Source organism: Eucyclogobius newberryi, unplaced genomic scaffold, assembly GCF_026437365.1.
Source record: "Eucyclogobius newberryi isolate DKJ021-1_F unplaced genomic scaffold, fEucNew1.0.hap1 SCAF_4, whole genome shotgun sequence".
NCBI classification, from domain to species: Eukaryota; Metazoa; Chordata; class Actinopteri; order Gobiiformes; family Gobiidae; genus Eucyclogobius; species Eucyclogobius newberryi.
This window is the reverse complement of record NW_027316056.1, coordinates 18,918,120-19,370,619: the sequence shown is the minus strand read 5'-3', so window position 1 is coordinate 19,370,619 and position 452,500 is coordinate 18,918,120. Positions and strand designations below refer to the sequence as shown.

The 452,500-nt window shown below is 40.6% G+C and overlaps 40 protein-coding genes and 2 long non-coding RNA genes across 57 annotated transcripts in view; 13 read left to right on the top strand and 29 right to left on the bottom strand.

Moving 5' to 3' along the window:
* The window catches only part of LOC140377971 (uncharacterized), a 4,786-nt gene extending 4,673 nt beyond the window's left edge, over window positions 1-113 (bottom strand). Inside the window, exon 1 of the mRNA XM_072463599.1 lies at window positions 1-113. This exon is cut by the window's left edge and continues 498 nt beyond it. Coding sequence (XP_072319700.1) covers window positions 1-46 — 46 coding nt within the window. The 5' untranslated portion in view covers window positions 47-113.
* A 3,700-nt stretch (window positions 114-3,813) lies between these two features.
* pi4k2a (phosphatidylinositol 4-kinase type 2 alpha) lies at window positions 3,814-8,780 on the bottom strand. Its single transcript, XM_072462958.1, has 9 exons — window positions 8,361-8,780; window positions 7,438-7,638; window positions 7,184-7,315; window positions 6,883-7,040; window positions 6,703-6,760; window positions 6,533-6,632; window positions 6,306-6,439; window positions 4,779-4,838; window positions 3,814-4,694 (listed from the first exon to the last, which is right to left on the bottom strand). Exons 1-9 carry the CDS (start codon window positions 8,682-8,684, stop codon window positions 4,533-4,535), a joined length of 1,329 nt encoding a protein of 442 aa, XP_072319059.1. The 5' UTR covers window positions 8,685-8,780; the 3' UTR covers window positions 3,814-4,532.
* A 786-nt stretch (window positions 8,781-9,566) lies between these two features.
* Window positions 9,567-11,480, top strand: pgam1b (phosphoglycerate mutase 1b). The gene is made up of 4 exons (XM_072463762.1): window positions 9,567-9,891; window positions 10,417-10,691; window positions 10,768-10,948; window positions 11,023-11,480. The coding sequence occupies exons 1-4, from the start codon at window positions 9,591-9,593 to the stop codon at window positions 11,187-11,189; spliced, it is 924 nt and encodes a 307-aa protein (XP_072319863.1). The 5' UTR covers window positions 9,567-9,590; the 3' UTR covers window positions 11,190-11,480.
* Window positions 11,481-12,541: 1,061 nt separating this feature from the next.
* On the top strand, window positions 12,542-15,098 carry exosc1 (exosome component 1). Its single transcript, XM_072463419.1, has 8 exons — window positions 12,542-12,634; window positions 13,473-13,588; window positions 13,761-13,835; window positions 13,935-14,023; window positions 14,104-14,137; window positions 14,222-14,272; window positions 14,342-14,426; window positions 14,601-15,098. The coding sequence occupies exons 1-8, from the start codon at window positions 12,565-12,567 to the stop codon at window positions 14,705-14,707; spliced, it is 627 nt and encodes a 208-aa protein (XP_072319520.1). The 5' UTR covers window positions 12,542-12,564; the 3' UTR covers window positions 14,708-15,098.
* A 330-nt stretch (window positions 15,099-15,428) lies between these two features.
* Window positions 15,429-17,881, bottom strand: knop1 (lysine-rich nucleolar protein 1). 2 transcript variants are annotated; one of them, XM_072462840.1, is made up of 7 exons: window positions 17,791-17,881; window positions 17,502-17,573; window positions 17,309-17,377; window positions 16,186-17,226; window positions 16,039-16,110; window positions 15,905-15,973; window positions 15,430-15,768 (listed from the first exon to the last, which is right to left on the bottom strand). In XM_072462840.1, exons 4-7 carry the CDS (start codon window positions 17,167-17,169, stop codon window positions 15,463-15,465), a joined length of 1,431 nt encoding a protein of 476 aa, XP_072318941.1. In that variant the 5' UTR covers window positions 17,170-17,226; window positions 17,309-17,377; window positions 17,502-17,573; window positions 17,791-17,881; the 3' UTR covers window positions 15,430-15,462. The 2 variants fall into 2 exon arrangements, with proteins under 2 accessions (XP_072318942.1, XP_072318941.1); XM_072462841.1 differs by lacking the exon at window positions 17,791-17,881 and having other exon boundaries at window positions 15,429-15,768; window positions 17,502-17,567.
* A 5,675-nt stretch (window positions 17,882-23,556) lies between these two features.
* On the bottom strand, window positions 23,557-28,002 carry gprc5bb (G protein-coupled receptor, class C, group 5, member Bb). The gene is made up of 4 exons (XM_072462786.1): window positions 27,457-28,002; window positions 25,931-27,014; window positions 25,075-25,187; window positions 23,557-24,999 (listed from the first exon to the last, which is right to left on the bottom strand). The coding sequence occupies exons 2-4, from the start codon at window positions 27,012-27,014 to the stop codon at window positions 24,955-24,957; spliced, it is 1,242 nt and encodes a 413-aa protein (XP_072318887.1). The 5' UTR covers window positions 27,457-28,002; the 3' UTR covers window positions 23,557-24,954.
* A 9,826-nt stretch (window positions 28,003-37,828) lies between these two features.
* Window positions 37,829-39,732, bottom strand: LOC140377731 (LITAF domain-containing protein-like). 2 transcript variants are annotated; one of them, XM_072463278.1, is made up of 5 exons: window positions 39,637-39,732; window positions 39,104-39,191; window positions 38,920-38,970; window positions 38,701-38,842; window positions 37,829-38,344 (listed from the first exon to the last, which is right to left on the bottom strand). In XM_072463278.1, the coding sequence occupies exons 2-5, from the start codon at window positions 39,180-39,182 to the stop codon at window positions 38,239-38,241; spliced, it is 378 nt and encodes a 125-aa protein (XP_072319379.1). In that variant the 5' UTR covers window positions 39,183-39,191; window positions 39,637-39,732; the 3' UTR covers window positions 37,829-38,238. The 2 variants fall into 2 exon arrangements, with proteins under 2 accessions (XP_072319379.1, XP_072319378.1); XM_072463277.1 differs by lacking the exon at window positions 39,637-39,732 and having other exon boundaries at window positions 39,104-39,229.
* Window positions 39,733-46,577: 6,845 nt separating this feature from the next.
* Window positions 46,578-56,983, bottom strand: LOC140377441 (somatostatin-like receptor F_48D10.1). Its single transcript, XM_072462842.1, has 5 exons — window positions 56,480-56,983; window positions 52,490-52,630; window positions 48,413-48,685; window positions 47,713-47,853; window positions 46,578-46,987 (listed from the first exon to the last, which is right to left on the bottom strand). Exons 1-5 carry the CDS (start codon window positions 56,939-56,941, stop codon window positions 46,781-46,783), a joined length of 1,224 nt encoding a protein of 407 aa, XP_072318943.1. The 5' UTR covers window positions 56,942-56,983; the 3' UTR covers window positions 46,578-46,780.
* A 29,393-nt stretch (window positions 56,984-86,376) lies between these two features.
* Window positions 86,377-153,062, top strand: pkd1a (polycystic kidney disease 1a). Its single transcript, XM_072462278.1, has 56 exons — window positions 86,377-86,839; window positions 104,702-104,773; window positions 104,849-104,917; window positions 106,674-106,745; window positions 107,614-107,777; window positions 108,095-108,345; window positions 108,718-108,978; window positions 109,320-109,491; window positions 110,081-110,255; window positions 113,707-113,921; window positions 114,638-114,759; window positions 115,303-115,453; window positions 116,694-116,956; window positions 117,836-118,204; window positions 118,324-118,806; window positions 118,882-119,013; window positions 119,588-119,763; window positions 120,237-120,367; window positions 121,661-124,263; window positions 124,335-124,538; window positions 124,622-124,918; window positions 125,010-125,434; window positions 125,542-125,692; window positions 126,163-126,315; window positions 126,514-126,654; window positions 126,734-127,055; window positions 127,149-127,365; window positions 127,568-127,727; window positions 127,807-127,953; window positions 128,044-128,188; window positions 131,557-131,889; window positions 132,447-132,535; window positions 132,703-133,027; window positions 133,108-133,282; window positions 135,240-135,504; window positions 136,057-136,252; window positions 136,728-136,898; window positions 137,009-137,152; window positions 137,725-137,935; window positions 139,023-139,149; window positions 139,232-139,342; window positions 139,427-139,476; window positions 139,803-140,008; window positions 140,091-140,169; window positions 140,253-140,368; window positions 140,466-140,668; window positions 140,972-141,166; window positions 142,459-142,598; window positions 144,420-144,550; window positions 147,230-147,281; window positions 147,729-147,854; window positions 148,285-148,456; window positions 148,976-149,266; window positions 150,431-150,565; window positions 150,704-151,030; window positions 151,444-153,062. The coding sequence occupies exons 1-56, from the start codon at window positions 86,580-86,582 to the stop codon at window positions 152,347-152,349; spliced, it is 13,779 nt and encodes a 4,592-aa protein (XP_072318379.1). The 5' UTR covers window positions 86,377-86,579; the 3' UTR covers window positions 152,350-153,062.
* A 909-nt stretch (window positions 153,063-153,971) lies between these two features.
* On the bottom strand, window positions 153,972-177,108 carry tsc2 (TSC complex subunit 2). Of its 4 annotated transcripts, XM_072462280.1 has the most exons (41): window positions 176,886-177,102; window positions 175,722-175,866; window positions 175,567-175,653; window positions 175,237-175,347; window positions 174,590-174,737; window positions 174,373-174,490; window positions 174,245-174,293; window positions 174,033-174,158; window positions 173,886-173,959; window positions 173,687-173,813; window positions 173,423-173,566; window positions 173,220-173,357; window positions 173,039-173,142; window positions 172,789-172,870; window positions 172,563-172,718; window positions 172,116-172,235; window positions 171,901-172,023; window positions 171,704-171,810; window positions 171,453-171,624; window positions 171,247-171,369; window positions 171,044-171,178; window positions 170,346-170,535; window positions 169,195-169,288; window positions 169,021-169,123; window positions 168,622-168,716; window positions 166,952-167,092; window positions 163,874-164,035; window positions 162,439-162,597; window positions 162,068-162,174; window positions 161,054-161,290; window positions 160,688-160,924; window positions 157,185-157,330; window positions 156,555-157,120; window positions 156,193-156,271; window positions 156,035-156,121; window positions 155,776-155,962; window positions 155,273-155,412; window positions 155,115-155,193; window positions 154,948-155,039; window positions 154,779-154,877; window positions 153,972-154,233 (listed from the first exon to the last, which is right to left on the bottom strand). In XM_072462280.1, exons 2-41 carry the CDS (start codon window positions 175,854-175,856, stop codon window positions 154,087-154,089), a joined length of 5,526 nt encoding a protein of 1,841 aa, XP_072318381.1. In that variant the 5' UTR covers window positions 175,857-175,866; window positions 176,886-177,102; the 3' UTR covers window positions 153,972-154,086. The 4 variants fall into 4 exon arrangements, with proteins under 4 accessions (XP_072318381.1, XP_072318380.1, XP_072318384.1 ...); XM_072462279.1 differs by having other exon boundaries at window positions 154,948-155,193; window positions 176,886-177,108; XM_072462283.1 differs by lacking the exon at window positions 166,952-167,092 and having other exon boundaries at window positions 176,886-177,100.
* Window positions 177,109-177,677: 569 nt separating this feature from the next.
* nthl1 (nth-like DNA glycosylase 1) lies at window positions 177,678-181,738 on the top strand. 2 transcript variants are annotated; one of them, XM_072462285.1, is made up of 6 exons: window positions 177,678-177,977; window positions 178,665-178,927; window positions 179,003-179,173; window positions 179,491-179,650; window positions 180,469-180,574; window positions 181,408-181,738. In XM_072462285.1, exons 1-6 carry the CDS (start codon window positions 177,713-177,715, stop codon window positions 181,721-181,723), a joined length of 1,281 nt encoding a protein of 426 aa, XP_072318386.1. In that variant the 5' UTR covers window positions 177,678-177,712; the 3' UTR covers window positions 181,724-181,738. The 2 variants fall into 2 exon arrangements, with proteins under 2 accessions (XP_072318386.1, XP_072318385.1); XM_072462284.1 differs by having other exon boundaries at window positions 177,678-177,982; window positions 178,667-178,927.
* Window positions 181,739-182,856: 1,118 nt separating this feature from the next.
* On the top strand, window positions 182,857-191,835 carry nherf2 (NHERF family PDZ scaffold protein 2). Its single transcript, XM_072463367.1, has 6 exons — window positions 182,857-183,601; window positions 184,109-184,450; window positions 189,245-189,436; window positions 189,939-190,092; window positions 190,549-190,766; window positions 190,840-191,835. Exons 1-6 carry the CDS (start codon window positions 183,395-183,397, stop codon window positions 190,972-190,974), a joined length of 1,248 nt encoding a protein of 415 aa, XP_072319468.1. The 5' UTR covers window positions 182,857-183,394; the 3' UTR covers window positions 190,975-191,835.
* Window positions 191,836-192,958: 1,123 nt separating this feature from the next.
* On the bottom strand, window positions 192,959-203,496 carry tnpo2b (transportin 2b). The gene is made up of 24 exons (XM_072463953.1): window positions 203,309-203,496; window positions 202,547-202,646; window positions 202,313-202,388; window positions 202,020-202,169; window positions 201,445-201,551; window positions 201,227-201,360; window positions 200,964-201,045; window positions 200,753-200,875; window positions 200,549-200,667; window positions 199,476-199,536; window positions 199,215-199,386; window positions 198,699-198,851; window positions 198,399-198,624; window positions 198,149-198,320; window positions 197,867-198,061; window positions 197,621-197,779; window positions 197,380-197,467; window positions 197,201-197,299; window positions 197,013-197,108; window positions 196,804-196,879; window positions 196,628-196,727; window positions 196,485-196,559; window positions 195,962-196,092; window positions 192,959-195,882 (listed from the first exon to the last, which is right to left on the bottom strand). The coding sequence occupies exons 2-23, from the start codon at window positions 202,643-202,645 to the stop codon at window positions 195,985-195,987; spliced, it is 2,670 nt and encodes an 889-aa protein (XP_072320054.1). The 5' UTR covers window position 202,646; window positions 203,309-203,496; the 3' UTR covers window positions 192,959-195,882; window positions 195,962-195,984.
* A 538-nt stretch (window positions 203,497-204,034) lies between these two features.
* On the bottom strand, window positions 204,035-204,779 carry rln3b (relaxin 3b). Its single transcript, XM_072462924.1, has 2 exons — window positions 204,541-204,779; window positions 204,035-204,470 (listed from the first exon to the last, which is right to left on the bottom strand). Exons 1-2 carry the CDS (start codon window positions 204,713-204,715, stop codon window positions 204,190-204,192), a joined length of 456 nt encoding a protein of 151 aa, XP_072319025.1. The 5' UTR covers window positions 204,716-204,779; the 3' UTR covers window positions 204,035-204,189.
* A 1,153-nt stretch (window positions 204,780-205,932) lies between these two features.
* On the top strand, window positions 205,933-216,726 carry rfx1b (regulatory factor X, 1b (influences HLA class II expression)). 4 transcript variants are annotated; one of them, XM_072462743.1, is made up of 18 exons: window positions 205,933-206,075; window positions 207,245-207,591; window positions 209,604-209,707; window positions 209,807-209,890; window positions 210,671-210,744; window positions 210,818-211,058; window positions 211,734-211,915; window positions 211,997-212,116; window positions 212,308-212,429; window positions 212,548-212,666; window positions 212,745-212,848; window positions 214,003-214,154; window positions 214,231-214,328; window positions 214,410-214,559; window positions 214,634-214,845; window positions 214,915-215,068; window positions 215,142-215,187; window positions 215,802-216,726. In XM_072462743.1, exons 2-18 carry the CDS (start codon window positions 207,267-207,269, stop codon window positions 215,966-215,968), a joined length of 2,454 nt encoding a protein of 817 aa, XP_072318844.1. In that variant the 5' UTR covers window positions 205,933-206,075; window positions 207,245-207,266; the 3' UTR covers window positions 215,969-216,726. The 4 variants fall into 4 exon arrangements, with proteins under 4 accessions (XP_072318844.1, XP_072318841.1, XP_072318845.1 ...); XM_072462740.1 differs by having other exon boundaries at window positions 209,804-209,890; XM_072462742.1 differs by having other exon boundaries at window positions 205,964-206,075; window positions 207,242-207,591; window positions 209,804-209,890.
* Window positions 216,727-217,818: 1,092 nt separating this feature from the next.
* Window positions 217,819-223,190, bottom strand: dcaf15 (DDB1 and CUL4 associated factor 15). The gene is made up of 13 exons (XM_072463284.1): window positions 223,053-223,190; window positions 222,351-222,448; window positions 222,111-222,246; window positions 221,905-222,011; window positions 221,687-221,832; window positions 221,453-221,614; window positions 220,105-220,629; window positions 219,486-219,577; window positions 219,265-219,387; window positions 219,110-219,192; window positions 218,589-218,693; window positions 218,407-218,522; window positions 217,819-218,094 (listed from the first exon to the last, which is right to left on the bottom strand). Exons 1-13 carry the CDS (start codon window positions 223,146-223,148, stop codon window positions 218,039-218,041), a joined length of 1,845 nt encoding a protein of 614 aa, XP_072319385.1. The 5' UTR covers window positions 223,149-223,190; the 3' UTR covers window positions 217,819-218,038.
* Window positions 223,191-223,556: 366 nt separating this feature from the next.
* On the bottom strand, window positions 223,557-228,342 carry khsrp (KH-type splicing regulatory protein). The gene is made up of 18 exons (XM_072462796.1): window positions 228,065-228,342; window positions 227,345-227,441; window positions 227,213-227,263; window positions 227,100-227,136; window positions 226,966-227,024; window positions 226,823-226,894; window positions 226,692-226,749; window positions 226,445-226,583; window positions 226,236-226,334; window positions 226,050-226,163; window positions 225,865-225,967; window positions 225,656-225,780; window positions 225,278-225,556; window positions 225,090-225,205; window positions 224,929-225,014; window positions 224,658-224,858; window positions 224,367-224,539; window positions 223,557-224,259 (listed from the first exon to the last, which is right to left on the bottom strand). Exons 1-18 carry the CDS (start codon window positions 228,152-228,154, stop codon window positions 224,251-224,253), a joined length of 1,908 nt encoding a protein of 635 aa, XP_072318897.1. The 5' UTR covers window positions 228,155-228,342; the 3' UTR covers window positions 223,557-224,250.
* Window positions 228,343-229,340: 998 nt separating this feature from the next.
* Window positions 229,341-234,692, bottom strand: slc25a23a (solute carrier family 25 member 23a). Of its 5 annotated transcripts, XR_011930149.1 has the most exons (12): window positions 234,480-234,571; window positions 233,364-233,551; window positions 231,869-231,992; window positions 231,700-231,787; window positions 231,492-231,603; window positions 231,238-231,396; window positions 231,004-231,156; window positions 230,735-230,848; window positions 230,465-230,632; window positions 230,239-230,386; window positions 229,446-229,942; window positions 229,341-229,369 (listed from the first exon to the last, which is right to left on the bottom strand). XR_011930149.1 is itself a non-coding variant. In XM_072463833.1 (11 exons), exons 2-11 carry the CDS (start codon window positions 233,547-233,549, stop codon window positions 229,359-229,361), a joined length of 1,542 nt encoding a protein of 513 aa, XP_072319934.1. In that variant the 5' UTR covers window positions 233,550-233,551; window positions 234,577-234,692; the 3' UTR covers window positions 229,341-229,358. The 5 variants fall into 5 exon arrangements, 4 of the variants coding, with proteins under 4 accessions (XP_072319934.1, XP_072319933.1, XP_072319935.1 ...); XM_072463833.1 differs by lacking the exon at window positions 234,480-234,571 and adding an exon at window positions 234,577-234,692 and having other exon boundaries at window positions 229,760-229,942; window positions 231,492-231,787; XM_072463832.1 differs by having other exon boundaries at window positions 229,760-229,942; window positions 231,492-231,787.
* LOC140378145 (regulator of G-protein signaling 5) lies at window positions 234,646-237,250 on the top strand. 2 transcript variants are annotated; one of them, XM_072463838.1, is made up of 6 exons: window positions 234,646-234,734; window positions 235,792-235,869; window positions 235,955-236,002; window positions 236,085-236,137; window positions 236,319-236,479; window positions 236,844-237,250. In XM_072463838.1, the coding sequence occupies exons 2-6, from the start codon at window positions 235,826-235,828 to the stop codon at window positions 237,009-237,011; spliced, it is 474 nt and encodes a 157-aa protein (XP_072319939.1). In that variant the 5' UTR covers window positions 234,646-234,734; window positions 235,792-235,825; the 3' UTR covers window positions 237,012-237,250. The 2 variants fall into 2 exon arrangements, with proteins under 2 accessions (XP_072319939.1, XP_072319938.1); XM_072463837.1 differs by having other exon boundaries at window positions 234,658-234,734; window positions 235,479-235,869.
* A 252-nt stretch (window positions 237,251-237,502) lies between these two features.
* On the bottom strand, window positions 237,503-240,333 carry cunh19orf53 (chromosome unknown C19orf53 homolog). The gene is made up of 3 exons (XM_072463839.1): window positions 240,189-240,333; window positions 237,819-237,874; window positions 237,503-237,714 (listed from the first exon to the last, which is right to left on the bottom strand). Exons 1-3 carry the CDS (start codon window positions 240,277-240,279, stop codon window positions 237,568-237,570), a joined length of 294 nt encoding a protein of 97 aa, XP_072319940.1. The 5' UTR covers window positions 240,280-240,333; the 3' UTR covers window positions 237,503-237,567.
* Window positions 240,334-240,404: 71 nt separating this feature from the next.
* Window positions 240,405-248,848, bottom strand: mri1 (methylthioribose-1-phosphate isomerase 1). The gene is made up of 6 exons (XM_072463836.1): window positions 248,396-248,848; window positions 246,852-247,075; window positions 246,401-246,570; window positions 244,893-245,069; window positions 244,087-244,311; window positions 240,405-242,917 (listed from the first exon to the last, which is right to left on the bottom strand). The coding sequence occupies exons 1-6, from the start codon at window positions 248,525-248,527 to the stop codon at window positions 242,784-242,786; spliced, it is 1,062 nt and encodes a 353-aa protein (XP_072319937.1). The 5' UTR covers window positions 248,528-248,848; the 3' UTR covers window positions 240,405-242,783.
* Window positions 248,849-249,845: 997 nt separating this feature from the next.
* On the bottom strand, window positions 249,846-258,580 carry cc2d1a (coiled-coil and C2 domain containing 1A). The gene is made up of 28 exons (XM_072462672.1): window positions 258,538-258,580; window positions 257,992-258,070; window positions 257,770-257,908; window positions 257,586-257,689; window positions 257,167-257,409; window positions 256,798-257,098; window positions 256,628-256,737; window positions 256,471-256,543; window positions 256,230-256,352; window positions 256,009-256,136; window positions 255,744-255,816; window positions 255,546-255,676; window positions 255,255-255,327; window positions 254,769-254,845; window positions 254,568-254,663; window positions 254,147-254,272; window positions 253,997-254,055; window positions 253,794-253,910; window positions 253,491-253,564; window positions 253,346-253,404; window positions 252,842-252,993; window positions 252,655-252,745; window positions 252,432-252,587; window positions 252,001-252,144; window positions 251,802-251,928; window positions 251,629-251,705; window positions 251,399-251,446; window positions 249,846-251,320 (listed from the first exon to the last, which is right to left on the bottom strand). The coding sequence occupies exons 2-28, from the start codon at window positions 258,046-258,048 to the stop codon at window positions 251,288-251,290; spliced, it is 2,991 nt and encodes a 996-aa protein (XP_072318773.1). The 5' UTR covers window positions 258,049-258,070; window positions 258,538-258,580; the 3' UTR covers window positions 249,846-251,287.
* A 377-nt stretch (window positions 258,581-258,957) lies between these two features.
* Window positions 258,958-260,179, top strand: LOC140377982 (uncharacterized). Its single transcript, XM_072463612.1, has 4 exons — window positions 258,958-259,008; window positions 259,080-259,159; window positions 259,250-259,884; window positions 259,981-260,179. Exons 1-4 carry the CDS (start codon window positions 258,975-258,977, stop codon window positions 260,177-260,179), a joined length of 948 nt encoding a protein of 315 aa, XP_072319713.1. The 5' UTR covers window positions 258,958-258,974.
* A 28-nt stretch (window positions 260,180-260,207) lies between these two features.
* LOC140377865 (uncharacterized) lies at window positions 260,208-261,459 on the top strand. The gene is made up of 3 exons (XR_011930137.1): window positions 260,208-260,317; window positions 260,933-261,046; window positions 261,143-261,459. It is a non-coding gene; the product is annotated as an uncharacterized lncRNA (long non-coding RNA).
* A 52-nt stretch (window positions 261,460-261,511) lies between these two features.
* On the top strand, window positions 261,512-262,270 carry LOC140378266 (uncharacterized). The gene is made up of 3 exons (XR_011930159.1): window positions 261,512-261,652; window positions 261,991-262,089; window positions 262,193-262,270. It is a non-coding gene; the product is annotated as an uncharacterized lncRNA (long non-coding RNA).
* Window positions 262,271-262,686: 416 nt separating this feature from the next.
* Window positions 262,687-263,645, bottom strand: nanos3 (nanos homolog 3). The gene has a single exon (XM_072463128.1). The coding sequence runs from the start codon at window positions 263,610-263,612 to the stop codon at window positions 262,992-262,994; it is 621 nt and encodes a 206-aa protein (XP_072319229.1). The 5' UTR covers window positions 263,613-263,645; the 3' UTR covers window positions 262,687-262,991.
* A 549-nt stretch (window positions 263,646-264,194) lies between these two features.
* Window positions 264,195-266,099, bottom strand: LOC140377713 (afadin- and alpha-actinin-binding protein; the record flags this gene model as incomplete). Its single annotated transcript, XM_072463248.1, has 8 exons — window positions 264,195-264,289; window positions 264,390-264,552; window positions 264,628-264,742; window positions 264,817-264,978; window positions 265,040-265,143; window positions 265,603-265,756; window positions 265,815-265,938; window positions 266,005-266,099. Coding segments are annotated over 8 exons (987 nt in total), but the record flags the coding sequence as incomplete, so codon positions are not given.
* A 1,350-nt stretch (window positions 266,100-267,449) lies between these two features.
* Window positions 267,450-270,141, bottom strand: LOC140377311 (guanine nucleotide-binding protein G(I)/G(S)/G(O) subunit gamma-5). Its single transcript, XM_072462679.1, has 3 exons — window positions 270,012-270,141; window positions 269,261-269,387; window positions 267,450-268,095 (listed from the first exon to the last, which is right to left on the bottom strand). The coding sequence occupies exons 1-2, from the start codon at window positions 270,099-270,101 to the stop codon at window positions 269,262-269,264; spliced, it is 216 nt and encodes a 71-aa protein (XP_072318780.1). The 5' UTR covers window positions 270,102-270,141; the 3' UTR covers window positions 267,450-268,095; window position 269,261.
* Window positions 270,142-271,259: 1,118 nt separating this feature from the next.
* Window positions 271,260-282,908, bottom strand: LOC140378080 (uromodulin-like). Its single transcript, XM_072463717.1, has 9 exons — window positions 282,809-282,908; window positions 281,436-282,225; window positions 281,227-281,351; window positions 273,298-273,503; window positions 273,077-273,225; window positions 272,754-272,996; window positions 271,791-271,944; window positions 271,383-271,458; window positions 271,260-271,308 (listed from the first exon to the last, which is right to left on the bottom strand). The coding sequence occupies exons 1-9, from the start codon at window positions 282,870-282,872 to the stop codon at window positions 271,295-271,297; spliced, it is 1,821 nt and encodes a 606-aa protein (XP_072319818.1). The 5' UTR covers window positions 282,873-282,908; the 3' UTR covers window positions 271,260-271,294.
* Window positions 282,909-284,441: 1,533 nt separating this feature from the next.
* Window positions 284,442-293,947, bottom strand: slc26a11 (solute carrier family 26 member 11). The gene is made up of 14 exons (XM_072463459.1): window positions 293,925-293,947; window positions 293,646-293,859; window positions 292,747-292,939; window positions 292,340-292,425; window positions 291,704-291,923; window positions 291,327-291,505; window positions 291,129-291,201; window positions 290,341-290,452; window positions 290,207-290,262; window positions 288,825-288,965; window positions 288,331-288,458; window positions 285,860-285,959; window positions 285,454-285,587; window positions 284,442-284,702 (listed from the first exon to the last, which is right to left on the bottom strand). The coding sequence occupies exons 2-14, from the start codon at window positions 293,847-293,849 to the stop codon at window positions 284,598-284,600; spliced, it is 1,731 nt and encodes a 576-aa protein (XP_072319560.1). The 5' UTR covers window positions 293,850-293,859; window positions 293,925-293,947; the 3' UTR covers window positions 284,442-284,597.
* Window positions 293,948-294,629: 682 nt separating this feature from the next.
* On the top strand, window positions 294,630-299,841 carry sgsh (N-sulfoglucosamine sulfohydrolase (sulfamidase)). Its single transcript, XM_072463425.1, has 9 exons — window positions 294,630-294,871; window positions 295,430-295,590; window positions 296,243-296,348; window positions 296,414-296,766; window positions 297,356-297,437; window positions 298,071-298,274; window positions 298,848-299,014; window positions 299,080-299,297; window positions 299,522-299,841. The coding sequence occupies exons 1-9, from the start codon at window positions 294,790-294,792 to the stop codon at window positions 299,703-299,705; spliced, it is 1,557 nt and encodes a 518-aa protein (XP_072319526.1). The 5' UTR covers window positions 294,630-294,789; the 3' UTR covers window positions 299,706-299,841.
* Window positions 299,842-300,827: 986 nt separating this feature from the next.
* Window positions 300,828-301,900, top strand: npb (neuropeptide B). Its single transcript, XM_072462735.1, has 2 exons — window positions 300,828-301,175; window positions 301,505-301,900. The coding sequence occupies exons 1-2, from the start codon at window positions 300,915-300,917 to the stop codon at window positions 301,631-301,633; spliced, it is 390 nt and encodes a 129-aa protein (XP_072318836.1). The 5' UTR covers window positions 300,828-300,914; the 3' UTR covers window positions 301,634-301,900.
* gnav1 (guanine nucleotide binding protein (G protein) alpha v1) lies at window positions 301,851-345,494 on the bottom strand. The gene is made up of 9 exons (XM_072462734.1): window positions 345,221-345,494; window positions 344,329-344,420; window positions 337,250-337,342; window positions 318,425-318,585; window positions 316,822-316,950; window positions 307,777-307,906; window positions 307,627-307,698; window positions 304,518-304,605; window positions 301,851-303,243 (listed from the first exon to the last, which is right to left on the bottom strand). Exons 1-9 carry the CDS (start codon window positions 345,348-345,350, stop codon window positions 303,053-303,055), a joined length of 1,086 nt encoding a protein of 361 aa, XP_072318835.1. The 5' UTR covers window positions 345,351-345,494; the 3' UTR covers window positions 301,851-303,052.
* A 2,750-nt stretch (window positions 345,495-348,244) lies between these two features.
* Window positions 348,245-354,287, bottom strand: pcyt2 (phosphate cytidylyltransferase 2, ethanolamine). Its single transcript, XM_072462811.1, has 12 exons — window positions 354,007-354,287; window positions 352,620-352,708; window positions 351,589-351,750; window positions 351,354-351,505; window positions 351,228-351,269; window positions 351,015-351,153; window positions 350,827-350,909; window positions 350,495-350,572; window positions 349,924-349,989; window positions 349,367-349,432; window positions 349,067-349,155; window positions 348,245-348,904 (listed from the first exon to the last, which is right to left on the bottom strand). Exons 1-12 carry the CDS (start codon window positions 354,135-354,137, stop codon window positions 348,787-348,789), a joined length of 1,215 nt encoding a protein of 404 aa, XP_072318912.1. The 5' UTR covers window positions 354,138-354,287; the 3' UTR covers window positions 348,245-348,786.
* Window positions 354,288-355,326: 1,039 nt separating this feature from the next.
* On the bottom strand, window positions 355,327-357,501 carry sirt7 (sirtuin 7). The gene is made up of 9 exons (XM_072463552.1): window positions 357,300-357,501; window positions 357,052-357,189; window positions 356,813-356,917; window positions 356,667-356,737; window positions 356,511-356,583; window positions 356,090-356,425; window positions 355,937-356,017; window positions 355,721-355,827; window positions 355,327-355,633 (listed from the first exon to the last, which is right to left on the bottom strand). Exons 1-9 carry the CDS (start codon window positions 357,402-357,404, stop codon window positions 355,429-355,431), a joined length of 1,221 nt encoding a protein of 406 aa, XP_072319653.1. The 5' UTR covers window positions 357,405-357,501; the 3' UTR covers window positions 355,327-355,428.
* A 361-nt stretch (window positions 357,502-357,862) lies between these two features.
* On the bottom strand, window positions 357,863-365,511 carry cp110 (centriolar coiled-coil protein 110). Its single transcript, XM_072462738.1, has 10 exons — window positions 365,086-365,511; window positions 364,745-364,870; window positions 362,484-364,653; window positions 361,529-361,656; window positions 360,019-360,120; window positions 359,448-359,567; window positions 359,262-359,360; window positions 359,030-359,146; window positions 358,688-358,770; window positions 357,863-358,479 (listed from the first exon to the last, which is right to left on the bottom strand). The coding sequence occupies exons 1-10, from the start codon at window positions 365,215-365,217 to the stop codon at window positions 358,320-358,322; spliced, it is 3,237 nt and encodes a 1,078-aa protein (XP_072318839.1). The 5' UTR covers window positions 365,218-365,511; the 3' UTR covers window positions 357,863-358,319.
* A 551-nt stretch (window positions 365,512-366,062) lies between these two features.
* On the bottom strand, window positions 366,063-384,607 carry mafgb (v-maf avian musculoaponeurotic fibrosarcoma oncogene homolog Gb). Of its 2 annotated transcripts, none has more exons than XM_072462442.1 (3): window positions 384,337-384,607; window positions 370,504-370,569; window positions 366,063-370,438 (listed from the first exon to the last, which is right to left on the bottom strand). In XM_072462442.1, exons 2-3 carry the CDS (start codon window positions 370,537-370,539, stop codon window positions 369,959-369,961), a joined length of 516 nt encoding a protein of 171 aa, XP_072318543.1. In that variant the 5' UTR covers window positions 370,540-370,569; window positions 384,337-384,607; the 3' UTR covers window positions 366,063-369,958. The 2 variants fall into 2 exon arrangements, with proteins under 2 accessions (XP_072318543.1, XP_072318544.1); XM_072462443.1 differs by lacking the exon at window positions 384,337-384,607 and adding an exon at window positions 383,946-384,020.
* A 3,711-nt stretch (window positions 384,608-388,318) lies between these two features.
* pycr1b (pyrroline-5-carboxylate reductase 1b) lies at window positions 388,319-392,154 on the bottom strand. The gene is made up of 9 exons (XM_072463272.1): window positions 392,016-392,154; window positions 391,531-391,624; window positions 391,351-391,421; window positions 391,095-391,274; window positions 390,867-390,974; window positions 390,682-390,795; window positions 390,495-390,587; window positions 389,024-389,187; window positions 388,319-388,915 (listed from the first exon to the last, which is right to left on the bottom strand). Exons 2-9 carry the CDS (start codon window positions 391,595-391,597, stop codon window positions 388,744-388,746), a joined length of 969 nt encoding a protein of 322 aa, XP_072319373.1. The 5' UTR covers window positions 391,598-391,624; window positions 392,016-392,154; the 3' UTR covers window positions 388,319-388,743.
* Window positions 392,155-410,860: 18,706 nt separating this feature from the next.
* Window positions 410,861-413,727, bottom strand: LOC140377528 (myeloid-associated differentiation marker-like protein 2). Its single transcript, XM_072462968.1, has 2 exons — window positions 412,836-413,727; window positions 410,861-412,140 (listed from the first exon to the last, which is right to left on the bottom strand). Exons 1-2 carry the CDS (start codon window positions 413,114-413,116, stop codon window positions 411,489-411,491), a joined length of 933 nt encoding a protein of 310 aa, XP_072319069.1. The 5' UTR covers window positions 413,117-413,727; the 3' UTR covers window positions 410,861-411,488.
* A 3,586-nt stretch (window positions 413,728-417,313) lies between these two features.
* On the bottom strand, window positions 417,314-428,782 carry aspscr1 (ASPSCR1 tether for SLC2A4, UBX domain containing). The gene is made up of 17 exons (XM_072462771.1): window positions 428,670-428,782; window positions 428,417-428,472; window positions 428,133-428,247; window positions 427,113-427,213; window positions 426,477-426,534; window positions 426,311-426,384; window positions 425,312-425,822; window positions 424,725-424,775; window positions 424,511-424,647; window positions 423,902-423,983; window positions 423,480-423,546; window positions 423,113-423,175; window positions 422,794-422,846; window positions 421,022-421,073; window positions 420,698-420,767; window positions 419,511-419,677; window positions 417,314-417,710 (listed from the first exon to the last, which is right to left on the bottom strand). The coding sequence occupies exons 1-17, from the start codon at window positions 428,757-428,759 to the stop codon at window positions 417,703-417,705; spliced, it is 1,755 nt and encodes a 584-aa protein (XP_072318872.1). The 5' UTR covers window positions 428,760-428,782; the 3' UTR covers window positions 417,314-417,702.
* A 1,081-nt stretch (window positions 428,783-429,863) lies between these two features.
* notum1b (notum, palmitoleoyl-protein carboxylesterase b) lies at window positions 429,864-436,301 on the top strand. The gene is made up of 11 exons (XM_072462362.1): window positions 429,864-430,512; window positions 431,137-431,189; window positions 431,273-431,368; window positions 431,782-431,842; window positions 432,973-433,031; window positions 433,122-433,224; window positions 433,307-433,498; window positions 433,580-433,677; window positions 434,320-434,467; window positions 434,552-434,599; window positions 435,443-436,301. The coding sequence occupies exons 1-11, from the start codon at window positions 430,187-430,189 to the stop codon at window positions 435,777-435,779; spliced, it is 1,521 nt and encodes a 506-aa protein (XP_072318463.1). The 5' UTR covers window positions 429,864-430,186; the 3' UTR covers window positions 435,780-436,301.
* On the bottom strand, window positions 436,225-452,104 carry tmc6b (transmembrane channel-like 6b). The gene is made up of 20 exons (XM_072462361.1): window positions 451,905-452,104; window positions 449,570-449,697; window positions 449,195-449,350; window positions 446,658-446,822; window positions 445,599-445,707; window positions 445,438-445,522; window positions 443,752-444,009; window positions 442,875-443,077; window positions 442,080-442,224; window positions 440,660-440,815; window positions 439,505-439,683; window positions 439,331-439,421; window positions 439,121-439,218; window positions 438,947-439,042; window positions 438,794-438,869; window positions 438,198-438,331; window positions 437,358-437,534; window positions 437,191-437,269; window positions 436,810-436,896; window positions 436,225-436,541 (listed from the first exon to the last, which is right to left on the bottom strand). The coding sequence occupies exons 1-20, from the start codon at window positions 451,958-451,960 to the stop codon at window positions 436,527-436,529; spliced, it is 2,493 nt and encodes an 830-aa protein (XP_072318462.1). The 5' UTR covers window positions 451,961-452,104; the 3' UTR covers window positions 436,225-436,526.
* Window positions 452,105-452,500: the final 396 nt, after the last annotated feature.

Here is a 452,500-nt window from a genome sequence, read left to right as displayed (position 1 = left end):
AGGATTTCGAGAGGCTACTCGTGTTTTTAGCAGCGGCGGTCTTCATTGTTGTAGCACCATAAACAGGGCAGCGCAGAACGGCCCAGTGCGCACGCTTCACTTTGTTATATCGCCACCTACTGCGCTGGAGGATGTAACTGCAGCCAAGTGCGGGACTGACGGCAGAAAACCTTGCATTTATCAGCTTTATGAATGGTTAAAAAGGTGGTAGAGTGGCCAGAAATAATATTCAAGTGGAAACCATAATATAATACATCCATGGTGGAAACACAGTTACTAGAAGCCATTACGAGTGGCAATTTCCTGTACAGTTGCAATTTACTTAAGTACTAGGACCACAATTCTGCAACTTTGACGAGGACTTCCGCAAAAACTACAATATCAAGCAAAACCAACAGCAATGACACGATAAAAAAATATCTACAGAAAAAAACGTTTCTATAATTAAATTCAAGGACTAAATAGTGCGGTGATGTAATGCGGTCACTCAATTAGAATTACAATGTAGTAGTCGAAGAAATTACTCGGGTAAAGGCAATACCTTTGACTTGTCTGCACCAAACATCTGATTTATAATCGAAGATAGTGTCATTTTTTAATGTATTATTGATCAAAGGAGCAGTGTAATAAACAAACGTTTTGAAAAAGGAAATTAAACTTTTAGAAAGTAGTGAAATAAGTAGAAAGTAGTAAAAAAGTACGAGTCAAGTCAATTTTTGTAAAAGTTTTGTTTTATTATACTTCTGTGCCTCAGTTTCTGTACCAAATCTCTGTTGCAAGATTGAAATTAATAAAGGTCATCTTATCTTAAACATCCACCCACATTGAATAAGACAAATCAGTGAGAATACACAAAACAATAAGTCACGTATAGACACAGGTTGCATTAGTTGACCTCGGTATCGGTCTTGTCACGTGATTTATAATGCTCTAAATGTGCAAGTATCCAACCCGAGGGGCCCAGGATGGTCAGAGTCATCACGGCCAGAACGAACACGCTCTCCTGTAGATAAAAGTGATACAAAGTTAAATGTACGCGGGTTGACCTGCTTGAAGAGTAAGTAGGCCTATAATAAAAATAAAAAAACTCACAATAGCACTGACTTTGGATTCGGGGGCCTTGCCATGGATGTAAGACGCCCGTTGTTCAATCAAAACAGTTCTGGGAGCAAGAGCCCGTCGAACTCTTAACAGTCCACCAAGAAACCGCATTTTCCTTTTCACAGGGAAAGAAATCTGCAGCAGTTTGCACAAAAATACACAAAAATACACTGGTCTGAAGTGAATCCGTCAAAGTCGCGTGTCGCGTGCGGTTCTAGCCCAATAAACGCACACCTGCTCATTGGCGCGTCGGTGATCACGCTGCTTTTAAAGACATCTGGGAGCGAAGCCAAGTTTAAATACACTTAAAATATTCCTTTATCTATGGTTAAAGACCGTTTTATAAGCTATGTACTAGTTTGTGCCATTTTGTTCGTCGTATTGATTGTTTTTTGAGATCTGCGCGCACCTCCTTCACACAAAAGGTCACAACCAGATTACTTTTTATTCTTCTGATCCGATCCTCGACGCGCCAGTGCAGAAGTAGGACTGTAAATGGGTCGGCGTGGCATTAGTTGCAGACAAACAGACTGATGATTTAGTCAATAAACCTGAGGCCACCGATCGACTTTGCGCACTTTGAAAAGGTAAGGCACGAGGCTTCTTCACTTTGATCAAATTATGCGTCTTTAAATCTAATCAGTTTAAACATTAGTGACCTCACCTGGTCCGACTAATGGTAAAATTGCAACACAAAAAAAATAAAAAATAATAACAATACTAACTGTACTCAAATTAGTTTCACACAGAAAAATAACATTCATAATATACTAAACTACTAATATGTACTGAATATAAAATGAGAAAATTCACTTCCCCCCCAAAAAAAAACCTGTACAATGTTTAATTTCTTTATGAAGCTAAGACTTATTTCGAAATATTTTCACCAGGTTTACTTCAAGTGAATCGGGCAAAGTTTTACCCAAGTGTTGTTACTTCTAAAGACTTGTGATATGAAAGTATGCTGTATGATTAAACAATTCTCTGCAACTACATTATTAAAATATTTTGAGATTCTGAAGATTCTTTGCAATAATATATTTAAGGAGACCAAGTAGACTTCTTCTTCAAGTATAAGCCTAGTTCTCATTAGAATGTGGTGTTTTCTATTTGAACAGATATTATAACCATAACCATGTCAGACTCCACTGCAGATGAGTCTGGTTCTTTGTGCGGGAGGTCTGGGCACCGGAGCAGGAAATCTGGATACTCCAACATCATCTCTGGGATGAACATTCACCAGCTGCAGCGGCTCTTCCAAACAGCAGGAGACAGAGACGCCGAGCACAGGGCGCAGCTGGTCTGGGGAAGGGGCGAGGATGAGGATTTCCAACAGGTAAAGAACACTGAGGCGGCAGGACTGGCACAGGCTCTTGTGGGTCTCAGGATTTGTGCCCGGACTAAAGCAGGACTCAGAGCGGAGGTGCCCACACGGGAGCACAGGTGGCACAACGCATCCCTCCACGAGCAGCCGTCTATTACACAGTTCTTTAGTCAAAATCGGTGCTATGGAGGTGGAAGAGGTCTTGCATTCAGACCAGGGTTTGGTTTTGGTCTTTTATTTGTACTTTTGGTGGCTGGTTTAGACTCAGCTCTTCATGTTAGTCCAGTGACCCTATAGGAACTAAGTTTTCTAGGTTAAAATTCCATTCCGATACAGATTTTTTTTAAAGTTAGTATAATTTTCAACGCAAAATCAGTTTTTTTTTTCCTTTTTTTTAAGTATTCCTTTAGTTTTTTAGTCCATTAATCTGAGGCTTTTTTTTTTTTAGTCTCATCTAGATTAAATGTATTTATATGGGACAACAGCAAGGGGAAGCTATAGAGTGAATCATGCGTTTAATCTAATATACATTTAACACAAATACACCATTAACCAGTACTTTTCTGTATAAATAGTTGTGCAGCTGTTGTCTTGCGAGCGCAGTTTTGTTAGATACATGTAGATGCTTCATCATTTTAATAGCTTTTTCCCCTTTTAGCCGGTCGAATTGGCATGTCGACTACAGCCTTACTCCTGTTTATGTCATATTTTTAAGGGATCAATACTTGCTCAAACTAGTATCTAGTCAATACTAACCTTAGCATAAGTTATCTGGTATGGATTTTTTTACTGCTTATGTTTTTAACCCTAATTTGAAACTTTTCAAAAACAAATTTAAGTCAAAGTAATAAGGAAAACTTTGTATGGTAAGAGAACCACTGATCAACTGATTTTCACTTCAAATAGAAACAAAAAGCCCTGTACAAATAATGTTCCTCTAAAAGACAGTGTGAAAAGTGTCATGTGCCTAACAAACTGAGCCTGACCTCACAAGACTGTGACTACTCAGTCGTGTTTCACTTTGGACATTCCTCTTTCATGAAATTAGATGAGGACTAAAATCATGGCTGTTTTACATATACTGTATATGGATATAGTATCATGGCAGTAGCCACAAAAAAAAAAACTGCAAGTGGGAAACAAACACTTCTCACAAAAAACTACTATACTATATATTTTGTTTCTGTATAACAGATACTGTATTCCCACAATGTGTCTTTTTCAGGATTAACCCGAAACACCGAAACAAATGATTTACCATTACCAAATCATTATAATTCATCTTCCAGGAGGTTGAGAGTGGCAAGGCATGCGAGTACAAGAGACTCAGAGCAATACCTTAATCGAATCTTTCTCTAAAGACTAAACCACATTTGGTAAAAACAATGTTGTAATTTGTATTAATTGTATTTTAATTCATCTGTCATTAAATATTACATACAAATTATACAGTGCATTTTCACAATACAGTTTAAGTCAGTTGTGTTGCAGGAAGTTATGGTACATTGTTTACTTCATCCAAGAACGTTGATATGGAGACCCAGCCAAGAGAGCCTCAGTGAGGATCGTATGAGAATAAATGTGTCGCTGTTCTTTTCAACATTCTCAGTCCAACTCTTTGTCCTCATTGTCATGAGCATTTTGACACTATGAAACCAGTTTGTTTAGTTTAAGGTGACTGTCAAGCCTTCAGCTCACACTTCCTAAATCCTTAACACTTCTCTATTGCCACTGTATTGGCACTTTTGTGGTCACAAATTAGGGGCTTTTTACAACATTGCACCAGAAAGTGAGTGAATGTTTAAAGGCAGTTAAAACAAAAATGTGGAATGCAATAGCTACCATCAAAACAACAATGAAAGGCTTTTGACTGGCATGCATGTGCATTAACATATGTGCACCCAAACATCCAAAATAAAAGCCTTTTGTGAATCACTTAGAAAGTTCTGAGAAAAATCAATATTAACTAGTGCCAACTTGGCAGTGGCAGTCACATCACAGAGGTGATGTTCACCATCATCGGGCATCATTAATGGAGTTACAGGTGAAAAAAAACTTTTCTCAGTTCAAAGTAGATCCACTTCATGCTGTTGTCCAAAGTTCAGTCCTACCACCAAGTGAAGAAGGGTCTTCTGCTTTGGAAACTCTGTGTGTAGGATTCACTGTTGGCTCGCTGAGGTGCTCTGGCCGTTTCAACAATAACTGGTGGCATCTGAACAAGCTGAAGAGGAGTTTTACCATCCTTCATGGCTTGGCACAGATTTAAAATCTGAGGGCAAAGTACATAAATTGTCCTCACAGGTTAAAATATTGTTATTTGGATAACTGCATTAACTTCAAGAATAAAACTCACCTGCCCTCTCATCACAGAGACTTGTTTGTGAAATTGACCTCTGTCAAAACCAGGGTCTTTCTATAGAGCACAAGAAAGCCATTGACATACAGTGGTGTGAAAAACTGTTTGCCCCCTTCCTGATTTCATATGTGTTTTAATGTTTGGCACACTTAAATGTTTCAGATCAAAACACATTTTAAAAATACTAGTCAAAGACAACACACGGAAACACACCCTTATTAAGGGTAAACAAAATCTAAACCTACATGGCCTTGTGTGAAAAGACTTGTCTCCTAAACCTAGTAACTGGTTGAGCCATCCTTAGCAGCAACAACTGCAATCAAGTGTTTTTGACTTGCAATGAGTCCATAACAGCACTGGAGGAATTTTGGCCCACGCATCATCGCAGAATAGTTGTAATTCAGTCACATTGGAAGGTTTTCTCATTAGGATTCAGGTCATGACTTTGATTAGACCGCTCTAAAGTCTTCATTTTGTTTTTGTTCAGTCATTCAGAGGTGGACTTCCTGGTGTTTTGGATAATTGTCCCGCTGTACAACCCAAGTTCACTTCAGCTTGACGTCACAAACAGAGCGCCGGACATTCTCCTTCAGGATTTTTTGGTAGACTGCAGCGTTCATGGTTCCATTTAACACTGCAAGTCTTCCAGGTCCTGAAGCAGCAAAACAGCCCCAGACCATCACACTACCACCACCACCACCACATTGTACTGTTGCGGTATGTTGTTACTTTTACACCAGATGTAATGGGAGACACACCTTCCAAACAGTTCAAATTTTGTCCCGTCAGTAGTATCGCGAGTATTTCCCCAAAAGTCTTGGGGATCATCAAGATGTTTTCTGGCAAAATTTGTCATTCTTATGGTGGAGTCATGAACACTTTTTGCATGTTGTTGTGGGTTCTTTTGTGACCTCTTGGGTGAGTCGTTGCTGTGTTCTTGGGGTAATTTCGGTCGTCCAGTCACTCTTTGGAAGGTTCCCCACTGTTATTGGGGTATTTGTGGACAATAGCTCGAGCAGTGCTTCGCTGGAGTCCCAAAGCTTTAGAAATGGCTTTATAACCTTTTCCAGACTGAAAGCTCCCATTTGTTTCTGAATTTCATTGGATCTCAGCATGTTGTCTGGCCTTTGAGGATCTTTTGGTCTACTTCACTTCAGGCAGTGAGTGATGTCTTGATTGAGAACAGTTGTGACAGTAGTCAGGCCTGGGTGTGGCTAGAGAAATTGAACTTACGTGTGATAAACCACAGTTGTGTTTTAACAGGGGGGCACAACCTTTTCACACAGGGCCATGTAGGTTTGGGTTTTGTTTCATTTATAAACTTCATTTTGTGTTTCCTTGTGTCGTCTATGACTAATATTTATATTTGCTTGATCTGAAACATTTAAGTGTAACAAACATGCAAAACAAAGTAAGAAATTAGGAAGGGGGCAAACACTTTTTCACACAATTGTACATTTATCCTAGCTTTATAAAAACTTTACTGCATATTGATCATTTCCAAGTAAAAACAAAACTTCAAACCTTAAATAGTTCATAGAGATCCTCTTCCAGGTCTTTGATAAAATTTGGGTCCGACAGTTTGGGCAGAACCAACTCTCGGATTTCTTGTGAAAAAGGGACTTTGGCTTGGGAAAGCCACGCCCAATAAAAAGGGTCTGGATTTAGAAACAAAGGCAAAAGTTGTGCATCAGTTATGTGCTTAAAGCATCACAAGTTATCTTAAGTTGCTAAAGAATAAAGATACTTACATGCTCTCCAAGAATCTGGATGTTTAAGAGGAAATGCAAGACCATTATCTATTGCTGCCAACTTGATGATTGGTTCCTTAACAACCACCCAGTCAGTATCCTAATAAAATAAAACGACAATAATGTTGCAATTCAATTAAAAAATATTTTGTGTGTGCGTGTGTCATTACCCTGTTCCCTGAAGAGTCCATAGGGCAATCATATTTAAGCAGCCAGTTGTCATTTCCTCTGTCTACAACAGCAAAGCAACTTAAATTTAAAATCATGCAGGTCTCCTTCTGTCTTTTTAGTTTTTAATATAATTCCTTATTCCATATACATTACTACATTATTGATGCTGAGCCATAGACTTGCCTGTGTTTCTGATGATGTAATCAAGAACAACGAGCCGCTCGAACTGCAGCTGAAGCTGGCGGTTATTATTCTCTGGCAAAGGCTCTGCCTCAAACCTGCGCAGCCAGAAATCTGCATCCTTGTACCCGTCCACAAAGAGTTGGAAAGAACCGACCTGGAAATAGGAATCAAAACGAGGCTGATTATATTAATCAAAGCAAGAAAAAAAAAATCAACAGATTTACGCCATCAAAGCTGAAACTCGGTATTCTCCAAATTAAAACATATTTTTTGTTGTTATGTAGGTTTGTTTTTTACCTTTGGAGGCAGTCCAATTCTATGGAAGCGTTGGCCCACTTTAGGCACCTTTTCCAATGCCAGCCTCTTTCCTCTGGATTTAACCCTATCTATGGCATTGTAATTAAACGTTTCACTTGCCAAGTACACAACCTAAAGAAAAAGATAAAACATTAATTGAAAAAACAAAAGATAATACATTAACATTTGTAAGAGGCCAGTGAGAGTCATTTCAGTTTGTTTGTTTGTTTGTTTGTTTGTTTGTTTGTACGTACCTTTGTTCTGGGAACAATATTTAGTTCAAGTTTCTGGTCAACCAAGCTGGCCCCTGCCTCCGAAAGGTACCCCTGGTTAAGCACTAAACAGTCACGGCCAAAACAGCACGGGCAGCAGAGTTTCTGCAGCCATTTGGTCCATTTGGGGTTCAGGTGACCATAAGGCTCCTCATTCTTTGGCTTAAATACACCAATAATCTTCTGTAAATACACACAGGTGACAGATGAGAATTGATAGCACAAAGTAAAGAAAAGTAGTATGATATTATTACAGTTGCATTGTTTGCTCTTTTCTGATGTTTAATTATGTAATTTGGTGAGATTTTTTTGGAGTTGCTACAAATGATGAATGAACGTTGCATGTGGCAAAACTTCCATTATGACACATGCAAATGATCCTGATTAACAGTGATCACTCATTCATGAAACTTATATCCTCCTAGAAAGCTACCACGTGACTACTAAGCACACTGTGAGGGCAGGTTACGTCAGTGTTTGTTTGGTTAGGACCATATAGTCTATGGTTGGGACATGTTTATGAACATACATGCTGAAAACCACAAAAACAGCTCAAATTGTGAATACTTTTAAATATATTCTGTCCAACAAACATTAATCCATCAAGATTTTAAAACAACAGTACAGTAAAAAGCCAAATAAAACAAGCATCAAGTTGCACTACTTCATCATGAGTTGTAACCATGATTGAAGTAGGACAAGCTTCAGAAACAAAGATCAATGTTTACTGTTTGGCAAGCTTGCAGAGATCAGATAAAAATAACTTCTTGAACACTTAATGGTTGCGTCTTTGTTAAAGGCAAAACATTGTATAATGATAGAAACATACAGTTGGCACATAAATTCACCAGAATGACAGTTCAAATAGACGTCTGTACAATCCGTTTCCTGAGGCAGGCTCTTACCCCCTGTGAGTCTTTGACAAAATAGCTGCCGCTGGATCCCTGGTAGATTCTCTCCGGGTAGATCCCTTCTTCGATTGCTCTTTCGGCCTTTCGGATGATTTCTCTAAACTCGGGGTCTTCCGGGAACTCGTTGTGGTGCGGGTCCCGTGGAGAAGCTCCTCGTTCCAGCAATGGCTGTCTCTCCCGACTACGTCCCGGGCTCCCAGCCGGGACCCGCACCACGGAACCGGGAGTCCCTGTGCCCCGCGGGCTGGTGTGCTCCACGGGGCCGTAGTACTCACCGGAGTCGCGCAGTGGAGAGACAAGCGGGCTCGTCTCATCCATGTTTGAGGCAGGACTCCAGAGGAAAGAAAGGTACAGAAATAAAGAAGTAAAACTAAAAGCAGGAAATGCACTGAGCTGCAATGTTGTTTTGTTGGCCACGGCGCAAGCTAACGGGAAACAGCAGGAAAGTCATCTGACTCTCAGCTTCCGGGCAGAGGCGGGATACACCGTTTGTCTTTTAGCCAATCGGCGTTTAGAAACTCTGTAAATAATCTTATCTGAAAGATGATTGGTCACAATTCCATAAACGTAAGGTTAGGCACGTGAGAGACCCGCCGTTTAAGCCTGCTCGTCTCTTATAAAGTTGACAGTGTAGATAGAATGACTTAAGACATACGTTTAAAACACATAGTAATGCGTAACACAATAAACAACAAAGTCTGGACAAATGGATGATATTTTCTCCAGTAGTTAAGGTTCAGTACACTATCGGTTCTGTTCCTGGTGTCCTACATACGCTAGCTGCCAATAAATCTAAATATAACAGTAAAACCCCGGTGAACGTGACAAAATAAACGATAGTAACACGTATGTAAAATAACAATATTGAACATACATTGCAGAAAACTATTATTACCGTTGATTTCAGTCCTTTTTGTTCAGCAATTGTTTAAATGACTGCCAGGAGTAGACGCAAGCGTCCGCGTGAGGGCATAGCAAAGAATGAGAGTGCATTGTAGGATGTCTATGGCACGTTTTAAGTTGTTTGATGTTTTTTTTTTTTTGTCATCTGAATATATATACAAATGTTCTGATGTTGCATTTTTGTTATGACAAATGGTATGAATGCTGTGTGCATCCTTTCCTCTCCCACCTTCTTGTCTGCTCCTTTCTCACACAGAACTGCTCTGTGATTGGCTGAGTCACAGCAAACTGAGGAAAAGGAGTGTGAAGCGGTTCAGTTCTATGCTTCAAAGGATTTTGGAACCAAAGCTCCAAAGTTGCATCGTTGTTTCTGGGTGGTTTTTGCGACGCCAGTACAAATCTTTTGCGTATTTGTCTGCTTTGAAGGGCAGTTATTTTCACCAAATTCTTCGGAAATTCAGCACAGAAGGCATTGGTGAGAGGATGGATGCTTGTAAATTGGTCCTGATCCGCCATGGAGAGAGCTGCTGGAATCAGGAAAATCGCTTCTGCGGTTGGTTTGACGCAGATCTAAGTGAGACTGGCGAACAGGAAGCGATGAGAGGAGGACAAGCTCTGAAAGGTAAGCAGCCATGGAAAATCCCATGGCCTATGGGACACTGTCATTGGATTTAACTTAGCCTGTCACTGCTTATGCAAGAGACTGGAGTGGAGACAAACTACAGCCTGGATCCAGAAGTTAGAAAAAGTAATAACTCGCAATACTGACCTAACCTAATACTGATGTGCAATTCCGTCATATGTGCAATTACTGTTGTGATTCATGTGTAATTACTGTGAAATTCATGTGCAATCTATGTGCCGTCGTGACACATATTCATGTGCAATTACTGTCATGATCACATGCAATGGTATTTATGTATTTATGTATTCATTTATTTGTCTATGGGAGTTTTTATTTATTTATAGGAGATCTTCTACTGAGTGTTTTTCAGACTTCCTATAAGTGATCTGTTCTTTTCTTCTGTATCTACCTCTGTATCTACCTGCGTTGCACCAATGAAATTTCCCCATGTGCGACAATAAAGGAATATCTTATCTTATCTTACATTAATGGAATCTTTTTATTATTATTTTTGTTCTACAGACGCTGGTTATGATTTTGATATTTGCTACACCTCGGTCCTGAAGAGAGCCATTCACACTTTGTGGCTTGTCCTGGATGGCATTGATCAGATGTGGTTGCCTGTTTATCGGACCTGGCGTCTCAATGAGCGCCATTATGGTGGTCTGACTGGGCTGAAGAAGGCTGAGACGGCAGCAAAACACGGAGAGATCCAGGTCAAGATCTGGAGACGGTCTTTTGACATTCCCCCTCCACCCATGGATGAAACACATGACTATTTCCAGAACATCAGCAAGGTGGTGCCTTGGTGAAACCGTGAGATACTTTTAGGGTCATCTGTATGAGTTGTGACCTGTTCATTTGCTCAAATAGGATCGACGTTATGCTGAGCTAACCGAAGATCAGCTTCCAACATGTGAAAGTCTTAAGGACACCATCGCCAGAACGCTACCTTTTTGGAATGAAGAGATTGTCCCAAAAATTAAAGAAGGAAAAAGAGTGCTAATTGCTGCCCATGGCAATAGTCTTCGAGCCATTGTCAAACATCTAGAAGGTATGTACACATGCAGTAAAAAAATTTGGGTCAAAATGCCCATTTTATATTGTGTTTTTTCCTTCATATTTTAGGTATGTCAGAGGAAGACGTCATGGAGCTTAACCTACCCACTGGCATTCCCATTGTGTATGAGCTTGATCAAAACTTGAAGCCTTTAGGACCCATGCAGTTTCTGGGAGATGACAAGACCGTAAAGAAGGCTATGGAAGCAGTGGCTGCTCAGGGCAAAGCTAAATGACCAAACCGTCATTCTAAACACACTTGTAGTAAAAGCTGTGCTCTTAATGAATTGCTTTCCCTTGAAAACGCACAACACACTCTACACAATTTGCACTGTGCTTTTCTTAAGGCATTATCCAACTCCGATACGCACCGATATTTGCATCAAAACATTGTCCAAAAATAAAATTATAGAAACCAGCAAAGAAGACTGTATCAAAGCAAACCAGCAATCACGGGCTGGCCTCACCGTGCATCCTTAATCCGCTGAGCTAAAAAGTTGTATAAAATAATAAATGTGATATATTGATAGAAATAATGTCTCAGACTGTGTGTCAAACTAAATATTTTACATTTAAATTAAGACATCGCATGAAATTAAGCATACAAGCATAATCCATAAATTTAAGGCAACATAATATTATAAATTAATGCAAAAAATGCAGAAAAAGAGAAGATAATTACTGTATTAAACATAACTGTTCATGATATTAATTACTTTATTAGCTTTATTATTTGAGATATTGTTGAGCGATTGAGCATATGTTTTAGTTCTATGGTTAATATTTTGAAAAGAGGTTTGCTATTGGAGATTTGGATTTGTGTAAATAACATTTCCCAAGCAGAATAAATAACTACATTTAAATTTGTCATTCTTTATGATAGAAGTTTGTGATTATGTTTGAGCAATCCATATGAATTCTTACTGTTGTTTTCTGCAAGATTAACGTTTTATTTACATTCATAAAAATATATGAAAAAGGGCTTCTTCCTTTCTGTGACAGAATGTGCATTTTGAATTAAATGTATTTGAATTTAGAGATGAACAGGATAAAATCTGAATTATTGTCCAATATGTTTCTCTTAGTAAGCAGTATTTAAAGGGGGTTTAAAGTAGTGCTTCAGTTGACATTCATGAAAAGGTGTTTCAATGACTTTTCTGTCATGTTGATACCATTGATGGACAGTGGATCTGCAACTGTGGTTGTCATTAGTTCATTGGACCATTAGGAATGCTTTTGAATACATGAATTAATTTGGATTGGAAAAGTGTGATATCTTATGAAGCCATCATAAGGATACAATTTCCCATCAACATTAAATAAGTCTTGTAGGTGTGTTATTCCTCTTTAAACCAATTTGTTGAGAATATTGTTGTAGTGTTGCTAAACTTCCGTTAAAACTATGTGCTTTCCATCAGCAAGCCTTGTTGGCATGGAAATTACGCTTCAAGCACAATCTCTCCTCACAAGGAATGCATTTTACCCCGATCCATGATTTTAATTAGGTTAATTTAATACACCCAGGGATTTTACGCACATTTGTTTTGCCCTTACTAAATATGGCGTCACGTGTGCCCTTTCTTTGCCTGTCCAATCAGAGCTCACTCGTGCATGACGTCACAACCAATCGCCCGAAACTCTCTTCTCAAAAACATGTCGCCCATGAAGCTGAGTGTTCCAGGTGGGTCCCGTAAATGTCTACTTTAAATCCTTTTAAAACGTTCTTTCTTGTACGCAAATGTGTATATTAACATGCAAACTAATGTGAAATGTATTTGGATATTCTAAGATATTCAGAACTGCACATAACTGTTAGCATCTGCCAGCATGGGGTTCATCTTTTCAAAGCGATGTATATAACTTCCTTGCAACATGAAAGCGATGCATGAAATGGCACCAATCTTACGAGACTTTGGGGGGAAATAATAATATTTGTACATTTCCATGCATGTCAGCGTTTATGTTCTATCTTAAGACTCAAACGCCCTGCCCATCGCCTCGGGCAGGACGAGGCAGCATTCCTTCACTTTTTTTTAAACTCGGGCTCCTGTCAAAAGCGAAATTTCAAGCAGGTTTTTTGAGCCTTTTTAAAAGCCATCATTAGTTATCACATTTGATGTTCACGCAAATGTCAGACCTGCTCCGCAATAGACAAGATATAATGGTTTATCTGGATGAATAACTTAATGAGGAAAAGAGTCATTCTATTTTTTTTTACCCCTGAATTGATAGACAACACAGCTATTCTACTACAAATTAGCTTAACTTGCATAATCATAAAAAAGCCATGTAGCTTAATGATGGTGGTCAAAAGACTTTCTGTACTTGATTATTGTTTATTTAAAATTGTCTACTGATGTTTTTATATTTGTGATGAATGCATTTATTTTTACTTTTTATGAACATGAGCTTAACAAACCATATAAAACCCAAGTCACCACATTGTTGGCTTTAAGATTGGTAATGCTCAGAACAAATGGCCACATAATATGTTCCATCTGATTTGTGTTTTTCTGCAGGTGACAAGCTCTGCAGCATTGAAGATTGTATTCCTGGAACAGGAGTGTATCTGCGGCATGGATACATCTACTCTGCATTAGCAGGCTATGTACTCAGGAAAAACGAGGGCGAGGAGGTAAGCGTTGAAAGTCTTAAGATGTCAACCTTGCCAAGTAATGCAGTTGCGCAATGATTGCTCAGCCTGTCAGCTGAAATATACGACATATTTTTGTGTTGTGTTTTCAGACTATTTTGCAGGTTGTGTTTGAACTGGTCCTTTTTTAAAGTCAATACATTTTTCTTTTTAGTTGCCGGTGATCTCAGTAGTGAGGGAAACAGAAACACAGCTGTTGCCAGATGTAGGTGCAATAGTCACATGTAAGGTATGTTATGCAATACTTATTTTTGAGTAACTCTCTGCCTGATACTCTATGTATTTCTTGTGGATTGGACAATTTATTTAAATACTGGCATATTATCAGGTAACCAGTATCAACCCGAGGTTTGCGAAGGTCCACATTCTCTATGTAGGCTCCACACCGCTAAAGGATCGCTTTAGAGGAACAATCAGGTATCTTTAAAGCACACACCAAACCAATTATGCATTAATTTGTGGTCCATAACAAACTTCTATTTGATCTACCTTGACAGGAAAGAAGACGTGCGTGCAACTGAGAAAGACAAGGTGAATGTGAAGCTTCAGAATGAGATATTTGGAAATGTTCAATGAAATTAATTATTTAAAGTAATTTCTTTACTTTTAATTTAGGTTGAAACCTACAAAAGCTTCAGACCCGGTGACATTGTTTTAGCCAAAGTTGTATCCTCTACTTCAGCTGTTAACCTTTTTTATTTGCAAAATCTTGTGAATGAACCTTGACATGTTGAGATTTCTCTGGGTGACGTGCAATCAAACTACTTGTTGACCACTGCAGAGAATGAACTTGGAGTGGTAGTGGCCCACAGTGAAGCAGGTAACGGCTCTTCTTATCCCAAACTGTTCTCACCGAAAAATACAAGACATTAGAATATGTTATCTATGTAATCCCTCTATCATAAAAGCAAATTGAATTAGGGCATCTAATCTTACAAAAATATTATTACTCCTCTATGAAAATGAGCTAATCTGTTTTTTTTTTTCTTTTCAGGTGCCCAGATGATCCCTATCAGCTGGTGTGAGATGCAGTGCCCTCAAACACACGCCAAGGAGTTTCGTAAGGTTGCCCGTGTGCAGCCTGAGTATTTGGAAGCTTGAATGACTAAAAGCTTCACAAGGAACACACAGCTTCCCTCCACATTCCCTTTTCCCTTGGCATCATGATATGTTACCAACCATTCCTGATGACTTTCAGGAGAAGGGGTTTATCTTCTATATTAGATTGTTGGCTACTTGTGATGGCCAATCTCTTGAGTGTTTCCTAAAGTTTGTTGTGGTGGTGAGAACAAACTGAAACCTTGTCACGTAGAGTAAACAAACTATGTAGCTACTTAGGGAATTCCCTTAACAGCAAATGCTTAACTGTACTGCTGAATGGATACATGAGAGCACAATATTGCAGTATTTTTGTGAGCACTGCATCTACAGTGTCAGCAAAGAACCTTTGAAGTGCTGCTTAGAGTCAATATATTTGTCTAATTTCAATTATCTAAAATGAAAACCTTTATTTTTTTTCTCCACTGACTTTCAGGAGTACCATGTGAATTAAATAAAGTGACTATCAAGAACAATTGTGACATTGGTAATTGGTGTTTTAGTAGGTTTTACCTCATGACAGTACCATGTGATTACTGAGCCAATTTATTTGATTAGGACCATGTATGTTTACAGACCTAATACAGAGATATTACTTTAAACACACCTTTGTAAAGGAAGTAAACTTCCAACAGGCCACAAAGGGGCAAAACATCTAATTGGTGTACATTTATATTTATTCAAGGACGCACATGCTACAAACATCACTTGCAACATGTATGATCAAGGTTATTTTTAAGATTAATATAATTTTGATTTTAATCATCAAAGCGGATGGAGTGAGTTGCATTTGCATCAATAGAAAACTTCTTTGTGGGCTGAGCTATAAAACCAAGTCCAGTTCCTTTATTACTGAAGTCCATGCGTCTCGAGTGAGCACGCTCAAACTCTCCCAGAAGTCCTTGTTGAAGCTGCTGCTGTGCGTTCATTCCCAGAGCCATGTTTCCACCTTCAACACTTGCAGAAGCTGGCTGAAAGCCTTTTTTGAAGCCCCCCATTAAACGGAGAAACTTTTGCTGCTTTTCTGAGCTTCCAAACTCCGCCGTGCTCCACTGTCCCAAACCCTAAGAAATCGCAGAGCACATTGAAGACATTACTCTCAAGCTACATTTTAGCTTTTTAAAGTACTGACCAAGACAACAAGTAGTGTTATTGCGTCAATGTTATTTAATTTATTTTTTATTTGAAAGAGAAACGTGCCAGGGGTTTTGCTGGTTTCTTTGGCTGAGATGCTTGGTCAATTTCCATCTGCAAGGCCTTTCTTCTCTCCTTTAACAAAACAAAGTTAACAAGAATCATTTAAAGTGTAAATACTTTAAATTTGTTATATATACCTTGTTCACGTTTACTTCATCAGTATTGCCAGCCTTTTCTGAAAGGAAAACCACCTCCATGTGCGAGGACTCCTAGGAAATGGAGCATATCATTCATTTCACACAACCCATTTCAAACCCCCCATTTTAACTGTATTCTGTAAGTACCTTGTGGTCAACTTGCTCTTTTTTGATCTTCTTTTTCATACCAGCATCAATGTCAACTTTGCTTTCTACCTTTTTGGAGTGTTTTTTACTTTTTCTTGCAGCTTCAACTTCACATTCAGCCAATAAAGGTGTGTCGTCTCCTTTTGAATTCTTAGTTTTCTTCTTTGGTGTGGTTACACTGAAACTCTCTTGTTTTGTCTTTTTATCTTTATCAACAGCTGAATCCATTTCATTTTCTGGCTTTGATTTTTTGTGTTTTTTCTTCTTTCCTTGTTTTGACTCCATCTCCAATTCCTCATTTCCAACACTTGAACACACTTTGTAGTCATTTATTTCATGTTTAATTTCTTTATTTTCTTCCAAATTTGTTTTGGCTTTTCTTTTTTTCTTTTTCCCTTTTCCAAATTCCATTTCAGAGAGCTCAATGTTTATGCCATTTTCTGCCACTTTTGATTTCTTCTTTTTTGACTTATTTTCCTTTACAGTTTCAATAAGAGAAATGTCCTCTTCTGCAAACTGGTTTGTTTTCTTCTTTTTATCCTTCTTTCCAGTTTCCTTTTTGTCTGTAACAATTTCTTTAACTTTATTCACATTTTTTGATGGCTTTTCCACATTTGGCTCTGCTTTGCCATCTTCGATCTTAGATTTGGATTGCATAGTCTTGTTTTTGATTTTCTTCTGTTTCTTTTTGTCTTTCGGAGACTCAGCTTTAACCAAGTCCTCTGCAGAATCAGTGTGAACATTTTCGACTATCCGCTTCTTTTTACAGACTTCAATATCTGCATCGTCTGTTACATTTTCAGGACATGTAGTCATTTTTCTTTTCTTCTTTTTGATGTCATTGTTGTCAGACATTTTGACCAGCAGTTTCTCAGTCTTGATTATAGACTCGGTATTGCTCTCAGGGATGTCGTCTTTCTTTTGTTTTTTAGCCTTCTTAACCTTTTTTTTTGTAAGAGCCTCATCGTCAATAGTCAATTTCATCTTTTCGTCTAATTCTTTCCCTTCTCCCTTCTCTACAGGAACAAACCTCAGACTTTCCTGGTGAAAAACAACATACAAATGGAGTATGTCTTAATCTTTTGAGCAAACAAATTGATTTCAAAACAAAACTATGACTTACACAAGTTGAATGGGTCAGAGCTGGCAAAGATCCATCATCTATGTCTCGCTGTAGAATCTGTAACCTTCCCTGGATTAATACATACAAACAAAAATATACTCTTGTGTCTTAACAATAGGACGAATGTGCCCGTATCATAATTATGGTTTAATTAAAGATGTGGGAAACGCAGATTTTTAGATTCTTACTGTACCCAATCAACGAGGGGACGAACTTTGATACGAGACTTTTCGCGAACAAAGATCAAGTCTTCAACTGAATCCGTCTGAAACAAAAAGCCCATTTGCTACTGTTATTATTGCATTCAATCCTTTTGTTGAGGTGGTGGACTGGCATCTGGGGATCTATATGTTAGTTAACCATGGTCCTCCGTCTAAACGCTAAAAAGGAACATCTCGATAAAGGAATTAATATACACACATATATAATGTGCCAGCGGACTATGCGAAAGAGAAACACCCCGGTGAAAGAAGTATGCTTACTTTGAAGCTGTCGGTGATAATTCACGTGTTTGAGCATTCGGAGCATTTGAACCATTTGAACCCGCTTGTCGACCCTTGATCCGGAAGTAAATCGGCCTTTTCCGGGTACTGATGGAGTCTTTCTTCTTCTTGTGTTTTTTTGGCGTGTTGGCAACCAACGTGTAGGTGCGCCACTTTCTGTGCTGGAGAGTCAGAGTATCTCCGTTTCTACGTTCTCATCTTCTTCAAATCCACTTTAACAGTTCTGTTTTATAGGAATAATGGATGATTTTTCGCCGATTTGAGAACGCAAGCCGAAGTGCGCATGCGCACTCCCCCCGTTAGCATAATTAATTGTTGTTCGTTAGTTGGCCCCGAGTATAAGGGCCAATCAAAAATAAATACAAAATGCGTTGCACTACGAGAATAATGTCATTAATTAATGAGAAAAAAGACGTTAATTATTGAGAAAAAAGTCGAAGTCAGAAAAAAGTCGCAAATTAACGACAATAAACTCATTAAATAGAGAAAAAAGTCAATAAATAACGAGAAAAAAGTCATTAATTAATGAGAAAAAAAGTCATTAATTAATGAGAAAAAAGTCGTAGTTTAGGCGCCGATTCAAAGTGACGTGAGCAGTTCACTTTCAGCACCACGGTCAGGACGCAAAAGAACGGGCTTGGATGAGTTGACAGTTTAGAACTACATAAAAGCCTGAAATAGATGCTAAAGTTTTTCCTGGTCTTTAAAATGATGTCTTACGTGTGTGTTGATTACAAGACAAGGCACTGCCGTTTAGCAGCACTTTTCCTGTTACGCATCATTCACTGACAGTTGGATAAACCCTTTACTTTCTCCATGGTGCAGCTGTAGTGCATCATGGGCTCAAACACCAGCCGTGCTCCGTGCCACAGCCGCCCGGAGACAGGAGGAGCAGCCTCTGTGTTATATTCACACGTTCTCTGCTCCTCTAAGTTGTTTTTCTACGTGGGCACTTTGAGCACAGTCACTATTCTCACGTGCTTATTGTGTGCACTTAAGTTTTATGCCCAGATTCTAACCTTTTGTCATCCCTTGGACAAACTCAGTGAAACACACAGAACTCAAAACATCCGTCTGCGCTTCCACTCAGCTCCTCCTGACGCCCGGATCGTGTTTGGCACAGCCAAAAAGCGATATGTTTTACGCACACGCATCATCCATACATCATCCATACATCATCCAGATACATCATCCATACATCATGGCATGAGCTCCAACACACGCGAGCACCAACACCGGAGTACATCATTTTACAGGTCCAGGACCTGACATGGGGGCACTGCACCGGGGAAATGATTGTTTGTAATGTCTAAAAGACCCGATTCATAAAGATCGACATCTATTGTGGGCTTTTGTGTTCTCTTTTAACCAAGCGCCATTTGCGTTCTGGTGGTATTGTTTGTGTAATGAAGACTCCAGACAGATGCATCGGACTCACAATTCATACAAAACAGAGCGCTGTTACTGGACTGTACCATTATGCAACACTGGGGGGGTGGAGCCCGTAACATGGTGCTGAAAGTGAACCGCGTATCTGCCTTTATTCTCTTTAAATTATGAGATTTTTCTCGTTATTTAACGAGATTTTTCTCGTTAATTAACTAGAAAAAAGTCATTAATTAATTACATTATTCTCGTTAATTAACGAGATTTTTCTCGTTAATTAACTAGAAAAAAGTCATTAATTAATGACTTTATTCTCGTAGTGCCCCGCATTTTTTTTTGTGGGTTGGCCCTTATACTCCATCGTCATAGGCAAACGCTATGCTGGGGACGAGCCGACGTGGCTGCAACTGTGCAGTAGGTGCATCCTATGATTGACATGTGAATGAACTACTCGGCTGTCCACGCCACGAGGAAAGAGACTCAGATTTGGCGCCAAAAAAATCCTCCATTATTCCTTTAAGAATAACGTCTTTATATCTGTAGACACTCCTCATATATAAGTACAGAAGATTTTATTAATCATATATTATTTAATAAACACTTCCTCTCTGCTCCTTGCAAAATCACTCTTTACATTGTATCTAGTGCAGCACAAGATGACATGTTCCACCGTTTCTGTCTCTGTTCCACACTCGCATATAAAGTTTTATTCAACCCAGTGTGTCCCAAACTTAAAGGCGGTATGGACGATTTTTCGGTGATTTGAGAACGCAGGCGGAAGTGCGCATGCGCACTCCCCCGTGCGGACCGATACAACACACACGTGCGTTTGTTTATTAGCGCAACGGAGCGCATCGCATCGCTCGTCTCCCGTAGATTTCTGTCCACTTCTGCGTCAGCTCGAACTGTCTTTCTCCGTCTTCATTTTGCCCCGTACACTGAGGGAACTATATTATGATAGATCCATGCGCTTAGGTACGCAGAAACGTGGGAACGAGCCTGACGCGGCTGCAGGTGAGCGGTAGGTGCGTTTTATGATTGATACGTGGCAGGACAAATGATTTATCCACGCCACAAGGAAATATGATAAAAAATTTGCTGAAAAAAATCGTCCATACCACCTTTAAAGGTCCCATATCGTGCAAAATCGACTTTTCAGAGCTTTTAACCTTCTTACAGTGCTATTTGTTCCTCATATGTGTGCCCAAAGTGTTTTTTTGATTGATTCCCGCAGTTTTTAGCTACAGAACAGACTATATCCTTTCGTCGAATCTGCACATTGACGGGGGTAGCCAAAACCACGCACCCGCCGCGCTCCGCCCGCACCCGCCGCCTAATGTTGGCCTAATGCTTGTTGCTGATCGAGTTTTTTAGCATTTCAAAACAATTACTGCCACAACGATGTATTGAAGCTTCAAAGCAACAAAAAGACGAAATGTAGGTTCAAAATTATTATCAAATATACCCTTAGAATAGACTACGAAACGGGAAAAAAAGCATGATATGGCACTTTTAATCTTGTAACAGCCACTTGCTCTCTTCTACTCATCCCCAGGGTTTTCACCTTCCCTTCTTTCTTTTGTACCTGATACAGGTGTCTCTCCTTCTGCCCTTCATCACAGCACCGCTGCTGGGGTCTACCTCAAAAACTCTCTTCCTTTAGAGCCTGCTTAGCAAGACAATCAGCCATCTCATTTCCAACAACCTGCTCATGAGCAGGGGCCCACATTCAAGGCAAGGCAAGGCAAGTTTATTTGTAGAGCACATTTCATACACAAGGCAATTCAAAGTGCTTCACAGCAGGAAAAATGCATTCAAATCACAAAGAAATTACAGAAATACAATAAAATTAACTAAATTAAAAATTATCAATCCAACTGATTTTCTAAACTAATAAAATCACAAACAAAAGAGAAGAGTGCAAAGAAAAAATCCTTTTAGTCATATGCGCAGCTAAACAAAACAGTTTTTAGCTTAGATTTGAACATTGTCAGAGTAGAAGCCTGTCTCACATCTTCAGGAAGACTGTTCCAGATTTTAGCTGCATAAAACTGAAACGCAGATTCCCCATGTTTTGTCCTGACTCTGGGCACCAGCAAGAGGCCGGTCCCTGAGGTCCTCAGAGTCCGAGATGGTTCATATGGCACTAACATATCCAAGATGTACTTTGGTGCTAGGCCATGGAGAGACTTGTACACAAGCAGAGCTGCTTTAAAGTCTATTCTCTGAGCCACAGGGAGCCAGTGCAGAGACCTGAGAACAGGACTAATGTGATCATACTTCCTGGTTCTAGTCAGGACCCGAGCAGCAGCGTTCTGGATGTACTGCAGCTGTTTTACAGCTCGTTTGGAGAGACCAGTGAGCAGGCCGTTACAGTAGTCTAATCTACTGGAGACAAACGCGTGACATTTGACATGAATTTGCTGAGAAGCAAGTCTTAACAAATTTCATATACTTCATAGAGTAGGTCTGGTCGGCTCTGCGATGAAATGAGTCAGAACGAATAAAGGCCCATTTCAATTATATTCTGTTCTACCCACTGCAACACCTTCATAATTGCAATCATCTCTTCTGTAGAAAAAGATTCAGCTGTAGTCATATGGAAGGCATCTTACAAAGGGTTAGGTTAACTACAACTGAATCTTTTTCTACAATGAAATACTCCCGGACGAATGAGGGATTACACAGACAATCACCTCTACTGTATAAACTCCAAGGTGATCAGATGTTCTCTGCTTTTTTTGGAAATTTTACTATGGTATAACAAACGCAAAACCTATTTTCCCCGATTCCGGTTCTTTGGACCCATCTGTATTAATGACAATGCAACTTGAGTAAATATTCCGAATTCTCTCATACACAGACACCATTAAATTCCTCCCATCTCTACTTTTCATCTTGTGAACATACAAATCAACATCAACTGTAGCCAAAAGGTGTAACTGGGCCGGACACGGCAGGAATATATTTTCTCCCCTGGATTCCCATCTCAATTACAATTTTACTTGCTGTCCAAGCAAAGCATGATGTCTTTGCTTTTCCACTTTCCAACATGGCAAGAGAGTTTAAACTGCACAATGCCGCTCTTCCCCATGTCCCTGTAAGTTTATCCAGTACTGCATCATGGCTTTGTGTATGTCTCAGATCTAAAGGCAACTCTCCCATCTCAACCTGAACAGCTATAACAGGGGACATCTTTAAAGCTCCACAGCATAATATCAGGGCTTGATTTTGCAAGCCCTGATATTATTACACTTCTCTATACATCAGGCACCCATAATCCATCACTTATCTCATCAAAGCAATGTATATATTTTGAAAAGCAGCTCTATCTGCCCCCCATTCACATCCAGACAAACGCCTCATCCTTATGTGCTCATTCTATAAAAGCTTTGAATAAAAAAAAGTCCCAAAAATCTAAAACCTTTTTTTCCTGCAAAAAAAGCATTGACTTTGTTTTCTCCATGGTGAACTTAAATCCCCAGATGTGCGACCAGTTTTCAACCGTTCTTATCGTTCTTTGGATTTGACTTTGCACATTATTATTCTTATTATTCTTTCCTCTTTTCCACAAGGCTTCATCATCAGCAACTAATGACTGCATAATATCTGGCTCAACATTACTAAAAAACATAATTTTAAATGAAAAGTACTCTTTCACTGAGTTTAATCTTAGGAAGAGTTTTACACGAGAAACTCAAACTTTACTCAGCTCTGTTCTGTTTTCTAACGCGTATCAACTGTTTGAATGTATAATTTTTACAAAGTAAATTCAATTGAACAAATCTCAAAAATATGGCTAGTCTTTAGTATGGTTATCATAACAACGACAATGTATCTTGGCATGCGCAATTGAAAAAGAATGTGCCAAATTGTGTAAGGGTCCAAATCAGGCAATGACAAAGCCAATCGTGGCTAGCAGTTATAGCATTTATAGCAGTTATAGCAGGTAATATGGAGCCGAATTCATTTCTATTTGGAATGAGGGCTAGCGGGGGTTAGCGGGCTAGTGCTATCCATTGCATTTGAAGTGAGTCAAGCCTTGTTTAAGACTATTGCATAATATAAACAATCTCCCCATATCATCTGGGGACCCCCTAAAATTATTATGTGATCCCATGGGGGTCCCCAACCCTAGGTTGAGAGCCACTGATCTAAGGAAGAAGAAGTTATGTACTTGTTTTTGAAAGAAACAAAAATATTCCAGAGTTGTCTTCCGTATTTGAGAAGTGCTACAAATAAGCAGCTGTGATTGTCACGTCCCAAATTAGGCCGTTGTTCCCGACCCTCTTGCATTCGAACAGAAAGTAGGGGGAACTGATCGCCAGCCAGGCCAGTCAAACATAAGTCACACCTAGGTCAATTACATGATTCATTTATTTCTTAAACATTTGCAATGAAAGGGATATATTATTACAAGAGCAACAATGCAAGGATAAACAGCACAGTAGGGGTACGCATTTGCCTAATGAACATCAAAAAAATCATCTATTTGATGACTTGGACCTTTAAAGTTTACACAACACAGATACAGCTGTAAACTTGACTGGTTTGTGCTCTTAAAATATTGCCTGCAACTATTTGTTACATTAGACTTTGACATTTCAGAGTTTGATTGGTACCACCATCAGAAGGCAACTGCCTACAATGTATAAATTACACTGTGCATAACACGTACATCTCATGTAAAGCTGCCATATAACAGTAACCATTAAAATACTGTATTTGCGTATTATACTTTGATTAAAAAACATTCTCACTGATACAAAGATGTCTTAATTATGTCGTCATAGCACAAACATGTAAACATAATCTTTTGAGCACTGAAAGTAATTGCAAAGAATATTAAACACAACAGGATCTTATTTCATTGAATTTATGCAGTTCAATAATTCACTATTACAAACATTTGATTTAAAATACTTTTTTACATATTTCAAATGTTTTTCAAACCCAAAGAAGTTGGAAAAAATAGCTGAATGGTAAAAACCTAAGCTAAATGAATCTGAGCATTGCGTATAAGTTGCTATAGTAAAGTGTTGGCACAAGCCATGTCAATGACCAGGACTTGTAAACATTTAGAATAAGAACATGTATTTCTGTACAAAATACAATACTGAATACAAATTGACTACATCACCCATTTCATGCAATTTGGGTGATTAAAATGCACTCAGGAGGCTAGTAGTGCAACATTCTATATTACACTGTCATATTTGCAGTGCACTAATAGATGGCTTCTTGCTTCACCCCCAAATCTAAATCAGTAACAGAGATATTACATCTATAGTAGCATTGGTAGAGAGCTGGATAGTAATGTTTGGAGACAAAGGCTTTAGGCTTTAAATGCAATTGCAGACTAATTGATGATGGCATCCAAGTTTGAAAACTGTAGGAAGCTACTTTTACACAAAAGTGTACAGCAACCACATTGAACTTGGAGCTACCAGGCAAAATGGCTTCTTATTAATACATTCAATTGACTTTTCTCCCATCATCATCATCATCAGCAGCAGCAGCAGCAGCAGCAGCAGCAGCAGCAGCAGCATAATCTAAAGACCAACTTCCACACTAATAATGATTCTGATACATACCTTATATATTTTGACCCATTTTCCAGATGTCTCAGATTTTGCAATAAAATAAGTTTGCATGTACACAATGCTCAAAACATATCAAATCCATTGCAAAACTTTCATTGTTGTAAGGTTCTCAGTGCAGTTTCTTATTCTTGGCAAACAAAAATGTCTGATCCATTTACCATAACCTTCGCCCTGTGTAGTTAACTGGAGCCGTGGGCATCTGAAAGTAAAAATACAGTTGAGCTGCTAGCCTGATGACATTTGGAAAAAGCTCATAGGCATAGGCCTCACTTACTGTGCCACCATTCATCACTAGAGCCATCTCAGTGGGCTGGTAGACATGGCCTCTGAAGGCAATGCCAGGTCGGACACTTCCATGGCTGCTGTGGTACGTCCCACTGCGAAGAGCTTTATGGGGAAAAGGGAGTAAGAAAAAGCATGATTTATGTATCATATTTACAATTGTAGGGGAAATACTACCGTGACCTATTGTCGAATCAAGTACTGGAACTTTCTCATAATAAATGCAACTGGAGGGATGACATTTCCTAAATAGGTGCAATGAAAGACTGTAAAACACTGAGGATGACAAGTGAAGTCATGCGTTTCAACACCTTTTGTATAATATGCAGCTCAGTTTGAGAAAAGTATGTATAAATATAGAGAATTTACAATAGGATTATGAAAGCTACATTTAATTGACACCCTCTTAATACTTCTCCACAATACTGTAAATTGCGACATGCTTCTCGCTCACTGCAGTGGCCTGTCCCTCCACTTGTTAAGGGCCTTGATTACATAATGCACCTTTTGTTACCTGTTTTCTGTCACAGCATGTACCACAGTACATTTGCTGCATTTTAAAATGCAGCTTTAATAATTTCTCACCACAGCCTGTTCCTTTGTGTTTAACCTCGATGCTTGGCTTGTTCCCCCTTCTGTACCAAGAGCCATCCAAGTGAAATGACTCATACTGTACATACTGCAGAAGATTCAGATGCTAAAAATGGCTGGAGGAGTCTATATGGAAACTAAATGTGAGCTATAAATCAGCCAGAGGCTTCAATACCCTGGTAAGTTTAGAAATTGAACACAATTCACAATAACAAACAAACAAACAAAATTAAACATACACAAACATAGAAACCTACATTCACTCTGTTCCTCCATTGCAAAGGGTCGGTGAGAGTGCGAAGTTTCTTCAAAGTGGGAAGAAGGGTTGCTCTTACTGGTCTCATAGTAGTCCTGTGTGGTGGACTCGAGGGGTGTCCTGAGGTTCAGGTGCACTTCTGGGATAGCATGGAACAAGAGTAAAATCCAGCCCTGGATCACAAGAGCCACTGCTAGAGCAGGTTCGTCCAACACCCTCATGTCTTTACTCTCTCCTTTTCCAGATTTTTCTGCTTTAGCCTTGGTCTTGAGCGCCTGGCTGCCGTACAGATAGAAGCCTAGCCAGGCCACCCAGAGCAGCGCTGACGTGAGGCAGGACAGGAACAGCCAAACAGCATTACACTTCCACCTCCGTTTCTCACTTTCAGACTCTCTGTCATCGTCACTGCCTCCTCCATCTGCTCCCAGCTCCCCTCCACACAGGACCACCCCCAAAGATAGACCCATCGCTATGAGGAGCAATCCCAGTGTGTAGCTGCAAATCAGGGCAAAGTCCAAAGGTGGATATTCACAAGCTGGATGCCCCTCTCTGATCACTGTCAGCAGAACCCACTCAGCAGAAATAATGCCTTGAACCAGAGCCAGAGCCAGACCCAGAGCTGCCAGTGTGCTGCCTGAGGGACTAGACCTTCCAGCCACAAGCCTCCGCAGCCTCACACCCTGCACCACCAGGCTAGAGAAGCACAGGGCAAAGAGAGGTCCCCAGAAGGCCCTGCGCACCACACACAGCCACTGGTTCTTTCCTACCAGAAAGGCCAGAGATATGGTGAACAGACCCAGGAGAGTGATCAGGAGCAGGAGTAGAGGGCCCAGGCCGGAGCGACGAGCTGGGTCCGATATGGAGCGCAGTTTGACCAACATGAACACAGAGACGAACAGAGAGGTGAGCCCCCCACTGCAGGCCACTGCCTCCAGCACCACACCCCATGCGGCCTCCAGGTCACACAGCACTCTGTAGGGAGGTTCCACATCCACACTGCAACCCCGGGGAGGAGGAGGGGAGACCTGGGCCGAAGCTTGGCTCAGCAGAGATACCAGACAGATGATGACAGAGCCAACGGCCATCTTAGAAACAGAAAGAAAGTGAAAACCTATGGAATTGTTGAAGCACAGGCAGCACTGGTACATACTGCTTTGTTAACTGCTGCTCTTAAATAAGAGTCATTACTGTAATGCGCCGATTATTCTGAAAATGTTCAACTCAGACACATCAAAAACACTCACAATGGTGTCACAGATGAGAACTGCATTTAGCACTAGGCACTGGTTTCCATGGAAACGGGAAACAGCGTGGGATGACTACAGCTAATACTGGTCTTTGAGGAGTCGTTTTCAGTCTCCAAAAGCTTAATCAATGCTCAAAATGTATCCTTCACATTTCCCAGGAACACCGTTTGATCAAAACATCAACATCCTCAATCTTAAAAAAAGCATTAAGGGTTTTCACATTGTAAACACATTATGTAAATACAGTGAACAAAGACAAATCAAAATAAAATGTACTCACCTCTTATACCGCAGAACGTTTCAAATCCTGTTTAATTGAATACTTTGCACAGCGCAACAGAGTGCGTTTCCATTTTGTCTGAGGAAAACAATGCCTCTCCTCTCTGAAGTCAGCGTGCCCAGTGATTACAAGTACAAAAGGCTCTACACTTTGTCCAGCCACTGGCGCCCTGCTGCTTCTGTGACTTGTCCGACTGCTCGGAGACAAATCCACAATTATGATGCTTGTCTTGGCACTCCACACACCCACATAGTCAAATATATCTTCTGCCTTCTCCAGCTCCTTCTGTCCTCTTTGTGCTCTGTCTCCCTTTTTCCTGTGTCCGCGGCCCGCTCTCTTTTTCCTTTGCTCTACACCGTATGTGCGGAGGTGTCAGCAGAGATGCGTCTCACCCACTCCCCCACACGCGCAAGCAGATCATCCACCTGTGTCACTGGGAGGGTATAGGAAACGGCATACGCACCTCACTTCACAGCCAGTTTAGCATTACTCACTCGCTTGCACATGTCTGTCATAGCCTTCTGTCATTGCTTCCTCTAATGTTGTATGCATTTCTCTTCTACACAGAGCAACAGCAGATGAGAAGGGACCAAAGGAAGATGGGATTTACACTGTGAACACAGGTAAGTGCTCAACCCACATGGGCAGGTGTCACAAATTACATAATGTGCTCTATAAGTGTCCTTTTGCAGTAATCTTGGTAGCTAGGGCGTGACATCTATGAAACAAAGCACTTTCCGAGCTAATTGAGACAGCTCAGTGAACAGTGAGAGATTGACAGTGACAGAAAGGCGTGTGCTTAAGGGGTCAAACAGGGGGCTTACAAAGGGTTATTACAAAGTGGTGGTGACACGGGCAAGAATCAAGATCACGAGCAGCATTTGTGGGAACTACCTTTTCACTGTTGCGTGTTAAAAACAAGTTAAAAGTCCAAAACGTCGCTCAAAATCTTGGCATAACTCTTTCCTAAGCGTATCTTGATTTATTGTCGTGATAGACATGCAAATACTGTCATTTTATACTCATATGACTGATATGGAGTAATGCGTTTCATTACATTTGCTGAGCTGTTTTGGTCAGCTGTTGTTGGGGATGAGCTCGTCATTGAGAGGACGGCATGTGGGTGACAGAGGAGTGCTGACTAACCCCGGTCATCACTCCTAATCTCTTTAATCCATCGGTCACTTCAACTGGGCTTTTAACACATTTAGTCCCTATATCACTTCGGTCAGATGAACTTTTATGCATAATCTAGTACCTTAACTTTGGAATTTTGCTGGAGTGAATTTGTGGTATGAACATTGTATCGTAACTTGTTTTATTATATATAAATGACTAAACCAAACTGTAGACGGCAAATTTAATGTCTTTGTATTTCTGTGGGTATTATCCCAGTGACAATACTTGGGGATGAGACGAGACACAATTCCCATGAGACGAGACACGAGACAAGAATGGGTCAACGAGAACGATATTTTCATATAGGAAATGGTGGGGTTCAGTTCACAATTTTGAAAGTGCTTTTTGAAACTACAGCTTTTCATGAGGTGGAACACGATGAGCCATTTTTGCCCAAGGCAAATGTAAACACATGGGCTTTTATCGCACCAAATTGTGTACAATATATAGACAACATTTTTTCAGTCCATCACAGAGATCTCTTTACCATATAATACCATATAATAGTTTAAAGACTTAGTATTGGCTATATCCCACTATTGTAATTTTTCATATCACCAAAACAACAGTTGCTAAAGTGTTGCTTTCTTTGTTGTTTTTAAATATGTCTCTTACATCTTAAGGCTCAGCTAACTTGTTTTTAGCTTGTTTTGAATACTGAAAATAGTCCAGTTACATGGCTAAAGATGTATCCGATTACAGATACTGCCAAAATGTTACTTCAGTAAAGGTAAAAAGTATATAAGAAAAATACCACTCACAACATTTTAGTTCAGTATTAGTTAGATCGGTCATTTATACAAAACTAGTTGAATTGGACTGTTCAACATGCACTGAATTAAGTTTTAAACCACATGCAATAACAATTTATGTATTCTTAACACTGTTTAGCTCTGGCTAAACAGTGTTTGTACATACAGAGGCTAGAACTATAATCGACAAAAAAAAAGTACAATTACAAACAACAACAAAAAACCTCAATTACAGCAATGTGAGTATTTGCAATTAGTTTACTTTCCACCCCTGCTTTAACTAGTATTGCAAACATACTTTGACCTTTCAGTTGTAGACAATATCCATTATGCATTAATCATGTGAATGGCATTTAACGACATATCTGACGCCAGCGACATGTCCGGGAGAAGAAGTGAGAAAGACTGTGAACGCTGTCGGAAATATCAACAAGAAATTAATGAGCTGAAAACACGGATATTTGTTTTGGAATCTGAAAAAGTTCTTCACGATACCATCCCTGTGTCAACCGACGGTAAGAAGAGCACACTTTTTACAAGAAAAACTGCTACTTTCAACCTAAACCGCAGTGACTCTGTGTCGTTTCCAAAACTGTCTAAAAACCAGAAAGACCAGGCTGTTTCTTGGAACAAACTTGGAGCAAAGCCTAAACGATACAAAGATAACGTGAAGTCACCTAAAATACAGCTCACCAACAGATTTTTACCACTTTCAGAGATGGAATTAAATGAAAAAAGGAAAGATGACATGGCCAAAATACAGCGAGGAGGATCTGTGCCAGGAGCCAAGGTCACGCAGATTGTTTTGATAGGAGACAGGGCGATAAGTCACGTGACGCATGAAAAGATAAACACACATTCTTTTCCAAGCGCCACTGTTTCTGAGATAACGTCACTCCTTCCAATTATTATGGCTAAGCATGGAGGAGCTAAACAGCTGATTGTGCACGTGGGTGCAGTGGACATGCGGCGGGAACAGACTGAAGTTTTGAAAAAAGACTTCTTGAAGTTATTCGACGTGCTTGATAAAATGGAAATCAAAACTTTCATAAGTGGACCTCTTCCAAACATCGACAGGAGGATAAACAAGTTTAGCCGGCTTCTTCAGCTGAACACATGGCTGTCCAAAGAGTGTCCCCCGAGAGGACTACACTATATTGAGAACTTCTATCTATTCTGGAAACGAGAGGACCTGTTTAAGAGAAATGTCCCCCACCTATGCAGAGGTGGAGTGAGGGTGCTGACAGAGAACCTGCTCCACGCTCTGAGGCATTGGACTGGGCCTGGACAGGGTCCTGAGCAGATAGTTAGAGAAGAGAGGAATGAGAGAAGAATTCATCAAAAGCACCACAACCTCAGCCTCCACCAAAGGATTCATCAGCAGCTGCTCCACCACCACCAGCAAAGGATTCAGCTCCAGCTGCTCCACATTCACCTCCACCGCCTCCAGCAAAGGAACAATCTTCAAAGGCCTTGGACCCATCTGTGACAAGCCCAACAACATCCCTGTCATCGCCCCTGCCTTCACACCAGCCCTGGGTTCCCCCTGCAACATCTACTCCCACTAAAGATTCATCATTCTCCTTCTCATCTCCACTCTCACCCATGGGCCTTCCCAGCCATTTTGAAAGTCTGATCAAATCAGGCATTAAGATGGCTCCACTCACGCCCAATATAGCAAGGGCTATGCCGACTACACCAACAAAAGCCCCACCACCCATCCCCCCTCGCCTCTCACCTGGTCCCAAACTCTCCTTGGCTACAAAAGCCCCACCACCCATCCAACCTCGCCTTTTACCTGGTATCTCCCATAGCTAGGATGCACTGGGTCTCAGCGTTGCCGGGACTTATTGTCACATTAAAAATCAAACCAACCCGGGGCCCTATGTAAAAAGAGCCCCCCCTAGTGCTATTTCTGTAGTCACATCATCACACAGATGGAAAAAAAAAATGAGAGTCAGGCCCAATCTGAGAAATGTGATTCATATTCCCTGTGAAAAGATAAAGCCCAGTCCCACTGAAACTAGTCTGAAACTTGCTGTGCTAAATGTCAGATCCTTATGTAACAAATCTCTCTTAATTAATAATTTTATTTCTTCTTATAATCTTGATTTTATGTTTTTAACTGAAACATGGCTTGACAAAAACACAGGAAATGTAGTTCTGATAGAATCTGCTCCACCCAACTTTAAGTTTGAATCTGAAACACGAGAAAACAAAAAAGGGGGTGGAGTCTGTGCTGTCTTTAGAGATGAAATAATTACCCGCAGGTTGTCTTTTGGGGTGTTTTCATCATTTGAGTATGTATCCTTTAAAATGGAGCTAAAACGGTCTCCATCCATTCTCTTCATTGTTTTATACAAGCCTCCCCACCACTGCCAAAGTTTTATTGATGATTTTACTGAGATGCTTTCAGTCATATGCACAGACTTTGATGGTTTGGTCATTACAGGTGATTTCAACGTGTATGTTGATAATATTTGTGACAGAAACGCTAAAGAGCTTGATGCTGTCCTTGAAACCTTCAGTCTTACTCAGCATGTGAGAGGCCCCACCCACAGCAAAGGACACACTCTAGATCTCATAATTACAAAGGGGGTAAATATTTCAAATGTTAATGTGATCGATGTTGCTCTGTCTGATCATTTCTGTGTCTTCTTTGACCTGTCTGTTTCTCCCAAACCTCCGGTTGGTCCTGCAGTTGTTCAGAGGAGACACATAAGTGATGGCACAGGTGCACTGTTTATGGAAATGATAAACTTTGAAAATGTCTCATGTTATAATGTAAATGATTTGTTGAACTCTGTTACATCTAGTGTTTTGAATGTTCTGGACACAATCGCCCCTATAAAGGCTAAAATGGTTAAAAATAAGCAGAAGGCGCCGTGGAGAAATGATGATTCGGTCAGGGCACAGAAAAGGGAGTGCCGCAGGGCCGAACGGAAATGGCGCAAGTCAAAGCTCCAGGTTCAAAAAGAGATTTACAAAGAAAAGCTGAACATGTACAACCTAATTTTATGTAGAACTAGGGAAAGATATTTTTCTGAAATAATTGGAAGCTGCAGTAACAACTCGCGTGTCCTGTTTGCCACAGTAAACAGATTAACAAACCCTCCAGCTCAGCTGCCGTTAGAACTCATTTCCACATCCAAGTGTAATGAGTTTGCATTATTCTTTAATGACAAAGTTCAGGGCATTAAAAATGCTATAAATCCCACAATGCAAAAAATTACCCTAAAACCACCAAGACACTTAGAGCTAACTCACTTTGCACCAGTAACTGACAAAACTGTCCATGAGATCATCACCAGTCTGAGTTCATCTACATGCTGCCTTGATGTGTTACCCACCAGATTTCTAAAGTCTGTGCTGAACAGTTTGTTAGCACCATTCACTCACATAATTAACATGTCGCTTCAATCTGGAACATTCCCAATGTCTTTGAAAACTGCGGTCATGAAGCCTCTCCTAAAGAAGAGCAGTCTTGATGCCGCAGTACTGAGTCATTACCGGCCCATCTCTAATCTGCCATTTTTGGGCAAAGTCCTTGAAAAGGTTGTTTACCAACAGCTCACAGATTTCCTCTTAATAAACAACTCATTTGATGTTTTTCAGTCAGGTTTTAGACCTCATCACAGCACTGAGACTGCTCTTGTCAAGGTGACAAATGACATCCGCCTGAACACTGACACGGGCAAAGCCTCAGTCTTAATTCTGTTAGATCTAAGTGCTGCTTTTGACACTGTCGATCATGGGATCCTCTTACAGAGACTAGAGGACTGGGTGGGCATCACTGGCACTGCCCTAAACTGGTTAAGGTCCTATTTGGAAGACAGGAAGTACTTTGTTGAAATTGGTAGCTGTGTCTCAGACCACATGACCCTGACCTGTGGAGTGCCCCAAGGGTCAGTCCTGGGTCCCCTTCTGTTCAACCTTTACATGCTGCCGTTAGGTCAGTTGATACGCAGTGAAAATGTGTCCTATCACAATTATGCAGACGACACTCAGATCTATGTTTCACTATCGGCAGGTGACTATGGACCAGTAGATTCACTCTGTCACTGCATCCAACAGATCAGTATGTGGATGCAAAACAACTTTCTCCAGCTGAACTCAGACAAGACTGAAATAATCGTTTTTGGCCCACAGAAACAAAGAGAAAGTGTTAGCGGTCACCTCCAGAGTCTCGCTCTAAAACCTACAAACCAAATTAGAAATCTGGGGGTAATAATGGACTCAGACTTGAACTTTAATAGCCACGTCAAATCAATAACATCAGCAGCTTTTTACCATCTAAAAAACATTGCCAAAATCAAAAATATAGTGTCAAAACCAGATTTAGAGAGACTTATCCATGCGTTTGTCTCCAGTAGATTAGACTACTGTAACGGCCTGCTCACTGGCCTCTCCAAACGAGTTGTAAAACAGCTGCAGTACATCCAGAACGCTGCTGCTCGGGTCCTGACTAGAACCAGGAAGTATGATCACATTAGTCCTGTTCTCAGGTCTCTGCACTGGCTCCCTGTGGCTCAGAGAATAGACTATAAAGCAGCTCTGCTTGTGTACAAGTCTCTCCATGGCCTAGCACCAAAGTACATCTTGGATATGTTAGTGCCATATGAACCATCTCGGACTCTGAGGACCTCAGGGACCGGCCTCTTGCTGGTGCCAGAGTCAGGACTAAACATGGGGAATCTGTGTTTCAGTTTTATGCAGCTAAAATCTGGAACAGTCTTCCTGAAGATGTGAGACAGGCTTCTACTCTGACAATGTTCAAATCTAAGCTAAAAACTGTTCTGTTTAGCTGCGCATATGACTGAAAGGATTTTTTCTTTGCACTCTTCTCTTTTGTTTGTGATTTTATTAGTTTAGAAAATCAGTTGGATTGATAATTTTTAATTTAGTTAATTTTATTGTATTTCTGTTTCTGTAATTTCTTTGTGATTTGAATGCATTTTTCCTGCTGTGAAGCACTTTGAATTGCCTTGTGTATGAAATGTGCTCTACAAATAAACTTGCCTTGCCTTGCCTTGCCTTAACAGAAACAATGTGCTTTTAAATTAATTTCACTTGTAATCAAATCTTTTTGAATAATAATGACTGTTTGTGTCACTCTCCCCTGTACTGCCATCAGCTGAATCTTTTGGATGATTATCCTTGTCGTGTGCGTGTATTTGAGTAATCTATCACAACAAAAATGCTGCCAGTAATTATACTTTACCCACACAATTATACCACATAATTATATAAAAATGAATTATTTCATTTTTAAAATTATTGTGTCCAGGAACAATAAAGGCCATTATGGGCCATCTGCTGATGCGTGCCCTGTAGAGGAAAAGCAGGGCGTGTAAGTTGATCACATGGCCAGTAGATGGAGCTGAGTACTATTTTTAACCATACATTTACATTAATTAATTCATGCGTAGTTCATGAAAATGTTAATTTAGAGTGACATCTTAATTGTTGTTTACTGCTGATTTGTGTTGGTTACCATAAAGACAAAATGATAATATATGAAAATGAGAAAGCATTTTATCAAAAAATTTAATAATGTTTTTTTATGTATCCCTCAATCCTAGTTTTACATCTGTGTTTGAATAACATTAGTAATGTATAAAAAAATCATTCTTTAAATTTACTCTTACATGTATAACATATCAGATCTCTGTGTACAATCCATAAGGCAACAGGGACCATCACTTGCATGTTTATTTAGTGTCCACTGTCTCACATGCGCTGGTAGATGTGAAGTTCAGTTAGGCACTCCGGACACGAGTGATGCACATCTTTACAGGAGTTCACACAGAATGGAATAAAACAGCAGGGCCAGAGCCTGTAGGGTAAAGTTAGAATAAATCAACAATGAATAGATTAAATATGCACAGTATGTAATTGCCTGTTTTTGAATGAAAACAATGAGGCTACTTTTTTTGTCTGAGGTAAAGGTTTGGAGAAAGATAGGGCATTATTGCAGTGGCCACTAGGGGTGTGCTAAAATAGCCACAGTATATATCATGAAATACAGTATCGCAATATACAGTATCGCCTTAACATTTTGTTGGTATATTTGACAAATGTATAATGGGACAACACAAATATTTTACCGGTTTATGGTAAGGGAAGTTCTTCATGCAGTACATTTAAAATATTCACTGTTATGATCATCAAACTGTGTGGATCCATGTGATTCCCAGTGGCCACTCTAGTGAGTGGTGTATAATCCACATGAACCAACCACACTTTAATTCATAAAATAAATCTCTCTCTGGATCTTTTGACGGTGAAGGGCATGGAAATGAGAGAAATTAAACTAAAACATAAAGCTCTACTCACAAGAAGAGACACAGTACTCCAGTGATAGTCCAGGTAAGCAGCCCGATCTTGTGTGTTATTACAGTTACCACAAGTTTTTGACAGCGAGGACATTTCATCTGCCCAGCGCACTCTCTGGGCTGTGGTTGGATCATGACTGTGGTGGTTGGACAAAATTAATTTAACAATCCTCATTTACAATCCTCATTTTCCAGTCGTATTGCTTTCACTTGTGGACATTTTATTTTTGGAGTTACTTACCAGTTGGAACTTGAGGCTGGGCTTCGTACCGATAAATAACTTGCTGAACTGGAAAGTATAGTAAGAGAGTGCTATTGTTAGTTGTGATACCTTGAGGATCTTGTCCATCTGAAATATGGCGCATGACTTAACTCTCCCCTCGTCTTACCTGGTTCCACCTCAATTTGAGTGGTGTAGACCTCTATATTGTGCTCAGTGTACTGGGGATTGCCAGAAGGTGGAGACTGGTAGACTTCAGCAGGTGCAGACGGGTACGGCATGGGCATGGGCATGGGCATGGGCATGGGCATGGGCATGGTCATGGGCATGGGCATGGGCATGGGCTCCTGATCCTTTTCCATGATGGTCACCTATAACTGATAAGAAAAAGAAAGGTGTAAACTTGGCAGTAGTTTCCGATCCAGTTAAGGAGCCAAAGTAAAATCATCAGGAATAAGTAAATTACTGAAAATATAAGGTATTGCGGAAATTTTTTCTTCGGGTCTGAATTTACAAGGAGGATTCTTTAGGATTTAGGATTCCAGACAAAATTTCTGCATTTGAAGTGTGTTAAATTACTTCCAGTTTCCTATATGTTCTATAATTGCACTAAATAGGTAATCTCAGGAGGTAATTATAGTTTATATATCAAACTACAGAAATTAGGAAAGATTTATTGTAAATCGAGCCGTACTTCCTATTCCAGTTGTGCAGCATTTCAGAAGGACTACTTATTTCTAGAGACCAGGCAAGCAACGCATTTGTTAGTTATTCATTGTTGAGTGTGTCAAAGTAACATAAAGAATGTTTAAATCAAATAATGAATACAAAAATGACATGTGCCTATACCTGGCTTATACCGTCACACACAGATCATTGTTTCTCACCTGGTTAAATAAAGGTTAATACATAAAAATAATTACATTTTGTTGGTAGAAGAATCATTTCCCTACTACATGTTATTACGAAGTTTCCGGGAATAGTTTCTGCTATGCTGCCTTTCCAGTTAATCAGGGCTTCATTCCAACCAAATACTAATAAAAAGTATCTGACCCTTTAACTCTCTTTACAAATAAGTAGTAGGAATCAAAGACTTATTTTAAAACAATAGAGATTAGGATTCACCTCACCCGAGTGCAAACGTCTTCTGTTGTTCACTGGTATCAAAAGTATCTGGCAAACGACAACCCTACGACAACCCTAAATGAAGGCGGGACAGAGTGGCTGAAGACACATATTTTCTTTCTTCTGTTTTCTTTATATTTTTTGTAATAAAAACATCAAATAACAAATTAACTTATGAGATTTGTTTTTAACAATAGCCTTGATTTTAATTATTCCTGGTTTAATGCTAGATTTGTTGAGCTTTTGGGGAGAAGTATGCTTGTAACTCTTGTGTGGCGTGGATTTACAAATGATACAATGAAATAATTTAAAGTGCACTGACAAGCTTTTAGTGCTGTTATTACTTTCATATTATTTCAATGGATTATGGTTTCTGTTTGCCTTTCCAACATGAGCTGCCACACAATAATGAGCTCAGTATCCAGTGACGGTGAAAGTGCACCTGGGAAAAAGCATCCTTCAGAGTGTCCAGCTTCTCTCTTTCAACGTGAACTTAAGCTTGTTTTACGCTTGTAATCAGCAATAGACTGTTTGTGATCAGTTGAATACATGTTTTTCCTTTTTTATAAAGTCAAAATTATAAAACGTAAATGTGCGTTTTGTTTTGTAAAAGTGCTCAGTCCTGGCTAAAAGTTGTGTGTTACTTGTTAAATGTACATAATTGGATACTTCCATTCATTTATACAATTTTATTTGTCAACAAAACTTAAGCATATATCAAACACAATACATACATAAATTAAATAATAAATCATTTTTTCTTTTGTGTTACAACATAGACTTTACAGATATGTGTTTTGTACAATTCTGGTTGAAATTCTTATTTCATGAGTAAACCAAGTCTTTTATATTTACTCTGGGCTGAGGAGAGCGTCACAGACCATTACACATGCACTGTACAGAATTGCAGGGTTTCTTCAAAAACCTCATAAAACCACCTGCTGTCACATGTAAATATGACTATAGTAGATCAATATTTTGATTCAAACGTGATTATTGTCACAGCCCCAGTTCATAGGCTCATATAAATACTTTACAGTATCTGACAGGGAACTGTTCACAATTTAATTTGCAGGACGTTTTGACACAAGTGTGTCTCATTAAACCCCCCAAAAAATTTTATAAATACAGATACTAATAGAGTAAAGAACATGAAGATGCTGTTCATGTGCTAAATGCGTTTGTGGATATGAAGGACATTGTAACACTTTGGACAGGTGTGCTCCACGTCTTTACACGCATCAATGCAGAATGGGATCCAGCAGCACGGCCAGAGGCTGTGGACACACATCACAGGATCACACTGATGTTGTCAAAAGCATCAAAAAACAGATACTAATCGATACAAGTGCCATATTCATTTGATCAAGTATTGAAACTAAGAAATTACAACCTTTTTGCACAGTTTTCGAATGCTCTTGAGTGTTGTCGGAACTAGTTAAAGACCATAGAGTTTTAATAAGGAAAGTGCAATTAGGTTGTTATTAAAAATGACGGTCTAAAACCTTGTTCTATTATCATTGTGTGGTATCATAATTGACTTTGAGAATTGATTATATTCCTTAGTATTGAAATAGTTTTATCAGAACAACACTGGATTGATTGACTGAATAACGTGCATTCTGTCACTCACAAGAAAATGCCAATTACTCCGCAGATGATCCAGGTGAGGGCGCCGGGTTTGTGCTCGACCACAGTGACCACGTTGTTTTGACAGTGAGGACAAATCATCTGCCCGGAACAGTCTGTGGGATGTGGCTGCACCATCACTGTCACTGTCAGAAAAAGCACACCGGCTCTGTCACGCCAAGAGAAGATTTACCAATACTTGATCCTGTGACACTGGACTCACCGGGATGCACCACCTGTGGCTGGGCTGCATACTGATAAAACACTGGTGGAGCTGAAAATAATTGATGCATGGTAGAAATTAACTTCCAAAACCAAATAGCACTTTCCAAATGTTGTCATTCAAAAAAGTAAATATTGGCCAGCTAGTATACACTTACAACCATTAAGTGTAATATGTCTTTTACCTTGTTGCTCAAAGTTAAACCCCGGTCCAGGTGGTCCGGGGTACGGTGGAGGGTCCTCGGCCTCTTTGCTCTTGTCCATTTTATTTACCTGAAAAGAGAGACAGGTATGTCCTGTACGGGAGCTAGAACTTACGAAAAGTGCTGAGCTGGTCTGAGTCAGTAAGTATGCACGTACTTGAAAAACTGGCTGTTCCAGTTAATTAACATTTTCCCTGAAGATATTATTTCAGTTGTTAAAAAGCCTATGATTAATTTTGTGACTACATTTTATTTCCCAGCAAATGAAAATGTGTTTCACCCTCCAGCTTGTTGCTCACTGACCTTCTGTATAAAAATACCAAACAAACATAGAATTGTGACCTAACCTAAATATTTTCATTTTTACTATTTGGCCTCCTTTGTGCGTCATTACAGAGAAGCAGTAAAACCACATACGTTTTTCCTGGGCAAATGACAATAACTAGTTTTTTGCCATTGCAGAGATTCAATTTGATATAAAATTATTGATCATAGACAAGTGGATTTGAGTTTACCTTACTGATAAGAGTGAAAGCTTCTTGATTCTAGTCCCGATGATGGTTTCTGCTGATACTTAGGCAGTGAGACAGCAGTAGACTGGAAGGTGTGGCTAGAAATGCAAGTGGAAAGTCAACATTGTATTGAGTGAGGCACAACTCATGCACGTAAACACAATAGACATTTAGTGAGCATGTTAACACTACTTGAGGGTAATTAATAACATGTTTTGGCATCAGTGGAAAATTATGTCATAATAAATATGTGTAATATATATGTTAAATTAAAACATCGGGTAACGAACGAGTTCAATTTGAGACTATGTCCAGTGGTTATACTGGTTACTACCACTGAGTGGCAGCAGTGAGTCTGGAATCTGACAGAGCAACGTGTGACCAAAGGGTGATCCACTCCTGCAGTCTTAGCTCAGAGGGAAATATAGTGATGAAGTTAGATATACTGTGTGTGTGTATATATATATATATATATATATATATATATATATATATATATATATATATATATATATATATATTAATAGGATATCAGGCTCCTGTCAACAAAACTAAAACTACCATTTTACTGTGCTTTAATAAGAATTAAATGTAGTTGAGCAATGACTACTACATGTAATGCTCAATGCTTGTCTTTAATTCATACAGCACATGAATATCTATGGTGGCCTGTGGGGACATTCTGGTGACGTTAATGCACTTCTCCTCCATCAGTGCTTGGTGTGTTCTGTCTCAGCTACTGTAGCAGGAAGAAAATATCGTATTCATTAAATACACTGTAACTGTACTATGTGCCGCGGTCCAGACAGAAAATAAAGAAATTAGTGTAACAACAAAATAGGCTAGATTTAAGTGTAGTTAATGTTTCATTGTAACGTAATGCGTTTATTCAAATTTCACATAGTGTTTCAAAAATATAAACATGTTATTAGTCTGATGTGTGGTTGTTGAGAGCGTGTTACCCTGCTGTAATTGAATGCAAATGGGTGTGGTATTTCTTGAGCTTTATGTCACCAGGAGAATTAGCAACTCTTTTTCAGGAAAGTCTTGGCCCTTAGAGGGGAGGAGCCTATTGTACATGAAACCTATGCAGAACATGCAAACTCCGCACAGAGAGGCCCCACGCCGACCAGGAATTGTACTTCTTGCTGTGAAAAGCGCTGACTGCTGTGAACTTAAGATCAATCAGAGTAAGTGCCATTTATGACAAAACAGAGCTACGATCAGCCACTGTAAAAGCACAAAAAGTGAATGCGTCTGGCTTATTTATTCTTGGGTCAAAAACGTTCCTTTCCAAAAGCTGGTGTAAAGAAGAAAATAAGAAACACTGAAGACCTGCAGTGTACACGTTTTATGTATACATTGATAAAAACCCACTGGAGTCCAAGCAAATAAAAATGAATAAAGTAATCCATGATTGTAGATGTTGCACAGCACGAGCAAAACTTTTTATGTTTCAAAATAGACAGCCAATATTGTTTTATGTTAGTGGTTAAACTAGACACAAATTGTATTGTATTGTATTGTATCAGTAAAAGTGTCTGAGGTAGGACCCGTCTGTGATTTCTAGACGAGAGTTAAAACACTAAAAAGCCACTCTTGTGGGCATTTTCCAGCTTGTTGTGTTATTTTGGAAGGACAAACCACCGAATGCCACTGTAGACCAATCCATCAAACAAGTTGTGGTAAACTGATTCAAAAGCCCTTTTGACATTTGTGCTGGTTGATTTGAATCGAAAATATATTGCCTCCTCGCTTTTTTATTTAATCCAGTGCCTTGTTCCAGCCGCTGTCACTCAATATCCTCAGTTCTCCTGGAGTTCAGTTTCTTTTCGATAAAAGTGGACAAATGAGCAGAGAAGTGTATGCATTAGCAAATCCAGATATGTGTATGGAAATGAGGTCTCAAAGTAAAGGTCACCCTGATATTTTTACATTCAAGTCTAGAGCCCAGAGACTGAGTGGTCTGGTGGTCATTGTAGTGTAGATTCAGTGTTCATGTAGGGGGGGCGGCCGTAGATCACTTTATACTTTGTCCTCCACAGATTCAAAGGTTAGCCATGAAATTAGCCATTGAATCTCAATCCAACTGGTGCATAATGTTTTGGGCAAGACATCATTTACATTGTCCTATTCAAAACAAACACCTTTAATATACATTTTCTGAACATAAGCAATACAGACTTTTAATCATTAATAATTGTCAAATATCTTCCCCCAAAATCTGGACTCTGTCTCATATCATAAACTTTTACTGACAGAATATTGGCTGTGAACCTCAAACCTCAACTTGATGATTGGCCTTACTGACCATCAGCTGTCCTGTCCAATGGAGCCTATGGGCCAAAATATCCTTAAATATCCTTTGTCTCTGTGGAGACAAGCAGATGACACCAGTAAACCAACCATTTGCATTAAAATGCATGCAATTAGATTAATTAAAGATTGATACATTTAACACCATGAGACAAAGGGTGTTTCCCAAAGCCTGAAGTACCTTGTTCCTCCAAAGTCAGTTCCTTCCAATATTCTGGGGGGTCCACATATATTCTGGGATGTAACATATATTCTGGGGGGTCCACATATATTCTGGGATGTAACATATATTCTGGGGGGTCCACATATATTCTGGGGTGTAACATATATTCTGGGGGGTCCTCAAATATTCTGGGGTGTAACATATATTCTGGGGGGTCCTCATATATTCTGGGGGGGTCACATATATTCTGGGGTGTAACATATATTCTGGTGGGTCACATATATTCTGGGGTGTAACATATATTCTGGGGTGTAACATATATTCTGGGGGGTCCACATATATTCTGGGGGGTCCTCATATATTCTGGGGGGTAACATATATTCTGGGGTGTAACATATATTCTGGGGGGTCCACCTATATTCTGGGGGGGTCACATATATTCTGGGGTGTAACATATATTCTGGTGGGTCACATATATTTTGGGGTGTAACATATATTCTGGGGTGTAACATATATTCTGGGGGGTCCACATATATTCTGGGGGGTCCTCATATATTCTGGGGTGTAACATATATTCTGGGGGGTCCACCTATATTCTGGGGTGTAACATATATTCTGGGGGGTCACATATATTCTGGGGTGTAACATATATTCTGGGGGGTCCACATATATTCTGGGGGGTCCTCATATATTCTGGGGTGTAACATATATTCTGGGGGGTCCTCATATATTCTGGGGTGTAACATATATTCTGGGGGGTCCACCTATATTCTGGGGTCACATATATTTTGGGGTGTAACATATATTCTGGGGGGTAATATATATTCTGGGGGTAACATATATTCTGGGGGGTTCCACATACATTCTGGAGGGGTCGCATATATTCTCAGATTCAGAAAAGGGTAACTGGGGGTCACATATATTCTGAGGGGCACTTATTTTTACCTTCTGGGATAGGACTTATTATTTAATTTTAATTTATATTTTAATTTGTTTATTTGGGGGGGGACAGTGAGGACAAATCATCTGCCCGGAACAGTCTGTGGGATGTGGCTGCACCATCACTGTCACTGTCAGAAAAAGCACACCGGCTCTGTCACGCCAAGAGAAGATTTACCAATACTTGATCCTGTGACACTGGACTCACCGGGATGCACCACCTGTGGCTGGGCTGCATACTGATAAAACACTGGTGGAGCTGAAAATAATTGATGCACGGTAGAAATTAACTTCCAAAACCAAATAGCACTTTCCAAATGTTGTCATTCAAAAAAGTAAATATAGAAACATTTATTAAGAAAGAAGTATTTCTAACTTGGCCAGCCAGAGTCTATTTGAGTCGGGCTCGCACTGTTAGGCTTGAGCTTGGCCGCTGAGTGGCTGACCAATCACAGTACAATGCATCCAGAAAGTATTTACTTTTCCCACATATTGTTATCTTACAGCCTTTTTACAAAATTGATTAATTATTTTAATTGAAGTAATTATTTTCCTCAAAATTTTACAAACAAAAATACCCCATAACACAACTTGAAAGAAGGTTGTTTAGATTCTTTGCAATAAAAAAAAAAAAAACCTTTGCCCCAGTCTGAGGTCCAGAGTGCTCTGGGGCAGGTTTTCATCAAGGATGTCTCTGTACACTGCTGCATCCATCTTTCTGTTGATCCTGACTAGTCTCCCTGTCCCTGCAGCTGAAAAACATCCCCACAGCCTGATGCTGCCACCACCGTGCTTCACTGTAGGGATGGTACTGACCAGGTGATGAGCGGTGCCTGGGGTGCTCCCAACACTTGCTATTCAAGCCAAAGAGTTCAAGCTTTGTTACATCAGCCTTTTACTGAGGAGTGGCTTCTGTTTAGCCACTCTGCCACACAGGACTGATTAGTGGAACGCTGCGGAAATGGTTGTTCTTCTGGAAGGTCCTCCTCTCTCCACAGAGACATGCTGGAGCTCTGTCAGTGTGATCATCCGGTTTTTGGCCACTTCCCGGACTAAGGCCCTTCTCTTCCGATTGTTCATAGGAACCTTTAATGCAGCAGACCTTTTTCTGTACCCATCCCCAGAACTTGACACAATCCTGTCTAGAGGTCTACAGACAATACGGTTAAACCGGATAATCGCAATGTCAACTGACAGTGACACCCATCGGATTTGGAGTCTTTGCTCATCCTGAATTTGCCTATTGTGTGGAACCATTGACTGTATACAGAAGAACTCAGAGTGATACACATTCAATCTGAGGTGACGCCGGCCTGTCCACCAGAAATTGTACACAATGTCTTTTTAATTCCCCTTAATTTACATTGTAATCACAGTGTGTTATAATAGTCCAAACCTTTTATACATACATATGATGTTAAGTGTGTGGACTCAATTAGATTTATATTTATCCACATTTGGGACCAGCTCAAAATACTCTAGTTTTCACATTTGGGAACCTAATCTTTAAGAAGGCAGCCCTATATTATCCAGCAAACCACTTAATGGAGTTTACTCGACCAAATATTGTATGAATATTTTTTGTGTTGCCAGAGTCCATGTTTGCCAGTGCTGCTGTGAGAATATAAGTGCTGAAGGAGCATGGAGTTGACATCTCATTAGTAATCATTAAAAAGATGGGCCACCTCCCAAGACCTTTCCAACAACACAAACAGATCCATTGCTCTGAAAATTATTGAAATCTACGTTCCCTGTGAGTCATGGCACAGAGATGATTAAACAGGGACATACTGTATGAGGAGATCTAATGCATTGTATGTTTGATGTTACAATGAAGAAACACTTCACTGTTTTTGTTCAGTGTTCGGACAAAATCAAATAGGATGAAACTTGAAAGTAATGATGTAATGCTTTGGACTAGGTGGGAATTGTATGTGACTATCTCAATAGATAAATGATCATTAAAAAAAAATAAAAAAAACAGGAACATCAGCTTTAGAGTTTGGCAATTGAAGTCAGAATTCAGTATGTTTGTGCTCTCCTTATGCTCCTATAGTTGAATATATATATATATATATATATATATATATATATATATATATATATATTGCTGTTTTATTTTTTGAAATGTACATAAATCAACATGTGCTCTTCACATACCCATAGGACAATAACATACTCGAGTAACTCGAGTAAAAGCAATCAATATGCTGTTTCTCATTATTGACCGCTGACCTTAGGGACAACTGCAGCTAATAAAAGACAGACATACGTATATTAAATGTGAGTGATGGTGGTCAGAGAGACCAATAGTGCAGCCTTTCTTCAGGCAATCTCCCCAAGGGCAAATGTGCTTAAGTGGCTTACCATTATCAAGTGTGAAATGAATGAATGATGACTAATGTGGCGCCTTGTAAAGTGTAATACAAATATAGGGCTTTCATTTGTGTTCATGATCAAATTAAACAATACTTCAACATTATATATAAACACAGAAAACACAATCATGTCACATTGCAATGTTAAACCTCAATCCCAATGTAGACGGCATTATTAAAATATTCCTAAAGCATAAGCATAATCGAACATAATCTCCATAGACATGCAAACACATGTACAGGCAGGTTGTGCTCTGGGGGCACGTCACAATGAGCAGTTCTCACGTTGCCTTAGGGCTGTAACAAGCTTTAAAACACAAATACAAAACACATACAGTAGATGGCTCAGTACATAGAGCAGTTACATTCAAATACATATGCAAACTAATAAGTTATGTCTTTACATTGTATCATAGGCTGTATGCTTGTGCTGTTTATCAAATATAGCAACTAGAGGTCTGCCGTTAGGAGTTTCTGTAATATGTAGTCCTTAGATATAATCCTTAGATTTTCAAACGGTTCAGTTGGTAATAGTTAGTATATTTACTATTTATGCAATAATGCAATAATTAGTATATTTACTTGTTTATGGTTATATATACACAGTTATATACAGTTATTATATAACACCCTGGAAGAGCGGTCAGTTCCATTGACAGGTTGACTGTACAATTGCAGCTGCCTCTGGTGAATACTGCAGGCGCGCCCCCTGTCCCTGTGAACACTGGTGTGTGAATGTGTGTGTGTGAATGTGTGTGTAAATGTGTGTGTGAACGTGTGTGTAAATGTGTGTGTGTGAATGTGTGTGTAAATGTGTGTGTGAATGTGTGTGTAAATGTGTGTGTGTGAATGTGTGTGTAAATGTGTGTGTGTGAATGTGTGTGTGTGAATGTGTGTGTAAATGTGTGTGTGTGAATGTGTGTGTGTGAATGTGTGTGTAAATGTGTGTGTGTGAATGTGTGTGTAAATGTGTGTGTGTGAATGTGTGTGTGAATGGGTAACTGGTTCCTTGATGTAAAGGGCTTTGAATGTCTGGAAGGTAGAAAAGCGCTATATAAATGTTAATATTTTTTACATAACTTTTCCATTACATATGGTCTGTAGACACATTTATTACATACCGGTACTAATACTACATACATTTTCCTGAAACCACTTCTTGACATTTTGAAGCCATGTGGAGGAAAAGGCACTTTTCACAATGATGAAAAGAATAATGTTGGCATGATCCAGAGTGACCTACAGTATTTGAGCTAAAATCCATCACCTGAAGATCTACTTTGTAATGATGCTATGTATTTTAAATGACCCATTGTCTCAGGTGTGTAAATTGAGTTCAAATATTAAAGCTTTACTGTGGCGCTACAGAGGCAGATGAGGGAGTGGTGAGTGCAGTGACACTGGGTGGCTTGTCCTGGTTTACAATGGCAGTGTTAGTCTTTTTGGAGTTTGGTCCACGTTCTGAACCAGCAGAGAAGGCCTGGAGGACTGGAGAGAAGAGGTGCAGGTCATCAGCCGCAGAGTGGGAGGTGGGAGATCCAGAATGCTGTGGGGAAATCTGTGGTGAAATATTTAACAGGAGAGATGGGGGTTGGTACCATCTGTTGTTTTAGAATAAGACACATTTTAATACATTTTGCACACATTTGCTGTTTAACGATATGAAAAAGTATGCTTATGTTATTCTGTTTATTAGTAGTAAATAAGAAAGGGCTTTCTTCTGTAACTTCAACCCAAATTATTTGAGTTTCCTGATCAGGCTGAGTTGGCCTCAATAGCATGCACAACGTTATTAGCCTATTTAAAGGTAAAGGTTTAAACAGAAAAAAACATTACTATGAAAAAAATAATACTATGACATAAACTTTTGTAGAATATTATCTTATCTGAAACCTTTTTCCTAACAGTATTTCAGATGCCACTCTTGAATTGGACAGTGTGCAGCCTGGCCTACCCTCCTTCAACTTCAGCACATCTCAATCACTGCCAGAGTCTACATTTGGCACCCTTTCTCCGATTCGATTAGTTGCCCCTACACCTGTACACACTGGCACCTGTGCCTTGTTGATTTATTCATTTAAGTGTACGCTTCCAAGGCCGGCAGTTACGAACTCACGACGCATGCAAACAGAAGGAAATCTAGTTTGAGTTATGCCTTTAGATAATTATCTTGAATTATTGATCCGTTCATTTCACTGAGCATCAATGATTCACCATTACATTAGTTTAAATTCCTTTCTATTATTTGCAGTGATTTTATTCACAATGCACAGTTAACCTCACCTGGGGTTGGTGGTAGACCTGGTTACGCGGAGAAAGGAAGAGGCTCTCTTTAACTGTGGTGTTTTTTTCAGTTCGAGGGGCGCTGCGATCCCCATCATCCACACCATTGGCCTGACAGCACACACTCTTCACACACAGCACCTGTGAAATCAAACTCAGACTCAGAACAAAATATTACATCTTTTGAATGAACAAAAGTCCCCAAAATGGAAGCTACAATGGGGAATTAAAACCCATGACTAATGCTTGATCCAAGTCTTTTTCACAGTCAATTCTTCTGTTTCCTTTGAAACATATTTAAGAAGTTATAGATTCTGACAATATTGGATGCAATTACTAATGCAAATGAGGTTAATTATGGCTTTTTTTTCTCTCTGCTCTTTGTCTTTGAGCACTCTGGCGTCCTCCCATCATGCACTTATATTCACACGTCTATATTGCTAATAGTGTATGTAAATGTGATTAGTTGGTTTATGTTCTGCTTCTTGCAAGTAGCACTTGGAACAGACTATTGCCTCTGTGACCTCTCAGTGGAAGTATTAAAAGACTGTATGTTAAGAGTCTGTTAAATAGCATGAACATTTTATCTCCTGCATTTTTATTATTTTATTTAAACGCTTACACAAAGTAATATCTAAATTTTACTCTGGTATTTTGCCCCGCCTTTGTGTAACATTGTGCTGTTAAATGAATGACAGACTTTTCTGAAACTCTGCTTGAAGTTGTCGGAGAGGAAGCCATAGAGCACCGGATTGGCGCAGGAGTTGGCGTAGGACAGAATCACGGCGAAGAAGTATATGCCGGCCGTGGCGCTGGACTCGGGAATGATGACCACGAGGTTGACGATGTTGATGATAAAGAAGGGCAGCCAGCAGAGCACGAACACCACCACAATCACCACCACCATACGGGTCACCTTACGCTCCGACCTCCTCCGCTTTGTGACTCCTGCCCGAGCGCTTGAAGACTTCACCTGCACGAAAAGGTGATGGGCAATCAGGTAAGGTGAGCAAAGAACCACAAGGAGTCATCCCCAGAGGTGGAGGCTTCCCAAACAACATACTGATTGCAAGCCATGCATGTGTCCCTTTGCCAGTGGAATCAAAGAGCTCAAGTGTCTTATGAAAAGTACTTTTTCCACACTTGATTTGAAAGATCCAAATTGCTTTACCCCTCTGTTTTTTATGTTAAATATACTTGTGTTGTATGTATGTTTGAATTACTTGAGTAGGCTATGGGTTCTTTTAGAGTGTACTCACGTACTCAAAATTGTTATTAGAATCGAATAAATATTTGAGTGACAGTAGGGAGTGAATACAGAAGGGAGTGAAATAACGAATTAACACCAGACACCAAGTAAAGTATGAAAATAATCTTCCTTTTAATAAAGAAAACGAGACATGTAAATTAAAATAAAGTGTGAATTATTGAGTTTCCTCAGCAAACACAGCAATGCACAGTAAACTCAACTGCACAAAAAGCACAGCACTTGTTGGTGTGTATTACAGGTTAATTACTTCATTAATAAAGTCCTAAAGCCGGGATCTAAATATACCCTATGTTGCAGGACTGTATTGATGCTTGTGGGCGGTGTGACCAAAAACTAATATTACTTTCACTTCATAAGGAAGGTGCCAGAGGAGTGGAACCGTAACCATGGATGTCATGAACAGGGAAACAGTGAGAGAAAAAAGCGTCTTTAAACTCAGATGAGACAGTTGAAATAGATGGCAAAGCAAAGACAAATCTAACGTTGAATACAAATTGGCACAAAAAAGTAATCTTTCTTCAGCCTGAACAGGCATGAACCAGGCTAAAAATCTTTATTGATGGCTTTATATCAGACTTTGAGATGTCAAACACTTTTAATCAGTTCTACCTTAGATTTGATTAATTTGACTTTGGTGAAGACATAAAAAATCTCAAAGCTACTTTAAAGCACAGTGAGCATCTTGTATTAGAGCTGAGGGATGTCGAAAGGGCATTCCTCTCTGGTGCTTTTTTTTTGTTATATTTTTGATCTGTCCTTGACTTTGCAGAGGACATCAAACCTGTGAAAGCAAGCTTTGGTTGCACCTGTTCCTAAAGGATGCCAACCTATGATTTTAGGCCTTTAGCTCTCACTTCGGTACTTTTTGTCAGGCCCAGGTCTACAGGGGTGCAAAAGAGTGCATTGCAACCTCATTTAAAAGTGTTTGCACCCTCATTTCAGGTGTGTTAAATAATGACACTTAATGGAATTGTATTATCTTTGCAACCCTTTTAAACTCGGTTGCACCCTCAGTTAGTTTGGTCTAGACCCGTGCCTGCCTTTTACTGAAGCATTTAGAGTGCAGCAAACCCCTTTTTTTTGGCTTGCTTTTAATTCCATTCAACCTCATATCTAAAACCAAGGACATGTGTGTTGATTTTAGAAAATGAGCCCCTGCCACAGGATTCTACCATCATTAAAGATCCCCTATCATGCTATTTTTCCCGTTTTGTGGTCTATCCTAAGGGTATATTTGAGCGTGAGCGTGTGTCCCCCGCCCACCCTGTAACGTAGTCTCAGCGTGGAGGAGCGCATGACACAACGGTACATGGGAATACAAATTTTATACATCATGGCGGTGCATCAAGCTGAGCCCTATGTCCTGGAGTGTGTGGACATATGAAGCCTGCGTAAATTCAGCCTGGAAGACTTAACTCCACCCATCTACGTCAAGGCCACCATGGAAGGACCCCTCTCCACAGCGCCATCATCGCACTCAAGTGGGCGTCCGCCTGTCCGTCTGAGGGAGTCAGATCCCTCACTTCACCATGGACTCTCCCAGGTTTCTGCGCTTATCCCAAAGAGGTTATGCAGTTTTTCCCGGCCAAGAAGGAGGGTGAAAGGTCAGGGGGCGTCTGTACCATGGCTCTCGCACCTGCTCCTCATCCACAATCAACGCTCTCAAGTGACTCCTCCCCGCTCCCAATCAGCACCAGGCGGTCGCATTTAAACCCTCAGGCAGATGGCTCGGCCGCTCAAACCGTACTGCGACCCACCACCTCCCCTGCTCCTCCTCTGCATTCCCCTCATCCTCTACCTCCTCTTAACATCTACCACCACCAGTCTCCAGGCTCCGGGGGGAGACATCTAATACAAATAGATCATGGAGTGCCCATGATTGCAACGTCTTCCACCGGGGTCTGAGCGCCAAATAACTCACGAATAAAGCTTGCTAAACAGTCCATTTTCGTGGGCTCTTTGTCTCTCCAGGGTGAATTAAACATATACCTGGGAAAAATCATAGACTCTAACTTGAGCTTGAAAGACAACTGTGAGGCCATTTGTAAAAAGACCACCAATGATTGCTTTGCCTGAGGATCGATAGCATCATGCTGACTCTCTTCTACAGAACCTTTATTGAACCTTATTTGTCCTTTACGATTGTGGCTTGCTTTGGCAATCTGGAGAGACAAAAACTGTCTCCAGCAGGTGGTGAAATGAGCGAGTAAACTGGTGGGTTTCCCCTAGCTCAGTGTTTCAGAGCTGTACACCACTCAGCTCCTGCTTGAGGCCAGGTCTGTAACTATGGACCTAACACACCTGCTGCATGTGGAGTTCCTGTTCATTGCTCTGGTTGGTGTTACCTGGCCCCATGGGGGAAACTAAATGGTACAGAGAAAGTTTTGTACCTGCAGCTATCAGAACATTGGACAGGAGTGGTGTTTAGGTGGACAGCCCTGATCATAGCATACTGACCATTACAGGCTGTAGGAAGACGTCTTTGTAGAATGCTGTGTGTATCTGTGTCATTCATGTCATGTGTTTGTCTTGATTTTAATGTTATTGGACTGCAGTGGTCTTTTTGACCATTCTTTTGTTTGTTTAATTTATTGACAGACAAACTCCTAGGGCGTTGGCCTGTAAAAGTTGAAATTTGGTGAAAATGGGTTGGTTGAGGAGTGGGACATAAAAAAATATACAAATAATTCCCAAATTTAAAATTTGCTGCCGTGAATCAGTTGTTAAATACTTCGCTCTAAAGCAACTTGAAGTGAAACAAATCAATTTGGCGCGATAGCACCCCTACAGAGTGAAATTAGCAAAATATTTAGTTTTTCCAAATGTCATGAAATTTGGCACAAAATTCCATTTTGGCATCCCTATCAAAAAGTCAATGAGGCCCATGTCATGTTTGTTACGCCGTAGCCGTAGCAATGCCAGAAAACCTCCCATGTTATTCCAATGGGAAAACTGCCAAATCTCTGAAATTTGCTCACACTTTATACTTCTCCTAGGGCATTAGCCCAATTAACCTTACATTTTGTGAGAATCATCTTCAGGAGTTGACCATCAAAAGTTATCAACATTTTTCATTTAGTGTTGGTCTTTGTGCAGCGTAGCTGCAAATGTGTCCCAAAATATTTACATTTTCAGTACACAATAATGCCCCTATTTGTAGATCCAAGGGGAGAAGGCGCAATATCTCCACGGATTTGGCAGTAGGTGTAATAAAATGAGGAAAACCTCCTCTTGCGTTGCGGGGCGGCGTGGTGATCACTTGCGGCTATATTTTATCTTTGTAATTGAAGTAAACAGAAATAAAATTTACCTGCAGGTACTAATAAAGAAACCTTGAATCTTGAACTGTATTAGACAAGGTGAATGAAAGCCAATTAAGGATTCACTGTTGTTTGGTCAAGGTGTCTGTAATTGTAAAATGGTGATGTTTCTGCTGCTCACAATACCTGTAACAATAAAATTTGACATTGTGACATCCTTATTTGTTTGTAAGTAAGTCTATCTCACCTTGATCACGATGAGCAGGTAGCAGAGGCAGATGATCAGAAGAGGTCCGAAGAAGCCCACTGTGGCTGTGTACAGGATAAAGGCTGTTGACCACACGTCTTTCGGCTCAGGCCAAATCATGTTGCAGGAATTAAAAGTTTCCTGATGATGAAAAAAAAAAACACATTTAGGGACATATGAGAGATTTAAATAGATGAAAAAACAGTATTTTTCCTCTTGCTGAACAGTCAAACTAATGGCCTTCAACCTAATTGGTCTCGTAGCAACATTGCTTTGACGTTCATTTATATAATGTGATAAAATAGTTGAATATGTTTTTACTTTCTATTGTACATACTGAAATAGTACATGATAATTCAATCTGGCCCTCTCAAACACACCTTACATAAGCTGTCTCTTTAATGTACTCTCCCTCTTGCCACAGTCAAAGAGTCAATTCAAAATTCAAAAAGATCAGACTGATGCTTTATAAAACGATCTACATCAGATCAAGAAGATCTGATAGATCTTAGAACTATTACTTATTTTCTTGTTTGATGCGGAAGGGCCTTTTCCTTAATGTATTCCTCTTTGTCAACAATCTGATTAAAGGGAACTGTACAGCTTCTCTGCATGTTATAGATTTCTTCCTTTTTATTTTTTGTGTGAAAATGTCTTCAGCTTTGAAAGAGGAATTGTTAAAGGATTAAGCCTATTTATATATTTGTATGTTCAAAATCACATTTAATGAATATTTGTCCATCTTGATATTAATCTTTGAAAACAGAAATTTTGAAATTGAACTAAGGCTAACAAATTCTCAAGTACGGATGAGGCGAGACACAATTCCCACACGATTTTGAGATTTTGATTTGATTATGATTTGATTATGTTCTTGCCATGTTTCTTATTACTGACACGGGCAAAGCCTCAGTCTTAATTCTGTTAGATCTGAGTGCTGCTTTTGACACTGTCGATCATGGGATCCTCTTACAGAGACTAGAGGACTGGGTGGGCATCACTGGCACTGCCCTAAACTGGTTAAGGTCCTATCTGGAAGACAGGAAGTACTTTGTTGAAATTGGTAGCTGTGTCTCAGACCACATGACCCTGACCTGTGGAGTGCCCCAAGGGTCAGTCCTGGGTCCCCTTCTGTTCAACCTTTACATGCTGCCGTTGGGTCAGTTGATACGCAGTGAAAATGTGTCCTATCACAATTATGCAGACGACACTCAGATCTATGTTTCACTATCGGCAGGTGACTATGGACCAGTAGATTCACTCTGTCACTGCATCCAACAGATCAGTTTGTGGATGCAAAACAACTTTCTCCAGCTGAACTCAGACAAGACTGAAATAATCGTCTTTGGCCCACAGAAACAAAGAGAAAGTGTTAGCGGTCACCTCCAGAGTCTCGCTCTTAAACCTACAAACCAAGTTAGAAATCTGGGGGTAATAATGGACTCAGACTTGAACTTTAACAGCCACGTCAAATCAATAACATCAGCAGCTTTTTACCATCTAAAAAACATTGCCAAAATCAAAAATATAGTGTCAAAACCAGATTTAGAGAGACTTATCCATGCGTTTGTCTCCAGTAGATTAGACTACTGTAACGGACTGCTCACTGGCCTCTCCAAACGAGCTGTAAAACAGCTGCAGTACATCCAGAACGCTGCTGCTCGGGTCCTGACTAGAACCAGGAAGTATGATCACATTAGTCCTGTTCTCAGGTCTCTGCACTTTAAAGCAGCTCTGCTTGTGTACAAGTCTCTCCATGGCCTAGCACCAAAGTACATCTCAGACATGTTAGTGCCATATGAACCATCTCGGACTCTGAGGACCTCAGGGACCGGCCTCCTGCTGGTGCCCAGAGTCAGGACAAAACATGGGGAATCTGCGTTTCAGTTTTATGCAGCTAAAATCTGGAACAGTCTTCCTGAAGATGTGAGACAGGCTTCTACTCTGACAAGTTCAAATCTAAGCTAAAAACTGTTTTGTTTAGCTGCGCATATGACTGAAAGGATTTTTTCTTTGCACTCTTCTCTTTTGTTTGTGATTTTATTAGTTTAGACAATCAGTTGGATTGATAATTTTTAATTTAGTTAATTTTATTGTATTTCTGTTTCTGTAATTTCTTTGTGATTTGAATGCATTTTACCTGCTGTGTGAAGCACTTTGAATTGCCTTGTGTATGAAATGTGCTCTACAAATAAACTTGCCTTGCCTTATCATTGGCTTGAGCCATTCCATGGAATGGAATGCGACGAGTCTTTGTTCTCGCCATGTTTCTTAATATTCTTATTGGCTCGAGCCTTCCAGAATGGAATGGATCGAGACATTGTTCTTGCCAGGTTTCTTATTATTGTTTTGCATAGTAAAATGTTGCCACAACTCGGGCATTTTTGACTCCCTAACATTGATGAATGTCACACATTGGAACATAGACGCAATCGGCTCGGCCCGAACTCCAATAAAATGGAGGTTGCGAGAACCAAGAAACATGAAACTCTGAATGCAATAACATTCATTGAACGCAATTAATGCCTTCACTTCCTCTTCCTCTTTTATTTTGATGGAACATTTCCTCTCGTGCCGTGGTCTTAGCATTAGCGGTAGCAACAGCATTAGCGGTGGGTCTCTGTTGCTAGGTGACGGGGGTACAGGGAGGAGGGGGTTCAAAGACTAAAGTCTAAATAATAAAGTCTAAGATATGGATGGAATGCAGTATCGGGACAATGTAAAAAATAAAAAAATAATATATTTTTTAATATATATATATATTTTTTTTAATTTTGATTTAATTTTGATTTGATTTTTGCCTTGCCATTTTTGTATTCATCAACTTTTTCTGGTGTCATTCTAACTTTTGTAAATACGGTCAAAATGTGTAACATTTCCACCAAACATGTCCAAGCCAAATGTAAACACATGGAAAAAAAATGAGACAATCTCACTATATAATTCACACTCAATCTAGAGCAATTTTATTAATTTTATTGTAGCACTTCTTAGCACAAAATCTTATCACGTCCCCCAATAACCTCACATAAATTACTTTTGACTAAAACTGTTTGAATATTGGTCGCCCTTCCACAGATCTGACCTAGTCAGATCTATGTGTCTTCATGGAGGAAAAAGCAATAACATCCCTGTGGAGACAAGCAGGCAACAGACCCTCCACTACAAAGGTTTTATAGTCCACATTTAACAAAGAACTGCGGTGTGTCTAGTTCTCTTTATAACCTGAGCATTTTATCATTTGTAAAATGAAAAGCTAAACTGGCTTGGTAATTGACTATTCAATCTGAGAAAGTTAAATTGCACAGTAAAAAACTTAAAATGTTCATTCACATGTTTTTATTTTAGAAGAATTCCTACTTTTTTAACTCTATGAATGAGTCAGTGTTCTATTTTTTCAAATAAACACAACTAAGTACAAGGATGTGGGCAGGGATAAGGGATAGGTGAAAACAGGAATCTGAGCATTCAAGCTTCAAACGCAGGACAATAAAGGATGATTGAAATATGTGAGCTAATGATGTAGAAATACAGTTATAACATGGTCAAACATGATTGTATTAAAGATTTTACTAAAGATTTTGCCTATTTTTTCCCAGTTTGACCATTTTGGTGCCATTTATGATATTCCTGTGAAAATCCATTTGACAAATGTATATGGATGTAATGATGTTTGATGAATAATAATTCCCGATAACATCTTTATTATGGTCAGAAGCTTGTCGGAAAATTGTGTCAGTTGCGTGTAAATGGTCGTTTTTGATTCAATGTCGCATATTGATGACATCACAGAGAGATTCTGTTTTAGACATCAGCTCTACTTTCTGCAATTTTCAACTTAAATTTTTCAATTTTTCTTCACAAACTGCAACCACAGGAACTATCCCACCAAACAAATACATTGGAAAAACTTGAGTTGTATACACTCTAAGTAATTGGACTCTTTTTTTTTACTTTGCAATATCCCTAACGTTTATCAAAGAGTTGTACCTGCACATCAGAGAAGATGACCACGGGCAGCACCACAATGAAGGACAAAGCCCACACAGCCGCGCTCACCAGTTTGGCCACGCGCGGGTGACGCCACTTGGTGCTTCGTATGGGGTGCACCACGGCCAAGTATCGGTCTATGGACATGACCGTGAGGCAGAAAATAGACGTGAACTGGTTCATCGAATCCGCTGTCATGACCACGCGGCACATGAACGAGCCAAAGGGCCAATACGAGAGCACGTTTTGGGTTGTGAGGAAGGGCAGTCCCAGTATGTACAACTCATCCGCCACTGCCAGGTTCAAGATGTAAATATTAGTCACAGTTTTCATTTTGGCGTAGCGCAGGATGACGTATATGGCCAAGGTATTTCCAACCAAACCGGCCACGAAAACGGTGATGGAGATGAGCGCAGTCATGAGGGTGCTGCTGCCCTCAAACGGGACGCTCTGAGTGGACATGTTGACCGAAAAGTTGACGTGGCGTGGATATGAATACTTTAAAAGTGGAGAGGCCAAAGAGGAGTTATCAAAGTCGAACGAGACAGGCGGACAATGGCTCTGGTCCAGCTCCATCATGCAAGACGCGTTTAATGACATCGGTCCGTTTGTTTTATTTGTCCAAATACACCACAAATGCAAGTTAATTTAGTTTTCCAGTTGAACCATTCAGGGATGTGACACAGTGACACAGTTCATAAATCTACTCTAATACAAAGAAAAACGGAATGCCAAAAATACATCACACAGTGCGTTTCTTGTTTGTTTGACTAAAATAAGAAGTGAAAAACAAGCAAGTGTTTGGAGAAAGCGACACAAATCCAAATGTCTTCACTTGATAAAAGGCAACATAAAACTTGGAGACGTCCGATCGTGATAAAATCCAGTTTATGATACAATATTGACGATGCGCCACGTGCGTCTTGTCGCTGTCCGTGGTGCTGACTCCGAGGCGACCGTCGCGCTCCGTTTCTCCAACCCAACTTTCTCCCGCTCGTCCCCGCTTCTTTGATTTGCAGAGAGAGAGTGGGAGAGAGAGTGAAAGAAAGAAAGAGAGAGAGAGAGAGAGAGAGAGAGAGAGAGAGAGAGAGAGAGAGAGAGAGAGAGAGAGAGAGAGAGAGAGAGAGAGAGAGAGAGAGAGAGAGAAAGAAAATTATTTGAGTACCATTGACAGAACATAGAAGCAGCAGAAATAGGATCTTTGTCTGAGTTAGAATATTCCACACTTAACGGTGTATGTACACTTACAGTAACAGTGATTGTTTAAGCATTTTTGAAAGTATATAATGGTAAGAATGACCTCTAGAAAGACTAAGCATCACTTTTTCGTTTTAATTTTTTTTTTTTCGATTTCAAATTTGAAAATCCTGGAGCAGGTCAAATCTGCCAAGCTCCATTGGTTTATGCAATAGTTGATGAGTTTTATATTCACCTATTGTCCTATTTTGCTTGCTGGTATGTTTGTTTGTTTGTTTGTTTGTTAAATTATTTTACTTAATTGAAAAAAAAACTAAAAAACACACAGACCAATCAAAACGTATGTGTAAATACAGATACAGTAACAATAACAACAGCAGCAACGGCGGGGAGGGTGTATTTTATTTGAGATTACAGTTTTAAGAAAAACGCATCAAGATGAAAATAAAGTGCAAGGTTATGTCCAAAATTTGAGTCATATTTAGTCCAGCTTATGTCAAATTTGTCCATTTCCAAGTTCAGTCACGTTCAAGTTCAGTATGTGATTTTTTCAATTTTCCGTATGTCCATTATGATGTCAGTCCAGCCAGTCCTTTATTGTTGGTGCAGTTTGTGTCATCCATTTGTAGTGTCAGCCAGAAGTATCCTTCAGAGAGATATCCATTATCCATATTGTCTACGGCAGGAGTTCTGAGAAGTCTGATGGGATCGTAGTGTCAAAGATAGTCTGCAGTACATTTTTAATTTCTCTCCAATAAATCTCTGCAACCGGGCAGTCCCAAAATACATGATAATGATGTTCCTCCTGGCAACCACACTTTCTCCAACATTCAGCCCCTTCCAGTGAGTAATGAGCACTTTGACATGGTGTTATAAAGAAATGGGTCAAATTCATCCAACAGAACTCCCTCCAGACATGAGATCTTGTGGTTCTCCATTGTGAAATACACTTTCCCACTCCTCGTTCGTCAGATCGAAATTACTCTCTTTTTCCGATTTAATTTGGATGTATTTGGTAAATTAGTTGTCCAGGTTATTAATCCATTTATATACTTTAGATATTATTCCCCTTGAGAGTTCTGATTTGAATGCCTTGATAAAGAGTTCAGTCAGGGGGTTATAACTATCGTTGTGAAGTATCTTAAAACTGCATAGGAATGTGTAGAATAACAGGAGAGGCTTCCTGGTCGAAAAACAGGAAACGTTGAGTTACTGGGCATAAGTTAATATGTAAGTTAAGTTTCCAGCCTATTTTGGGTTTAAGGCGTTAGCCGCCAATTTCCATCAATTGTCTTCAGTGTCATCCCTGTGGGGCAGAGGGCTCACGAGGGGGTTTTTCTTTGTCTTCTGAATGCCTATAAAAAAGCTCTCATGTCAAAAAGAAGGGGTCTTTTCTCAATTCGGCTACGAGGGGACCCAGATTGTCGACATCTGTATTTGATAGCTGTTTATTCATGATTAAAACCATTTTCTAAATCACGAAGCAGTGTCAAGCGAGCTATCTTTTGTCTACCCAACGCACCTTCGAAACACCACCTCTGGAGAGGCACCACAGTTGCTTTGTTTTATTTCTTGAGTATAATCACTTCTTATTTGTAAATATCTATAGGAAGGGGAATGATGAGAGAGAAAGGAGGACATGCAGCAAATGTCGGAGTCGGGATTCAAACTCACGATACTGTGGCTAGCCGTTCATTTTACCTTTCGCCTGTAATGCCCACATTTCCCCAAGAGATGGCCACTGTTCCCTCTAAGCTGCGCTCCTGAGCAGCACATAGTGCACTGCTCGCACTTAGTGCACGCACAAGAAAATCTATGGCGCGCAGAAAATAAAATTCACCACAAACGGCCACCGGGGCCAATCAAGCAGGAAGCGCAAGTGTTTGACACTGAAGAAGACTCTTGTGGACAGTAGAAGACCGTAGATAATTAATCATTATTTAATGCATTTGGAAAACAATTTGTACATTGAGCCTTGCATTTGTTGCTTTGTTACAGGTCAAATCTTGCGTGTAATTTATAGTAATTCATTAGTTCACACAAACACACCATATTTTCCTGGCCCGGCCCCTCGGCCAAATTTTAGAACCCAATGAGGCCCTCGAGTCAAAAAGTTAGCTTGGCTTAAAACCTTGGTCACAAGCTAACCAGCCCAAGACTTTAACATCTTAGTTTAATTTATATGTTTTGAGTAGCTTTTTCCAGGTCATAAACACAGAGATTCTTTTACCCAGGGATTCTCAATTTCCTCCAAGTGATTGAGCCATTTGGCATCTGCCAGTAAGGCCTGCACAGGGACCCCAGGCACAACATCACGCTCAAATACTTTTCCATTGTGCCTCATACTCCGGGTTGCACCGGTACAGCAGTGCCCTGATTTGAGCTGAAATATAGTAGTTTTCCAGACAGGGTAGGCTCCAACCCACTTTTTATTTTGGCAATTGTAGAGTCTTAAATCGGATACGTTTTTTTTACCCTGCCATACAAATCTTGAGATTGTTTTATTCCATTCATCAAACAGGCAGTTGGGTACGGAAATTGGTAGAGTTTGGAATAAATAGGTAAATCTGGGCAAGAAAGTCATCTTCTGTGGGATAAGGTTCAATTTTTCAAGGTCATTCTTCATGGAGGAAAAGAGGTAGATGTAGTTTTTCTCCAAAATTAATGTCAAGTTTTTATGGAGAACCACTTCTAAATATTTGAGGGATTCCGTTTGCCATTTGAATGGGTAGGTCTCTCTAAATGTCGAAGGGGGTCTGCTGGTGCCATGTTTGAAGAGCGTTTGACAAATTCCCTGCCAATGATTTAATGATGAGTCATGCATTTCAATGAAAGTCAATTTGATTATCAAGAGCCAATAAAGTTATCCCTGCATATGTGCTTTGACCTAACCAATGGAACACATTGTAAAGAATTGAATGTTTGAGAATTGTAGATTAGCTTGGGCCATATGATGAGTCTAAGCTGTGGTGTTTGAATATAAAAATGCCATCATGGTGGGGAAAAGTACAGATGTTACTTTTTACCATAAGTTCACTAGCAAGGACCACAACCCCAGATACGATGCAAGGTGTTTATTGGCAGGGGAGAAACATGAACACGAATGTACGAAGTTGATGCCGTTTTGAGTCTTCTTGCGATGAGGGCTGAAGGCTCCCGGGCCTCGATACCCCCAAAAGAAGCTTAACGAGGCAGTGCGGATTGGCAGAATGGAGGACGAGGAGGTAATGGTGTGTGTAGACCTGGAAAGTCATGGAGAACCAGTGCTCCACGATTTAATGCGGCGGTCAACGACTCCTTAACTGGAGGCAGATGTGGCAGCGCCAATGTGGGAAAAGTTTGGTAGGAAATGTGGGGACCAGACTTTAAGTAAAGGATGAACCAGATCCTGAGTCCTGCTGGGAAGTGCCACTTGACAACCAGTGCACAAGGTCTGGACGGATTGCAAAGGGGCTCGGAATAGATCGTGTTACCACAGTAGTCCTGCTGTTTTAGGGGAAGACTTCAGCGTTGGTTGGAGGTCCTTGATGCCGGGGTGAGGAGATCTATTGTGGACAAGACAGCCTCTGAGCAGGGGAACGCGCCTGAAGAGACGTCGATGCCACTCGGGTAGGTTTGAGTACTTGCAATGTGACTGGTAGTCGAAGGTGAATGGGAAGTAATTAGTTAGATAAGAATAAGACTGTTAAACGTGGTGAGGGTAGAATGAAGCCATGATGGAAGGAACGTTAACTGAGCTGGATGGTCTAGGAGGACTGAAGCACCTGAAGCGGAGCTTATGTGTGAAACGTGGTAGCTGAGGTTGGAGGAACTGGGGTCGATGATGTTCCACCTCGGTAGTAAATGTTCTGAATGTATTTGTTGATGATACAGGGTCATCGGACTGGACGGCCATGAACATGAATGGCCCGACAGGAAGACAGCAATCCTTATAGCATTGGTCTTAAAGAACCCCCAAAACGGCTGATAGAACGGTGTATCAAAGTGCAGCAGCAACTTGGACTGGATGAGAATGACGACGCTTTGGAGTGATGAACCGAAGACGTTAGGGTCAGGAGGTGGGAGATACAGGGCTTGTCCCAAGGGAATGATCTGCATGGTAAAGTTGGTATAACCAGCTGCTGTTTGGAGGACTCCAAAACATGGCGGACCGGCATCCCGGTGCCCGAAGGGAGAAGAGGCGGCCTCCCGGTGCCCGAAGGGGGAAGAGGCGGCCTCCCGGTGCCCGAAGGGGGAAGAGGCGGCCTCCCGGTGCCCGAAGGGGGAAGCGGCGGCATCCCGGTGCCCGAAGGGGGAAGCGGCGGCATCCCAGTGCCCGAAGGGGGAAGCGGCGGCATGGGGGAAGAGGCGGCATGAGGGAAGAGGCGGCATGAGGGAAGAGCGAAGAGGCTGCATGAGGGAAGAGCGAAGAGGCTGCATGAGCCTCACGGAAGGAGGAGACATGGCATCCCGGCGCCGGGGGAAGGGGGGGGGGGGGGGGGGTTAGAGGTGGGGGGGAAATAAAGTAGACCTGGCATCCCGGTGCCTAGGGGGGAAGGAAATAAAGTAGACCTGGCATCCCGGTGCCAAGGGGAGAAGGGGGGGAAAGACAGTCGACCTGGCATCCTGGTGCCGAGGGGGGAAAGAAAGTAGACCTGGCATCCCGGTGCCGAGGGGGGAAAGAAAGTAGACCTGGCATCCCGGTGCCGAGGGGGGAAAGAAAGTAGACCTGGCATCCCGGTGCCGAGGAGAGAAGGGGGGAAAGAAAGTAGACCTGGCATCCCGGTGCCAAAGGGGGAAAGAAAGTAGACCTGGCATCCCGGTGCCGAGGGGGGGTTAGAAATGGGGGAAATAAGACCTGGCAACCCGGTGTCAGGAGTCAGGAGAGCATGAGAGACAGAGGAGGGGGGGGGGGGGGGGGGGGGGGGGGGGGGCATGAGGTACAGATGTTTAGTAAAAGGTAGTGTTCATTGTTAGGGGGAAGGGCGAAAAGGAGATCTGGCATCCCGGTGCCTGAGGGGGAGATATTTAGTAAAGGTAGAGTTCATGGTTAGGGGGAGGACGAGGAGGAGATCTGGCATCCCGGTGCCTGGGGGAGAGAGCATGAGGGGGTAGAGAGCGAGCATGAAAGAGGGGGCATGAAGAAGAGACACTTGTTCGGAATTGGTTTAATTTAGAAATAAATGAGAAAAAGTGAGGCCTAGTGATCCAGGAAGAGAAAATTGCAACCTTTCGCTGGATAAGAGCGGGGCCTGGCATGAACCCGGCGAGAGGGAGGGAGAAGGAGGAAGGGGGAGAAAGAGAGCGCGGGTGAGCGAGAGCGAGGGTAAAGGACGGGAGGAAAAGGAATGGAAGGAATGAGGCTGGAACCTGGCGACGTAAAGCCAGAGGATAAAACGCTAGAACCTGGCGATGTAAAGCCAGAGATGAAACGCTAGAACCTGGCGACGTAAAGCCAGAGATGAAACGCTAGAACCTGGCGACGTAAAGCCAGAGATGAAACGCTAGAACCTGGCGACGTAAAGCCAGAGATGAAACGCTAGAACCTGGCGACGTAAAGCCAGAGATGAAACGCTGGAACCTGGCGACGTAAAGCCAGAGGATAAAACGCCGGAACCTAGCGACGCAAAGCCAGAGGATAAAACGCCGGAACCTGGCGACGCGGTGCCCGAGGATGAAATGCCGGAACGTGGCAACGCGGTGCCCGAGGATGAAATGCCGGAATGTGGCAACGCGGTGCCCGAGGATGAAATGCCGGAACGTGGCAACGCGGTGCCCGAGAATGAAATGCCGGAACGTGGCAACGCGGTGCCCGAGGATAAAATGCCGGAACGTGACGCGGTGCCCGAGGATGAAATGCCGGAACGTGGCAACGCGGTGCCCGAGGATAAAATGCCGGAACGTGACGACGCGGTGCCAGAGGATAAAATGCCGGAACGTGGCAACGCGGTGCCTGAGGATAAAATGCCGGAACGTGGCAACGCGGTGCCCGAGGATAAAATGCCAGAACGCCCGAGGATAAAATGCCGGAACGCCCGAGGATAAAATGCGGGAACGCGGCAACGCGGTGCCCGAGGATAAAATGCGGGAACGTGGCAACGCGGTGCCCAAGGATGGAAACGTTAGAACCTGGTAAAGACTGTAACCGAAGCTATAAGCTGGCAACTTTGAGTCAGGACGAAACGCGGTAACGAGATGAAATGCTGGAACCTGGCACGCCAAGCCAGAGGATAAACCGCAGGAACCTGGCGACGTAGCCAGAGGATAAACCGCAGGAACCTGGCGACGCAGTGCCAGAGGATAAAACGCAGGAACCTGGCGACGCAGTGCCAGAGGATAAAACGCAGGAACCTGGCGACGCAGTGCCAGAGGATAAAACGCAGGAACCTGGCGACGCAGTGCCAGAGGATAAAACGCAGGAACCTGGCGACGCAGTGCCGGAGGATAAAACGCAGGAACCTGGCGACGCAGTGCCAGAGGATAAAACGCAGGAACCTGGCGACGCAGTGCCGGAGGATAAAACGCAGGAACCTGGCGACGCAGTGCCGGAGGATAAAACGCAGGAACCTGGCGACGCAGTGCCGGAGGATACAACGCAGGAACCTGGCGACGCAGTGCCGGAGGATACAACGCAGGAACCTGGCGACGCAGTGCCGGAGGATACAACGCAGGAACCTGGCGACGCAGTGCCGGAGGATACAACGCAGGAACCTGGCGACGCAGTGCCGGAGGATACAACGCAGGAACCTGGCGACGCAGTGCCGGAGGATAAAACGCAGGAACCTGGCGACGCAGTGCCGGAGGATAAAACGCAGGAACCTGGCGACGCAGTGCCAGAGGATAAAACGCAGGAACCTGGCGACGCGGTGCCGGAGGATAAAACGCGGGAACCTGGCGACGCGGTGCCAGAGGATACAACGCAGGAACCTGGCGACGCAGTGCCAGAGGATAAACCGCAGGAACCTGGCAACGCAGTGCTAGTGGATAAAACGCAGAACCTGGCAACGCAGTGCTAGAGGATAAACCGCAGGAACCTGGCAATGCAGTGCTAGAGGATAAATGCAGAACCTGGCAACGCAGTGCCAGAGGATAAACCGCAGGAACCTGGCAACGCAGTGCTAGAGGATAAAACGCAGAACTTGGCAACGCAGTGTCGGAGGATAAAACGCAGAACCTGCCGGAACGTGGCAACGCGGTAAAACTATGTAACTTGGCGACACGGTGCCAGAAGATTAACGATGAGCAAGGAGAGGAGGGGGGAGAGATGGCAGGGTACGTTTTTTTTTTTTTAATATACGTTTTCATTATTATTTTATAATATACATACATACGTTGTATGTATTTTATAGTTATTTTGAGCGATGCGGGAGGGGTGAGCGAGTAAGGTGAATTAATTTCTTGAAAGAGGTGAGAGAGTCTGGCTCCAAGGCTTGAGTGATGGGCAGCTCTGTGCGGGAGGAAGGAGACAACGGAGGAGGAAGGAAACGACGGAGGAGGAAGGAGACGAGGGTGAGGATACTTTACCTGGAGGAGCCGCTCCTGCCCGCGAAAGTGGGCGCGCTCCGCAGTGGAACGAGAGTTAACGGGAATTGTGAGCGCAAAAGAAGTTTAAAACATCATGATTTGATGACGGTGCCGTGGTCTGGAGACCTGCCGCCGTCCACGTGGACGGTCAATGTAGAGAGAAATGACGAGCGCGTGCGGTGGGCGCTTAACGAGCGAGGCCGCGGGATGAGCGCTGGGATGACGCGGGCGCTGGAAAGACCGGGGCGCTGGGAGGAGGGCGCAGGACGCACGGCGATCTCAATACCGGACTAGCAGAAGTGATGCGAGGTGGGACGCCGGTCTGCTGACGGGAGCCTGGCCGTGAGCGAGAGCTGAGCCTGTAAGAACAGCTGATGGGACCGGACCGGTCCTAGTGGGACACCAGTGGAGGATGGCCCGGTGTGGCTCGCCTGTGCTGGGCCGATGCATCGAAAGGAACGATGTCGAGTTGATCCATAGAAAGGTCGGGAACGAGTTTTCGAGCGAGGCTCCCGCCGCCATGGAGCGTGTGCACGAAAATCACGAACACAGGTGTGTGATCTGGATGATTAAGTAGTGTAGCCGCAGGAAGGGGCGTGGTCCTGCTCCCGAACTTAAGATAACAAACTTATCTTCATATAAACTTTGTCACTTCAACATAAATCAACAGAAGAAAGAAAAGGAGCTTTGTAGAAAATACAGTTCCCATACAAACATTCATTAAATGTCCTTGGCTCAGGTCGCAGTCTTCTTCAGTTCACAACAGCTCCACACCAACAATATTGTATAATCAATAATTATGTTGGATTGAAAACTTCTTAAATTAGAATTAGAATATCAAATTTAGCACCGTCATTGCAGTGATTGCTGCTGAGTTGATGTGGTTGAGCAAATTTCGCGTTCGTCATCCCAATGTAAATCGCTCGTTTAGTGCGCACTTTTGCATGGGCTTCGCCCGTTTACAACGGATTTCCCTACTACTAATTAGTATGCACGGGGCGTGCGTGAGTGGAGGAGTGCATTAGTGAGCGTTTGGAAGTGGGCGAGCGCTTTGCGCTCGATTTCGTGCACACTACTTGCGCACTTTCGCAGCCGTGCTTTGCACGGCCTTACGGAACTAATAGGCCTCTCGCCAGCTTGTGGCGCTCGGGCCTAATAATAACATTAACATAAACAACACAATATAACAAAACATGGATAAAATCACCATTTAGTCCAAAGTCTATCAGAGAGTCTGAATGCCATTTTTTCCATTTTTCTGATGTCCATTACCATGTCAATCTAGTCCTGGATTATTTGTGAGGTTTGTGTGTTGAGCAAATTTCAATATGTTATGGCTATATATATAGCTGCAGAAGGGATGTTTATAAAGTGTTGTCTCACACATGCAGTATACTGTATACTGCAGTGTATAATGGCTTTCGTTTTGTTTTTCAACTTTCAGTAATACTTGAGTTCTCATCACTAAAACTGAATAGCATGAATACTTTCACACGTCACTCAGGTTCAAAGAGGCAGAATATACTGTATCCGTAGCCTCCTTGTATTCAACACATTTGATACCACATAATAAGACACACTTTGACACAGAGATGTTCTGAGTAATGTGGCCCACAGTTCAAGTGCTTTGCTGCTTTTGTAAAAAAAAATACGGACTTGAGTGCCAAGTTGACTGCTCCTATGCTATTTAGGTGTTAATGTTGGTTGAAGGACACGGGCTGCACCGAACACATATTTAAAACCTTTATCATCAGCATCATCAGTGAAGGATCTTCCCTGATGAAAATCAGGATTTTATCAAGAAGTGTCTGTCTTTTGCATAGAGGGCACCAAAGATCAATGAGAGGGATTATTGTGCATAATAGAGAAGCAGAGCATGTCAAGCCTTGGATCAGATGGGGTTTATCAAGTAGGAATAATAATATACCAATGAATAGAATATGAATGTATTCATCTCAATATTTTTTAGAGAAGCATCAAGTTGCCTCAAATCACTTAAAGTCCATAAAAATATTGACTTAAGTCTGATTCGAGTTCAAATCACTACTTCCAGTGTACATGTCTGCTGAAATACACACAGAATTAATGCCTTTATACATCAAATTATATGTGCAAATCTGTTAAACAGAAAGAACTACAAAAACCACGATCCTGCAGCCAAAAACACAAGATAACACAGACAATACCGTTTACACGGCTTTATTATAGCCTCTACTTATATATGTCCAAATATAAAATCCTTTGAGATTAAAACCATGATAATCAATTCATTATGGGGGCTTTAACCCACGCCCTGCTCATTGCTTCTACTCCTGCCGTCAGTTTTACTGTTTAGTATTTTTCCCAGTAGGTTATCTTTATGAATCCAGTGTTCCCTTGATATGTGATTAATTAACACTATGCCATTGATGTGTGGAATATTTATTAATTCAATAAACCAAATACGTACATATGCTCCTCATTACATACAGTATTATTTACTATAATGGACTGTTCTAACAGCTCAAAGGTTTTCTTTTCCATTTCTATTGAAATGTGCAATTATTATGCATCAGTGAGACATGTGTGAGTAAATCTATATTTACACCTGCATATAGATGCTTTGGAGAAGTAGAAAAGAGAGAGAGACTCAGTAGTCTCTACTGAGTCAGAATAGGAAACCAAAACATCATAATCTTTGTGAGATTAAGTGGATCTATTCATGGTGTGAATTTAATTTATAACCATTCATAAGTGTGTTTTTAATGACAGATGATACGTCTTAAAGTTTAAGATGTTTCACTAAACAAATCAAATATAATTATATATGCAATCTATCTGGGTCAGGAGTAGAGCAAAAACATTGTGGAAGAATATCAAATTGCAATTTAATTTATAGTATTTAATTATGATTTCCTTTCTCTCTCCAGTTTATGATACAACAATATGATAAATGACATATCTATAAAATCCTGCCAAATCACCATAAAGGGTAAGTGGTCATGGATTGTGTTTAAGACGGGGGCACATAGTTTGAGAAGAGGACAAATTATTTTCTCCAACAGCCACTTACAGGGAAGGCTGAAAGCAAGACAGTTCAACTGTTTACTGTAGAGCCTGAATAATGGAACAGGCCATCATTATGCATCAGTGTGAAATACATGTGGCACATGTGACACACATTCCACTTTTCACAATATCAAACCTCTGAGACAATGAGACGTACGGACCCCCCCCATCTCCCCTACTTCTCACCGAGACGCCCGCTGAGATGACCTTAGCAGCCTGTCATATGGCATTACTGTCTTTAGCGTGTTCATGCGAAGCAAACAGGGCAACAGGTTGTAGGAAGTGAAAAGTCAATTAACCAGTGGTGGAAAATAACAAAATAAATAAAATTTGTGCCTATTCTTCCCCAGTTTGGCCATTTTGGTGAATTATAATTAGACTTCCTGGTTGGACATGAGCAGCGGATGTGACATGGAGGTAATTCCACAACTGTTACCTAGCAACCAGACTGCAAACAAGGGTCAAAATCCATGAATTTAAACTGAGCACTATGCAGTCACTATTTCTTCCTGTTTCTTCATTATTATTAGGCCCGAGCGCCACAAGCTGGCGAGAGGCCTATTAATCTCGTAAGGCCGTGCGAAGCACGGCTGCGAAAGTGCGCACGTAGTGCGCACGAAATCGAGCGCGAAGCGCTCGCCCACTTCCAAACACTCACTAACGCACTCCTCCACTCATGCACGCCCCGTGCATACTAATTAGTTGTAGGAAAATGGAACATTACCGTTGTAAACGGGCGAAGCCCGTGCAAAAGTTCGCACTAAACGAGCACTTTACATTGGGATGACGACCGCGAAGCGGTCGTCATCCCCATATAAAGCACTCATTTGCGCTAAGTAGCTCACGAATACGTTCCCCATCTCTTGCATGTTCCGTGCATATAAGCATGTAATGCAAAAATTGAACATTATTACTGTATAGAGGGCCAAAAACACAAAGTGGGCGGAGCCCACTCAAAATTATCGAAAGTACCCGTCAGTGACCAGGGACCCACACCATGAGGTAGGAAAGCGCGAGCGCTTTCCGAAAATGTATAGTTTATGATATTTGAAAAATGGGAAACATTGTTTTCGCATCGGAATATTATTCTTTCTTTCTTTCTTTCTTCTTCTTCTTCTCGGGACCAACCCCCCTATTTTTCACCCAGTGAACATTGACGAAAAGTCACAAAAATTTGCACACCTCTAAAAATCGTGCCTCTCTACATTCTGGCTATTTCCCTTTTCTAAAATAAAAAAAATTGGCGCGTCAGCGCCACCAAATGTACCAAAAATGCATTGAGAGATGGGAAATGACCCAAAAAAAATCTGATCGTAGAATCATGAAATTTGGCGCAGAGGTAGATGGTGACAAGAGAAGTAAAAAATATTATTACGGCAACGCCGTCCCCCGAACCAAATGTCGGCCATATTGCTTCAAAAATGGCTAAACATGACTTCGGAGTTTTTCCAAACGTCGTACTTTTACGAACTCCTCCCAGGGCGTTGGCCCTAAAAAGCTGAAATTTGGTGAAAATGCTACTGAGGAGTGGGACATCAAAAGTTATCCAAATTACATTGATACCTCTCACGGTCTCTGTGCGGCGAAGCCGCAAACTGTAACTAAAATTTCAGAAATCTCCCATATTTAAAATTTCTGCCGTTTGCGCAGATAAAGTCCGAATTGCATCAAATTAGAATCAGTTGTTAAACTCTTTGCCCTAAACCTACTTGAAGTGAAATAAATTAATTTGGCGCCACAGCGCCCCCTACAGATTTTATATGGAGGTTAAATGTTTAGTTTTGCGAAATTATATGAAATTTGACACACAACTCAATTTTAGCATCCCCATCAAAAAAGTCAATGAGACCCATGTCATAATTGTTATGGCGTTGCCCAACGATGACCGAAACCTTTCATGTTATTCCAATGGGGAAATCGCCAGAACATGTTTACACTTTAGACTTTCACAAACTCCTCCCAGGGCGTCAGCCCTATTAACCTGAAATTTGGTGGGACTCATCTTCAGGGGTGGACCATCAGAAGTTATCCACATTTTCATTCAAAGAGTCACGGTGTCTGTGCGGCAAAGCCGCACATTTTGCCAAGAATCCAAAATAAAATAGCTTTTTGATGGTAAAACAAAGGGGAGAAGATGTGACAGCGTCACAGATTCAGCAGTAGGCGTAATAAAAGGACAATTGGGGCGCGTTAGCGCCCCCTCCTCTTGCGGCGTGGCGGCGGTGTGGCGGCGGCGTGGCGAGGGCCGATCATTGCCGCTTGCGGCTATATTTATTGTTATTATTGTTATTATTAGGCCCGAGCGCCACAAGCTGGCGAGAGGCCTATTAATCTCGTAAGGCCGTGCAAAGCACGGCTGCGAAAGTGCGCACGTAGTGCGCACGAAATCCAGCGTGAAGCGCTCGCCCACTTCCAAACACTCACTAACGCACTCCTTCGCTCACGCACGCCCCGTGCATACTAATTAGTAGTAGGAAAATGGAACATTACCGTTGTAAACGGGCGAAGCCCGTGCAAAAGTGCGCACTAAACGAGATCCCAATGTAAAGCACTCATTTGCGCTAAGTAGCTCACGAATACGTTCCCCATATCTTGCATGTTCCGTGCATATGAGCATGTAATGCAAAAATTTTACATTTTTACTGTATAGAGGGCCAAAAACACAAAGTGCGGAAAGGAAAGGAAAGTGCGAGCGCTTTCCGAAAATGTATAGTTTATGATATTTGAAAAATGGGAAACATTGTTTTCGCATCGGAATATTATTCTTTCTTTCTTCTTCTTCTTCTTCTTCTTCTTCTTCTTCTTCCCAAATCCCCCCAAATGTACCAAAAATGCATTGAGAGATAGGAAATGACCCAAAAAAAATCTGATCGTAGAATCATGAAATTTGGCGCAGAGGTAGATGGTGACAAGAGAAGTAAAAAATATTACAACGCCGTCCGCCCAACCAAATGTCGGCCATATTGGTTCAAAAATGGCTAAGCATGACTCGGAGTTTTTCCAAATGTCGTACTTTTACAAACTCCTCCCAGGGCGATCGCTCTAAAAAGCTGAAATTTGGTGAAAATATTTCTGCCGTTTGCGCAGATAAAGTCCGAATTGCGTCAAATTAGAATCAGTTGTTAAACTCTTTGTCCTAAACCTACTTGAAGTGAAATAAATTAATTTGGCGCCACAGCGCCCCCTACAGATTTTGTATGGAGGTTAAATGTTTAGTTTTGCAAAATTATATGAAATTTGACACAGAACTCAATTTTGGCATCCCCATCAAAAAAGTCTATGAGACCATGTCATAATTGTTATGGCTTTGCCGTAGCGATGACCAAAACCTCCCATGTTATTCCAATGGGGAAATTGCCCGAACATGTATACACTTTATACCTTCACAAACTCCTCCCAGGGCATTAGCCCTATTAACCTGAAATTTGGTGAGACTCATCTTCAGGGGTGAACCATCAAAAGTTATCCACATTTTCATTTAAAGAGTCACGGTGTCTGTGCGGCAAAGCTGCACATTTTGCCAAGAATTCAAAATAAAATAGCTTTTTGATGGTAAAACAAAGGGGAGAAGATGTGACAGCGTCACAGATTCAGCAGTAGGCGTAATAAAAGGACAATTGTAAGGCCGTGCGAAGCACGGCTGCGAAAGTGCGCACATAGTGCGCACGAAATCGAGCGCGAAGCGCTCGCCCACTTCCAAACACTCACTAACGCACTCCTTCACTCATGCACGCCCCGTGCATACTAATTAGTAGTCTATGGGGAGTGGGTGGGGCACCCCGACGGGAAAGGGAGTGACGAGCGCGTGAGCGCTCGTAATGATGATTCCACCCCATGGCGGCATCGGGACGGCTTAGAGCTTTCAAACCATGTATAATTTGTTGTTATAGTCGAAACAGCTATATTGTTTTTGCTAAAAATATTATTGTTTTTATTTTTATTATTAGGCCCGAGCCCCAGCAGGGCGGAGGGCCTATTGCTCCCGCAACGCTGCCGAAGGCAGCGTTGCAACTGTCTGACCAAACATGCGGGCGCAGCCCGCATGTTTGGTACCCCGTCGCCCCTGGCAAGTACAGTGAACTAGCCCATGCCGAAGGCATGGATCATGCATACTTACTCCTGCTATGACAGAAATAGTCAACAATGAGTGAATGGGCGTAGCCCATTCACAAATTGTTGACAACAGCAGCGCAAAGCGCTGCATTCCTCCAAAAACCCTCCTGGCATTGTCCTGTACGCGAGAATCCATGCCGCAGGCATGGGCCATGCTTGTATCTGCTCAAATCAATGGAAGTCTATGGGGAGTGGGCGGGGCATCCCGACGGAATGGGGAGTGACGAGCGCGTAAGCGCTCGTAATGATGATTCCACCCCATGGCGGCATGGGGAAGGCTTAGAGCTTTCAAACGATGTATAATTTGTTGTTATAGTGGAAACGGCTATATTGTTTTTGCTAAAAATATTATTATTATTATTATTTTTCTTGTTCTTCTTCAGCGCTTTGAACTCTAATTTGACCCCCTGAACATGCTCAAAAACTCACCAAACTTTACCCAAAATTCAAAATCGGCGAAAAATTTTGTTTTTTCTGGGCCATTTTTTTTTTCGTTAAAAAATGGCGCGACAGCGCCACCGACAAAAGTCAAAATACATTGCGCCTATGGGAGACGCCCCGAGGTCAACTTTGTCGTAGAGCTACGAAATTCGGAACACGCATTCCTCTCGTGAGGACAAAAAACAAATATTATTGTGGCCACGCCCCCAGAATTACCCTATGCCCGCCATCTTCCTTTGAAAATGAAAACACGCTGTCTTAGCCATTTTGTTCACGTCAAACTTTGACGAACTCCTCCTAGGGCGTTTTGCCCACCGACTTCAAAATCGGCGGACGTCCTCTGGACAAGTGGGGCATCTAAAGTTATCCAAATTTTAAGGATAGCTTTTACGGTCTCTGTGCGACGGAGCCGCAAACGTTTCCCAGAATTCTGACTGTGCGGCGCAGCCGCAAAGTTGGACAACTTATTTTGGGATATTGCAGATCTAAAAATTGTTCCCATTTGATCAAAACAAGTCCGATTAGGTCCAAATTTGAATCAGTTGTTCAACTTTCTAGTTTGGACCAGTTTATGATGACAAAATTGAAATGGGCGCGATAGCGCCCCCTACAGAGTGACCTTTAAATTAACATTGAAGGTCAAAAATTAGTTTTACCAAAATTTTCTAAACTTTACCCAAAATTCTATTTTGGCGTCGCGATCAAAAAAGCCAATCAGACAAATGCCTTAATTTTTACGGCGTAGTCGTAGCGATGACATAAACCTCCCATGTTATCCCTATGGGAAAACCGCTAAATCTCTCGAATATCCACATTTTTATGTTTTACACTTTAACGAAGTCCTCCTAGTGCGTTTTGCCCACCGACCTCAAAATCGGTGTACGTCCTCTAGACAAGTGGGGCATCTAAAGTTATCCAAATTTTAAGGATAGCTTTTACGGTCTCTGTGCGACGGAGCCGCAAACGTTTCCCAGAATTCTGACTATTTGGCCTTCAGAGTGGCCTATAAACAATAGAGTTTTTTCCAAATGACATGATATTTTGAACAAAATTCTAATTTGCCATCCTGATCACAAAAGTATGAGAGCCAAAGTCATATTTTGTACGGCGTAACCGTAGCGATGACAGAAACATCCCATGTTATCCTTATGGGAAAATCGCAGAATCGCTCAAATCACCACATTTTTACGCTTCACACTTTAATGAACTCCTCCTAGGGCGATTGTCCGATCAAGTTCATATTTGGAGAATATCATCTACACAAGCGGGGCATCAAAACGTATCCATATCTTGATTCTAAGTGCTACGGTCTCTGTGTGGCGGACCCGCAAATATATGTCAGAAATGGGAAAACAGCGAAATCTCTAAAATGACCACATTTTTACGCTTCACACTTTAACGAACTCCTCCCAGGGCGATAGCTCGATCAAGTTCATATTTGGGGAAATCATCTACACAAACGGGGCATCAAAAGTTATTCATATTTTGATTTTAAGTGGTACGGTCTCTGTGCCGTGGAGCTGCAAATATACTGTCACAAATGGGAAAAACGCCAAATCCTTGAAATGTTCACATTTACGCTTCACACTTTAACAAACTCCTCCGTGGGCAATAGCTCGATCAAGCTTTACTTTGGGAAATATCATCTACACAAGCGCGGCATCAAAAGTTATCCATATTTTTACTCCAAGTGCTACGGTCTCTGTGCGGCGGCGCAGCAAATTTGACTGACACTTGTGTTGATTTGCACTGGATTGGCCATGTCCAATGTGTCGCCGTCTGTCAAGTTCTTTTTTACTTCAACACACAATAAGGGCGCCATCTTTATCAAGTCGAAAGCGCAGAGTCGGAAGGCCCGCGGCCCGCGAGGGCCGTTGGATGCCGCTTGCGGCTTTAATTTTTCTTATTTTTCTTGTTCTTCTGCTTTTTGATCTCTAATTTGACCCCCTGAACATGCTCAAAAACTCACCAAACTTTGCCCAAAATTCAGAATCGGCGAAAAATTTGATTTTTTCTGGGCCATTTTTTTTTTCGTTAAAAAATTGCGCGACAGCGCCACCGACAAAAGTCAAAATACATGGCGCCTATGGGAGACGCCCCGAGGTCAACTTTGGCGTAAAGCTACGAAATTCGGGACACGCATTCCTCTCGTGAGGACCAAAAAAAAACATTATTGTGGCCACGCCCCCAGACTTACCCTATGGCCGCCATCTTCCTTTGAAAATGAAAACAAGCTGAGTTAGCCATTTTGTTTACGTCAAACTTTGACGAACTCCTCCTAGGGCGTTTTGCCCACCGACTTCAAAATCGGCGGACGTCCTCTGGACAAGTGGGGCATCTAAAGTTATCCAATTTTTTGAGATACCTTTTACGGTCTGTGTGCGGCGCAGCCGCAAAGTTGGACAACTTATTTTGGAATATTGCAGATCTAAAAATTGCTCCCATTTGATCAAAACCAGTCCGATTAGGCCCAAATTTGAATCAGTTGTTAAATTTTCTAGTTTGGACCAGTTTAGGCTGACAAAATTGAAATGGGCGCGATAGCGCCCCCTACAGAGTGACCTTTAAATTAACATTGAAGGTCAAAAATTAGTTTTACCAAAATTGTCTAAACTTTACCCAAAATTCTATTTTGCCGTCATGATCACAAAAGCCAATCACAAAAATGCCTAAATGTTTACGGCGTAGTCGTAGCGATGACAGAAACCTCCCATGTTATCCTTATGGGAAAATCGCAAAATCGCTCAAATCACCACATTTTTACGCTTCACACTTTAACAAACTCCTCCTAGGGCGATTGTCCGATCAAACTCATATTTGGGGAAAATCATCTACACAAACGGGGCATCAAAAGTTATCCATATTTTGATTTTAAGTGCTACGGTCTCTGTGCCGTGGAGCTGCAAATATACTGTCACAAATGGGAAAAACGCCAAATCTTTGAAATGTTCACATTTGTGACTGACCGTGGCTAAACCAGTTACATGTCTACCCGGAGACATTTTGAGTTATTCTGAAAGTGTGAATTCAAAGCTTTCCAATGATGTCTCACTCATGTAGATCTGATAATATTTGAGTAAGTTGTGGTCATTTGAATGTATACAACTCTCAAACCCATTCACTGAGAAAACGGGGCTCAAAGTTTCTCACCGGAGTGAGCCCAGAGTCACAGGGGGGCTCATTTGCATCTCATTGAGATAAGCCCTCCCCCCTGTCACACTGACACCACCTTCCCCCTACAGCTGTCACTGAAGACTCAAGAGGAGTGTTGTTATTGATGGTAACTGGACTTGAATCAGAATTAGAAGTTACTATATTAAAATGGAAATACTTGGATTACAAAAGGCCCTGAATAGAATCAAAGAATCAGAATCAGAATAGGGTTCATTGCATTTGCCGATAAACATAATTCACAGGTGATTCAGTGCCAACAATGGTGCACTGAATGATTCAACACAAACAGCAAAAGATAAGATAAGATAGCCTTTAATGTTACAACGCAGTAGATACAGGGGGAAAGGACAGTAACTTATAGGAAGTTTAAAAAACACTCTTAATAGAAGAACTCTTATAAACAGATGCCAGGTATACGAACTGCAACGGGTCCATGGCTTTGAATATATGAGATATGAGATAATAGATATGATATGTACACCACCAGAGTCCAATTACATCAGAGATCACATCCTCATCCTCTTCTTCGTCTGTGCACTCTTCAGTGCTGTGACTCTCGGCTCTTGGCATCAAAGCTGTAAACAAATAACAGGACATTTAAGAAATGGCTAACTATTTCACATAAAACACTCATTAACTTTTTTTTTTTTAACACAATGTGAGAGTTTCAATATAAATACCTGAAGTGCTGATAACTCTTGATCTTTGGAAGCCGTCTGAAGAAGGGACTCAGATGCTTCTGCCAGTCCAAGTTCTTGACAAACACTTTGCCATCCGCCGTTCCAACAAGCTGTGGGATATTGAAGTGAGACGTTGGCGGTGAGGGTCCGAAAGACAGCACATTAGATTCTGTTGTAGAGATCTGTGCGTGGCCTGCAGCTTCTGATGTGTGGGAGAAGCTGTTTCCACAGTGATCTGAAGCTTGATGTACAAACTGCAGGCTCACCTGAAAAACAGATGTTGCTTATGGTTAATTATACTCTAATCATTAAAACATGAAAATCACCAAAATAATGTTTTACACCCACCACGCTCCTTAGCAGACTTCACGTAGAGACAGGTCATGTCAGTCAGGGTGTCTTTGCCAATTCTGAAAAGGGGGATAAAAGGATTAGGGTTAACAGTAATATGGGAATAACACGCTTCACAGATAACAGTTCACATTGTGACGTTAACGGTGTATTTAAGATGCAAAACGCGGAGATATTGGGACATCTGCCCTCGGCTAGCGGGGCTAGCTAGCTCACTTGAGATAACACTGCTCGTAAAAGCAAAACACTTGCAGAACAGCACACCAAAACATAAACATACACTCGAGTTTAAAACCGGCGCACATTAAAGTGATTAAAAGCGGGTGTTTTAGTCGCAAAGCTTACCTGGTTCAGCCGTCCTGTTGTCTCTCCCAACACAGTGCACAGAGAGACACACAGGAAGCTGATAATGGCCAGGCAAGCGCGTGATTGGTTCGAGTGACGCAGTACGTGCGTGACGTGCAACATACGTAAGCCACGTGACCAGAAGTGGTATCTGGAGTTGTAGTTTTTTTCTCTTCCCACGCCGAAAAATAACCCGATAACATAGCAAAGTTTAGCTTACAACTTAGCTCCGAATAGCTGCGTTTAGCTCCGGGCTGTGGGGCTAACAGCCGGTTTAGCACCATAAAACAGACACAAAGCACGACCCACACAACCCACGGGCCAACCCACGCCAAAAAATAACCCGATAACATGGTGATAACAGCAAGTAGTCACATTAAGCCCGTATTGCAGAGTGCACTGAAGCAACATGTTAGCTTAGCATTAGCTCCACCGGAGCAGACAAGTAAGATTCTAAAGTGATCACGAGACCGCCTTAAAACACAGCGTTAAAGCAATAATTTAGTTGTAAAGTAAAAGTGTACCTGAGTAAACAGTTCCGTTGTAATGTAGTCCAGGAAATGTAAGCTCTGAAGACTGTGCTCTGCAGACGGTCTGAAGTGATGAGAGGAAAACACGGAGCACGCAGAGCACGCAGCTGGCCATGCGGATCACAGCTGATTGGTGGAAAATGTAAAAAATACGTTGGCTAGAAAAAGGTGACGCCCCCCAGGAGAGCAGGAAAAAGACCCCAAAACTCCACATTTTTAACAGCTTAATGTATATGTTTAAGACAACCAATAGTGTTATCTGAAGCACACAGGGGCTTGTTCATAACTTCAACTAGCACATTCTGCAAAAAAATGAAAATCACAAATTTGGGGGAAAAAAAGTAAAGTGCTGGTTTTCTCAGTTTCATTGAGGCCGACATGGTCCGACAATTGCGGCGGCGGGGCACATTTACGCTTCACCTTTTAACAAACTCCTCCTAGTGCGTTTGGCCCACCGATCTCAAAATCGGTGTACCTCCTCTAGACAAGTGGGGCATCTAAAGTTATTTAAATTTTATGTATAACATTTACGGTCTCTGTGCAGCTGAGCCGCAAACTTTTCGCAGAATTCGGACTATTTGGTCTTCAGAGTGGCCTATAAACAAGAGTTTTTCCAAATGACATGACATTTTGCACACAATTCTCATTTGCCATCCCCAAATTAAAAGTATGGGAGCCAAAGTCATATTTGGTAAAGTGTAGCCGTAGCGATGACAGAAACATCCCATGTTATCCCTATGGGGAAACCGCAAAATCTCTAAAATGACCACATTTTTACACTTCACACTTTAACCAACTCCTCCTAGGGCGAAAGCCCGATCAAGTTCATATTTGGGGAGAATCATCTACACAAGCGGGGCATCAAAATTTATCCATATTTTGATTTTAAGTACTACGGTCTCTGTGCGGTAGAGCCGCAAATATATGTCACAAATGGGAAAAACGCCAAATCCTTGAAATGTTCACATTTATGCTTCACACTTTAATGAACTCCTCTGTGGGCAATAGCTCAATCAAGCTCATATTTTGGGAAAATAATCAAGCGGAGCATCAAAAGTTATCCATATTTTTATTCCAAGTGTCACGGTCTCTGTGCGCTGGAGCTGCACATTTGACCGACATTTGTGTTCATTTGCACTGGTTAAGCACAGCATTGTACATGTCCAATGTGTCACTGTCTTAGTTCTTAGACAATTGCGTTAGCGCCATCTCTGTAAAATGCAGAGAGCAGAGTCGGAAGGCCGGCGGCCCGCGAGGGCCGTTGGATGCCGCTTGCGGCTTTAATATTCTTTCTTCTTCTTCTTCTCGGGACCAACCCCCCTATTTTTCACCCAGTGAACATTGACGAAAAGTCACAAAAATGTTCACACCTCTAAAAATCGTGCCTCTCTACATTCTGGCTATTTTCCTTTTTCTAAAATAAAAAAAATTGGCGCGTCAGCGCCCCCAAATGTACCAAAAATGCATTGAGATAGGAAATGACCCAAAAAAAATCTGATCGTAGAATCATGAAATTTGGCGCAGAGGTAGATGGTGACAAGAGAAGTAAAAAATATTATTACGGCAACGCCGTCCGCCCAACCAAATGTCGGCCATATTGCTTCAAAAATGGCTAAACATGACTTCGGAGTTTTTCCAAACGTCGTACTTTTACGAACTCCTCCCAGGGCGTTGGCCCTAAAAAGCTGAAATTTGGTGAAAATGCTACTGAGGAGTGGGACATCAAAAGTTATCCAAATTACATTGATACCTCTCACGGTCTCTGTGCGGCGAAGCCGCAAACTGTAGCTAGAATTTCAGAAATCTCCCGTATTTAAAATTTCTGCCGTTTGCGCAGATAAAGTCCGAATTGCGTCAAATTAGAATCAGTTGTTAAACTCTTTGCCCTAAACCTACTTGAAGTGAAATAAATTCATTTGGCGTCACAGCGCCCCCTACAGATTTTATATGGAGGTTAAATGTTTAGTTTTGCGAAATTATATGAAATTTGACACACAACTCAATTTTAGCATCCCCATCAAAAAAGTCAATGAGACCCATGTCATAATTGTTATGGCGTTGCCGTAACGATGACCGAAACCTTTCATGTTATTCCAATGGGGAAATCGCCAGAACATGTTTACACTTTAGACTTTCACAAACTCCTCCCAGGGCGTCAGCCCTATTAACCTGAAATTTGGTGAGACTCATCTTCAGGACCATCAAAAGTTATCCACATTTTCATTCAAAGAGTCACGGTGTCTGTGCGGCAAAGCCGCACATTTTGCCAAGAATTCAAAATAAAATAGCTTTTTGATGGTAAAACAAAGGGGAGAAGATGTGACAGCGTCACAGATTCAGCAGTAGGCGTAATAAAAGGACAATTGGGGCGCGTTAGCGCCCCCTCCTCTTGCGGCGTGGCGGCGGTGTGGCGGCGTGGCGAGGGCCGATCATTGCCGCTTGCGGCTATATTTATTATTATTATTATAGTAACCCCATTTTTCAGCATGTATCATAGGTCGCCTCTTTTGTCCGATTGTCGTCATCAGTTCTTTTTGTAGATATTTTGGTCTGATTTTTGCTGTGAGCAATATCATTTTACAGTACAGCGTAAAACACATACTTTGAAGATGTACAACTACAGTAGGTGGCGAAAATCTAACACTTGAAACCACATGTAAATAATCAATTATGTTTCCCTTTAACAAGTTTTGGCCCTTAGGATTTATCGAGCAGGACCAATTTATTTATTTTTTGGGAGTGTCTACAGAGCTGCGGCGCGCGGCCGAAACTGCCATTGTTAATTTGTGCCGTGGCTCCTGAAACTGCTGCGCTATTTGACCAGGCCGTTTTAGACCACGCCGGGTTAAGGTTATCATTAAGGTTAGGGTTAAGGTTAGGGTCAGGGTTAGGGTCAGGGTTAGGGTTAGGGTTAGGGTTAGCCATGAAGCTATATGGCAGTGCCGCGGTTCCTGAAACTGCTGGGCCATTTGACCGCGCCGCGGCTCTGCAGCCACGGCCATATTTTTTACACAGTGAAACAAAACAAGACCAGAGAGAGAGAACTTACATCAACCCCAAAATCAATAGACATCCAACAACAACAAAAAAGATAAATCATGGCACACAGACCAAAATAAAGTCCCATTTGGTCCACTTTGTCAAATTTGTTAGTCCAGTCCTTGATTTTCGGTGGAGGAGGCTCCAGAGAGAGCTGCCGGTTGTGTCCTTGGCAGGAGTCCTGAGGCCCAAATACATAGTCCTGAAATCCAGTGGGATGGCGATGTCAAAAGTCATCTGTAAAGCTTTATTGATCTCAGTCCAATAATTGTTAGCATCAGGACAGTCCCAAAACACATGATAATAGTTTGCCTCCTGGCTGCCACATCCTCTCCAACAGTTAGAATTTCCCTGCGAATAATGGTCACTTTTACATGGTGTTATAAAGAAACATTACATATTTTTCCAACATAATTTTGTGACCCTCTCTTTCCCATTTATCTTTAATGTAATTTTCCTTGAAAGTTCTGCTTTATAAGCCTTAATGAATATTTCAGTCAAAATGTTGGTCATTGCTTGTTTAATTTCTTGGTTATAATAACTCCTTCTCCAGATTCTCCAAGTTAAAGGATTCTTTCAACATATCAAAGCTATTCAAATTATTTTTCTTTGGAATCTGGTAAAATGGAAAAAAAAACGTTATACCTTTTGTTCTCCAGACATAAATTGAAGCGATAAAATGTGTACGTGATACCTTGAGACTAAAACTACTATAGCAATAATTGACTGAAAAAAATGTATATGAAGATTCATATTCATAAACAGCCTATAAAGGGTTACATTTTGAACCCAGAAGGACTATGGCAACTTGGATTAACAGCTTTTTAAACATAAATATGTTTGCTATGTTTCGAGATAACATTTTTTTTAAAATACAAACGCTTGCCCCAGACATTTGGGTATAATCACACCTCTTGTTTGGAATTCTACCCTCTGCTCTGTCATTAATCTCAAGGTGTGACGAAATGAGCGCCTCCGCGCCCACGTTAACGCTACCTCCGGGGGTAAAATATGCCCCTAAGGTCCTATAGGGGTTGCCTTCTTGTGTGTTCCCTGTTTACTCATCCCTTGTTCGTCTCTGGGATTATGTGGATCAAACAGTGATTTTAAAGCAATTTTCTGCAGCTATACAACTGTCTAGCTCATCACCATAACAAGATGTCAGTTATTGGTCGGACAGAACACATTTTGAGCTCTTTAATAGTTCATTTAACATTTTCTACTGTGTTTTATTGATTGAAGCCACCTATGATGATGGAAATTATCCCTATTTTTAATTTTTTTTCATTTCAAACAATGAACGCTGTGTCAATACCACATAAATAAGCATAACAGCAGTGGAGAGCGGGGAGCTGAGGCCGCCAGTGGGCACAACATAAACAACATAAAGTGCTGTCTCCAATATTGCGGCACAAAGCAACATATCTTAATGGTACACTCAGCTTGATGCTTCCTGTCAGGCTTGTTATTTTGTTACTTATCTATTTTTTACCCTCTCTCCTTCATGTTTAAGTCCCTTTGTGTTTTGGTGGTCCTCGTCACCACTCAAGCCATCAGATCTAGTACTTTTTGTCCTAGGTACTGTCGTTGCACATTTGACGTTAGGAGTAGCTTGTTCGTGTGCTGATTACAGTCTTTAGTCTTGACAGATATTTTAAAAACAGCATTTCTACGAAGATACTTTTCACTCCAAAACCATTCACTCAACATTCAGTGGGTTTACATGCAAACAAAAAAAACTAATAGTTGCTTTAATCCGATACAATCAGACATCTTCGTGTGCATGCAAACACCTTACTCTGACAGAAATCGGCGTTCAAAATCTTCGATTGAGACACCCAGATTATGCGGTTGTGTAATCGCACTGAAACTGAAAAGTATACACTGAAATGTATACTTGGACAAGGTCAGAGCTTGTCCAAGACCTCAAAACCGAATGTTATAAAAAACTTTTTTTTCGTTTGCATGTAAACGCACTGATTGATTTGCCATAACGATTCAAGTACTCAATAAATGCAACATAATGACTAATGACATAATGACGTAATGAGTAAGTTCACCATAGCATTCAAGCATAATTCAGCATTCAATTATGTTATCCCGTACTTTGGGTTTCTATGCTTCTCCTTGAAAAGTTTTACGTTACTTTACCTAATTGTATCAAGACCTCTTTTATATCGTATATGTATATTTGATGTTAGTTATTCGCCTTCCACTGTACACTGTAAACCCAGCACGGTGAGCCTAAATGTTTTAGTGAAATTACTCAAAACAATGAACTCAAAGTTCACTCAACAAAAAACTTCAGGATTAATATAGTTTTATTTCTATTGAAGTAAATTACTTAGTTCAGTAAATTTACGATATGTCACTTGTCTTACATCTTATTTTGGGATTCAGGAGCCGCCGGGCCGCAGAAAACAATAATAAACAATTTCAAAACAACTAATGCTGCAATTTTCTTAAAGCGCTTGGGGATTTAAAAAAGTAATTCTCATTCAAATCATCCTGATAACCTCATACATGCTGCAAATTGACAAAATAAAGAAACAGAACTTGCAATTGTGTGCATATATATACATATATATATTTGCAATAGTGAATATTATTATTATGATTATGGTTTGTTTTTTTACACAAAATAAAACTCAGACTAAATAAAAGCAACAGAAACAAAACATTAACACAGCAAATTTAAAGGAGGTTGTTGAAGTCAACTGTTATAAGGAGTAACAAATATGGTCTAAGTCCAATACACTAGTTCAATTCTCCTAATCACACGCTGGTGTGATATGTTACGACAATAACACTTTGAAATTCTTATGTTATTAGTTTCCATTGAACTTAATTGGGTTTACACTGTATTGTTCTATTTCTGTTACAAACTGTAAGCCTTCATTTTGTTGACCCTCTTTCGCACTCTGCTCAGGCATTTTCTTCTCATATCTTTCTGTACCTCTGCTTTCCCTGTAGCCCTACAATAACACAGACTTAGGCCTCTCTAAATGCTTTTTTCCTGGCGGTGCAGTGAACCCTCCCCATAAGCAAACAGTGGCTCAATTTACCTTCGCCCAGCCCAAAGGAGACCCGCAGACCCAACATCACAATATACAGCACACGAGATATGAGGCATAGCACGGCTCAGAGCTCAATCACACTTCAGAGTGAAGAACTGGGCCGGATTCAGTTCACTCAAATTGATATGTATCTTTACAGTAGTCTTGAGAAATCATAAAATAGAACAGAAAAACACAAACAAACAGAACACAACCAGAGGGAGAACAAGAAAAAAAAGCTGCAAAAGATATCCAAAGAAATTAAGGCACATTTTGTCCAAAGTATGATGTTATTATGAGTATTTGTCCATTTTTATTCTGCATGAGATTTATTTCCATGTATTAATGTCAGTTATAATTTAAGTCCAGTCCTTCAATTTTACTTACTTACTTATTATTAATACTTCACATTCCAAAGCAAAGTGACAACCCATGAGCATGTGGCATAAGTTGAAAAGATGAGTCGATACATGATATTGATTTTTTTACAGTTCTAGAGCAATCAGAAAATCAACACTTCACTTGCTGGCTTGAATAATTTCCTTCTATTTACAGGTGCAAACAATCATTTTGCTAATTGAATAGTCTAGGGATTATTCTTTTGGATTAATTGTTTGTTTAAAGCACAAAAGTCACGTGATGAGAAGATTTTTAATCAATTTGTCTAAATGAAGCTGAAGTGAAGCCATGGAGCAAATGGACTTCATTGAATTGTGGCTCAATTTGCATCATTCATATTTTTTTCATCAGTATATGTATATATATATATATATATATATATATATATATATATATAAATAAGTTAATATTTATTCCATTACTAAATTAGTTGAAGATTACTTCAATAATTGATTAGTTGCGATTGATGATTTAGCTTGTGGTACTACTTCTAAATGTAGTATTATTCAATTATTGTTATTATTATTATTATTATTAGTCACTCACTTTATGGCGTAACTGAGTGACGCCATAAAGACATTTTATTTTAAATTCCTTCTCTGTACAATAAGCCAACTCTTCAATGTCTTAATGAAGAAAGGCCTTTACCCTTGAACTTGTTTGAGGCAACATGATCTGAGTAGCAGCTTTAGGGAAAATTAAAAGATGTAGGTCAACATACTGGTAGTTTGATTATTCCATTATTGGCCATTAAAAATACAACAGTACATCTAAAATGAGGAAGATGTCTTCACAGAATTTGCTGGGCTGATGATGAAGTGCCACAAGTTATTACTGAGCTGATCTGACACAGCAGCAGCAGCAGCAGCAGCAGCAGCAGCAGCAGCAGCAGCAGCAGCAGCAGCAGCAGCAGCAGCAGCAGCAGCAGCAGCAGCAGCAGCAGTAATAGCGTGCTGAGTGGAGTGGAGCGGTCAGTGCTCATGGGTCATTGCAGAGATCCGTGACGAGCTCACAGGTGGACCAGATGGATGCAATTATGGGAAAGATGTTCATCCACATCACATCAGAAGTGATGGCTTATCTACATTTCAGTATTCATAGGAAAATTGTATCCACCAAAGCTAAAATGTGAAGTAATTATTAAAGAAAACTGACATTTAAAAAATATCTTTTGTAAAGAAGAGCAAGGGCATCGGGTCTCAATTTGATATAAAAAAAAAAAAAAACTCCAGCTCCACTGCCCAAAAATGAATCAATATCATATTTCAACGTTTAGTGGAATCACGAAGAGAATAAATGTGAATCACTGGTGCCTTTTAGCATTCAGTACATTCCTCTCTCAGCTTTTTTTGTCAGGGCCATTTCACTGTGCTGCTAGTGAAGAGTGAGAGACCATGTGTGTCTTGAAAGAGATCTGTGACCAAAATACAATTTCCAACTCGCGCCACAGCTGCCCTGGGACTGTCTGATGGAAATGCGGCTGCAAATGTGGCCTCCCCAACCCCTTACTCCCTCATCACATCCACACAGAGGTGTATACCACCCGAGCCACTTTATCTGTTTGTCATTTTAATAAAAAATCATTTTAATCATGTGCAAATACACTGATACAGATTCTCCAATACCCACACTGCATGTTTGCCTAACACCAACCCAGTCTTCCTCAGACTCTATCTCTGGTCATGTCAGAGCAGTTAACAGGCTACCATATGGCTAGTTTTAAGTTATGGCTTATATGCCAACATAAGGGGTTTACCCTAAGTGACATATATGACATATATGTAGATAGGTAATTAGTCCCCAGCCTTTTTAAGCAACACACAGAAGCAAAAAAAATGAATATTTTTCTTTAATCAATGATAAACATTGACTTCTAGACAGGCTTGACTGATGATCCTTTGGTTTCCCTGATCAGACGGAGACCCCGGGTTATTTATCCTAGCGGTGACTAGCAGAACTGCCTGAGACAGGAGAGGGAGGAGGAGAGAGGAAGTTCTCCTAAACTTTTTTTCCTGAAACAGTCTTGGAGAGGTTCCGTTATTTTCGGAAGAGGAGCTCTGATTACAAGGAGTAATAACTAGGATAAAACCACCCAAAACAGCACGTTAAACACTGTCAAGCTTGTCTTTTCACATGAAAACCTTGACGGCTGGTCGTGCGCGTTTGTTTTCCTTCTCTTTGTGTGGACTTGCACCAGCAGAGGCGATGCGATGTGAGTAAAGCTATGCCTTGTGGAAATGGACTGACTTTATCCAAGCGAAAACATGGCGTCTGCGTCCCGGGGTTGGGTCTGTTCTCCAGTGTACTTGTGGCGCTGTGCTGCCTGGAGGTGTGGGGCTCGGAGCCGCGGGAATGCACTCCGTGTCCGCTTAACTGCAGCTGCGCGATGGCGGGGCCCCTGCGGCCCTGCGTGGTTAACTGCTCCAACACTGGACTGGAAAAGGCCCCGTCCGCTACAGACCTCCCGCTGGCCACCAACGTGCTGTGAGTCCAAAACACACCTCACAAATAAAGAACACACACACACACACACACACACACACATATATATATATATATATATATATATATATATATATATATATATATATATATATATATATATATATATGCTCCACACTGGAATCTAAAGCTTCTACTTGTACATTGTTTAAACTAGTTAATACTTTCACTGGGTTCACCTTAATTTGTGGTAGTGGGGGTAATGTTGTCATCATCTGCCATTACAGTGGGACAAACTGCTCATGAATCATGTTTAATGGCGTCATTGCTGCTTCTGAGGTGCATGAAACAGATGTGTGACTGCACGGCAGCCTTTCAAATCCCTCTGTAGAATATATATTATATATCCATGTAATAATTAGATAATAATATCCAGGTAATATAATTGTGACTGTACTGTGCATTTGGATAAGGTAGATAAATACTCATTTCCATATAGTTACAGTTGTGTCTCTGTTTGGATAAAAGGTCATTTTGATGTCAGTTTCTGGACTGAGAAGGCTGTTTAACACCTTTATTGCAGTATCTTTTACCAAAAAGGAATCCCAGGTTGTCGCCAGATGCGGCTTAGAGTGTGTATTTCTCGCACGTTTTATCTGCTGAGATGTTAGAACCTCCTGTTTGCATGCTCTTGTTGCCGGGGTTTCAAGACCTATACTTCTTTGTGTTGTTTGGAGGAACTGTCAGACTGTCAATGGCCTGGTGTTTTTACATGCTTCTTATGAGCCTGAGCCACTGTTGCAGCCGCTGCTGTGAGAACATTATGTTCTGCACCTTCAACACCATATGTTATCAATTACATAAAAGCCCCTTGTATTGGAATTAAAGCTTTAACTGAAAAGCCATTATTATAATCAGAAGATATATAGATTGTTATACAATTTACCAAAATAGACAGCAAAAATCAACGTGAAATTAAAAATGCTGGGGCTCTGTGGACATTTATGGCTGCAGCTGGACTCTAATGACCGCTATGGAAGACTCTTGAGGTGGTCTAATTGCATCAGTTTATAGGCCCATTATAGCTGAAGCCATAGAGGGAATCAACAGCAATCCTATTTCGCTTTGTGACTGTTGAGACTGCAGACACTGGATATTATTTAGTTTCAATGGGCAGCTAGGAAAAAGCTTTTATTTTAATATGCAATAGTGCTGCACTAAATACTTATGACGTTCATGTGATTTTGAGCTTGAAGTACTTTCATGGATGAAGGTTTTTGCCAGTTAAAAGTCACGGAAAAGCCCTGTAAGACGTTAGTAGGCAAAAATTGACACCTTTCACCCAACAATTTTGTTCAGTGAAACGCTTCCCGTAGAAACAAATTATGTCACCAAACAGCCTCAATTTTGTTCTGTTATTGATATGTGATCTGTTGTGGAAAAAATATAATCTGGCCCTTTACTTTTTAACTTTCAATTCTATTTCTAATCAGATTTAGTTCTAACAGCCTGACAACCCCTTTTGGCCTGGAAATTTACATGTCCGGACTCCCTGGAGTGGCTAGGAAGTCCCACGTTATGTTTCACACTAGGCAAGACATGTGAATTGAATTAATGCAAATGTTATGTACTGTCTCCTTCCTGAAACCACTGTTTCTTTGATGTCCCATTTGCTCCTTGGTTCCTTTGTACCTGAGAGACCAGTGACCGGGAACTTCTGTGTGTGTGTGTGGTCATGTGACCATCTGTGATTTAAGGAAGGGGACAGAGGTGGGACGGGAGGATTTGGGAGACAGACATTTTGGGAAGCAGGCAAGAGACAGACGCGTGGACTCGGCCTTCTATGAGAATGGCCGAGTCCACACAAGTTTCTTTCTGATTCAGCCACAAGATTAAACAGTTTACTTTTGAAACGAGACAACTTGCTTCTTTGTCTTATCTAGAGATTTTTGCCACCACAAATCATAATCCAAAAGTAAAATATCCTGAAACTGGATCAACCTTTTAAAATAAAATCAATATAAAACTGTAATAAATAATAAGAACACAGTGTTTAAGAAAAATAAATTACTATTATTTTTTGTTCAGAATGGCAGTCTACAGTGTAAAACCTTAAACATTTCTAATTATTAGTGTGGTATCAAAATCTGTCATTAAGAATCGAGTATGTTCCTTGTATGTTAGTATTGTGACAACACTACTGGAGGACCTGAGACTGCTTTTTTCTATTATTGAAATATTTTTTTGTAGTTTTTGAACAGATAAAAGTAAAAGAATGTGACAACCCACCCGGCTCGATTCAAGTACTCAATAAATGCAACATAATGACTAATGACATAATGACGTAATGAGTAAGTTCACCATAGCATTCAAGCATAATTCAGCATTCAATTATGTTATCCCGTACTTTGGGTTTCTATGCTTCTCCTTGAAAAGTTTTACGTTACTTTACCTAATTGTATCAAGACCTCTTTTATATCGTATATGTATATTTGATGTTAGTTATTCGCCTTCCACTGTACACTGTAAACCCAGCACGGTGAGCCTAAATGTTTTAGTGAAATTACTCAAAACAATGAACTCAAAGTTCACTCAACAAAAAACTTCAGGATTAATATAGTTTTATTTCTATTGAAGTAAATTACTTAGTTCAGTAAATTTACGATATGTCACTTGTCTTACATCTTATTTTGGGATTCAGGAGCCGCCGGGGCGCAGAAAACAATAATAAACAATATCAAAACAACTAATGCTGCAATTTTCTTAAAGCGCTTGGGGATTTAAAAAAGTAATTCTCATTCAAATCATCCTGATAACCTCATACATGCTGCAAATTGACAAAATAAAGAAACAGAACTTGCAATTGTGTGTATATATATATATACATATATATATATTTGCAATAGTGAATATTATTATTATGACTATGGTTTGTACAGAAATATAGATCCTTCTTCCAGCCTTGGTCAGATGTACTAAACAAGACATTTAAAACTAAATCCAGTCATATTGGGCTCTGCTTTTTTTTTACCATGTACATCTCTGTCATTTCCACTCAAAACCAGAGAATTTGTTGTGTTACCATGGCTATAGGCAACAGGCATGATGACATCATCGGCAAAGGCTGAGACATTCCACAAGGTCGAGGATAAAGACAGACCAATCATCTTTCTGCAAATGTTTAGCTTTACTCGCATTAAGAACTTGAAAATGTCCATGGCTCTCTCTGCTCACGACTACAGCCCATCATGAAAATATTACAAATGCCTGCAATATTTGTTACACCAAACCGACCTTGAAACCGGTCTCGATGGCAGCGCTGATTGTCGAGTTGAGCCAAGCTAGAGTTGCTAAACTATTTATTGCAGGAAGTTCAATTCTTTGCTTAACACAAGAGCTATAACTTTAAAGAAAAAACATTAACTATTAGTTGACTTTCCCCGATACAATGGTGGAATATATACATTCAAGGACAGTGCGATTAATACATTTTTAACAATTTGAAATCAAATTGTTTGCCGATATCATAGCTTTTTAATTGAAGCAGAGTTCAGATTTTTAGAGAAATAAATGTTTTTTTTGTGACATTACCAAAACAATTGTGTTGTCTATGTTCATGAACAAAATGTTTCACCCTTAATTTGTTTTAAGAAATAAATGGGATCAATCAATATGAGGGAAAACAATGGATACATTTTGTGCCGTATCTTCCACAGCCTTAGTTGATAGTCTCATTCCTACTTTATCATTTATCACATCAAACTCTAAACTATATGTATCACTATACAGTTATACATATAAAATGTTAATAACATATGAAAGTACACATACAGATGTCAGTACTTTGTTATTGTCTGCATCACAACATCAAAGAATAATTGCAAAAACCATGCAGTAGCTGAGATCTTTAATTGACATTAATTCCGTATAATGTGAATAACAAACTACTGTACATCTTGGAGAAAATTAACCTATCCTTCTCAGTTTCATGTTTTATTCTGTTAATCAAGCAACTTATCACTTGCCATTGTTGAAGTTTATTTTTTATACATAATCATATTGGCCAGTGTATAAAGCGAGTACTTAATAATACATTTCACCAACTTATTTTTTCTGTTGTATGTGACCAAAGATGGCAGTCATTTTCAACTTTTTTATCAAAACACTTTGTTTTTTGTGGAACGTTTTATGGCTGTATAATTTGGGTAGAAATCTGCTGCTGCTCTACTTGAACAAAATAACAGCAGCAATTTAGGACAAAGAGCAATTTTATGGCATGAGGAAAAATACCAACTTTGACATTTAGTCAATGCACATTGTTTGACAACATAAAACTATGCAGCTGTTCATGGTTCGCTGTTTGTTTAGCTAAAAATTTACTTGTCACTGGGAATGTGAGGGATGACACAGATTGAGGATAAGCAATTAAAATTGACTGTTGTGTTATTTCACAGATGAAAGGGTATCTATTAATCAATCAAACTTTTTTTGTATTGCGCTTTTCATACATTCAAAATGCAGCACAAAGGGCTTCACACGCAACAATTAGCAACAAACAGCACCTTGACTGCAGTTAAAAAAACGAATAAATAAAGAATTAAAGAATTAGACTGCTATTTAGGGTATAATAATAATAGTGTTAATAATAAAAATAATAATAATAATAATAATACATTAAATACATAAAAACCTAATTAAAGGTTGAATGGACGATTTTTTTGGCCCAAATCTGAGTCTCATTTCCTCGTGGCGTGGACTGCCGATTAGTCCTGCCACGTATCAATCATAAAACGCACCTACCGCTCACCTGCAGCCGTGTGCGGCTCGTCCCCAGGAGAGCAGCACGGTTCCGCGTGTTTAAGCGCATGGATCTATCATAATATAGTTCCCTCAGTGTACGGGACAAAATGAAGACGGAGAAAGACTGTTCGAGCTGACTCATGAAGAGACTGAAATTTATGGGAGACGAGAGATGTGATCCGTTGCGCTAATAAACAAACGCACGTATGTGTTGTATCAGTCCGCACGGGGGAGTGCGCATGTGCACTTCCGCCTGAGTTCTCAAATCGCCGAAAACTATTTTAAGTTTACCTTTAAAAATGTGAATACTGGCAGTAAATTTTAGGACCTCACCGTGAGTTTTATGTTATGCATCCGTCTCAACAATATTAATGTAAATATTGCAATATTGTATTGTCAAATGTCCCACAATAAAATTGTGGACTGTCAAAATATCAAATTACAAACTCCATGACCTAAATGCATTGTTTTGTTGCAGCAATTGCTAAAACAAATGGGACTATAGACTATGGTACTTGAGGAAAAAACTGTTTTTAAACCCTTTTGTACTTTAATTATTTGGGAAAATCACAGTAATAATTTACATCAATGTCAAGGCAACAGGTCACAACTACAACTCAATTTGTCTTCTCAAAATATCGTACCATGAGATGCATATCATGATGGTATTGTGTCAAGAGTTACATCCCTAAACAGATGAGTCGTACAGTAGGCACAACTTGGGGAAAATTGCGATTAGATTTATAATTTATTCATGCAGAATCAAGATTTAGAGCACAGTGTGCGCACTAAGCAATTCTGGGAACATGAACATTTGAGGAGACTGAAACACAAACAGATAATCTTATACAAGAAACCCATGCATTCCAGAACATGTTTATGGACATGTAAATTACAGGGTTGTTTACATATATTGTTTTCAGATGACGTTCTATTATTTTAATAATTGCAGTCTTTGCGATTTGACCCTTGCCTCAATCAGACTCTGATTTCAAATTGACTGTGTTGTGTAGCCTTGAAATACTGTGGAGATGAAGTACTCACTAACAACTCAGCAACTGTTGCACTCTTGTGCAACTGTAAGTGTATTTGTCTTTAGTAGACTCTATTGACTTATCATTCAATAAATGTAATGCAACAATATTTTTGGGGGTGTCTGTACTCTGTACCTTTTATGTGCAGTGACTCAACTGTGTTTCATTCTTATTTCCACGTTTGTTTGTTTTTTCTTTTCAGAAATGGAGGTTTAAGGTTCAATCTACCAATAGTTTACAATATTTTTTTTAAGCCATGGGGCGGCATCAGCCCCGCAATTTTGATGCTAATCAGGTACTCATCAGTGATGAGGGAGCTGCGGCCAGCTAACAATAGGATTTATAGTTTTGTGGTTAAGTTTGTACTAAATTTAAATTGCGTAATTTTGGGGAAAGGATCAAATCAACCCTACATATTGTCCCAAAAAATATCGGCAGAGCTTATCGGCCATTTAGTTCTCTGGCATTGGCCATGAAAAAAAATTGTATATATATATATATATATATATATATATATATATATATATATATATATATATATATATGTATATATATATATATATATATATATATATATATATATAACCCGCGAGTCGAAATCCGCGAAGTAGAAACCTTTATTTTTTTACAGTTATTATACAATGAAATACTCTATAAAACATTGAAAGCAAGGAACAAAACCTTTTTAAAGGCCCAAGCATTTGTTTAACAAATAAAAGTACTGTATAAACGTTTGTACTGTACTCTCACCGCTCTCTCCCGCAGCTCACACGCGCGCTCTCACCGGCCGCTCACACGCGCGCTCTCACCGGCGTGTCCCGGAGCTCACACGCGCGCTCTCACCGGCCGCTCACACGCGCGCCACGCGCGCCACGCTCACCGGCGTGTCCCGGATTTCACACGCGCGCTCTCACCGGCCTCGCAAACTTCAATTTGGCAAGCGGTTTTACGTACGTGTACATATTAATCCATAACGTTATTGACACACAGGTAGAGAAGACGCGGAGAGACTGTTTAGCCAATCAGAATGCAGAACACAATGCATGATGAAAATCCGCGAAGCAGCGAGTCCGCGAAAAGTGAACCGCGTTATAGTGAGGCCATTACGGATGATGGTTTGATAAAGACTATATTGACAGTTAATCTATAATAGTTTTATGAATTATTTTATGAAAGACCAGAATGAGCCTCTTTGAGAGAACTGAGAAAATATGGATATATTTTAGGAGAATTTGAAGGACAATTTAGAGATTATTGATTATCTAGATTGTCAATTATCTGGTTAGTTGGAAGTGATGGAAAAATATTTATTGTCATAATTTGAAATACCTGTATTTTTTACCAGACTATAAGTTGCACCGGAGTATAAGTCGCACCAGCCAAAAAATGTATAATAGAGAAGAAGAAAAAAATATATAAGTTGCACTGGAGTATGAAATAAGGTTGCAAGTGTGAAAATAACAAATAATATCACATATAAGTCGCTCCGGAGTATAAGTATAAGTATATAAGTATAAATATAAGTACAAGTCGCGACATACCCCAGCCAAAACTATGAAAAAAGACTTATAGTCCGGGAAATACGGTTGGCATCTTATTAAACTTTGGACTTTTTGCTCTGGCCACAACGTTTCAACTCTCATCCAAGAGTCATTGTCAATAAAAGAATTTAGATCGAGAACTCCGATATTAATACTGTTCTGTGGTAAGACCCACCCATTGGGCGGAGCCTTCCTGAAGTAGAAAGAGTTGTTAGTTTCAACAGAAACTCCCCCCTTGTATCTACCGAGGTAGCCTATTCAGAATCTTAATGGGCTATTAGAATCCTCTTTGTCTTTGTGAGACCCTGGCTCAACCACCCTGAGTACCTGATTAGCATCTAAATGTCCTGGTCCTCTACCTTTCCAGGGGTTCAGTAACCCATTATAAATAACAGGAAGATTAAACCTTAGCCCTCCATTTCTGTTTAAAGAAGGTCTTTCTTTTTTAACAAAAACACCCTTCCTTCTCTGTTCAGTTTCCCTTTTGTCCTGCAGGACAAAAGGGAAACTGAACAGAGAAGGAAGGGTGTTTCTATCCCTTATGTGTCTGGCCTGTCGGAAAAACTGCTGAGAATTTTTAGACAACACGAAGTCCCTGTTTATTTTAAACCAGGAAACACTTTAAGACAAAAACTGGTTCACCCTAAGGACAAGTTGCCGACTCAAAAACAAAGCAATGTAGTTTATTCGATCCAATGCAGTGAAGAAAGCTGTAAAGAACGGTACATAGGCGAGACAAAACAGCCTCTACACAAGAGGCTTTATCAGCACAGAAGAAATACAAGTTCAGGACCTCAGAGTGCCGTGCATCTCCATCTTGAAGCCTCTAATCACTCGTTTGAAGACGGTGAGGTGAAGGTTTTAAGCAGGGAGAAAAGATGGTTTGAAAGAGGAGTTAAGGAAGCTATTTTTGTTAAAAAAGAAAGACCTTCTTTAAACAGAAATGGAGGGCTAAGGTTTAATCTTCCTGTTATTTATAATGGGTTACTGAACCCCTGGAAAGGTAGAGGACCAGGACATTTAGATGCTAATCAGGTACTCAGGGTGGTTGAGCCAGGGTCTCACAAAGACAAAGAGGATTCTAATAGCCCATTAAGATTCTGAATAGGCTAGCTCGGTAGATACAAGGGGGGAGTTTCTGTTGAAACTAACAACTCTTTCTACTTCAGGAAGGCTCCGCCCAATGGGCGGGTCTTACCACAGAACAGTATTAATATCAGAGTTCTCGATCTAAATTCTTTTATTGACTATGACTCTTGGATGAGAGTCGAAACGTCTATTTTTCAAACTGAGTCCAGATGACTACAACTGAAGCTTTTTCTACTATGGAACACGCCTGGACGAATGAGGGATTACACCGACATCTAGCCACAACAGCATAGTAAATATTCATCTTCAGTAAGAGCAAAAAACAGTCAGTAATAATAAATAAATCATGAAGTTGTTAGGAGTTAAAGTTTGTATATTTTTCTAAAAGAGTGCACATATCACAAATTAGTTGTAAATGTCATCTATTATAAATATTATTTTCACTTTCATCATGAGTGAATTTATTGCTTTTTGAATGTATTTTTGTTTTGTCCTTGATCCAAAGATGTCCTTATATTCTGTCACAGCTTGTCTGGAGCTACAAAGCTGCAGATGCAGTGATGTTATTTCCGTCTGAATGGTTCATGCATCTGGCTCTTGGGCTTGTGAAAAAGCAAAGGAGAACGACGTGATTTGCATTTGAACTTTGTCCGGTCCGAAGCAGTGTTGATGCAGCGTAGAATGGACGAACCGGAGGGACAAAGCTCACAGGTCACAAACACACAAATAAAGCGCTCTCATTATAATTTCTTTCATGTAAAAAAACAAAACTTGTTTTAATTTATTGCAAGTTTGTGTCTTCAAAAGATTTTAACAATTATCATAATGTATATATCTATTGAAATACGATCATATGTTAAAGAAAATTTGATTCAATTTTGTAACAATACTGGCATTGTTGTGGTGTGTAAATTGAAATGTAGAAATGATAGATAATTAGGGCGCTTAACTGAGGGCTAAAAGGTTTTTGCTTCTCAATTTTTCCTCTCAGGACGGTTCACCACCTGCTCGGCTCCATGGCGATGTTATTACTTTGCACTAAAGTATGACACTAAACTATTCCATCTTGTATTTATTAAATTATGAGGGGTTGAAAACAGGGTCGCCACTCCACAGATCTTACCTGTAACCATGAGATTAATGCTATACTGTGGAATATTTTATCTTGGCAAAGAAATGACGTTTCAATTCAATTCAATTCATTTTTGTAACGCCCAAAATCACAACAGCAGTTGTCTCGGAGGGCGAAAGTGAAAAACAGATTAAACAATGTCCATAGGGACGAGGGGCGATGTCCCAGGGTCCCCTGTCCTTAGACCCTCCTTCTCGGCCGGGAAAAACTACAAAAAACCACCACGTTTCCATGGAGACAGTGGCGGACCTTCTGCCAGAAAAGAGACACGGTGCACCATATAATAATCTTATTTATATCAAAGAAAGACGAGTAACACTGTGCAGTTACAATGAAATGACCAGCCTCTGCTCACTTTGATTCTCTCTGAAGATGTGAAAACACAGGAACAGGGACAGGCTGCCCTCTTTCCTATATATGGCTGCTTTGTTTGCCTTTGTATATTTACTGTGCGCGCTTTTTTTTTCTTTTTTGATGTTGCCATTTTATGCTCATCTGCTTTGTGGCATAAAGGCTTGAGGCATGATATTGAAATTTTGTATCATGATTATAACAAACAAAAATAATTGCGATTAATGATAATAATTAAACAATAATGATTAAAATTCCTGACCGTCTAAAAATGTAAAGGATATTAATATCTATAATGGAAATATTATGAATAAGTTCCATGTTCAAACAGCCATGATCTATGATCAGATGTCTTGTCTCGCCAGCTGGACACCAGACAGTGACTGTAGCAGCTGGAAAAATGGACACAATGTTCTAGAGAGAAGCAAAATAAATACAGAATCAAAACCTCCTCCACAAGATCCTCGAGCCCCTAATTTCATCTTCAGAACGGGGAAAAAGAACCGGCCCCTTTCCCCAGATCTATGCCCCAGACGAGGGACGGTTGGCAGCTCTGATTTAGGCTACGTCAGTCTCAAAAGTAGAAGCTTAGTCACAGGCAGCTCACAGTGGAGCGATTGTTCACAACTTTTACCTGACGTCCCAACCGCAACAGCCAAAGCGCTTCTGTGAGTCAGTGGAAATGATCAAATTACCCAAAATCCTCACGTTATTTGATCTCTATCTCAAGCAATGCAAAATCTATGTTCAGTTGGAATACCACACAGTAGGCAAGTATAATAATTAAATAAAAATGTAAATACTAATTGTTTGTGCTCCTGTACGGCCAAGGGGTTTGGTTGAAGCACATACATGTTCCAATTCAATCCAACTTTATTTTTTAGTGCATTTTATAAACAAGATTGCTGCACATAATAGTGATATAAAATAAAACATTTAGCTCTAAATTTAGAAAAAAATTATAATTTCAAACAAATGGAACTACGCCTAATAAAATCTGCAAGAACAATGAAAAGCAATAAATTAAGTAAAAATCTGCATTTATAAACAACGACTAAAACAAAGCAAACTTAAACATACATATTGATGTTTGTGATAGTTGATAGTAGCTGTCAGCGATAATTACAAAAATAAATATCTCAATATCTTTTTGGAGTTTCCCCGATACTTTAAACTTGTTAGTTGGAGTTTCATTATCAGACAAATGTGAAATGTTTGTAAAATTAATCACAAAAGTGCAGAAATATCACCTTATGAGGAATTAAAATTGATGTTACCCTATATCCTTTACTCCCTCCGTGTGTGTCGAATTTTGTGTTCTTTTTGTTTTGTTTGTATACATTCTGTTTTAAAGAGTTGAGGATATAAAAGTCTAAGAAAAAAAGAAGAAAGAAAACTCACCGTAAGAGTTTAATTTTTAATAAACAATATACCCAATATTAAAATTTTACAAATCTTCAAAACAATCACATCATTTTCCAAATGTTGCTATATTGCCCACCTGTAGTTGATATTGCATTAACAATACTTTTGTGATATGTTGTGCAGCACAAAGTCTAGAGTAGAAGTAGTTCTCCTCGTCATCTTGGAGCAATTTTAGTGGCTTGTTTAGTCCCCATCGCGGCTCTTTCTTCACACGGCTGACTCCTGTAGACGGCACATAAACACTGAGAGAGAGAGAGATGGAGGAAATACAGGAAGTGAGTGGAAGCAATGATTGGGGGAGGAGGAGGTCGATGAAAGAGACCACAGAGCAGACTGTTCTTAGTGGGTTAGTGGAGTGCAGCCCATGATTTACTGTGACCAGACCGACGCGCACCGACAATGCAACATGTGTCCCTCCAATCAGTGCACTGCTAAACCTGTTTAGATCTTCTGCATTTGTTTATTTGTGCAAGAGACAAACACATGTCTATGCCATCTTGTTTTGAATCCAGTATAGTTTAGGACAGGGGTCTCCAATTATATTTTCCAGGGGGCTAGATCTTTTCAGAGGGTCTTATTGGACCACAATTTTATGTTTTATCTCTATAAGATCCACAAGCATCTCACAGTGGAATCATACAACAACAGAAATTTACTGGCTTTATTTTCAGAATTGTAAAAAATATCACATTACTAAAAACTAAAAAACCCAGTGTTTACCAGAAAACTGACTTGACTAGTGCAAAGCCGACCTAGGACAAGACCAGGTTTAAACCAAAATAAATTAGCCATTTCTGCTTGTGAGTATTGGTTAAGGTTGACCGAATAGAAGTTTTATGCAGCTTCAAATACCTGTTTGCTGCTTTGTAATGGCATTTTAGAATCTGATCTCTTTGTGCCTTTATCTGCACAAATCCGTGTGTGCTCTGAATCAGCTACAACGCTTATGTTTTCGTGAAATATCTTAAGGTTGTCCAAGTAATTTCACGCTTTTCAGCACTAGACATTTTTTTTCTTTCCCATATTGCTTGAAAATGATACCGTGGAACGTAATTTTTCGTTGAATTGAACTTACCTGCCAAACAAATTGAGATTGATTTAACTGACCCAAAGAGCCCAGAGACACAATACCATCCATGAGTTTCACTGGAAAACAAACAATAATGACCTTTATGACACTTGAACATGATTTGCATAATAATTTGAAACACGGTGTAAGCTGCCGCGGAGCTGCCGCTGCAGAGCTGCCGCAAAGCAGCGCAGAACGTTTAAATGTTTTATTATGGGAAACTGTCGTTTGATGAAGACAATTTTTTATTTATTTATTTATTTATTGAGACAAATGCAACTCTGGGCAATGCTGATTTCTGGATGATTTTCAAATAACCTCCAAAGGTCCCAGGGGTTTGTCTCAGTCGCAGACTTGTATGGCATCTGAATTTTAGAGAAATAGTGGTTTCTCTTTTTGCTGTATTGCCATTTAGTGGAGGAACATTGTTGATTTTAAATTAGTAGATGCTATAAATATGGGAGATTTTTATATTTTCCTACAATATAAATAAAAAAGAATTATAACAATTATAAACAATATAACCATTTCTAGCCAGAAGACCTGATGACTTGAAAAGCATAATCATATAAATGAGTCTTTACTACAGGGCTCTGGCAAAATGCAGGAAAGTTCCCAGGTCAGTGAATGAGACTTAAGAGTTCATTATGTTTCACCAATGCCAATCATTGACTAGCATAACTGTCTGCAACAGAGCCAAATTTGTGTTTTAAAATGTATGTAATAAATGTCAGAACCACAGCTCACAGTAAAGATTAGGACTGTTCTGATATTTGAACAATTTATGCAGATTTCGTTTGGAGTTTACAGTTTGTTTACATTAGGACTTGAGCCAAGAAGGCAGCAGATGGTGAACTGGTCATGTGTCTGTCTGAACCAATACTGACCAATTGTCCACGTGAGAGAGCAGGAAAAAAGAAGTTCCTTCTCTGGCTGCTGTTTTTCTCGTCCTTCTTCAAGTTGTAATTTGTGCTTTTCGGCCACAAAGCAGAGATGTGCAAAAAGCCTGTGTTTTCAGCTGCGCCGCATCTGGCACTGAAGTGCCACACAGCCTCAAGTTCCGGGTCGCAGCGGAAGCCGGAGTACACCAGCTCGAGGCTCGCACAGTGAAACGGGTTTTAGTCAAAATACATAGAAAATGTGCATTTACTGGTGCATTTGGACGAATAGAGTAACACAACAACAGAGCTTTTTAAATGTATTTTTTAGCGTGAGAAAAGGCCATCAGCGTGTGAGAGCATGAGGCAGGTCATAAATGCGTGAGTCTCACACCAAATGCGTGAGACTTGACAGGTCTGGTTTAAGAACGTGCTATGCATTCTTCCTTATCTCTCTGTGGTTCTCAAACTATGGTATGGCAGGTACATGTAGTGCACATGCTTATTATGTTGTTACTATGGTGTTTGAGTCAAGTCCTGCTTTGTAGCCTGTGAACATGTCTTCTGGGGTTTAGTCCTGCTTGGTCTTTCCCATGTTTGTATACGTAAAAAAATAATGTCCGTTTTACCAATACCTGGAATGTGAAATTATGTTTTGTTAAGTAAAACAATAAAACAAATTTTAAAACATAGTAATTAAATACTACAGATGTTTGCTAGCTATTTTCCAATGCAAGGCTAAAGGATAGTGATTGGAGGTGTTCTAGAGCTGTTGACCCCTGGGCCTTCTGCTCTTCCACGATGGCCGGTCTGTTTCTGGAAAGTAGGCTCTGACACTGACTTTCAGTTGTCCTGGTATTAATCAAAAGTATGTTTTCTGTTAGTTTGAGCAATTTTTTTGACGTGTATTTGACGGATCTTTGAGTTAAACAGGGCTATTGACTGACACTGGTGAGGGAGAAACGTGTCAGCAAAGAGAGAGTGCGAGAGAATGCTTAACCTGATAAAATCTGTACAGTACAACAAAACATACGGCATTTGAGCACATATACTGCAGTTTGAACTTCTCCCAGACTCAGAAATGTATCAAATGAATAAAAAGGAATAAGACTGATTGCTGGAAATATTGTGGCCTAGAATTGTCCCTGCCTGCAACTGAGGCTTAACGTGGCTCACGCTAGATTGATATGTGTATCACTGAATTGGGTTCTACACTATATGAATCTGGACAGGCTCTCGCCTCATTGACATGACGAATATTGAATCTGATTGGTCAAAGCATTACAACAGCAGCAGAACAAGCCGAGAAAATACAGACTTCTTCCCCGTCCTCAAATAAACAAAGCGTGTTGTTGCATGTTTTTTTTTTTAAAAAAAGTCTGTGAATCTGCTAAATAGGCCAAAGTACAGTACGTTTGCCGGCGTCGCCATGTTTGTTTAAGTTCATCCTTTTGACTTCCACCCAAACTACAAGCTCAAACCGTATAGTGCAAGCCAGTCCAGATGGATTCTCAAGAGTATGTGGAACAAAGAGGCTTGAGTGCTTAGAAAATTCCTGTTTTCACTTACCCCCAATGTTGTGATTATTTGAAAATTAAGACTCACAATGACACATGTAGGAGCTGTTCTAAAATGTCACAAAGCCACATTTCAATAATTGAAAAAATGTAAATGACAATCTGTTGCTTGTTAAAATAAATGTCACAATGAACATTTCTGAAATGATGAATAGGAAATCAATGGGCCTGTTTCTATTTCTAAGTTGTTTTAGAACAATATTTTGGAGGAAGCATTATATGAAACCTAACTAACAATGTCGGAACTTTCTTCCAAATTTACTCAACAGTTTATAATACTTCTTTCCCTCTAACTTGATCATGAATTGGTCACTCAACTGCTGGTTATTATTTGATTTCAGTATAAATCTCCAACCTGCTCCCTTTCATTAATTTCCTTTGCAAAGCTGCGCCAGTGAAGGCTGTAGTGTGTTCTCATCCTGAAGCTCAGAATAAGTGGCACCAGACGGGCCTTATAAGGAGTGGTTAGATCATTGGCCACACTGTAAGTAAAACAGAACCATATGTGCGTGTGTGTGTGTGTGCGTGTGTGCCTGCGTGCGTGCGTGCGTGCGTGCGCGCGCGTGCGTGCGTGTGCGTGTGTGCAAAGCCAGGCCATGTGTGTCCAGGCAGGAAGCACAGAGAACAGGAGCCTGCTGCTAATCAATGGAGAAGGTCACATTATATGGTCATAGTAAACACATGAATGTTCTCTAATCTCAGCTCCCTTATGTGGTCAGCAGCACCAAGTCGAGTGTTCACCAAGGGCTGTCGCTAACAATTGTTTTAGTTATCAACTAGTCAGTGATTATTTTGTCAATCGGTCGACTAGTCAAACGATTACGTGTGTTGTATGTATAGACTTTTTAAATACATCACCAACCAAATAAATGCTGAAATATGGTGACTGAAGGCTTCTGGATAGAGAATAGTTATGAAAAAAGTGTATTATTGATCAAAATCTGTAATTGTTTATTGATTTGATTTAATTTTTTATGTATTTTAGAGTCTGTATAGTCCAGATAACGATTAAGATTTATTTATTTTTGTCGACTTGTCATAATTAGTTAATTGTTGCAACCCTATCTTGAGCAGTGTTTATGTCACATTTATTGCATTGTATAATATCAACCCAGGTAACTGAGCTCAAACCAGGAAAAGTGTGAATGCACCCCAAAATGTGATTTTATCTAGAACTGTACATGATTCCTCTGTACAAACAGCTAAAATTATTATTAATATTTTTTTTTATTTTATTTGACAGGAACAATGCAATCATACATAGTTACAAAACAAAGCTTGTAGCCGATGTGATGCATACAAAGTTTATAGCCAGTGCTAATTTTCAACTCCCATCCCTGGTTGGGCATTTCTAAATCCCCCCCACAGATATAAAAGGCATTGAAACACATTTTCATTATTACAGATGAATAAATAAATAGAAAAAAACATTGAGATCGAGACATCTTTTTCAAGGTTGACCTGGGACAAAGGGAACCGCACGACAGCACACAAATCACAAAAACATTTACACAAATAAAAGCCATTTTAGAACAAAATTTAGTTTACATTTAAAAGCCCAGAGAAAATTAGCTAATCATCAGCAGCAGTTATACATTGGTTTGAGGTGTGACCTGACTTTTGGTGGCAGGGCATCCTTTTACTGAGTAATTTTGTTAATTTTATCAGAGTTCTCCCTTTCTCTCCCCCTCTCCCCCTCTTCATTTCTCCCTCTCTTCCATCCATCTTTACTCAGCGTGTCTGGAATGTACAGATGTTTCCTTCTGGGAATGGGCGTCTTTTCACACACACACAAGCACAAAAGAGGAGAAAATATTCCGCTATGTTCCCATGTACTTCTTAGTCTATTTTTTTGTCCTCCACTGTCTTTATTATAGTCCTAGAAATGGAACAGTACCTGTAATCTTGGCCTTATCTTCTTCCTGATTGCTCTGTGTATGACCTGTGTGTTTGAAGGATCACATTTGTCTGGTCTCCTGCTATTCTTATATATTATATATATTCTTCTTGCCTTATTTATTCTTACTCCATCTCATTAAAATAAATTAAAGCTATACTGCATAAGATTTCGTGTCTCCATGGAGATAAATCAGCATTTGGAAAATTCTCCATGTACATTCTCCGTTTTATGCCATTCTTCGGACTGTTAGTCAAGTGACACCCTTACTTGTCTTTCCACAGACCTGACTTGTAACTTTTCTGCTACTTGTCTCCATGGAGATGTTCCACAGAATAAAACTGATCCATCTCTATGAGAATGGTCCAAATTTTGGTTTTAACTTTCTATCTCCAAGTAGTGCCCTCCACCAGGAATCTTACGCAGTGCTGTTTTAATCATTAAAGTATGACGTACGCTCTGAATATATTACATAATGAGTTGAAGCCCATTGCGATCAAGAATCTAATACATGTATATATAATCAATAGAATATAATAAAGTGCTGCATTTGTTACAACTCTCCTAAGACAAATCTTAAAACCAGTATAATGAAGTAATGGTTTAATTGCAACTGAATCTGAATGTTTTCATGCAAATACTAATGCTAATTTTGATGCATAATGAATATTAGAATGTGTCCACAAATCAAAGTAATCAAGATATGAATACAGTAAGTTCTTATTTCCCGCAAATCGCTGTACACTGCATGATCTGTCGTTTAGCGTGACTCAAAACTCCCACAAAGATCGTATAATGGGGCAGAAATATGGCTGACAACAGCTTTTTACTGCTTCAGTCTGCTGTACCTAGAACACTCTCATCTCCTGCCCATATAAGGAATTATTATCAATATTGCAGAGCAGAGAGGACATTGTTTCTGTATGTGTTCTTTTTGAATATTTTCCATTTTACTCAATGCATTATATGTAATACTGTGACTTGACTCTTGAGCTTTAACAAGGTATACTTTTACTCACACAGTTTATAGGGCCACGGTAAAATGGTGTCTGACACACACAATGTATATGTGTCATCAAAATCACTTGAATAATCTTATGTTTTTCTGCAGAGACCTATCCAAAAACCACATCTCCTCCCTCGACACCAGCCTCCTCGATCGACTCACTGACCTCCGCGAGCTGTGAGTATTACGAACACGGTGAAATCCATGTCTGACTTTCATTTACATCTATATCTATGTGTGTCTCACTGTCAGGTATCTCCAGGGCAACAGGATCAATGTTCTGCCCAGAGGAATCTTCTGCTGTGGGCCACTGTCTGTGCTGTGAGTAATAATAACACTATAGTATCAGAAGCACAAAATAATAATAGTAGTGTCTGTAATATTACCAAGCACCCTTATATTCCTGCATTAGTATTTCAAAACAAGACATTCGTCAGCAAACGTATGTAGGGCAGATTTTGAACATTTTCCCCACATTATGTAATTTAAATTTACTACAAACTCATCCACAGCCTTGTTTTACCACAGACCTATAAAAGAGAAGTGTAGTCACATTAATGGTGTTTATAATAAAGTTTAATGCGTATTCATTAGGCAGCAGGTCGGCCAAAACAAAAATTGGCCTATGCCGGAGAATTAAAGCTGATAAAATGGCGAATATCGGCCCAATATATAGGTCTACATCTATTTTATAGTGTACCTCAAGTCATGGAAAATAATTAAATGATTTATTTTTTATTTTTCATTTAGCTCTTGGTCAGCCATTTGACAATGCTTTAGTATTGTTATGTTACAATTTTGATCTTGTCTTTATTAATGCTGAAAGTATACAAATTGGTTTACAGTTTATATAACATTTCCTGTTGGAGAGTGTATTTTCAAGTATGTGAATTGTGCAACAGGGTCATTATATTTAGCAGTTTTTTGCATCATGTTATTGACTATTGACAGCCCTACTGTCTGTCAATGTCTGGAGTACATTTAGAACAGTTTAGTTTAGACTGAATTCAAGAAGGCAGAACTTTAAACAGCAGAGAGGATTAGAGACCATTTACCAAAAAGCCTTCTCCCCTCCTCCAACTATTAGCTTATTTCTTCCACCCATTTAGCCGTGGTGAGCGAGAGCACCGGCGGTTTCCATTCGGCCCTTCCAAAACCACCACACAACGGCCCCATTATGACGCTGACACAGGCAAGATGGAGAGTGAAATGGGACAAACGTTAGTGCGGTTTGAAGAAGCAGACAAGCAGATAAACAACCCTTGTAAATATTGAGGAAGTCAACTGACTTAAATACAAGGAGGAGGATGAAGAATATCACTCAGGAGGCTTAAATCTATTTCTTTTGGTAGAGATGGGCGATATATGGTTACAAATATTGACATTGAATGATGTTTCATAAATAATATCAGTATTGTATAAATCAGTACTTTTTATTTTATTTTATTTTATCTTTATTTTTCCCCTCCATTCCTTATTAGTAAATGAGAGGTTTTGTCTATAGGAGTTTTTGTTTATAAGAGTTTTGTTTATAAGAGTTCTTCTATTAAGAGTTACTATTGCTATAAGTTATCTGTCCTTTTCCTCTGTATCTACCTGCGTTGCAACAATGAAATTTCCCCATGTGTGGACAATAAAGGAATATCTTATCTTATCTTATTGGTAAAATGTACTTATATACTTGGCTGATATTTGACAGATTTGTTTGGTTTTCTACTTAAAATGGAAGAGCAATGACGCTAAAGAAGTAGATATATTGTTAAACAATCTTCATAAACAGTCGAGCAATCAAGCAATATCTTAAGAAAACTTGTGAACTTATCAACATGGAACTGATATGGGCAAATATATATCAGTCACAAAAGATTGTCTGAAAAACTAAATGTATATCGGACCATCCCTAGCTTTTGGTATTGTCTCTTTGAATAACTGAAAAAATATATATATTTGCTGTTTAATAAAATGCTCAAAAAAACCCCATTGAGCTTAGTACTTTTTCACCCCAAACAACATATTTTCATTCACATTGTAGCCTTAGAATTGTACATTTATGTATCTTTCTCCATATTTCTTTCAGAGATCTGAGCAACAACCTAATCATCACAGTGAAGGAGCGAATATGTGACAATCTGTGCAATTTAACTCAGATGTAAGTAATCGTGTGGTGACTTGGAGTGTATACATTTGCTGAAATAGAAGCGTGCTCACCTTTATACCAGTTGGAGCATATGCGTCATCGTTTACATGTTCAATTAAGCACATTGGGATTAAATGGACGGTCCCGGTTTGTGCGCCTACACGCGGGATGAATGGAGTTCTATATCGGGGCAGAGTGGGAGTGTCAGAGTGATAATTACAGGTTGAGTCCAAATACTTTTTCTACAGTATTTATTGTGATCAACTAAACTTGTTAAAGGATTATACGTTTATTTCATCTTACAGTTGTGTTCACGAGGTCAGAATTGTGGACTTTGCTGTTTCACTGTCACTATTTAAGGTTCATATCTCTACAATTACTGGACCAATCGACATGAAACAAAAACTGGCACAAAGTTCAATGTATTTTCTGTCAGTATAAATAAACAAAAATAGTAGTACTCGTAGTATTGTAAGTTTGTTGAGATTATTAATATTATGACTCTAGAACTTTTCCCTGTCTACTATTTTAAGCTAAACAATATTTTTTTTCTCATACAAAATAAATAAACAAATCCCTGTCTGAAAAAAATAATTGTTAAGTTAACGTGTATGTGGACTCGTATCTCCACATACCTGGCTGACATGTATCTTTGCCCTGTGGTATCTCTTGCTTGTCTCCATGGAGATAGATACATTTAATACCAGACTCCATGCAAAACAATAGCATTTCCATGGAGACAAGCAGATGGGAGACCTTATGGGCGAGTTTGCAGTGCTCAGAAAATCATAACTAACACAGTATACGTCAACTTGTTGAGGCTTTGTTGCCGCTGAATTTGAAGTTCATAATATTTCTGTGTTTTACTTTTCCTCCACAGTGATCTGAGCAATAATCCCTTTGAGTGCGACTGTAAACTCTTCAGACTGGTGAGCTGGCTCCAAAAGAAGGGCGTCCGAGTGCGGAGACCTGAGTCAATGCTGTGTAAACACCGTTCGGAGCTCCACCCCCATCCACTACTCAACATCAGCCAACTCACATGCGGTACACTTAACACTTAACCACTTCAGATCTGGCTAATAAGGAACAAGGATGAACTCTACAGGGAAAGGCATTAGACCACAATTTAAACACTCTTAAAATGGGAAAGATGTAGACAGTAGAGTAGATCCCACAGTGTTTTAGGGTGTTTTGAAATGGTTTTGTGTAAAGCTGGGTGATATGACCACTATAGATCACGACTTTTGATTTGATTTGATTTTGTTGCATTGCAAAACAATAAAAATGTCTTTCACGGTCCCTTAAAATTGTATTAAATACCACCCCTCAAAATAGAAGACTAATATTTGTTTATTGTGTAGGTATGAACTATGTAGCCTGTTTGGAGGACAGCAGCAGTGTTGCAGGAGGTCGCAATGAGCTTGTGATCTTCTCCTCATCGACTCTGGGAAACTTCAGCCGGGAGCAGTGCACAGGGGTCTGCCTGTTGTCATCACATCGTTACGGCGGGCTCGGGGCGAGGAGAGAGTGTCTGTGCAGCACCAACTCTGAACCCAACTTCATCAGCGAGTCCGACTGCTCTGCTGCCTGCACCAAAAAACACGTCATGGAGGTAAATATTATTTTGAATATCTCATGAAGACTTTATTTTTCTAAAATACATCATTTGAATTATTCCTTCAACCAATCAGAAAAAAATCTGTAATCTAAATCTGAAGGATATACATTATAAACCCTAACCCTTTTCCTCTTCAAGTTAACTTGACAGCATTTAAAAGTAATAAATCAACTAAATATTGTGCTAAAACAAAGCCACTAAAAATATACATTAAGACACACATTATATGAAATAAGTTTAATTACAAGTTTGTTTTTGTCACAATATGATTATATTGACTGAACACCTTAAAAATAGAAAGTTAAGTATTGCTTTGTTTGGTTGTGTTTATTTTGTATATTAACAGAACAACTCTTTTGTTCTCAGGATTGTGGCTGGACTCGTGCCGATGATGTGTTTGCAGTGGATTTCACTGTCTCAGTTAAGCCACTTCGTCCTCAAAGTGTCCACGACCAAATCGGCTTCTCTGCTGCGTCCTCCGTCAGCCCCGTCACACTGTCCTGGAACTTTGGTGATCAGTCCCCTCGGGTCAACTCCTCCGAAACCGAGGCGACCAAAGCGGTGCACAAATATGGACTTCCTGGTCAATACAAAGTGGGCGTGACAGCATGGATTGGACATAAAGAGGTAGGGAATGTTATTCCATGTAGATATTAAATGTGTAACTTAGAGGGTATTAGTGAAAAGTTTAATACTTGATGGGAAGCCAGCAACTTTTCACTTAAAAGGCTAGAGAAACTCAGTGTCTCCAATATGTTTGGAATGTACAGTACTTTTCGGGCTATACAGCGCTTCTGAATAAAATCCGCCCACACTAAATTTACGATGAAAATAGAACTGTCAATAAACCACAGGTGCATACATTGTAACATGAGATATTTACACATAAATAAACACAGTAGTGAACCGGGGTTCTTGCACCCGCAGTCCGCTGTACTACTTGATTACTATTCCGTTTTACTTTTCAGCAGGTGTCCGCGCAGGGCGAGGTGACAGTGATGCTTCCTGCCAAACTACAACTGCTCTGTCCGGATCTCGTTGTGGCCAATAAAAGTCTGGAGATCTCTCTTCTGAGCTGGGGTGCTTTGGGTTTAAACATAGACTGGAAAATCACCAAGGAGAGTATAGAGGTGGCAAAAGGTAAGCGTTCTGGGTGAACGTTTACAATGAAACATGCAATCACACCCTATTACAATCAAAGCAATATCCCCTCTCACCTGCATGCTGTAATCAATAATCAGCGTCCTTCCTGTCCTCATTCACATACATCATTAGACGTACGCATTGATTTTCTGTCTATTTTTTTCCCTCTTCCTCCTGTAGACTAAACATAGGGCACTAAACTACAAAAATGGTTAGGTTTTATTTACTTCAACAATCATTTTTAGTTGTTTCACTCCAAGGAAAATCTTTGCCCTGTGGAATTTTAGACTTAGACAGCAGTGATTATAGATTCATGAACATTGAATCATTGAACTGAATGAGCGCTGAGATGGTTACCAAGTAGATGGTGTGGGTCCTATTAGCTGATCGTGACGTTGCTTTAGGATATAAACTATTTAAGGCTTGATGATAGAGAAAGCTTCAGAAGTAGCTTTTTTGACTTGGTCTTGTTTATATTTATTTTAGCCCATTATTGACAATCCTTGGACAGACAAATATTGTCGGAGTTTGTGTTTTTTTAAATAGCGGCTGGCACAATAAACAGAAACTGTTTGTCTCTTGGCAGCCTCTCCTCACTGTCCTGGCGGAGTGGTCCACAACGAGACGTCCCACTGTTTTCAGATCCTTCCCGAGGAGATGAACTGGACCGATGCACGACAGCAGTGTTTAGACCGCGGCGGGGATCTGGCTATAGTGAGGACTGACACACTGCGTGGACTGTTGGCCCTTAATGTCACACAGTGAGTTTTCTGCCTGCTTTAAATACATGTTATATTTTAGAAAGTATCTTACGCTTTTTTGTTAAATGCCTCTGGACTAACCCCGTTTAAAACCGTAGTCAGTTGGTTGAATAGGCTCTTGTAAAATGCAGAATATGGATGAATTATGATTTCATTAATTATTCTTTGAATATTTCTATTATCACTAGCTGTATTAACGATGCACATTGCATAATATGCATTATTCTTTTAAAATTAGTGTTTATCCTAGACTGTACCTTTGCTCCTAGTACTTCTAATACACATTAACGTATCCAGAAATGACCCCATATACCTGACAAAATTTTTGTCAGGTATATGGGGTCATTTATGGATATGTCTGGAGGATATTTCTGGCATTGCTTTACTTCCAAGGCTTTGTGTTTGCTGTTTAGTTCACAAGGGGTTACACCACTTACATCTGTACTTGCACAGCTGCTCTGTAAGCTGTGCGTGCTAGTGGGGCCCATGTACTCTCCACAACACAGTGAATTTTAATGGAAATTACTGCAGAATGTAGAGGCCCCAGAAAAAATATTGGGGTACCAAAAAATATGCAACAGATATATTTACAGTAATCCCCTTCTTGTGGCCCCGCCTCTCCACAGTTATATAACCATACCTGGTTTTGTCAGTTAATGTTTTAGTGCGCCGTCAGCTTGAAATCAGCCCACACTCCTCCATCTAGTATTTTGCCGCTGTTTTTTCAGATGTTACTACGAGATGTTTAATAGCAGAACATTTATAAAATGGGAAAAGAAAACACCACAGTTCTGCCACACAATGTTATAAGCAACTGCTCTTTGCTAGTCAAGCCAAGAAAAAAGTATTTTCTTTTCTTTTTTTACATTAACATGGCAGAAGTGTGGTCCATTTGTGGGCTTTCAGTGTGTTTAAAAAATACATCATAATCAGTGGATGCATTAGACACACAGGTGCTTTAACAACACCCCATAGTGTTTCAATCAAGACAAATCCAATACATCTGAAGATGCTCTGGGTTTCAATCAAGGTCCAATTCTGTGGCCTCTCTTTTCTGAAATAATTGATTTTCCAAGGTAAACTATCACATCGTTATTTAAGCCATTACCCAATAAACCGAACACTAAGGAAAATACTCTCCACTCTGCACTGATTTCAATACCATAGTGATAATAAAAATGCATTTATTTATGTTTGTATTTTTAGTAGTTGCAATATTACTGCAATATTAACAAGTGGTCTTACACTAGTTCTGATGTTGAGTAAGACCATTCATGAACTGTGTTAAAAAATCAGAGAAGCTCCAACTTATACTCTATCTAGAGCAGGGGTCCCCAACCTTTTTGCACCACGGACCGGAATAATGTAGGTTTTATTTTCACGGACCGGTGTGCCAGTTTATGTCGCGGTCACGTTAACTTGCTCGGAAGTGGGCGGGGCTTAGGCTTCCATTCGATTCAGCTCGGAAAAGACGTGTTTGTACATTATTAAGTGTACCATACCAAAAGATCCGAATTGGAGTAACATAACATACAGTTACACGTGTCCTCACTGTTCTTCTGACTGGTGGAAGCTCATCAGAGAAATATTGCAAAAATGAGTGCATAAAAATTACAACTCACCACACGCTGAATCAGTGGAGGTCCCATCTAGGAGTGATGGGAGACAATGACCCCCGCAGTGTGTTTAAGTCCAGTCTGCTGCGTAGTTTTGTCTTGTTACCGTCACGGCGCGGGAAATAGCGCTCAAACTCTTGTAAAAGTAAAAACAGGTGATCACATAGCAGTTGCAGAATGCTGGCCCAGGAAACTTGTCCTCCAAAATCCTCGCTGGCTCCTCGTCTGCTCCTCACTTGGCCTTTTCCCCTTTGCAAAAATGCTCTCCAAAGACTTTTGTTTTTTACTCATTTTCGCGAGCTTTTGGTTCTACATTTGGGCAGCATGTTTGATGCGACGCATCCGCGATGACCTATCATGTTTAATGCACGTATCAGTTATGTTATCATGCAGGACAAGAGCATAGAGAGAATATACTTGCCATTATATTTAATGGATTTCATTTGCAATTTCCTATAAGGCTTTTCATTATATATCTACAGATGAGCTTATTAGCGTGTCATGAGGAACAGGCCAAAGTTACGTCACAGAAGATGCTGTCACTGAGGGATTATTTCCATTTTTTTGTACGGCCCGGTAGCAAACGCGTTGTGGACCGGTGCCGGTCCTCGGCCCGGTGGTTGGGGACCCCTGATCTAGAGTATGTGAGCTTTTTCCAGTTTTGATACTTGCCCCAGACCACAAAATTTCAGTTGACGGTCCTGGAAATTAGTATCTAGTTTTGACAATAGTTAAAGTTTTCTAGGCATTCGTTTTTTGAATGACCCTAATGTGATTATCATGTAACATCGTTCTCTGTTCATAGTATTGCATTTCATGATATTCGCTAAAATCTATTGTATGCAGTCTGTCAGTGTATTAAAATATTTCACCAGTTTTATATCCAGTCTTAGAGGGGAACCCGTCAGAGCAGTCCTGTATGTACAGCTCTGCATGCTGGTGGTAGGTGTGCAGAAAGGTGTAAAATAAATGTAAAACATTAATCAGGTGAATCATTTATGGGTGAAAGGCAGGGCCTTTTGTATTCCAGATTTGTCTAAAATCTGGAATACAAAGGATATAGATAACATAAAATGACTCTGATTAAACAGTTGCTAAAGTGATGAACATAATTCAGTTACAAATACATAGAGACATATAAATGATAACCAAATAAACTTACAGGACGCGTGCATGTTTGGCGTTTACAGTCAATGTAATTGTCCAGGAGAAGCAGGTGTGTCGGTTTTGAAAGTGGTTGGAATTTGTAAAAATAGGTGTAAGTAGTTTGCTTTGACCAAATAACAAAAAAGCAAGAGTAAATATTTTTTCTTGTCAAATCAATCCTTCTGGGATGAATCAGGGTCAGTTTGTTCTTCAAACCCAGAAATCACTCTGAAATGAAAATAAATAAATAAAACTTTTATACGGATTCTGCCTGGACTTTTTAACTTTATTACAAGTCCCTTAAACATTTTTTTGTGAAATTGACTTCAGCTTTTAAGGAGGAATCAAAGCATACTGTATGCCAAATCTAGTGTCAATTAGACCATCCCTCCACACACCAACTGTACTCATTCATATATTTAACAAAGACATTTTTTTTAGGAATTTTAAATCTGATATTCCTCTGTACCATGCTTGTTTCTTCTTATAATCAAATTAAATCAGACATCAGAGGCCAAAACTACTGAGGGTGAGCATCACACAGAGTCCAGCCATTTATTTGTACTCCAAAGGGTTCAGGAATAGCTTCAGTCTAAAATGGGGCTTAGGCATTTTAGGAAAACTAGGCCCTCTTGATAAGCCCTGCCATTGTCCATAAAGCTCTATTAATACTACTGTTTTCTCCTCAGAGAGCGTGGCGTGTGGTTGGGCCTGAGCGACGTGCAGTCTCCAGGCAAACTGCTGTGGGTGAATGGCTCTGAGGCGCAGGAGGGAGAGGAGGGTCCTCCGCCCCGATCTGTGATTACCAGTGGAAATATGTGCATCTCCCTGGACCAGCGAGGACAGACCAGCTCACACCGCTGTAATATCAGGAGGGCCTATGTCTGCGAGCTCAAGCCGCAAGGTATTTTATTTGTTTGCAATTGTGAAGCGTCTTTCAGTTTCATCAAGCGTGCTACACAAGTAGACAAAACGTGTTCATGTTTTGTTGTTACAAGTAACACACTTTATTATTACATGGCTTTGGTATTTGAGTTTTGTGGGACTACAGTTATTTTACTTGTTCAAACATTTTTCTCTAGCAATGTCTAACCCCTTTTCCTTTGAAGCTAAAGGTTAAGTGTGCGTGGCTCGCAACAGGAACAAGCGTTAATGAGGCTGTGGTCTTTTAAAAAACGTCGTTGCATATTCCTCAGAGTCATGAACTTTGTCTCTGGCCTTCAACACAAGTCCGATTTTATTGTTAGCTTGTAAAGGTTTGGAGGGCTAGGGAGGGAGAATCTGCATCTTTGGGCTCAACTTTGCTTTGTACCGAGATGTTTGCTCAGAGTACATAAAGAAAGTAAATCATTTTGATTGAACACATCATTCAGGACATCAGATCTGATCTGATGATCTTTATCGTGTCCTTTTTTTTGAGGCCACAGACATAAAACACCAATGTAAACAACAATGTTAACAATAGATGGATACCTGTGGAGTGTACGTTAACTGCAGCATGAAAGCAATAACAGGAAATGGATGACAAGGACGGAACCAACTGTCAAGGACTTGACTGAAATAGAAAAAGTGACTGTTGAAAATGTTAGTATTTCAGCTATTTCATTTTTTTTTTTTTAGTTCGAGTCCCTGATGCCGGTGTGTACATGGTGGGCCTGGCGGTGTTTCCTGCCCACAATCCTTTGCTCCACATCCAAGCAGATCAACTCTTAACTCCAAAACAACTGAGTGGTGGTATTGAGGTAAGGAATGTGTATCACAGTTAGGCCGCTGTTATTTTATTACTTGGTTTACGAATCCGCCGCACTTAGATCATTGATTTATGCAATATAAATAAAATGAATTATTATCAAAAAAAAAATTATAAAGTAATCGTGACAACGCCAAAAAGCATTACACGAAATATAAAAAGCGGTATTAAGTCAAAAGATAAGAGCGCATGAAGCAAGACGGAGCAGCTCCATGCCTGCGCGGTCCCGGCAAGAGCGCGCCCCCGTTTCCCTTTCTGCTGCGCACCTTTATATCGCAGATATACATTTTAAACCTGTTTACCACATTTCCTCCAGCTTGCATTTTAATTAAAATCACAATTTGAATTAGAAATAATTAATTAGAAATACACCAAGACAACTAACCATCCTGTTTCATTATGTTTATAGCTGTCCTTTAAAATGAGTTAACAAAATGAGCACTGGTATTCATTCTTTGTCAGTATCATCTTCCCTCTTCCCCTATGTGGTTTGTAATTGTAATGTAATTGTTTTTTTTTTTTTATCTCCTCTCAGGTTCTGTTGTTTCCAGCTCTTAACTTTGTTCACGCCGGTCGGTTGTCCTCACTAGAAGTCGTCACACAGGAGCTTCACACACAAGTCCAAGTTCGTTTCCAGACCTACAGACCTCACTGCCACCACCCCGGCCTTCACCTGCTGCTTCCCGGTGAGTATCTCAAGAGTTACTTCTTACGCTCGCACTCTTAACACCTCCGCTCGGCAGGTGTCAAGAAACGTTTATGCCACCTGATCCTGTCCTCCAAGACTACGCTCCTCGCTCACCTTGACCGAACATGTCTGAATCTGTTAGATGCATCTCAGAAGAGGAAGGGTAGAAAAAACAAGAGAAACTAGGGCAAAAAATAAAGATAAAACTCAAATGATCAAGGTTATCTCCCACATGAGCACATCTGCTTCAAGACAGAAAGAGCCCTGCTGTTACTGTGTTTTTCTATAGATCTCAAAGAAAAAACATTCAGGTTCAAAAGCTTAAAGCACAAGGCCTGTTTTTGTATAGACTAAACATGACAGGGAAACAACAAGAATAGAACAGAACGAGACAAAGAACTGAGGGAAATTTGTCCTGGACTTTGCCACATAATAACATACATTCAATAACACCAAAGATACAGTATATTTTCATTCTTAAAGATAGTATGGACTATTTTTTTCAGCAAATTTTTTATCATATTTCCTCGTGGCATGGATAAATCATTTGTCCTGCCACGTATCAATCATAAAACGCACCTACCGCTCACCTGCAGTCGCGTCAGGCTCGTCCCCACGTTTCCGTGTGCCTAAGCGCATGGATCTATCATAATATACTTCCCTCAGTGTACGGGGCAAAATGAAGACGGAGAAAGACAGTTCGAGCTGACGCAGAAGTGGACAGAAATCTACGGGAGACGAGAGATGCGATGCGCTCCGTTACGCTAATAAACAAACGCACGTGTGTGTTGTATCGGTCCGCACGGGGGAGTGCGCATGCGCACTTCCGCCTGCGTTCTCAAATCGCCGAAAAATCGTCCATACCGCCTTTAAGTAAACAAATATATATTAAAGTACATTATGCTTGTTTAAGTAATTTAAAGTTCATTAGTTGAATTGATGTTAGGATAAAAGGTTAAATACAAAGTTAATTATACTATACTCTTATACTATATATAAATAACTGCACCCACATTGTTTTTAGTGTGTATTAAGTGTATGCTTTAAGAGTTAAACAAATGCCAACTCATGATAAAATCAAATATTTTTTTAATAGTTATTTTATAAAGCCTCATCCGTCTGCCTGGTCACTGAGTCCACATTGCACAGCTGACAAAAAGCATATGTCTTTTTAATACGTAATGATACGAATTTATTGATGCTTTCTAAAATGATGTATTCCTTACCTTTGGTGTCAGGTTGCGGAGGTGTCACCTGTGCACCTGTTGCCGTTTGCGTACCCATTGATTCTGGAGCCAGAGACCCCCCGTCCTGCCCACCGCTGCAGCAGTGGTGTCCTTTTCAGCAGCAGTGTCTGGCCCTGTCTGTCCCGTGTCCGCCATCGTCCTGCCCCAACTGCTCCCAGGCTCACCGTTTAACCCACGGGCTGCTCAGGCCTCGCTACTTGCTGCAAAATGAGGTGGTCTTCACTTTACAGGCGGGACCCTCTGCCCACATACAGGTAAGCATATATTCAAATGCGTTTGGAAAATAAACAATTTTAGTGCAGAACGCCGCCATTACATAATGCACAGATTGTAATTGTCATTTTAACTTTATAATAATAATTATTATTTTTTTTAATTAAAGCCCACACTCTTTATATTGGTATCTTTGTTTCGTTCCTTGGCCAAAAACAATAAAAGACAGACTTTGAGACAGCCTTCATCAACTTTTGAAGTACCTCCGCCAGCCTTGCTGACAATAATATATCAATAGACAGATGCAATGAGATTAACAAATGCACTGTATTTAAAAAGATACAATAAAATGGTTAAAAAAACAGCAGTTGTCATGAATGATGTTGAAATTAGGTTACTAAATAAGCGTGATTATTCAAGTCAAAATATAATCGTAAGGAAAAAAAAAATAATTGTCACAATTTTAGGAGCAAAATAAGGTATTTTTATTTCTAAAAACATAAACTTTATTTTGTTATTCAGAAAGTTTTATTTTGTAAAGCTGGTCCCAATCCTGAGGAATATATATTATGTGTATTAGAAAATAATCATGAATAATCATGTTTTCTCTCATAATAGTAGCTCAAATGTGATATTATAAGATAAGATAAGATATGCCTTTATTGTCCACACATGGGGGAATTTTGGTGTTACAATGCAAGTAGATACAAAGGGAAAGGACAGAGAACTTATTGGAAGTTTAAAAAACACTTTTAATAGAAGAACTCTTGGTGACATCCCTTGTTGGTATGTATGCAAAAATAATTATATCACTACATTTACGATAGTTAGGATGGAAAATATGAACGGATCAGTCAATACAATTTACCATAAATTCCTGTCATATTTTTATTAAACAATGCAAGTTTTTTTCCCCCCAGATACAAGACCAACTAGAGGACCTCCTCGTCTCCCCGGGTGATGTCTTTGCCCTACAGCACGACGCAGGCCCAGGGTCCCTCCTCTGCTGCCAGCACACTTCAAACTCCCCTTGGCACCAGTCGGTTTTAACCATAAATCAATCAGAGTGGTTTTGGTTGAACCACACTGGAACACATGAGGAACACGAGGCAGGCCGTATCCCAGACCCTGAGCTGGACGTTGAGGCACTGGTGGTGGATGGCGAGGGGCGATGGATGACAGAAGTGGTTTGTCCCGTCAGAGTTCTCTACACAGGACATAGTGAGACCCAGCTACAAGGAAAACATCTGATGACTGGTTTAAAAGAGCCTGGCCTTTATAGTCTGACGGTAAGACAACAACCACTCAAGACTTATTTGGTTTTTGTGTTGAATGAAATACTTTTTATTTGTCCAAATTATGTTGTCTATCATTAGGTTAACAATCTTGTAACCCTTTGCTGTTGTAGGTATATTCTGATGAACCGTCCTACCCAGCGTCGGACACATGTTTGCTGCGAGTTGTCCCTCCTCTGGGCTTAACCATCATCCACCCAACACTTCAGAATGGATCCGTTTACCTCCAGCCCAATGACACTCGGATACTTCTACGTGTCCAGTCTCGATATTCAACCAGTGCTACTTGGAGTTGGACAAATCACACTGTGACCTTCCTGCCCACCTGTCCCTCTGAATTTGTGTCCAGCCCTGGTCTCTGTCAGCCCAGTCCAAACACAGGGTCCCAGGCTGAACCCACTGGGCTCAGTCAGTACGCAGTGATTGATCTAGGGCCTGGACTGGAAGTGCAGGAGCCGCCCATGCAGCTGAAGCTGGAGGCCCATAACAACGTGACAGAGGCCAGTCTTTCTGTGGCGGTCCACCTGGAGGCTGCGCTGCAGGGACTGATGGTGCAGCCACACCCGGCCCACAGAGTGCTGATGGAGTCTGTTGTGGTATGCCTTATTTATTGAATGTTAAATTTAATATTTGAGCGTGTTTATATACAGTTTTATTGTATATATTTTCAGAGCTACACAGCGTCTGTGCAACAAGGATCTAATCCTACTTTCAAATGGACAGTTGATGACAAACCTTATTTCACCTATTACAACACTGTGCTCAATGTGATTTACCAGCATGCTGCAGTCTACAAGCTCACTGTGAGTGCCTCTGTTCTTTAACAATGTCACCGCAATGTTCTCAACTTAAAGGCGGTATGGACGATTTTTCGGCGATTTGAGAACGCAGGCGGAAGTGCACTCCCCCGTGCAGACCGATACAACACACACGTGCGTTTGTTTACTAGCGCAACGGAGCGCATCGCATCGCTCGTCTCCCGTAGATTTCTGTCCACTTCTGCGTCAGCTCGAACTGTCTTTCTCCATCTTCATTTTGCCCCGTACACTGAGGGAACTATATTATGACAGATCCATGCGCTTAGGCATGCGGAAACGTGGGGACGAGCCTGACGCGGCTGCAGGTGAGCGGTAGGTGCGTTTTATGATTGATACGTGGCAGGACAAATGATTTATCCACGCCACGAGGAAATATGATAAAAAATGTGCTGAAAAAAATCGTCCATACCACCTTTAAGTTGCGTCATTACATATAATATAATACACTCATGTGGCTGTGATCTTGTGTCTCATAATATAGACCTTGCATGTATAACATGTATAATGTCTCTCTTTCTTCCTCTCTGACCCACTCTCTTGTGTAATCCTGTTTTTGCAGGTGACAGCCATGAACCATGTCAGCACCATCACACACCACTTTAATGTGACTGTTGACCGGCTGGTTCCCATGGCAAACCTTTCAGTTCGGGGTGTCCCGGATGTAGTTCCCCAGGGCTCCACTCAGAGTTTTACCACCTCGGTGCTGCTGGACATGTCTGTGACTGCTACTTTTCGGTAAAAACAGTGGGGTGATGGACAGACACTCGGGTTGAGTGAAGTTTAATTGATGTCATGTGATGTGTCATGTTGTGAAAAAGCATTAGACACGCTTTCCTTGATTTCCTGCCTAATGACACAGTAGGGTATCTATAGTTTTCTCCCTGTTATTATCTCCTTGCTCGTTGCTACAGTAATCTTAGCTGCAGAGTCCTGGATTTACGGCTGCGTGGTTAGAGCAGATTGCTGACTAGAATTTTCCCTTCTTTTCTCACTGGCCTTTTCTTTTTAGTTATTTTCCTCATGAAGTCCCACCCTCCTCACTCGGGCCTCTGCAGGCTCACATCCCTGATCCACTGCAGCTTCCTGTGTTATGAGTTTCCACTTCTCTCTCCAAGTCTATAAGCCTTTTAGTAACTGGGAATGTGTTTTTATTGTTATTACTTTTACCTATTCTCAAAGTAATCATAATTATTATGTTTTTGCTTTAGTTGGTGCTTTGGCGACGGTGGATATAAAGAGTTTGAGTACAAGCCTCCATATTCACTCTCTTTGCCAAGCCTAGACTCTCCCAATCAAATCTTACTCATTAACAACGTCACTTATGTCTACTCTCAACCAGGTATTATTTTTTCAACTTTTTGAGTGTTGTGTGAAAAAAAGATGGAACATTTGACATAATTATTCGGATGAAGCAGTGAAAAGAAATTGGAAGTATTTTTTTTTCTATTATAATTATTGGTGGTGAACATTCAAACAGCACAATGTTAGGCTAATTGCCTCCATGGAGACAGGCAAGTGATATCACCAGGCCAACTTATAGCTCAAAAATGCATGTTTTTCCAAGGTATTTTAGCAATAAAACACTTGTGCCAGACTGTTGAATTTTCCTGGCAAAGCAATAGCATCCTAACCTTGCCAGCAAGATGAATTTTCATGATTTTTGTGAGTTCACAAACTCTTGAAGAATCCATCTTGTTAGGCTCCCGCTAATTCGTTTGCTGTCGGCACCAGTGGTTTAATCAGCCAATCACATTACAATTAATGCCCACAGGTGGGACTGGAACCAATCACAGAGCAGTATTGTGGTTTGGGCGGAAGTCAAAAGAAGCTGAACCTAAACAAACGTGGCTCTGAACACTAGATTTAACACATTTTAGATTATTCTCCTTTTTCCTTCCTGAAGATTTTTGGCGAGAGCCTTCCCAGATTATTCATGTGAAGAACTCAAGTCAGAGTCAGACACATCAATCTGGCGTGAGACAAGTTAATAACATCCTTCTTCCCACCAGAAGTTACATAGAAAAAAACAAGAGAAAGTAGGGCAAAAAATAAAGATAATAAAGGATCAAGGTCATCTCCCACACGAGCACATCCGCTTCAAGACAGAAAGAGTCCTGTTGTTACTGTGTTTTGTAAAGTATATACTGTAAAAACATTCAGGTTAACAAGCTGCTTAAAGTACAATGCATGCTTTTGTATAGACTAAACATGACAGGGAAACAAAAATACTGTAGTGGGTGATAATAGAACAGAACTGAGGGAAATGTGTCCTGGACTTTGCCACATAACAACATACATTCAATAACACCAAAGATACAGTATATTTTCATTCTTAAGAAAACAGATTTAAAAATGTATAGGAGAGTGCATTTGATATTAAAGTGCATTATGCTTGTTTAAATAATTTAGAGTTCAGTAGTTGAATTGATGTTGGGATAGTTTAAAAGTATTTTTTGGCCCATAGGCTTTATTCAATAGGACAGTGTAGTGTGAAATAGAAATGAGGCTAGGGAATGACATGCAACAAATTGTCGAGAGCCAGATTGAAACAACACTGCGACCACAAGCAGCATTACACAGTGCACCTTTAGTCACCAGATGAATAAATGTATTTTCTCATCTCCTTCTGCAGGGATTTACACAGCCCTAGTGTCTGTGTCAAACCGTTTTGAAAACCTCAGTCAGACCATCAACATGAGCGTCTACAGCATCCTCAATCATGTGGACATACAGACAGAGCCACAGCTGCTGCTTGCGGGCCAACCTGCTGAGTTCGAAGCCCACCCTCTGCCCTCTCCATACGGGATTCAGTACGACTGGCACCTCGGCGATGGCTCCGCTCCGCTGCAGAGTCGGCGGGTGAACCACACCTACACTCAAAGTGGGATCTTCAATATTTGTGTCATAGTCAACAACACCATAAGCTCTCTGACCACGTGTGCTGACATGTTTGTGTTTGAGAAAATTGAACACCTGATAGCGAATACATCCTCTCCTTCCGAGCTCCACTGTCCTACAATTGTGTGGGCTCATATTTCATCAGGCAATAATGTGACTTGGACTTTCTCAATGGGTGACGGCTCTATCCACACTGTTTCTGAACCTTATATTTCGCACCACTACAACTCGGATGGCAACTACACAGTGAATGTTACTGCTTCAAATGCCGTCAGTGCTGCCTGGATAATTCTACCTGTGCATGTGTTTGTCTTCCAAATTAACCACATTGAACCAGCGGCATGCATTCATGAAAATACTTCTATTAATTTCCTGGCCTTTGTCACAGGAAATTCCTCAGCTCACCTTTACGAGTGGAAATTTGGAGATGATAATACCCCAAGTGTCCGACTTGGAAATCCTCAAATCTCACATACCTACATGACAAGTGGGAACTACAACCTCACTCTATCAGTTTCAAGTGGTATCAGTAATGCGACCAAGGATGTGTTAGTATGTGTGGAACCAGCTCTGCAAAACATCAGTTTCACCCCTGAGAAATCACACTACGGCGTTGAGGATGAAATTTGGTTTCAAGTGCGAGCAGAACCCAACTTTAATTACAGCTATCAGTGGGATTTTGGTCAAGGCGATAATCCTGTACTGGTTGTAGGATCTGGAAATGTGCCCACAAAATATACAAACCCAGGCCATTACATTGTGACAGTCAACGTCTTCAATAACATCTCCTTTCTCAACACGAGCATCGAAATTGAGGTTCAAATGCCCATTGGACCAATTGTAATTTTACATAATGGCACCAAGCACAACAACCTGACTTTGAGAGAACCATATGATTTCCACACAACCTCTTTAGCCACCAACGTCTCCTACACGTGGCACTTTGGCGATGGATTTGTGCAAAGCGGTCCAAGTATCGTTCACGCCTATAACGTTTCAGGAAATTACAATATCACTGTAACAGCAGTGAACACAGTTAGCAGCAATCAGACTGTCTTGCCTGTGGTGGTGCTGGCTCTGATCAGAAACCTGACACTTAACTCAAGTTTGATCAATGTCCCTTTAAATGCATCTGTCAACTTTGAAACCCACATGGATGAAGGGGACGGCGTGCGCTATTCATGGATTTTGTGTGACCACTGCTCCTCAATTGCTGGGATAAACACCATGTTTTACACCTTTCGATCTGTTGGTACATTTACAATCATTGTGATAGCAGAGAATGACATTAACACTACACAAGCTAGCATCTTGTTATTTGTGCAGCGCGAGCTGGAAGGGCTGTACATTTCGCCAGAAGATGAAATCGGTGGTATCGGTCCAATGGAGGGATGCTGCTATGCCACAAATCGCACACTCCACCTTCAAGCTGGGTTGAAAGAAGGAACAAACATGACGTTCACGTGGAATTTGATTAGAGTGCTTGAGCCTCTCTTGTCCGTCTACAATGTAAGTGGTAAAACTGTGGAGCTGAATGTCTCCTCTCCTGGTCCTTGCAATATTGTCTTGCGGGCAGATAATCTTCTAGGCCACCTGGTTGTAAATCGGACTATCAACTTTCTTGAACGAGCGGGAATGGTGTCTGTGAAAATCAGCCAAAACCCTGTTGCAGTAAACACTCCCATCAACATGAGCGTCTTAACAAATAAGGGATCTGACTTACAATACCGCTGGTCCATAAACAAAGAAGTGCTACAGTGGAATATGCCCTCAAAGCAGCTCAGTTTTGACACTCCTGGACTGAAATCAGTTGAAATAGAGGTTTTGAATAATGTTAGCTCAGAAATTGTGTCAGAGACTATCCTGGTACAGGAAAACATCACTGGGCTAAAATTTACAATAAATTCGACAGAGTTAATTTACGCGTCAACCGGTTATATTGTGTGGCTACAAGGGGAAGTGACCACTGGCACCAATGTAACGTGGACATGGACAGTTGATGGACAGACGAAAACGGGAAACAAAACATCTCACATTTTTCTCGAACCAAAACAAACAGTTATTTCACTAAAAGCGTCCAATGACATCAATGAGCAAGTCGTGGCCAAAAATATTGTTGTGCAGAAAATGATTACTGGGCTGTTGTTAAAAGGTAAACGATTGGTAGCTTTGGGCGAAAAGGTGGAGTTCACTGTGACGCTAGCGGCTGGTACGGATCCTCAAATTGATCTCAGCATCAATGGAGAACACATCTTATTTATGCGACCAAACCAAACCTTTGTCCACATTTTCACAAAAGTGGGTGTGTACAAGGTTACAGCCACAATTCACAACCAGGTAAAAATTAAATCACAAGTCATGAATTAGGATAATTTTTGTGTAATTTCTAACTTGTGATTGTATCGTAGGTCACTCTAAAGAAGAAGCATAGCCTGCATGTCACTGTGATGGATCCTGTCCGAGGCCTGTCCATAAAGGATTGTTGCCCCACAGCCATCGCAGTCGGAGTTAAGAAGACGTTTACTGCTAACATCTGGACAGGCAGTAATGTTAGTTTCCTGTGGACGTTGGATTTGCATCATTTACACAAATTTACACATATGAGCAAAGAGGTAACTTTTTACCCGTTTGAAATTTAACATACAGCATCACAATGAGGAACTGCATTCAACAGTTTAATTTACTTTGACTGTAGGTGTCCTACGTGCCAGAAGAACCAGGGATTCTGACCATTTATTTGAAGGGCTTTAATAGCCTTGGTGAAGACATTATCACTAAGGACATTAAGGTGCAGAACCTCCTCCGTAGTATGGTCGTGTATGCAGCGCCCCGGCACACTTTTATCAACAAGACTGTTACTCTGATGGCCTCTGTCATGCCCAGACACACTCCTGTGGACTGTCTGTGGGAACTGGGAGATGGATCAGCTGCTGTTCAGGCTGACACAACTATTAGCTATATTTACAAGCAATCTGGCCATTATCTTGTTCAAGTATGTTTTATATTGTTTTATTAGGCATTAATATCATTATAGCTACCCATGTCATACATAACTGACATGTTGCACTTTCTCTCCCTGCCAGGTGAACTGCAGTAATCAGGTGAGCTCGGTGTTGGGTCAGGTGGAAGTGAATATTACTGTGTTGGAGTGTGAAGAGCCGGAGGTGCAGGTGGTGCAGGCCCCTCGCCTGTCCATCTGGCGAGCCCAGCCCACTCTGGTGGAGGCCTTTGTGGATTTAAAAGGTTGTCTTCGTTATGGGGAGCAGTACCTCTGGCAAATCCTTGCTGCTCCATCCTGTGGTAATAGCAATGTTGAGCAGGTAATTTCTGAGCCATCGCTGCCTGTCCCAGTAATCGACCTCCCAGATGTGGACACGCGGCGCCTTCAGCTGTCGCTGCCAAAGATGTCCCTCCCAGCAGGGAGCTACTCCTTAGTCTTCTCTCTGTCGTATGAAGGCGTGCCCCTGAGGAAAGCAGCCTGTCTGCAGCTCAGTGTCATGGCGGCCAGGTATGTTTACAAATTATTTTTACAAAATAATTTGTAAAACTGTTAGGAATGGTAAGATTTTATTTGGTTTAACAAATACATGGTTAATTATCCTAATTTTCCACCAGGCTGATGCCTATAATTGAGGGAGGCACCTACAGAGTGTGGTCTCGGAGCCAGGACCTGCAGCTCAGTGCAGTGCAGTCTTATGACCCCAACATGGACCCAGACAGTCAGTCCCTGCTGGAGTACACCTGGAAATGCATAGGAACCTCAGAGGTAACACATTAGAAGTCATAAGAATGTGTTTTTGGCATGTTCTTTGGCTTGCTTTTTTGAACAGTTGTATTTTCTTAAACATTTCCTGTTTAGAGATGTTTGTGTGGGATTATTTCACTGTTGCCCTTCAAGGCAATGTGATTTTGGGCGGTACAAAATAGATTGAATTGATTAACAGTACATGTGTTATTTATAGCTGTTTTATTTAACAAACAGGCTGCTTGTGCATTCTGCAGTGTTTGATTTGACTGGCGAGGCGTACAGAGATAATTTAAGCGTTAATGGGCATCCTCCACACCCTGACAATTACACTCTCAGAAAGCAAACAATCACACATTACATTTACCGAAGTAAACTCACTCTTCTAAGCACAGCCTGGGTCTGTTTTATCATCATCAGTTATCACTTTCTGTTGCCTCCAGACTCCAGACACTGAAGAGTCTTTGATGTGTCTAACTTCCTGTTTCCAGGGGCCAGAGTACTGCTCCACTCTGAATTTTGGATTGGGGTCCAACGACCCCGTGCTTGGCATATCAGGTGTTGAGCTTGAAGCAGGAGTTGAATATACCTTCAAATTGACAATCAGCAAAACTGGCATGGCTCCAGAGTCTACCACACAGACTGTAAGAAATTTTGCATTGACAAATAGAACTAGTACATCATCAAATATATTATATATTTTGTACTTTTGCAATTGTACTAACAATTGCAATGAAGCTTAATGTAAATACATAGTGTATTTAAAAAAAACACACAGTTCATAGACAAAGTATTTGAATATGTTTTTCAAACAACCAAAAGATGTGTTTTTGTGTTTGTAGGTGCTGGTTCAGAGTGGCCATATTCCCATGGTGTATCTGGAATGTGTCTCGTGTAAGGCTCAGTCCTTTTATGAGGTCAGCCAAAACTCATACGTCTACCTCAAAGGGACCTGCACCAACTGTAAGGGTTTTCACAGAGGGGTAAACACACTTTTTTCTAATTGATGATAAACCATGTGAAAATGATAAGCAGTCAGTAAAACTTGTGTTTATCTTTCAGCGCTGGACCGCCATGACTTCTCAAAATGAAACTCTGGTGCTGGACTCATCCTCCACCACAACAGGAAGTGATGGCATGCACCTGGTTCTGAGGCAGGGCGTCCTGCGTGAGGGAGACTCGTACAACTTCACTCTGCATGTTACAGACTCAGGATTGGATGGGGAGGGCGCTGCGTCCATCACTCTACAACGCAACCAGCCCCCTGCTGGTGGGGAGTGTCATCTGAAGGCAGGTGGTGAAGCAGGAGTAGACCACAGCATCGAAGATGGTGAAATCTGGAGAATACACACACTCGTGGACCGGGTTCACTTTAACTGTTCAGGTAGATACTGTTCAAGACCTACAAATCTAATTTGTACAACACATTTCGGTGTCCCACTTTATACTTCACTATTGCCTAATGTTTGCTTTACAGGTTTCAGTGACGTGGGGGTCTCAGAAACACCCTTGCTCTACAGTTTGTTGGTGACTAGGTGCAAGGAGGACTACTGTGAGGACTTTTGTGTCTACAGAGGCAGCAGTCCTGAACACGCAGCCTTCCTCCCCCCGGGGTTTAGCTTGTCCCGACATCGTGTGGCTGTGTCTATCACTGTGGAAGACCACCAAGGAGCTACCAACATTGCACTCAATAAGTAACTACAACTTCCACCTCTTCTACAGCTTACCTCAAGTCGTTCAATGTCATTTCAGTGACTGGTTTATCTAAAGTCTAATTTGGGTATTTGCAAGGGAGACCTTTTCCTCATGGGCAGCCTTAATTTAAATGTCTGTTTAATCCTTAAAACATGTTGCCTGTGGTATTACTCAAACATGTGCATTTTGCTTATTATTTAGATCTCTTGAGGTTGGGCTTCCAGTTCAACCCCTTCAGTACAAAAGCCTCCCACACTGGCTATCGGATGTGACTGATACAAAACTCAAAAAGTTACTGGAGCAGGGAGACTCTCAGAGGGTCAGAGAGCTATCACTAGCTCTCATCACTATTCTAAATGAGGTGAGAAAAGTTCACAATCTTTTTACTGCAACTATTAATATTATTAATATCAGCTAACGTCTCGATTCTTGCACTAAAGTACGAGCATACCAGACAGCGGGGGTCCCAGGTAGAACGTTTGTATCGAATCCGAGTTCGAAGCAACATCACCAGAGCCTTGACTTCTCTCGACCTGACCACAGTTAACGACATCCAGCAGACATCAGCAGCTTTGGCACAGTGCACGGTGAGAAGAAGGGAGGGAAAAGTGCCAAAAATAAAACCAGCTTGACCTCCATGTTTGTGACATCATGACATGTTTTCACGGTGTTTGCAGGCTGTGAATCGAGACTTCATCTGTGAGGAGTGTCAGAATAGTACGCTAAACAAACTGGAGTCCATGTTGAAGATCCTGCAGACAGACACCAAGCAGGGCACTGTCACCCCAACTGAGATTGCAGACAATATCCTCAACATCATGGGTGAAATAATGGTTATTTTCAGATTCAAGTATTTATATGAAAAAACATCACGTAAATGGTCGTTATCTATATCAGAACTTGTGGTAACTACACTATATGGTAATATTAAGGGGACTACCAGTAATATTATTTTGTGTTGAAAAAGAGAGATATCAAGACGGTGCACATCAGATTCTGTGGTGCGTAGGAAAAAGGCGTACGTGGCGCTAAATGTACTAGGGGGAAAAATCCCGCACACTGTCTTACTTGCAAGTAAAATTTATTGGTGAAAAGGTAACGTTTCGGCAACTGGGCCTTCGTCAGGCAAATGGCTGACTGAGGATGGGACAGAGGTTTAAATAGGAGTGGCCTCAAAAATAGGAGTGGCCAATCACAGACGTTTAAGAAACACATCAGAACAAACATTATCAATGCCCAAAAAAATAGACAAATAGTGACACCTCATAATGAATTCCACATACGTCAAAAATAGGCAAGGCAAGGCAAGGCAAGTTTATTTGTAGAGCACATTTCATACACAAGGCAATTCAAAGTGCTTCACACAGCAGGAAAAATGCATTCAAATCACAAATAAATTACAGAAATACAATAAAATTAACTAAATTAAAAATCATCAATCCAACTGATTTTCTAAACTAATAAAATCACAAACAAAAGAGAAGAGTGCAAAGAAAAAATCCTTTCAGTCATATGCGCAGCTAAACAAAACTGTTTTTAGCTTAGATTTGAACATTGACAGAGTAGAAGCCTGTCTCACATCTTCAGGAAGACTGTTCCAGATTTTAGCTGCATAAAACTGAAACGCAGATTCCCCATGTTTTGTCCTGACTCTGGCACCAGCAGGAGGCCGGTCCCTGAGGTCCTCAGAGTCCGAGATGGTTCATATCGCACTAACATATCCAAGATGTACTTTGGTGCTAGGCCATGGAGAGACTTGTACACAAGCAGAGCTGCTTTAAAGTCTATTCTCTGAGCCACAGGGAGCCAGTGCAGAGACCTGAGAACAGGACTAATGTGATCATACTTCCTGGTTCTAGTCAGGACCCGAGCAGCAGCGTTCTGGATGTACTGTAGCTGTTTTACAGCTCGTTTGGAGAGGCCAGTGAGCAGGCCGTTACAGTAGTCTAATCTACTGGAGACAAACGCATGGATAAGTCTCTCTAAATCTGGTTTTGACACTATATTTTTGATTTTGGCAATGTTTTTTAGATGGTAAAAAGCTGCTGATGTTATTGATTTGACGTGGCTATTAAAGTTCAAGTCTGAGTCCATTATTACCCCCAGATTTCTAATTTGGTTTGTAGGTTTTAGAGCGAGACTCTGGAGGTGACCGCTAACACTTTCTCTTTGTTTCTGTGGGCCAAAAACGATTATTTCAGTCTTGTCTGAGTTCAGCTGGAGAAAGTTGTTTTGCATCCACACACTGATCTGTTGGATGCAGTGACAGAGTGAATCTACTGGTCCATAGTCACCTGCCGATAGTGAAACATAGATCTGAGTGTCGTCTGCATAATTGTGATAGGACACATTTTCACTGCGTATCAACTGACCCAACGGCAGCATGTAGAGGTTGAACAGAAGGGGACCCAGGACTGATTAGTGATTAATACAGTTCAAAAGTGAGTTGTATTCAAAACTGGATGTGTACTGTCGATCATCTTCAGAGCCGTTACAGGAAAATGTTGAGATTGAACTCATCATTCAACCCCTTAGGAGCCAGTGTCTGCAGGGTATAGATCAATATGCTCCACGATGTTTTAATACTAAGTCATGGTCCATGGGGTTGAAAAAGAAACATATTTAATTGCATGAAATATTCGTAATTTCTATGTAATTAAAAGGGGGTGAGAAAATTAAATATTATACTTCTACTCACTCCTTTTCTACAATAGGGAGAATCACTTTTTTGCTGTTGTGATATGTTTTACACACAAAAAAGCTATTATTTTTATTACTTAAAATTGCATCGGCATCAAGGCTTTTCTTTAGTATCAATATCAAGTTACCTTTTTGTCAACCATTTGGTTAAAAGGGAACTATCAAAATCCTGGGCGTGAAAAACCTCAAAGTCCCTAAATCTCCTTTTTGGTGGTTTTGGCTTCAGCTTTATCAAGATCTCGGCCTTCTATTTGTCAGTCAATACCTCCCAACAGCAGCTTTTCTCCTCCACATATTTACCCCAGAAAATGATTTGAAATGTATTTTCCTCTGTGGATAACTTGTACCTAATGTCTATGTCTCTGTGTTGGCCCTGCGACAAGTTGGCCACTGTCCAGGGTGTACCCCGCCTAAGGCCCGAAGTCACTGGGATAGGCTCCAGTCACCCGCGACCCCAAAAGGGAACAAGCGATATAAAATGGATGGATGGATGGATGGATGGATAACTTGTACCACTTACAATCAGAGTAAATCAAACATCAGAGTCCAAAACTACAGTCTCAGCTTCACAAAGAGCAGAGCCATTTGTTTGTTCTCCAAAGAGTTCAGAAACAGCTTCAGTTTGAATTGGGGTTATTTTAGTCAACGGTTTTTAGGGTAAATCAGCCTTCGCTATGGCGACGGTCCTAATTTCTCATCATTCTGAAACAACTGGATTAAAGATTATTGAAGTGTTTACAGAACATTGAGCTGTCTTCTGAAGCCAGCAATGGTCCAAGCTTTCTCGCCTGATTAAGTGGGTGAAAGTGGGAATGTTATCAAATGCTGTTCATTCATTAAAGCTTAAGGATGTTTGTGCCATTGCATCAAAAACCTTGTACTATTGCTAATTATCAACCTTGATGTGTGGCTCAAATTGAAATGGTCCTTCTACTTTGAATAAATATTAAATTATAGAAAATGTTATAGGCTTTTGTAAAGCTGACACTATACTATAGTTCTGTGCAGGTTTAAAAGGCAAAGTTGTTTTTAATATTACCGTACATGTCACAAGACAGGATGGTGAAGATATCATTGGACGGGGCTTGATTAAGATATGTTACTAGCAGAGAACACTATAAAGTATAGAATGTAGATTTGTTTAAAAAAAACTTGATAAAATATAGCAATGTGAAATGTGAGGTTTCCAAGATAAATTGTGATAATATAATATTCCTCTATATTAAAGTCTCCACATACTATTTTTACTTTATCTGTGCCCATCTTATCCAACATTTCCATTTTTATCTTGTCTGTACACTCGTTATCAATAATGTATGATGTCTGTTTTACTATTGTACTTCTTAATGTTTGATCTATATACCAGACCACTCCGCCACCTTTCTTATTGTTCCTGTTTGTTGTATATAACTCGAGACTTCTCCAGCCACGTGTCTGAAACTGCGATTATTGAGCCTCTTCACTCTTCTTAATGTAACCTCCTCTTCCAGGTGATCTCATCCATCAGGTGAGCCAGTCGACCCCCCAGCTCTATGCATCTCCTGCCTACGTGGATGCCCCCTCACACCCCTCCCACCCCATCACCTCTCACATTGAGGACCAGGGCAACTCCATATTCGACCCACAGCCCCCCTCCCTGGAGCCACACCCCCTGAGGGTAGCTGCAAAAGCCTACAGTCTGTCGTCGGTGTTAATGCTGATCCTAATGCATGCCCGGGTCCTTAACGAAGAGCCACTCAGGTTAAGAGGGGCTGAGATTGCTGCCACGGGGAAACTTGCAGACCCACAGAGCCTGCTGTGCTACCAGGGCAACAACAGTCCAGGTGGGCTCTAAGTATTTTACATAAGTTTGGTCGAAATGTTCAAAAAAATAAGTTGAAAATATGTTGTGAGTGATACATGGCAAACCTTATCATTACTGGTATTTGTTTTTTGTTTGGAGTTAATTCCCTGACCCTAGCTGAAAACCATCTCTTCTTTGTGACTGAATAAAGCTAAATCTAGTGGGAAAAAATATTTCACCTTAACTTGTTGAAAGACATTGAACTTTGTGCCAGTTTTTGTTCTTGAATGTTATGATGTCAAGTGAATCCAAACATTCCATCCATAAATCAGAGATATATTTGTTCTGTATATTATATATATTATATTTTTAATTTTTTTTAATCATAATTTAAGGTGTTGTTATATATTTTATTTGTAATATAATAACTTTATGTTTATTATAGACAAGCTTTGGTCACATCAGGATGTCACCATAATTGTTAATGCCAAACTAAGGAAAACTGGGTAGAATTAGTAAAAGTCCTTATTTTAAGTAGGTTTTAGTGAAAGGATGAAGAAATCTGGTGTAACCGTGTTTTGATCTGATGTATTGCAGAGTGCCAGCGCTTCTCCATCCCCAGAGGCTTCAATAAAAGCCTTGGCAAAGCGGCAGCCGGAAAAAGCATCATGCAGTTGTTGTTTCAGGTAAATCAGGAAGAGTTCCCCTTCAAAGAGACAGTTAGTGTGTTACTTAAGAGTCTGATCAGAGTCCAAGTGCTTGAAAAGATAAAAGCCAGTTAGTGTTCCTCTTTTTTCTTGAAGAAACTTGATTAAAGGTTTTCAAAAGCTTTCATGTAAAATCTTCCCTTCAGGTGGAGTCCAATCCCTTCCCCTTCAACTATGTCCCAAATTACACAGTCTCAACTGAGGTGGCATCCATGGAGTTTCGGACAGAAAACGGCACACAGATCCCTATATCAGGACTGGATGACAGCTTGGCCATTACTGTAGCTGTTAATAATGGCAGCAGTGTGAGTGAGGGCGGCTCTTTTGGCTCGAGCGCCTCAGGACTGCCCAGCGCTGGCTCTGTTAACAGAGTTATCAACCACTGCGACTCTGTCATTGTCAAAGTCAATGCAAGGAACACCAACCGTAAAGCGGGACTTTTTGTGCAGCTTAATTTCACATCTTTGGAAGGTGTGTTGAAATATTTTGTTTGTTATTATTTGCCTGTAGGATTTAACGAGAAGGCTAAACTAGTAATGTTATTTTCCCAGATGCTGGACACAAGGATAGCGACATAGATGAAGATGGACCGTACATCACTGCGTACCTTCATTTTCATGACAGACCCAACGAGTTCAACAGCACTGATAAAAAACACATTTATCTCAATATGACCAGAGGACAAGACTTCGACCATAAGAAATTTACATTCTTCCTTTCCCCTGAGTAAGTTTTTTTTTTTACTTCTTTTTAATCAGAATACTTGATGCAGGGTCACATATATGTGTAAAACATAAAAGCAATCATAAAATAAAATAAAAAAACAATGTAGGTGCGTCGTTATATGCAGTATATTATATATATATTGTTTTCACTCATGACCTCCTCATTTTCTGTCAATTATTTTCTCTTGACCCATGAGACGTGATCATTTTCTTTATTTGAAGTAAAATCTTCAAAGGATAAAAATAACAATGTGATCAAAGGCTAGTTTGAAAGATAACAATATTGCAGCGGTTAGCTCCAGTGCGATTTTGATGTCAAAGACGTTCTCAGTTTCGCATTGCTAGTCTTTCCAAAAAGTTGCCAGTTTAGGACAGTCCCAGAATATTACACATGTAGATGTCACCAAGGGATTTTTTAGTTTTCCATTGAAACTCCCGTAACACATTATTTTTAATTTTATATCCCTGTCAAAGCGTTACTTCACATTCCCCATCCTTAATTATTGTATTAATTTCTAATTCCCATGTTCCCTTGATGTGTGTCCTCTGTGGTGGCCTCTTGCGGTATTTTATACATATGAGATATATATATTCACTCACGACTTCCCTTTTGATTACAGATATTTTAAAAAAAGAGCTTGATATTTGAAGGTGGAGCTTGTAAATCATCCAAAACCTCACTCATACTTAATGTGTTCAGTGGGAATGTTCAGGGTCTTTCTGACAGCTTGTCTGGAGGTGTTATTAGTTTGCACAATAATACTACAATACATCTTGCATTTATTCAATTGCAGGTGTTTAATGCATTCATACTGTGAGCAGACCCTCCTCTTTACAGATCATTGGTCATTTGGAACAAAATCCAACTTCTCTCACCTCAGATAAACAGTTTTACAGTATGCTTCGCTCATTGATTCTGCCGAAATTCACAATGTTTTTCAGTCCATATTTTTTTCCATCCTTTTTTCGTTGAAAGCAGCCATGTTTGTTTGTGTCCCTGATTGGCTAATCCACCTGATAAAGAGAGAAAATACAGAGACATATCTTTCTGGACTTTCCAGGCAAGTAGTTTAATGCCATACTGTGGAACATTCCAGGCAAAGCAGTCCCATATGAAACACAACAGCCCGCCCACTTAAAAAATAAATAATCTAATATTAATAATTAAAAGGCTAAGCAGCTATCTGGCAATTAATGTCCCTAACATGATTGTTTTCAGTCCACTAAAAAAAAAAACATTTCTACAAGATTTTCTAGAGATTTATACTGTTTTTGTAAAACATTTCAAATAAAAGTGTAAGCCTTGTGGTTATTAGGTACCATTAGCTGATTATCCCCAAACGTGCTTTCAAGCAAGGATTGTTTGGCCCGTAGGCTTCATTAGACAGGGCAGTTCAGTGTGAAATGGGGATGAGAGAGCAGGGAGGACATGCAGTAAATTGTCGGAGCTAGGATTTAAACTCGCAACACTGTGGCCAGCTGTGCATGGAGCCACCTTAACCACTCGACCACAGGGCAGCACAGCTTTCAGACTTATATAAACTACATATATATTTTATGTAGGTATGGGAAAAATGAAGGGTAAATTTACTTCAGTGTTTGATGGTCACTGTTTGGCCAACCTTGTAACCAGAAAATGTACATCTTTGATACATGCAAATAACTTAAAGCCCCACTTTAATTTTTTTTTCATTTGGATGTTTTTATTGCATTTCAAATGTATAGAAATAAGCATTCTTACTGTAAGTGTTTCTTGCATCTTCATAAAATTGACTCTTGCCCTGGAGGATCCTCCTCCTGCTTGTTTCCATGGAAATGTCGTTCCTTTAGTTACACTGTGCCACTTTAATGCATATCTTACACATGCATCTTCTTCACAGTGTGTGGCCATTTCAAACACACTGAAGCAGATGCACATGAATATGTCTAACTTAAAGGAACGCGTGTGCTCTCTCCAGATACTATGACACGACTCTGGAGTACTTCATCAATGTGAGTGCACCATGCAGTTCCAGCCTGCCGCCAGTGGGGGTGCGTCTGGAGGTGGGGGTGTTTGCGTCTTTGTGCCAGTACTTCAGTGAGAGTGCCGAAGAGTGGAGGACAGATGGCATGGTGCCACTGGCAGAAACCAATGCCACTCGCGCCGTGTGTCGCACCAGGCACCTCACGGCCTTCGCTGCAGGCCTCTTTGTCCCGCCTAATGCCGTCAGCTTCAAAGACCCAGTTAGTATTGCACCTACTCAAAACTCACTGTTGTATATTTTAACTCAACCTATCTGTCTTTTGTAATCAGAAATTTGGTAAAAGGTGAAATGTACTCAAATGGTATTGGTAGAGGTAGTCCAAAAATGCAACAATATAACTGCTTTACCCCATTATTTAGAAGATTACAGTAATAGTAATGCACTCAAGGTCACCTTACAACGTACAGTACAAGTTTCTGCCATCTTCTACCATCTTTCTGACAATTTTCTCATTATAGACAGTATACATCTTCACAATATTCAAAGAATGTTTTTAACTTTTCAATTTAAGATCAGTTTGGACTATCCCGATGACAATAGTCAGATGACATAGTTGAAGTTTAATTATAAAACAAATGTGAATTATCTCTCAAATCTATCACAAAAGAGCAGACATGTCAAATTAGAGTGTTGAAAGTTTCCAACATATTTTCCCCCCACTTTTTGGTCAGCTTTTCAAAACAACTGGAAAATGCAACCACTTTACTTTTCATCATCTTCAATATATTCCAACCTGTTCTTCTTTCATCAGGAGCGACATGGAGCCCGGAGCCTCGTAGTGCTGTTGGTTTGCGTGTTGGGGCTGCTCAGTTACATCGTTGCAGCGGCCATTTTGCATAAACTGGACCAGATCGATCTCCGCCGGGCTGGTGTCGTCCCTCTCTGTGGTCAAGAGGGCCTCTTCAAGTATGAGGTGCAGGTCAAAACCGGCTGGAGCCAAGGAGCAGGTGAGTTATGGAGGCATTTCAAACAAGAAATTGAAGATAGACTTATGCTTTGAATGTTGTTTTCAGTGGATCGATAAAGAACAACATTGGCTTTGTATTTGTCAGAATATTACTCTTCACAGACAGTGAACAATAGGTGGTAATCAATAGAACTTCTCTTCTACTAAATGGCTCTATGAGGACCAACATCTTAAAAACATGGTCTTTGAGTCGGCTTTTAAACTGCATGTCTATCCAATTTGCTTGGTTTCAATCAAAAGCTTAATATGCCATACACTGATAGTATGAGTTAATACATTTAGATACATTAAATGGTCTGTATTACCTCTTGGGAAACAATATTCATATTTAGTGCTACAAATATATTGAGAGAAAAACATCATGATTTAACAATTATTCATGATTATTGACACCACCACCAAACAACAAGTAGCCATCCCATATTAATCCTGACATGCCCTATGTGTGGTTTTAGGCACCACTGCTCACGTCGGCATCAGTTTGTACGGGCGAGAGTGCCGCAGTGGTCATCGTCACCTGGACAGTCGAGGCGCCTTCACTCGAAACGCTCTTGATATCTTCCACATCGCCACGGACACCAGCCTGGGCAATGTGTGGAAAATACGGATTTGGCACGACAACAAAGGTAATGCGGCTGTCACACACATACGCTGGCATCAGAATCAGTAGCCATCCAGCGTACAATATATAACACAATTTTAGATCAGTTTTCCTCATATTTGTCTTTTATCGCAGGGCTGTCCCCGGCGTGGCTGCTGCAGTACATCCTGGTCAAAGATCTCCAAACAGGAAGCAGTTACTACTTCCTGGTTGATGATTGGCTGTCTGTGGACAATGAAAAAACTGGAAGAAAGGTGGAAATTGAGGTGGAGGCCTCAGGTAAGTCACTGTACATCCCAATTTCGGTGAAAGCTTCAGTTTGTATGGATAGTATAAATAGTATAAAGATAGTATAATAGTATAACATTTGCCAAGAACAAAATATCCTGCCTCCATGGGGTCATACGCTTGGAAAACCTGACCTCCAAGGACAACCTGAACACAGCATTGATATGTATAAAACTCGCTAACCATGTATTATGTAGAAGTCTAAAAACATGTTCTTAAATTGATTATTCTAGTTCAGCTTTCTTTTGTGTTTCTCTAGTGACATTGCTCCTCAGCTTGTTTAATATGTGGTCAGTGAACTGAAAATATAAATACTGTGTTCGCCGATGGTGTATTGTAGTGACATCCTGGGTTTGCTGGCCTCAATCGTTTGCTGAATGTCTCTACCCTCTCTCTTCCTCACTCAAGCTTGAACTATCTTGTCAATTAAAGCCTTTGGCAAGAAAATCCTTAAAATATAGATACAAAATATGTATAAATCCCAAAATCCAGCCAAATTGTAGTGCTATTCTTTCCAAAATGGTTCCACTCTAACATTTGTTTACTTATGTGCTTTGCTTCAGAGGATGCAGGTCTCCGGCAGATGCCTCGGCTCCTGCGCAGTGAGCTGGAGCGAGCAGTGTGTGAGAGCCACCTGTGGCTGTCACTGTGGGAACGGCCCCCACGCAGTCCCTTCACCCGCCTACAGAGGGCAACCTGCTGTGCTCTGTTACTGCAGCTCATTCTTATGGCAAACACACTGTGGTACAGCGTAGTCATCGACAGAAGAATCAGGTACTATGCTATTTTCTTTAAAGGCATTTTCACTGTGCATATTTTTAGGTAACTGTTAATAAATGCAAACATACTGCCAGTGCATGTAATGGTAGTTAATTTAAGTTAATGTATCTTTTGTCAAATTTAAGACAAACCTGTTGAGCTAGAGTGTCTTAATAAAGAAAAGAATGGATTGAAATGACTCAACAATCATATCAATGGTTATATGGTCCTAAACAGAATATAAAATGATGAAAATAAAATAAATATAGACAGTAGAGCTGCAATTAATGATTAGTTCCGTAGTCGTCTCGTCAGTGATTCTTTTTACTGTACTTTGAGACTTTGCAAGTATATTTTAATCTAATAAAGGGTGAAATATGGTGACTGAAGGCATGATAATATTCACAATTTAAGTGTATTATTGATGAAAATCAGAAATAGGTTGCGTTCACGTGACATCCCAACATTCTACATTGCCTAAAAGATTTAAAACTGCAGATCAGACTTCTATGGTGCAATTTGCTGTCCGATTGTTGACCTGGTTTATTGTTCATATCTCTGTAATTACTGGGCCCATTCACATGAAACAAATGTTCAACCTCTTCTTTGTCAGCAAAAATAAGTGATTTTTTTATATTTATTTATTTATTCACAATAACTCCAGAAAGTGTAATTCAACTCCAAAAATGTGATTGTTGTCATCTGAAAGGACTGTAGGCCATAATATTCATATTGCAGGTTTGTGGAGCCAATCACGAACAAATAATGCTTCAACATATCTTTATTATCTTTATTTTATATCTTTCTTTCTAAAACAGTAAATCCCCCACAGAGTTTCACAGTCACTTGCTGTCCATCTGAGATTATGACTCAATCAAATTTGTGAATGCAACCTATTGATTATACATTTTTGACATTTTTATTTAATAATTCTGCTTTGTTTGTAAGTCTTTTCTAAAAAATTCTAAAAATCTCTTTTTGTATGAGTCTGTATAGTCCAGATAGATGGATATGATGTGCAGATGTTGCTGGTTTCTCATTTTGTATATATTTACATTAACCTAGGTAATGACTAATCCATACACTTGATCTTTCGCTTCAGCCCGAGGGCCGTGTCGACATTTTCATCTCTAAACGGGGAGACGGTGGCGGCAGGTGTTGTGGTCTGCCTGCTCGTCTACCCGCTCTATCTGCTCGTATTCACGCTGTTCAGAATGAGCCGCAGCAAGGTAAAACCTGCTCACAGCGACATTACAGCACTGCCTCATCATGGACCATCTTCACTGTGTTTTCTTTGTGTTTGTGACTCAGTGTGTGACTGTGGAGCAAGTGCCTCCGCAGGGCGACCAGGAGTCTGTGGAGATTGACGACTTTCTTGACAACTCCATGGCTGGAAGTTCATTTCTCTTTTTCAGTGGAGAGGTAGACAAACTCACTATTCACATCTTCAATAAAATGTCAACCCTGAGATTCATTTCCTTTGCTTATGTTATACAATATTTTTAGACCAATTCTGAAGAAACAAATGTTGATTTACCAACCCCATCAACAAAAAGGTGAGCCACCATGTATTTTCACAAGCTACTAATATTTACTGAACTGTGAATAATATTTTAGCAGAAATAACAACATTTAAATAACTTTTAAAAGATCTGTAATATATAGTAGGGCTGTGCAATAGGAGACTATGACATTTTACTAGTTGCTTCTTGTGCATTGAATGTTTTAGATCTCTATTTGTTATTATATTTTATGTATTAAACTCTTTGGCAACATGACAGCTGCCCCTCGTGCAACTTGATATTAATGGCTTAGTTAGAACATAGTTTTGGATTAGGTTTAGGATATAGACTGACTAAAATGGTCCTTGATTGTGTTTCAGCGATGAGAGCTGGGACTTGGGAGAGGACGACATGGAGGACCGCGATTGGCCGGAGCTCACGAGTGAGGCGTCTGTAGTGGGTGGGGCCGGACACGGGGCAGGACTCCCCAGACTGAAGAGAGGTCAGGGGAGCAGGCATTTAGGAGTAGACTTAGCCTTAAACCCTGATAATGAAGACGGGCAACACAACAAATACTTCACCTCAGGTAAAGGCTTTGGTATTATATGTTTTCGGGACAGTGTCCAATCCTATGAAATGCCTGATTCGTCACATTTAAACTTTCACAGACGAGGATTTGATAAAGCACATTTTGTCTGATGGACAGAACTTCTTCCCTGAGGCCGACGAAAGTGAAATGGCAGATCTGTAAGCACCAGCTCAATACTTATTTACACGTAAAACTATATTATTTAAATATTTCAACTGATTTATCATTTTACTGTGTGTAGATCAAGCATCTTTGGAGACAAAACTGAAGTTATTCTTCTTCAGAAATTAAATGAACCTCTTCCTCTTGAAACAGTCAGGAGGGACCCACCAAAAACTGCTTTTGAATCAAATACAGGTGTGTTACTTGAGATTCAGGACACACATAGTGTAGGTATTCTTTAAATAGCCGTAGTGTAATCAGTATGTTTTCATCTGCATTTCTCTGTGTGTAGTCGTGACTGACGTGTGTCGCCCGCGGCGGTTTCCCCCCTGGTGCGGCCAGGTCGCTCTTTGGGGCAGCTGGGCAGGAATTGCTCTGGCCAGCTTTGTCTCAATTTGGGCGGGATACGGCTTTGGTCAGAAGGTGGCCATGATGTGGCTTATTTCATGCTTCTCCAGTGTCCTGTGCTCCTGTTTGCTGCTGGAGCCAATGAAGGTACACCACGTATATTTAGAAAAACTTCAAATGTATAGGCATTAGTTCTTAAGAATGAATGCTAATTTCTGATCTTTTTATCATTTCTAAAGTGTTGCATCATTATAAAAACACAGGAATAAATAATAATGAATGAAATGCTTATGTATATCAAGCAAAACTTCAAACACAGTATTAAAACATATTTATTAGAGTCTAAAACTAATGGTGATTGTGATAAATTATTATAAACTGATTGCATTTCCTTGACACTGGAACATCATCTTGCGTCGTCAGTTTAAAGCAGGATAATCTCCTAAACAGGTGATCTGTGAGGCGGTGTACTATGCAGTGTGTGTGCGCCGGCTGCGCCCGGAGGACCAGGACATGCTGGTTGAGTTCCCGCGTGTGGAGAGAGTGGTGCAGAGGGTCCACAGAGTGCAGCCCCCTCAGGGATTCTCTCTGTCCCAGGCCCGACAGCAGGCACGCAAAGTCCACATGCTGCACACTATGCTGAAGGTGAGGGGCATCAAACTAAACTGTGCAGGTTTTCATGTATTATGTATTTAAGTAAAATTTAGAAGGATTCAGAAAACAAAAATTGGTTTAATACATTTATTATATTGTCTGTGGTATTTTTGCACCACGGACCGGAATAATGTAGGTTTTATTTTCACGGACCGGTGTGCCAGTTTATGTCGTGGTCACGTTAACTTGCTCGGAAGTGGGCGGGGCTTAGGCTTCCATTCGATTCAGCTCCGAAAAGACGCGTTTGTACATTATTAGAATGTAAAGTAAAGTAAAGTAAGGAAATATTAAGTGTACCATACCAAAAGATCCGAATTGGAGTAACATAACATACAGTTACACGTGTCCTCACTGTTCTTCTGACTGGTGGAAGCTCATCAGAGAAATATTGCAAAAATAAGTGCATCAAAATTACAACTCACCACACGCTGAATCAGTGGAGGTCCCATCTAGGAGTGATGGGAGACAATGACCCCCGCAGTGTGTTTAAGTCCAGTCTGCTCCGTAGTTTTGTCTTGTTACCGTCATGGCGCGGGAAATAGTGCTCAAACTCTTGTAAAAGTAAAAACAGGTGATCGCGTAGCAGTTGCAGAATTCTGGCCCAGGAGATATGTCCAAAATCCTCGCTGGCTCCTCGTCTGCTCCTCACTTGGCCTTTTCCCCTTTGCAAAAACGCTCTCCAAAGACTTTTGTTTTTTACTCATTTTCGCTGAGTTGTGGATCTACTTTTGAGCAGCGTGTTTGATGCGTCGCATCCACGATGACGTATCATGTATAATGCACGTATCAGTTATGTTATCATGCAGGACAAGAGCATAGAGAGAATATACTTGCCATTATATTTAATGGATTTCATTTGCAATTTCCTATAAGGCTTTTCATGATATATCCACAGACGAGCTTATTAGCGTGTCATGAGGAACTGGCCAAAGTTATGTCGGAGAAGATGCTGTCACTGATAGATTATTTCCAGTTTTTGTTCGGCCCGGTAGCAAACGCGTTGCGGACCGGTACCGGGCCCCGGTGGTGGGGACCCCTGGTCTACAACATCAGGAAATGTCAGAGATTTGCAAAGAGTCATTTTTGTCCAGGTGTCAACCATTTACAGGACTACTAAAATATCTAATGCAAAAAGAATATTACGAGAAGCGCTGCAGTTCTAGACAAACACTCTACTATCTTATGGTTATGGTTTGATATTTCCAGTTTCACTTCTGCATAGCCGAGGATAGAAAAACTATGTCGGATCACAGATATTGATCCCTGCTGTTATTTCTCTGCAGAACTTCCTGGTTTACATGTTTTTGCTTCTGGTGGTGATCCTCCTGAACTACTCAGACTCGGCCAAAGACACTCACAGTTTGAGACTTCACACTCAGCTCCAACGAGCCCTACACACGCCAGAATACCATAATATCACCAGGTAAGAAAGAAAAACCTGCAATGTTAATGTGCCCGAGTTAGCGGATAATATGAGTTCATTTGCATCGCTTTCCCAAAAAGGCATCCTAAAAGCTTAAACACTTAAAAATTACACATCAGACATTACAAAAATATACAATAAAACTGCAAAGACAAACTGCTCATAAATCTGTTTTTCTGCAAGCCACTTTATAGCATTATTTTTTAAAAGAAAGGAACGAGGGAGACTCTTGAATGGCTTCCGTTACAGTGTTTCACTTTTGGGAAGCTCTGGCGGAGAACACGGCCTGACCAAAGACAGTTCTTCAGTGAGGTTGATGCCGTCTTCCCTTATTGCTCCTCTGGTCACTCTGCCCTCCCTAGATCTAAAGTTCACCAAGTCGTTCATTGTTGGAAGAGCAGAACCTTTAATAAGAGAATTAAATTGTCCCAATTCATCAACATGTATTTCTGCAAAATATGACCATATCTGTAGTGTTTTTGTCCAGTGTTTTTAGAGCTTGTTTATAGAGTGACAGTTTTGCTACAACGTCTTTCCCGTGGCAGAAAATAACCTTGTCATCAGTGTACATTAAGGTGTTACAACTGTATTGTTAATGTAAATTCTGAACAAAACTGTGATCCACAAATCCAATGATTGAACCCTGTGAAACACCAGTTGATAATTGTAGAGGATGAGAACGATGTTGATTGACGTTTACGGTTTGAGTCCGAGTTGAGAGGTAAGACTTGATGAGGTTGATCAATTCTACTGAAAAGTTTGAATTCTTTCTTTCCGTAACAGGATTGAATGATTTGACTGTGCCAAATGCTTTCCGAGGGTCTTGGAAAACCTCCCCTACTGTGCCCTCTTTGTCCATTCAGGATTTGACCTTTTCTAAAAAAAAATAACATGTTGCAGTTTCAGAGTGATTGTTCCTAGATCCAAATTGCATTGGGTGCATGTTTCTGTAAATTTCCCTTGACTGTGTGCCATATTGATTATATGTGCTAGTGGTATGACTTTGTTTTATTACTGTGTCTAGTCTGTATTTACCCTTTGTCTCAGTGGCTTTATTAACATCTTCAGTGCAGAATAACGTTTGAAGTGGTTTTCATTTGACACTGTGCCATATCGGACGGATTCAACAAGAGCTCAACACTTGTTTGTGGAGGTGTCATGGAATTAGAAAATGTCCTTGGGAGGAGACATACACCAGATGCTATTCCTTAACACATAGAGAACACAATTCAACTTAGAATATGAAACGACACAGAAATATCAGACATTTGTATGGCAAGCGTGGGAGAAAACGCCGGGCTGTGTCAGCCAAGCCGTTGTAAGGAGCCTGGCTGACCCTCCTGCGTCTCACCCCGTTTTTTCCCATGCTGGTTGGTTTTATTAGATATTCTGGAATAGGCGGGTCACATTTCTCATTGGTCAGCCTCACATCAAGGCACTTGGTATTTTTCCGTAGAGATCAGCCTTGGGTAAACATTACCCAAACTCCTCTGGGCTGTCACCCCCCCTCGGGTAAACATCCTTTGGCCCATCTTTACGACCCCTTCACAAATGCAGTTTGTCACACACCCGTTCTTCTCTTAGACTAATGATGCAGATAAAATATCACTATTATGCAGATAAAATACATCACAGAAATAAAATCAAATATTCACATTTCATCACAGGAGGAATGGTACTGTGGTGGATTTTTTTACTTTTTGGAGCTTTTAGAGCTACCATGACAGTTCTTTATAATTGTTACATTGTGCATAACATCTCTGACACACTCAGAATAAACTCTGCCTTCTGTATAGTATTTAACGCTTAATTTATGTTTAGTCGAGGGGATGTGGTGACGTGGCTGAACGGGTCCCTGTTGCCACGACTACTGGATGACGCAAGACTCCTACAAGATACAGGAAGTGTGTTACTCGGTACCATAAGACTTCGGCAAATACGTGATGTGCAAGGTGAGTCTGAATGTTACCCACCAACAGTTTAGTACTCAATTCTATTGTATTCATTGTTGAGATATTGTTCATCCTTGTTATAACTAGAACACTGCTGAGAAACAATTCAATCCAGGGTTGGATGATATGGCCATGTTTTTTTTCTTGTGTTGATCAATAACTCTTCAATTCAGTTTTTAAACTACCGTAATACATTTATCTTGCAATATTAATTTTCTGAACATAAGCAAGACTCAGGGCCATTGACACAAAAATAGTCCAATTAATTCCTCCAAAGTGTGAACCCCTCTCGAAACAACATGGTTTGTTGCCACAGGATTGGCTTTCGATTTCTTTCTATTTGAAACAATTGGATTTCGATTAAATGCCCTGATTCTTTTCTTTAAAACCAAACAATATTTTTGTAATGTCTTCTTACCTCACATAACAAATCAAATCAAATCAATTTATTTTTGTAAGGCCCAAAATCACAACAACAGTTGCCTCTGAGGGCCACAGGGAGAAATGAATCAACAATGTCTGTGGTGGCGATGAAGTCAGACAATGTCTGTGGTGGCGAGGGACGATGTCCCAGGGTCCTCTGTCCTTAGACTCTCCTTCTCGGCCAGGAAAAACTACAAAAAAAACCTCTTTGGGAAAAAAGCGTAGAAACCTGGAGGAGTTCCAGTGAAGGAGAGATCCGACTCTCACAGACGGACACAAGGGAGACTGGAGCTGGACCCACTCTTCAGGCAGATGAGGGACCGACTGAGGCGAGCTGGACCCACTCTTCAGGAAGATGAGGGGCCGACTGAGGCGAGCTGGACCCACTCCTCAGGCAGATGAGGGACCGTCCACACAGGGCAGGGACCACTTCACCAGGAGAGGGACATCTGGGTCCACAGGTCCTCAGGAGTGAGAGAAAGAAAAAGAAGGCGGTGAACAGTTTGCAAGTGGAATTAAAAAATAAATATTGTTTGATAGCATAAGTAGTCAGAAGAAGAGGATAGTGCTCAAGCTGTCATACTTCCCCCAGCATAGTTACTCCTAGGGCAGCGTAGCTAAAGCTGTGGGTTTATGTTTCTGTTCCTAACTAGTCTGACCATAAGCGATTTCGAAGAGGAACGTTTTAAGCCTGGACTTAAATGAAGAGACTGTGTCAGCATATTTAACATGGGTCGGGAGCTGATTCCATAACACAGGAGCTTGGTAGCTAAACGCTCTACCTCCTACAGTACTTTTAGAGACTCTTGGGACCACCAGAAGGCCGGCATTCTGAGAGCAAAGAGCTCTGTTTGGATGATATGGTTCTATAGCATCTTTGAGGTAGGATGGGGCCATGTCATGTATGGCTTTGTAGGTCAAGAGTAGAATTTTAAATTTGATTCTAGACTCGACGGGGAGCCAGTGAAGAGACTTCAGCACTGGCCTAATGTGCTCTCTTCTTTTTGTTCCTGTTAGTAATCTTGCTACTGCATTTTGAACCAGTTGAAAGCTTTTTATGGAGCTTTTAGGACACGCTGCGAGCAGGAGTTACAGTAGTCTAATTTAGTCGTTACAAATGCATGGATAAGTTTTTCGGCATCACTTTTAGGCAGGATTCTTCTGATTTTGGCTATGATGCGCAAATGGAAATAGGCTGTTTTACAAGCTTGATTTATATGAGCTTTAAATGAGAGCTCCTGGTCAAATAAGACTCCAAGGTTGTTTACAGTAGAACTGGAGGCTACACTGACATTGTCCAGTGTTACTATCTGCTCAGATAGAGTGTCTCGTAGATGCTTAGGGCCAAGCACAATGACCTCGGTTTTTTCAGGGTTAAGAAGCAGGTAGTTAAGTGTCATCCAGGTTTTTATCTCCTTCACACAAGCACTAAGTCTGTCTACTTGATCGCTCTGATCAGGTTTCATTGATAAATACAGCTGAGTGTCGTCTGCATAGCAGTGGAAGTTAATGTCATGCTTTCTGATAATGTTGCCTAATGGCAGCATATAAAGAGTAAACAGAATTGGACCGAGTACCGAACCCTGTAGCACACCGTAAATTACTTTAGAGCTTGGTGAGGAGCTCTTGTTTACATTAACAAATTGGTACCTATCAGATAAATAGGATTTAAACCAGCTGAGGGCTGTTCCTCCAACACCTACATCACATTCTAACCTCTGCAGTAGAATGTTGTGATCGATGGTATCAAACGCTGCGCTGAGGTCCAACAGAACCAGGATTGAGACCAGTCCATCATCAGCGGCTAATAACAAATCATTTGTGACTTTAACTAGTGCAGTTTCAGTTCTGTGGTGGGCTCTGAACCCTGACTGGAAAACTTAAAATAAGTTATTGTCCTGCAGGTGGCGACAAAGCTGTTTTACTACAACTTTTTCAAGGATTTTAGAGACGAAGGGAAGGGATAACAATGTCTTATCCGCAGTTGTCTCAACATAAGATCAAAGATTTTCCCTGTGAACATTGCACACTTTGATATGGTGTTATAAATAATATAATCGTGATACATTTTTTTCAACAGAATTTTTTTCAAACATGAGATTTTGTGCTTGTCCATTGGGCTGTGCTTGTTCACATTTTTCACAAGTAATAACACAATTTCCTTCTGTTTCCCATTCACTTTTGATTAACTCAGTGGAATTGTTTTGAGAGGGATTTTGACTGATCATTTTCCATGTTTTTTTTTCCTCCCTTAAGAAATGAATGTCCTGGACGATCCTTCAGTTACATCACCCACTATGGCCAAAAGGTGAGATCACAGGAAAGAGACGTCAATGAGGCATAATATAATGATCACTCACAGGGGAACGGAGAACTTAGTTTTTTCACTTTTTTATCTGTAAGAGGTCAGTAGTTTGTTGCAAGTGAACAATAAAATAAATAAAAACAAAATCTTGATTTTCAGTGCATTTCCAAAATCTTTAGTGGCATGTTCATAATTTGCTGTATAATAATCTGTAATTTTCCGTATTAACGTTTATTTTATTTTTAAGTTGACAATTGTATATATTTAATGAAGAAATAAAAGGATGTCTCAAATGGCTGATGAAGTTAAGGCTGACACTGGCACAAAAGGTGTTCAAAAAATACATCACAGCGTTTTGCATTACTGTTATGACAAACAATAGACACGTGGTCATGATGCTATGATGCTAGGCTGATTGTACACCTCGTAACTTTTCTATTTAACCTTTAGACTGCGGCGTTTTGGTAAAAGGACAGCATTGGAGAGTGGAGATGTAATCCATCAGCTGAACCGAAGTCTGGGAGAGGCCATTTCCTCTTTGGAGCTTCTGCAACGGCAACAGTGGCTCAACTACAGGTAAAACAAACAACCAAATCTACTTTGAGGAGCACAGAAAATGAATGACTTCAACATAAATTCTTGGGTCAGAAAATCTCCTTGAACAATTCATTTGTCAAGAATAATGTTTGTAATTTGTGGCTATTACTTTTTGTTTTCGATCTCATTTATCATCTCTACTACTGCGTTTAATTTCACAGTATTGAATGTATAAATACTTGGACCTATTACCTCGTCGTCATCATTAAAACCAGCTCTCCACAATTCAGCCTTCAGTGAACACTAATTTAAAATAATCCACTAAGAAACCCGCCCCTCTTTGATATCTCCACTGTGAAGAATACATTTCAGAATAACAAAAAAACCTTGTGCTTTGTTAGAGAAAAAGAGTGTGACTTTCATTACTTTCGTGTTTATTTAAATCACTACATTTATGTTTTTCTTGCAGGACCAGGGCAGTGGTGGTGGAGTTTCCACTGTACAACATCAACACCAACCTCCTGGCTGTCTTCTCTTTCGTCTTTAACTTCCCTGTTTCTGAGCGTGCCCAGGGCAACCTCGATCTCCTGGTCACAAGTCTCTGGCCAATCACGGCTCTGGATCTGCCTCTGCTTTTAACGGTAAAATCTACAAAATTTAGATGAACACACAGGTTTAAAGATTGTATGCAGGTTTTTAAGATATGCTTTTCCCAAGATAGTTAGTATTAATCTGTAAGATAAGTTCACTGTTATGGTACATTTTGTTCATTGTAAACTTCAATATTGATCTAAGACAGCGTAATAACAATAGAAAAAGCTCCACTGATTTCCAGTTATAAATTGCAGTACTCAGAGTGTCATTTCACCGTGTCAAGCAGTAAAGTTTCTATTACATGTCTTTATTATTTAAAAATCTTTAGGTGACATTTTTGAGCTTGATATGAATGACCTGGAGTCTGAATATCTTGAATAATTGGAAGTAAGACAGTCGTAGGAGATAGGTGGAAGGTGAAAACAGAAAAGGCTCGAATAAAGAACATTAAGAAAATATGAGTCTAGCAGGCGTGAATCAAAATACAACTCAACCCAATGTTGTAATGCCATCTGAAACCAAGCTATATAAAAACAAGTCATCATTTATTTTGTGTTCCTTTTCAGATAGTCCTCTTTGCCCTGGTCGTGTACTTCCTGGTTCGGGGCGTCCTGGGATACCTCAATCAGGGCTACACATACTTGCTGTCGTCCTGGAGAGTGATGGGAGTTTGTAAGCTGGCGTTGGCTCTGTCCGTGTGTGGGCTGCACCTCAGTCGCTGCGTCATGGCCAAGCAGCAGTGGACTTTTTACCTGAGACACCCGCGGGACGCCTTCACCGACTTCTGCCCCGTGGCAAGGCAGAGCCAGCTGTTCACCGTCACGGCCGCTCTGCTGTTGTTTGTGCTGGTGCTGAAGGTACGCGAGTGTTCATTTCAGCAACACATATTTAGCCCTAATTATATACAATAATTTACCAACCGAAGAAGACGTACTTATTGCCATATTTGTTTATTTATTTTACCACATGTACAAAAACTTCTGCAAAAATGAATTATACGTTTTTCATTATGTTTTATTTTAAGGCATTTTGTGTGTAAAAACGGCCATAATTGCAACATAGAAACACAAAAATAGATCGATATATTACATTTAGAAAAACAATACAGAAAGTATGTTGGATACCTTCTATGTAGTATTTGAGTAACTAGATTTTACAAAAGAAAACGTTTATTTAAACATGAATAAATCAGGCTTAAAATTAGACATCAGCAAATCCTTCTGAACAATTTGTTAAAATCGTGTTGTATGGTCCCAATGAAAGAAAAATGCATTTTGAGAAAACGGCCTTTGTTACAAGTTATAAAGTCCCATGTAAATCTGTGAGTGGATTAAATTAAATAATACACTGGCTGTCCAAAAATAATTTGCCACTTGGATTCAACTACTGTAAGCAAATACAGTAGGTCCAAGCCTCCTACTGGATAATTGCTGAGGGTGATGATCTTTCAGCTGCAACACAGTATTTAAACCCAACTCATGCAGTGAGTGGCTTGTCATTTCTGAAACAACCATGTGGAAAGTCAAATTCCGTGGTCATGGAAACTATGTCAGTGAGTTTGAGAAGGGTCCAATAAGTGGCATCAAGCAGAGAAAACATCTGAGGTGAAGCAGAAACTAATCTACTACAGATCTGAACCCCAGTGAGTGTGTTTGGAGAAGGCTTTGTGCAGTGGTCACTCTCTCACATCATCAATACAAGATCAACTGGTGAAAGATTATGCAACACTAGAGGGAAATAAATCTTTTAATATTGCAGAAGCTTACTGAAACTGTGCCACAGCAAATGTGTGCTGTAATCAAAGCTGGTTTGTTGTTGGGCTATTTGATGAAAAATAAATAGATTTAATTTGTACTGTTTCATTAGGAGCTTAGATCTAATCCCTGTTTGTTCTTTCAGTTTTAGTTTCGCCAAAAATTGGCGTTGACAAAATCCTAGATATATTAGTCAACAGAATCAAGATTAATATGGTGAATTTGTGTTGTTACAAGCTTACTTCAAACTTACCTCTTTTCCCCCAGGCGTCGCACCAGCTGAGGTTCCTCCGCGAGTGGGCTGTGTTTGGGAGAACCCTGAGGCGCTCGGGATGGGAGCTGCTGAGCCTCGCTTTGGCTCTGCTGTTCCTACTCTTGGCCTACGCTCACACAGGACACCTGGTCAGCACTTTCTAACCTAGACCAACATGAAATGTGTATTTAAATGATAAATTACGATATTTGCATTTATTTATTTTGTCCAAGATTGTAAGATTATGGCTAAACACAGAAATTTTTCATGTTTTGTGTTGCCCACAGCTTTTCCACTCTGTCTTTGATGGCTACAGCAGTGTGAGCTCCGCCAGCCTGTCCCTGTTGGGCACAGGTGGCAGAGGGTTATTATTTTGGAGGCCTGTCTCTGCCATGAGTGTTCCTTCCAGCAGTGTCTCAACTCTCATGTTCCACACCAGCTTTGCAGTACTTCGCCTCCTGGTAGTGTGGTTTGTGATCGCAGTGTTGCTGAGGAACTATAGGCGGGCGAGGGCAGAGCTGTACCGTCCTGCGGTCGACCTGCAGGACTATGAGATGGTGGAACTGTTTCTACGAAGACTTAAGATGTGGATGGGACTCAGTAGGGCCAAAGAGGTGAGACCTTGTTATAAGATTCCCTAATGCATTGCTTTTCAACCAGTTTACCTTGAGGTGTGCCTTGAAAAAACAAAAGCAAAAAACTGATTAACATGCTGATTTATTGAATAATTTACTAGTTTGGAGTGTCTGGAGCAAATTTCTAATCTAAAAAATAAAGTAAACCAGTTACTAAATATTTAATATAAGGAGTGACCTGGTAATATTTGTATAAGTGACGTGCTGTGGAATATTTGGACAAGAAAAAGTGCGCTATAGCTCATAAAAAAGGTTGAAAAACACTACCCTAACCTAAAACAAACCTTTGTTTGTTTCATTCATGCATGTTTGAATACCAGTGAATCCTTCTCTTGGTTGTTGTCTACATTATGTGAGCTTGTGTGAAAGTTAAATTTATTTTCTTTACATAGTTTCGTCATAAAGTGCGCTTCGAGGGCATGGAGCTGCCTCCATCCCGCTCTTCCTCCACCAGCGACTGTCGGTCCCTGTGCTTGCCCCCCCTGGACCGCCCCGACTCCCCGTCCACCCCAGACAGTGTGGACGGGGGCTCTGAGGCGTCGTGGCGTCCTGCGTCCTCCAGCCCCTGCAGCCTGACTGAAGCTCCTGGAGCCACTCTGGGCCTCGGACTGGGACTGGGACTGTCCCCAGGAGTGTTGGTGGGAGGGGCGACCTGGAAGGAGAAGGCAGAGACCGAAGCCGCTCTGGGGAGGGTCCTGCCCACACTGGATGCCCTGCTGCAGCAGCTGGATCGCGTCACCATGGCAACAGAGGACCTGTACTATGTGGAGTGTAAGCTGGAAAAAGCCCAGAAGAAGAGGACGCTCAGGGGGGAAACGTGCCCAGGAACAATCAGACTTTTGAGAGGGGCAGGGGAAGACTCAGGCAGGGGGAGGGAAAAAAAGAGCAAAGACAAACAAAAGAAGAAAGAGAAGAAAGGAGATAAAAGTGAGACAAAAGACACCAAAAAGACCCCTCTTGCCACACCTGTTCCTTTTTTTAAATCTAAAGCGCCATCTTCACACTTAACACCGAACTCTTTAAGCAAATCAACTCTCAGTGCCCAGGATCACGTCCCACTCCTCTCCTCAGGCCCCAAACCGGGCCCAGTCCACACCCTTTCAAACAAATCCACACCTGCCGCTCAGAGTACCCCAAACACCCCTGGGCCTTCCACCTGTGCCTCCACACCAACGCAGTCAGGGCTCTCCAGCCTGTTCAACCATCCTGCACACACCACCACCATCCCCACAAGCAAGAGGAAACACAAGCCCCCGCCCTTAAAAAACAAAGTGCACCCAAATCTGGACAAGTCCTGAGAGGAGATGGACAGTGGAAGTGAAAGATGAAATGCACAGAAACTTGTGATTTGGGTTGAGGAAGAGAGGAGGACTTTGGGCAGCAGGCTTGTTCTCAGGCCTGTCCTCTCTAAACCAAGGAAAGGAAACTTCAAATAAAAAACTGGGAAAAGTACAATAGAAAAATTACCAGTAATCATAGTGCAGGTCGCTCGGTACAAGTTGGTTTAGTGAAGTAAATTACAAATCAGGAAAACTCGTCTTTTAGTGTGTTTTTATGTGGGTTTGTAAATGCTTTGTGACCCTGGAGGTCATGTGTGCTCAGTGACAAGAGCACAAGAACGTGCTCACATGTTTTGACTTTCTATCTGGGTAATTGAGGCGTGTAAGTAACAAACACATTAAGGTTTTAAGATGAACACTGTACGTACTTAAAATTTGACATAAAGTTACACAAGATATCATCCAGAGCACACACTATGGGCTGTTGTTGCTCCTGCAACTTAAGTGTCAATATGAAGAAGGAACCATCAATTAAGAAAAGGAGATGGAACATTTGTCACAAAGAAAAGTTATTTTTTATCTTCTGAGTTGTACAAGGTCATAGAGAGATCATTTATGACTCTCCAACTCTAAAGCTAACTTTTGTATTGTGTTTTGAAGCACTTTTAATTGCTCTGAATGAGGTATGCTACGTCATGATCATGTAATAAGCTTGGTATTTAAACCAAAAAGAGTTTTACTCATACATACTGTATTATTGCCAAAGATGTGCGTTGTTTATGCAGCTTGAGACTATTATAATGCCATGCAATTTTAATACAGCTTTTGTTTGTACTTAGCACTTTATTTTGTATGGAAGATGATTCTAATGGCCTTTTTTATTTTTCATTCAATGTCACAATATCAAAAGGGCTTGTTATTACAATGCAGGTATTAAGAGTTTAGTTACAGTTGTACAAGAATAATTTGTCATACGATGTCCATTGGGCAATCTCAGGGAACTCAATAAATCCCCAAAAGTAAACAGGAGTCAAATGTTTCCAAATGTAGGTACAGGTACATGCAAAATTATGCATCTATCTTAAATGTAGACCTTGTCCTGAGTTCTGCAGGTACTATGTAATCTGTATGTAGTCATATATGTACATATTGGGGCTTTTTAGTGTATACATTTTTGCTTCTTTAAGAGTACAAGGGGGTAATATAGTGCCGTTTTTTACTCATTTTTCATAATTTGTTCAAGAAATCGAGTCTAGATTTGTGTCCTTATTGGTGTATGTCTTTATTTGTAATGTCATTCTTGTATTACAGTTGTAGCACTTAATGCTTTGCACCCGACAACGTCAATTACTCTGGCTGCTGCATGCCGCCTAATAAAATGCCAATTGTAGTTTTTGTAAACCATTAGTCACATTGCATTCTGTTTATAGATGTTTATCCCACGCACATAGTGGAAAAAACACTCAAAGCGAACACAACCTCGGAACCTCTCAAGATTCACAGAAGACATTTTGATCAGACCTGAAAAGTGTTCTCTTTATGATTTTGTGTATTTTTCATTCATTGAGAATTGATTCTTGTTAAATGTTTGTCTACCAAAACATTTCTGATACAGTGGAAAAATAAAAAGCACATAAGCAGGTATTTCATGTTTTTATTCCAGCAGCTTCCATATTTGTAGTTCATGTTCATATCAAAACAAATGTGTTAATTTAGTGTTTGGATGATTTCCAGATGAAATGCACAGTGTTTTTGTCAAACAAAATCTGTAAAATCATCAACCGTTGAAACCAGTCTCTTTCGTTGACCCGCAGCTTCAGGGTTTTGTTGGACAGACTTCTGCGTGTGGCCTTGTGTCAGTGAGATGCCCGGTGTGGAGCGGGACTGGATGTCCTCCTGTGCCTAAGGACGCACAGGTGATAAACTGCAATGTTCACTGAGTCCAACAATCCAAACAAATGATTACCACATGGGAAAAATATACAGTCATGTCATAAGATCTCGAGTTGTCACTGCATTGCTAATTTCTTAATTTCAAAATAAATCTTGACCGTAGTATTATTAACAGGTCAAAAAAGCAGTTTTAATCCTACATAATGTAACTTGCTGCGCTGTAATAAAATATATAAATATGAAAATAAACCTCAAATCTCACAATGTTATAAATGTAAAGAGGTAACTTAAAATGTTGTATTTTGCATTTAAATTCTTATAAACTTTTCAAACAACCAAAAGCAAACTAAATTTAGACTGCAACGAGTTAATCAATGAATTGCAAATAATCAATTATAATTTAACTAATTTAATAATAAAATTATCATAATCTGGACTACGTACAGACTCGAATCCATTCTATTAACAAAATAATCGTTAGTTGCAGCCCCTAACTAGGTAAATTGATACAATCACACATTTTTGATCATAAGTGTGATTTGTTTGCATTTTACCCTCGTCCGAATCCGCTTGATGTGCCTCAGTCTGGCCAGCCACTTGGAGGCATAAGCATCAGAGGGGTTTGCTCTGTACTGATGAACCAAAGACGCCATCTGAGGAAACACAAACAAGAGAGAACTGTTAAAACTGTTAACCTACAACAAAATCACTAAATAGACTCACGTTTGCATGTAGAGCCATCTGTCTCACTAGGAGGGGGAGGTTGCGATCTGATACTATTTTTGCAACTGTTGTGTCCACTAAACCTTCCAAGTCTGAAATAACAAAGGAAAACATGTTGCTAAAGTACATGCAGTATACAATGTACAATTCAGTGACGATGACTTTACCTTTGCGGCACTGGAGTGTCACAAGATTACATTCATAATCGAGAGGTTTTATTATTACCTCCACAAAGTTAAACTGACCCTGAAAAAGCAGAGAGAGAAATGTTTCAAGATAGGAAAACATCTAGCGGTATGTACATTTACAAGGGTGTTTTGCAAACCTTTATTGTGCCCAGTTTGTATTCTTCTCCTGAGTCATTGTAAACGACCATCACAAAATCATTGCCAATGTGTCGCTTTTTGTTGCAGCAGCCTTTGTCACTCTCTCGGTTGGGCATCAGTGTGGCAATGTGGAAGATGGCTGCAACAGGAGTACAAAGAGAGTTTGTTAACTGAAGTGACTAAGCACAGTTTTAGCCAGATAAAGTACATCTTGAAATGTTAACTCTACATTTTAATGGAAATAGTGCAAATCTTTTAAATATGTCGGAATACCAACAGTACATAAAGTCACAGATTCATTTCATTCATTTTCACAATTAGGGTAAGATTAGGGTAAGGTTTAGGAACATATCATTTAGTTAAGGTTAGGGTTAGAGTATTAAAACACAAACCGATCAACTTTGTTTTAAAAAAAAAGTTTCATATCTCCGGGCAAAGATGGGTATTGTCTGTTGAATCCAAAATATCTAACTTTAAATATGGAAAATGCAATCAAATGTACCTTGCATAATGTCATCATGCCAACAGTAGGTGAACTCCCCATCATCTCCGTACTGGTCGAGTCCACCCAAAAAGATCTGGTCTGGGTCGCAGTCCTTCAGATGGATTAATTTGCCAAGGCCGGTGAGGAAGGCAGCATAACGGTTAGAGCCATATTCATTGGACAAAATGGCCACCTCATTGTTTACCTGAGAATATAAGCTGAAGTTTAAAAGGCAAACTCCCAGAAACTACAATGGCTCCTCAAGTATGTCCTTTACCTGACCAGCACCTACAAATACCACTCCAATCTTATGGGTGTCATAAGGAGGCATTTGGTCCAGTACCTTCACAGCACGATCAATCACCTGTAACAGACAATTAACATGATAATTAAAACAATCAAACAAAATCAGCTGTATGTGGAATGTTGCCCAACCTGAGTTTTGGGAAGCAGTAGGGGCTTGTTGGCTTCATTCCCAAAGAAAGGAGAGTGATAAAGCTGAAGAAAAACAAAACTGGAGCAAAGAAGAAGAAATTATTTCATTTACTCATCTACAAGCTGTCTGTTATTGCTCCTTTTGACTAAGTGAGCATTGCTATTAAAGTCTTTATGTATTCAATACCGTGGATTGGAATGAACTCAGGTTACGTACTGAATGAAGAAAGATACACTATGAAAAAATCTATTTTCATAGTCCCTTTCTTTGTGTTTCAAAAGGAAAGGAAGAATGTAATGAATTAATATCAAACGAAGAAGTCAGTTTAGTATGTTTTGTTTCCTCTAATGCATGGCGTTACCTTGGGCTGAGGCCGGACATCTTCTCAGAGTTGCTGGATCCAGATCGGCTCTGATACATGTCCCTGTCGATACGCCTCTCTCTGCGGGAGGAGGGGGCAGACACAGAGATGGTGTGGCCCCTTGGCCGATGGCCTCCTCCTGGAGAGATTGGCCCCGGAGACACTGCTGCTGTGGGGAACTCTAGCCTCATCTTGGACCCAACACTTTGGGACGATACTACAGTCGGACTGTCGGAGGTCTGTACAGGTTCGTTAACGGCCTCTGCTTTGTCCTTGTCCAAATGTAGCGGGGGTTTCCCATCAGAAGGCGCCCTTGGACGGGTTGCATCTCTGGCATCAGACTCAAGAGCAGCTTTAGAAAAAGCCTCAGGCAGTGTCTGGAGCTCTGGGGAGGAGCTGGACTTGTTCAGGCCGTGGCCCTGGGACTGACTGTGCGTCTGGAAGGGGAGCTCTGGCCCCTGTCCTGGAGTGGACGGTCCCACAGCCGGCTGGTCTATGGGGATTGCTCCCTCACTGACCTCCTCCAGAGTGGACCTCTCATCATCTTGACTGGAGGTAGAAGATGACTAGAACAGAAAGGAGTAGAGTTATATTTTCACATAAAAGTAAACTTGTTTATTTCTCACTTACCCTGCTGAGTGTCCCATGGTTCTTTGTTAACTTCTCTGCAGACATGAAGATGGGGTCAGAGGGCATGGGCTCAAACTCCTCACTCTCGAGCCAGTCAGGGGCAGGTGCAGTGACCCCTGAAGCCTCCTCCAGCACCACCACAGAATCTGTAACCACACAAACAATGTTATCCTCCTTTACAAATAGAACACGACACACACCATCAGAATTGATTGAAAATGCACTTTTATTCTCATCTCAGCACTCACTTACAATCTATAAAGCTGTACATAATCCAGTGGTAAAATCATGACAACAGAAAATAAAATTACATGCGTTATTGATTTAAACACTCAAAAATAGGCCTGATCAAGCTCCTACAGAGAGAAAGAAGCATTTAAGCACAGAATGGAGAGACAGGCAGATCAATACACTGTGTGGCTAATTGATTTCAATAATGTACAGACCAGTATTTCAAAACCTGAGTTTCAAAAACACCCCACATCTTCATCAAACACTTGCCTTCAAAAAACAGCTTTGACTAATACGTACAATTAGCAATTAGCTTAATAAAGTCTGGGCTTTTCTGTTGATAATATTAGTGTGAGGTTAGGCATCTAACACTAAAAGTATTTTACTAAGACAAAAGTTAAAGTTCACGAGACAAAAAAAAAAAAAAGAGATTAAAACAAATCCAACACAATCCAAACAATTTAAGGACTGGCCCAACAAACTGCAAGACAATGTTTAGCATCACTTTTCACAGCCCCTTCCCACATGAACAGAAACCCCTTACCGGCACATTGCTAATTTTTTATTATGTATTTTTATTTACATTCTGTTCATTCACTACTTTATTTCTACTTTATAAAAACTTGAGAACTACATGCATTGAATTGATCATTAAAACATGGTTCAGAGACATGTCTGTCACTTTGCCTGCACAAAGAAAAGTCCATTCAGGGACAACATAAAAAAATGTATCAATGTGGGGTAGCGTTACTTTTAGAAGTAAAAAACGAATTAAGTTACCTCGTTACTGCCCTGGAAAACTAACGTGTTACATTACTGCTCTACTTTGTTTTTTTTATAAAAGTAGCACGCTAGAATACTCTTGCGTTACCAATAATTAACAATATTGTATAACCTAGGTAAGTTTAATTGTAGAGAACATTTCATACACAAGGCAATTCAAAGTGCTTCACACATTGTTTGCCAAACCTATCTCGTTTGCCGATAATCCCTTTGCGATGCTGAACACTATAGGGGTCACCTATGTCCCAAAAAGACCCTGAAAGACGGTACATTTTCACAATTCAAGACACTCAAAGCAAAGCAAAATGTTTGATGGATTGGGAATGTTACCTATCCCCCATGGACCAGCAACACCGTCTTCACCAGACCCGGTTTCCTCTCTTAGGTCAGGATAATAGAGAACAGGATGGAAAGTTTCTCAGGACTAAGTCCTTAATGACTATATTTTACATCTAAACAGACTTAATGCTTACTACAACTAAATCATGTTTTAGATTTGTTTGCCATAAGAACTGTGTTTGAAATATGTTCATGACATATTTAATGTACTTCATTAAACTACTCATTACCTGCTAATGATGTGTGGTCATCACAAAAGTATTTTGTTATGGTCATTTTGCTGGTTTAAATTAAATTTGTCCAAATTAGGAATAAGTATGTCTAAGAGTTAAAGTCACTCCAAATCTAGGCCACACCTCCGAGGTCAGACGAGCCTGTGCTCGCTCTCTTCCCTTCGGCTTGATTTGAACCTCTGCCAGGACACACCGGGTCATGGACCCCGGGGGCCACTCCCCCACCAGCGAGAGGGTGCCATTTTCTCCAAAACTCTGCTTTCAGCACTGGCTGAAGCGAACATCTTCATTAAAGGTGCCATAACATGCTTTTTTTCACGTTTCGTAGTCTATCCTAAGTGTATAATTGATAATAATAAGGGTTGTGCAACACCCTTAACATAATAGTTAAGAAATATCACCCAGACCTTGGACCCCTCACCAACCCGGAAATGCAAACGGCTTGGTTTGATATTCGCCCCCACCCTTGCGAAGAGCGATCTGGCTCCCCCGCCCAACCCGTGACGTAGTCTCAGAGCGCGTGTGTGCCCCGCCCACCCGTGACGTAGTGTGTGCCCCACAGCTTTGGGCCTCTTTGAGCCGTGTTTCGTCGTAAATCGAAGCAGAAAAACTCCGGAATGGGCTTGTAGGGAGACAGCAGCGCGAAGCCGGGGGGAAGGGGGCGGGAGGTGGGAGGCGGGAGGGGGGTGGAGAGGGGGGATGGTGACGCGTGCTTGCCCTTATGACGCGGTCTTGCCCCATCCCCCGTCAGTTTGGAGATTCGAGGAAAGGAGATGTAATATAGCTAAAAACTGCGGGAATCAATCAAAAAAACACTCTGGGTACATATATGAAGCACAAATAGCAATGTAAGAAGGTTAAATGTTCTGAAAAGTCAATTTTGCATGTTATGGGACCTTTAAAGAGTGCACAAGTCAACGGACCTTCGACTCATCAAACTCTTCAAACGCTAAATCCTGCACAAGGATCAACACCACAGACAGCTCTAAGGACCCAAAGAGCTCTTAGGAGGCCTTGCTCCACATCTGAGCCTTTCCTTGGACACGAGACCTGAGAGTGGCTGATACTTGCAGAGTGGCATTAAAGTCGAGGTTCCCTTGGATTATTCTACTAGAACTAATCAAAACTTAATTCTTAATACCAGCATTTCTTTTAACCAAGTCGAGCCCAGGCATAGCCTGTGTAACCAAATGTGTAATTAATTGCCTTTATATTATTATTACACAAAATCATTCTGGTTTATAGAGCCTTATTTTTTAACTGATCTTTTTAGAATTATAATTGTCAGTCAATTAATCGTGTACTCCCTTTCAGAAAATGAGACTGAGTAGGTATTAATATTTTGCTGAACAAATTTCAGGTGGTGCCCTTTTTAAAAATAAATATGAACATTAGCTACCTAAAATCCTACACATGTTGTCCACAATGTGATGGCTAGTCCCAGTGAACATACATAACATTTTGGTGTAAATGTGTGAGGAGGAAACAAGTAAAAATACCCTACAACACCATAACATAATCATTAAAATATCAAATAAACAAATAAAGGCATTTCACTGAGCTTTATTTATCTTTTATGTTGCCAGATTACCACACAATGCCATATAATAGGCACGTGTAGGCCTGTGCTCAAACAATGAAAAACATTGCTAAAACAAAATTAGTGGATTTGCAAGAGCAGCGAAGAACAACAACAGAAAGCGATTATTTTAGCACTGTAGTTCTAACTCACCGCATCGCTGTTACCCTACATTTACTCCTCAACTACAAAAATAGTGGTCATGTTTGTTTTTACTGACAGAGGATCAACAGCGGACCTCCCGATTCAAAAACCCTCTCATATACTTGATGATTTCACATGACTCGATCTCGAACTGTCGATTAATTGCCCAGTCCTACATACAGGTCCCTGCTCACCCGTGTTGGAGCGCTGGATGAGGTTGGCCTTCCCCGAGGTGCTGCTGAGTGCTTGGGGCTCGGACACCGGAGGTGGGTCGGTGGTGCTGGCCGGGGCACTAGTTGTTTGCGCAGGAGGCTCCTTAATGCCCTCCATGGCCATAAGCACGGTGGACAGCTCCTGCAGAGGCATGTTCCCCAGCTCTGAGGAGAACGGACTGGGAGGGTTCTCCAAACACATCAGCCAGCTCGTGTTTCCTGCAAAAAAAAAAAAAAAGCGCTTACTTGTTAACCTTAAAATAGCCCCATTTGTATTTGAAGACAACTTTTATAAAACTAGCAAAACATACAGATTTGTGAATATTGTATTTGTGAATGCTTGCATACCAGATGGACGCCGGATGAAGATCTCAGCCCAGCCCTGTGTGAGCATGGGCACAAACTCTGCCAGACTGGGGTGGTTTTTGAGTGGAGGAGGAGCAGTCGATGAAGTGGAGGACTGAGGTCCCAGACCCTCCAGAGCTGGTCCCGTGAAGGGTGACAGAGATGCAGCTAACTCCCCCTCAGAGGGAGAGACCAGCGGGCTGAGACTTTGAGCCGGACCAGCCCGAAGAGCATGACCTCCTGTAACAAAGGAACAATGAGCAGCCAAAAAGTGCTTCACTGAGTTTACAACTTTACGCATTCTCTTTTTGTGTGATGTAAAATGTTATTCTCTTTTATTGTTTATCTGCTTTAGTAGGTAAATGAAAAGGAGTACATTTTGGGCTAAGAGGCTCATTTTAAATTAATATACATTATATCAGGATTGCTGTCGTTTTTGTAAACTTGTGCTACACCAAATTAGAGTCTGGTGCAGTTTGGGGCCCGCAATTCCCAAGTCAAAATTGACTGTTACAATGACCTCGCTGTCTCCGTTTTATCGCGTGAACCTGCACTGTATTGGTCAAATACACACCGCAGTACACTGTATTTGGTGTGACAGGCAGGCAGTTCAAACTACAAGCAAACCTGCCCCGCATTGAGTGAAAACAAGGCATTACAGGCTACATTGACTAACGCATCACTATCAACAAAGTGCCAAGGTAAAGCAAAGCGTAGTCTACCATAAAACAATTTATTCGATTAATAAGTGGTAAATATCTTTAAAAACCTCTTTAGAAACATATCTGAGTTAGTGAAAGAAAATGCAGGACAGAAGTCAGTCAGATGTAAGGAATTTTCCAACATGATAACCTAATTAAATATTGACACAAAAAAAAAAATTATGCAATCAAAAACAAGGTCAAGAATGTTTCCTGAAAACAACCAGCGTTTAAGTCCTGAAAAATAAAAGTTGAAATTTTCTGGGCCATTACCTTGAAGCTAAGACTTATCTGTGAGACTATTGAATCTCATTACCTGAAATGGAACGGCCCCGAATGCGCCTGTTCTGCTGCTGGCTCGACTGGGACTCAAGCTTGGCTGGAGCCTCTTTGGTCATTCTGGTGTGCAGCGAAGGGTCCGACCTGAGAAACAAAGGTGGTCAGAAAATAGATAAAATATAGGTACAATCACAGACCACATAATCAGATACAAATGTTCAAATGCCTCGTCAAAGATATTTTTTTACTGTTTGCAAGCCTCAAAAAGGTGTTAACTATTATATAAAAGGAGAAGTGAACTATTTTCGAAATTCTTTTCAAAAGCAAACATTTTTCAATACAAAATACATTATTTTCTTGAATTTGAAATAAATATGTACAATGCAATTTCCCCATTGTGGTCCTCACCTGGTCATCTCCCCTCCTCCGCCCAGGTGATCGCTAACATCCAACCCAAGAAGAGCTTGAGTCCGGACCCCGCCGCTGGTCGTTATGGTAACAAGTTTGTTGCCAACAAGCCAGGTCATGCTGCGACCACCAGCAAGAAGAAACTCTGCAATAGGAGACCTAAAAACACATTACACTAACTAGAAAATCTGAGCAATTTCTCCTGGTAGATGTAGAAAGTAAACCTAAATAACTAAAAGGGATATATTTTTAAACATCAAGAATTTGAATACAAAACTACAGCAGAGGTTATCTCTTCACTGTGCCAGTCAAACATTGCCAGCTTAGCTCTCGTTATCTTAGCCTACATCATCAGTTTCATTACTCCCTCCAACAGAAGCATGGTTAGACTGAACTGGACTAGAATGCACAATTGCAATGTTAGGGTTCATGTCTTTGGTGGTAAATAAACCTCTCCAGCATTACACCAACCTCATGTTTCTTTTTTCAACTCTTGGGCTACTTCAATTGATTGTATAACAAAAGGTTTTAGAAACCATTGATTGATGCATGAACCTCTTCATACACAACTCCATATCTAAGGTTTTTTTATAGTCTTGATTTGATTAAAAACCTTCCATGTATAACATAGATTGTCAATTAATATAGATTCAATATGTAGAGCAAATGTTTACCTTAAAATATCCAACAATATCCAATAATATGACTAACGACCATACCAAAAAACTGAAGCAACAAGATGAAAACTAGTAATAGTTTAGACCTGGTGGTACTTAGCATAAATCTGCAAGTGAATTAGAAATTTGACCAACGGATTATCCTCATCAATAAAAGGTCCCATCTCTACAAAATAAAAAACTGGGACAAAATATGAAGTGTTCTCTGTCAGACGTTTTGTAACTTAAAGGCGCAATGGACGATTTTTCGGCGATTTGAGAACGCAGGCGGAAGTGCGCATGCGCACTCCCCCGTGCGGACTGATACAACACACACGTGCGTTTGTTTATTAGCGCAACGGAGCGCATCGCATCTCTCGTCTCCCATAGATTTCTGTCTACTTCTGCGTCAGCTCGAACTGTCTTTCTCCGTCTTCATTTTGCCCCGTACACTGAGGGAACTATATTATGATAGATCCATGCGCTTAGGCACGCGGAAACGTGGGGACGAGCCTGACGCGGCTGCAGGTGAGCGGTAGGTGCGTTTTATGATTGATACGTGGCAGGACTAATGATTTATCCACGCAACGAGGAAATATGATAAAAAAATTGCTGAAAAAAATCGTCCATTCTACCTTTAACTGTTTGACATCCATGCCAAATGTTAAATGTTGTAAGATCATTCTACATGTGTGAACAATCTTGTGGCAAGTTGATCTAGCGAGTAGCTTAATATTGACATTGTAGTATTGTGACAACACTAGTGGTCATAAAGTTACCTCTTGGGTAAAGCAGAGAAGTTGGAGAAGACGTAGCGGGCCATCATGTCGAGGCACGTTTCCGTGAGCTCCAGGTGGACAGTCTTCAGTCCCTCATCTGCCTGAGTCACAGAGTTCTCATCAGCTGAACCCAGGCTGCAGGTGGTGGTGGACGTATGCATCCTATACAGATACAGAGATAGGTTCAACAACCTAACACCACAGAGGACACCATGCACTGACAATGTACACTGACAAAGTACTGCAAATTTACAGACCCACAACACATGCAAATTGTCAGCAAAAACTTTCAAGATTTCATTACTCAACAAGACGCATGCAACACCTTGTATGGGAGGAAATATGTACTGCACGTATGCATGTCAAATCAACATACTTGAACTAGTTCAAAGTGGCCTCAGGAGCGTGAATTATTAAACTTTTAATAATGTCAATGATATTTTGGCAACAACAACAATCTTGGGCCAATAGATGCTCTGAAGCCTCCTAAGTGCACTCAACCTCTCCGTATCTACAACCACCACTAATGTGCTTCACAGGCAAATCAAATGAAAGTCAACTTTACTATAGACGTTAACATCCATATCAAAAGGTAAGGGGTAAATACAGTGGTCTTTCTGTTAGAGATTAAAAAAATAAATAAATAGCAGCTCACAAAATGAATCATTTAAAAGACTCAACCGATTGAGATCAAGAGTTGTGTCATCTATGGGGAGGATATTAGAGAAAGGTGATATAGTACAGGCGGCAGTAGCTCAGTGGTAGAGTGCTCGTCTTCTGATCCAAAGGTCGGCGGTTCGACTCCCCGCTCGGTCAGAGCAGCAGGTTGCCTCATGTGAATACTGCCGTAGTGTCCTTGGGCAAGACACTTAACCCAACTTGCCACCCAGTGTCTGCGTATATCTGGGGCGTGAATGTGACTGGTTCCTTGATATAAAGCGCTTTGAGTACCTTGACGGTAGAAAAGCGCTATATAAATGTGACTATTTACAAACAATAAAATAATTAATATCAAATCAAAGCAAGCTGCATAAACAAAATTAACTGTTTAAACTTTCATCTCTGCCCTTAATCAAATCATTTCTATCTAGTACTAGATTCAGTTGAATGTTTTTGTAATTAAATCAAGCTTTCAAAATACAAATGCGAATTTGAACTTTTTGCACTCAGCCTCCATTGTACATTTGTTTTATTAGCTAATAATTGGTCATTTAAACTTGCTCTTATATTACCAATTATTTGCCGGACCAGCCAGTTTGAACATAATGACTGACTGGTCAAGCAAACCAATTATAGTAACGTGTCGGTGTAATCCCTCATTCGTCCAGGCGTGTTCCATTGTAGAAAAAGCTTCAGTTGTAGTCATCTGGACTCCAGATGACTACAACTGAAGCTGCCCAGTTGTAGTCATCTGGAGTCCAGACGACTACAACTGAAGCTTTTTCTACAATTATAGTAACAGGTTTTTAAAGCTAAGCAGGAAAGATAAATGGACCACTCAGAGCAGGTTCCAGTATGTGACTTGACATAAAAGGTAGGGTATGTACCGGTAACCTGAACTTTTATATTTAAAAAAAGAAAAACTACAATCACAAACGCAACTTGCATTGCCGGTGCCTTAAATTTGTATGTGTCCATTATATACAAGTTTTTGTCCTCCTCAGTTTATGGACAGGCCATGTCTCATGTTCAGCTCAGAATCTCCAGAATTCCAGGCTGAATGAGCTGCAAAAGTTTCAGTAGCAATGATTCATGATAGGTCCAGGTGCTGACCGTTCAGCTCAGATGCAGGGGTTAGACTGGATTTTGAATCTGGCCACACAAATGTGAGGCTCTTCTTTATTTCCGATTGGATAATTGCCTGGAGAACCGAAAGACCAAATAACATGTGATATAACATGAACAACTTGGACAAAATGTCCAATGTTTTGGTAATTAAGAATAAATCAATAAATTATAATTGATATCAATAAAAGCTATATTTGATTTGAACACCTTATCTGGGCACACAGATGGGTCATGTTTATGAATTCTGAAATAAAGTCTACATACCGTACCTTTAAATGTAACACATTACAGACATTTAAAACAATATGTATACTTACCATTACACATATTTACTTACTGATACTAAAAACTAAAAAGATGACTATGAACACAGTCAGGAAGGTTTGATGATGTTCAAATTATATTTTAACCAACTAAAAAGCATTAAATTTATAATAATTAAATAAATTTTGAGTTGGGCCAATTTATGTCCACACCTGACCATGGTCATGTTATCTACAGGAGACAGGTTTACATGTTATGTCCCTTTGCAAATAGCAAGTTAGCATTTCAGCTCAAACAACTCTGCAGCTGTTTGCAATTGGATTATTGTTCCAATTTTTTGGAGGTATTGTTAAAACGAATGTGGCCCCGATTGCCAGGGTAGGCAACTGCAGTGTTGCGGAATTCATTAGTCACTGAACTGCCAAGAAGCCAAGCAAAGAGACAAGCAATAGAATATGAAGAAAGATTTGTTTGTGCAGTTATCTAGGGATTCAACAATATGAAAAAGATATTCAAATTTCCCATTCACCCTGGAAATTTCCTAATCCCACACTATGAGATTGCCATGGTCATAGCAGGTGAAATGGAGCAACACAAAAAGCAAGATAGTTGTGGCATAATCGCACTGGTTTGAATCAAACACAAACATTTCCAAGATGTTGAACTTAATGGCTCCATAAATCCCAAAAATGTGTTAGTCAAAAAACTAAAACAAGACAAATTAAAACAAAATAAGTCAAAAACATTACAGTGATGTCCATTAAAGCCACATGCAAAGCCAAACTTTTTTTTTTGACGGCAGCCCAAAAAATAAATGAAATTGTTGAGACAAATCTTCCTCCAGCATGCACCAAAAGAGGCCCCTTGGCAACAACAAACCATCAAAAACCCCACAGCCCGGCAAGACATTGACCCTAACCCATCACCCGTCCCATGTAGGAAGTAAGGAGTGTTTGATTTGCATTTGTTTTGTTTGTTTAGTTCATGATTTTGTTTTTTGTTTTACCCATAAAACCTTGGTCTAACCTGCGGACCGCGTGATCGGAGACGCTGATGCTGCGGGACCGGAAAGCATCCATGGCGGACTTGTCCCTCAGTTCTTTAACAGGAGACTGGCTATTGGCAACAGCCACTGCTGCTGCCTTGGCCACTTTAGCTGCCCGCAGACTGGAGAGTGTGGTTATGGAGGGGCAGGTGGTAGTGGGCATCGTAAGGGGGGGTATTTTTAGGTTTTAGGATTTGGGCATTTAGGGACAATGTGGTGTATAAACCAGGAGTCAGAACCCGTTAGCATAAGCATGGGTAAGACAGGGGTCATATAGGGGTCAGGCAGGTTTCACAGAGGAGGCAAATGGGGAAGCAATGGAGGACAGGATTCCAGGATGACACAACGACCACCCCGTCCCCAAAACCACAAGGCAGCATCCCAAGTGCAGGAGGCAGGGCAGGGATCAAATAAGTAGTCGAAAGGAAAAAAAAAACACAAGGTGAAAATTAACAGCTGTGACCACAATGAGTCAAAATCACAGGAGTGGAGAAAGATTAAATCAAGAACAAGCTAGAGCAGAGGGTACAAATATCCCAAAAAGAAAATACACACGAGTAATTCAGGAGCACAACAAAATATCAATCTCTTTTGACAGAGCAGGTACATAGAGAAGCAGAGGAATTGTACAGGAGAAGTCAAAGAGTCGAGATGTAACTCAGCACTGGCCTGGATGATGTTAAGACACAAGGATGATGACAAACTGAAAAGAAAATGGTTAAACTTTTGGGTTGAAGAACCACATGCATTTATTAAAATACTGTTAAACAAGATCTACTTATTGTATTTGGAGTATAACTTTGAATTTGTCAGTATACAATGCAGAAAAACCTACTTGCACAGTTCTCCAACCCAAACTATAGCAACAACACACATAACAATGGGGTTCAACAAAAAAATTTGAGGAAGTTGGTAATGATGAACACCCGCGACCCCGAAAGGGAACAAGCGGTAGAAAATGGATGGATGGATGGATGGTAATGATGAAGCAAAGGCTGAAAGGGGTTTTGCTAACGGGCTAAAATAAATGTGTGTATGGGAGACACAAATGATTATGTTTATTTTTTAATCGAGGAGCGATTATATTGATAATATTGAGAACATTTTGGAGGATATTTGAGGACATGCAAAATGTGAATATCGCGTTATCGATTTTTTTATAGTAAAAATACTGAAACTTCTTAATGGTATTAAATATTTTTTCTACACTTTATTATACACGTTATTTCACATTTGTCTGATAATTAAGCCTCAACTTATACATTTAAAGACAAGCTTTAATACATTTCTGTTCAACTAGCATACTGTAATCGACATTTGTGCACATTTGCAAAGTACGTACATTAGACATTTGTGAAGGTTTTAATAAACTCATGCAAAATGCAGAGGATTTAAATGTGTTTTTTTTTACTTTCACCAGTTTTTCAAATGAATCTATAAATATAAAGTCAATACGTAAATACAAAATCCAACATAAGGTGATGGTTTCAAGTGCATGTGATTCATGTTACAATAACAAATGATAAAAACATGAATTAAAAAAACGATGTATTCACCATGGCAACCTAAGGAGTAGTTTCAGCAGCAGGAGACTAAGGCCCAACATTTAAACCATTGACCATAAGGTCACAAAGTAATGCGTTTACTTTACCTCTTTGGCCTTTCGTTGAGGCTTGTGCTCCGTGCTCGAAATGAGCTTTGCTCATGACTATCGTCAAATGGCAGAAGTGCATTGGATCGCAGCCCCTAAAGACATACAGATACAATTTTATACACATACAATCAACCAAATTAATTAAAATATATTTTGTCTCAAAGACTTAATCATAAATAGAACTGAACAGCAGGAAATGAAGGAAAGAAACCGTTAAGCACCAACTTTCAACTGTCTGATTACATAAAAATGTATTCAAATATAAATTATGCATTTTTTTTTCCCGACAGATAATTTGAGCCTTGACGTATTGTTCCAAATGCCACAAACTTGTGTAACAGACTATAAAAGACAACTGTTAGGTCAGAATAGTTCAGATTCATTGTTGAGTTGTACCTTTGTGATGTACTGCACAAAGTCCTTGCGGAAAGGAAGTCTGCAGCGAATGAACCACATGGCAATCACGTGGTGGGCAAGAGACACTATATACTGGTTAAACCTGAACACAAGAGTTAAAAGTATGTATTGGCACAGACAGTGGATTTGCATGGGTGGACAACGGGCACTCACTTGGATGGGTTTGTGTAAGGCAGCGAGATGGCAAACACACTAACGTACTGCTCAGCTACAAAGTTTGCATAAAGATGGGGAAGGCGAACCAAAGCTGAAAGATAGAAAGCATTCAAATGAATACAGTCAAGCCAAAAGGTCTTTAAACATAACTAATAATAATAATAATAACTTTTATTTATATAGCGCTTTTCAGTGACCCAAAGACGCTGAACATAATAAAAAAAGGGGGGGTATTTACAGACAGGGGGGTCAACACGTACAATACACATTAATATACAGATAAAATGAACAAGACAGAAGAAGTAGAGAGAAAAAGATGGGGATGTAACAGGGGGTAGAAGAGTAGGCAATGGGGTAGAGGAGGCTAGGGGTAGGGGAGGTCATAGGCTTGGGTGAAGAGGTATGTTTTTAGGCGGGATTTGAATGTTGTGAGTGAGGGAGAGTGGCGGACAGGTTGGGGGAGGGAGTTCCAGAGTCGGGGTGCTGTTCGGGAGAATGCTCTGTCGCCAAAAGTTTTGAGTCGGGATGTTGGTGCAGTCAGGGTGAGAGAGGAGGAGGATCGGAGAGCTCGGGAGGGGCGGTGGGGGAGGAGGAGGTCAGACAGGTAGGGGGGGCAAGGCAACTAAATTATAGTGAATGATGAAGAAAACGCCTTGTATTTCAAGTGGCAAAAACAAGGTGAATAGAGTAACTAAATACAGTAGTTACAGGTTTTACTTCTTGTAAGAGTATTAAAAGGGGCACTATGTAAGGTTTTAGGAGGTTTCAAAATCTTCATGTCTAAAATGTAATACATTAATGTATTCACGCAAAGACCCTAAACGCAAACTTACAAATGCACCTTTACAGATCTGTCGACAGAATTATTGTACATTTTAACCAGTAATAGGTGAATTATATATGTCAATCAACAAGTTACAACAAAAGGTTTTTGTGTATGTTTTAAGTTTTTACACTTTTATGTATCAATCTCCAATTTGTTAGATGATGTGGATATTAGAATATTGTCACAACCCTGGACTCGTGTCTAAGATGTATTTAAAGCTGTGAAGGGTATGAATACGTTTGGGTTGAACTATACAGGTGCATAAAAAGTGATAAATGGCCTTGTAAATTCATAATAGTGGTGAAGAAAAGGATGGACTAACTGGAGAGGAACTCGAGCATCGGTGATGCCATGGCGACAGTGGCAGAGATGTGGGTGAGCTTAACGATCAGAGCTGAGAGCAGTTTTATCATAATGTCAGGCATCTCCACAGTGCACATGGTCAGGGCCACCACACACTGTTTGGCACAGCGGTAAATGAGGCCAGTCTCCAGGCATTGAACCAGCTCCCTCTGACAAGCAAAGCACAAACAGTTTTAACCAATTACAGTATTAGATCTTCTAATTCACTAAAGACGCTAGAGTAAGTAACTGCACCAAATTTCCCACACTAAATAAACTGTAAGCCTCCCTGTTTGATTATGACCTTGTATTATGTTATCTGTATGTTGGTATGTCATTTAAATGTAAGTGATGTTTGATGAGTGTGTCTTTTTCTGTAAAATGTAATTCCCTTGTGAAACTGTACAACTGTGAAGACAGATTTCCCTGCAGGGACAAAGTAACTAAATCTCATTTTGGCATTCACTTTTTCACTTTTAACGGATGAGTAAAGTTAGTAAGACTGCAGCACTGTAGTTACTTTATTTACAGCCTTTCAAAATGTAAAATAAATATGGCTAATTATGGGAGATTATGTGTGTGTGCGCCTCATCTTCACATGTTCAGAAGAAACAGACAAAATCGTATAATTCTATAAATCTGAAGTCTCTTGTGATAATTCAATCTAATAAGTAGTACCTGTCTGGACTGTTCCAGATAGTTGTGATAGGACGTAATGGCAGTGAGGACAGGTACCACCGCCAGTTGCACATCCGTACGAGAAAATCCTTCTGGAGTTTTCTTCAACCGTTCAGAGATCAAGCGATCTGTCACCTACAAGACAAGTGTGAGTGCGGCAATAACAGTGTCAGTGATCGCATAGTTTAAAATCATTTTAATACCATGCTGCAAAGGTGAGAACAGAGTTGGTCTAAACTGCATGTGGAAGTGAGCAAGAGAACTTTGTACTGCAGAGTCCACGGCAACTTGTCAAGGACCAGTTTCAACACCTTCCAATCAGTCTCCTACAAGAAATACCAAAGAAAATGTCAAAAAGTCAAAAGGACATTGAAGCATTCAGTCACAGAGGATCTTCTAATAGGTGTACCATCTTGAGGCACTGTAGGAGCACACCAAAGGCGGGTGCATAGGGCAGATACGCTGTGCGGACTGAAGCTGCAGCTGGAGCAGGAGCAAGAGGAGCAAGAGGAGCAGGGCTGCCAGCAGGTGGCGATGTTGATCCTGTTGGCTTCTTTTCAGTGACACGTTTCTCTGACTCTCTGAAACAAACATCTGGTCACTTGCGCTAGTTGGTAATGGCAGCACTTTTAAATAGTTAATTAAGGACATGGTATATACACTGCATCACAGTAGCAATACGGGCTGAATCTTATCACTCCATCTTTATTTGGCACCCCGATGCGATGAAGAGAGTCAGCACGCATCATCAAGAAGAAGTCAAAAACCTGCGGGGCAGAAAATTAAAACGAAAAAGGTGAATAGTGGTTAAGCAAAGTGAGTCTCAAATTAAGCGTAGACTGTTGTTAAGGACGTACCTGAAGGCGAATACTGGACGCGATGGAGGAGCAGTACTTGTTCTTATAGTGAAGCTGCAGATGACTGATCAGCAGCTCATACACACGACTGGCATGACTCGCAGGCAAACTGTAAAGCTTACTCTGCACAAAGAAAAGCAACGCTCATCACCAACACATTGCAACCAGATCAAATGATGTTGAAATCATGTCCTCTATGTAAAGTATTGCTTTACCTGTAGGATTTCCAGGAGACCAAGGATAGCGGTTCTGACGTCCTCCATTGGCGATTCAGCAGAGGGATCTCTTTCAGAAAGCTCCAGGGGTCCTGAGCACACCAGGGAGCGACTGGCCACCTAAAAGAAACGTTGTACACTAATCAAGCCCATTATATAACCACCAGTCAACAGATCCAAAATGTCATCTAAATAACGCTGGTAATGTCCAGTTAAGCTGTATAAGATCAGAACCTTTGCCTACTGCAGACCTCAATCCTTACACTTGTGACTGGCCCAGTTTTGCTTATTTCATTGCATCAACCTTGGAGCCAAAATGATCTGCTGCTGTCTAATAACACCCCAATACTTACATGTTCTTTGCTTTAGTGTCTTTTAAGTCTTTTTGTACCAGAACGTCAGTAGTCACAACGTCATGGCCGATTGTGCTTGAACACTTCTCCTTACCCGCTCTATGATATCCAACAGACTGGTGAAGTGATGAGTGTTACAGCCCTCGGCCAGATCCACCAGCAGCTGAGTGGCCTGTTTCCTCACACCCAGGTCCCGGTCCTCCGCTATAGCACTGAGCTGGGGAATCACTACCATTTCAATTAACTCATCCTGGAACAGACAGAAAAAAATATCATTGCATGTAATTGTCTGTACCCCAATTGGATTACCAATATTTGACCTCATAGAGCTGTCGGTTGGTACTCAAAACAAAGGAGAGGATGTGCAGAACTTTAATCCTTATTACACTGCGTGTCTCGTTCCTGTGACATAAGAGCAGAGCAGACAAAACAATTTTTTTCAATAGACCAATACAACAGATTAAAAAGAAAAATAGAGCTTGTTATACAATTATTGTCAAGGGTGAGAATGTATTGACTCCTATTATATAGTAGATGATTATTTTAATTTTAACTGCTAAGAAATCTGACCTGAAAAACTTCTCCATGAGGCGGTGCAGGCTCTGAATCCACCCGTCCTTGGCTGGTTGAATGGACTGAGCTCTGTACGATATGAGCGTCAGAACTGATGCATCCTGCCAAAATAAAAGAAATAGTGGAAATGACAAAACTTTCAAACAGAATAATGAAAGTTTAGTGAGAAAGAACGAACCGATCGTTTGTCGGCGCATTTCTCCACCAGACTGAAGAACTTCTCTGTGGAGCCATGGTACCCGTTCTGCTCATACAGTTCCTCCACAGTGGTCAGCAGCTCATAGACAATAGCTTTCAACTCCACACTTCCAATAGTCTGTGTAAAAGAGACACGTTTTAAAATTTAATTCAGAGGTGAATGAACTTCCACTGCACACAAACCTGGATCTGCTGCAGCAGTTTCTCAATGACACCGAGTAAGATGTCCCATGTGACCACCTGCAGCTCCTTACCATACTTTTTTATAAGTCTAGTTATAGACAGGACGATTTCATATGAAACCACTTCATTGGCACATGACATTGCCTAAAGAGGTATTAAATAGCAAAAGTTAAAATTATGAACAATTGTATTTTATTCAATAAAAATTATTATAGCAACAAATACTTTACACCATAAAACAATAAAGACAGTTAATGTGCTTACCCTATAGAAAGATGGCAGGACGAGGGTGGGTGTGTTTTTGAGCGCTGGGAGTCTATGTGCACCCCACAGTGCCATTCCAACAAAAAATACAGCTCCCCTTAACAATGGAGCATCTTCCTGGTATGTCCTGGACATTTGTGACAATTACTTAAAATTGAATTAAATGTACTTATATAAATACAAATGCTCTAAAACTCACCTCTCTTCCATTATCCTACACATAGTGTAAATAGCACTATGGCCGAGATGAGTACCTAAGACCTTCCTCATTAACTAGAGAAACAAATATAAAAAGTGTGAAGTAGTAGTTTCCTACATGCAAGAGATTTTTTTAAAATGTATATACCTTCCAGCAGGATTCACAAAACTCTTTGACATTAACAGTGCGACAAAGTGTAATAATAAAAATGGTGAGTGAGTCCGAAGGGAGACAGTTGTAGCACACCACTGCATCTAAAACTTGCAGTGCCACCTGTAAAATAAGTAACAATAAAGAATTCACAAATATAGCATTACCCGGCATAGTGACAATAATTCTAGAAGGCAGAAAACACTGACTTCGATGTCGGTAGGGGAGGTGGTTCGATTGCACAAGAAACATATTTTCCTGGATAATGAAGGAAATGGAAGAATTACGAACTATGATCACTACATTTCTAATTGTAATCATTCTCATATACACTTACTGCACCATGACTGAAACATTCTGATCTAAATAGCAACTGTTAAACTTGACAATATTCACAAGAACATGGAGAAAATCCGATGTGAGGCCAATGTCCATCCACAAAAGCACAAATCGGGCTGAAAACATCATCATACAAATTAAAAACCTTTTTTTTTTAAAAAAAGATTTGTCAAAAATTCAAACTTGAATATTCAAACATTCAAATCCAACTTTACCTATGTCCTCTTCTAGATATGTAATGTCTTTGCCGTTTTCAGTCAGCGCCTTGAAAACTTCAAGTCTCTCTGACAAGTCCTCGTTGCATGGCTGGTAGTCTCTAATTACTTTGAAAAAAAAGGCTCTGAGAGGTCCAAGTCGCTCCCCCTGCAAAACAGCAAGGACCAGGAGTAATATATTACATTTTCACACAATACAGTAGCAACCTCATATTCCCATTTTGCCTACGATGGCCCTTGTGGTCCTCGTTTAAGACATTTAATCATAATTAACTTTTTACTTTATTTCAGACACAAAAATGGTCCATAATTAAAAGAATGACAGGATACAAAAAGGCACAAACATCAAATTAGTCCATACAACTATTAATTATTATAGAGTGTAGTTCTGCCCAGTGTTCTCAGAGCAGAGGTGCAGTGGCATTGGTCAGGGTCATTATATGCATGTTGTGAAAGTTTATTTACCCATTTCTACAAAGATTAAGCAGTTTAGTTATGTTAGTGAATGGTTATTTATAGTGGTAAGTTAGTGTAGAATATTTAAAACAACAGTAGAGCAAGACCAGACGCGGTACACCAATTTAATATCCAGCTTGTTTTTAGTCTTTGGGAAGAAGATTTAACATTGGTCATCGTTTGTCTCTTACCTGTCCTTGAATGATGGCCCTAAGCAGCTGCAGAACCGCGTGTCTGGCCTCAGGCGGTTGCTCTGGAGCCAACATATCCTCCACAGCTTTCCATACGGCTTCTACTGCATGCTACGCAACATACATGAATTACAACTTTTAAAATGCTTTAACTGTTAACTACATTGATCAAGTTAAATATAAATATATATATCACTGTTCTATGACTATAGTGTAGACTACAATATATTTGCTATAGTCATTATTACATCATCTCAAGCAAACGATCACAAATTTGAAAATAAATATGCTTTCCAACTAAATTGAAAAAGACCAAAAGACCAAAATTACCTCTTCAAACTTTTTTGACTTGGCCAAATCGCAAACTTGATTCATAATTTTAACTCTATTGCTTAGGCCACAGTCGGGCTGAAGCTCCTGGAAACAAAAAACATGTTTATTTAGTTACACTTTGTGGTAAAATGTAAACGGGCATCATTGCTGACCTTTATTATATCGGATGTAATTATAAACTCTGAGGGTTTTGAGTCGCTCTGTTTGCTCGGTTGACGAGTTTGTCCCAGGCCCAGGATTCCCTTCACCTTCTCCTTGAGGCTTTCTTTGCTTGGCTGTTTGTTCATGATGTAGCGGCTTTAAAAAGACAATACTTTTAAGATCTTAACAAATATCAAAACAATACAACAAAATCGCTTAAACACATTTGTTTGCATATATCTTGTTTATTTTTTCAAGTATTTTTATTTAAAAAAAGGTTTCAAGTATATCTTCCTGTCACATGATTGATAAAGAAATGCATTCTAAAGTATATAACATTTACAATAGGGCTGCATCAACAAATTATTTTAGTAGTCCACTAGTCAGCAATATTTTTTTTGGGAATATTCAATTATTGTTGTACAATGACACATTTGAAAATACATGATCAACTAAATAAAGGTTGATATATGATGACTAAAGATAATATTAGTATACTAATAATATTTGTGTAGTGTATTATCAATGAAAACCTAAAATGATTTGATATTTTTGACATTCTGATATAATAATGCCACTGTCGTTGTGATAAACGTCTTTTCTTAGGGTGCTTTAAAGTCTGCATAGTTCAGAAAACGATTACATTATGAAAATACGACAACAGTTTAGTCAAATAATTGTTGCAGCCCTAATTTCTAATACATTCTTTAAATGCAAAGGTCATATTGATCATATTTACAATAAATAATTTTGATAAATTGAATTGTAGGTTGTTTCTGAAAATCATAAATGATAGACTATGCTGTATGAAATGTTAATGTTGTATCTTAACAGTGGCTTAGTCTGGTTTAAGTGCCAGCCTGTAAATGACTAAACCTGGCGGGCATGGTCGAAAAATGTGCTGTCATGTGGACAAAGGCAGAGGGAGGGAGCTGAGCAGACACACGACTCCTGTTTCAGTATTTCTACAACAGCAACTACAACAACAACAATAACACAAAGCTGCATAATTTCAGCTGCCAAAAGAGCACATCTATAACAAAAAATACTATTGAACTGTCAAGATTCCAACCACACAAATACAGCAAGACACTTCTGCACCGTTAGCTACGTATTTCAGGGGCTAGCATTTGGCACTCAAGGTCTGGACGCATACAAACAACGGAGGCTCTTACCTTTCTGACGTCGGGTTTACTCGTTTACTTTTAAACGTCAATGCACCGGAGTGCAACCATCACATTCGCGTCAATGTGGACATGTATTCAGTGTATTTGCAGCTGGGAGGCTTTTCTCGTCCAAGCTCAGACCTCCACTTCTCAACCGGATGGGAGGACTGTTCTGACAGGGGCACTTCCCACAAAAACACGTTTATCGATAAGAACTGTGGGAAATGTAGTTCACTTGATGCGGTACGCCACGGATCTATTATATTACATCCATGGGGGTACAAGGTGTTGTATCTCTTTTGCGTTAATTCTATGAATGCATATTTCTTAACGCATATTTCTCAAGGCAAGTAACGTTACACTACTCATGTTATGAACGTGGAAAGTATAGTAACTAGCCGCTAAAGCTATGCTAACGTTAGTTTGTTAGTTTAGTTCTGCCACACACATTGATGATTTCTCCACACTGCACGAGAGAAGGGCTATCATCGAACTCGAGGGTATTATTCGCAAATTTTGTAATTAATTAACAGCAATATAGTGATAAATCGGCAATATATTGTTAAAAGTTAGTCATAAATTCTTCTTCTGTCGGACTACAAAAAAGGTAGTGGGGGTAAAAATGTGCATGTCGCCACCTAGTGTATCAGTTTGCATCGCGTTAATAAGTGCTAGGCTACGATCGAATAATTACACTAGTATCAACCAAAAATGAAAATAAAGCCCTCCATACCTGTTCCTAATTTTCTCCCCCTCTTAAAGGAACCTCAAAACTACGCCGTGGTATTTGAAGTGAAGTGTTGCGAAAGAGCTGTCCCTCGTGACTGCATTGTCCAATGACAGGCCATGTTTATCTGCCTCTGTCTGCAGCTGAATCCATGTGCACGATCTACACGGCAGTACGAAATTTTACAATGACGTCTCCGTATTTTCCGAAGAGGTCTGTTGTTACTCGCAATGGCGCACAAGATCCTGGTTTGTCCCATGCTTTGTCCTGCCTTCGCTCCAAACGGCACAGGATCAAAACTGAGCCTGTGGTCGTGAAGCTGGAGGAGCCAAAAGCGAAAATATCAGGGAAACCACCCTCTTCAGTATCTTCAGGTGATGTTTATATCAGCTCTAACCCCATCAAATCAGATTCTGATGGCAAAGCATTTGAGTGACTAATACTATTATGTTCTCTTTACTCCATCTTATACCGTCATATTCATGTGCAATTACTGTCATACTCATGTGCATATAACTGATGTAAATAAGAGTGTTTACTTTACCACTATTATTAGTATATTTTGTCTTTATTTTTTATTTTTTATATATATTATTAGTATTATTTGTCTCATGCTAGCTATTTTTATTTTATCTTTTTATTTTTTTCCCTCTATTCCTTATTAAGAATATGAGAGGTTCTGTCTATCGGAGTTTTGTTTATAAGAGTTTCTGTTTATAAGAGTTTTTCTATTAAGAGTTTTTTTTAAAGCTTCCTATAAGTTATCTGTTCTTTTCTTCTGTATCTACTTGCGTTGCAACAACGGAATTTCCCCATGTGTGGACAAATAAAGGCTTATCTTAGCTTGATTATATTGTATATTTATAGTTCTTAATAACTATTTAATATCGCTTTTGAACTACTGTGTTCAAGAAATTTCCCTTGTGAGTCAATACAATGTAAGTTCAAATCAACTTAATGTAATGGGCTGGATCCAAAACGGCCAATACCTTTGTTAAATATTGCAAAATAAGCAACAAAGTAATGTTTTTATTTTTATTATCTTTATTTTGTTGTTGCAGAGTGTTGCCCTGAACATCCAACACAAGATGTTCTTCATCCAAAAACAGACATTGAACCTTTGTCCTCAAGCAATCGCAGAAGGAGACAGCTGAAGGTAGAATACGTGAAGGATGAGGATGTTACACAGATGAGAACAGAGCACTGGGAGCCTGCAGAGTGGAAGAAACAACTTGAACACATAAGAGAAATGAGAAGTGGTCGAGACGCACCTGTTGATAACATGGGAGCAGAGAAATGCTATGACCATGATGCCCCTGCACAGGTATGAGCAGTTTTATCATTTACACAAAGTACAGTTATATTCAAATATGGTTTCAATTCTGTTCATCATCCACAGGTAAAACGCTTTCAGGTGTTGGTGTCTCTAATGCTGTCCAGTCAAACCAAAGACCAGGTGACAGCAGGTGCAATGGGGCGACTACGAGCACACGGATGCACTGTGGAAAACGTACTTGGAACTGACGATGAAACGCTTGGAAAACTGATTCATCCAGTCGGGTTTTGGAGGGTAATGTTCTTTGGATTTTTATTTGTGCTTTTATATTTATCAATGAGAACAAATCCTGCATACTTTACGCAAGGGGTCTCCAATTATATTTTCCAGGGGGCCAAATTATATTAAAAGCATAGCCTAAAACGGAGGGTTCCTTCGCATCCATAATCATGTTAAGCTGTAAAATGGTGCATGTTTTATTATAATCTGACGCTTATTCACAGAGAAATTAGCCTTTGAAAGAGTAAATTTAGACGTGCCTAAAGCAAATGTCCAGTTTTGGCCCGCAAGCCACCCCTGCTTTACGCTATTGTATATTTCCTGTCCTGCAGAGGAAAGTAAAGTATCTAAAGCTGACGTCTGCCATGCTGCGAAAGGAGTTTGGCGGGGACATTCCAAACAGCGTTGACGGTTTGGTCCGTTTGCCTGGAGTTGGACCAAAGATGGCCCACCTCGCTATGGACATTGCATGGGACCAGGTGTCTGGCATTGGTAGGAACACACTACATGCAAACAGAAATATATTATGTAGAACGGGCGCACTGGATTCGTAAACGCACTGTCAATGTATGGTCTATTTTCCACAATGAATCCATATTTACGGCGCACTGGATTATAAAACGCACTGGATTGAAGTCGTTTTTTGTGAATATTAAAGGCTTTTAAGTGCGCCTTATAGTGTGGAAAATGGCATTATGGGTATTATTATTTTTTTCCTATAGGGCCACACTGACAGAAGCTTCTCCAACCACCAAACACCATCACACGCACTTATTTGTTCATACAATGTGACACACTAGGCGTTTTCGTGCATAGCAGTGCCAAGATCTAAGTTCCTCACCTATAAGAACTAAGTGGCTGAAAGTGTCTGACTATAGAATTAGAACGTTTAAATATTCAGTCAAGTTGAGTTAATACACTCTTTTTTTTTCCATCACCCTACTTCTTTTGAGCATTGTAAACTTTGTACGTAGAACTGTGATGCACAAAAAGCCCAAACAAACTATGAAATAAACAATAAAACAAGATTATAACACAATTATTCAGTTTTTCAGAATTTGAATTACTACTTACAAATTGTAATTATATTTTTAGAGCTATTGTGACCTGAGTAATTGCTCTTGTGGATCAAAAAAGTTTGTATAAACCTGAGAAGGAATGAAACACATTTGCCAATGTTGTAAAGCTATTTGTGTCATCAACCTTGAGCAGAAGCTTAGAAAGCCTCCAATATGTTGCCCCAGTCCCTAGTCTGTATGGTGTTTTTGTAAACTTTTAATCTTTGTTTTCTGTGGTTGATCTTGTCTCAGGAGTGGACACACATGTGCATCGTATCTCAAATAGATTGGGTTGGCTCAAAAAAACAACCAAGAACCCGGAGGAGACGCGCAAGGCCCTGGAAGAGTGGTTGCCCAGGTAACAGGATGACCACGTCAAGATCAAATCAACCCAACACACTGCAACTGAAAACAGCCGTAATCACATTTGGCTCTGCTCTCTCCATTGGTTTTATTTGGGCAATAATCAATTGCACTTTGAAGGGGGAGAGTTGAATATGATTACCTCTAAATATTATGGTAGTACCAAAAAATACTCATGTAAATACTTTGTGTGGAACTAAACCTGGACAAGATCAGGACTTAACAAGGACTAGAACAACCAAGCCCACATCAGGACTAAAATGAGCACAATTTGAAATGAAATGACGACTAGTAGGTCGTTTTCACATTGCCACTAGTTAGGTTGGCGTAAAGGAGCTCCGAGAACAGTGCGACTGTCCCAGTCATGTCAGACGCATTCTGAAGAGCAGTAAACAAGCGCTCCGGTGGTCCCGGGGCGGCTTCTCCCGCAGTCTGGAGCGGAGCGAGTGTAGTGTGAAAGCAACTGACCTAGGGCTAACCTTGGTGGGTGGGAAGTGATAAGCACATCACTGCGCAGTCTGCGTTAAAGGTTAAAGTACTTTGATAAAAAAAAATGCAGTGTATTTGCCGTTTGCAACCTGCATCTGACGAGGCAAATTGGATCAACTTTGGATCAACCTCTGCGAATTACTCTCACGGTGCGTACAGCACTGGGGAAAGTGAAAGTTAGTGTGTGCGTGCACATTCACGCTGCTCTGTTTGCTTGAAGTGCGTTGTCATGGAGATGTGCGATGCTCAGCTGATCACGTCTCAGTGGTATTTGGAGAGAATGAGGTGCAGCATCATGTAACCAAAAGGCAACCTTAATGTTAAATGTGCTTGTTGTAGGGAGCTGTGGAGTGAGATAAACTGGCTGCTGGTTGGTTTTGGGCAGCAGGTCTGTTTACCGGTCAACCCGCTGTGCTCCGTGTGTCTGAACCAGCACAATTGTCCCTCTGCGCACAAAGCATCCCCAGTGAAGAGACCCAAATCCGGATCTCCACGCATGCTCAGCCCGGCCTCCCACAAAACAAAAACTCAACCCGGTAAAGTTGAGCCTTCACCTCCTGATGCCCCTTTTTTACCAAAGGAGCACAATAATAATAATGAAAAAGAAAGTAAATCTAAAAAATTAACTTTACCATTGAGTCATACCTCTAGTTGATTGATTAATTTAAGAATGGCAAATATTTTTATATTGTAAGCGTTTTATATTCTTTTACAAAATAAAAACTAAAATAACTAGGCATGTGTTTTCTTTATTTCCTTGTTCTATCACAAATCAGTAGATGTTGTGTAATTAGTGGCATATACGGTCTGCATTAGGTGTGCCAGTTCGTGTACAACTTCTGTCTGTTTGCTTAATGCCACCAGTCACACCAGGATATGGATAAACAGTTCTAGTCCAAGTATTACTAGTAAAACCTGTTATTATAAAGTACTTAACCTGGAGATATTCTGCTAAATCATATTATGCTAAATTCAAAGTAGTATTTTGTTTAATTCCTGCATGTTTGAGTTATCAATCCTGTATTGTCCTACAATTTAGTGCAAAGAAAAATCCTATTTTACCACATTCCTGTACTTGGTTGTGAATATTTAAAAAATGAAGACTGAATGACAAAATAATGAAGACTGAATGACAAAATAAAAACATGTAAATCTGCTGCTTGTTACAGTGAAACATCACTATGAAGAGGTGGGGTTTATCAGTTCTGCAGTTTTGAACAGGAAGTCAATGGACCGGCTTCTATTATTTGACATTTTTGTATCAATGTTCCAGTTTTTACAGTAAAATGATGATCTATGTATGTTATAGCTCTATACTATAGTACACAAAAAACATGGCATGTCTCCTTTAACATGTTTGTTTTGTTTTTTCCTCACCTCTAGACCTACAGATATACATCATAATTCATGACTTCATAAACCAGTCAAAACGTACAAGTACATAAAAAGTCAAAGGTGTCTATGCAGCACCCATATTTAGTTGCAGTCCTGTTCCCACCGAATGTTTTGTCCTCTATACCTGGTTTAAATATCAAAAGCACACACCCAGAGTAACTTGTCCTAAATTCCTCGAGCAGCTCCCATGGGCTGCAGCCTATGTCACCACACTTAAGAGCCTACCATGCATCTTTGACGCAACTGTCCACTTATTGGTCGGCTGTGAGAAGAGAGGTAATAGAGCGAGGATAAGGAGGACTTCCGCGCAGTCACAGTCACCTCATGGGACTCACTGTCACAGTCTCACTGACAAAGGATAGAACATTTGACGACTTTATGAAGACATGTTTTTTTAAGTCTCTTTGCTGTATTTTGGCTCACAGTGTGTTTTCCACCGCAGAGCGTTGTGGTAAAGTCTGCGCAAAATTGACGCGCTTCTGTTGTTGACGACTCTTCACTCATTTCTCGCACCGTGTCGGATTTGCGGACTCAAACATACGCCTGGCATTGCGAATGAGGTGTTACGCGCCAGGAAAGGCTTCTTAATCTCTGATCTCTGGGATTATTCCACCAATTGACGCGATTCAGCCTCTGTCTGTAACTTTTGGCCACAGTTTTACGCACACTTGAACCACTTTGGTGCGCGCTAAAGCTCGCACGTGCATAGACTTTTACAATGGATTAAACTCATTTTTAAAATTTTACACAACGTCTTGATCCATGTGTCGTGGAGACTTTTTCGATTATTTAATTGCTACCATGCACTCACATCATGCTAAATAATGATGATTGTGTTCCATTGGATTAACAGATTTTATACGGTTCTGCGACCAAGCACCTATTTATTCCTTTGAGACACTTCTGACCTGTTTCTATCTATTCCCGGGCGATGGAGGGCGAGTTGAGCCCGAGGCTCTGTTACCTCACTAAAGGAAAGCGCGGATATGGCTTTCACTTGCACGGGGAGAGGAAGAAAGGCGGACAGCTCATCCGGAATGTGGAGCCAGGTTCCTGCGCTGACTTGGCTGGACTTAAAGCAGGAGACAGAGTGGTGGAGGTCAATGGAGAAAATGTGGAAAACGCAACGCACAATGAAGTGAGTGAAATAAATATATACATATATATTTGGTTGTAGGTAGGAAACTACTAAAGTGCAATACATAAAACATAAACAATAAGTGTATACCAGTCCAACAACTTTTCCTTCGCCTGAGGAGAAGGAGGGGGGCCCAAATGGGTCAGTGTTAGTCTTGTGTAATCGGAATCACTGTAAGTCTCTGTCTCTGTCATGTGCAGGCCATACTGGGCGGACATGATGACATTGGGACATTTTTAAAAGTAGTCCATGTGATTTAGAAATGAACTATTGTCAATAGTTGAAAAGATCCATATTCAAAAAGCTTCAGATTAGCATTTGCATCTGTCAACATACAGTTAATCACGTCCTAGGTAAGCATATATTTAACAAGTATAACAACAGGTAAACAGCAATAAACAATATTTGTGGATTTGGGAATGCAGCAATTGTGTGGCACACCACTCAATTTAACTATTTTGATGTTATTTGAAAATGTCTAGTCCTTAACATGTTATTTTTTCAAAGGTGGTGGACAAAATCCGGGAGGTGGACTTCCGCACGCGACTGCTGGTGGTGGACAGAGAAACTGATGACTTCCTCCACAGACGCGGCTTGGCTTGCACTGAGGATCTGGCCATTGAAATGGGCACTCTGTCCCCCCGTCCCTCTCCTGCCCCCACCCCCAGCTCCTCACCCATCCCACCCATCCTTCTGAGGGAGATCAGAGTGAGGTCCCCAAAAACATACCGCTCATACACCTTGTCCTCAGACCACCCCCTCACCATCTCCCACTCTCCCACTCCTACGATCACTGGTGGGAAGTCTTCAAGAAACTCTTTGGCTTCAAGCATCACCACAGAAACAGAGGTGAGCTGCACAGTCGGAGTGGGGCAGGTTCCAGTGACTGGAGAGGTCAGGGCTTATCTGGATTTGGCTTATAAACCAGTTGACTGTCTGTTGCCAGTTTTAAGGTTGTATGACTTAAACCACCAGCAAAATATTTGCAATAAACAAGGTAGATAAAAGGTAGGAGACATTTTCTCAACACATATTCCAGTCTCCTCTGTCAAATAGCTGGCAAAAATCACAGTAATTAGTGTTTTAGAGACTTTCTCGCAGTCTTAAGTTTCCTTCAAATCTTTCACACAAGACTTAGACCCATTGTTTCACAGTTTATTAAAGGTGAGTGTGTGAGCATCCTGAATACAGTACGCATTGTTTCTAAGGGGCCTGTCTGTGTGATAATACCTGACAAACTCGGGTAAAGCTCTGCAGGTGCGGTACACTGATCGTGTTTCCTGCCTTGTCACAAAGTACTGTTTTGTCAAATTGTATGACTATTTCAGATCCCTACTGAGATAAGATCTTGTTTTTCAGTCTATGGAAAATAGGGGCAAGAGATGGAAATCCAAGAACAGCATTCTTTCTTTCCCATGTGGATATAATATATACCTCTGAAGCAGCAAGCATAACTTTATCCAATCACTTTTCATGTTTAGTATTTTTAAGAATATTCTTATGGCTCTTAGGACATTGTACTGGGAGTCATAGGTTGAGCAATAACGATACTTAATTGTTGTTTAATTGTGACTCTGCAATAGTGTAAATGTTACAAATGATAAAGATAATACAAGTTATAGATAATCGTTCTCACTAAACTTCTGAACTTCTCACTATGGGAATCTTCTGACCTCTGACATCCAAATGTTGCAGTTTCAAAGTCAGAACCAAAGAGAAGATGCAGCAAAACAAACTTCATGACCAGACCATGTATAACACTAAGCATCAGCAGCAACTGGAAAAAAACAAGAATTGTGTTATGATAATGAGCACATGTTTAGGTTAAAAACAAAGGGCTCCAGAATCTTTTGAAACAGCAGCTCACGTCAGCCTCTCGTCTGTTTGGTTCAGGTCACAGTAAATACAGGCTGTCTCCAGACTGGCCAGCACTGCGCTCACATTTCTTTGGCATAAATGTCAGTCAAAATTTCATAACATGAAATCTTTTGCACGAATTATTTTATTCAGTGATGTGTTGAAATCTTCCTCTTTCAATTCAGTTAGCAGCAGCAGCTCTACTCCGTGCTCCTAAGGGAGCGCCCAGCCACCCGGCGGAGGAAACTCATTTCGACCGCTTGTATCCGCTATCTTATCCTTTTGGTCATTACCCAAAGCTCATGACCATAGGTGAGGGTAGGAACGTAGATTGACTGGTAAATCGAGAGCTTTGCCTTTCGACTCAGCTCCTTCTTTACCACAACAGTCCGATGCAGCGACTGCATCACTGCAGCTGCTGCACCGATCCGCCTGTCAATCTCACGCTCCATCCTTCCCTCACTCGTGAACAAGACCCCGAGATACTTGAACTCCTCCACTTGGGGAAAGGACTCCCCACCCACCTGGAGAGGGCAAGCCACCTTTTTCTTGTCGAGAACCATGGCCTCGGATTTGGAGGTGCTGATTCTCATCCCAGCCGCTTCACACTCGGCTGCAAACCGTCCCAGTGCATGTTGCAGGTCCGGGTTTGATGAAGCCATCAGGACAACATCGTCTGCAAACAGCAGAGATGAGATGTGGTCCCCAAACCGGACACCCTCCGACCCCCGACTGCGCCTAGAAATTCTGTCCATAAAAACTATGAACAGAACCGGTGACAAAGGGCAGCCCTGGCTGATGCACTGGGAACAGATCTGACTTACTGCCGGCAATGCGAACACAGCTCCTGCTCCGGTCATACAGGGACCGGACAGCCCTGAGCAAAGGGCCCCGGGCCCCGTATTCTCGGAGCACCCCCCAAAGGACACCCCGAGGGACATGGTCGAAAGCCTTCTCCAGATCCACAAAGCACATGTGGACTGGTTGGGCAAACTCCCATGAACCTCTCCAGTACCCTGGAATAGACCTTACCGGGGAGTGTGATCCCTCTGTAGTTGGAACACTGAACAAAGGGACCACCACCCCGGTCTGCCAGTCCAGAGGCACGGTCCCCGACCGCCACGCCATGTTGCAGAGACGTGTCAGCCAAGACACTCCTACAACATCCAGAGACTTTAGGTACTCAGGGCGGATCTCATCCACCCCCGGAGCCTTGCCACTGAGGAGTTTGCCAACAACCTCAGTGACTTCAGCTTGGGTGATGGAGTCCCCGGTCTCTCCTTCCTCTTCGGAAGACGTGACGGTGGGATAAAGGAGATCCTCAAAGTATTCCTTCCACCGTTCTACGACATCCCCAGTCGAGGTCAGCAAGTCTCCACCGAAGGCGAAGGGACGCGACCCTCTCGTCCACCGGGGTGAACTCCAACACGTGGCGGCTGAGCTGAGGGGCTATAAGCAAGCCCACACCAGCCCGCCGCCTCTCCCCGCGGGCAACACCAGAGAAGTGGTGGAGCTTCCAGCCCCTCTCGAGGAGATGGGTTCCAGAGCCCAAACTGTGCGTGGAGGTGAGGCCGACTATATCTAGTCGATATCGCTCAACCTCCTGCACAAGCTCAGGCTCTTTCCCCCCCAGCGAGGTGACATTCCATATCCCCAGAGTTAGTCACTGTGTCCAGAGATTGAAAGACCCGGCCACCAGGCGCTCACCGTCGAGCACCCACCCCAGACCTGGCTCCAGGATGGGGCCCCAGTGACGCCAATCCGGGCGACGTAACTGGCCTTGTTGTTTTGTGCTTCATAATGGGCTTCTGAACCGCTCTTTGTCTGACCCGTCATGTAGGACCTGTTTACCTTGGGGGACCCTACCAGGGGCTTGAAGCCCCCGACAACATAGCTCCTGGGATCATTCGGGCGCTCAAACCCCTCCACCACGTTAAGGTGTTGGTTCAAGGAAGGAAATTTATGTCTTTGAAATAATTCCCCCAAATGGACAAAGGTTGTACTACAGGAACGCTTTCAACATGTTACTAGCAAATTTAGTCTTAACAAAAATAAACTGATTTGTGTTGTTATGGCACCATATTTACATACTGATTTAGTCTTGATTTTTACATTGGATAATCTACTTGATGCAGCTCTTCCTTTTCTGGGCATTGCCATTAAATATACTCACACATGTACTATATATATACACACACTGAAGAAGGAAGGGTAACAACCCTTTTTTATTTAGACTAAACGTGGGAGTGCATCAAAGCGTCCTAATAAAAAAATCAGGTGCTCATCAAGGACGAATGGAAACATTTAATGCGATTAAAAAAAGGTTACGGAGGGTGACGATACGTTTTGGTGTCCGGCTTTCTAATTAAGAGCTTTTAATTTGTAATCAGAGTGCATTTGACCCTCATTTGAAACATTGGACATATTTCACTCGAAGGTACACTCGAAGTGACATTTAAAATTAAACCTTTTTTATTGGTGGTGCTTGGACAAAATAAGATGAATTGGGTGTCAAGAGTGGGGAGGACAATCAGCAAATTGTTGGGATTCGAGCTCTCGATGCACAGAACATAGCATACGTCCTGCGACCAATCCCCAAGGCCAGTGGTTCCCAAACTTTTTGAAACTGTACTCTGAGACTTTGGATGATCCATCGCATTTGCCCTGCTCCAACATTAATGCATTCAACAATACATTTATATTTAAAAAGATCCAAGCAATAATTTTAAGACAACATGCAATTTTCTATTTCTCTAAAATCTCACACAACCCACACAGTTTAGGAACCACTGCCCAAGGCCGCAGTGCAGCACATATTTTCAGCACATGCTTCTGTGTCTTTGTACATACATTTAGTTTACATTACCACATTATTTGTATGCAGTTTCCTCTGGACATTTATTTGGGTCTGCTTACTTTGTTGTATAATATTTATTATTTATTATGACATATTTAATAAGGAACGAAAAAATAAAAATGAAAATAGTGAGGTATAACTTTAACAGAACTAACATAAAAACAGTTCTAGACATGTTCAAACTAAAAATGTCCAATTGTCACTGCTTCATCCATTCCATTTCTATTTTCTCACACAGCACTGTCTATTGTTTTTTACATGATTAAAAAGGTCTCGGATTAGTAGGGCAAAAATGAACAGATTTATCCTTATCCTTTAACACTAGCTTTTTGGCTACATGTTGCTGGATTCGCTACATTTATTATCTTCCAGTTTCCACTGCAAATAATCAGTTATTTACAGTTGGACATTGGACAACCTTCTTGACACTGGGCTGTGACTCCCTAATGACAGAAGGGCAACACGTATTTTCTCCAACAACTGGTCATTTGGGTATTTTTTTGTTATTTCACCTTTATAAGCATGCATTTGCTTATCGATGTATCAGAATCAGAATCAGAAAGAGTTTATTGCCATTGTCAATGAACAGAATTCACAAACATAGGAACTTGTCTTGGTGATTCGGTGCAACATAACATGAACAATGAATAAGAGAAACAGTTTAAATTTGCTATGGGATGAAAATAACAATAAGCTATAAGATAAAAAAAAAATAAGAAAAGAAAAAATAGGCTTAATATGTACACAAATTTACAGTTGAGCTTGTAGCTTATATTGTCAAAATATTTTTATAATTTTGATATGCTGATAGTAATTTAAGTCTCTCTTCTACATGTGCGACAGAAGGGGTACACCACCAATTCCTTTTCTTCTACCCGACTACTTCTGTATTTTTTGTGGACTAAACATGATGTATTTTGTTTGCTCAGTTGCAGGTGGCGCCTTCGCCCGAGCCGACCACCAATCTCCTGCCTCGTCTGTGTCACCTGCTGAAGGGTGACAATGGCTACGGCTTCCATCTTCATAGCTATAAGAAGAGGGCGGGACAGTTTGTGCGATTAGTAGACCCTGGCTCTCCAGCCGAACAAGCAGACATCCGGCCTGGAGACAGGATAGTAGAGGTACACTCAAATGTACACATTCTACACTTGACATTTGAGACTTGGAGCGATTAGTTAAGATAAATTGATATGAAGAAGAAAAAATCTAGTGCATTTGATAGTAACGGTCAAATGGGGATTTGTATTAAATCAGGATTTAATTATTTGAGAACTGATGAGAACAAGAAGATCAGGGATTGGGCCAAAGGTGTCTCTATTTAAATCACTGTGAATTTGTTTTTTTTTTAAGTACGAAAGGTGAATGGTGGTTTAGTAAATAGAGAATTAAGGAAATCATTTATGGTTTGTTTTTTGATGGGAGCATGTGGCACTGTGGGATAAAAAAAACAAGCTTCTAACTTATTTTATCAATCAATTAAAGAGAAGAGCATTTCAGTTTGCGGTTCTACCAAAAATTAAAAAACACGCTCAATCAAATAAGGGCAAATTTCGATGTAGGTCTATGAATACAATCAAAAAATCATGCAGTCATATTGAGAGCGTTGTGTTTTCTCTTTCTCAGGTTAATGGATTGAACGTTGATGGGCTCAAACACTCGGAGGTGGTGGCTTTTATCCGCGCTGGAGGCGACGAAGTGCAGCTCCTTGTGGTTGATCCTAAGACTGACGAGTTTTTCCAGCGACTGGGAATCACACCCACGACCTGCCATGTCAAAGGTCAGTCAAACGCAGACGCCAATATTGTGTTTTTAAATACCAATACATCTATCACAACTTTAATTGCTGACAACAGATATTTTCTATATCACTCATGTGTAAGTAACAAATGACCTCAAGACACAATTTGAAAATGAACCTATTTGACAGACTTTGGACTAAACAACACACTGTATGTTGGGCGACCTATGCTATGAACGTTTTTGGAGGTCCTGTGCCGCTATGCTGTGTTTTTCGTTTTCTGTTTTGTTTCAAATATTGAAAATAGAGCAACTACATTGTGCAATGGAGTGTCAATTCAAGTTTTATTAGTAGCAAGCCAAGCCAACAGAAATCGTTGAAAGCTTGCTAATTTACTTCTCTCAGCAATTCATCAGCTACATAAATGTGTTAATTATTTGTGTCAAGATAAATGTATTCTTTAAATTACATGTATTTAATGTACACCTTTTGCAGACATTTTTGTGGACGAAGCTTCCACTGAAAGCATCCCCCCAACACCGTCTCCAACCATCGAACGCACACCGTCACACTCTTCAATCATAAACGTCACACTAACAGACGGATCCATCAGTCCCAAATCCTCTCCTCGAGCCAACGGCAGCACCGCGTCCCAGTCGTCCCGAAGCTCCACCACACAGTCCGAGATCAGCAGCTCCGATATGAGCATTCAGGTACAGCGCGAAAAGGCGTATGCACGGTAAAATAACAAAGACACAAAGGAACAAATGTGATATTGTGTTGCAGGTCCCAGATGAGGATGACAGGTGTGTGCTAGACCCTTTCATAGATGGCAGCCTGCGATGTGTGCCCCAAAGTCGTAAGAAGAGCGCACCTCCGATGGGCTGGAGGGAGAAGAAAGAAATGTTCAATAACTTTTGAATCCACAAAACTCAATGGTATGGACATATAAAATACCTACTTTGAAGTAGGACAGAATGATCTGGAAACTGCGTCAAATCATGAGATGGGTTTAAGTTATTTGAGAAACGCTCAGCTGAAAAACAAGGGCTGAAACTGGCTTTTGATGAACTACAGTGTTGCTCTTGTTGAGTTACTTGGGTGAGGGACAAATAGGCCATGCACTTTCCCTCTTGTGTGTCTGCTACAGTATCTGCAGCAATGCAAGCATTTATCAGCTTTGTAATGCTAGTTTTGGTGAAAAATGTCAGTGGTTCTGTGTTTGTGTACATTATCATCAGAGCTATATTTGTGAGGTAGTTTTTAGAATTTACATTGGCCAGTGCATCACCATAATAATTCAATCTAAATGAAGGATGTAAAGATGAAAATTATGTCTGAACTCTAAACTAATGAAAAAAGTAATATTGTTAAAAGGTGTTTTTCTCGTAATTAAGCTTCAAACAATATGAAATAAACTATAATGCCATACAAGGTGTTTGTTATTATATTGAGCTCCTCCCTACAAATGAGGACAACAGTAAATCTGTTGGGACGTGGACAAACAAAAGGCAGAATAAGGACAAGTACTGGAGACAAACAGGAAAAGCCAGCTCATGTCCTTCAGATGAAGTTGCTCGACTCCTGTGTCCTAAATTTTACACTCCAAACAATGAGGACCTTCTCACAGTGTCAATATCAGATACACAGATATGAATATAAGGCTGGTCTCAGTTCCTACATCAATCTGTGTTGGACGCATGAGGGGAGGAAGTGCTCAAAAACTCTTCTCTTCTTACTCAGAGTAAAAACTGAAACAGATCCAGTATCATTACAACTAATCTAGCATGTTACATAACATGTTCTTCACTAAAATGTACAGAAGAAACTTCTTTAAATTTACTTTTACTACTTTTATTAAAATATACACTTTGTATCTAGTTCCATCCCACCACTAGCTGGCCTTTTATAGCCCATATTGTGATGGAAAATAAAAGATGGCATCCCATGTAAGTGAAGCTTGTAATTGCAGTCTGATTTTGAATCAGATAGACGCTGCACTGGGATTTAAAGGGGAATTTGTGACCAGCCACTGAACCCCATTGTCTCCTGCCGGTCCCAAAGCAGCAAAGGAGGCCAAAGATATGTCTAAAAAGAGGCTTTGATGCAATCAAGCTGGAATTCTTGTCCTAGATAAACACTATTCATTCACATGGGATATCAACAGCACATGTTGAGGCTTCAGTTATTGTTACTATACTTTAGATCTAATTAAAAAAAAAAAAACTCGAACAGTGTGGATGCCATATGCACTTGCATAATTTTCATATTGGCTGAATTATTTGTAAGAGTTTATTTTCTGATCAATAACAATAAATTATAAAAGGCTCTTACTGTTTTAAAGGTACAACAAACACAACTGACCCAGTGTTGCAGAGCCTTAACCTGCAGATAGAGATGTTTCATGGGCTGCACTAGCACGGAGTCATAATTGGCTGCAGGTGCTGGGCTTTAGGTATTGGATTGAATTCTAGGCGTATAAACTTTGTGATTTGAGAATCATCACGAGAACAAAACATAAAATTACCATGTAAATTTGGAAATCGTGTCCAATGTATATTTGATTAAGAATAAATCAGCCTTAAATTGTTACCAGCAAAAGCTCATTTAAGTTGTGCATTGTATATGGGGTCACTGTCAACCTTAAAGACCATAAGATCTTTAATATTTGTTATATGCACATGTACCACCACAGGGTTTGGTTGAGTTAAGTTTATGCATTTAGTAATTTGAGCCTTGAGTCACTGTAAAAGAGGACACACAGAGATAATGGTGTGACGTCATTAGTCAGGTTAAACTTCAAGGACTAACAAACAGTAACATATATACAGTATAGAAAAGAATTATGTTTTCATACTAACCTTGGTATGGTAAGTAATTCACACATAAATGAAGGTCTGCCAAATTACAACAAAATCATGCTCTTTATTGGATATTAAAAATCATTTTGATCAATTGCTCTGTTTTGTTCCCATCTTTTTTGCAGGTTAAAAAAATCACATCTTTTTTCCCCTCAATGTAACTTACTTTCATCACACAGTTATTTCCAATACAAAAAAATGCTCATAAAAATTATAAAGACTAAAGGAAATGTTAAAAAGCTCTGACTAAAGATTGTCTCATATTGATATTAATTATTGATTTAGGAGTTTGAATGGTCACAGTCCAGGTCAAATTCAATGCCTACTAGTATTTAATTACTACTTATAGGAACATACAAACCTGTATGTTTGATTTTGCTGGAAAAATCTCACTCCAATAGTCATCATTTCACTTCATACAAACAAACCAAGTAAAACATCATGACCAACTGAAGTAACACATTGTAATGTAATTTCCTTTGTGGATCAATAAGGTTTGTCTTTGTCATTAATATTTACCACTGCATCTGTCGGCTTCTAAATGAACAGCAATTTGTCTTTGAATTTGATACTAGAGACCGTAAAGCACAAGGAGATGAGGATGTTGAACAAGGCCCAAAGGCCTTTCTTTTGTATTATCTTAAATTCTAATATGTAAGATTACATGGAATGTCCAAGAATTAAAGCCAGAAATGTTGAAACTGACCATTAAAGGGGCACTAGATTTAGGGTGGAGACTGAGACTTTCTGTTCTGTGGAATTGTTGCTTTGCCAGGAAAGTTCCACAAAACTGCATAAAGCTAGAAAATCTCCATGCAGACAAGCGTCTTTTGGTCATAAAATAATCTGAAATTTAACATAATATATGTTTATTTTCCATGCTGTGGAACGAACCAGGAAAAGCAATAACATGCTAGTGGCGGAGAATCAATGAGAAAAGTTACCTAGTACACCTTTAACATTATCGACTGGTGCTCGCTATATTACGACAAAAAATACTTGTTAATCATAGTAAATGTCCTGGCCCTATTTAATGTTATATGCCTGAAACGCAGCAAACGAGTACAAAGAAATGCAAGTGGTCATAATGATTTGCCTGATCAGTGTGTTGAATATTGAGACAGCAGCTTGTTTTAACTTACAATGTGAGTGGCGATTGCTCTTTGGCAGTGTCCTAGCTTTTATTTACTTCACTGTGCTCTATTCTGGCTTCGTTTTGAGGTGCTGCGTTGGTGTATAAAGGTTGGTTTATTATTTTGCTAAAGAAATACGCACTGATTGGCACACACACATCCAGGCATACCATGACAAAAAACTACAAAAGCATGCATACATATTAAAAAGAAATTAAACTAAATTATAGCTTAAACCCCCGCTATCAACTACTCAAAACATGCTTGCAGGGAGAAAACACTCATGTGCACACACACACACACACGCACACCTCAACATGGCAATAGGTTAGTGGTTGTAAAAGTGCGGATTAGTCGCAGTTTCACAAGTTGATTTTATTTGCCATTTACTATTGGGAAACTTTTGCCAGTCAAAGACACTTAAATTTCACAGTGCAACACAGTATGACAAACACTGACATTAGGGTCAAGACATATCATATGGGTGAGGTTAAAAAAAAGTCCATACAAAAAAGTTAAAACAAAATAAAAAGTGCAAAAAAAACAACAGTCACTGAAAGTAACATTAATAAAATAAAACGTTTGCGTTACTTGTGCAAGTTTATGTCCACTATTGAAAACAAAATCAGTAGCAGCAAAATAAAGAGAAAAAAACAAAACAGAATATGGACCAGTTTAAAATGTTATAAAGATCACGACGACATTGAGGATCACGGTTTTACTTAAGATATCAATATGGCATCAAATGGGTATCAGTATGACTGTGGACACGGACTCACTCACTCAAGACAAACGGTCACGGTTGACAAGCGCAATAGACATGGCCAATGGAAGTAAAGGTTAAGCTCAGTACCATATCAATTAAACTATGCATTTTCACACGTAGTTACACAAAATGCCAAAATAGGAGGTTTTACAGACTGCACATGCACACATACACATACACAAACAATCTTAAGGACTAATACAACTAAAGTTATAGATTTCTCTTTGAATCATCCCGAAGGGTGAGAAAAACAAATGTGTTAGCCCTAATGCTCCCTTTTCTAGCGGAATGATTTCTGTGTATAGCCAAAAGCAAAAAAATAACAAAAATACTTTTAAAACTCTCAATGGGAGGATTGTAAATTAGAAAAACTGACATTGGAGCACTGGAGTCAAAATGAAGGAAACATAGATAAAGATTTTGTTACAGACATAAAATGTGGATGAAGTGATTTCTATTCAGATCCCCGGAAAATAAAGATATTTTCACCCAAAAATGGACAGTTAAGACACCTGCTTGTCTGCCCCCAACTACATGTAGTCACAAAGTCTAAATTATAGTGCCACCCACAGTCAGTTCTAGGTACTGCATGTACAGCTTTGTGCAAGTGTTCGAGTCTCTGTTATGACTGTCGGTCAAGCTACTCTCAACTTTAAGAATCCCATAAAATCTCAACTGTCCCTGAAGTCCCAGCTAGGTAACAGAACTCTCCAAGGCTCTTTATCCCTGCTTTGTAAACATCTTCCCTCCCTGTCTATCCCTGAACTTTCTCTGGTCTCTCTCGCTGCCGCCTTCTTAGAACCAACTTACTTCTGGTTTCTTCTCCGTCTTCCTCTGCATCCCTCTATCTGTCCCTACAGTTTTTCTGTGTCGGGTCCCTGCCTAGTTAATCTAGAGGTGTCCCCCTGTCCCTCCCTCCCTCCCGCCCACCCTCCCTCTATGGACAAACACATAGGGCGTGGGGGCCGTCCTTCAGGGGCCGTTAACATCCCTCTCCCTCCCCCCAGATCAGGGCAGTGCAATACACAGATGGATGAGTATCCCATTCACCCTCCTCCAGCTGACGCACCTGCAACAACAACAACCATAAAATGTTAACTTGAGTCTGTTCTGTCTAGTTCATTTTATGTAAATTTGTGTAAAATTACCTCGTCGGGTGGGTGTAGAAGCTCTAAACACCGTAGCATGCTGCCAGTCTTTCTTTCAGGAGAGGGGGGAACTGCTCGGAGAACTGCTGCCAGTTCTCCTCCCCGACTTGTTCCTTGAAACCGTGCAAGATCTAAGAAAGTAGAGCGTCCTTAAAGTACTGTAACTATCAAATTTCTTATGAGAATTAAACACAAACTTCAGAGGTTTCAATTTAGTAGCTTGTCAGTTTCATCAGACCACAAAAACCAGTTTACAGCTCCTTACGTCTCTACTGTTCCTTTCATAGAATAATTCCAATATACACTGACCGCTGCTCTGACAACAGCTTGGCTTTTGTCAAAATCGCCCAATTGTACTTTTAATGTGCAAAACCTTTCACAAAAGAAAAGGTACACTAGATGCTGAGAGGTAATCTGTTTTTCAGTTACCCATAGTGGTCAAATGCCTGATGGACATAACTGTTTGGTCTCAAAGCCATAGTCTTAGATAGAAAAAATAAATTTGTTTTCTTTAATGTTTCACCTTATAAAACATGTCTCTCAGATCGTCTTTAGGATTCACCCAGGAAGCGACAGCATCACAGAAGAAGATGAAGTCCTGCTCAAACAAAAGGGGAATGAGACATGTCCTGTACAAGTTTATACAGCTGTAAAGCGTCGTCTTACCTGCACTACACCTCCAGGGTTCACACCAATCATCATGCAGATCCCACGGAAAGCAGAGTCTTTCTCTTCATTGTCTCTAATGTTTCGTAGAGAGGTACACCTGTGACAAAAAAACACACAATGTAATGTATCTATTGTAAAAAAATACTTTATCAAAGAATATTCCTGTAACTTACCATGGGCGGATGAACTGAGGCAGCATGGGGGCAACCTCTTGAGGACACACATAGCCCAGTCGACCAATAGTGATTGCTTAATGAAACAGAAATGTCAGTGTTACAGTGGTAATAATACACTTTCTTTCTCATGCAACACTCCTCCATAGACATTACTTATCCAGCTCATAACAGTGTGCTGCATATGTGCGAGCTGACAAAAACAGTACCGGTGTTCTCCAGCAGGGTCTTGGGGGTGTTGGGACGATTGATAATCTCAACCAGTTGATTGAGCACCATAGGGATGTAGGGCTGCATCTCCACTCCTGATTTGGAAAACAAGAAAAGAGGCAGTAATACAGTGCTCCATATGCTGCATAATTCTTGAACATAGATCTAGATAGATATATGAATTTACCCATCTGCATGCAGATCTCCCCAATGGCCCAGGTTGCATTGTTGCACACAGAGATAAATTCTGGATTTAAATTTTTACCAAGAATTGGCATAAATTCAGCTGAAAGGCAATACAAATAAATGAATATTTTAGATCAAAACAACAACAACAATTTAAAGTTGAAGACAAAGAAAGATTACCAATACACGGTTTGACATGTAGAAAACAAGCCTTTGTTAAATCTCCCAGAAGTGCAAATGAACTCTGTCTTACTTCTGGCATTGTATCCTGAGAAAATACATTCTGATTGTAAATTCTATAGATAAATAAATACTTTATTGGTCCCCTTAGGAGAAATTCAGTTGTCCGGTAACAAACACAAACAGGCCAAGACCCACACATTTATAAATAAATAATGCATGTTGTTGAAGATAAACTGACCTGCATGCACTGGAAAAGTAGAGTCATGATGTTGCTGCGAGCTACAAGCGTGTCCACGTGCCCACCCAGTCCCTCAGCCAAACCACTCAGAAGATCCAGTGCTACAATCATGAAGTCCTTGTCTGGCGCCTCATATTGATCTGGCTGCTGACTGTACATCTACAGCAGTAAAAATACGTATTAGGTGAAAAGTAGGGCTATAGTACAATGTAGGTTATACTGTATATGTGAGTAATTAAACTGCACCATGGCCTGGGCTAGTGTCTTCTGGACCAACGTGACACAGCGCTGGTAGACTGGCTCGCAGTATGGCAGGAAACCACTCTGCAGCGCCGTGGCAACAGAGGACAGACACTCGAGCAGCGGAAACAGATCCTTATCCTCATCCTTCAACTCATTCCATTTGGCGATCAGCGGTGGCATTAGCTTCTGAATGTACTCCTAAAAACAAGTTAGTGGACAAACATTCGATTATATGTTGTATATTTTTCTTGTATATTTTTTCAAAAAACAAATTAATGAACCCACAGGCTGGTTAAGATGGTGTCCTACAGAGTCAGCCAGTGTCCCGATGGCATCATAAAGGATTAGCAGGTTTTTGTGCTGGTATTTCCCAAAAGCAAAAACCAAAGTGTCCAGGATGAAGCTCAGGTAAGGCACCAGCTCTGTACAAGCCTCCTCTTCGAGAGTGGCAAATGCACTAAAAAAAAGAAAAAAAGAGTGATGATACGTGTGCGAAGAAAAGACGTTAAATATCAAAGAATATAGTAGTCAGTACCTGCACGCTGCCTCTTGAACCCGTTTATTGCCATCCAGAATGCGTTTGAGCAGTTCAGTCATCAGTGGCTTTAGATTAGCATCAGGGGGCTGACTGACCACCCAGTGAGCGTAACGACTGAGGGTCCAGCAGGCTATGGAGCGCACTAGAGCCTTCTTGTCACACAAACACTGAATAAGGTGAGGAATGAGCTCTGGCAAATAGGGAACCATGCCCTGCATGCAACCTTAAAATAAAACACACACGTATTAAGAAAAGTTGTGGGTAAAACTATCCTAGAAGAATAAATAAAAAACACACCTTCAGCAATAGCTCCGAGAACCAGGATGCCTGACTCTTTAATGACCCAGTCAGGGTGGAAAAGCAGGCCTTTGAGGAGCGGTAAGAGATGGGGCAGCAACTCCTCACGAAACACATTAGCAAGAACATCCAGAGCAGCTGCTGAACACTTCCCTGTTGAAGACAAGGTGAAATAATGTACATTTCTGTAAAACTGGTTCAATTTCTTTAGGAAAATAGCTTGTTGGGAAGTTATCTGTAATGAATAGAGAATGCTTTTATTTCAACCTAATTGAGAGGACATGATTGGAAATATATATATATATGGAAAAGTTATACGGGTATATATATTATGTATATACCGATATTTAGAAATAAATGGTGAGAGAAACTATAGTGTTGTATAGAGTTAGTTTAAGCCTAATTACTGCAAAGGAGTAATGACAACCAAGAGCACAAGACAGTTATGACATTAAATTTAACCCAAATAACAAAATAACAGGTACTGCTTTATCGTTCATATGTAGTGTAACTTACTAAGATTCCAGTCAGACAGCGTGTCATCATCATCATCTTCGTCATCATCAAAGTCTTCCCCCTCCTCTCCCTCACCGCCTTCGTGCTGAAGAGTAACAGTCCTCGACTTGTGGAAACGTGGCTTGATATCCTGTTCACTGTCTGGGACAGTTTCATCCTCTTCAACATCGCCCTGCACGATAATCAGTCAACAAACTTTAAAAAGGGATAACAACTTTGTAGGACTGTTTTTAATAGAAATGATAAAGAAACAAGATGTACCTTCAGAAGAATTATATCGATTTCAGAATACTTCATGCCATTCACTAAAATAGGAATCAGCCTAAAAATATAAAAGAAAATATTTACATTTCATGTGAATAAAGATCTTGATCTTAGGGTTGGTTTCCATGTGACTTACTCAAGTCACTCAGGCTGTGTCCTGAGCAAACCTGTGTTGGGAGCACGGGTGATTCTAGGCTTTTAAAGTAAGAAATATTTTTATCATTGTTTATTCAATACTTAATAGCCTTTCAGGCGCTACATGGTCAGGCCCCTGTGTATATAACTGACCTGATCAAACCCTTTTGCTCGTCCAGGAGCCTCAGGTCCTCTGGGCAGAATTTTCTGATGGTCCCTCAAACTTATTCTAAAACTCGAGGAGTGTGGTCTTTTAAACTGTCGCACTCGACTTTGGAATGATCTCCCTCTCTTCCTTCGTTCTTTGGACTCTTTGGATGCATTTGAAAAGCATCTTAAGTCACTTTTTCAAACAAGCATTTTAGCCTCACTGGCCAAGCTCAAATTTGACTGCATATTTGACTACTGTGTGACTTTGTGACTGTAAGTCTGTGAAAAGCACTATACAAATAAAGTTGACTTACTTTACGTAAAAATTTAAATTTAGGAATAAAGCAAAGTTCTTAAGAGGTGGTTGTCAGCATACAAAGAAAGAAAGAAACTTGCACAAACAAACACAGCGATCAAGGGCAAAATAAGAGAACCCAGTTAAGAGACTGATGACAGAATGAAAACACCAGGCAGATGACAATAAAACTAATTAAATCATTCATTCTCTGGTCGAGAAGGTTAGATATAAAGAAACAGAGAGATAACAAAGAGCGCATGGCGTGCTTGCACGTACCGGTATATATTACCCCAGGGGAATAAGCACCTCTAAACATGGTTGTCTAGAATTGTTCCTGGTTCAGTGTTAAATACTGGAAGGAACCCAATACTCCTACACTGAAAATGTGGAAGGAGGGGATGATGGTGTTTCTGTATTAATTTAATTAATGTTACGGCTCACTGATTTTGTTATTTTTTTTATCCTGATCTTGTGCGCACAAACTTACTGGACCAGGTGCCCTGTAAGGGCCTCTTTGCAAATGGGCTGTTCAGCCAGAGTCAGCCAGAATTCACAAGCCTCCAAAGCTACATTCTCATCTGGGTCTTGGGTCCGCTGGAGCATGTACTATATTGAAAAAAAAAAGGAACAAATGTTCAGATGCAAATACAATCATTTATACAGTATGTGCGTAATCAGATCCATTGGTCACCTGGATAATGCTGTGCATGTGCGGAATGAGCCGGTCAATGCGGACCTCCAGCAGCATCACTAACGCTCTGCAAACATTCTTCCTTACTTCACAGTCCTCATCCCCAGCCAGCGCAAACAGGCTCTGCGTATTAGAGGGGGGAAATGAAAATAATTCCATTATCGCTTAACAGTAAATTATATATGTTCTGAATTGCATTACAAAAACTCACCTCAATGAAGGTATCAATATTATCCATAAGAGCTTGAGCACGGCCAATGATGAACTGATTTACACAGGCTATGGCATGTGACCTAACGAGCACACACATTAATTAGGAAAGATATCAAAATGAAAATGGCATTGGACATAAGACAAAAAAGCCCACTGAATAATTTATTTCATTAAATAGGTAACATATTACATATCTTTTATCTACCATTTTTCCATTACTCTCTACACCACACTTCTTTTCAAATCCTGTTATTGACTAACCTTATCTTGGGGCTACAATGTTTAAAAAACTGTAGAAACTTTGGGATCATAATGTTGAGAGGTCGGTTCAGAGCATCACTGTCCAACAGCTCAGAGGAATCTTCACAGATCTTCTGAAGCGCCCCAAAAGAACCCTAAAAAGATAATACAAATTAAGTTTTTTAACAATGGAACACAATGTTTTGGTCAAGTTGAAAATAACACTTTGGTTTTCTGACCTCACAGGTATTGTAGTCCTCTGAATTCAGAAGATTACAGAGCTGGGGCAACAGCTCGGGCCAGGTACGAAGCTCTCCTTTAGATCCTATAGTCGTTATCAGAATTCCTTTATAATGAAAAACAATATACACTTATTTAAAAAGAAATAAACAAATATTCCAAACCAATAACAGCATCTTGAACTATAAACCTACTCAGAGTCATTCTCAAACTGTGAATCTGTTTACTAATAGCCCCTTACAAGGCTGTTAGAGAGGGTAGTTTCAAGTGAAACCAAATACTCCCTTTATCAGGAGCCCCGTGGGCAGGGCTTACGCAGAGTAGAATAAATATCTGAGTTCCCAGACTTGATTCGCAGATTGAGAATGACTCTTGGATGGGAGTCGTAACGTTTTGTTTTTCTAGATGACTGCAACTGAATCTTTTTCTACAATGGAACACGCCTGGACGAATGAGGGATTACACCGACATTCCTCCTAATATTATACCTCCAACATACAAATAGCGCACTGAATCATAGTAGTGTGCAGACATGCTCCTGCTTTTTAAATCTTTACCTCACTCAAATACCCACCAATAGTAGCTCTGATAAGAGGTGAAGGGTCTCCAATGTTATTGAGGCATTCACGCTTGATGAAATCTGCCACATTTGGGGGAAAGTTCTGGTAGTGAGCCTTTACATTATTCTTCAATATCAGACCACTGAGTGAACGAGTTGGCTCATCTTCAGAAGAAGGAAAAAAAAGGATCAGTTGTATACATAGTCAGTCATACATAAATACATACATACATACATACATACATACATACATAAACTATATTAATTCTGATCATGCGTAATCCTTGTCATACAGTATGTATACATACCCTCAGATTTCAGACTTGTGAGGACAAATATGAGATAGTTATTAAAATCTGGAAATTGGTTGAGTTGTTCCAATTTCTGTAGTTTCTGTTAAGGATACACACTCACAAATAACAACACAGTCTTATGTAACCTGTGAGGCAGCTGAAGTCTGGTCATTTCTGCCTCCAAAAGCACACAGTGCATGAGCAACATAATCCAACCTCACACCTCATACCACACTCAATGTAGGATACTTCTTGCACAGCTCTTTGTGTTGCTGTGTCAGGGGACTGGGAGTCCTTGAGAAGCTGGAGCACCTGCTGCAGGCCCTGTTCATCTGGCTGCCACTCCATCCTTTGGACACAAATACACAAGCACTACTGAGCTATATAGCATTTATGGACATGTACAGTTAAATAGTTTCTTTCCCGGGTTTATTTATATAATGTGGTTCTGTTATGAATGCGTTATGCACGTGTAACATGACGCAATGTCATCATCAATGTTGTGCTAGTGTAATGAACTATGTTATTGGGAGTATCTATCTATATCTACCTGGTGAATTACATGTATATTAACTGTTGTTCATTCAGGCGTCACCAGATAAATCACCAAATGTACACAACGATACAATACAACTGGCAAAACACCAAAATCATCTCAATTCTCGGTTAATGAAAGTTTTGCATAAACAATCATACAATATACAATGCATAAAAGCCCTGGGCAGTGTTTCTGTACGAGGCCCAGCTACAACAAGCGCAAACTGTTTGGCTCAGCAAGCTAGCAAACTAGCGCTGCTACATCGGTATAACATAGCATTTTAAAAGCACACCTGATGCATTGTGTGTTCGTGCGGTAATTCTCTAGTAATACAGGTAACATGACGACACAAGCAAAATGCGCTATAACGTTAATACACAGTAGTCGTAGTAGTCCGATCAAATCCCAGCAGCTAAAGGGAGCTAACACTTACATAGCTAGCTTCAACTTGAAAATACCGCGGAAGATTTTACCTGATCTCTCCGGTGTGGTAGATGAATAATGTGAGACACAGCGGCGCCTTTACACTTTACTAAATAACATTAAACAATATTTGGTAATGATCTGGCTAATTATAAACTTGTGTTCTCGGTTGCTCAGTGTAGTCACTTGGCTAGCTGGTCTGTGACAGAGATTGCATGCCTTGTAATCAAGCCGGTGATTAGTGACCACACTCGGCTTCCGTACAGACACAGTTTGATCTCCACTGTATCGTACGTATTGTATTTGTATTGCCTCTTTTATATTCTGGGAGTTTGTATTTTATGCTTTAGATGTTTGCAAAATATGTATAATTAACATATTGTAAGTACAGCCAGAGCCTACATTTTTGGCTGAATATTTTCCCCTTTTGACCACCAGATGTCAGCATCAATTACGTACTAGTTTTGAGCAACTTTATACAACGATGAGCTGTAGTAGGGCGTGGGCAACATGGCACATTATTGCTGCTTGTGTTTTATTTGGTTAAAGTCTAACACATTAACCCACATGAAGTCATTACTTTAGTTTAAATTTAACTAGGCTGCAAAATTGATAAATAAGACAAACGATTAAGTAGGCTTGGAAATCACTGACTGGCTGGCTGCTTCCTGTTGTGAAATTTAGTCATAAACCATATCACAGCAATAGTAGAGCTTGTGGAAAAGTGGAGGTAGGTTTTGGGTTTGCTGTGTTGCGTACAATCAATGAAACAGACATAAAACATAAACCGCATACTTTATTCTGACGTGCCATTTACAATCACAGTGACTACAAATTACATTTCTTTTAGTATTTGTCAAAACTCACAATATGCTCTTTATAGAACAAGAATTCAAAAAGGAGAGGAGATTCAAAGATAAACATTTTTGGCTCAACATAGAGAGCTTATTTCACTCTTGCTGCAGCCCCACTTGCAACATGCATTGGACAATCCCACCACAACATCTCTGCCTTTTCTGTCTGCACTTCTTAGAGCCTCCAAAACTTCTTCCAACATTGGAGAACGTGCAGAGCGACTAAATCCTGTGACTGCAGGTATGTCCTCAGATGTTTGAGCTTTCCATAAGTCTGGTTGCACTACATCTTGGCTCCCGGAGACTTGTGGCACAGGATTCGTGACCCATGGGTCAAAGTTCTCCTCTCCGGGCAGAGCTGGTAACATTTAAAGATTAGCTTATGGTTTTCTTCCATTAAAAGATTTTAGTATATTAATTAAACTCACCTGAATCTCCCAAACTCCTCCGCCAGCGAGATCCTCCACATGTGAAGATGACAGCTCGAATAAATTCCCTGCCACATAATTTTACCCCATAGAAAGAGGGATGGCCTTCATTACACCGCACCTTGTCAACAAGTGCCACTAAAAGGCCAAAAGTCAGAATTGCTGCCTTCCACATGGTCAGGGAAAAGGTTGTAAACCACTTGATTACAGCAGCAAAAGTATCTGTTTGCTGTCTCCTGGAAGCCCGTCTTTTATATGTTCCAAAACCTGGTGAAAAGACCTAATTTTACCTCCACACTTTAGTCACACCAAGATAAGACCAGAGACCTTTAGGGGCAACAATACTCATCGAGAAAGAGCAAAAATGATTAAGTACTGCAGAGTGTCAGAGGTGATGTGAGCAGGGTCTATTGCTATCTCATCACCATAACCTTTCACGGTGGCCTTTTTGTTTCATACATTGGCTGAGGTAAGCCGTGGGTCAACACATTGATATTTATTATCAGTGTGACTGGCAAAGGATGGAGATCGCAATCCATTCACCAGAATATGACAGTGGTGCTGACACTTTCTCCCTCAAATACACACTTGTATAATAATAAAAACAACAACGCTTCTATTATACGAGGAATTATAGTTGTGAACTCCTATAACTTTTGTCAGTATAATTTGCACTGGACAAGGGCCGGGGGAAGACAAGTTGGAAGTATGCAGAGTTGCCAAAATTTGTAGCCTACTCAAGAAAGAGTAACGTTAAATATTCATATATTACTGGGTAGTGGTCCAAGAACTTACTCAAATAAGAGCACCTGTCTGGGTGTAACATATAACTTATACGTTTAAATTAATGTAATTGGAAGGAAATTAAATGAGAAAAGCAAAATCCTATTTGAGTTAGTGGTGCACAGATGTTTGATTTAATATTGTAAACATAAAGCTTTTGAGACTTACTTGAAGTGGGAAAAGTAAAACAAGTGTCAAATCTAGCCGATAACTCAAAGTGCTTGGAAACTACTATGCCATTTTTTAAATGTATTCTTTCAAAACGTTACTCGAGTAGGCCTCAATAATTGAGTAAATGAGTATTACCCACCTCTAGGAGTAGGCTGTGTAAAATAAATTGACCTACTAGTCTAATTTTCTTACCCTCATAATTGGTAAATCACATAGAAAATGTTCCTTTTATTATCATACATCTTACTGACATATTAAATAAAAGTAATCTAAACTACCCCTCAGAAAACTGTGGTAAACACAGATTAAATTAGAAAACAATTATAAGAAACGATATTAATTTAACAACATTTTATATTTAACTTGATTGACACATTTAGTCAACCAATGCACGAGTTGTTTATACCATGACGTCAGGACCACTACACTAACTATCCAATCAGCACCTGGCAAGGGGTGGAGCCATCACGGGAGGGTAGCAACAGTTGCCCCGGTGAAGGCTAGGCGCCATAGCCACGGTAGTCCTGGCGACAAGAACCAAGCAACGGGAGTCAACAACAACAACAACCTAAATCAAAGAGGTAAAAACTTTAACTTGAAAAGAACACCATCTGAGTATACACGCGGCGAAAAAGCTAAATCTGCGAATTGATTTAGCTTTTTATTCTTGATAAATGTTCTTCGTCAAAGTCATGCGTTAAGGGGAAACTGGTCGAGCATGTCGGTGCGGAGGAAAGTGGTTGCTAGCTTCTTTCCGAACGCAGACCGTTGTTATGGCGATGTCAGATTTTTGATAAGAGAACAAGATGGCGGGTGTGCTGTGATGACAGTCCTACTTTTGATCTGTAGTTAAAATGTTTGGGTTGTTAAATATCTACTTGCGAATATATACTGTGTGTCTTTGTGTGATTATCTTTAGGTGCACATGGGTGTGCGTTAGCGTGTGTGAAAATGACACGTAGGAACTTGTCGCAAGTTACCATGAGTTGCTAGGAGGAGGAAGCTGCTACCCATGCTCTCTGTCTCAACTCTTCCAAGCTCTTCCAGTCAGAACCTAAAAGAATACGCAACCTCTAGTTCAGTGGTAGTTTTTACTCATGTGTACCGTGTGCTTTAGCTATGAAGCGTAATACCAAACTTTGTGGATTTGATAAACTTTTGACCTGCCACGGACTGTTGCGAGTTCCTGCGTGAGCACAATGTGGCGAATGATCATCTGATTATGTCGTTGCAGTGTTAAAAGCAGGAGTGGCTTAGGCAGAGGGAAGGACCAACGTTTGACTGACATTTAACAAGAGTCGATATGATTCACTTCGAAATTGTAGTAAAAGGCGTTTCCCTCCGCAATAAAGCCCTTTAAGTCAAAATACAAACTTAAGTTGAGTCAATTTGAAACGCGAACCAATTTAACTTAAGAGATTGTACGATTTCTTACGAAATCAATCTTATTTTATGTACAACAAATAATATAATAACATAACACTGAAGATAGCATGTCACCACAGAATCAGAATGTTTAGCTGGGCTCAATAGAATTGAGGATAAGCAATATGACAGTCAAGGTAAATGTTAATACATCAATACATTTCTACAGCATAATTGCTCTATTTCTCTTGTAAAAATAAATAAATAATAATAAGAAGAAGAAAAATGTATGATATATATATGTTAATCTTTAACATTAAAACTTAACAAAGATGAATCAACAATGAGTATCTTATTTATTTATTTTTTTTCAAATCCACATAAGGTGCCTCAAATCAGCGGTTGCCATGGCGACTCCTGGGTACTCTGAGGACCTTCAGCCTCAGCAGGCTAACGCTGTAACCATAGCAACACCAGCAACAGCCACGCCCTCATCCACAAAGAGCGCTCACTTCCTGTCTAACATCCCCTCAACCCCCAGAACTGTTTCCTCACCAAACCAGTCCATCTCGGCCTCGAAAAGCCCACAAGTCACTCAGAGTCAGGCGCAGAAGTCGGTGGTCCTGGCCAATCCCACCCAGCACTTTGTGACGAGCGAGGTTCTACGATCTGTAACTCAAAAGAGCAACGGTGAGAGCAGCTCGCCACAGTACATCGTAGTTACAGTTACAGGTGAGTTGCACTGACATCACCGTCACATGAAGTTACAAAACAAGTCATTGACATGAAATGACATGTCCCACGAACCGAATCTTGTTTGGGGAGGTGTGCGTCAAATACTGTAATTGCTTCATTTCAATGCAAGAAGAATGACTCCAAATAATACAGTATTTGTTATTGAAACACATCACATGTCAGAAGCTATTCATGGGTTTCAGCTTCCATGAAGATACTTTGCAGTGACATCACACTGGGGGTGAACTGCATGTATGTCTATGGAAGACAGTTACACAGTTACCATGGTGACACAATGCACGCCAAGCACCAAGCCTGATGTTGTTTAGATGGTCTGAAAAACTCAAGATTAAAATGAAGTTCAAAATTGAGTTAAACAACACAATTTCAGGAGCCTGTGATCAATACAAGCATTAGATTTTATTTTTAAGGGTGAGAGTTAACAGAAACAGTTTTTTCAGTTACAAAGTCAGTTCTTCATGGTTAGATTGCCTCCAGAGTGCGTCCAGTTTGCTTGACACCCCCAGGAATGTTGAGAACATCACAGGAAAGGTATCTATCCACGAGTTTCAGAGTGATTAAAAAATTGATTAAATATTCAAAACAAAGCATCCGGAATGGTGAAAAGTCCTCAAAATGTTGCCTATAACAGGAAACTGAAAGCCACGAGTACTAGTCGGCATTTTGAGGACTTTTGACCATTTAAAAATAATATCTAGTTTTGAATTGTTAATTGCTGTATATGACAGCTGTATTATTTGTTTTCATCTCTGAACCCCACGGATATGACATTTATGTTATAATATTTCAGGGTCAGCTGTACTTGTACAGAGGCTTCGGGTATTTTAATCTTTCAGTTTTGTACTTGTTTTGTGTGGGTAGTGGACTGCATACATTAGACTTGGTTGCAAGGAGGCACAGTCGGAAATGAAATTGTTAGACACCTGCGTCATTTATTTGTTTTTTATATGTATTCCAGTTGAATTGTGTAAAATGTGTCAAAATTCATCTACATTGTGCAACCGCAAACTAAAAATTATCAATGGCCTCTACGAAGTATAATTTTGCTTCAGCTAAGTGGAATTAAATCAAATTTTTAAGATTTTAAGTCTGCATTATGATTCAAAATGAAAGTATACCATGTGTCTGAGTTTATTTTAGGTATTTCTATTTGTAGATCATTTTGTCGCCGCACTATATCAGATATCACTGCATACCCCTGCGTCACAGCTGTGCGGGTGCATGGCCCAGAAAGCAGATTTGCTTAACCGTGTCGATTAAAACCTTCATACAGTTTCTCAGACATGAAGGAGAAATCTACATTAGTGGCATATTTTATAATCCCTTTGTGTGTGTGAGTTTTTGTTGCTGTGCTTCACATTAACAAACGCTGGCCTGAATCAAAGCTGTATTCAACGTCACACAGTCGGATCCTGTGAGTTTAAAAGGCCAGTATTGTGTAACCACTACACAAAACCTCTTACATTTTCATATTTTGTTCTAAATTGTCACCATGGCAGTGCTAGATTTTCATTTCTCTGAAACCCATCGATAGTTAGCATTCAAACAATTGATTTAAAAAACGCCCATTCTTAAATTGAGTAGTTAACTTAAGGTTAATTTCCCAACCATTTAATCAGAAATTGGAGTAGCTTTGTCCTGTGGTGTTGGCATAAGTCAATGTTTTTCCAACTGAAGATATAAAATACCCCATCCTTTCTGATTCCCCCTTTTCATCCGATCTGCGTGTTTACAAGATGGAGGGATTTCTCTCTCCATCTGGGGAGATTAGCTGTCCAAGGCTGTTCTTCTCCATACATCATATAAGGATGGATGTTTGGGCACAGTCAGTGCTGTTCCTGTGACTTCAGCAGCCAAGCAAAAACCATAAAATATGTTCTGTGGCGGCGGCTGTTACTACAAGTTTGAGGCAATATGTCGTGAGTACTAGGCATCGTGTTTACAGTAGTTTATGTTTGTCTCTTCTCCTCTTCCTCTCTTGTTCTTAGAGGGTTCGGGTCACTCCACTGACAGTCTGTCTGACACCAGCCCACCTGCTCAGAGCGGAGTCCCCACTCAGGTCGTGCAGCCGGCGCAGAGCGCAGCACAGCAAGTAAGACGCACACAGACATCGACAGTATTCTGTCAAATCATCTCAAATGAAAGAGATCTGGAAAATACTGACCACTCCACATTATGAATGTTCCAGCAGAGGTCAGTGTTGCAGGCCGTGTTAGAGGCTGCAAAGAGAGCTCAGTCAGGCCACTTAAACAACCAGCACTTAAACCAGGAGGAGGTAAAACACAGCCAGCCACAATGCTGTGTACTTGCAACTGTCTTGGCTTTCTTAAATTGCTTGACTCAGCAAAATGGAATACTGCTTTTGTTCACACACAAAGCAGGCATTTTCTTGCAATTTAACCGTTCTAACACTTAAACAGAAGTTACTAACTTAAACATGCCACTTACTAACTAGCATCTTTTTCCTATGACCTTTTTCTCTTCCCATTTCCTCTAAATATTTTGGAATAAGATAAGATAAGATATTCCTTTATTGTCCCACATGGGGAAATTTCATACCAGCTAATATTAAAGTGCATACGACAGGTTATACGACTACACCTTTCACTAAAACATAAAAGCATTTTGCAAGCAATTTTGTTGATGTTTATAATGTTACTTCCTGGCTGGACATGAGCAGCAGATGTGACATAGAGGTAATTCCCACAACTGTTATTAATGTAAACAAGGGCCAAAATCCATATAAAGTACACAATATGACTGATTTGACAAACATTATTTAGTAACATGATTGTTTCAAAATGTCAGAAAATGGTGTCAGTTGCGTGTAAATAATCTCTGATTAGTGATGACATAGATAAGAGGGTTAGTTTTTATTTGTATTTAACTTTCTTCACAAACTGTAGCTTGACTGATGTAAAACTATGATACATTTTTACCAAAAGGACCAAACAAAGTAATAAGTAGAAAAACATGAGAACCTGTCATGTGTACTTCACTTTAACATAAACTTCACATCTTCAGTGTGGTTACAATCTCTTCTCTTTTGTCCCAGGTAGAACACGTGTTCTCTGGGCAGCTGCAGTACATTGAAGGAGCTGGGGATGCACCTTTCCCTGCATCCTCCATGTGAGTTTTACTGTGCAAACTTGGGAACTCACTCACTGGACACCCTTTTTTATGTATCCATATCTTTGTTTAGCCGTTCAAGCAACTACCCTTTCTCCAACTCGCCTCTGTACTCCCACACTCCTCCGACATCCTCCTCCAACTTCTTTGAGGCCACTTCGAGCTCGGAGTCGGACATACCGGCAGCAGCAGCGACCGCGGCCAGTACTGCCTCTGCTGCGGGCGCCGGGGCGGGCTATGTGCTTCCTCCTGGTTATTTGTTGGGAGCAGCTCAGAGCTTCTCCGGATCAAACTCCCGCGCTCCCCCTGCCACTGTAAGAGCTTAGCTTTTCACTCTTTGAATCACATGTGCAGTTAGAGGAAATGCTCTGAAATCGACTAACTTTTATTTATTTTTTATTGTTGAAATGTATTTAAGATATAAGAATGTAAGATATTGCCATTTATATTGCAATGTCATCACAGTATTTCCTATATCGTCATACTTATAGTTTGTGGGGACATTTTTGTAATTTGATTGTTGTATGATAAGGTTTGAGCTGTAAAGATATCAAATAAATAACTTTTACATTATTATATATTTAGAAAAGGGTTTGCTTGGATTATCCTGATTTAGAGGTATAATAGTGGTTTCAATATCCTCATTTATCGTGACATAATTCTGTGGAAACATACCGCACTTCAAAATGTGTTATTGTGATAGTCCTAGTAAGGTACAATGAGAATAGAGACTTATATTGTTATATTGACGGTGCAAATACTTGTCATAACTTTCTCTCTGATATACCGTAATGAACGCTCTGCATTCTTTCCTGATTTGAAAGATCCGATCTGACAATGGAAGATGTTGTAGCTATTACTGTATTACGTTGTCATGAACGTTGCCATAGCAATCAAAATATATATTTTTAATGGGAAAGGTCCTCACAGAATCTTTCAAATCAGGAAGAAATTATTTGCCTGAAACCCACAAATTGACTACATTTTAGGTGCAGTGGCTGGTTGACAACTATGAGGGAGCAGAAGGTGTGAGTTTGCCCCGCTGCACTCTTTACTATCACTATTTGCTGCATTGTCAAGAGCAAAAACTGGAGCCAGTCAACGCTGCTTCGTTTGGAAAACTTATTAGGTCTGTCTTTTTGGGTTTGCGCACAAGGAGATTAGGAACAAGGTAAGAAAAACAGCAACACATACAAATAAATCAACATACAATAAAAAATAATCCAATAAAATGATCTGCATTGTGTTTTAGAGGGAACTCCAAGTACCACTACTATGGTCTGAGGATAAAGTCGGGCTCTCCTCTGCTCAGACTGATGGACGAACATCAACACATGGCCATGAGGCAGCAGCCATTTTCACAGAAAACACGGTAAAAACAAGTTGTTACTTTGTAAGATTTTCATCAGAGATGACAAATGCTAGGATAGTAATTGTGTGGTGTTGCCATGAGCATCCATAACCAGGAACCCATAACCAATACTGAAACATTCATATCACACTGTAATGACACATTTGAATGGCTTGGACACAGTGCTAATACTCTAATTGTGCTTAAAACAGGATAAAGCAGGTTCAGAAGGCTCAGGGCATTGCTAATGGGACAGCAGGCGGTGCAGGTCAACAGCAGATTGCAGGACTCTGTGACATTTCAGCTCAGGTTCAACAGTACCAGCAGTTTCTGGGTGAGGAAAATGTATTACCTCCCTTAAACTTGGATTAACTGACTATATAATTTAGTTTTAGAGAGTCTTTCTTGTTCTGTCCATCATCTCATTCTTCCCATGTTAATTTTGAAAACAGGAGTGACACGACCATTACCAGAGTGTGGAGACATTGATTTACAAGATCGAGTGCTGCCTGAAGGAGTCCTTTTGGAGCACCTCAGGGCCTTTCAGAGTCTCTACAAGGAACATTGTGAGGTGAGTACTGTCCATGGCATGTGTGTAATTTAAAGCAGGTTTGGTAACATAATGTATTGCGGTTTTGTTGAATTACAGGCGATTATGGACGTCATGATCAATCTGCAGTTCACTCTTGTGGAAACACTATGGAAATCCTTCTGGAGGTTTAGTCAAAACAATGACACAGAATCTCTCAACCTGTAAGTCACAGCATAGCCCCACATGTACATGTATTTATGGGAAAATATAGTGGTTTACAAAGGTGTCCATACCCTTGGAACATTACCACATTTTGTCACGGCCAAAACCTTTAATAAATTGTATTTGCATTTTTTGTGAAAGAGCAAGACAAAGCGGCACACAATTGTGAAGAGGAAGGAAAATTATACACACTGAAAAGTGCAGTGTGCAGCCAGTTGCTGTCAGAAATTGCCTGATAAATGTTGACCTAATGATTAAATAGAGTCCATCTTTGTGTAATCTATTCTCAGTATAAATGCGTGCACAGAAGTTTGTTAAGAGAATGTTGAGAAACAAAGGGCATCATGAAGTCCCAGGAACACCAGACAGGTCAGGGATACAGTTGAGGTTAATTTATAAAAAGGCTTTGAACATCTCACAGAGCACTATTCAACCCATCATCCGGAAATGAAAGAGCACGGCACAACTATTACAAACTTACCAAGACATGGCCGTCCACCAAAACTCACAGGCCGAACAAGGAGAGCCAAGAGGCCCATGGTTACTCTGGAGGACCTGCAGAGATCCACAGCTCAGGTGGACAGGGATTATTATCTATTCATGCACTGCACAAATCTGGCCTTTATGGAAGAGTGGAAAAAAGAAAGCTATTGTTGACGTCCTGTGAGGGACACAGCAAACCTGTGTAAGAAGGTGCTCTGGTCTGAGCAGACCAACATGGAACTTTCTTACCTAAATCAAAACTGTGTGTGGCGTCTGCAAAAAACATGTGTTAGAATGGCCAAGTCAAAGTCCAGACATAAATCCAATTGAGAATCTGTCGCTAAATCTGAAAACTACGGTTCACTAATGCTCTCCAGTAAATTTGACTGAGCTTGAGCTGTTTTGAAAAAAAGAATGGGCAAAAATGTCAGAATTGTAGCTGTCATTGCAGAGAAAGGGTTTTCCATCGTCTCCGGGGGCCTGAATATATTTGTACGCTGCACTTTTCAGTTTTTGGGGTTTTTAAAATGAGGAAATCATGTATAATTTTCCTCCCACTTCACGACTGTGTGTCACTTTGTGTTGCTCTTTCATACAAAAAATGCAAATAAAATAGATTTTAAGTTTATGAACGTGAATGACACTTTTGTACAAAAATATGCTCTTGTAGGCTCAATGAGTCGGAGAAGCGTCTGCCTAAGGCCTGTCTGGTGATGCTGTGTAAGTTTGAGCCAGTTCTTAACTGGACTAAAGGATGTGACAATCTGCTCTACCAGAGTCTGGTGGAGATCCTTATTCCTGATGTTTTGAGGCTGATTCCTAGTAAGATCACAAGCAGCACATGTATTATAAATGAGTGTGTTTATTGATGTAACCATGGCCTCTCCTCCTGCATTAGGTGCCTTAACACAGGCCATTCGTAATTTTGCTAAAAGTTTAGAGACTTGGCTGACAGGTGCCATGATGAACATCCCTGAAGAGATGGTCCGCATTAAGGTACACAGATGTCTACCGCTTTCACCTTGTCTTCGTATCCAGTTTATCATGTTACTCTTCACTGTCCCATCCTGGCTGTAGGTCGTTTGTGTGAACTCCTTTTCCCAAACACTGCGCCGCTACACCAGCCTGAATCACTTGGCCCAAGCAGCTCGAGCTGTGCTCCAGAACACAGCCCAGATCAACCAAATGCTCTCTGATTTGAACAGAGTGGATTTCACCAATGTTCAGGTTTGTCATTTCAGCTCAGTTTGACTTGGGCTTCTCTGTGAGTCTACTTACTATTTTGTCCGGGTGTCTCACAGGAGCAGGCTTCCTGGGTGTGTCAGTGTGAGGATGTCATGGTGCAGCGTTTGGAGCAGGATTTTAAAATGACACTTCAGCAGCAGAACTCCCTGGAGCAGTGGGCCTCGTGGCTAGACAGTGTGGTCACTCAGGTGCTTAAACCCTTCGAAAACAACCCTGCCACTTTACCAAAGGCAGCTAAGACCTTCTTGCTCAACTGGTCATTTTACAGGTAACTTTAAAGACCAGAGTAAGTATGGATAACTCGCATCATACACTAACCTTCTTTCTGCACGTCCAGTTCGATGGTGATCCGGGACCTGACCCTGCGTAGCGCTGCGAGCTTCGGCTCCTTTCACCTGATCCGCCTGCTGTATGACGAGTACATGTACTACCTCATAGAGCACAGAGTGGCCCGGGCCAAAGGGGACACTCCCATTGCAGTGATGGGAGAGGTATAGAGGAAGTCCTGAAAACAATCATTTCATTTATTCTCTTTTGTGACACACCTTTTAATGCCTTTTCTAGTTTGCCAGCACAGTGAAGAGACACAACTTACCAGATATGGAGAAAGGTAAGCTGATTAATGAAGACTATAGAACCCATTGTGTACAATGAACGGATAAATCTGACCCGGTACAAATAATAATAACCAAACACACTTGTGCGTGGCGTCCAGCTGAGCATCATCTTGCATCTGAGTTTCTCCCATTGTGTCGACTGCTCACAGCAAACACAAGGTTTTGCTACGGTTCAAGGATTCAAATAATTTAAAGCCATGAACCAGGAATGTGTCACGCTGCATAAAAACATTATTTCTATGTAATTAATTGTTTATATTTTCTATTGGCATACAGTAGGCCAAGCAAGCAAAGTTTATGTGAGTGGGTATTTATCACTTTGTAAATATCTAGATACACCAGCACCCACTTTATGGTGATCAGGTCCTCTATGACGTGAATCATTTATTATTGGATCAATAACATGAATAACATAATGGTTAGAATATTAAATTAAGGGTTAGACAAGTTACTTGAACTGGTCTCGAGGAACTGAATGTAAGTGTACTGCCCCCCCAATCTAAAACTGAATCACTAAAATGTAACCTCCCAACATTCCCACCATAAAGTATTGTGCCAGACAGTTGAGTTGGTTTGTTGAGTGTTGATTTTCTTCTGCTACCCACAGACGACGAAGAGGAGGACGATGATGACAGTGATGAAGAGAGTGGAGACATCATGCTTCAGTCCAGTTCTCTAAACGTGGTCTCAGCAGAGAAAGATTCACTGGAGCCACCGGCCAAGCAGCCCAGGACAAGCCTCAATCTGCTACCGCACACACATGGCACATCTTAAAGACGCCCATCCACTTCTGCTTGTACTTTACGTTTACCACTGCGAGGATTCACTGTGGTTTGGTGAGCTAATCTACAGAGCTGCGGCGCGGTCAAATAGCCCAGCAGTTTCAGGAGCCATATAGCCTCATGGCTAACCCTAAACTTGACCCTGACCCTAACCCGGCGCGGTCAAATAGCCCCGCAGTTTCAGGAGCCGCGGCACAAAATAGGCTAACAGTTTCGGCCGCGCGCCGCGGCTCTGTAGACACTCCCAATCGGGAAAGCATGCTGCGACTATCACCTTGAACTGAAACTAAGGTAAATCAGCCTCTCACCAAGGTTTTTTTTTTTTAATCTTAATTTAAGATTCCATTTTATGCCTTCAGATCGTCTAATCCTTCTCATACTCCTTGTGCCTTTCCTAACTTCCCAGTCGCTGTCAAGATTATATAAGCCATGTCTGTCTAGAGTTTCTGAAATATGTCTTTATATAAAATTATATCCTTTTTACCCCACCTTAGCCACTGACCTGATTGCTGTGGTGAAATCAAAATGCACAAATATAATCTGTGCAAAATCCAAGCCAAGACTATGACTATGCAGAAGAGCACTGCACCGTATACCGTGTTGTGACTTATGTGTATTTAGCCATATTTTTTTTTAACGTTTATTCATTTGGTTAACAAATTAATAAACTGTGCCTTTACAAGGTGTGAGTGGAAATGTGCGTTTAATATATATACTGTAACAGTGGTTTAATAAACAAGGGTCATGTGATGTGAGTTGTTTTGTATGTTTTTTTTCTATCCATTCCACCATTAAACACGCACATGCAGAATAGCAGTACGCTGGCCACATCTGAGCAGAAGATGCAGATGCTCATGAAAGCTGTAAAAATAGCAACATCAAATTGGTCCTCTCCTCTCTGAAGAGTCTGTAGTTTCACTGTTCACTTTTCCTGTGGGACATTAAATGATTTTGAAATTTTCAGAATCGTCATCCGCTTTAACGGTTACGACAAGACGCCAGCAAAAAACATCATAAAGTTTGTATCCAACTGCAAATCAAAATATTAATTGTACCGTCATTTCCTTAAAAGTGCTCATGCCAGGTTAGACTGTTAATTACTTTAGTAGTTGACCATTCAGCGATTCTTTCTATAAGGCTTTAAATATGACTTCATTCTAGAATGAAATCCATGATTCATGAAAATTAGCATTTATTTTGACATTTTGATGTAGTGTTGCAGTCTTATAAAATATTTTTTAACATGTTATAGAGTATGTATAGTCCAGGTAATTATTACAATTTTATCAGTTATTATAGTAGTCACAATCAGTCAATTAATCGCTGCAGCCCAAGTTACTACACAATCCACCAAAACTTTGAAGATTTTGCCTAAAAATTTTGTTTTGCTTACATCTCCCTAGTAGGACAACTTGATAGTTAACCAAAGGAGGGTTATTTAACATTTAACAAAAATGAATCTGACCATTCAGTGACCTGAAGTCTATTGTTGCTGCGTACGACCCTGCCGAGCTAAAAAAAAATAAATAAAAAAACTCTTTGAAATGTTCCAAACGGAGGTAGAAAAGAGAAGAGTCGGGCAGGTGGATATGGGACTTTAAATCAGTTGACATTTGCTCCACCCAACTTTAGTAATATATATCAAATGATGTGTTGTTCTGTAATCACATCACCTCAAATAGTAAAAATAACACCAGATTAGACTGCCTCAGTAGCATAGAAGAATGTAGAGTGAGCCTAAGACAAATGAATTAAGTTGATCTTAGGTTACTCCAATTTCCCTACAGGCACAAGTGTGTCTTCGCCAATACTGCCAGAGAGCCTAATGCCACTTTTACTTTATTGATATACATTTAAAAACATGTCTGTTTCAGTCGGTGCACTATAAATACAAGCTGTGGCGTTGATTCCAGTTGATTCCAGATTGAGTCCAGTTTACAATGGTGACAAATCACAAAATGTGTGACAGTAAAATTACATCATTAAACCATTATTTACAGTTACATTTATTTTTAGATACTTGAACGCTAAAGTACATCCAGGCCTCTGGCAAAATCCAGTTTCATAGTACAATCCAGGTGCATCTGTCACTATCAGCCAACACTTGAAGAGACGAGCCTGAAGAGGAGACAATAAATAGGTTATATGCAAGAGTAGCACAACATAAGCACAATTCACCAATTCAAATATTTGCACAGAACTTTATTATATTTGTTCCTATGGGACAAAAAACATGTCCCATAGGACACGTGGAGATGGATTGCATAAATAAGTTTCTTTTGATTATTATCATTTTCTGTGGACTGACAAAAAAGTGCCCCAGTATCTTTGATTAGTTTGGTAGTTTTTTATGTCAAAGATGTATTCCAGCTGGAATATTATATCACAAAATACATTGAGATCAGAGTGACATTTGTGAATATGGGTCACCTTTATGGAGCGCTTCATTGGTCATTCGATTGATGTAGCGCGAGCCACTTTCAGGAACCAGCCACTTCATGACAGTGTTAACACATGTTTTTCTATAGGAGCTCCACACGCTGCCGCTGAGAGAAACAACTATGTTTAACCAACAAAAAGCAATGAACAGATAACAAGGAGGTGTGTCTCACCTCGTCTGCCCTTTGACCTCTGTCAGGTCTCCCACACCAACGGTGCAGCAGACGCCAGTGTTGAGGTCCCAGCTGACCCGCAGGTTTGAGTGGTATGTGTTTGGTCTGATTAAAAAACATGTGAAATTTAGCAAAAAATGTATTTAATCAAGAAAAAAAAAGAGACAATGTCTCTTGGGGATCTTGATGATGATATTCAGAATATTTTGGGCAAAATTAATAAATGTGTGATAACGTTAAAGGTACATTTTGCTTACTTTAGGTAAATTAACCACTGCAAATTTGTTGCATACTATATACTCAATATTCAAATTTTGCATCACCAATTAACTAAATTAAAGCTCACATACCCTATATTTAACATATATGGCCAAATAAAGGACATCTTAAAAACTTAAAAACTAAACACAAAGTACTTTCATTACCAACAAGGACATATTAAGTGCTGATATTATGACATTGATACTTTTGCAATTACATCACCATAGCAACAGAGATACACATGTACTAATCAGTCAAACCTGCAGTGCTCTTCGTCTGAGTTGGAGAAAGCCAGTAACAGCAGCCCAATGTTAATCATAACAATATTCGTCTCTGGACAAACCTGATGAATGCGAGAAAATTCACATGTCAATGACAAAATGAAAGCTAAATCCAACAGTTTATATAAACTTACTTCCAAAATCACTACGTCATAGTCGCTGAAGGAGCAGAACTGAGAGGCCCAGGATGCATCATTTCTGATCACCTCATTGATAAGATATTCAAAGTCCAGGGTTAATTGCTCCACAGAGACGCACTGAAACAACGCAACTAGCATTACGAACAGGTTATTTAACACCAATGATGCACAGACATCGTAAAAAGGACTTTAGTGTTCAGTGCCAAGTCACTCACCCGTCCATTATATGTCCCGTTCACAAGTTCCAGGTTTCTGCCTTTAAGATCAGTGACTGTGAAGGGCAGCTGAACCTTATCATCTTCATAACCTGCAGAGATCAATACAAACAAGGGTAAAAAATGTCACAGCAGCCAGAGGCAACACATCCCTGAAGCAGCAGATGGCAAAAACAAATAGCAGTGTAAAATAAAAAAAAATAAAAAAATTAAATGATTAAACTGTCTTCAGTATTGCTATTGCTATTCAGGAAAACTGACTGGGTTTGTCTCCATGTCAACTATAAACAGCCTATTCTCTGTAGGGCTAAAAAAAAAATTATTGATTAATCACATCTAATCAATTATTGAGATAATTGCCACCTAATTTAGTAATTGAATAATTGTTATCTGGACAATACAGACTCAAAAGTGAGCTCAGCAAAGTTTTTTGTTGAAACTTTTCTATTTTAAAACTTTTTGTTAATGTAGTCCACCAGGATATTCTTAAGCAGCATCACTTTAGCTTAAGAATAATCGCATTGCATCCCTAATTCTCACCCACTAGCCAAGTGTAATCAAGTGAACAATAAGTTAAAAACCTCTACAACTTGAACACTACATAGTCAAATATCTTTACCTCCTCCAGTCTGTCCTGTGCCCTGCTCAGAAGCCCCTGGCTGTGGCAGGCGGTACTGTAGGTTTGAGTAGTTTACGTATCCAGGCTCAGCGGAGGTGGCCTCAGATGCTGATGTTGGCGGTGACGTAGGGGGAAAGTGAGCAGGCGGGGTTCCCGAAGGTAAACTATGAGCTGAAGTTGATGCTTGTGGTAAACTTGTTCTCTCCAAGGCTGGCTTCTGCGTCTCCAAATGTCCTTTATCCTTCGTGCTTTGTGCTCTGTCGTCGGGACCTACTCGCCTTTCCCCTTCTTTTTCTCCCACTACTCCATTGGCTTGGGCTCGCCTAAAAAGATCTGCTGCAAATTCCCGTGCGCGGGCAGCAGCTTGGGACTGACTGTGCTGAGTGGACTGTTGACAGGGGCTGTTGGGGGGCAGTCTTCTTTCTGGAGAGTTCTGAGGTGCTGAAGATAAAGTTGGTGCTGGGCAGGCGATGGAGGACGATAATCTTTTTGTGTAGAGGATTTGAGGAGATGGATCTTGGTCTCCTGTGAAAAGATTGTGATGCTTGAATTTTTGTGTAATTATGAAAGATGAAAATCTTTAAAATAACATACACATATCATAGGTTTAGTTAATGGTACAGTATTTTTTTGTTTTTATGGTTTGTTGCATTACTATAATACAACAATAATATTCAACAGTATGGCATAACATACTGCGTCTTACTGCATGGAGAATTTTCCAAAGTACGTTTTAATAAACTGTGCCTTTAACATGTTAAGTGTGTTAATTGAGCTCATAGACAAATCATTTGTATCGGTGCTTCATGCTACACAATATATAAAGAGTGTGGGCATTTACTTGCCTGACTAGCCAGTCCCTTCCACTACTACTCTACTTTCTCCAAAAGGGTTTTGTAGGAAGGAGGGCCTAAAGACAGGGGATGTTGGGACATTTGCTAATTTCCAATGAACACTGTTTGATCTGTTTTTCACTGTAGCCCTTCGAGGCAACTGCTGTTGTGATTTTGGGCGTAAAAAAAAGAAAAAAAAAAAATTCATTAAATTCTCTCTTCATTGCCGCAGGGTTAAGTGTCCTGTCGAGTCCATACATTTCTTGGCAAATACATGTCCATATTAATGAGGCTTATTCTTATTATTTTTTTAAACAATGGAAATTCTATTATGTAAATAAATGCAGTCTCTGCGATTTGATTGCACCAATTCAAATTGAGATTTCGATTACAATACACTGTGCAGCCCAACTTGTACTCACTTGCACCTACATTTGCACTCATTTGTACAAACAAGAGTTGTTTTGTGCCACATACATAAAAGAAAGAAATGCCACAAAGTAAAATTCCTGTACCTGAGCAGAGCGAGACTCCACAAGCAACCAGTGAGTAACTCGTGTTAAGGAGTATAACTTGGTCCTTCTTCAACTGGAAAGCTGGTTGGAAAGTGGGAAAAGGGTACACCACCTGGTAGCGACTGTTGAGGACATAGCCATGCTCCAGACATTCACCTCCCCCTGTGGAGAAGAGAACTCTGATGAATCAAGGATATAGGTTGAAGGTAACTATAGCTTTATATGTGAGCAGACCAGTGCGTATAGTTGAAGCTGAAGGAAGAGGGCAGCACTGAGAGCATGGTTTAGGGGGCGGCATCGAGGCAATTGTGATATAAATGTCTCTGTTGTTCTCGTCACTCATCATTAGATTCATCAAAACAGAACTTGAACTGCGTGTACTGAAAAAGAAATTAACACACAATTATCATATACATTACAGACTGCACTTGGGATCCATGTAAATTCCATACTTGAATCCAAAGATGATGATTTTTGAAGTGTCATTTGGCCATTCACAAACAGTGAGGTAAAGATCACTATATATTTCTTCCCCTGCAAACAGTTGGACATGATGGACCTAAAGAAAACCATTTGTCATAAATACATTTGAATATACAGAGCACTAACGTTGTAATGATTAACTATTTATAATAAATGGAAGTTTGACATATTTCACCTGCTTGAGTCTACTGTGCAAGTTAAACTCCCACCAATAGAGATGGTAAGTGTAGAAAGAAAAATCATCTTCTCCACAGTCACTGGTGTATGACAGAACATATCGACCACATTTGGTAAAACCAAGAAATATATGTCTGAAAGGCATAAAGAGTGAGAGTGTTAAGTAGCAGTATTACAGGAGATCATAAACGGATTAATACCACACAACCCAATAAATTTAAATAAAACCCTACCCTACCCTGCCCTGAGGAACTCCTCACTGACGATGTTCTTCAAAGGGACGCACACTCGTGGTGGAAGTTTCCTAAAACGGCGCTGGGGAAAGTGTCCAGACAGCTGCAAAATATACCATAAAGACAATGTGACACTATTTTCGATGCTAGTTGTAAGTTTTTCTGTGTGTGTGAGAGAGAGTGAGAGAGAGTACACCGATGTCCACTCTCTCTGTATGGTCACAAACCAAAGCCCAGCACTAGCACCAATCAAGTATCAGTGCAAGTGCAGCCAACGTTCAGGTTCTGAGCGCAGGTTACATTAGTGATTGTTGTTGCGTATTTTTGTAGCAGTAATACCACAGCTTTAACTTTAAGCTATGACAACTCTAGAATATCTTATCTTAACACAATTCCGAACACACCTGACCTACAATATGATTAGTATAAGTAACAGTACCTCAGGTTTTAAAAAGGATTTGACTGACATTGCTCATTCAATACCAGTAACAATAAGCTTAGTTTGCGTGACTAAAAGCAAGTGCTACATTAGATAGGTATAAAGTGGAACTTTGATTGCAGACACAGCTGATAGCAATTAGCTCATAGCAGCGATAGCAATTAAAAGCTAGCTAGCTTCCTTGGGGCTTAAATGAACACTGAATCAACCGTAATAGCAAAGTTTACATTGAGAATAATCTATCGTAAAGTTACAACTCACTGCCTACCTTTCCGCAGACCAGCAGCTTTACAATGTGGTCTCTATGTTTTCCGTAAGCTTTTGATTTTCCATCGTTCTTTTCTGATTTCGAGCTGGGCGCCATCTCCCAAAATCAACTGTTGTCCTACAGACTGCGCCGATTGGTCAACCCGAGCACGTGACTGCGTCACTGTGCGTCCCTTCATCAAAGTACAACATATTTTAATACGTAACAAGAAAAGGGACCGTTTGGACAACACAAAAGTCTGAGGAATAAAGTCTGGCGGTAATGCAACAATTGGATGCCAACCGCCATAAAACAACAACAACCTTCCACCAACATTTGGCCACACAAAGTATTAATCTGAATATAGCTCAAACTATTTAAACACTCAAATTCAGTTTCAAACTTCAGCAAGTACAAGTGTAATTTCAAAAGGTTTCAAATGAAACGCTAAAGAAATTTGCAAAAACCATTAATACACCATAGACAGAGTAAAATATTGTGAAGCAAGAATGTAAAAGAATACATTTTAAAGAGTTTTTATTTTATGTATTTAAAAACAAGCAGTAAAAAAATAACATAAAATCAGCATACACAGGAAGTTACTGTAAAAAAATTAAACTAACAAGGTGGACGTTGAGGGTAGACACACACACAACCAGCTTACAAAGTGCAAGTTTGGTATTGCCTTAATGTAGCCAAAGTTTAAATCTATTCCTGTTCAGTAGCTTACATTTCAGACACATGCAAACACATACCCTCAAAAGGGGAGGAATATACAAAGAGCAGGGAAAACACCTGCAACTTAAGAGTTGGAATGTTCTAAAATGTGATTTAAACAAACAAAAAAAAAGGTAATTTTTTTGAAAAACCAAAAATACTGCAAAACCTTTTCACTGCCCTCAAATAAAAAATACTTAACTATCGGTAAATTGTTTGTCGTGCCAAGCGTAGATGCTTAATAATTCACATTTTTAAAATGGAGATATCACAATGTGAAGATGAGGTAAGGGTGAGTACTTTAGTGATTTGTTCAATGCACAAGCAAAACATGATTTCCATATTTCATTATTTTAGTGGGTCAAGAGCAAGGAATATAAAAAGGGGGAACGTATGCGGCCCGGGGTAACCAGTGTCTTGTTGTTATAGTCCAAAGGAAATGTCCTGCACAAAGAAAATAGTCCAAAGGGCCATGGAGAATCCATCCGAAAGTTAACCGATGTTACTGACCCTGTAATGAAAAACATCACAAATACACTTAAGTGCAGCACCAGTCACGTCCCGGGTCAAAATGTTTCAACTGGTCGTTTTGCAGACATTTCAGGAGGAATGCTCTACCTGTCCCGGCTGTGAGGGTGGTGCCTGTCCTGTTTGTCCGTAATATGCTGCCTGTTGTCTGTAGTACTCAGCCCAAGCCGCGCTGTAGTCCTGCTGTCCACCAGGCTGCGCACCTGCTGCTCCTCCAGCTGCAGCAGGCGACCCTTGGGCAGGTGCCGCCCCAGCAGGCTGAGCTACAAAAGTAATATAAATATTAGTAATACACTACAAATTGTATGATGTGCAAATAAATTCCCACTAAGGATTCACAGGACATATTTCTAAAAAACAAAAATCAGGGGACAAACTTACACATGCCCATTTTCTTATAGTATTCCTCCCATGCTTTTGTGTAGTCCGGCTGCCCACCTGCGCCCTGTACAGGCTGGGGGCCCTCTCCTGGTGCTCCAGTGGAAGCTCCCGGTTGACCTGGCATAGCGCCCCCTGGCTGCTGACCATAGCACTGTGCATAGTAGGCTGCCCATGCTGCACTGTGATCTGCTGCAGCCTTACCTGTGCATTGGAACATTGTATATTACACAATTCTAACAAGTAAATGCATAATTCATAATTAAGCACTTACTGGGATCTTGTGGAGCCTGGCCTTGCCATTGTTGGTAGTCACCTCCCCAACCTTGTGGGCAGAATTGACCACCAGGTGGACCTCCACTGCAGAACAGTTAATGCACAATATTGAAGCTGACCATCTCATTGAAAATATAGCACTGTGTGTAGTTTACTTACTGAGGAGCTCCACCAGGAGGACCAGCATTATAAGGGTTCGGATTATAAGGATCCATTGGCCCTCCAGGACCTGGACCACCACCACCACCACCACCACCAACAGGACACAGTGGACCCTGGTTAGAAAAACATAATTGTATTGTAAGCATTATCAACAGGGATTATACTATGATTAGGATGTAGTGTACCTCAATCTTGTCTTCTATAAGTTGCTTTGCATGGTCAATCTGCTGAGGAGACCCTCTGATGGTAAACAGTTTGAAATTTGGATCACCATTTGGAGGTGGTTGACGAGATATTTCCACAAATGCCCCAGTTTGTTGGTTGATGGCCTTCACAGTCTCTCCACCTCTTCCAATTACAAGGCCACATTTGTGAGCAGGAATGGAAAAGGTCACCCCTCCTCCCGGAGGACCCCAGTTTCCCTGGCCTCTGCCCCGTCCACCTGGCGGCATCCCTGGGGGGCCCTAAAGAGGACATACCAAAGTTAAAATAAAACTTCCTACAATGCAGAGATGTAATAAACTACTGTGCGCACACACACACACACACACACACACACACACCCCTTGGCCTCCCTCTTCTCGAGCACGGATGCTTTGTAACAGGTCAGTTATTATTGAAGCAGCGTGTTCACACTGGTCAGGGGGTCCCATGATGTGAGCTATTTTCTCAGGGCCTGAACCATCATCTGTTTGAAACAAAACATTTTTAATACAATGCATAATATTAGAACTAGCATGAGTTTATTTACGATGTGATGACCAACATTCACCTGGTTTGAACTGAATCTTTACTCCAGCATCACTCTGAATCTTTTTGATCATCTCTCCACTTCTGCCAATAATCACACCCACCGAGTGACGAGGAACCGCAATCTGTCACAATTAAAACATTTGCATGTAATTATTATATATAATTGAGCAGTGCAGTATAATCCAGATAGAAATGCAAACTTACTTCCAGTCCACCACCTCCACTTCCACCACCTCCTCCTCCTCCCATTCTGGATCCATATTCATTCCTATCAGCAAAACCCTCTTGCAGAATATCATTGACCATCTCTTTTGCTTGCTAGAAATCAAAGCCACAATGACTATAACCCTTGACTGTAGGAACATGTAAAAATATTATTGATCACACTACCTGAACTTTGTAGTGGTCCCCAATGATGCGCAAGACTTTATCAACATTGGGAGACTGTGAACTATCTTGAACAACATACATCTTGACCCCAGCTCGTGCCTGTAACACAGACATGTACATTTAATAACTCTGGACAAACACAGGGTATGATGATTACATATCAATGCAAACTTTTTTTTTTTTTTACATGCCCCATAGCAGTACTGTACCTGAAGCTGTTTAATGGTTTCTCCTCCTTTGCCAATGATAATGCCCCCCTTGCCAGCAGGAATCATCATTTCCAGCACATTGCTATTACCGTTGTCATTGCTCTTGGAGACTATTTCATCAATGAGAGACTTGGCTCGTCTGGAAGTTCAACGCAATAACAAAATGCATTTACATACATCACATATCATACACATGCAATTTTACATTACGGTATATGCAAAGACATTCACAATGAAACAATCTTACTGTATAGAGTCGGGTGATCCAGTCAAAGAAATGCTTCTTTCAGGAAGTCCAGCACTGTCTGTTAAAATATAAAATATAATTCCAAGAACTCAAGAAGAGCTGAATGAATTAGGAACTGGGAAAACACTTACCATGAGCAATCTGAACTTTGCAGCCAGACTCCAGCTGAATTTTGTTGATTTGTTCTCCTCCTCGCCCTATGACTGAAGAACAGAGCAACATTGTTAGAGCATTTGTAAAACCAAACAAAACTGATAACATAGCAGATACTTACTAAGACCAACCATAGAATCTGGAACCTTGAGATCTTCGGTCATAGTTGAGGGTCTAATACTGCAAATAAGAATGTTATGATGACTTGGACGCAAAACAAAACCATTTTCAATCTTGAGAATTAAACTAAACTACCTTTGTTGAGAAAGAGCAGCCAACTGTGCACCAATGGCTGAAGACAAACACTGAATTAAATCACCAACCCAAAAAACACATGGAATATTAGAAAGACATGAAATAAAACCTACACATTGCCTCTCTGTCACCCTGTGATGCCATCTTCTTGGCGCTGGGTTCATCTGAAGGTAAAAATGACAGCAGTATTAGCTTTGACATCTCTTGATGTGAAGACAAGAATGTGCTGGGGAGCGTTTACTGACCTCCGTCCTCCAGTGACCGTTTTTGTGTTGGAAAGGAATAGCCCTCTGCACCTCCGTTGTTACTCACTGGAACTTCCCCACCAATCTTGGCTGCAATCTAGAAAAGTGTCAGAACAAATCAAGTGTTAAAACGTTTACAACCTTGGATTTAATGCATCTTAAAGCAAACTGCGAGTGTTGTGGTACGCGAATGACAACATCGTAGTTCACTCCACTTTGTAGATTACATACATTTTTGATGGATGTGATAGTGTATGTTGTGATTTATTTCCATTTTAAAACCTTGTCTGAGTCCGACCAATTTGATTGTTTGTTGAAAGCTTTCGCCGAAATTTGAAAATTCATGTAGCGTTAATTTGTACAATCCCAAATGTTTTGTTTTCAATTAAGTATTTTTGTATAGTACGGTGCGAACCAAATAGTGTTCTTTGTGTTAACATTAAACCAGCCGTGCTAACGCAGAATGAATCAAGGTTAGCTTAGCACAACATAGCCGCTCTCATTAATCCGACTAAACATGCGAAAACAAAAGAAACTAGGTCCAGATAGGTTACAAATTTCAAATAGGAATACATTCATATTACATATTACGTTGATTAATGGTGAGAAAATAGTCACAGCTAGTAAATAAACTATAAGACTAACAAACACGCATAGCGGTCGCGTGCTAACATGCTAGCTGCCGCACGCTCCATTCATTTAGCATTAGCACCGCGGTACCTGTCTGGCTCGTTGTAGAGCATCGGCAAACGCGTCCTTTTGCATCCCTGCACCAACTCCGTTTGTCGGTAAAGCTCCGAAGTCAGTCATTATCTTCACAAAACACGGACAATGGGTTGTATAACCGGGTATGGATGCACTGCAGTAGCGGAGCGGGAAGCTAACAGTGCATCGGGGGGCAGTGTCGCCTGCTCAGTGCTCACCACGCCGGCAAACTCCTCTGCTTAAAATAACCAATCAATGCAGCTCAATCTGCTCCCACGGAACATCTTCTTCTTGTTTACACTCTGGAGAAACACCTGCTTAAATGCACTGCCACCTGTTGGACAGACTAAAAATATACTAAACAGTCGACCAACAGAAATAAATAAAATGAACTTAGCAAGTCTTTCTGACAAGATGTGTGGTCAGCATGCTGTCACTTGATTAGAGTACTTTTTTCTACATAAAAAAGCAGACACTGAAATGCAATTCTAATTCTATTCTATCGATCAGATTAGATCAGAAAGGGTCAATGAACAGAATTCACAAACATAGGAACTTGTCTTGGTGATTCGGCGCAACATAAAACAATGAATAAATCAAAAGAGAAAATTTAAATCTGCTATGGGATAAAATAACAATAAGCTATAAGATAAAATAAGAATGAAGATAAAAAAAATAGGCTTAAAATGTAAACAAATTTACAGTAAATAATAATTGGGTCTATAATGTAATTTCTGGTCATAAACCAAAGGGGTTATGGCCAAGAACCTCACAATACAATGTTTACCAACACAAGCTTAAAAACGGCTCTAGGTTACTAAATGTTTTCTCGTTCATAATGCCCTTAATGTCAGAAGACAATTGATTTATGAATAACTTACTTTTTCAGCCTCAACAGATTCAGCCTTAATGCAGTAGTCAGCAGATGTTTGAGTGTATTACTTGATTATTTTGAATAGATTAAAAAGATTTTTTAAAAAGTGCATTGACATTGCCAAGAAGTCTATCACGATATACTACTAAATCATATAATGGACAAAACAGAAGGAATCAGGCATTTTTAATAAAAGCAACTCTATTTGCGTCCCATAAAATACAGTGATCAGTCGCAATACTTTTTAATGGTAAGTTCGAAACCTACCACATTTCCAGACACACACAACCTTTGGGCAGACTCAAAATGGAGCATGCAATAAAGTAATAAATAGTAAATAATACAAGTGAACCATAGAATAGGAGTCTTTGTCATTCTCAGTAGTGATAACATCAGTGCTCTTCTTCCTCTTTTGTCCATTAGATCAAGAAATGTCTATATGCCACCTAAAAGTACAAAAAAATAAATAATGTGTGTTCAAGCATAATTTGGTCAATTGAATCTGCGCTGGTTAGGTTTTACTTGTTCATTTCCAACCCCATGCATCACAGCAGGTTAGGGAGAATTCAGTTGATCATCTTCCACACAAGCTAAACAAGCATTAATACTTTTGTTTATCTATAAAACAGCATGACAAAACAGATTTAGAGCTGAAGCGTGAATAGTAAATATAACTGGCTCCTTATTTGAAAAGCAAAAACAGAACACAGAACAGAAAACATACACGCAGTGAGTCAGTCAGAGACTTGAGCTGGAATGCAGAAACTCGTTCTTGAAATAATGTAACAAAACAATCTATTTTGATTGCTCATGCTTTGCTTTTCGGTCTCTCCTACCCTCAATGTCTACTCCCAGGAGTATCCTGGTGTATTCGTAGACAACATATGAAATGGCGACTGCCGGGATGACCTTCAAAAGGTTAGGTGAAATTCCTCTATACAGTCCGGTCACTCCCTCTTTCGTCACTATGTTTCGCAGCAAGGCCAGCATAGAAACTTTCGGGGCACCCTTCAACGAAGCTGTCAGAGAGAAAAAGAGATATGAGTCAACATAAGTGAGAACGGTTTCATCTAAATGGTCAAGTACTAGTTTTCAATATATTTCTATTATATGTGAAATATTGTGTTCATTATGTATCTCTCTAGCAGGGAATAGGTTGGATGCGCATTAACTGGTAAATCCACCCCATCAAAACTTTATTTCTTTATTTCATCTTTGGCAAAGCTAATATAATTTACCAAGTACTCTTCAAATTAAAAAGTGTATTTGCTTAGTTCAGTAAATGCTTCAATAATCAAAGATGAAATTGTCTTACTTTGTGCCTGCATGCGTGTGCGTATTAGAGCTAGTGGGTAGCTCGCCAGTTGCCCACATGTGCTAGAAACTGCACCACAGCCCACCAGAATCATTACCCCAGGGTCCACCATACCACTGTTTCGATTGAGCCACATAAACTTCAGCGTCTGCATGGAGGAATAACAGACATATGATTATGACGCTCTCATCTAATCAATGAGACACAATGCTAATGTTTTACTCACCTCATAGACAGCCAGGTCAATGCCAGCGTATGGAACTATTGCAAGTAAATTGGGTACATAACCCTTGTAGAATGCAGAGAAGCCCTCTTTCTGTAGCATCTGTTTGGCACAGTCAGCCATTCCTGAGTATTGGCCTGTATTGCGAAGTGTCAGTCGTGTCTTTAGAACCTGGTCGAGGGATTGAGATCAGGGTGACTGATAGGACAATGATAGACGATCTTTAATGATCTAATGCATTGTGTGTTTTTATGTCCATTACCCTGTTATTACCTCCAATGGATAGATGGCAGTCTGTGCAGTAGCTCCAGCCAAAGAGCCAGCAAGAAAACGTTCATAAATCCTCAAACTTCTAGTCTGATTATGGCCATGGATCATGGACTTAATCTGGGAAGTATTGGAAAGCAAGAAAAATATAGTATTTGAAACAGTGTACATCTCATCAACACAATGATATGATTAGATCAGAAGCTGAAAGTAACTAACCATTACAATTATACTCAAGTAAGTATGTTATGTGGTATACAAATATTTGCACTTACATGTTCATAGGCAGTGAATTTGATAGCAGTTTCAGGAGCAATTTTGAGAACGTTTATGCCGTTGCCTCTCCAAAGAGACAAAATTCCTCCTTCCTTCAGCATGAACTGAATGCCACTCCGCACATTTCCAGTGAAAAACGAGTAGCTATGTACCTAGAGCACACTTGACATTATGATTTAATATAAATAACTTAAGAGGCTTAAGTTACAAAACTATTATTGAATGCAAATTACTTGTCGGAAGACTTTGAGGCGGTCTAAGGGGGCTGTTGCTGTCCGGGCCACACAACCAGCCACTGCTCCAGACATCAGCTGACGCCAAACGTAGCCAGATCTCCTCTCTTCTTCTGTGAATTCATCTGGCACAGTCAACTGCTCGCCTATGTCCAACATCTACTCGCCATGAAAACAAAATGACAGCAAATGAAATAGAAAATAAACATTAAATGATCAAGAAATGCCAAATTGACATTTGTTTTTGGTTTTACCACTGAGTGTTTCCAACATCGGGCCAGATCCTCCATGTTGGACACAGAGTTAAAGAGGAAGTAGTCACGCCACTCATTCCAGTCTATTGTCATTGTACCATCCTTATCCATACTATAAGGAAAAAAAACACAATTACTGTTAAACATCAGCATGGATAAAACAGCACTACAAGCAATAACAAAGGACCCAAATGAGCAGAGCAGATACCTTTTTAAAATTCTATTGGCGTCCCTTAGACTGACGGTCACACCAATGGTCTGGAGAGACTGTTGAATCTCTGCTGCATCTATGTGACCTGCAAACAATCAGTCACACATGAAACATGGTTACCTTTACATTAGCAGGGTTATTAATGATACAAATATGTATTTTATACCATCGTTGTTTTTATCTAAACTCCGAAACATGAGTTTGAGCTGCTTTTCGTGGTCATGCAGGTACTGCATGAACTCCTCAAAGTCCAGGACACCATCTTGATTGGTGTCACCAGCTGCTACAATCTGAAAACACATGGTGAGAGTAACATGTAACATTTAAAAACGGTCAACATATTTATTCAATTTTAACTTATGTTTGACAATGGAAATTACAAAAGGTCCAGAAAATGAATATATAATACACAGTTTCATGTTGGCATTACGTTACCTTACCCTTTTCCTTTATGTAATAGTTACACGCACAACAGCTGATTGGTTTCATGTTGGCATCACTGTACCTTACCCTTTTCCTTCATGTAATAGTTACATTTGATTTGTTTTTTATTTGAAGTAGGACAGTGCATATTAATAAATGTGTCAGCAACAGCTTAGCTAGAGTTAGAACAATTGCTTAATTAATATACATCCATTGTCTTACGGCTGGTAAAAAAACTAAACATTAAAATAGACAAAGGACTATTTGACATTACAAGACATTAAAAATAACAAACAACAGACACATAGTGAGACACAGCTGAGGTGTTACAGAGATAACAGACACTATTTACAGTGAAAGCAGCAGTCAGAAGTTGATCGAGCCCAGAATAAAAACACAAGATCATCTGTGGCTGCATAACTGGTTTGCTTTCAACCAAGTCTTTTGTCACAGTTCCTGATGTGCAAAGGATGTGTGGAAAATTAGCCTTTTTGCAATAACACTTGAAACAATGCGTCTGGTTCGTCTATGTAACTGCTATGTCCATACCAATAGCTAAATATCCGACTCAATGGTACATGCCGTAATTTTGGCAATGTGCACTCAAAAACTTAATAAGCCTGTAACAGTATTTCTGTATCAACTTGAACATCTACAAAGAAAGTTAAATAGATAGTGTAACTTGTTTTAAAAAAGGGACCAAGTTTGAAGGTTACTGTTCTCATCTTACAGTCTTACTTCTTTTACAAAAATAGACAGCTGGCATTCACATGCACACAGTACATACACATATTGACACCAGCTTAAGCAAGTGAAAAACTAACCTTTATATTATGTATTTATGTCAACATACAAAGGCTGTACACAAAACATCTGAAACATGATTGAACACGTCGGCACAAACAGACATTTAATCATGGAAATAGCATGAGGGTGTCAAATATGTAAATGAGGAACTCGTGGGCTTTGAACTCTTGTGATTCTGAAGAACACATTTTAAAGAATAAAGTCTAAAGTCAAAGACGTATAACTACAGTGGGTGGCGGCAACCCAAGAAAGAAGGAAAGAGGAAGGAGGAAGGAGGAAGGAGGAAGGAGGAAGAAGGAAGAAGGAAGAAGGAGAAGGAGAAGGAGAAGGAGAAGGAGGAAGAGGAGGAAAAAGAAAAAGAAGAAAAAGAAGAAGAATCATCATCATCATCATCATCATCATCATCATGTAATGTGTTTTATGCATCTTACTTTCTCTATAGAGCCTTTGGAAAGCCCTCGAGCCGCCAGTCCCGTCCGCAGTTCACTTATGTCAATGTGGCCATCTTTGTTAAGGTCGAATTGGTCAAAGAGCTCGGCCCAGTGCTTCTCTCTCTCCTTGTTTGAACCATTCTGCTGGCAGTGGGCCCGAGGGATCCAAGAGCAAAAGGGTCCCATCACTAGACAGAAAGGAGGATGTTAACTTGAAAAACCCTGGAGCTACTGTTTAATCACTGTCTAATCACAATGTCAAATTTTATTGTTATGAATATCTTCAATTTACTTTTATTGAAACTGTCTAACAGATCACAATTTCTCCAGTATATGGCAAACTATAGGTAATAAAACATCCTGAATAAAAAAAAACAATATGAATGAGTATGGATTCAAGAATTTTAACTATTATATTGTCTCCAAAATAATTACACAACACAAAACCTACAGTAAAATACTATTAGTGTCAACACTGTACTCACTACACTACAGTAACAAAAAAGTCGTATTTGAGTGGTGTGCATTATTAGCATCAATGGGATGATTATTTTTGCTCATTAAAGTAAAATTATTTTATCATTTCAAAAGTTTACTGGAGGAATGTTTAAAGTTTTTTTTCTCGCTCTTTCTCATAATATTTACGTATGCAACAAAAGACTATATTTTCTTACAATATAATTTTACTGACAGATTAATGCTGACAGCACAAATGAACAGCATGTATAGAGCTGCCTTTAGGGTCACAGGTCAAATAGAGCACTGGTTTTTGGTCAGCCAGGTCAGGTCATGTGGCCTTCTCCAGGCAAAAAAACAAAACCCAACAACATTTTTCTGCCATAAAGATAAGACAACGCGCATGTCACGGCAGCACAGTTTTCAGTATTATTCATATTTTTGGGCTCGTGTAATTTCGCAAAACGGCTTGTTCTTGCGCAACTCCATGCAGTACGCGCGCACTCATTTTTTTACTGCGACTTCAATTGGACGCACACACCGAGTTCGTGACCGTAAATCTAAAATAAAAAGACATATAAACAAATGTCTTCTTATTTAGATTTACGGTCGCGTGCAACATAGCGCACTGTATTACGTTAAGACGCTTGTCCCACTCACTCTTATCTCCCGCAGCAATAACACGTCAAAAAGACCCATGGGTGCCCGACAGCTGGGTCTTTCTACGAAGAACCGAGAAGCCGAGGGTCTGGATCACCCTGACACCGAGGACCACTAGAACTGGGGTCTGAGGGTCAGCGCCATGTCGACCGCACCGCCCTCGAGTCACTGCCGTCCTCAGCCGAAGGAGCAGGAAGCGGAGCCGCGCAGCCACAAGAGCTTATGTGGACGAGTGAGGGCAGCGCACCTATCAAAGTAGGGCCTACACGGGACTACACTAAACTGCCTACACGGGACTACACTAAACTGCCTACACGGGACTACACTAAACTGACATGACACATTTTGACAAAGCCTCTATGAGCCAAAACGACTTAACATGTAAAGATGTTCTGCTCCAGTTACATTACAGGCCATGTTTACAGAGATGATAAGTCCTAAGCTACAATAACTATTATTAAGAAGCTATTTGATACTATATTAGCTAAATACAAAAAAAAAAAAACAAGTCCATCTCTTATCATTTAAAATGCCTTTCAGTCTGCAGGCCTTTATCAAGGGAAAAACAGAATCTAAAAGAATAGTGTGATTCTACTATATACAAGTGTTCCATCAATAGGGCATTTCCACCAGGTAGTGTGGGAAGTAAATTAGGAGTAATTGCTTTGGTGTGAGAATTTACAAATATTATGTATTATGGCCTGACTTTATGGTCTACAGAAAACGAATTAAACAAACTACTCATTCAAGATGTGACCATTAGAGAGACACCTATGCATTTTAGTGAGGACAGTCATAGGCACTTTCACTAAAGGGTTTTACATTATTGTATCTCCTTTTACCACCTGTCCCATGACTACGGATGGACATAAGCTTTGAGCTAAATCCGATGTATTAGCTGTTCATTAATACATGCTGTCCCAAATACAATTCCAGTTCAAATAAATAATTTATCTTACAATGTCTTTCTGTTGTTTCTTTATCATGGCTGATCTCCAGTGCACCTGCGACTCTCTCATCAGGTCATTCTGCTGAACTGAACCGTCTTTAGAAAACCAACTACCCCTGACTGACAGATGCTGCACTAGATATTCCCCTTATAATTGTACTATTATTGTACTTATCATGTAGTTGACAGGCCTACATGTGCTCGGTACACGTACACCAGTTGTTATTTAACACCAATCTCCACACCTGGGTTCTAAAGGGAAGAAATGGCCACATCTGATAAAAAACAGACAATATAAAGGAGGAAGCTCGCTCAGAAGAACAGTAAACCAGACTAACTCAGCTGTTCTGTGACTTAATCAAGCTTTTTCCCCTGGAAGTTCTGAAAAGAAACCCCAATGTGTAAAGGACTTTCCTACCTCCCGTCCACATGCCTGGAGAAGTAAGTATCCTCTAATAACATGTAGCCTAATCCTAGTAATACGGCCTATAGATCCATTAAGTATTATATTTGTGATTTGTTTCAGGGCTAAAGGGATGCGAGTGAAGTTAAGCCATTTGGCCGACAAAAATAAGTGATTATCTGATCATGTTTTTATTGCAAAACTAAAATTACTTATTCCCTGCATATTAACCATTTGTTGTACTTGTTTGTAGAAGTGTGGATGGGAAGACTCCACAGGACCTTGACATGCTTCTCAACAACAAAAGTTAGTGACAGTGACACTTGTTTCAAATTTATGTCATTTTTTCTTTAAACAAAATCCCTCTCCCAGACACAATATCAAATGCTAATAGTTGTAACTAATTATCTTATGATTTTTGTTCAACCTGTGCATTGTACATTTAGTCAATCTGTTTTTGTGTAATGCATGTTTTTTATGTTTTCAGACACTCTTGTGTTTCGTTGCTTCTTGAGGTCAGAGTTCAGCGAGGAGAACCTAGACTTCTGGTTGGCTTGTGAGGAATTCAGAGTTTCCCCCACAAACGTGCAAAAGTCCAAGGCCTGTGGCATCTACAACCAGTTTATCAACCCTGATGCTCCCCAGGAGGTCAGTGTGAACATTAAATTAAATCATACACAATATTTTAGAATGGGTTGCTTGAAAATATGAATGACATTGTTATACATTATAGAACTATGATTACACCACAAGTTCAATTCAAATACAAAAGCCAATTTACTGTCCAAAAATTGTTTTTCAATCAAAACTTAACAAAAGCAAAGTGAATCATGGCAAAATCAAGAGGATACTTTTCCTCTGTCAATGAAGGTTATAGAAAAATGAACGTGAAAATATGTCAAGATTGGAAATGTCTTCATCCATCTAGCGTCTGTAATATGAATATTGTGTGGCCCCAAGTTTGCACAAAATGGCGTTAGTTTGAGAGGTTGAAGCAGTGTTTGCCCTGCAGGTGAACTTGGACGCTGAGACGAGTGAGGCGCTGTTAAGTCTGATGGACTCTCCCAGCTCAGACACGTTCAACACTGCACAACAAAGGATCTTCAATCTGATGGCCAAGGACTCCTTTCCTCGTTTCCTGCGCTCTACCTACTGCATGGAGAACATTCATGCTTATTAGCAACAGAACTAATGTGCTAAACAAATGGCTTGTATTTTATAATCAACTCGCAGTGTTTTAAGAGTAGTGTGTGAGAAGAGTAGATTATATAAAAGTAAACATGCTGTGTTTATCCATACCAGGAGAAATCTGAATAAAAAAATAAATACAGTTTATATAAAAAACGTTGTACTTGTTGGATTGTGTGAATGTCAATATAGTTTGTTTAATGACAACCTTGAATAAATGTACACACACAGAACAAATGTGTCATGTGGCCTAGTGCCTGGAGCTTTATCAAGCATCCAACACAAACTTTACCATGGAGTTATTATACAGTTTTCTGTAGTCAAGGGAAAGGCTGGATGTTTACCTTTCTGCCAATTCAATTACACATTTACATAGTTGATCAGTTGTATTGAGGCAACTAAATGTATCACCACTGTTGGGGCAGTTTAAAAATGTAGTCTTCTTTTCCTCATGAATGAGTAAAATAATCTGGTCATATGATGATTTAAATCAATCCTGTTTTAATCCCACATTGTGAGGGACAGCGTCCAGTTTAGATGAGCAGATCCTACTTGGAGCTTGCTCCAGGTTGTGTTGATCCCTTTGGGCCTTTGCTTTTAGGGGTTTTAATCACAGAAAGAGGTTTATGCAGAGAAGAGCTGGCCCTTTGTGTCACCTCCTGCTCAATCTTTTTTCGAATGGCCACTTCTAGACCCTAGAACACAAGAGAGCAATGAATGTGACATGCCATTGTACAACTCATGAGAAGTTAGTTGTTAGCTTAATTAACATAATAAACAGACATGAAACCAAGTGTACCATTTTTAGTTTCTGCTGTTGGACCACTTGAGCCTTCTTGGGGGCAATTGTCCTGCCTGAAGGAACCATAGTTAATACGATGTTTTATTTGATTAAGATAAGATAAGATATTCCTTTATTGTCCCACATGGGCAAATTTCATTGATGCAACGCAGGTAGATAGAGGAAAAGAACAGATCACTTATTAGGAAGTTTGAACAAACACTCAGTAGAAGATCTCCTACAAATAAAAACTCCCATACAAAACCTCCCATTTCCCAACAAGGGATGGAGGGGGGAAAATAATAAAGATACAAATAAATAAATAAATAAATACCATTGCATGTGATCACGACAGTAATTGCACATGAATCACGACAGTAATTGCACAAATGACGGAATTGCACATGGTTAGGTCAGTATTGCGAGTGTTCAGGACTAACAGTGTTTGTTATAAAGTCTGACAGCAGCAGGAAGGAAAGACCTGCGAAACCTCTCCTTCACACAGCGAGGGTGGATCAGTCACTGAAGCTGCTCTCCAGAGCGGAGAGTGTGTCCTGCAGGGGGTGACACTCATGGTCCAGCATAGATGTGAATCTAGCCAGGACCCTTCTGTCCCCCACCTCCTGCGCCGAGTCCAGAGCACAGCCCAGGACGGAGCTGGACTTCTTGATGACTTTGTCCAGCTTCCTCCTCTCCCTCTCTGTGATGCTGCTGCTCCAGCAGGCCACACCTACAGGAGGGCTGATGCCACACCGCGGTGAAGTTAGTTTCACGTTGGACGTTGGATATTCGCCTCCGCAACTAGAGCGGGAGCTTCCTCTGAGTGTGCCCCGCCTGCAGTAGCTCGACACGGGGAGCTGCGCGCTGAAGTGCCGCTTGGTGCGCCAGTTAGGGACCGTCTCTAAAGTACCGTTTGTTATCTTAAAAAATATAAACATATTTATAAAAAAAAAACAACAACATTGAGCATGAATCCAAGTTGCTAATCCTAGATGTCATAGTTCTTTTGGGCTAAAAAATTTATCCTTTGTAGATTTTTAAAGAATATTTTTCGTCAAAAAACAAGGATTCTTTTCAATCGCTCCTAAGTTAGCAAACCTAGATAGTAAAAGCTAAGTGATTATAGTAGTTGTGGTCTCCAGTTATCACGCACACCTTTTACTTTTTCAATTTAACCCTTTGTTGATTTTTGACGAAAAATATTCCTTAAAAATCTATAAAGGGTTAATTTGAAAAAGTAAAAGGTGTGCGTGATACCTGGAGACCACAACTACTATAATCACTTAGCATTTACCATCTAGGTTTGCTAACTTAGGAGCTATTGATAAGAATCCTTGATTTTTGACGGAAAATATTCCTTAAAATTCTAAAAAGGGTTAAATTGAAAAAGTAAAAGGTGTGCGTGATACCTGGAGACCACAACTACTATAATCACTTAGCAAACCTAGATAGTAAATGCTAACTTAGGAGCTATTGAAAAGAATCCTTGTTTTATGACGAAAAATATTCCTTAAAAATCTACAAAGGGTTAATTTTTTAGCCCAAAAGGACTATGACATCTAGGATTAGCAACTTGGATTCATGCTCAATGTTGTTGTTGTTTTTTATAAATATGTTTATATTTTTTAAGATAACAAACGGTACTCCAGAGACGGTCCCTAACTGGCGTACCAAGCGGCACTTCAGCGCGCAGCTCCCTGTGTCGAGCTACTGCAGGCGGGGCACACTCAGAGGAAGCTCCCGCTCTAGTTGCGGAGGCGAATATCCAACGTTCGACGTGAAACTAACTTCACCGCGATTGATGCCACCACAGAGTCGTAGAAGGTCTTCAGGAGTGGCCCTGTCACTCCAAAAGACCTGAGTCTCCTCAGGAGGTAGAGCCGACTCTGGCTCTTCCTGTACAGTGAGTCTGTGTTAAATATTTACTATGTAACTTTTCTGGTGGTGGAAGTCGGCATCCACTTATTGGCATGTTGATATTACTTTGCATAGAATGTTCCAAAGTAAACTAAACGGTTACCATGGAGACAAACAGGTAAGGAGACCTGGCCAAGTTACCGGTGAGATCTGCGTAGAGACGCCCCAGTGGGGCCCCACTCACAGTAATACACCCGTAATGAAATTAAGATGGATACGTTTAATGCCATACTGTGGAATATGCCAGACAAAGTTAAAACATCCCCCACGGAGACAAGCAGATGGCAGACTCTCCACCTGAAGTTTCATAGTGCACCTTCAGTCTTCCAGTCATTATTCACAACAGGACGCGAGTCGTAGTCACGTGTTTATTCAAATGCTAAAGGGCAGCGTGTCAAGTTAAAATCAAATGTAACGTTAGGCTATTACAAGGCACCATCACCAATGACATAAAAACGACATTTCCATTACCTCCTTTCTTTGGGCCTTTCTGCTTGTTTTGCTGATGTTTCTTCGAGGCTCCTGGCCGCTGAGCTTTAAATTTGTGCGTACCCTGTGCCATTTTTGCCTCTCGCTTCTTTGGTCTGCCCCGGAAGTAGTTTTCAGTTTTATTTTAATAGGTCATTGGGTCGAGCTGTAACATCAGTGCCATCTAGCGGCTGTTTACAAATGCACATGAGGCGATAATGCTTAAAATTCACTGTGGTTTATTTTATTCTTACGTGAAAGAGAAACCTCTTAATTCATGACTACACTTTACAGTATATATCCATATACACATTTTAGAAAATCCCATTTTAAATATTTCCACTGGTTCCAAAATAAACCCAAGTGAATATTAACAATAATTGTGTACTGTAAGAGGCCATCTGAACAACACTCCTTCCACAGCATTGGCAGGCTAAGTTCTATTGCACATCCAGATAAAATAGTAGCAATATAATTTGGCACCAGATTAAACCTTAAACTTGATGACAATTGTTGCACTTTAAATGGCTACTCAAAGAACTAATCAGCTAATACTTTTGGCAATCAACAAAAACGGAAATAAATACTATCAGGTTTTTCCTTCTTACTCAGCCCTGCCACAGCCCATCACAGTTCAGTGCTTGTTTTCATGTCTTTGTCAGAGAGGTAGTGCATGTGGTTGAGGAGGCCTCCCCAGTGTTATGTACTCATGAGCTAGTAGTCACTAAGAAATACAAGATGATGGAATAAAATAACAAACCACGGCTAAACAATTAAAACGAACAATTAAACCTTGGACCTTTGATTACAAAAAAAAGTTGGTTACAAGTATGACCACAATTGCTACATATGTCTGGAATAATGTAAATGTTTACAATTGATGGTCTGATAGTTACAAAAAGAATATATAAGTGTTTTTAAGCACTTGTATGATCTAACAGCACCATCAGGAGTAAAAGTTCAACAAAGTCAAATGTGGACGTAGTCGTGCAGAGACGGCGTAAGTGGAGGAAGAAGGTGAACATTTTTCATAATTTTAACAAAGAATACATTTATCAGGTTTTCTCTTGACGTGGGCATAAACAAAAATGAAATATACACAAGTGACGGTAACAAGAAAAATACTGTCAGTCACCACCTGATAAATCTAATTGAATTAGAAAACAATACATTGGAAAATGTATATTGTATTTTAACAGCAAGAGGATGTGGTAGTGTATTTGTGGTTTTAGTTTGCTCCAGTTCAGCATTTGAGAAATGTAACATTCTGTGTGAGATGAAGGCAAATAGTTGGAGCCTTTCTGAGGTACCAGCAGTTTTACATTCGGAAACTGGAACATGATTCAATAAAGAAACGGATATTCGGTGTGCAATTTGTGCCAGTCCAAAGCCAGGATAAACGTAGAGTTGTATATTCAGATATGGGGTGTACAATTGTGCTGCTCACAAAGATACAGTGAGGTTAAGAAGTGACTCTGTTAGAATTCTATAATACTAATAATAATTCTATACAATTCAGTTTATTAAATCATGATACAAATGGAAATGATGTAGGAGTATCGAGTAGTAAATGTTTTTAGTCATTTACTGAACTCTCACTGCCAAGAAAGTAAGACTTGAGTAATGCTAAATAGTTATTGGCACAAGCAACAGCAATGAAAGTGAGAAATTCTTCATATTTTTCTTTCCCTGTAGGTTTTTTGTCCTTTCTTTTTTTTTTTTTTAGAAAATGTAATTTGTTAAGTGTTTTTATTATAATTTCAATCATATTGAACACTTTTCATAGGGTAAAATCAATTAGGAGCATCCTGTGCAGTTTGTGACATGATGTGTGGTTACATATAGTGTATATGTAGCTAATACAGATTATATAAATAGAGAATATATGTGATGCGCTGCTGAGACACACATGGAGTGAGGTATAAATGTAATTAGGATTGTTAAAAGGCTTCAGTTGAATATGACAATGACTTGTCCTTTCTGAATCTATGAACTATACATTTGGGCATCTACAAAAGATTCTACAAGAAAATCAAGACGCTGAATGTTAATATAACATATCTGATATCAAATTTAAATAACCACACATTTGGTTAATTTAGCAATGTCTTCTACTAGCAGGATTTAGTATCTCTACATATTTACACTACCAGACAAGTCATGAGTATTTACAGGTGGGTAGACACTTTCATTTGGAAACTAGTGATAAAGCACTACTTTAAAGTTTGGAAAATTATGCCATATTTTCGGCAATGTTTCTGTCAATGTATGCCCTGAATATTTTCCTCCAATTTACCTCGTTATCTGTCAAGTTTGTTTGGATTGACTAAAGGTTTTGGAAGCCATTTTAGAAGGAAGAACATAGATGATTGTAATGGGTTAAGAAACAGACAAATTGGTCATGCTTACTACTTAAGAGTAGTATGTGCTGTTTGGAGAGTTTGATTGTGTGCACCAATTATGAATGACCATGACAATACATTTACTAAAATAAGATGTATAACAGTGTTTGGGGTATAAAATGTGAGCATCGCCGACATGTTGAGGTGCAGTCGTGCAGGTGGGCCAGTGTGGTACAGAACATGGGTGTAGAGGGGTCTAGAGGGCGGTGAGTCGTCCCGTGAGCGCCGCCTGAAGCTCTGATGGCAGAAATACCCCCAGCTCTGTGATGATGCCTCCTGTAATGAGCTGATGTGGAGTCACGTCAAAGGCGGGGTTCCATACTTCAATACCTGGACAGAAATGGTAATGATTAACCTTTAGGTGTTGCCACAGTGAACTAGATAGTGATTTTACAGGGTTTGTACACCAACTGCAAATATTGAGTAGCGGAACATAGGGGTGAAGCATCTTTCCCAGGGAAGGACGTAATTAAAATCATTGTTGACACAAAATGCCTCCTAATAGACACAATCTGTCCATTAGGTGCGTCTCTGCTTTTCTTGACACTGCCCACACAATCACTTCTTTAAGATACGCTGCATCCTGAGGGGGAAGAGTGAGAGACGCTACGGCTCGTGAGAGGGAATCTGAAATGAAAGCCGTAATACTAGTGGCCAATCTATAAACTTATTCTTTGGCTCAGGACCAGCTAAATGTTGTTTGGGGGAAGAAAAAAACAGTCCACACAATGTTATTGATCATTAGAAAGTATTAAACATGATTTGGCCTCTGTGAGTTGAGGCCACAAATTATTACTATTAATTTCTCTCATTCTCACAGACTAAAAGAGCCAATAACACAATTAGATTTTGTTCCTAAATATCCAAAATGTAATTCTGCAAACACAGTTTTGGGGTCTATAAACTCATCTCAGCTGACGTCAGTTGAAATCTGCTCAGGGCTTAGGGTGAAGCTCGTCCATGTCTCCCTCAGAACCCCTCACCAATACAAGTGCTTCTCACGGCTACAATATTTTAGCATTACAGCTAATTGATGAAATATGGGATATTTTGTCGTTTCCAGATTTTTGTCCAGTTGTGACTATCTAAATTATGATTTAGATTTATTGTGCTGCCCAACCAACCAAAATCCATACGAATAAATGTGATGTAGCAAAAAACATGTGTGAATAATGCTCAATTGTGCTCAATAAAATAAATTAAAACAAACATAAAAGCCCATTGAGAGGCCATAGTAAAAATGTAATGACAAACATACCTGCAATCTGCGAGTTTAGGGATACAATCATTTTGGTCAATTTGAACTATCTTATAGTTCAATTTAAAATACTGATTAAGTGAACCTTTTATCTCTGTATGACAATTGACTACTTAAAACAAATCTGAATAATCTAATGTTCAACAATATGATTAGTTTACATTTTTAATATTTAAAATAAATGTACCATGAAATAAACAACAACAACACAGTCGAATAACAACCAATAGTTTTAAATTACCTGGGGCAGCAATGGGGACTCCGTTTATGCTGGTGAGTTCCTCTGGAGGGCGCACTTCAATGATAATGTCCCTGCCACTCTCCAGGCTGAGGTCACATGATGTGCTGGGTGCTGCCACATAGAAGGGGATGCCATGGTGTTTGGCTGCGATGGCCAGCTGATACGTGCCCACTTTATTTGCTGTATCTCCATTGGCCACAACTCTGTCTGCTCCCACCACCACCGCTGAAAAAGCATTCAAATGTTACTGGTACAGGAAGTATTTTAATAGGTCCTTCAGCATTTCCGTTATTGATCAACGGGTGAGAAAATCCATTGTATAATACTCAAAGTGAAAAACACCACATTTAATAAATAAATTGTGGTGTTGGTAATAATCGGGATCAGTAAGAATCATCATGACACCTTACTGTTGAACAAATTACAGTAGACTTTATTTATCTAAAAAAAAAGTCCCACTGAGATATACCAAACTTTTTTTTTGCAGGTCAGTCCAGGCCCCAGATAAGATAAGATGGCACGCTTATGTTAGAGTGGTAGGGGAAAACTGAACAGATCTTCAGACACTGAGAGAAGATGTGTTCTACGCAGACACAGAAAACCACAATGCCACTGTGCAGGTACAGTACATGCCGTCTGAAGAATGGCTGAGACCCGAACGTCACAAGTGGTGTTACTGAAAGAAAAAACTTGGGAGCTCCAAAGTACTGCTGTGGACGCACTTGTCCCACGCCACAATATCCCAATAAACACAGTACAATGAGGTTGAGGGCATAATGTCACACTTTAAGGACACAATTACAAACCTGTGATGTCCATTTCCCTCATGGTGAGGGCAGCCATACTGTCTGTGATGAGAGTGGCAGGGATGCCCTCGGCCACTGCCTCATACGCTGTCAGCCTGGAGCCCTGGTTGTACGGCCGTGTCTCTGTGCAGTACATGCGCTTCAGCCGGCCCAGCGTGTGCAGACTCCTCACCACACCTAAGTACACACAGCACGGTTTACAATGAGAATGAATGAGAAAGACAAACTGCAGTTCTATTAATTTAATGTGATTGATTGTGGCACCAATTCAATAAGTCCAACTGAAACAATCAGCAAAAAAGGAATATGTTACAATCTACAATAAAACATTTTAACTTCAAAAGTTTTTTGGCAGTTTATGGTTTAGGTCTTTGCACTGACGAAGGCCTTCAATATTTAATATTCAATACATTGAACAATTACACACAATAATAATGGCATAGTATTTGTCAATCATACAAATGCCATTTGAGAACTTAAAGCCAACATGACAATTGGGACCAATCAAAAAGCCAGATTAATTGTTGGAACATCATTGAGCAATGTCAAAATTAAGTTTTATTGCCATTATCGGTGACTGGTCCCTGCCCTCCATCTGTAATAAATGTGTAAAGCATTCCTTTTAAAAATGTAACTGTGCCCTTTTCAAAAGATTCAAGCATCAGTGGTAGTGTGCAAAACCTTCTCCAAATCATTACTTTGTAATATGGTAAAAAAATTTAAACTACGGTAAACAAAAAGCACATCAATTTGCAGCTCACAGTAAAAATATCTAAAGACTTTTACCTGAATTTTAATATCATAAAGAAAAAAACGAAATGTACACCAAATTGCACTAGTGACAAATGAGTAGTTTCATTTAATAATTGTGCTAAGTGCAACAACAAAATTAGTCGTTTTTAAAATGTAACAATTTTTAAAGTATCCTATTCTCCTTATTTCTACATCACTTGGATAGACAAGGAAATGGAGTTTGATTAAGTTTTTGTTGTGGATCCGGATCTCTGTAACGATAGACAAGAGGCTGTGAAATCCATTAGCAGAAGTCAACTCGCTCTGAGTGCTTCTTGTTGCCCCTAATACCCCATGCATAAACATAATGCCATTGATTTTCCATCCGACCAACTTAACTCTTTTATATTAAAGCTTTTACACGGTCAGTGCTATTTTGGGCCAACAGGAGAGAAGCAGCAAAACCTTTGCACTCTTCGCAGCGTAGGGTGGACTGTAGTCCAAAAACACAACAAGTTCAAAGACATTTGTCCATTGGTAATAATGTAAAGTGCACTACGTAACTTAACCGGTGAACTGTCCGTCACCGACTGGTCTTGCTTTTTTCATTGTGTATTTAAAGTTGCCATGGAAATGTTATTGCTTTGCCTGAATGTTCAACAATGTAGCATTAATTGTTTCTATATTGCATTAATTGAATTACAGGTGTTTTATTGCACAAAAACGATGCATATATACATCCATGTAAGTTACATTGCAGCATGCTTTTTTCTTACCTAGTGCAGTGCCGTACCCAGCAGTTGCCAGGGAGCCAGTGTTGCAGTGCGTGAGGATAGTCACAGAGTCCCTTGGGACACCGGACAGGATGTGCTGGGCCCCATAGTTCCCAATCTTCCTGTTATCGTTGACATCACGCTCCAACATGTCTTCGATCCAGGCAATTACACTGGAAAAGAGGCAACAGCGCGATATGGGAATGTGAGAAGGGGCTCAGTCCGGAAGCAAACGCACAACGACTGGGTCACAGAAGTAAGGTATTGTATATGCAAGGGTAAAGTTACAGTAGACTGTTATTTTAAGAACATGATTATTTTAAAGTGATGGACCCAAGGAGGAATAATGAGGATCCATAAAAACAAAAAAAGTCAGCTTCTCGTATCGTCAAAGGTTACAAATTGCAACAAAAATGCAAATGATTTTCCTAATTTAGAACCATGAAGGGCCCACCTCTCTCTGAGCTGCTCCGAGTTCTTCTCCATGCTCTCGTTTTCAGCAAACTCCATGAGCTCTCTGGCAGCACGACCCATGTTGACTGCAGTGGGACGGGCTGAGGTCAGGTGACACAGGGACTCTCTGATGAAGGTCACAGGGTCATCGCCCCCGGCACCAGCTCGCAGCTCCACAGCTAAACTCAGGCAGCCAACTATGGCTATGGCAGGAGCACCTCGTACCTGAGAGGAAAGGGCAGAAAGTTATATTTATTTTATTTTAGCTCCAGTCTGAATGCTGTGTTTGGTCATCTTCTATTCCCTTAATATATAATACTGGAAGGAATTTTAAATGTTAAGGTAATTTATTTTGTTCATGTCTGTGCAGGTCCCTTCTCACCCTGGACTATTTGAGCCACTCCCCTCAGGCAGGAGGCTATGGTCCATCTGGACCAGAACCTCCCGTCATAAGTTTATTTTCCTCTGCCGTTGGACTCATGAACACTTCTTAAACACTGTCACTTTAACCATAATTTAATCACTCACTGCACTGTTCACTTTCTGTACTACACATGTATATCTGTACAACTGTAAATTTGTGTACATATTAAGCCTATTTTTAATTTTTATTCTTTTTTTTTTCTTATCCCATAGTAGACTTAAATTGTTCCTCTTTTGACTTATTCATTATTTTGTTTTATGTTGCACCGAATCACCAAGATAAGTTCTTATGTTTGTGAATTTTATTAATTGACAATGGCAATAAACCCTTTCTGATTCTGATGGTTTTATGTTGTGTACTTTGACACAACTAAAAATCAAAATGCCACTTACGGAAAACAGATATAATTAAAAGTACAAATGAACCATTTCCATTCAGATGTACCAATTTACCAAAAGACAAATCATCGATGGAGAAGCCAATTTAACTCTTTGAAAACTAATCTAGAGGTCATACATTTATGTCACTTGCCTATGTGCAACCGTGGTAAAGCATCAGCCCAGACCTTGCAACGTCTCTATTAGACATAAAATGATGTCATCTGATGAGCCTTTCAAGTCATTTCTTCAGGCATAGGCTTTTATCATCATGACATCATTCTGAAAGCTTATGGCACATGCCATCACTGGCAAATAGACTAAGGAGGCAATTGTGGGAGTGTTTCGCTCTTTAATTAAATCAACAGGCGCAAGAATGGGCAGTTTTAGATTCCATGGGGTTAAAATTAGGAGATTGAAGATCCCAGAGTGTACAACACAAGAACAACTAGGTGAACAAAAACCCTGGCAAAGGACATTAATAATTCATCAACAATCTCTAAAGGAAAATGAGGAGGAGGCATACTCGGGGTGGGTGCTGATCCCAGTGGAGTGATAGTGTGACAAAGACTAGATTATGGACCGTTTTAAAGGCTGTGTGGGATCATGCAGGTGCACTGGAGTCCAGGGCGGATCAGGCACGAGCGGGGGCTCGCACGGCAATACATGGGGTGCACAATGGTGGCACAAAGAGCCCGAGAAGCCACAGCGTGCGCAGGGCTAAAGGAGGAGACGCCTGCTTACCTTCATAGATTTGATGGACTCGTACGCGTCCTGGACTGAGCGGATCTCATCGTAGACGGTCTTGAGGGGCAGGAGGAGCTGGTTGAGGACCTGCAAAGAGCCGGCCTTGTAGCGGATGGCTTCTAGCGTCATGACCCAAACAGCGAGGCGGGATGGCGGGGACGAGAAGACGCACGGACCGGTGGCGGCGGAGGCACCACTCTCTCTCTCACACACACTCACACACTCTCTCCAGACGCTGAACGTAAGTGACCGCGGCCTGGCTGTCTGTCTGCGGCCCCGGGGCAGGGAGGATGAAGAGGAGCGGGAGGAAGGTGCGGCGTGGATGAGCGGAGTGGGAGGATAAAAGGTAGCGAGGACTGGAAATCTATGCACATTGACAGACAGGCAGCAGCAGCAGCCAGGCAGACACGGAACCACGTGTCCACTCAACCAGGAAGCCCCGACAAGCTCCGCACCGAGGCCACGCCCACCCCGACCAGAGCGGGGCGTCCAATTTCCTCAAGACACCCCAACAACAATGCACCATCCCCCCTCGTATGTTTCCTCTTTGTCAGGGGAAATTTCACATTCAAATGCGATATTAGCATAACATCGAAACCCCAAGCTCCCTCCACGTCTATTTTGGGGTTGCTTTTATTGTTCCACATAAAAAGCAAAAACATGCGGGGTAGGGAGGAGATATTGCTTTTATTTCGTTCACCAACGAATACATTACATTATAATCCCAAAATGGGTCAAACAAAAATATGACAGCCAAAGAGCATATATATTATAGTATACAAATATTACATAGACCTATACAATGATTCGTAATGAGTTGATGAAAATCTCAAATGTTTTACTGCTACCAAAATGGTCCACCAAATCAGCAAAAAGTTAAAGAGAGTGGGTGTTATTTGGAGAGTGAGTCACCAGTGGGACAGCCCTCCCCAACCCCAAAAACACATCTCCCCTGGTAGAATTAGTCTGCCATCACCAGCAGGACTGGCATTTCACTCCATCATTATGTGTGGATATGTTAATAGAACACCGTTACATACACATGTGCAAGTATTGCTTCTGTTCTGTAAAGAGAAAAGCTCCAGGATAGAACAAACAATTAGCAAATTGACTTCTGCCACGAGGAGCAATGAAAAAAGGGCTGAGAATAGCCATTGCCTGTCTGAGAATTTACTATGATTTAAAAAACATCCTTGATTCAAAGCATTAAAAAAAACTACACTGCCTCAGTAATTAAATCGTAATGTAGGTCTAATTATATTTGTTTAAAGATTTTTAGTATAAACATAGAAACAAAATATATTTGGTGATGGGTAATAAAAGTATGATTAGTTCAGAGATGAGCATCATGGTTCAATTTCATGCACCAGCCACAAATGAAGTGTCACAATAACATGAGTCACGCAAACTAAAATAACATGTGTTGTTTGCGGTTCAGAATCACAAATCAGGTTGTAATATTACAAAAATGTAATATCTTTTGCAATTTTGAGCTTTGCCCAATGAAATAAAATCATAGCACACAGAATACCATGAAAAACACCCTCAAATATTTCTTTAATTTATATAGTTTGATGGGTCAAAAATGTCTTCATAGAATTACTGGTTAATGGTCAACGTTTTGCCCCAATTTTTTTGTGATAATCAATTTAAAGAACTCCCATCCCAGTTTATGTCCACTTGAAGACATCAAACATTTCCCGGTGGAGAGGAGCCACAACAAAAATTGCGCTTCTAACACCCTTCTTTGCTAGCCCTAAAGGCGACTTGATCTCAGCGTCTCCTTGGTGACACAGACACTAATCCTTCATTATGGGATGTAGGCTGCGGCGCCCCGAAAGCCCCACTTTTTATATTCTCATATCACAGCACTGCAAATGGGGCAGATTACTGTAATCTGGAAACACTGGAGCAAACAGATTAGATTAAGCTCATTTCACAGATAAAATACAGGGATAAAACACATTGGTTTGATGGCTATATGCACTGGTAGTTACAAACACACACTTATATAGGCACATAATGACGAGTAAACAAATACACAAATTGGACGAAGGATTCTGAGACCACTTGCCTATTTCTAATTGTCATAATTAGGTCTGAACAATTTCTGAAAGATATCAAATTTTTCAATTGCGCAATATGATGGATACTGAACACTACAGACTGGGGACCACCCACAAATAAAAGGTGCCAGACACCCCAACAACAACTTGATTTGGAAATATCCCGATGATCACAATCAGATCATAAAAAGATCAAGAATCAAGATCAAAAATGTGCTAAAATGTACTCGTAAATGCTTTGTTTGAGGTTTTAAGTAATGCATAATTATGAACGGACAGAGAAAGTATTCACCAAAGTACAAAAATATAACTGAGGCAATAGTGATATTTTAACCACATTATATTATTTTACAAATAAAATATCTACCGCCTTTTTTTTTTTTACCCAAAAGGAGATATTCCGTCTGATCCAGTCAATAGATCTCCAAATTTGTGGTACTCTCTTGCGCTTTTATTTGCGCTTTTTCAGATTTGAATCCAAAAGGTTGGGGTCTAATGCATTCCACACACAAACAAAAAATATGGGTATAACCTTTTGACCAGTGAAGTAACTCCTCAAAGTGTTTTGAAAAAATGAATGAAACACTTCAAGAGAAGGCCAAGAGAAATGTTGTAGTGTTTAGAATAGTGCAAATATAGCCTGCATGTGTACAGCTCTGAGTAAATGTCCCGGCTTGCTGCAGGTTAATGGAAGCTAAACTGACCCAAGTTTCCATGCGGGAATCTGTAATTATGCTGAAGGTGCTTTAAGTACCGACTGTAGTGTTTCTAAATGAGGGATGATAACAGTATTCAGGTCTAGCGTGGCATTCCTTGTTCCCTCTTAGCCAGTGCGTTTCCTTTGGAGTGATTCAAGCTGCAACAAGGAAAGAAGAGATAAAGTTTCTAAAGCGATTTAGAAACAAACCAAAACAACAGATTGCAAAATAATTACCTCTTGTTCTACCATCCTCATCCTGCCGAGAGCATCCTTAGCAGCATCCTAGAATATAAATGTAAATCGTTAATGCATAAACACATTTTAGGAAGTGTATAAACAACAAAAAGAACACTGCGCTTTATAATTCAATCAAAAATGACCGACTACATTGTCTTTGTTAAAGTTACCACAGTAAGTGATTAGAGATTTCTCTATTGACAAGTCAAGAATCAACATTTACTCACTCTGTTTCCTTGGCTGGAGTATTTCTTTATTGAGTCGGAAAGCCCTTGTGCAAATCGTTTCAGCACATTTTCATATTCTGCAACAAATAATGGGTAAAGGCAAGGAAAGGCACAAAGGTTAGGTTTCACTGTACAATAATAGACGAAAGAGTGGAAAGAATAAGGCTGTTTACCATTTAGCAGAGCAGGCGAAGCGCGTTCAAGTTGAGCTTTCTGCCATTGTAATCGATTTGCAACGTCCTTGTACTGTTGTATAAGGTCCGGCGGAGGGTCGCGTCGGTTTTTACGATACTCCGCAATCTGAGAGACGTAAGATGTTACGTGGTGTCGGACGAAAGCGAAGCAAGCCTATAAAACAACAGAAACCGCTACCTTTCTCTCAAACCTCTCCTTGTCAAAGTTGAGCAGGCTGAAGCTGTGGAGTTTGTACTGAGGTGGAGAGCTCCTGTTGACATGGCTGCTGCTCCTGCCGTCGCTGCTCGTTTCATTTCTGTGCTTGGATCGAGGAGAAGGCGCCTAAAAAGAAGGAAAGGTCACACATAGAAAATAACTGCAATGTCAATCTAACCGCCATAACGGCAAACTGAACATTGCACGAAGGAACCAAAAGCACCCTATAGTATGCACAGTCAGTTCTACCAAACGGAAAACAATAATTACAATAATGGATGTCTAATATGGATATAATATATGTACATGAAAATATACTTTATGAATGAAACTATATAATACCTAATAGGAAATGAGATGATTGTTTGGTATACACAATCTTGGGCGTTAGGTTATAGTTACACGTTACTCACCCTTTCCTTTTGTCTCTCTGGAGGCGACAGAGTAGACACTGGCTCCAGAATCAGCCACTTCTCTGTGACGGGCTGCAGATGAGCTCCAGACACTGGCTCTCGAATCTTCACTCTCACCTCCAGCTTTCCTCCAGTGGCTTTACGTCCATCCATCACCTGCACAACTCCCAATCATTGTAATGGTGGACATGTTGCACACTTTGTGTATGGTAATAGTTGTTACCTCTATGAACTCCCTGAAGTCACAGTTGTTCTCTAGCGCCTCCAGCTTCACCTGAGCAGTACCCACAACTCTGTCATTTTTGAAGAAACCACTGAAAAAACAAAATATAATATATAATTATGTATTATCATTGTATTCATTCTTGTGGCATTTAGACTTGTTGTGGCATTTAGACTTGTTGTTTTACCCTTTATGGATTATCTCAAATTTGATTCCTTTGGACTGGATAACTCGTTTGAAGGCTCGATGTGACCGGTTTATGTTGAGTTTGAACTGCTCTTTAAACTCTGGGTTGTTGCTGCCTTTCACTGTGCCGGTCTTGTCTTGTTGGGCTTCTTCCTACAGTTCAATTATAACAATGTTAACAATAGGTCAGTTTAATCCCTCATTCATCCAGGACTGATCCATTGTAGAAAAAGATTCAGTTGTAGTCATCTGGGCACTGTTTTAGAAAACCAAGACGTTTCGAATCTCATCATTCCATTATGAAGTTTGACCGGTGGCTTACTCAGAATAGGATAAGTATCCACATTTTCAGACTAGATCCGCAGATTGAGACTGACTCTTGGATGCGAGGTCAAAACCTGTTTTTTTGTGTCCAGATAACTACAACTGAAGTTTTTTCTGCATTGTTAATATATTTTAAACCTCTATCTATTTAAAAGGGAGGGTTTTCTAAGTGTAGACTTACTGTACTGGGAAAGGGGAACTCAAACTTCACACTGGCATCTAGATCGTTAGGCGAGACACCTGAAAATAGAGCAATACTGTGGGTGTCGTGTTCATGTGAATGCAGCACATTACTGCTTCGTTATTTCTGAGGCAGCGCAGCCTACCTGGAGGTGCTTGCAGGTTGACACCTTTGATGATGTATAGTATCATGTCATTAGGTGTTAGGTTTGGATAGACCCTACAGAAAAATAAGCAGCACTTTGAGTGACAGGCATGAGTACACAAGAACAACTGTTGGATGTAATCGCACATGGGAAGGACTCATCCATTGTGCTCAAGCCTAAACTGGCGCAAAATAAATATTTGAAGCCAAACATTTCCATATAACACAGTGTTATTTTTAGCTCTTTACTGAGTTTTCCTGAAATACTTGTGTAGTTTGACAGTTAAAAAGGTTTCATTCTGACTTCATAGTGTTTATGGTCCTCTCCTCTGTGCGACACTTAGGAACTGGATGTCCTTTAGCGTAGGCATTTCTCAGTATCTCTATGCTCTTCATACATTCCCCCATCAGCTTCCCCAACCTGCAAAGTTGAAGCAAAATGTTGTAACAAATCATTTGTAACCTCAAATGGGTAGAAACAACAGTTATAAGCACCAAGATTCTTACTTGAAGGCCTCAGCGATGTTGCCTTGCTCAGTGAACTGTTGACAAAGGCTCAAGCATTTCTAAAAAAAGAAAAAAAACATAACCAACCCAAAACAGCTTTAACAAAATTGTAAACTCATTAAAACTGAGTTTCAGCAAGAAAGTCTCTACCTCATGCTGCTTTTTGAGAAGCTCCATCAGAGCATGGTACTGTTCACTGGAGCGCGCTGAAATTGATGGTGAAGAACGGGAACGCAACAGAGAAAAATCCTCCTCATTTATTGGAGCCATTGGAACCTAAAACAGATGTTACAAGTATTTAATCAAATATTACTACACCCTAATCAGAAACTGTGATAACAAAAATAGTGAGCTAAACCTAGGGGCAAGTACATTTCATTTGAGACTTGTATTTATAATTTTCAATTATGGCAATGGTCATGTTGGGTACGGCAATACAAGACATTACCGTTTTGAAAAAATATTTTTGACGTATCTTTTGACCAAGACACTATACAAACATCTCAATACTAGGAATTTGTTGAAAATTAATTTTGTGTGTTGAGAGCAAGTCTAAATACATAATAATAACCTTTCTGATGTCAACAGGAAGTCCAGACTTGGCAGCTTCGATCATGGGGTCTAATCCTTTAGCATGTCTCAGGTGTTGTGCAGCTCCTGTCATATCCTACAGAAAACAACACAATGCTTATACTAATAAAATAAACCAAAAGCAGGCATTTCCATTTTGAAACAAAAATAAAAAGGAACGTAAAGGAACCCATCTGCTTACCTTCATCTGTTTTGAGCGAAGAGCTGCACGTACAAAAGCCTGTCGCCTTAGCAACAGGAAATCTAATTGCAGTTGGGCTGAAAGAATAATTAAGAAAAACAAAGTCTCAGTTACAAAATTATAAATCAGTGTTTAAATACAAACCATGCATCACCAAACATACAGTAGCAATTCTCTCACGGTCGGATAACAGAGCCCAATATTCCTAAAAAGAAAATGTCTGCAGTAATTTATTACTTTTTCATTATTCAGCCACAAGGATCACTCTCTCCTTGTACTGATACTTAGAGGCAGTTGGATTATGAAGGGCATCTGGAGTAAAAACACTATGGAATAATTATGCAAAGTATGGCAAGACTGGAGGAATAAATATATATAATATATATATGTTGTTGTGACTACATAAGTCAAATCTATATATGAAAAACACATTTATTGAACTTCATTATGTGTGTCCTATACCACTGTTTGAGAATCACAACACACCTTTAGGTGCTAGTTTGATGGCGGCTTGAGGAGCAGGCGATTTGGCTTTCTGCGCCGGTGGGCGAGCTCCAGACTGTAAAAGAAAACAACAAATAAAGTTACTTTTTTAGGGTTATTATTATAAATAAATACATTATACTCTGTATCTACCTGCGTTGCATCAATGAAATTTCCCCATGTGGGACAATAAAGGAATATCTTATCTTATTTTATACAGCGTATTCAATTGCTGGTGAAATTACTGCAAAATCACTTAAAAAACAGATTTAAAAAAGCTTTCATATATTATACCGTAGTCCCTTTAGGGGTGTCTTCGTCATCATCATCTGCTTCGACATCCTGATTTGCAATTTTCATAGCCGTTTCCAGGACTCCCATGAAGTTGCGGTCGCCCCCCTCTGAGCCTTGAAGTGGTGGACAGCCTAAAACACCCATATATGTTTTAGATAAAAGTCAGTCAAAAATACAGACAAAATATCATGAATTTACCTGGTGGCATAGGGAGATCTGACAAGTTTACAGGTCGTCCAGCTTTCTGAGCTTTGATTCCATCTTGGTATTGCTTAAGGATTATTATACACAATGAGGGTGACAATGTTATTTTTGAGCACATATAGTCATCATGTAGTACAACAACATTCTATTCCCATTATGGTTTGCTAGTCATCAGAACACTGCTTGGAAGATTTTTTGCCAGAAAATAAGTAATCAATAACCAACGTGTAACCAATGTGTACCCAATATCACTGCCTACCTTGACAATGCGCTGGTGCATGCGAGCCTTGCGGTCATCCCCTTTGCTCTTGGCTCCCTCTGCTGCTGACTTGTATATTTCCATTCTTTGCTGTAACGCTTCAGCTACTGTCTTGGGGGCAGGAAGGCCTTTGAAATGAATATACACAAGAAGTGTTAATTTCAAGTGAAAGCAAATTTAAAAATTGTGCTTATTAAATGATGTTTGAACAGATGTCTTACTTGCTGGGTTTATATGAGTTTGAGCAGCCGGAGCAGCAGGAGCAGCAGGAGTAGCAGGAGCAGCAGAAGTGACAGGTTTAGAGGAAGACTGAGAAACAGGTGTGGCTGCATCACTGGCATCCCCTGCAGAAGAGCACATGAACCTAGTTAGCTAGATATACTTGTGTAACATATAAAGATGAGTATGTAATAGTTGTGGCCTATAATTTAAACAAACAAACATTTATTATAATCCACTGACCGGGTAGAGGAGGGAGTGAGCTCATGTCAAATGGTTCATTTTTGTCCAGCGCTTCCAGCATTGCATCCATTTCCTGCATAAATTAAGTTATGTAAATCTTACACATGTAATACTGAAACTACCACTATATTTCAAATGAATTTATCAATAAGATCACCTTGGCAACAATGTAGTGTTGTTTGGCCAGATTAATGTCTCCATTTTGTTTGGCATTGATGGCAGCCAACTTGTATTCTCTTTGCCTGGACAACACTGCCTGCTTCAATTCTGAGCGTAGATCATTAATGAGTAAACAGTTACAATTTACAGACATAAACACAAACCTACCCGAGTCCTGAGCATCAGGTCGACTAGGAGTGAGTGGAGAAATGGCAGGGGTGTCCGGGGTGATAGATGCAGCAGCACTGTTTTGAGAAGGAGCAAGATGTGGCTTAGCATTGTAGGCAGGTGGTGCAGATTCTCGAGACGGTTTTTGATTGTGCAGAGAGGGGGCCCTGTCCTCCTGTGGTACTGCTGAAACAACTTCTGGTGAAGCACTGGACATTCCTCCTAAAGCAACAGGAGGCGGCATATCTTCCTCATTTATTGGTTTTCCTTTCTTTACAGACGTTAACATGGTTTGCAAGGTCTAAAGTTCATAAAAGGATGAATATCATCATTATCATCACATGAACAAATAAAGAATCACATTATTACCTTTAATCCACGCTCATATCTTCTTATTTTGCTACTTTCTCCAGCAGCTTTGGCATTAGATATGGCTGTATTGTACATCTGAATACGTTCCATTAATTTTGATTCCACCCCTGTTGCCCCACTGGGCACTGCAGCCGGTGAGTGGGATGTGACGTTGACTTTTGGGGCTGATGGAGTAAAGGCAGGAGGTGTGGGAGCTGAGGTTTCCTCTTCGCTGTCTTCTAAAACCTCATTTAACTCTGCCTGTTGAAACATACAAACATACATACAGCATCAACTATGTATGATACACAAGGACATGAAAGATAATGATACGTAGATTATCTTTTTATTGATATCGCACACTCTGAAAACAGCAGTGATGCGCAAATATAACATGTCTTTCCGATTCAAATTATGAATAATAAAACAAATCTAACCAACAGATCTTCATCCTCAAAATCTTCATCTCCTACATCGTCATCATCTATGTCTTTCATGCAAAGAGCCGCCATTCGCTCAATTTCAGCCATTGCAACGGGGGCTTAATATGAAACAAGAATAAACCATTTAGAATTGAAAAAATATTTCAATGTTATGTATTAACAAGACAAGTTGTCTCACCTCTCCCATCGCCTTTCTTGGGTTGAGGTCTCCCTCCACCACCTGAACCAACCAGATTCATCAGCTCTGCCTCCAGATCTTCATCATTTTCACCATCAGCCATTCCCCCGTCAGGGTTTAGATCAAGTAACAGCCCCATCTTTGCAACAGAAGCATAAACAGAGCGGACAATAGGTAAAGACACGTCAGTGCACATTGTTAATGTATGACAAGCCCTGTTACCTGTTTGGCTCGGGCTGCTCCTTGTCCACGAACAGGTGGGTTTCTACTGCGACTCATTGAAGCTGTTAGTATGGAGTCTCTACAAAGACATTACACATGTTAGATTAATAAAAGACATGTTTCAGTACAATTTTCAGAAAGCTGATTTCTAGCTCTATGTCCAAAATGAGACCCATAACGTTGGAACTATTTTGTCATGTAAATCCATGGGTTTCCTCACAGGTAAAAATATATTCTTGAATGGCAAATGGGAGCTGTTAACCAAAATAATGCATAGAACAGAAAGCTGAAACACAAGATTCAGTTGAGTTACAAAGGGTTTTCACAACATTAATATCTGTTTTCAGACAACTTCCTAACGTGAGCCAACCGCAAACGATTGCACAGGAAACATGCAATACAAAATGCTTTTTGAGTTTCTCTTGCCGATCTTTTTACCAAACTTTCCATTCCTGATTGTTCAAAAGACTGAGAGTCTCTATTCTTGTGTATTTTCGACACAACAGGTGAGTAGTATATAGTTTAAAAATGCAACTTTAAAGAGACCTGTCAAAGCAACTGTAGAATTCACTTCCGCGTCTCCCATAGCAACAGAATATGCTTTACGGCTGAACGAAACGCGCCAATTACTGTCGCAAAAGCCCATCGTAATGTCTAAGAAACTAAAATAAACTTGGTAAGTTGAATATATGACATTAGGTCAATGAATACAACGCGCAATTAAATCTAATATCGATGTGTGAGGTTAAAAGTAACTGTATACACGTATTTACATCCGTAAAAAAAAAATATTTAGCTTGTTTTTTCAATGTTATAGATTTCATCTCTAAGACACAATTTTAGGGGTTAATCCTTGGTAACATGCAGTTTGTCAGTTTTATGTTGTGTACGTGTGTTTATAATTTAATATATAACCGGGAAAAAAATATGACTACATACCATTTTCTCTTTTGTTAATCTAATAATATAGAATTATAAAGAAAATGGCGAAAGGAAAGGCTGTGAACAACAAACAAGGTAAAAGTGTTGCTGTTGAAATTATACAACGCAAAAAAGAATCATCATTTTTTTTGTTCTGTTGTTTACAGAGGCTATGGGGCCACCCAAGACCCGGGGGTCAAGGAAGAGGGGATATCCAGTGGAAAAAAATACTGAAGATGATCATCAGGTCAAATAATCTTTCCATAGAGAGCTTGATTTGCTCTGAATTCTGTGGCAATGATTATTATATTTTATAACTTCCCTGTGTACTACACAGGTCGTGGGGGATTCAAATACAGAAGATACATCAGTGCAATGTCTTAAGTCTCCTAAAGAGGATGGTGACAAGAAATGTATTGAGCCATTGGCGTTATCATCTAGCTCTGATGGAAACACTTATGAAAAGAATGAAGACTCTGAAACCCCTGAAAAACCCCTGCCTACAGCTGGTCCTAAAAGACAGTTAGTCATTAGTTTATCGGCTTGTGGAAATGAGAGCAATAAAAAAAATATAAAGCTACAGAAACAGGTACCAAATGAATGTGACCTATTAGATGATTCTAACAAGTACATTGACGTCAGTGCTGGGATAACGCCTAATGGTTCAGAAGAACAAGTGAATGCAGTGGATAACCACCACAAGATGGAGACAAACCAAGAAGTGGATGAAGTCAAGCAAATATCCATTGAACCAGTGGTTGAAGGCTTAGCCAAGAAGAGGCGAAGGATGGGCATGTGTCGCTTGTCAGAAAATCAGCGGAATCTATTTTTACCTAAATGTGGGAACAGAGCAGAAAAAAATGAGAGGCAGAATGAAAACACAGTAGAAGCTGAAGAAGAAAGGGGATCTTCGGTAGAGATATTATCACTTCAACAACAAGCGACTGAAATGATGTCTCATCATAACAACAGGTCAGGAATAAAGTATATTTTTATAGCTTGTTAGCTTTAATTAATACACATTTGCATGCACAATAATGCCTGCAAGAATTGTTTTTCAATGCACAGCAAGGAAACCAAAGTCGAAACTTCTGCTAATGGGACCACTTTGGTGTGTGAGCCACTGAGCACAGAGGTGCACGCTTCAGAGAATGATCCCAAGGGAGAACTGTACTCTGAACTCATCACAAAGCATCACACACATGCGGAGGAAGGATTACAAAGGAAAGTTATACCCAGAAACTTGTGTAGTGTAAACTGTTTTTAACGGTATGATTTTTGCGATCCATAGGGGAATAATTGAAAGCCAAGACGAGACATTAAACCATCAGTGCAAAGATCAAACAGAGCCTGATTTCATGCAAGCTCCAGATCAACCGCAAGAAATTGAGCATCAGCAAAACAAGTATGTGACCCTTAGTTTAAAAAAGATATATTGTGCATTTTTAATATTACATTTTAATTTTAGGCTCCTATTGAAGCACCCAAGGGTCACCTTACAGAACAGATAAAAACTGTTCCAACAAGCCAATTATAAAAACACATTAAAAACAAAGCAGTGGCTATTATACTGCAAGGTTAAGGGTTTAGGTCCAGCAATGTTCACATTTACAATTTAGTATTAAATTAAAAGGTACCATCATTTTAGATTTTGTTCATTGTAAATCTTAACACTGTTCAAAAATGGCTTAATTATATAAACTGATCAAAATGTATTATTTTGCAAGAATTCTCTGCTGCTGACCCCATCTCTTTGTAGTGACATCTCTTCGTTGCAAGCAGCACATTTTCATGTTTCCATTATGGTGAAAACTTTGCATTGTAGCAACCAGTGGTTATAAGCTAATAAAAGTCAATTTACATAATATGTACCCTATAAAAAATGCTCAATATTGTCACAACTCATTAGAAAAGCCATTTCATTTTACATGTGGGTTTTGCGTCATGATCAATTTGACTAATTTTATTCAGTCACACAATTGTTAGATAATAATTTAATTCTTTTTTTCCCCTAAAACAGGACAAAGACTGAAGAACATACCACAGTTTCAGTATGTGATGAATCGTCTCCAGACTTACAAAACTGGGATAGGGGTCAAAAACATCATTTGGACAAAGAGCAGCAATTAAGCAGGTTTCTTTTTATTTCATCCACAGCATTAAAATGATCATGTCAATTCAATCATTGTATTGTTGAATACATGCATTGTTTTCTTATGTTGTATTGCAGATCTGAAATTGAGGTCAATTTGTCAGCAAAGGTTGTTGATTCTGTGTGTGAGCTTCAAAACCCAGAGTTGCAAACCACCAAAGTTAATTTAGCTGTACCTTTAGAACCAGCAGCACTTTTAAATGAGGAAAAGCAGATGAATGAACAGGAGTCTCAGAAAACATTTTCTAAAATACACAAACAATGTGAAAACAGATATGCAAATAGAGATTACAACCATAGTGAAAACTGTAACGTTCAAATGAATCCGACTGAAGAAGCGCGAATAGAGAAGGAACCCCCTCACCAACCGGACACATACAAGATATCTATGGAGAATCTTCAAGTAATAGGGGAAAATTCAGATTTAATCCATATTTTGTGTTTATTATTTTGATATGTTTCCCATACTATCTCCCTGCAGTGTGAAGAAAACAACCTGCATGATACAAGCTCTTCAATGGTGAACATGGGGCCACCTGAGTGGAGAGAATACGTGTCAGACTCTCAGCTTAACACCATTGACATGACGTAAGGCACCTATAGGGCAGTAACATTTATACTGTTTTGATCATTTTGTATTATTTAAAGATATACTCCTGTGTTTGAAATTGGCTTGTGTTCCAAGTCCCTGGACTTTTAAGTTTCTGACAAGCAGTTCTGACAAGGTTCAGGCCAGAACACTGGGGACTTGTACACCAAGGACTCATTTAGTTAAAAACCTGAAGTCCTTATACTTTAAAGTTAAGTTTATGAATGAAACCTGAGCTTACTAGCACCTAAGGACTTGGCTAGTCCCAAATAACTAGACTTGGACTCAAAGAAATCTACAATTGGTTGGAAGTAATGTATGTCTTTTCATAAAATAGACATCAGGTGATGGATGGTGGAAGCGAGGTTCCTCCTGAACGTTATGAAGATGTCACAGACCTGGTTGGTGGTCTCATCAGAGAACTGTCCTATTTAAAGTAAGTCATTTTTTTGTAGTTAGTTTAGCTTCAGCTTGTGTTTATTTAGCTATTCACAATATGGTGGAAAATAACCCCCAATATTTTTCTTCCTTTCCAACAGTCGAACGGTGATGGCCACTCACCGAGAGCTGGAAACCCTACGTCGCAGGGGTAAAAACTTTGTGGGTAAAAAAAAGGAATAGTCACCAAGAGATGTGTTTTTCTCTGGGGTTTGAGTTCTGAAGAGAAGTGATTTGCATTTATAAGACATAATGTTATTGTTATGTTTGATGGCATGTTTTAATTTTTGCCATAAAGTGTTTTAAAAAGATTTTTCATCCGTTTGCTCTAAAGATGCAAGTGAAAACATACTGGGTTTAAATATTTTTATAAATGCTTTTTTTACAAGACTTGTTAAGATCACAATATTGGTTTGTTATAAGGAGATCAAAAGACATTAAAAATCAACATGTAGGCTACTTCAAACTAAGGCATGATGATGCCTCAGAACAGGCATCAGGTGAGAACACGAACAACCTCTATAATAAAAAGTTAAATTGTCATGTGAGGCTTAAATATTGAAAACATGGGTTCTGTTTTGTGTTAATAATAACGATTCTTCAATGCATGGACAGGAGATTTGAATATGGACATCAGTTGACCACGATTAAAATGTAAAAAAAAAAAAAAAAAAACACACAATTTGTTTCCAAACTAAATATTTGACAGTCGATAGATCGCAAGGCCTTCCCAGCTGGACCACGACTCCAATTAGCTCAGCGCAAAGCAGCTCCGCTTCTCTACAAGGCATGCAAATAAAAAGACAAACAACACAACACACGGATAAATAAACTTTGAACAGTCTATAAAAACGATGGCCCTCGCGCTGAGCCTGTCTGGGGCCTGCTGGGCAAGCTGGTTTAGGGTCTTGACTTTGCGTAAACAGAGCTATAGGCGCTGTCCACTTTAGGACAGAAGCGCTTGGTGTGCGCTTTGGTTCCCGTGGCCCCGCACAGTGGGCACACGTACTGCTGCAGGTAAGGGCACAGCACCTCCCCGCTGTGGTTCTTCAACCAATGCGACCCGTACACCAGTTCAGACTCTCCGTTGTGTTTGCAGAAACTGCAGAACATTCGCTCGGGCGACGCGACTGCCGCGGGTTTGAAGCGTGGCGTCTTCTTGCGCTCCTTTGGGCCCCTGGCATTGTTCAGTTTTTGCGCCGATTTCAAACTCCCAGCTTCTCCGGAAAAGGCCTGTGAGTAACACAAGCCATCTGCAAAGGGGGTGGAAACCATCGGCACCTCGTCGTAGGCTCGAGGCGACGTGGAGCACACGGAGAGCAGTGCACGGCACAGTTCATCCGTCTGCGGGTCAGGAGCAGGAGGCGTGGGGTCTGACGCCTCACTGGTGCCGCTCCGGCCCAGGATCCGTTTGACCGTGTCAGACAAACCCATATAGTCTTTCCAGGGCTGGAAACTTTTGCTCTCCGACTCCATAAAGCTCGGCAGGTGATGGAGCAGCTCCCGCGCGATGTTTCTCATTCTCCTGCCTGCGCCTCAGAGGCTTGTGCTGCGCCGTCTGTTTCCAGAGGAGTTTGCAAACTTTGACACAAGACTTCTGCGCTTCATGCAACTTGATTGGTAATTGCGTACAAGTGTTGAGTGATGGCACACTTCTAGTCACGCAGCCAATCAGAGAGGCCTTTCGCCACGTGCAGGGCTCACTCTCATCCCTTTTTTCGTCCAATCACCAGCTGCGTATCATGCAGCACACTCGTGTCTTTGCATGGTATTATTGTAGAGAATTCTACACGGTTTGTATGTTTTTCTTTCATACTCTCTCTCACACACACACACACACACACACACACACACACACACACACACACACACACACACACACACACACACACACACACACACACACACACACACACACACACACACACACACACACACACACACACACACACACACACACACACACACACACACACACACACACACACACACACACACACACACACACACACACACACACACACACACACACACACACACACACACACAAATCATTGTAACAAAGTTAGAATAATAAAAACATTTATTTGAAATTTAGGAGATCAGTTACATTAAAATAAGTTATGTGTCAAAATGACCAATCTAAGTGAAGTGCAGCCTGGTTGGTCCTGCTGTCCCATATTTCATCTTCTGCACCTCTGAAGGGAGAAAGGGAGAATTATTTGTGTAGCACTGCATTTCTGTAATGGGAATACATATTTTTGGTAGTTTTGTCCCGCTTTCTGGCCTTTTACTGACCCACAGCGGTTATATGACAGGTTGAGTGCAGAATAGAGCTCAGGGGTGCTCGGAGTCTGAACCCTCACCGTCCTGGCATACTCTTCATTCCTCAGGGGCGCAGTGGTTGGGGTGAAGGCCATGTGACGACCAGATGTGTTCAGAGGCTTAATCCCAGACAAGTCTGTGCGAAGATGAAAACATTTAGTTGTTACATTCTCTCAATAAAATGTCACATCTAGACATTTGAATAACTTACTGAGGCCAGTGCTCTCTCGCCTGTTGCTGGACTGTGTTCCTGTCCCAAAAACAGGAGAGTCACACAGAAACTGCTGCTTCAGAAGTGATCCTTTCAGCTGCTCAAAATCACGACGCTTTAACACCATAATGTACAATTCATTAGTCTAAACAAACATTGTACATCCCTATGCAGCTCTGCCCTCATCACCTCATGGCTCAGACGAATAGCAGCAGCAGTAAAAGCTTCTCTCTCCCTTTCAAAAGTCCTCCTCTGCTGCTCGAACTCAGTCCAGCACTCTCGAAGACGGTCCCACTCTTCTACAAAATAGCAATCACCCAGTTCTGATGGGATAGGTGACCCAATGCTACCCTGAAGACAGCAAAGCATTGAATCATAATCTGGAACATTTTTGAAAAGCCATATTAAGTACCTGCAGAAGTTGCTGTTGCATTTGAACAAGTCGCTGACTTTCTTTCAATTCACCTTCTAGTTGTGCCATGAGCTTATCATGATCTGTACCAAACTCGGAGATGCCTAAAAAAAAATGCATTATTTTATTTTGCCTGGCGTAGATCAGATTGAGGGTTTTTATTTTGAATGTATAAATGGACCAAATAAAACAAGCACATTTATTCCTAAAATATAATATGGTTGAACTTTATTGTCCCCATTAGGAAAGTTCTCTACTGCATTTGACCATCCTTCAATACAAAGCTGACAGGATCTAGATTGAGCTAGATTTGGTCAGGATCGCCTTATGGATTTGACGTATTCAGCATGTTTTGAGTTGATGGGGGAAACTGGAGTGTCTAGAGAGTGTCTCCCCCGGACATGGAGAGAAACATGCAAATGCAGCACAGAAAGGCCCAGTCCAGTCCGGGAGTCTCAAACCCATGACCATGATCACCTTGCTGTGAGGAATGAGTGCTAGCCACTCTGCCACACCGTATTTTAGGAGCTCATTTAATACATATCCTATTGTGTGGGCTTTACCTTCATATGTGAATGAGCCCAGTTTCTTTTGCACTCGTCTCCAGCTCTGCACCACACCTCCCGTCACATGGTCGCCAAGCGCTCGCTCTACATGGTCCAGCCGTTTGTCCACAAAGTGAGTTTCATCTTTACAGCCCTCGAGCTCAGACAGTGTCTAAACAGAATGTTATTTATTGGTTACATTCTTTCATTGGTCTGTCTGTCATCATTACCTGCTCCATGTCACTTCTGAGGGCATGTAGAAGAGAGGTGAGACTGTGGCGCAGCTTCATGGCCTCTCTGAGCTCTGCTTCTCTGCGCTCCAGCATCAGGCGAACTGCCTCTTCCTCTTGTTTTCTATTAATAAAATAGATAAAGACATTGGAAATTTCGTTTTAATTTGCAAATCAAAATTTCACCTACTTTGCTGATGGCTGTTCTCGTTTTCCCCGAGCACTTGGTATAGTGTTCAGGATTTTAATTGCTGGACAGACATAAAGAGCAGTGTGAACATAGCATTTAGTCAAAAGTTATGGAGATGTATCTTACTGAAGGCTCTGTCTCTTTCAGTGAATAGTGACAGCCTTTCCTTCATCTTGTTTATGTTCTGCTCTCTGCGTCTCAACTCTGCCTCTTGCTGGTGACACCTTAGCTGCAGCCGAGTGCACTAAGAAGAAAATGGCATGTTCTTGGCAAACTGTTATGGCATGTAAATATCCATGTATCCTCTACATACTTTGGTCCGTTCACATTTCAGCATATCTTGAAGTCTGGATACGTGGTCATCCATCGTCTTAAGCTGCTCCTGAAACAGTACAATGGTTCAAAAAGGACAGCTTCAGATTTATCTAGTAAAAGCTTATTTAACAATTAGATATTGATTTGGAGAGTGAAAAACTTACTCCGAGTGAATCTCCATTGTCCGTTTGCCTTGCTCTGTCGTCCCACCAGATGGAGCTGTCGCACAGTGGACTACTCCTGTCAATGTGTTCAGAGAGCCCTGTAGAACCCACATACTCATAGTATACAAGATACATTAAAAAAAAATATTGAAGTAACTTGATGGTCTGACGTGGTGGGTATTTTATCAGCGAGAACTTTGAGTACCTGTTGGAGTTTGGCGGTGTCCAAATTGTCTTTGGCCAAAGCCAGAAGCCATCTTCATACAACTTTGAACAAAATAAAAAGGTATGTTCTTGCATCAAATGTCATGCACACATTTTACTACTTAAACAAATCAAAATGTGTTGCATGGTGTGGTTACCTTAGTTTAGGGGTCCCAGCTCCTGGAGAATGCTGCTACGTTGTCCAGGTGATGTCACTTCAGCTAATTACTCTCAATGTTATGAAGAGGTGTAAACTTAAGACAGAAATGATTAGCTTAGCTCTGAAAATCAGTTTATAATGCAAGAACTGTGGATGCCTAGCTGTGAGTGTGGGTTTCGGAAAATTGCTTTAGTAAATCAAGTGAGTAATTTACAATGGCTGTTTTTCAATCTTTCTATAATTGCTTACATAACTAGGGCTCAGTATAATGCCTGTGCACATGCAATATCTACACTTAAACTAATGTACTTCAAGTCATGTGTATATTGTATTAACTTTTAGATAGACTTTCACATGATGACACACGTAGAGTTAAATTCACTCTAAAATGGAGGTAGTACTTTGAAGTATTATATTATTTATAGGTATAGGCAATTTCTGTTAAGTTCACAAGGTGTTTTTATTATTATTACATAGTTGGAAGTTACATTGCAGGAAGTAGGGTTCTAAAACAAAGAAGACGTCACTCAAAAGGTATTTCACAGAGAAATGAAGCGCCTACTGGCAAACGACTATACAAATTACGTAAAAACACAGAATAGAGTGTCTGGAATAAAGTTTATTTTCTAAAAGATTACAACAGTTCAGATGTTAAAAGACAAATGTTTGGATTGACTGGTAAACTCCAGTGTACACTATTGACAGCGTGGTTGCAGCCGGATTTTAATAAATATAACATCACAATCAAACATTTGGCAATATCTGCGCAACCTCATAATGTTTAAGGCTTTTATGTGTCTCTTAAATTAAAGACTATAACAAAGAAGCTAATTTTGACATGACATTAAATACAGACAGACAAAACAAACATCCAAACATTTACAATCGTGTATCTTGTTTACCATATATTTAAAAGTAATTAGAAAAAGAGTTGGTGGGCAATCTGTTGCACACTTGTTGCCATATATTGTAGTGTTTTACGACTAAGTGTTTATTGGTCAGATGATTTGAATAATTACTGACAGCTGAGATATGCGGTGTGTATTGATTTTAGCGTCCGGGTGACAAGAGCGTACAAGGAAAAAAGAATTGCTCTTTGAAGTTGGTGCCCATGAGAGTACACAGTATCGTCTGACTGTAACAGATGCACGCTTTTATACCATTTAGTTTTGGCATTGTCTCCTGTGAGTGCTGCTGGTCGACAGGTGGAAGTGGCCTTCAGTGGAAATGTCAGGAGTATCTTCTTGTCTTTGGGGAGAAAAAGACAGAAGAGAACAAGATTACTTTGAAGGCTTTTTTAAAAGGCTAGGACCCACCCTCTTTTGTGCTGGACTGGATTTTGTTACACCCTTTTGCTAATATTGTAGTTGTGGTAGTGGTATACAGACTGTAGCTGGCATGTGGGAAAAGTAAAATGTTCATCATATTTGATTAACTATATACCGGTACAGTTAGTCAACAACTTTGATCACATACGTTAAGGTTCCATGATAAGGGAAATTAAGTCTGAGCACCTGGATGGCCCATGGAACGTTTGTAAAAAAATAGAATATTGCAAATGTCCAAACATTTTGCAAGGAATAAAACAACACTAACAAAAACAGTAATTACAGCAAGAATACACAAGCTCTGCCAAAAGGGATCAATCTGAGGAACCATCAGTCGTCATGAGGATTAGAGCAAAGAGCTTAAAACAATGGCACTACATGAAGTGCCATGGATACGTTTAATGCATGTTTGTTTGCATCATTTAGGTTCTCCATCTTACAAAATCTGAAGTTAGGAGTGGGTGGTGACTTAGTCGGTCTAATCAATTTAGTTATTGCTCACATTTTTCTTATCAGGTACTTGAATTGTATATTGTCAAGTGTTCAAAAGAGTTAAAAGCTTTTGACCTCGTTTGAATACTGTTCCCTCACATTTAGCTCACTCAAAGTTGTATTTGTATTCATGCATTGTTCTGCATTTGAAAATTCCAGTTTTCACCTACCCCCTATCTAAGCCCAGGCCCCACATCTTTGTACTTTTTTTTTTAAACAATTATTTGAAAAATGTGTCTCATTCAAAAGTGTCACATAGCCACTTTTCTGCTGCTTGTGAAATGTCAATATGAAGAGGTTTTTATCAGTTCTGAACTATGTGAAGGGACCCGTTTCTATTATGAAATTATTTTTAGTTCAATATTGCCATTTACGAGGAATATAATGTAACATGATCTACTGTACTGAAGATGGCAACCTTTCCTAATATAGGTAAAGATGTACTATATAGGCTACCGACCCGCTCCCAAAACACAACTGTAGCCGTCTCTGTGGAGCTGCTTTGCCCCTGGTGTAATTAAAGTGTTCCCCAGAGTTCTTTAACTGATCTGCTTAACTCCCAGACCGGGGCCAATGAGAAACAGCAGACCTACTTTAAAACAGGGAGCAGGATTTGGGGGGCCTGAAGGGATTATCGCTGGACGGGACCCCCACCAGAAGAGGGTCCTTAGAGGCATTTTGGAGACAAAAGTTCCTCAGATCGGCAGCAGCTTGGGACACCTGTTGTGACAAACAGAAAAATGTGCATATTAACTATGGAAAGACCTGAAGACATATGTAACATATGTGATTAGATATCCATAGGCGGATGAGATTACACCAAAAAATATCTATTCATTATTAGTGTTATTACTTATAACCATGATTATGACAAAGACCGAACTAGCTTGACACTGTTTACATTAGCCTACTAAACTATGAGGACTATGAAGACACAAAACCGGATTAACTGGACAAATTATCTCTACGGGGATAATGGGAAGTCAAAGTTATGTCCTTTTCCTGTGTGGAAAAACAAAGTAACATATGTTTGCATTTTTAATTTGCATGTAGCGGCCTCGGTCCGCCGTTTCCGTATACTCTGCAGGGCTACAAGAGGTTAAACGTGGATACAGTTAAAACAAATATGTGGACATAGTCGGTGGCACGAGACGTCAAAAAAACACGGAAGAAAAGTTTGTAGCCGTGTTTGTTCAGCCCGGAACTCGCGCTGGATTCCTCTTTTTAAACTCTGCCGTCACAATGCCAGGGGTTAACGGGAAAGCGGCGGCCGTGTCCGTCGTGCTCAAAGTTGGTGTTTTCACTCGGGTTTCCTGCTCCGTCGGTGGTCGCGGCGGGTCGTACCTTGAGCCTGCGGATACTGGCCTCGAACCGCAGCTGCTTCACTGCCCTTTGAGCCATGATCAAGTTGTTGCTGGCGTTGTTGTTGGACATGGTTGACGAGTTTTGACGAGCAGAATTGACCCCCCTAAAAAAATAAATAATCGAATCCAGCGGAGCCGACGTCAACCCCCCAGCTGGTCCTGAAAACCCTGCCCCGGTCACGGTGGAAAAGGTTGGTCGCGCGCGTTGTCCCGCCTCCGTCAGGCCGTCCACGTCTCCTAGTGGCTGCCGGGCTGTCAGTCTTGAAAACCGCGCCCCTTTTACACATGTACACGCCACTGTTGTGTTGAGTGTCTTCAGTGGCAGTGCACACGTCTGACCTTCAGCTGGAGGGCAGGGAATCCCAAATATCAATGTTCTCAACGAACTATGTGGTCCTCAAAATGTACTTGACTCGAGATTGTACTCCCATAAAAGCGTTACCCGTTTAAAACAATTGCAACAGGTGTCGTGTATTGGGTTGCTACTTGTTTAAATGACATGTAATTCTCCTCCAGGTAGTCTGACATGAGGAGAACAAGCAAACACCTCAGTTTAGAATATGAGCGGTTGGAAATTAGACATAACTGTAATAAGAGTGTGCAATTTTTTTATTTACATTTATACTAGATTTAAATATGTGTACAGATTTAAGTATATCTTTAAGGAAGTTTTTATTATTCCACTTCTGTTTCTAATCTGTATTGCAACAATGGAATTTCCCCACTGTGGAAGGGTCTCTTATATTACAACCAAGGAAGAAAGGAAAAGATCTAGAGGCTACCATCCATCACAAAGATGTTGGTTTGAAAATGCAGAGAAATTTACAGGCAACAAATCACTTTTCTGACAGTTTAAGTAACAATTGAACAAAATAAGTTATCAGGCTTTCATTATTTGCTAAATCATAATTATTCTGTACTGTAGAATGGTTTATGGCTCTACTTTAGACTATGGGTGCTAGGTAACAGTTGTGGCATCATTTATGTCACATTTGCTGCTCACATGCACGTACATTTGAGTGAAATTGGTAGTCATAAGTACTTGTTAATAATAAAGCGTCACACAGTCATATAATTCAAATGTTTTATTCATGCATCTTAAACATCAAAGGCGCTGTTATGCTATGCTATGTTATAACTTGCTTTTTTGTCTCTAAAATTATGTGATGAATCTTTCATTAAATCCCAGGATATTATTGTTTTAGCTGCTCAGAGACATTGAGGTAAAATTATAGACTTCTTTACAGAGAGAATGGAAAACATTCAATACGTTCCCCCTGTAAATAGAAAAAAAAAGGTAATTGTTTGTTTTAAAGATATTGTATCATTAATTAAGTACTGTAATACTCACATGTGATGGGTCCAATGGTGAGTGGCTGCATTTCTACATCTTCAGAAACTGAGCGTTGTGACCTTCCTGAGCAAACCTGTTAAAATAAATAATAAATATAAAACGGTTGATAGCCTTTTTACCCAACAGTCAATTCTGGACTGTTGTCTTTTAAACAAACGAAATAAGGAATTACCTAGTGCTAGGACTAAACTGGCCTTGAATATTTTAAAATGATTAAACAATGCCCACGGAAGAATAAAAGGAACCAAGTTGAGACTAATGTAGAACAAGACATGAGCCAAAAACAGAAAATTCCTTTTGTAGGATTAGGATATGAATAGCCAAAGAGCCCAAACTATTACAAATTGTGAATCAATAACCTCATAGACCATGACAACGTAATGATGTTCTAGCGGAGAGACTTACTGGAACACAGGGGCCGGAGCTGCACAGTTTGAGGTGGCAGTGGAGGAAGACCGTCCTGTACTGGCCCTCAGGCACAAAGAAGAGTGCAGCGAAACGAGCCCGAAGAGACGTCCCACTCTCAACCACAGACACCTGCTGCAGGTCAGTGGAGCACCTACGGAGAGAAAGTCACAATACAGGTTTAATTAAAAGAAGTAACATTACTTCAGAACAAACCCCAAGCACAGGTAACAAAATTAAAGTCATAAAATGCAAGAAAGGGTTATTGCAATTACTCTGTCTTACTTCTTCTACAGCAACAGTAAGTTATTCTTTCTGCTCAGTTTTTGCTTTCCACCAACATAACACTGCAGGGATTTCCATATTAATTTGACATAATTTTCTGGACTCTTGGGATAGCATTACTAGGCTGCTCTGGGACAAGCAGGTCGGATCGTCTCACCCTGGTCATGGACTATTTGAGCCACTCCCCTCAGTAAATGTGTGTACATATTAAGCTTATTTTTATTTGTATTCTTATTTTTTATCTTATAGCTATATTGTAATTTTCATCCCATAGCAGATTTCAATTGTTTCTCTTTTTGACTTATTCATTGTTCATGTTATGTTGCACCAAATCACCAAGACCTTCCTATGTTTGTGAATTCTGTTCATTGACAATGGCAATAAACCCTTTCTGATTCTGATTTTACTTTCTGATACTGTATTTACTATTAATGCTTACTACTGTTGCTGTTACTACAATGTTATAATCCATAGTTTTTTAATTGGTGAAAAACATCTTTTTATCTGATAGAGTCAAAGGAGTAAAACTAATGCTAAATCCATATGTAAATAAAAAATGAATTAGCTTAGTCCTGTTACAACTATTACTAAGGTATAAACTGAGGGCCATTGTATGCTGAAAAGAACACCTGACACTATTGTCCAACCTGTTATTACAGTTCTTGTAGATAGACATACTTGTTTTGGATTAGATGATGTCTAATTGGGTCATTTGGATTGGAGGTGTATGTTACGTAGCAGTTGTCCAGAACAGCCACAAAATTTGGGTCGTTCTCCTCCACCAAGACACCGACGTACAGCGGATTTCCCACCGGCAGACTCACGCTGTCCGACATGTAAGCGCTGGAGTAACTCGAGTCCCGGTACAGAGACATTAATGCTCTTGGGGCTCCACCTGATGCAATCATGCCACCAGTCGGTCTGCAAAGTTTAAAAAATAAATAAAAGCATGTATATTGAATTAAATACAGTGATATGTTTTATTTGATTTTCAGGCTTACGCTAAAGGGTTGAGATCAGCATGGAGATCAGTGTCTATGTCCAGGGGATACACACATGAGAAGGGGAGACTAGCAGGGGCGTGGAAGGAGTTATTGTTGTGGTCATAGAGAAACAAGCTGTTAGTGTAGATGACGTGTGTGCTGTTGGTCTGAAAAACATGATGAAATCACACACAGCACGGATAAAATACATTTAAAACTGTACAGCTGAGAGTCTTTACCCTCCTGGTGTTTCCACAGACTCCTCCACGCGGTTCGACCTCATACCACACAGTGTTTGTCTGCACTCTAGATCGGATGCAGTTGCGGTCCACTAAGTGACCAGACAGTGGGTCCAGACCAGAGGAGGACACAGTCTCCCTGTTCAAAGTGACTTGGATTTTATCTTGTCCACAAATAAAATGGTCGACTTGGATTTCTGGGTCTTCTACAAGACAAAAAGGAATAAACATGGTGAGCAAATGGAATAATGGAAATATTGGATCTTCAGGAAGGGATTCCACATGCCTTTAATCTATATTTATGCACTAGACTAAAACACAACATAATTGGTGATTTAAGGTAATTGACCATGTTTAATATAATTTCTTGTCTCAAAAGTTTAAAAAATGAATAGTATGCTCTCATGTCTCACGAATTGCACAAAAGCCATGAATAATAATAATAATAAATATAGCCGCAAGCGGCAATGATCGGCCCTCGCCACGCCGCCGCCACGCCGCAAGAGGAGGGGGCGCTAACGCGCCCCAATTGTCCTTTTATTACGCCTACTGCTGAATCTGTGACGCTGTCACATCTTCTCCCCTTTGTTTTACCATCAAAAAGCTATTTTATTTTGAATTCTTGGCAAAATGTGCGGCTTTGCCGCACAGACACCGTGACTCTTTGAATGAAAATGTGGATAACTTTTGATGGTCCTGAAGATGAGTCTCACCAAATTTCAGGTTAATATGTCTAACGCCCTGGGAGGAGTTTGTGAAAGTCTAAAGTGTAAACATGTTCTGGCGATTTCCCCATTGGAATAACATGAAAGGTTTCGGTCATCGTTACGGCAACGCCATAACAATTATGACATGGGTCTCATTGACTTTTTTGATGGGGATGCCAAAATTGAGTTGTGTGTCAAATTTCATATAATTTCGCAAAACTAAACATTTAACCTCCATATAAAATCTGTAGGGGGCGCTGTGGCGCCAAATGAATTTATTTCACTTCAAGTAGGTTTAGGGCAAAGAGTTTAACAACTGATTCTAATTTGACGCAATTCGGACTTTATCTGCGCAAACGGCAGAAATTTTAAATATGGGAGATTTCTGAAATTCTAGCTACAGTTTGCGGCTTCGCCGCACAGAGACCGTGAGAGGTATCAATGTAATTTGGATAACTTTTGATGTCCCACTCCTCAGTAGCATTTTCACCAAATTTCAGCTTTTTAGGGCCAACGCCCTGGGAGGAGTTCGTAAAAGTACGACGTTTGGAAAAACTCTGAAGTCATGTTTAGCCATTTTTGAAGCAATATGGCCGACATTTGGTTGGGCGGACAGCGTTGCCGTAATAATATTTTTTACTTCTCTTGTCACCATCTACCTCGGCGCCAAATTTCATGATTCTACGATCCGATTTTTTTTGGGTCATTTCCCATCTCTCAATGCATTTTTGGTACATTTGGGGGCGCTGACGCGCCAATTTTTTTATTTTAGAAAAGGGAAATAGCCAGAATGTAGAGAGGCACGATTTTTAGAGGTGTGAACATTTTTGTGACTTTTCGTCAATGTTCACTGGGTGAAAAATAGGGGGGTTGGTCCCGAGAAGAAGAAAGAAGAAAGAAATATAGCCGCAAGCGGCAATGATCTGCCCTCGCCACGCCGCCGCCACACCGCCGCCACGCCGCAAGAGGAGGGGGCGCTAACGCGCCCCAATTGTCCTTTTATTACGCCTACTGCTGAATCTGTGACGCTGTCACATCTTCTCCCCTTTGTTTTACCATCGAAAAGCTATTTTATTTTGAATTCTTGGCAAAATGTGCAGCTTTGCCGCACAGACACCGTGACTCTTTGAATGAAAATGTGGATAACTTTTGATGGTTCACCCCTGAAGATGAGTCTCACCAAATTTCAGGTTAATAGGGCTGACGCCCTGGGAGGAGTTTGTGAAAGTCTAAAGTGTAAACATGTTCTGGCGATTTCCCCATTGGAATAACATGAAAGGTTTCGGTCATCGTTACGGCAACGCCATAACAATTATGACATGGGTCTCATTGACTTTTTTGATGGGGATGCTAAAATTGAGTTGTGTGTCAAATTTCATATAATTTCGCAAAACTAAACATTTAACCTCCATATAAAATCTGTAGGGGGCGCTGTGGCGCCAAATGAATTTATTTCACTTCAAGTGGGTTTAGGGCAAAGAGTTTAACAACTGATTCTAATTTGACGTAATTCGGACTTTATCTGCGCAAACGGCAGAAATTTTAAATATGGGAGATTTCTGAAATTCTAGCTACAGTTTGCGGCTTCGCCGCACCGAGACCGTGAGAGGTATCAATGTAATTTGGATAACTTTTGATGTCCCACTCCTCAGTAGCATTTTCACCAAATTTCAGCTTTTTAGGGCCAACGCCCTGGGAGGAGTTCGTAAAAGTACGACGTTTGGAAAAACTCCGAAGTCATGTTTAGCCATTTTTGAAGCAATATGGCCGACATTTGGTTGGGCGGACGGCGTTGCCGTAATAATATTTTTTACTTCTCTTGTCACCATCTACCTCTGCGCCAAATTTCATGATTCTACGATCAGATTTTTTTTGGGTCATTTCCCATCTCTCAATGCATTTTTGGTACATTTGGGGGCGCTGACGCGCCAATTTTTTTTATTTTAGAAAAGGGAAATAGCCAGAATGTAGAGAGGCACGATTTTTAGAGGTGTGAACATTTTTGTGACTTTTCGTCAATGTTCACTGGGTGAAAAATAGGGGGGTTGGTCCCGAGAAGAAGAAGAAGAAGAAGAAGAAGAAGAAGAATTAAAGCCGCAAGCGACATCCAACGGCCCTCGCGGGCCGCCGGCCTTCCGACTCTGCGCTTTCGACTTGATAAAGATGGCGCCCTTATTGTGTGTTGAATTAAAAAAGAACTTGACAGACGGCCACACATTGGACATGGCCAATCCAGTGCAAATCAACACAAGTGTCAGTCAAATGTGCTGCTCCGCCGCACAGAGACCGTAGCACTTGGAATAAAAATATGGATAACTTTTGATGCCCCGCCTGTGTAGATGATATTTCCCAAAGTAAAGCTTGATCGAGCTATTGCCCACGGAGGAGTTTGTTAAAGTGTGAAGCGTAAATGTGAACATTTCAAGGATTTGGCGTTTTTCCCATTTGTGACAGGATATTTGCAGCTCCACGGCAAAGAGACCGTACCACTTAAAATCAAAATATGACTAACTTTTGATGCCCCGTTTGTGAAGATGATTTTCCCCAAATATGGGCTTGATCGGGCAATCGCCCTAGGAGGAGTTTGTTAAAGTGTGAAGCGTAAAAATGTGGTGATTTGAGCGATTCTACAATTTTCCCATAAGGATAACATGGGATGTTTCTGTCAACGCTTCGGTTACGCCGTACAAAATATGACTTTGGCTCTCATACTTTTATGATCAGGATGGCAAATTAGAATTTTGTTCAAAATATCATGTCATTTGGAAAAACTCTATTGTTTATAGGCCACTCTGAAGGCCAAATAGTCAGAATTCTGGGAAACGTTGCCGGCTCCGTCGCACAGAGACCGTAAAAGTTATCCTTAAAATTTGGCTAAATTTAGATGCCCCACTTGTCTAGAGGACGTACACCGATTTTGAGGTTCGTGGGCAAAACGCACTAGGAGGAGTTCGTTAAAGTGTGAAACATAAAAATGTGGATATTTGAGAGATTTTGCGGTTTTCCCTTAGGGATAACATGGGAGGTTTCTGTCATCGCTACGACTACGCCGTAAAAAATAAGGCATTTGTCTGATTGGCTTTTTTGATCGGGACGCCAAAATAGAATTTTGGGTAAAGTTTAGAACATTTTGGTAAAACTAATTTTTGACCTTCAATGTTAATTTCAAGGTCACTCTGTAGGGGGCGCTATCGCGCCCATTTCAATTTTGTCATCATAAACTGGTCCAAACCGGAAAGTTTAACAACTGATTCAAATTTGGTCCTAATCAGACTCGTTTTGATCAAATGGGAGCAATTTTTAGATCTGCAATATTCCAAAAGTCGGTGGGCAAAACGCCCTAGGAGGAGTTCGTCAAAGTTTGACGTGAACAAAATGGCTAACACAGCGTGTTTTCATTTTCAAAGGAAGATGGCGGCCATAGGGTAAGTCTGGGGGCGTGGTCACAATGATTTTTTTTTTTGTCCTCACGAGAGGAATGCGTGTCCAGAATTTCGTAGCTTTACGACAAAGTTGACCTCGGGGCGTCTCCCATAGGCGCAATGTATTTTGACTTTTGTCGGTGGCGCTGTCGCGCCATTTTTTGACGAAAAAAAAAATGGCCCTGAAAAAATCAAATTTTTCGCCGATTCTGAATTTTGGGCAAAGTTTGGTGAGTTTTTGAGCATGTTCAGGGGGTCAAATTAGAGCTCAAAAAGCAGAAGAACAAGAAAAATTAAAGCCGCAAGCGGCATCCAACGGCCCTCGCGGGCCGCCGGCCTTCCGACTCTGCGCTTTCGACTTGATAAAGATGGCGCCCTTATTGTGTCTTGAATTAAAAAAGAACTTGACAGACGGCGACACATTCGACATGGCCAATCCAGTGCAAATGAACACAAGTGTCAGTCAAATTTGCTGCGCCGCCGCACAGAGACCGTAGCACTTAGAATATAAATATGGATAACTTTTGATGCCGCGCTTGTGTAGATGATATTTCCCAAAGTAAAGCTTGATTGAGCTATTGCCCACGGAGGAGTTTGTTAAAGTGTGAAGCGTAAATTTGAACATTTCAAAGATTTGGCGTTTTCCCATTTGTGACAGTATATTTGCAGCTCCACGGCACAGAGACCGTAGTACTTAAAATCAAAATATGGATAACGTTTGATGCCCCGTTTGTGTAGATGATTTTCCCCAAACATGAGTTTGATCGGACAATCGCTCTGGGAGGAGTTCATTAAAGTGTGAAGCATAAAAATGTGGTCATTTTAGAGATATCGCGGTTTTCCCATTTCTGACATATATTTGCGGGTCCGCCACACAGAGACTGTAGCACTTAGAATCAAAATATGGATACGTTTTGATGCCCCAATTGTGTAGATGATATTCTCCAAATATGAACTTGATCGGACAATCGTCCTAGGAGGAGTTCATTAAAGTGTGAAGCGTAAAAATGTGGTGATTTGAGCGATTCTGCGATTTTTCCATAAGGATAACATGGGATGTTTCTGTCATCGCTACGGTTACGCCGTACAAAATATGACTTTGGCTCTCATACTTTTATGATCAGGATGGCAAATTAGAATTTTGTTCAAAATATCATGTCATTTGGAAAAACTATGTTGTTTATAGGCCACTCTGAAGGCCAAATAGTCAGAATTCTGGGAAACGTTTACGGCTCCGTAAATGTTATCCTTAAAATTTGGATAACTTTAGATGCCCCACTTGTCTAGAGGACGTACACCGATTTTGAGGTTGGTGGGCAAAACGCACTAGGAGGAGTTCGTTAAAGTGTAAAACATAAAAATGTGGTAATTTTAGAGATTTTGCGGTTTTCCCATAGGGATAACATGGGAGGTTTCTGTCATCGCTACGACTACGCCGTAAAAATTTAGGCATTTTTGTGTTTGGCTTTTGTGATCGGGACGTCAAAATAGAATTTTGGGTAAAGTTTAGACAATTTTGGTAAAACTAATTTTTGACCTTCAATGTTAATTTAAAGGTCACTCTGTAGGGGGCGCTATCGCGCCCATTTCAATTTTGTCAGCCTAAACTGGTCCAAACTAGAAAGTTTAACAACTGATTCAAATTTGGTCCTAATCGGACTGGTTTTGATCAAAAGGGAGCAATTTTTAGATCTGCAATATTCCAAAATAAGTTGTCCAACTTTGCGGCCGCGCCGCACACAGACCGTAAAAGGTATCTCAAAAAATTGAATAACTTTAGATGCCCCACTTGTCCAGAGGACGTACGCCGATTTTGAAGTCGGTGGGCAAAACGCCCTAGGAGGAGTTCGTCAAAGTTTGACGTGAACAAAATGGCTAACACAGCTTGTTTTCATTTTCAAAGGAAGATGGCGGCCATAGGGTAAGTCTGGGGGCGTGGCTACAATGATTTTTTTTTTGTCCTCACGAGAGGAATGCGTGTCCCAAATTTCGTAGCTCTACGACAAAGTTGACCTCGGGGCGTCTCCCATAGGCGCAATGTATTTTGACTTTTGTCGGTGGCGCTGTCGCGCCATTTTTTAACGAAAAAAAAAATGGCCCAGAAAAAATCAAATTTTTCGCCGATTCTGAATTTTGGGCAAAGTTTGGTGAGTTTTTGAGCATGTTCAGGGGGTCAAATTAGAGCTCAAAAAGCAGAAGAACAAGAAAAATAAAAATAATAATATTTTTAGCAAAAACAATATAGCCGTTTCCACTATAACAACAAATTATACATCGTTTGAAAGCTCTAAGCCTTCCCCATGCCGCCATGGGGTGGAATCATCATTACGAGCGCTTACGCGCTCGTCACTCCCTATTCCGTCGGGATGCCCCGCCCACTCCCCATAGACTTCCATTGATTTGAGCAGATACAAGCATGGCCCATGCCTGCGGCATGGATTCTCGCGTACGGGACGATGCCAGGAGGGTTTTTGGAGGAATGCAGCGCTTCGCGCTGCTGTTGTCAACAATTAGTGAATGGGCTACGCCCATTCACTAATTGTTGACTATTTCTGTCATAGCAGGAGTAAGTATGCATGATCCATGCCTTCGGCATGGGCTAGTTCACTGTACTTGCCAGGGGCGACGGGGTACCAAACATGCGGGCGCAGCCCGCATGTTTGGTCAGACAGTTGCAACGCTGCCTTCGGCAGCGTTGCGGGAGCAATAGGCCCTCCGCCCTGCTGGGGCTCGGGCCTAATAATAAAAATAAAAATAATAATATTTTTAGCAAAAACAATATAGCCGTTTCCACTATAACAACAAATTATACATCGTTTGAAAGCTCTAAGCCTTCCCGATGCCGCCATGGGGTGGAATCATCATTACGAGCGCTTACGCGCTCGTCACTCCCTATTCCGTCGGGATGCCCCGCCCACTCCCCATAGACTTCCATTGATTTGAGCAGATACAAGCATGGCCCATGCCTGCGGCATAGATTCTCGCGTACGGGACGATGCCAGGAGGGTTTTTGGAGGAATGCAGCGCTTCGCGCTGCTGTTGTCAACAATTAGTGAATGGGCGTAGCCCATTCACTAATTGTTGACTATTTCTGTCATAGCAGGAGTAAGTATGCATGATCCATGCCTTCGGCATGGGCTAGTTCACTGTACTTGCCAGGGGCGACGGGGTACCAAACATGCGGGCTACGCCCATTCACTAATTGTTGACTATTTCTGTCATAGCAGGAGTAAGTATGCATGATCCATGCCTTCGGCATGGGCTCTCTCGTACGGGACGATGCCAGGAAGGTTTTTGGAGGAATGCAGCGCTTTGCGCTGCTGTTGTCTATTTCTGTCATAGCAGGAGTAAGTATGCATGATCCATGCCGCAGGTATGGGCTAGTTCACTGTACTTGCCAGGGGCGACGGGGTACCAAACATTTGGTCAGACAGTTGCAATAGGCCCTCCGCCCTGCTGGGGCTCGGGCCTAATAATATTCCGATGCGAAAACAATGTTTCCCATTTTTCAAATATCATAAACTATAAATTTACCTCATGGTGTCGCCCGTTTACAACGGTAATGTTCCATTTTCCTACTAGTAATTAGTATGCACGGGGCGTGCGTGAGTGAAGGAGTGCGTTAGTGAGTGTTTGGAAGTGGGCGAGCGCTTCGCGCTCAATTTCGTGCGCACTATGTGCGCACTTCCGCAGCCTTACGGCCTTACGAGATTAATAGGCCTCTCGCCAGCTTGTGGCGCTCGGGCCTAATAATAATAATAATCATCACAATATATTGAACTGGCCTGTATCATGTTTACCTTCTGGAGTGGTGGTTGTGACTTGGGCAGTGTTTGTGGTTGGGGCAGCAGTTGTGGTTGTTGGGGCAGCAGTGGTGGTGGTGGTTGGGGCTGCAGTGGTGGTTGGAGCAGCGGTGGTGGTCATGCTAGAATCATCCTTGAGTTCTGTTGAAAACCAAAAACAAGAGAAAACATAAGCTTTTATCTTTTGAGTATCACAATAAGTTAACATCAAAACATTACCTGCACAGTAAGCATAGTCACACCCCTTCGGTTTCACAAGTCTGTAGACGTAGAATTGACCAGGGCAGCGTTTGACATGGATGTCGTGGGATGTATAGCGACAACATGAGGAGTAATAATGGACACACACACCAATTCTTTCGATGTAAGAGTGAGTGGGATGAGGTTGAGTTAAAAACATGGGCCCTTTGGTGCCACACATGGACTGCTCTATACAGATCTCTGGTATTTGAGCATTGGAGCCATTCAGATATAAGCGATACCAGCCCTTCCAATTTACATTACGATCGCATTCGGCTTTTCCTGTGTATTCGTACTCTGTTGAACGCCAGGCCTCATCCAGAGCAGTGTTGTACTCACAGGGGTCAGCACAGCGGTTCTCCCCATCTACCTTTAGGCAGTCCATGCCATGCGGACACATCTCACGATTGCACCTAAACTGGCTCACCTTTGTGTGCAAAGCGGGATTTTTGACACATTCAAATGAGCCATATGTGTTTCGGCAGAGCTGAGACGGGCCGCAGGGAGATGGCTTGAGAGAGCACTCGTCTACATCCACACAGCCCTGCTTTGGGGACCATTTAAAGCCCATGCTACAGCAAGAGGAGTCACCCCCACATTCTTTCACATCATAACAGCTGATGCCGTCGCCGACAAATCCATCTTTACACAGACAAGAGAAAATGGTGGTCGAAGGGAGGCCGTCTCCTCGATCCTCCGACAAACCAAAGCATTTTGCTTCAGGGTGGCATGCGTCGCAGCTGGTCACAGGGATTTCTATGACAAATCAAAACAGATCAAGCAAAAGCAATTATAAACTTGGTAAATACATAGCCTACTTCAGGCATGTCCAAACTAAGGCCCGGGGGCCAAATGCGACACTCGGACTCAGAATTTTTGTTGGCCCTCCGGCTTCAAGCAATTGGATGTTATACCAACCTAATGATAATGTTCAATATCTTATTAAAAAGGTGTGGAGGCATCAAAACAATTTTGAATGCAAAATTTCGAATTATTCATTTTGTCATTCGAGACAAATTCAACATTGCCGGGTTGTGTGTGGCCCTCTGCTTCGGATAGGTTTCAAAATGCAGCTCTCAGTGAAAAAAGTTTGGAGATCCCTGGCCTACTTTGTGTTTCCAATCCATTCCATCCACTTAGCTCGACCCTTTTTTTCCGACATTGACCCAATTGTCTTCTGTAAATTTAAATATCAATCAACTGTTGACTTTAAAGCTTCATGGCTTAGATGGTTTGTTAAAGGCATTTTATAGAAATTGTACAGTTTATTATTGTTTATAGTCATACACAACTTTCCTCAAACATGTAACGCTCGAAATGACTAAGCAGTAATATTTACCTGAAGTACATCCAGTAAAAATCTGCAAAATTAAGGACAGAAACAACACTCCAAATTTCCCCATCTCGGATTGTCCAGGATATTCTACAAATCAAGAAAAAATGTTATGAGTTTTACAAAGTATGAATCCACGAAGCACAAATGTGGTCGTTACTTACATCTCAATTCTTCTGTGCTCTTGCACTGAAAGATCTGGGTATTTATATGGCCGAGTGGTCGTTATCAGTGCTGATTGTTGGGAAAACATGAAAGCACCATTCTTTGGAGTGATTAATTTGACACAACTTAAGTTAATTATTACATAACAAATTAACAAAACAGAAGTGGACCACTCTTGATGTCCCACTGAGTACAAAGTATTTGATGGAGTAAAGTCAGTCTTCTATGACCTGTGGTAAAGAATCCCTCTGCTGAATATATATCAATAAAACATCACTCAACCTAAAATATGAAAGCACTAGAATAATGATTGAAAGAAATCAATGCTTGTGAGATCTAATGCCATTATTTTATATATTTAATTTTACTGATAACTATGAGATACCACTCATAATTGTGATTTATTACACATTAGTCTATCAGTATTTCTGACCTTTCCTCCTAATTAATAATTTTTCACTTTCACACAATTTGTTTTATGATGCCCAGGTAAATGGTTTACTAGATTATGTTTTGCTCCGTAAAATGCCAATGTTATACAACAGTGATAATGAGTCTTTTGAAATCATACAGATTGACATTCTCCAAGTTCATGTCATGATTTTAAGCAACTTAGCTCACTGAAAACAAGAGATTTGTAATACATTTTAATCATAGTGAAAATCACTTACAATTTGTTTTTCTTAAAAGTGCTTGAATCAGTAGGAGTACTACAAAACATCCTCCAAAAGATAAAGTAAACATATGTACAAGTCCACTCTTAGCTATGAAAAGAGGCTGCTGCCTCTGCATACTCGTGTCAGAATGATGGATGAATAAACATGAAACTTGGTTTGAGAGTTAGAAGAAATCTGTCACTTTTGGCAAACAATGTCTGCATTAGGAAAATGCATTGATAATTATTTTATGTAAAGTCATGTGAAGGTGAAGAAATGAAAAGTAGTCATAATTTGTTGAAATGTTTTATCATTACCCATCCATCCATTTTCTACCGCTTGTTCCCTTTCGGGGTCGCGGGTGACTGGAGCCTATCAAGTGACTTCGGGCCTTGGGCGGGGTACACCCTGGACAGTGGCCAACTTGTCGCAGGGCTAACACAGAGACATAGACATTACAGACGGTTCACGCTCACATTCATTCACTAGGGCCATTTTAGAGTCACCAATTTTACCTAACACATGCATGTCTTTGGACGGTGGGAGGAGCCGGAGAACCCGGAGAGAACCCACGGTAACACGGGGAGAACATGCAGACTCCACCCAGAGAGATCATGTGATCTTGGTCTGGTCCGGGAATCGAACCCACGATCTCCTTCTTCTTGGGAGGCAAGAGCGCTAACCGCCTTTGCCACCGTGCACCCCGTTTTATCATTACCATATGATTAAAATGAACAATTATTAGTATCATTAAAGCAGAATCCCCATTTTATCTATTTTACAGAAATGCAGAATAGGTTTGTCTCCTCTTAAAAACATGGTTAAAAGTAAATATTTAAAAAAGATCAAGTAAAAAGTTCTCCATCCCAGTGCAAAGTTGGAGGTAGCGTGACCTTTTATCTCGGGAATGTCATAAAGATAAAAATTATCCTGGTTTGCTTTCCTCTGTAGCCTTCACCTGCAGATGGCTGTGGTCAGTCTGAGTGAAGGTTTTGTGACTCCTGAAGTGCATCTTCCACAGTGTCTCTGTGTCTCAGGTCCTGGAGATCAGCAGCAAGTAACACCTTCAAAACCGAGGGCTACAACAGAACAAAAGAATTAATTGAATATAGTCAAATACAATGTATGTGTTCCCCATCATCCAATAGATTATAGAGTCCTAAATATGTCATTTCACCAGATAACATGCAGCAATCAGGCATCACCATTATGACCACTGATTACCACATTTAATACTGTAAACCTATAGTCCCCGGAGACATTTTGTTCTCAGTTTACAGGACACACAGGACACATAGCGCAACATAATGTGATGTGACATAATGTAACAGTCAACAGACAGATGATATGATTCAAGTGTATTGCATAATCCTACAGAAGACAACGTGGTTACACAGTTTTTTCAGTGTGTTGAAGGCTGTGGGGATGTTTTTGAACCCGCTTAAACAGAACTAGCACATCAATTAAGATTTTACCATTTATGTATCTATTTTTAATCCAACCTTGTATGTGTCAAAACAACAGTAACAACATGGATGAATAAAAAAACTAAAATGCTATAAATCAAGTTCTGTTACAAACTTTCCCCCATAGACTTAGAGAAAAACAAACACAAAAAAACTCTATTATAAAGTGTGATTTACTGCATTGTAGCATGTCTTGTCTGATCGTGTCTGCTGTGCTTGTTGTACAATGTTATATGCTGTGCTATGCTTTTTTTTTTTAGCAGATGAGAGGTTATCGTGTTGTGGTTGCGCTCCATAGAATACTGTAAATAAACTTTCCCATAATAGAATGCATGTCTAATCGCATCACTGTGGGGCCTTGTACCTCTAATCTGGCAAAGACCAGTCTCACGGCCTGCACTTTGAACTGTCGCTGCAGGTCTGTGAGCTCGTTGACCACAGTGTAGTCGATCCCACTGACATGATGACAGTCCAGAACCACGGACCGAGGCGGAGAGGCTGAAATTAAGCCATAAGCATAATATGCCCTTAAGAAACAAACATGAACAGTGCGTGTTTATAAGTGTGAAGAACACTGCTTATTAATGGACCTGCCACTCTTAGGCGCTAGTCCATTCTGTTTGTTCATTTACTTATAATGTTGTATATATTTAGTCAGTTTATTCTAACATGCTGACAAACTACAGGTTTAAGTGGCAGCGTAGAGAAACAATAGGACATTGTTGGCAGCCAACAGCTACAACATAGAACACAAGTAAGCAATAAATTACCTTGGAGGGCATTTGTGTGTATAAAGTGGCTCAAATACTCAGACGCGGGGAAACTCAGACCACTCCTGAACTCCAAAACCAAAGTGTCATGATCAAACATCTGCAATAGAGAGACATTATTGTTCCTGATGTATACAGTGATTTCCAATGTACAATCTTGATTTAAGAAGCAGTTTAAAATGTGAATAAAACAGGAAAAAAAAACATCAATTAAAAAAAAGAAAAAAAAAAAAAAAAAGAAAGAGGGATCACACTCCTCAGCCTCCCGGGTAAGGTCTATTCCAAGGTACTGGAGAGGAGAATCCGACCGATAGTCGAACCTCGGATTCAGGAGGAGCAGGGTGGTTTTCGTCCCGGTCGTGGAACACTGGACCAGCTCTATACCCTCCATCGGGTGCTCGAGGGCTCATGGGAGTTTGCCCAACCAGTCCACATGTGCTTTGTGGATCTCCGTGAGTACGGGGTCCGGGGCCCTTTGCTCAGGGCTGTCCGGTCCCTGTATGACCGGAGCAGGAGCTGTGTTCGCATTGCCGGCAGTAAGTCAGACCTGTTCCCAGTGCATCCGCCAGGGCTGCCCTTTGTCACCGGTTCTGTTCATAATTTTTATGGACAGAATTTCTAGGCGCAGTCAGGGGTCGGAGGGTGTCCGGTTTGGGGACCACAGGATCTCATCTCTGCTGTTTGCAGACGATGTTGTCCTGATGGCTCCATCAAACCCGGACCTGCAGCATGCACTGGGACGGTTTGCAGCCGAGTGTGAAGCGGCTGGGATGAGAATCTCCACCTCCAAATCCGAGGCCATGGTTCTCGACCGGAAAAAGGTGGCTTGCCCTCTCCAGGTGGGTGGGGTGTCCTTGCCCCAAGTGGAGGAGTTCGAGTATCTCGGGGTCTTGTTCACGAGTGAGGGAAGGATGGAGCGTGAGATCGACAGGCGGATCGGTGCAGCGGCTGCAGTGATGCAGTCGCTGCATCGGAATGTTGTGGTGAAGAGGGAGCTGAGCCAAAAGGCAAAGCTCTCTATTTACCGGTCGGTTTACGTTCCTACCCTCACCTATGGTCATGAGCTTTGGGTAGTGACCGAAAGAACAAGATCGCGGATACAAGCGGTCGAAATGAGTTTCCTCCGCCGTGTGGCTGGGCGCTCCCTTAGAGATAAGGTGAGGAGATCGGCCACACGGGGGGAGCTCGGAGTAGAGCCGCTGCTCCTCCACGTCGAGAGGAGCCAGCTGAGGTGGCTCGGGCATCTGTTCCGGATGCCTCCTGGGCGCCTCCCTCGGAAGGTGTTTCAGGCATGTCCCACCGGGAAGAGGCCCCGGGGAAGACCCAGGACACGCTAGAGAGACTATGTCTCTCGGCTGGCCTGGGAACGCCTCGGGATCCCCCCGGAGGAGTTAGAAGGAAGTGTCTGGGGAGAAGGAAGTCTGGGAGTCCCTGCTCGGACTGCTGCCCCCGCGACCCGGCCCCGGATAAAGCGGCAGAAGATGGATGGATGGATGGATAAAAAAAAGAAGATGGTCGTCTGACAACATTTTAAGACACATATATGAGGACAATTATTTTATTGACCAGAATAATTAATATATAATGAATAAAAAGCTCCGTAACTCGATATAATGCCCAACTCTACATAAGAAAAATACAATGGGAGAATTAGTATTATGAGACACCATAGGCCTGGTGATACACTACAAATCAATTAAACAGCAGTGCAGTCACATGTTTGCACTTATGTGTTGAAAATTTCCTTTAGTCAGAAGGTCAGCTCAAACAACATATTGACCTCTCCTGGAGTCTAAAGCTGACAGCTGATACGACCTGATGCATTTTTGTTCCCCCCCTTTAAAGAAAATAATATGTTCAAATTGGTATAAACAAATAAACACAGAACACAACACGACATAAAATGACCACAGTGTGTAAATCAAAAATAACACAAATGGACATAAACTTCACAATATAATAACAGCCCTATTTGGTCAAAAGTCTGTAGACTTTGTCCATTTCCAATAAAGTCTTAATGTCATTTGTCTTTTTCTATGTCAGTCCAGTTCTTGAGATCGTTGGTGAAGTTTGTGTTATCCATTTCTTTGTTATGGCCTTTTTTCCTGCCACCAAGAGAACATTCCAAAGGTATCCATTTATTGTGTCCATGTCAGGAGTTCTGAGGCCCAAGTACATAGTTCTAAAATTGAGAGGGATGGCAATGTCAAATGTCTGTAGTGCATTATTCAGTTCAGTCCAACATTTTTGAGTCCCAAAATACGTAATAGTGGGTTTCCTCCTGGCTGCCAGTTATTCTAACAGTTAGCATTTCCTTGTGAATAAAGGGCACTTTGACATGGTGTTATGAAATATGTGACACATTTTCCCCGTAAAATTCCCTCGCATTTCTCCTTTTCATGTCACAAATGTCACTCTCATTAATACGCACAAGTTATTAGTTTATTGTACTGGATAAATAAATGGCATACCTTTATTCGAGGTCTTGCTGTGTTGTACAACAGTAAAGCTCCAGACACGGCTATACCAGCGATGATGCCGTACTGTACCTCCCAGAAACTTACAAAAAAAGTCACTCCAAAAGGCAGTAAGTCGAGCTCTGCACAACAAAAAACACAACATTTTTTGTCAAAATTCTGACCAGTGATCACAGATTTAACACTGGATATCTCGACATTATGCTATCTGTTGGAGGGTGGTATACCTAAAGCAGCTGATGAACATTTTATTTTTGGCACTCCAAAGTTTTATGCTTGACATGAAAGAGTTGGTGATACAAAATAAAACATTTAAAAAAGTATATAACATGGGTAACAGGCGATGATTGTTGCTTAGTTTGCTGCTTCTGATTGAAAGTGTCAGAATATCTATTTGTATCTGTTGTGTATCAGGCAGTAGGAGTTATCATAAAGGGGGGCTCAGCGGAAGTATAGTAACAGTAATGCTCACGATATAATAAACGTACTGTATATTCTCCACATCTTCATCACAACTTTGTAGTCGGCCATTGGAGCCACAGCACAGATGATCACGGCGGCCAAAGAGGCTTTTGGGATGTAGTAAAAAGCAGGCATGAGGAAGGCCAAAGAGAGCAGCACTATTGCACCTGGACACACAGCAAATAGTATACAATGCACATGATATTTTTGATCATTGATATCAGTGAGTATGTAACCAAAGTAAGTACTCAAAACACACATCTTCCTGTTACAGTGTGTTCCACTGCAGTTCATGTAATTTGTTAAAGATTACCAATGGGGTAACTAGCAGTGGTGGAAAGTAACAAAGTGTACTTAAGTAAACATTTTAGGTATCTGTACTTTACTAAGTACATTTTACAGAGGACACTTTTTACTTTTACTTCACTATATTGTAGAGCAGATATCTGTACTTTTTAAACTGGATTGGAAAGTAAACTTATATTTTCTTAATGGTTCAGAGCTGCTGAAATGGTTGAGAGGTTTGTTTTTTAGCACATTTATGGAAACATCTTCCCTGCATTTTTTAGTTCCCTTTGAACAAATAGAAATGTAGAGAAAAATAACCTGGAAAGTTGCCTATAATGACCAAAATCCATATCATTCCTTACAATTTGATGCTTTAACAGTCCAAAAGAATTACTCTTACTCTTAATTACATTTTTAAAGAGTACTTTAATCGTTTTACTTAAGTAGATTTTATAATGTGATACTTTTACTTCAGTATTTTTTACTCCTGTATCCGTGATTTTATGTAAGTAACAAAATGTAGTACTTCATCCACCACTGCTAAGTAGAAGCCCTAAAAGAATCATATAACATATCATGAAACATATGACATATCTATGGGTTTCAGAAGGATGAGAAATCAGCACTGTTGCCATAGCAATTAACAATTTAAAACATAAATATTGTATCTTTTAAATGGGGAAAATATTGCATATACATTAAGCTGAAACCCATGAATACAGTACAGGTTTGTATAAAAAAAAAAAAGAAAGAACCATCATTTTGAAAGACAAGACAAACTTCATTGTGGTCCTCAAACTGCATTAATTAAAGGAATATTTACAAACATACATTTAGAGTTTTACATTTCATAATTATGGACCCAGAAGTTCAGTAAATGCAAATCATATTTCTGTAATTTATGTCCAGTATCTGATTGATCTGGCAAGGCAACACTAACTTTTTGAGCAAAGTTAGTGTTGCCTTGTTGAAAAAGATGACTACAACTGAATCTTTTTCAACAATGCAACACTCCTGGACGAATGAGGGATTACACCGACATGTTAGCGTTGCCTTTTTCTGGTAAGACCACAAGGAGGCGTAAGCGAGCTGCAACAATGAGCTGTGTATAAGCACTCACTGGTGATGATGCCCCCTGCTGGTGTGCAGACTCCTGTCTGAGAGTTCACAGCTGTCCTAAACAGGTGGAACACATGACGTGACATTATTGACCAGAGCTCATCTTTATATAATAATACACACATGAGGATGTACCTGCCGAAGCTGCCAGTGACCGGGTATGCCGACACAAAAGACGCCATGATGTTGGTTAGACCGATGGCCAATAGCTCCTGGTTTGCTACTATTCTGTAACCATTCTGACTGCCTGAAAGAGCAGGTGAATATGAATTACATATTAATTTCAGAGGTGGGAGATTCATCACAAATTCATAATATCGATAATTGTTGTTTTAAGATCTGCTAAATTCAAATATTGAGTAAATCTCCTATAGTCAAAACCATTAAAAGGGAGCTCAAAAAGAGAAAGAAATCTAGACATCTAGTGTAATCACCTAAACAGGGCTATAAAGTGATATTTCTGCACTTTCGTGGTTAATTTCATGGTCCATTTATGTTTTGTATGATCCTTCAGTTGAACATTAAGACATTTACAGGCAAATTCTGGCACATTCCTGATGCCTTGTTAAATATCATCCAATTATTGTAATTGAGATGATGCAAAAAATAAATGTTCAATTTTGTCAATATCCACCTCTAATTTTAATTTAAATTCCAACCATAAGTGGACTAAAATAACCCTAAACTAGGACTAACCTATGTATAAAACTGGAGTAAAGTGAGACTTAACTACTGGAGGAAGCCCATAATTACAGAAATCTACTTCTTTCCCATATCTTTGTGTAATATCAATTCTAATTGAGAAATGTAGCATGCCAGAACTAGAACTTCTTCCTGGCCTGGCAGTGTAGTTCTGTTGCTCTAAATGTATGTGAAATACCCTAAAATAAATTAAAATAATAACTGAACTAAAAACAACTCACCAAATGCTTTTGCAATTGCAATGCTCTCCAGCAAACCCATGAAAGGAATAACAGCAAGCCCTTCTCCAAAGTCCTACACAAAAAATACAACATACTTAAGGAAGAAATACATAACAAGCTCTTCTCTTAAAACTTTTGTCCAGTTGACAGAATTCCATTTTCTTTTGCAAAACAAATATTAAGAAACACAACATCTACCTTTACTATTTCTCCAAAGGTGACGGTGGTGCCATTGGCTGTGGTGTCGGATGTAGGCGGGGGTCTGAAGGGGGGCAGTCCCTGAGCAGTTTTCCCAGTGATCGTGAAAACATCATAACCATAGGCCTCCCAGGAAAATGCTACGACTGATGCACCTATAACCACCAGCGCATTACGCACTGAGGGGAATAATGAGAACAACATTATGAAAAGATGCATGTTATACTGTGATAATTGTGATAAATAAGGGTAATATGGTGTTTGCACGTTCGTCTTGTGTCAGGATGGGTTTTATCACTTGAAAGGCATCAATTGCGAGCACCACTGTGTTTTGCATATAAGCTATGGCAAAGTACTGGTTATGTTTCTTTACTGACTGGTAGCAACAGTCCAGATGACTTTTCTGGCCACTCTGCTGAGGGTCGGCACCTCGTCCTCCTCCGGCAGTGTCCTCTTCATAAATGTGAGCGTTATCAGAAAAGCGAGGCACACCAAACCCAGAACCACGTCACCAACTCTGGCCTCTGGGATTTTAGCAAAAGTGTAGTAAACCTCCAGGACAAACTGAGAGGGAACACCATGAAGTCCCAAAATATTCTGTAAAAGGAAGTACAGTAGTTGACCAACTTTGTTGTATTAACTTATTTAAACGTATAAACATATATTATTAACAGTTGGGTGTGTACCATTAAATCATTCTCTGTACTGGTACTTAAATTATTCCTTATTTTAGATACTGATAACTTTTCCAGTGTTAATTATTATTTAGAACCATAAAACACAATAATAACACTGCCTAGTAACTCCTGTATAGTGTTCTTTCAACATATATATATATATTTGTTTTTAGTTGGTTCCAGTTTATGAACACCTTTTTTGGTACCATAGTAGTTTAATAGTATTACTATATATAACACTAAAATGGAGCAATGTATGTATGACGTTCATGTGTTAATGTTATACCTGGTTGTAATTCTGTGACAGTGCGTAAAAAGAAGACAGTGGGGCCTCACCTTGACCTGGCCAAAGCCAATTGTAATTGCTGCTGCACATGTGAAGCCTTTTATGACCGGAAAGGAAATAAAGTCCAAGAGAAAACCTACAAAAAAGTACAAAAAAACGCTATTATTTTTGCACGTCAAAATGTCATTGTTTCAATAGTTCAATTCAAAAAGGAAAATTGATATAGTAGATAATAAGTTTCAGAGTTCATTTAAAGATATGCATTGCAATTATGTTAATACAAAGACATATTATTATTAAAATCATTGTATCATTTTATAGCAACCTAGAATTTAGAAACTTATTTTTCCCACTAAATTTGACAAAAGATATTAAAGGTTTGTCAATTGCGGTCAATTGTTAAAAACTTGTCTCTCCAGGTCTCCATTTGACCCTGTTCCTAGTCCAAAATCCTCACCTAATCTGAGTAAGGCCATGGTCGCCTGGATGAGTCCACACAGCAGACTGAGCAGGACGGCTCTGTGGGGCTCGCCTCCCACCACAGAGAAACACAGGAGGGACATGATGGCTGTTGGTCCCAGCGTCACGTCTTTAGAAGTCCCAAGAAACATGTAGATGAAGCCGCCCATGAAGGCCGAATACAGCCCGAACTGTGGACACAAAAGAAATGTCATGTTTTCAGAAATCTGGGTCATGAGCTAACTTCTACTTTCACACATTTTGTGTAATACACACATTTATACATGTTTTAATTGTGATTTTATGAATGTGCAACATGAGATAGGGATAAAGACAGAAAAAAAGATTTTCACATTCATTTATATTAAATTCATAATGTGCAATTCACAATATTGTTTTATTTATTCTATTTAATATTTCAGTGTCATTGTAACACTGCTTTTTGGAACTACACCTTTTTACAGATGTACTGAGCAAAAACAACACTTTTTTGCAAATCTAAACACAAAGGGGACAAAACTAATTGTCTTCATGTGTGCAAAATCTTGTGTCAAAATTATCTCATGAGATCTTGTGACACAAGCTCTTGTCCCATCCCTAAATTGTTCGTAATTAAATAAGTAAGTTCAAGGAAAATAGTCTCACTCTGAACTTTTTTCCCCAGGTTACACATTTTCAGTCCATACATTATCAAACAAAGTAAAATATAACAACGTATACATGCCTTAATGGTAGTGCTCTGCAGAGGATATCATATGACCTAAAATAAATAAAGTTTTTGAGAGATGCTGCTTACAATTATTACAGTTATTAATCTCTCATTCCTACTTCTAATACTAATATTAATACTAACGTTTTGTCCCTATACTATAAAGACTTCTTTACAACTGTCTTGACCTGCGCAGGGAGTCCGGCCACATCAGCATAGGCCAGAGCCTGTGGGACAGTGGTCAGTCCCACAGTGATGCCCGCCAGCACGTCCATCTGCAGCCATTTCAGGTTGTATTTTGGGAGCCAGGACAAGATGGGGAGCCAGGACTTCACCGTATTAAAGGAGCAGCAGCGCGGGGCAGAGGCTGCACCCAGCAAGGGTTGGTCCATTGTACTGGCTCTGAAGAGATATAACACTCTAAGTGCTGTACATGAGCAGATACATAACACAAATGAAAGACTCACCAATAAACTCAAATATCCTCTTTATGAGATGATCGTTCCTCCACACTACCACATCTTCCACAAGGTATTGCTGCTATGTTTTCCACCAGCATCTTCCAAGTTCAAGTCTGATAGATAAACAATCAGGAGAAGATGTCCGGACACCTACAGCTGAAAGCATGTTTCCTGTCAAGTCACAAGTCAAAAAGCGGCTATTCTGGTCTGACATGTTTGTTGTGAAGCATCCCTGAATAATACTGTAGTGATCTTGCAACATATTAAAACGACAGAGTCAACAAAACCATTTAAATTCTTGTTATTAAACCTTGTATTTGCTGACTAACGACTATATAGTGAAAATTAGTCTAAACATATTTCAAATCCTACTTGTGCCTTGGCTATGACAAGTCAATGAGAAGCCTACAACTTTAAAAGAAGCTGTCTGGCGCACAATTGTAATTATGAAAGAAAAATGTATAACAGTTCATTATAAATACTTGCAAACATGAAACAAGCAACATAAACTAGACGCGTTTTCAGAATAAACATAGACGTTATGTTACCGTGCCCAGTGTCCTCTGAGTGAGCATTTTTGGCAGTGATTTTCGGATCCTTTTTTCAAGTTCCCCTCATCCGAAAACCACTAAAGTGTACAACGCTCTCCTGCTGCTGTTGGCCGACCACGTGACCTTAGTCATATGACTGAAAGTGGGCGGGAGTAGTGGTGTTTGCGGAAGTAAGCTGGAAGTCATGTTTAGGTTGCTTTATAGCAGATTGATTTACATTTCTTCTACATAATTATTGACCGGAGAAACTTAATGATTACGTTTGGTGAAATAATATGTTCAGTGTGAATCGCAGATAGCTTTTTACCCACATTCAGAACATGCTTCTCCATTTACTGTTTCTCTCTCTGATTTTACTTTGCACTGCGCAAACCAAGAAGAGAAATGTACTTCTTATAATCGGTGAGTGATTATTGCACTGTAATGTCACATAAAGCTACACACACGCGCCTGACAGTAAAATCAGTCAATTAAAGAACATTTTAGCACATTTTAGGTGCATTAAGTTTATCTAACCACTTTGTTGATAGTGATTTTTACTTTTAGACCCAAATTTAACCCACTTTATGTAACAGCCTGGTAAAATGAGTCATTGAGCTTTTTTGCAAATGATAAGCTGTACGTATTAAGGGATGTGTGGTGATATAGGTGCTGATGTACGTTGGGTTTTACATGAATCACAAAATATTACTTATAAATGATAATAAAAAAATGATAAAATAAATCATGTGAATACCTGGCAATACAGAAACAATATTTGCATAATTCAGTAATCAGTAATAACAATTCAATAGTCAAGTAGCCCTAATTAGTGTGTACATTTATGTCTTATCAGGATCTATTTCAATAGTATTTATCTTGATTTTGATATATATTATCTGTCATAGTCTATTACAAAACCATAATCTAGTCAAAACGCTAACCACAATTACCAGTGATCAAGATCTGGGTCTTTTGCAGCTGACGATGCCGGTTTTGAGACGGAAGTGTATAATAATTCTGTGGTGCACACGCCAAACCTGCGCTCTTTGGCCAAACGCAGCCTCGTCTTCCAGAACGCCTTCACCTCGGTCAGCAGCTGCTCGCCCAGCCGCTCCTCCATCCTAACTGGGCTCCCACAAGTAACTCTCCTTGAGCTATACATAACTATTATTAACCTATAGAAATGACAATAAACAAGCATGCTTTTCACAATATATATTATATTATATTAATTTCATCGTACATTATTTATTTTGATTTGTGGAGTGGTTAATAGAATTGTAGAAATAATTAATTTTCCTTTGAAAATACTACAAAAAAAATAAGCAATAAAAGTGCAATGTATGTTTGTTACATTGCACTTTTACATTGCATGTTTTTTTTCTCATGTACACACCAAAATTATGCAAAGGATCATGGTCTTTCTGTTTCTTGAGCTGCTGCACAACAAAACAGTGCATACTTTATTGCCACTATTGATCTCAATAATATGACTTGATTCTCTGGGACATATGCCATGGCTTCTTGAATGGGAAAGTTTTACAGTTTAGCTCAAAACAAATTCAAGCTGATTATTATAGTCCACGATAATACCAAATTGACAAGGAAACACCAGGATTGTATAAATACAGCTCCTTAGATCTTTCATCATTTTTTTTTCCAATAAATGAAATAAAATCTGGCTTTTTAGATATTTTGTAAATGGATCAACACAATAGTCATTCCGATTTTTAAAACGTATTGAGTTTACCTTTAACCCCCAATATGAATGTTTTCCCCCCTGTTCTTTAGCACCAGAATGGCATGTACGGCCTTCATCAGGGAGTCCACCATTTCAACTCGTTTGATGGAGTGCAAAGTCTGCCCCTGCTTCTTAGTAAAGCTAATGTACATACAGGTAAAAGTTTTATTTCAGTCTCAATAAAACAAACTAAAAGCTAACTGGTTGTCCACTTTGTACAGGTATAATAGGTAAGAAGCATGTTGGACCAGGGTCCGTCTACCCCTTTGATTTCGCCTATACAGAGGAGAACAACTCTGTGCTTCAAGTTGGAAGGAACATCACTCGAATCAAACTCTTGGTGCGAAAGTTTTTCCAGACGCATAAAGAGGAAGAACAAAAGAGGAACAATGGAAAAAGTGGACAAGAACCCAACAAGCCATTTTTTCTCTATGTGGCTTTTCACGACACGCACAGATGTGGACACTCGCAGCCTCAGTATGGAGCGTTCTGTGAGAAATTTGGAAATGGAGAGAAGGGGATGGGCAGGATCCCGGACTGGACACCTCAATACTACACACCAGATCAAGTCAAGGCAAGTGGTTCTGATTCTGATGCTGTTCATCAGGTAAAACATTTAGTTTGAACCAGCTTTAACTATTTCACCAATTTGAGATTGATACTCTGATGAAACTCAAAATAATTCAAATTTTGTCCTCTTTGTGATTTATTTTTAGTATCAGTACTTGTTCAAATGAGTATCTAGTTTCAATACTAGTTGTTGATAGAAGGCTATCATTTTAGATAATTAATGTACTGAGCAAAGAGCAAAATATCCTTTCCCCATAGGGTGTTATTATAATTATTAAAATCCCTTATTCAGTTCAGAATAGTTCAGTTGTAGACTGTTCTGGGACACTAATGTGTGATTGTGTAATTATTTATTTGTAAGATTTATATTTCACTTTCCCAAAATCATCCTACCCTACTTATAAATAATAAAATCCCCATACTGCTTGTCAACTTTTTTGCCGACTAATATTTCCCACCCACTATGGAAAGAAAATCTATTCTACATATGTACTGGCTGGTTTGTTCATTATCTTCTCAAATAAATTGCTGGTCTTTTAAAAGTCTGTAATATATTGTAACTGCAGCATTATTCACATGGTCTTTCTTCACAGGTTCCTCCTTTTGTACCAGACACTCCTGCAGCTCGAGCCGACTTAGCAGCTCAGTACACCACAGTGAGCCGGCTTGACCAGGGTAGAGTAATAATGCACTTTTCACAGTTTTGAATGTTGTCACGGGGTCATCTACTGTATGTTTAATATGTTTTATAAATCAAATATAAATTCTAGGGCTGCAGTCAACTAAAGAACTTCTTAGCCCTGTGCATCAATTGACTAAAATTTGCATTTGCAAAAGGTTGTAAATAGCATTGTCTCTAGTGAAAAGTCATAATCAGAATCAGAAAAGGGTTTATTGCCATTTGTCGATGAACAAAAATTCACAAAGATAGCAACTTGTCCTGGTGGTTCGGTGCAACACAGACAAAACAAACATTGAACACTTTATACAAAAACAGCATGATATGTACATAGTAGAATAACCTTTCCAGTCACTCCAAAAACTCCAGCTAACTCACTCCTTGCTATCTCCTCTCTGGTATTGTCCATATAAAACCTTATAAATGCTTTATAAAAGCTTAATAAAAGATTTAGTAATGAAAAATGTTTGTCAACTAAGATTTCAACCATGTAACCCTTGACCTTGATATGTACTTTTGTCTTTGTATGCTTTTGATAAAAATTAAAACTTACACACATATATATATATATATATATATATATATATATAATGTAAATTAATTAATTCCCACATTATTCCCATTTGCAGGCATTGGTCTTGTTCTCCAGGAGCTCAGAGAAGCTGGTTATGACAACGACACTCTGATTATCTACAGTTCAGATAATGGAATCCCTTTCCCAAATGGAAGGACTAACCTGTACTGGTCCGGGATGGCAGAACCTATGATGGTGTCATCTCCAGAGCACAGGGAGCGATGGGGGCAGAGCAGTGCGGCCTACGTAAGCCTGCTGGGTAAGAGGCAGAAGTGAAAGATAAACTGTATCTGTCCTGCTATTTTCAGGGGGAGTATCTACAGAGCCGCTGCGCAAAAAACCCATGCAATTTTGGCCGCGGCTCCTGAAACTGCTGGGCTATTTGACCGCGCCGGTTTAGACCACGCCGGGTTAGGGTTAGGGTCAGGGTTAGGGTTAGCCATGAGGCTATATAGCCGTGCCGCGGCTCCTGAAACTGCTGGGCTATTTGACCGCGCCGCGGCTCTGCAGCCACGGCCATTTTCAGGCAGCAGGTTTAATTGTAAATTCCTTTTGAATTGGACAAAAGTGTTGGGATACAAAGCTATTTAAATATAATACAAATAAAATAATGCTTAGATATCTATTAATAAACTGTGTCCACATAAAGAATGGCAATGATTAATAAATAATAAAGGAAATGCAACTTTGATAAATTGGTAAATTTGTCTATTTTGTGCTCAAATACTAATCCGTCACTTCATTATCTATACGTTATATGTATCTGGGCAATATAATAGCAAAGAAGCTACTCTCAAATTAATATCCCATATACGGTATGTTTTCTCTGCAGATATCACGCCCACTGTACTGGACTGGTTTTCTGTCTCATACCCGTCCTACAGTCTGCCCAGCAGCCCCTCTGCTCCAGTCCACCTCACGGGACGCTCTCTCCTCCCAGCTCTGGACAAAGAGCCCAGCACCTGGGACACGGTGTTCGCCAGTCAGTCCCTCCATGAAGTATGTGATACATAATACATTAACAAAATCAGACTTGTATCATTCACTTGTTTTTTCTTTTTCAGGTGACTATGTTTTATCCAATGCGCTCTGTCCACCAGGGGGCGTTCCACCTTCTTCACAACCTCCACTATCGCATGCCTTTCCCCATTGATCAAGACTTCTACGTATCCCCCACTTTCCAGGACATCCTAAACCGGACGCAGGCTGGAGTGACCACACACTGGTTCAAAACTCTACAGCAGTATTACTACAGAGAGCGCTGGGAGCTGTACGACACCAGGTCTGACCACTGTCTGTGCTCTAAACTGGGCTTAAGTCTTATGCACAGGTTTGGAGAGCCAGCAAAATGGCTCAAATTAATGAAGATGATATTGATACAGAATAGTTTGAGTCCCTGCGTAGTTGTACCTGGTCCTATCCTTGCTTTTCTCTATATTATCTCTGTCACTGTCAAATACAAACTGAAAAACAAAGTTAAGATTTGTCTGATATTGTTTATTGCAGGTCTGACCCTCTGGAGATAAGGAACCTGGCGCCCGATGTCTCATACAGAGCTGTGCTGGAAAGCCTGAGGCAGAGGCTGCTGAAGTGGCAGTGGGCAACGGGAGACCCCTGGGTCTGTGGACCAGACTATGTCCTGGAGGAGAAGCTTGAGCCTCACTGCAGACCACTCCACAATGGGCTCTAATGGACTGTTATGGAACCAGAATTACCTTAAGTGTGTTTACACTTTTGTTTTTATGGGACAAATTAACTTTCACTCTTGTATTTTTTTTACCCAAGTGCTTTCTTTGTTGGTTGAATAAACAAATGTCTTGATTTGATCTTTTTAATCCATTTCTATACAATACATGTTTTTCCAGGCCCCAATAATTATTTTCATAGAAAAACTGTTACTGGCTATAAGAGAACTGTGTGTTTTTGTTTCTATTGTATTTGAGAAGTGCATGTTCTGCTTAAACAGTTTACAATATGTGACCAGAGGGTCAGTAAATCAATTAGGGATAAGGCTTTTATTGATAAAAGCAGTTGTTCCACATGTGAGTCTTTGAAGTGAGATTCAACAGAAGTAATTCATGTAGAACTGTGTTCTTAATCTGTCTCAATTTGAAGTAATGGCGTCATCATTGATCTTTATTGATCAGCTCAACTTTTACTTCTAATCTTCACAGACTAAATCTTTGGCTGAACCTGTTCTGTAGTAGACCTACACATTTTTGGCTGAATTGATTACTGTTGGAGATAATCAAAAGTCATAGTGAGGGTTTAGTGGCAATTTAATTATACTAAGATGAATCAATGACCCCAGAAGAAGGGCTTGTTGCACTCTTTTAAACAAATTTAACCAGAATTTTTTTTTTTTATTATAAAGAGTGCATGCAAGTGAGGCTGTGGGGAAACAAGTAGCTACAGGTTGCATGATGATAGTGATCAATTTACAGGACTTCTTCGTTTAATACATCTGTATTCAATTAAATAATAATAGCACTGACCAGCGTTATTACAGCCGAAATGTATAGGCCTTGTTCTACCAGTTATTATAAATGTTGCATTAGCTGTTGTAAATGCACCGTGGCCGTGTCTCATGTGACTCTGCGTGTCACTGCTCCCCCCCCCCCCCCCCCCCCCCCCCCACGCACGCACGCACTGGCACGAGCGCTTTACCCCATCACAAACAGATCAATTTAGATTGGTCTTTTCCCCCCACCGACCATCATCCGCCCACCTAACTTTTGATTTGACGAACGTCCAGGGTCACAGTGGCGTGCGTGGCACTCATCAGCCTATATAAACCGCACAAAGTTTCCCAAAGCCTCCAGCAAACCTGCAAAGTGCAAGAAGAGAGCGGAGAAAAGGACAACAGCGCATCCTCGCCCTCGTGAAAAGTGACAGAGAAATGGAGCGGTCCGTGCGGCTCGCGGTGGTGTGCGTGAGCGTGTCTCTGCTCATCTCGGTCCATCCCGTAGAAGCCTGGTACAAGCAGTCCACCGGGCCGAGCTACTACTCTGTGGGACGCGCCTCGGGGCTGCTGTCCGGCATCAGGAGGTCACCGTATGTCCGGAGGGCCGAGTCCGAGGAGCTCGTGGAGGGCGACGAGACAGTGGGAAACAACGTGATCCCGGACACCAACAGGCAGATCTCCATCCTCAAGAACATGGTGAGTCCAAGTCACATCCAGACGGAGTTAGACGGCTCTTAACTGAGTCCTCATTTGAGTTTATCAGAAGATGTAAATTAGTTAAAAGTTGGCACGCGTGATTTTAGTTGCGACTTATAAATATGTGCAATTCCTGTGCCGCTTACTGAACAGAGAAGGAGCAGTGTCACCAACATTTTGGCAAAATGTTAGGCCTATATATAGTTATTTTTGATTCATTCTGAAAAATGAATTGTATTAAATTAATCACGTGTTTTGTAGACTAGAGTTTAGAACACAGGAGTAAATCACAGGTGTAGAGTTAATTGTAAATCTATTTTCTCTGACAGGCCATTTGTGTAAAAGACATCTCCCCGAACCTGAAGAGCTGTGAGCTGCTGCGGGACGGCACGGGCACGTTCCAGTGCAAAGCCGACGTGTTCCTGACGCTGGACTCTCTGGACTGTCTGTCCGCCTGAGTCTGGACCCGGCCCTGGTCAAAAGGGGTTCAGATGGAGGGATCATTCACTGATGGACCATTTAAAAACATATTTCGCGTGGTTGGGTAGAAACTGAGCAAACTTGTTAGAAAAGACAAAAAGCCTTTAAGTTTGTCTCAGAGGACTTTATTTTTGTTTGTCTGACATGTACTTGTTCTGTCACTGTCTTATTAAATGTTCAAAGGGTCTACTGCAGTGCAGTTTATGTTTATTTATTTTATTTATTAAAACAAACAAACATCCAAACCTTGTCTTTTGTTTGTTTTTGGGAAATGCCTGAAATGTAAGATAGAACCATTGCTTTAACACATTATACTCTACATCTACAAATGCAATCCTTAAGGCAGTTCATTGAATTCCCTCCTTTTCATATTTTCACATTTGTTTGTATCACATAGAAATGTTTTCCCCCCGACATAATCAAGCAAGAACTCCAAAAACATTGTTGCCTCATTTGCATTTTCGATGAGATAGATGGAGTCACATGAAGCCTCCATCTCTACCCTCAACAGTGGCCCGTCCCGCACATGACACGTGGTGTTTGAGGCTGAAGTGAGAGTAAATATTAACTGTAGTGCTTTTACATCGATGATCGGTTCATTAGAAGGAGGTGATGCAGGAGCTCAGGGCTGACATCGTGATAGATGAGAGGAAAACGCAAGGCTGTATGCATGACCGGCCCCACACAAAACAGGACATGCAGTAAATCTGGACTTCCTCTGAATCCTGCCCACACATACCCGGGAGGACAGGGAGAAACATATGGCCTATACAGTAATACCCTTTGTAGCTTTAGTCCCTACTCAAAGTCACAGGTTTACAGGTTAAATAATAATGGGACAAACAAAGAAAAACATTTAAGTTACCTAATTTTAGTAGTTAAATTCCAAAGATGTAAAAATACTATGTATAAAGTGAAAATTTCACTTTGCCCCAGGTCACCCTTGAAAAAGAGGGGTCAATCTCAATATGTTTTTACCTGGTTAAATAAAGGTTAGTAAAATATGGAAGACACAAGCCAGTATTAGTGTAGGACACTATTCTGAAAAGAAATATCCATAGAGTGACTCCAAAAATGGTTGGTCTAAATATGGTTGTTCACACTGTACGGCACGACTCAGTGCCCTGTTTCGCTTGATCATTTTCACTCTAGAGCTGCACTGCATTTAATGCCATTAAAATGTGTGCTAGTTTTTGTTTCTTGCTGATTTTAGAATGAACTTGTAATTGTTAACTCTTTAATTAGGAAACACCTACTTAAATACACACATTTATTATATTCATTCATTCTCATTTGTAAAAAAAATCCACTTGTAGTTCAGTTGTTCTTGTTTTCCACAAGTCTTTAGAGTTCAAGCGTAGTCAGTACAAACATTTCTGGCTGTCTTTTTGCAGAAGTTACAACAGTGACACTGCCTCCAGGTTCTCCTTGACGATGGTGTCCAGGACGACCTGGAACACCACCTGGATGTTGGAGGTGTCCGTTGCCGTGGTGAAGTGATGGTAGATGAGTTTGTCTGGCGTTTTACTGAGCGAGACGAAGGTGGCGGCGATGAACCGAGCGGCTGCGTCCACGTCACAATCTGCACCTGGAGAAACATAAAAATACAAACATAAGCTACAAGAAACATGGCTCAAGTTTTGCCATTTGCGTTTCCAGAGCGCTAACAAATTAGATTAGAAGTTAGATGGCAATGATCCTGCGGTCTGGAGCTGCTTATTAAGAATGTTATATTTTGTAACTTTATTCAGTTAAGGTCTTTAATTGTCGGACATTCAACTGTGCGCTCGGTCACTTTGCACAAAACTACAGTGAACCAACCTGACCAGCAGAGAAGACGTATGCAGACACAGGGAGAACATGCAAACTGCACTCAGACAGGCCCCATTCCGTAATCTAATCAATCCCGGGATGTTCCTGAGGCTGAGAGGCGAGAACGCTAACCACTCAGCCACCAATAAACAAAATTCATATCATTTTTGAGTTCCAAACCTTTTTTCCTCAGACCAACCAAGCTCCCAAATCCAAAACTGACTTCCACATCACCTTTAGGGATCAGTGATTAGACCAAGCAGTCGTATTTGTGAATAATATGACAACAGATAGGTAAAAAGCAAAAGTATTCAATTTATTTATGTATTAGTACCAATGAATGTTGGTCTACTTCATACAGCACGGGCAATTCCTAATATAGGCTAAAATACTAATGACAGGAAGTCCCTTTGCCATAATAGTGCCAATCTCTTCAATGGCAACAAAGTGAATGAAGGACGCTGTGTTATCGATCAGCAAAACTCACAATTGAATATTCTAATTAAGGATATCAAGGTTATTTGTTTAATCGCTCATCAAAAGGATTCAGGTCCTAATGTAAAAACAATAAAAATGATTGTGAGAAAATTTAGAAATATAAAAAAGGTAAAAATACATAACCTAAATGTAAAGTACTTTTTATCTGGCTGTATGTCACATTAACTTTATTTTATCATTCAGAAACTTAATGAAGAATGGATATCTTTTAAACAGTGTGAATGAAAGAAAAATGAGCAGTTCGGTGAGTACAAAATCGAGGTGTTTCTCCTCACGACAATCATAACATTTGACATCGTGACATTTATTATTCTGATACGTTCTGCTGGGCGTCACAGTCATATCAGGCAATTCATCATATTTTGCATCAATGTGATATGGACACTCTCTGAACTGACCCGTGTCTCAAGATTTTTAGCATTTGTAATGACATTTTTGTGGAGCAGGAGGGGGCTTTTACAGAGGTGGATCAAAATGCTGAGTGCCGGGATTCACTGACACACCTGAGCGAGTGTCCAGAAGTGTTTTATTAGACGCTTGTGAGAGGCCCACCTTTGAATTGCGGTAGATACAGGCGCAGGTGTCGGGCCGAGTGTAAAATCTTGTCTTGAAACAGGTCTATTTTGTTCATGAATAAAATCTGCAATAAAAGGAGAAAACATGTTACAGTCAAGAGTGCAAATAAAACATCCATCACAACAGACAGACAATGCAGACCCGAGGCAGCGCTGCAATAACTAACCATGCAATGAAACCAATAAATCAGAGTTTGAAATGACGACACAGTGGTAGTCGCTTATTTAAGTTAAATGGGGAAATCAATACTAGTGCGAGGTGAGAACGGCAGATCAATTTGCCACGGTAAATGTCTAATGCATCAGCTGCAGTCCCAAAACGATACCACGTTATACAGCTCTATTGTAATCATCCCATTCATTTTTAACGTTTTCGGATGAGAAACAACTGTGAGGGACATAAGTTTGCACATGTTAGCCTCAATCATCCTTTCAAACACTTAATTGGAACATTTAAAAAGTCTATGGGAAAAATGATTGATTGGTTCAGAAAAGACCAGTTAATTGTGATAACTAGTCTTTGAATTTCTATCTATCTATAGTCCAAATGTTTTTGACACATTAACCTTATTTTGTCAAATTACAAAATAAGCTTTTGTTAAGCTGGTCACAAACGTGAGGAATAGTGACGTTTTAGACAACAGTAATGGTCATGTTGTCAGTAATCATGAATAATTGTTAAATTGTGATGCTTTTTCTCACAATAATCGTAACACTAAAACTGTATATTGTGACATCATCCCTAGTTCAGGTTTTCAGTTAGTTCTAGATACAACTTTAAAACAAATAAAACAACATAGTAATGTCAAACCAACACCTAGTTGGATTCTGCACAGTGCCAGTAAATTTACTCTGTGGTCAGCCCGTTAAAACTGTCATTAACTCTTTCCTTCATAAAAGTCCTCCGGTAATAAACTGTGAGGAGGATCGCGTTTGGGACGAGGACAGAGGTAATTATCACTGACCAGTCACTGTGGAGAGCTAATTAAGGTGAAGGTTACAAATTCACTCCTACATAAATGAAACGCTTTTGTCTAATGAGCCAGTTAGCCATGTTAGCACTGCTCCCTTTCATAGACCCAAACATAAACACGTCACTGGTACTTCATCTGAATCATGCTCTATGCAAAACTTTTACCGTAGCATACAAGGTAAAGTGGCACAAGAGAGTTTGATCCTTTGTATTTTAGAATCCATGAACTACTATAGCTTACATTTAAGTACACATTATGCTAGTCATAGGTTTTTGTACAAGACCATTTTCTTAAGTGACAAATGATTATATGCTTGCAGACTCGGGCATAGGCATGTCATACTCTACACCTTTTTGGTTCAAATAATAAGCCTCTTTAACCAATTAGTAAATCCGGATGATGCTTGTATGTTCTTCTAACTTCTATGTATAATATTTCACATATTTTTCTCTCTCATAAAAAATAGACACCAAAAGCTTTTCAAAACATTTCAAAATGATATAAACTGAAAATGTAAACAATATTCAATGTACCGGTGTATAAAAACATTTAGGTAATTCTCATACATAGTTTGTGCAGATTTGAGAATGGCATTTCAGAAATCCTAGCACAAAACCACAGTAAGAGCACAGCAAAAGCGCATTCATGAATGTATCTCATGCTACTGTGTTTGTTTACAAAGCTCACACGTTCATGTCCCCGCAGGGCTGCCATAGTTGCTCCGAGACTGTACAAAAAAGAGGTGTGACAATCAAAATGGCTTACAGGTAATTTCCAAAAGTATCTCAATAAACATTACTTAATAAATTCTAAAAATGCACTGTATACATTTTATGCATGTTTTGCTCATCTAAAATCTGCCGCTCTCACACTTGACTTGTTGTCATTATTTACAAACCCCCTTCGCTGTAGGCGCCCAATTTTAAACGGTGAAAACATCAAGAGAAAAGCTATGTCGCCCAAACAGACTCTGACATCTCCATTACACGCTGACTGCGGAAAAGTGGGCTTTGACTAAGAGTTGAGTGCTATTTATTTATACAACTGCGATAGGAAAACGCCACCTTTCCGAATCACAAACTAATTACAACTCTGTGGTCCGAACGAGTGGCAGACAAAGGGAAAAGGCCAAACTCGGTGCATCCGAGTGCGTGGAAAAACTATTCATCTGTTGCATCAGCCTTTCAACTGAGGAGAGAAATAAAGATCATTAAAAGTGTTTGTTGAATTGCTCATGACTGTTTTGTTACAGTTATAATCAGGTAATATTCTGGTTAAGGTCAGTGTTATCAAAGACATCCATACTGCCTTAGACAACTTTGCCTTCCGCTTCACAATTAGGCTCATTCTCATGTGTCCCTCTAATAGAGCGTCTGAAGTTGGTGGATAGGTGGTGGTAAAGGTCCAGTATTAGGAAAAAAAGAGTTTTGTTTTTGACTGAGATACAAAAATACATAAAACATTGCAAGGAAGAACCATAAATACGTGGTTTAATTGCATTGAGACAATTTATATCTCATTATTATTGAGTGGTTTATGATGTTTCCATGCCGGTTTGGGAAGTGTATCTTAATTGGGAGTGAGATGGCACTGGTGATGGCAAAGATAAATAGCTCATTCTCTTTTTTGATTAAAGCACACTTTATGTCCCTGTAGGGGATTTTGTCCTCTGCATAGATCCAGCCCTCTATAGCGGTTTTCACACTGCGGAATCTTTTTCAGTTCCTTATAAGTTTCAGTCCCCATTTGATGAGTGTTCACAGAGTAGGAACTAGGAACTGAGAACTGACTGGAACGTATTTTCCCCTGAGCAGGAGCAAACACGTTCCAGTCAGACCTTTTGCTGAAGTGCTGAAGAGCTGTAAACCCTGTATCTAAAGCTGTGATGGACAAAAAGCTCACACAAACTATTACTATTTAATCATTAAGAATTGTATTTTTGGAGATACTGTGTCCAAATCAAAGAAGAACAAAGAAGAAAGAAAATCAGAAAATGAAAGAAACATAATTCCCTATAGTGAATGTACTTGTGTGTGTTGGTTTGGTCAGGACTACTTAGGATTAGTCTGATGTCCACATAGTTTATTTCATTTTTATTTAGGTTGCCCTTACCATGGACGTGCTGCGGAAGAAGACATTGTTGCAGATTGAGGAGAACAGCTTCATGCTCTCCTGCAGCCGGTTCTGCAAAGACACGTCTCCATATCGTGAACATCAGTGCATAAGTTACTTTGCTGTGATTGGCTGCGTCTGTGTGCGTACCATCGAGGCGTCTTCCACCAGACTCATGTCGTAGCCACTGAGAGACACCACGAACAGCACGGCCCGAACGTCCTCGAAACAACTGATCCACTTCCTCCTCTCGTTCCTCTGCCCGCCCACGTCATACAACCTGCACCGAGACGGACACAAACTGTGATCACCAAATAATAAGGTTTATCTGCAGGCAAGTATGCAGCGCAAGTGGAGCTGATGTTGTTATTAAAATCTATTGATCGGAAAAGAGGAAAAATGTTATACCGTTTGAATGTTTGAACTTTGTATGCATCGCACTGGCTACAAGCATTGTTTAGTAGCTATGTATGACTGCACTGTCTCTGCCAAAGAGATAAATACATGTGGAAGTAAAGGTCATGTCTGGGGATGACAGTAGTCATATAATAATAGGAAAATATATACAATGTATCTTTAAATGTATTTAAGTATCAGACAAATGTGAAAAGGTTGTAAAATAATCCTTAATGTACAGAAATATCACCGTTTACTCATATTTGCAAGTTTAAAATGTATGTATTCTAATCAGGTATTTTTGAAGCATTTTAATTTTTATTTAATTGTAAACAATATACCAAGCTCTAGCCATGAGGCAGAGTAACTGTGCACATCAGAAGAATATTTCTCAGTTCAAGTTAATTATGAAAAAGAGCTGATGAAAGAAAACAAACAAACAAACAAACAAACAAACAAACAAAACCCCTTCAAATTAATGGTACAGTACCTGACATTTCTCTCTTATACCTAGACATTTGGCATGTTTCAATATTTCTGTTTGATTGTCATAGTCTGCTGAATATTGTTATTGGGGGGAAATTGAGACAATAGCTTTTTGTCAATACCCTTCCAAATATCTGTTTCCTTGAAAGAATTGTAAAATTCAGACAATCTGATCCATTGCACAGACTATTTAAGGCAGGTTAAAGAGAAGATGAGGTTGACACAGGTGTGAACTGTGAACCTCTTGAATCTGACACCTCCAGAACCAAGGACAGTCCTGTACCAAATGCTACAAAAACCTGGTCCAAAAGGTAAATTGACCAACATTTGGACGAATCTATTCAGACATTAATGTGTAGAGGCCTGTCGACCTAATTTCAGTTTTCATGCCTAAGGATTCTTTCAGCATATTTCAGCAAGATTTTAATTTTCTTTTACAACTTTTTTACAAAAGAAAATCATTCCTTTTGTTATCCAGACTTTAAATCTCAGATCTGTGATGTTAGGTGCCAAACCTCGCTCATAAGCCATCAAGCCTAAGATTTTAACATCTTTGTTTAGTTCATATGTTTTGTTTGCACGGGAGTTCAAACAACAATTTATCCAGAAAAAAGTACTAGGAAACAATATATTTGTATATGTATAAAGACAAAGTAAACTGTATTAAAATCACAAAACAGATAAAGACATACAAATACCAAATCTCATCTTGTCTTGTCCCATGCACTAAATTCTCTAATAAACAGATAAAGTACAAGTAAAAGTACTGTACTTTTTAGGTATCTGTACTTTACTTAGTAAATCTTACATCAGATATTTTTCACTTTTACTTCACTACATGAGAGCAGTAGCTGTACTTTTTTCACTGGACTGAGTAAAGTTCTTTTCTGTAGGTTTGAGACCGCCTCAAATGGTCATGGTGATATCTTGCCTAAAGAGTGTGACTTAAAGGCGGTATGGACGATTTTTCGGCGATTTGAGAACGCAGGCGGAAGTGCCCATGCGCACTCCCCCGTGCGGACCAATACAACACACACGTGCGTTTGTTTATTAGCGCGACGGATCGCATCTCTCGTCTCCCGTAGATTTCTGTCCACTTCTGCGTCAGCTCGAACTGTCTTTCTCCGTCTTCATTTTGTCCCGTACACTGAGGGAACTATATTATGATAGATCCATGCGCTTAGACACGCGGAAACGTGAGGACGAACCGCACGCGGCTGCAGGTGAGCGGTAGGTGCGTTTTATGATTGATACGTGGCAGGACTAATGATTTATCCACGCCACGAGGAAATATGATAAAACATGTGCTGAAAAAAATCGTCCATACCACCTTTAATTAAATTATTTCTGTTGCTTCATTTGATGAAACATCCAAACAACTCTTTATCAAGATCACCACATTTGACACTTTAATATTCATCATAATCTGTGTAAAATACGTTTATTTTTTTTCTCCAAAAAGTATTGTTAGTTTTATGTGATACTTTTTACCTTTACCTTTTTCCCCTGTATCTGTACTTTTACTTAACAAATATGAGTACTTTTTTCACCATTAGTCCATTGATACAAATGTTGGTCGACTAAATGACCAAAAGCCAAAAGGCCTTGCATTCTGATATTATTAACATTTTCCTCCATGTCCAAACTTTACTGACTGAATATAGCGTCGCATGGGTGTTTACGTTATATGGGATTTTATTGTGACCCATGTCACAGTGTGATTGAATCTCACATACAGCAGTGTCCAGCATGACCGCACATACTGATGCTACAGCCGGCTGTAAATCTGGCCCAAATCAATGACACTTTCTATTGGTTTGGGATAAGGTCAAATATTCACCAAAATGTGATTTAAACTCAAAACACACAAAGAGCAGCGCCATCTCTGAAGTGTCTATTTCAATTTTCACTGTGACAATCTCAACAGTTTCCTCCAAAAAAAAAAAGGGCGAAAGGTCATTTCTCCACAACAGCAACAATAGCAGCAAAATAAATTCACTATTGATTTGTCTCACTTCACCTGTTTTCCAGGCGACCACAGGCTTTCATCGGAGTCCATCTGGCTACAAGGGGAATTATTGAAAGAGGAAATGGACTTGTGGAAACGCAGACACAGAGAGAGCAGGAGCAGGGCAGCAGGGCGACACACGGTGCTGTTAACATTTCCAATGGGAATTTTCCATGGAAATGAAGGGCCTCATGCAGGACATGTTTAGTGGAGATGATGCTTCATTACTCGGGCACATGTACGGGAACAACATCAGGATAATGGCAAACAAACAGGGACGACCCGCACAGACACAGAGAGGCAGACAACACGGCTACAGCGGCACATCAGCGGAAGGGCCAATGGTTAAAGGCTTGTGGAGATATGAACGTTAAGATGTGAAGATATGAAAAGAATAAGGATTATGTCTGTAATAGTTCAACATTAGAATTATATTATATTTAAATTAGGAATATCAAGATCAGACGTCCTTTACCTGACTAATTATTCAGTCTTGTATTAGAATGTTTATCCATGGGATGTCCAGATTATCAGTTGGATCCAAAATACAAACTAATATTTTATAATTGAAAACAGAGAACTGATCTTTATTAAATACAATAAGTCCAATTGGTTAATTGATATTTGTACTTATTCAGGGCACAATCATTGTTCAGAGCAAGAAAATAATTATAATTATAATAAGACAATTTTAATAGCTAAATTATACAATTATAACCTATAACAATCAAAGGTAACATAAACGTGAAGTGCTTATTGTGATCTGACGGTTTATCTCACATTAACTGTATTATCATTCATAAAGTTTGATTTGGAGGATGAATAAATAAAACCTATTGCCCTGAGGGTCAATTGTCTAGCACATGAGAGCAAATAAAATCAGTAAAGTGTGTTTTGTCTTCATTGCGACTTTGACCTTAAGTTTGTTGTAGAAACGTTCAAAGGGTGTCAATTGTATTTTGTTTTGTAGATTTTATTGACTCATAACCTAGACGTTCAGTAAAAGTGACTCAGGAAAGATTACCAGCAATGAACCTGGAATACACAGAAGAGCTCCACACAGGTAAACCACTAGACACTACGACGACGCCATCACATTTTATTTGCCTCATATAGTAAAACTTATGAGTGAGTTTTTCCAAAGTGGGGCTGTGTCAGGGCCCATCAGACTAAAGCTCAGCTCCCACTCAGTCAGCCCACACCGGGTGACACTGCAGTGCATGAATAACAGGATGTCAGAGCGACAGGGAACAACAAACAACAAATTTGAAAGAAAATAAAAACGTATAATTTTTATTTCAGGTGTTACAAGCACGTCTAATGGTTGTGCCGCAATCGTGAACAAAAACGTATTTAATCAGAGCGGACGACAACAGAGGGGCAACAGAGACAATCAGTGTCAATGTCACTATTATCCACAAGAGCGTTAATGTATTTTAACACAACCCATCAATTAGCGACCAATCCCATATAAAGACATATGGCTTTGTTGGTATTTCCTTCTTTAAAATGGTGGGCGTCACATTTTATAGCCTATAGCCTCTAATTGAGATGCAAAAGAGAAAAACAACCCTAAAGCCATGTATGCCTTACATTTTATGGGAGCTATACAATATCTATGGAAGAATTTAAACATAACCCATTATAAAGCAGGCTGCTGAGTGACCCGCATCTAAACTAGGGCAGCTGGTTGTCATGGTCAAAAGTCAAGCGCACTTGTGTTGGCTGCAGATGTTGTCTAAAATGAGAAAACTCAAGGACGTTCCATTGTAGCAGGGCAATCTGTTTACGTCAATAAAACAATAACCTTTATCAGATACACTGCCGATGGAGAATTTATTTTTAAATGCCACAGATAATGGTGCATTTGACTCGATACTTGCTCCTACAAGACAGAAAACACACAAATCTACTGCTCAAAATCCATCAAAATGCTTTCCAAGTTTTAAATAAACATGCCAAATTATGCTAAGCTCTTGATCACGCCAGAGGCGGCAGCAGAGAGAAGTCAGACATGAGTTAATTAACCAGAACCAATTAAATATTGCTTACAGAATGGAGATGATCAAAGAGTAAAGCATTGTACCTACAGCTGTGATGCCTGACACACCAACGCTGGGGCTGAAAATATGACATATGACAAAAAAAAAAGTATGTTGAAGATTGGATATTGAGATGACTAGAATTGGTGTTTTGACAATGGGTTCACGCTTGCCCTGTTTTGTTCCTACTTTTAGCCCAGTTTGAGTCAAAATGTATTCTCCATTGGTCCTACTTTGTTCCAAGTAATAAAAAAAAAACAAAGCTGAAGAAAAAAAATCATAATATAAGTAGCTTTTTTCGGACCAATCTGGTGGTATGATGGCGATTATATTTGCTGACGATTACACAAAATATAGCAAGAACGATTATTGTCTCCCTTTTTTCACACAATAACACAACATTATTCTTCTGCCACATCCCTATTGGAAAGTCAGTAGAAGTTAGACAAAGAGGACCAATCCAGGATCTAAACCACAACTAACTGGATTGAAAGAAATCCCAGCTAAAACCTAATCAAGGACAAAGCCCTCAATAAGTAACCATTAAAAGGGGCTAAACCAGGTCTAAATCTAAATCTAAATTGGGGCTTATTAAGTAAGTGTAAGTTCAGTAAGTGTTTTTTCCCACTGTCCTACAACATTGTGGGGAAGAGAGCAATGAACTCTATTCATGAAAGGCACAAAATGACCTATTTATTAGTCACTGCTCATCTGCAACTGACACGATTCCCCATAGAAACTTCCTTGAGCATAACTATTGTTGATACAGAGACAATGAATCAAACCCTTCTAGGGACATAAAGTGACTAGAGCTGGCGGTTTCCCATCAGAGTGTTTATGCACCAGCAGAGATTTAATAAAACTCTTATGTAATGCATTTTATCGCTCTGCGAGCAATTATATCACAGGTTTTATTGTAGAAGATGACGGGGATAATCTTCAGGTACACATCATAGTGACAGCCACACTGCATAAGAGCCTGCACTAAACAAAATATGGTCTTTATTATGTTCTTATGAACCTTTTGCAAACAGTGTATATTAAGATCTTACGACTCCCATTTTAAACTTTTTACAATCAATACTCAATAGTTTATCCTATGACTTGTTTACTCTTACTACTACTTTTTACTTGAGTAATATTATCCTTATTTTAAATATTTTAGTTTAGCTATCTCTTTTTAAACAAGCTTTATCATAAGTATCAGGTTAAAACAAATGAAGTCAACGTTCTCATTCAGGTGGTCTCCTCCTCTGACATTTTGCACCTAAAACAAACCTTATTATTTCATAACACCCATGATAATTAAATAAATACATGTTCGATAAGGAGTGGGTGAAAGTAGAAACATATTTAGTCCCATCACTTTTCCTCATTGTTTGATAAATCATATATTTATACCTTTTTTTTCTGTTTTGCCCTTTTTCTGTTTTTAAAATAAATATGTATACAATCAATGTTTTTTAAGTAACGTCTCAGAGTCAGTTAGATACACTATTAGTACAATATTATTCCCCCACTTGCATTAAAGTAGCGCTCCTCTTAAATACACATTTTGGCTGCTCTACCCTGTAAACAGTAAATGCAAACACTTCTAGCTCTAAGTCCAGACAGTAGTTCAATTGATAAAGACTTTGCCTTTCAAAGTTTAAAGCAGAAGTTCAATAGGAGATCTTTCCCCTGAACCCAGGTCAAAGTCATATATATTTACATACACATCATTGAGAATAGTTTTTGAATTCAAGAGTCAAAAGCTCCTCGTTGTTTCATCCACATGAGTGTTTCCTCAGTGTCACGGCCGGCTGTGTTTTGGACATGACGTATAAAGTGTGGTGTATTATGTGACACAGCCTCATTGATCACAGATGTATAGGGTGGTTTGACACGAGCTCCTGAGCCCTCTGTCGAAGCGCTGATAAGAGCTGCCCACGAAAGCCGCGTGAGGCCCGGACCAACTCATATCGACTTATTGAAGGACCTCGGACCATCTCACACCGCAGACCGGGCGGATCCCGCTTCACACTGATAAAAGTGTCAAAGAGGAGCTGCAGGCGTTTGAATATTGAACACTTACGGGAAATAAAATGAAGTTTAAAGGTGCACTATGTAACTTTTCACCTGCATGTCTTAAAAGGTGCTGTACTTGATGTTCACCGTCTTGTTTTAAACTCTTTGCTTTCCGAGCCTCATAATTATTCATGAGTTTATTATAAGGGCTTTACACAAATTTTAGAGCGGCGAAAGAGTTTTGCAGAGAGCACTCACTAGGCCTGTCTGTACTGGGGCAAAATACACTTTACTTTATTACATGAAACAACTCGGGTACAGCCCCTTTAATGCTTTGGATTAGAATGTACAGTGCAACATTAAACTGATTAAGTTCCTACAGGCCGTTTTTGAATCAGATCTGTGGAGAGGCGATCCCACTGACAGTGCATGTTTTTCAAGGTGTTTTTGGGCAATAAATGCACCAACATGTACACGATAGGCAAGTTTAAAGCCATACGGGGTAACATTCTAGGCAAAGTAATATCGTGGACATAAACAGGTGATGGACCCCTTAGTACAAGGCAGTGTTCTCGCTGGGCTGAGGTTGAAGGATGGCGGTGGGACAAACCGTGCAGGTGAGAAGTGATCTTAATATGGTATTGGGATCGCTGTGGGTGGCGCTCGAGGAGTGCTGCCGTGGTACTTTAAGATCACCCCACCCCGCCATGCTAAAACCCCTCAGCGAGAACACTGCAAGGTGATGATGATGGGACAACCAGAGCAGCCGCCAGAGACATGTGTCCAGATCCCGAGCTACAGGTTCATGGTCAGGAGAACCAACAGCAAGAGCTCCAGCAAGTTAGCATTTAGGTTGATGAGGAAAACTAGAAAACCCAGCAATTGAACCCAGGACCTTGTTGTCGTGGAGTGAGACGCAGCTTGGTAACAGAATATGATGTGCTGTAGCACCAATTCTGCTCCTTGGTATTTTTCACAGTGCAGGCTTGACTCAGTGTTATGTATATAAAAAGAACAAAATATACTAAGCAGAGAGCAAATGAAAACAAAAAAAAAGGTTAAAAGTCACATCTAGTCCAAAGTTTGTCAACTTTGTCCATTTTCCAATTAGGTCCGAATGTCATCTTTTCCATTTGTCTAATGTCAGTAAATGTGTGGTTCCTAATTAAACAATACATCATATACATGTGATTGAAATCTATTGTGTCATAGGCCTAGAGGCACCCAGAGATCAATAACAACTAGTGTGCTGATACCTGAATTTAGATGGTCTAGTTCTAAAGGCATATCTCACAATGCTACAAAACAGTTTGCCTGAGCAGCCATTCCCAACACGTTTTGACAGACTACTTTATAAAACAGAATGTGGGAGGGACTGGCTGGTCAGGTAACAAAACAGTCACATGATTAGGTATGTTCTTGTTCATCATCACTGACTTTTCATTATAATAATTCTGCAGTACATCCAGACTAGAAGCAGGAAGTACGATCACATTAGTCCTGTGCTCAGGTCTCTGCACTGGCTCCTGTGGCTAAGCAGCTCTGCTTGTGTCTCTCCTAAAGATGGGGAATCTGTGTGTCAGTTTTATGGAGATAAAATCTGGTCTTACTGAAGATGTGAGACAGGCCTCTACTCTGGCAATGTTCAAATCTAGGCTCAAAACAGTTCTGTTTAGCTGTGCATATTACTTTAAAGTAAACTTTATAATTATTTATATTATTTATATATATTAGTTTTAATCTCTGCTTGTTCTGTAAAAATACTTTCAATTACTTTGTTACTTTTACTTGCCTGACCTAATCAAGCCATTACTTTAAAGGTGCACAAAGAAACTTTCCAGGTGGAGAGTACACAACTAGTTTGTCTTTTTGAAGACGTTATTGCTTGCTTTGCCCGGAATGTTCCACAGTATGGCATTAAACCTATCATCTACATATTTGCAATAAAAACACAGTTTAATACCACTGTGGAACAGTGACAACAATAACATTTGTCTTTGATTTAAAAATAAATAAATCCATAATACATTTTACATTTGAGTATTCACTGAGTATTTATAAAATTTTGCCTGTTAAGTTTACCACATTGTGTAAAAATCAAAAGTGCGAACAGAAGCTCATTGTCTGGTGCATAATATAAGAGATAGCTGTGAATAGTTAACCAATAACATCAGTTTGGTCTTTCGTACACTGACTTGGCAAAGCAATAAAGCGGGTTTTCTCCAGTGTGAGTCCTAATAACTCTGCATTATCTACCTGAAAATAAGGTGCTCGACTTTGAACTGCGTCTCTATCACTCCTGTGGTCCTCAGCCGTACGCGCAGCACATCAGTCTCTGTTGGCACGTAATCTGGAGAGGTTATTCGGCATATGTTGTCGAAGAAACTGCAATTTACAAGCACAAGGGAAAAAACGTTTCAATCTCTGCAGAAGAAGTCAACATCAAAGAAGATGCATTTGGTGGTATATATCGTGTCATGCAGAGTGACTTGTGATAAGGATGGGTCCTCCAGGGGACAAAATTAATATTCAAACAGTGGGGAAGCGGGCTTAACAAGGTTAAGCATTTGCACACAGATTACAGCAACTAACTACAGATGGAGTAATCAAATGAGATGAGAAACACGCAGTGACGTCTGGGGCCGCGCTGAACCCACAGTGGCCTACTCAAAAGTCATCCTCAATAAGGCGTTTGGACAGTTACACCACAATCCTGTGCTTATACAACACAGGACGGGTTTAGGGGAAATGTAAACCTGTGAGGACTAGTGTTGTCACCATATTAAAATGTCAAATTCAATTTTGATACAAAGGAATATACTCAATTCGAAATACCACTTTTAAGATAAGATAAGATATTTGATGCCACACTAATAATTTAAAATGCACTCTTTTGGTTCGAGGTTTTACAGCCCGTAGACTAACAAAGTAACAGTACTTTCTTTACTTAACATTGTGGTCTTATTCTAGTGTTGATTAAACTCAAAATCATCCAAAAAAGTCACATTTTGTCCTGTTAATATGATTTTTTTGTATCAATATTGTACAAGCTTGATACTTGCTTTAGTATAAATGGCTGATTTTTGATACTTTTGACAACCCTAGTGAGGACTTCATTCAAGGAAGCTGGTCCAAGTGTAGAGGTGTAGTGTCTTTAGTGACATGACTCATGTAACTCTTTTTCTACAACTTATGTATAGTTTTTTTTTAACTTGTTTTTAAAATATTTTAATGTAATAATGGAAAGCACTTTGGTTTAGCTGTTGCTGTTGTAAAGCGCAAGAAATAATAAAGTTTGAATGTAATCAAATAAAAAAATTAAATCAGCCAAGAAGCACACAAAGAAATCAACAAAAAATAATTATATTAAAATAAGATTTGCTACATGTGATGTCACATAATTTTCATATTTTATCAGCACCTGTATCTGAGTCCTCATGAGGATACAACCTCAGATTGGTGCGTTTTCTTCCAGGAAAGCGGAAGTGACAGTGACAAATCCTGGATCTCAGTGGGATTCAGGGGGCTGTCGGTGTGGATAACCCCTGAGAAGAGGCCTCTCGCTGGGGTCAAAGATGAGAAGAGACGGCCTCCTGGAGACGCTCTTTGTCTTATTTATTTTACACAAACCAACCTTTCAATGTCTTACACAAAAATTATATTTCTGTATTATTATTCTGGCTCAACTAAAAAAAAAAAAATTCCATTGCTTGCTTTTCTCAACTTTAACATAATTACTACTCATTATGTCCTCAGTTGAATTTGATCCTCAGTGACAACAAACGCATGGTCAAACATTAACTGCTAAGTGTTGCTAATTAGCATCCTGCTGCTCCCTTCACATGCAGTAAATACTCACTACAGGGCGGAGTCGTTGAGTTCATACTCGTATCCTCTGGCAGCGGCCGCCCGAACGCCCGGGTCGGCCCACAGACAGGTCAGTGCGTGGGCCACAAACGGGAACAAGACCTGGTCCTCATCAAAACACCGGCCACAGGACAGGACTGAGTGAGCGTGCACCTGAAACATGAGCACCAAACTAATGTGAGATCATACTAGCACTTTAACTCCAATTACCAATATCCATGTGGTCAGCTGATGTTTCCTTTTAATGTTGCTTCAATATCACTCATTAATATAGTTTTAATGAGCAATATTGAAACATTTTGTTTACCTTTTTTCTTATTATTTTATTTATTACTTAAATCTATCAGAAATGGGAAGAAATGGGCAGCAAATTTACCCTAATTGAAATTAGGGTAAATTATAGGGTAAAGTATAAAGGTTAAAGTATATATTTTAAAAAAGGTGCAGAAATCTCATACATTTACTCTTATTTTAAAGATGGCAAGTGTTATATTTGTATTCCTTATTATATTTATATTGATATATATTCTTATTCTGCAGGTTTTTTTAATAGTTAACTGTTAAAGAGTGCATATCTACAAAACAATATTTATTTTAATTAAAGATTAAATTAATTAATCCTGCCATCACTAACACCTGTAGTTATATACTAATCTAAAATATTAAAAAAACAGTTGATTGTTTTGAAATTAAATTTAAAACTAGACCTTTGGACTGTTGCTGATTTATGGTATTACAAAAGCCAGGTTTGGGGCCTGTTCTCACATGGATGTGAGATCGCTGGGAGACCCAGGTGCCACTGTGGGGCAGCAGTGGAAACTGTTGGAAGCAATGAATAATGCAAAAAATTGTAAAGCGACTGGAAAAGCGCTATATAGAAATAAAGATTGTCATTATTCTTAATTTTTCCTTTTTCATTTTAGCGTATTTATTAAACTGTCAGAGTCCACACCGAGACCAAAAGTATGGCCTAATTTTCAGGTCAAATCCAAAGATCAAAATAGCACCTCAATCGCAGTTACTTTATTGGCACTTTGTACCAAGTTTCTTATACAACGGTGCTAAATAGAGCTTGTCATTAGGCCCGAGCCCCAGCAGGGCGGAGGGCCTATTGCTCCCGCAACTTGCAACCGCAACTTGCAACTGTCTGACTGGTACCCCGTCGCCCCTGGCAAGTACAGTGAACTAGCCCATGCCGAAGGCATGGATCATGCATACTTACTCCTGCTATGACAGAAATAGTCAACAATTAGTGAATGGGCGTAGCCCATTCACTAATTGTTGACAACAGCAGCGCGAAGCGCTGCATTCCTCCAAAAACCCTCCTGGCATCGTCCCGTACGCGAGAATCCATGCCGCAGGCATGGGCCATGCTTGTATCTGCTCAAATCAATGGAAGTCTATGGGGAGTGGGCGGGGCATCCCGACGGAATAGGGAGTGACGAGCGCGTAAGCGCTCGTAATGATGATTCCACCCCATGGCGGCATCGGGAAGGCTTAGAGCTTTCAAACGATGTATAATTTGTTGTTATAGTGTAAACGGCTATATTGTTTTTGCTAAAAATATTATTATTTTTATTAGGCCCGAGCGCCACAAGCTGGCGAGAGGCCTATTAATCTCGTAAGGCCGTGCGAAGCACGGCTGCGAAAGTGCGCACGTAGTGCGCACGAAATCGAGCGCGAAGCGCTCGCCCACTTCCAAACACTCACTAACGCACTCCTTCACTCATGCACGCCCCGTGCATACTAATTAGTAGTAGGAAAATGGAACATTACCGTTGTAAACGGGCGAAGCCCGTGCAAAAGTGCGCACTAAACGAGCACCTTACATTGGGATGACGACCGCGAAGCGGTCGTCATCCCCATATAAAGCACTCATTTGCGCTAAGTACCTCACGAATACGTTCCCCATCTCTTGCATGTTCCGTGCATATAAGCATGTAATGCAAAAATTGAACATTATTACTGTATAGAGGGCCAAAAACACAAAGTGGGCGGAGCCCACTCAAAATTAACGAAAGTACCCGTCAGTGACCAGGGACCCACACCATGAGGTAGGAAAGCGCGAGCGTTTTCCGAAAATGTATAGTTTATGATATTTGAAAAATGGGAAACATTGTTTTCGCATCGGAATATTATTCTTTCTTTCTTCTTCTCGGGACCAACCCCCCTATTTTTCACCCAGTGAACATTGACGAAAAGTCACAAAAATGTTCACACCTCTAAAAATCGTGCCTCTCTACATTCTGGCTATTTCCCTTTTCTAAAATAAAAAAAATTGGCGCGTCAGCGCCCCCAAATGTACCAAAAATGCATTGAGAGATGGGAAATGACCCAAAAAAAATCTGATCGTAGAATCATGAAATTTGGCGCAGAGGTAGATGGTGACAAGAGAAGTAAAAAATATTATTACGGCAACGCCGTCCGCCCAACCAAATGTCGGCCATATTGCTTCAAAAATGGCTAAACATGACTTCGGAGTTTTTCCAAACGTCGTACTTTTACGAACTCCTCCCAGGGCGTTGGCCCTAAAAAGCTGAAATTTGGTGAAAATGCTACTGAGGAGTGGGACATCAAAAGTTATCCAAATTACATTGATACCTCTCACGGTCTCTGTGCGGCGAAGCCGCAAACTGTAGCTAGAATTTCAGAAATCTCCCATATTTAAAATTTCTGCCGTTTGCGCAGATAAAGTCCGAATTGCGTCAAATTAGAATCAGTTGTTAAACTCTTTGCCCTAAACCTACTTGAAGTGAAATAAATTCATTTGGCGCCACAGCGCCCCCTACAGATTTTATATGGAGGTTAAATGTTTAGTTTTGCGAAATTATATGAAATTTGACACACAACTCAATTTTAGCATCCCCATCAAAAAAGTCAATGAGACCCATGTCATAATTGTTATGGCGTTGCCGTAACGATGACCGAAACCTTTCATGTTATTCCAATGGGGAAATCGCCAGAACATGTTTACACTTTAGACTTTCACAAACTCCTCTCAGGGCGTCAGCCCTATTAACCTGAAATTTGGTGAGACTCATCTTCAGGACCATCAAAAGTTATCCACATTTTCATTCAAAGAGTCACGGTGTCTGTGCGGCAAAGCTGCACATTTTGCCAAGAATTCAAAATAAAATAGCTTTTTGATGGTAAAACAAAGGGGAGAAGATGTGACAGCGTCACAGATTCAGCAGTAGGCGTAATAAAAGGACAATTGGGGCGCGTTAGCGCCCCCTCCTCTTGCGGCGTGGCGTCGGTGTGGCGGCGGCGTGGCGAGGGCCGATCATTGCCGCTTGCGGCTATATTTTTTATTATTTTTCTTGTTCTTCTGCTTTTTGAGCTCTAATTTGACCCCCTGAACATGCTCAAAAACTCACCAAACTTTGCCCAAAATTCAGAATCGGCGAAAAATTAGATTTTTTCAGGGCCATTTTTTTTTTCGTCAAAAAATGGCGCGACAGCGCCACCGACAAAAGTCAAAATACATTGCGCCTATGGGAGACGCCCCGAGGTCAACTTTGTCGTAAAGCTACGAAATTCTGGACACGCATTCCTCTCGTGAGGACAAAAAAAAAAAATCATTGTGACCACGCCCCCAGACTTACCCTATGGCCGCCATCTTCCTTTGAAAATGAAAAAACGCTGTGTTAGCCATTTTGTTCACGTCAAACTTTGACGAACTCCTCCTAGGGCGTTTTGCCCACCGACTTCAAAATCGGCGTACGTCCTCTGGACAAGTGGGGCATCTAAAGTTATCAAATTTTTTGAGATACCTTTTACGGTCTGTGTGCGGCGCAGCCGCAAAGTTGGACAACTTATTTTGGAATATTGCAGATCTAAAAATTGCTCCCATTTGATCAAAACCAGTCCAATTAGGACCAAATTTGAATCAGTTGTTAAACTTTCCGGTTTGGACCAGTTTATGATGACAAAATTGAAATGGGCGCGATAGCGCCCCCTACAGAGTGACCTTGAAATTAACATTGAAGGTCAAAAATTAGTTTTACCAAAATGTTCTAAACTTTACCCAAAATTCTATTTTGGCGTCCCGATCAAAAAAGCCAATCAGACAAATGCCTTATTTTTTACGGCGTAGTCGTAGCGATGACAGAAACCTCCCATGTTATCCCTAAGGGAAAACCGCAAAATCTCTCAAATATCCACATTTTTATGTTTCACACTTTAACGAACTCCTCCTAGTGCGTTTTGCCCACGAACCTCAAAATCGGTGTACGTCCTCTAGACAAGTGGGGCATCTAAATTTAGCCAAATTTTAAGGATAACTTTTACGGTCTCTGTGCGACGGAGCCGGCAACGTTTCCCAGAATTCTGACTATTTGGCCTTCAGAGTGGCCTATAAACAATAGAGTTTTTCCAAATGACATGATATTTTGAACAAAATTCTAATTTGCCATCCTGATCATAAAAGTATGAGAGCCAAAGTCATATTTTGTACGGCGTAACCGAAGCGTTGACAGAAACATCCCATGTTATCCTTATGGGAAAATTGTAGAATCGCTCAAATCACCACATTTTTACGCTTCACACTTTAACAAACTCCTCCTAGGGCGATTGCCCGATCAAGCCCATATTTGGGGAAAATCATCTTCACAAACGGGGCATCAAAAGTTAGTCATATTTTGATTTTAAGTGGTACGGTCTCTTTGCCGTGGAGCTGCAAATATCCTGTCACAAATGGGAAAAACGCCAAATCCTTGAAATGTTCACATTTACGCTTCACACTTTAACAAACTCCTCCGTGGGCAATAGCTCGATCAAGCTTTACTTTGGGAAATATCATCTACACAGGCGGGGCATCAAAAGTTATCCATATTTTTATTCCAAGTGCTACGGTCTCTGTGCGGCGGAGCAGCACATTTGACTGACACTTGTGTTGATTTGCACTGGATTGGCCATGTCCAATGTGTGGCCGTCTGTCAAGTTCTTTTTTAATTCAACACACAATAAGGGCGCCATCTTTATCAAGTCGAAAGCGCAGAGTCGGAAGGCCGGCGGCCCGCGAGGGCCGTTGGATGTCGCTTGCGGCTTTAATTCTTCTTCTTCTTCTTCTTCTTCTTCTTCTTCTCGGGACCAACCCCCCTATTTTTCACCCAGTGAACATTGACGAAAAGTCACAAAAATGTTCACACCTCTAAAAATCGTGCCTCTCTACATTCTGGCTATTTCCCTTTTCTAAAATAAAAAAAATTGGCGCGTCAGCGCCCCCAAATGTACCAAAAATGCATTGAGAGATGGGAAATGACCCAAAAAAAATCTGATCGTAGAATCATGAAATTTGGCGCAGAGGTAGATGGTGACAAGAGAAGTAAAAAATATTATTACGGCAACGCCGTCCGCCCAACCAAATGTCGGCCATATTGCTTAAAAAATGGCTAAACATGACTTCAGAGTTTTTCCAAACGTCGTACTTTTACGAACTCCTCCCAGGTCGTTGGCCCTAAAAAGCTGAAATTTGGTGAAAATGCTACTGAGGAGTGGGACATCAAAAGTTATCCAAATTACATTGATACCTCTCACGGTCTCGGTGCGGCGAAGCCGCAAACTGTAGCTAGAATTTCAGAAATCTCCCATATTTAAAATTTCTGCCGTTTGCGCAGATAAAGTCCGAATTACGTCAAATTAGAATCAGTTGTTAAACTCTTTGCCCTAAACCTACTTGAAGTGAAATAAATTCATTTGGCGCCACAGCACCCCCTACAGATTTTATATGGAGGTTAAATGTTTAGTTTTGCGAAATTATATGAAATTTGACACACAACTCAATTTTAGCATCCCCATCAAAAAAGTCAATGAGACCCATGTCATAATTGTTATGGCGTTGCCGTAACGATGACCGAAACCTTTCATGTTATTCCAATGGGGAAATCGCCAGAACATGTTTACACTTTAGACTTTCACAAACTCCTCCCAGGGCGTCAGCCCTATTAACCTGAAATTTGGTGAGACTCATCTTCAGGACCATCAAAAGTTATCCACATTTTCATTCAAAGAGTCACGGTGTCTGTGCGGCAAAGCTGCACATTTTGCCAAGAATTCAAAATAAAATAGCTTTTTGATGGTAAAACAAAGAGGAGAAGATGTGACAGCGTCACAGATTCAGCAGTAGGCGTAATAAAAGGACAATTGGGGCGCGTTAGCGCCCCCTCCTCTTGCGGCGTGGCGGCGGTGTGGCGGCGGCGTGTCGAGGGCCGATCATTGCCGCTTGCGGCTATATTTTTTCTTGTTCTTCTTCAGCGCTTTGATCTCTAATTTGACCCCCTGAACATGCTCAAAAACTCACCAAACTTTGCCCAAAATTCAGAATCGGCGAAAAATTTTATTTTTTCTGGGCCATTTTTTTTTTTCGTTAAAAAATGGCGCGACAGCGCCACCGACAAAAGTCAAAATACATTGCGCCTATGGGAGACGCCCCGAGGTCAACTTTGGCGTAAAGCTACGAAATTCGGGACACGCATTCCTCTCGTGAGGACAAAAAACAAATATTATTGTGGCCACGCCCCCAGACTTACCCTATGGCCGCCATCTTCCTTTGAAAATGAAAACACGCTGTGTTAGCCATTTTGTTCACGTCAAACTTTGACGAACTCCTCCTAGGGCGTTTTGCCCACCGACTTCAAAATCGGCGGACGTCCTCTGGACAAGTGGGGAATCTAAAGTTATCCAATTTTTTGAGATACCTTTTACGGTCTGTGTGCGGCGCAGCCGCAAAGTTGGACAACTTATTTTGGAATATTGCAGATCTAAAAATTGCTCCCATTTGATCAAAACCAGTCCGATTAGGACCAAATTTGAATCAGTTGTTGAACTTTCTAGTTTGGACCAGTTTAGACTGACAAAATTGAAATGGCCGCGATAGCGCCCCCTACAGAGTGACCTTTAAATTAACATTGAGGGTCAAAAATTAGTTTTACCAAAATGTTGTAAACTTTACCCAAAATTCTATTTTGGCGTCCCGATCAAAAAAGCCAATCAGACAAATGCCTTATTTTTTACGGCGTAGTCGTAGCGATGACAGAAACCTCCCATGTTATCCCTATGGGAAAACCGCAAAATCTCTCAAATATCCACATTTTTATGTTTCACACTTTAACAAACTCCTCCTAGTGCGTTTTGCCCACCGACCTCAAAATCGGTGTACGTCCTCTAGACAAGTGGGGCATCTAAAGTTATCCAAATTTTAAGGATAACTTTTACGGCCTCTGTGCGACGGAGCCGCAAACGTTTCCCAGAATTCTGACTATTTGGCCTTCAGAGTGGCAATAGAGTTTTTCCAAATGACATGATATTTTGAACAAAATTCTAATTTGCCATCCTGATCATAAAAGTATGAGAGCCAAAGTCATATTTTGTACGGCGTAACCGTAGCGTTGACAGAAACATCCCATGTTATCCTTATGGGAAAATCGTAGAATCGCTCAAATCACCACATTTTTACGCTTCACACTTTAACAAACTCCTCCTAGGGCGATAGCCCGATCAAGTTCATATTTGGAGAATATCATCTACACAAGCGGGGCATCAAAACTTATCCATATTTTGATTCTAAGTGCTACGGTCTCTGTGTGGCGGACCCGCAAATATATGTCAGAAATGGGAAAACAGCGAAATCTCTAAAATGACCACATTTTTACGCTTCACACTTTAACGAACTCCTCCTAGGGCGATTGCCCGATCAAGTTCATATTTGGGGAAAATCATCTACACAAACGGGGCATCAAAAGTTAGTCATATTTTGATTTTAAGTGCTACGGTCTCTGTGCCGTGGATTTGCAAATATACTGTCACAAATGGGAAAAACGCCAAATCCTTGAAATGTTCACATTTATGATTCACACTTTAACAAACTCCTCCGTGGGCAATAGCCCGATCAAGTTCATATTTGGGGAAAATCATCTACACAAGCGGGGCATCAAAAGTTATCCATATTTTTATTCCAAGTGCTACGGTCTCTGTGCGGCGGCGCAGCAAATTTGACTGACACTTGTGTTGATTTGCACTGGATTGGCCATGTCCAATGTGTCCCCGTCTGTCAAGTTCTTTTTTAATTCCACACACAATAAGGGCGCCATCTTTATCAAGTCGAAAGCGCAGAGTCGGAAGGCCGGCGGCCCGCGAGGGCCGTTGGATGCCGCTTGCGGCTTTAATTTTTCTTGTTCTTCTTCAGCGCTTTGATCTCTAATTTGACCCCCTGAACATGCTCAAAAACTCACCAAACTTTGCCCAAAATTCAGAATCGGCGAAAAATTTTGTTTTTTCTGGGCCTTTTTTTTTTTCATCAAAAAATGGCGCGACAGCGCCACCGACAAAAGTCAAAATACATTGCGCCTATGGGAGACGCCCCGAGGTCAACTTTGTCGTAAAGCTACGAAATTCGGGACACGCATTCCTCTCGTGAGGACAAAAAAAAAAAATCATTGTGACCACGCCCCCAGACTTACCCTATGGCCGCCATCTTCCTTTGAAAATGAAAACACGCTGTGTTAGCCATTTTGTTCACGTCAAACTTTGACGAACTCCTCCTAGGGCGTTTTGCCCACCGACTTCAAAATCGGCGTACGTCCTCTGGACAAGTGGGGCATCTAAAGTTATCCAATTTTTGGAGATACCTTTTACGGTCTGTGTGCGGCGCAGCCGCAAAGTTGGACAACTTATTTTGGAATATTGCAGGTCTAAAAATTGCTCCCATTTGATCAAAACCAGTCCGATTATGACCAAATTTGAATCAGTTGTTCAACTTTCTAGTTTGGACCAGTTTATGATGACAAAATTTAAATGGGCGCGATAGCGCCCCCTACAGAGTGACCTTTAAATTAACATTGAAGGTCAAAAATTAGTTTTACCAAAATGTTCTAAACTTTACCCAAAATTCTATTTTGGCGTCCCGATCAAAAAAGCCAATCACAAAAATGCCTTATTTTTTACGGCGTAGTCGTAGCGATGACAGAAACCTCCCATGTTATCCCTAAGGGAAAACCGCAAAATCTCTCAAATATCCACATTTTTATGTTTCACACTTTAACGAACTCCTCCTAGTGCGTTTTGCCCACGAACCTCAAAATCGGTGTACGTCCTCTAGACAAGTGGGGCATCTAAATTTAGCCAAATTTTAAGGATAACTTTTACGGTCTCTGTGCGACGGAGCCGGCAACGTTTCCCAGAATTCTGACTATTTGGCCTTCAGAGTGGCCTATAAACAATAGAGTTTTTCCAAATGACATGATATTTTGAACAAAATTCTAATTTGCCATCCTGATCATAAAAGTATGAGAGCCAAAGTCATATTTTGTACGGCGTAACCGAAGCGTTGACAGAAACATCCCATGTTATCCTTATGGGAAAATTGTAGAATCGCTCAAATCACCACATTTTTACGCTTCACACTTTAACAAACTCCTCCTAGGGCGATTGCCCGATCAAGCCCATATTTGGGGAAAATCATCTTCACAAACGGGGCATCAAAAGTTAGTCATATTTTGATTTTAAGTGGTACGGTCTCTTTGCCGTGGAGCTGCAAATATCCTGTCACAAATGGGAAAAACGCCAAATCCTTGAAATGTTCACATTTACGCTTCACACTTTAACAAACTCCTCCGTGGGCAATAGCTCGATCAAGCTTTACTTTGGGAAATATCATCTACACAGGCGGGGCATCAAAAGTTATCCATATTTTTATTCCAAGTGCTACGGTCTCTGTGCGGCGGAGCAGCACATTTGACTGACACTTGTGTTGATTTGCACTGGATTGGCCATGTCCAATGTGTGGCCGTCTGTCAAGTTCTTTTTTAATTCAACACACAATAAGGGCGCCATCTTTATCAAGTCGAAAGCGCAGAGTCGGAAGGCCGGCGGCCCGCGAGGGCCGTTGGATGTCGCTTGCGGCTTTAATTCTTCTTCTTCTTCTTCTTCTTCTTCTTCTTCTCGGGACCAACCCCCCTATTTTTCACCCAGTGAACATTGACGAAAAGTCACAAAAATGTTCACACCTCTAAAAATCGTGCCTCTCTACATTCTGGCTATTTCCCTTTTCTAAAATAAAAAAAATTGGCGCGTCAGCGCCCCCAAATGTACCAAAAATGCATTGAGAGATGGGAAATGACCCAAAAAAAATCTGATCGTAGAATCATGAAATTTGGCGCAGAGGTAGATGGTGACAAGAGAAGTAAAAAATATTATTACGGCAACGCCGTCCGCCCAACCAAATGTCGGCCATATTGCTTAAAAAATGGCTAAACATGACTTCAGAGTTTTTCCAAACGTCGTACTTTTACGAACTCCTCCCAGGTCGTTGGCCCTAAAAAGCTGAAATTTGGTGAAAATGCTACTGAGGAGTGGGACATCAAAAGTTATCCAAATTACATTGATACCTCTCACGGTCTCGGTGCGGCGAAGCCGCAAACTGTAGCTAGAATTTCAGAAATCTCCCATATTTAAAATTTCTGCCGTTTGCGCAGATAAAGTCCGAATTACGTCAAATTAGAATCAGTTGTTAAACTCTTTGCCCTAAACCTACTTGAAGTGAAATAAATTCATTTGGCGCCACAGCACCCCCTACAGATTTTATATGGAGGTTAAATGTTTAGTTTTGCGAAATTATATGAAATTTGACACACAACTCAATTTTAGCATCCCCATCAAAAAAGTCAATGAGACCCATGTCATAATTGTTATGGCGTTGCCGTAACGATGACCGAAACCTTTCATGTTATTCCAATGGGGAAATCGCCAGAACATGTTTACACTTTAGACTTTCACAAACTCCTCCCAGGGCGTCAGCCCTATTAACCTGAAATTTGGTGAGACTCATCTTCAGGACCATCAAAAGTTATCCACATTTTCATTCAAAGAGTCACGGTGTCTGTGCGGCAAAGCTGCACATTTTGCCAAGAATTCAAAATAAAATAGCTTTTTGATGGTAAAACAAAGAGGAGAAGATGTGACAGCGTCACAGATTCAGCAGTAGGCGTAATAAAAGGACAATTGGGGCGCGTTAGCGCCCCCTCCTCTTGCGGCGTGGCGGCGGTGTGGCGGCGGCGTGTCGAGGGCCGATCATTGCCGCTTGCGGCTATATTTTTTCTTGTTCTTCTTCAGCGCTTTGATCTCTAATTTGACCCCCTGAACATGCTCAAAAACTCACCAAACTTTGCCCAAAATTCAGAATCGGCGAAAAATTTTATTTTTTCTGGGCCATTTTTTTTTTTCGTTAAAAAATGGCGCGACAGCGCCACCGACAAAAGTCAAAATACATTGCGCCTATGGGAGACGCCCCGAGGTCAACTTTGGCGTAAAGCTACGAAATTCGGGACACGCATTCCTCTCGTGAGGACAAAAAACAAATATTATTGTGGCCACGCCCCCAGACTTACCCTATGGCCGCCATCTTCCTTTGAAAATGAAAACACGCTGTGTTAGCCATTTTGTTCACGTCAAACTTTGACGAACTCCTCCTAGGGCGTTTTGCCCACCGACTTCAAAATCGGCGGACGTCCTCTGGACAAGTGGGGAATCTAAAGTTATCCAATTTTTTGAGATACCTTTTACGGTCTGTGTGCGGCGCAGCCGCAAAGTTGGACAACTTATTTTGGAATATTGCAGATCTAAAAATTGCTCCCATTTGATCAAAACCAGTCCGATTAGGACCAAATTTGAATCAGTTGTTGAACTTTCTAGTTTGGACCAGTTTAGACTGACAAAATTGAAATGGCCGCGATAGCGCCCCCTACAGAGTGACCTTTAAATTAACATTGAGGGTCAAAAATTAGTTTTACCAAAATGTTGTAAACTTTACCCAAAATTCTATTTTGGCGTCCCGATCAAAAAAGCCAATCAGACAAATGCCTTATTTTTTACGGCGTAGTCGTAGCGATGACAGAAACCTCCCATGTTATCCCTATGGGAAAACCGCAAAATCTCTCAAATATCCACATTTTTATGTTTCACACTTTAACAAACTCCTCCTAGTGCGTTTTGCCCACCGACCTCAAAATCGGTGTACGTCCTCTAGACAAGTGGGGCATCTAAAGTTATCCAAATTTTAAGGATAACTTTTACGGCCTCTGTGCGACGGAGCCGCAAACGTTTCCCAGAATTCTGACTATTTGGCCTTCAGAGTGGCAATAGAGTTTTTCCAAATGACATGATATTTTGAACAAAATTCTAATTTGCCATCCTGATCATAAAAGTATGAGAGCCAAAGTCATATTTTGTACGGCGTAACCGTAGCGTTGACAGAAACATCCCATGTTATCCTTATGGGAAAATCGTAGAATCGCTCAAATCACCACATTTTTACGCTTCACACTTTAACAAACTCCTCCTAGGGCGATAGCCCGATCAAGTTCATATTTGGAGAATATCATCTACACAAGCGGGGCATCAAAACTTATCCATATTTTGATTCTAAGTGCTACGGTCTCTGTGTGGCGGACCCGCAAATATATGTCAGAAATGGGAAAACAGCGAAATCTCTAAAATGACCACATTTTTACGCTTCACACTTTAACGAACTCCTCCTAGGGCGATTGCCCGATCAAGTTCATATTTGGGGAAAATCATCTACACAAACGGGGCATCAAAAGTTAGTCATATTTTGATTTTAAGTGCTACGGTCTCTGTGCCGTGGATTTGCAAATATACTGTCACAAATGGGAAAAACGCCAAATCCTTGAAATGTTCACATTTATGATTCACACTTTAACAAACTCCTCCGTGGGCAATAGCCCGATCAAGTTCATATTTGGGGAAAATCATCTACACAAGCGGGGCATCAAAAGTTATCCATATTTTTATTCCAAGTGCTACGGTCTCTGTGCGGCGGCGCAGCAAATTTGACTGACACTTGTGTTGATTTGCACTGGATTGGCCATGTCCAATGTGTCCCCGTCTGTCAAGTTCTTTTTTAATTCCACACACAATAAGGGCGCCATCTTTATCAAGTCGAAAGCGCAGAGTCGGAAGGCCGGCGGCCCGCGAGGGCCGTTGGATGCCGCTTGCGGCTTTAATTTTTCTTGTTCTTCTTCAGCGCTTTGATCTCTAATTTGACCCCCTGAACATGCTCAAAAACTCACCAAACTTTGCCCAAAATTCAGAATCGGCGAAAAATTTTGTTTTTTCTGGGCCTTTTTTTTTTTCATCAAAAAATGGCGCGACAGCGCCACCGACAAAAGTCAAAATACATTGCGCCTATGGGAGACGCCCCGAGGTCAACTTTGTCGTAAAGCTACGAAATTCGGGACACGCATTCCTCTCGTGAGGACAAAAAAAAAAAATCATTGTGACCACGCCCCCAGACTTACCCTATGGCCGCCATCTTCCTTTGAAAATGAAAACACGCTGTGTTAGCCATTTTGTTCACGTCAAACTTTGACGAACTCCTCCTAGGGCGTTTTGCCCACCGACTTCAAAATCGGCGTACGTCCTCTGGACAAGTGGGGCATCTAAAGTTATCCAATTTTTGGAGATACCTTTTACGGTCTGTGTGCGGCGCAGCCGCAAAGTTGGACAACTTATTTTGGAATATTGCAGGTCTAAAAATTGCTCCCATTTGATCAAAACCAGTCCGATTATGACCAAATTTGAATCAGTTGTTCAACTTTCTAGTTTGGACCAGTTTATGATGACAAAATTTAAATGGGCGCGATAGCGCCCCCTACAGAGTGACCTTTAAATTAACATTGAAGGTCAAAAATTAGTTTTACCAAAATGTTCTAAACTTTACCCAAAATTCTATTTTGGCGTCCCGATCAAAAAAGCCAATCACAAAAATGCCTAAATTTTTACGGCGTAGTCGTAGCGATGACAGAAACCTCCCATGTTATCCCTATGGGAAAACCGCAAAATCTCTCAAATTACCACATTTTTATGTTTTACACTTTAACGAACTCCTCTTAGTGCGTTTTGCCCACCAACCTCAAAATCGGTGTACGTCCTCTAGACAAGTGGGGCATCTAAAGTTATCCAAATTTTAAGGATAACTTTTACGGTCTCTGTGCGACGGAGCCGCAAACGTTTCCCAGAATTCTGACTATTTGGCCTTCAGAGTGGCCTATAAACAATAGAGTTTTTCCAAATGACATGATATTTTGCACAAAATTCTAATTTGCCATCCTGATCATACAAGTATGAGAGCCAAAGTCATATTTTGTACGGCGTAACCGTAGCGATGACAGAAACATCCCATGTTATCCTTATGGGAAAATCGCAAAATAGCTCAAATCACCACATTTTTACGCTTCACACTTTAACAAACTTCTCCTAGGGCGATTGTCCGATCAAACTCATATTTGGGTAAAATCATCTACACAAGTGGGGCATCAAAAATTATCCATATTTTGATTTTAAGTGCTACGGTCTCTGTGCCGTGAAGCTGCAAATATACTGTCACAAATGGGAAAACCGCCAAATCCTTGAAATGTTCACATTTATGCTTCACACTTTAATGAACTCCTCTGTGGGCAATAGCTCGATCAAGCTCATATTTTGGGGAAAATCATATACACAAGCGGAGCATCAAAAGTTATCCATATTTTTATTCCAAGTGTCACGGTCTCTGTGTGCTGGAGCTTTGTGTTCATTTGCACTGGTTAAGCACAGCATTGTACATGTCCAATGTGTCACTGTCTTAGTTCTTAGACAATTGCGTTAGCGCCATCTCTGTAAAATGCAGAGAGCAGAGTCGGAAGGCCGGCGGCCCGCGAGGGCCGTTGGATGCCGCTTGCGGCTTTAATCTTTAGGCCCGAGCCCCAGCAGGGCGGAGGGCCTATTGCTCCCGCAACTTGCAACCGCAACTTGCAACTGTCTGACTGGTACCCCGTCGCCCCTGGCAAGTACAGTGAACTAGCCCATGCCGAAGGCATGGATCATGCATACTTACTCCTGCTATGACAGAAATAGTCAACAATGAGTGAATGGGCGTAGCCCATTCACTCATTGTTGACAACAGCAGCGCGAAGCGCTGCATTCCTCCAAAAACCCTCCTGGCATCGTCCTGTACGCGAGAGTCCATGCCGCAGGCATGGGCCATGCTTGTATCTGCTCAAATCAATGGAAGTCTATGGGGAGTGGGCGGGGCATCCCGACGGAATAGGGAGTGACGAGCGCGTAAGCGCTCGTAATGATGATTCCACCCCATGACGGCATCGGGAAGGCTTAGAGCTTTCAAACGATGTATCATTTGTTGTTATAGTGGAAACGGCTATATTGTTTTTGCTAAAAATATTAATATTTTTATTTTTCTTGTTCTTCTTCAGCGCTTTGATCTCTAATTTGACCCCCTGAACATGCTCAAAAACTCACCAAACTTTGCCCAAAATTCAGAATCGGCGAAAAATTTTATTTTTTCTGGGCCATTTTTTTTTCCGTTAAAAAATGGCGCGACAGCGCCACCGACAAAAGTCAAAATACATTGCGCCTATGGGAGACGCCCCGAGGTCAACTTTGGCGTAAAGCTACGAAATTCGGAACACGCATTCCTCTCGTGAGGACAAACAAAAAAAATCATTGTAGCCACGCCCCCAGACTTACCCTATGGCCGCCATCTTCCTTTGAAAATGAAAACACGCTGTGTTAGCCATTTTGTTCACGTCAAACTTTGACGAACTCCTCCTAGGGCGTTTTGCCCACCAACTTCAAAATCGGCGTACGTCCTCTGGACAAGTGGGGCATCTAAAGTTATCCAATTTTTTGAGATACCTTTTACGGTCTGTGTGCGGCGCAGCCGCAAAGTTGGACAACTTATTTTGGAATATTGCAGATCTAAAAATTGCTCCCATTTGATCAAAACCAGTCCGATTAGGACCAAATTTGAATCAGTTGTTAAACTTTCTAGTTTGGACCAGTTTAGGCTGACAAAATTGAAATGGCCGCGATAGCGCCCCCTACAGAGTGACCTTTAAATTAACATTGAAGGTCAAAAATTAGTTTTACCAAAATTGTCTAAACTTTACCCAAAATTCTATTTTGCCGTCCCGATCACAAAAGCCAATCACAAAAATGCCTAAATTTTTACGGCGTAGTCGTAGCGATGACAGAAACCTCCCATGTTATCCCTATGTGAAAACCACAAAATCTCTCAAATTACCACATTTTTTATGTTTTACACTTTAACGAAGTCCTCCTAGTGCGTTTTGCCCACCAACCTCTAAATCGCTGTACGTCCTCTAGACAAGTGGGGCATCTAAAGTTATCCAAATTTTAAGGATAACTTTTACGGTCTCTGTGCGACGGAGCCGCAAACGTTTCCCAGAATTCTGACTATTTGGCCTTCAGAGTGGCCTATAAACAATAGAGTTTTTCCAAATGACATGATATTTTGAACAAAATTCTAATTTGCCATCCTGATCATAAAAGTATGAGAGCCAAAGTCATATTTTGTACGGCGTAACCGTAGCGATGACAGAAATATCCCTTGTTATCCTTATGGGAAAATCGCAGAATCGCTCAAATCACCACATTTTTACGCTTCACACTTTAATGAACTCCTCCTAGTGCGATTGTCCGATCAAGTTCATATTTGGAGAATATCATCTACACAAGCGGGGCATCAAAACTTGTCCATATTTTGATTCTAAGTGCTACGGTCTCTGTGTGGCGGACCCGCAAATTTATGTCAGAAATGGGAAAACAGCGAAATCTCTAAAATGACCACATTTTTACGCTTCACACTTTAACGAACTCCTCCTAGGGCAATAGCTCGATCAAGTTCATATTTGGGGAGAATCATCTACACAAGCGGGGCATCAAAAGTTAGTCATATTTTGATTTTAAGTGGTACGGTCTTTGTGCCGTGGAGCTGCAAATATACTGTCACAAATGGGAAAACCGCCAAATCCTTGAAATGTTCACATTTACGCTTCACACTTTAACAAACTCCTCCCTGGGCAATAGCTCGATCAAGCTTTACTTTGGGAAATATCATCTACACAAGCGGGGCAGCAAAAGTTATCCATATTTTTATTCCAAGTGCTACGGTCTCTGTGCGGCGGCGCAGCAAATTTGACTGACACTTGTGTTGATTTGCACTGGATTGGCCATGTCCAATGTGTCGCCGTCTGTCAAGTTCTTTTTTAATTCAACACAATAAGGGCGCCATCTTTATCAAGTCGAAAGCGCAGAGTCGGAAGGCCGGTGGCCTGCGAGGGCCGTTGGATGCCGCTTGCGGCTTTAATTCTTTCTTCTTCTTCTTCTTCTTCTTCTTCTCGGGACCAACCCCCCTATTTTTCACCCAGTGAACATTGACGAAAAGTCACAAAAATTAGCACACCTCTAAAAATCGTGCCTCTCTACATTCTGGCTATTTCCTTTTTCTAAAATTAAAAAAATTGGCGCGTCAGTGCCCCCAAATGTACCAAAAATGCATTGAGAGATGGGAAATGACCCAAAAAAAATCTGATCGTAGAATCATGAAATTTGGCGCAGAGGTAGATGGTGACAAGAGAAGTAAAAAATATTATTACGGCAACGCCGTCCGCCCAACCAAATGTCGGCCATATTGCTTAAAAAATGGCTAAACATGACTTCAGAGTTTTTCCAAACGTCGTACTTTTACGAACTCCTCCCAGGTCGTTGGCCCTAAAAAGCTGAAATTTGGTGAAAATGCTACTGAGGAGTGGGACATCAAAAGTTATCCAAATTACATTGATACCTCTCACGGTCTCTGTGCGGCAAAGCCGCAAACTGTAGCAAGAATTTCAGAAATCTCCCAAATTTAACATTTCTGCCGTTTGCGCAGATAAAGTCCGAATTACGTCAAATTAGAATCAGTTGTTAAACTCTTTGCCCTAAACCTACTTGAAGTGAAATAAATTAATTTGGAGCCACAGCGCCCCCTACAGATTTTATATGAAGGTTAAATATTTAGTTTTGCGAAATTATATGAAATTTGACACACAACTCAATTTTGGCATCCCCATCAAAAAAGTCAATGAGACCCATGTCATAATTGTTATGGCTTTGTCGTAACGATGACCGAAACCTTCCATGTTATTCCAATGGGGAAATCGCCAGAACATGTTTACACTTTAGACTTTCACGAACTCCTCTTAGGGCGTTAGACATATTAACCTGAAATTTGGTGAGACTCATCTTCAGGGGTGGACCATCAAAAGTTATCCACATTTTTATTCTAAGAGTCACGGTGTCTGTGCGGCAAAGCCGCACATTTTGCCAAGAATTCAAAATAAAATTGCTTTTTGATGGTAAAACAAAGGGGAGAAGATGTGACAGCGTCACAGATTCAGCAGTAGATGTAATAAAAGGACAATTGGGGCGCGTTAGCGCCCCCTCCTCTTGCGGCGTGGCGGCGGCGTGGCGAGGGCTGATCATTGCCGCTTCCGGCTATATTTTTCAACTGTTTCTCCTTTTTTAAGTAGCGACTAAGCAACATTTGAGTTTGTTAAGTTTTTCAGTGTAACTAATGAGGTAAGAAACATAAAAAATATTATGCATGAACATAATTTTTAGTCAAATAAATATGAGAGCCATCCAGGACATTCTAATCATTGTAGGTGGCACAGTAGTGTCGTGGTTTGATTAAAACCACTTACACATGCACTCATGTATAACAGAGAGCCGTCTGAGGGCCGCTCCCCCTGAAAATGACATTGCATCTTTTAGTCATACTTTCCTAGTTGTATAATGATTGCATGCAATTATACTTAAATAAGAATGGTCTATTATGAACAAAAAGTGTGGTATTTTTAATTCTTGTTTGGTAATAAAAACAATCTACCAATAGAAACGTTTATAGGTGTTGAAGTACTTCCCTCTAGTGGACATTTGCATGCAGTGCAGTTAAACTGACCTTGTTCCTGCTGATGGCTAGATTGATTCGTAGGGCTCCCATCCCATGGAGGACAAACTTCATTGATGTCAAGAGATTATCCAGTACCGCAGGCTGCAGACGACAAGGGGACAGAGAATGAAACTGTGCATTTCATTTTAATTTTCAATTGAAATTAATTTTACAAATGTCAATTGCTATTTCAACATTCATTTAAAAAAAAGTTTGACATGCAATTTTCAATTTGAATTTAACAAATGAAAATTCAATGTGGTAATTGTCAATCCAATAGGGCTATAGTTGACTAAAGACATGCTCTGTGATTCGCATAATTACAAACTCTAACTCAAACTTTCAAACTCATAAACAATTAAATCATAAACAATTATCTTTAAAAAGGCAGTTACTCCTTTCTGCTGTTGTGAATATAAATCCTTAAAAATAACTTTAAAAATTAATAAATAGTTGGTTGACCAAGACAGCATCGACTGATTAATCGATTAAACAACTGGCTCTAAAATAAATAATATAATAATAAATCCACCAGTGCTTAATATTTCTGCGTTAAAAGATTGTAAATTAGATTACATGTTGGCATAGGATTTTGTTCTCATTATTCAAACAAAGTGCAATTGAATTGTCAATTAAATTGTCAAAGTATTTGTCATATTCAAATTAAATGATTAAATTCCAATTCATTATAAATTAAGTAACTGCCCTGGGATGTTAGTGTTTTTATTTATGTTTTAATCATTTTGTATGCCAATTAACTGTGTTATGTTAGAATTAATTTAAAATATGCATTTGTAATTCTTCAATTCATTACGTCAAATTTGACGTAAATGACGTGGTAGAATTCTTCATTCTACCACGTCAAAAGTGGTTAAAGTCTTGGTCATCAGTTTGACAGAAAGATAAACTACACACATTCCTTCCAGATTTTATCTGCACTGCACTTTCGTACGCAGATGAAACGTGTCAGGTGAGATAAGTCCAACAGGAGACAGTTTAAGGATGAATGTCCATCATGGCAGCTTTAGAAACGCATTTGAGTCTATACAGTCCACACCATGCATTGATTTAAAGGAGCTGAGCTACTTTGTGTCAGCTCCTAAGACTGAAACAACTTATCTATGTTTTGTAGAGTCTTGATGAGGTGAAGTCAGTATTATTGTATTATTATTATTACTACTACTACCGTACAGAGTATTTACAAAACAAATACAGTATATAAACTAAATATTCACAGTCGTTGAATCTCATTATGTGTGAGAAGGTACATTATCTCACTATTTTTATCATCCAAATGCACATCACACATATTAACTACAACATTAATGTCACAGATCACGGACAAACAAAAGCACAAGCATGAAACTTGGAGAGATTTCAGACAAAGCAGAAAACCACAACGTAGAACTACAAATAAAAAGGCCAGGGAACCAGTGCAGTTCTGCAATGATGCTAAATGTGGAGAAAAGAAGCATGGGCAAAATGAGTTTACGGCATATTGAATACAGTCATATCTGAGTCTGGTGCCGTGTCTGTGATTAGTACTTAATGACTTTATGCTGCAGCTGATTCAGAACAAAGGTCCAAGGGTCATTTTTTCTACAGTCTCACACAGAAGTTTGCCTCAAATGCTCAAAAAGAGTGACACACAGAGTTAATATATTATTTTGAGTCAAAGGGCTATGTAGTTCTTGCTTTTTTTTTGGCGTATATTGATTGCAACAATATCCAGATAATAATGTGACATTACAACAGAAAAGCACATAAAGTTGTATGTGTAAATTGAGGTTTTAGTGTCAGGCAAATGTAATAATAACAACAACAACCACCACCCACAAAAGAACAGAAATATCACTTTATACTTTACTTGGTAGGTTACAACATTAATTTCTTTTGTTCCTCATTTTATTTTTAATCGGCTATTTATTATTTCTTTAATATCTATTATTTATTTCAAACACTTGATAATGTTGTATGTTGTATATCTCCAAAACAACATTCACAGTATTATTGATATTCTGATGTACTTCCCACTTCAGGAGCTTACATTTTGATTTTGTTATAGCAATATTAGAATACAACTAATAGTGTTATAACAATAATAATAAACAAGTGATAGCATCTGAGCTTTTATCGTCTATTACCATCAAATTGTCATTTAATTCTTTGTAATCTGCTGGCAAGCCTTTCAGTAAGAGCAAGTCTACAATATTTCTTCTAAAATGGCAACAAAGAACCAAAAAACAAGCGGTTTCCCGCTGGAGGAGCCTGGAGCCATGTGTCATTGTGTGGTAATCTGAACCCTGCATTACATCACTTCTGAGACATAGAAAGGTAAAGGAACACCAGCCTCCCTTCACCAACAATGCATGTGGGCTTTGTCACCAGTTTACGAGGGAAATACCCCCAACACCCCTTAAGGTAAGTCATCCGGGTTTAAAAATGAATCAAGAAAAAAATAACATTAATAATATTAGAATAAGCAGCAGTAAGAAGCAGTTCAGTACTTCACATCACTATTTTAAAACAAAAGCAAATGTCTGCACCCATTTAATGTACACTTGACTCTCAAAAAACAAAAAATAAGATAAACAAACAATAAGAATACTATAAAAATACTTCAACTACTCTATAAAATAATTTAGTTGGCCCGTGTTAACAAATGAACAAATTATTTTAACCTGGCATGAGTGAGACATGAGTTCACACTTGCATAAAAACATTCAAATTAGGACTAAACTAGGACTAAACCTGGGACTAAACATGGACAGAGCCAGGGTTTAACCAGCACTAAAAGAGGACCAAACCAAGTCTACATCAGAAGTAAACTGCACTCAAACCAGGACCAAACAAGTACAAGTGCAAACGCATAATTGCCTTTCCCGGTTGTATTGAATGAGCCAAACCTCCAACTTAAATCTCCATAAGAACACGATTGTCCCAACTACGTCATTGATATTACAGCTCTCAATACAACACAATAATCTGTAAATCTTCCCTGATACACTCCTCTTTTGTTCTGGTCCTGGGTGCCGTTGGGATCAGCCCGACCGCACCGTTAGCGGTTGTCTTGTGTCGGAGAATTAGCTGTGAAAACACTACAACAAAGAATGTGGCTGGACTGGCATTGACCTAATCATTAACTACCGACTCTGCTCACCAGGAAGGAGAGCGGATTAGCAAAGCAATGCCATCTGAATTTCTGTAACTAAAGAGAGAACAGGGCTGCTTTATCTTTAGATTGCAGAACGTGCACAGGGGTACAGCGCAATACAAAGTCCTACAAGACACATTATGCAAACTTTTTACATGATTTTGGACCGCGTTGATCACTCAGCCCTCATTTCTGTGAACACAAAGCACTATTGATGAAAGCAGAGGTAAATGAACAGGAGAGAAGCAGTTAAAATAACAGTAATGATTATATATTAGCTGGACATGCTTTGTTGTTAGCGGTGAAGTGATCAAAACGAAGCCAGTCAAGGTTTATGGAAAAACAAAACAAAGCATTTATATGTGATGGAGGTCAGCAATGATGGTGGTAGCGTGGAGCGTTTTCATGATTACCCTGTAAATGTAAGCGTGAAAGAAACAAGACAAACAAGGCCTGCTTTTCTTTAAGTAAAATGTGTAGCTAAAAGTTATTATGCGATTATCTGTTATGATTATTTTTTATTGTTACACGATTCATCTCAACTACTCGATTATAACCATAGTAAATCGTAAGATAAGATAAGAGAACCATTATTTGCCCCACAATGGGGAAAGTTCAATGTTGCAACGCACAGTTTTAGAGCAGCAGGAGAATAGAGACATGTAACATATGAAGATAAATAACTTTAAATGGACTTAGGTCTGACACACTGTGCAGGTAGAGCAAAAACTCTGAAGTACAGTAAGTGGCTATGACCAGTAATCAAATACTGTAATCGTTATCTGGTCTATACACAGACTCCAAAACATGCCCTGAGCTGACAGAAGAGGTTTTATTACTCAGAGTGTTAAGCACACAGACAACGTAAAACACTCTTTTGTCTGTAAAATAATTCTAACCCTTAAACGACACAGTGAAGTTTATTAAATTTAGTAAAAATCTCATAATTCATGGACTAATTAAGTACTAAAATAATCATCAGTTGCATCCCTAAAAGTATTTATTGTCATGTAAGCACTTTATCGTGTGCCGTCTTCATGACCTGTGCTATGAGAAAGAATGAAAATGAAAAGCAATGCATTCCAGCCACATCTACAAAAGACAAGCACAAGAGTTTGAGCCGCAAATAAAGAAAGGATCTCCATTCCACGCCCCTCTCCAAATCCCTCTGTCACCCCTGTCCCCGTCCAGATCAGTCCTGTAAAACGCGAAACAAAGCCGAACGTTTGGGATGGAAGAGGGAACGGGGCGGTGAATGAGTTGTTTACTTCGAGACACTTAGAGATACAAATCCCAGTCGACTCAGGGATGAAGAAACGGTGGTAGAGGCCGGTGTGTTTGTGGAGAGGGAGGAGCGCTGGATTTTTTGCTGTGGGAAAGAGCACATGGAAAGGCGGGTTTGTGACCGTCATCTTTCCATTCAAAATAAGGGTGTTACTCAAAACAAAGAGACGCTTAACTGTCACAGCAAACACAAAAGCGATAAGACTACTGATAATGACCTCCCTGTCCCTGGTCTTTCTAGTTATTTACAGCTGTCCCAAACCTTTTTTTTTCTCATGAGGACCCACTAAGCAAACTTTCTGGTTGAAATGGGCTCGGGACGTAACAACAGGGCAAATTGCATACAACCTCGGGCTCTAATAACTCCAAACTTACAGTACATACACATTATGCTTGAATGGTGTGTCTAAAACATCCAATATTATCACTCAGTACATTTACAAGGTCAGAAAAATCAAATATTTAATAATTAGGTCTGGTTTTGATTTGTGTTTACATCATGCACAAGAGAAGTTTGAGCATCAAAAACACTTAATGACATGTGTCAGTTAATAAGTGGATTTTTTAGAGTGACAGTTGTATTTTGAAAACAAAGTACAATGAATTTTAAAATAACTCTTTTCAATCTTTTCAATTTCTTTCATTTTTGTCCTGGCCACACTAGTTTGCCCTTTTTTTCTTTATTGTTTTCCTGGTCAAAACCTGCACAGGTGTGAGTAATCTGATTTCTTTCAAATTTCAGATATTAACAACAATCTGATCAATCCAGAAATTAGATTTTTGGTGCATATGAAAACAACCATAGAGTAGGGATGTCAAGATTATTCAGTTAATCATCGATATTTATACAGGTCACAAAATAATCGTAAAATCCAAAAACTCATAATTGTGACTATTTTAGAGGCAAAATTATGCCATTTCTATTTAATCTGGACCCCAAAAAAGTACACTTAAATGTATAGTGATTTGTATGTGGCTGTTTGAATCACAATAACTTTACTTTTGCATTAAGAAAGTTTGATTTCATAAAGCTGGTCGCATAGTAATGGGAGAGTAATACATTAGAATGAAAGAAAATTTAGGATTTCTTTTGAATAATTCTCACAATAATCGCAACACAATAACATGATATTGTGATATTGTGACATCCTTACCAGTGACCAGCACATTGGCTTGAGTTATGGGATCACATTTGTGTCTCGTCCTGCTCCTACTTTATTGTCAACATATTGATTATTGCTGTGACCAGTGCATTCTGCCGTTGTAATTGGGCAAGACACGTCACCCGCCTGCCCAGAGAGTGGTAGAGGTCGAAGGGACACATCGGCGGCCTCGTTTCTGCTATTCAACCCCAAGGCAGCTGTGGCTAAACACCATTCGAGTGTGGCATAAATGAACAATGACTACAGTGTACAGTTTAGGGGCTTCTTACGGATTTGTGAGTGCAAAGGCTACTGCCCAAAATAATCGTTGCAACATGTACTAAATCACAGGTCAATCTCACGTATTACAGTAGTCAATCTTAAGACAATCAACATACTTGTGTGCTCAGAAACAAGACAAAAACAAAACAAACTACAGTGAAAGGCATTATTTTAATACACGAGAGAGAAAGGAGTGAAGAATGTGACACGTATGAGTGAAGGAGCAGGAACCTGGAACATCTTAAAATCCTGGAATGCATCTGAATCCCTCAGCTGCCAAAACAACTGTCTCTAATACATCAGTGTGAACGCATCAACCGCCAAAACACACACCAGTCGCCGTTTTCTGCATATTTCAGACTCATGGATCTAATACTCACAAAACTTGAAGTGAGTCTGCCATCACTTACTCATTACATTTAGGGGCAATTATGAAAGGTTGCAAAGAATGTATAATAAAAACTTGACAAGTTTACAACTCTACTTCAGTCTGTAAAAGTAAAAGAACAATATTCAAGTGGATATAAAAATGTAAAGGTATGGAGAGAACAACTAGTGCCTCTGTCAACACTGGTATCACTACGACTAGTGCTCCATGCTGCTGCTGCTGCTGCTGCTGCTGCTGCAGCTAAAACTATAATTATCAGTACTCACATTAATCCATTAATATCACGCTTGCAGGACTGTCTGTGATTAGTCATTGTTACTAATGCAACCGCTGCTACAAAAAGAATAAAACCATTGAAATTGAGTGCGCTGCCAATATTGGGCCAATGTTTTCTGTTACTATTGTGCAACACAATACAACACACTGTCATTTCTGAGGTGTGAAGTATTGCACGTTTCTCAAAAACAAGCAAAAACACTGTGTGGAGCAAACTGTACTCAGTAAGCAACATTTCTTGAGTAAAGTTGTTTTTACTTTCCAGGCTCAGACTCACTATTTCTGGAATTTGGCTCAGAGTGGCTCACACACAAAGCCGGAGACAACAGCCAAACCAGGGCAGCCACTGGGATGTGACCCTGGTATGCATACATTAAAAACATCCCTGCTCCACTCTGCCTGAGCATAAACTTATCATGTTCATCAGGACTTTGCATCTAACTACGGCCAAAATAGGTGTCCTATTCTCTGCATGTGAGGGATGCTTACAGTTCCCACCTCCACTAAAGGATGCTAACAACAGTATCGTAGTGTTTGAAATGAGTGTGTCGTTGTGTCTGACCTTGAAGCTGATCAGCTCCTGTTTGGTGAAGCCGTTGCTGTGAATGATTTTCATCTGTTTCACCAAAGTGCTTTTGCCGCTCTCTGCTGCTCCTGAGACACAGACGGAAACAGTTTATTTCATCAGAAGAAGGAATGACACAGCTCAACCTTTTCTTCATACTCGAACCAACCGAATCACTATTATATCAGTTATGAACAATACTTCGATCATTATCTAAATACATACATAAAAAATGTCTAAACAATATTATATCTATTCAATACCTGTTTGTTTTTAATATAAAGACATGTTTTATATCATTAGTATTGCCCATTTTTGATACCACAGAAGAATAAATAAGTGGACCAGCCAGAATTCAGAAATCAGATAGGGTTTATTGCCATTGTCAACGAACAAAATTCACAAACATAGGAACTTGTCTTGGTGATTCGGTGCAACATAAAACAATGAACAATGAATAAGTCAAAAGAGGAACAATTTCAAAGGTGAAAACCAATTTATAACACATGAAGTTGTGCCATTAAGAGGAACTGATGGGCCTTGTTATCAAACAGAACCGGCCCTATACAGCTCATATCTATCAATGTGTTAACTTAATAATGGCTAAAACTGTCATAGTTCTTGTCTAAAAGTAGAAAAAATGCATTGACCACCGAGCAGGCCCACTTATTGTGATATTTGGAACACGTTTGCTGTCCTACTTAGTTGTAAAAAATGAGGCCACAAAACATTAAACACCTTAAAACCATATTTGTATCAGGCCAGGGAAATAGCCAAGCGTAACCCACCTTTAGGCATCATTCATTAATCATTCATAAGACTTGTGTAGACTACATTTGGTGGACGGTGGTACCAGAAGTGTCTTAATTGGTTCGGCTGCAGTTCTTACCCAGGAGCAGTATCTTCACCACGTTCATCTCTCGTTTGGTAAACTCGTACAGGTCCCGGTCTATTTTGGCACTCTGCACCCTCGCCCTCTTCTCCTCCTCCGTCACGTCGGTCCCGAGGCACAGTCCCATTTCGGACGGCGGCAACTCATCTCCGTCAGCCCGAAACAAGCTGTGAATTCCGCGCCGGTATCAGCAGTGCGCGGCGGCCCGTGCGTCCGTGCGCCATCTGCAGACTTCCAACCGGGAACAAGAGGGAGTCACGTTAACTTCTGAGGAGCAGGGACGCCACTTTAGGCCTGGTCTTCATCCTCGAAAGTTGAGCTTCAACACGCGTAACAGTTTGAAGAAAAGTTTGGCTTCCCCCCCCCCCGTGCGCCGGTAGCGGTTCAAACTCTTCCTGCCGCCCCACGCGCCTCGGGTTACGCCTCCTCCCACCGCCCGCGAGCTACAGCTGCCGGCCCATAACAGGCTCCGGACCTCTGTGGGACCTCTCTGCGGGACCTCTGTGGGACCTCTCTGCGGGACCTCTGTGGGACCTCTCTGTGGGACCTCTCTGCGGGACCTCTGTGGGACCTCTCTGCGGGACCTCTGTGGGTCCTCTCTGTGGGACCTCTCTGCGGGACCTCTGTGGGACCTCTCTGTGGGACCTCTGTGGGACCTATGTGGGACCTCTCTGTGGGACCTCTCTGTGGGACCTCTCTGTGGGACCTATGTGGGACCTCTGTGGGACCTCTGTGGGACCTCTGCGGGACCTCTGTGGGACCTCTCTGTGGGACCTCTGTGGGAAGTGACGTCCCGGGACAGTGCTGCGGAGGATTTTACCTGAGCAAGCACAAACAAAGGGCGGTGGATTTGTCCCGCTTGACTCAGTGTGACGCAGAGGGAATGGGACCATCTTTTCCCATCTAATTTACGCTTTAGTGAACAGCCTTAAAGGAGACATAGTATGCTTTTACGCAGGTACTTAATATTGAACTATAACATAGGTATATCATCGTTTTACATGTTGAGTATCGTAAACTGCAATATTGCTCTAAAATGGCTTAGTAATAGAATCGGGTCCAGTGACTTCCTGTTCAAAAGTGCAGAACTGTAAATCTGTATAAAATTACATCAGGAGATTCAACTGTAAAATGTGTGTACATAGTAAGTCTATTTTATTGTTATAAGATAAGATAAGATAATCCTTTATTGTCCACACATGGGGAAATTTCATTGATACAACGCAGCAGATACAGAGGAAAAGGACGGATCACAGAATATAGGAAGTTTAAAAAACACTCTCAATAGAAGAACTCTTATAAACAAAAACTCCTATCCTATAGCAGGTTTAAATTGTTTTTATTTTCCATGGGTTGTTTTATCATTGTTCATGGTTTTATGTTGCGTATCACCAAAGCAAGTGCCCATGTTTGTAAATTATGTTAATTAGCAATGGTAATAAACTTATTCTGATAAACCTCTTCATAGTGACGTTCTCTGTAACGAGTCTTGGATTGTCATTTACATGCTTTTATTTTTGAAAAGTGTCTATGTGATATTTTATAAGACTGTTTGTATCACAGTCTTATAAAACAGTCCTATTGAATTCCATTTCCTATTCCATTTCCACTTGGGGGATGGTGGGCAGGTGAAAACAGGTCAGCAATTGAGGCTCAGGACAATAAAGGATTTTCAAATATGCAATCAATAAAAATACAACTTTGACTACACAAATGATGATGAGGAAAGACAGTTATAAGGTTTTAAGAGCTCATGAAAGTCAGTAGATTTTGCATGTCTCCTTTAACACAGCTAACCATTGAAGGTAAAACCATGTATTTAGTATGGCAGTCTGTACTGAGCAGACTCATGATCAATTACTAATATATATTAAAAATAAATTACTTACTGGGTCTTCAAAAACTAAAATTTAACTTTCAGAAGTCAGAATCAGAAATCAGACGTGTTCACACAAATGGACTCCGTACTTGAATTTTGCATAAGTAAAAGTTAGAAATGTTGATAATTGTTGTGATTTAGTTTCACTGTGAGAGCAGGACATGACTCTCATGGGACAGTGAAGTTTATGACCTCATTTCAAACTCTCAGTGAACCGTGACTTTCTGCTGATCCAGCTCGGTGCCCACAGAGCCCAGCACCTTCACACACACACACTATTAAAAGACATAAATATATACTTTGATAAAGAAAACGTAGGTAAAATGATTATAGAGATTTATTTGTTAAAAAGGACTTGTACAAGTAATTACAAAGCTGTGAAAATACCTGCACTGTATTATTTAGCCGTCACTATGCATATTTGAACAGATATTCAAATTAACCATTATCCATCTAAACAGACAGATGAGACACACTGAACTGTGCAAGTGTTTTAGAAGGACAAATATGTCAATATAGAATTGACTATATATTTATCATTAATGTGTCGCCCTCCGAGACAAGTGCTGTTGTGATTTTGGGCGTTACAAAAATGAATTGAATGTGCCTTGGACTAGGCAATAATAACAAAGTAATTGACTACTTTTTAGACTCCGTACTGTGCAGTTTTGAACCGCCTGAAAACGCGACCTTTGATTTTCACAAAAAAAACTAATTTAGTAGTTTTCATATCCCAATTGTGTCTCCAAAAAAATCACAGCTGAACTTGGACATCTTGGAATTCAAGATTTTACCTTTTTCTTTCTTTCTTTCTTTTTCCAATTCAAGTCCCAATATTTTTTTAGTTTGGTATTACTTGTGGGCAAATTTGGTGTAATTTTGAACATGCACAAATACCTTTGCACAGTAACATAGATCTACACTTAAAAGTTCCAAAGACAATATTAACAATGGGCCCCAAATCTTTTTCGGATTGTCTCTATTACACCAGTATTCCCCATATTAGACCATTTAAAAAGCAAAGTCATCATAAGTTTCAAAATTCCATAATGGATATGACACTACACTCCAGTGGTTACATGTAAAAGGAAACCTAACAGCCCTTTAGCTAGTTTCAGTAAATAGGCACTACTGTCATTCACCTCTCTCTCGCTCTCTTACATATTCCTAGTGCAAATTCAGGTAGATAAAGTTAAAAGCAGAATACAATTTCACTGATGTCTTTTTTTAATCATAGACATGAGAAACAGTGCAGTCTATAAAGCCCGCCTCCATCCACAGTGGCGACGCCCCCGTGAGAACTATTTAATAGATATAGTTATTAATTTCACACCTGCATATGATTTGAAGTTAAATCTAAAACACACAAAACAGACATTACCGTTTGACAATAATTTATAGATAGTTAAAACGTATTATTTTACATTTACAAACAACGTGATTTCATTAAAACAATAAATGAGTTAAAAATCTATTGATATTCAAGATCTGTTAAAAAATGCTTTAAAATATAACTATTTCATTTACACAGGGGCTGAGACTGAACTGAAGAGGTGTGTAGCCAAATATTGGACTGACCATTTCATACATTCATGCCCAGTGCGGGACAACGTGGCCGCTCTAAGTGTGTCCCATATAAAGCTTAGTGTACCAGGGTTTAAACCAGGTTAGAGGCAGAACGTCATTATTGAGCAGCTTGAGTTGAGGCGGTTCTCTGCTCCGGAGTCTCTCGCTTCTTCATGGCTTCAATCACAGCCATCTCTTTGGCTTCCTTCTTCTCATTTCGAGCTTCATACTGCAGCCTGGGAACAAAACACCACAAGATAAAACAATTAGGCCGGTTAAAGGAGATATAATGGCAACACTTCAACTTGTCTCAATTCTAAGTCGGAAAAATATTTTAAAAAAGACTATTTGGAGTTATGGAAATACAGAATGAATGTTAAATACTAAGTTTAACTAACCTGTTTTCAATGATCCTCTGCACAATGTCATCAGTTGTGAGGTTGTTTCCACTGTTAATAGTCCTGAAGATGCCTCTCCTCTTTGCCTCCTGCAGAACAATAAATAAGGCCTCAGTCAAATATATATTTATTAGTTAGTATTATGAAGTACAAGTTCTGCGACAAGTTGGCCACTGTCCAGGGTGTACCCCGCCTAAGGCCCGAAGTCACTGGGATAGGCTCCAGTCACCCGCGACCCCCAAAAAAGGGAACAAGCGGTAGAAAATGGATGGATGAAGTACAAGCAGAACAAATACTCACAGCGTAGGGATCTGATCCATCTTTGTCTGGAAACACTTCCGTCTTGCCATGACAGACCAAATCCACCTAAAAACACAAAAGTTATTTGATTTAGTATCTTATTACCTGATATAATATATATAGTTTGTCCACCTGCTTTACATGTTTCGGCTACTTCCTGTAGCCTTCCTACAGTGTGTCAGGATGCTGTGGTGATGGTGTAGTGCAGTCTTGAAGGCTGCGTACACGGCTTTTCCAGACAGTAGACATCTTCTCAAGGTCTGCATCCCATGTGTGGGATAACAACTTGATTTAGGCTCAAAATTGTCAGTCAAAGCTGCGTCAGCAGCCTACAAGACTACACCATCTTGTGATGCTTCTGAGGAAGGCTACTGGAAGTAGTCGAAACATGTAAAGCAGGTAAACCAACTATCCTGTCTGACAAAAAGAAATAGTCATTTAATGATCTGAAGTTTGTAGGTGTTGATCTTTTGTTGTTAAATAAAAATGTCCACAAGGGGCAGAATACTGTATGTGTGCAATTAATTCAGTACCGTATAGAAAAGTTTAAATCTTACCTTGAAATGATCCACCAAGTCTTTGCCAACTGCGTAAGGTGCTCCAATCACCACCTCAGACACATACTGAAAAGATAATGAACCAAAGATTTTGAAAAATATTTACAATAGCTACAACTTTTTCATGTTTGAATAGTGGCTTTGCAACATTTTGGAATGCTACATGTGTCACTCGGTCTCTTAAAACAAAGTACAGGGAAGTGGGAGGACAAAGGGGGTAGGTGAAATATGCATTCACTCCATGCATGAATCAATTGAAATTCAACTTCGAGTAAACTAATGATGAAGGACCCCCTTGAAAAAGAGATGACACAAGGAAGCGATCCAAAGTAAATAAATAAGAGACACTGTTGTTACCAGGTTCATAGCTCTTTAAAGTTTAGCATAATATGTCCGTTTTAACTGCTACTGCAACAGAGGTAGATTTGTATCACTCTGAAACTCATAGATATGAGGGTACAGAGACTCATTGTAGCAGACCGAGCTGACCAGCAGGAATGGACTAAGGCACAGAGCCAAGTTGAGTTCAGAGCGCTGAAACGTCCCACTGTGAGCATGTGTTTGAACTCACCCTACAGGCCAGGACACTCAGCGTTCGCTCATGGATGTTCATGATTGGATAGTTCTTGCCCTTGTAGCGGTTCACTTCCTGACAATAGAAGAAATATACAACAGTGAGTGGACGCTTTTCTTGACATTAAGAGCTAATGTTACGCATTATGAACTGACCTAGCAAGTGCAAGAGTTCATGTTTTACTTTTATGGCAAATATTTTCAGAATGGCTTAGCAGTGGACCAAGGATAATTAATAGATAATTTAATAGATTTAAAAAATATATAACTGGAAAACCGTATACAGTGAAACTAAAGAATGAAGTGGGGGAAAAGCATCAAAATATGTACCTGATCAAAATGCAGTCCTACTATGACGTAAGGCCTCTCTGCCTGTTTGTAAACCATTTCTAAGAAGTCAACGTGGCCAATATCTGCAGGGAACATACTGTAAAGGCAAAAGCTGATATGAAATTGAATAGGTTTACGATAACATGCTAATCATGTTTTCTATTTTTTCTTGTTATCTATAAGGATACGAAAGAGATCGAAAGCGCCAGCTACATAGATAATTGTGTCTCCGGGCTGTGGCTCCTTTCCTGAGGCAAACTGGATGATTTTCTGTGACGTTTGGAGAAACTGGGAGACTCCTGTCCATGGACTGTTGCCTTTGGGACCCTTCAACATAGGGAAGAAATTATCAAACATAAACTAAAAAAGCAAAAAGGGTTGAGGAAAAACCCATCACCCACCTTTCCAAAGTTGTCTGTATGCGTCTGATAATCTGGGTTACTCTGCAGGTTAAAGCACATGAAAACATTAAAGAAAAAGCACAGGACAACATCAGCACACAGCATACACACTCTGACTTATCTTACCATGTTACTGTGATGGGCTTTTGTCATTAGAAGCATGCGTCCCACCAGGTCAGTGGTGGAGACCCCCTGAGTGCGTTTACACTCTTTGTACCGTCCCATGCGCTTCACCTCTTCATATGTGTCTTTACCATCTACTGTGAGGGTGATGTCGTCTGGCAAACAGGAAAAAGCATGAAATATAAATGTGAAATGAATGCGCAGTTTGACAATTTAAACAGAAATGGAAAAGACTTACCTCCGTGCACACAGTAGTCACAGTTGTATTTGTCGAGGGTCTCCAGAGTGGTCACATAAGGCGCTCCTTCAACTATTTCATCCACCCATTTTATGGCGCGCACCATCTTGTACCGCTCCGCTTGTGTGAACACAGGGGGTCCTTTGTGTTTTGAGATTTCAGCTTTAAAAAGGACATAAATCAGTCACTCATTATATCACACACCCTTAGGTATGCATCTGCAGTACGCAGATATAGGAAGATAAGTTTGCAATTAGTGCTGAAGAACTTTTTTCTAAATAAAGCTAGACACAATAGTAACTGAAGGCCATTTAGACCCCGACAGGCTCCAGGTCAGGTAAAGGTAAGGACTTTAAAACCACCAGGAAACAGGAATGTTTTTGAGGATTGAATTTACTAGTAATAATATTGTTATAACAATAGTTAAAAGCTCAAACAAACATAATAAAGGCCCTTGAATATGAGATGAGCAGAGACTGTACTTTATTACATGTTTGTATCCTTTAGGTAGAGCTGTAAACCTTTAGTCATTTACTTGATTAAATGGTCAATGTCGTCTTTGTGGACCAAAATCTTCGTCGGCTAGGAATGTCAAGATTATTAGGTTAATCGTGATTATTTAGGTCACAATAGAATATTGAAGTGTAAATAAATGATAGCCATGACATTTATTTTTCTATTAAATTTGTAGAAAAGTGACCATTTTCAAACTAAATTACTGGTAAGTCTTTTTAGTTCAATTAAAAGAAAAGTGATGATTTTATCACCTTTTCCTCAAAAAAGTAAACTTAAATGTGAAGTGCTTTTTTATCTCCCTGTTTATGTCAAATTAATCATTCAGAGAGTTGGATTTCATAAAGCTGGTCACATATTGGAGGAGCTTGTAATGTGTAACAAAAACAAGAAGGATAGTAAATTTAAGATTTGATTGTTGTTTTGGTCATGATGTTAGTACTAATGTTAATAATCGTTAATTGGCAATGTTTATTCTCACAATAATTGTTAAACCAACATTTGAACCCTGCTCTTACCATCAGTGTGTACGCCGACTATGAGGTAATCTCCCATGCCTTTCGCTTGCCGCAGCTGGTTGGAGTGACCGTAGTGAACCATGTCATAACTGTTCAGAAGAGGAGTCAATGAAAAAATAATAATTAAATATACATGCAACAAAAGAACTTGCAACTATTCTTTAAATCATGTTGTAAATGCAATTTTACATAATCCACTTTATATACTGGAGCTTATTGTTTTGTCATTACTTCATACAGGAAACCACAACAACAAATTCAGAAAATTTACAACACATGAAAGGTCACTGGAGGAAGGGTAACGAGGAAGCGCCCAGGAAAAGTCACTTAATTCCTAATTCAGAGTTCATTCATTGTAATATAGTAGTGTCATAAGTAGGAAAGAGTCAGCACATTTTAATCTGATACAAAATGCTGTTTTATCATAATAAAATAACTGAATGAAAATGTCTAAGTTCTGTGAAAACAACATGTCCCATTTGGACCAAGGGCATAAGCCTGAACAAACAGACAAATCAATCAAGAATAATAAGGAAAAGTGTTTCATATTATGGATTGTTTTAATACAGCTTCCTGTTATCTAAACCTATTACCTATTGCCTGATGAGATATTTTCCTGGATGACACGTTGTCCATTTCAGTTATTTATAACCAACACATGAGATGACTGGACACAGCTCGAGCTGGATGTCATGTCACACCTTTCAGTTTTGATACGACAATTCATAATTTAAATGTTTGCGAAAACTGTCATCCATTTCACAACCACACAGCTAGAATGATGGCAGGGCTTGGGCCAGAAAAAGACACATGACTTCACTTAAAAAAAAAGGTAGAGATATGTAATTGAAACAGTTCTGTAATTATTACTACAGAGTTAGTACAACTTCCAGTGTTTCCCACAGGATTCAGAGGCATCTTTGCCATAGCAATCAGTAGTTCAAAACAAATAGGGGCAAAAGTTCTCAAACTTCTATCCATGAGTTTCTTCCTCTTCATCTCCTCTTCTTTTTTTCTATAGACTTTATTCCACCAGTTTCAAGACAGAAAAAATAGTAGCCTTGCCATAGTGATCAACAATTTAAAACTAAATATTATCTTTTGAATGGAACAACGTAGTATGGCATGGGAGCTTGATGACAGCAGTATGTTGGCTACATCTTCCTTGCCGAATGTGTTACTTATTGTAAACAAATTCACTAACTTTAGTTAACGGATTCTTTTGTGATAAACGCCCTGTCAAAACTCCACATGTAAAGCTAGCTAGATAGCATTAGCGCGTTAGCTCAATGAAAGACTGCCCACTGTCATGACGACTCCATTGACCACAGGTGAAACCTCTCACTGGGACTTTTGCAGATCCTACAGCCTCAAGGACAGGACTTACCATCCGTCACACCACAAGCGGAGAGGGCTCTTTCTCCTGTCCGGGCTGCGTGCCGCGCCACCGGGCTCACTGCACCCGGCGTCCCGCGGCTGCTCGTCTTCTTCGGTGGCGTGGTGTCCATTTTTGATCATCTTCGCGGCTTCACACTAAATTTAAGACTGTAAATGACAATCTTGCTGTTGGTTTTAGTCGTATGAGAGGCTGTGTAGCTCAATAAAGAGGCGATTTCACACGGTCACAGAGATATCACCCCGGACAACCCCTCCCGCTTACGTCACATCGAACGAATCGGCTTAGGCGTTGCGTAACAAGGTCACGTGATCCACCGTCGACAACTCCCTCCGGACTATTTTCTACTGCCTTTGATCATTTATGAAAGTTCAACATGCATAAACATTCACTGAAAAAAATACTATACTGGCTTGCTATTTATATATATATATATTATCACACCGTTTGTCAATGTAAGTAACTAAGTTCATGAAAAAGATCATTTATTACAAAAATAGAACAAGAGGAATAAATTCAACCTTTTTAATATCAAAACAGAGGTGCCACATTGCCAGCACTAATGACGTAACGTTTTCAGACAATCTGATGTGACAAAACAAACTTTAAAATGACATAATACCGAATTTTCCTGAGCAAACAAATAAATCCATTTGGTAATGCCCCAACTATGTGTTGCATGATAAAAAAAAATATTTAAAAAGTAATTCAGGAGAACATGTGTTGAGTAAAAAATGTAAACAATAAACATTAACTTGATCCTGAGCAAATTAACAATAGCGTTAGCATTAGCAGCAAATACTTTTTAAATAATGTTAAATGCAAAATATGAAAATTGAAAACATAATTTTAATTTAATTTTAGTGCAAACATACAAAAGACAAAAATCTTAGCCAAGACCTTTAACAAAAAGTATTAATCAGTGACTTCATAATGAGGTTTCAAATCCTGTACCTAGCATGAGCTAGATATAGGTCATGCTGTTTTCACTAAAAACTGGCTTTCTCTGAAATACAATATACTGGTATTTCTTTTTTTAACTACAAACTTGGTAAACTCTGTGCATACAATCTATGTATGCATAGACTGTATGTTGACATCTGTTGAACAATTCTTTTAGGTCATGTACATTAGAAGACTTTGAGTAAACAACCCAGTTAGTGGCTTCATCAAATTTACCTTTGATGCCGACAACACATTAGCGGTGGTATTCTAAACCAATTTCAACCCTGAGGTATACTGTGCTTATTTGCTATGAGTAACAAATTTAAGACATCTATCACACAAATCAGTGGGTCCAGTATCTCAGTAAACCTAAAATAGCACCTGATGTGTAATAACACATTTTCCCATCCTCCAAGGAAAAGAAGGGTTAGACACACACCTAAAGGAGCTCATGCTCAATTTGGATAATCAGGGAGTTTTTTTCTTCCCAGTTCTTCCTTTGCGATAACCTCGTCCGAACCAACCTCCTTGAACAGATGGACTTTCTATAGAGACTTCAGTGTGAGCCGAGACAATCTCCTGCTCCACAGATAGAGTGATGACTTCACGAGAATGACTTTTGGCCTCTTCTGGCTTTAAAAGTACAGCCAAGGTAAAGATGGGATCATCAGTCCTAAAAAAGTAAATATGAAAGTAAATATGAAGTAAATATGAATTCTCAGGTCTTTTGCGCAACTACTTTGTTGTTGATGTGCTTTACCTTTTATAAGGTGGAACATGTATATTTAGCTCCTCCATTAGAAGTTTCATAACATCATCACATTTGGCATGAATTTTAAGCACAGCCAAATCATCTTTTGGTGTCCACTGTAGCAGAAGATAGCCAAAATGACACCTAATTACACACCATAATGTTCAACTACGGTACTTTAAACAAAGTACTTGAAATCTAAAACAAAAAAGAACAAAGACAAACCTGCAGATTGACGATGTACAATTGTGGCCGCTTGGTTGCTGGTTTGTTCATGGACCATAGACATGGATATTTTTTCAGCACCTACAAAATTAACTAATTAGTTATTGTTAATTTGTATTGTAAAATAAATAATTGCAATGAAAGTAAATTTACCTTTAAACTTGAGCCTAAACAGAGGATGACATCTGCTGTCTTGGCGGCCTGTGCAGCTCCTTCCCAGTTCAGAGGTTGTTCTAGAGTTCCTCGCTCCCCGAAATGCACAATAGTATCTCTGAGTTCACTGTCGCAAAGGCCACACTTACGGCCTGTGCCGTGTCGGTGAAGTGAAGTTCGTTCAGTAACATCAAATAATCGCACATACTCCTTCACAGGAGAACACGAGGTACACACCTCAATAAACATGTTTCCATGGAGCTCAGATAGCACTTGTCTTGGAAGACCACTACGTAAATGAAGGCCATCACAGTTCTGTGACACAACATGCTTCACCTATTAAAAAAAAAAAAAGATGAAATTAATAAAAATGATATGTTTAAGCATATATAAACAACCAATAAAAGGCTTCCTCGCATACCAGCTTTTCCTTGTGCATTGTTCTAATGCACATGTGTGTGAATGTTGGCTCTGCTTTGCTAAGATCAGATGAACTGTAAAAAAATATGTTTATATGGAGTATAAAAGAAAACATGTGAATGGACATTGTAAACATTTTATTCAAAGCAATTTGTACCTGATTATTCGCCCCTTCTGTAGTTGTGTCCAAACACCATTTGGACCCCTGTAGTCTGGGATAGAGGCTGCCTAAAACAACACAAACAAAGTACAAGTCACTCAATGTTGACAGATTCCAAAATACTTTTAAGTTATTGGACATACCGTGCTTATGCCAGCACCAGTGTAGACAACCAAGTTTTTAGCCTGTTTAATAGTAAGAGCCAGCTGCCTCACTTTGTATTTCAGATCATCAGCATCATCAAAAACCTGCAGAAATACACACATTACACACATAGCAATAGTAAAACATATTCAAACATGATGTATGAAAACTAATCAGGTCCTGTGCCTTCTTGATAAATCACATTTCTAATGTGTCCAGAGCTTCATATCTTTCATACCTCCTCTTGCTTCCTCTTGAGCACGTTCCTGCGGAGCTCCCTCCTGCACAGCTCCTCCACCGTGTCCCGGTGCAGCTCCAGCACCTCGGCCTCTTCTTCTGACCGCTCCACCACGGGCTTCTTCAACACTTGCCCTACCTATACACAACACCAAACAAGAACAGGAGTTTAAGACAGTCTCCACTCCCCTAATACTATCGGGTTAAAACGCATGCTAGGCTAACAAATGCCTTCATTAATCTACTTACCAGTTTAAATATCTTCCGTTCCCTTTCTCGTTGCAGTATTTTGGCCTTTTCTAGTGCTTTTCTTTCCGACCGCGAAGAAAAATCACTGTTTACCTCTTCCTCCATGGCCCTCCACAAGAATCAGCTGAGAAACATTAATTCAAAACAAAGCCCCCCCGACTTGTGCATACCGGAAGCTCCTCAGGCTCCCGGGTCAGTAGCGCCTCCTGCTGTTGGGAGGCTGCGGTGTACTCTGAGGTCTATAATGAACATTGTGAATAAATTCCTTTGTCCTTTTCAGAAGACGCGAAAACATTATTGTGAAGTGCTTAATTATATGATGTATTGTATACTATTATATGGCTACCGTTTTATGTTATAGTATATTCCAGTTCCTGCATTTATCCATTGAGTGCCAGTGTTGTCTTTTAAATAAGAGACCTCAAAATGAATGTCAACAAACATGTTTTAAAATATTTATTTCAAACTTGTATAAATAACATAAGATCTGTGTGAACTACAATAACAAAGGCCTTGTGCATTTTGGCTTAATTGTGTACAATACAAGGCAATACTTGTACACAAAAAACAAAGGAAATAGCAATTGTAACAATATGGCAGGTCATATCAGTAAATAAACAAATCATGACCTTATAAAAATTAATTCACTTAGATTTCTAAAAAGTCAGCGAGAGTCCTAAAATTTGCCTTATTATTCTCAAGTTGGCTTGCTTATAAATAAATAATGGACACTTCAAAAGTATTAAAAAAAATCACAAGTGAAACATCTTCCTTAACGTTGCTACAGTTTTGGCAGATCAGGAAACAGGAAACAAGAAAATGAGCTCAAAGCTATTGCAGTGCCGTCTGATCATTAGCTCTTAACAGTCAGTCATGTTTGCTGGAAATCTTGAAACACTGACAGCAATCAAGAATCTCTGTGTCAGTTTCCATTTTTTTTACTCTTCTAAAATGTAAAGATATTCATGTAATTGCTAGAGGTCTTATTAGGATCCCACAGTGGGGCCAATTAGAGCGGTGTCATCGGGGTCTGGAGGTGTAAGTGCTCTTGGGGACCCTCTGAGGATTTGCTCTGTACTGTCCTGCCTGTGTCTCTAATGGCTGCTCAGCGGAAAATCCAGGCTTGTGCCGATTCCTCATTCCGGCTCCCCTGTGCCTCGCCGCTGTCTTCTTCTGGATCCTAGTGAGAAAAGGAAAAAGCTTCAAGCCGATGACACCCAGGCACCATCCAAGAAAATAAAAAAATATATTTCCGTGTCCTGCGGTGTGCGAGTTTTAATTTTCTTCAGATTAAGAGGAATACTGCTGCTGCCTGTGACTGTTTAAAATGTTAGAGGAAACTTTTCTTTACAGAAGTTGGACAAAGATATAGTAACAGTCAAGCTTACATTAAACTTCTCTTTCTCTCCAGCGACTTCTGTGTTGCTGCAGACAAGGAACTCTTTCCTCTTTGTTGGTCTCCAGATCCACTCTAAGAACAGACTCAAACGATTAATTTGGTTGGAAATTGTTTATATATTATTGGTAAATACATTTATAACATTTCACATGTGATCTCACTTGTTGGCAATAAAATTGCAACTACTAATACCAGCTGAAAGTTTAATATGTAATACATATTTACTCTTATTCAACAGTATGACTATTTGTGATTCGTTTTGGTAAATTAAAAGCCAACGAAACAGGGAATGATTATAACTAGTAACATTTTAAAATACAATTGATTTTACTTGTCTCTTGAGCTCCCTTTCCCGGACCAGGTCTCGGTCGATACTGATCAGCTGCATCCTCTCTCTACTCGACAGACGTAAGAAGATGTCATGGATCTCATATCGTACGGCGCGAAGCTGAACAGACGCAATTAAACACAGGCGACATCATGAATTGGCAATATTCAAACTGTTGGAGCATTACAACTCAACAAGATAGATGAGTGAAATACAACAATTTGAGTTACCTTACCTGTAGTGTTACTCTTTCTTGCAACATAAGGTCTTGTCTGGAGGTGAGTCCTTTGTTAGGGCTGTGCTTCTGAAAGGCCTGTAAAAACTGCCGTGTGTCCTGTAGAGAAAACGTAATCGCAATAAATGTAATTCATTTGTTCACACACATATAAGACAAACAAAACATTTCACCGTGTCTACTTACCCTGCCTGTGCGAACCAGCTGGGCAACTCTCTCAGTCCTCAGCAGCCTGCGTGTCAGAAAGCCCTTTGTGACGGCAACCAGCAGGTGGCGATAGTGCTCAGGGAGCGGGACAGTGGAGGGCTGTGGATGAATAATGAGGACCAGAGGGGAAGAGAGAGGAGAATGCTAATACCATCAATGACATCCAATTAATTTCCTGCAAAGATTCTCAAGGTCCTTTGTTGGCATCTGTTTAGGGCATCAATGGAAGAAGCCGTACAGTTCATCATTTTAATAGGATATAATAAGCTGAATAATAAGCAGGTGGCGTGCTTTTCTCTCACTTGTTGATTGTACCAGTGTAGTGCTAAAAGGGCATGGCTGTTGGACAATGTGGTAATGAAGCTGTCATAGCGGGACATAGCAACAGCAGATAATATGGACTGCAAAGACGAAACAAAAACTGGACTTTTATTTTTTTTCATCTGGGTGAATGAACCTACAGGTCATGAATATAAATCCCGTGACTACAAGGGTAAAAGGGTCAAACATGTGCATTAGTGACATGAGCGAATGAATGCGATGCAAATACCTGGGAGAGGGTCGCAAAGGTCGCCGTGTCCCCAAGACGTGCGGTGGACACGGAGCAGGGCAAGGGCATGCTGTGAAGAAGGCTGGAACGCGCCGCCAACGCCTAAAAGAAACAGACACAGCAGAGTGACCTAAAGAGTCGTGGATGTGTGCAAGCGTGCGTACATTTGGGAGCAGGCAAGGTTGAAAAATATTGAATTGGAAAGGACAGCAAATGAGGCAGGAGGAAAAAATTAATTGAGGGTAGCGAGAAAGAGAGCTGGGGCAGAGACGCAGGAGAGAAGCAAGGGATGACAGCGAGGGATGAGGGAAATTAATACAACCACGGAGTAAAAATGAGTGTGGTAAAGGTGTGAGACAAAACAAAGAGGAGGACGGGAAAAGAGGGCAGAAAAAAAAAGAAGAGCCATTAGTGGTGGCACGCGGCGGGACAATCTGGCACTTAACCACAGACGCTCATGAATTAAACAAATCATCCTTTTTCGGTGTCAATTCCCCCTGGTCCCACTCCTGTGACCACTGAGGGCGCCAGTATTGTCTCTCATCGCAACCCAGATGATGGAGCAGAGTCAAAAAGGAAGTCTTTTTTTAAACTGCATATGTTAATTATATTGTTGTTAGGATACATTAATTAAACAGAGGCAGCGATTAATAGGGCAAGGACACTGGCCAAGAACAAATACAGACACGAGCCGAAGAAACCAGGACAAGCTGCCAAAGCACAGCACGTGTCCTTGAAGTATTGCGCACACATACACAAGATACAGGCACTAGAACAGGGGACCAGCTTGACTCTTAGGATGTAATGAAACATTTATGGTGGAATCGCTGTGCTTTCCTTTATCACTGGGGAGAGGCTGAAGGTCCCTTGTAAGGAACAGATGTAAGTCTGCCCATGACCCAGGTCTCAAAGCACATTGCAACAGGTATGGCTGCCATATGTGCCTGTATATTCTATGGAATAATTGGTAAGGGAAGTGTATAAAGTGCATTTACTACAATAGTGATGGCACAGCATGTCCCCACCTTTCTCCGTCTCGTTTTAAACTAAAAATTGGAAACACTGGGCTCAACATTAATTTTAAATTTTTTGCTCTTAGGTGACTTTTGGTGGTGTCAAAGCGATGGGGAGTGAATTATAGCAGCTGTACAGGAAAGATCTAGTGCTCCATCTGTACTCCGGGATGATGCAATCTAATGCAAAAAGGTGGCAAGAGGGACAGTGGACTGCAGTGTTTTACTTAATGTCTCCTCCACCCCTTACAGGACATGCCTGTTCGTTCAAACCCATCTACAATTTGCATTATATTGTGGGATGGACATATAACTTTCAGTCGGTAAGATCGTGACATATTTTTTCTAACCTTCTAGTGTGCAGGGATTGCGCCGTAACGTCTTTATTTAGACTCGAGACCTTCACAAAGAGTAAAGGCCTCTGACTTTTTATCGGCTGATTAATGAGAGTAGTAAATAATTAAAAGAAAATACAGTATATTAGTTGAATAGGGCACCTGTAGTAGTTGTTCCTGTTGCAGTTGGTGCTCCTCCTGCAGCGCTCTGATCTGAGCCGAGTGGATCCGTCTCAGTTGTTCCTGTCTTTCCTTCACACTGTGGAGGCCTTCATGCAACCCCACGGCAGCTACACATCATTGAACACAACACATGGTCAAAAATGAAGATTAATGACTGTTTTCTCTGGTTGGTGTGAGGGATTTATCATCCGACACAGCCCCTACGCATGAGTTGTGATTATGATGTGACAAGTGGAACCAAGTCACTTTTTGAGTTAATCACAAAGAAAATATTAAGACGAGGCCCAATGTCGCAGTAGTGCAGAAATGCTGTCATGACCATGTAATGAAGGAAAATTAACTTAAATGAAATGATAATGCACAACTTCAATGTCTAGTTCCCTTTTCTTGAGAGGTAGTTACTCATATATGTATTGTTAATAAGGCTGGCCAATATGGTGATAAAAATCAAATTATGATCTCATCCATGTGACTATTTTTTGTGATATTGTCAGATTGTGATTCTGTGTTTTTCTCGATGACACATTTTCTAACTCACTTCTCCTATTGGTCAACCACAGGCTCTGAGTGAGTGAGAGATGAATTTAACCAATTATAGTAACGTATGAGCTATCTAAACAAACTTAAATTACTACTTTAAGGCAATACAAAGATACTAGGTGTACATGAATAGTGACAAAATCAAAACTGTGAGCTGGCTCCAAGAAAATCATGATATAAATCTTTTGTCATTTCACCCACCACTGTTGTTCTACTGACAAAGACAATTTTATCCACTATAGCAAGAAATGGGGAAGAGAACATAAAGAGGACTGTTAAAATCTCAATAATGCTCTTTACAGTTAAGATTGTACTAATTCTGCTTCTGCACAGACTTTAATGGCTATTATTAGATGTCCATACAATTTTGTGAGGTACACCGCACTGGACTGACCTTTCGGAGTGCTGGAGCTGGGTCTACTTGCTGCCTGCTGGCCTCTTTTCTCGACCTCCGTCATCTGCAGCCTACGTTTCACCTTTGACCCAGCGCCCTGATCTTCACCTCCGCTTTCCGGGGTCATCTGTTTCTCCTCACGCCTTTGAGATCCATATACACTGTGACGCCACAACTCAGAGGGAGTGTCCACATGGTAGGACTGGTTCAGAGACGAGGCGCGAGAGTCGTTACCCACGTCGACTTTCACCAGATGGTTACTGGCATCCGACAATACGGAGACATGATTTTGTGTTGTGGCTTCAGGAAGACATGTTCCAAACACATCGGGGATCCTCTGTTCCGTAGAAAGGGTACATTGGGCTGGTGCCGGCCTTCTAATATTCTGTGTTTTTACTAGTCTCATGTAATCATTCTCCCTACAAGTCATGATCGACGTAACAAGCTGTTGTAAATTCACTGCTACTGTTTCTGTCTCCATGAGTGATGTTTCATCATTGCTGCTTTTTAATGCCGGCGATTGGCTCTTCTGTGAAAAGTAGACATCTCCCAAACAACAAGCTGAATTGTTCTGGCTTATCGGCATTTGCTGACTCTCACTTTGGCTGCTACTTTTATCTGCGTTCTCTGTCAGCGTGGACTCCAAATCTGAGATCAGCACTTTGAGGCCAGACAGGTTGGACTCCAGCTGATCTATGTGCTGCGAGTTATTTGCGGAAACACTTGTTACATCACTCTCAACAACATTCAGAGCCAAAGTACCGCTATTACATTCTTCAATCTTGTTGTTATTTATGGACGTATTGATCACAGTCCCCTTCTGGGAGTTTTTATCAAATGGTGCAGGGGGGCTTTTGAGTTTGCAGGAAACAGGACTCTTACAAAAGTTAAGGGCTGGGATGCTGCGATATTTCTTGACATCGTTAAAAGTTGTGGGGGAAGTATTGGCACTGCATTCTCTACTGCTGCTCCTATTTTCTGTCCATATTGGCACCAGCAAGGACACATTTCTAGGCCCACTTGTGTTCACCCAATTGTTTATCTTAATTGAGTCTAGGCTTTCACTACAAGGATTTATGATATAGTCTTGTGCTTGGTCAATTCCTAAGCGTGACTTGTCATAGATGTTGTCAGTTTTCCTATCACTTTCACAGGAGCTCTTCTGTGCTTGGCCCACAATGGAACTATGGCTATCGCTTCTCTCTTGACTCTTCCTTGGCTCTGTCCCTTCGGTGAGCTGCTCATCATTTTCCTTATCAGACAGGCTCTGCTCCTCTGACTTTGGCTGATCTTGAGCTCTGTCCTGAACTTTAGGGCTTTTGGCCTGGCTACGAAGCATGTGCTGGCGCCGGCGATACTCCTGAGATTTTTTCAGTAAGGCCTGGAGACTCATTCGATAAGGTTCCTCTAGCAGCTTTGAGTCCTCATCATCAGTCTGAATTGTGTCATTGAGTTGCGTGTGTATTTCTATGAGGCATTTAGGTGCTGGTACATTCTTTGGTGGGTCTGTTAGGTCATCCTTTATCTCTACCTCTTGATCATTATCACTTGCTAAATGTGAAGTTTCTTTAAAAACACCAAAGGACTCATCAGATGAACTGGGATTAATAAATGAGACAGTTTCAGGATTTTCAGCTTTCAAATGATCACCAAAGGATGATTCTTGACCACTCTTCTCCAACTCTTCACCATCAACTACTGGATAGTGAATAATATTAGGCATCTTTTTAACTGTATCTGACAAGTTATGGATTAAAAAACCTTCAAAACTATCGTCTCTTGAAAATAAATCATCTTCTTTTTGACCACATACGGCACCGAATGTGTTTTCTACGTTAGTGTAGCTATCATAACCTGAAGATAAATGATGGCAGTAGGTCTTAACTGAACTGGAATCTAAACCTGTATCACTAGTTTGAGGAAAACCATGGCTTACTTCACAATAACTAGTTTGAGGCGGTAAATGAGAGGTCAAGAGGGCATTGCAGGTGGTTGTTGTGAGTGGATAGAGACTTTCCTTGACCATTTCTGTTGTTTTAAAAGCAGGGGAGAGACTTTTCTTTGTAAAGGAGCTTTCTGACACCGATCCACCGATACCATCATTGGGTGATGCTTGATTGTCATTATTTGATTCTTTGAGGAGCTCTTCTAGCGTTGGTGTTTTTCTTATCTGAAATGAAATAAACATACGTATATGCAATAGCAGAATAATAATAGTAAGAAAAATTATGCTAGATCATTATGAGAAATAAAACACTTACATTAACACTGTGTAGAATGGTTTGAACATAGGACATTCTTGTATAATCTTTGCGCTTCCTGTTTTCAGCAGCTTTTAGTGCAGCCTCTTTGAGTCTGCACATCTCCTCCTTTTGTGGTGCTGAGAGCTGTTATAGGCACAAAACATGCTTTGATTTCAGACTACAACTTCGAGAAAGCAAATGACATATACACACTTATAACTATATATAGAATAAATATTACTGCTACATCAAACTAATAATCCTTACTCCCTGTATTACTAACTAAGATATAAACTAAACTAATAGACAATACCTACAGAAGTGCAAGTGATCAGTGCTTAAACATACTCCAGGCCTACCAGAGGAGGAAGGATTGGTCGACCATAGAAGCAGATGAGGGAAGATGATTTCGGCTTGTCCTCCTCATCAATATCTTTAGTCTTTTTTAGCTGCGACAGACGAAACTCCACAAACGTATCGTAGTCCTCCATGACACGTTATTCACAATGTGACAATGACAATATGTCAAGATTTATGATGGTTGCTATGGTAAAGTATATTTCTAGCTAATGTTGTTGTAGCAAGCTAACCAACGCAGCGTAAAGTTTATAAGGCAATCTTTCATTCTCAGCATCAGAAACTTTGACTCGTGCGCACTTACGAGTAAATACAACAAACAAAACCACCAGTAGTTAAGGTATAGAACAATAAACTCTACTAAACGCTGTCTCCGCGGTTTGGATCAGTGTTTACATTTTACCCGCCTCTCTTCCCTCAGCAACCGACATTTCAAGGCGCATGCGCAGTTGTTGAGGAGCGCGCAAAGCCCGGACTGGACTTACGGAGAGGACCCGAGGCATGACCCCGGGTGGATATGTTTCAGAAATGTGATGGCGCAACCCTAAATTCTAAAATAAAATATGTTTGTTATGTTTCATTTGGAGCAGACTGACAGCTGCCATATTGCCATACACCTGAGGTAAAGTCTGTACTTACCGATAAATTACCAAAAATATGTCCACAGAATGGTTTAAACAAAATTACAGTTGTTGTTATTAATGTAAAAGAATGTGTCATGTTAAAAATGTCGCTAGCTAGTCAATTTGATTTGAAGATCAAGGACAGGACCTGGCGGTGCAAACTAAACAAACTATGTAAGACCATTGATGATAAGATAAGATAAGATAAGATAAGATAATCCTTTAAGACATGCATATTAAAGATCCATGGGTAAGATTCTTGTTTCAACAATCTTGTGAACCATATTTCTGACCTGGTTATCTTTGGGAAAATATTGGTAATAGTTCAATATCAAACAAACGTTCTCACACAATAGTTTTTAACATGTTTATTAATCATATACAAAATAAATTACGCTGTTTATTAACAAACATACAATATATACAGTACGTCAATAAATTAAAAAGATCCATAATGAACAGTTATTCTTGAGATTACTTATCATTACTTATCATCACCACTTATTGTATCTACAAAAAAAAGGACAGTAATTTAGGTGATAAATACTTACAAAGACAGTCACATTAGAAGTATTTTCCCACAGAAAGTACCACTGGATAATAGTTTTTTACACCCCCATACAGAAATATACAAAACACTGACTTTCCTATTATAGTACAAGGGCATTTCTAAATAGAAGATTAAACAATTTCCACACAAACTGACTACCTTTCAATTACTGCTTAAGAAACAAAAATATACCCATCGAGTATTGTTGGACAGGGTGTTTAAATAGGGTAATGCTGGAGTCATGTTGCCTAAAGTCATTGGTGTGATGGCTGCAAGTAGAGAGAGGCAAAACAAACAGTACATTTCAACAATCAAAAGAATACTTGATTCATTTGCTCTGATCGATCAGCACTGTCGGTGGGTGAAAGGGCTTTTAGAGATGGCGTGATGCACCACAGCCAGGCAAACAACATAGTGATGACTCTCTGATTGGCCAAGCAGCGGGATAAGGAGTTAATGATTTGCATCCTCTATCATCAGATGTTTTGAAGAAGGGCTTGGTTGCCTGCTGAGTTAAATTGCAAAAACACTTTGGATTAAGTGAAGTGGGAAATGGTTAGGAGTTTTAAAAATCCTTCCAGCAACAATTAAATATGTATGAATGCGGTCCAGAAGTGGTTGCGTGGGTTTCTGATAAAACGACTTCATGAGTGGAGCTATAACCCTTCTGTAGACAGTGGAGAATGGGGTCAGTGTGCCTTACCAGCTCATAAACACAGTTGATTATCACAGTGGTTGGATGACCGTTTGACCCATCAGATTGGTAAAAATTAAAATACATACAACCACCATAAACCAAATATGGAAGACAAAATCTGATTCAAAATTTGACTATACATCAGTGCTACACTTTTGCATCTTGCCTTCCACTGAACGTCACATAAAAAACTATTATAGGAACCCACAGGGATAAGCTCCACACAACATATAGCCGGAGTTAAGAACAGTTTTCAACACATTTGCATCACTGTTCTTGTAAGCCACAAGATATTTTTGCATAAAGACAACTATTTAAGACCAGTTAATGGATTTTTTCCCAAATAAAACATTTCCCAGCAAAACATGTTTTACTGTGACCTATATTAGGCCTTTTTTTAAACAAGAGGACAGATGTGAAGATGTAATATTTGCTTATTTCAGGGCTTGACTAATTTACTCTTTTCACAGGTCCTGTGGAAAGTTGCTGCACATTTGATCAATGCTTAGAACTGGCACAAACTACATCACAATCAGGTAACCTAGTTGCTGTTTGTTAAATATAACAATACATTCTCTAATGATAGATAAGAATTATTTGACATTTTAACTTTGTATAGCTCTGGTTTTATGGTTGACTGGATATGCAAATGTGTATTGTTCAAAAAAAGATTATGGAAAATTATATTTTTAAATATTAAATCTTTTTTTCCCCTTTTGTTATTCCCAATTCAGTGCATTTGCATTAATAAGAAGTCTTTGTTAATCTTAATAAGCTCACAGTTGTCTACTTAAGCCCTCCTCACAATGGAAAGTTTAGGTTCACCCATTGTTGAAAGGGAACAGTGTTTGAATGAAATCTACATTTATTTAAATTCACCCCAAAATATAACAACTATTTGAACAGAACTTTAAATAAATTAAAACGTTACAGATAAGGCAATTAAATAGCTTAACATAATTGAGCATAAAATACAGAATACTTCAATTGTATTACTTCCCTGACAAATACAAATTTTGCTAAACCAATACCTAACATTAAACATACAAAATATACACATCAAAGTACCCTTGTAACATCATGTGAAAAAAAATAATAATTTTGTGTTATCAGTTATCTTGTTGACTACTTTTTAATGCCACAGTCAAGTGTATCAGCCAAAAGGCGCAGTAAAAAACCTTTTGACTTGTATGAAGGGAATCTATACTGAAAAGATGAATGATCCCTCTGATTGGTTTAGTCTCTTCTGTTAGTCCTGCTTTTAAATCACATTCGGACCAAGCAGAACCTCCTGACTACTTTCTCTGTAGAATAAAGATATAGTTGTATGGCTATACCCAGATTAGATGTCATTAACAGAGATCAAAGCCATCAAAATAGTCATTATTATTACCTCGTCACATGACCTACACAGCACGCACTGGTTCACAGTTACACACAGGTTCCTAGTCACTACAGGGAAAACAAACTATTCAGTAGTTAAGCCACTTTTGGTACAGTTGCAAAATAGAGAGACTGTATATCAAACAGATTCTGTTATACCACTTTTTACAGTTCATTACAAACAATGTGAAGATAATAGTCTTTATAAAACTCCAGACTCTACCGCACATAGACAAAGATTCTCTAAGTATATAACACCATATAAGTCTACTTATGATAAAGCTTGTGTGACATAAACCTAAAATGTATGTGATAAAAGCTTTAAAATGCATGTATACTGAATGTCCCTTCTCTGTTATGTATTTTAGACTATAAAGTCGATTCCACTAATTGCGTCACAGCTCATACAACATGAGTAGCCAGCCCAGAACACAGCAACAAATCTGCATCAAAAACTCATCTTTCCTTTTTACATTGCCCTCTCATCCCTTTGACTTAGTTCTAATGCATATTGTATCAAACAAGGCACTTGCCCTTCTAAATGTCGGATTGATATAAAAAATGAAACCCTAAAAAAGTGGTAGAATTTTTTTGTAATTTCACAAACGATTACACTTTGTCAAATCTCTATAGGGCAATGGAAGCCAGTTGGACTTGAAAAATTGAAGGAAGGTATTGAGAAAGCTGCACAGAAATTGAGACGGTAGAAAAAATACGGCTAACTAAATATAGCAATACCAGAACAAATACAAGCCACAGAATTTCACAGAATTCCTGACATATATCAATTCACACACAGAGAATACACTTTGGACCTCATGTGAATGACAACACAGTACAAAACAGTAGAAATACACTTACCACCATGTGTAATAGACTATATATTTGATCTAGGTCTTTTTCAAAAAGTTCTTCATTTGGGCAAGCAAGATGAGAATTCACTGCCACCACTCCAATCAGCTGCACGGCCACAAAGTGTTGGCAGAATGAGAGAATCTAATATGTCTTAAAGCATAGATAGACCTGCAACAGTATTGTGAATCAAGATAAAGTCAAATTAAGAATTTAAGTTGTTCTTTTGTATTTGTTTTTTTTGCTTTTGACATTTGTTTGGGTTTTTTAGTGACCATATTAACCCTGTGTCATCTCTGTGCTAAATAATCAGTCTCAAACCCCTCTGCTGCTTCACTTTTCCTTCACCTGCACTGACTCTTAGTGTTATGGATGCACTACAGAGCAGATAAGCTGCTCAGTCAAAAGGCTCTGAATGATTTTCCTTAAAGACCTCAGGTAAAAGGTAAAACCTCTCATTTAAACCTTACATCTTATAAAACAGCCAAATCTTGATTTGCCTTTTGCTGCCATTATTACTGTCAAAAACATTTGATTGTTATTATTTCAGTGCAATATCCTCTGTAAACATATGTCACAATTGATCAGTGACCACATGAATTGATCTCGACACACACTGGCCATATCATACAGAGAGGAGTCTGTCTGAGACAGTATTTGAAGTAGTCTGTTCTACAGTACATCCACAGTCAGTGCGGGTCAGGGGGACATCGAGGCGACTGGACGTAGCTGAATTTCATCTTGACACACCCTCATCCTGCTCCCCTCTCTCAAGACCGCGCATCTGTTTTTGACTTCACTATTGTGATCACACTGGTTGCTGTGGCCATCTTCCCTGGTATAAGTGGACCAATGACTGACGAGGCCACACCTCCACCTCCCCCACCAGCTCGCACCCCCACTCCCAACGACGGGCTTCGTGCCACAGTTCGGGCGAAGGTCTGTAACGCCTCATACTTGGACCTTAGAGCATCTAGCTCAACGCGCATTGATGCATTCTCATTGGCCAGTTTGTCCACCTCCTGCTGCAGCTGAGCCTTCTGCTTCTCCAGCTCCTCTTTCTGCGTTACTCGCTTCACTCGGCAGCTTGCAGCATAGCCCCTGTTCTTCAGGGTCCGCCGCCGCTGCTTCAGTTGGAGGATTTCTTCTTTGGTGAGCCCTCTGAGGTGCTGGTTCAACTCTCGCACTGACATGGTCACCAGCTCCTCGTCCGTGAGACTGGTGCCATTCTCCCCTGGCTCACGCTTCACCTACAAAAAATGAGAATGAGAAGTTAGAAATAGCTGCATGTTTACAACTAAAACATGTAGCCTACCTTTAAGGCTTTGTTTCCTTTATTCGCCGTCGTCATGCCCCAAGAGCCTTGCTCCTCTGAACAGACCTGTGAGATACACATACATTAGATGATCTGAAATAACAGCATACTGTGGATATATAGACCTTAAATGTATACATGATTGAGCGATAACTCACAAGAACAATCTGTTACCAGTTCTTCCTTTTAGGCACTGTCTTGTATGTAAGTGTTGGTGTGAAAGTGACGAATAAACTTTTTGTAGAATTTCCCTGGCTTCCTGTTTCCTGGTGGTTTCACTAACAGTGCCCACTACCTTGTAATGTTGAACTGTTATTGGTTGATTTCAGGCCATCGTAGAGAATTGAGCATAAAATAAAAGGAAGTGGTAAAAACTGTGGGAACGGCTCCAGGGTAAAACCAACTGTTTCAACTGTTATATAGAAAACACAGCTCAGTGTAAAATATACTGTGGTGTGGCAGGTGTGACAGAATAAAATTACACATAAACACTTGGGCTAGGCAGTTATGTAGTGTAAACAAAAGACAAAGGATGCATAGACAGTAGTGTGAGTCAGATATCGACAAAGACATCAGTGAAGTGCAAAGATGAGGTCAGTCCTTAGAGCGGACGGCACCAGTGATGAGCCTCTCCTCTGTTCAATGCCAGGCTTTGTCTGTGCCCGCTACGCTCTCCTCTGTCAGACCTCAGGCCGCTGTGTGCGGAGGAAAGGCCAGCTAGTGTTGCTGCTGCTGAGCGATCATCATGAGACCAGTCATGATTACTCAGCAGATTCCTCTCCTCAGTCTCCCTCCTCCTTCTGCTGCACACATTTCTGCTCTCCTCTGTCACTTTCAGCTCCCCTCTCCCTATTTACACCCTTCAACTGTTCCTCCAAGTTTTCAGCTTGGCCCCTAATATAAGTGTTGACTTGTTGTGTCAACAAAACTAACATGTCTGTCTAACGGACGAAAAGTGGTTGTCCTGAAAGCATGAGACCGGCTTTAGCCCAACTGCCACCACACCTGATAGTGCTGAGTCAGGACTTTAGTTAAACTGATCTGCTGAGTCAACACTCTCGTACAGTTCTGGCCGAGTTTGACTGGCAAACACACCGCTGTGCACAACCCACTCTCAAACGTTTCCAAAGACATTCACAGATGTAATAAAAATATATATTTTTGTGTATAATGTACAATAGGTGTGTCAATGTGTCTTTCTCAGCATGCACCTTTTGTGGATCTTTGTGCAGTGTTTGTTTACAAATCACATGGACCAAAAAGTCCTTAATACTTTGACTTTATTGACCAATTACTGTATTAAATGCAGTTGAATATGGAAAGGGCTGTAAGACAATAGCTGTCCAAAATATCAATCTGGAAAGGTAAGTTAGATTTAACACCTTGTTACTACCACAAGATGAAGCGCAACTGACTTTTTTATTACTACATAGCAGCAAACAAATAAACCAGCATTGGTGAGATCACTGCCTTTAGTGACGTGTAGAGCTATTACACCAAATTAGGTTGTTTAAATATCAACCTAATGCCCTTGTTCACCAAAGTAAATTAGATAAATCCTTGATCCATTTATGTTATTCAAAATAAATATTGTAAGCACAGACAGCTGCTTTTTCATGTCCCAAATAAGTGTTATTTTCTCTTTTGTTCAGATGCTGCAAACCCTCCCACAGCTCGAGGTGCATCTGCGCACAATGGATGGATCAAAGGCATGAAGACTGTGGTTGGTTGTTGGGGGTGGGGGTGACAGCATGAAGAGGGTGGGGGGTGTGGAGGCAGATAGAAAGAACAAAACTGGAGGCAAAAAATATGCTGTATTGCTGGCAGACACAGGTTTATTTCCCTTACGCCATAACCACAGCCCCCCTCACCCATCCTCTACATACAAACAAAAGCATGTTACACACTCTCCTGCCGCCATGCCAGTGGGGGTCAATAAAACACATAGATGTGCAAATATATTTATTTTTAGAAGATGTGCTGCTCAGGGAAAAATAAGCATGACTATTTCTAGGTTGCACATACGTTAGATTATTTTACCTAAAAGGAATATGTATCTCAATTGTGAGTTTTTACATGACACTACGACTATATTTATTTATGTAAACACAATACACGGGGAGCAAAAAGACTAGGCTTTGATGCCATTTGTGTGGGTTATCGTGGCACGTTTTACTGGCATATACAGAAAGCGGCTGAAAAAGGAGCCTTTCGACTCCTTCTTCACCACAACGGTTCGATACAGCGACCGCATCGCTGCAGATGCTGCACCGATCTGCCTGTCAATTTCACGCTCCATTCCTATCCTACATCACTTGTGAACAAGAGATACTGAGACACTCTCACCTAGAAATTCTGTCCATAAAAACCAACATGTCCAAACCAGTCCAGCATGCACTGGTCTGACTTACTGCCGGCAACACAAACACAGCTCTTGCTCCAATCATACCAGGACCGGACAGCCTTGAGCATTCCCCCAAAGAACGCCACAAGGGACTTGGTTGAAAGTCTTCTCCAGATCCACAAAGCACATGTGGACTGGTTGGCCAATCTCCCATGAACCCTCGAGCACCCGATTGAGAGTATAGAGCTGGACCGGTGTTTCACGACCAGGACGAAAACCACACAGTCCTCCTGAGTCCAAGGTTCGACTTTCGGTCAGATTCTCCTCTCCAATACTCTGGAATAGACCTTACCGGGGAGGCTGAAGAGTGTGATCCCTCTGTAGTTGGAATACACCCCTCCCTTCTTGAATAGAGGGACCACCTGCCAGTCCAGAGGCACTGTCTCCGACCACCACGCAATGTTGCAGAGATGTGTCAGCCAAGACAGTCCTAAAACATCCAGAGACTTAAGGAAGTCATCCACCCCCAGAGCCCTGCTACCAAGGAGTTTGCCAACAACTCAGTGACTTCAGCTTGGGTGATGGACAAGCCCTTAGTCTCTGCTTCCTCTTCGGAAGATGTGACAGCGCGATTGTGGAGATCCTCAAAGTATTCCTTCTACCGTCCGACAACGGTCAAAGTCAACAGCTCTCCCCCCGCAACATAAAGAGTGTTGGTGAAGCAATGTTTTCCCCGCCTAAGTAGTCGGGACGGTTTGCCAGAATTTCTTTGAGGCCGACCAATAGTCCTCCCAGCACCGGGTTTTTGCCTCTGCGACAGCACCAGCTGCGTTGCGCTTGTTCTGCCAATACCTGTCAACTGTCTGAGACTTGAAGACTTTTTCACTTAGAAAAAAACAGAAAAGCTGTTACCTTCATGTGCCATTCATCAAAGTTTGATGCATGCAGAGCTTAACTGCGATAAACTAGTTTGCGTGTGTTTCCTGAGAGATGAGGCAGTGTATAAGGAATCAAGGTCAAAGTTCATGTGCTGACCAAAGGCAGAACCATTTGTCATACCCCTCGTGCTATCATCGGGTCACAGCTATCCCCCCTCCCACCACAACATGAAAAAGTGTTTCTTGTTTTTGTTGTTGTTTTATGTTAAACACATTAAGAATAACAAATTTTAAAGTGTTTTTAACCCGCAAACTATCTTTGAGGGTAGCACAATGGTTAAGCATGCAGTGGCCGCCCTGAGGTGTCCTTCCCATAATGCAATGCTGGAGAGGTGGTCGTTGGGTTGTGGTCAATGCCACAGCCACTGTTGCTACAACAGACAGCTTTTTTGCTGTTGTATGCTGTATTTTTACGGAGCGTCTAAAAGAGCGCTGACAACTCAAGAGAAGGGATGCTTATAGTTGCACACATGCGTGTGCAAACTAGAAAAGACACACGTCCAACAGGGATGCACAATATAGACAATGTACAGGATATTGTACAAACATAGTCCCGGTTGAGCCTTGTTTTTGTCTTGATATATGAATTCTGGTTTAGTCTTGGTTTGATCTTTACCTTTTAAGTGTTGATTTGTGTTGAAGTCCGGGTGTAGTATTGCCTTACTGTTAAGTTTACTTTCATTACAGAAAAATATGTAGTTCAGACCCGTTCCGTCTCAATTTAGTCAATATTGTCATTATTGCATGATTTACTTTAGATTGTCATTTATTTGTCAGGGACCATGTACATACACATCCGTATAGAGGGGGGAGGTAATACCTGAGCATGTCGACTCTAGGACTAGTGTAAAGGTGAGGAGAAAGTGCTGGTTATATAGTCAGGTAAAGACAGACTAATAAATGGAGGATGAACGACTGGAATAATGCTGACGTCTCCAGAGCTGATTAACGTTACAGCGGAGACATCACACCCACAGCCCAGAAAAATGCTGAGTACGGAGGGAGGACGGGGCGGGAGGCGGAGGGGGACTGGGGGTGCAAATGACAAGGGAGAAAGAAGAGAAGAAAAAGAGAGGACCGGGACTGAGTGGAGAAGGTGGGGGGGTGTAAAAGCGTTTGGGTGAAAATGCATCCTCAACACATTTGTAAGAGCTTAGCTGTTGGCTACAGAGGGGGAGGCGGGGGGAGAAATAGATGGAGGGGGATTGGGGTCGGAAAAAAAAAAGCCCTGATCTCAGCAACGACCACGACTAAAACCTCCAATTAGAAAAGTTCTGAAGCTTATCCAGGGCAATGAAACTACTGCTGACCGTCTCATTGCACCTTCAACACACGCCTTCAAACAGCATGGTGATACTGTCTATGACTTTGTTACATTTGACTCCTAATCATTAAGCATATATTAAATGGGTTGTTTTCACTATTGTTGGTTGATCATTTATTGGTTTGTCCTCTCCTACAATAAACAGAAAACATAAGTACAGGACAGTTGAGTAGTGGGCTATTACTAGTTTGTGTAATAGATTAATTACCATCATAAAGTAATGAATATATACTGAATATATACAATATACTATGTCATACCATTGGTATATCATTACAGTACAAGAAAGTTGATTAAATGAATAGAGCTGTTATGGTGCCAAAAGCTGGCAGTTTAAGCAAAAGTGAGCCGTTTTAGAGCAGCAAAATTGAGCCGTTTTTGAGCAGCAAAATTGAGCAGCAAATGAAAATCTGGGATTTTGTCCTCATATTGAACACATCTTGATTTTCAACTGAATTTCATTTTTTCTTATTAAAAACAAGTAAAAAATTGCTTTTCTATTTTGATTTCCTGAACATAAAAAACACCCAAGCTGATCAATGACGAACAGAAAGAATTTAATCTTGAGCTCAATTAAAACTTCACCAATTCCACGGTCCTAGTAAGACATGGCCGAGTAAAATACAAAAAGTTCTTCAAAGCAGGAAGAAATGTTACTACAATCCCATGAATAGATTGAATGTGTGATCTTAAAGGTGCACATTTTTTTCTGGTGAAGGGTCCGCCACCTGCTTGTCTCCATGGGGATGTTATTGCTTTGCCTGGAATGTTCCACAGTATGGCATTACACTGGCAAGATCTGTGGAGAGGCAACCCACTCACAGTAAGAATGTATGTTTTTCAAGGTAAAAGACTTGTAATTAAATAAATGCAAGGTAGCTTAATGCTTTAGAACATTCTTTGTGGCGGCTTCTTCACTAGAAAAGTTACATGCTGCACTTTAAACACTCCTAAAGGTATCATAAAGCTGCAGAATGACTTGAGACAAAGTGTAGGCTACAACATAATCTAATTATTTGATAGTGTGTAGTGCAGACAAGGAGGAAGCTGCTTCAGACAGACCTCTAATTAATCTTGTTAGGGCGAACCTATTCCTCCGATCACTACCGCCACACAACAAGGTATTTCTTGGAAAGACACTTGGCTGCTTACAACCCGCCGGTGGCAATAGCTCCAGAGGCACACGCACCGACGGAGGAGAAATAAATAGCCAGATCAGAAGCTTCAAACGCGACCCTTGGGCTGGTAGTGCGGAGATGTTCACAGGCACAAACAAGCCGCAATATAGAGAAAGATCAAGAACAGATTGCTTGAGCCACAAGTCATTTGCAGGAAAGTTGTTGAATAATCCTACCATAACAACTGGATCAAATCTGCCTGCTCCCTCGGACCCCCGCCTGAGCAATAATGGAGATCATTCAAAGACTTGTGGTCAGTTTGGGGTTTTGGTAAAGTCAGGATTAGGCCATGGACGGATTCAAAGACATGAATAATTTACTGAACATACCAACCATTACGTGATGAAGCCAAACACACTATCTCCAGAATCCTGTAATTATAGGCAATTGTAAATTAATTTATTAACAGTTAGACCCATCTGCACCTGGGCCACCACCTTAACCACCAATGCAATGCAGGAAAGACACAAAGAAGCGGGAAAAAATTATGACAAAAGTGCTATCTGGCTGCGGTCCACCTCGTTTGTGCTTCAAATGATAAAGAGGGAGCCTGCTAGTGCTCATTGGTCTAATGTGGACAGGAAAGTGTGGAGCGAGCTGGTAAATAATTAACCAGCAGCAGCACTGTGTGGCGGCTAATAGAGAATTAGGAATCAGATGAGAGATAATTTCAGCCTGGGCACAAAGTGGGAGAGACAGGCCAGGGAGGAGCAGATACACCCATTTGAGGAAGTTAATAACTGAGGAGGAAGCAGGGCTGAAACCTGGAGTGATGATAAAACTAGGTTGGGTTTTCAAAATGACTTTCATTTTAGGTGTTTTGCTCCAATTGATTGATCACAATATTCGATTTTATTTGTCTGATTAAAAAATGAACAAATGTGACTTTCAATAATTATTGCACGAACATGAAAAAGACAGACTTACAGGGCGCATATTATGCTAATTTCACGTTAATGAGCTTTTAAAGTCGTTTTCAAATATATTTTCTCATTAGTTTTCTCAAATTTGTATTTTTGATTGATTCCTACACGTTTAAGTTAATCCTGTATTGTCTTGCAACTGAGGTTCAAGTGCTACTATATATCCCTTATCCCCGCCCACATTTCTGTACTTTGTTGTGATCTTTTGAAAAATTACGACAGCGAGTGATAAGTGTAGGGTTCTAAAATGTGACATTTGTGCCATTTTCAAAAATAAAAACATGTGAATGACAATCTTCTGCCATTTCGAACATGAAGTCAATGGGCCTGTTTCTATTTCTAAGTCAATTTAGAACAATATTGTGGTTTACAAAGAACAAAATGTCAACTTTTGATATACTTAAAGCCAGAGTACCTGATTTTGTTTTTATTAGATCACCAAAATTAGACCACCGCACACTGCCTGCAGCTAATAATAAAGTATTTTATTTATTTTCAACCAAGAAGTAAGAGCCGAATGTAGTGTTCTGATTGGCTGTCTGAAAAAGCTGCAAAGTACACCTTCATCTGAAAAATATTGTGAATACAAAGGGTTAGTGTGAGCTATGGATGATTTGGATATAATCGCGAAAAGAGGAAGTAGGAATTTAAATATTATTTAAATTCCTACTTCCTGTTTAAAAAACAGGTAACCCAGCTTTAATTCAACCCAGGTAACCCCCGCATACTGGTCATTAACCATTAGAAACTATTGATTTTTAGATTATAATTAGAACAATTGCACAGCCCTACACGAAAGGTTACTTGGCTGAGTAAAAGCTTTGTGTTCTGTTTCATATGTCAACTCAAACAAAGTAAGAAATCAAGCTACAAACCTCAGAGTAGAAGAGTAAAAAAACACTACTTGGAAACGAGCTGAAGTCTGGCCCTCATGTGCATATGATAATGTGCGTGGAGCGGAGTGAGGAGCTATCGCTTTCACACCTCTCTGAGTTCAAAAGGGGTATTGTGAGCGTACGCGCTGCCTAGCTGTGTGCCCGAGTGTTTGTGCAAGTGTGTTATTAAAGGCGAGAAAAAGTCCTGGCGTCGACACGTTTTTCCCATTCCAGGTAGTAAGTCGGAGTGTGATGACAAATTTCCCAACACAAGCAAAAAAACTGCACTGTCAGGCAGTTGAGTGCTGGCTTCTTTTTTCATATGACTTTTTTTCCGAGAGAGAAATTGTGTAGTGTAGGTTAACTTGCCTTTATGTGTGAGTGTAGGAGTGTGTGCAACAACCCGGCGCTGCAAAAGAAGAGACAGCCGCTTGGTAAATGACATGTTGACTTTATTCCCCCCACCAGACTCACAGCGCATCTACGGTCAGCACTACTAAGTTAGGACAAAGAGAAAGTTTGAGAGCAGCAGGAAAGTTAACCGGGTGCAAGTCTTTGGGGACACATTTATCACCAGCAGAAGCTTAATGAGAAATACATCAGCCATAACTTTTCTGCAAACACACGTGACTTTGTACGGAGAGGTGCGTTGTTTTATGAGCACCGTTTATTTGTAGCTTAAGCCTGCACTTTTTGCACTTTTTGCACTTAATGCACTTTTTGTAATTTTGTATCAGTGGGAAAAAATCAACAAAAACAGCTTTGAATCTTAAGTTAAACGTGCACCGTGTAACCTGTCCATTACCTGCTTGTCTTCAGGAAAAAGTCTTTCTTTGATGTTCAGCAGCATGGCTATAAACGTATCTATGTTACATTTATTCTTTTGCACAAGTCAGATTCGCAGATCTGACTTGTGACTTGCCTCTATATTTTTAATAATTCATAATTTGTCATAATTTGTCAGGGCAAAACATAACATTCTCCCCCCTGAGAAAAGCCTCCACCAGAAAAGTTACATTGTGCACCTTTAACTTTCCTTGAACCAAAAACAAAAAAGTGCACAAATTAAATCTTGCATAGTATATTTTTGTAACATCCACAATCAGCAGTTGCCTCGATGGGCGACAATGAAATAGAGAAGCAGATTCGACAATGTTCACGGGGAATTAGCAAATGGATAACTGTCCCAGCATCCTCGGTCCTTAGATCCTCTTTCCCTCCGAGCAAAAACTACAAAAACCCTGACAGGCTGCAGATGTTGAATTGCAGTATTGTAAAAGGATAAAAGGGCAAATAATTACGAATTTGGACATGATTATTTGTTCCCTTGACGCATTGATAATTCAGCTGTTCCTGTCATTGTTATTATAACAAATATTGCAGTTCGTTTGATTGAGCCAATTGTTCCCAGTGCCTCGAAAGTTATGCTCGGTATAATACATTTTGTCACTTGCGTTTTTCAACTTTCAACTTTCAAAACTCCTACATAGTTTACCGGGTCTTTTGCGTTATCTTTTATCTGGTTCTATTTTATTTCTTCAAAACAAACTCATTGCTCAATTCTGGAATCGTCACACTGCAGTTGGAAAATGCGGCAAGTTTGCGCATAAAGATGATGCAACTGGTAGACAACCGCCGGTCTGGATCCTCGTGTTACCAAAGGCTTGCATCTTCACCGCTACACGCCACTCTCAATATTTCATGCCAAACTAAATTACAGCACTATATAAACTATTTGCCAGTGCAAGGTGTTTAGTTCAGTGTCTTAAAAACTCTAGAGGCCCCAGAAGAAAGAGAAGCAGGCAGGGCTGCTCCAAGGCGTGCTCATTATTTCTTATTGATAGAGAAAAGTGTACCATCATTACAGTACACTGCTATGGACGCACTTGATTGATGCAAATTTCCCAATTGTTATGGCTCTTTTGACTCCTCTTTATATTAGAAATTGTGCTTTGTTTTGTCTGTTTCTCATCGTTATAAAGAGCTCATTTGACGCACAGTTAAAATTGCACAGGACATGCACTCGAACATTAAAAAAAAAAAGGAGAAAAAAAAAGCACAGAGCAATGATTATGCATCTTCTTACACCATATTTCATCATTACTGTGGAGAAAAAACACTCAACTATTGATCTGCCCCAGTGCTTTGCTATCTCTCGCCCCGGCTCCGACTCCTGCTTTTTTACAATCTTACAAGCATAACAAGACTTTTTATTCCCTCAAACGGATTCCCACTTGGAAATAAGATCAGAAACATGCACTGCTTAAAAATGATCTCCCCAAACAGAATGTGAAACAAATAATCGGAAAAGAGGAGGCGGTGGACACTAATCACCTGTGTAATGCAACGCAATCCTTTACAGTGACCCTGCAATGAGCGCAGCCTTTGTCCAGCTTCCTCTTTCATCATCACAAGAGGACAGGTATAGGAACTGGGCTACAAACTCTTACATACTCTCCTTTGCATCAAGTAGATTCATGACTAGTGAAGGAGAAAGGACGTTTTTTTCTCCAAAATGAACAAAACGTAATGTAATTGAAGACAGTGGTTTCCTTCGCAAATTAATCACTTCAATAGTAGCCTGGTATATTGGTTGTTATTACAATTGTATGTTGTTGTTTTAATAATATTCCTGTCTAAAATCCTTCTGTGAGCGAAAGTATGTAAAATTTACAAAGAACTTTTTATTTTCTCAAATACTATTCAGTTTCAACTTCTTTTAAAATTTGAAACCATTCCACGTCCCCATACCCCTGTTTGGGAAACAACAACAAAAAAGTATGACCAAAAGTTATTTTTGTTTGATTGTTCTGTTCAGAAATATGCATTGTAAAATCAATTTAATAAATAATTAGGTATTGGTTCTCAAACTGTGGTGAAATAAAAGTAATAATACTTTGAAACAGTTGTCCGGGGAAAATCAGCATTTCAATTATTCTGTAAACCTAAACACAATCCTGCAATTATTATCATACTGTGATAATCCGATATGTGAAATTTGGATACTGTTAATCTTGAGTCGCAACCTAATCCCAACAAGTTTTAAAAAAATGGTCTAAAAATGATCTAATTATGTTTGTAAGTATAACTTTCTCATTCACTTAACCCTGGTCACTGCTTTCAACATGTTTGTGTGAGATAGGTTTTCAAAATGTTTCATCAACTTTACTTATGTTCATGCATGCATTCAATCAATAAATAAAGTTTATAAGAGCAAATGCTTTTCTATGGCAGAGCTTGGACAAAATATCTTGTATTTGTGAATTTTGGTTAGAAGTTAGAAGAATAAATGTATTGGAAATTGTAGCAGCTTATTACCTAATGTATGTGTTTGTTCTTGTTTCACATGACACAAGACAGGTGAACCATGTCATGTGGGTTAAGTCGCTCTGCGTGCACAAAGATGCAGCTCCAGCTCTTAGGTGTGTTGTATCTGCTTTGCGCGCACACACACACACACACTCTGGGCAAAGAAACTAGCTGTGGTAAGTAACAAGTGAAAACGCCATCTGTCAAGCGAGAGCGCATTTGCTTTGCCTCAGCACTTTCAGGGGAATGCCTTGAAGACAAAAAGGTCCTTGTTCTCAATCTCTCCGCAAATCCCATCTCTCATTCTTCCTCCCTCTTCCTTCATCCCCCTTGCTCCATGCGCCTTGCCGCTCAGCCACCATCAGCAAAGTTGCACACATAAGCATTGGTCAGCGTTCAATTACCGTGAACACCAGGGAAGGATGGAGAAAGTACTTGACAGAGAAATGCACTTCAAGCACTGATTAAATACTGATACCAAGTATAAAAAGCTTAGCCCCTAGGTTGTGTGTCCACACAGAGAACGGGAAATGGGGAGAATGTGTGTATGAAGAGAGAGAAGGCAAAGGAGGGGCTCATCTCCAATACTGATACAACTGTTTCATCATTATGACCCTCTATTACAGTACTTGCCAACTTGCTTACTACATACTTTTGATACACTCCACAGAGTGCTGACTCCAACTAAAGCTGCTGATATGAAGTCATTAGGGGGTGAAGTTTCTGTTTTTCTTGAGCCCTTAGAGCTTCCCTATTACTCTTCAGTGTTTAAGACATACAATGCTCAGAGCTGGGACCAGTCGGAAGATAATGGCCCATTTACCGAAGATCAATCACAAGATATTTAGTTGCAACCCATTACACATGTTCTTTTTTTAGCCTAGCCTATGAACAGACAACCATTACCACCATAGTTTAAATATCTGGTTTTATTCATTCATTGATTTTCACTGAAGAAACCCACCAAAGTGTCACTGCCTGTCTTCAAGTGTTGTCCTGAAAAACATAGTCTAGTCTCATGTGACTCAAACCATTAACCAAGTTTGTGTTTGTCTTTTTTCTTGTCAATAAGAGCGTAAGAGCAGGACTTCCTGTCATAAAGGTTAGATAAAAATAGCTTAGTTGAAGAGAGAACGTGGTAACCTGCTTTTGTAACTGTTTGGTCTTTCAATGTAATATTTTTTTGTATTATGGACAGTGGTCTAAACGACAAAACAAGCCCTTTTACTTAAATGTGACGGCGGTATAAACATCATCATAAATATATCATAGTTCACTGTGCGAGTGTCTCATACGTGACCCAACAGAGACCAACGGGTTTTTTTATCACGCTTTATTTCCCATTGACGGTCCTGAGGCAGCGCGAGCCGCCGCGGAGCCAGACCTTTGTCCGCCGCCGGTGCCATGTTGTTGCCATGGCTCCCTCGTGCCTCCGCTCGTGCTGAGAAATAACGCTGCTGTGATGAATCAGCATCTCTGCAGCGAGCCCGACCGGTGTTTGGCAGCCAGGCCGGGTTACAGACGTGCTCCCGGGTTACAGACGTGCTCCCGGGTTACAGACGTGCTCCCCGGGTTACAGACGTGCTCCCCGGGTTACAGACGTGCTCCCGGGTTACAGACGTGCTCCCGGGTTACAGACGTGCTCCCGGGTTACAGACGTGCTCCCCGGTTACAGACGTACTTCCCGGGTTACAGACGTGCTCCCCGGGTTACAGACGTGCTCCCCGGGTTACAGACGTGCTCCCGGGTTACAGACGTGCTCCCGGGTTACAGACGTGCTCCCCGGGTTACAGACGTGCTCCCCGGGTTACAGACGTACTTCCCGGGTTACAGACGTGCTCCCCGGGTTACAGACGTGCTCCCCGGGTTACAGACGTACTTCCCGGGTTACAGACGTGCTCCCCGGGTTACAGACGTACTCCCCGGGTTACAGATGTGCTCCCCGGGTTACAGACGTACTTCCCGGGTTACAGACGTGCTCCCCGGGTTACAGACGTACTCCCCGGGTTACAGACGTGCTCCCCGGGTTACAGACGTACTCCCCGGGTTACAGACGTGCTCCCCGGGTTACAGACGTACTCCCCGGGTTACAGATGTGCTCCCCGGCCCCCGGACCGACATCACAAGCGGCACGCTTATGCGTTCACTTCATCACAGTGTTACACGTGCGTGACGCCCATGGAAGAGACGCGTGACACAAAGCAAATGTCAAAACTGGACAGACCGAGTGTCCTCGCAGCAGCAGCAGGCTTCAGGCTCCTCTAACGTAAATACTGCGCTAATTGAGCCAACCAGGAGGCGCTCCGCCCCGATATTCACCTCACAATTAACAAACTCAACACAAAGCGTGCTAAATGTTGATATTGTTGTAGCTTCATCTTTGTTGTTTCCGTGAGCCTGTAATACTAACGGCAGAACCGCTCATTAAACCGGCGATGAGTTTGTGAAGCACAGCCAAACGCACACAAACGCACACAAACGCACACAAACGCACACAAACGCACATAAACAGATGCAAACTGATACAAAATTGACTGGTGTATTGTCTTACCTGCCCGGAAACACAAAACGCTTGATTTGGAGACGCGACCGCCGCGGCTCGCTGCGCGTGTCGCTTCAGCACCGCGGCGGGAGGACAGTCGAGGAGCTAGCGCTACGGCTGTGTATTAACAGGGGTTTTATACACTTAATACTCAAGTTACACTTCAAAATGCCCCACGTGTGAGTTGGACGCGGGGTTTACGGCACATAAAGACGTTCGGACCGCTGTAGTCTCTCCGCGCCTCTTCTCATTCCGACACATGGCTCCGCTCCGAGGCTTGACAGCCGCGCGCGCTACGCTACTCCCCCTTTGTGTTATTATGAAATCACACTCAGCAAAACAGCCACTACAATCAGCACTTTTGAGCGCATTTTCAAAATAAGCCTTTCAGCTGACTCACCAGAAGTCACTCACGGTGGACCCTCGGAGGTGAAGTTCACCCGGTGCACACAGACACTTGGAGAAATGTTTTTTCCGCTCACGCCTCCTCCTTGGTCTCTACATATATCCACTCCTTTCTCGCTTGTTTTAGTCCGTGGTCGGAGGCGCCAGACGTCAAATGATGTTTGGATCACATGGTTTCATTCATGGAGCACCTACGCAAGCTACATTTAAAGAGACACGGGACAGTAGCTACTACTTTGTGATGGACAACAGTCAGTGGAAAGAGTGACAAGCGGCATCACCTCCTGCACTTCTAAACTTAGAGCCCACATTTTGCACTGCTGATTGGCTGCTGCTATTTCAGGGACTGCAGACTCAAACATGAAGAGCAGCTGCTCATTCCCCCAGCAGCAGGCTTTGAGGGACATGTCACAAGGTCCATTATCTCCTTATTAAAACAATAGTCCACACTGTTTGGACTGGGGCTTTGTCGATTTAAATTCAGATGATTGCTCACAAATATTTTACACAGATACTGTCTAAATGTTACATTAAGCTGAGCTCAGTAGTACATTTTCATTGTTTTGAAAACATAAATTTCACTATATTGTAATTTTTTCCCTTTCCAGTTGCTCTTAAAAGGAGAGCTGACATAATTGCTATTTATGCTTTAGATACATAAATTATCCTAAATCATTTCTTTGGGGGGTTTGACTCAGTGGTTTGTGGTATGCTGTGACATATTGCTATTCAAATTTCTATGTTATGGTTGATAAAAAAAGCCCATTATCGACACTTTTGAATTCACCACTTTTACATACATTTGTGGCGGTCGCCCTCAACAGCTACTGCCTTGACTGGAAAAGCTGCTTTCATATCAGTGACATGTTTTGATGGTTACAAGATTAACAATAAATAAACAGCACTGAACAATATATGATTATACACATACTCCAGCTGATCTTATTTACTGTGTAATTTACAAACAATGCTGATCATTAGGAACAATTTGTAGCCATTTGTCAATATTCCATTTCCTTCTCTGAGGTTCTAATAACTTCCCATAAGAGCACTCAGCCAGTTTTAGCCTCCCATTTCCACATAATTGCTAATCATTTATATAAAAACTGCTGGTACTGTGGAGTCCGATTGCATTTGATTTATCCATAGATCAGTTGCTGTGGCAATTATTGTGGACACAATAGATTTTACTTTTGAGGTTAGAACTGTGAACTTTGGGTGACTTACAATAGTATGGAATACTTTCATTGTCATTATCAGAGATCACAGGGGTGGAAATAAAAGCCATATTTTCAGTTTTAATATTATAATAATTATTTGATATATATTCCTCTCAAGGCCAAGTAAACCAAGTCTGTGTGATACACTAGTGTTTTGATAATAGAGAAAGGCCTTTTCTCCTCCTCAGTGATGTTGGCTCTTGGCCCTCTTGGCCCAGACACCACATGCAAACAACATGTTACTGCAAAGGTCAGTGATTAGAGTGATTGAGTGGAGATGACAGGCAGCAGCTGCTCTACCTGTGGATGGAGGAACCACGCTGTGCCCTCTCAACTCTCTCACACAGCCCGAGTTTCCTCTGTGGATTATCTGTCACCTAACCGCCACTTTGAACCTGCGGCTGGTGTCAACATGATTGACATAGAGCACATCTCTTACACCTAGACTGAGACGAGCATAAAGTTTGTGTTCAAGGTAACACACTCAAGTGGAATAATGAGAGGGAAATGAAGTCTCTCCAGCAATGGCTAATCTTAACAGGCAGCGCAAGCACAAGCGGAGAACAACCTTTTGGAATAAAAGAGGGATTACCACGACACTGCGGCACTCGAGAAAAAACCACTGCACGCCCAAATAAACAGGCTGAGTGCACTTAGAGCACGAAGCTGCAATTTAATTGAGAAACACTGGTGTGTATTGGTTTAAGAAAAAAAAAAAACTAATCCTACAACTGCTATAAATTGTTCAATTATAATGAGGACATGGCTCTTCCCAAACCATCACTTTTCTTCTATCATGTTGAGCCCACATTTTGCACCTGTGCACTGCCTGAATAGACCCAGAGGTCTATCTCCTTCCAACACAAAGTGGCATCTGCTAATCCAAAATGTAGCAGCTTGAAGCGTCGGCACTGGCCATTATATCTAAAAAAGTACCGCACAACTCTTGAGCTGAATTCCGTTAATGTATGTGGCAGTAGGCCCTCATAACCCCTGACAGCCTATGGCCTGTGACCTGGGCCTTTAATAGGAGGCTTCCTCACCTGCGCTGGCCCTTCTCGCCTCTGACGTCACCCGCCACCTGGGAGCAATGCAAGCGGCACGAGGACCGGAGCATTCGCTCTGATCGCCCCAAAAACACCCCAAAGTTTAGGCTTAAAGCCAGCGATCACACCAACGTGTTAACCAGGTTGGTTTGCGCATCGTGCCCTCACCAAACCCTGCTCAAACCTTGTTGTATGACTCGTGCCGCACGCTCCCCAGGTTTAACGCCCCGTGCGTGACGTTATGTGCAGGCTTTATGCGCCGGGATTCCTCCCAGCCACGGCGCGCATAGTGCACAGATTCGAGCACCGGATTGGTAACCCCGCGGGTCTCTCCTCCGACCCCGAACCCAGAACTTCCCTCCAAGTGCCCTTGGTGGGTTTGGGCACGTTCGCACCGGCCCCATTCTACATTGACAGACTGTAACATATCAAAGTTTGGAGTTTTTGAGTGTCGGCTCTGGCCCCCAGCTGGACTGTGGGACTGTACCGGGTCCCAGGCCTGCTGCTAAGGACCAGCGCCACCTCCTGGTAGGGTAATTGGGCTAAGTGCCTTAAGGGACAATCTGGGCTGCTGTTTTATTTTACTTTTGTTATTTCGGTGAATTGTTTAAATGTGTCTACTGTTTTAGAGGTGTGAATGTGTGAATGAGAGTAGTAGTAGTTTTATTATTAAAAATACAAATGTTTTTATTCTGTCTTTAGATTTAATAAATTGTGAACCGTTTTCCTATATCTGAGTCTCCTGGTCCACTCAAAGAATTTGCGCTTGCCTTACTTGTGTATGTGTCCCTGGCACCAATCCAGGGTGGCGTTGTTGGAAACTAATACAGTCAATAATAATTCATTTAATCCCTTAAATTGGAATTCATGTGGAAGACATCCACCTAAACATCATATCCCTATCGTAGCCACGACATGTAGCTACAGAAATCTCATAACACTAAAACTCAACAGCACTTCAGTCTCTCACTATCACATACATTCTGTGAGCAAAGAGTATCCTCTAGTTTTAAATCTGCACACTGCACTAGGATAGATAATATGGAATTGACTTCTTTAGCGGTCCAACATGGGATTCAAGAAATCTTTCATATTATTCAACTGAATGGGTACATCTATCATTTAAAGCAAGACATTACAAGAACAGAAGATCAAAAAGTGCTACAACAAATAAGGAAACGTGTGTGGGAAGGAGTCTGGGCATCCCTGGTCAGACTGCTGCCCCTGTGACTCTAGTTAAAGAGGATGAATGGATGATGATGTTCGTGCGATGATGTTAGCTAATTTAAGGGTCATGTGGGGCTTTTGGACTAAAGAGTCACATTGATCGCTGGGCGCCATCTGCTGGCTGGGGTGGGGGAGATGCACAGACACAGTAAGAGCTTTGCAAAGATACGTCTTCTATCATGATTTAATCAAGCAACCCAAACAATCTGCGACTGTGCCACAGACAAAATAAAAGGCAGCATGCACTTAAGGTACATGAAGGCGATAAAAATGCAACAAAAAAAGGAAACTGTGCACATATCTATACCAATTAAAAGTATGCCCGTCACACAAAAATAAAACATTGTAATTGTGAGTAAAGTGTTCCAGTATAAAACTATGCATGTTTTTTTCAGAAGAGGTTCATAATAGTAATCTGTACAGCTATACATATTAACACTAATAAGAAGTCATGTTCAACAGGCTGAATACATTTTTATGTTTTTTTTTTTTTAAACAAACAAGTTTAGACTTTTGGACGACAGAGACACAAACTGCTTGATAGTCTCCCAGTAACCATCTGGTGTGGTGTGATCAAGATTCGACAATGGCCAAAATAGTAATTACAGTTAAACAGAGCTTGATTATCTGAACCCATATCCAGACTGATTACAGCTTGTAAATGTACCTCTCACACATGTTGGTCGTATTATCAGTCCAAACATAAGGCAATAACTGTTTTAACGACACACCGCACCTGTGTCTGAGGGAAATGTGGCAAGACCAAGTGATCCAACTTCACTTGTACATGAATAAATAATGCATCAAAATCATTTGAATGTTTTAGTCCTGAGTGCATTTCAATGTCTGAACATTTAAGATATGTCAAAAGTCTTGACCATAGATATGCTTGTGCGTTTGTCTTTGGGCTCAGTTCTTCTTCTTGATGCCGGAGTTACGATTGTTGAATAAGTTGATCCCAGCTTTGCCATTGCTCACTCCACCAACGGTCACTCCAGGCTGCTGGAGCACCTTGTCCAGCGTAGTCTTCTTTATAGCTGCTGAAGAAATGCGCTCCTGATCTGCAAGGAACTGCAACTCCCTAAATGTGCACAAAAGATAAAAATTACAGCATATGCAGAAAACATTGGTTAAACTTAATCATGCCTGCCAGTTTGTAGCACTGATTGAAAGCAGTTTTTAATCTCACCGAGTTCTAATGCATGAGGCCTCCACTGCGTTAATCAAAAGGCTGCGGAATCCCCCGCTCTCCATGACGTGCAGCGCATGGATGGTGGCTCCTCCGGGGGAGCACACATTGTCCTTCAGCTGACCAGGATGCTGCTCTGAATCTAGCAACATCTTGGCTGCTCCCTGAATTAGAAAAGCAGCAAATAAAATGTGTACCTTCTATAGGGTCATGAGCCTCAAAAAAAGTTTGTCTAATGATTTTTTTTAACTCGTAGACTTTAGACAAGACCGTGCAGGACAAATGGAGAGAGAACAGTGAATCGAAATCACAACGCTGAGGCCGACTGCACAGAGCCAGGCATATGTGCTGCTGCTTAGTCCACTCGACTATTGGGCTCCACAGGTACAAGTATTTCTGTATTAGAGCTGGGTGATAATAAAATTGCAATTACTATTTATGCACAATTACAATTTCAATCACCAGTGCTGCGCTTACAACTCATTTTTAATATTGGCTTTCAACCATAACATTTCCACTTTGAATCCTGAAAAGATTTTGTACTAAAAAAAAAGGAAGCCAAAACTATTTTTTTTTTTTTTTTTTTTTAAATCGGATAGAAGCACATTGTTTGCCACAAAATGTACCACATTTGAGGTTTGATTGATATTAAGTTTTAGTAGGTGGTGTGCCATGGTAGCTTTTCAAAGCATAAAGTATGCCATGACCTCAAAACAAAGTTTAAAGACACAAATTTAGGCTATACGGTCGGAAATTCTATGGGCTTAGTCTTTATTTAGTTCATTGTACTGGTTTAGTAGGCTATAAGCGTTTTACTCTGCCATCTATTCATTTAAACATGTGTGTGTATGCATTATTTTCATCTTAGTTAAACAGGTTTTGTTTATTTCATAATCCTCTATCGGACTAACCATTATCTCAAACTACTTCATGCTAAATTCACCCCCCTTAATTCAACACAATAAGTTCTGCTCAGTCTGAAGTAAATGCATTTCAGACCTAAGTTTTTTTTTAATTTACGTGCTTCTACCCCTCTCGCACGCACTGTCGCCATGGATACTCGCACTGAGGGGAAAATGGGTGTGGCTGAGCAAGGCTGCCACTTTTTTTCTTGGAGGAGAAACTGTGATCATGATCACTATACACACACAAAGCACATGCGACTCTTGTAAAGTAGTAAAGGCCTGTCAAAAAGACGCTACTGTTCGCTGGACTCGGACAAAAAGACAAAGACAAAATCGGCGCTAGGCTTTAGTTAGGTTTCTTTGAAAATAGTCGTGAGGGAGAGGTGTGAAAGGACGCTTAAATTGTCCGCTCCTTCCACAACGCAGGTGACCTGAATCTGATTGAGTCATTTTTCACATTTACAAAAGACCTGAATTAATCAAATTTGATTTACAACCCATCCATACTTTTGAGCATGTAAAAACAATCAAACTTTTTACATGGTTCAAAATACACCGTAGCTCACCAGCAAGGCCTGGGCTCCAAGTCTGACGGCCAACCTCCTGGGCAGACCCATTTTTACACCTCCGTCAGCTAAAGCGTCAACGGCGGTGAAAGCCTGTTTGTAAGGTGAGAGGAACAAAAAAAAACAAAAAAATTTAGTAGTAACATTACAAATTACTGCTGTGTGTAGTGTTCACTCATAAACTTACATAGGCAGGTCCACTTCCACTTAGACCCGTTACAGCATCAATGAGGTCCTCTTCTACCTCTGTGCAGAAGCCAACACTGGCCATCAGCTGCTCCAGTAGTTTGCCATCTTCTACCTGGTGTTTCAAAGATGCAAGTGAGTTACAACGAGTTACCATTTTCATCTTCTTTATCATCTGCTTCTAACCTCTGCATGTGTCCCAGTGGCATATACTGTAGCTCCCTCTTTCACCACCACAGGTGTATTGGTCATGCACCTCATAACTTTGGGGTTAGGACGATACTGATATAGTTTCTGTTCATTAAGATGGAAAAAAATGTTTTCAAATTAGACCTTAATCTTATCCATCTTAATCTGACTTTCACAGATCTGAGCATTGTTATATGCAAAAACTTGAGCGCAGTCTCAGCTGACCTTCTCTATGGAGCTGATGGTTACACCTGCAGCACAAGAAACAATGAGATGACGATCCTCGATGTCTGGTCCAATCTCATCCAAAACAAAAGGGATGATGTGAGGCTTCACAGCCAGAAACAGCACATCACTCCTACTTACAGTCTCTTTGTTACTAGTTGTCAGGTTTACCCCCATTTTCTGCACCAAAATATAGGATATAGTTAAGGGCACAGAAACGCACATATTTTACATTCAATAAGAATTTTCCCCTCACCCGAAGTCCTGACACAGTGGGCAAGTCTGTATCTGGGGAGCTTGCCGTAATCCTCTGAGTGGCAATGACACCTTAGGAAGATAAGAACATGTCACATAAGTGATCTACAAGTGGCATTAGCAATACATTTAAATTCTTGTTTGACATGACATTGGTTCACATTTTCAAACAGAATCTCACCTGCAGCAGTGAAACCTTTTACAAGTGCGTGAGCCAGCTGGCCCGCGCCAATGAATCCAACACTCATCCTGTGAAGTGACGTGGCTTCCTTGTCCTGAAACACACAATCAAACTTGAGCCAACAATCAAGATTTATTCCCAAATGTAAATTATAAAAATGTAGTAATTTAAAGTTAATGTAAATGAATTTAGCTCTCCTTTGTTTTCATCTTCTGTATACATTATTATGTTTATGTCAGCCTTGTGTAAGCAGATGTTATACAATAAACGACTTTAGAAGTATTCTCGTTCACTATGGTGTATATTTTGCTGCTGAACTAAGGTTGTATGTAAATAATGAATGTAGTCCAAAGAAAAAGTAGAACAAATTAATTTAAAAAGCATAGCGCCCTGTTAGCTAGTATCCGTTTGTATTGCATTGGTCGCTAGCTCGCTTAAAAATCAATGACAAACATGACATTTTATTAAGCGCAAAGATGATTTACCTGTCCTTAGATGCCCCTGTGGATGCTCTAGAGTTGTGACCGTGAGAAAGTGTGCCTTCAGGCCCCAGACTGACACAAAAATCTTCTACTTTCGTGTCAACGTGGCTTCTTTCCTCAGCTTAGGCCATGCGTCTACTGACAAACTGACATCGATCCTGACCAATGAGCACGCAGACCAGTCCACGATCTAGCCAATGATAAAGGAGAAGTCAGTGGTGGGCGGGTCCTAAACAGCGTAGCAACGTTGCATCAGTCACTGCCTTGGATCTATATTATCTTATTATCGGGTCACTGCCCGGCGGTTTAGAGGCTCTACAATAACGTAACCGCTCGTCAACTTGGAAAAAATGTCTCTTAAAATGACTGCTTCCTACATTGATACCTCAAATTAATACCTAAGATTTTTATAAGAGATCTTCTACCGAGAGTGTTTTTCAAACTTACTATAAGTGATCTGTTCTTTTCCTCTGTATCTACCTGCGTTGCACCAATGAAATTTCCACATGTGGGACAATAAAGGATTATCTTACTCTTACTTACTTACTCTTAATTTTGTGTTTGGCTTGTGGCTTGGCACCAAAAAGAGTTTTTCTCATTAAGAAATATATATTTTATCCCCAACTATAGTTTTCAAACCATACAAACACACAATTTAAGAGGGTATAATTTGGGACACTAATGAACTAGGAATTTGCACGTAAGCTGTTTGTGTTTGGTTGTTGTTATTGTTTATTCGTTAGACTTTATTCTTTGGACTTTATTATTGTGTTCTTCTTCTTTGGTGTTTTATGGAAGTTTGTTGTTGTTGTTGTTGTTTTATGGCGGTTGGTATCCAAGTGAAGTGTTACATTGCCGCCAGACTTTGTTGTTGTTGTTGTTGTTGTTTTATGGCAGTTGGCATCCGAGTGTTGCATTACTGCCAGACTTTATTCCTTAGACTGTTGTTGTTGTTGTTGTTGTTGTTGTTGTTGTTGTTGTTGTTGTTTTATGGCGGTTGGCATCCAATTGTTGCATTACCACCAGACTTTATTCCTCAGACTTTTCGTAGTCCTCAGACTGTCGTAGTCCGTAAAAGTACTCCTTCCATTGCTTTGGTGTTACAAAGCCCATGAGGTCATGATATGTCTTTTTGACTAGAATAGTTGTTGTTGTTGTTGTTGTTGTTGTTGTTGTTGTTGTTTTATGGCGGTTGGCATCCAAGTGTTGCATTACCGCCAGACTTTATTCCTCAGACTTTGTCGTAGTCCTCAGACTCTGTCGTCGTAGTCCTCAGACTCTGTCGTAGTCCGTAAAAGTACTCCTTCCATTGCTTTGGTGTTACAAAGCCCATGAGGTCATGATATGTCTTTGTGACCGGCTTTATTCCAGGTAGACTCTTCTTCATCTTCCTCTCCTTCTTTGACGTTCGGTGCTTCCACCGTACAGCTTTATTCTTCAGGCTTCATTCTATAGGCTTTAATATGTCCACTGATGTCGCCGCTTGGTAGCCGTGCGTCTACGAGACTGGGCGAGGACAGGAGACCACCCCCACCCCCATCTCGTCACTCTGATCACTCTGACTCCCCACAAGCAGACCCCCATCACTCCGACTCCCATTTAGCGCCTTTAGCCTGTTTTCTATATCTGCCCAATCAAGCTCCTTTGTTCCAAGGAATCTCCCTGCAGCTTTAGCAATGATCCTGATCCTTTCAGTTCTGCTTTGAGTCTGAGCAGCACAGTTTACAACATCCACCATAAAGAGTACAAAATCCTCTCTATCCACAACCAGGGTATTCTCATTAATTCTGGAACCTGCACACTTGGGACCTCCACTCTTGAAACCTTCACACTTCTTGGGAGCCACGCTGGCCTCTCTCATTTCGCCCTGGCTGGGAGCAGCGCTGGCTCCTCTCTCTGTATTTACTCTAAACTCGTTACTTGAAACTTTCTTGACTGCATCTGCATAGGATATACCTTGAGAGACCTTTATTTTCTGCACCTCAGCAGCTCTTTTGCTAAACCTGCATCCCCCGTAGGCAGAGCTATGTTCTTCCCCACAGTTACAGCACTTCAGTTTTGCACCCACGTCACACTTCCCATACTCATGATCTCCTGCACATTTACCACACCTTTGCCTCCCTCTACAGACCGCTGCAATATGCCCAAAGCGCTGGCACTTAAAGCAACGCAGGGGCGGCGGAACATATGGCCTGACGCTATAGCACATGTACCCAATGAACACCTTACTAGGCAGGCACCTCCCTTCAAGTGTTACCATTACCGACAAGCTGTCACATCTTACCCCAAACCGGGTCACCTTCAAACGCCTAGCGTCCACCACAGTAACTCCCGTCAAATTCTCCTTAACTTCATCCACAGACGTCGCCGTAGGGACACCTATGATAACTCCTCTGACCGTGTTTCTTTCAGCATTAGACACAAGAATGTCCTTTCCACCCAGACGTTCAGTTCCAATCGCCTTCCGTTGCTGAGCCGCGTCCTTGCACACGACCAGCAGCGAGCCATCTCTAAGGACACTCGCACTCTTGATCACTCCCACAGCTACAGTTAGGCTCTTTGACAATGCCACTGAATTCCACTCCTTAAAGGATGCACTATCCTGTGCAAGCTTTATGATCACCTTACAGTCTCTGCTCTCACCCCGGACATCAATAGCTTCAGCCTCATCCTGCTGCTCATTCCCAGAACCCTCGGACGAGCTAAGGGACTTTTTACGTTTCCGGGCACGTGCAGGCAGAAAAGGCTGCTCCTCCACGCCGTCCAGAACGTCTTCCATCCCCGATCCACTCTCCTCCGCCATCTCCCGTCTCTCCAGACCGGGTGTTGAGCAAGGTCTCCTCACAGTTTTGTCTTCCAGTGCTTTGACAAAGCCCAAGAAGTCATGAGATGCAGACTCTGTCGTAGTCCGTCATTGTTGCATTACCGCCAGACTTTATTCCTAGTCCTCAGACTCTCCCCCCCCATTTAAAAAAAAAAAAAAAAAAAAAAAAAAAAAAAAAAAAACAACCGGCTTTATTCCAGGGAGACTCTTCTTCATCTTCCTCCCCTTCTTTGACGTTCGGTGCTTCCACCGTACAGCTTTATTCTTTAGGCTTCATTCTATAGGCTTTAATATTTCCACTGATGTCGCTGCTTGGTAGCCGTGCGTCCACGAGACTGGACGAGGACAGGAGACCACCCCCACCCCCATCTCGTCACTCTGATCACCCCGACTCCCCAAAAGCAGACCCCCATCACTCCGACCCCCACTCAGCGCCCCCAGTCTGCCCTCCACATCTGCCCAATCAAGCTCCTTTGCTCCAAGGAATCTCCCCGCAGCTCCAGCAATGATCCTGATCCTTTCAGCTCTGCTTTGAGTCTGAGCAGCACAGTTCACAACATCCACCATAAAGAGCACAAAATCCTCTCTATCCACAACCAGGGCACTCCCATCAATTCTGGAACCTGCACACCTGGGACCTCCACCCTTGAAACCTTCACACCCCCTGGGAGCACTGCTGGCCCCTCTCATCTCGCCCTGGCTGGGAGCAGCGCCGGCTCCCCTCTCCGCATCCACTCCAAACTCGTTACTTGAAACCTTCCTGACTGCATCTGCACAGGATATACCCTGAAAGACCCCCATTTTATGCACCTCAGCAGCTCCCTCGCCAAACCTGCATCCCCCGCAGGCAGAGCCATGCTCCTCCCCACAGCCACAGCACCTCAGTTTTGCTCCCACGTCACACTTCCCATACTCGTGATCTCCTGCACATTTACCACATCTTTGCCTCCCTCTACAGACCGCTGCAATATGCCCAAAGCGCTGGCACTTAAAGCAACGCAGGGGCGGTGGAACATATGGCCTAACGTCATGGCACATGAACCCAATGAACACCTTACTAGGCAGGCACCTCCCTTCAAGTGTTACCATTACCGACAAGCTGTCACATCTTACCCCAGACCGGGTCACCTTCAACCACCTAGCGTCCACCACCGTAGCTCCCGTCAAATTCTCCTTAACTTCATCCACAGACGTCGCCGTAGGGACACCTACGATAACTCCTCTGACCGTGTTTCTTTCAGCATCAGACACAAGAATGTCCTTTCCATCGCCTTCCGTTGCTGAGCCGCGTCCTTGCACACGACCAGCAGCGAGCCATCTCTAAGGACACTCGCACTCTTGATCACTCCCACAGCTACAGTTCTCTTACAGGCTCTTTGACAATGCCACTGAATTCCACTCCTTAAAGGATGCACTATCCTGTGCAAGCTTTATGATCACCTTACAGTCTCTGCTCTCACTCCGGATATCAATAGCTTCAGCCTCATCCTGCTGCTCATTCCCAGAACCCTCGGACGAGCTAAGGGACTTTTTACGTTTCCGGGCACGTGCAGCCAGAAAAGGCTGCTCCTCCACGCCGTCCAGAACGTCTTCGACCACCGATCCATTCTCCTCCGGCATCTCCCGTCTCTCCAGACCGGAGACTAGCTCTTCTTCTTCTTCTTCTTTGGTGTTTTATCGTAGTCCTGTCGCATTACCGCCAGACTTTTTCATGTGTTACACTGGATTGTAGGATCCATAGTGTTGCATTACCACCAGACTTGATTCTTAAGACTTTATTCTTTCAACTTTATTCTTTAGACTTCGTTCTTTAGACTTTATTGTTGCGTTGCTTTTAATGGCGGTACAACTTCAAAGTGGTTGAAATTGCCTTTCACACAACTGAGGAATAAAGTCTGGCGGTAATGCAACACTTGGATGCCAACCGCCATAAAACAACAACAACAACAACACAACGCCCTGAACTAAACCTGGACTAAACCTGAACTAAACCTTGACTAAACCTGGACTAAACCTGAACTAAACCTGGACTAAACCTGAACTAAACCTGAACTAAACCTGGACTAAACCTGAACTAAACCTTGACTAAACCTGGACTAAACCTGAACTAAACCTGAACTAAACCTGGACTAAACCTGAACTAAACCTGAACTAAACCTGGACTAAACCTGGACTAAACCTGAACTAAACCTGGACTTACCTGAACTAAACCTTGACTAAACCTGGACTAAACCTGAACTAAACCTGAACTAAACTTGAACTAAACCTGGATTAAACCTGGACTAAACCTGAACTAAACCTGAACTAAACCTGAACTAAACCAGGACTAACCCTGGACTAGACTTGAACTAAACCTGGACTAAACCTGAACTAAACCTAAACTAAACCTGGACTTAACCTGAACTAAACCTGAACTAAACCTGAACTAAACCTGAACTAAACCTGAACTAAACCTGAACTAAACGGGACGTCTCCCTTCGACTGCATGGGCAGGTGCTCGAACAGGTCAGGGAGGTGAGGTTCTTGGGGGTCACCTTTGACGAGAGGCTTAGTTGGCGTCGGCACATTGATGAGGTCAGTGGTAAATGCAAAAGGGTGAATAACTTGCTTCGTTGTCTATCCGGCCAGGACTGGGGGGCCAGCAGAAGGTCGCTCCTGGGTATTTATCGGGCCGTCATGAGGGCGGCTATTGATTATGGCTGTATAGCCTACATGTCTGCGGCTGAGACTAACTTAAAGAAGCTTGATGTGGAGCAAGCCCAGGCCTTGCGCATCTGCTGTAGGGCTTTTAGGACCTCCCCTGTCTCGGCGCTGCAGGTTGAGTTGGGGGAATTGCCGTTACGGCTCCGGAGGCTAGAACTTCTGTTGGCTTACTGGGTGAATGTGCAAGGTCATACGAGCTCTCACCCGGTGAGGGACTTTCTCAGGGTTGATGGGGGGCAGAGTGAGGCTGGCGGTATGATTTTCAGCCAGGTAGGAAATGCGAAGGCGCGGCTTGCGGGGGTTGGTGATCTGCGTGTGAGCCCGTCGGTGGCTTTGTCTGCTATAGCTCCGTGGAAGTTTGTCCCGGCTCCTGTTGATGTTAGCTTGCATGGCAAGCTTAGAGGAGTCGCTGGGAGGGCACCGCAGTTTGCCGTTCAAGCGCTCATCGATAAGCACTCAGGTGATGTGTTTATTTATACCGACGGGTCTAGGGATCCTGAGAGTGGGCGTACTGGCGCCGCTTATTTTGTGCCTGACCTGGGGCTAGCGGTCAAGAAGAGGTTGACAGATCGCCTTTCTGTTTTCACGTCGGAACTTATAGCGATACGGTTGGCGTTGGAATGGGCGGAATCTGCTTTGCAGTGTTGCGGCATTGTGGTGGCCTCTGACAGCCTTTCTGCATTGCAAAGCATTAAATCTGGGAAATCGGATTGCAGACAGGATGTGTTGAATGGCATCTTCTGTCTGATGCTCTCCCTGTCCAGGAAGGATGTGAGGGTTTCCTTCATTTGGGTCCCTGCGCATGTGGGGGTGGATGGTAACGAAATGGCTGATGCACTGGCTAAACGTTCCCTTCGGCGGCCATCAATTGATGTGGCGGTTGAGTTAAGCAAATCTGAAATCAAGCCTGTTATCAAGAGTCATGTGGTCGGCCTTTGGCAGGAATTTTGGAGCCACTGTGTTACTGGACGGCATCTCTATCACATACAGGGTAGTGTGGGTCCTTGCGGGTCTATGGGCAGGAACGCGTGGGAGGAAAGGGCCTTCGCCCGCATGAGGATTGGCCATACTGGACTCAATTGGTCACTGAGTAGGATAGGCAAACATCCGACCGGTCTGTGTGGTCACTGTCGGGTGCCAGAGACTGTCGAGCATGTGCTGATTTGCTGTGAGGCTTATGATAGGGAAAGGGCCGGGTTGGCCTTGTGGTTTCGGAATAATGGGCGGGAGTTCAATCTGCGGAACGTTCTGGCGATCCAGTCACAGGGTTTGTGTCAGGCTGTGGTTGCTTACTTATGTAGCACAGGGCTGGGTAAACGTTTATAGAGGTGGGGGGTGTTGGAGACTGAGCCGAGGATGAGGAGCAAGAGGATGTTCTAACGCGCTTGGACTTCATGGGCCTAGAAACGCCAAAGTGATGGAAGAAGGACTTCTAAAGGATAAAACGACAAAGACGTCCCATGACCTCATGGGCTTTGTAAAACAACAAAGACGTCCCATGATCTCATGGGCTTTGTACTTCCAAAGCACCGAACGTCAAAGAGGGCGAGGAAGGTGAAGAAGAGTCTCCCTGGAATAAAGCCGGTTGGTCTCTGACACAACAACTATTCTAGTCACAAAAACACATCATGACCTCATGGGCTTTGTAACGCCAAAGCGATGGGAGGAGTACTTTTACGGACTACGACAGAGTCTGAGGACTACGAAACGTCTGAGGAATAAAGTCTGGCGGTAATGCAACACTCGGATGCCAACCGCCATAAAACAACAACAACAACAACAACAACAACAACAACAACAACAACAACAACAACAACAACAACAACAACAACAACAACGCAATAGTCAACGAAGGAGAGGAAGATGAAGAAGAGTCTCCCTGGAATAAAGCCGGTCGGTCTCTGAAACAACAACTATTCTAGTCACAAAGACATATCATGACCTCATGGGCTTTGTAACACCAAAGCAATGGAAGGAGTTCTTTTACGGACTACGACAGTCTGAGGACTACGAAAAGTCTGAGGAATAAAGTCTGGCGGTAATGCAACAATTGGATGCCAACCGCCATACAACAACAACAACAACAACAACAACAACAACACAACGCAATAGTCAACTGGTCCCATGACGGCGCTCAACCCCATGCATCCGCTTAATCATCCCCCAAACATCCCCGAGACGCGTTTCTCTCCCAATTTTGGAACAATACCGCCTCCAATAGGCACTCTTGGCCGTTCTTACAGTTTTCCGCACAACAGCGCGGGCCCTCTTGTAGTCAATGAGGGCACCCTCAGTGTGGGTAACCCTTAGCCGGCGAAACGCCGCATTTCTCGCCCTAACAGCATAACCACATGCTTCATTCCACCACGGCACCCGCTTCCTATGTCCACTACCACCACTCTTAGGAATTGTGCCTACCGCTGACTGCGTGACGAGCGAGACAATTGCACTATTGAGATCATCCACCTGAGTCAATCCTCCTTCCTGCAGAACCCTAGAACCATCATCAGCTTTCCTCAGGAAAGCCCCCCAGTTCGCCCTTGCCAACTGCCACCGCTGGATCCTCGTCCCCCTGACCACACAGCTCCCAAAGGCAATCTCGGTGCGGACTAGATAGTGATCGCTACCAAAAGAAAGATTACCAAGAACCTCCCAACTACAAACACCAGCTAACTCCTTGGACGCAAGCGTAAGATCTATTGCACTTTCCGTACCGGTCCCCATATCATAGCGGGTCCCACTCCCATCATTCAGACAAACCAACTCCCTTTGATTGATAAAACCCTCTACCACTACCGCCCCACAAAGCGCTATGCATATTAAAATCCCCACACCACACAGCCTTTCCCCGAACATCCTTACCGATACTATGTAAGGACTCTAACGTTAACTCACCACACGGATTATAAAGGTTAACCACAGTAACAGCTTCACCACCCAGCCAGACCCTCACCGCCAGGGCCTCCGGCGCTTTACTCACACTGACAACAACGTAATTTAGGTCATCTCGGACAAACACAGCCACACCTCCGCCTCTACCCTGCTCCCTATCATTCCTAACACACACATACCCTTGTATCCCAAAACCCCACCTAGGTTGTAACCAAGTCTCCTGCACGCACATAACGTGAGGCTTGTCCAACAAGGTAGAGACAAAATGCTTAAATTCCTGGCCATTAGCACGAAGACTACGCGCATTCCATTGCAAGACAACCACCGCCATTATGAGCCCCCGGAACCTGACGGCGCATCAGGAGCCCCCCCACTCCCACTGCCAGAATGGGGCAGGGTGCCTTCCCGCAGCGCATCCTCTATCTCCGTCCACTCGGGACCCCCAGCTCCAAAGTACTTCCCTGCAGCCTTAGCGATGATCCTAGTCTTTTCGGATCTCTTCTTGGTTTGACCAGTACAGTTAATCACTTCCACCATAAAGAGGAAGAAATCTTTCCTCTTCACAACCAGTACATCCTCCGCACCCACAGGGCCTCCGCCCGTGGAAGCCACACTCACAGGGATCCCAGTGGGGACCTCCCCCTGGCCGTGGGCAATGCTGCCCCCTCCCCTGTCGCCTAGGTCACCAGCAGCACTGGCAGTCCGCACTGCATCCACCTTCACCTGACTACCAGACACCTTCTTGACCGCATCCGCGTAGAATATGCCTTGAGAGGCTCTAACTTTTTGCACCTCAGCAGCCCTCTTGCTGAACACGCATCCCCCGTAGGCAGAGCTATGCTCTCCCCCACAGTTACAGCACTTGAGTTTTGCTCCTTCGTCACACTTCCCATACTCGTGGTCTCCTGCACATTTACCACACCTCTGCTTCCCTCTACAGACCGCTGCAATATGCCCAAAGCGCTGGCACTTGAAGCAACGCAGGGGCGGCGGAACATATGGGCGTACGCCATAGCGCATGTACCCAACGCACACCACACGAGGCAGGATCCCACCTTCAAATCTAATCATTATCGACAGGCTGTCACACCTTACCCCATCCCGGGTCACCTTCAACCGCCTAGCATCCACCACCTTAGCTCCAGTCAAATTCTCCTTTATGTCATCCACAGGTGTCGTCGTAGGGACGCCTACGATAACTCCCCTGACCGTGCCTCTTACAGCATCAGACACAAGAATGTCCTTCCCCCCCAGACACTTAGCTTCAATCGCCTTCCTTTGCTGAGCCACGTCCTTGCACACGACCAGCAGCGAGCCATCCCTAAGGACACTCGCATGCTTGACCACTCCCACAGCTACAGTCAGGCTCCTTGTCAACGCCATCGGATCCCACCCCTTAAAGGACGCATTATCCTGCGCGAGCTTTATGAACACCTTACACTCTGAACTCACATCCCCGATATCTGCAACCCCCCCGCCCTGCTCCTCACTGAGAGAGCCCTCCTTAGACAAGCAAGAAGACGCCCTACGCTGCACAGGATCAGTGGCTCCAGAGGAGTCCACCCCACTGTTCATATCGTCACCGACCAGGTCACGCCTCCTCTTCCTCTTCCCCGTCATACGGACCGAGGCGTTCCTCTATGTTGCCGTAATATCCAAACAACGCTCAATAATCCACCGTCAGCGTGTATCTTCTGTCGTTGATGCCTGCTGGTGTTTGGCATCCAAGCTCTTCTTCTTCTTCTTCTTCTGTGTCTTCTTCTTCTGCTACAAATAACCCCTAATACAGAATGGTGTTGAAGCAGTCAGCGACGTTGACAAAGCTGAACTGTTGGCCAGCACCTTTGTGTCGGTGCACAGCTCTGACAATCTCTCACCTGCGGAAAGGCACTACAGGGAGAGTACTTTGGCCCAGAATTCTGAGCTGATTGGGCACCAGCCTTCGACTCAAGATGACCTTGACCTTCCGTTGAGTTTGTTTGAGCTAAGGAGAGCACTTTCTAAGGCGAAACAGACAGCCCCGGGTAAAGATGAGGTGTGCTATGACATGCTCTCTCATTTGACTGATGCCACGCTTGGGCTAGTCCTGGGTCTTTTCAACCGTGTTTGGGATTCAGGTTGTGTCCCAACTGCGTGGAAACAGTCTACGGTGGTGCCGGTTCTGAAGCCGGGTAGGCCAGCGTCTGACCCTTCAAGTTATAGGCCGATTGCCTTGACGTCGCAGCTCGGGAAAACGATGGAGCGCATGGTTACCGAGCGGTTGGATTACTTCTTGGAGAGTCAGGGTTTGCTTCCCGCGCACCAGAGTGGTTTCCGTAGGGGCAGGAACACCATGGATTCCGTGTTGTGTTTGGAATCTGATATCCAGCTGGCCAGGGCTCAGAAAGAAAAGGTTATTGCGGTGCTCTTTGATGTGGAGAAGGCGTACGATATGGTTTGGAAGGATGGGCTCCTCATTAAGCTGCGGAAGTGTGGTGTGAAGGGTAAACTGTTTAACTGGGTCCGGAGCTTTCTGTCTGGCCGGCGTATCCAAACCAGAGTGGGCGCTGCTTACTCTGGGGTCTATGGGGTGGAGAATGGGATCCCGCAGGGGAGTGTGTGTAGCCCTATCTTGTTCAATGTTATGATTAAGGACATCTTTGACGACGTGGATGGGTCTGTTGGGAGGAGCCTTTATGCTGATGATGGCGCTCTATGGGTGAGAGGGAGGAATCTCCGGTTTTACGAGGCGAAACTGCAAAGGGCAATACAGCAGGTGGAGCAGTGGACCCTGAAGTGGGGGTTTAAACTGTCCGTACGGAAGTCTCAAGTGATCTGTTTCTTCAATGGGCATAGGGACGTCTCCCTTCGACTGCATGGGCAGGTGCTCGAACAGGTCAGGGAGGTGAGGTTCTTGGGGGTCACCTTTGACGAGAGGCTTAGTTGGCGTCAGCACATTGATGAGGTCAGTGGTAAATGCAAAAGGGTGAATAACTTGCTTCGTTGTCTATCCGGCCAGGACTGGGGGGCCAGCAGAAGGTCGCTCCTGGGTATTTATCGGGCCGTCATGAGGGCGGCTATTGATTATGGCTGTATAGCCTACATGTCTGCGGCTGAGACTAACTTAAAGAAGCTTGATGTGGAGCAAGCCCAGGCCTTGCGCATCTGCTGTAGGGCTTTTAGGACCTCCCCTGTCTCGGCGCTGCAGGTTGAGTTGGGGGAATTGCCGTTACAGCTCCGGAGGCTAGAACTTCTGTTGGCTTACTGGGTGAATGTGCAAGGTCATACGAGCTCTCACCCGGTGAGGGACTTTCTCAGGGTTGATGGGGGGCAGAATGAGGCTGGCGGTATGGTTTTTAGCCAGGTAGGAAATGCTAAGGCGCGGCTTGCGGGGGTTGGTGATCTGCGTGTGAGCCCGTCGGTGGCTTTGTCTGCTATAGCTCCGTGGAAGTTTGTCCCGGCTCCTGTTGATGTTAGCTTGCATGGCAAGCTTAGAGGAGTCGCTGGGAGGGCACCGCAGTTTGCCGTTCAACCGCTCATCGATAAGCACTCAGGTGATGTGTTTATTTATATCGACGGGTCTAGGGATCCTGAGAGTGGGCGTACTGGCGCCGCTTATTTTGTGCCTGACCTGGGGCTGGCGGTCAAGAAGAGGTTGACAGATCGCCTTTCTGTTTTCATGTCGGAACTCATAGCGATACGGTTGGCATTGGAATGGGCGGAATCTGCTTTGCAGTGTTGCGGCATTGTGGTGGCCTCTGACAGCCTTTCTGCATTGCAAAGCATTAAATCTGGGAAATCGGATTGCAGACAGGATGTGTTGAATGGCATCTTCTGTCTGATGCTCTCCCTGTCCAGGAAGGATGTGAGGGTTTCCTTCATTTGGGTCCCTGCGCATGTGGGGGTGGATGGTAACGAAATGGCTGATACACTGGCTAAACGTTCCCTTAGGCGGCCATCAATTGATGTGGCGGTTGAGTTAAGCAAATCTGAAATCAAGCCTGTTATCAAGAGTCATGTGGTCGGCCTCTGGCAGGAATTTTGGAGCCACTGTGTTACTGGACGGCATCTCTATCACATACAGGGTAGTGTGGGTCCTTGCGGGTCTATGGGCAGGAACGCGTGGGAGGAAAGGGCCTTCGCCCGCATGAGGATTGGCCATACTGGACTCAATTGGTCACTGAGTAGGATAGGCAAACATCCGACCGGTCTGTGTGGTCACTGTCGGGTGCCAGAGACTGTCGAGCATGTGCTGATTTGCTGTGAGGCTTATGATAGAGAAAGGGCCGGGTTGGCCTTGTGGTTTCGGAATAATGGGCGGGAGTTCAATCTGCGGAACGTTCTGGCGATCCAGTCACAGGGTTTGTGTCAGGCTGTGGTTGCTTACTTATGTAGCACAGGGCTGGGTAAACGTTTATAGAGGTGGGGGGTGTTGGAGACTGAGCCAAGGATGAGGAGCAAGAGGATGTTCTGGCGCGCTTTGACTTCATGGGCCTGGAAACGCCAAAGTGATGGAAGAAGGACTTCTAAAGGATAAAACGACAGAAAAAGTCTGAGGAATAAAGTCTGGCGGTAATGCAACAATTGGATGCCAACCGCCATAAAACAACAACAACAACAACAAAGACGTCCCATGACCTCATGGGCTTTGTAAAACAACAAAGACGTCCCATGACCTCATGGGCTTTGTGCTTCCAAAGCGCCGAGCGTCGGAGAGGGAGAGGAGGATGAAGAGGAGTCTCCCTGGAATAAGGCCGGTTGGTCTCTGAAACAACAACGAAACGTCTGAGGAATAAAGTCTGGCGGTAATGCAACACTCGGATGCCAACCGCCATAAAACAACAACAACAACAACAACAACTATTCTAGTCACAAAGACATATCATGACCTCATGGGCTTTGTAACACCAAAAGCAATGGAAGGAGTACTTTTACGGACTACGACAGTCTGAGGACTACGAAAAGTCTGAGGAATAAAGTCTGGCGGTAATGCAACACTCGGATGCCAACCGCCATAAAACAACAACAACAACAACAACAACTGGCAAGTTAATAAAGACAAACATGAGCATCAAAGGTCAGGTATTTGACCACAGAAAAAGGTAGGAGGAAAAACTAAAATAGGGAAAAAAAGAAACATAAGGTAGTTTCAGAGTGTTCCATGCTTAAGCCTGACTGAAAAAGGAAATCATCGCCTAATAAATGCGCCAGTTGGTTGATCCCGTTTGGATTTCACGAGCTTTCAACTCGTGACGTCAGAGCAAGTCGGCGTAAAGCATGGATATAAGTGTAAAGCAGAACCTACCCAGGGTGCACTGTGTCAGATCAACGTTCACAACTGATCTGCCCCATCACCAAAAGATGCCGTTGCATGTGACTTTACTTTTTGAGTTAACTATAATCAACTTGTAACCTTTTCATTTGTTGTTGTTGTTGTTGTTGCTGTTGTTTTATGGCGGTTGGCATCCAATTGTTGCATTACCGCCAGACTTTATTCCTCAGACTTTTCGTTGTTGTTGTTGTTGTTGTTGTTGTTGTTGTTGTTGTTGTTGTTGTTTTATGGCGGTTGGCATCCAATTGTTGTTGTTGTTGTTGTTTTATGGTGGTTGGCATCCGAGTGTTGCATGGCATCCAATTGTTGCATTACCGCCAGACTTTATTCCTCAGACTTTTCGTAGTCCTCAGACTCTGTCGTAGTCGGGGGTGAGGGGGTAATAAAATCTAAAGAATAAAGTCTAAAGAATAAAGTCTTAAAGAATAAAGTCTAAGGAATACAGTCTGAAGTCTAAGCGATCTAAAGGAAGTCTAAAGAAAGAATAAAGTCTGGCGATAATGTAAATACCAGCCGCCATAAAACACCAAAGAAGAAGAAGAACATGTTTAGTAAATCTGATTACGAAAAGTCTGAGGAATAAAGTTTGGCGGTAATGCAACAATTGGATGCCAACCGCCATAAAACAACAACAACAACAACAACAACAACAACAACAACAACAGCAAGTAACGTAACTAGTTACTGTCCAACACTGATTCAGATCAAAAATCTCATTTGCTGGATAGTGCTGGTGCTCTTGCATTCCACCTTTTGGTTGTATTGAATTAAAACCTTTAACATTCTAGGTCTGATTGGTAAATATGGAAAATATGTAATGTTTTTCAATGCCTTGCTAACAAACAATACAATATTTTCTGCAATTTAATGAAATCTCACTGACTCAAGAGTTGCCCAAAAGTGGAGTGAGATATTTTCCACGGCTGAATTAGAATGAAGGTTTGTTATTCAAAAAGGAGACAAGGGGCCGCGCCTTTCACCGCCCCTTAGATTTGACAGAATCTCAAATCAAGCACAGCCGGACGGTGTGTACATTAATGAGCAGCGGCTTTTGAATATAGTTTTGGCTTCATCTCTTGTGGTACTTCACTAATGGATATTCTCTGTATTACCATGAAACTGGCCCATTACTGTAATTTTGATACAGATTTTAATAGGACCGAGCCTGCTGTCTGTCAGTACCACTCCAAGAAAAGGCACTGTATGTCTTCACACTTTTCTGCTCTCCGTGCTGCTGGACTGGAATGTAGACTGCGGGGTTGTGTATGCTGCTGTCTATATTTAAAGTCTGGGGTTGAGCTCAAAGACACCAGCTGCACAGGCATTTCCACCTCAGTCAGATGGATGTTTAGTGGCATCACTTTAGTCTCAACAGGTGCACTGTCTGGCCACTCAAATCTGCTTTTTGATCATTAAAACGAGGCAATTAAAAATAAAGTCAGGTTTTGACTACAAAACTAACATAGCAAAATGTATTTCATAAAATCACGACCAAGCACAATTTATTAAAGTATATGATCCACAGTCAAAACCACTAAATCAGTGCTTGATAGAATTTTTAAAATGTATAAAACTTACAGTCCCGTCTACAGATTTCAACTTGCCTCTGCCTCTTGTTCTTCACATTCTGACAAAGCTTACACCCAAGTCAATTTAGCCCTCTGCCTTGTTCTAACTCTCACACTGCCGCTGAATGTGTGCTGAGGCGTGACAACACTCATTCGCTCGGTCTTCTTTGACAAAAACCTCCTGAGATTTATTAAAAATACCCAAGCACACAAGATGCCGTTTGTGACATAAAGCAAAAAGTGGATTCGGGTGAAGCATTCACAACAATTTGTAGCTTGCAGTGACTGGTGCCTGCTGTGAAAGTGGGATTGAGGAAACTGAAGAGGGGGAGCTGTAGCTTTGTGGAGGAGGAGATGCATATTTAATATCAGAGACAGACAGAAAATCATTCCCAGGAGCTCGTTTTGGGCTCCGACAGCAGGAGGGAGTACAGTGACTGACAGAAGCTGAACACACAGGTAAAGAAGCCACGACGCTGTGTAAAAAAAAATCAAGTTTAATGTCACTAAAATGTAAGATAAGATAAGATAAGATATTCCTTTATTGTCCCACATGGGGAAATTTCATTGATGCAACGCAGGTAGTTTCAATAGAAGATCTCTTATAGACCATGTCAAACTTTGCGTTTTCCTTTGGATGTCCGCCGGGATAACGTGACGATCTCCGGCTAAGACGACGATACTCCGCAGTTTCATGAGTTCTTCCTTTGTGTAAACACGCACCGGTGCCGGCCGGGGGGGCGCGGGGGGTAATAAAATGATTTCCCCAAGAGCAATACAAACTCAAACTAGAACAACTTTACAATTGAAAGCCCCAAGACAAATATGTAGAAGATTGAGTTTTTGATATTTGATGTAAAAACACACGGACACAATCAATAAACCTTTTTTTTATTTATTTTTTTAATAACATGAGAAGTTAGACATATTTCTGACATCTGTTGTTAAATAAATAATTGTGGTTGATTTATTTTAACCCTAGGTTTTTATAAAATAGGCTACTTAGACTATATTTTTACAAAATACAAAGCAGTTTTATTGTCTTGCTCTGTGAAGATGCCTGCAAACAAGTCTCATGTAAACTTTGTTGGGACTGCGTATTTCATACTGCTGCACACAATATTAGTCAAAACATATGTCCAGGGATATAAGGACATTAGCATAGACATAGCATCTCTCAGTGTGTGAGATTGAACCAGACAGTGGCCCTGCGGTGCCCTGTCCCTCCTCTGTCCGCTCCCTCTGGCAGTATGGGCAAGATGGACACCTGTCTGCTCTCATTTCTCTCAAGCTGTGGACTGGAGAGAGAGGAGATACATCCATGTGAGACAGAGGCCCTGGGGAGCAGACTAGATCTGGGCATGGAGCAGCTGCTAAATGGGGATCCACACAGGAGCAGAACCTTAATGGACGAGCGCAGTGTTTGTGGCAACAGCATCAGTTTCTCTGGTCTCTTCGCTGTCATGTACCTACTGTTGTTACTCTCCCTCAGAAAATCATATTAGTCAGGCTAAAAGCATAGTCTCAGAGGAGGGCTGTCACCAAAGGTCAGTTTACGGAATTCATCAAGACTCGAACAATTTTAGAGTGGCATTTGGAGGAAACAAAACAAGCCATTATATCCGTTAAGGAGGATGTGCACTCACCACTCTTAAATATGTAGTAGGTTTGTTTGGTGCAACATACCGTATTGTACGGTAAAATATTAATGACATTACACAGTTTATTATTCAGTTTGAGCGTGAAGTATTGTATACATGTACAAATCTGTCAGCAATGAAAACAGTGCCAGCAAGAGTCATCTTTCGTCCCTCGAGGCAACTGTTGTTGTGATTTTGGTCTTTACAAAAATAAATTCAGTTGAATTGAAAATATTTTTTTCATGAATAGCATTTATTCTAACATTTAAAAAAAAAAGTGGAGCCACATTATGAATTGGCATGGAGCTAGCATCATTTGTAAAGAGGACAACAAACATCTCAGCTGGATTAAGAAGACAATTGAAATATGGAAATGTGTCTATGAATGTAAAGCATGGCGAGAGGGCCTTTTTACTCTCACACACACACGGTCCAGAAGCAGTCGGACTGCAGATGACGCTGTTGTCCTGCTTCTTCCTGTAGGAAGACCAACACTTGTGTAAATCAGAGTTGACACTGTCAGATATGAGAACACTCACTGGTCTGAATAAAGAATCTCTAAGAATGCACTTCTACTGTAGTTGAACAACTTTAATCCATATTTATTCATAAATCTTACACCAGTGTCATCCTCTATCATTAAAGTCTTTGGACACAGGGACCGCCAGCTGGTCTTAGATTTGCACTTGAGCCTCACTACTGTTCTAGTTTATGTATTTGTTGCTCACAGGGACTTGATTTAATGCTTCCATAATGTCCACAGATGTGAATGTAGACTTTTGAGATATCCAGGATTAAAGACACAATTCTCAGGTGTCCTGAGCAAAGTGTCAAGGAGTGATGTGTAAAATGTGTGACTGAGAAATGAAGCATGATATTTTACACCATTTGATAAGAGTGAGAAAGTAAAGTAAGAGTGAGACAATGACAATGAGAGGAGAATAGCAGAGGGATGTAGATCAACTGATGATGTCTGCGTGTGCAGATTCAGGCAAAATTGTTGCTTCCACCCTCATTGTAATAACATGGCTATTTTGGCAAGGGTTCGTGGAAGCTATCCATTGAGCTTTTCTATATGAAAATGTTGACTGCTCTTGTGGTAATGTTGGAAACTAGTCCATATCTTTACATTATATTGCCATTAGGAACCAGTTCCAGCCAAAAAAGTCAGTCAGATATTTAACAAGCATTAACATCTTGTCATGAAAAGTAGACATTTAAACCAAAATGTGGTTGTTTATTATTGCGAGATAAGGCCATTTTGATTCATTCACCTTCAACAATTTGAATATGGTGACAATTTAGATTCACCCAAGATATATTATATTAGAGGGACAGTGGCCTACTGCTGCCTCATGGCTGGGCTACATAACCACAGTTATTTTGGGCACAGTGTTTGACCCATTGGCTGCTGTTCTGGGAATCACAGATGACAAACATGCCAAAGCTGCCAGTGCCACAAGTATTTATAGTATTTCATTGTAATTCAATAAAGTATTTTGGTGTGTGTCTGGATGGGGTTGAAACAAAGTGTAATTTGAGGAGGATTTAGTGTCACAAACCAATGGACTGCTGCTGGTGCTCAGTGAGGGCTGGGTCAGTTCACTTGGTTAGGATTTAGTTTTGGTGTCCCCTTCCGAAATACTAACATTACAGGCATTGGTGACATTATTCACATACCATGCACGGCAAAACTGTCCCACAACTTCAGTGTACAGTGGGAACATTTACATGGTCATGGTCAACTGCTTAATAACTCAAAAACATCTGGTTGTGTTTACATGCACAAGATATAATTAAAAAAAAAACTGGTGACATATGTCAGTTGATTAGTAGATTTTAGAGTATTTTGAAGATAAAATATAAAAAATAATGATAATGCATTGAAAAATAATGGTCAATCTTTAATATTTTCTCTTTCGTGTTTGCCACATTATTTTGACATTTCCCCCCCTCAATGAACATAATAATAAGAAAATCAATCAATAATCTGAAACTCCGGGCAATCAGATAATGATCAGATTTTTGGTGTCCATGTGATCAAATAAATGTGATCCTTGGAGTTCCATCTGATTGTGGCTAACACCCAGTAATATGATTTCCACCAATTTTGCTCTCCTCAGCGTTACTATTTGAGCTCTATTCAATTTACCTTTTTGGTTTTGTAGTGCTTTTTCTCCAGGATTTAGTTGTTGTTGTTAAACGTTGTTGTTTATGATCAAGTTGTTACATGGTACAGGTAAGTTGGGAAAGTAAACTAGATACCAAGAAATTTGGCCGCACCAATTTTCCAGTGTAATGTCCCTTGTATCTTGTGATGAGTAATAAATGCCTTAATGTATTTTAATGTACGCTTCCCGCTTAAACACACATGAGACAGAACTTCTGCTCCCTCATAGATCACAGTCCCAACCAACTTGGGCATCAACTGATTTGGAGCATGAATATTCACAAGACTGAATACTTGTTTACAGGAAGCAGTGAAATGGATTTTATTACCTGTAAAAATAAAGAAAAGCCCTGTACAATCTTCTGCGTTTACAGCCTTGGAGCAGTGGGGAAACGTGTGGGCACAAACCTCATGGTCTGGGAGTACAGGAGGTCTGCCCCGTACAGGATGAGGTTGACGAAGGAGAATACGGCCACCACTAGCTTACTATCCCACGGGCACTTCCCCCGGGGACAGTGGTATGGCCTCTCCGGGGACCCGTATTTAGATTCAAAACAGAAAACAGGCCAAACCACCGACGCACTCAGGTACAACAACACCTCCAGGAGCGTGCAGACCACCACAAAGCGCTCGAAGGGCATGCACAACACAGCTCTAGTCCTGCCACATACTGTCACTAAGACCACTACAGCTGTGAGAGCAAAGCAGAAAGAATACACCGCCACACAGTAGATGGTGGCTTCATATTTGGAATATTCGCTTTTGTTGGCCAGAGCTCCAAAAATAATGCACGCCACAAAACCCTGGACCACTTTGAGAAGGCCAGAGACTGTAGCCATGTACCCCACCACGGCTTGTCCCGGCTTGGCTCGGCATAGGGCCACCTCCGCCCCGTAGGACACAGTACACAGGATTGAACACACTGTGACTGCGATACGAAAGTCTCGGATGTGGCAGCCTTCATACGGGCACTCAGAACGGACAAAGAAGAGCGGGTAAACCACAGATGCTGTTACATACCTGCAAAAAGGAAAACATCAGACTTTTAACCTGATAATGACAAGTATTTTAAATATGGTCAAACTTTTTCTATATTTGGGTGAGTGTGTGCCATAGTTTCTTTACATTTATTATTGAGTTTTAATTATTAGGCAATTGTGAAATGTATCACTAAAGTGCAGAAACAACTTTTTCATACACCTTAAACGTTTACCAGTTCCACAAGTTTGCGTTTGGTTGAGAAATTTCACCATGAACTAGAAAAGGGTTCTCAAACGTTTTACACCAAGTACTACACAAAAAAAGAGAAAACTTTGGCTGTATCAATGGTACCAGATCTAAATCAGGGCTAAAATGGGGCTAAACCAGGTCTTAATCAGGAATACACCATTGAGACAGTAGTTTTAACTAAGACATGACTCATGGAAGAGCAAAAATGTGGAAAAAAATTATTAAAAATGACACAAGAACTGAAGAGGTGTCCACGTACCACCTAAAGGACCCTGCGTACTGCCAGCGTTACTGTGCATTTACCACAGTTTGAGAATCCTGAACTAGAACAAGCCCATCTCTAACTTTATCCTTTTAAGATTGGACCTTGGATTGTAACTCTTTTGACAAGGATCAGTCTCAGAACAAAATGCCATTGACTTTCTGTGTTTCTCTGTTAGTCTTTTCAGTTAAACCTCACATCAAGCCCTCATCTTCAAACTTACATGAGTGTAGCGAAGGCCGCACATGTCACTGTGAAGTTATCCCAGGAGATGGGCAAACAACTGTAGAGACGAGTCGCATCCAGGAAGAAAATAACTATTGTCATGGAGAAACAGAAGCACCAGGCAGCCATACAAAACTCCCCGTGCGACCCGCTGTACCCTGCTCCATGTGCGATCAGGGCAATCACAGCACAGCCCAGAGCCAGCTGACACACGCGGGCAGCACCCAAAGGAGAGCACAGCGCCCTTTTGTTGAGGTATGGGCCAGTCTGGGGATCCATAACTGGGACAGAGGGGTAAAAAATAAACCAGCAAGGACTGCGGGGACTTCACAAGGCCCAGAAATTGTTTTATAAATCCGAATGTTGTTCAGGTTTTGGGTCAAATCCAAGTGAGTTTCTTGTTCATTTAGGCACCAGTGGAATTCAGACCTAAATCAACTCCTCATTTATTCTAACAACATGTTCAGCTCTTCAATTGTTCACAGTCCCCCTACTTTCTTTAGCTGCTGCTGCTTTTTGTAGTCATCCTGAGTGGTCAGCTGCTTTGACCCAATTGTGCCAGTTTTCTTTCTTCTTCTCTCAACCTTTCATAGCGATGCCCCACTTTTGATTTCATGTGGTACACTCACCTGTTCAAAAAAAATAAAAAGAACTTGCTCATAATCCATGTATCCAGAACTATGTCAAATCCCACTAGGAAGTCCAGCGCTGCTGTAGTTTGAAGCAAATATAAAGTACGTCCACTGTACTATCTGCGTACAAGACTGAAATAGGAAATTATCTCACATGAAACCGAGAGGTCAACATCAGAACCAACAGTTGGGACATCCAGGCATATTGTAACTGTCCTCTGGTGACACACTTGCACCCCTCCACTGTTTTACCTCCCTCCTCTGTATGGGACAAGCTTTGGTGGGGGGCAACCGATTAGTCAGTCAGAATGAGTTATTTAGGGTAGGGCCAATGACAGATGTACCTCAGCTGAGCATGTGGTTGGGCGTGGGGTCGCAGCATGTAAACAGACCCTGGGAAAAGTGTGAGGGGAATGAACCCATCATTTATAAATATAGACAGAACTTGATACTATAATAATAAAATTACTCAAGCATGTTAATTTGGCTGATCTCAAATCATTTATACAAACATACACATTATGTTTTAAGGCCAGATGCCCTCTCTGACTGTTTATGAAGTTTTAGGTCACGCTAATCTCTTCATCATTAGTTTACTCAAAGCTGTATTTAGATTGATTCATACTTTTTTGAGTAATCCTGTATTGTCCTGCAACTGAGGCTTGAGTGCTCAGGAAATTCCTGTTTTCACCTACACCCTATCCCTGCCCTCATCTCTTAACTTACAGTAGTTGCAATTATCTGAAAAATTCAAACACCGAGTTATACATGTAGGTGTCTAAAATGTCATGTAACCACTTTTCAAATATAAAAAGACACGGATGAAAATCTGCTGCGTGCAACAGTGAAATGTCCCTGTTACGAGGCTTATCAGTTCTGACATTTAGAACAGGAAGTACATTTTTGTTATTAAGCCATTTTAGATCAATGTTGTGGTTTACAGTGCACAAAAGGTAATATTATGATCTACTTATGTTATAGTCAGATCTGAAAAGTAACCAATTACAAATACTCATGTTACAGCAATTAGAGATATTAGAGTAGATTTGATAGTTTTATAAATGTGTACTTGTACTTGCAATTGAGTATAATTTTAGCCATGTAATTAGATGTATTTAAAATCACTATGAGTACTGAGCACCGTACAAGTTCCAATTGCCCCAATGTACAGCTGTCTCCCCTCTGCTACTCTCTAAACATGTAAACAGTAAACATCCAAAACATCACCTCAGCACCTGCTCTGATTGGCCACGTTGCAATGAATATGCAGATTGCCATACATAAGTTTTGTACAAAAGGCTGATCTACAATTATAGTGCTATAGCGTCAGGCCATATGTTCCGCCGCCCCTGCGTTGCTTTAAGTGCCAGCGCTTTGGGCATATTGCAGCGGTCTGTAGAGGGAAGCAAAGATGTGGTAAATGTGCAGGAGACCACGAGTATGGGAAGTGTGACGTGGGTGCAAAACTGAAGTGCTGTAACTGTGGGGAAGAACATAGCTCTGCCTTCGGGGGATGCAGGTTTAGCAAAAGAGCTGCTGAGGTGCAGAAAATAAAGGTCTCTCAAGGTATATCCTATGCAGATGCAGTCAAGAAAGTTTCAAGTAACGAGTTTAGAGTAAATACAGAGAGAGGAGCCAGCGCTGCTCCCAGCCAGGGCGAAATGAGAAAGGCCAGCGTGGCTCCCAAGAAGTGTGAAGGTTTCAAGAGTGGAGGTCCCAAGTGTGCAGGTTCCAGAATTAATGAGAATACCCTGGTTGTGGATAGAGAGGATTTTGTACTCTTTATGGTGGATGTTGTAAACTGTGCTGCTCAGACTCAAAGCGGAACTGAAAGGATCAGGATCATTGCTAAAGCTGCAGGGAGATTCCTTGGAACAAAGGAGCTTGATTGGGCAGATATAGAAAACAGGCTAAAGGCGCTAAATGGGAGTCGGAGTGATGGGGGTCTGCTTTTGGGGAGTCAGAGTGATCAGAGTGACGAGATGGGGGTGGGGGTGGTCTCCTGTCCTCGCCCAGTCTCGTAGACGCACGGCTACCAAGCAGCGACATCAGTGGAAATATTAAAGCCTATAGAATGAAGCCTAAAGAATAAAGCTGTACGGTGGAAGCACCGAACGTCAAAGAAGGAGAGGAAGATGAAGAAGAGTCTCCCTGGAATAAAGCCGGTTGGTCTCTGAAACAACAACAACTATTCTAGTCACAAAGACATATCATGACCTCATGGGCTTTGTAACACCAAAGCAATGGAAGGAGTACTTTTACGGACTACGACAGTCTGAGGACTACGACAAAGTCTGAGGAATAAAGTCTGGCGGTAATGCAACACTTGGATGCCAACCGCCATAAAACAACAACAACAACAACAACAACAACATATATGAAACCATGTCACAAAGTAACTAGTACTCTGAGTAGTTTTATTCTTGTGTACTTTTTTAATTTTATTTCAGTACAGATTTGGTCCCAGTACTTGTACTTGTAATTGAGTAAGACTGTAGTACAGATATACAAAATGTTTTTCACCACTGGTTATAGTTTAAAAATAAATATCCTACTATCACTAACTTAGACAACTGATTATTTTATTTCAACCAAAACCATATTATTTAAGAACTAAAATATAATTTGTCATAATAAAATATTGTACAAAGACACAAGCTGTTGTCACGTCACCAGAAATTTGGCAATATAACATTTTCTTTGGAACAACAGAAATGGTTTCCTTTTTGAAACTTATCTAAAAATAATGTATTTTTGTCTAAAACGTTAATATGTTTTATCCAAAGAGTAAATCAAACACTTTTTATTCTTGAGTTACTTTAGTAGGTCATTCATATTATTAATTCTCCTTCAGTAATATTTTTAAGGGATTTTTCTGGATCAACTGCTCAATTTAAGAAGTCTCCACAGCTCTGAGGCACATTAGCTTCAAGTCATATTACAGATTCATCTTAAATAGATGATTTGACTGTAAGAAGTGTTATTCTGTAAATGCTATCTTTGGTTTAGTATTGAAATGTTATTGATGTGGTTTTAAGATTTTAACGTGAAGCCTTAAAACCTCAATGCATTTATAAATAAGATTTGCCTTATTGTGTTGTGCTTTTGATTTGAAGTAGCCTCGTAGCCAACAGATGACCAGCTTCGGTCTTTGTCGCCCCCTAAAGGTGAACTTGTAAATATCTGTATCATATTAAACATGCAATCACGGAGAGATCATAGCCTTCAAAAACTGTTTATTTGGCGTTATTTGTAGAAATAAACCAGCGCTTTGGTATATGCTGTCCGTTTGAGACCACCAATGTGAACCGCTGTTGGCAAATATTCTGCAGGGTTCTGTTTCAGAGGTCAAGTAGTCAATGGGTCAAACGCGTCACATCAAAAATGACCTGATAACCTGACACATGTTATCAAGAAGCCATCTGCCCAAGTCTGCGTTAACTCTGTTATAGATAGAAAAGACATTTGGGTAAAAGTTTTAATGTCTATAAACAGTAATAAAAGTGGTAATAGTTAAATTGAGCGTTCATGATCATTCACAAAAACATAATACACTTCAAATATATTTGGCCTCAAAGTCTGTGGGACATTTGGAAGGAATTAATTTGCCGCACTGATAAAATGTGTGTATACTGTGTGGCGACCAACAGGAAAACCAACTCTCAGATTGTTATTAATGTGGCGTATCATTTTGTATCACTTAAAACTGGCTTAAACACAATATTAGTGATGCTACACCATATGCCTTACTCTGCATTATAAAAAGGTACACATCTGTAGATCAGATTGTCAGCAAGGTCATTTTCTGACGATCACAATTAGGAGAACATATTTATTAATTCCACTTTCATTTTACCAATGGTCTACTTTACAAGTATTACATTGTGTTTGAGTTGTGAGCTTAAGCGTTACATTATTTTAAAATTTACGGAAATAGCCGAAGTCAGTCATACAGCCCAATTGCAAGTTAATACAATTTTACAACATTTTCTAATCTTTATTTCTCCGTTGTAGTAACTCCAATCTTTCCAGTACATTTTCTTTTGAAACCATCATAATCAATCAGACATCAAATATTCACTCCTCAAGCTTAAAATCGCCTCTTGTTCCTCTTCTGTTCTACAGCAGCTGTGATGTGAAGTGCAGCAAAGGTTTAAGTGCTCAGTCCTCAAAAAAAACATCCTTTACAAAGGCCAGATGGTTCAAGTCCTTCAACCAAATCAGCAGCATTCTTCATTTACCTGTGTAGAGAAAATAATTTTCAGAAAAGGCTGTTTAGAGACAATGACAAACATTTCACATTTTGTTCAGAGTAAGGGATCGTCTTTAAGCTTCAACCTATTTTGAGATGATCCCTAATAGAAGTATGCACAATTCAGATCAGGTGTGCACTAGGGCTGGGTATTGCCTAGTACCTCGCAATAGAATATGTATCCCAAAACAGGGTCTACGATATGAATCCCGATACTCAGAACTTGATACGATGCGTGTCCTGATTCACGGATATCCTTCGAAACTAGTGTTAAAAGTTTATTAAAATTACATTTTGATTAAGTAGAATAACAAAAAGCATTAGAATTTCACTGTCTTATGATTAAGTCACATTTTCAGCTCCTCGGAGTCAGCCTTGAATGCAGGTTCATAAGTGTAGAACTTGGCCCTTTCTATTGACTTTAGGTTGTTTAAAAGTATCACGATACACATCTGTATGGATACACGTATTGCCAAGAAGTCTGTCACTACGTATCACAATATCGATATATTGAGCGCAGCCCTAGTGTGCATGTGTGTCTTTAAACACTGTGGACATGCCACAGTATTGCAGATAATTTGGTGCATGCCATAATTAATGCTAAACAGACCCTTTTGAACTTAAGCATGTTACACGGTTGTATTTTTATTCAAAACATACAAGGAGGTGCCCATGGTAGGCTCTCTCACATATGCTTTATAGTCAATACATATTGACGTATACATTACATACAAATAGGCATTTATTTTGAAAGGCCATATGCATTAATAATGAGAATATTATTAGAAACTATGCATTGAGGCCATGCCATAAGGTAACTGTTGTTGACCGTCTGGCCCCAACATCCTGTGGCTCCACTCTTTATTCCTTGTGGATACATCAAAACACATGCATATATTTCTAATAAGACATGCTGTCCTTTGTAGGCCTCCACACATGGACTCCATAATTCCCAATTCATCCCCCTCCTCCCAGTCCAGTCCTTTCAACTCCCATCATGAAAGAAAAACGCAACCACGACCTTCTTTTGAGATGTCCACGGACACACAGAGATCAGCCTGAAATAAAGACTGCACACAAAACAACACAAAAAGGAGCCGTACTCTCAAAACAAAAACATCAATACAGCGCCAACAATAGAACAGGAAGGCGCAGTGCCCGGAGTGACCACAAGGAGCCGCAGCATGTGATGTGGCCCAACGCGGACCTTCTTTCTTGGGACCACGGCTGTCTGTAGTGGTCTCCGCAGCCAAAGGGGGAGAGCATCCTGAACTAATTGGTTTGCCTTGACATGCATCCTTATCTTCTGAGTCAAGAGGAATTCAGCTTCAGAAGGACATTTCCAATTGACTGTGGCTTTAAGTATGAACCACAACAAGGAAACTACTTTTAACGCATAAGAAACGAGAGATTTCCAAGGAAAGTCAAACATTTTTTTCTAATTCCACATGTCACAAATGCAACAACAAATCATTGTTTCTCTGTGTGATTGTAGTAAACAAAGTGACATTCGCTTGTGGCCAAACTTTTTGAATGAAAAAGTTAGTGTGACATAAGCCAGATCGAAAGCACTTTACATTTAGGTGTACTTTATAAATGTAATTGAAATGACTCAGTTATTCTATTCTAAATTTTCACAATTGTTTCGTTTTTTTCTATGATGACATTTTAGCCTGAATAATTTTGAGTATTAATTAACTGAATAATCTTGACATCCCAAGGCGGATGAAAGGGAGCTGTGGTCTAATTTATAGAGCTGATGAAAGTGATTTTAGCCTGCCATCCTCACCTGGAAGTTTGAGCCACTTGGGGACCTTCCCTGGATCAGGCCTGGGTTTGGGCCTCTGGCTGGGTGAGTCTTCTTGGGACGGCCCGCTGGTGTCCATGTGCTGGTCTGGGGAAGGTACTGGCTCCTGGTCCTGGGTGCTACTCGATGGCGTTTGTGAAGGGAGAATGCTGTTGTCATGAATAAAAAGAGAATGCATGATTGCTGCACAAAGCAAAAGTTTAAAAAAAATGTAATCATAATTTCAACACTAAAAACTAAACTATTGTAGATGTTATTGTGGTGGCAATAGGGAATATAAAAATAACTTGACAATTTAAAGACACGGTTGGTTCATATGTACCAAAACAGGGTTATAGCAATTTTGGCTTTTAATATTTATTTCATGAACAGGATTTTTAAATCATTGCCATTTAACAATAGGCTTTTCAAATTTCTCCCAAGTAAATCTTAATTCATTTTCTATAGGCTGAAAGTCACCAGCAGTGGCTTAGTGGTTAGCGCACACATACAACCCGAAGGTCAGACGATCGAGTCCCACTAGCTTAGGCAAGACACTTCTCCTACCTTGCCCAGTTTGAGTCTGTAAAGTGAGTAAATGGTCAGTAAATGGTCGGTAATGGTCGGAGGGGCCAATGGCACAGATGGTCAGCCTCACTTCTGTCAGTCTGCCCCAGGGCAGCTGTGGCTACAGAAGATGATTACCACCACCACAAAGCGTGAAGTGAGTTAATGACTACAGTGTAGCACTTTGAGAAGCCTGTAAAGCACATTACAAGGCATCATTATTAACATTACCGGTTTTAAGTGAATAGTTATGGGCAAACCTACAAATGGATCTAAAAGTTAAGAATTGCAAATGGCTGTCATTTTTCTTCAGTAAGAGTGGCAAAGTGGAAAAGGACTGACGTCCCCAGATCAGTCCAACACCATTACGACCTTTGTGATACACAGTATTAACAAAGTGGAGTGCAACAGGTGGGGGTGACTTTTGTGAAGCTGTTCTATCTTTAGCGGGACAGGAAGAGGTCTGTGTGGAGGAAATGAGGTACATGGGGGCACCTGCTGTTTAGGCTGAACCTCAAAGGGATTCCAGCAATGATAGCTTTGTGACAGGAAAATAAGCTGCTGCTGGTGGTGGTTACAAGTGCGTAAACGCTCAGCTCAACAAGTCGCACGTGCACACTCACCTCGCGATGGACTCGTTTGCTTGTGACGCTGAAACAGAAGTGTCTAGCAGCTCTGCCTTTAAGTAGGTGTCTGTAAAAAAAAATCAAGTACACATTTAACCTGATGCAGGGTCATACTAGGGCAGTGGTTTTCAAACTTTTCACACCAAGCAATACCTAATAAAACATTTGTCTTCCTGAGTACTACTTCCATTTTTTTTTTGCAGAAGAGTTGCAAAGGGCCTTGAATATTCATACAGTGTATTGTAGTGTTATATTGTGTCATTGCATCCTTTTACGGTAGATTTGGTTTTATCTAATTATAACTTTGCAAAAAGTACGAACCCGTCTTTACATCAGACCCAAAGTAGACTAGTGCACCAGGAAACAGGTCAGCCTTAAAGAGAGAGAGAAAGAAAGAAAGACATGAACAGAAGCCTTCAAAAATACCCAAAGCACACATCATAATTTCTGCAAAACATAGAAAATAGCAAACACAAAACCGCCTCCTAGAACACACGAACCACCACATCCAAGTCGGGGCTGAGCTCAGTCCTGGAGATGGTTCATAGCTGCGGGTTCTGAATGACTAACCATAGATCTTTGAAGTGGAACCACAAAATGAGCGCCAATCAAATGGTTAGTGCAAACACTTTCACCCCTGCAGCACAAACTCCTCTGAAGAGCTGCTCCTAATGGTTTTAATGGACCAGTCTGAGGCAGGAAATTATCAAGCGTACAATTATGAGGCAGCAGCACAGACAGGCAGGCTGCAATCCTGTCTGTCACATTAACATCTGTCATTCCTGTGTGGAGGACAAGAGGGAATCCGGGACAGGCAAAGTAAAATAAATTAAGTGACATCGTTGGCCATTCAAGTTTTTTTTTGTTTTTTTTTAAATTGTATTATTGGGCTACTGCAACCAAGATCAAAAACGTTGAAGTCTGATATTGATACCATGAGGATTCTAATAAGCCATAATGTCAGACAGTGGTGATGGTCCTTTGGTGATAATAAAGTACACTTTTCTGTTTTTATCCACAATTTGGAAACCATTATAACTCCCATACGCGGAGTTATAATAATGTAGCACTGGCCTAATTGCTATTATTGCAGTCCTCTGAACAGGAAACAATGCGTTACAGTGAAACAGCAGGCATCCCAGCTATGCACTCCCTCTGACAGGCGCACCTTTAGCACGGGGGACGGGCAATGGGACAGGACTTGAACATGCTGTGATGAGAGGCAGAAGTGTAAGGGAGTGGGAGGGGAAGCCGGGTATCAAAGGGCTGCGATACATTCCTTTCTTGACATGACACAAAGTGATTAAAGTGAGCATTTGAGAGAGACAGACAGTGAGCACATGTGCGCCTCCGAAATGTGGCACGCCAAAACTTCTGATTAAAGATTGCACGCACAGATTGATGTATGGCGTGCGTAGGAGATTAAGGATTGTGTTTTTGTGTGCTTTCAAGGCCCTAATGGATAGAGACATGGGGTGGGGGAACAGTGGAGGGGAAAATGCAGGAATAAAACAAAACTGCAACACTTGACTCAGTTCAAGGGCTACACTTGCATTTGAAAGGCCTGTGACGATGGGGTCTTTTGTAGTAATCCCTTTGAGAAGATAAATCTTGTTTATGATCATCACACCGCACATCAAAAAAAGTTCTCCCCTTTAGACCGGCGTCGTTCTCAGCAGTGGGCACAAATACGATTTAAAAATCAAAGTGACATAGTTCATTGTGTACGTCTTAATTCTCATTATTGGAATAGCTCTGAACTCAAAGGCAACAAAGCATCAAGGCTGCCCATTGCTGTGTGAGAGAGAGAGTGCGTGTCAAGATCAAAGTGAGGCCTGTATTAACCCCATGTGCCAGTCTGGGAAATATCAGGCCCAGCTGGGGTCAAGGACAGTGGAGCGAGGGAACAAGTGTGAGCCGGGAATGTGCCGGGCCTTTGAAGAGGAGCAGGGGCCCAAGCATCCATTTTACTCTCACTACATTTGTATACAGGCAGCAGACAAGGGCTCAGAAAGGCAGGATTTGTAGCAGTTGTTTTCTGATGAGAAAAATGTTAATGAAGCAGTGGCTAGAATGGTTTGAGAGGCTCCTACCTGATAAAGAGTCACTGAAGTGTCTTTCAAAATGGTTTTAGGTGGTGTAATAACTGAAAAAGTAGTTACAAAAATACAAAATGAGAAAAACGGCAGAACCAGCAAAAACATTTATAGAGAATATAATTATTTATCATATTTTATATCACTTTCTGGCCAAGAGAGCTAGAGTATAGTTAACATAATATAAGATTATAGCTTTTGGGCAGTATTTTGTCCACAGTGTTGAATGTCAGAATGAAATAAATGGATTCAGTATTTACCAAACAGTACGATAGATACACTGATTTGTGGTAACAAACGTTTTGAAAATACTCACACAAGTAGAAGGAGAGTTGTGGATCCTCTAAATGACTTCCGACAAACTGCCTCAGAACACCCACTGGACACATAAACAAGAGTGTGTCAATAAGCTCATTTGTGTACAGCATTTGTTATCATTGCTCTTTCATGTGGAAAGTCCCAGTTTTGTTGTGATGTTCTGCTGCTGTTGTGTTGCCTCTGGGCTGATGTGGGTCTGAATTACAGAGCTCACTCATTTTTGGGGTCTCAGTGTCACCCTGGTGTGGCTGCAGTCATTACAGTCATGAATGTGGTGAGGGAGCCACAAGTAACTTTAACATAGCAGCCATACCTGTGGCTAGCCATCTGAAATGAACACTGCACACACATGCAGCGGCACACACCTGTCTCCATTGGCCTGAAGAAACCCTGTAGAACGTGTCTGTCTGGGAACTGGATCCTCAGGACCACCTGGAACACAGACGATGTTTGTCATGTATGAACATCATCTATTTGCCACAATGCAGTTCAGTGTGGTCCAAAACGGTTTGGCAAAGCAGGATTAGTTCATCTTTTACAAATGAGAAAGTAGCAGTTTACCAGCATGCTATGACAAAATTTGTGACTTATTATTATGATTATGACGTGTCATATTATTATGACATCTTGTGGTCGGAAGATGCCATAATAAATCGGATGATCCCAAGTCATCTGATGTTCTTTTATTTCCAAACTATGCAAAGTGTGTCCCAAACCACACAAAATTAATTGATCTTCTTCAATAATCAATTAATGAAGATGCGACACAAGAAATGACTGTGCTCACTTTTGGATATCGCTGCATCTTCTCCCTCATCTGGGCTTCTCTTAGAGCTTTAGTCATCAGCGGAGCCTCCTCCAGGAGCTTCCTGTAACAGGCATAAACTCATTAATGAAACACAGGATACATATGTAAGAGCAACAACAGGAAAGAGGAGATCCTCTTGACATTATGTGTGGCCGTGAAGAGCATCGCTGTGGTGAGACAGATTCCAGTCCGTGTAATTGTAGTCACCGACAAAGATGCAAAGCCAGTGAAGACAGAAATTAAATGTCAGTTATGACACATTTGAATGCTTTTGGTACATTTAGGATAGTTTAAATTAAGCTAAAGACAATATCTGCTTGTGTTTAAGTCTAGATGTGTGATAATGAAGGCCGTTTGAACACCAAAAGGATCAGTCTCTGGAAGGTGTTCCCCAAGCCCGAGTGTCTTGTGACAGAGTAGATGGTATAAATTAGTCACACAAGTATATATTTAAAAAAAACAAAAAACAAACATAACTCCAGGTATGTTCATTATGAGGGACATTATCACATAGTTGATTCATATAACTGGACCTTGAAAGCAGCGGCTACAAAGTCCTACTAACAGGACATCTCACATTTTTTGTACCTCTCACTCTTGAGCTGGGAGAACCGTTTCCGGATATCGTCGACTGTAATGTCAAAGAACTCATCAGGAAGGTCCATGTTGTTGGAATAGTGTAGCTGACAGTCCATATGGTACACTAGTGACTCCCTATCCACCGGCTACAGAGAAAAGGCCGGAAAAAAACTGTTAAGAAAATGTTTGGTCTTAAAGATTTCCATTCTTGCTTCTTACTTACCTCAAGAAATTGTTCTCCCAGGTCCATGTCTTCTTCAGGGTGAACAGTGGGCTGTCACAACAATAAATGGTTTAAATTGTTTAAGTTGCATAAATCCTGCGTGCACTAGACCAGTGTTTCCCAACCTCTTTCCTCCCCCCTTCCTGGTGCACGAGAGTTGCTGGGCCCACCCTGTCCAAAACGGTGGCCCCCACAAATGCATTACATAATAAAAGATTGGACAAAATCATGTTTTGTACTTTGCTGAGTGTGATGCCAAGAAATGTTGTTCAAGTGTGGGTCTTTGATTGGTTCAATCGATTATTTGTCCAGGAGAGTTCAGATGACTACAACTGAATCTTTTTCTACAAATAAAGTATCTACACATCCATCTATTTTCCTCTGACCTGAAAAATATTCGCAAATAATGGCAAATGTTTTTTTTTCTTTCTGACAGTTGAAGCTCTAGCTAGACTACTGACAATACAAAACCAATAAGTGGTAGAAGTATTATAAATAAAGACACCCATTTGGTTTAGAAAATTACAATTCAAAGCTGATATACAGGAAGACACATTGAACTAGTTTGAACGGTGGCAGAATCTCACCTTGTTGGCTGAATTGAGAGAAGACTTTGGTTTCTTGGCTTTGGGCGATTCTACCACAGAGCTTTGTCCTAACAGTGATGGTCGCACCGATGCAGCCCCGCTCGGACTGCCCAGTCTCTGCCCGTCTCCAGAGAATGGGATAAATGGGGCAGGTGGGACATAAGTGGCGGTGGAGGAGGAGCAGCAAGGTACCTCTGACGATGGAACTAGAGACTCTTTAGGCCGCACTGCATTCTGGGAGTTCATATCTTTGTTGTGTTGTTCATAGATTGAACTGGTTGGCCTTGTAGCATCATCAGTATGTTGGGTGGGTGAGTTTGCCTTTGGCCTGTCTGTGCTGGAGATTGGCGCGTCTGGAGTCACCGTTTCAGGCTGCGGTGGATCAGTGTCACTTAGGAGGGCGGGGCAGGGTGTGTTGTCAACGGCAACAGATACAGGTGCCGTAGCTGCTGGCACAACAGACTTCTCATCGCTCTGTTCTTCATGTGTCTTGCTCTTCTTGATCAAAAACCTACAAATACAGTCAAATTGTATAAATCCATCAGTCCAGGCCAAATTGACAGCCTGTCAACTGGGGGTTGTGTCTAGAGCAGTAACTAACCATTATTTGCACAATTAATTTGGTAATTATTTTCAAGATGAATCAAGTTGTTGTCAGATCACATTGTGAAAAGGCCTGTTAATATAATGAAATGTACTAAAACAGACCCAGATTAAACTAAAGTGCTTTTGGTAGACATTTTTGACTGAGAACACCGAAAACGCACATTCATTTTGATTTAAATTACTGCTCTGCTTGAGCCATAAAACCTCTTCTTTTATTGAAATTGAACAGCAGAACTGCACTCCATTTTCCTCTGCTGGCAGTTCGACCCATCCTTAAATTAAACCACCGGGGGAATTATTTGAAAACAAAGGTCAGATTATGTTGCAAAGACTTAAATATGTCATCTTGTTCTAAAAAAGGTAACAATTATAGGTAATATTTAGTCAACAGACCTGACAATGGCACTTCCTCCTGTCAGACCAAGAGACTTCAGAGTGGCATTTTTAAGAGCTTCTTCTCCAGCCACCTGCGCACGCGCACACACGCACACACACTATAACTTTAAAAGAAGTATTTTTCCTATGTGCCTCAAAGAAGAGCTTAAAGAACAGAGCATACCTCATCTCTCATGTAAACACAGACAGGGATGTCTCCTGACTCAGACAGCTGCAACACACTGCAAAGACAGATTTTCCAGAAATAAAAGACTTAAATTATGGGTCACAGATGAAGCTTTGACTTATTGTGCAATAACAGAAGTAAAAGGTTCAGAGGATAACAACACAGTAATCGTTCAATAAAACCTTGTGCAATGTGGTGGCACGCTGTGAACATATGTGACCCATGTGTGCATCACCAGTGTGGACACTAATTGAGCCGTAAATATTTTATTATTATTCTCCTCAATGAGGAATATCAAAGCGTCCCCTTTCACACCATTCCTATGGCTTTTATCTTGGAGTGGAGCAAATACTGATTTCATGGAAGTGTAACTTCCTTGGGAAAAAGCAGTGATGTCATGTAACAGAGATGGTTTCAGCACCTGGACCTGCACAGCTGGAACTATTGAACAACAGCTGCAGTCTTAGGAGTGCGCACAGTAGATATGTGTGTGAAAAGGGTACAAAGAAGTAGATACACTACTGAAAGTTATCTGGAACAGTCTTCAACACTGACAGGTTTATTTTGTATCTATATTCAAGTTAAATCTCACAAATGTTGGCGGAAATGTGGCTAAAAGCTTTGAATACACACCAGATCCGAGGAAAGTGTGTGAGCAGTTCCCACAGACTCTGACCCGATGAGAAAGAATCCTGCAAACGAGAGCCATCCTCCATCTGCAGAGCAATTCGCACCTGAAAAGAACAGTCCAATGCATCTATTTCACCATGGAGTATTTACAACAGTCCAATGACTCATACAGCACGGACACCAATATGCCATTATTTGAACGTATAGGAGAACTGTGATGGGCTTTTATTCAGTCTTAAAAGCAAATTGAACACATAACAAAACTCAGTCTACTACTAAATAAAAATACTTTGATAACATTTTAGAGCCTTTTGTGCAGCTTCTGCCAAAAACACAAAGAGGAAACTAGCTTTATTAAGCATCAAAGTCTCAGTAGGTGGCCTTTTATTAGCCCTGTTTGGATACATGTGAAAGAATTCCCTGACAATAAAACTGCACATGTTGGATCACCTATTATAACAATAGACATGAGCCTTAGTTGTTCTAGCTTTTGAATTGATCCGTTTTTGTTGTTTATGCCCAAACAGCACACCAAAGGAGATCAAAAGGAGCACCTTGGACTCGCACACACGGCTTGGCTCAGTGCACTCGTTATTTGGACGGAGTGTGCAAAAGTGTATGAGGAGGGGCTGTGTGTAAAAATCTGTGAGACATCAACAGTCAACAATCCATCAAATGAACAAGAACCACACATCAAACCCAGACGCACTTTAACTGCTTGGATTATAACCATGTGATGTCATAGGAAAATACAGCTCAGCCAGTGTTGTGCTCCTGCTTTAAACACATTAGATCAAAAGGATCTGCAGGAATAAATATGACTATAATTGGTGCAGCTATTTTGGAAATGCCATAACTTAGTAGTATGCATTTAAAGACCGCTTGCAGATAAAGGCGAAACATTTTTATCTTCAATTAAATGCAATTCAATAAAACCGACATGTATACCAGCGCATGACAAATTTACAACACCACTGCATGTCCTGTCCAACTACATTTGATTTATATATTAAATAAACTCACCTGGCTGTCAGTGGCCGCAGTTTTGTTTGTACTTGACACCATTTCAAGTTTAGCATTGTTGGGCAGGTTGGCAAATCTCCACTGCAGGGTCAGATCCAGAACAGTCCTTTGAAATCTGGAAGAATGCACAAATCGGACATGTTAAAGCCGTAATAATTGAAGGTGAAATACATGAGAGGTCATAACAAAGGCAAGTATTAACCGAGGGGAGAACGTCAGTGTGTAAAACGACCAACCACAACAAAAGCCTGAAACAGTTCTGACCATCTCGACACAATACTCACTTCAAACCGTGATCTCCAGTGATAAAGCCGTGCTTTTTGCAAACATCCTCCAGTACCTGAAGAACAAAATAAATGTAGTGTAGGTAAATTACAGTTTTCATTCACAAGAGAAACTGATCTGTCATTGGCTAACAACAGTTAGCTTCATAAGCTAACTCGACTGGTAAATTCCATCGCTCTTTCGAAGCAGAAACACCCACAACCCAGACCGTCCTTTTCACAACCTTTAAATGCAGTTTTAAAAGTAAGTTACCTGCAGTAGCGGTGTGTTTGGAGACACTTTGACAGTCTGTCGTCTCCCATTTGGAGTCAGGACTGTCACAGCTGTGCCGCTGGCTGCCATTGTTAACTGCTACGTCACAGTGTTTATCTATAAAAAACTTTATTGAGACGTATTGACACAAACGTGCATTTAAACTACTTTTTTAATTTAAGTTTTATCACGCATACATCTACGATAAATGAACATTTAAACGTGTTATGAGTCACAGTTATTTATTTGTTTAAAATTATTAACAGCATGGATAGACTCTAAATTCCATAATTAAAAACCATACATTTATCACAGTCAGGTTACAGTCTTTATTCACAGTCACAGTTTTGATAGGATTAGGTTTATTCTTAGTTAATAGGGTTATGGGACAGGTAATGTTTATTTTAGACAATACAGTACATTATTTCATAAGCAGGGTGAAAGCAGGAATAGGAACCATTCATTTAGTAAAGATTAGAGTTTAGGGACATGCTATTCCGACTCTGGACGACACTTTTAGGGAGTCCTGAACCCTAATGTTCTCTTCCATGTGTGCGGTTCCCTTAGTCTAAACGGATTTTTGCAGTCCAACAGATGGAGACCTATCGGTCAAAAGGCACACGTCTCATTGACCGCTCTGTCTCAGTCCACAGCAAGCCAGAGGTGAATACTGCAGCTCTCAGGTCTGGGGGAAATTACCACAGTCTGTATAAACAAACAAACACACCATTTCCTGTTCCACTAGGCAATTTTAAACCTGCCCACAAAATGCAGAAACATTGAACAATTATGTTATGTGGCAATGTTTTTAACCTGTTCCATGGGTATTATCACAGCATTACATTCAGTCTCTTAACATTTAGGCTATTGAGCCATCTGTATGTTCTGGTGCAATTACGTACTCTTGAGGCCATAAAGGGTATTTTTGTGCATATCGTGGCCTTTATCCAGGTAACGTACGCTTGTGTATATTTGGAAAACATACACATAAAAGTTTTATTTCCTGTAACACCAAGCAGCCTGGGGACATGTCACATGTTCTGCTCCACTGTCCCACCACCGCGCTCTGCTTTCACAGCAGCACATTCAATCAAACGCACTTCAAAGGCACCGCGGTCATGTGACGACACCACATCAAAGGGACCTGGCGTACGCACGAGCTCTCCGGAGGGGCGTGCCTGGCGCGTGAGACCAACGCCCCGCCGAGAGCATCGGTCAGAGCATCGCGATGATTGGCCCACACGAGCAAGAAATGCGGGGCACGAGGAGGGGGCATCAAATATAAACCACTGCGGGTGCAATTTCAGCTACAAGTCAAACTACAACCAACTATCAGAAAGTGAAAGAAAGCAGCAAAGGGATATTTCACAAATACTGGAGTAGAGTATCCACTTCTGAAGATATGATGGATTTTTGCGCCTTTTTATTTTGTATTTGTTTCCAAGAGTGTCCCTCTTGTCACAGAACGTTTCTTGGCGCTTGTTAGGAATGTTTATCTTTTGATATACTTGTCCACAATGCAGCGTGTGGCTGTGCGCTCCTGTGTGCTGCTGCTCCTCGTCCACCTGTGCGCACCAGGCCAAGCCAAGAGGGCGCGCGGCAGAGGAGCGCAGTCCCGCCGTGTCCAGCAGCAGGCTCCCGTCCCCAGGGAGCGCGTGGATGGGGCAGAGAGCTTTCCTTTGGACTTTACAGCCGTAGAGGGCAACATGGACAACTTTATGGTTCAGATTAAGAACCTGGCGCAGTCTTTATACCCCTGCTCTGCGCAAAAACTGGACCAGGATATGAAGCTACACTTTCTCAAGAACGAGTCTGTCACCTGTAACGACGGCTCTCCCGCGGGGTGAGTGTCACTTTGTACCTTTCATTGTGATGGAGGATGATCTCTGTAGACTCCCACTCCCTCTCCACTCCTTCATTCCCTCCGGATGTGACCGAATTGGATCAAAGGAGCAGATCAGAGAGAAGACTTTACGCGCAGCCGATTCGCGACCTATTGAGCGCCACTGCGCCCTCAGAGCAGTGGTTATTCATTTAGTCTTTCAGATCTAGACCTATTCATTAAAAATGTGTTTTTACAGTCTTCAGGGTTATAACCTTCATTACATTAGTACTGTTTACGAAGCAGATATTTTGTGTGGAGTAACAGGCCATTTATTTAGGAAGAATATCTCAATTTGAATGGCCACACCAAGGATAGGCTAACAAAACCAACCTTTAATATTCTTTCATCTTAATGGTATTTTGTCAAAAGTTAAGCTGCTAAATTATGATTTATGTATATGTTTTTTTATTTTAATACATGCCTTCAGACCTACAATTTGCATTAGGCTTTTTTCTTATACTTCAATAAGTAACGTTCAGTAATTCAACTGAATTCACTTTTATAATAGAACGTTGTAAATTTCTGTATGTTGCTCAATGTTTTACAGGCGATTAAAGACTAGAGTTTTCTGGTTTCTTACAGATATTACCTAAAGCAGTCTAAGGGCAGCAAACGGTGGCTGGTGTTTTTAGAAGGTGAGGAGCTGAAGTTACCCAGTCTAGAGTCTTGAAATTCATTCAAGTCCTCTAACTCATCTACCCCACTGTGTTTTGGGCAGGTGGATGGTACTGCTTTAACAGACAGACATGCAACAGCAGGTACGAGACAATGAGGAGACTGATGAGCTCTACCAAGTGGTCAACGAGCAGAACAGGTGATAAGACAACACAATGATCACTTATAATGTGCTTCACTGTAGGTCCAGCTGCACAGAGTCAGAGGTTTATCAGTAGTTCACAGAGAGCTGTGTGTTTCCTCTTTGGCTGAGTTTGCACGAATCTTTTAAAGTCAAACTGAGTTTTTCCCTTTGGGCAATGAGGGAACCTCCTGTTTGTTTACACTTGCCTCTTTCTGTGTAGACGTTACACCAGCGGCTGTGCCGCCGCCTCACTTCTCTGTGGAGCATGAATGTAATCGCTGACCAAAGCAGGCATCCATAATGACCTTTTCATCACAGAGAAAACACAAGCTGCACATCAAACATGTGCACATGTCCAGATTCTGTATTTAAACTAAGATCCTGAAAAATGTCTTACCCCCTTGAAACGTTTTCTGTTTTTTGTTCAGGGACTGGAATCTTGTCCCCACAGCCTGAAGAAAATCCTCACTGGTGGAACGCCAACATGGTGTAAGTATCTGTAGCGTAATCATTCAAGTGCTGTTTCCTTCCTAAAGCAAGGTGTTTTAGGAAGAAGACACTTTATTCAATTCAATTCAATGTATTTTTTATTTTTTAATGCCCAAAATCACAACAGCAATTGTCTCGGAGGGCGACAGTGATTAAACAATGTACGTAGGGATGAGGGTCGATGTCCCAGTGTCCCCTGTCCTTAGACCCTCCTTCTCGGCCAGGAAAAACTACAAAAAACCTGGAGGAGTTCCACAGAGAAGGAGAGATCCGACTCCCCCAGACGGACAGGCGGACACGAGATAGACAGTGGAGCTGGATCCACTCAGGAGGAGAACCAGTTCTTCAGTAGGAGAACCAGTTCTTCCAGGCAGATGAAGAACCGTCCATATGAAGTAGAGACCGCTTTTCCAGGGACTCGAGGAGCATCTGGGTCCACAGGTCACCCTGTACCACTCCCCCCGGAGTGGCAGGGAGTGGGAAAAGAAAAAACAGATTGCAAGGGAAATTAAATATTAAATATTGTTTGATAGAAAAAGTAGTCAGAAGCAGAGGATAGTGCTCAAGCTGCCATACTTCCCACCGCATAGTTGCTCCTAGGGCAGCGTAGCTGAAACTGTAGGTTTATATTTCTGTTCCTAACTGGTCTGAACATAAGATATTTCAAAGAGGAACATTTTAAGCCTGGTCTTAAATGAAGAGACTGTGTCGGCCTCTTTAATATGGACCGGAGCTGATTCCATAACACAGGAGCTTGGTAGCTAAACGCTCTACCTCCTACTGTGCTTTTAGAGACTCTTGCAACCACCAGAAGGCCGGCATTCTGAGAGCGAAGAGCTCTGTTTGGATGATATGGTACTATAGCATCTTTGAGGTAGGATGGGGCCAGGTGATTTATGGTTTGGAAATCAGGAGAAGGATTTTAAATTTGATTCTAATCTCGACAGGAGAAGAGCCTCGAGCACCGGCGTAATGTGTTCTCTTCTTTTAGTTCCTGTTAGTAATCTTGCTGCTGTATTTTGAGCCAATTGAAAGCTTTTTATAGAGCTTTTAGGACATGCTGCAAGCAGGGAGTTACAGTAGTGTAAAATTGAAGTGTTAAATGAAAACAATGTTTTTTGTCCTCACAGATTCATCCCATACTGTTCCAGTGATGTGTGGAGTGGAGCCACACCCAAGTCTGAACACAGTAAGATACCAGAAAATATTTTGGCCCTAAGCAACAATATTTTATTTTACTTCTAATGTCCACTTCCAATGTTTAACTTATTTTTTCCAGGTGACTATGCCTTCATGGGGTCTCTGATCATTCGTGAGGTGGTCAATGAGCTGTTGGCTAAAGGTTTAAACAGTGCTAAAGTCCTGCTCTTGGCAGGAAGCAGGTCAGTGGACAACACCTCACACAAACTATAATATACACAGGTCTACCATGTCCCCAGCTTAAATCGCTTTATATTGATCCAGTGCTGGAGGGACTGGAGTCCTGCTCAACGTGGACCATATTTCAGAGCAGCTGAAGACCCAGGGCCACACAGCGGTGCAGGTTCGAGGACTCGCAGACTCAGGATGGTTCCTGGACAACAAACAGTATAAATTCACTGACTGTCTGGACACCATAAGCTGTGCCCCTATTGAGGCGATAAAGAGAGGAGTCAGGTTAGATAGACGTGAAGTCTAACAGACATACCGGTACTGATATATAACATTTAAGTCACCTTTTTGTGATTGTCTTTAAAGATACTGGGGGGCACAAGTGCCAGAGAACTGCAGACAGGCTCATGTTGGAGAGGAGTGGAACTGCTTCTTTGGATATAAAGTCTTCCCCACACTTAGCAGTAAGTACAAACAGAAAATGTTGACTAATATGAATGGTCGATATTGCTGGGTTTCAGATGACATCACAACGTTCTATAGGCCAATAATATTTAATAGATTAATATGGTTAAATTGCAGATTTTTGTTGTAATACAAGAAGGTAATGAGTCTAGTCACAAATGGGAATCATCATCATTTGTGAATTTACTTTTAGATATTTCATGGTACAGTGTAGTTGTACGTCTTCTGTAGTTGTACGTCTTCTGTAGTTGTACGTCTTCAAAGCTCGTGCTCCACACTAAAGAGGGAGAGAAAGAGTGAGAAAGATAGAGAAGAGATAAAAAAAAATTGCTTTGGCACTCGCCCCCATTGGGGTGTAGGACGTTGTCACAGTCTAGAATCTGAAAACAACTAATTGATGCCATGGTTGTTACCATAGTGACACAATGCACACATTAGGAAACGCAGCCAGATACGTTTTTAGAATGTCCGAAAACTGAATAAAAATCAAATCATGGTGCCTTTTTATCTTATGATTATTATTATTTTGAATGATTTATTTTTTACAAACTAATTATAACAATAGAATACACATTTCTCTATTCCTAATTGTATAGTTTTGAAAATACAAATATTAAAGTGGATCAACTAAATCTCTCCAGGTCCAGTGTTTGTGGTGCAGTGGCTGTTTGATGAGGCCCAGCTGACAGTGGATAATGTGCACCTCATAGGTCAGCCTGTTCACGAGGGGCAGTGGAGGTACATCCAGACTCTGGGGCAAGAGCTGAGGAGCACACTGCGGGGCGTTCCGTAAGAAAACCACACACACACTCGCACGCACAACACACCTGGAATGTGCACAAAAATAAAACCGTTTGTATGTTTCTGTGGCAGGGCAATATTCTCTCCAGCCTGTCTCTCACATGAACTCATCACAAGAACGTAAGTAATGAGTTAAATCAGAGCTTAAATAAGGCAAGACCAAAGTCTATGTGCGGCTTATACAGCATTTTTAAATTGACAAATTTTCACAGTGAAATTGTGACAGTAGGTGACCATCTCTTGTGGAGTCTTCTCTGTAGGCTTGTCATATGAACAATAGCTCCAGAAAGTATCACGATAAAAGATAATATTGAAACTACCATACCGTCCTGCCCAGTGGCTGAGTGGTCTAACCAAGAGCACATATGCCAGGTTCTGTGCCGGTCTCAGTGTCGTGAGAATGATTCTCCAACAATTTGCTGAATGCTGCTCTTCACCCAATTTCACCCCACACTGTTCTGTCAAAAAAAACCTTATGCCACTGACACACCCTAACCTAATCTTTTAACAGTGTTAAATATAAATTAAAAAAAGAAAAGATGCAACAAATGAGTAGAACAGTTAGTATGTATACTGAGTTACTTAATTCAACTCTTTACAGCTCAAATCATATTGTACTGTATACTACAAAAAAACAAAAGTGCAACGAAAGGTACACGTAATAAATATTACCCCCCAAAATATTGTTTCATTTAACATTTATTGAACAGTGGATATAGTGGTTGTCTTGACATGGCTCCTTCTGTGTGCAGTGGTCAAGCCTGGTCCATGAAGGTAGAGGTGATATGTGGTTTAAATTGCAGATGTTAATGTTGACACGCTCCGTGTCACGTTGAAATCATTATGTTATATACTTTATTACATTTTCATGGATTTCAGCGTCCGGTTCATATACGTCATTTTCATCACTCATCACCCATAGATAAAATCATTTACTCAGTTTTTCCTTTGTCGCACGCTTAGAAACTGGATGGAGATTCAAGTCAAAGGCACGTCTTTACCGCGCGCTCTGCACTGCTGGGACCGCAGTCTTCAGAACAGTAAAAACGTGAGCCACGGGAACTACAGCGTCCTGAAGCAGCGGACGCCTCCTCTCAGGGGCTGCCCACTGCACCTGGTGGATAGCTGCCCCTGGCCCCACTGTAACCCCACGTGCCCCACTATCCGGGACCAGCTCACTGGACAGGAGATGAGCGTCATACAGTTTCTCAAGCACATGGGCTTCGATGTGCAGAAGATGGCCCAGCAGCAAGGCATGGACCCCCGCAAGCTACTGGGCATGCTCAACAACGGCAGCTGAGACAAACAACAATATTAAGAAGACGAAGCTGCATATACATGGACAGCATTGGACAAGGCACAACAGGACTCACGTAAATGACATTGTGCTTGTGAAATATTGTCTTCAAAATTGGACAAATGTACATACTGTGCCGGTCGACTTAAGCTTAGTACATAGATCATTTGCTGCTCTGCCTTGGAGCTAGTTCTACAATGACAAAGGAATATGCAGACGTTCAGTACTTTCTCCTTGGGAAGTAATGGTGCTCGCTACTGTCGTCCCTCTACGGTGCTGCCATTTCTACTCTTCACCAAATATGCTGCTTGTTCTTACTTGGATGAATCATAACTTAAATTTACTAATAAAGCTACAAAAAACCCTTTTCAGTTTTTAAAATGACAAAAATTAACCTTTTCGTTTGCCACAGTAGCTACTTGGAAAAAAGAAGCAAAACAATTGATAAAAAAACATGACATAATTTAATTTAAAACACTAGAACAGACATTATCATACATAACCCACAGCATTCGGGCTGGATCCATATATATATATATGTATATATATATATATATATATATAAAAACAGTAGTATAAAACTGGTAAAAAGTTAAACCAAAAGTTCACAGTTGGTTTGAAAGTGCAGCTAAAAATAATAATGTAAAATGTATTCTCCAGTTTTGTTGGGCGTTGTTACTTGATTCAACTTTGACTCCAGTTATGAGCTCGTCCAGTTTTGTCCCGTAAACAATGTTTAAAGTTGGCCACTCAACAGTTAGAATCCTGGAAAGAGAAAACACAGTTAACTAAATTCCCCTGTGCATCACAGTCCCACTTGGGGTTCAGGCTGTAATCCAGATCCACAGCAAATGCTACTGTAATCATGAGTTTCCCTTGAAACAGATAATATGTGTCTATTATTTAAATGGGACCACAATCAGAAGTCAGTTTGAGTGTTATTACCATTAAAACTCGTGTTACTAGTATTACAAATAAATATGCTTATTTTTGGGTGTGTGGCTCTATTGTACAAACAAGACAAATGTCTGACCTGACTGGTGAGTCTGCGCGCCGGTGTCCGCTTTTGTTCATGAATGGACTGAAGACGAGTAATGAGGAACTTTTTGTCTTCTCCCTCCTGAAGGACAAGAGAACACAAAAACAGATTTATAATAAGCTTTCATATAATATTGAATCTGGATCTGTACATTTCAGCTGCATGGTCCTTTACTGACCCCTTGTGGCTGGGGTTTGTATATTTGACACATTTCTTGCAAGGCAGAAACATTTGTTTAATTTAAATTCAGTTTATTGTTGCCCTTCTGACATTTGACCATTGGCTTTTTAGCACTATTACTAACTTACACCTACAACATAAGTGATTTTTCTATATATTTAATTGAATAAAATGATATAAATATGAATTGCTTACATTTTTTATTTGTTCTTGCAGTAGGTCAATGATTTTTCTCTGACCATCAACCACCTGACTGTGGAAGTAGATGATTATTCTGTAGAAAAACAGACGCTTTTGTTAAAATAAACCATAAATCTATCCGTACGTAGTAATAATTACCAGTATAGTTTGTTGATTCTCACAGAAATATGCCGGCTCCCACAAACAGGAAAAACGGGTGTTCAACCAAATACGAGTGTGCTCTGGCCAACACAGAGAGTTTGGGGTTGTCCTTCTCCAGCTCCTCGACCCAGCGCTTTCCTGCTTGAATCATGGTTTTGAGCTGTTGAAACGGGCCACACAAAGACGACGGAGTAATACTGCAGACGAGAAAACGGAACAAGTTAAATATTCTAAAGTACATTAGATTGTGTTGAAAGGACTGAAAGGAGAATTAAGCATAAAAAAAAAAAAAAAAAAAAAATGTATTGCCAAAGTGTGACAAGGAACACGTTATGATGGTGAAATGATGGTAAAAGTGTGTCTCTGGGAGGTGTTCCAGTCGCCCTGGTCAGTGTCTATCAAACTGACATCAGACCAAAGATGGAACAATAGTTAAAAAGGTGACAGCTGATATATCATACTACTATAATGTATAAATATATAATACAATAAAAAATGACAAAAAGAGGTTGTGCTCTGTATCAGAACACAGAAGTACAAGACAATGTGGTGAAACTACTATTTTGTGTTGAAAACTGTTTTTTAATGAGTTTGATTTCGAAATTGGTTTTGAGCAACGAGTTAGTCAGACATTTTATGATTGCTGCGTGGATGGAGCAAAGTCAAGTTAGGACTGCTTAAGAAGATAATAAAGTCATGTTTTCGATCAGTGTAATGTCCCTGTAAACGTCTTGGATGAAAGGGCTGTAAAATGATCCCTCTAATTTCTCTTTTTATCAGCTCTGTTCAAGTTATATTCAGTTTTTTCCATCTTCAAAACAACCATTTCTCATGGCTGTTGTTTTCGCCTGAAAGTTTACCTCCACATGGTGTAAGTGACGCAGACAGAAGCTCCCACAAACGACGGGATACAGAGGAGCGTGATGAAGACTGTGGTCATTTGGCTGACTCTGTACGGTTTCCTCGGGGCCTGACAGTTCATCATCACACTGCCCTAAGCGGAAAGATGGAAACAAATGTGGGACGTTACAACACAATCACTATAGACCCTTGAAAAGTGTCATGTCATCATGTTCAAAAGAAAAAGTGAAGTAGATCTTGACACATCTTCACTGATTAACTGCCTGTAATAAGAAGTTTTGAATTTCCAAGCTAGACATCTGAGTTACCACAGTTTGCTTATCTATTACATAGTATTTTAACATTTGAATTTGATCTTCACAAAAAAGTATTAATTGTGGTAAACAATGTAATATATCCGTTAAAAAAAACGATTGTGGGGTCAGCCTTTCACATATTTTTTTCAGTAAAACATAAATAAAGCAAGATACATTGTAAATAGCTTTATATATCATGTTTAATTTCACTTTTATCTTCAGTCCTGATTGTATTAGTTTCCAAACGCTTAAATTGTCTCTACACACACTGTTTATATAGTAAATATAGACCACTGTACCTTCTTAATATAAAAAAGTAACAGGAGTTTGAGGACTTGCACAGCTGGGAGTATTGGGGTGAAGAGCACACCTAACCTAATAAGAAAAGTAATTAATCACAAAGAACAGCCTCTGGATCTGTAAAACACAATATAAATGTATATTTAGCTCACCACGCCAAAGTCTGTCCATAAATGAGGTCCAAGACGTTTCTGGGGATATCAAACACGGGCTTCCTGCGTCGCTTTAGCACCTTCTCGGAAAACAGTCTGTGCAGATAAAAATGATTCGAGTTTATAGAGTACAATGCTCATATTGTGTTTAGGGATCAATATATCAATACTTACCTCCAAAGAAACTCTCCAAACAAAGTGTCCAACAGTGTGAAAATGAAGTCCATAATCAGGAAGCGATAAAGTTCTTGTCCAACAAAAGTTTCCCAGCACTAAAATTATAACAAAAGACCTGTATTTGAATCCACATACTTGTATTTACCATATTCTTCTCTGTTTTAATTAACAAATCTATATGTAAATAGTATAGACCATTATTTTTACCTGTAGGCCAATTCTCCCAGGGCTTTCTGCCACACGACCCAACCAGTGGTAACAAAGAACTCCCAGCACACTGATTTTAAGCATCAAATTTCTGAAAGTCATGATAAAATCAACAATGAAACTCCTCAGTTTAAAGCGATAACCTGACAAAAACACGTTCAGAGCGCCGAGGACCTGCTGATGGCCACGTAGGTGCGGACAGAGGGCGAGTCGTAGTCCTCCATCCAGGCAGCGGCGTTGAACAAACCGGGAACTAGCAGGTTAATAACGGACACCACCACAGGGAGTGCCAGCATACTCGCCTCCGTCAGTATTGGGTCCTTTTTGACACGTCGGGAAAGCTGCTCCAGGTTCTGTTGAATTAAAACAAATTGGACTATTTTATGGCTGTAAAAACCATCAGAACCAGCATTGCAATTTTAGATTAAAGGTTGAATGGACGATTTTTTTGGCTCAAATCTGAGTCTTATTTCCTCATGGCGTGGACTGCCGATTAGTCCTGCCACGTATCAATCATAAAACGCACCTATCGCTCACCTGCAGCCTCGTGCGGCTCGTCCCACGTTTCCGCGTGTCTAAGCGCATTGATCTATCATAATATAGTTCCCTCAGTGTACGGGATAAAATGAAGACGGAGAAAGACTGTTCGAGCTGACTCAGACTATGACGGAAATATACGGGAGACGAGAGATGTGATGCAATCCATCGCGCTAATAAACAAACGCACGTGTGTGTTGTATCAGTCCGCAAGGGGGAGTGCGCATGAACATCGTCCATTGCGCCTTTAAGAATAGGGAAGGATAGAGTAGCCAAAAAAGGCTCAAAATTATTGTTACATCAAAAATAATACTAAACGAGAAGGTGTACTAAGTGTACTAGGTGTACTAAGTAAAAATGTATTATTTGGGTAAACTATGACTGAAACGGTCTGGAAAACATCTGATTTATAATTTGAAGTTAATGCAATCGGAAGGATTTATCATCAAATCACGCACAAAATCTGCTATTTTCAGAGGATGGGCCACAAAAATGAGAAAAATTAAATCACATCATCGACGAATCATTTAATATATTTTAATAAAGTCAACATAAAGCTTTTATAACTTTCATTTTGCAGTGTGTGAGTATGGTGTCAGAAAATGTTTAAGAACAATATTTTTAAAAAAAACTCAATTAATTTATGACTCAATTAAAAATGACTCAATTAAATTTATTTGACTCAATGTGACTCATGGATGAATTGGTATGCATTTTTTATTTCCAATGGTTTTAGTTACAACTTAAACTCAATGAGATAACTGTTAGTTCTATCGTCACGTGGCGTCTCACCTTGTGCATGTGCTCAGAGAAGAAGTAAATACCAAAAGCACATCCGATGGTGCTGGCGATGCAGATGGTCCAGGCCAAACCGTGCACCGTCGCTCTCCACAGCCTCTGGCACCCTGTGTTTTTCACCAGTTTGTGGTTCACTTCTGCCAGCAGCTCCTGCAAACACACAAACCAGAGGAACAAGTGAGAACTGACAGGAATCCAACACTACACTCTCACAGTGCAATATTAGAATGCTATTCATCTCGTTGTATGGAATAATTGTAAGTCCAAATATGCCCTAACAAGCATTCATAACTGTCATATTGCAACAAGTTAAGATTAAAGTGATACATTACGATACATTTATCAGAACCATAAACAGTATTACTCTACACTGAACAGAGCAAAAGACCAGGGATTTCCACTTAATAAAGCATAAAAATTCAAAATGAACAAATCATTTATCAAGCATGATTAAGGCAAGTAATTACCGGTATTTAAAGGCGGTATGGACGATTTTTCGGCGATTTGAGAACGCAGGCGGAAGTGCGCATGCGCACTCCCCCATGCGGACTGATACAACACACACGTGCGTTTGTTTATTAGCGCAACGGAGCGCATCACATCGCTCGTCTCCCGTAGATTTCTGTCCACTTCTGCGTCAGCTCGAACTGTCTTTCTCAGTCTTCATTTTGCCCCGTACACTGAGGGAACTATATTATGATAGATCCATCCGCTTAGGCACGCGGAAACGTGGGGACGAGCCTGACGCTGCTGCAGGTGAGCGGTAGGTGCGTTTTATGATTGATACGTGGCAGGACTAATGATTTATCCACGCCACGAGGAAATATGATAAAAAATTTGCAGAAAAAAATCAGCCATACCACCTTTAATAAAGGGTTTTGAGTATTAATTTAGTCCCTAAGCCAGAATCAATTAACAATTTTGTCACGATGAATTATGTCTTTGTTCATGCTTTAATATTATTAAATGTATAATTAGAAAGAGGAGTTGTTCAGCACAAGGCAATAACAAAAAATGGATGACTGGGACAGAGCCAACACTAAATATGGAACATTAAATATAGACACATTTGCCAGAGAGTGGGGCAGTGGGCGGATACATAATATGTCAATTATGCATTGACTGAGTTCCTTTTGCTTTTTGCTTTTGTCTTTTACTCTCGGGTCTTGTTTTGTTGGTATTTATAAACTGATAATAAAAATGTGATACGACGTAGTTATTTGCCTCGGTTTTTTTAAGCGTCCTGCCTCAACTAAACTATTCATCCAAGGCACTGTAGCTTCCATAATACTATGGCAACGGTAGCAACTGATATACAATTTATGTTACAATATCACTGCAACTGTTACATCCCAAATAACATGAGATTCTTTTGACTCATTACTCATTTAATCCAGTCCAAATGTATACAGACCTTTATTTGTGTGCTGATATTCTCGGACATGAGTTTAACAGAAGTCTTCTTGATGACCTTGAAGTCCCAGGAGCAGAAGACCTTCATGGCCAAAATACTGTGCGAGTGGTCGATCCTGAAGCTCCGACCAAAGGATTTCGACATACTGAAGAAAACGGACAAATAAAAACTGTTGACCGATGACCATACAGATGTTATTGCTTGTAATTACAGGCCCTTTTTTTTACTGCCTGCACCAGTGTGATAAAATGTGAATATATGATTATATTTCTGTGATGTATTTTATCTGCATAATAGTATATTATCTGCATCATTAGTCTGAGAGAAAAACAGCATGTGACAAACTGTGTTTGTGAAGGTGTCGTAAAGATGGAGCGGGGAATGTTTGCCCCAGGGAGGGGGTTTAACAGCCCAGGGGAGTTAGAAAAACATTCACCAGGCTTTATCTCTACGGAAAAATACCAACTGTTGTAAAAGACAAGTGCCTTGATGTGAAGCTGACCAATGAGAAATGTGACCCGCCTATTCCAGAATATCTAATAAAACCAACCTGCATGAGAAAAAACTGTGTGAGACGCAGGAGGGTCACCAGGGCTGCTTACAACAGCCCGCGTGACCCCGTCCCGGCGTTTTCTCCCAAGCTTGCCATACAAAAGACTGACGTTTATGTGTCGTTTAATATTCTAAGTTGAATTATGTTCTCTGACTGTTAAGGAATAGCATTGATTCATGTGTAATTTCCTGACAACCAGAAAACATACACAGTTCCCTTTTAAACGAGTGAAACCAAAGTACCTGTACACAAGGATGATGCAGGTGATAAAAAAGGAGGCTCCGATGGTAAAGAAATAGGCCAGTGGCATGTTGTACGAAAGCTTGGACTGACACACCAGTTGTGTTTCATTGGCGGCTGAGGAGATGTTGTGATCTTTGCATGAGCTGCGCAGCGTGTAGTTACAGTAGTATCCGTAGTACATCACAGTGTCCGAGAAATAGCCCTACAAGACAAAGTATACACAATGAAATACGCACTAAGTAACTTTTCTGGTACAGGGCATGCCGCCTGCTCGTTTCCATGGAGATGCTTTTGCTTTGCCTCGTAGATTTCACATCATCTAGAACTGCTTTTGTTGTCTTGCAGGTGTTTTAACTGCTAAGTGGTGCCTTAAAAAACTTATATTCTTTACTGTGAGCGGGGTTGCCACTCCACAGATCTGACATGTAACTCATCACCTCCTTGTTAGTTTAATGTCATACTGTGAAACAAGGCAACGCAATGACATCTCCATTAATGTTCTGTCTATCGTGTAGTCACAATGCTGAGGAAAAGGGTTGAATTTGATTATTATTATTCTATCACTTTTCTTTTTAAGACAAAATACTGTAAATTTCATAAGATAATAGTATTTCTTCAGGTTTACATGTGTGAGCTTATAATACTTCTGATTATTCATAAAACTGTTAAGGAACGTTACAGTTGGTCCTGTTTATGTGTTTATTTTTAGTATCGTATTTGTTCAAACGAGGATCTAGTTTTAGTATCACTAGTTGACAACCCTAATCTCCATGGAGACAAGCAGGTGGTGGCCCCTCTTCCAGAAAAGTTACATAGTGCATCTTTAATCACGGTTTGTTGTATGAGGGTGAATGTGTTATTATGCACAAATCTTACCGCTCCAGAGAGCAGTTCCAGTCCCGTAAAAGGGATGTTCTTTGGGGGTGGATCAGGCGGGTGCACCACTTGGGGCAGAACCAAAAAGGCCCCAGTGACCAGGAAGAGGAAGATGTTGAAGAAGAGCAGCGTCTGGAGGAAGAGGAAGTAGGACAAAACCCCCGTCCCGAAGCGTCCACTGACCCTCTTTAGCGCCACCTGCCAGAGCTGCAGCGAGTGCAGGAACGACAGCCAGCTGTACCAGCTCTGCCGCGCCGCCTGCAAACAACAACAAGCAAACAACAACAACAACAAAACAAGGGGGATTAGATACATCAATAAAGATTAGAATGGGGGTTTTGTAGCTGTGTCTACTATTCTTTTAGGCAAAGTTGAGCTCGTTCAGTTGAGGGCTGTCACTAATGATTATTTTAGTAGTCGATTAGGCAGCAATTATTTTCTTATTAGTCGACTAGTCAAACAATTATTTCTGTTCTAAATTTAGACATTTTAGAACAAATTTAACCAAATATAAGTTGAAATACAATGACTGATAACTTTAAGTATTGTCCAGGTAACAATTACGACCTTTCTTTTATTGTTGTCTTGGTCCATTAATCATTGCAGCCATAGTTCAGGTGTAGTTCTGCTATTATTTTTAGCCCTAAAACATAATTGGTTGACAAATATGCGCGTATAACAATGAGGTCCAGATGTGACGGCAAAAGGCTAGTTCAACATATCCATTGAGATGCAGAATTTTGTTACAACCTTAATTGGATAATTTTCACAAATTTACTAAACTCTAAACATTCGTAGTAGCCCAGTGTTTCTTAAAGTTAGTTTTGATTAATTTAAATTAAAAAGGTAAAACACTTGTTTATGAAGCAAGTATAAAAAAACAAGGCAATAAGGTCATTAATCTGATTCACGTAAAAGTAAAGTTATCAACGCTTGAGCAACAGAGCAGTGCTCAACTTGCACCTTACAAAAAGAGGAAGTGGTTAGAATTGCCAGACGTATTTATCTCACAGATTTTTAAAGATATTAAGGGTAACTGTATGTCTCCAGGGCTCTAGGGCGTTCAGGTCGGATCACAGCCGACCCTTCTCACCCTGGACATGGACTATTCCCTACTACTCCCCTCAGGCAGGAGGCCACTCCCCTCAGGCAGGAGGCCACTCCCCTCAGGCAGGAGGCCACTCCCCTCAGGCAGGAGGCCACTCCCCTCAGGCAGCAGGCTACGGTCCATCCGGACCAGAACCTCCCGTCATAAGAACAGTTTCTCTCCCTCTGCCGTTGGACTCATGAACACACCTGCCACTTTAACTACAATTTAATAAAGCACTGACTGCACGGTTCACTTTCTGCGCTACATCTGTAAATTTAAATTTACAGATGTAAAATCTGTACATTTTGTGTTCCGGTACATAGTATTTTTATTTTATAGTACATTTAAATTGCTTTTCTTTCCCTATTTGATTTTTATAAATCTTCATTGTATCGTTGTTGTATGTTACACTGAATCACCAGTGATGCCTGTGAATTTTGTTCATTGACAATGGCAATAAACCTTTTCTGATTCTGATTCTAATTAAATACAGAGGTAGAGTCAATGTAGAAGTCACAAATGTACAGAAGATAAAAAATAGACGCACAGTTTCAGGGTTAAAACCCTGACAGAAGAAGACCACACAAGTTACTCACAATTATAATGTAATACTTGAGGCGGCTGCAGCAGGGGATCTGACGACTGGACAAGGTACGACGTTCCTTTTGTAACGCCAACCGCCTGGAAAAAACAACGAGGAATGTTTCAGACCTAAAAGCACAAAAGAACAGCAGACGACAAGAGGGCCGAGTCCAACCTGAGCTCTGTCTTTTCTGCGACACTCAGAGGCATCCCCCGCAGCATCCTCACTCTGTCGCTCACCGAGAGGTTCTGGAGGTTGTTCACCAAACGGTCCCTCTTACTGACTGGAAACCAAAAATAACACCCACATTTACATATATGACATCCAAATTAAAGCATTTAAAAGACAGTGGCTGCAAAAGTCCAGGTTTGGGCTCAGTTCAGTCCAATTTTGAGGGGGCGATATTATGTTACTCCAACAGAAATGTGTCAAATATGTTTTTAAACATATTAGTTTTATTTATTAGGTTTAATATTTATGAAGGGCCTTTTTGAAAGTGCTTTATTAGACAACGTGGGTGAAGTGTCTTGCCTAGCGCCCCTTCCTATATATATATATATTCCTATATTTTTAACCTGTTCTTTGTGTAGCATTTTTTCCAATAAACCATCTACTCAATATTGAATTACATCAAATCAAATCAATTTATTTTTGTAAGGCCCAAAATCACAACAACAGTTGCCTCTGAGGGCCACAGGGAGAAATGAATCAACAATGTCTGTGGTGGCGTACATATATCTTCAAAACAGAATGTTCTACTGCTTGTTCCTGTTAGGGGTTGCGTTTGACTGGAGCTGTAACTTGGGGCATTTTTAGAGTTGACACTTGACCTAACACAAACATGTCTTTGGACGGTGGGAGGAAGCCGGAGAACCTGTAAAACACCCACGGTAACACAGGAAGGACATGCAAACTCCACCCACAGAGATCATGTGATGTTGGTCTAGTCAACACTCAATCGAAACAAACCGAACAAGGAACTGTAGTGGGTGGTGGTAATGTAACACCGCCATAAAACACCAAAGAAGAAGAAGAAACCCACCAATTCAGCCACCGTGCACCCCAACAGTCACAGTGTGTTTTAAAATACAATATATTGTCCACATCTAATTGTCATATGAACATGTAATTGCAATAACTGAACCCTTTTCACATAAGTGGCTTGTGAACTTGAATGTAAACAGACTGATATTCGGCCTGGTGTAAAGTTGTTAATTGTGTAAATGGTGCTACCCTCTGAGCCCTCTGCGTCTGTGCTGTCTGCCTCGATCCCGTAGCCTGTGATGCTGGGACGGGACGATCGGGAAAAGTCCCTGATGGAGGGTCTGCTCTGCCGCCGCCTGCGCAGCTGCATTGTGCGGTTGTAGTACTGAGAGATGATGGCTCCTCGGTTTCGACCTGAACACAACAGAGAAACAGCAGAAGAACATCAGACACCTGCAAAACCAGCAAATACGCGTTTGCCAACCAGGGGCGCCAGGGGGTACTTGGAGAGAGAGAGTGAGTGAGTGAGTGAGTGAGTGAGAGAGTGTGAGAGAGAGAGTGAGTGAGTGAGTGAGTGAGTGTGAGTGTGAGTGTGTGTGTGAGAGTGTGAGAGTGAGTGAGTGTGAGAGAGTGAGTGTGAGAGAGTGAGTGTGAGAGAGTGAGTGTGAGAGACAGTGAGAGAGTGTGAGTGAGTGAGTGAGTGAGTGAGTGAGAGAGTGTGAGAGAGAGAGTGAGTGAGTGTGAGAGTGAGTGAGTGAGTGTGAGTGTGTGTGTGAGAGTGTGAGAGTGAGTGAGTGTGAGAGAGTGAGTGTGAGAGAGTGAGTGTGAGAGACAGTGAGAGAGTGTGAGTGAGTGAGTGTGAGAGACAGTGAGTGAGTGAGTGTGAGAGAGTGTGAGAGAGTGTGAGAGAGTGTGAGAGAGAGTGAGTGTGAGAGTGAGTGACAGAGTGAGAGAGTGAGTGAGTGTGAGAGACAGTGAGTGAGTGTGAGAGACAGTGAGTGAATATGAGAGAGTGAGTGTGAGAGACAGTGAGTGAGTGTGAGAGAGTGAGTGAATATGAGAGAGTGAGTGTGAGAGACAGTGAGTGAGTGTGAGAGAGTGAGTGAATATGAGAGAGTGAGTGTGAGAGACAGTGAGTGAGTGTGAGAGAGTGAGTGAATATGAGAGAGTGAGTATGAGAGACAGTGAGTGAGTGTGAGAGAGTGAGTGAATATGAGAGAGTGAGTGTGAGAGACAGTGAGTGAGTGAGTGTGAGAGAGTGAGTGAATATGAGAGAGTGAGTGTGAGAGACAGTGAGTGAGTGTGAGAGAGTGAGTGAATATGAGAGAGTGAGTATGAGAGACAGTGAGTGAGTATGAGAGAGTGAGTGTGAGAGAGAGAGAGAGAGAGAGAGAGAGAGAGTGAGTATGAGAGTGAGTGAGCGTGTGAGAGCGCAAGTGTAGGAGCAAGTGTGAGCGAGCGAGCGTGAGAGTGATAAGATAAGATAAGCCTTTATTTGTCCCACAATGAGGATATTCCAGTGTTGCAACACAAAGTAGGTACAGAAGTAAACAACAAAGAACAGATAACTTATAAACAAAAACTTTAAAAACACTCTTGATAGAAAAGCTCTTATAAAAACTCTTGTACAAAAAAAACTCTTTTACTCTTAATAAAAAGAAAAAATAATAATAACAATAGTAAGTGAGTGAGTGAGTGAGCGAGTGAGCGAGTGTGTGTGAGAGAGAGAGAGAGAGAGAGAGAGAGAGAGAGAGAAGAAGGTGTGGGGGGGTAAAAGATAAGATATAAAAGTGCTGTGGCCTGTGTTCTTCCACAAACAGGAAGTGGGCACATTCTGTTGATGCTGATGAAGCTCTTCTTAAGAAACAGTTTGTTATGTTTTAGCTGAATGTTCTGTGTAGAGCAGTAAACACTTTATTTACCCTGGGACTTGACTAGAACGCTTAATAACAAAACAAGTTTATGCTGACACATTATGTATGTTTATCCTAAAAACAGCAGCATTTGGCTTTAGCATGTTGGTATCTCAAGACCCCCTGGACTCATGGCGCATTAAGCATGGAACACTATTGAAATGTTGTGAAGGATTGTGATATCACAATAATATCACAATGATGTCACAATACTTATTACTAGCATTCAATTCGGCAGTTGCCTGACAGGACTTTCCAAAATTGAAAATTATTGATTTTACCAACTGAATGTTAGAAAATCGACTCAATTTGGTACTGGACAAATTTAACAGACTCTGGACCAAGTGGAACCACAATTTGGACTTGGAAATATCGTGATTTTTTTTTTCTGTAAAATGTTCTGTGCTACTTATGTTCTTTTTAGTCTGTCTATTGCTCTCTGGTCATGTTCTATGTTAAAAAAGTTAGAAAATCAAACGATGAATCAGTCATTGACAGTAATAGAAAAGCAGATCACCCAACGTTCACAGGAATTACGTAAATGGATGACTGTCCCAGAACATCCATAGACCCTCCCCTTCTCTGAGGAAAAACTACAGAGACCGACTAAAAACGTCAATAAATATAAATCAATAAATATCATCTTAACATTATGAAGACATGTTTATCCTCAAAAAAAAACTATAATAGAACTGTACTTTGTCACGAGTGAAAACAATACTCTAGGAGAGACTGTTCTGCAGAAGTGGATTTTTCCTGCACGGTCTGGTGTAACAACGACTCTCTTTGTTGCCAGTTATACAAAATGTGCCACGATCGATTAATTTTGACGATGAAAGATATGATTGCACCGTCCGCCGCCCTCAGACTCACCGATGGTTCGACTGGGCATGGAGGACAGGACCTTGAGTGTGGCAGAGGACCAGCGCTCGCCCATCAGAGCGTCAGTCGGCTGCTCCTCTGCCTCCAGTCGACCCCGTCTCCTTCTGTACAGATCATTGTTGGGACTGGGCAAGTACGACACATCATCTAAAAAAAAAAAACAACAACAAAGAAACAAATGAGGGCAGCTGCTGTAACAAGAATGTACAAGGCCACGTCAAAATGTAGTTAAACCAGACTAAAACAGTTGTTATGATCTGCTGCAACCAAATTCCCAAACAGGTGAGAGCCAATATGAGAATGTCTTTATTTGGACTTTTACGGTTTAAACTGGTCTGAAAATGAAAAGGGGGGATGTGCCATTACCTCTCCTCTCCTCCAGCTCCCTCTGCATCTCCTGAAGCTCATGGGCGTCTGAGAATCCAGCGTTTTGACTCTGCTCTTGGATCAGCTGATGGAACGAGTCGTGAACCCCGTCTTCATCCGCCGGACTCCTGAAACACGACGAAGCACTGCCATTAAACCAGTGAAGGCCATATAACCTCTATAATGGGGATGTGAATATGGTTGGTCTCCTGTGATCAGATTAATAAGCTCATGGTGGAAGTTGTACTCTTCTCGTTCCTGTATCAGGGTCTACATGCTCCTGGTGAACAATGAGTGCATTCGCATTAGGACTGTCATGGTATAAAATGTTAGTGTGACGATTACTGAGAGACCGTGATCAAACAACAAAGAAATCTTTCTTTTATTTTCTTTCTTCTAGCCATCAGGTTTTTTGATCAGCTTCATGGAATTTTACTTTCTGGATGACAAAATAAAAAGTATATTTAGAGGTATTTTGCTATTCTATCTGTCTGGGGGCACTACAACTTTATTATTGTATGCAATATCAGCAAACATAGAAATATATTGTTTTATTGAAGTAAATAAAAAAATATTGTTCTGTCACATAAAAATAGGACAGCAAATTGAACTAGATGATTTGCAATGGCTGAAGCCATTGCTGGAGAGTCTCTCTCTCTCTAAGAATAAGAATCCTTTATTGTCCCACATGGGGAAATTTAATTGACGCAACGCAGGTAGATACAGAAGATAAGAACAGATCACTTATAGGAAGTTTGAAAAACACTCTCAGTAGAAGATCTCCTATAAACAAAAACTCCTATAGACAAAACCTCCCATTACCCAACAAGGGATGGAGGGGAAAAAATAATAAAGATAAAAATAAATAAATTGATAAATAATAAATACATAAATACCATTGCATGTGATCACGACAGTAATTGCACATGAATCATGACAGTAATTGCACATATGACGGAATTGCACATGGTTAGGTCAGTATTGCGAGTGTTCAGGACTAACAGTGTTTGTTATAAAGTCTGACAGCAGCAGGAAGGAAAGACCTGCGAAACCTTTCCTTCACACAGCGAGGGTGGATCAGTCTCTCACTGAAGCTGCTCTCCAGAGTGGACATAGTGTCCTGCAGGGGGTGACACTCATGGTCAAGCATAGATGTGAAACTAGCCAGGACCCTTCTGTCCCCCACCTCCTTCACCGAGTCCAGAGCACAGCCCAGGACGGAGCTGGACTTCTTGATGACTTTGTCCAGCTTCCTCCTCTCCCTCTCTGTGATGCTGCTGCTCCAGCAGTCCACACCTACATATATACCATATATACATTTTGTGATTTTTAATGTTGGGATGAACAGTAAATATTTTTTACATTTGCACTTATATTGTGAAACCTTTGATACTGCCATGTTAGGACATTGCAAATACAGTCACTAATGTTTAACAAACAGGAGAGAAGCCCATTGAGACAACAAGAGGACATGATCCTCCTGGTGTGGGCCACATCCAAACACACAAGATATTTGTACAGTCAAACTACAACAGAATAAAAAAAATACAGTGACACTAATATTATTACAACTGAAAATACTATTCAGTTTGCTTTAACAGATTAATCTCATCTCCATTTCTAGACTTAGTGGCTCAATTGAGCTTTTCTTCATTTAAAACTCGAATGGGACGTGTTTAGTGTTTTTTATGACATGATGTGATATGAAATAAATGTGTAATATTCATATATAATCATTGTTTTGATCATTATATTTAGTTTACACAATATGGACTAGGACTGGGCATAATATATTGACACAAATTAATATCTCGATATTTTTGAAACAGTGATATTGAAACAATTTTATGTCAATCCAACAGGAATATGTTAAAAGGCATCTTAAATAATTTTAGTTGACCAATGTGGAATGTCAATCAAATTAACCACAAAAGTGCAGAAGGATTAATTTGCGCCTTTTTTTGGAAGTTTATGACAAAGAGTTTCAAATTTCTACTTTAATCCTCTCTTTTAAGCATGCTATAACCGATAAACATTTAAATTTGGCCTATGTGCAAAACATTCACAATATAATCTACATCGTTATATATGACCCAGCTCTAATTTAAAGTCATCATAGACACGTCAATAATGAGTAAAAGAAGTTTGCAACATAGTTTCAAGTTGTACAAAAAGCCAATGAGTCATTGCTTTATAAAAAAAATATTTCACAAGAAATACATTTCCTTTTGTATTCAGTAACGGGTTAAAAATCAACAAAGTCAGAGAGTTCTTCAGATCAGCACTTTTCTACACTACTAATCCCATGTCAGAATGTAAAACGAGACGGACTTACTCCAGTCCGGCTTCCATCAAAGGATAGTCCTGGTCATAGTTCCCATTTCGGGCCATTTTTCTTGAGCGGTTTCCTGTGTTCGGTGGCGGACTGGACCAGGGGCACGGGATCAGGACCGCACCCGTTCAGACGCTGGCTCCACTCCCAGCATGCTGTTTGTTTGTGCGTGTACCTGTAACAGAGAGTGGCGGGGCGAGGGGAGGGGCGTGAGCTGAAGGTATGAATTCCAGGAGACGATGTTACGACTTGTCCTGAAGGGAAAGACAGCGAAACTAAGTCGCAGACAAAGTGTTTCAAATGTCTTTTGAACAGTCTAGTCGTGTCTCAACATAAAAACAGGTTCAAAAACAACGATACGCAATGACAATAATCAACGCAAGCATGTGACGTGGAGTTACTTCATTGTTATAACATGTTTGGTTTCGTTTTCCGAGACTAATTACACTAATGAATGCAAGTAATGTTAAAATGCACATTCACCTGTCAGAAAGAAATAAAAAGCTGTGTGCCCTCTTTGTGATTGAGTATTTTAACATGAAAAGTTTGGATTACTCTTTGAACTAAAATGCAGTTTGAGATAAATATATTTAAAATGT

Coding starts and splice junctions, on each gene's coding strand:
- slc26a11 (XM_072463459.1), bottom strand. CDS start 293,849: ATGGACCAACCCTTGCTGGGTGCAGCCTCTGCCCCGCGCTGCTGCTCC. Junction 292,426..292,746: donor CATGGCCTTACTCAGATTAG/GTGAGGATTTTG, acceptor ACTTTTTTGTAG/GTTTTCTCTTGGACTTTATT. Junction 288,966..290,206: donor AGCAGGGGGCATCATCACCA/GTGAGTGCTTAT, acceptor CTGTGTGTCCAG/GTGCAATAGTGCTGCTCTCT.
- cunh19orf53 (XM_072463839.1), bottom strand. CDS start 240,279: ATGGCACAGGGTACGCACAAATTTAAAGCTCAGCGGCCAGGAGCCTCG. Junction 237,875..240,188: donor GAAAGGCCCAAAGAAAGGAG/GTAATGGAAATG, acceptor TGGTTCCTTCAG/GCAGGACAATTGCCCCCAAG. Junction 237,715..237,818: donor AACAGCAGAAACTAAAAATG/GTACACTTGGTT, acceptor CTTGTGTTCTAG/GGTCTAGAAGTGGCCATTCG.
- nthl1 (XM_072462284.1), top strand. CDS start 177,713: ATGACAGGCCATGTTTATCTGCCTCTGTCTGCAGCTGAATCCATGTGC. Junction 179,174..179,490: donor ATCCAGTCGGGTTTTGGAGG/GTAATGTTCTTT, acceptor CCTGTCCTGCAG/AGGAAAGTAAAGTATCTAAA. Junction 180,575..181,407: donor CTGGAAGAGTGGTTGCCCAG/GTAACAGGATGA, acceptor TGCTTGTTGTAG/GGAGCTGTGGAGTGAGATAA.
- sirt7 (XM_072463552.1), bottom strand. CDS start 357,404: ATGGAGGAAGAGGTAAACAGTGATTTTTCTTCGCGGTCGGAAAGAAAA. Junction 356,584..356,666: donor CAGAAGGGGCGAATAATCAG/GTACAAATTGCT, acceptor ATTTTTTTACAG/TTCATCTGATCTTAGCAAAG. Junction 356,018..356,089: donor GTTTAGGCTCAAGTTTAAAG/GTAAATTTACTT, acceptor TTAATTTTGTAG/GTGCTGAAAAAATATCCATG.
- notum1b (XM_072462362.1), top strand. CDS start 430,187: ATGCAGCGTGTGGCTGTGCGCTCCTGTGTGCTGCTGCTCCTCGTCCAC. Junction 430,513..431,136: donor AACGACGGCTCTCCCGCGGG/GTGAGTGTCACT, acceptor GGTTTCTTACAG/ATATTACCTAAAGCAGTCTA. Junction 434,600..435,442: donor CATGAACTCATCACAAGAAC/GTAAGTAATGAG, acceptor TCGCACGCTTAG/AAACTGGATGGAGATTCAAG.
- LOC140377528 (XM_072462968.1), bottom strand. CDS start 413,116: ATGGATCCCCAGACTGGCCCATACCTCAACAAAAGGGCGCTGTGCTCT. Junction 412,141..412,835: donor GCGGCCTTCGCTACACTCAT/GTAAGTTTGAAG, acceptor TCCTTTTTGCAG/GTATGTAACAGCATCTGTGG.
- pkd1a (XM_072462278.1), top strand. CDS start 86,580: ATGCCTTGTGGAAATGGACTGACTTTATCCAAGCGAAAACATGGCGTC. Junction 125,693..126,162: donor AATGCATAGGAACCTCAGAG/GTAACACATTAG, acceptor TCCTGTTTCCAG/GGGCCAGAGTACTGCTCCAC. Junction 133,028..133,107: donor TAATTTCACATCTTTGGAAG/GTGTGTTGAAAT, acceptor TTATTTTCCCAG/ATGCTGGACACAAGGATAGC.
- LOC140377731 (XM_072463278.1), bottom strand. CDS start 39,182: ATGGACAAGAGCAAAGAGGCCGAGGACCCTCCACCGTACCCCGGACCA. Junction 38,971..39,103: donor GTTTAACTTTGAGCAACAAG/GTAAAAGACATA, acceptor AATTATTTTCAG/CTCCACCAGTGTTTTATCAG. Junction 38,345..38,700: donor GGAGTAATTGGCATTTTCTT/GTGAGTGACAGA, acceptor GTGTGTCCACAG/CCTCTGGCCGTGCTGCTGGA.
- nherf2 (XM_072463367.1), top strand. CDS start 183,395: ATGGAGGGCGAGTTGAGCCCGAGGCTCTGTTACCTCACTAAAGGAAAG. Junction 189,437..189,938: donor CTGGAGACAGGATAGTAGAG/GTACACTCAAAT, acceptor TCTCTTTCTCAG/GTTAATGGATTGAACGTTGA. Junction 190,767..190,839: donor GCTCCGATATGAGCATTCAG/GTACAGCGCGAA, acceptor ATTGTGTTGCAG/GTCCCAGATGAGGATGACAG.
- dcaf15 (XM_072463284.1), bottom strand. CDS start 223,148: ATGGCGCCCAGCTCGAAATCAGAAAAGAACGATGGAAAATCAAAAGCT. Junction 221,833..221,904: donor ATCATCATCTTTGGATTCAA/GTATGGAATTTA, acceptor TTTCTTTTTCAG/TACACGCAGTTCAAGTTCTG. Junction 221,615..221,686: donor AGCTTCAACTATACGCACTG/GTCTGCTCACAT, acceptor TCTTCTCCACAG/GGGGAGGTGAATGTCTGGAG.
- npb (XM_072462735.1), top strand. CDS start 300,915: ATGGAGCGGTCCGTGCGGCTCGCGGTGGTGTGCGTGAGCGTGTCTCTG. Junction 301,176..301,504: donor TCTCCATCCTCAAGAACATG/GTGAGTCCAAGT, acceptor TTTCTCTGACAG/GCCATTTGTGTAAAAGACAT.
- LOC140377982 (XM_072463612.1), top strand. CDS start 258,975: ATGGCGAAAGGAAAGGCTGTGAACAACAAACAAG. Junction 259,160..259,249: donor ATACTGAAGATGATCATCAG/GTCAAATAATCT, acceptor TGTACTACACAG/GTCGTGGGGGATTCAAATAC. Junction 259,885..259,980: donor ATGTCTCATCATAACAACAG/GTCAGGAATAAA, acceptor TTCAATGCACAG/CAAGGAAACCAAAGTCGAAA.
- gnav1 (XM_072462734.1), bottom strand. CDS start 345,350: ATGGGACTGTGCCTCGGGACCGACGTGACGGAGGAGGAGAAGAGGGCG. Junction 307,699..307,776: donor TGGTGGAAGACGCCTCGATG/GTACGCACACAG, acceptor GTGTCTTTGCAG/AACCGGCTGCAGGAGAGCAT. Junction 304,606..307,626: donor TCTTCCGCAGCACGTCCATG/GTAAGGGCAACC, acceptor CTTTTATTGCAG/ATTTTATTCATGAACAAAAT.
- cc2d1a (XM_072462672.1), bottom strand. CDS start 258,048: ATGAGTCGCAGTAGAAACCCACCTGTTCGTGGACAAGGAGCAGCCCGA. Junction 257,690..257,769: donor CAAGAAAGGCGATGGGAGAG/GTGAGACAACTT, acceptor TTTCATATTAAG/CCCCCGTTGCAATGGCTGAA. Junction 256,544..256,627: donor AACACTACATTGTTGCCAAG/GTGATCTTATTG, acceptor TAATTTATGCAG/GAAATGGATGCAATGCTGGA.
- tsc2 (XM_072462279.1), bottom strand. CDS start 175,856: ATGAACAAACAGCCAAGCAAAGAAAGCCTCAAGGAGAAGGTGAAGGGA. Junction 173,814..173,885: donor TGTAGGATAATGGAAGAGAG/GTGAGTTTTAGA, acceptor ACAAATGTCCAG/GACATACCAGGAAGATGCTC. Junction 156,122..156,192: donor TACTGCTTCCCAAAACTCAG/GTTGGGCAACAT, acceptor TGTCTGTTACAG/GTGATTGATCGTGCTGTGAA.
- pi4k2a (XM_072462958.1), bottom strand. CDS start 8,684: ATGGATGAGACGAGCCCGCTTGTCTCTCCACTGCGCGACTCCGGTGAG. Junction 7,639..8,360: donor TTGTCAAAGACTCACAGGGG/GTAAGAGCCTGC, acceptor GTGTATTTACAG/AAGATTATTGGTGTATTTAA. Junction 7,316..7,437: donor ATATTGTTCCCAGAACAAAG/GTACGTACAAAC, acceptor CTTTTTCTTTAG/GTTGTGTACTTGGCAAGTGA.
- pycr1b (XM_072463272.1), bottom strand. CDS start 391,597: ATGAGTGTTGGATTCATTGGCGCGGGCCAGCTGGCTCACGCACTTGTA. Junction 390,975..391,094: donor CCATCAGCTCCATAGAGAAG/GTCAGCTGAGAC, acceptor CTTAATGAACAG/AAACTATATCAGTATCGTCC. Junction 389,188..390,494: donor TTGGAGCCCAGGCCTTGCTG/GTGAGCTACGGT, acceptor TTTCTAATTCAG/GGAGCAGCCAAGATGTTGCT.
- LOC140377441 (XM_072462842.1), bottom strand. CDS start 56,941: ATGTCCACTCAGAGCGTCCCGTTTGAGGGCAGCAGCACCCTCATGACT. Junction 52,631..56,479: donor TCATCTTCTCTGATGTGCAG/GTACAACTCTTT, acceptor TTTCATCATCAG/GAAACTTTTAATTCCTGCAA. Junction 48,686..52,489: donor ACCTGCTCATCGTGATCAAG/GTGAGATAGACT, acceptor CTTTTCGTGCAG/GTGAAGTCTTCAAGCGCTCG.
- exosc1 (XM_072463419.1), top strand. CDS start 12,565: ATGACGTCACAACCAATCGCCCGAAACTCTCTTCTCAAAAACATGTCG. Junction 12,635..13,472: donor CATGAAGCTGAGTGTTCCAG/GTGGGTCCCGTA, acceptor GTTTTTCTGCAG/GTGACAAGCTCTGCAGCATT. Junction 13,836..13,934: donor GTGCAATAGTCACATGTAAG/GTATGTTATGCA, acceptor GCATATTATCAG/GTAACCAGTATCAACCCGAG.
- rfx1b (XM_072462740.1), top strand. CDS start 207,267: ATGGCGACTCCTGGGTACTCTGAGGACCTTCAGCCTCAGCAGGCTAAC. Junction 212,667..212,744: donor TCTACAAGGAACATTGTGAG/GTGAGTACTGTC, acceptor GTTGAATTACAG/GCGATTATGGACGTCATGAT. Junction 214,846..214,914: donor CTCAACTGGTCATTTTACAG/GTAACTTTAAAG, acceptor CTGCACGTCCAG/TTCGATGGTGATCCGGGACC.
- aspscr1 (XM_072462771.1), bottom strand. CDS start 428,759: ATGGCAGCCAGCGGCACAGCTGTGACAGTCCTGACTCCAAATGGGAGA. Junction 423,176..423,479: donor CTTCAGGCCAATGGAGACAG/GTGTGTGCCGCT, acceptor TTATGTGTCCAG/TGGGTGTTCTGAGGCAGTTT. Junction 421,074..422,793: donor CTTCAGTGACTCTTTATCAG/GTAGGAGCCTCT, acceptor TCTCTCTTTAAG/GCTGACCTGTTTCCTGGTGC.
- sgsh (XM_072463425.1), top strand. CDS start 294,790: ATGCTTCTCCATTTACTGTTTCTCTCTCTGATTTTACTTTGCACTGCG. Junction 296,767..297,355: donor ACACACCAGATCAAGTCAAG/GCAAGTGGTTCT, acceptor CTTTCTTCACAG/GTTCCTCCTTTTGTACCAGA. Junction 298,275..298,847: donor GGCCTACGTAAGCCTGCTGG/GTAAGAGGCAGA, acceptor TTTTCTCTGCAG/ATATCACGCCCACTGTACTG.
- mafgb (XM_072462442.1), bottom strand. CDS start 370,539: ATGACGACGGCGAATAAAGGAAACAAAGCCTTAAAG. Junction 370,439..370,503: donor AAGGAAACAAAGCCTTAAAG/GTAGGCTACATG, acceptor CATTTTTTGTAG/GTGAAGCGTGAGCCAGGGGA.
- rln3b (XM_072462924.1), bottom strand. CDS start 204,715: ATGTGGAAGGCAGCAATTCTGACTTTTGGCCTTTTAGTGGCACTTGTT. Junction 204,471..204,540: donor GAGGAGTTTGGGAGATTCAG/GTGAGTTTAATT, acceptor AAATGTTACCAG/CTCTGCCCGGAGAGGAGAAC.
- knop1 (XM_072462840.1), bottom strand. CDS start 17,169: ATGAAATTGACTATTGACGATGAGGCTCTTACAAAAAAAAAGGTTAAG. Junction 15,974..16,038: donor ATGAAGTAAACGTGAACAAG/GTATATATAACA, acceptor GTTTTGTTAAAG/GAGAGAAGAAAGGCCTTGCA. Junction 15,769..15,904: donor AGAAACCAGCAAAACCCCTG/GCACGTTTCTCT, acceptor GCGATTTCTTAG/GGTTTGGGACAGTGGAGCAC.
- pcyt2 (XM_072462811.1), bottom strand. CDS start 354,137: ATGATCAAAAATGGACACCACGCCACCGAAGAAGACGAGCAGCCGCGG. Junction 351,751..352,619: donor AGTCGGCGTACACACTGATG/GTAAGAGCAGGG, acceptor TCCTTTTTAAAG/CTGAAATCTCAAAACACAAA. Junction 351,154..351,227: donor ATACAGACAACTTTGGAAAG/GTGGGTGATGGG, acceptor CCTATGTTGAAG/GGTCCCAAAGGCAACAGTCC.
- slc25a23a (XM_072463832.1), bottom strand. Junction 230,849..231,003: donor AATTCACTGCCTATGAACAT/GTAAGTGCAAAT, acceptor AATACTTCCCAG/ATTAAGTCCATGATCCATGG. Junction 230,387..230,464: donor TTGACCTGGCTGTCTATGAG/GTGAGTAAAACA, acceptor TCCTCCATGCAG/ACGCTGAAGTTTATGTGGCT.
- gprc5bb (XM_072462786.1), bottom strand. CDS start 27,014: ATGGCCGTTGGCTCTGTCATCATCTGTCTGGTATCTCTGCTGAGCCAA. Junction 25,188..25,930: donor AATGGAGGAACAGAGTGAAT/GTAGGTTTCTAT, acceptor TTCCCCATAAAG/CTCTTCGCAGTGGGACGTAC. Junction 25,000..25,074: donor TAGTGATGAATGGTGGCACA/GTAAGTGAGGCC, acceptor TTTTACTTTCAG/ATGCCCACGGCTCCAGTTAA.
- nanos3 (XM_072463128.1), bottom strand. CDS start 263,612: ATGAGAAACATCGCGCGGGAGCTGCTCCATCACCTGCCGAGCTTTATG.
- tmc6b (XM_072462361.1), bottom strand. CDS start 451,960: ATGGCCCGAAATGGGAACTATGACCAGGACTATCCTTTGATGGAAGCC. Junction 445,523..445,598: donor GCAGAAAAGACAGAGCTCAG/GTTGGACTCGGC, acceptor TGTTTTTTCCAG/GCGGTTGGCGTTACAAAAGG. Junction 440,816..442,079: donor ATATCAGCACACAAATAAAG/GTCTGTATACAT, acceptor GTGTGTTTGCAG/GAGCTGCTGGCAGAAGTGAA.
- LOC140377311 (XM_072462679.1), bottom strand. CDS start 270,101: ATGTCCAACAACAACGCCAGCAACAACTTGATCATGGCTCAAAGGGCA. Junction 269,388..270,011: donor CCAGTATCCGCAGGCTCAAG/GTACGACCCGCC, acceptor TTGTCACAACAG/GTGTCCCAAGCTGCTGCCGA.
- mri1 (XM_072463836.1), bottom strand. CDS start 248,527: ATGACGCTAGAAGCCATCCGCTACAAGGCCGGCTCTTTGCAGGTCCTC. Junction 246,571..246,851: donor TCGGAGCAGCTCAGAGAGAG/GTGGGCCCTTCA, acceptor CCTCTTTTCCAG/TGTAATTGCCTGGATCGAAG. Junction 242,918..244,086: donor AGTCCCCATTGCTGCCCCAG/GTAATTTAAAAC, acceptor ATTTCTGTCCAG/GTATTGAAGTATGGAACCCC.
- khsrp (XM_072462796.1), bottom strand. CDS start 228,154: ATGACTGACTTCGGAGCTTTACCGACAAACGGAGTTGGTGCAGGGATG. Junction 226,164..226,235: donor GGGACCACTACAAAGTTCAG/GTAGTGTGATCA, acceptor TTTGATTTCTAG/CAAGCAAAAGAGATGGTCAA. Junction 224,859..224,928: donor CCAGGCTCCACAAGATCCCA/GTAAGTGCTTAA, acceptor TCCAATGCACAG/GTAAGGCTGCAGCAGATCAC.
- LOC140378145 (XM_072463838.1), top strand. CDS start 235,826: ATGTGTAAAGGACTTTCCTACCTCCCGTCCACATGCCTGGAGAA. Junction 236,138..236,318: donor CATGCTTCTCAACAACAAAA/GTTAGTGACAGT, acceptor TTATGTTTTCAG/ACACTCTTGTGTTTCGTTGC. Junction 236,480..236,843: donor ACCCTGATGCTCCCCAGGAG/GTCAGTGTGAAC, acceptor TTTGCCCTGCAG/GTGAACTTGGACGCTGAGAC.
- LOC140378080 (XM_072463717.1), bottom strand. CDS start 282,872: ATGGGGAAATTTGGAGTGTTGTTTCTGTCCTTAATTTTGCAGATTTTT. Junction 273,504..281,226: donor CACAACCACCACTCCAGAAG/GTAAACATGATA, acceptor TTTGTCTTGTAG/AAGACCCAGAAATCCAAGTC. Junction 273,226..273,297: donor TCTGTGGAAACACCAGGAGG/GTAAAGACTCTC, acceptor CATGTTTTTCAG/ACCAACAGCACACACGTCAT.
- tnpo2b (XM_072463953.1), bottom strand. CDS start 202,645: ATGGAGTGGCAGCCAGATGAACAGGGCCTGCAGCAGGTGCTCCAGCTT. Junction 201,552..202,019: donor TCTTATCAGAGCTACTATTG/GTGGGTATTTGA, acceptor TTCATTATAAAG/GAATTCTGATAACGACTATA. Junction 201,361..201,444: donor AGGACTACAATACCTGTGAG/GTCAGAAAACCA, acceptor TTATCTTTTTAG/GGTTCTTTTGGGGCGCTTCA.
- cp110 (XM_072462738.1), bottom strand. CDS start 365,217: ATGGAGGACTACGATACGTTTGTGGAGTTTCGTCTGTCGCAGCTAAAA. Junction 364,654..364,744: donor CCATTCTACACAGTGTTAAT/GTAAGTGTTTTA, acceptor ATTTCATTTCAG/ATAAGAAAAACACCAACGCT. Junction 360,121..361,528: donor AACAGGAACAACTACTACAG/GTGCCCTATTCA, acceptor TGTTTCTTTTAG/GCGTTGGCGGCGCGTTCCAG.
- pgam1b (XM_072463762.1), top strand. CDS start 9,591: ATGCTTCAAAGGATTTTGGAACCAAAGCTCCAAAGTTGCATCGTTGTT. Junction 9,892..10,416: donor AGGAGGACAAGCTCTGAAAG/GTAAGCAGCCAT, acceptor TTTGTTCTACAG/ACGCTGGTTATGATTTTGAT. Junction 10,949..11,022: donor CATTGTCAAACATCTAGAAG/GTATGTACACAT, acceptor TTCATATTTTAG/GTATGTCAGAGGAAGACGTC.